Genomic DNA, 450,214 nt, shown 5'->3' on the forward strand with positions numbered 1-450,214 from the left:
TCTCACTCTTATATCTTGTCTATACATTTCAGTGATGGGGGAAAAAATCATAATTTTCAGTAATTCATTGGCGAATAATAAATAAACGAATCATTTCATTTGGTGGTTTTTCAATGAATTTTTAACATTTGTTTCTCACTATTGGGGAAGTAATATTTTGTTGATTACTATATTGACCATGAGCATCTTATTACCACGTTAAAAAGTTTTTTTCAAATTGCATTTCTCAGATACGGTTTAGCCGATAAACATTTCCATTTCAATAGGAAATGTCAGCCTTCCCTGACGGAATATCATTAGTGATGACTAATTGAAGCAGTCCGCACTCAAAAAAAAAGTTATATAAATTTCTGAAAAAGTAGTTAAACTTCAAATATCATATTTTCTTTTGCAAAATTTTTCTATCTGTTTTGGATATTGTTTTTCATGTTCTTTATGACGTTGGAAGTCATCCCCTCATTATAATTATATTGTTTAGTGATAATTAATGCTAAAATAAAAAAAATTGGAGAAGATGCGAGCTGGAGCCATGATTAAAAATATTCTTTTACCAAATTTTTTCCTTGTGAAAAAAAATCCCGATTGGGACTTAATTTGGATCTCGCTTGTACAATTTAAGGATTCACAGGTCAGGGATTCAGCGTTTTTTAATCCTTCTGTACTGCATTATTCACGTTTTTGGTTCCCCTTTTTTGAAATTATTCATTATATTCGAAGTCAAATCGAAATTCAAATTTAGCACGAGTGTATTTTTTCTTTGTGCATGAGAGATAATTTTTCCATTGTTATTGCCAGAAGACAAAGGTTTTTATACTTTTATTCTCTTCCGTTGCTTATGCTTTTCTTTGTAGTTAATTCAAAGAATATTCGAGGAAACCACGTGCAGGTATTATGAAAAAAAAAAAAACACGTCGAAGAATGCAATCAATGCAATCATTTGAGCTTTTGTTTTAAGGTATTACTGGATGGATAGCCCAGCCGATAAATTGTACCTGAACGGAATTTCCGTATTTCATGATGCAATAAAAATCTGAAAAAATTCAGCAAAATTTGCAAAATTATGAACTACAATTATCAATAATAATATTGCCCAAAAGTTATTAATAAATTGTTTAAATAAATAATTTTTTAACAATTTTACAGTAACCCTTGTTTTTTTTACAAATCGAATGTGCGCATTTTTCTGAATGCTCATGATTTTTTTCAGAATTTTCGTGGATTTTTGAAATTCCCTTTTTTAAATTTTTTAAGTGGCTTTAATTGTACATTTTTAATCCAGTAACCTCGAGACTTTTCAAAACTGATGGTAAATATATCTTCTAAAACATATCCAAAATTCAAATTAAAAAAAATTTTTTTCAAAATTTTTTCAAGAAATTTAAAAAATCCACGAAAATTCTGAAAAAATTCATGAGCATTCGGAAAAATACACACATTTGATTCGTAAAAAAAAAACAATAGGTCACCGCAAAATTATTGAATAATTAATTGTTTAAACAATTTGTTATTAACTTTTGGGCAATATTATTATTGATAATTGTTGTTCATAGCTTTCCAAATGTTTTTGAATTTTTACAGATTTTTATTGCATCACGAAGTACGGAAATTTCAATCAGATATAATTTTTGGTCGAGCTATCCATCCAGTTATACCTCAAGTATAAGCGACTACACTTATTGTTATATTCTTTGTAATGGTTTCGAGTAAACTTGTAGATTCACTGAAAATGCATGCTTCAATCTCACATTTTTTCGAAATTTTCACAAATCACTAGAATTAAACGAGAAGAAAAAGAAGAAGTTACAAAGGCTATAGAATGATAAGCATCGCCAAACGGCCTTAGAAAGGTATTATCCTATGAGGGAATATTGGTACTAATGTGATATTATGATCCTGCAAGTTTCAAACTTCTATCAACTTGGGTTTTTGAGTAAATCGAGAAAATCAAAAAAATTGAAAAAATTTTTTTTTCTCAATAACAGCTGAATCGATTTCAATAAGAATTGGACACGTAAGAGAGGCTATAATAGAAGCTATACTCTAAAAAAAAAATAGCCAACAATCTTCATAAGAACTATTAGAAAACGGCTATTTTTTCCAAAATTGTTCTTTTTCTTTGTGATAGCTTTCTGGAACAATTTTGAAACTATCTTTTTTAAATGTCTTTTCCGATGTAGCGTTGTCCCTGAAATTTGCAAATTCATCGGAAAGCTACGCCATATTGAAAAACAATGAAAACCCATTTTGAACATTAAAAATCAGTGTAGTTCAATTTTTGAACTACACTGATTCAACCATTGTTTAACCATTGAAAATTTAAATGAAGCTTAATGATGAAGAAACGAAAATTGATGAACTGAATTTTCGCTTTTTCATCGAAATTCTTTTTTATATAGAAACGTTCGATCAGATAGCAATTGAATTTCTTTCAACTATCCAATATTGTGGAAAGATCGTTTATTGAAAGAAAAACATGAGAATTATTTAAATATTGTAGCATGTTTCTAAATTGGTTTGAAATAAGTTATTGTTTCGATCCATTTTCAATATTTTTAGAATCAATCGACCTTGAAGTTGTTCTACTCTTCAGACAAAAAATTACGTGGAAATATTTCGATTCTTTATTTCTGTAGAAGGTTCTAGAAAAATCTGGAAACCTTGTGAGATTTTTAAATAAGATTGAAAACGTTTGAAGTAAGTCAAGGAAAATAGATTTTTTCCTCTTAACGATAAGACCAAAATTGTAATTAGTCAATCAATTGTACTTCAAATCTTTTTATCATTTTTCAGAAAAATTAGCAGCGGGATTACTCATGGTAAATGGAAAAAGCTGAGAATAAAAGTAGCATACATTTGTCGACGTTCGTCGCTGCACATTTTTTTATTAATCCTTTATCATCATAATTAAATGAGCGGGCACGTTTTTTCCTTCCCGTCGTCGTTTTAGTGAAAAGGTATACAATTATGATAAACCTGCAATTAATGTTATTAATCTTGTGCCATCCCGTGGAAGTTCTGCGCCGTAGTAATATTTTTTGCTTCGCTACTATTCAATGGTAACTTCATTATTTTATATGTCAAGTCATCGCCCGAAACATTGTTCTTTCGTATTCTTTTTTTTGTCTCAAAAGTTTACTTATATCACATCAGTTTTTCTGCTACGGAGTTTTCATCTTTCCTGTTGGAACGCGCCTTGTTTTTTTTGTAGCGTTTAAATATTTCCTTTTTCAGATTTATTTTGCAACACAATTTTCTTCTCCTCCCACGAAAATGACATCGACGGAGTTAGTTAAGATCGAACAGACCCTTTTGGATGTATGTATGAGTCGAATTGGCTGTGATCGCAGCGCCAATAATTTATTCGTCAGCAATGAATTTGCCGAAGTTTTGTACAGCTTGAAATCTGGAAGTACCGAGGTTCACTTGATAGCAAAAGGAAAAGCGCAAGCCAAGAAATGTATCAGGGAAATAGATTATAAAACTTCTTTAGATTTTATGCCGATCGTTCAATAAGATTGAATCATCGGTTTTGTTACTGTAGCGAACATCGTAAATATTGCCAAATTCGACAGCGCTAATAAAGTAGTTTTACTTTTATAAAAATCAGAAATTCTATCAGTCTCGCTGTCTTAGATGCATGACAAAATTGTTTGGATCAGCCGTAATTCGGGTGTTTTAAAATGGCTGATATTGAACGATGAATTCTTTGAGATTCAAAGTTACTTGCTCCCGATCAACGAATCGTCGGAGTTATGCAATCTCGCTGCAGTTACAAACAACACTAGAACCCAGTTGCGGGATCAGCTCTGCATCGTACTCCAAACTAAACAGAGTTACGCATGCACTGGTTAGCCTACTGTCAATCTTTCAATATGATGAATAGATTAAGATAAATATACTGCAACAATTGTTAAAAATATCAGATTTAAAACATGGAAGGGAAGCACCTTAGAACACGAGGAACAGAGGTTTGTGCAGTTTTTAAGGTTGATAAGCGGTTTACTTATACCTGTTTTGAAAGGTCTTTCTAAATTTATTTTTAGAGTTACGATTCAATAAACTATTCGAAAGGTAGAATTATTTATAATGGATTTAATGATGTAATCAAGCTTTGTTGAATTGAATGTGAGTATAACTATAACTTACAACTAAAATACCATAAATGCAAATCTTCATAAGTTCAATTAGTTTGGCTAATTTTTTAGCCTTTATGGAACTGATAAAATGATAATCTTCTTATTCTTCTTTCGTTTCTTGAAACCGTTATAGTCGTCAATCAACTTTTCGCGACTATTTTACTCGTTAACTTGTGTGTCCTGAGATTGGAGATCGTGCAGGCTTCGCTGTTTCAAATAGTGCAGTTTTTTCAACCAATCGGGACTCATTGATGTTTCATAATAACTACATGTTAAAATTAGAATCGAAAACCCTTAACGTCTGTGTGAAGTTGATCCTTAGTGAATGAGTGTATCATTTTTACGGCCGTTTATTGCCAGTTATGAGGATTATTAACTCCAAGTTAGCATTTAAACACTGTTTTTCTAGTGCAAACTTTTCAATACGTAATTTAGACATTTTTCTCTGCCATTTTGAATTTTGCAAATCGCTAATAACGAATTTATAATCAGCGACCATAAAAACCCTTGTATGAATCTTATCATATACAAATTCCAACGAACAAGATAGTTGTGTCTGGATAAAAGGGAAATATACGGCCTTGAACCGATATATTGGACCCCGCTATCTTGAATTTCATAATCGTTAATTAGATCATTAGTTTCCTGTTTTCCATATGTACATGATCGACATCTCCGTACACGTGTATGATTTTTCAGATATACAAAGAAATCAATTTCTTACAATTAGAGCGTTACTTTTATATCTTTGTGAAACCAAGATCTTTATGTGTTCTCAACTTATCTAAGTTTGGGTACCTATATTACACATAGTTCAATTTTTTTGCTTACAAAAAAGATAAGATAAGTTTGCATCCACTTCAGTTGAATAAATTCAAATTTAAGTTGTCAACAAAGTAAATTATCGATCGGCCTTCTCTTCTCCTCTTACCTCGTTTTGCCAAGAATTTGGCCGCATATTGACGAGCGCGCTGTGCGAGACACACACTTGTCAGTTTCGATCGAGTTTTGAATTCTTCTGATTATCATCATCGTTTTTATTCTCCGCTCCGTTCGTCACTTTTCCGGTGGAGTAGAAGGAAATATAAGAAGAATTTTTAATGAATCAATAATCAGTTCTACGCTAAGCTCCGTAAGATCAAGCTGTATCTGTGCGCTGAGATATTTTTTTAATCGAAAAATCATAATCATTTTCGGTAAGTCCGTTTATTCCATTAATTATTAGACTGAAATAATTATTTTATTGTTTTCTCCCCCACTTTTATCGAATATTTTTTTTTAATTTAAATTTTGATTTACATTTCTCCTTGTATTCGCAATCATCCTCCACTACAATGGAGAGAAAATCCCTGTCCAAATTACTATGAAATCATTCTACATTGCAACATCTTTTTCATTTTTATGAAAACACTCAGTAATTATTTAAAGAGCTCGAACTTAATTAGAATTGACAGTAACACGAAAAAAAGTATATTGTGGCATAGATAAATAATGAGTACAGTTTATATGGAACTGCGAAATTTCCAATTTAGTATAGTACGGATACATCCCTATGACGGCTTTTTCTTATTTTTCTCATTTGAGTTTGGATCTGGAAGTCGGTCAAGATTCAGTCTGCATAAAGTATTGAAAGGTGCAAATAAAATAATATTTAAAAATTTCAAACCATAACGTAATTTTATTTCGTATTTTTAGAGTATTAAACATTTTATTTGTATAAATACCAATACATTTTGTAGGGAATCTCTTCTGTTGAGTATTTCCAGCACATGGACCATGTAATTTGCGTATGTTGCCCAAAATGATGTTTTTCTCTGAAGGAAAAATCTTTTAGAAAAAGGTGTGAAGCAACAAGAACGAATAATCACATACATTTTCACGACACTTGGACACTTGAGTTCGTTTCAACCGTTGAATCTTCGATCAATGAATGTTAGGTTATTTGAACGATAGTAGTATACAAACAAAGCTAAGTGTTCGGATTTTTATGATACACCATGCACACTCTAAATTTTATTATTTATCATTAAAAAAATTGTTCTTCGGAGTGACTAGTTTTTGACGGAGCGATATCACGGCTCACAACAATTTAATTTAGCCCATAAGTAAAATGGAATACGTGACTAGACTGAGTATTTATTACATACTTATCGAGGAAAAACACCTGTTACCGAGTAAACACGTGGTTGATGACGGAATAGAAAAAATAGCGTTCGAAATCGCAAATACGGTTATCGATCGCGTATCCGAGTAAATGAGGGTTCGACACGCTGACAAGTTTTCGGGAGTCGGTTTTTCTTTATAGATATAGGTGAATAAACTTTTAGTATACTAGTTCGATGTCAAAAATATTTGATGCATACACGTGTCTCAAGTTCAATGACATACCGTATCTACGGAACAACCATGTTGGAAACTCGCTTTTTAATATGTCAAAAACGTTTTTTTCTTTCCATATTTATTCAGGTCGCGTATTTCGTTTTGAGAGATTCTTTGAACAACACAATTCACTTAATTAATTGACGAAAATCGGCCTGCTTCGAGCAGTGAGAAGTATATGCGATAAAAATATCTCAACAAACACATCATCCAATAAACTAGATCGTGCTAGAAATCACAATGAAGAATACGAAGTAATTACCCTCGAAAAAGCAATTCATTATGAAAAGTTATAAAAAACTGTCTGGAATGAATTTGATAAATCAAGTTGAACCTGTAAAATCACGAAAATGAATGGTTCTAAAACTTTCTCTAATAAATGCAGAAGTTGACAAGCACCTGGGGTCACCATTAAAAAAAATATTAACGGAAAATTGAAATGAAAAAATTGAATCCGAATTCGGTTAATCTTCATCATGTATTCGAGGGAGAGATTTTTTTTCAATTTTTACTATTCTATTTTTTTGGTTACAATTTGGTTTTGCGATATTTTGTGGTTGTAATTTTTTGTGTCCATATTTTTCTTATTATAACTTTTTTTTGTTCGTGATCCGATGTGCTTAGCAATTTCTGCATTCCTTTGACAACAATTTCTTTTTTGAATTGAAAGTCTTAAGACCGTTGATTCCCGTTTATTCGATTACCGGTTCGATTCAATTCATCAATTTTCATTAAAGATAATTTCTCATAACTTTTTATAACAATGGCTTCTCTGAGAGGATTTTCGAGGGAAAGGATCTAGCTACTCCTTATTCATCATTGTGATTTATGACACGATCTGGTTTTTTCGGATGGCATGTCCGTTGAGAGATTTTTATAGCAATGTTTCGTTACAGGGGCTTAGTTATTTAGAAGGAAAAATTTAATTACGAGGTTTCGTTTTTCATTGTATTAATAACATAGAGCACGAACAGTTTTGCTAAAGTGTATGATGGTTGATTTTTTGGATAGTTTTTGTAAAAATCATTTTTTCTTGGAAAGTCTTTCTGCTGGCCCCCTTCGATTTTAATGAAATTTAAATATGTTATTCTACATCAAAATCGTCCAATCTTAATGGTTTGTTTTTTATTTAAAGGCATTTTGAGACTAGTTATACTTAAAAGATTCCATTCAAAATTTATTTAAACAATCGATTTGACCTACTTGAGCAAGGAAAATTGGAAAAAATCGAAATTTTCCGTTGAAAATTCTACTACTTCATCAATTTTTTATTTTTTCTAACTTTTTGCGGAATTCATACGAATCACATCCATAGTTTAAAAGAATTCACTTATTTATTTTTTTCCGCGAAAAATTACAGATTGGGTAACTTTTACGAATAACAATTTTTTTTATTAGTTAATAATAAATGAACCACAAGATAAATTTTGAAAATATGTTTTTTTTATATTTTTCACAAAAATTTTGTAAATACTGACGTATTTTCATAGTTATCGCATCTCCCCATTTACTTAACGGTGTTATTCTAGAAATCACCTCTGTTCAGTCAATGACTCGCTCCCAAAATTATGTTAGATTTGAAATGCGACGCAGAAACAGTGATAAAACTACGATCGCGAAATATATGCACCACAGTCGGGTATTTTTCTTTTACAGGAAAAAGTCACTTATAATTCGAGACTATTTTAAAAAAAACAAAGTTGCAAGTATTAATCGAAATGAAAATAAATCCTTTGAACGTTATTAGAATGCTTCTTGCAACTTTTGAAGTTATGCGTTTGCCGGATTCGACAGTAAATAACGATGAAATACAGTTGAAAGAAAACTTCGAAAATATTTTGTTGAGTGCAATGAACGAATACAGTGGTTTCGAAACGGTAGAAGAAAATGCTTTGCATTTTGAAGAACCATTTAAGGATCAGGAAATGGAAATTGTTGAAAATAAAGAATGGGCAGACGCCCCGCATGAACCAGAACTTCCGCCTGAATAATACACTCGTGATAACGAAGACTTATCTTACAAGTACAAATTATATAAGGGCCGTTGAGTATTGGCGCAGCGGGAAGAAAGGAAATTTAGGTTTGGGAAATGTTCAACAAAAATTCAAGAAAGTGCAATTTATACGACAGTTGCGGCGATGGGCCCACAATTTGAACAAGAGGGGGACATACAAAGAAAAAGTAGCACGAATTTGTGGTTACACTTTGGAAAATTTCAAAGCTGCTGTGGATGTTGGTTTAATAGTGCACGATTCCGATTTTAAAAAATGGGCCTTACATGCCCAAAAAGAAATAGGGTATACTGATTGTCGTTTCAAAGCATCTCGTACGTGGATAAATTCATTCAAAGCAGCTCATCGTATCGTATCGAGAAAAATTAATAAATTCATTACATCCAAAACAATTGAAGATGGAAAAGTCCTGAAACAACAAATTCAAAAATTTGTCTATGACGTAAAGCAAAATATTAGAACGTACGAATAATCAAATACATTTAACGCAGATTAGAGTGGCTTCCAAGTAGAAATGCATTCCGGAAGAACTTTAGCAATCGAAGGAGAAAAGCAAGTACAATGTCTTGTACAATCAGTCTCTTCTACGACCCATAGTTACACTATTCAGCTGACTGTATATCAGCTGACGGCAAGCTGCTATCTCCTCTGTTTTTAGTTTTAAAAGAACCAACTGGCAAGATTGGTCCATTAGTGGAGAAAACATTTTTCAGACCCGATAATGTGTACATAGAAGTATCCAAGTCTGGGAAGCTTACTTCAGATATAAATTACATCCACTGTTTTTGTGTAGACATTTTTTCGAATGAAAAAATAATACGTTTTTCTATTTTCAGATCATTTTAAAATTTGGTTAGAGCATGTATTTTTCCCGAAAGTTGGCCCAAAATCTTTATTCCTGATTGACTCTTGGACTGGACACTGTCCCCAAGCTGTACTTGATGTGAAACCTTCAAATAGATATGTCAAAGTAATGATTATACCTGAAGGAACTACCGGAAAAATCCAACCCCTCAAGGTTTTTGGATTCCGAATATAGAAAAATGTTGTTAGACGTTTTTCTGATAATTTTCTTTTGATGAATTATCCTATTGATTTGCATTTAAGAAACAATATCATAAAGCTGCAATTACTCGTTCATAACCAACTGTCTTCACCACGTTATATCGATCTTTTCAAATATTCTTCGTACAAAAGTGGTTACATAGAAGAAAAACCAGCGAATTTTGAAAAGCCTGTAGACTTTCCATTTGGAGATTCCTGCAATTCACACTGTGAAGTTCCAGGATGTGAAAATGTTGCTATTGTTCGCTGTTCCTGGTGTAAAAAGTCGTTATGTTTTAAAGACTTTTTCAATGACTATCATTACTGCAGTACTTACAACGGCTAATAGAGCATACGATTATATATATTCGCTTCTATTTATTCCTATAGTAATTAATTTGTTAAACTGTTGACATATTATCAATAAAAGATACAAGCATATTGTACGCTCTCTTTTTTTTACTTGACTACGCAGTTTTTCTATGCGTCATCCCAAAACTTGATCTTATCTACCGAGACGAATGTGTGTAAGCGCTTATCATATATAGAGTTGATGAAATATTTCTTTCTCCTTTTCCCTTATACTTAGTGACAAGTCCTTCATATCCATTGGTCCTTGTGACAATTTCATCTTGTGAGAAATTTCATTATTTTACGAATACAAATCGAAAGTTTTCGGCCACTTTTTGAGCGAGTCAGAAAAGCTTAATCGCGCTCGTTGTCTCCTGGATACACCTTTCGTGCGTGCCTGGTGTTGTTTACCAAACCTGGAGAGCAAACGCGTGCACGATCGAATTCGATATCATTAAACGACACAGCTCGCAAAAGGGTACAGATATTGCACGCTTTTGTCGATATCGACTTCCATCTGCACGTAATCACCTTCCAGATTGGTGCGAAACGTGGTATTATGCAATTTTTTGAAGTAAGACAAAGATAACTCGTACCACTTTCGTTTTCCGTCCACATTTATTAACACGCACCACTAATTTTTTAATCCATTGGTGACATTAACAGTTATTGCATCTCGCGGAGCGAAAATATAATCGGTGCATTCTTATTGTTTAAATTTTCAATCATCTGTCATAAATACGTTTTGAAATTGGACAGGGTTATTTTCAACCGATTCTGAGAAGAAAAGCCGCAGTTCGTTTTGTTTTTGGCAGAAAAGGGGTGATTATTACAGAACTCTGAACTCGTCTGAACGAAATATGTGCTTTCCTTTTAGTTTTTGCTCTTGTACTTACGAAACTGAACAGTGCCTTACGTGGGTGGGGATCAAATGTTGGAATGACTAAAATTTCGAACAGCTAAAATCTCGAGCTTATAAATTTCGAATGATAATATGGAGACAGATAGATTCGACTAGAGCTTTGAATGCCGAAAATAAATAAAGCAGAAACTGCAAGATTCAAAGCACGTTTACATCGAAAATAGAATGTAACGAATCGCCCATAGGACGATGACTAAAATATCGATTTTTCGAAAATTCGACTATTAATCTTTCGATTCATAAATTACTATAGTCAGCGATACTGTGAAAATTCACAATTTTGAAAATATAATAACGAAAGACCAAATATAACTGAGGTTGAAATACTGAAACACCAAAAAGTCGAACAGTCAAAATAGCGAAACGTTAGATCGATCAAAATAAAGAAATGCAGTGGAGCTCCGAATACACGCGTCTCATTCACTCACTTACTCAGACCGGTGATCTCCAATTTTAAACATCGCCATTTTGACTTTCGCCTTTTCAAGCTATCGCTATTCTGCACATCTAGGTTTTATAGGTTCGAAAAATTCACTTTCGATTTTTTGCTACTCTATATTCTGGTCTGTCTGTAAAACAATTACTCTCCATTTTGAATTCGAAAATATTAACTTTCAACATTCAGATGGTCTGTTAAAATTGCATTCGAAATGAAAACTATTGAAATATATATTTTCGGGTAAATACGAATTCAAAGAAGGAATTTTTTATTAAACACGCAATCTGCGGAATAGTCGATCGGGAATAAGAATTTCAAATTACTTATTTTTCTCCAAACTGTAATCACAACATTACATATTTCGAAATATCGACCGTTCTACCTTTTTATTTTAATGTAATGATTTTACATTCTCGGGATGTGGATTTTCTAGATGTTTCTTAGACAACGCACATTTGTAAGATGGTTGTGTACGCTAGTCATCGCTAGTCACGCTGGATTTGGAAAATACATGCGAGGTGAGAAACGTGAAATTTTCAAGTCAATTGTGGCTCAAAAAACATCTATTGCGATATACCTTATAGTACTGAGTAAATCTTGTAGTTTCGAAAATATCTAAGATGCTAATAGTTATTGAGACACCCTGTATAACGAAGATGACTTTTTTCCAAAAATATTTTCATGGCTTTTCGTATTGACTGTGCATGGCATTCAACATTCCAGCTCCTAGAAACAAAGATGGAATACTGGTATACACAACAGGATCGGAAATTAGAAAAATCAATTTGAGGAGTAAAAGGAACGAGGCGTTCGTAAGAAATTCGAAGTATCGGCCGGTTGGAATTGCAACGTCGGCGGATTCGAACGTAATTTATTGGTCAAATATAAACTCGAACGAGAAGGCAATAATGCGGAGTACGCTTGATGGACGATGCACCGATGTAATTTTAAACACGGGTAAATATTTTTTTATTTACGATTAATCGAAGTCGCGAACAGTTTTGCAGGATCTTAAGCTTTGCATATGGTGATGACGCTATCAAAATGATGACTCAACCTCGGAAAAAAACTCTTACACATCAACAGTTTAATTAGTTACTGTATAAAATTCATTATTGCGCTCGAATTCGAATGGTTGTTGAAATTTTATGTTTCCGTTTACATCGGTGGTTTGCGCAGGCATATATTCTGGAATGACAAAAACATTCATACTGCACGGAGGAAATAGATTCGTTTTGTATATAGTGAGAAATATGTTATTTTTCAAAAATTTTAAAAGTGTTTAGGCTGCACCGTGTAATGTTAAAAGAATCTTATTTCCGTTTACAATAAATCAGTAGGCGGTTGTACCTTTGATGACATAACTGATGTAGAAAACGAGTAATATCACCAGAGTCAATACAACGATCGTTGGTGTTTGGATAAATATTTGGGAAGGCATTTTTTTAAAATCACGTCTTATTGCTAACATGCCGAATTCCGTACACAGCGAGAGAATACAACAAAACAAGTTTGCGGAATTATTAGAAGTACAAATATAGGCCATAATATTTTAAACATATTAAATACATATCTTTTATAACGACGCGACGCAATCCTTCAATACTTTTTCAAGTGGCTCCAAAACTGGCCAAGTTTTTTCTTTTGGGTGAAGATGTTGGATGGTCACTCAGACAATTTATTTCACTTTAATCTCGCGAGAAAGGAAAACGTAAATTGTAAAAAATTGTATGAAATTTACAATACTTTTACTATACGGTGGTGCATGAATTTTACAAACTGGGTATATGAAATGAAAACTAATACACTTGTGGGGTAAATTTAAAACAGTATTATAATTTCCAATAACCGGTGTGAAATTTACTATACATGATGATATTTATTATTTAAAACAAGTTTAAGCATTTTCCGAACCAGTCATGTCTTCACCAGGTCTCTCAGCACCCGAAATATTGGCAGTCGACTGGGTGACAGGAAACGTATATTTTGTCGATACTTTTAAAAAGGAAATTGGCGTCTGTACAGAGAATGGTGCAAGCTGCACGATATTATTCAATTCGTCGATTCTGGATCGACCAGAGGCTTTGCTTCTTCATCCGATAGAGAGTGAGATGTTTTGGATCGATAATGGAAAAATTCCTGCTTTATGGAGAGCTGGGATGGACGGAAAAGGAGCTAAAATTCTAATGACGGAACATTTCGGTCATCTAAAAGATCTTGCAATGTATTATCCGACAAAACAGTTGTACTGGATCGACTCTAAGCAGAAGGGCATATTCACAATGAGTCTCGCTCGAAAGCCAAATATAAAGTTTTTAGTTAGAGTGGAGGATGCAAAGCTTCGTTCGTTAGCGGTATTGAAGGACAAATTGTATTGGAGCGAGCGGAGCACTAATAGAATCATGTCGTATGATTTTCATGAACACACTCATAAAATCATCGTGATGAACGCGTCGAAATTGATTTACGATATGGATATTCATCACCCTTCGTTAAAACCTCGAATGTCGAATCCTTGCATGGGAAACCACTGCGAGGAACTCTGTCTGCTTGCCCTTCATCGTAAATATACTTGTGCTTGCAAACTTGGCAAAGAGTTAAACTCGGATTTGCACACCTGTAGGAGTGTTAACGTAAGCTCGTTACATCTCGTGATTAGTGCGAGTGACAAAATTTTATTCTATCACGGAAAAGCTCTTGACCGAGTTCAGGTACAGGAACTCCCCACTTCGGTACGTATCAGTCGAATCAGTTACGATCGTAGATCTAAACATTTGATAGTTGACGATCGATTCACCATTGCTCTGTACAGCTTTGATCCCGTAAATCGTGAGATTCGAAAGATAGCTGCACCGGTCTACAGCGAGCATTTGGGTGGCATTGATACCAATTTTAGAACCAATACGATTTCATGGACCGTTGCTAATGTTCGTCGCATCGACCAAATAAATCTCAACACTGGTGCAAAAACGAACCACACTTTCGAAGATGTACCATTGAACATTTTAAGTGTTCCTAAATACGTGAAAAAATTGGTCGTTTTCAAGTCGAACACTGAGAAATTGCGTATTGATTGGTTGATTCTCAGTAAGCCGCAGAAAGCAATAACCATCATTTCCGACTTGGTTGGTCCTAAAATATCTTTAGCTTACGACAAAGATTCTGAGAGAGTGTACTTCGCGGATGAGGGGGCTGGGAATATCGAGTCTTTCGTGATCGATCGCAATTGCTCCAACTCCCATACTCATTGCTATTTTAACAGACAGCGCGTATGTTCAAATATCGGAAAACCTGTCAGTCTGGCTATTTGGAATAGAAAACTCGTTTGGACTTCTCGTCGATCAAATATTCTACAATGGGTTGACCTAAATGATGAATATCGATATGTTCAAAGTACGATTCTTCCAATACAGAATAATACCGTTGAAATACTGGACATTATTGCAGCTAATATCAGAATCCCAAAATAATTATCAGCAACCATCAGTCATGGGTCAATCGCGTCCAATGTTCGGTGGATTTCGATGATTAATATCGTGCAGTTTACCGTGTGATGATCGTTCCGCCGGATAATATTGTTATCATAAAGGATATGAACATGCTGGCATCTAAACACTCGAATCGATCATGGTCCCGCTACATACTATAACCATATGAAAGTTACCTTTTTTCTTCGAATGCATATTCTACTTGTTCCTATGATAGGAGCGAATACTTTTTTCAATTTTTTATTTGCTTGTTCTTTGAGGGAATTGATAATAAAATTAAACGCATAGTTTGAGAAAATGAATACATTGAAGAGCTGGTTGGAACCACTTTGGAGAAAATATGCTTGTGGAAAAATCTTTTATATTTTGGTCGACGTTACTATTTGTTATTGTAAAATTAATAATTATGAAAAATTTGAAAAAAAAACTCTTGTAGATACCTGGTCAATTGTGCAAGGAAGTACACCATGCCAAATTTCAAAATGATCGGTTTCGTAGATTTCGATTGACACTGTTCATTGGTTCACAATTTTTTTTCGAAGTGCCTATGCTACCATCGAGTTAGTTATTGATATTCGAGTTTTAAAAATTCAGAAAATCTTGTTTATCTACTGTATTATGATGTCACAATCAATAAAATAAATTTGTATTATCCGTAGCATCTGAAAAAGTTGTTAAATTTTTTTTCACCGAATTGACGTTACCCTGTTCTTAAGCTAATTACTATCCTATAAATGAAAAACGAATATTTTCATCGCTTACGAAATTCAATGAGCTATAACGATATTGTTAACGCAGTTCATAAATTAATTGCATTTTATTCGAGTCGAATTGAAAAACAAAGTTAAATTTCGTCAAATTTTATTTCGTTAAAAGATTGAGCAAATTTTCGTCAAAGCAATATTCGAATTGACTGGAACGTAGTCAAAATATTTTGTGTTATGCCAAGTATACCATTGACAGGTCATTTGACGGTAATATCGATCGTTCTGATTGGAATCTACTGTTGGAAAAATATTTCGAAATGGTAACAACAAAGGGCTTCCGGAGCCACGGACCATTCCAATAATTGATAATGCTTTGGAATTCGCGTACAAGACAAAAGGTACGTTTGACTTGTTTTTTTTTTCGTTTTTGAGTTTTCAAAAAATAATGTTCGCCAATATACTGCGGAGCTTGAATATCAGTCGTCTCTTTATTCGTAGACACTTTGGACAGAATCACGGGATTATGAGGCACGACATTCTCTAAGTAGCGTATTAAAAAAATGCTTTATAAAATAAAAAATTGAAATTGTAGACGAAAATTTCAAAATTGAAAAAAAAAGAAACAGAAACAAATGGAAATTTCAAGGACTACATTGCTCTCAAAAGTGATTGATGATTTCACAAATGAATTATTTGGAATTGAAGAATTCTTGTTCTCCACACAATCGATTATTTTTCGAAGCGAATTTTTTTTCAATTCAACTATCGTTTTGTGTTAACCGATCAACGATCAATTCAGATAATTCTTGGAAGTGGAAAAGCTTCGTACAAAAATACGATTTATCGCATCTTGGAACTACTGGTCGGTCAAGGATTCGTGAGTCGTTCAGGATCGAAACACACAAAGCTCATCGGAAGTTGGTAATGTCCATCTTGAACAACAAACTTGCACTTGTGCCGATCTTCCAGAGAGAGAAATCGGCCCGAGCGAATTTTCCATTTCATCGTACGTGGCTCATTGCACGATTAACATAATGCTATAGGTTCGTATTCGCCTTCGAACTGGAGCTCAATTTTAATGATACGCATTTGAAAAACGTCACTGAACAAGATTTTTGTGGCATGATTAAACAAAAAATTTCTTTGGATCAACGATGTTTTTGTGTCAGTCAAAAACAAAGTAGATTTTAGCCGACAAATCTAGTTCCCAAATCAACCAAATTTTTGTTTTTAGTCACTTGATGCGAGTCATTCTGCTCGCAGTGATTTGTAGATCCAACAAAATTTTGATTTAAACAGAAAACTTCTCTCTCGATCAAAACGAAAAATCAATGAACCAAATCATGGTGGTCGGTATTTCGACCTGAAAAAATCAATAAAAAAAAGGTTTTTTCTCTACTGTTGCAGGCAATTCAAGACTCGAACCGATCGTAGTCACGCAACATACCATATAACCATATGAAAATTACTTTTTTTCTTCAAATGCATTCTACTTGTTCCTATGATAGGAGCGAATACTTTTTTTAATTTATTTTCATTTGTTTGTTCTTTGAGAGAATTGATAATAAAATTAAACGCATAGTTTGAGAAAAATGATTATATTGAAGAGTTGAAATCAATTTGGAGACAATATGCTTGTGGAAAAATCTTTCATTTTTTGGTCGACGTTACCAGTATAGTATAAGTAAGACATTTGAAAATTTTTTTATTAAAAATATTCCCTGTCTCGTCAAAAGAAATATCGAAAAAATTGGAATAAAAAGTTTTTAATCAAATTATGGCTAATTATTTTAACATTTGAAATATTGCAATGAATTATAAATTTGAATATTAACATTAAGTCGTTAAATTAGCAAAATCAGTTTTTTAAAAATTGTTTTATTATACATCAAAGATGTTTTAAGTATCTATACACACACACAAACACGCGCGCACATATTTTATTTCGAACTTAAATTATACTTTGTTGTAATTGAAGTGAAAACTCTCCGTGATTATCAATTTAGTCTTTTTATCAATCTAGACCAAAAAAAATGATTTCCCCAGTTTCGCTTTGCCAATCGAAATTTTATCATCAAGCACTTACTCAACTAACAAATAGTCTGTTATGCGGCTGTAAATATAGCGATTCTCTAACGTATTACGAAATCCATCATCACCCCATAAATTTCTTCTCCAATCTCCACCGACTTCTCCAAATTTTGACGATTCAGAGCAGACTTCAAAAAGTTACTTTGTAAAACTTAGCTCAACGAGCTCGTTTAGTTGTTGAAACAACTGATGCCCAATATTTTTCAACGAACGACACGAACAACTAATATTTTTTAGTACGTTGAGCAAATTCTGTACTCTCTCTCTCTCTGACTCTGTAAAACCGTGTTGACCAATCAAACTGCGGTTGTGGAAAATTACTCGGTGTCAATTTGAAGTCAAAATAGTTATCAGGAAATTGTGCACCGTTTCCACTGCAATCTAAAAAATCGGATTGAAATTTAAACACCACAAAAATCAATTGACTGTAGAATTTTTATTGAAATTTCGTCTTCATTTCTATTATACTTATTCAAATGAACGAGTTTATAGGTCTTGTGGTTCATATTCTGATTGAGGATGATATTAAAAAGTTAATGATTCATTAAAAATGATGAGAATGAGAAAAATTTTTTATTACCTTTATTTCTTTCATAAGGCTTGTGATTCAACGCTAATCACTCCGCCCCCCGCTACTCACACACACGCATGCACGCACATACACACATCTATTCAGAGGTGTTTTGGACCCACTGAACTATTACACGTGTTCAACGATTCCGCACGCACTCATCAAAGTTCGTATTCTGAACTATTTCTATCGTATTCGTACACGGAGAGACTTTTATACGAATATTTCGGATGAATTTGCTAGAGAATTTTGCTATGTTTTACAGCAGTGCTGTTCTATATCGCCATTCTATTACATTTCACCAAAGTCCATAGTAATTTTGATGCCGAAAGCAGGTGTTTCAAATTTTACTATGTACGACAGGCAAAATTTAGGTCTGCGACATTCTTACATCGAACGATGTATCGATATCGGAATGTCACTCGTGTCGAGGAAAAGTTGGTAGAATTGTTGGACACGTTGACATAGTAGGTAAAAATAACTCACACAGGTTCCAATTGAATGGTAATCACCTCCGCTCCTCCCACATTCATCCAAAAGATACGGACTTAACGATTTCACGTGTTTGACGATCCAATATACTAAAAGACTTTGCATGCACAGTAACAAATTTTCTGTTCCCTTCGATTCACTAGCCCTGTTACCTCAGACATATCTTAATTCAATGACATTTTGCAACTTCTTTTCCAAATTAAATTTCATGATACTACGAGCACCATATACTATTGGGTGATAATACGAAGAACGAACTTGATACTCTGAGCTACATTTTGTCAAGTTTTCGGTTGGAGAAGTGGAGCCGGTTAGAAAACTGTGGATATCGAAATAATTTGACAACGTGGTATTGATAATTCGAACCTTTTAGATATGTATCTTGTGGAACTGACAATTGTGATATGGATTTGTGCGTTAGTCAATATTGGACTCGGGAAATATACTCGAGGTAAGAAATGTGAAATGTTCGGATCATTTACGGCGTAAAAGAACATCTACCGAGTTATAAAACGATAATGATTTTTTTTCCAAAAATTTTTTCATGGCTGTTCGGATTGATTGTGCGTACGACATGGGATCAAAGCTTCAGCTCCTAAAAACAAAAATGGAACACTGGTATACACAATGGGATCAGAAATTCGAAAAGTCGATTTGAGAAGCGGGGAAAATAAAGCATTCGTAAAAAAATCAACGTATCGGCCAGTTGGTGTAGCAGTATCGGCAGATTCGAAGATCTATTGGTCAAATATAAACTCTGACGCGAAGGCTATAATGCGAAGTGAGCTTAATGGAAGGTGTACTGAAGTCATTGCGGACATGGGTGAATAATTTTTCATTCACGGTTAATCGACGATCGAGAAGTTTCGAGTGGGGTGGTGTGAGCCGAAAGATTATTACGATTTAGGATATTTCATGTTTCCTTTTGCTTCCTCATAGAGGAAGCTATGTGATGATGAAAATTTTTTTTTCCCAGTTTTCAATGTTAAAATATCAATGTGCTCAAAATGTCCGAAAACATCGAAAAATCATATCTAGAAAAAATGTTCGGGTGTGTGAGAATGTGTGTGTGTGTGTCTGTGTGTGTGTTCTGGCACTGCAAAATTAAAACGTTTATAACTCGAAAACGATTTGAGATACAGGGCTACCGTTTTGCACAGATGTTAATCGATACAGGCTCTTTATTCTCTGATAATTTTGGCAGAATTTGTAAAAAAATGCAAATCCTTGGATGTTTTGAAATTTTCATAAAAAGGGTGTTCTAACTTCCAAAAATTTTAAGATTTATTACTAATTTTTTTTTTTATAAATAGATTATCATAATAGGAAGATTGGTATTGAATTTGGGAAATATCGGTTGAGCGGTTTAAATTTTATGATTTTTTGAATTTTACGAAAATATGAGTTTATCAAAAAATCGTCTAACCGCTTTAATTTTTGGAAATTTTGTAAGATATTGTGTATAAGTCTGTACTTCCTCTATACTTTCCAGCAAAGTTGTCGGAATATTTAATTTCAGTGTAAATAGAAAAACGATGAAAATTGAAAGTTGCAAACTGTTTTTTCTGATGGCTCGTCATTCAGTTTTTTTTTATGGGTTTAAACAAAGAGATAAATTAAAGTTCGTAAAAGAAGATAGAGAAAATACATTATTTCCTTGTATACAAAAAAAATGCTGCAAATTAAAATTTGCAAATTGCTTCCTCAAGATGGTCAAAATGCACGATGCTCAAAGCTTCCTCTATGAGGAAGCCAAAATAAAAATATAGCACCTCATAGAGTAAGCTTTGAGCACCGTGCATCTTGACCATCTTGAGGAAGCAATTTGCAAATTTCAATTTGCAGCATTTTTTACGTTTTTTTCTTCTTATATTGTTTGAATTTTGTTTCTCTTTCTTAGGTTTCATCGCACCCGAGACATTGGCAGTTGATTCGATAACAGGGAATGTATATTTTGCCGATAAGTATAGGAAGCAAATAGGTGTCTGTACAAATGATGGTGCAAATTGCACCGTATTATTGAATTCTGCGGTAATCGATTGGCCAGGAGATTTGGTCCTTGATCCGCAAAATGGCGAGATGTTTTGGAGCAATTATGGAAAAAAACCTTCCATATGGAGAGCCGGAATGAACGGAGAAGGAGTGAAAATTCTGATTGAGAAAGGGCTTGGCTGGCCAAAGGGTCTTGCGATGGATTATTCGAAGAAAATTTTGTACTGGATCGATTCCAAGCTAGAAGGCGTGGGAACCATAGCCGTTGATAAAGAGACACTCATGCCATTTATTTTACGAATGAAGGGCAAACGGCTTCGCTCGATAGCGATATTTGACGGTAAACTGTATTTGAGTGATTTGACTGAAAACAGCATCGTGCGTCATGACTTTTCCAACGGGAATCAGAAAATCATCGTAGAGAACGCGACAGATTTGATCTATGATATGGATATTCATCACCCTTCGTTAAAACCTCGAATGCCGAATCCTTGCATGGAAAACCACTGCGAGGAACTTTGTCTGCTTGCCCTTGATCGTAAATATACTTGTGCTTGCAAACTTGGCAAAGAGTTAAACTCGGATTTGCACACCTGTAGGAGTGTTAGCGTAAGCTCGTTACATCTCGTGATCAGTGCAAGTGACAAAATCTTATTCTATCATGGAAAAGCTCTTGGCCGAGTTCAGGTACAGGAACTCCCCACTTCGGTACGTATCAGCCGAATGAGTTACGATCGTAGATCTAAACATTTGATAGTTGACGATCGATTCACTAACGCTCTGTACAGCTTTGATCCCGTAAATCGTGAGATTCGAGAGATAGCTGCACCGGTCTACAGCGAGCATTTGGGTGGCATTGATACCAATTTTAGAACCAATACGATTTCATGGACCGTTGCTAATGTTCGTCGTATCGACCAAATAAATCTCAACACTGGTGCAAAAACGAACCACACTTTCGAAGATGTACCATTGAACATTTTAAGTGTTCCTAAATACGTGAAAAAATTGATCGTTTTCAAGTCGAACACTGAGAAATTGCGTATTGATTGGTTGGTTCTCAGTGAGCCGCAGAAAGCAATAACCATCATTTCCAACTTGGTTGGTCCTAAAATATCTTTAGCTTACGACAAAGATTCTGAGAGAGTGTACTTCGCGGATGAGGGGGCTGGGAATATCCAGTCTTTCGTGATCGATTGGAATTGCTCCAACTCCCATACTCATTGCTATTTTGACAGACAACGCGTATGTTCAAATATCGGAAAACCTGTCAGTTTGGCTATTTGGAATAGAAAACTCGTTTGGACTTCTCGTCGATCAAATATTCTACAATGGGTTGACCTAAATGATGAATATCGATATGTTCAAAGTACGACTCTTCCAATACAGAATATTACCGTTGCAATATTGGACATTATTGCAGCTAATATCAGAATCCCAAAATAATTGTCAGCAACCATATCAGCCGTGGGTCATTCACGTCCCATGTTCGGTGGATCTCGATGATGAATATCGTGCAATTTACCGTGTGATGATCGTTCCGCCAGATAATATTGTTGTAATAAAGGACATGAACATACTGGCATCTGAACACTCGAATCGATCACGGTCACGCTACATACCATAACCGTATGAAAAATCTTTTTCTTGCTTCCCTATCCAAAAGTACGCACTTTCCGGCTGCATTTCAGACCAGGAAGAGCGATTTCCGTGGCCGGCTGACGACAGTGCGCTCTGCGGGGATTTTCGCGGCTGGTGATACTTACATATACTAACATTTTTAACATCTGTCATATGCTCAGCGGCAATTTATGATGCTTGGCGACAATTCGGCCATAGCGACGAATAACAAAAAATAGAGGCTTCACATTTTAAACCAGGAATAAAATTACCTTTCAAAAATCCAGCAACTATTCAGTCATCTACATCTAAAAGAAGAAAAAACAATTAAAATTCGGACGATCGTAATTACGACGTAAATTCAGCTCTCACGAAAGATCATTTAGTATTTTTCAATTGTACTTTCAACATCACTTTGTGTAATTGTAATAAAGAAAACAAATAAAATCAGAAAAACATGTATAGAATTGATTTTATATTAATATTGTTGATGTTTTTGATGTCCGCTCACACCAGCAAAACCTCGGCTTCGCTTCGGCCTTTATATACACATGCCTGGAAATCCAACTTTCGGGCAATGAATTGTAATATACTATTATATCTTGGTCGATGTTACCAGTATAGTAGTAATGCGACCATGAGGACGGATGATGTGGTCGAGATAACAAAAACGGAGAATCTGCATATACATTCGAGACCGAGGACCGAATACATTGCGAGAAAAAATGGACAAGATACCAAGAATCGAGGAGAATTTCGAAATTGTTTACTGTTTTTAGAAGATTCCGCTTACTGCTACACCGATTGTGATAAGTAATTTGAATCTCTAATGCTCGATAGCCTTTTATTTCGACAGGGAAAAATTAGAGGACACATTTTTATCTTGAATACTCTTGACCGCTATTCCCTTTCACGATGAATTATGAAATTATTTTCAAATTAGCATCACTTAGTTAATAGAATACCATAGATTAACTCGTCACCGGTCGGGATATAAAATGTTTTTTGCTCTGCGATCAAAGCGATGATTACACTGACGTAATTTTCACGTGTCTATTTGGATTTTGCAGATGTTGTTTTTACGATATTCGATGCTCGCATGGACATGTCTGGCCATCGTTCGGAGCGATTCTTTTACGTCAGGTAAGAGCACACAAGATTACTTTGAAAAATCGGTGTCGTCCCAATTTCGAATTGTCATCAATTCGACCTTTAAGACTTTGAAGAGAGAAAATTTTGGGTGAATTTACACATAAAAACTGATTAATAAGTCATGAATCACCAGAAACATTGAATCTCAAAGTGAGCGTCGCCCATTTCGATCTAGATCGATTAAAAAAATAATTTCAAAAAACTAATGTTTTGCGTTACCGTTCATTTAAGAAAATTTATCACCTCCGCCTGAGGATTGTGACGAACAGCTGAATTCATATCAATGCGACAATGGACGATGCATATCGGTCAATGAAACGTGTAACTCGATCGATGATTGCGGAGACAATTCTGACGAAAACGAAAAAGACTGCAATTTCAGTAGGTTTTCATTTAAGGGAACAACGAAAATGAATTTCATCACACTTGACGATGATTACAAAAGAATGGATATTGTGAACTTCTATTTTCCCATTTACAACGTAACCGAGTGCAGAAATGAAAAGCGATTGATCTTTCCAGCTGCAGGATTATGCAAAATGATGCTTAATTGTAGTCATTCTTGCAATAAAACACCGCAAAGAGCGTGGTGTTCGTGTCCTGATGGTTACAAGTTGATAAATACTGACACTTGGGAAGGCAAATTAGATGATGGTGAAACATAAACGTAAACGGGTCTTCTTTTTTCAGCTCCAAATGACAGAGACGTTCTTACTTGTACTGCATATGAATTTTTTCCAGATATAAATGAATGCGAGAGTTCCAGTTTTTGCGACCATGTTTGCACGAATACCGATGGCTCTTTTCGTTATACGTGTCAATTTGGATATTAGCTGCAGGCTGACGGAAGAACATGCAAACCGGAAGGTAAACAAAAATCGACAGATTCAAGGGTAGATGGGTGAATATTCGCTATCCAAGATTACGCGATGATATTTTTGGTAGGCAAAAATGAATACGTACTGGATATATTTGCAAAATTTCGACGCTAGTTACCGTGTAGTTTAGCAGCAAATTAATTATTGAATATCGACTTTTCTCTGACAGTTATCACTCCGGCATATGAAATCCGTACACACATGAAAAGTTATTGAATTTTTTCGTTAGTTATATCCAAGATTTCGCAAAAAAAAAATCGATCGTTATATTTCGTAGATATTCAAGAATACGTGAGTGTTTTAGTTTTTAGACCTTACCATTGAAAATCGGCTGAAATATGAAAAAATATCTGATAAGAGATCATTCGGATTACACGACAAATGGATCAGTATCGTTTGACAATACTGCATTCAATATGCGTTCGCATATGTGACGTCAGTTCGACCTTTTGGTCATATTTTGTCGTTCGTTAGGTTAGCCACGTTTTTTTGTAATTTTTTACAAAACGACGATTTATATCCCGGTAAACTTTTTGAACGTTCATTTTTTCATTTTCCTCCACTGCAATACTACTTTGGGCAGTAAACCGAACATGTACTATATATAGTTGGAAGTGCGCACCGATCAGCTGAGGCTGTATATATGAATATGTGTGTACAGATTTTCGTGTCCATCTATTTCAAAACAAAACAAGCTTCAGCTGATCGAATGCTTACTTGACACTCAATTATGAAAGTCATAATAACGAATTTATTGTCGAGCCTAACGGCATTTTGAATATAGACAGCTGCTCCAACATATGTACAGAAAAATAAAACGACTTTTTGACTATTTTTCATTTTCCTTCCCAAATTACAGAAATTAAAAAAATATGGACTATGGTTTTATACCGACTGAGTTAATTGCTGATAAATACCACGCAAAATTTTCGTGTTATGTTATACAAAATAAAACGATCATTTACTACACTAAATAAATTAAAATAATTGTCAAAAAAGAGAGTGTTAATCAAAGTAACGGTAAAATTTTTTAACAAAACATATAGAATATTGTACGTAATTATATATTTCTTTGGGGTATTAGTTTTTTATGTTTTTCTAGAGAAACTTGTCAAAAAGGTTTTTTTAATTTTTTTTGGTTAGAAAATGTTGCAACTTCAACGTCAAACTGGAGCCACATTCTCACCGTTTGTAGGACTTTAGGGCACACACGAAACAGAAGCACGAATATTGCTCTTAATTTTAGCTTCGCATAACTTTTGGTATTATTATCACAAAGAGAAATGTTTTTATATACAGTTCCGATGCATACTGCACATCGCCAGCACCCAAATCTATGGAAAACATCGATCATTCCTTAAGAGGATGGATCAGTCGGTATATCGCAACTGTGAGTGCGAGAGAGATAGCTGCAAATTTCGAAATCAAAATTCTTTAACACAGTTTGACCGATTAAAAAAAGGCTCTGTCAGTCGATTTTTGCCATCGTTCTGTGTAGGCTGACAGAGCCTTTTTTTAATCGATCGAACTGTGTCTAAAAATTTTGATTTCGAAAATTCCAAGTGAGGTTAGTCGACTGATCCATACTCTTAACATCTTCTACAGATATACAAATAAATCCATCACCATCCGCTTCACGGTTAGTTGTATAATGTAAATAACATTCTCGTGAAATCAAACGAACGATTGCAAAATTTCTTGATCGAGTAATGCATTTAAATTGCAGTGACGATACAAGTGCTGAGACTTCATCTACCCAGCCACATAGTGATTTAAGGCAACAGTAAGAAATTAAAAAGTGGTTTTAAATTGTAAATTCACATAATAACGCAGTGGGTCCGAGTTTTTTTTTTTCAAATTTCGATTTCAAGATTCTGTCGATAATTGACGCGATTCATTCAGCATATTTTTGATGTTGCGGGTCGACGTGCTTTTACTTTATTCAACTAGATTCTCTTGACGTAGACCAAAAAATTATAGGTTACAGAATTACAGTTTTTTTAAATTTCCATTCACAGATTCATTGAAGAAGATGTAACGGATTGCAGTGCAACTATTGACAGTTGCAGTGTCGAAAAGTCGAACGCATGCTTTTTTTTTGCAAAAAAGTCACAATCAAACGCAAAGGACGACAGATATATTGTCGCTCAATCAAGAACAAAAAAGCGTTCCTAGACAAAATTAAGACATATGCAACAGAACTGGGGGATCTAGATTTTTTACGCAGAATTCAGGAAGTTTTGAACTCTAACGAGAGTACATGCTTGCACTATCATAACAATTGTAGCCTTGATTATTTTGCCAAGTATCAGAATAAGATATATCGCCCACCAAACACCGATTGGGCCTCAAAAAGAGATTGCCACAAAATCGCAAGAGAAAGAGTGATTGGCTACGTTGAACAGGAAATAATTCAAAATAAACGGGTCTTATCAATGGCTCATTTGAACAATTGTTATTCAGAATTTCTAACTGAATTATACGAAACTGCAGATCTCGACGCAACAATCTTCAGCACTACTGCTCTTCAAGACCACATAGAAAAGGAACTAAAAAATAAAATTTCCATGGTTAAAATCGCTCAAAAACTTTTTGTTATGTCAGCGGAAATTGATATCGACACAGTTGAGGACGAAGAAATCGAAAAAATTATATTCGAACAAGAAGCTCAAGATTTTGCCTTGAAATATCGAAAAAATATATTAAAAATAAAGAAAAATGCTCTACCGGACTTCATCGATAGTGAAGTATTGGACAGGGGAGAATGCGATATTCCGAAGTGGTTAAATATATTTTGGACTACTGCTTTGAGCGGTGTTTCTAAGAAAACATGCAATCGCGTTGAAAGGTTGTCTTCGTGCTACTCACAGGACTCTATATACAGCATTGCTCGGGGAAATATAAAATCACGCAAACATATTACATTGGGCATTGCTATAAAAAGTCTCACGGGAAGTAGAAAAGTCGTCGATATATTGAGCAGACAAGGTTACTGCATCAGTTACAGCAACATACTGGAATTCGAGACGTCTGCAGCATACTCTTCCACTGCCAATAATCTTCTGTGCCCTTCCAATATTCAACCAACTTCAGTATTATCGTCTGGAGTAGCATGGGATAATTTTGATAGATTTGTGGAGACGAGCTCAGGTAAAAATACCTTACATGATACTGTTGGTATCATTTATCAAAATATCGCCACAGAAGAAGAATTGGACGTTAATGAAAAAAATGATGAGGGGTCCGCAGAAACTGCGCCGAGTACTTCGCATAATATTCGCGATTCTTGTGGACGCAGAAAGCGAGCGTTTGAGCCAGAGGTATTTGAAACTGTACCATACGCGAAGCAACGTCGTCCCGAATTTTGGCGCAGTACAGTGCAGCCAACTCATGATCCTGAGAAAACTTGAAACAATTCCAACAAATATATTTCGCATGGGTAATTTCTCATAAATTACAAATTCCAAATACGCCAATGTGGGTTGGATATAATGCCAAAATTTTGAGAGATATGACAGTAGGATTCAAAAAATTGAGTACCTAACACAAATCAATAACACACCCACGGATCCAGCTGTTGTTAAAGAAACGATGCGGAGAAGTATGCAAATCGCCTCTGAATGCGGGAAAATTTTTTTTAGCGTAACATATGATTTAGCCATGGCCAAGGTTGCGCTACGAATACAGAGTGCGGAGGATGAATTTAGAAAACTTTTCATCAACTTCGGACCTTTCCACATTATGTTGACGTTCTTCAAAGCTTGTGGAAAATTCATAAATGGATCTGGATTAACGAATATTCTCATAGATAGCGAAATTTTAGCCAGTGGATCTGTTGGTACATTTATAAGCGGAAAACACTTCAATCGGTGTAAAAAAATCCATCCTCTACTCTCTCTCGCTCTGCAAATTTTGCATTTTGAACGGTTTTCACAATCAAAAGATTACGATTTGGAAAATATTCAACAATATTTAGAAGTATTCAATGAACAACAGAATGATCATCCACAGATAATGAATGAAAACTTGATAGAATTGGTCGACAAATATGAACGGTATAAAACTGAAACTTTGGAAGGATTGCGTGGCAAAACACCGCAAATATATTTGATGTACACAAGGTTAATCGAATATTATCTCAAATTAGACTATAGTATTCGTACGGGTGATTTCGATTTGTTTTTACACATTTTGCAAAAAATAACGAATGTTTTTTTTACAATGAATCACCAGAATTACGCACGATACATGTCTATCTATTGTGATAAGCTGACAAACATCGAAATGACACATCCCGGATTGCTCGACGATTGTAGAAAGAGTTTCTTGGGCATCAGAAGAACATCGAAACCTTTCTCGAGAATCGACCCGACCGATTTGACATTGGAACAGACAATTAATGCCGATGCCGCTTCTACAGCTTCCGGAATCGTTAATATCACAAACTCATTCTCCGCCAGACAAATATGGTCAATAACACACTCATTGCGTACGAGAGTTATATCAAAAGTTTTGGAGTTTTGCGATCTAAAGTTGCCAGATGATATTACGAAGGAGTTGAAAAAGTCGACAATCACTAAATCTGCTAAGAACTTGGAAGTGTTGCTGAAATCAATGAAGTTCACGAACCCTTTTGGATTGGAATTATCAGAAGACCATCTTTATAATGTCTCTAAAGGTCAATCGGTGAACAATGACGTGTACGAATTTTTGGCGTCGGTTGAAATCGTTAGTGAAAAACAACGTTCGAACTTCATTCGTGAGAATCAAGAAATACCAGATAGGTTTGACAAACCCTTAAATAGAAACAAAATAATCAATTTTGAATGCAAAAATATGCAGAAAGTGAAAATTGCTGGAAAAACAAAGGAAATTAAGATTCAGAGAGATGTTTTTGGTCGTCTACTGTATGCGTCCTTAAAAAATAAAATTGACATTGAAATAGCACTGAGTTATCCTCTTGCTCCAATGTCGTTTTCGTTTTGTCATACCGATGGAACAATTTGCAAAACCACAAAATCTGTGATCATTAACGAATTAGTGAAACATCAGGCTGAAGTCGTAGATCCTCCGGAAGCGGACATTCACTTAATTGATGGTTTCTATTTCTTACATACGTTGAAGAACCTTCCAGAAAGTTATGATAAAATCTCGCAACACATACTGAAAATAATTACATACAATCGAAAAGAAGTGCACATCATATTTGACAAGTACGAAACACCTAGCATTAAAGACTATGAGCACGACCAGAGAGGTGAAGACAACGTGCAGTATGACGTGCGCAAAGAAAATAAACGCCCCGCTGAGTTCTCAAAATTGTTGAGAAATAGAAATTTTAAAGAAAAATTTGTAGAATTTCTGATAGAAGATTGGGAAAGAAACGAAATGGCGCTTTTAATCAAAGGTAAAACTATCAAACTGAATTACGATAAATGTTACGTTTATGAGGTGTCTGAAGAAAACAAAATCAAAAAGTGATCGACAACAATCTCACGTGTTATCACGAGGAAGCAGACACCAAAATCATTTTCCACATTTGTCAGTTCAACAGAAATTATCGCGTGCAGGTCCACTGTACAGATTCAGATATACCCGCGATAATGTTGGCAAATTACAAATACTTAAAAGAAAATGTCCAAATAATTGTTGATTTCAGCACAGGAAAAAAAAAATTGTACTTGGACATCAACGCAATTTATGCCAAGCTTGGAGACCAGTTATCGCGGTCGCTTGCTATTTGCCATATTTTCACGGGGAATGACTACAACCCTGCGTTTTACCGTAAAGGAAAAAAGAGACCTTTCGATATTTAAAAAAAAAATCAGAAATTCCAAGATGCATTTTTACAACTGCACAGCGAGCGTGGCGAGTTGACACAATCCAGCGAGATATTCCGGGTTCTGGAAGAGTACGTGTGCAGATTGTATACGTTAAAAACTAAAAATGATGTCAACAAAGGACGGTACGAGTTATTTGAAAGAGGCTATAAATGCAACAGTCCAGATGAGAAACTTGTAAAAAAAAAAGTCGTCGGATACGATCCCTCAGTTTTGCCACCAACAAAACAAGAGCTATTATAGCAGATGAAACGGACATCGTACATCAGCGGTATATGGTGTAATGCACACATGCGCAGTCCCACCGATAAAAATCCGGAGGATTGCGGATGGGCATTGATTGATGAAAAATACCATTGTTATTGGTTTGATGGCCCCCACAGTCCATCTCTTGGAGAACTGACTTCTGAGGTTCAAGGTACTCTTTATTGCTTTTCTTACGTACCGATTATTAAACTGCAATTTTTGAATTTTCTTAAATATTTTGTTACAGAATCTGATGACATTTCCTGTGGCGATCGTGACGAAGATGAAGATGATGTGCGAGGTACAAGTGACGAATCATCAACATCGGAATCTGACGACGATTGAATTGAAATTAATTTATAATTTAATTTTATAATTGTATTTTTTTAGTTTTATATTGACAAATCAAGTTCAAACAACTCAATTCGCCTCATTTCAAAAAATGTAATGATCATGCTTGCGAATACATGTGTCCCCAATTACCGAAACTACAGCTACGAATTAATTATGTATATTTTTAATATTTATTGTAGGACTAGCGATACATACCCATTTTTTGGTAGGACACTGTTCGATTTACGCTAAAAATCCACTAACTGATGCTGTGGTTTTTTTGTCCTCCGGTTATTAATGAAAAAAGAGTTACCGTAGAATTGACAACTTCCAAGCGTCGGACTGAAAAATCGTACCACTAAATTTGTAGGACTATGTGGCCATTCCATTATAACAATATTTATAAAGCTGCATACAAAAAATCAGCTAGTTATGAATCATTTTTATGGCCTCGTTATTTCAACATGTTCGGAGTGGAGGACGCTCAAAAAAAAACCATCCATTTTGTAGGACAATTGTTTTTCCGAATTCATAATATAAATATCTTAAAATTTCAATGAAAAACTTTCTGTTAGTAAGACAATTTCGACACCCCACCAAACCGACATGTTTTGCAGCTGCGCATTAAATTAGCTACCTCTATCGAGAATTTTCACAGAGGAAAATCTTGGGCGTTTCGTCAAACGGAACCGTCTCACGAAGTTTTAGCCTGTTATTAATCACTGAAAAAAACAGGCGGTGGCTCCTGGACGAATTCCCGGATACGAAGGAGCTTTTGTTGTTTTCAAGTCGGCTACTGCAAAATACCGAATCGATTGGGTCGGGCTAAGATCAACTGAGTCTAAAACGACGACTGTTGTGTCGAATTTGATCGGTCCTAAAATATCATTAGCTTATGATCTGTGTTCAATGAGATTATTCTATGCGGACGAGGGAACCGGCAAGATCGAAAGTTTTTCCGTCATGCGCTTTACACCCTCGAGCACTCATGTTGATTTTTCGTGTTCGGGTGCCGGACAACCCGTCAGTCTCGCTGTCGTCAATAAAAAGATATTCTGGACCGTTCGCAATTCAAATGTTTTACAGTGGCTCGACAGAGACGTGTCATCTTGCGAGATCAAAAGGACAACTCTTCCGGTGGAAGATGGTACTGGGAGTATGGATCTCGTTGCGGTTGGGAACGTCACTTCCAAGGTCTATGGCATTAACGCGAATGATTTTCGGCATGAAGAAGCGTGTATCGAATACACATTTCCTCAGATATAAAGAGGAATATGCGAACACGCTTTATTTTCGAATTAAATTCATTCGACCTTCGGATTGACAGTGCCTAATTTCCAACGAATTTTTCAATATTTGTGACATTATTAGGTCCGCAATTAAATTTGTATGCGAAAGCTTTTTTTCTGAAAACTTTACTGGTTTTCTTTTTCACGTTACGCGACGCGTTTGTCGCTGTATCGAGCTTTACCTGACTATTTGTGAAAGGAAGCTTAAAAATAAAAACAAGAAATACAGAACTCATGGGAAAATCGATTACTCCAACCCGCAAAGTTCACATATCTACGTTGCTCAGCATAGAGAATTATAGACACGATCTTCCACATGCATGAGATAGAATAGAAGGTTTTTTTGCGAGAAAGTTTCTGAATGATTTATAAGAAAAATGTGTCAAGGAGAACAGTTCAACGGCAGGCACATCCATTCAATCAATTTTTTAATTTTATATGCGCGGTTATAAAATCTAATCTGCATTACTTGACGTCAATATGGAAGTAACTTTTAATAAATTGAAAAGAAAAAAAAAGTATGAGGAAAAGGAAAAAAGGACTATGAAGATGAACACAGGTTCGCGAATAGTCGATTGTTTACGTTAAAAATAATGGAATATATTTTTATAATTTTCTGTCGATACATACTTTTGCCAATAATTGTGCGTGAATAACACCATTGGACTGTGACGATAATTAATAACGAATATTACATAACGAACAATAATATCGTATCGATATATTTCGTAAGAAATAATGTTTCTCATCGTTTGTTTGTTTTGTCGTTAAGCGTTTCTTCAATAATAATATCATTTTGTGATAACTATTTTGTTCGGATGAAAATTCGGGTCGAAAGTGCAATTGATCTCTTTCCTTCATTTGTCTCTGATTATATTCTCTTTGTTTATTATTCGGCAACTGTTTTTGTTGATAGTTCTCTCGAATAATTGGTCGCGTGTCCTAAATGGACGAAGAAGATATCGGAAACGAATGATATAAAAACGTCTTCGTATCGAATTGCATCCGAATAACAATTCAACGTTTACCAAATTCATATCAAATTTACTCTGCCAAAAGTAGCAGTCGAATGAGATAGAAACAAAAACACACATAAAAAAGTGTTCGACACTTTGGTAATTTTAATGTTACATTTTCACGCTTATTTACGAGACATTTTTTCTCCTTTTTCCCCCTTTTCTATGCATGTTCGTTTTTTTTTCTGCTTCGTTGAGATGTTACGCGAGGTTGAGGTTAAGCACAGCCGTGAAATTTTTTGATAAACTCATTCGTACTCGCGTCGGAGGGTATTGGGATATATCGATACACAATTATGCAGTAGAACTAGAGAAGGAATTCGCTGAAAAGTGTATCGCAATAGATTGCTCAAAAACGGCGATCGATCGATCGATTTAATCATTCGAAATAATCTTTCGCCTTATTCGTTTTACCTGAAAGTCTATTATTCTCAAGGGTTCGTTACTTTGTTTTCTTCTCGAGAATTTTAAACAGGAAAGAAGCGGGCGCCGACGGCAGGTACACAGAATTTAATTAACTTTAATCATTCTATACGAGAATAGCAATATTTCCATTTTTCTTTACTTCACATATTTTCAGGTCAGAGTACAAGATTATCCTCTGAGTTCCTCGTGTTAGCTTTTATTAGAAAAAAAATTTATGAGAATTATAAATAGAAATGATCTCGTTCCATCGATTAACGAACAAAATGAAAACCGACTTGAAAAAATAGAAAAAAAACCATGTGTACCAATGGAAAACCAAAATTGGTGTTTAGTGTTTGAAAAATCGAGAATATTGTTATTCTGTATTAAAATTTATAATACTTATATCTTTTAATAAATCGAAGAATGTCTCTTAAATAAGCGATAATGTGATAGACTTTACGATTAATTTTTGTTACGTTGCAACATTCAATCATACACGCTCACATTACTCAACGTCTCATTTGGTAAGAACATCGGATTTCTTTCATTTTTTATCAGCACAATATTGAAATTCGCACCCTTGGAGAAAAGTATCGAAATTTGTATTCCTTCTAGGTTTACCAATTTTCTGATTCGTCTGCATATTTTTGTTTTGTTTAAATTTGAGTTGAAATGATAAAAAAAAAGTAAAGAATACTCTTGTGCACCAACCAAATGCAAAATTCAAAATCATTCATTTCTTCTGTTCTGAATTGCTTTCTTCATTTGAATTCAATAATCGCACTATTGAAATTTTATGGCGTTCGCCCCTCTTCTCAAATATAAAAAAGAAATTAACAAAAAAATGTAATTCATAAATATGAAGTAAATATTCATTTATTCGTATATTACACATATGAGTCATCGATATAAATAAAATTCTCGTCGTTCTTATCTTTCTTTTTATTCCTTCGTACTTCGAGTGGTTAAAACGTCGGCAAATATCGTTCTTTCTTCATGCTACAGTTTATATATTACAGCGATTTGTTGCTAAGGGTAAGTCATCTTGTTAATTCGTGAGATAAATGTATATACGTGTTGGCAGGGTGTCAGCTCGACCCAGAGCTACTCTCTACTGTGTCAACTGTGCCGCGTAACTCGCTATTGTTTAACTCTCCAAGCGTAGTAACTGTACCCTGTGCAAAATGCCCAACCGTGTCAGCAGCACCTAGCTGTGCCTGGAGCTTTGTATCTGGATTATCGACGATAGTCCAGATACAAAGATGTCAGTAAAATTGGAAACAAGTCCTGGTGATACAGTCGCAGCGTCTCAGCAGTTGTCGGCCATCGGCGATTCGAATTGTATTGAAACAAGAACTCACTCGTCTAAGAAAAATGTTACAACAAAGTTTGCTGATGCTGCGATACTCGTTGAGCTGTTTCATTTCTTTCTCTTTTCCATCGTCATCTTCGTCATCCGATAATCGGGCTCGGCGTTTTTTGTTTCTTGTGCGCTTGTTCGTGGTCGTTTCATTGTTACTAGAGGTATCATACACAAGTTTTTGTTTCGATGGTTCTGATGGAGGTGGTTTTCTTGGATTTTCCGACCGTTTAGTTGCACCTTTACAGCCTCTGTAGTACATGTTCACAACTTTTGATCGGTCAGGAGGATTTGGAATTTTATTCTTTTTGCTTTCCTGTACTCAGCGAGTATCGCAGCATCAGCAGCATCGGCACAGTTGACACAGTAGAGAGTAGCACTGGGTCGAGCTGACACCCTCTCTACGTGTTTCCGTGTCCGTGTTGCATTTTAACGCTAGCATTTTTAGTATCGGTCGTACAAACGTGTTTTATTTTCTTGTAAGTTTACCCATTAACTTTGGTTCTTTATATGTGTGCTGCTGGAAAATTCAACGTTGTAATGATTTTCGTCAAACAATGGAATAAATTATTGTGCGCAGTCGAGGTTTGTGTAATCTTTGAACAATTCGTCAATTATGATAGAGATAAACAATGCTTTTTTGCACAATTACCGCTTATGAGTTGGGTTGAACAATCAACTTCAACGTTCGTCGATGAACGGAATCGTAATTTTGTCACAAACTTGATGAAAATGGAGAATAATCGAAAAACAATGTTTTTGGTTTCTTGTCGAGCAGTGATCTTTCAATCGATTAACCCCTCGATGCTTGACACGGGTGTTATTAATTGTTCGAAAACAGTGAATTACATTGTTCGGATTGTGTTTCGTCATTACAATTTGTTTGATTTCTTGTTTTCAACTCTGCTTAGTTTCGCCGGAATATTGATTATTTTTACTAGTTTGTTTGGGTTTGTTTTTCTTCCACATGAATATAACTTTGAGTTTCATAAACTATGACAATTTTTTTTCGGTAGCGGATAGAAGGTGTGATTGGTGATTATTGTAAAAATGGAAGTGCAACTATTTCGTTTTCCATTATCTACGATCAATAATCAGCGTATTTTGATGATTTTCTTATTTTTATTATCATTATTTTATTATTATTATTATTATTATTATTATGTTTTTCTTCGTTTATTAATTGTCTATGGTTTATCGTATCGAAGACGTTTTTCTCGAAGGGGAAAAGTCGTCAATGCACTGTCGCATTGTCTGTTGGAATATTTGTAAAATAAAAAACGATTTAAGAGAGGAAAACCCTGCCGGAGCCATAAATAATACTGCGCTAGTTTAGAATTTGTCAATTATTGATATTCGTAAACTTAACGATAACCTTGAATTAAGGACAAATTTCTTGTACTCCCACGTATATTTTGTTTGGTATTGTTTTTTTTTGTTTCCTTTTTTTTCTGGAATGTAAAATTCTGTATGTACAAATGGGACAACGGAGAATCGAGCGTTGACGAGAATATCACAATCTCGACATTTTTTCTCCCCAAAAGAATAATGAAAAAATAATCGTAAAATTAATCGTTATTTATAACGTAGTTTTTTGAAAAAATAAAGATAATGTTAAACATTTTCACGTATATACACATATTTTAGGATCATAACGGAGTACAATCGTCTTTCTTTGGAAAGCTGATCAATACAAATCATATTCGTAAGTGGGTCTTTTAAATTCTTTTGGTAGACTATCGAGTTCAGTTATTTGTTTCACTGTCAATAGAATCTACGATATTACGTCGTTTGTAAACGATGATTTTATTTTAATTGTCTTCTTTTCATTTTTTCTTTCTCTAGCGATAGATTACGACGTTCGTTCTGCTTTTTTTTTATATTTTTAAAATTTTTTCAAATCTCTTCTCTTTTTACGAGACTACGGAACACATTATAGTTCTCGTGATTTCTAACGATGTACATTGAGCTCTTTAGTTTTCTTTCCCTTGTTTCGCTACGCTCAACCTTTCTTCTATCTTACTTTTCTTTACATTCTTTGGCAACTTGAGAATATTCCGTGTATATTTGTGCGCAATTTTTGCTTCGAATACGCTTCTCAGCGGCTTGTACCACCAAACAAAAGCTACGAAAATTGAAAAAAATGAGGGAAAAAAATCAATCGATCTCCCACATTTTTTTTCTGAGAGTGCCATTTTGAAAATACTGTACGATATTAGTGATAATTTTTAATCTTTCAATTAAATTCATTGGCTATTTTGATTTTTTGTTGTGCATTTTGTTTGACGATATTTTCGTTTTTTGCCATCACATCCATTGAACGTACCTTTACTATTTTTATACTCATTTCAATACGTAACGGAGCACACGAAATCCTTGTTGTTTTTTCCTTATCAATGACTAGCCATCCTAGTTACGAGACTTATGAGAAATATCGTACAAAATCTTAAATCGGGAAAAATAATGATTAATCGTGAACTTTCACGAGATATAAATGATTGTTAGAAATCGAAACTTTCGTTTTATTTTTTTGTCTTTTTTCGGCTTCGTCGCTCCAAGTTCAATTTCGCTCCAGATTCTGATAAAAATAATCATTTGAATTTGCAATTTTTAAAATTCATTATCCAAACAGAAAATACACAGTGAGGTGGTCCAAAAAAAAGGAGTTTTTTTCCTATCATTTCAAAAGTTTTTAGGAGATATAAAAATTCTCCTGCAAGGGCAGCTTCATATTTTGATTCTACGAGACGCTCAACGGAGCTTCGTTTTTTCATATAAACACGCGAAATTTTTTTTTTTCCATTTTCTTCAAATAAAATTATTCAAAAAATTTGTTCCAGAATTTTAAAGGACACTTTTTTTGTAGGAAATTAAATTCTCTACGAAAAAGCTCTTACGTAAGTTTTTATTAAACTTACGTAAATGCTTCATAACTATATCCTCTAATATACGCTCTTGCTCAGGAATTTGGGTTTACCTATCGAAATGTCTGCTCCCAGTAAAAGTGTGATAGCTCAGTCAAATATCAACGGAATCAAATTCAATAAAAGTAATTTTGAAGTGGACAAATTGAGCTTCCTTTTGCCACCTCGTAATATTTTTTACGAGTTTTTTTTTCTGGCACGTCCTTCCAAGCAGAGCCGGTTTTCAACAAATTTTCGGCATTCCTAAACTGTCCATCTATCTTGTGGGAACTTTTTTCTCCTTGTCTGTTTTCAAGGGGTTATAAAAGCTTCAGTTTTATTTACTAGAAAGTATCGTACGATTTTTTTCAGAAAAGTAATTCTGATTTAAGCTAAAAACAAGGAGTTTCAGAAATTGTAACGTATCTCAAAAACTATGAAGGTTCATGGGAAATGCCATGAGGACCAACAATTTTCTGGGTTCATAATGCACTTGCTATAATTATTTCAGAATATATCTTTGACATTTTTTATTTCAAAATTTCAAAAAAAAAGCGGCGTAACTCCAGAATTATGGAGTTTAGGATAAAATTTCAAGATAGAAAAGAGTTTTAACTCATAATTTTTAACTCATTGACATTGAACAAAAAAATGTGATATAACGCAACTACGTTTTCTTCACTTTTTCTAGCGTATCTGTGGGACCTTAAGTAGGCACTTTTACACGACTCGTACTGACACACAACATCGCGCTCAGAGTTAAGTTCGATTTTAGCTCCTTGGTACACAATATACTATTTTTTTTAATTTTCTTATAGATTTAAAAAAGAAATTTCCGAAAATATGAATGCATTTAAAATCACAAATTGAAACGTTCTTCTCTCTTGAAATGTTATCCTTAACACCATAATTCTCGAGTTACTTCTCTTCTTTGGGTAATATTCGCAGGATAAAAGCAATATATAAATTATACAATAAAGTCCAGTGGAGTAGAAAATGTGTTCTTGAATTATATACGATTAGATTTGACTTAGTTACTCGTACTCATAGTCTGATAACCCATTAGGTTTATGAGAAAATCACATCAGAGCTTTTTTTGTAGAGAATTTAATTTCCTAAAAAACATCTTCATTGAACTTGTGGGAAATTTTTTTCAAGTTTTATTCAAAGAAAATGGGAAAATTTTTTGTTTTACTTGTTATTCATATGGAAAAACGAAAATCCGTTGAGCGTCTGGTAGAATAAAAATATGGAGCTGCCCTTGCAGAAGAATTTTTGTTATACCTACTAGAAACTTTTGATATAATAAGACCAGAAAGAAAAATAGAAAATGTTTTTTTTGGACTATCTTAATACACAGTATATCATTCATGATATATCGTTTTTTAAAACTTATATTATGTAAAACTTACTAACAAAAATAGGCGTAAAAAAATATTTAAAAAACGTAACAATGAGTTCAATTTTTTTTCTAGCAACTATCGTGTAGTAAAAAGTAACGAACAATTTTTATTGAATCGTTCAAATTAATGAATTGATTGAATGTTTTTTCATCAACTCAAAAATATAAAAAATTACGAAGAGTAAAAATTGATTGTTTTTGAATATTCCTTGAAGAATATTGTATGGAAAGAGAAAATTAAGTAAGTGAAAAAATTTGATAATGTTCGTGAAATATCTCACGATAACAATGTCCCAGATAATACTCGGAGATAAACGTAAATATGATTAGGAATTCAAGCCGTAGAATTCATCGGTAGTTAAAACGATTTACTGGCTGTACAGCAGAGATGACCAAAAAATGTATCGACCGATACTCGTTACTCGCTCGTTACTTCAATACACATATATCGACATGTAATCGTGATGCGATAAATCAGTAGCGAGTAACGAAAGAATTAAAACAGATTAGTGGTCATTGAACCGTGGTAACGATTTATATGATTAACAAATGAAACACGTGTTTGGCACTCGTTTGTTCAATGATAGGTGTATATAATTAAAATAGTTCGATCATTGAAGAGTCAATTGAATGAACTTCAATCGATCACTTCGAAACTGTTATCACAAATATTCATTGACGATATTAATTGTTTTCATGGGAAAACAGTCCAAAGATGAAAAAAGACAGATTGAGAGTAAGAGAGAATAAGAGAAAAAGAGTGCTCTCAATGTCGCGTTTCATTCACGGAAATTATCGACTTGGTTCAACAAATTACGAACCGAGTCTCTTGATAAAATTGTTTTTGTTCGCTAGAGGAACCGCCGAGGTGGAACGACCCAGTCGAAATTTTTTCATTCATTCGATATGGTACCGTTTCATTGTCGCTGTTTATCCGGTAAGTTTTGGCATCAGCTACACCTTTCTCTAAAGAGATGATGTTTTCTTGTGCTTTTTAATCCTCGTCTGAAGATTCTGTGGAACTTTCTGGCATTGAACTGAACCAATTACCACGAGTTCCTGTGCTTCTGGAAAAAAAAATTTTATCATCGATATTTTTGAGCGATATTAGAATCTCACTGCATTTTATCATTGTATAAATGAATCAAGCCAATTTTAGTTTTATTTTTCATCAATTTTCGAATCAAAGTTGAGCCGTTCAAATCAATTCGTTATTATTGTTTTTAATATGATTTTCAAATTTCGTATTCAGTTTTAGCGCTAATAAATTGATTGATTTTTGCCAAAATATTAATGATAATTTTTCGTAACTTGTGAATTGCAGTTTGATAATTCGTTACCTCGTACGTTGACGAGTACTTGTTGGCAGTGTTAGGGAAGTTCTGTAATACTGTGGCGTAACGTTTGCGGCAGTTTCCTCAGGTCTTCTGTGTAAGGTCATTGTTTCGTGGGGCGAAGTAACGAGTTCGTCCTCGTTGTCCAAATAATAACGAGAGCCCGTTGCGCTCTTACAATTCTCGCATTCACTTCTGTAATCATCAGCGTCATCGTGAATCGTCGGCAATGCTTGCATGCTGCAAGTACACGTCACCGAATCAAAACTACCGTCTTGTTGACTATCACCGCTCGCGAGTAACGGAGGCTGTAATAAAAATAATGCTATTAGTCGTTTATCAATGCGATAATTTAATTTCATTTTAACCGGAATAAACTACTTCGCCTGCCATGGGTAGCGCTTCGGACGATTTTCATTGAAAAAAAAAAATTAGGATTTGACCCTATGTATTTTTTCGTACGTCGCAAAAATGAAGGGTTTTGAAAAATCATTGGAAATTTCAAATTTTTGAAAAACTGAAGAGGTGAGCTTTTAAATGAAAAGGAAAATTCAATAATGCTACGGTGGGGTAGACATTTTTGACGGTGAAAAATGAGTCCGAATGAAAATAATTCAATGTGTCGAGTCAGAATTCGTTCAAAAACTAATTCACTGTGCTTCATTCATGAAAAACGATAAATATTTTAGTAATAGAAGTACCTTAACATCAAAATGATTTAAGGACGTGGTGGGAAGATCGATGGGTTTGCCTTCGAGTTGTGGAGGTGCAGAGGGTGGTCCGTGTACCATGTCCTCATAAAAAGCATCTGATCTGACGGAATGTTGATCGTTGCTGGGCATGATAGGGGGTGCAGATCTAGGGGATCTTCCTGGCGAAAGATTTCTCGATGGAGTACCAAAGAGCGGTGGTACTTGTTGATGGGCCATGAAATCTCGTCTGAGTCGTAAATTGCCGCTCGTGGTTAAAGTGCGTGGAATGGTACGATGAGTAGAAACACTAGAGCTCGGCAAAGTTGCAGAAATCGTAAAAGCCGTGCCTTGTCTCGGTAGCGTAGTGTGATAAGTTTTCGACTGTGGAATGGCGAGTTGTAAGCCATTATTTCGTTGTTGCTGTTGATTTTGTGGCTGTTGCTGTTTTTGTGGCTGTTGCTGTTTTTGTTGTTGTTGCTGTTGTTGTTGTTGTTGTTGCTGCTGCTGTTGTTGTTGCTGTTGTTGTAGCTGCTGTGACTGTTGCATTTGTTGTTGATGCTCTTGAGATTCGAGGCAAGAATGTTGAGGAGTAATGCTCATGGTAATGGGATTTGGCAAATTTTCGTAGGTGCTCGAACCCATTGTAAAACTCGTAGTCGTTGCGCCATTGTAAATTCCCTGATTAAGAGTATCGCTCGGATTTGGGGAATGAAAATTAGCGTGAACATTCGGAGCACTGAGCGGTCTTCCCGACGACGATATCGAGGGCGACGTGCTCGGTACTGCGTGGCTTGAGGGTGTCGGTGAACTCGCTGGCAAACCAGTTTGTCCAGTATTCACCAAGGATACACTCGCGTGACTATTGTGCGCCGTTAAATATTGGTTCGACAAATTCAGAGGCGATAACGCGTGTGGACTCATTGTCAACAACGCTTGCTCCGCACGCGCTGCTGCCACTGCTTCCTCATACGGTGGCGGCGCTTCACCACGTGGAAAATAATTTCCTGGTGGCTTCCACAATGGATAACCACCTCCGCACGCCATATCGTCCAACTGCATTCCTCGGGGCAATCCTCCTCTCTCCAGGTAACCCATACTTCCTAAACTCCGCTGATCCTCTGCCAATTGACGACTCTGCCTTCCTGCTACGCAAACTTTGGTCATGCTTATTTTTCATCAAGGAGGAGGGGGAGGAACAAAAAATTCTGCTTCTTGTTTTCCTTCTACAATTGTGAATACTAGGTCGGTGTCTTTGACAGAATACATTTTTGAGTTATTTTTTAACCCAAAATGATTTACATCTTTATTTATAATATGGAATTTTTTAGAAAGAAGCAAAAGCTTGTCTGTCTCCCTGTTTCACTGGGATTCCGAGTCAATTCTTTTTGGAGTTGGAATAGTTTTTGTTTATCTAACTCAAGATAAAAAATGCTCATTGTATTATATTGATATTGATATAGCAGCAAGAAAATGAGGAGTACAAATTAAAAGTTTATGAAATTTTTCTCTTACTAATTCGATCCCAATGGGATATTTTTAAGGATAAAAAGGAAACGTACCTCTGATTTTTCTCTGTCTTAAACGATGGACGAGGAAAAATAAAAGACTCAATGAGAAAATAGTGGTGATGCAGCTGGCGCCGAGTCTGAGCCCCCAATCATAGTTGGCACTCAGATCCGTAGAGTTTCCTCCGTTTCCATCGATCTTGTCGTTGGTCACAGAAGAGAGACCGTCATCCAAGCAGATGAATTCGCAGCACGCAGTGCCAAATCGAAAGGACTTGCAACCTTGTTTCTGCATAGATTTCTGATTAAAAGGGAAAACGTTTTTTTGTTTGGGGAGTAACGAGCAAAAATTGACAGAAATACAAGAAAATTGATAAAAGTCAAATTTTTTAAATATTACCACTCTGCTCATAAAAATTTTTCCTCTTTGTTTTGAGCTTAATAAGGGAACTTCCAGTATGCAATATTTTGTAGAAATCACAGAGAACTTTTATGCTCGTATACTCAAAAAAGGGACTTTTGCCATTTTATAACAAAGAAGTAAATCTTACCTCCGGCAATTGACAAATGACGGCTTTGCACCATTTCGGATTGCCATGGTCACAAACACAGAGTGTGCAAGGCTCCGGTCCTGGCACATAATAAACTCCTGTGTTGTATGTTTGGCCGTGAGAGTCTTTGCACGCCGCTTCGACGTGTTCTGTTGAAGGAAAATATATAAAATTCGTATTCACAATCAATATCAATTGATCAATAACTATAGTAGATTTGTGAAAAATTTTTTAAATTCAATTTGATTTAGGGCCAATTATCAATAACAATTTAAAAATATTGTAGATTTGAATTTTTTGGGAGAAAAGTTGAGCACATGATACAAAAGTACGAAGTACAAAATATTTAAATAAATCATTCGAGTTTGAAAGAAAAAGAATTACCGACGTCAGTCTTTTATACGTAATATCTTTGGTTGACGTTTGAGTTTTTATTGTCACGGGTAAACGTCGTTGAGTTATATATTTTAACAGAAAATTATGTTAATTTGATGGAAGAACACGAAGAAGCGTGGAATTATAATTATATAAGCGTAGATTTTGAACATCAATTTTGTGGTGCTGTCATTCGGTAACGCCCGCCCGCGTGCAACAACAATGGATGATATCGGGTGGGCAACAGCAGAGCGCGGGACTACAAAAAAAAAGATGGTAGACAGCAAGACAGAAACGGAGATGAACAAAGAAAGGGAAATGATGAAAGAAAAGAAAAGAGAGATGAAACGCGCGAATGTTTTTTTTAACGAAAAAACTAGCGTATCAGCTGTTCTACCAGAGTGTCCTACTTTCGATGGAGAAACGAGGGCTCTCGATCAATCCCAGGATGCACTATATTTCTTCTTTTTGTTATTTTCTTTTTCTTTGTATGTTTTTTTTCCAATCATCGTTTGAAGATAATTGGAAACGAAGTCGTTTCAGATAAAGATGTATGTAGGATGTTGGGAGTCAAGGAAGAGGTGAGAGAAAATTGTGTACTTACGATTGAGATGCAAAGTGAGCGTGAGGACTGCATAACCGAGGAGGTCACTGCTGCTGTATCTCATTCTCGGTTCGTTATCTCATCATAGTCATTCGTTCTCTTTCTTAATCGAAGACCGTTCTGGATGTTTTTTCTTATCTGCCACTGTTCCGTATTTGTCACTTTTAATTTCACTCTTTTCTCTCACCCTCTCCCTCGTTTCCGATGTCACATAGTCACGTCAACGACACATTTCATACGTATCCGTGAACATCTGTGCGGCAATTATCCCCCGTCGTTGGGCATATAACAAAACACGAGAACCCATTTTTATGTGGGTTTAATTTCATAATTTACTCATTGAAATTATAAAACACTCATTATACGCTTCCATTATACACTTCGCGTACATTTACACGTACGAATACACAATAATAACAAAACAATCCCGTTTAGACTCTCTTCTTTTTTTCGAAGAGAACTCTACGTGCAGCTATACAGAAGAAAAACGTTTTGTTCCCCGCGAATCGAGCACACAGCAACTCCCAGTATGATCGATCGATTTACAAACCGAGTGGGGAATATCCCCGCTGCCCCGCTCACCTTATTCCGTTTATAATTTCGACTCGTGGCGCCCCGCAGCGGCGTTATTTTTAAACTTTTGCATTCCCAGTCGTAAGAATACCGGCTTATCGTATGTCAGTAAGTTGCATTTTTTTAAATCTCACGGATCCATCGAAAAATTATAGAACCGAAAAATAATCGGATAACGGACGCCTTTTTGTATACGATCCAAATCCTCAATAAAAAATCAAATCGTTAGTCAATTGAATTCCAAATTTTGTCGTCGACTTCATGTGGAAAAAAAACAAAATGCAGCCGCAGTCTCGAAAACGTATTTGGCGAAACGTCAGTCCAAAATTCAACTTCAATAACTTTTGACTACGAAATTTCGTTATGTATTTTGAATTATGAAATATTAATAAAAATTCCCTTTCGGACCCAAAATTTACTGATACATACACGATAAAAAAAAAAAAGAAAAAAAATACGAAAATAATTTGAAAAAAAGCGATTTCCTAAGCTATGGAGGACAACGAAGATGAGCCCGAGGACGTCAGAAAAGCGACTCCGGTCGAAGGAGAACTTAAAAAAGGAGCCGTCGACGAGGATTCTGGAGAACCCACGAAGCTTCCTGAGACTCGGAAAAAACAGCACCACTGTCAACCACCGCCTAAAAAAAAACTCAAGGTATTTTAAAACCAAACCAAACCGAATGGGAAACGAAATTCGGAAAGTTATATCGATTGTATGAGATTGCATGAATAAAGGGAAGAAAAGTGAAATGGAAAAACGATTTTTCAAAATTAATTTGAAAATCGGTTTTGAAATATTTCAAAATTATTCCATCGAATAATATTCAAAAATGAGTAGAGATTAACAATTTTCCACTGAAATGAGATCTTTTTTTACTCGTGAAACATTTCGAAGAATCATCCTGAACTCGTACAGAAATTTAATAAAATCACTTATTCCCAAGACGAAAACGGAAAGCACTGAATTTTCAAACAGACACGATCGACTTGGCTGAAACTCGAAACCAAACATTTTTCCACAATTCATCAGTTTTTGTTAATTTTTTATTTTTTTTTCATCAGTGGAAAGAAAAAAGTAGAATCCTTTACTACATTAACTTCTGCCATTTGACAAAGAATGAATTAAAAAAAAAAAAATTTCAAACCAATTGACCACGGTGAAGAGCACTTTGGTTAACTTTCGAGGGACAATTTTGTTTTATTTTGAGACGTAAAAGCAAATGGCTTTTACCAAAAAACTGTTTTGCAGATGCACCTTTTTGTATGCAATATATCGATTTCGTTAGGAAAAAAGTGGTTTTTCGATCGAATATAAATATTTTTTCAGTACTTTAGAATAGTTGAGCCCTTAAACTGAAATGCAATGAGTTTGAAAAACTGGTTTTCTAATGGGTCGTTGAAAAAATTCGCACCAGGAAAAATCGGAAGGTGAATGTTGTCGAGCCAGGGAAGCTAAAATTAAGAAAAAAGAGCCAAAAACCATAAAAGTTTGGGTGTACGAAAAGCCATGCGTTTTGCCGAGATTGAAACCTGTTCCCCGGCACTGCATATCCAAAAAAGAATGGCTCGAAATCCTCGCGAAGCCCAGGTAAACAAAATGGTTCAGTGGAGACTAGAAAATCTTCAGAGTCTTGGATAGTTCCCAAGAAAATTCGTGAAATCCTTTACGCTCGATTTTCCAACTCAATTTCAGTCCAAGATGTCCGTCACCGTGTCTTAAAAAACAAGTTACGAGAAGAGTGATTCCGCCTTCGGCTCGATTCATCGAACTTGGCCAGCCCCCGAAACAACGCTTGTTGAATACTCTGCAAGCCAAGGCTGGTATTTTGCCAATCGAAATGGTCGACAGATTGATCCAAAGGCTCGAAACCGAGACTTGTCTCACTCCAGAGTAATCAATTCTCCTTTTATATTCACAAATTAAGGTAGCTCGTGCACGAAAGTCTTGAAATTTACACAGAGCTTAAATGGATACTCGACTGACACGCATTTCAAATTTTAAAGGGTTCGACTTATTGCTTATTCAGACAAACGTGTTTAAATATGAAGAAAAACACACGCGGGGGTTCACGGACTATGCCTAAAAAATCGTTTATCTCTCCAAATAACGAATACAAAGTTTATGAAAAAGTACAAAATAACAATGAAGTAGATAATGAAGATCTGGGAAAAAATTCGAGGAGATTGTCTTACTAGTAACAAAGATATATTGCGTTAAAGATTGAACGAAATTGTTGAAATGAGCGAATTGGTAGCCTCGCATTTGCTTATTTCGGCATTTTGTTTCTTCTTGGCTTGGCCCATTCCTGTCACAGACTCCTGTCTTTTTATTAAAACTTTTTTCTTGATTCATTTCCCGTTGTGTTTTCCCTTCACGCTTTCTAATGCGATTTTTGACGTAAAAAAGTGTAGTATTTTCGCCAAGGACGAACGAAATTTTGGGTTCGGTCAGTGACGGATCCCCGATTAAGGAGTTTCAGTACAGAAGTCAAAATATTAAGAAATTGATGAAATTTGGTGATAATGTTCTTCAACATCAAGTGCGAAAACTCAAATTTTTTCAAAATTTTCTTCTACTTAGTTATCGAGTAATTACGCATTAAAGCAGATTTCTCATGCCCGGAATGTATACCTATATATATGGAAACGCTATGCTTATACACGTAAACTTTAGTGATCAATTACTCGATAACTGTGTAGAAGAAAAATCTTAAAAAATTTGTGTCGTCAAATTTGGCACTAAAGAATATGTTCACCAAATTTTATAAAATTCTGAACTTTTTGAATTTTTAAATTTTTTTAGCATGGATTAGCATGGCAACATTGTATCGCCTGTACCGAAACTCCTTAACTAATGGCTTGTAATTTCATTCGCTTAAAGATAAGTTGAAAAAATGTATTCACAATTTGGAATTAATAACTCTGACATTAATTCAAAGTGATAATATCTTTAATTAGGGAGTAATAATCTGGCATGATCTAGCTTGAGACAAATTTTCAATAAAAAAGTATCCGGGTCTCCCGAAAAATCATTAGGAATGATGAACACTCTCCTGAGGTCAACACCGCACTAACAAGGAAAGGTTCTCTGCTGACGTCCTTCGATTTTGATGAAATTTAAATATGTTATTCTACATCAAAATCTAAAAGACACGTATTTTTTTTTATCGGCGGAAAAACGTTTCTAGGGGTTGAAATCACCCTTCAAAGTTGAGACCTCCGAGGGGTACTTTTCAGGTTTCACCTATTTTCACCTGAGATAATAGAATGCACCCAAATGGATAATTATCTTAATGATAAACGATGAAAAATGCAACTGGTTTCATATCGGAGGGTTGCATAGGAAAAAAGTTATAGGGGTTGAAATTCACAAAATCGTTATAACAAAAAAAGTATTGCACCTATCTCGATGAACTTAATTGCATTTCGAAGAGGGCAAAAAAATAGTAGATACGGGTTTTTGCGTTTTTCTCGCAAATCAAGTTAAGGGGGTGAACTACCCCTATATATGCTTACATCAAATCTCAATAAAACGGCAGTAATTTTTTGTTTTCCTTATTTCTTCTGGTCGTGATACGTTTTTCCTTCACATTTTCAATATTTACATCTTAAATGATGGATAGATTTTTCTCGAAATTACATTTTCATAACTAGTGAAAGTTATAGAACCTAAAGTATGCGTCCAATCCTTATGGTTTATTTTTCATTTGAAGGCAATCTGACTCTTCTAGTTATACTTAGAAGATTCTATTCAAAATTTATTTAAACAATGGATTTTACCTAATTGAGCAAGAAAAATGCGAGAACATCAAATTTTTCGGTTGAAAATTCTATCACATCCATAGTTTGAAAGAATTCACTTTTTCCCGCCAAAAATTACTGATGGGATAACTTCTACAGATAACAATTTTTTTTATTAGTTAATATTGAATAACCCCCAAGACAAATTCCAAAAATATCTATTCCTTATGTTTTTCACAAAAATTCGGTAAATATTGACACATTTCTATAGTTATCATCAATTCAAGTTATCATCAACTCCCCCCCCCCCCGTCCCTTTACTTGACGGTGTTATTTGGAAGTCATCTCTGTTCAGTCTGTGACTCGCTCCCAAAATTAGATTTGAAATACGACGCGGAAGCAGTGATAAAACTGCGATCGCGGAATATATTCACCACAGTCGGTTATTTTTATTCTACACGAAAGAAGTGCCTTACAATTCGAGACTATTTAAAACGAAGTTGCAAGTATTAATCAAAATGAAGATAAATCCTTTGAACGTTATTAGAATGCTTCTCGCAACTTTTGAAGTCATGCATTTACCGGATTCGCCAGTGAATAACGATGAAATACAGTTGAAAGAAAACTTTGAAAATATTTTGTTGACTGCAATGAACGAATACAGTGGTTTTGAAATGGTAGAAGAAAATTCTTTGGATTTTGAAGAACCGTTCAAGGATTGGGAAATGGAAATTGTTGAAGATAAGGAGTGGGCAAACGCCTTGCATGAACCAGAACTTCCGCCTGATACATGCACTCGTGATGACGAAGATTTATCTTACGAGTACAAATTAAGGGCCGTTCAGTATTGGCGCAGCGGGAAGAAAGGAAATTTAAGTCTGGGCAGTGTTAAACAAAAGTTCAAGAGAGTGCAATCTATACGACAGTTGCAGCGGTGGGCACACAATTCGAACAAGGGTGGGACGTACAAAGAAAAATTAGCACGAATTTGTAGTTACACTTTGGAAAATTTCAAAGCTGCTGTGGATGCTGGTTTAATAGTGCACGATTCCGATTTGAAAAAATGGGCCTTACATGCTCAAAAAGAAATAGGGCATTCTGATTTTCGTTTCAAAGCATCTCCTAAGTGGATAAAATCATTTAAAGCGGCTCATCGTATCGTATCGAGAAAAATTAATAAGTTCATTACATCCAAAACAATTGAAGATGGAGAAATCTTGGAACAACAAATTCAAAAATTTGTCTTTGACGTAAAGCAAAATATTGCAACATACAAATTGTCAAATACATTCAACGCAGATCAGAGTGGCTTCCAGCTAGAAATGCATTCCGGAAGAACTTTAGCAATCGAAGGAGAAAAGCAAGTATAATGTCTTGTACAATCAGTCTCATCTACGACCCACAGTTATACGATTCAGCCGACTATATCAGCTGACGGCAAACTGCTATCTCCTCTATTTTTGGTTTTAAAAGAACCAACCGGCAAGATTGGTCCAATAGTGGAGAAAACGCTTTTCAGACCAGATAATGTGTACATAGAAGTATCCAAGTCTGGGAAGCTTACTTCAGGTATAAATTACACCCACTGTTTGTGTATAGATATTTTTTCGAATGAAAAAAATACGTTTTTCTAATTTCAGATCATTTCAAAATTTGGTTGCAGCATGTGTTTTTCCCGAAAATTGGTTCAAAATCTTTATTACTGATTGATTCTTGGACTGGACACTGCCCCTAAGCTGTACTTGATGTAAAACCTTCAAATAGAGATGTCAAAGTAATGATTATACCTAAAGGAACTACCGGAAAAATCCAACCCCTCGATGTTTTTAGATTCCGAGTATGGAAAAATTTTGTTAGACATTTTTCTGATACTTGTCTATTGATGAATTATAATATTGATTTGCATTTGAGAAATAATATCATAAAGCTGCAGTCCCTCGTTCATAACCAACTGTCGTCACCACGTTATATCGATCTTTTCAAATATTCTTGGTACAAAAGTGGTTATATTGAAGAAAAACCAGCCAATTTTGAAAATCCTGTAGACTTTGCATTTGGAGATTCTTGCAACTCACATTGTGAAGTTTCAGGATGTGAAAATGTTGCTATTGTTCGCTGTTCCTGGTGTAAAAAGTCGCTATGTTTTAAACACTTTTTCGATGACTATCATTACTGCAGTACTTACAACGGCTAATAGAGCATACGATTATATATTCGCTTCTATTTATTGCTGTTGACATATTATCAATAAAAGATATAAGCATATTGTACGCTCTCTTTTTTTTTTACTTGACTACGCAATTTTTCTATGCGTCATCCCAAATCTTGGTCTTATCTACCGAAACGAATATGTGTAAGCTCTCATCGTATGCCTGTGTTATCTCATTGCCAAATATAAATCAGTCAGAATTATCAATAAGGAAAAACGTATCACGACCAGAGGAAATAAGGAAAACAAAAAATTACTGCCGTTTTATTGAGATTTGATGTAAACATATATAGGGGTAGTTCACCCCCTTAACTTGATTTGCGAGAAAAACGCAAAAACCCGTATCTACTATTTTTTTGCCCTCTTCGAAATGCAATTAAGTTCATCGAGATAGGTGCAATACTTTTTTTGTTATAACGATTTTGTGAATTTCAACCCCTATAACTTTTTTCCTATGCAACCCTCCGATATGAAACCAGTTGCATTTTTCATCGTTTATCATTAAGATAATTATCCATTTGGGTGCATTCTATTATCTCAGGTGAAAATAGGTGAAACCTGAAAAGTACCCCTCGGAGGTCTCAACTTTGAAGGGTGATTTCAACCCCTAGAAACGTTTTTCCGCCGATAAAAAAAAATACGTGTCTTTTAGATTTTGATGTAGAATAACATATTTAAATTTCATCAAAATCGAAGGACGTCAGCAGAGAACCTTTCCTTGTAAGAAAAAGATCGTGTCAAACTAAATAAATGAATTTTTCAACCCAAATATGTTCCTCAGTACGAGTGTTATAAAAAATGTGGGTGAATACAATGAAATAACGAAAGTTTTCTGATTTCACAACCAGACAAGCAGAAAAAATGTTTCACGACAAAGAAACTTCGAAGAAGAAATGTCCCAAGGGTAAAAAGAGCAAGTCGAAATGCGGGAGTGGAAAATCGAAGAATCTGGAGACGGGAATACCCGGAAGTGTGTCTCCGTTCGACAGAGATGCGGTCAATTGTCAATATGCGATGGCGGAGAGTTTTGTGAAAAGTATGCTCGAGTGGGAATGTCCGATACCTCGTGAAGAATTCAAGGACATTGCGGGCGTGATAATGAAGCGTTTGGGATATTTACTCGAGTACGAGTCGATCAACGGTGAGGACCGGAAATCTCAGCAAATGAGATTTCTGGCGGACGTGATTGGCTCTTGGGTCTCGGGGGTTTTGTTCGAAGTCGCGGAAACTCGTAAAGCAGAATTGGAGGAAGAGTGTGAAAGAAGGAAAAAAGAAAAAGCTGAGGAAAGCGAGGAGGAGAGTGAGGACGATTCGGGAGATGATTATCCAACGAAATGGGATGACGACGACGACGACGACGACGACGACGACGAGAGGCCGGACGATGCTCCGAAACCGGAGGACGGAACAGAGGAAAAACCTGAGAAAAGACCGGTCTCCCGTTCGTGGGGTTTCCGACCGAGTAAAGATAAAAATAGAAAAGACGACGAGGATAAAGGCTCCAAAGGAACGCCACCGAAGAAAGGGAGCGGGGAGTCGGAAAAGGAGAGCTTCGACGATGGAAAAAGGAAGAGCAGTGATTCCGAGAAATTCTACGACGCGCGAACAGGAGAATCTCAAGGAATTGAGGAAAAAAAAACTCCGATGAAAGAACCGGCTGAAGGGAGTCCGAGGGATGTAACGTCGGGAAAACCTCCCGATGAGAAGGACGGCGAGAAGATTACGAGTGAAGATGAAAAAGGACTGGAGGCCACGAGAGGCGACGATGAGCGGCTCAAGACGGACGAGAAAAGTGAAAAAATCGATGGCTTCGAGCCGGAAAAAATAGAAGGGAAAGAAAAAGGTCTTGGCGCGGAGGATTTCCCGGTTCAGCCAACCGAAGCTACTGAAATACGAGAAGACGAAATTCCGAAGAAAATCGATGAAGGAATCCCACCGGAGGCTCAACGGATTGATGATCAAGAACGAAAACACTTGGACGACGTTGGATCGCCTGAAGTCCCAAAAACTATGGTCGACCCGGAGGCAATTCCCATTAGCGTGGATGCTGCGTCAGCATTGTCAGCCACGAGAGAACCTATCGCTGTAGAAACTGAAGTACCGGAAGTGGAGATTGAACTCCCGAAAACGGACGCAATGCGATCAAAAGAGAAAACGTCGAGCAACGACAAGAAACCAACGGAACCGAAATCTGAAAGCGTCAAAATGGATGCATCAGAAAAAGCATCGGAACCGCCAGAAACGCTTGCACTCGCACCGGAAGTCGCTGCGGATACGGCGATGCAGTTGGATGAAATGCAACAAGTTCCACAAACGTCGATTGCCGAAGAAAAGCCGAAGGCAGTCGAAGCCGAAACTGATAAAGTTTTTGCCGCCGTTCCAATACTGGGCCACGAACAAGAGATTGCAGAAACGCAACCGGAAGTGGCGGCCAGCACGATAGCAGTGCCCGGCAAGGACCAAGAGACTCCAACAGTCGCGATCGGTAACGAAGGAATAACGGAAATTGGAGCTCAAGCTGAAAGAATGGCGGTGCCATCTACGAAATTAGCTACCGTACCGGTAGAGGCTGAGACGAAACCGGAAGTGATTGCATTGGGACGAGAACCGGCGGAAGAAGCGAGACCAGAGGAGCCCTCAGCAGTAAGCGGGGAGCCTCAAACGAGACCGGAAATGACAGAACCGATACCAGAATTAGCGGATACAAGACCGGAAGTGCCTCGATCGAGACCGGGATCGACGCCAGAAGCAGAGTCAAAGATCGAAGAACTGAAAAAGATCCCGGAAGTTTCTGCGCTTGCAGTTCCAACGAGTGAACCTCGGGAAGAAGCCAAACTGTCCGAAACAGACGAAGAACGAAGAAAGATTCTCGACACTTCGAGAAGACTTTCCGATGGGGCGGACGAATCAGAGAAAAAATTGGAGAAGAAAAAACCCAAAGAGTATCCACTCGGCGATGATGTGTTCGACAAGAAGTTTCGTACCGACACGCCTTTCGTTACTTTCGACAAGATATTTCACACGATTTATAACGCTATTGAGAACAACGAAGAAAACCGTGGAGATGATCTAATCACCAATCGCATACACCGGGCAGTCTATGAGAAATGCTCGAACATCGTGCGGGAAGAGAAGCCAGGCCCGCTCTCTCCGGTGACGAAAGACGTGCTCGAAGTGATGTCCGGAAAAATAGCAATTTGGTTGAGGAATATTCTGACCGAGTCCGAAACGAATTTCGTCGAGCAATATCCCGCGACTGTCGAATCAACGGAAGTTCGGGAATGGACCAGCTGGATCAGTTTTGTTTCCAACGCCGCCAATGACTGGTCCAATTGGATACAAAATACTATCAGAGAAGCCGAAGGTCTGAGCAATCGACCAATTACCAGACGGGATTGGACCAATTGGACCGAAAATGTCGATTCCGATGCTCTCAAATGGCGACGCTTTTATCTCGAATCTCTTCAGCAAGGACGTCAAAATGTCACTATGATTCGTGATCGGCGAGTCGTTAAAACTGGCACTCAACAATTTCACGATGTCAACGATGATGCTGAAAAGGAAGTCAAAATCACTGACCTGGAAGTCGAAAAACGAAATCCTGATCGTCCTACATAATTTACCATCTTGGCGAGTAAATAAAACAAATTTTTTTCATTTAAATAAATTCGTTTTTTCGAGTTGTTTTTCACAGTTAATTTCGATCATTCGTCGTTCTTTTGCAAAATTTATTTACTAAATGTGCACGCATTTTTAATGTTGCTAAAAACGAGCGTGGGTCATCTGCAGGTTACTTGATATGAAAATGAAAAAAAAACAAAATGAAAGAATGTTCCGTGTATGGATTGATGTTTATTCGCATGACGATGAAGTTCGGTGAAAGTTTCGCGGTCCCGTATTTATGAGAATTTCAGCGGCTGCGAAGAGCATCGTATATTCGATGACGCTTATTGAATGACATTAAAAGTTGATTGAGGGTTGTGATACCAGATTCTTAATAAATCTCCGGATATCCATCAACGGGATTACTTCCGAGGGAAATGTGAATAAATGTAAAATAACAAATTCAATTAAGGTAGTTCATGCACGAAACGATTTTCTTAAAAAAGTCTTAAAATTTACACAGAACTTGAATGGATACTCGACTGATACGCATTTCAAATTTTAAAGGGTTCGACTTATTGTTTATTCAGATAAACGTGTTTAAATATGAAGAAAAACACGCGCGGGGGTACAAGGACTGTGCCTAAAAAATCGTTTATCTTTCCATGTAACGAACGAACGCTTCTAACGAAGTTTATGGAAAAGTACAAAATAATAATGAAGTAGATAATGACGATCTGGAAAAAAATTCGAGAAGATTGTCTTACTAGTAACAAAGATATATTGCGTTAAAGATTGAACGAAATTGTTGAAATGAGCGAATTGGTAGCCTCGCATTTGCTTATTTCGGCATTTTGTTTCTTCTTGACTTGGCCCATTCCTGTCACAGACTCCTGTCTTTTTATTAAAACTTTTTTCTTGATCCATTTCCCGTCGTGTTTTTCCTTCACGCTTTCTAATGCGATTTTTGACGTCAAAAAAGTGTAGTATTTTCGCCAGGGATGAATGAAATTTTGGGTTCGGTCAGTGACGGATCCCCGATTAATTAATAGCTTGTAATTTCATTGGCCCAAAGATAAGTTGGAAAAATGTATTTACAATTAAGAATTAAGGTAAACTGGATGGATAGCTCGACCAAAAATTATGTCTGATTGGAATTTCCGTACTTCGTGATGCAATAAAAATCTGAAAAAATTCAACAACATTTGGAAAGCTATGAACAACAATTATCAATAATAATATTGCCCAAAAGTTAATAACAAATTGTTTAAACAATTAATTATTCAATAATTTTGCGGTGACCTATTGTTTTTTTTTTACGAATCAAATGTGTGTATTTTTCCGAATGCTCATGAATTTTTTCAGAATTTTCGTGGATCTTTGAAATGTCTTGAAAAAATTTTGAAAAAAATTTTAAAAAATTTGAATTTTGGATATGTTTTAGAAGACGTATTTACCATCAGTTTTGAAAAGTCTCAAGGTTACCGAATGAAAAATGTACAAATAGAGCCACTTAAAAAATTTAAAAAAGGGAATTTCAAAAATCCACGAAAATTCTGAAAAAAATCATGAGCATTCAGAAAAATGCGCACATTCGATTCGTAAAAAAAACAAGGGTTTACTGTAAAATTGTTAAAAAATTATATATTTAAACAATTTATTAATAACTTTTGGGCAATATTATTATTGATAATTGTAGTTCATAACTTTCCAAATGTTGCTGAATTTTTTCAGATCTTTATTGCATCACGAAGTACGGAAATTCCGATCAGGTACAATTTATCGGCCGGGCTATCCATCAAGTAATACCTTAATAACTCTGACATTAATTTGAAGTGATAATATCTTTAATTAGGGAGTAAAAATCGAGGCAATTGAGACACCCATAAAATACGACGCGACAGGCATGATCTACCTTAATTCACTCGTTATTCATCAAAATATCGAGACGGCTTTTTGAAAAGTTTGCTTTATTTGTGTGATTGAAAAAGAAACATTTGCGAGAGAAAATTCGAAAGATTCGACAAAATAACGATTTCACTTACGTGATTAGTAAAAAAAAATTAGTAAAAAAGTCCAATATAATTTTTTGTTTCAGACCGTCGACGAGTTCGGTTTTACGATCATATTTTTTGTTTTTCAAAAACTCATTCGCTGCTTATTTTCCAGACGAATTTTTATTTTGGATATTATTGAGAGTCTAGTGAAAAAAGCGCCGGACAAAAAAGACGAATATTGGACGTTGACTTTCTATGAAGAAAACCGGTCGGTTGAATCGGAACCTTTCCATATAGTCTGATATCAGTGACGTTGGAACGTATAACGGAGAATGTTTATTCTCTCTCACCTTGCGGAGAAAGTGAGAGTCGAAGCCGTTGGATTTGGTGGTCAAAAGGAGTTATTAACGCGACGATTATGCCAAGTGTAATCTCGTTGATACTTACTATTCCTGAAGAACTGTCCATCAATTTGTGTAAAGTCACTACGGAATGACAAAGCAAAGATGCTTTGTTTCATGATTTTTTTTTTTATTCTCATTGTTGTTAACGTTATTATTATTATTATTATTATTATTTCAGAATCGCTTTCTTTTCGACTATTCACAGTTGCGGTACAAAAAAAAGCAGCAGCCTGACACTCTCGCATGTTCGTAAGTTTTGTTTTTCGTTCAACCACTCGCTTATTCATGCTATCGAATTTCTTCGACATTGCCACAATCTAATTTCGTCTTTATTGTGATTTATGCCAGTTTTAGCGCTGATACGATTATAAAATAATATCGAATTGTTACACGCAGATTAGAATAGATTATTTACAATTGTCAAGAAAATAGTGCTCCTCGATTCAATTATTTATTAATAAATATTTGAATCCGGATGGCTGATACGATCTTACTTTCGTGAGAACAGATTAACGCCGACGTCACATGTACAATGAGTTACATGGAATTACAGTTTTCTTCGATGTATTTGATTTACAATTATTACTGAATTATCGAATGAATACTGAGACAAGAATTTCGCAAGCAGATTTTTGTTTTCTTGATTTTCTTGATTTCCATTTTGTTTTTCTTATCTTTGAATTTTTCTTCTTTTTTTCGTCTCATTATATTTCAACGCAGTTCGAGAAACGAATAAACATTCGATTCGTTATTTATGCTGGTGATTCAATTGCGGAAAGTCAGAAATCTTGATTTTGGAAAACATGAAAAAATCATTTGCGAAATTCAACGAGACGAACAGGATGGAAATTGACCCGCCGTTGTCTCAAGACGAAATGACGAAAAACGTAGTGCCAATAAAATGTAAGAAATAGTAAGAACTCGGGCAAGGGTTAATGCGTTAAGTGTTGAGCACACACTCGCGATTACGAGCGATCTGCTTTCACTCGGTGATTCCTGCCTGACGACCACGGAATGGAAAAATATGGAGGGTTCCCTCGTTGGTAGAGATGTCGAGAGAATGCTTTTGTTTTGCACCCAAAAAAGAGGAGGTCGCTATAGAAAAATGTTTGTTTATCGAAAGATTGCGAAGATTCCTCTCCACCTCGGCGAGACTTTGACTTCTTTTATCGAACGATGGAGAACGACGCGGCGTTCGACCGAAGGAAACTTTGATTTGTTATTGTCTGTACTTTTTTAGTCTCCTTGGAGTTCTGTAACAAAGAAAAAATAAGAAAACAAATATGAGTTTTTTCCTTTGGTCAAAAATCGTTGACGAAAATATCTTTAAAAGCAGACGTCAGAGACGATTTTTTCAAACAAACTTTCAGTAAAAACAAGACAGTCTTGTAAAAAAAGCAGTAGAAATATACAAGATCACAAAACACTCGAGAATCAGCATGCAAAAAGTCAACTTTTTTCATAAAACGTCATCACACGGGTCTACATTTTTTTTTTAGTTTTTTTTTTTCAAGTTTTTTGAGCCACCCTATAGTCGTCTACTGTTAACGGAGAACGGTACGTGTTTGCGAAGTCCGAAGAGATACCAATATCATGGTCGAATAGTATTGACCTACTGTGCGATCGAGGAACCGAAAACGACTTCACTCTCGCAGCAAAAAAGTGTCGAGGATCCATGGGGAGTTCTACGACAGCTTGATTTTCAAAATTCACGTTTTTTAATCCATTTTTCTCAAATTGTGTCGAACAATTGTTCGAGAAATTCGAATTTTTAACGTTTCGAAAAATGACGAAAAAAAATTCACGAAAATGACGTTTCCAAAATTCGTCACGAAATTGAGCATCGCAATGCGAAAATTCGCATTTTCTCTTTTTGGAAATATAGACGAGTGAGATATTCATGAAAAAAAAACTGAGAGCGAGTAAATTACCTGACAACGTAATGAGCATGTATACCGGTATATTATCGTACAATCGCGAATGAAATTCTGTTATTTACCATAGTAAATTTCTAAACACTTTGACGTATGATCGATGCTTGTGTTCGAGCTCCTCAAATTTTACTACGTTCAACTGTAAATTTCAATTGTGAAAACCAGTACTAAGTATAGCAAAACGGCATATCAATTCTACTTGCCAATGCATCATCGAGTCAACATAAATTTTACAACGTTTACTTGGTGAACTATGTTAGGAAAAAATAGCACAGTTTAAACCTTTGTCACAGCAAAATACGCAATGTAAAAATTTTCATTCAGAATTGACTTGGAAATGACAATATTTTTGGTAAAAACCTTCAAAATGGGCGATATAGAACCCCAATACCATGGCAGCATAGTAATTCTTACTATTTTTTTCTCTCCGTGAACGAACGAGTTAACATGGAAAGGCTCTTGCATGTAGAAAGATCCTGAGATCCGAAAGCACCGCAGCTTCGTCGTAAACACGCATACCACTGTCTCTAACGAGCAAGACGAACAACGGTATATGCGCCTCGTTGCTCGTTCACCAATATAGAAGAGCGCCAAGTTATTTGTTATGGATACGAGTATTCGTACGTCTACAACTTCATCCTCAATGATGACTGTACTAATGTATTTATGGCAGAACTCGATAGTGTGTAATGGGAAAAGCTCAACAGACTTTTCGAATTTTTCAAACTCGTTTGCTCAAAAACGGAATTTGGAGGGATTTTTTATTGAAAAATTCTAATTAAAATTCGTTTCGACCAATGCATACGAACTTGGTCGAAAAATCTTTTTTCATTCTCCATATTTCGGAATGAAGCATATACTCGGGTCCCATCCAATCAGTCAGTCATTCGATAGTTTTGAAACCCCAGAATGTTGAAATATTGAATTCGAATGAAAGTCGAGCATTTTCGGAATTTTGGTGATTCGGTTTTTTCGTAGTATCGGTGCTTTTTGCTGATGATCATGGGTCCAAATCGTACCACAAAATTGTCGAGCCTAGTTTTCAGGATTTTACACGGTGAGAGGGGATCGAGACAGCTGGTTCAAAGTGTGTCAAAGAAAGAGGCTCCCGATGCGTTCTACAGCAAGAGCCAATGTGGCTCGTTTTTTTCTCTTTCTTTTATAATTTAATACTGGGAGTGAGAGGCGGAGGAACTCCTAGCCCTGACATTGCGCGCGCGCATCGTATTCCTTCTGGACGTGGGGGTTCCTCTTTCCGAGAGCGTCGAATCGACCGCGTGTGCTCCGTCGCGAGGAGGAGGTGAAAAGTGCGCTCGCGCGGATCTACGTGAGCACTTCCCGGTCAGCTTTCCCCAATGTCGATTAATCACGAAAAAATATAACAAAATTAAAGGTTAACGTTGAACGAATTCGAAAGACAAAACGAGGGGAAAATAAAAAATTTTATCGTGGATAAAAAAGAAATAAAATAAGATCGAAGCGACCTATTTAAATATAAAATGAAATTAAATGGTGCCTTAAATTGAAGTGGAGTAGAAAAGCATCAAATGTTTGTTGTACATAAATAAATAAATAAAAGATTAAAATATCGAATGAAGCAAACAATTATTCAGTTTTATTAAAAATAATAATAATTGAGACGAATCGTTATTGTAAAATAGGAAATCTAGTGAAAAGTTCTGACAAAATACTCGAGTAGGTCACTAGTTAAAATATTCATGGTGCATAGATGACAAATTCATGATTTTACGTCGATGGACGATTGACATTTCACGTGTTATTTTATCAAGCACGATCGAGAAATCCTGTGGTCTGCAAACGCGAATTGCCTCGAGCGAAGTGAAAAGCTAGACAAGGAAGCAAAAAAGTACGTGCATATTTTTCTCTTTCACTCAATCAGAACAGTTATTGCGGACGAATTTCATTGACGAGTGTACAAGTAAAAATGTTCCGCCTCGGCGTGTAAAGTCATTACACGTGACCTGTGTAAATAAACGATTTTCAAATTGTCCATGCAATATAATCAAGCTTGTGGTATTTCCTCGAACATTCGCTTCGAAAGCCTGATTCGAGGTATACGAATTTAAGGAGGGTGGCTAGCGACGATACAATATTGCCATGCTAAATCATGTTAAATAGATTAAAAATTTCAAAATGATAAGAATTTAATAAAATTTAGTGAACATATTCTTTAGTGCCAAATTTGACAATACAAATTTTTTAAGATTTTTCTTCTGTACAGTTATCGAGTAATTAATCACTAAAGTTCACGTGTATAAGCATTGCATTTCCATATATATAGGTATACATTCCGGGCATAAGAAATCTGCTTTAATGCGTAATTACTCGATAACTAAGCAGAAGAAAATTTTGAAAAAAATTGTGTCTTCGCACTTGATGTTGAAGAACATTATCACCAAATTTCATCAATTTCTTATCATTTTGACGAACGTAGCCACCCTCCTTAACGCGTTGTTGTAAATGCGCTCGAAAATAACAAACAAACCGTGATTAATAGTCCTATGTCCACGTTATTCGAATTCTCTCACTAAAAACAGAGTGTGTAAATACTGAAATTTATTAAGATAAAAAAAATAACGCCAAAATGTCTGAACACTTTTGATTTGATTAGTTCGAAAATTGCAGTTTTATGAGGGCTTCTGCGCGTCTGTAGATGCCAGAAAGTGGTCGATCTCCATCGCTGTTTCCAATGCTTTTTTATGTTGAAAATAACGTGCCTGCGTTGAAAGAACTTTGCATTGCTTTGAAAAGGCATGTTTCGTTGCCAATGGAATTGTATAATTTCATTATTGAAGCGGGATAAACTTTGAGAATACGTTTTTGTTAGTTTCTGTAAAAGATTTTTTTTGCAAAAGCCATTTGCTTCAGAGTTGAAACTTCGATCCGAAAAAGTACCAAAGCGTTATTCCAAACTTGAAAAAAACTGGTCTCCGTCCAAACCGTTTTGTTTTGTGAAATGGCACAAGGACCGGATTCGAGAAGTCTGCCTGACTTTTTCTCTCCACTGTTGTTATCAAAATAGCCGAAGATGTTTTGACCATTTTTTCGGTTTATTCGGTCGTTTTCCTAGCCCGGGACGGTTTTTTCAAAATGCGTTCATTCATGAAAATATTCAAATCGAATGTTCTCCGAATACATCGGGCGTCTCGAAAACTTTTGACATTTCACTCTGTCCGGTTTCATCATCTGAGTCAACGGAAATAATTATGTCCCCGCATTAACTGCCCAGTGGAATTTTACGTTGCATCTGCAGTCTGTATTTTCAACGGGTTTCTCATCCGACTTCAAATCCCAACATATTGCAAAATGAATTTGTGCCCGGTATATCGCGTAATACCGTCGTTATTCCCATGCGTGTGTCATTAGCACAATTTTTCGTGATATAATTGCAGCGTGCAACTTTCCGGGTTTGCGGAATCCAGAAAAAATGTAACCGGTTGCTTGTCGGGAGATTCGTATACCCAGCACGAATGTGCGTAGATACGAACGTGTTTCGATTGCAACACATAAAACACGATTTAGCAGCCTACTTTTTTATGTAACATTGATATAGAGAAATCGGGAAATGATATCGTTTTTTTTTTTTTATCGTAACGATCGGTCAACGCACTATTACATTTCCGCTATTTCAATCGAGATTATATCTCAGCATCAGTCAGATGATGCGATTGAAAAAGGGGGGAGTGAAAGATTGATTGAAATAACCAAAGTCGATTAATCAATTTGGAAGGTTTTTTCGCATGTACCGCTGCAGCTCTGTCGCGTATTAAATATAATCAATATCTGCTGTAAGCTAATAAACGGTACAAATCTCGGTACGAATTTCTTTCATCATCTTCTTGATGCCAATGAAAAATCTAATTTCGGCAATACTCTTGTCCGATTCAAGTCCGGATTTCTTCGGTCATCTCTCCACGAACGGGTGATAAATAAAATATCGGATAAAAAAACGAGCGATCGGGAAATTTTTGATATCGCATCGATTCGTATCGCACCGGTATCGTGAGTGGAAAGACGTTAGGTCGCAAAAGGCGAAAGTGACGTTTCGATGACTGGTTGATAACGTTATCACTAAATATTCAAACCGACGAGACACAGTGGTCATCGTCTAGTTGGAATCGTGCGCTCGGTCAGTCGAACGAAAGTCTCGAGACTCGTCGGTCTGAGGCCAGACTCGAACTTCAAGTATTCAATATTTCTATTGATAGTACAAAAATAGAATAGTTTAAAAAAGTACAAAAATGGAAACGTGAACAAGTACAAGATTGGGGACGAAAATAAACGTTTGAGGAAGAAAAGAAAAAAAATAATTAAATAAACAATTTTGGGAGAACATTAATTCACGAGAGGTCATCTCGCAAGTGCTCATTTTTTAACCGAATGTGATGTTTTTTTTCGTTTTTTAGAATGACTCTCTCCTGCTGGGACAAATTATCGTTGGTCGTGCTTGCGGCGATTGGCCTCCGTATATTTATAAGATCGGGCGTATTAGCGTGGAAAAAAATAATAGCGCCCGCATTAGGGCTGGGAATCGACGTCGCGAGCCAAGGGAAATGGGCAGTTGTGACCGGCGGAACGGATGGCTTGGGAAAAGCTTATGCGAAGGCCCTCGCAGCTCGTGGTTTGGACATCGTTCTCGTATCGAGATCGCAGGACAAATTGGATTCGGTCGCCGCTGAAATAAAGGAGGCTTACGGCGTCGCGACGAAAACCGTAGAGGCTGATTTGACCGAGGGACAAGCAGTTTATGCCAAAATTTCTAAAGCTATCGAGGAACTCGAGGTATTTCTAATGCACCCATTTTTTAAGTCGTTTCACCCGAAAAATATTCGTTTCACAAACATCGGAGAAAGCTCCAATAAAAATCGAAGAAGAATATTTGAAAAGTGTTTTTCACGGACGGTAATTGAGGTCAAACATTGGTTCAAAGGTCGGCGTTCTCATCAATAATGCCGGGGCGAGTTACGATCATCCCGAAATATTCACACACGTTACGGAAGAAACAATAGCGAGGATACTACAATTGAACGTAGCGGCTGTGACGGGCGTTGCACGTGCCGTGTTACCCGGCATGATGGAACGACGAAAGGGCATTGTTGTCAATATAAGCTCAACCGCAGGTGCTATTCCCAGTCCCTACCTCTCGGTTTATGCAGCGAGCAAAGCTTACGTCGACAAATTAAGCGCTGATCTCGCTGCAGAGGCTGCACCGCGCGGGGTCACAGTTCAGTGTGTACTGCCTGGACCCGTTGCAACTAAAATGTCGAAAATCAAGTAAGCTCAACACTTTTTGTGGAGATCGTATACTGGAAGAAAATCAAAATTTTTACCATTTTTCCTTGTTTTCGAACCATTGCGTTGACTTTCTCTCTCTCTCGTGATTCAACACTTTGAAACGCTTCTTTAATTATAAAAAAAAGATTCGAGATTCTCTAGAAAGTTGGAAGGAATTACTCGAAATAACGAATACTCGTGCATGTGAAAATCGAATACTCGTCGCGAATTCTGGAAGAAGGGCAATAAGAGTATCAAATTTTCTACAAAAAAGCGAATATTTTGAGCTTCAATTTTTCGTTCTTATGAATTTTCGCTCCATCTCAAACTGACTCGGCTTTACGAGTGATAAAGGAAAAATAATATTTTAACTAGAATCTTCGACAACTATTGGTGGGAGGATAAAACTAATAAAATGATGTATTTTCAACAGGAAAGCTACGTGGATGGCACCAACGGCCGATAAATTTGTAGAAGCCTCGTTGAAAACAATCGGCATTGAATCGAGAACAACGGGTTATCCTCCGCACTCGTTGATCCTCGGATTCGTAAACGCGTTGCGCTGCGTGTGCGAAAAAGGCGCGATTTGGTTGGTGGCTCGAACAATGTTGAATATTCGAGGTCGTGCACTTAGGAGGAAAGATATGGGCGACGAGGGCAAGACCTTGAAAGGTCGAGGAGACGGTGTGGTTAGCGATTAACTTGGAGATTCATTTCCTCCGTCGAAATTGCGTCTGAACTCATTGATTTTGTTATTGTTATTATTTCGAAGGAAAATTAGAAAGAAAATAAATATACGAAGTGTTTTGGCTCGCGTTGCGGTCGTTTTTTCTCCCCCGTCTCTGCATTACGTCTCATTGTCAGTATTTTCATTTGGAAACACGATCGTATGTGAATTCGAAATTAGAGATCGAGCGCAAAGGTCAACGCGGTGAAAAATGTCGTCGTTGCTCACCGCATGTTTAATTAATCGACCATTTCATGTTCCAACTTCAGCTCGAACGTCGCGCTCATTCGTGTCAACGGAAGTTTGAAATTTCACGCTTTCGCAAGTCAGCTCTCCTCGTTTAAAATATATTTCACATCTCGCATTTTTTATCATTCCAATTACTACGATTGCTCATCGTTTTATACTTACAAAGTTTGTTTAGTCACAGTTTTTTAATGTCTTTGAAAAAAATAACGCATCCCAAATCTTCATACTAATGGATTCAGAACCTTTCAATTCTCGTTGAATCGTCATTCAAAATTTTTGAAGGATTCATACTGAATCGCCATAATTCTGGATAAATATTGAGGTTTTGGACTAATTTTTTAACCGGTTAGATTATATTGATGCAGTCTTCTCTGTTGGCCATCCATAATTATTTAATTAAGATTTCCAATATTAATGTATGCATGAGAAATAAGCCTTTAGGGCCTTCGTTAGGATTAGCCCTTTGATTTGGCTCGCGAAAGTTTCAGTGAATGATCAGTAAGTGATCAGCTTTGACGTTAATTATTTATAAAAGATTATTTAATTCGTATTCCAAAGCGATCGTTCCAAAATGATAGAAATGAGGAGGAAAACCAAAATAATTGATTAAACGGTATTTACTAACCATTCCGATTTTTGAAAATTTCGGTGAATTTATTGATGATGAATCCGATGGCCTGATGGTACTTGAAATACTTGGTGGCGGAACGATCGTTGAGTTCTCGATGCTTTTCGAGCGTCCATGTGATCCTGAAGACCAATCAACGAAAAGAGTTTTCAAGGTTTTTCACATTCTCTGCTTCAACAATAAAAGTCTTTGACTGACAGAATACTTCAAATTTTATTGAAACGAGTGAAGATTTAACGAACGCGCCAAATTCCCATTGAAAATCAACGAAACGAAACGATTTTTCAAGGTTTTTCACATTCTCTGCTTCAACAATAAAAGTCTTTGACTGACAGAATACTTCAAATTTTATTGAAATGAGTGAAGATTTAACGAACGCGCCAAATTCCCATTGAAAATCAACGAAACGAAACGATTTTTCAAGGTTTTTCACATTCTCTGCTTCAACAATAAAAGTCTTTGACTGACAGAATACTTCAAATTTTATTGAAATGAGTGAAGATTTAACGAACGCGCCAAATTCCCATTGAAAATCAACGAAACGAAACGATTTTTCAAGGTTTTTCACATTCTCTGCTTCAACAATAAAAGTCTTTGACTGACAGAATACTTCAAATTTTATTGAAACGAGTGAAGATTCAATGAACGGTCCAAATTCCCATTGAAAATTTCAATTACATATACTTCAATTTTCCAATAGAAATTCCCATCTAATTTTCAGTTTGAATTCAGTGGAACTTTTACATAGTGCTATGTACCGTGACCGGAGGTTTTTTTCGAACGATCGAAGCAGTCATTGAGGCTTTCAGGGTAAAAATGCGTCAAAGGATTTTCAATGGGAAATTCAATCAGCGATAGATCAGTGTTGAGATGGAACTAAATATAGCTAAATGAATCATTTGACGACGGTTACTCCGAGAATTTTCGAAAAAAAAAAAAAAAAACAATCGAATACGCCTTGTCGCGACGTCTCCAGTACCCGTTCGAATAGCAATTTTTTTGTAAATCCGAGATTCTTTGATCGCACAGTAATTACTTACATACTCGATTTTATAAAGCGACGTCAGGTCGCGTCGTGCGAAATGCTAATACGAAAAAGTTGCTGACGCCCGGTGATTTCTTGTCCGAGTTCGGTAACGGCGCTCCTGAAACAATATAGTGCCAAACTAAGCCCTGAATTTAATCCCATCAACATTTTTTCCCCCGAATTCAAGCTATTCTCACCGAAACCAACCTCGATTTCGAATTTTTAATGCAAAAATATTTTTTCTACGTTCTTCTCGCTCGTTATCTGATTGCAGCTACGCCGAACGAGTGCCCCCGGGCGCCAGCTTCAAATATTTCGATTTCTCAAACTTCCATTCTCGTGAAAAATGCAATCGAGAAGATTTCAAAAGCGTAAGGATAACGAAGCGTTCGTTAATAATTCTCGTTGTTCCCTCGGATTACGAAGTGAAGCATTTTCATTTTCTTTTCAACTCTTCTTTTTAAATGGGTTTCATTTCGAAGGAACGAACAAATATTTACATTCAAATTAATTTGTTATTTATATTGCTATATTTTGACATATTCGATAAATTTAGGAGTGAAATTAAGAATTTTTTCACCTGCGTGAAAATATCTTTCCGCAAATCTTTTCGTATATGGAGCGCTTTTTTCACTGCATCGATCCTCGAGAATGAGTAAAACGAAGCAAACTCGTGAATGTGATTATTTTGCACAAACTTCGTGCTGCATGCCTATTTTCATTTTTTACGAGAATAGAGAGAAACTACGAAATAATAGGAATTTCTAATTGGACACGGTATAACTATGAAGTAAGTGTAAAATATATCACCAGTATTTCGTTTGACGAGCCTGACCTCGGTTTGAGATCGATCAGGGTTGTTGTTGTAAGGTAAAAAACATCGGCAGCACTCTTCCCGAAGATTTACAGCGTAGCTTCCATAAACAAGAGGATTTGCACAGGAATTGCCAACCGCCATGATGAAAAGTGCATCCTGCAATCTCTGATCGACTTTTTCGGCACTGTCACGATCCATCATATACCTCGATGAGAGAATAAAGATGTCGAATGATTTAAAAAAAAGCGGTTCATTGACGCAGTATTTACAAAGGTATGTTCACTGCGTCGGCATCAATATTATTTTAAGGTTGATTTAAACTCATTTGAATAATTGAACTTTTACAATGAACTAACCACAAAAGCATCGCTACGTAAGGCGTCCAACATATAATGAAAACAGCGACGATAGTTATCGTCATTCTGAGAGTGCGACTTCTTGCTCTCTCGATGCTGCTCATGTCTGACCTCCTCAGTCTCATTCTGCTGCCTCCGGAGCTCGTGGCGCTACTCCGCAGAGTTCCATTGCTTCCCGATCTCGTAATGACTGTAAATTTGTTCATTTTTTCAGTGGTATCCAATCGAGAATGGGAAATATTGAAAAAACAAACTTTTTCCTTTCAACCTACTCTGGTCGCTGGTTTCTCGGCTCCGGCTGTGTATTTCGCATAAAATTTTTGTGTATGCCCAGCACATTATAACAAGTGGTACGAAGTACATTACGAGAACACAAAATATCATGTAGGAAGCCTCGTCGACCCCCGAATCGAAAGTGACACACTGCTTGTAGTCCGGATATTTTGGATGTGGCAAAACGTGAAATATGAAACACTGTAACAATCACCCAAATTACCAAATACTCAAGAATCACACAACTTTTCTTCATCCTCGAAAAAAGTGATCAAATTATTTATAAAGATATCGATTTCACTCTTTTTTCCATTCATTCCTTTCCCAAATTCTCGGTAGCACTTATTCGTTATTACGATTTACTTTGACAGTTTCGTATGGAAGATATGTTTTCGATAGATCTCATAGCTACTATTATTGCGACGTCAATTAAAATTTCCATTGATAATAATTGTTTGTATATTTTTGGAATAGTATTAGTGAAAGTTTGATTCTCTTTGATGTTCATACGAGCATATCTTATGACGAGTTCCAATGAAATGACATTTCAGCGTCGTTTGCTTATGTGTTGAATCGTTGAAGATACAATTCGATTCAAAAGGCGTCTAACGTTCACAAGGTATTTTCCACTTTTCTCGTTCTAATCCTTTCCCATTTAATGAATCAGTAAATGAAAATTTAATTAATGGATCACCGGGATGTGATGTCGTGATTGAAACTGAGGATGAATTCCTTATAAAAGGTTTCAACAACTTATGAAAGGTTTATCAACAACATTCGAAAGAGTTAAAAACTTTAATGAAACATGAATCGTATTCTCTAGACTCAAGTTCACTGGAAAATACTTCTCTCTGCGACAGATCACCATAGCTTTGTTCGTCGAATCGCAGAAGCAACAAATTTTGCAGCAGTATGACAATCGGTTAGTTTTTGAAATGGACTCGAAACCTTTCCAGAATGATAAAGTGTATCGGTTCTGACTCGCTCATGCGGAATATTGAATTTCTTTCACTTTATGATTCGCACACCGAATTCGTCAAAGAGAAATTTCTATGAAGTGTGAGTGCGTTCGCGGGCGCGTATTTGTTTGATGAAAAAGTATGTGCTGGAAATCGATCCAAGAAAAGTCAAACGTGTAATGATACATTACATGATAATTTTTAATTAAACAAAAAAGTATGACAATTTCAAAAAATTTCAATAGAGAGAACGTCCATAAAATGAAACAAGATTTAGCAGAATGATGGATAGATTTTTGTACGTGTTCCTCGATGCACTTTGCTTAATGAGCGACACTGCTGTGGTTTCCACGAAGCTTTTTTAATTGCTTTGCATCATAGAAAAAGCTTCGACGTCAACGAAGAAGCAAAGATGAATGAAGGGAGAGATGAGAGAAAGGAAAAAACAATGACCTCCGTGTTTGTAGGAAGCGCATCATGCACTTGAGTACCTTTGTACATGCGACACGAATCTCATCTGTACCTTCTGCGTCTCTCTAAAAAAAAGTATTTGGTTCGAATCCAAAAGTCAAAATAACTCTAGTCGATGCTTTTGAAATTCTTGAAGAAAAGGCAACGAAATTAAGATATTCTCAGACAACAGTTCATTCCCGAAAGACCTATTTTCGTTTCTTTCTTATTGTTTGTTGGCCCGAGGCAGGAGTTTTCGTACCGAGATGGTATACACACTGAGAAAAAATGATTCAATAGCAATTGATGTTATTGGGAGAGTTTTCTTGATTAAACTGCAATGTTTTCGGGGAGAATGAATCTGCAGTTCGATCTAAAACTGTTGTATTCGTTTAATCATTTTTAACCTCGTGGTGATCGTCCCCTACTGCGACATTTCGTTGTTCCAACGACTTTTATTTCTCACAAGGAACATCACTTTGGTGTCCCCCTCCGATTTTCTTGAAACTGCTGTATGTGAAAGAGCATTCGAAAGTAAGAGACACGTATTTTTTTTTATCGGCGGAAAAACGGTTTTAAGGGGTGAAACCACCCTTGAAAGTAAGGCATGTCAGGGGGTGATTTTGCAGTTTCACCAGCAAGCACTCAACAGATTTTGATAAAACCAAAACCAAAATGTTTCTTATCTGAAGTGATGAAAAGTTCACCCTGTGCACGAAAAAAAAAAAAAAAAACAGGGGGTTAACCACCCTTACATTCTTATATTTCTCACGCCACAATGAAAAGGAACGAATATGATGGAATGAAACGGGTTCTATTTCCATGAAAACATGAAAATAAAGTTCACATGTTTTTGCATTTTTGCAAAATAGCAGTCTTAAGGGGGTAAACTACCCCTTTTTTGAATTTTCGTACTGTATGTGGCTTATTTCTGTTTTACATGTTTTTGCTGATTCGAAATATTATAATAATTTCGAATCAAGATTTTCTGAGGTATCAAAGTCAATACAAGACTCTGAAAGTGTGAATCTCCCCCACTCGATTTTCCTCTTTATTCGCTATTTCAAAATTTCTCCCTGCATTTCGTTCAATTTGGTTGCTCTGCATCGAAATTACGAATTCAATAATTTTAGGAACGTATAATGATCGTATTGACCTCAATCTTGGCGGGCAAGGGAAGGAGGAGGGGAGCCATTTGATATTTACTACGATTCAACTTTGAAGTCTGAATAAGTCTATGCTGTTGATCTTGTTTACTAACGAACATTTTTTAAATGAAACTTCAATACACATTAACAATTCATTAACCGTCTCATAGTATAGAATCGGATTTTATTAGATAAGTACATATATCGAAATAAAATATAATAAAACCTATCATTTCCAGCAATTATGGCTCATACGTTGTACAATAATGATATTCATCAAAAAAATGTTTCAAACACAAAGATTTTTTGCACCATGCACATTTTATAATCGCTATATTATTGCAACCAGGTATTTCACAGTGTGTTTTTGATTGACCGAACCCAAAATCAACAGGATTTTCGAAATATTCCGGTTTTTCCGTAATATAATTACTTTTAAACCATGAATATTTGAAAAGATTGATATAGCGTGGAGATGACAATTGATTGTGGGCCAAAGATTGCAGTTTGATTATATTATTCCTCAAATGTAAATTTATATCAGCATCCACTAATAGAACACTATCTGAAAAATGTCGTACAAAATTTTTCCATATCCTGAATCCAAATACATCAAGCGGTTGAATTTTTCCAGTTGTACCTTTTGGGATAATCATTGTGATGATTTTTTTATCATGAGGGGTGGCTTCACGTACAACTTTGGGGCAGTGTCCACTCCAGGAATCAATCAGTAATACATTGTCACTTCCAACATTCGGAAAAAAAACTTTTTCCATCCAAATTTTAAAATGATCTGTAAACATATAACAAATTATATATTTATAACTATATTTTGGAAAAAGTTGATGCACCCTTAACGATAATACGCACCGGAAGTAAGTTTCCCAGATTTCGATGCTGTTACTATGACGTTATCTGGCTTAAACAATTCGTTCGTTACTCTCGGTCCAAATTCACCTTTTGCCTCCTTTAATACTATGAAAAGTGGAGAAAGTAGTTTCCCGTTGGCATTTATTGTTGGCTGAATCGTGTAGCTATGGGTCGTTGAAGACACTGATTGTACAACGCATTCAACTTTTTTCGATCCTTCCATCGCTAAAGTTCGTGCTGAATGGATTTCCAGTTGAAAACCGCTTTGGTCCGAATTATATACATTACTTGACCCATACTTTTCTATTAGTAATTTAACATCTTGAACAAATTTGTCCGCATTTGTTTGCAGAAGCGCTTCTTCCTCCACAGTTTTTCTCGTTATAAATTTATTAATTTTTCTGGAAACAATGCGATGCGATTTCTTAAATTTCCATAGCCAGTTATGAGAAGCTTTGAATCGTATATCTTCATGGCCTATTTCTTTCTGTGCCTGTAGAGCCCACTTTCGAAGGTCAATATCATGAACAATGACACCCGCGTCTACAGCAGTTTTCATATTCCGTAATGTGTATTCAGAAATTCGAGCAAGTTTTTCTTTATATGTACCACCCTTGTTCAGTTGTTGTGCCCAGCGTCGTAACTGCCGTATGGATTTTACAGATTTGTATTTTTGTTTGACGGTTTCAACACTGTAATTCTTTTTTTTACCAGATCTCCAATATTCAACAGCTTTTTTTTTATAATCATAGCTCAGCTCATCGTCACCAGAACAAGCGTCGGAATCGACATCATCATCCTTTTGCCATATCATATCTTCAACAGCAATTGCTTCGAACTCTTTAAATGGTTCTTGAAAATCAAGAGTTTCTTCCTGTATCATCTCAATCCCGTTGTAATCTTGCATAGAATCGATTAAAATTTTTTCGAAATTCTCCTTCATCTCTATTTCTGCATTATTAACAGGAGTTTGTGCAATGTTCATAGCTTCAAATGTAGCCAGTAACAATTTGATAACGTTGATTGGGTTGACTTTCATGCTGGTAAAAGTAGTAGGCACAATACACCAAAAGCACAGAAAAAGCACGCACGATTTGGAGCTCACTCAAAAATGCACTAGTACAATGCTAATGGTTACCGCCTTCGAAAATAAGTATCGAAAGAAAAAAATATTTATTAATCTCACGATGCCTGATAACGTTTTTATCTGATGCATGACTCAAGAATATTCGGAATGACTAATGTTATTCGGTGTGTGAGAATGCCAAAAATATCAGGTGATCATAACTACTTGATAACATTTTTATCTAGCACAAACACCGGGATCATATGTCTACGCCTCTATTTTTCCGCCAAAGTTATGAAAGTGTTTTATAGAGGCATTTTTATCTGTAGCATGGTACCTATTCATTTACGTGCAGTTTACAAGCTTTCTATGATCACCGAAAAAGTAGTTGTGAGAACTTCCCCCCCCCCCCCGCCAAACCGACACCATCCAGGTCAATACGAGTTTTATATGTTCCTAAAATTATTAAATTTGTAATTTCGATGCAGAGCAACCAAATTGAACGAAATGCAGGGAGAAATTTTGAAATAGCGAATAAAGAGGAAAATCGAGTGGGGGAGATTCACCCATTCAGAGTCTTGTATTGACTTCGATACGTCAGAAAATCTTGATTCGAAACTATTATAATATTTCGAATCAGCAAAAACATGTAAAACAGAAATAAACCACCTACGGTACGAAAATTCAAAAAAGGGGTAGTTCACCCCCTTAAGACTGCTATTTTGCAAAAATGCAAAAACACGTGAACTTTATTTTCATGTTTTCATGGAAATAGAACCCGTTTCATTCCTTCATATTCGTTCCTTTTTATTGTGGCGTGAGATATATAAGAATGTAAGGGTGGTTAACCCCCTGTTTTTTTTTTTTTTTTTCGTGCACAGGGTGAACTTTTCATCACTTCAGATAAGAAACATTTTGGTTTTGGTTTTATCAAAATCAGTTGAGTGCTTGCTGGTGAAACTGCAAAATCACCCCCTGACATGCCTTACTTTCAAGGGTGGTTTCACCCCTTAAAACCGTTTTTCCGCCGATAAAAAAAAATACGTGTCTCTTACTTTCGAATGCTCTTTCACATACAGCAGTTTCAAGAAAATCGGAGGGGGACACCAAAGTGATGTTCCTTGTCAGTGTAGAAATTAGAGGACGATCACACGTGTCAAAGCGAACTTTTATCTCTGTATGGAAAGAGGTACGATCGCACGCTTTGAATTTTGTATGGTTGAGTTTGCTCGTTGGCGGTAACAGGGCATACTCGAGCTGCCTCATACTTAGCACGACAGATCTGGTACTTGAAACAAATTTGATGCACCAAAACGTTTAGAAATATGGATATAATATGCTCGGGTTATCGAAGCTGCAAATTCGAGAAGGAGCTGAAACTCAAGCAATATTCATCAAGGCCTTGTGCCGGCGGTCCACTCACGATTCACCCACTTCTCCAATGTTCGAACAATGGACCGTAGACATATAGCAGCATCGTATTCAGGAGCTCCTGAAATCGATCGAAGAGCTTCCTACCTTGGCGTTCAACGATCATTATTGAGAGGTGACAAGAAAGAGACTTTTTTGTTTTTCTTTTAAGCGTCACTTTGAGAGCTGTTTTACGGTTTTTCCATCATAGTGACAGTTTTGTAAGTGATTTACGATTGCTCACTCAGAGAAAAAACGTACGAATGTGAATGATTTTTGAGCGCAGTGTCGCCGAAATTGCAATGGCCTTGTCTCGATACTTCAAGCAAGGGGGAGGGCAAAAATGACATTTTTACTTGCCTGAGGCACTGCGTAAGCGGTGCTGCAGATCCATGCAAGTATTAACATTATTTTTCCACGACGTCGAGCGTCGTTGACTCTGAGTGGATGGAGAACGGCAAAATACCTGGAAATCGGGAGGAAATTAATTTTTATAATGCTATAACTCTTTGTTGACTTGGAAAAAAATTAACGTTCGAAGTACATGCTTGAAATAATTGAACGCCACGCAAACTTGAGTCACTGATGTTCTACCATTTATTTCACACACCCAAAAGAGTGCACACGTTTAAAAAACGAACCTGTCGAGGGAGACACAAACGAGTATGTTACTCGATAGGTAAAGGCCGAAAGCTCGTAAAAATGCAAAAGCTTTACAAGCGACATTCCCAGCGATCCACTGGACTGTTAGTCGCCAACCTACCTGAAATAATATTTGAGGTGAAGTGACAATTCATTTTGAATAACAATAATTTATCGAGTCTCAATTAGTTAAAAAAAAAAAAACGCAATTGTCAGATGTCTTGATAGGGAAAAAAAGCTTGAAAAAAGAATTTGTTTGAATTGAAATTTTTAAAGTCGAAACAAAAACGAATTTTCAATGGAAAACTTTCGAATATATGACCGCGTTGAAATATTTTTTGTAATTAATATTTGTTGTTTTTTCTCATCATCTACATCGCTTCGTTTTTTTTGCATTAGATTTTTGGTTACCCCGTCGCAGATTTTGAATCTTATTATAAAAGCAGTGGAAAGATCAATCTCGCTGGGGAAATTGGGAATCTGAAATTTTTATGAGGCAGAAAATACCAACGGTGTTCGTCCTTTTATCGATCTACTCAAGTTAATTGCATTAGAAGAGAAAAGGAGAGGGAACGAGAGAGGGAGAGCAAGAGGACGGGAGATCATTGTTCAAATTATTCAGAGAGTCCATAATAAATCCTCGACAAATTTCAACCGAGGTCTGGGATTCTGAGGCTGGCAAAGTCAATCGAGATACGAGACAGTAAGCTCGCAATGTCGAAAAAAATCGAATTCATAATCTATTTTTTTCATTTCTAAATACTACTCGTATTATGATTTGAAGTTGAAATTATGAAGATTAAAACAGACGTGGAAGAAGGATTTCCGCGATCCGGATTAAATTGATTTTCCGTGAAAAGCGGATGTTTTATATATCCTTATACGCCAATATTTCGTCGGACATGAATTTTTCCTTTTTTGCCTGTGCACCAAAGCTGTGTAAATATGCCTCCATTTATTCGGACAAACTCTTTGTATTTGATAAAGACCAGTAGAAACATTGAACGGATCAAACGCGTTAGAAAATTTCGTCAGAGCTTCGAAGCTGCCGCAAATTTCGTTTGATATTTTTCGACCGTCGTCGCTGTCCGTTTATTCGAATAAAATGTCGGATATCAGATAGAAAACTCTTTCAACCGGTCAAACAGAAATGGACGTGGATCTTTATTTTAAAAAATTCGAAAAAATGTGAAAATATTTGACAGTTTCTCGAATGACTACCGAGCGAAATGGCGCCGGAGTTTGCAACGTTGCAGTCCAACGGAATGATTTTAAAAAACTCTCCAATTCTCTCACCTGCTTAATTCACAATTCCTACTTCTTCAATCTGCACCGATGATTCGCGAAATAAATAATTGGCGAATTACGAACGTTTTTTTCGTTCATTTCGTTGGACTCCACCGCTGCAAACTTCAACGTCGCGGAGCGAATCAGTACACTCGCGTTTTAATATATCAGGGACAGATCAAGCCAAATATATATCGATGGATAGAAAAGTGTGTGAGCTAAGCAGACTGTCGGAGGTGCCAAAAATTTGAAAGCGGCGAGAAGTCAGCCCCTATATGCGTAACTGATTATTAGATAATGCTTAATATTAGACCTCGTTACGCGTGGAAATCTCATACACGCGTTCTAATCATCGAGCGGATTAGAGCTGAGTTATTGGAATTACGTATTCGTGCTCACATTATTTCGGGATACGAGCATCGAGAGCAGGCAATTTCAAGACAGCAATTATTTAAAGATTTTTTTCTTACCTCGACCGGTATCATGACGAATGTCACGAGGAGATCTGCCGCCGACAAGTGACAAATCATCAAGGATATCCTCGATTTTCTATATCTACCGCGTGAAAGTGTGACGAAGACGGTGAGATTACCGATTGCGGAAACCAAAAAGCACAAGCAGTAGACGATTACGACAGTCAAGGACTGGCCGGTGAACACCATTTCGGGTGGAAGAGTTGCGTTCACCATATCATTATCGTCGATAGTGTTGTTCAATGTTATTCTGCACAGTAAATAAATGCCATGGAAAACCGGAGAAAAATCAATACGTCAATGAACATCCATTGATATTATGAGCATTCGTTTCAACTCGAACATTCGATTATTTTTATTCGTAAATGAATTCATTCGTTAATAAATGCAAGTGAAGATTAAATTAATCATTGCAATCACATTGAGAAGGAAAAAAGTTGAAAAATTTATTCGACAAGTTTGTATTCCTCGACAAAAAGTTTTCTCCAAATTTTTATTTTAAGGAGTTTCGGTACAGGCGATACAATGTTGCCATGCTAAACCATGCTAAAAGCATAAAAAATTTCAAAAAGTTCAGAATTTTATAAAATTTGGTGAACATATTCTTTAGTGCCAAATTTGACAATACAAATTTTTTAAGATTTTTCTTCTACACAGTTATCGAGTAATTGATCACTAAAGTTGACGTGTATAAGCATAGCGTTTCCATATATATAGGTATACATTCCGGGCATAAGAAATCTGCTTTAATGCGTAATTACTCGATAACTAAGTAGAAGAAAATTTTGAAAAAATTTGTGTTTTCGCACTTGATGTTGAAGAACATTATCACCAAATTTGATCAATTTCTTAATATTTAGACTTTTGTACCGAAACTCCTTAATTTTCTCATGGTTCGATTTATTCTATCGAAAAAGAACGTTCATTTTTCACCATTCGTCAACACTCACCCTTCATAATTGTCCATTATGCCTAACCCCCCGAATTCTGCGTGTTAGCACAACAATTCAAGAGTTATTAACGGACGTAAATTCACTTCGAGTTCATATTTACACTCCGAAATCTCTGCAACTGTTGAACGGAATACACGGAAAATTGTTCTTCATTCGACATTGTCAAATTCTTGATTTCTGTGAATACAGAAATTATTTTGCCCCCCCCCCCCCCCCCCCCCCACAACGTCAATACACCGAACAAACTGCAAGAATATTTCAATTTTCTGCGGTGATCGATCGCTGCCACTCGATTGAATGTAACTTAAGGGTCAATCATTTCAATATAAATATCGGTTGAAATTCGCTCTCTGAATAAAGGAAATCGGGATAATCTTGCATGGAAGTGAGGGAAGGTAAAGGAATCTCGGAAAATTTATACTGCCGAATAACTTTTCATCTTCGAATCGAAGAATTTGAGGTTTTTTTTAAAAAAATTTGAATGAAATTATTAATCACTTTCACCATTCCACAAGAATGCATTTCGTCGAATCAACGTCCATTTTTATACTTTTCGACACACCGCTCGATGATCGTAATGCAACAGTTTTAATTGAAATTTATTATTTTGAAAATAATGATGCGCGCGTTGCAAGGGTCGCGTGATAAATGCGACGGGTGCTTGCGGTCCGTGGACCAAACGATAAAATGTGGAGTAGCAACAAAGAGGGCGCTGCATCTCTTCGATGAGACAATCACGCAAGCTCGAAAAGCTTTCCAGTTCTCGATCACGTGGATATAAAATTGCTCGAAACGGATGAGTGTCGCGGTGCAAGGGATTGAACTGGCCGCGAATTCATATTTTTCTCGTCGACGTTGTTGCATCTCTCAAAAACACTGGAAAGTGCGTTTGGCAGTTCGTAATTATGGCTGATGCACTTCGTTTCATTTTTTCAGTTAAATTAGCAGTGACAAATATTGAAAAATTGTTATTTTTTACACTCTCGTAAAAATTGGGTTACACGATTATTGTTATTAATCATCATTAAGAATATTTTTCAAATTAAATTTAAAATATCAATCATGAACATTGGATAATGATTAAGTAATAAAAAGGAAGCACACTGAGAGAAATAAGTTGCAGCAACGAAACGTGGCATTACGGGGTGCCAATGAAATACGTATATGATCATCACAAGGTTAACTTGCAGATACCACACTTTTTTTAAGGTCACACACTCACGACACTGGTGCAAAAGGGCAATTGGACTTTTCAAAACTTTTTATTTCATCCATGAATGTATGGAATCAAGGAAGGTGAATCGCGACAATACAATGTTACCATGCTAAACCATGTTACAAATATTAAGAATTTCAAAATGATAAGAATTTAATAAAATTTGGTATATGTATTCTTTAAAGATATTTAAGACAAAATAAATTTTTTTAGATTTTTCTACCACATAGCTCTCGAGTAATTGCACACTAAAGTTCACGTGTATAAGCATAGAGTTTATACAGATAAAAACTTTGATTTAACGCTCAATTATTCGATAACCATGTGGCAAAAAAATTTGAAAAAAATTGTATTTGTATCACCGAATTTCATCAAATTCTGATTATTTTGATTTCGTGATCCACCCTCTTTAATCTTACAACGAGACTTTTTAGGGATAACAATTCCGTAGTAATCGATTACAGTCGTTAAAAAAATTGAAAAATAACGTTTTATTATAGAAAAATGGGCAAATTGAAGAAAGAAATTTGGAAGTTCTAGACACTTGAAACTTTCGTGGGTGCAATTTGCATCAGTGTGCGGGATAAAAATCATTGAATGACCAAAATTGTTTTAGATCAAACTACAGATTCATTCTCTCCGAAAACACTGCATTTGAATGAAGAAAACTCTTCCAATAACATCAATTTTTATTTGATCAATAATTTTTTTTTTTCAGTGCAACAGGCAACATTTTTCAATTCATTTAATTCGTACGTTCGGTTGTTTGTTATTGTTCACGAATCATATAATGGCACGATTGATTCCCCTTTTCAAGGTCTGATCAAGTGTGGATGAAAATGGTAAAAACCGATGATTTCGATCGCCGACATTGAAACAGATTCAATAACACCGTCATAATATTCTTTATTCGATTTTACTTTATCGCTTATTTATAATAAATAAATGTCAATCTGGTCGGTTTCGATTTCGCAAAGATTTATCTTATTACCTATTTTTTTATCAGGATCAGGATAATTATAAACGATGATTCGACTTATAATTGTTTGCTCGAGACGATTGCAAGCTTTTTCCCGAGTTGAGTTTATCCCGCTGATCCTCAAGTGCGTGAAATTTGCGCTCAATTGTAAGAACTTGCCGTCGCTGACGTGGGAGCCGAAAAATATTGTTCCACGAGCGGTGCAGTTGAACGCGACGCAAGCTCGATGTATTTTAAGTGTCAGGTCTCCTTTCACCGTCGCTGCTGAAGTCGTTTCGGATTTCTATCACAAAAGAGCAAAAATTTTCGCATTCGGTTCAAACAACGATCAATATTTTCTTATAAAAACATAAAAATTACGTTGAAAAAAGATGTATAACAAAATGAAAAGAGTATATGAAAAGCAGTGTTCGAAACGATTGAATTATTCTGGTGAAATATTTATTCCAGAAAGAGGGATTATCCCGTATACGAAGGTGAAACGATTGTTCAAAAATGCATAAAGGGAAATTACCTCGTGAACGGGAATTATGAATCCTGGCCTTATTAACGTCACGAGCTGACCTCTGGTCACGGTTATCGGAGCGAACCCCGTCGACGTTGCATCAACTCCAATACCAGTGCCAAGGAGCTTCCATGCATGATTTCCAGGGAGGAACATTGAAACTTGGTATACTCCGGGCCGGGTTACCAGGCCTAAAATGTAGCACAAATAAAAATATATCCGTTGGCAATGAAGGATCGTTCGCGAATGAATTAAAAATGAATAAATTCTTAGTTTTATTGATACGCGAGTCCATTAAATTCATAAAAATCATTCGATAGCCGGTCGGAAGAAGATTCTTTGGCAATTATATATTTATCGTCTCATAACGATCCTCAGAAGTGCTCTTTAATAACGAAAGAAAATGAAAACTCGTTTCGTTAAAATTTGAGCAAAAAATGTTCAATCTCATCGGGGCATGAGAAAGAAAATTGGATAGTGAATAATCGCACCTACGAGAATACCGTCGCCCCACATAAATTGATTGGGTGTATGTCGTGCTCGTAAATCCTCCGGATAGTAAACCGAGGTAGGTGCTAATACGGGTAAACCGTCGTTGAAAAATTGGGCGGTCACAGTTCTCGCGTAGGTCATCAAGGATGAACGAAGTTGGAGATGTTGAATAATATATTGTTCAGAAGTTGTGCTCACATGCCCCCCACCGGGAAGATTCGAGCGGATTGAGAGGATGTGAGGCCAAGCAACGGATGCCCCGAACCACCTTAATTATACGTTGATCCAAATACAACATTTTTTATCATTTCACGAACTTTTTGAGGATCGATCGGTCCTCGGTGTTTGCACTTATTATGATACACTAGGCACAACATTTTTAAAGGATATTGAAGAAATTCAAAATTTTTAGGTGCCCTTGAGCAGCTTGTAACTCCGAAGAAAATTATTGCTCAGTAAATTTAAGAAAATCTAATTGTAGCTCAAAGTGTCTGGTTTCACGATTCATTCCTCAAATCTTTTTAGCTTCGGCGGGTCATGAGTAATCGTTAGAAAACGAACAAATACATTTTTGCCAAATTTATTTCAATTTTCACTTTCGTTAGTGCGCGTGTGCGTGTGACATCCGCATGGTACGTTTTGGGTTATAAGAAATGATGGACAATTTTTTTTTTTAATTTTTTCATCCTACGTTTTTTAAAGTTTGACCCAAGAAATATCGCTTATCGCGAAGAAAATAAACATTTTCAAGTTGAAAAAACAAATAAAAATTGATAAATCGCTCGTCATCGTGATTTTTGGCAGAAACCATAAATTTAAACGTTTGGGGCAATAAGAAAAAAAAATCATTTTTCATCTTTTTTTTTCAGTCGACATACTACTTCGAAAATTTTTTTTCCAACAATAACGTTTGATAACGTTTCGTAGGGAACGATTTGCCGATTACAAAATTCTACTTTCATTAACAGTGTTGAAAAAGGTAAGAAATTTTGAAAATTCTTTTTCGTCCATTTTCTTACGATTACTCTGGACCTGTTAAAGCTAAAAGCTACGATATGCTTCATTTTAAATTAATTTTAATTGTCCTTAGAGTTACAGCCTGCAGGAAATCGCCTGGAAATCCGAAATTTTTTAAATATCTTTCAATCGTTGTGTTCTTGATTGACCTTTCTTTGGTGAAAACAAAGCAAAATGATTTCACCGTTAACGAGAAAATAATAAAAAGCATAGATTAGTGATAGAAGTAAATCTAAAGAATAAAAAATACGTCAACTTGCAATATTCTCCGAAATACTATAATTAATAAGTTTTATTGAGAAAACAAATATTAAAAATTTTCGAAAACAATTGGAAATATGCTATCGCTCCGGTAAAGAGTCTCTGGCAGCAACTCGTCATAGCATAAATGTACTTGTCTCAGAGTCGCTGTCGCGACTCCAGATCGATTCGAACCAGATGGAATATTAAGGAAATAATCATGTTTAGTGATCTGAAAACCGTGGGAAATTACTTGATAAAAAAAACAGCAGTATTTCCCGTATGAACTGTGTGTAAAGCGCGACCAAAGTGATAATAGTAAAGTTCATTAATTAGAGTAGGAACGAATAGTTTCAGATCCGGTGAAACATTAATAACTCACCGATCACAAAGTTCGTCACTGTTTGCACCTGGGGATAGTTTTTCACTAGATCCGCAAGCGTACATCGGAGACGGTAATTGGCCAACTATGCCTGAGCCAACGCCAGCGCGAATGGCAGCTGTCAATGCCGCCCAAGTTGAATTGCCGGATTCACCCCACAGTCCTCGTACGACAAAACTCGTTAAATTTCTCCTTTGTTGTATAAACTTACTAAAATCAAGGGAGTACGAAGCGTGCTCGGTGTAATGATAATTATCTCTTGAAGAGGCGACCGAAGTGTACGGAATTGTTCCGTTCCCCATTAAATTCTGTAGCACCTATATGGGATCGCGAACAAAGAGTTTACGGAAGTTCACACGTGCATAAAGTTGATTATCGCATTAAAGTATTGCATCGAGGTGGAACTATACTCGCGGAGCTTCCATCGAATGAAAGGCGAAAGGAAATACTAGCAGGAACATTCATCCCATTTTGTATACAAATTTGTTGTTTCGTGAATAGAATTTGATTTTTCAATAGCGTCATTTATTCGTAATTTATTGCTTCGAAAATGTATTCATAAATTTTCACTCACAGGAGGCAGATAATCGAAAGTAGAATGACTCGGACCCCCAAGTCTTTTTCTCTCGTCCTTTGGCCACGAATCTCTCAAGTAAACCAACTTCGGACTCCTGAAGTTGTCTAAATAACGGTTAAGATGATCCAGAGATTCTTCGTGAGTAATTTTATCGCGCCAATCGGGGTAGAAAACTTCGCGGCTATTGTACAAGCCAGCATAGGATTGCGCATCGTTTTTTAGCAACAATGATTTGTTGTCCAGCTTGGCGGCGAGCTCGTTATAACGATAAACCTGCGTGTCAAATATTTTTATTAACTTTTATTATTTCTCTCCAATATGAATCTTCTATACTTATATATTCACGAACAGCTTTTGAATATAATTTGTGAAAGTTACCATTACCATATAAATTCCTAAAATATTACTCCGGGAACACGCTTAAAATTATTTATGCTGCAAATACTTCCCATATCCCTCGAAATTCAACCACAGTCAAAACTCGAACGAAATACGTTCCATTTATGTAATAACGATTTTATGATGCGTGCATGTGTGTTGTGATCTCGATCGATGTTTCATTGCATTTTTATTATAGAAAAAAGAAAACAATTCCGTCACTTTTTTTTACTCACCATTGGAGTAAGATGAGGAACTATGGAACGATTATTCTTGGACAATAATTCAGCTGCTTTTTCGACAACGGTTATTTCATCATTGTCCATATTTTCGCCCATAGTCGGAAAAAATTTCTGATGTATACAGTGACTATCCCACGGCGTATTTTTCATTGCTTCGACAAAGTCACTCAACGATGCAATGAAATTGTCAGTTTTTTCGCTCGGACATACGTGAAGTCCCAAATTCGATAATTCGATTGTGTCGTTGTTCCCTCGAAGTGCTCTCGTCAATTGTGCAATGGCCTCGAGTGGTTTGGGTCCGGCAAAAACGTGAAAGGAAATTTCGCTCGGCAATGAAAAGCCTCGTAGAACTATTAAATTCGATTCGTTGATGATCTGTTGATTTTCATTTACTCAGTTATCATTGAAAAGGTTTATAATCCTTTTTTTAAACAACAATTTTTGTCAGTTCTATCACTATTCTTTGAACAAGTCTTCTATAATTATTTCCAGCTTCGTATATCAACTTTCACTACTTTCTTTTCCTGGTCAAATTCTTTGATGATCGAACTCATCAGCCTCGAGTCTGATATGCAAATCTTATTTCCAATTCTTATCGCTTTTTTTTCATATATTACAAAAAAATTTACATGCTGCGCAAAGAGCAAAAGTTAAAGTGTTGGGAAACTACATTGCCCCCAGAAAATTGAAGCTTCGCCGAAAACTTGACTGAATAGCGTGTCCAAAACAATTGTCAATTAAATCTCGAATAACTCGAAATCTAATCACTTGGCAGTCAGTTCCTTCAGTTCAATTATTTCCACAAAGTGTTCATTATAGCAGTGCTAATTATTGAATAATTCAACGAAAAAGATGGAAAAAATTAGGTGGAAAATCCCATAAATCAAGGAAATATTCGTTCGTTGTAATCATGTTCATATTTCTCCCTGTAAAATTACAAATTGCTTTCTACGTCGCTCACGAAAGGTAATTTTCTTCATGAATACCGACTCTCTCGAGCACTTTCGAGAAGTCGAGGATGTTTAAAAGAGCTTCGTATACATCACTCGTGAGCTTATAACTCTGGGGGACAATTTTCTCATCGTTCCAAAATTCTACAGGAAACTTTGATACAACGTCATCTCTATATGTGATACAAGTCCTGTTTTCTTATCCCTCAAATTTCAACTGAAAGTTTCCACGCGTATGGAAAAGTTTTAATGAGCAATACCAAAAGTTCTCGCGAAAATGCAGGAATAAAAAATATTCAAATATCGGGCAAGATTATCGCATTGATGATTAACCCGTGGACACGACACTGGTGCAAATTTGCAACCACGAAAATTTAAAGTGTCTAGAACTTTAACAAAACAAAATTATTTTCTTCAATTTGGCCATTTTTCTACAGTAAAAATGTATTTCTCAATTTTTTAATCGATGCGTAGGTATTTTGAGATGAACTCTATGAAATTGCGATCCTAGATATAATCATAGTCAGAATTACCTCAATCTCCATGGGGCCAAGATAACTGACATAGCAAGAAGTGCTTTCGCCATTATCGTTGATACTCAGGAAAGCTATTTTGGATGTACCATTTTCATTATCATAAATCCAATTAGTCGTGCCGTTCAACTCCAATTTGTTAAGTCCATATACAGTGCTGTTTGTTAAAAAGAGGGTCATTTCCCAATAATTATCAGTGAGGATCAAAGGCCCACGTGCAGTCGAGAGCAAAGGAGCGTTGTTTTCTTTTCTTGTTACTGTCACGGAGAATTCTGGTGTGTAAGCCCACACGTTCATATTTGAATTTGGATCTGTAATTGTCAGTGGACTGTAATGGTTGAAGAAATTTTTCACGATTTTGGAGGGGAGAGCATCATTTTTTTCGTCGTAGTTCGTTTTGGAAATCCATCGTTCCAAATTATTCGTGCAGAAATTTCGTCATATAAAAATCGCTGGGATTTATGCGACAAAGAAACACAAATTTTTTCACTATTGAAAAAACACCTTACCAGGTTTAACCACATTTGCAATTCTACTTGCAGGATTTTTTGGTACAGAGAGCAGAATGTTCTCCATGGCATCTCCACGTGCATTCACCTTCCCCGGAATCTCGTTGTCAGAGCTTTTTTCTTTCTCAGTGGAATCTCCGGTGCCTCGAGTTTGCGTTGGATTTATTTTCAAAGCAAATTCGACGTGATTCGGGTCGAAATGTTTTGTTTGTTGGAGACTCAACGATTCTACGTTTCTACCGCCAAAGGGGCTTAGTGTTCTTCTCGGCACAAGAATATCGTTCTCTGCGGTCAATTAGTTTATTCATAATTAAGAATCTTCTTGGTCATGAAATCTATGTGGGAAATCGTTGTATTTTGAATGCAGCATTGAAGGGAAAAATGACTAAACCTTTATACTTTGTCATGACGATTGAAAAATCATCAAAATTCATTAATTTTTCATAATTAACTTTTGGTAAATATATACAATATTTACTTTTGCTAAAAATGGTTCTAAATTTCTTTTCACCGTTATTATCAATAAAAAATGATACGGGGATTCATTTTAGGGAGGGGGAAGGTCCAAGAAGTGAAAAAAAAATTTTTTTGTGTAATATTGATTAAAAATTATATATGATGAATTTTAAGAATGGGGATGGTAAAAAAAACACAATTTTGTTTTTATAAGCGAAATTTCAATATCTTAGCTACTGTAATATCATTAATTTTTTCAGTATTCATTGTTCCAAACTCGTACAATTCGGAGCATCTTCCTTATTTAGTATTTCGATTTTCCTACTTTCCTCTTCGTAATTTTTTTTAGATTTAAAAAGAAAATTTTTAATAAAATGTTTACCTTCCCTCTCCTTAAAAATAATCGCGGTATCATTTTTGATCAATGATAATGCTCAAAAACTAAAATGGCATGCTTTTTAGCTAAAGTAAGTATTGCAAGTATTTACCATCATATTGAAAATCAATCGAAAAGCTCGTTCCTACATACAATGAAAATATTGATCGCGATGCTCGAATCAACCGTTAGGATGGGGAATTTATTGAGGATATGAATATAAATGATATTATTACCCTGATAACGATCAGCGCCGTTTTTGAGCCTGTAACCATGACGCGAAGGTATCGAATGGTAGCAAAATGTGTTTCCCTGGTCCCAGCAGCAGTCAGCGTCGTTACAGTCGTCATAGGTAACGTTCAATCGTCCGGGGAAACAATCAACGCGATAATCCGTTCGTATGTTACACGTCCATGACCAATTATCGTTGGTATTGTTCAGCGCAAAGTACATTGACAGATAAACAAGTGTCATCAAACAAGCAATGGCGATTACAGTCGTGACACCATATTTCACCACTGGCGAAAGCAGTATTCGATCCCGCAAACTTGCTGCATTATTAAACAATAAAAATCATCGTATGTATTGATGATTTTCTCGGAACTTGGCACCGAAAAATTTACTCGGTTCGAACGAATTCATGCAATTTTATTCTCACTAGGAATCGATTATATTACAGTAATTTACAGCAATTACGAATCCGCGTACATTTTCAGAGATAGTAATATGACATTAATATTATAGGACGGAAACTCCAATTACCTTTTTTGGTAACTGCAAGGTAATCGTTTGATCCTATCACCGAACCATTGAGGCTTGTGCTACGTTCGTAGATAACTCGATCCATGATTAATCCTTCACGAATATGAGGTTATCCGGTCAAAAATACCGAGGCTCCTTGAATATGTTGACGCAACTCATCGAGTTTCGTTCGATCAACGAATTGAATATTCTGAAAATTTTGTACGTTCGAAAACTCGTCGGGGAGCATAAAAGCTTCCCACATTCTCAAATTCAATTCTCTCGTTATGTTTCTAAATTATGTTTCGAAGAACTAAATTCGAGTGGGCTCTTCTCTTGGAGCTAATAACGAAAATAACTTTTATTTTTAATAATAAATCGACTTAAATCGCAAAAGCAGCATTTTAAAATAGCTCAAAAAAGAGTATTAAAATTTTACTGCATATACGAGAATTCCTGAGCTTTCCTATGAATGGTGAAGATGATTTCCATTCGGAATGATACACAAATTAAAGTTGCAAAAGTGGCTTTCGCGGAGCTGCTCACATTTCAAAAATACTTCGAAATCAATGTAAAATATTAATTAATCCAACAATTTTATTGGAGTACTCGTACGAATAACGAAGACGATTTTCACTGTGAAATAATGCAGAAAATCGCGTAAGTGGCTCATGAAACAATGATCGATTTGAGCGGTCTACCCTAATTAGCCGGGCAAAAAAAAGACTATTTTCACAATTTTTTTTTCACCGATATAAATTATAAATATGGATATAAAAACTGTTAGGCCTAAAAATACACTCTTAAAATGCACAAAAAAAAAAATTTCTGTATTTATTTTACTCAGTTTTCGTACAGAAAAATGGGAGAGAAAACTGGTCCAAATCAAAGATGGACGTGCGCTGTTAATAAAATCTCTGGAATAAATGATCAGAGAAAAAAAATAAAAATGGTTTTAGATTCAATTTCAATTTTTGCAAAAAAAAACAATAGTTCCACTAAAAATTTCAAAATTCGTATGACATGCGCTATAGCTATATAAGAACATTTGGTCAAATTTTTGAGGATCGGTTGAATAGTTCTGGAGATTTCAGACAGCCAAGTAAACTTAGCTCAAAAGTACACTTAAAATGCTCAGATCTTTACAAAGTTTTAGTATGATACTTTGAAACGTGTATGCTTTCGAAAAATGCAATAAAAAAAATCGATTCTTCGAAAATTCTAATTAGGCCAGACCCCTTAATATTGTCCAATAGACAAAAAGTTCTAGTTATCTTACCGTTTACGTGCGACTCGATAACGATATCCAAAAGTGTTGTTTTCTCCTCTTCTTTTTCACAGCTTTTTAACTTTTCAACGAGGTTCTCCTGCATTTATGAAATCTGAATTTCCTCGGTGAGCGAAAATGGCATATACGAGCGGTCCTATTCAAGTCCTCTTTCGAGTTGATATTATATCTCCTCTCTGTAGGGTCCACGTATTTTGGATATTGGCTTATTCACTCGATCAGAGGGCGTCTGCAATTACCTCTGACACCGGATATTACATTCTCCCCTAAAACACTTTGCACTGGCCACGCACGCAAATGTACAGGGACGTACGGCTATGGGGGCACACATAGACGAAATATCTTTGACAGGGCTTCGATTTCTTCTTCTCTCTCTCTCTCTCTCTTCCTATAAAATTTACAGCGAACTTTAATACGTACAAAACTATTATTATTTTACTTCCGATTATCGTTAATATATTGGGTTGACTTTCTGCAAATGAACGATAATTTTTCATATACTCGTATTTGCAAGCACGTTCCGATCGATGAGACGGAGACTGATATGAAATTTTCTCGAGGATTTCATCGATATCTCGAGACTTGTTATCTTCCTGTAAAAGCGATTGATTAATCTAACAACGTATATTCAAAAATGACGTGCAACACTTCGCTGATGCACCGCTATCACAAACACCTTGCATTTTTTATTCTCAGCACACACTGTGATAAGCGCATATTCCTTTTGAGATTACTTGACGTCGATTCTCATTAATCCTGTTCGATGATTTTTAGAATCTGCACGGTTCGTTCGAGTCTCACAAATGCGAAGCTTTTCTCGGCATCACTCGCTTGGAATTTTTGATCCGCATTCCAATTTAAAGTTAATCCGATTTTTTCAAATCCTTGTTAGACTTTGTTATTTTTAAATTCGAATTTCGTACAATTTGATTATCTTTGATGATTTTACTGTCGTAGGATGCATGTAACATGCGGCTTTGATCTCATCGAACGAGCGAGCCGTACTGACTGGGAATTCGATGCACTTATAATCGCGACAACCTTTTAAGATGCACTCGGCACTGCAGAGTTTTTATCGAGGAATGGAAAAGAGGCAATAACCGATTTAATTGAAAAATTAATGATTTGAATAATTGAAAATTGGAGATTTCGTTCATATTTGAAAAGGAATTTTGGAGCAAAGAAAAAACTCGGAATTTTCTATTTATTCGTCTTTATTTTTCGAGGATATGTCAACAGCGATCAGGGCAAAAATAATTTTAGTTTTTCATTGCTGATTGTACAATATTTGTGTATATTTGGGATAGGCTACTTCGGAATCGTGATTCGTCGGATTTTTCTCGTCAACTGGATCGTACTTCCCCGGATTTTAGGATTCGAGAGGTTGCTGAAAATTTGAAGAGAACGATTGGTCAAGTAATGGAGGAAAAGTCTTTAAAAACGGATTTTCGTTTCTTATTTTCATCCAGAAAAAGTATAAACCATAAACTTCCCCTAGGAAAAAAAAGGTTGGGACAAGTACATTGATGGTCCCTCGTTTGCTGATAATTCCATCCATAAAAAAAAACTTTGAATAAAATGAAAAAAAAAAATTGTAAAAAAAATTATTTTATAAAAAAAAATACAAAACAATTCGAAAAAAATTTCACAAATCTTGAAAAAATATTATATTTAAAAAAAAACTAATCTGTATATATTTTTTTTAGTGTCAAAAGAATCAAATATAACAAGTAAAAAATAAAAAACCGAAAAATCACGCTTAAAATCATTTTGGAAACCGATGCCTCATTCTTCTTATTTGATTCGAACAGCTAAATCAATTGGAAAAATCCAGAAAAAGTATATCTCACCGCGGTTGTTGCCTGACGACGACGTCTGCCACCCAAAAATTGTTTACCAACTTCTTGAGCTTTGGCGACGATAGCAGTAGGGTCAGGAATATTGCCGAGTCCTTGCATTCCCAAATTGCCGGGGCCTGCTCCTCCTTGCATTTGAGTGGGCATCATCGGTGGCACGGGCATCGCCTGACGAGCGACCTATTTACGTTTTTTAATAAACAAAACATTTTTAACACTTTTGACTTTTTAACAAATATAAAAATGATTCAAAGTGATTGGACAAAAGCGAACAGTCCACTGATTGAATTCATCCCATTCACGAATCAATACCAAGTAATATGAGCGTTAGACAACAATTCGATTGAACCGGCGAATCAAAGCGGAGCTGCAAGATTTTTTATGAACGAACATCCCCGGCACGGAAGTATTCAAGTCGGAGCGAAACGGACAAGGATCAATCGCTCTTACTCTATTATTTGCCATCGGCGCTGGTGGTGGTGGACCGTCGGGTGGCGGCGGCGGCGGCATATCTTGGCCTTTGATCACCTGCAAAGTTTGCACCGTTACAATCATTTTTTTCTTTCATTTGGAGCCATTCAAAGTACAGTATTCTCAATCACAGTCACGCCGAAAAGTGAAGACTGGGGTCAACGGTTCTAAATAAATCGGTGGGGACGAAATCGAGGAGTCTGAACTCGTGAGAAGAGTTTTTTTTTTAATTGATCATTAAAAATGTGCAGGAAAGCTACGCAGTTTTTTTTAGGTGAAATGGAAACCGTTTGTCATCGAGGCTAAAAAGTTTTCCAGCATCTTTTATCCGAAAGGAACGACTCAAGAAATCGGGATCAAAAGAAATTTGAAACTCGTGTCATTCATAATGAAAATCACGTTCGATTGGGAGACTTGCGGGGGAAAAAATCATGAAAATTATAAGGACAACGGTTTCACGAGTGGTACACGGAGAGACTTTTATTTACTGTGTTTTTATAGTAACGTCGGACCACATCGATATTATAATAATAATTGCTACAGAGTGTGTTAAATAATGCAAAAAAAAATCACAGTTCATAGTAAATAACGCGTTGTACTTTATCAAAAATGAACACCGAGCGAATTTTGATCAAAAACATAGTAAATAATGAAATGATTTGATGAAAATTTAGGAGATAACATAGCAGTCGTTTCTCTGTGCTATACGAAAAATTGCATAGTTTCGTATTTCCCTTTTTACTGCACTGAATTTTGCTCAATAACATAGCAAAATTCATGCGCCCACCAATTATATGAGGCGTTGCGAGTATAAACATGAAAATTAACCAGTGGCACGTAGTAAAATTTCAAGCATTTGTCCAGTCCAATTCACTAATTTTTAACATTTCGTCAAAGACAGGATAGTGACATTCAGATATCGATATATCGTTCGATGTATAAGAATGTCGCAGACCTAAATTTTGCCTGTCGTACATAGTAAAATTTGAGAGAACTGCTTTCGGCATTAAAATTGCTATGTACTTTGGTGAAATGTAATAGAATGCCGATATAGAATAACAGCGCTGCTACAAATTTTTCTAGAAAATTCATTCGAAATATATTCGTATAAAAGTCTCTCCGTGTATAAAAGTGAAAAATGTTTTGGAGAAATTGAAAAAGATCAACGGTGCAGGGCACGACGAAAAGTCGAATAAAAACGACAGAGTGAACGCGAGAAGCGGTCGCCGAATTCGTATTTTTTATTTAGTCAAATGAGGTTTTGTAATGATTAAAAAATGTTCTTACCGCAATTGCGCAGAGGCAGCCAATGATGGCGATTTTCAGCATGTCGCTTCGATCTACCGTGCGCGCTTAAAGGATTATGAAAAATGAATTATGGAAGATATCCTTGCGCTTCATATTTATACTTTTTCTCGTCATTAAAATACAGATATATGAGCATATTCGGAGACGAAAAATGGTATAAACGTACATGCGACGTTCCGTGACGAAGTTGTCACTTCCGCGAAAAGTAAAAAAAAGAGCGCTATTTTTCCATCAATTAAATGCTCCTTCACATGTAGCAGGAAGCGATAAAATCTCATGCTCAGATTTTAATCAAAAATTCTCTGTTCACGTATACTTTTTTGTTTGACGTGTTTTAAATAATAGTAGTTAAGCTGGTTATTATTTTCGAGTGAATTACTCAATCAGACAATAAAAAAGGATCCGTTGCATAATTGCCAGATAATTATATGCCTTTCAAGTACACAGACATTCATTTTCCCGATAAAAAAACGAATCTCGGTTTCTCATAGAATGTCCAACAATGAGAGCATGTGGTTAATTAATATTTATCGAGAACATAATCGGCTTAAGCCCGTTACTACGAGGAATCATAGAAACTTGTCGTTGTACATTTCCATTTGAAATTGAGCTATTCACATATACTTGACGTGTTAAGTTGTAAAATGCAACGTTTAAAGAGGTTCGATTCCTCGAATTTTAGGGAAATCGATTTCAAGAGATGGCAGAGAAAATGTAAATTTGGTGAAACTAAAAGAGGAGAACCACGATTTTTTCCGCAAGTTAAACGACTGACTGTGCGGGGATAAAAGATTGATATTTTCGGGAGATCTCGTGTTTTGTACATGTTGCTGGAATTCGAAAAATCGAAAGTCTCGAAAATGATAGACAATCGTCGAAATTCGAAAGGAAGTAAAAATCTCCATGAACCTTCCAATTTTTTCGTTTCATACAAATTTTTCAAACATCAACAAAATTTCTGTACGAGAAAACAGAACGATTATGAAATAAAAGCAAAGGCAAGATAAAATATTGGAAATGTTTCGTGAGCCTGGTCATATTTTTAAGGTTGTTGCTAAATCTTTTTAGACGGTGGGGGTAAGATGAAGCTCCTATGCTAATCTATTGAGTGACGTCAACAATGCCATCTTACACGGAGAGAAAAAAAATAGTAAGAATTACTATGCTGCCATGGTATCGGGGTTCTATATCGCCCATTTTGAAGGTTTTTACCAAAAATATTGTCATTTCCAAGTCAATTCTGAATGAAAATTTTTAAATTGTGCATTTTGCTGTGACAAAGGTTTAAACTGTGCTATTTTTTCCTAACATAGTTCACCAAGTAAACGTTGTAAAATTTATGTTGACTCGATGATGAATTGGCAAGTAGAATTATTATGCCGTTTTGCTATACTTAGTACTGTTTTCACAATTGAAATTTACAGTTGAACATAGGAAAATTTGAGGAGCTCAAACACAAGAATCGATCATACGCCAAGGTGTATAGAAATTTACTATGGTAAATTTTTTTTTGACATCATTCATCAATTTTCATCGAGTCGCTTCACAAAAAATTACTATGTATGTTCGTAAGAATTAATAAATATTATCGATATAGAATCCTACTTCGATGGCACCATAGTAGTTTTTAGTTAAATTTTCTCTCCGTGTATAGATACTGAATGATTACTATTCATTCAGATGAACAATGCGAAAATTTTGAAGTTCGTGAATGATAATATTAATTATTATTCGGAAATGCGTTTATTTTAATCGTGTAATAGAAAATTTATTCTCGGTAATTGAAAATTGCGTTGAAATAAAGACAACGTTTGGCAACGTTGCATAATTTCTTCGTTCTCAGCTGTTGGGTGTACGCGTTACTTGTTTCGCCCAGCGTTTTTGGAAGTTATTATGTCAACGATTGTCTGTCAATAATAAATTGCTCCCGTAACGTTGCCGCATTTCTACGCCGCAGTCTCAGTTAATCTGATGTGATCGTGATACAGTCACATATTTTCGATGATCTCGTGTCATTTAAGTCGGTAAACTATCTGTTATTTTCAGTAAAATCATTCTATGTATCGTCCTGATTCGCACTGTCGTTTTTCAAATGAATTTCTTCACTAATAAAAGCGATATAAACAAAAGGTGTGAAAATTACAACTTCGTCCCATTCAACCGATGCAATGAAATGTCATTTTTACTCAAATTCGACATTTAATTTCTCCAAAATAAGTTCGGTAAACCTCAGTTTTCCTTGAAACAGTACATTCAGAAAATATTCATCAGCAAATATAGGAACATTGTTATAGACATCTATTCACCTCAAAAATTTGAAGCAACAATGAAGCGAAACTCTTAAAGTCAAAATTATCAGGACGACGAGAGATTAAAAAAAAATATTTTTTTTTAAGTTTAAAATATTAAATGTGTGAGATCTTTGATGACCGATAACTTTTGATCATGCAATTGCAGGGCTGAAAATTCAAAACAGTTTCTTTTGAGATTTTTTTACTTAGAATCAAATGAAAAAGTTCTGTTGTTCATTTTTGAATATAATTCATGATTCTTTTGAGTATATCGAGATTGGTTGAAATCGAAATTAGAAAAATTTATTACCAGAAAACTCGTCATGCGTAAAATCTGCCTTGGGTAGGTGAGACCGGGGCAAAACGGGGTAATTTAAAGATTTTGCTATATTTTTTTTTTCATTCGAAGCAAATACTTAAAAAACGTACAAAAATAATTTAAAAAAAGAAGAAACTTTGGAAAAAAATGATGATTGAAAAAATAGAGAAACTTTGAAGGAATTCTAATTTTTTTGCGTCTCCTTTTTGAGGTACTTCCTTCGCATGACCGTGTTTTTTGGTGACGCAAATTGGGGCACTCGAAATTTGGATTGATTCCTAACTTCCGAGAAGTCGCGGTTATATAGGAAAAGCTTCTACTCCTGCCATTTTTCCAACTTCTATCGTTATCTCTTTTAAGCATTCGGTAACCCTTTATTTTTATCGTCGCTATAGATTCCTTACATTTTATTCTCTCTTGAGACAATTTGTATCAGGAATTTAGATTTATTTAGTATACGAATTATATCGAATAAAAATGAGGTGATGATGGAATCTCCATAAGTTCCCATATTACGATTTTTGAAATTTTAATTCTTCATTAAATGTTCGATAACTTGATCTGAAATTTCGCCAATCTATTCGCATGCACTTTAACTTTACTGTAATTTAAAATCAGTTATTTGTAAAACATTCGGGTTCGTGAAAGGAATACCTTAAAAGAAGCAGTGATTCGAGAATTTTCTTTTTTTTCGAAAATGACAAAAATTTTACAATTAGTACTTTTTTTAGTATTTGAGAGTAAGAAATAGATGAAGCTTCTCAAATTCCTGAAAATTACGATATTTCCTTAGGAATCTCGTTTTGCCTCGCGGTCACCTCTATAATAAAGTTGCTCACGTGAGAATAATCGGGTGGGCTCAGAGCATCCTCGACTATGCGTCCGAAATTCGATATTTGAAATTCCATCGGAGTAACAGGAACCGAGACCTGGTTATCGGGGTTGAAGTTTCCGAAAATATTTGGAGCGCTTCAAAGCAATAACAAAAAATAGGCGTGCGAAGCGCTGCATGGATCGGGGCGGGGAAAGGGGCGAGGACCAGAACGAAAGTATTCCGTAGGGACACGATCGAAGGGTAATGGGAATATTCATCTCCCGGGAAAATTGTCCTTGTGCGAAAATTCTTCTTGGTTCTCGATATTTCTGAAATTTTTATCACTTTGAAAGATTTTCTATGAATTTGCATATATATTTTTCAAGATATGGAATTTTAGAAATAAATTTATTAGCACGTTCGAGTTGATTTGATTTGAAGACGATGTTTTCGAAAGGAATTTTTAGCCCGTATTTAAGCATACGGAACCATTTTCAAAATTTATTTTTTTATATATGAAAAATTTTGGCTACTCAGCTAAGGAGAGCGCAGGCTTTTTTGTGTAAAAAAAGGTTTTTTTTCAAAGAAATAGATGAAGAAAGCTTCAAGGCTGACTCAAATTTTTTTATTTAAAGTTTTTCGCACACGCTCACGGACCAACTGCTATCCCTGTTATCTCTATACTATTCAATGTTATTATTTTTTCGTTTTTATTAAGGGTATTAGCGATTGGTGGCGGTGAAAATATTCTTGGAGGTGTTCCAGAGACGCTCTCCATTTTTTATTTGATTTTATTTTTTTTCGAAATGAAGCTTTTTCTGTAAAAAAAGAAGCCCGCGTCCACTTTCGCTGAACGCTCGAAATTTTATATATATATTAGACTGGGCCAAAAAAATCAATATTTTTTTTCTAAAAAATATATCGAGAATATTATTCAGAATGACGAAAAAAAAATGTAGTGAAAGTTAGAGCCCTTAATATTAAATTTAAGATGTCTGTCATTGCCGTTTTTGATTTTTATGCATGATTCGATGTTTTACGTCAAAACTGCTAGGAGATTGGAGTGAAAAGAATTTATTTCCACTTGTTTTTATATAAAATTGAATTCACTACAAAAAAGGTCTGATTGAAAAATTTTTTCAGACGAGCCGTTTCCGAGTTATTAAGCTTCTTAAATCGATATGTTTTTTCGATTTGACTGTTTTACTTTGGAATTTTCTAACTAATGAATCAATGAATATAAAAATGAAACCATGTGAGATTCTTGAAGCAAATTTGATGCTCTATAAAAAAGGTCTCTTAGTATTTTTCCCTAAATTTACTTCTTCAGGAGTTATTCCCGATTGAAATTGAAAAAACATTGAAATCTTAAGCTTTTGATTCTTTACTCAATTTTTTTCACTTCACGGACCATATTGACTTTTTCGATTAACATTTATCATTTTTCATCGAAAATCTCTCAATATTTATCCTTATTCTAACAATATTATCACAAAAGTATCTAAATTTAAAAATAAATATGAATTTATTCTTGCTTAATCGATATTTTCTCAAAAAAAAACGTAATTTTATTTTCTGAGTGAGAGTAATATTTCAGTAAAAAATTATTTAGTTTCACTATTAAAAATGATTTATTTTTAATATTTTATACATTTATATGAATGAAAAACTAGATTATGGCAATTTAAGTAACAGATTATAAAATTGTTTTATTTTGTTATATAAAATTGATTTATAAAAATATTATAAAATTATTTAAAAAAAAAGAAATTGACGGTTAAGGGAGAAAAAATTATTTATTGATGCCAATTCGTAAGTATTAGTAAATATAGTAACGCATAAATATATAAAATATTTAAAATAAATAATTTTTAATAGAGAAACTAAATAATATTTTACTTAAATATTACTCTGAGAATATAAAGTTACGTTTTTTGTCGAGAAAATATCAATGCAAGAATAAATTTATATTTATTTTTAAATTTAGATACTTTTGTGATAATATTGTTAGAATAAGAATAAATATTGAGAGATTTTTGATGAAAAATGATAAATGTTGTTCGAAAAAGTCAATTTGGTTCGTGAAGTGAAAAAATTTGAGTAAAGACCAAAAAACTTAAGATTTCAATTTCTTTTTCAATTTCAATCGTAAATAACTCCTGAAGAAATAAATTTAGGGAAAAATACTAAGAGACCTTTTTTGTAGAGCATCAATTTTGCTTCAAGAATCTGTCGTGGTTTCATTTTTATATTCATTGATTCGTTAGTTAGAAAATTCCAAAGTAAAACAGTCAAATCGAAAAAACATATCGATTTAAAAAGCTTTTAATAACTCGGAATCGGCTCGTCTGAAGAAAATTTTCAATCAGACTTTTTTTGTAGGGAATTCAATTTTATATAAAAATAAGTGGAAATAAATTCTATTCACTCCAATCTCCTAGCAGTTTTGACGTAAAACATCGAATCATGCATAAAAATCAAAAACGGCAATGATAGACCTCTTAAAATTAATATTAAGGGTTCTAACTTTCACTAATTTTTTTTTTCGTCATTCTGAATGATATACTCGATATATTTTTTAGAAAAAAAAATATTGATTTTTTTTGGCCCAGTCTAATATATATATTTTCCAATATTTCGAAAATTGCGAACAAAATCGAAGTGATGCGAAACCAAGTTATTGAGAATTGACGTACAGTCTCATACAGTATCGGTTTCCCCCATTGCACGTGTCAAAAATACCTCACCCACCTTTATATATAATGTGAAATGATTCCGCTCACACCTAAAAATGTTTTGGACCTACCCAACTTTTTCCGGGGACGAATTTTCCGGAGGAAAAATTTTCGGCGAACGAGTCTTCTGAGATTTCGATCAAGCAAATATACATATTCATCATTGGTATCGTGAAATGAAAAAAAAGCAATTGATTTGAAAACTGCATGTTTTTGGTTCAATATAATTTATATAAAATATTCGATTAATGGTAAAAATTCCCAATTTATCATAATGTATTGAAGCTAATCCTGTCCAATAAATTGCAACTAGTTGCACAACACCGCGTCATATTCGGCGATAGAGTATTCGAAAAGTTTGATATCTGTGACACGAGAGTGCAGAGCTCGATCAGCATAGCTTGTGCGGATGTGTGTGTGTGTGTCTGTACGTGTGTGTGTGCAACAGCCGCTCAGCGGCTTAGCCGAGCGGTCTCGCTGTTATGTCGGTGTACACGATGTACACAGTGTGCAAACATAAGACAACCATTTAATTGAGTATTGCAACGATACTAAAAAGCGTTGGTGAATATTGATTAAACGATAACAATCTCCACAATTGAGTCTTTCATTCATCATAATTCAAGTTTTAAATCAATGCAAAAATAGTTCTGCAACGTCGTAGTCAAAGTTTTGAAATTCACCTAACCTCAACATTTTCATAGCAAGTGTCAAACCACGTTTTTTCCTCTTTCTACTGATCCGTGAACCAAATTTGCTGTGATTCCACGATTATAGGAAGGAATAGTGTGAACTTTTTTGTGTCTGTTTTTTGACGAAGGAATCTTTCAATAAATATACAAGATCGGTCGTAAATGGACGGTGGTGATGGTTTGCTATTCGCGGGCGATGCAAATCGAGACATTCGTGCGGGTATTTAGCGAACGTTACGCTCTGTGGAAACAAAACAAAGTGAAATAGTGTTCCTCGAAGTTTGATTCTATTTTTTTTTCCCCTATTGTTTTTAGAGTGACAAGTGCCTTTGTTGTTTTTTTGAGCCTGGTGAACAGATTTCAGTATCGGTAAGAAAAAGGAATATAAAGTTATAACTCAACAAAATTCTGGATTTCATCAACACAAAAAAAACAATTACAAATTGACAGAAATAAAATTTTAATTATAGAAATCCAGAAGTTATAATATTGGAGTAAGAAAATGAGGCTCATCGGTAACGAAAAACTTGCAGAGCTTCAGCGAGATGCAAAGAATGTAAGGAATATCTGTATTTTGGCACACGTCGATCATGGGAAAACCACCCTGGCGGATTCTCTGGTCGCGAGCAATGGAATAATATCGAGCAAGTTGGCAGGCAAGTTGAGGTACCTGGACAGTCGTCCAGATGAGCAACAGAGAGGTATAACGATGAAATCGAGTGGTATCGCATTGGGTCATCGCTATGAAGAAAGAGAATTTCTCATAAATCTCATAGATTCGCCAGGCCACGTGGATTTTGCTTCTGAAGTATCAGCAGCTGTGAGACTCTGTGACGGAGCAATTGTGGTGGTGGATGTTGTGGAAGGAGTTTGTCCACAGACCAGAAGCAGTTTGTCCATGGCTTATACGGAAGGTTTGAAGCCCGTTTTAGTCTTGAACAAGTTGGATCGATTGATAACGGAGATGCAACTTTCGCCGTTGGATGCTTATGTGTATTTAACTCAAATTCTTGAGCAGGTAAACGCAGTGATGGGGGAATTATTCGCCAGTGATTTGATGGAGCGTGAAGATAAGGAAGAGTTGAAAAATCATGGAACGGAGAACTCTGCGATTGGAGATGATTGGCAATCTGCACTGGAAGAGGTGGATGATTCGAATCTTTATTTTTCACCAGAGCAGGGAAATGTGTTATTTGCTAGCGCGGTGGACGGTTGGGCTTTTGGTGTTGGAGAATTCGCCAGAATCTTTGCTAAAAAAATGGGTTTTAGCGAACGTGTATTGCTCAAAACACTCTGGGGCGATTATTACCTGAACTTGCGTGCTAAAAAGATAATGAAGGGTGCAACGGAGAAAGCAAAAAAGCCTCTTTTTGTTTCACTCATTTTAGAGAATCTGTGGGCCGTTTATGATACTATATTGGTGCACAAGGACCGGGATAAGATCATTGGGATGACGGAGAAAATGAATATACAATTGACAACAAGAGATTTGAGATTGACCGATGCAAAGGCTCAATTGAAAGCAATTTGTTCGCAATGGTTACCACTGGCTGAGGCATGCCTCAATGTTGTTTGTGAAAAGATTCCATCACCGATGGCACTCAACGAAGAAAAGATTGAGAGGCTGATGAGCGGCAACACCGATTTTTCTAGTTTCCCTCCTGAAACGAAAGAGCTCAAAGCAGCTTTTTTAGCATGCGATCCTTCTGAAGAAGTGCCTACAATAGCTTTTGTCTCCAAGCTGTTTAGCGTTGAGAAAAAAAGCCTTCCGGAGAATCGAACAAAACCGCTGACTCAAGAGGAGTTGGAGGAGCGAAGGGAGAGAGCCCGTTTGAGGCATGCAAAAAAACTGTCCATGGAACCTGCGGAAGAAGGAGGACCCCATGGATCACAGGGGAACGAAGCAAAAAGTATGGAGAGCGAAATAAAAGAAGAAGAGCCAAAAGAGATGGACGAAATAGAAGAAAACGTGTTGGTTGCTTTCGCCAGAGTTTATTCAGGCACTGTCCGACAGGGTCAAGATCTTTTTGTCCTTGGACCTAAACACGATCCTAGAATAGTCTTAGAAAAACAAAAAAATGGGGAATTGCCTGAACCGCCTAGTTCTCTCCGCGACCTTGCTCCGGGCTGTCACATAACCAGAGTAAAAATATCGAAGCTCTACATCCTGATGGGTCGTGAATTAGAGACGATCGACAGTGTTCCAGCTGGAAACGTTTTTGGTATAGGAGGTTTGCAAGATCACGTGTTAAAGACAGCGACCATTTCGAGTTGTCTCGCTTGCCCAGCTTTTTCAGAGCTCACTGCCCTCGTCGTTCCTATTCTTCGAGTTGCTCTCGAACCCAAACACTCAGGCGATCTACAGAAATTGATCGCTGGTCTTAAGCTTCTGAATCAAGCGGATGCTTGTGCCGTGATGCACATTCAGGAAACCGGGGAGGTCGTTCTCAATACAGCTGGTGAAGTACATCTCGAAAGATGCCTCGAAGATTTGAAGCTCCATTACGCCAAGGTGGACATCAATGTCTCCGAGCCCATCGTCTCGTTTCGAGAAACCGTCGTTCCACCATCCAAAGTCGACATGACCAACGAAGCGATTGAGAAAAAGACTGAGGAATCGAGCATCGAAACTTGGACAGCTAATCGTCAATGTTGCTTCGAAATAGACGCGAAACCTCTGCCTGAAAAGGTCACTAAATTACTCGAGGCCAGTTCCAATCTCATAAAACAATTGGATCTTCATTGGGAACGTTGCGGTAGTCGAGAAATGAAAAATTTCGAGAAAAACAATGAGCATCGAGCTGAGACCAGCGAATCGGGGCCAGAGGACGATTCTATGACTGATAAAACACGAAAATCCGTCTGTCATTTTAGAAACGAAATGAAAGAAGCCTTCAAAGAGGCTGACTGGCCCGATGTCGTCGACAAAATTTGGTCCTTCGGACCAAGAAAATGCGGCTCCAATATTCTCGTCAATAATACCGATTATCAACGCAATTCCGTCTGGGAACGACCCTACAAATCCAATGATCCACGAGCCGTTTATGATAGCAGCATCATCAATGGATTTCAATTAGCCACTCTCGCTGGACCACTCTGCGAAGAGCCTATGATGGGAGTCTGCTTCATTCTCAATCGCTGGCAAATCTTTGAATCTAATTCTGACAATCCTGTGCAAAGCCATGCCACCCATTTAGGTGGACAACTTATGTCTGCGTGCAAAGAAGCTTGCAGGAAAGCTCTTAATCAGCGCAGGCCTCGACTCGTAACTCCCATGTACTCGTGCAGCGTTCTTGTCAACTCGGACGTTCTCGGTGAGTCTGAAGACACTTCTCAGTTCTGCATATTTTTTTATCACTTGGACTTGACGCCTTTAGCATGTGGCAATAAAAGCTACTTCGTTTAAGTTACTCCGACTTTATAATTTCACACATTTTGTGCTGGGTTTTTTTTGCATATTCGAATTTTCAAGAAACTCACTAAGAGTTTGACGGTTTGACGATTCGTGGGCTCGCAAGTTCTATCGAAAGTTACAACAAAGTGGAAACATTTACTTTCATGTCGATGGCGTGGTATTTGAAATATTTTGAGTTCGTTCTCTCCGACATTTGCTGTGTCCAAAAATTGGCACGGTTCAAATGAATTTAGTTATTTTATTGAAAAATTCTTTTTTCAGAGACATAAAAAAACGAGTTTATGATTTTTTTTCTCAATGCATTGCGATAAGATTTTAAATCATACATTTTAAATTGAATTATTCATTGGGTTAGGATTGAAATTGAAATAGTTATTTGCACATAGAAATAATTTTAATTGTATAACTTTTGGACATTCGAAAGCAAAAATGAAAGCGTACATAAAATTCATCAGACTTGCGTACATTGTTTTTCAAGTGATCGAGAAATATTTCTACACTGCTATTCATTTATTTTTCATGTCGTGTTTTCGCGGAACAAATATTCCTCGATAACCGACGATTACTTCCCTACGTTAAAGCTAATGAAGATGAGTTTCTCATTAAAATTGAAAGGAATTCAATGCGTAGTGATAATTAAAAATAATTTGAATTAAAATTAAAATTCGATATCGATAGAATCAATCGAAGAAAAATCGTCTGCTCTTTTTACTTACAAAAAACGAAACAATTGAGCTCTCTTTTAAGTCTTTTTTAAGACGTTTTGACATTCTCTCTATCTCTCTCTCTCTCTTTCTTTCTCTCTCTCTCTTTCTTTTTCTCTTTCACTTCTAGTATCGAATAAATATTATAAATAAATGCGAAATGAAAGGTGGTCGAAAAAGAGTGGAAGAAAACGATTTGGGGAAGAGAAGAAAGTATAAAATGATCATGATAATAAATAGTGAATTAGTCTCGTATGAATTTTCGTCCCAAATAATCGCTTTATCACGCGTCGTCCTTTCTCTTCGAGACGCTTGCAGTTTCGGAATTCCTTCGAACTCTCAATCCCAGGATGCTGTTTCCATTAACTGCGGCACTCTGTGCCATGGAAATGTCGCAATTAAATTCTCTCGGTCTTCAACTTCTGCCTCGAGACCTGAAATTGCAAACAATTTGAATAAACAGCCAAACGAAATGTGTAGGAAAACTCCTCATTAAAATATCTATATGTATCAACACTTGTTTCAAATTTTTAATTAATTTTCATTCATAATTAAGAATTTTCCAATTCTGTACCAGGAGGATCCAGTCTTTTCCGTTTTTTATATCCTATTCTTTCATTTTTTAACTATTTTTGACGTAATGAATGCTGAACTTTTTGCTTGTACACGATTCGTAAAATGTTGACAAAAAAACTTTTCTCTGTTTTACGAAAAAATGGCTTTCCTACTGATTTAATTGGATACGATGCAAACCATTCCAACACTTATTAACTTACGTTAGTAACTCCAATTTTCAGCTTTTGTTCAGACCTTTAATTAGGAACGTCAACAAGTTCCGAGAATGTTTTACCCAAGAAAAAATATTTCCCTCCGGGGGTTATTTTATTATTTAGACTAAATCGTCGGTATTTACTTACCCAAAAGATTGCGAGCGTGACGCAATGGACGTCCTCTTCGGTTTCCTTGTACGCAGATCATCCCGTAAACGCGAATCCCGGGAACACTCGCGTAAGTTGGTTGATCATGGCTCATCGGTCCTTCTGTTAAATATTAAAATCGAATTAAAACAAGGAATAATTTTACTAAAAATATTTTATTTCTGTGCATTTCCCGATAAAAGTTTTGCTCCGCACAAAAATTTGCATGGAATTCAAACGTTCTTATTCGATTTTATAAAGTGAGTACATAATTTTACCAGATAAAAAAACATAGGCTTACTGAATTTCCTATATAAATGAAAAAAAACTATTATTTTTATTTTTATTGTTACCAGTGTACGGCATTCTGCCTTTTTACAATCCCTCCCTATTCCCTTATTCCATTTTTTTCCCCCCTATTACGGCTGTAGCCGACTTACTCCCCACTGTATCGCATTTGCCGAGGGCGAAGGGAAACTGCAGAAAACCTTGCCGATACAGCCGGTACTTGGTTGATCCCCTCTGGTGGCAGTGCGAGCACGCTCAAGCGCCTCCATCAGAGGTGCTCAATCATGCACCTCCTCTACTGTGATACGTTGCGCCAGCCAGTACACGGCTAGAAGGCCATCCGCACGATGAGAACCGTCCACGGAGGCCCCCAAAGCCGTACACCGCCCGCACACGTATCACATAGAGGTGTTAGGCCATGGATTTATAAAGGTGGAGTCCGAACCACCCGGGGTCACAGCAGAAAACACTTGAAAAACATTTTCAATTTTTCATTGGTATCTTGGCCGGGATTCGAACCTCGGACCCGCGGATTGCGGGCCCGGATCTTTGTCCATCGGACCAATCGCTCTCCCATAAAAAAAAAAAAAAAAAAAAAAAAAAAAAAAAAAACTAATTTCCATGCAATTCTCGATAAAAATTTAAACCGTTCGATTGTTTGATGAAAATGTATGAATATTTACCCAGTATATTGGTGTCTGGACACCGGCAGATCACAAGATAATGAGATTTGCCTGTTCTGACGTTTTGCAAAGCGAGCAACGACCAATCGCGCGGTGCTCTGCATTCTCGCATTTCCACAACGGGCTCGCACGTTTTAACCAAAGTCAGGGCCTGCGAGAACATGAAAAAAATCAAATTATCGATTCATTTATGTATTGACGATTATTGATATAAGAACACAAATTAATTAACAAATCAGGAACTACCGTTTCATCATCTTTTCCTATTTCAGTCGGTTTTTTTTTTTTATTGGACATCAGGATAAGTGATTTAATATGTTTGCTTTTAGAATACTCTTCCATTTTTTATTTTCTTTGATAAAATTACTTTTCTTTTCCTCCTTCTTATTCCTAGCGCGAGGGAGCTTAATCAATCGATTGCTCAAGAAACGTGCATTTTTGCGACTTCCGGAAGAAACATTCTTGGCGTAAGATTGCAAAAACGTCTTGGCTTTCTTCACGTTTCCCGCACCCACGCCCCGATATTTGATGTGAATGAAGCATCTACCGTAAATTGCGTTTGTTAATTGAAATTGTGAAATGACCTATGACGCATTTATAAACGCGCCGTTTCAAGTGCACCCTCGACAAGTATTCTCTGCAAATAGTTTCTAAATAAGCCTTAAATAAGGAAGCGGAATCAATTTTCAAATACTTTTACCCCGAGAGAATTATATAACTGCTTGGAAAGTAACATTCGAATTTTTGACAATATTTAAAAAATTTTGTAATATACGTATACGAAATTTTGTACATCAGTTCATTTAAACATTTTTATTTATCAACGAATAATTGAGTCTTATTTTCTCACGAAAATTGCACTCTTTCATTCAAACACTCGCCCGCCATATGCAGGAACGAATAAGTGTTTGTATTCCGGATTCACAATTGCACAAGTTTCACCCGGTGCAATAGAGCGTCTCGAATTCAACAAAAGCCTCGCGAGAATAGCTCTGATGTCGTCTTTTGAGCATTGTATAATCAAATTCATGCTTAATAATTTCCCCGAATATTACCATTCTATTACGTTTCTATTCTACTGGGATGCATCCCGCGCGCTGAAGCGCGCGAGCGGTTTTCCAATAGCGCTGCAGTGCTCCCGATTTTCCCGATTTTTGATGGCTGGGTATATTTCTCGGATTTTCATTTAGCAGATTTTCATTGCGAAAAAATAAGTTATTTCACATATTTTCTAATGAAGAGAGATGACCTTCGTATTACTTGGAAACTCAATAAACCTGGGAAACGAATGTGTAGTAGAATTTGTATTCATTGAATGGCCAATAAAGCAGCGTTTTCGGGGTGATTCTATTTGAAAATATGATCTTTGAGAAAAAAATCTTGAAATATCATCGGGGAGCTGCGTCAGTTGCGAAAGCTTCCTCACGTTGTGGAATATCTTATTTCGCGAATCTTACGAAGGAATAACATTTTTTTCAATTTCTCTTATTCTCGCGAGAAAGCATGAATATCTTTGATGCTCACGTGAACTAAACGCGTGAACTTTTAATGAGACACGATCGTGCAACATATTGGGTAGGGTTCATTATGTCAAATAACCGAATTGTAGAACGGTCGATATTTCGAAATTATAAAAGTTGTAATATCAGATTGGAGAAAAATAAATAGTTCGAAATTCTTATCTCCGGTCGACTATTTAGCAGATTACGCGTTTAACCGAACATTCCTTCTTTGAATTCGTATTTATTTGAAAATATATATTTCAATAGTTTGCATTTCGAATGCAATTTTAACAGATCGTAGGATATTGAAAAGTTCATATTTTCGAATTCAAAACAGAGAGTAGTTGTTTTAAAGACAGACCAGAACATGGAGTAGCAAAAAATTGAAGGTGAATTTTTCGAGCCCATATAACTTAGCTGTGCAGAATAGCGATGGCTCGAAAAGGCGAAAGTCAAAATGGTGATGTTTGAAACTGGAGATCACCAGTCTTTGAGCTTCGCTGCGTTTCTTTATTTTGACCGGTCGCCTTTGTAACGCTTCGCTATTTTGACCGTTTGAATTTTTGGTGTTTCAGTATTTCAACCTCAGTAATATTTTTAGTCTTTGGTTATTATATTTTTGAAATTTTGAATATTCAAAGCATCGCTGTAGTTACGAATCGAAAGAGTGATAATCGAATTTTTGGAAAATCGATAATTTAGTCGTCATACGGGCGATTGTTGAATTCTATTTTCGATGTAAACGTGCTTCGAACCTTGAAGTTTCTACTTTATGTATTTTCGACATTCAAAGTTTTAGTCGAATTGGTCTGTCTCGATATTATCATTTGAAGTTTAAAAACTCGAGATTTTAGCTGTTCGAAATTTTACTAATTCTAACATTTTATCCCCACCCCAACACATTCTCGACCAGTTCTCAGAGAGTTTTCATCTCTTCTTATCTTCATTTTTTTCCTTCCTTTCATCATCTTCGTTTTTCGTTTCTTGTATGTCGTTCTGCCTTGATCATCGTCATGCACCAGATATCGACGTAATATTGTCGATTACCTTGGCGAACATACCTTCCCATCTACTGTCCCAATGCCTCACATTCACACGAGTCTGTTTCGGTTTCGATCGAAGTTTCGTGTCGTTTTACATTGTATGGGTTTCATTCGTATTCGAAATATGGGGTTATTGTTGTCGTTTTCCAGTATTTTTCATTCGGCTTCCCGCCTTGATAATTCAAATATTTGACGTTAACAATGAAAATTGGAATCACGAGTGTCTGCACATATATGTTATCAGTTTCAACAAAACAAGGACGAAGTTTTCGAGCAAAGTAAACGATGCGAAGAATCTTTTTTGCTTCAAAGATATACAGCTCCATGTAAAAAAATCGAGAAAATTCATGCTTCTATACATGATTTTCCAACGAGTTTTCGAGCTAAGGAAAAATCGATTGTTATTTTTCTGTTCGATGTTCCCTCCGAAAACCACAATTTTCTACAATTACCATAAACTTTATTGACTTTTCGCCTTGTCTCATTTTAACGCTGTCCATAAATCTATGATTTTGTTTGTACTCTTGGCGTAGCGAATTGGAGAAAATGGCAAAAAAACAATTGAAAAGTCACAAAGAATCGGAAAAGAGGAGGAATTTAAGAAATTCCGAGAAAATAGGATAATTGGATGCGCGATTGAAGCGACGAAGGGGCCGCGCGATTCAAGTTCAGTAATTCAGCCACGGATCGTTGAACTTATTATACAAGTCGGGCGAACCATTGGTCAAGGAAGTGGGGCGTTGTCGATAAATTTATTGCACGCTGTGGAAATTGTTAAGTACCTGAAATATCTTCCATCTCGAAAGTATCGTTCACGTGTTTCAAGTCGATGCTCTTCGGGTTTATATACGTTTGTGTGTGGGTGGGTCGCATGGGATTTCACATTGTAATTCGTAATTGGTGGAACTGTTTCGCGATAACCTTGTGCAGATGGCGTTGATGAATGTGTCCATGTGCATTCATTCAAGTTCACGTAATTCTGGTTACGAAAAAATGTGAATCTTGATATTTTTGCGCTTCGAGTACAATCTCGATGGGTTTAGAAAATGTGTGCAAAATTGTGGCTGAGAAACTCGACCCGAAATCGTGCTTCCTACGAGAACCCCATCGCCCCATTTAAACGAACCGATTTTTCCAGTTTTCATACTTTTCTGAAACTCGTTTAAGTCCAGAAAAGTGATTCTGCGTGTCAATGAAAAGTCGTGGACAATCGAACATGAATTCCGAATGAAATCAATGAAAATTGGAGTCCCTCCGTTTCGGATATACGATTGGGACACTCTTTATGTGACGTGTCAATCGCTTGGTGCTTTATTGCTAAACTGATAATTAATTAAATCGACAATTAATTTTCTGATTTGATTCAACTGATTGGAAATTTCATTACCTAAACGCCACTTGAAATATCTTAAGCCCGCTTTTGTTAGAGTCTATATATAATGGTGCTTCCGTCCGACTGCGCATAAGTAAATGAATGAACTCGGGACGTGCTACACTGACGAGAAAATCTCCGTTTTCTTCCCGGTTTATTAGTTCACGTATTCATAATCAATAAAGAGACAATTACAATGCTAGGCATATTAAGAAAAAGCCAAGTATTAAAAAGCATTAAATTCTTCAATCTTTGAATTAGCACATCTCAAGAATGGCTGAGTGGATTTACCAAGACTTGAGAGAGCAATTAGAAAACGTTATGACGTCATATAAAACCAGCGTATTCACGGAAATAAAAGTGCGCCGGGAATCACGCAAGCTTTTTTTTTTATATGGCGTCGAGCCGCGACCGCGTCTCTTGACTGTGCAAACATAAATTTCGAGGCAAGTTTCAAATTTAGCGTCCGATATTTCAGTTTGCATTGAGAAAATGAATTTGCTGTTGATTCAATAAAATTACCGTTGAATCAACAAATCGTGGCGGATAAGAAATGAACTTCGTTGAATGCAAAAATTTAGATGATTGAAACACCCAATTAGTTGGATCAAATAAACATTTCTCACTACGACAAAAGCATTGCTGAATAGACGAGAGGTTCGTCGAACTAACGAATTTCACTTGTTCGCCATGTTCCGTTGATCAACAAAATTGTTTGTCCAGTCATCAAATTAATTTCTTTATTAATTGTCATCGATCTTGTCCCAGAAAAACTCTATGGTTTTCCATAGGTTTGTTATATTATTATAAGATTTCTGGTAGTAAGTGAACTTTGAAAATGAAGTCAATAGACATACAAGGTGGACATAAATAGATATAAACAAAAAAAGTTATAAAACAATAAGCTCACCCTCGTTCGTGGATCCGTAACGAGCTCGGTGGTATGAAGGTCATTGCTGTCCAAAGAGGCGCTGCAGGGGTCTCTGTAACGTCCAGGACACGCGCACAAAGGTTGGGTAAAATTGAGTCTTACGTAAACTGCGTTGCACACCTGTTGAACAGCGCATTCTGGCAGCAAATAAATGTGCTGATTGTGAGGATAGTAGTGGTACTTTGTCGGCTTTGCCAGGGCTGCGCTTGCACCTTCCGGTAACCTGACGTTTGTCTGAAAAACAATGAGGAATGAAATTCATAAAGTTGATAATCCGAAGGTAAATTAATGATCGTCTATACGTTGTTATTATCCCAGTCAAGTGAGCCCTACCAACATTATCCTCGCCCAAAATATCCCGCTGGTTAAATCTCCCATGTCTAGAACATCCCTGCCTACAAATAATACTTCCAAAATTAAATATCCTCAATGAAAATAATCCAGGAATATCGAAAATATATCTTATAGTCCCCGATAAATGCCTTATCATTACATTATCATCATCATAGTCATCATTTTTAATAATAACATGATCCGTTTTTTTTTTTTTTACAAATTTAATACAAAATGTAATATCGTGAGCTGTTGTGCATAAATATTTCAGCGGATCACACTTCTTATATTTCAAGATAATGTTCTTTCTTCGCCTACATTCGATCATATGCCGAGTAATTATATGTTTTGAGAAATTGAATTTTTAATTTGGTTAAAAATTTTATTTAATTTATTTCAATTTCAAAATTTTAATTTTCGAAATTAGAAATATGTATAATTTTTTATGAGATACTAGTTCTTAGGCGCGCGCTATACGCGCGCGTTCTAGTCTGTTTTTCTAGACAAATGTATCATGTTTGTCAAATTGTTCAAAAATACAAATTTAACCATACTTACACCAGGTTGATAAGGATGCTCGTGTAATATCAATCAACAAATACTGCTTTCTAATGTATTTTCATTATCCTTTAATGAAGTCTCTGACAAAGCAATTTAAATAAATTTTAAGTCATTGATTGCACCCAACTGCTTGTACATCAAATAAGCTCCGGAATGGAATGGGATTTGATTGAATGAGGAAACCATTAAAAATAATTTTATAATGAATACATATACCATGAAAATAAGAATTCATATGTGGTTGTTTTAATATTGAAAAGCCATTTTATTCCTTTTAGCTGTACTTTTTAGGCACTTTAAAAACGAAAAATCATTTCATTATGATGACTGGTTTTTTTTAGGTGCCTGTTATTTCTGAGTAAGCGTATGGAATTTTACAGGTTATTAAGGATCACACATTTTCCAAAGTGTCTATGTTTACCCAGAATTTTTGAATCTCGAATTATTAAAATTCTAATCGAATCCAGTAAAAAATTGGGAACTGGGATTCTATGTTTGAAGTACTTTTTAAGCAACATTAACAAAAAAAACCTTTCTTATCTATATGTAGGTGTGCGAGAATCAAATGAAATGAATGTGTGCAAATCATGCTGACTTCAATGCTAATGAACCTTCACTTGTGACATTCAGTATAGTATTGATAAATTATTAAAATATTATGTAGGCATCATCACATTATCATCTAAAAAATGAATCTCGTGCCGAAAAAAAAATAATAATTTTAATAAGAACATTACTGACGAGTTTGGGTTTAAGATTACTTAAAAGCTTACATCTGAAATGATATTTTCATCGAGAATAAAAAAAAAAGCGACTCTGTAATTGCCCTCCGACTACGAGAATTCTGTTCCATAAATTTCTTACACAGTTCAATGTGATATCGTTTAGCCAAATTCGATTTCGCAAAATTCTTCTATTTAAGTCGTATTTGAAGTTAATGGAAGCAAGCTCCTCTCACTTTCAATTTTTTTCGAACTTGTATATATATTTCTAAGCTGGAACTGTGGTTAGGGAAGCTGTGGTTGGGTTTTTATATGGTATTTCCAAGCATAAAAATTATAATCCGACCAAAAATATTGTCAGTTAGCTTCTCATGACAGCATATCTGTCAGGTACACTATGCCGTCATTAGTTTATGTGATCAGCCTATTCAGACGTATTAGAGGCCAATCAGAATACCAAATAAACGACAACAATGAAACTCGCAAAATTCGATATTGCGCACACGGATTTTTTAAGTCAGGATTGTGGCATCGAGATATCATTGGGCTGAGATATCCTTGCAATGGGATATTTCCCAATTGAGATATTTTTGGTGAGACATTTTAGCAGAAGTTATTCAGGATGACATCCACGAAAAGAAGAATAAATGTTATCGTTGGCAAAATGAGTTTTCTAAGATGACGCACGAAATTTGGAAAATTGCTTTTCTACAAATGGGGGAAGATGAAAATTAAAACGCTTTTTTATGCAAATCACTCATTACGAGTCATCGACGAAGGGCGTATGTTCAATAGCGAAAGGTGAAGAAAAAAATATGGTGAAAATCAAATGTAGTCGTACACGAGGAAGTAATAAAAAGTCAATAAAAATAAATAAACATGTTCCCAGGCTACTTAAACAATGGTTGTTCGTGTAAAACTTGCCGTTATTATTTCGCAGGAGTCGAACAAAAGAAAATGACTATTTTGTCCCATCAAACGGATCCATCTTGCCAGTAAAATCGTCCCGATTCATCTTTCGTATTTTTCTTTTCACCCTTACCCGACCTCAGCTCGCGGCACGAAATTACCTTTCAACTTCCGGTTGGCTCAGAAAGATCAGGATCGCGAATATCTCGCGAGCCTCAAGAATCAACGGCTGCGACCCTTTCTCGCCCATCCATTTTACATTCCGTAATTTATTTTTCACTCTTTTATCTTTCAACTCTTCTTTTTCCTTTGCTTTCTCGTTATATTTATGATTTTTTCCCGGTAGCATTTCTCCTCTTCTTGAAATACCCGTGACCGAAGATCTTTAGTGGTTTTCAAAAGCACGAGGAGCCGCGGTGGCTGCATTCACGCTTCCGAATCCCGACCATTTTTAGTTTTCATTATTCACGACAGTTCGAAGAAAAATAAGCATCGCTACTCCTTTCATACTTTTCCACTCCTTCGGTACGGGAATTGCCGGAGTATCTCACTCCAGACGCTCATCACTCCTTTACCAAACCTCCCAACTTTTACCGAGATAATTGGGGGTTCATTTTACCTCAATTTTTTCAACTATTCAACTTTTCCAAATGCCTGTCGTTAAATTATCACGGAAAATAATTTTAGGACACTTATTGCTCGAGACACGAGTTAAAATGCGTGTAATCGTGGTGAAAAAACAATATCTCATGTTCGATGTACTCCGATGAAGCCATTGTTATCGTTACGCACCGATGATGCGTGCGCGATTCCGAACGCGCTTCTTTCTATCATTACTATTCTTCCGATGTATGATCGTCCGTCATCAGATTATATAGGCTCCAGTTGGCCTATATTAACTCTCCGGCAGTGTTAAATCACCTCACAACATGTATATACTTCTGACCGTTATCACGTTGTTACCAAGACAAAATCTTATTCTCTTTTACACGCTAATTCACAATTGAACGCGCGCGCGCTCTGCGATCGAAGATCGGGCAAATTTGAATTTGGAAACGGATTCGATCCGCTAGACTCGAAGTTCTCATCGTGTTTTTATTCCGTCTATTCTGTTATACGGCACATCCCGTCCGATGTCACGGAGCATAAATCATTCGGATTGGATGTTCAACAAATTATATCGCTATTGGATTTATGGAACGACTTATAAAATTGAAAATAAAATTCTCATTTCACGAAACAATAACATATCCCAATAAATCTCACTGTGTTGCTGATACCATCAAAATTTCACGAGCATCTCAAAACTACGGTACCTATTCAAAAACGAATCGTCGTTGCTGCGCAGTTGCAGGTTTAACCATATGAAAACTCTCGTGAGATTTAGTGTGGAAACGAATTTGCCACTTGAATTATTCTGTCGAAAAACCTGTTGACGTTTCATTTTTCTGCTCTTTTTCATTGGTATTTGTTTGATTAAAAAAAATAAATTATGAATCTTCAGTCACAAGATCGAAAGGCGTAATAACGTTACGGTGGAACACGCCGAAAGATTACGCGTTTAGTAATGAACGGTATCGCTCTTAGCTTCCTAGCTTTTACAAAATCCGTTACTGTTAACGCCTCGACTTCTCCACCAACGCGGAAAGACTTGACTGCACCGTATAGTTACAGTGCAGATACGTATATATATATATCTACATGATATATTTATTTATATAACTATAGAGCGCAGCCACATTTTTCCGGCTTTTCATAGAGAGGATTCCGGGATGAAATAAGACAGTGGAACAAAATGGACGATATTCGAGGAACTATCAACTAGGAGAGGACAATATTTTGCGTCCCGGACATCGAAGTGAACCATTTTTCCGACCCAAAATTCTCATCTTCCGATCGGGCCAATGTTGATGGAATTTTTTTCAATTTATTCGCTCCTCTCTCTGTCTACTTTCTCGGACGGTCATACGCTGTGCTCTTGCTTTATACTTTTCTACTATCAAACAAATTCTGCGGCCAGGTTACAAGTTTAATATATAGACACAGGTCCAATGTATTATTATCTATAAACTATAGGGAAGCGTTCTCCAGGATCCCCTTTGATTATTATCCTTCCGCGTCATCTTGAATCTCCGCCTTTCAATGGTTCATCCTTACAGACAAAGCGCGGCTCTATCGAACCGCGCAGGAGGAATCGTGATATTGAAACTTTATTTATGCACGAGTAACCCGAGAAGCGACCAATACAGTTTGTCAATTTTCTTCTTCACTCACGTCGCGCGTTTTGTCAACCGTGAACATTTTCTCAACACCCCCTTCTTCGGTTTATCGGGAAACAAAAACATTCCTGTGTAACGGAAAAATACGGTGGACTCGATCGTTTGTTACCAACAGACAAATTCCTCGGCGAATAGCTGCGGAATTTTCACGTTATTCGAATCTTCATAAGCGACACTTAGAAAAGAGAATAATTTAATCAAGCAATAAATGCTTTCGTGAAATAGTCGAATGCAATTTTCAGTTATGTGCTAAATACTTAGTTTATTAGATGAACGAAATCTTGTTTTCATTCAACATAGGTCATCCAAGCTACACGGAGAGAAAAAATAGTAAGAATTACTATGCTGCCATGGAATTGGAGTTCTATATCGCCCATTTTGAAGGTTTTTACCAAAAATATTGTCATTTCCAAGTCAATTCTTAATGAAAATTTTTAAATTGCGCATTTTGCTGTGACAAATGTTTAAACTGTGCTATTTTTCCTAACATAGTTCACCAAGGAAACGTTGTAAAATTTATGTTGACTCGATGATGAACTGCCAAGTAGTATTCTTATGCCGTTTTGCTATATTTAGTACTATTTTCACAATTGAAATTTACAGTTGAACATAAGAAAATTTGAGGAGCTCGAATACAAGCATCGATCATACGCCAAAGTGTTTAGAAATTTACTATGGTAAATAACAGAATTTCATTCGCGATTGTACGATAATATACCGGTATACATATGTGTACCGATGTATTTATTTTGACATCACTCATCAATTTTCATCGAGTCGCTTCACAAAAAATTACTATGTATGTTCGTAAGAATTAATAAATATTACCGATATAGAACTCTACTTCTATGGCACCATAGTAGTTTTTATAGTTAAATTTTCTCTCCGTGCACAAAATTCACTCTTTGTTTGATAGAAAAAAATAGCGGTTTTTTGAATGAACGAAATATTTCTTTCGATACATTCTACAAAGCCCTGTTAAATTCAAACGAACTCTTTTCTCAGTGGTAAGCGATTCTTGCATAAAATGAAAAGGTAAGTATTTTGAATCGCAGATATCGTTGAATTCCATTTCTCGACAGCGATTATCCGGATTTCATGCGCAGTCACCCTGTATATGCTTGATACCAGAAGAGTTTTTGTTATATACGTAGATATAAATATTGAGATGCGAATTCCTATGTGCACTTCGGTGCAGCTGAAGCACGCACTTCCATCTACACTCGCAATGTAGTCACGCACTCACGTAACTGCTGTAATGTTCAAATACGTTTTTTTCCATATCTATATGTACCGGTACACGTCCACACGGTATGTACATAAAAATGTGCGATCTTCCGACAAAGACACTATTTTAACGATAGCTCGCCCTTAAGCGTGACTCGAATCGTTTGGTTTATGATTTTTTCCATCACGTCTCACGTTCGCACGAGACGTGACACTAATCTCGGTAAATTAATAACAATATTAATTATCTGGCATGTATCGTCCGTGTATAAATAAGAAAATGACTATTCTCGGTGGTATTAGAAAGATTGAAAAAGAGGGAGCGAGCTGGAACTCGCCATTTCCTGCTCGTGCTACTGCTGGACGATTACTCGAACGTGCGTCGCTCCACTCTCGGTCTCCCTTTTGTCCAACTCGAAGGAACAGATTTGAGAAAAAATAAAATAAATAAATGATGAAAATATGAGGATAGATAATATTCTTTTGGTCGAGGCACTTCCTGGAACGTGAAGCTATCACTTTTTTACCCTTTTCTTTACTCTGGGGCTCTCGAACGTGAATACTCCGGTACTTTAGACAGACCACATCGTCGAGAGAAAACCCTTCGTTATTCTCTTCCATCGTAATCGTATAGCCCTTATCCTCGAGCGGGGAGGGAAAGAGATGAAGAGCCAAGGCATAAAAGACAAATCTCAGTCCTTGCCGAGCTCTTCACTTTTTTTGTTGCTTCATTGTTCCTTCTGGAGAGTCCTCGAAACCTCCCAGAATTGCAATCGTAGATGAAACGTTCTTGCATTTGTGAGTGAGTTCGGGATTTTTCGTTTTTATCTTCTCAAAGAAGATCAATTCCTTTTCAATAGAACAGAGAGGTTTCACTTACTGTCAGCAAGCTTCCATGACAACATCTTTTTGGATGCATTCTACTCAATTTTTTATCACCTCAATCTTTGCCAAAATTATATAGTTGATTTGAGAAATAAGGCTCCAATAATTTTTATGATGAAATATGCAACTTTAAGTCCGGTTTTGAATCCCATCGGCCCATCGCTACTTTAGTTATCGTTTTCCGAAGTAATTCAATTGAAAAATGTTCGACGTACGAATTATGAGAACCTGAAGTAGAAACTAATGAGAGAAAAAAAAATACGTGCCAATGTCGAGGGGTCAAGGCCTGCTCGGGCGTTTTTGACCTTGAATAACCTGTACTTCGATCGAAAACGGTTGGATATAGACGACATCAATACCGAGACCTCGACCTCGAGCGTTTCACTTCCCTCTTCCCAGCCATTCTTCCTACTGCACTCTCGCTCTTCTCTCTCTGCCCGTCCGTCCATGCAGAGAGTGCAAACTCATCGTTACAGCAATCAGAGTTCAACGATCTGTATCTCATGGCTATTTTTATTTATTCTCTATTTTGTTTCAATTCGTCTTCCGCTCTATCACAATTTTTTTTTTTCACTTCAATTTTTCTATTCAATTCTGTTTTATCTTGATTCAAATTCGACGATAAACTGATATTTAATCAAAATTTCATTCCATTTACGTTTAATAGAAATTTTCAATGCGGCGTGGAACAAAAATTAATTGGATCGAGATTGAAGCTGTTTAAATTTTTTGAGAAACAAGAAATAAAAACAATGAACATTTTTTTTATTTATATTTTTATTCTTTGGTTTTCGAGAATGGAACAAATTTTGGTCGTTTTCAGAATTTCTCGCTTGATTAATATTTACTATACTATAGGATTTTCCTTATTTAGATGTACCTTGTGAGCAGTGAAACCACGAATACTGCTGTGGTCAGAGTGATATCGTTGCCACAGGGAAAAGCATTTATGGGTTTTTTCTCTTCTCCCCTCCTTTTTCCACAATTTCACTCGCCTCGTACAATGAATTTTCGTTTCAGCTGAAATGTGAAGTTAATGTGCTCTTTTTTTTCGAACTGAATTATAGACTAAAAAAGGTTTTAAATATTTTTACGAGTTTTCTTGAAAAATCGAGCACTCGAAATTCCAGTTACAGAAACGAATAAAGACGCGGATATTAAAAAAAAAAAAAAAAAAAAAAAAAACGAATTCAACTACCGATCTCATTGGAAGTGTATTTTATTAAAAATCTGTTAAATAATGAGCTCAGAAAAAGTTGGGATAAAAATAAAATTTTCTGAACTTCTTTGATTATAAATATACTTCTGAATTCCGAAGGATTGGACAAGGTTCTATGAGATGAGTTTTTCGAGCGACCGTAACTTGGTGGAGCCTTTGAATGTATCGCGTGATAAAACGATGTTTTTTCTTCCAAATGATCTTTGCAGGAACTGAGGCATGACTTCCTCTCTCCCTTGTTTATCCGCTGATAGAGAGAAGGTTTCGAAAAGAGCATCCAAAAGAGCAAAGACAAAAATGGAGGAAGGAATGGCTCCAAGCAATAGCTGAACGAGCATTTCCTTCATCCGCAATTTCTCATTTTCTTTTTTTTTTTTTTTTTCATTCACTCCACTATTTTGCAGCTGTGCTGCTTCTCGCATATTATTTATAGCGCGGTTTCGAGCATTTTCCTCCTACTACACAAACGACTTTTGCCAGATAATAATAAGGTTTCGCAAAATGCCTTGAACTCATCCGTAGAAGAAGATTTTTTCCTGTTGCTCTGCCTCTGTCTTTTTTTCAATGTCCTGAGGCCAAGGAAAAATCGTGACCGTCGGAATGCCGCAAGTAATTCAATACCGATCTCTCCTCTTTGTCGTCGTCTTCCTCCTCATCCTCTTCCTCTTGTCTTGAATTTTTCAAGAGAATAAGAGAAACGGCAAAAAACAGGAAATATAACAATCTGTATGATGCCACGAAACTCCGCGAATACACATTTTTTCCCCTCGCCCTTTCCTCTCCGACCGAACGTAGCACTTCGACGCTAAATGCTCAGATGATTTGCCGAACTAAAATAGTTATGTATATATATATGTACTTGCGATCAACTCCCTCTCATTAGCTTTTGACACCGCGCTCATGAATTAGAGGTAAGATCTTTTCGACGAACCACAAATACATGTATCTACAATAACATGAATAAAAAGAGTTACGCAATCTTTTTCCAATTCTTGTTTCTATGAAAAAAACGACGAGAGATGTCGTCCTTTGAGAGAAACGTCAAAAAAGAATTTCCATACCGATAGCACAGTCCGTTATGACGGATTGGGCTTGTTCTCATTCTAGGAATTTGACAAAATAATAGTAGTAATAACGCAGCATGTAACGAATTCTTTGTCTCGTTAAATATTTTTCGTTTATATGCATAGTCATTTTATTAAAAAATGCAACTATGACCTCCGAAGTTTTGACGTCGAAAATATCGTTCGATTTTTCGGAAGGCTGCAAATTTTCCTCTCAAATTTCACACGGAGTAGCTCTTGGGGTATGCAAATGGAAATTAATATTTGCATTTCGTTTAATGAAACTATTGCGTATCCTGAATGTCAGAATAATTTTGCGTGTTAAAGTTTCAAATGAATTTGAAAACGACTCTTTGTGATGATGATGATAATTATTATTATTGTGGAAAACTCATGAAGATAAAGTTGTACGAGAGAGAGAGAGAGAGAAGCTTACTAAGGAAATTGCGATCTGACCTCGCTAAATCGTGACCAGCTTGTGCGATAGCTGAAAACCGCACCGCTAAAGACCAAATTATCTCTTGTAATCCTCACCCATCCTTTTCCCCGTTTTCACTGGGGCCTTTTAATAGTCGTTGCCCGACCGAAGACGACCATTTCGTGGTTAACACGAACCGGCGACCTCTCGTGCTCGCAACCGTGAAATAGAACGACGTTGTTGCAAATGAGAGACCATGCAGAGACAGAAGAGAAATAAGAGAGGAAGAGAAATTCTTGTTCCTATCTTCTTATAATTTTTCCTTTCATTTTTTTTTAAACAAATAATACAGTGGTCTCTTTTGCCAGTAGATTACACTTTTTGCAGCTCTACATACACCAGTTTCTTTACAAATCATTTCAACAGTTTTTATTTATTTTAATTCACTATTTCAACAAACATTTGCTTGTCACTTTTCAATTGGGCGCAACTTCAATTCGTTTAAATTTTCGAAGAATAAGATTCGCGAACAACGCTATTGAAAATCAGATAATGAAGATAGAAAAAAAAATCACACAAATAACCGGCGGCTTTGTTATTCTCTATTCTCTGTTATTCCTTGCAAAGAGTGATTCTACGAGTTTCTTTCAGAGGACTGGTTCTTTAGAATACCAATTTTTCTACAAAGTTGGCATTTCAATGTTCCCTGTACAATCATTAGTCCAGGTGGTAAAGCCAATCGAATACAAATTTTCATGTAAAATTGATTTTAACGGATGGAATCTGTAAAACTATTCAATTTACGGACTTGGTTCAATGGACTTTTTTAAAGAGCATCTACTTTGTTATGAAAAGCCGTTTCGCAAAATTAACTGCAGCATAACAAATTGCAATAGGGCAATAGAAACAGCGATTTTTTTTTTATGTTATTTGAATAGAAAATTTTAACAGCAAAGCGCGACCTCTAAATATTCTTCGACAGACCCCTCTTTTTGCACAGTTTCATTTTTGGGTGCAAACTGCAGATTTTTGAGGTGCCATCGTTGAAAAAAAATTTTGCCACGAAATGACACACTCTAATGTCTATACGTTTATACCTTCACTCTACCATATTCTTCTGCTTCTTTCGTTCTCTTTAAGGAGTTTCGGTACAGAAGTCAAAATATTAAGAAATTGATCAAATTTGCTGATAATGTTCTTCAACATCAAGTGCGAAAACTCAAATTTTTTCAAAATTTTCTTCTACTTAGTTATCGAGTAATTACGCATTAAAGCAGATTTCTCATGCCCGGAATGTATGCCTATATATATGGAAACGCTATGCTTATACACGTAAACTTTAGTGATCGATTACTCGATAACTGTGTAGAAGAAAAATCTTAAAAAATTTGTGTCGTCAAATTTGGCACTAAAGAATATGTTCACCAAATTTTATAAAATTCTGAACTTTTTGAATTTTTTAATTTTTTTAGCATGGATTAGCATGGCAACATTGTATCGCCTGTACCGAAACTCCTTAAGGAGGGTGGATAGTGACGATACAATGTTGCCAGGCTAAACCATGTTAAAAATATTAAGGAGTTTCGGTACAGAAGTCTAAATATTAAGAAATTGATGAAATTTGGTGATAATGTTCTTCAACATCAAGTGCGAAGACACAAATTTTTTCAAAATTTTCTTCTACTTAGTTATCGAGTAATTACGCATTAAAGCAGATTTCTTATGACCGGAATGTATACGGGTGGGAATCAAATGTTGGAATAACGAAAATTTCGAATAGCTAAAATCTCGAGTTTATAAACTTCGAATGATAATATGGAGATGGATAGATTCGACTAGAGCTTTGAATGCCGAAAATAAATAAAGCAGAAACTGCAAGGTTCGGAGCACGTTTACATCGAAAATAGAATGTATAACAATCGCCCATAGGACGATGACTAAAATATCGATTTTTCGAAAATTCGACTATCACTCTTTCAATTCATAAATTACTACAGTCAGCAATATTGTGAATATTCACAATTTCGAAAATATAATAACGAAAGACCAAATATAACTGAGGTTGAAATACTGAAACACCAAAAAGTCGCACAGCCAAAATAGCGAAACGGTAGAAAGTCGATCGATCAAAATTTAAACATCGCCATTTTGACTTTCGCCTTTTCGAGCTATCGCTGTGCTGCATATCTGAATTTTATAGGCTCGAAAAATTCACTTTCGATATTTTGCTACTCTATATTCTGGTCTATCTGTAAAACAATTACACTCTCCATTTTGAATTCGAAAATATGAACTTTTGACATTTAGATGATCTGGTAAAATTGCATTCGAAATGAAAACTATTGAAATATATATTTCCGGGTAAATATGAATTCAATAAAGGAATTTTTGATTAAACACGCAATCTGCTAAATAGTCGATCGTGAATAAGAATTTCGAATTACTTATTTTTCTCCAAACTGATATCACAACTTTAAAAATTTCGAAATATCGACCGTTCTACAATTCATTTATTCGACATATTGAACCCCACTCATGTATATATGGAAACGCTATATGCTTATACACGTGAACTTTAGTGACCAATTACACGATAACTGTGTAGAAGAAAAATCTTAAAAAAATTGTATCGTCAAATTTGGCACTAAAGAATATGTTGACCAAATTTTATAAAATTCTGAACTTTTTGGAATTTTTTATGTTTTTAGCATGGTTTAGCATGGCAACATTGTATCGCCTGTACCGAAACTCCTTAAGAATTTCAAAATGATAAGAATTTCATAAAATTTGGTCAATGTATTCTTTAAAAATATATAAGACAATATACATTTTTTTAGATTTTTCTACCACATAGCTCTCGAGTAATTGAACACTAAAGTTCACGTGTATAAGCATAGAGTTTACATATTTATTACACAGTTATACATCTCGTGAATAAGAACTTCGATTTAACACTCAATTAAGCGATAAACATGTGGTAAAAAAATTTGAAAAAATTTGTATTTGTGTACTCGATGACAAAGAATGTTATCACCAAATTCTATCAAATTCTGATTATTTTGATTTCGTGATCCACCCTCCTTAAAGTCCCCATCTTTCAATGGAAAGTAAAACTTCTGTAATATCGCACTACATGCTCATGGAAGTTTGCTGGTGTTTCATCCTCTGCCTCACTTTTCGAGTATCGTTATGAATTTCTGCAGGCTCGAATATCGCGTTTCCTCGTCTGTCTCGTTTCTGTACGCTCATCTTCTAACTTTTCTACTCGATCAGTTATTTCTCGATGGTACAATCTTCTTTATTTCATTCAGAAATGTCTTACCATACAACGCTATCCGTGGCACGCTTTATGATTGATTTTGTGGAAAAAAAGTTGAGAAATTTGTGGAAAAATACGCTAATCGGTTTTTTTCGAGCTTATTTGACTTTTCAGACGTTCTTCCGGATATCCGTTTAGCTGAGTGTCGTGGTACTCCCTCCGAATTTTAGATAGAAAAACGTGATGAATTTATAGTTAACGATATATTTAATGATGCATCGTCGCGGTTCTTGTTTGCGAGATCCTCGTTTTTCATTCTGGCCCCCTGACCTGCGCTCTCTCCGACGAAGAGAAAGGGGCGAGAGAGAAGGAGACCGAGGAAGGAAGACAGTAAAGGAGAGGAAATAGAAGAAGGTGGGGGCGGGATTCCAGGATCTAGAGAGTGGATGAGAAGAGACCTCGAGAATTGGCTGAAAAAATATATTCGATTTCCTCGCTTCACGAGAAAACTTATTTCCGCATCGAAATTAGACCACCCACTGACTATTTCCCCCTTTTTTCACTCTTTCCGGATAAATAATTAATTTTCATTCCCAAGTACAGAACTCGTGCATCTCGCTCCCCCGGTTTGAGTATCGGTAATCGAACCGAAAAAAGTAGTATCTAATTAAGTTTACAAAAAAGTAATAAAAATATGAAACATTTTTAATTGAAAAAAATAACGTATTATTCCCGTATCTGAGCCAAGACGAAAACGAGGTCGAATCGTTTAATATTCGTTTCGACGTTCACGCATTTCCTTTTTTTATCGTTCGTTTTTTTCGTAGTATAAAATGTTACTTTTTTGACGTTTTTCCGTTCCCCGCGGGGCTTTTCTATTTCATTTCTCAGCACGCGAAATAGTATAATTACGAGAGAAAATCAAGAGATTTTAAACGATACGAGAGGTTCGTGATCACCGGTCACGATGAAGAATATACAATAAAATAAAACGTGTGTCTACTCATATGTGCGTTAAAAATAGCGGTGCTAGAATGATACTAGCCGGTGAATATCGTACAACGTTAGACTAATCACTGATGCGCTCTTCTCGGACCATTTAATGTCCTGATCTTGCATGTTCGCTCATACAATCACTGGCACCGTTCAGAGACAGCTTTCTCTGTCTCTCTTTCTCTTTCATCTTAGCCTCTTTCGTCTCCCTCTTTTATCGCGAATGATGATTAATAACCCATGAAACGTGAGTATAATGTAATAATAATAGGGAGACGAAGAGTTGGAGAGAGAAAGAGGGGAGACTCTCGGGAGTTTTCTCAAACGGTATTTGAGCTACGCTGCTATCCGACCCTCATCACATGTTCTTCTATATAATAATATAATAATAATCCAGAACGATGCGATTGATCGAAATTCATTCGAAGAATTTCTTATTCTTTTTCATTACTACAATGCTTTTCAACGAGCCGTCGAAAAAAAAATTGCCTTCGATATTCGTTATCTTTCACCGTTTACCGTCGTATTCAAGTCGTTTTACCGTTTCTAAATCGAGGCTGCCCCTCTGATGAGCTCTCGTTTATCGGAGTCGATGAAACTACGATTTTTCGTCTATATAACCCTCCGAGAGTTTAAGACGGAGGAGAAACGGTAAGGACACCTTCCGTAGGGAATGAAATTTCCTCCGGAAATGTTCTCGACGACATTATCCTATCGACAGTAGTTTAGTTTTGAAAGCAACCCGAAAACGACCTGTTTTGATTGAGTCGTGAGCGAAGCAAGCATTTTCGACATTCCCCCAATCTATAGTTGAAACTAAGTAAAAAAATGTTTCGTACGAAATTTCCGGCTTTAGAAAACAGCTCTCTCCCATTAATTTTCCCCCCATCTCTGATCGTTCTCCCTCCACTCATGCGTGCAAATTAAGTGCATCCAACGTCGTTGAGTGGCGATTACCAATGGATTATTATGAATTTAAGTTTGATGAAAAAATGACATTGGACTTTTCCGTTCAACCTGAAACATCTTGGACGAATATACTTATGTATATGAACATGAAAATGTGGTGACGGTCGCGCCGGACGCCGGAAGATCAGCTAACCGCGACCGATTCGGCCTCGCGGAGTCGGTGACACAGAAACTAAATACGTTATATTCCTCCGCCACCGCTCCCGCTACATTCTCTCCACTTGTATTCCCAAGTTTCCTTTTCTCCCACGCTGAAATACAATTAGCACGAACAGCCAAAAAAAAATGAGTAGAAAGCAACATAAAATTTGCTAAAGACCCCGGCGGCCTACGGTTGGGCGCGTGTTCCTGGTAATTTTGGGGAACAGAATTTGCGACGGGAGTTCAGCCCTGCGCTATGAAAGAATCGGAGAAAGAAAGGGCGAGAGAGAGAGAGAGAGTTTTCTCACGGTGAGTAAACAGGGGTTGCCCAGGTACCGTTTCAGAACGAGGAATTCACATTGTTACGAACTGTTTTTCCTTTTGTTTCTCGTCATTTTTTTCCTGCTATTTGTCAATCGTGGTCCGATAAAAATTCCTCAGGATCACGGTCTTGTTCATGGTCTCGCGTGAGAACAAATATTAAAGAGAAAACGATAGAAAATAATGAAAAAATGGGTAGAACGAGACAGAGAGAGGGAGAGATGCTGTTCTGATCGGCGCGCTGGGACGATCGAATCACAAAGAACCGGTAACATTGGAAAAGCCAGGCTGAACCGTTGTTCAATAAAGCAGCCAACGGCGATTCACGAATAAGAAACATGGACCAATCTCACTACTTCCTGTATCTATGTATACATACATTCATAGAGATGTACAGTCTTCCTCTTCTTTATCGTATTCTTTCTTGCGTTCACGCGCAACATCGTCGTTTCGAACGGGAATGAAAAATAAAGCTGGCCTGTGGGAAACAAAATCGATTGGATCAGGCTTCGAACTTTCGATACTTTTTCGTAGCGATTTCCCATTCCGTTCGAACGAGGGTGAGAAGCAAAAATCACGAACAACGAGATTAGAGTTGGAACTAAGCTGTCAATGAATTTTGATCCAATATAATATGCGATTTTTTGTTCAATTCGGATTGGCGTTTTTTATTTAATGCTGCTTCTGTCAATTATTCAATTTTTTTTCAAAATTTCAATTGCGCTGTTTTTTTTAAAGGTAATTCTTTTTTTTAAGGCGTACTATGAAATCCGATGCTTATGCGGTGCTGCCGGCTACACGGTTTTGTCAAAGCTTGTGTACTCTGCCTGTCCTGCACAATCACGCCTCATGTACGAATAGGTCCTCTCGCGCCATTCTCCAATATTACTATATAGCGCCGAGTCTCAAAATGTCGGTGTTTCCCGAAATCTTATTTATTCGTCGCGAAAGAAGTTAAAAAGTGTTTAAATGGCAATTCAATCGAGAAAGGTGGTCGAACATTTGAAAAAAAAAGCTTTCATAATGTTTCGTATTGCACTCATCAGTTCGCCGCACCGTGCACTGTTGCCACGTCGTCAAAGCTGATCGTGCGCCCGTTCGACGTCACGTAAAATTAACACGGTTCATCAGTCGATATCTCCGAAACTAGTTGGTCGAAAATTCCCGATTTTTTTAAATATTAAGTTAACAATAATACTGAATACACGACTGGTTTTATTTCACAATCGTAAGATCTGTTTAGCATCGGTAATAAAAAATGTAATCGAAGTGCTATCCAGGGGCGTGTTAGGTATGGGCATCGCGTACAAAATGACCGATTTTTAATCGCGGATATCTCGAGAACAAAATGGTGAATCGATTTGAAATTTTGACAGTTGGTTCATGAAGGCTATTATTACAATGTATTTAAGGTGTAACTGAATGGATAGCTCGACCAAAAATTATATCTGATTGGAATTTCCGTACTTTGTGATGCAATAAAAATCTGAAAAAATTCAACAACATTTGGAAAGCTATGAACAACAATTATCACTAATAATATTGCCCAAAAGTTAATAAAAAATTGTTTAAACAATTAATTATTCAATAATTTTGCGGTGACCTATTGTTTTTTTTTACGAATCAAATGTGTGTGTTTTTCCGAATGCTCATGAATTTTTTCAGAATTTTCGTGGATTTTTGAAATTTCTTGAAAAAATTTTGAAAAAATTTTTGAAAATTTGAATTTTGGATATGTTTTAGAAGACATGTTTACCATCAGTTTTTAAAAGTCTCAAGGTTACTGGATCAAAAATGTACAAATAGAGCCACTTAAAAAATTTAAAAAAGGGAATTTCACAAAACCACGAAAATTCTGAAAAAAATCATGAGCATTCAGAAAAATGCGCACATTCGATTCGTAAAAAAAAACAAGGGTTTACTGTAAAATTGTTAAAAAATTATTTATTTAAACAATTTATTAATAACTTTTGGGCAATATTATTATTGATAATTGTAGTTCATAACTTTCCAAATGTTGCTGAATTTTTTCAGATTTTTATTGCATCACGAAGTATACGGAAATTCCGATCAGGTACAATTCATCGGCTGGGCTATCCATCCAGTAATACCTTAAATTTCAACCGGTTCTTAAGATTTCAACAAAAGTACAGAACCATCTTAATCTTGTTGACACGAATTTCATCTCGAATTGAAAGAAATAATATCGCTGTCGGATGCGTTAAAATATTTCTTATTCGCAACGAACCAAAATAGGCGAGAATGAACTTTTTCGACGGTTTTGAATGCTCCCGTTTTCGTAACTGGCCCTGTTTTATCCGGGTCATATAACGGTTCGTTTCGCTTTGTTTAATTATCATCGTTATTAATATATTTTTTGTGTATAGTCCTCACGGGGCCTCAAATTTTTATTAACGCCTTCAGAAAGCGTGCGTACCAGCATGAAAAAACCATTTGAACATATTACGTAACAACGGAAATTGGGATACGTAACGTAGGAAAAAAAGAGTTTGAGGCGTGACCAAATCCGAGGAGAAGTACGCGAAATGTATGCAGATGTATTCGTTTTTCTTCTTTTTCTCTCGATTCGCAGTCATGCAAATTTCGCACGTAGTAAATTTAAGCACGTACATTCCCAATGAAAATATCAATTCTATTGAAATATTTTCTTACTTTTATACGAGGAAATGAAAAATTTGTTTATTATTCTCGTTGAACATACGGATGTAACGAGTCATTATTTCATTCCGTACTATGAAATACAAATCGCGAATTTCTCGATTATTTCTCGAATATTCGATTATTTCTCGGTTTCAGTCATTTCGAATAATCTGCATTACTTTTTGATAATGGAATTTCGGATGAATAATATACTTATTCTCCTCCTTTGTTTGCTATCGTATGTTAATAATTTAGGATCCTTGAAAAAGAGTTTGATTCTTCTTCTTATTTATTGATTTCTCTCTCGATGTTATTTAAGTGGAATGAAAATGGTGCGGATTGTGTTTCGCTTTCAGTGGATTACGTGAATTCTTATTGACATGAAATTTTTGATTGGATTGTACGCGGCGATGTTGAATGACTGCACGAATTAATTGAGCGAACGCAAAACAACAACTCCAATACTACGAGTAATTAATACAATGAATAATTTATGATCGAGTGTTGAAGACTCGATGAGCGCCTTTCTCAGCCACAAACAAGGCGATATCTGAGTCAGGTGGTAAATGCGTATCGTTTAATCGCCCGTTTCACGAGGATGAGGTGAACGCGGCTTACTCTTGAAGTTTACTGTGCGCTGTGTACTACAGCCGCGAACCTCTTAATAAAAAAGCTCGACCGTGCGAGACATAAAACACTTTGTGAAGAACGGGAATCTCTTGGGGCTTTCTATCAAATTTATTCTCTCCTTCCCTCTTAAATTTCAATCACTTTTATTGTCGTAATAACAAGCATCCTTTTATTCTTATCAAATTTTGGATATCATTGATGTGAAGGGAAGTGGAGATTTGCAAGGTGAATCTGTAGAGCACAAAGATCGTTGATGACTCGAATCAGTGAATTTAATCAAATTATTCGACTCTATTTATCATTTATAACGCCTTTCAACCGTCTTTGTATAAAAAATATTCATTTTTGCTGAATTTTCTCTTCTGACTTACTACCTAGAGACCAATGTAGGAAAAACCACTTGTAATGATTGAAAAAGTTTGTCGAATTTTATTTCATTGTGGGACTCTTGAAAGAACGCTCGGACGACAGCTAGAGTATGGAAAATTATACGTACTCGTAAGTTTGAAAGACGACGTTAAGGATTCTCGTTGCATAATTCATTGGCATTGAATAATGGGGTCGGCAAAAGCTCGTGCAAGGATTTTCATTTTGTTTTGATGGCGCATAATTCGCCACCGTTAAAAAAAAGACTTTGGAAAATGATGAAAAAGATCGAGAGTTTCATTTTTTTTCGACGATGTTCAAAAACTTATTGTCGCGGAAGGCGAGAGCTGCGGGAACAGTGAAGATATGGGAGGAAAAGAACGAAAGTGAAGAGAGAACGAGGAACGAGTTCAAAGGGGAATGAGAGGAACAGAGGAATAAAAAAGTACAGAAAAGGCAGGAAGGAAGGAAAAAATTATTGGACAAAGATAATTCTGCTGAAAAGAAAAGAGCGTAGAGGATAGTTGAAAAGTGTGTTAGTGTACAAAAATAATATGAAAAGGAAGTTGAGAAAATAAAAATCAAAATGTTCGATAAGGAAGAAAGATAAGCACAAAGAGAGACGAAGTACAAGAAAAAGTGGTTAGGAATGGAGGAGAAAAAAAAGCATGTACACTGGTTATTATTAATAATTATCCGCATACAGCACGAATACCTACGTGTGGATACATCGGTTGAACACACTAAAGATCTTCGAGAGCAGGAGAGAGTGAGAGAAAAGGAGAAGGAAAGAAGGAGTCAGGAAGAGGGAGGGAAGGAGAAAGAGAAAATTATGAGAATAATTATTAAGCAATTATCGACGAACTATAGGAGATAACGTTTCTTCTTCCATCGAGTTAAACTGAACGCGTACAGTTACAAAAATATCATGTAATACGCCAAAGGTCTCTGGGAAAATATTCTATTCTGCATAATTCTCATCTTAAATTTACTTTTTACTTAACCTTGTATCACTGTGCTTCATCAGGAAGAGCAAAGAAAAAAACAGTTGTTTGAGCTCAAAAAGAGAAGAAAAATACCTTCCGTTGTCATTCAACCGAATTCGTTGTTATTTCTATTGATCATTGAATATACAACGATCACAGTATTTATTATTCACCAGCAAATTACAATAGATTTCAATCCCTCTGAACCAACTAATTACTCAATGTATTTCTATAGAAAGAACAGCTCTTTCAAAATATATTATTTTTCTTGCCTGCTTGTGGAAATGTAAAGAAATAATGTTAATTTCTAAAGTCTATGTCCTACTGTATCAGAAATAGTATTATAAGAATTCGTCAGAGTTTCATTTTTAGTCCATATCCTGACAGTGCAAAAGTACGAATGGTTCAGGAGAACGAAGACTTTGACATTGTCTGCTTGTTCGTAATAAACCTCCAAAAGCACTCAGCGGTCTCTTTACTCGCATATCTGTGTGCTGCATGAGTATGTGGATATGTGTAATTTCGAATATGTGTACTTTGGAACTCGAGTCTCTCGTGCTGGTCTCTATCCCAGCCCGGCAATCTGATAATTATCCTCGTAGGCATTCCTCATCCAGATTTTGATCTTTGTCCGGGGTTTGCAATGAGTTCAAGAGAGAGGCGAATATCAGCTCGAGGTTCCGAGACATGAAACTCTCTTCTCGTATGTCTTCACGTTCGTCCCAGTAGCACAAACTTCATATCTCGAGTGTCATGACAAAGAAAGAGAAAGAGAGAGGAAGGAACTTCACGAACTATATTTTCGTACCGTTACTTCATGAGTAACGTATCACGGTTATGTTACGTCCTTCTATTATCCTTAACAGGCGACTCGAGCCAGAGAACGAGCCATAAAAAAGTCAGAAGCATCCCTTTCCATCCTCTTCCTTCTTCTTTTCTCTCAAACTCTCACACCCGGAATCCACTCCTTGGGAAAGTGACTAGATCGTAACATCTTTTTCCTCTATTTTTCTCTTTCGTTTTCTCACTCCTTCCATCATTTATAATTTACATCGTTGACAAGCAGCGTTCATTCTTCCTAGTGATACTCTATTTTGTCGTTTTTTTTAAACGAAATTACGGGATAATTTATTTAATATATGTATTACCGTGGTCTCAGTCTGTATCACCATTTTGGATTTTTATAGAAAATATACGTTCCGTACAAATTGTTTTTTTTTTTTTTTTTTTTTTTTTTTTTAATATAAAGTTTTCCCTTATTTTTTAAATGTTTTCTATTTTGATTCATCAGAACTTTTCTCGATTTTATGAATCGTTTGTGTAATCTTTTATGAATCGTTTTTTTTTCTAATTTTACCATTGATACCAGCATTTCTTTTGAGCAACGGTTCATGTCAGATATTGTTCTAGTTTTTTTTTCATCATTTCGATTGCCTTCGAGTTCCCTGAGGCATAATGAGCCTGTCGATCAACCAATCGATCAATCAAACTGCCTGTTCGACCAAAGAGTGTAAGAACTAGGAGCAATTTGTTCTCATCGACGCGTCAATCGGCTGGACTAAAAGTATTGCTATCGAACTTTCGTAATTCTTTGAGTCTCTAAATTCTTTCATCTTCGATCAGTTGGGGCTTCTCAAAAATGTTGTAAATAAACATTTCTCTGAAAGCTCACCGTGCATTCGCACAAAACAATTCTCCTTCAATCGTTTTCGTTTTAATCTTCATTGTCGTCCTCGCGGATTGATTGGAACGTATATACGCGAGACTATTCTATTCGATTGAATATTCTGATTGCCGTGTCAGGGTGAATTATCGAACGGCCTTCGTGCTCTCATAGCTCTCGCGAATCTTTTGAAAAATTAACATAATCAATTTATTCATATCGTCGAGAGGGCAAAGGGAGAGAGAAAGAGAGAATTCGTAACTCCATCATCCATATTTCGCTGTACCGTTGAAAATCCTGTAAGAAAATCTGCAAGAAACAGCCGCTTGTCGGAATCTTCAGCAAATGTTCGTGAAAGTAATTAGCAATTTTGATGATACTTTTTGCGAAAGGAAAATCAAACAGGCCCGAGGAAATTCGATGCAGTCAATCACTGCTCGGATCGGATTGAATCGGACTTCTCTTTTCTTCTGTTTGTCATTCCATGACCTCGCTCGCGAACTGGGCACATTAAACATATCCTGACAGGCCTTTTTCGCTCGGATCACGTGGAAAAGCGCTTTATTTCAGTCCCGTCTGCAACGTCACGAGAACTAAAACTCTCGCAACTAAACGACCTACGATGATGAGATACGGGCTTGTATTCCATGTATATACGTATGCGCGGTTTCGAGACTGCGGTGTTAGTACGCAAGTGCGTTTCGCGACGTTCTATGTAATTATGCAAATTTGCAAACTCGCCATGTTGATGATAACTTTAAAATAGAACGTACAACCAAGAGAAACGCATACGCATACGCGCAGATGTATACAAATATGAAAATACGAAAGGTTCGTACTGGGGAAATCAAGTATGCGTGTCAGAAAATATAAAAAAATGTTAGGGGAGCCTTGAGTAGGTCGTTTCTTGACTCTTGCACGAAGTAAGTATGCGATTCCATGGGATTTTCCATCTGCAATGAGTCACTCGTAATTTCGAGCTCTCGGGAATAATTTGATCACCCTGAAAAGAGCTCCTTGATTTGTCTCATTCGAACGTTTCCTCTGTGTTTGATGAATTATCGGAAAAACGTTTTAGTTTTATTTGTATTCGATACTAATCTACACTAGTTTTGACTTCTTTTTGGTACGATAAATTCACGCTCGAAAAATCATTCTTTCGGGTCACTTGACTCGATCGCTCTGATGAAAAAAAATGTGAAATGTTCTGTTGATCAACATGATAGAAAATTCGGGGCCTATTCTGCTCTCAATGCACTTGGTTGAACGTCCATCAAGCATCGATCGGCCCCTGCATTCGAAGCTATCTTTTTTGTATGTTTTCATATTTTCAGAAATAGTTTCGATCGGAACAAAGGTGAAGGTACACTTTCAGTGGTGTAATGAAAGAAAATTTTAGCGCAATTCTAGTTTTCACTGTGAATATCATGCTTCAAACTTCATGCTCGATATTCTCTCTTTTTTTAATCCTCGTTCATTTTTATTCAAGCAACGTTTCTACGCCAAAAGAAATGAAAGGCCACGACGGCATGCCTTGATTTTATTTTGATTTTCTCATCAATTCACGGTGCTCACAATTGAGTCAATTTGGGTCGAGCATGACTCAAGAAAAACGAAACTAGTGGTTTCACGTGAGAAGGAATGCCTGATACACGTATATGTTTATATTTACAACGATGAAAACCTCCTTCAGACTCTACTTTACCATCTCGAATGTATACCAGTGCTGCTCCTTCGAGAGATTTGTAACTTTTTCCCGACAGCATCATTTTCAGGTACGTTGGATAGATGAGCCATCTCTTGAAGACTCATATCCTGCCTGCCCGTCTGCATGCATGCCTGTCTTTCAGTTTCTTCTCTCATTCCTTCGCTTCTCTCCTCACACGTGTTCATCCAATTCTCCATTTTTCTATTTATTCAACCATTTCACTCTTTTTTCTTCGTTCTCGGCCTTCTGTTCGTCTTAAGTGCCCTTAGACAACTTTTAATGTATATTCTTAAGGTACAAACACGTTCCTTCCAACTTTTACACGCCGTGTGGTAATATCTACTCAAACATCTCGAAAGCCTCCGGTCAGACGAATATAATACGCTTATATTTTCTCTTCTCTTCATTTTTACGTCATTCCGTTAAATTCATCACTCATCATGTAATCGTGCCGAGTCTAATGAAAACGATACGAAGAAAGACTGAGATGAAGATTATCCATTCATTACCGAGTTTAATTCTTTATCAAAATTCGACTCTCTATTGTTGTTTTTTTTTTTCATCCTGAAGAAGACGAAATTCAACTTTTGCTCTCCGAAATGACGCTGAAGTTTCCAACGTTGGAGTCCAACGAAATGGTCTAAAAAAAACTCTCAAATAATTCCAGTAAATCTCCAATTTTGTTCCCTGCCGAATTGCCTATTCGTCATATTTCAAGTCACATCAATAATTCGTGAAATAAAAAAATAATGAATTATATTTATAATGAATTATATTATATAATGAATAATATAATGAATTATATAAATCTTTTTTTCGTTCATTTCGTTGAACTCCAACGTTGCAAACTTCAGCGCCGTTCTCCGAAGGGGAATTTTTATTTTCGTTTATACTTTTTCTACGGCTCTAAAAAATCGAAACGAGTTTAAGTAACGCAAATACGAAGAGAAAATATGACGAAGCGTAGAAAAAAATCAACCTGGTATTTTAATAAGGGTTTTATTTTCACTCTTATCTCCCTGTATTTATTATCAGTTGAAACATGTCATTTGAGAGTGGATGAAACACTATTTTCTACAGAGGCAAATTTTTTGACTCGCTCTGGCTTCGACGGAGAAATTTTCCACTCGAGGAAAAACGAAGAGACAGAGGGAGAAGAAGAAAGAGAGAGGGAGAGTGAGTAAGGGATGGGAATTGCCCAGAATATTCTCTTTCGTTGACGTAAATGTTGAAATTCTCGAGTATCCATTTTATGCAGTGAATCACGCGGAAAAGATGCCACGATTACGTGAGCAGAAATTCATTCTTCCACTTCGTCTTCTTCTTACCCGTTTATCCACATCACTCGACTGATTGTATTTTCGCTATTTTTGCTTCAATCACGGGGAAATAATGGCGCGGGACGAAAGAGAGAAACTTTTCTCCATTGAAATGCCAACCAAGCCCATGGTTAATTTAGAAAATGGATTGGACACGATCCGAGAGCTCTGCGTTCCTCTTTTGCACCTCCTTTTCGAATAACTTATCTCGAAACGTGCAACAAATGCCACTTTATTCGCAATTTTCCAAAAGATTTGAAACGACTCGAAAAAAATGCGAAAATAAATACGCAATTTTTTTTTTTCTTACTAAGGATGAATATCAATCGGGTATTATAATACTATTAAGACTGATCGTAAGCGTTTTCATTATACATTGAATGTCATTAATGCACTTTCTAATTGCTTTCAATGAAAAACGTCGATTATAAAAAAAACTGTTTTGCAATAATCAAGAACAATAAATCCATTTAGTGATTCGTAAACGTAATTCGCACATTTATTATCATAAAATATAAATCTATCGCGATCAATATAATTATCGTGCAATTAATATTAATTTCATTGCATCCACATGAATAATAATATTAAAGTATGCGATCGTGAAAGTTATGATCTCCTTCGCGGGTATATCTGAGAGCTTCTGCATACAAAGTTAGCATTTATTATACCCCTCTACAATGTTAATTATTCGTTCGTTAGTGCGCGTGTGTATACGAGTCATATGATGTTCGCTTTGACTCGAGCTGCACTCGAATAGGGTCACATCCTGATGCACGTTTGTCTATGTAATATCCATTTGGATGTGGTGGAATCCGAGTTAGCGAGAAAGCAAGGGAACGAAGCAATGCAGGTTTCTGGGATCCTTCAAACAAACACGAGAATACGAACTCGCACGTCGGACCGTGCAACATGTAGGAAAACTTGTTAATCAAACATCAGAGAGCCCGATCTCGAAACCAAAATCCAGATTTTTGTTGTACTATGAGTGTTCGAAGAATGGTTCCTCTCGAACAGAAAAATCATGAAAAATGCTTCTTTTCTTCTGTTTTTTTCATCGGTTTTTTTGGAGGAGAGTGGATCCAAAAATGCAATGAACGCATCGGCCAACAATTAGACACCGATTAGGTCGTTTTCGTCCAAAACCATACTGCCCATCGTCCTTGCTTTTTGAATCATCAGTTTCTGGATACCCCAATGTGCGTACGAACGTAGAGGACACACACTGGGGCAAAATGAAAGGTTACTAGTTTTTTCTTTTAATTAACACAGTTTTCATTTCATTTTTGTTTGTGTTATATTATTTGAAAAATGAAGAAAAAAAATTCTCAAAATTGTGCTTTCTGTGTTTATTATTTTTAAATTTTTCAAAATTTATCATTATTTTAGAACGGTAATTATCGAGGATTCATTGGGAAAGAATTAAAATAATAATCATCTTTTAAAAAATCATGTTTATACTTCAAATGCGAAAAAAGCATGGAAAAGAAAAATTTCAAGCAAATAAAAATGCTCGCAAGTCACAGCTGAGCGAAATGGCGTGGAATGTCGCGTATACTCTGATGTTTCGATCACCATACAAGTGAGGCAAGCTCGTGTAGTTAAAGCGACGATAGCAGGTAGCGATCCTAACGTTTAAACATAGATGGAACTTCCGGCACGATTAAGATCGTCCCGTACGAGCACGGTGTTAAGTTTTCACACGCTCTTTTCTACGTTCTCTATTCCTCTTTCTCTCTCTCTCTTTTTTTTTGTACCACGATTATAGCCAAGGGGCAAACGACACTGTGTATAAAGAGTAAGCGACACAATCTAAGATCCAACAGTCATTTTGATCCATTATTTTAAAACACGTCTCTTTCGCTTTGGATCGAAGATCGAGCGATTGATAATACTCCGAGATACTTAATTTTTAATCGAGTCTCCGCCGGAAGAAGGATCTTTATACGCTTTTTCGGGTTCATGTGGGCTTTCGTTCAGTGGCTCTTTGTCTCTATCTATTTCGTTGGCAAGTCTACCGGAATTTAATCTTCAACACAAATTTACGGCACTTTCTTATTCCATTTAATTTAAAGTTTGGGAGTGACAACTTAAACATAGCATCCTTTAGCTGTACTCTTCTAATCGTAGTTTTAATTGAACTAAAAGTTTTGGATATAGTGAAGCAAATGTCAGACGCAGCATAAAACGCGGATGGAATTTACTCGGTCTGTGTGCTCTTTTCAGACACTTGTCTAAAATTCTGAGAGGTTTTGTGTTCGAGAGACTTATGATCTCGGCTCACAACGAACAAAAACTATTTTCGATAGCCAAATTCCCAACTAATGGGACTTTCCAAACATCGTTCTCTGTAAAGCTCATCTTCAACCACTTTTCAATCCGATGTTTCATTTGCTGACTTCAAGATTTTCGCAAGTTTGTATCAACGTGGCTGAACTTGAGATTCAGAGATCAAAGAGAGATTCAAACAGATTCCCCATCTACTAATTACATACCCCAACTACAATACTCGATTCGAACGCCTTATGATCGCTTATTTCTGACATTCATTGTAATTTTTCAACCTCGAAGAACCATGATCTCGTCGCTCAATCACAATTCCACGACTCGAGTGAAAAATTGTGATTTATCTTTCAATGTGAATGGTAAAGTGTGCATGCTTCGAGCGTATGAAGAGGAATTTTTACCGGAATAAAGCGAGTTTAGCTATTCAGCCATGTATTCAACCCTCTTTGAAATTTCATTGCCTCGTTCTTTCGTTTGTTTTATTATTCTTCGATGCTCGATAAGTGCACTGAAACGAGAGGAGTAAATAAAAAGCTCTTCTCTCCGAGTAGCTCGGTATATTCCTAACACATTCAACTTGCGAAAAACGATCGGATATTGCGATAGGAAATTGCGACGATCGACGATGAAATATTGTCGGGTGTTCCTGAATGAGAAGAACAAAAAAAAGCTCTGATATATTGAAAGATACGCGTGGACTTGGCGGTTCTTCAGAGACTCCATCATCAAGAATTGATGGAAATACATTTACTCGTTTTTTGGAAAATAAGTATACGCCACCGGAGAAACGCTTCATTTGACGGGGCTCTAAATCACTGATTCCTTAATCAACTAGCTCGACGATTTTCAAGAGACGCAGGAGGCTTCGATGCTCATATTCTTTCTTTGGTATCGTCAATGTCCTAAATTTCTCATGTAGAAACAAAATAACTGACAAGAGATTAAGGAAGTTGAGACATTAGAAAGAAAATGATGCCATCGCTTTCAAACCGATTGCATCTTATAAAGTGAAGTGTAAAAAAAATCAATCAAATTTTCAGACTGTTTAGGAGCGTCGTTGCTGAGAAAAATCAATAACAATTTGGACCAAATAAAATGTAATCTTATGGAAGTCAAGACACATTCAGTGATATCTCCGTTAAAAATGATGCTAAATATATGAAATTTTTTCGCAACATGAGCAAGGCTTGCTGAATAATGTCAATTTTTTTTCAGATTTATTAGGAGATTTGCTGAGATTATATTAAGGTATAACTGGATAGATAGCCCGACCAAAAATTATATCTGATTGGAATTTCCGTACTTCGCGATGCAATAAAAATCTGAAAAAATTCAACAACATTTGGAAAGCTATGAACAACAATTATCAATAATAATATTGCCCAAAAGTTGATAAAAAATTGTTTAAACAACTAATTATTCAATAATTTTGCGGTGACCTATTGTTTTTTTTTACGAATCAAATGTGTGTATTTTTCCGAATGCTCATGAATTTTTTCAGAATTTTCGTGGATTTTTGAAATTTCTTGAAAAAATTTTGAAAAAATTTTTGAAAATTTGAATTTTGGATATGTTTTAGAAGACATGTTTACCATCAGTTTTGAAAAGTCTCAAGGTTACTGGATCAAAAATGTACAAATAGAGCCACTTAAAAAATTTAAAAAAGGGAATTTCATAAATCCATGAAAATTCTGAAAAAAAATCATGATCATTCAGAAAAATGCGCACATTCGATTCGTAAAAAAAAAAACAAGGGTTTACTGTAAAATTGTTAAAAAAATATTTATTTAAACAATTTATTAATAACTTTTGGGCAATATTATTATTGATAATTGTAGTTCATAACTTTCCAGATGTTGCTGAATTTTTTCAGATTTCTATTGCATCACGAAGTACGGAAATTCCGATCAGGTACAATTTATCGGCTGAGCTATCCATCCAATAATACCTTAATAATAATCTGCTTCCCGTGCAGTTTTTTGAGGCTAGGATCGTCACCGTTCCGTGTTTTCGACTAAGCTTTCACCAGTTTTTCGTCTTTTTTATTCCCGACTCTTCTTTAAAGTGTATCTCGCATGGCGTAATTTTTAATTTATTTTCACCAGAATTAATAATGCAACTCATTAATAACTATTGAGTAACTATTGAAAGAATGTCCAATTCGAAGAATTATCGAGAAATCGAGTCGAGCAAAACGATATCGACAAAATGTCAAAGATGGTTTGAATTCCAAGCTGTCATTTTGACGGGACGAATGAACGTTATTTTTTCCGAATGAATTTAACCCCGCAATGTTCCTGTTTCAAGAACCAATCGGAATCGTGGAAAAGGTATGCAACATTGACAAACTGTAAAATGGCCTAACTTTTGAAAGGTACAGGTCATAACTTTTGGGTAAAAAGAAATGACTGTACGGCCTCAAAACGTCCTTAATGCAAACGAGCCATGTAAATTCTGCCATCAATGGTAACCAGGCCGTTAGTCGTCAACTCTCAAGAGTTTTCCTCTCAAAGACCCAAAGCCAATATAGTTTTATTATTCACGAGGAATCATTTATCTTCAGACTATACGAGATTTATTCGAAAACTTGTAATTTGAAAAAGAATTCAGCCGGATTTATGTAGCGAGGCTGGAATTCGTTGATTCGCGAGAGATGCTCGTACAGAGTAGATGTGCTGACCTGTTGGAGGATGATTGATTTTGATCAATAATTAGGCGAGCTACCGACCTAACGAGCTCAACTCGTTGCTCGATCGTTTTAATCTTACATGCGGATAGTATACAGAGTAAGTGGATGCTGTGAGCGCGTATACATACATACTTGTTAGTAAATAAATAGCACGAGAGAAAAAGACTCGTAAATAAGGTTGTAGTGCTTCGGAGCGTGTCCAAAGACTCGTCGCAGGCAGTACATAGCATAAGTGAAGCCGCGTGGATACGCGTAAAGAGAGAAAGAACACAAAGAGGGCGAAGACTTTGAAAAAGAGAAAAAATACGAATTTCCCTCGGAGATCAGGGGACCGGGAAAGAAGAAATACCCGATCGTCTCATTTTTTAAAATTGTTTTTGCTCCTGTTACGTTCGCCAATTCCGCGTCCTCTTTATACTCTTATTATTCCTTTTTCTCCGATCCTTCGTTTCTACAACATTCCCGTTCAATTCTCCGCATTTTTCTTTTCCCCTTCTCTCACAAAACTCAACCATGAATGGTATCCAATATCCGCTATTCTGCGTTATTTCGTAGCTCCTTCATGGATATTTACCTGAGGGAATCGAACTTTTCTGTACGTTTCGCGTTATCGATTCGAGGGAAACAAATCAAGGGCCGATTGCGCGATCTTCTTCCGAGAGCCCCAGGAGACTCAATTACTCGAATGAAAGGATTATTTTAAATGGAGTTTGTCGGTTCCAACAATTCTATTAAGCCGGAGCTCTCATATCGAGATACTTATCATTTTTCAAGGGGAAATTGTAAAAACTATTTGAAGGCGAGCGAGACGAAGAAGAGCGTTGCCTTCTAACGAGGCGAATTTCTCCACGGCGCGCATGCGCTTCTCAAACAGGAAAACACGATAATACAGGAAAAAAGAGTCTCGTGCAAAGAGAATGGCGAGATGCGCCATCGAATTGCAACCCCGTAGCGATCATTAAGGTTATCCGCAGTAGCCTTAATGACTCCGGGTATTCGCGAAAGTGTAACTATACGCTCGTCTCTCTCACTGCTCTCACAGACGACGTTTTCTCCTCTTTCCTTTATTTATATTTCCATCCTCTATTTTTTATCCTCTACCAGCGTGATGAACGAGGTTGAAATATTGACTAAGGACGAAGAGGGCAGTCCTCTCGTGTTTGTAACGCGTGTGTAACACGTTAGGAAAATCCCGGCGTCTCGATCTCGTAATCATTCGCAAGGGCTCGGAGGGCCGTAAATGTTGCCGCAAGACCAATGTACATAATGAGTTCTTCTCCGCTCGCGCACTTAACAGCACGAAGGTTTATCCCCCTCCCATTGAATATCTCCTGAATATCTTCCTCGTATGCCACGTGTGGCTGTCCTCTAAGTGGACGCCATGTTCGATTGCCTCGTGCTTAATTTTTTTTCTTCCTCGTCTCTCTCTCTCTCTTCCTTTTCTCTAGGAACATTCTCTGTTTTCCGTGTTACCCACATCGTGCACGATGCCCAGGACATGCATGCAACCTCTTCGGAGTGCTCATTTTCTTTTTCTCCCATAGCTCCCTTCTCCTTCAATTCTTTCTCTTTCTTATCTCTGTTTGGCTCTGCCGAAGGTCATAGGCTGCTGCTCCAACACTGTTGCTCGCTGCTCTCACGGGGCCTTTAACCACGAGCGAGTCGCGATTATTAACGCAGATATAATGTGTATGCAGACATCAACGAACTCGACGGTGACGCCGAGCAGAGAAATTTATACTCGGAAAATAGTAGGTCCAAGCTCAACCAATGTGCGGATAAGAGCCACGGAAACTTAATTATTATGTCGTGAGATTGAAGAGACGGATCGCCGTGGAACAAAGGTCATTGAGAAACGAAAACTCGAAAACTCGATAAAAGGACGACGCTGAAGTTCGCAACGTTGGAGTCCAACGAAATTAATGAAAACAGCATTTTTTATTCACCAATTTTTTATTTCACGAATCGTTGGGGTAGACTGAAAAACTACGCATTGTAAATTAGGCATGTAACAGAATTGGAGAATTACTGGAATCGTTAAAGAGCTTTGTCAGACCACTTCGTTGAACTCCAACGTTGCAAACTTCAGTGCCATATAAAAGGATGTTTTCATCAATAACCGCCGTTTTCAGAGAGCGCGGCAGAACACGCGCTAGCTTTTTTGAAACAGGGGAAGTCCAGCACATGTGGAATGCTGCAGGCAATTTGGAATACCGAAACTTCTCAGTAACTACTGGCGCCATCTCTGTTTCAATGGCTCAAACTTAAACTTAATACGGCTATTGAACAGTGAGAAGTGTTAGCAAGAGCTGTTTTGTTGTTATTTACATCGTGACGGGTATAGAAGGAAACATCGTTGATGTGCATCATTTTTTTCGGTAAGAATCCGATCAAGTTCGACCACTCAAACTATTGTGCTAAATTTATATACAAATCATCTAAAATATCCAATAGTGTTATGACTTCATGGTTTCGCGTTAATTTATTAGTCAGTTCAAAAATAAAAGGGCCTTTTTTATAATTAAAAGGTTAGGGTGCTGTGTGATGCTTTTTTGGAATACGGATGATGAATACTATTTGGAATATTCCGAATTATGTGTATTTTTTCAATTTCGTTTCGAAATAAACTACCACAAATATGTTTGCTGCGATTGATGCTATCCTCAAAAAAATGGGTTATTTAAAAGCGACTAAGATTTTTAGCGTACCGAGGTCGACGTTGTTTCGATTAGCGAATGAGAAATAAGGTCCTTCTATTGCAGAGCTTACGAATAAAGTGATTAGTCGGAAGCTCATATTTAACAAAAACATTGAGAGTAAGCTTGTAGAATCTATCGCTCTGGCGATGGAGAGTACATTTTACGGTTTAGCCCGAACGGATCTGCGAAAATTGGCACCAGTTCGTGAAAAATAAGATTGAAAATCCCTTCATAAACACAACAAACAAATCTAAGACAGTCGATAAGAACCTCACAAGCAAGAGCCAATGGTTTCAGCAAAAAGAAAATGATAAATTTTATGATAATTGAGAAAATTTTATTCGAAAATCACTTTTCGACTGCGCGTATATTCAATGAAGATGAAGTAGGCTTTTCATCGTTCAGAGTAAGATTCAAAATTGGTCGTAAAGAAAAAAAAAACAAATTAGAACTATGACATCAACCAAAAGAAGAACGCTGATAACTGTTGTCCTCGGTATGAGTCCAGCAGGAATATTCGTACCTCCCAGAATCATTTTCCCTCGAAAAAACATGACGGATATACTTAAATGAGAGATACTTTAATGATTTTTCAATTGGTATGAAGGGAAGTTAATTTTGAATACCTATTCCAATTGATCTGCACCCTAAGTCGAATGTCATTTTTTGACATTTTCTACTCAACTCAAAATTTGACGAAGTTCTTAATGTTTTTTTGTTTTTGCTCGAGGTCATCAAAGCTTTATAGTTTTTATTTAAAAATTTTCATGCAGTTTTTCTCGCGTTCTCCTCTGTAATGTTATCAGATATTTCTTAAAAACAAACTGGTATCCCACGGATGCTGCACTTCCCCTAGTACTCTGCCTCGAGCCGCTGATATGACTCTTGATAATCTGTAGCCGGGAGCAGCAGTTCTGGTGTACTCGTTCACCAAGGTGGTTAACTACTTTTAACTCAACGGTTATTGAGAAATTTGTTACATAAAACTATAAGTAAACGAAATGGATTTTACATTGGAATTTAACCGATGCGTGATTCGTTTGTAAATTGCTGTTGTTTAGATTACGAAAATTCTTCGACCTGGTTTAGGGGCAATCTCGAGTCATAGGATCCAATTGACTTTCGTAGTTTCGTATGATTGGTGAGTGTAAGAAAAAGAGTGCAGTTTGGTTTGGGTTCAAGTTATCTGGTTGAAAAAGGCTTTAGTTTTAATTGTGGAAGTCGAATAATGAGGGTTGAAATTCAATTAGATCATAAATTCGGAAGTACACATCGTTTAGATGATTGTGAACACAAGACCAATTGAACGTTCCAGGAACGAGGTATAGCGAAAAAAAAATTGCAATGTCGACTGCTGGTTCACACGAAGCGCAGAACGAAGCAGCTCTAAATACACCGATTCTCCAATCTTCGTTGTTTTCATCTTCTACTTTCCTCTTTTTCTCTCCCTCTCTACGCCCATTTTTCTTTCTAGCTATTCTGGTGAATCATCATTGCATAGCCACTCAATAGCAGAGAATTAAGGAACAAACTGATGTATTAAACCATCGAAGCATTTCCTTGACTATTCAAGCATGCTAGGCTCGCTTTTTCTAATCCTCCACTCTTCGACGCCCCGATTTTGCTTCATTTCTTAAGAATTTTAAACGCGGATTGTATCATTATTTCCCCCTTTCCTTTTTCTCTTTTTGAGGGGATCTTTTGTTTGTTGTCCATACGCCTAACCGTAGCAAAACCGCGCCTCTCGAAACTGTTTTCTTTTTCATCTCTCTCTCTCTCTCCTCTCCGTTCTTTTGTCTCTCAATTCTGCTTCCCAAGTCAAACCCAGTTTAGTCTTTTGACCAAACTGTTCTTACTTCACGATCCCGGCATTTAAAATACACCTCCGTTACTCGCTATTTTTAAGACTATTCTCTCGTTCGTTTAATCGTTTCTCGTTTCTTAACCAATTGCTCTAATTACCGATTATCGAGAGAATTTCTACTACGCGCGCGCTTTCTCTCTCTCTCTCTCTCTCTCTCTAGTTCCTCATGATTTAACCTCTTTTTATGGACTAATGGATTTTAAGTAACTTTCCAGCTTCTTTTTTTCAATGTTTGAACACCTTTTCCAACGGTGAGAACAAGTCATGTCGTTTTTTTTTCGTCGTATTTAACGATGATTTATTACACGACGGAGTTCAACCGATCCCCTTTAACCCTCCTTTTTAATATCGTTTATTAAGCTTATAATTAATTTGCTTGTCCTACAAAAAACTACAAGGACCCTTCACAAAAACGCGGGAGCCCGAATTATCAACGTTTTTTCATCGACCGATTAGTAACCACAGTTTCGAAGTTTTCAATACTGTAATAGATCGATTTTCCGAGAGGTTCTGGAGGTTCGTGAAAATCTTGGAATTTTAGACTTCTCGATGTTGTCTCGGCCTTTCTAAAATCGTGTAATGATCTCAGATAAAAACGAGATGATCTTTATTCTTTTAAGATAGATGGGTGACGGCCACGTGATCAACCAACTATATTTTTCGGAAATTTCAAAAGACGAAATTTACTTTAAAATAATAATTTTATTATTTTACAAATATTATCGGTAGAGAACCAACATTTTTATACAATTTTATTATAAAAAAATGAAGAGTTCTTGTTGACTAGGCGAGGTGCAACAGCTGTCGCTGCTGTTGATATCACACTGTCAGTTTTGTTTACATATTTCATAGGTTATGAAATGAGTTTACTGTCCCAAGTAATATTGCAGTGGAGGAAAATGAAAAAATGAACGATAAAAAGTTTACCGGGATAAAAGTGGTCGTTTTGTAAAAACTGACAAAAAAAAACGTGGCGTAGCAAATGAACGACAAAATATGACTAAAAGATCGAACTGACGTCACGTGTGAACATATATTGAATGCAGCCTTGCCAAACGTTACCAATCCATTTGTCATGTATCTGATGAATGATTTCTCATCAGATATTTTTCAATATTTCAGCTGATTTTCAACGGTAAGGTTCAAAACTAAAATACGTATGTATTCTTGAATATCCACGAAGTACATAACGCTGAAGTTTGCAACGTTGGAGTCCAACGAAATGGTCTAAAAAACCCAGCAATAATTCCAGTAATTCTTCAATTCCGCTCCCTGCTTAATTTGCAATTCGTAGTTTTTCAACCTGCACCGATACTTCGTGAAATAAAAAATTGGTGAATTAAAAATTTTGATTTTTCGTTAATTTCGTTGGCAGTCCAACGTTGCAAACTTCAGCGTCGTCGAAGTACAACGATCGATTTTTTTTTTTTTGCGAAATCTTGGATATAACTAATGAAAAAATTCAATTACTTTTCATGTGTGTACGACTTTCATGCGTGCCGGAGTGATAAGTGTCAGAGAAAAGTCGATATTCAATAATTCATTCGCTGCTAAATTACATGGCAACTAGCGTCCAAATTTCTATCCAAAGTCTATCCAGTACACATCCATTTTTGTCTACAAAAAATATCATCGCGTAATCTTGGATAGCGAATATTCACCCTTCTACCTTAAGCGCAATAAAAGCAGCAGATTTTTCCCGATGAAGATAATTATCATTCAAAATGAAATAAAACGTCGATTTATTTTCTTACGTGTTTCTATATTTAGTCGAGTTTTGGGTATGAGCGCAAAATTTCTGTACCAAACTTATACGTACCTCGCCAATGCTCGAGAAGTTGGTGGTTATTTTGATCTGTGGTCGATTCTTTCCAGTCGATTCTCTCGTCTCTTTGGCAAGACTCGCCAACGTAGTTTGTTGTTGATTCACGGTCGAAGACGTCACTTCTTGGATCGACGGGGTCGAGGATTTCCTCGTCTGAATACTCGAGCTCGTTGTCTGATCGATGTTTTTGATTCTTTGTTCGACATTCGTTGCCGGCGTTATCGATGGGGTCTGAGACGTTGTAGAGGGCGACGAAGAAGTCGAAGAAGACGACGAAATCGCGTGGTTCGTTGTTGGAATCGGTGTTGTCTGTTTTATCCTTGCTGGGCCCCGAGTCTGCGTTGAACTCTGGGGAAGAGCCAAGCAAAAACTCGCGCAGGCCAACAGAAACGTCACCGAAACAAAAGTCTTCATTATCACGATTTATTACCTTCTTATGTTTTTTAACACTCTTATCACCAACTTTTTTCCACGCGACGAACCCTACAATCAAAAAACAAAACATTGTTTTTCAGTTATACAAATATTCCTTCAATGTTGACGCGTCAACTTCCTAAATGATCATCATTTTTCATTAAAGATCGCTGAGTCCGAAAAAGCGAAGCATGATTTTTTTTACGTGTTTTATCAGTCCTTTGAAAAACTTTGCAAAACCATCGAATCCTACATCGATCGTTACTATAACATCGAAAAAAGTGTCTATAAAGAGTCGTTTTCTGATGACGCTGAAGTTTGCAACGTTGGAGTCCAACGAAACGATAGAAAAAATCTCTCCACTAATTCCAATAATTCTCCAATTCTGTTACCTGCCTAATGTACAATTCGTAGTTTTTCAGTCTACACCAATGACTCGTGAAATCGAAAATTGGTCAATTATAAATGTCATTTTCCTTAATTTTGTTGGACTCCAACGTTGCAAACTTCAGCGTCGTCGTTTTCTGGCTTGATCAAAACACTCAAATAAGTTGGTCCAAATTCGGTGCGTAAACAAAACTTTGCACAACTTTGGTAACTCTGTGAAAAAGGCTGTTTCGTTCCATTTCATTTGAATTGAGATTCCACCAAGGGTTTATTCAGACAATCAACAATATCATCGTACAGCAAATTTTCCTTAATCCCATCGCGATGAGTTTTTCGTGCGCTCTATCTACATAAGAGATTTATTGAAGTCTCTTCAGCAGTTTCCGAATTAAACGCATGTAGACTTTGAACCGAGAAGCCCGGACAGTCAATGAAACAAACTTTCTTTTCACACCGATGCAAATCGCCAGAGACGCGTGAGAATTCTTCATCTTCAGGGCTATCTGCTTGGCCTAAGAAATGGCAAACGAAAGCATACCAAAATACCAATATTGGGGACATCGCGACTCTCCAACAAACGAGTGTTATAATGAATAAAACTGTCGACATTAACATATGTATGCGGAGATTAATTATTGTATTTTCTCTCTCATTCTTTCTCGGTGACGATATAAAATTACGTTTATGGTTGTAAGTACCGTTCGAAACACCCAGTGGCACAAAGAACGAGTACGAGATGAAGAAATACGAAATACGATATGGTTGTTACCGTCAAGCAATGCAGGAGGAACCCCGTTGCGTGTTGTCCATTACGTACGGACATTATCTCTAGCCATGGCGTGTGTTTACCGCGTAAAGAACACTTTTTGTGTGTTTTTTTTTCTTTTTTTTTTTTTCGTAAGTTCAAACATCACGGTCGCTAATTTTATCGTTTTCTTTCGCCATCTAATTCTTGGTAGGATTTTTCGTGACTAACACTCATCAATGGTTAAGCAGGCATTTTTTAAATATGTACTCGATTTACGGTATAGAATCGTTAGATTATATCTGACACTGAATTTTCAAAAAGCGTGTGTTTGTTCGGAGGAAAAATTGAACGTTTTCTTTGAGCCCATTATTTCGGGCCTCCCGTTTCTGGGATCTCGATTCATTCAGTTTTCTTGATTTATGTAGAAAAAAGAATTTGAATTGAGTCTGATTAAAAAAAAGTTTTGGACTCTTTGGATTAACTCAAATGTGTCGGATACTTTTACTAAACGCAATTCGCATCGATTGAGATCCATTTTGCCCCATGTGTACTATTTAATGATCGCTGCTTTCGATCTCAACTCGTCTTCCCAGGTTTTTATATTGTCGGAAGCCTCCGGGGAATTTCTCGACATGACTGCAGGTGAAAAATCGTGAAAACGATTGATGAAACACTCGTAGCTCACGCCGAAGATCGGTAAGAAAAAATATCCGTGTTGTGTATGTTCAAGTGTTCGCGCGTGTGTTCGTGAGCTTTGCATTCATTCACTCTCTACTTCACCTCGATTGGGGTTTACGATCTCACGCACACCGGTAAATCGAGTTTCCTTTACACTTGACAAATACCAACCGCGGCGAAGAATGAGAAACAAAAAGTCAGCTGATCCACGTCAGTTACTACAATCGACACTCTCGCTCGTCCCAGGCGATGCAACTTCAAACACGCCCTTTGAATTACAATTCATTTTTATAGATTTTCTTTTTTCAATGCTTTTTTTGCACTTGAATTTCCACGTTTTTAATCAGTTTTTCAGGAATAATTCAGTCATTTTTTTCTCCTCTGTTATCTTTAGTATTTTTTTTCGCACTGTAAACCAAAACGAACCCCTCCGCGAATGAGAAATTTTTTGAGGCTCGTTCAAGATCGAACAAATGAGTTTAGTGCATTCTCGAGCCATCCCCTTACAACCATTACGTTAAATAGTAGAGATAATTAAAACACAACAAGCTAATTGATAAGAGATCTTGATAGATTTATATAATAGTGGCAGAATCGTTTATCACGTTTGTAATTAAACACGATTGAGAAGTCAAGAAAGTAATTTTCTTCTGCGCTTCATGCACTTTTTATTGGAGGACGTATCTCATGAAGATTGGCTTATTAATTGTTGTTGAATGAACTCATAGAATTGGATGAACATTAAAATCTCATTCTTCGCTCTTACTCGCTTCATCGCCTGTCCAATAAATCCTATATAATTATGAGAGTCGATCAGTCGTGAATCGATCGATAATGGATCGATCCACTATTTTGTATTAAATTCTTTTTTTCTCTCTTTCTCTCTCTCTCTCATCCTTTCCATGCAGAAACGAGTTCATTTTCCATCATTTCTCATCATAGACGAAAAAAATTATGATCTCGATCGAACAAATTTCCGGCAACATTTGTTTTCGTATAGCTCCGATCGAGTTTATGATATGAGTGGGGCATAAAAAAATGGTAGAGAGAATTAAGAGAGTGTAGGACTTTTCTCTCAGCGCCAATCATTATGAAGAAACTCGCGAAGATCGTTAATCTTTTGTTTATTTTTATCTTTACTTGGCGTTTTTTATTTCTCCAATATTTTTCTCTCGTTTTCCCTCGCGTGCTTGCCGAGTGGAAAACCTAATAAGAGAGAAAATCCAATCACTCAATGGAGCTACGAATTTCTCACCGTCTTTCAATTAACTCGGTACACTTCTCAACTATTATTTCTCTTTTTGTATATTTACTTATTATCATTTCACGTATTTATTCAATAAAAACGTTGTTTTTATTCATAAATAATGGCAAAAGGTAACGAAAACGTGTACAAGTCGTCGTAAATCTTTCTCAGCTCACAATTATTATTTTTCATAAAGATATGAATCCAATGAATTATTAATATGGCATTGGAGCAATTCTTTTTTTCCAATATCAACGGCTGGGACCGCGATTTGAAATGGATTCCATAAATTTCCCAAAATAGTATGGCTTTATGAAAACAGTTTTAACAAATCAGCTCTCGACGATCGACCCATACCGCGGGGAAAGATGAAAAAACATACAAGTGATTTGCCTTTGTCGCCAACATTTATTTTCCGTAAAATCAAATGCAGCAGTTTGTTGCAATTTATCAAACAATTACGAATTTCGTTGCACTATCTCAAGGTGCGAACTCTGCAGTGCCTCTCGGCACGTGTCGAGTGACCATGAGAGAGAATCTCCGGCCAACGAAAGAAAAAACTGAAGGTAAGAGGTGAAAAAACTGGGGGAGGGGAGTGGCGAAAAAAGAGAAAAGAAAATCCCGTTACCGTTAAGGGAGTTCTAGATCGCTTTTACCCGAAGTACACGAAGAAGCGTCCAAGCCCACAAACTGCATGTGCATCCGAAGCTTGAAAAAGAGTTCATTCTCTTTCCATCGTATCCTCAAGCCTTTCCCATGCACTCTCTACGTGGGCTTCTTCTTCCCCCTACTTTTTCGACGACTGGCCATTTCGCTCCATCCATATTTTCTGTACCTTACTCTCATCCACCGGGCACTTTGCCGAATCAAATCAATGATGAGTCGACAAATAATAAAAACGTTGAGGAATGTAATAACGAAGAAAACGACGACTGCCCACGACAGACTGGAAGTAGAGTGCGCCGCAAAGTGGAGCGTTGCTTGCGACGCGTCGAGAGACTGTCCGAACGAGGAAGCAGACTCAAATGTTTAGTTTTGCATATTTGGGTCAGCGAGTATTCTAAGGCGCATTCATTCAGCTGTGTACGAACGATCTTGTCTTACATACTGGAACGACAAGCTCATTCGGTCCGTGTGACGTGCAATTAACGCTTTGACGTATCAGCAACAACGCCATGATTTAAGTTTACCACCTGCGCCGAACAAGTTACTGGAAACTTCATTAATCAATGGTGTCCTATTATGAGCTTTCATTATACACGTGTATATACATCGTGGGTGTCCTCCATCTGTCATACGATATTAACCTCGATACAGAGGTCTCTCTTATCGTCAAAACCCCCGATTTCAAAACACAAACTTGTGGTCCAAGCACCATTCATTTGCCTCGATGAGACCCGATTATTCTCGCTTCGAATTCCACAACCTAAAACACAACGCTCCTAAAAACAGCGTTGGATCGCTTCTTTCGCTATATTAAATCGAGTTTACCCGGCGATTTATAGAACGACACGCCCCATCCACGATAGCAAAGTGTCAAACTGTGCATTTGACAGGTTTTCCACGTGTGCATTGGTCCTGCCTTTGATCATGGTCTGACTAAAATCGTACCCATTTTCAGCTCGCAATCATCCGCCGGGAACGAATCCTCGAGATACGGTCAAATACATTCTACGTGAAAATCAGAGAAGCATGGAGCCAACATAACCATTCAAAGTTCCAATCAGTCCAACTCACGCTCGAGTTATTGCTCCCCACCAAAGTGTAGGTCGAAAGCTTGGCTCAGACGCATCAAAGATTTAAACTACTTCGAGCCTAATAAAATTCTGCATGGGATTCGGGCCTTCCAATCCAAACGGTGAGCAGGTTTCGAATAACTAGAATGAACAGACTTTTCGAATTTGACGCTGAGCTCTTCGTCCACGTTGTGCTTCAGCCAGCAGGCTGGCTCCTATATGTTGATTCCAGCAATATTTTTTCATTTACACAGTTCGACATTTTCGGTCAAAGATCAAATTGAATTGAAAAGTTTGATAAACTTTGAAAACTTTTGTTCATCCGGTGAAAAAGATCTCGAACGAGGCTCAGTAAATTTCAGGATTAATTTCTCTTTTCTTCAAGCGTCATCGTGCTATGTTTACGCCTAAAAGGTTCACATTTCAAAAGTGTCCATTGAATAAGGAGAAATGGAATTTGCGTTTATCGATTTTCCTTCGTGTACTTTTACCGAAATTAAGGTTGATCCTCTGCGACAGCCCCAACCAAAAGTTATGTACTATCTGCATATTAAAAGGCTTGATAATTCGTTCGGATCGTAATCAATAACTTTGTAAAGAGCCTATATACGTACTCGGTGCCAGCAGATATAGTACAAATATCATTTGCTTTCGTAAAATTTATTCTAAAAGTATTTTTGATCCGACATCGTGAGTAAATTTTTTGACGGAACTATCCAGGTTACGCTTCAACACACAGAAAAGGTTGTCTATACAGACGACATTCGCTTGTTCGCTTGCAAAATATATCGTATGCAGCCTAAACCTTCGTACTTCTCGAGGCTATATCTGTCAAACTAGATGGTCAATCACCTTGATTTTTTTTCACAATATCTGTGATATCCTGCTCTAACTCCTCCTCGTTTTTTATAAACTTCCTAATTTTAGTACTAGCGGTAGAATTAATAATGTGCCGTTTGCTTATGCATGGTCCATATGTTACGTGTTAATTGAGTCAACTTCAATTACATATATCTCGGGTTCGGGATGGTGAAACTTGTTAAAATTTTATAGAGGTGTTGTTCATATGTTAAACAATACGTATGCCAAATTTAAATAATTTCCTAATTTAACTGTCTCGTGGAGGAACCACCTTAAATTGTTTCGAATAACCGAACGTTTCCATGTATTTTCATCGCAGATAAGCTGCCTATTTTTCTTCGACAGATTTATTTGTATTTTCTTCAACAGGAAATCGTCAATTTACATGACGTTTCCAGACTCGTGCCGGTTGTGACGCTCTTTCGTGCGTGATTGCAATTGCGATTCGCCTTTCGCTCAACCAGCTGTTATAAACTGTCCGAAAGCGAGTTATTTCCTTGCCACTTTTGCCGGCAAATCAAAGCGTACATCTCACACGTGAAACACGCTCTTTTACGATCACATTATTGCGGACATCTCAATTTTCTTGAACTTGTCGTCACAACCACACTCATCTCACGAACCCCACTCTTATTACGCCGATTCGCTATCAGCTGTTTCTTAGGATAAATCGATTTGGGAAAAATTTCTTTTTGTTTCAATTTTCGTAAGAAATCGTGTACAACACTTTTTTCTTAACCGATCTTTGCTCAGATCTTTCAAGATCGGAGCAAAGACACTCGTGGCAGCGGATTTTGTTACGTATTTTTTAGCATTACCTACAGATAATTATAGCCAAATAATTCTCATCGGCTACCGAAGCGCTCGAGGCTAAATTTCAGGGTTAAAAAAACCATTAAACATTAGGTTCGTTGGACGTACCTTCAAGTTTGTTCCCCGGAGTTTTTCTCGGCTAGAAAATGACTCAAAATAGCGAACAAAAAGCGTAGCACAGGCGTCGAAAAATTGCGCGAGTAAAAAAATCAGTAAATAGCAAAACTGAGAAACTATTGCAACGTAGAACTCAGGCAATATGATGAACAATAAAAACTAGCGTGGAAAATCGGTGATTTATGAAAGGTTGAGCTGCGAACCGCGATACTCGAAAACCCGAAGAAAATTCAATTCACGTTTTAATCGACGATAACTTTTCAAAGTTTTGATGGTTATCGTTCATTTAGATTTTTGTCGCGATGACACTGCCAACTCGATAATATAGACGAAGACGAAGTTTAAAGCCCGCGATCGCACGATGAAGAAGAGCGCTCGCGTTTCGTCTTCAGGGTTCGAGTACGACTGGGGCCTCACGTAGGAGGGGTCCTGACTATGAGTCCCCGCTAGTCCCACTTATCAACCAACCAGAAACCTCCGGCTACCGGTTGAGTACTCTAGTCGTACCTTTGCTTTTCATCCTCGTCGTTGTCGTCCTCGTCCTCGTCCTCCTCGAACTCACAAAACTCTCCTTGCCAATTTTTTCTCCTACCGCCCCCCTTACAATCCTCCATTTCTATTTATTTTTCTTTCCATCATAAATGTCTTTTATTTGTTTCGGTTTCGTGTCATTTTTATCGACCTCGTACGAGCTCTCTCACTCTACTTTGTCAATTCTATCTCTTTCACTTTTCTTTTCGATAGAATTTCTATTTTATTTAGTGTCCAGCTTTTGCATTTTCCTGCTTGGTCGTTTTATTTTCTCTCATCTCAATATTCCTCGGTTCCTACTTTGCTTTCAATAAATTTTCGTTGTCGTAGTTCTAGCTTTTACTTTTTGCCTTGGTATTCGTTCTTCTCCTTTCCCTAATGTATTTTCATTTAATTTTGAAATATTTCAGTTTTCGCGTATCTCAGTATTTTCTTGTTCCTTTTTTCCTCTCTTTCTCTCTCTCGTTGAAATTGTAAATTTTTTATCTCATAGCCTATTTTACCTTTTTTAAAGATATTTCTTAATTAAGCATTTCGTTCGTTCGAAATGCGGACGTTTCGCGAATTCGTTCACTCGCTTTCAGTCATCGTCGCCGCTTTAACTTTGTTATTATTCCAAACATTCTCCCTCGTTCTCTCATAATTCGTCTCGTCTTTCGCGTACAGAGCATGTTTTTTCTTCCTTTTTTCTCTTTGCTCCGGTCTTCGCTGCCACTGAACTCCGCGAGGTCTACGTGAACGTAGACTCCTCCAGGGGATATACAACCTGCAAACAGGCTATCCCGATGATATTGCTTTTTCCCCCGGGTGGTCGACCAACGAACACGCTCACTCCACGCTCGAGAGCAGATAGAACAGGAGTGGTAGCTTAGAAAGCAAGAAGAAGGACGATCCGTTTGAAAAAAGTGGGGGAAATTGATGTCTTTAGCCAAAAAACGAGAAAAGTAGCGTTCTGAGTACGAAATAAATTTCGAGAGTTGAGATTATTTTATAATCCGAACATGGAGAATATTTATTGCTATACGATTTGTCGAGTATTTGTACCCTCAAATGTATGGGGAACAAAATATATACAAAAGTGGGACCGCAAACGAGTGGTGAAGGATAAAAATAGTCAAATTTCGAATCGAACGACGTTGTTTTTCAGTTTTTTTTTCTCATTGAACAAAAAATAGGCTTAATTCAGGCAAACCGTATGCCAAGTGCAATTCGTTTCGAACAGATTATTTTTCACGGCAGAGGGCAGGCTAGTTTACAAAAGCTGTGTGAACGTCTGTCCCGACGAGGTGTTACCTGTTGGTCCTTTTGCCGGAGGGAAAGTCGACGTTATGTGGGAAACCACAGGAAAAGTTTTAGTTTGCCTCTCAGCGAAATTCACTGATGTTTAATGCATCCGCAGGCCAATGTCAGAGTCACGATGGAAAGTTCGTACTTGGGCTCTCGATTGAGGGGCAAGGAGAATAGGATGCACGAACGTGTGAAACGAGCGATGATCGATTGCTTTCATCTTTCTCTTTACATGCTTCTTTAATGACCCTTCTCCCCTCTCTCGTGACAAATAAATACACATGTGAAAATAAACATGTGCATGCGTATATCGTTGCTGCTTTTTTCTCTTTCATTCCTGTACAGCCTTTGATTATAATCACCCACCTTTCTCGAGGTTGCATACATAAATTCTTTGGGGCAATATAATACAATAAAGTCTCATCCCGTCTCCTCGTTCTCGATGCAGATTTCTCTACGCCGTTGCGCTAATTTAACTCGTTTTGAATATATCTTTCTCTCTGTCGACGTTTTCTTCCTTTTTTCATTCTATTTATCTGTTTATTTCTTCCCTTTGTAGCCTCTCAGCTTTTCCGCTTCGTCTTTTCTTCTCGCTCGTTTTATTCAATTTTCTCGCTACTCTTCTTCCATCCTCTTCGTTTAAAATCGTTTTCGCTTTGTTTCTAATTTCAAAATTTGCTCTATTAATGCTTACTTCGTTCTCGATTCTTCGCATTTTCTCACTTTTTGTGTCTTGCTTTTTTCACTTGATACAAAGATTCTTTTTTCTTCAATAGTATTCTTCATTTTTTATTTTATTTTTCATTTGACAATCGCCGCGTAGAAAATTCGTCTCACTCTTTGTTCAGAGGAATCAAATGACTCGTATCTTTGTGAAATGAGACGATAAAAGAATCGAATTCGGTTTACGTGGACTATCGGAAATCGCGATCATATCTTCCCATTACGTGATGTAGTGGATATTTGAGAGAACTCTCTATATAATATATAAGAACGAAGGGAAAAAAATTAAAAAAATAAAAATGCACATACCGATGTGGTTAAAGCGAGCACGTGCGCGGCAAGCTCGTTCGAGTTTTGCGGTATCGTGGTCTCTCTTGTTGAACCTTGTTCGTCCGTTCGTTCGACTACTTTCTTCAAACCACTGAAAACAACTACACCACGATTATTTTCATATCGCACTCGCAAACGTTGCTCTCATGAAAAATCACTTCTGACCCACCACTTGTTAATTATTTCCAAAGAGCGTTTTTCTTCTAGATCAATTTCGTGATCTTCGAAAGAGGGTTCAATCGGCTAAATTTTCAGTCTCGCTTGTTCAGGCTCTTTCTAAGCTTTCATTCGTTCTTAGAGAACGGAAGATAAGTATTTTTCCCATTTTATGAAATGAAAGAAAAGTTAAATATTTTAAAGATTTCTTTCTAACGTACGCAAGCCCTATGTCGATGCTGCGTCATTTCCATTCCGTAAGTCGTTATTACTCAAGTTCGAGTTACAGCGCATGCGATGAAAAAAATGTGCGAAAATCGTTTCGTTCAGTCGAAGGATCTTCATTGCATAAGAGATTTTCTCGAACAAACCGTTCAGTTTCTGTAGCTCGTTGCGATCCCAAGATTCCCGAGTTGGTGAAATATTTACATGTATAGTAATGCCTTGGAGCGTGATATCGAACGAGGAAACTTATTCGATCTATACGCTTGGATGATTCGCGTCAAAAGGAGGCCGCTGGCTGCTGCTGCTCCCGCTAACGCCGACGCTAATATTCTCAACTCTCCTGGAGGAGTGGACTCTTCGCTGTGCACGAATATTATGTTGCCCGTGCTCTGTTATCCTCATCCTCTTCTTTCGTCCTTATAAGCTAGCTGCATTCCTGTTTTGCCTCGCCTGCGTTTCCACCATCTTTCGATTCTCTCTATCTTTATCCTGCTTTCTTGTTTTCTCCTTTTCTAACTTTTCATCTCTCTCTCTCTCTCTGGCTCTTCATCTCCTTCCCACTCGCTTTCTTGGTTTCTTGTGACGCTTTTATCCAGTCGTTAAGTCAGAGTCTCCGAACATTCCAGTTTTTCCATGCAGAATAATTGTATCCCGTCTAAAAACGAAATCCCCATTGAAGAAAACTGCGTAACAACCGTGAGAGAAGCAAAGAAACTCGGAATCCCCTTTCACACTTAAATTCTGATGCGAAATTTTTCGCCTGCTGCGATCTGGGCTACTCTAGGAATTAACCTTTACAGAAATCAATATTTTACAAGCAGCAGAACAGAATTTTGCACTTTTTCATCTTGGGGATATGTCAACATTTTTCTTCACTCTCCTCTTACCTTCGCATTATCCCATTCGATTTACCACGAAATTACAAGCTTTTCCCTTCGAAAGTTCTTTATTCCTGGAGTGCAAAAGAATGATAAAATGTTAATAAAAAGTCAGTGCCAACCCGATCTCAAAAAGTTACGTCTCACCGCTACTGGAACCTACTACTTTGTAGAAAACCCAGATTCGAGGAAGACTGCTTCATCGTCATTCAGCCTATAGATCGTGTACCATCAATTAGCATGTACAATCACATAGATGTCTGGAAAAGATAAGTGTTATAATGAGCATATCGATGATATGATAAACAAGAATTGAAAATTTGCATCTATTTATTTTTCGATGGAGGCAGCACGAGTGTGAAAATGAGGGACTGGAATTGCTCACTATCCGTCACTCGATCTCTCGATCCGCAAAAAAATAGAGAGTATTAGGCATGAAATTGCTCCAATTCCCATAGAGAGGTATACGTATATATGTATGCTGATCCGTACATTTTGTTGGTTTGCTCTTTGCGTCCTCTCCCCGCGACAAGGACGCAGTCGCTGGTGCCGATCGAGTTGCTTTTGCCACATGCATGTACTCTCGACGAGCACCAGGCACCAGAGAAGTCCAGCACTATCTAAACTAGATCTCGAGGAGTTATGTCCACCTACCAACCTACCTACTCTACATTAAGCACCTTCACATCCTCTACAGTTGAAATTTCCTTACCTCAAATCTCTTTGGCACTCTATTTATCCAACCGACTGAGTAGTCAGCTTGAAGTTTGTCATTCATGAGTTTTAGACGTCGACGGATGCACGGCGTGGACTCCAGGCCGAGATCAAATTTATCTTTCATGGCGTTTGGCGGACTCGATCCTTATGGGATTTCATACTCAGCTCAGTCTACATTTATATTAGCTCATATTAACTTTGTCAGCTCTCAACACATTTGGACTGAATTTTGGAATTCACTTTCTCGAAATTTTCACTCGTTTTATTCAATCACGCGTCCGTCGATCCGACAGAAAGTCTGACTCCGTCAAACGCGACGCCTGCAGTAATTCATTCTGATAAGATGGCCGTCTGATACTACGCCCCATTGAATTATCGGATGTTTCACTGTACACGATGCAGTAGGAAGCCTTGGTATGTGGAATATAACTGGCGGGCACGGAAATCGATCGCAACGAGCTTACCCACTCTCGTTACTTTCCTCCCTCCTGATCCCAGATCATTTTCCACTCGCACCAACTATGTCATTCTATCTAAGAGTATTTAGCATGGGAGAAGTTCCTTCGTGGGATAAATAGGAGAATCATTGATTCAAAGAGACTTCGGTCGGTGGAACATTGCACGGGATCTAACCTCACATCTGCTTTGAGATAATATTGAGCTCAATAATGGTCCTGATACCTTTAGTTTGAAAAGACCTCACAATACTTTCTAGTGATTAGCACGGATTGAGTTTCGACCGCTGGCAAGTTCGGAGAATCCAAAGAATCGATATTTTTTCTACCGTGTCATCGACACCGCGAAGACTTTGTTCCCTAAGTTTTCAAACGATTATGAGAACGTTATTTCGGAAAGACGACGAAGCTCCGACTCGAATCGTCAATTAACTTGGATCATTTTAAAGATTTTTTTCGTTGTTTTTCGATTTTTTCTTGGCTCATCAATTACAAAAGGGTGTCTGGAAGAAAACCGTTCGACTCGTTGCCCAAAATCCTATAATTCATCGCGTCTCTGATGAATTCCAGCTCACTCCGATTTGCATCCGATGGTCCGATCAATCGTCGATTCGATCCAAAATCAAGTCCCGTTGGCTCGAATCCGAAAGGAACTTGTTCCACTGAAAACTCAAGTTCTCATCGCTGCGACGAGATGCTGTGCGTATAGCTGTACACGTGCGCGAACGTTACATGTGCAGACCGCAGGTGCCTCTCAGCTCGAACATCTGTGAGAGTCGCGGAATGCCAGAAATGCTCGAGTTTCTGAGCAAAACTGGCTCCCGTTGATGGTCACGGACATGTCACATGTAGAACGCCCGTGTGACTCTCGATCGAGTACGGTCCACAATCGAGAAGCGAGCAGAGAGGATGCTGGGAAGAGCTCCGCGAGCAGAGATGCATCTCGGTTGTTAGATCCTGTGGATCCAATAGCCTTCTCCTTCCTTCGTACCCACCTCCAGAGCGGAGTAGCGAGTGAGGCAAGCTTCGATCTACGCTCGACCTGGAAATCGATCTCACTGAGTTGATCTCTCGAAGCTCGCTCGCTCGCTCACTCGCTCGTTCGCTCGACGTGGATATTCGCTGCGATGGGGGGCTTTAACTTTCCTATCCAAGATTCTCTTACGTGCGCGCTTCCAATCTTTTCCTTCTGTGCATATCTGTGCATACACACACGGATGCTCATGCATGTGTATCTCCGTCTCTCTCCCGCGATATCTTTGCATAAATTTATCTACCCTCCTAGATCTCTTCGACGCGGAGTCGCGGCGACCACATTTCGTCTAACTATTCAACCATGTGCTTGATCCTATACTTGGGTCTGGTTATTCGCTCAAATTCTTCGAGGACAACATTCAACGATGGTGCAATAAAAAAAAAAGCGGGAGCATTCGGCGCGGAAAATTCTGAGAACTTCCAACTTTTATCAAATTTCCATAATACTTGGTTGACATCTGATATAAATCTTTAGAATTTTGGCGTAGAGTTGTAAAAACGGAATAATGACTTTCACATCAGAATGTTCAGCCATGGGTGATCGGTAAATTACTAAAAATTGACGTTTCTCCGGCAATCAAATATCGATGGAGGCTCGGATCAATCCACGTCACTTAATCCCAGAAGCACACATGCTCAAATACATTTTCTCATAAAACTAATAACGATGAAAATAATCCAACGAATACTAATAAGTTAATGACTTAGATCGGAAATGGGTCGCACTTATCTCGATGTTTAGCCTCGATACTTATCGGGCTGTGGATCGATTGATCGAAAAATTCAAGAGTGCTTAACCCACATATGCTGCAGAGTTGACTGGCGTGGGTTACGCCCTTTGGCTTTCAGCAATCGCGTTGCTTGTTTTTGTTGTCGGGTGTGAGACCCGTTGTGTTTCAACAATGCGATGCATCCGAGTTGCTCCTCGTGTACTCTCGCTGTCTTTTTTTCGTTCTCGCCTCCTCTCTTTTTATTCCCGTTCATTTTCTTACTGTCTCTCTCCGCGCCGACGGTAGCTCGCCAGCTCGCTGTCAATTCTACTTTCAATTGCTTCCGATCGAAGCACACGGTCACGGACTTGTCACATGTAGAGCACCCGTGTGCGAGGGAAAAGAAATACCTTTATGGTACCGGTCTACCCCTTGAGCGAATCTCAATATCCGCGCGATCGTCGAGCTCACTTTAAACGACACAACAGATCCTCATATTCCAGACTATTTTTTACCATTAAGTGTTACAATATGTGCCCGGAGGCTGCTACTGGTGCTACTGCATATAAAATGACACGAAAATTACAGGATAAATTGACCGACAAATTCAAATTTCGTATTGCTTCAAATGTGCACGTATATTTAGTAAACCTTTCCCATTTATCGCATACCCAAATGATGATTTTGATATTTTGAATTATTCATCCCCTCGGACTCGGTCTCCAGTTGCATTTTTTTTTCGTTTATCGACGTTTGTTTCTATTTTTTCTTCCAATTATCGTCAATAGTGTTGTTTCCCTTTTTCATCGAGTTTCCTGTTGGCGTATCCTGTTGTTAAATTACTGCGTTCTGTCTCGAGCTTCACTGAGCCTGTAGTGTAACTAACCTGTAACGATAATGTTACTGTCCCCTCGCTTTATTGCAACTGTAGCTGCATCCACGGCTACTTCACAATGACTTTTTATTGTAATTGTCCTCAACGTGTAAGGTGTTACTGTACTGTAATTACACTGTAACTGTATCGCACAATTATCATTGTTCAACATTTTGTTGCTGTACGACGAATCCGGAGGATTTGTTTACTCGGATCATTACAAGACTGTAAAAACTATTGTGGCAGTAAATGGAACGATTTTCTTCTTTTAATGCGATCTTCACTCGCAGGGACGAATCGTTAATTTATCAAGGTCGCTATCTCCGTCGTCCTGGCCAAGTGGTGCCCTTTAACGAGTCTAAGAATAAGTGTGACTTTTTGTTTTATTCCCATTCGACGAATCATCCTACAACAATCCTATAATTTAACCTCACGCGATGGCATGCACCGAGTATTTTTGTTATTATTATAACAGGCTGGAACTACACTGACCTGAAAATGAGTCTGAGATTGCTCGGGCTCACACACGCCTCTTACTCTCCGATCTCCAGCTCTTTTCATCTCGCACCAACGAAATAGAGACTTCCACTTATACGTTAGTATATTTGGGGGGGGAAAAAAACAAGTACGAAATAAGAACAAAAAACAGAAACTTAGGACCAACGTAGCTGTGATATCGTTACAATTGATTTCGTAATCGAGTTATACACTGTTATAAATGATAACTGTAATACAATAACTGGACTCCTGACGTACACGAGGAATTATTAATTATCAGGACACAGTTATTTGCCACTATCATCAACCCGGACGGATGTGAATGATAGTAACGCAACGATTCAAAGGCTACAACGAGATAGGAAAAGCCTTAAAAAAACTAAACGTGTTAAAACCGACAAATTCACGTCCGGAGCTTTCGTCCCACTGGCTGACATTGTACTTACACCGCTGGCTCTTATGATTTAGACAAAAAATACGATCTGGTAAAACTCGGGGTTAAATGGCGGCCAGAATTTTTCTTGTTTTTTTGTCCTTCTTCAATTTTTACAAGCGTCGTAAAAAAGCAACTACAAATCTCGAAACAATCAAAGTGCTTCGAGAATCAAAATAAAAAATCTCGTTTTTTATTCTTTATTCGTTATTTCCTTTCTCTCATGGAAGTTTACCATCTCATTAACGATATCACGAATCCGGACACCCCGTATATTAAAAAATGTAGTAAGTATCGCCGTGTATATGCTTTATAAACTTCAAGGCCCTGACTGAATGACTGTGAAGAATTTTTCATGGTAATTGTTTCGTTGGCCCCTTTCACGCGGCTTGTTTTCTTCTCCCGGTACTTCCTTTGTTCTTTTCGATTTCGCGTCTTTATACTTTATGAATCTCGTAGTTTTCGTCTATCTTCGTTATTTTCTTTCTTTTCTCTCTTTCCCCCTCCGTCATCGCCGATTCAAACATGGATTTGTGCGTCATAATGAGTGACAGAAGAATTACAACGATAAAAATGAATACGTATATAATAAATATATATATACATTTATATATATTTGCGTTCAGAGATGATGAAGATTCATCCTCGCGATGATGAGGCGAGTGCGCTCGATTATTTGAACGACGATACTTTCTTCGACACAGAAAACATCTTCCTCTACTTAATCATCGTTTCTCGCCCTCTCTTTTCTCCTCTTTCTCTTTCTTTCTCAATGATAAATATGCTTGTACATATACGTGCATACATGACCTCCGCAGCCTCACGAATTTAGTCCATCATTTTCTATATCGTGGTTTCGACTATAAAAGACAATCAGCTGTTCTCATACCTTCGTTTCCCTCCGGGATGAGGCACTATTTATTATTAATCACGCTACAAAACTATACCGAAAAATCTTGAGTGATCACGTTCATTCGAAATCTGCATCGTTGCAACTGCGAGTTTCTTTTCTGTCACACTTTTCTTCATCGCTTTTACCGATTCACGGAAAACGCAGCAATGGCCTTTGGACGAAAAGAAATAATGGGCCGGCAGCGATTCTGCGAGGTGATGAAATTTCAAAAATCAATCCCCCCCCTATTTACAACTTTTCCGAATTGTCACACGTTCATTAATCGCGAGTATAGCACTGCTTTCTCAAACGTTCGTTCTTAATGAGATTGTGCAAACGGATTTTTTTCTTCACGGATACTCAGCCCCCTCGTGCCTTTATGCGGGAAGGGACAAACTCGTTTGGAACGATGGCTCTTAGCCGTCGTTCCAAACCCCAGTGCCCTCAAGCAAAAGGATAATTAGCCTGATGTTCTTGCCATCTGAGATATATAGCGAGGCATCGATGTTAATTTAGTCCACAAAGGTATTGCCCACGAGAAACACATATCACTGCATTATTGCCTGCCAAACAAAACGGCTTTAATCCTCTTGAACTAACGCTCAATTCATAGTCAATTACGCCTTTTCGCGTATCAACAATCTGCCATGTGTGCATACGAGCCTGTGGCCCAGATGGCTGCGTGAAAGTGGCAGCTATCGATTCCTACCGGAAGTGCACAACACTCCTCGGGGATCTAGCGTGTACTTTGCTCCTCACTCTCTTTAAAATACACACACACACACACACACACACACACATACACACGCGCAGTCTCATCGCACGAGGAATAAGTATTTAAAAAATCGAAACGAGACCGTCCATTCGAAGTGTAACGTGCGACTCTGGAATCTTCGTGTCTCGAATTAATATAGTTCCGTCTATAACTCCTCGCGCATTAATGATTCTATAGATACACACGGGCACACCGAGACTGTAACCTCCGTGCTTTTGCAACGTAGCAGGTATATTCAGGCGCCGCGACTATGATAACCGCAATGACGAATCACAACGCAATTATAACGGTGCATAATTATTATATATCGAAGCATCAGATGAGTGCCTTGGTGATCGCGTTCACTTATTTGTTTATTGGCCGATTGATTTATTCATTCGACACGTTTTTAAACGCATAATAAACATTTCCGGTTACAGCTTTTTTTATTCGATCAAATATTACTCAAGAACGTGTTCAATTACGCTTCGATACATTTGCACACTCTTTTGTGAATTTTCTTTTGGTACAAACAAATTGATTAATTGGTGTTTGAAATCGATAGAAAATTCGCATTGTAATTCGTGATCGAAGCTTATCTTTTGTCTCTTGTTTTAGTAACGAGAAAAAATGTAAGAGTTCAGCTAGCATCGAGATATCATTAATTGCACACGCAACGTTCTTTATAGTTAGGAAAAAGTTGAAAAGTTCTTATTAATATTTTTTTTTAAATATCATCAATTCTACACACATTCGTTATAATATTATTACAAATGATACAACAATTTCAAAGAAATTGTGTTCGAACAGGACAGCGATCGGTCTGGCCAACCGATCCGAAGCCTGAAATCTGACCCTCGGTAAAAGCGACTTCAAAAATCCATGGGAGTCGAGAATCGTTTCCTCCTCATTATCAATAAAGGAGTCGATACTAATATACATTAAATATTTATCACATCATTATTCACAAACTTTTAAATTTGTTCATTTCTTGTTACAATTAAATTTTGGATCAAATAAATTGGAGTTTTTATGCCTTTTAAAGGCTTTTTCCCAAAACGTTGTCGTTATTATTTAATTTAATTGAATTTACGAAAATTAACTTCATGAAGCAAACATCGCGTACACTATTTTCGTGTTATTTCTGAATTTTCTATTCGTACATTATTTTCTCAAAGGGATTATAACTCCATTCGTTTCAGTATTGTTTGAAAACTTTTGGAAATTCGTATTCTTTGTTATAGTACGAGCGCCCACGACCAAAATCGTGTCTCATAGCAATACGGCTAAAACTATATAAAATCGTTAGATTATATGATTTAGAACCCGACTAGGTGGGTAGTAACGGTCAAAAGTGTAGCAACTGCGTGGGAGATCATTTCTGCTGCGTGTCAAAAAAAAATAGGCAGTCGGCGTTATAGCAATACGTCTGATTTACATAACATACATAGGTATTGTCATTTCATGACAAAAAAGTTCGTTTTCAGAAATTTTTCGCGTAGCGTATAGCCTGAGCGCATTTTTGAAAATGTCAAAAAAATTAGCCGACATGTTGATAGCAACCCGGATAATTTTTTTTTAACTTTTCACATGGCTGTCGGAATTACTGAAAAAATGTTTTCAGAAATTTTCGATTTCGCCTATACCCTAAAAAACGAAAAAAAAAAACGTTTCGGAGTAACCTGGCAATCGCCTCGGCCCTTGATACGCTCCTATGGCGGGAACGGCTTTTTTTTGGCAATTTCATCCAAGTTCCCTTTTGAACTAATTATTTAACTCTCTTCAGTTCGGTTCTACGGATTCGGGTAAATACGATAAAACGGAGTATCGAAAACTTTTCTGATAGAGAAGGTGCGACACTATATTTTTCTGAAATTCATTTTTTCTACATCTGCACAACTTATTTTATCATGTCAAACAGTTTTCAGAAATATTGCTATAAAACAAGTCGCGGTACATTTTTTTGACATTTTTAAAACGTTCTCGAAATGTAATGCGACAACATTTTCTTCTGAAAAATATTTTGTTATCGTCAACTAACGCACATTTTCTTATAAACAAAATTTTCAGACGTATTGCTATGGGTTTTTTTTTTAGTCTCATTTCTAATTTTTTTAAGTGATCCTCCGGGTTCGGGCGACACTATTAACTTCTGAAAAATATGTTTCCGGTATCTTAGAGCTATCATTCAACTACCTTCCAATAATCAGACATATTGCTGTAAAACATGTCGGCTAAATTTTTTGACATTTTTGAAAATTCGGTCAGATCAAACGCTACGCGGAAAATTTCTGATATGGGTATTTTTGAGTTCAGGACAATCGTGGCTATCGATTTGATGCGGTTTTGGTCGTATTGCTATAAGACCGAAATTTTGGTCGTGGGCTCTCGTACTATTAATGAAGAAACTGGAGTTGACTTTAATGGCGCAAAATGACAAATTTAATTGCTGGTCATTATTCGCGATCGAGCTTACTTCAGCTCAATTCTTGTACGTTTATATTCGTGGGCATTTATTATTTTGACAAGCCAAGGAGCAGATATGTATATTCAGCATATGGTGTATGCATCTTAGAATTTCTCGTGTGTCTCGTAAAGTTCGTGACGCGTCGGGCGGTGCGGAGCGAAGAAACATTATCGTCTGTAGGAAAAGTTGGCTTTTGCCTCGTCGTCCAGCGTTGCATCGTAAGAACCAAGAAAGCCAGTTTCCTCGGCACAAATCTACGTATCTCAAACGCTCACTGGCCGATAGAGAAAAGATCTTATAGTGAAAAAGGAAATAGATGCGAAGAATATCGACGTACAGGAAAGAGAAAGAGCGATAAAGATCGAGTGAAAAAAGTTTGCCGAGTAAATAAAGCCAAGTCGAGGATACGATCGTCACTTTTTCTTTCATCCGATTCAAACGAAATGAAGAAAAGTACAAGTTCGTATGTACGCGCGATCGATGATATTAGAAATTATGATCGATCTCTCCGAGGCTGTGTTTCTTCCTTGAAAAATTATGTACGCCAGTTGAAATAAAATGGAATGAAGTACGTACCTGTTGTAGTTTGAATTCAAAAGTCGTTAGGTCATCTACGATTATTTATCTACGTAGCATTATGTTCTTCCAGTAGAGGACATTCCGATCTTAATTTCATAGCGATGTGAAATTAATTAAGAAAGAAAGATCGAAGAACGATTGGAGCGAGGGTCTGTCGAATAGCAGTTTTTTAATTGCTTTCTCATAGATTTTTCGTTGGCTCGGTGTGTGTGTGTGTGTGTGAAAGATTCGGAGGTCAAAAGTTGATAAATCTCGTGTGAAATTGGCCGTGTGTACGTAGAAAGCGATCGTCGATCACTTTTTTAGGTGTTTAGATAGATCCGACTATGTGTGTGTTTGTTAAGGATCGTGGATCGCTTTCTATACCAGCGATTCGATCGAAAAGACTCGCTCGTTTGTAGTCGTACGTCTACATAAATATACCCACGAATTGAGATACCTTTTTTACGTATGAGTATATATTTGTACGGGCTAAAAGGTCTTCCACGGGATCACGACTCTCTCGTGAAGAAAACACACGCGAGTTGCTCGCCGCGCGGGGGCGTACGAGGGACAAGAAATAGGGCCAGCAGAGAAATTGCATCTGTACAAGTTGAAATGCACGTGTGCGCAGAAAACTCCGAGATCTCCTGTGGCTCGATTTATTCGAATCTCATCTCCCTCGCTCTCTCTTCGCTCACTTTTCTTTATCATTCTCTTTCTCCACGGGCGACATCTCTCAGGAACCAATATATGTCCTCTATTCCATACTTTTTTGTTCCATCGTCTCCCGAACTTATGCCCATTGTCTCGATCTCATAGTCGTAATGATTGGAATTATTAAGTAGAGAAAATGAGGAGAATAACTCGCCGGGAACTCGTAACGTTTATGCACGGATGAAGGAATAACTTTGAATTGAGAAATGCGAAATAAAATTGGAAATAAATTTAGTTCGATTACTCTAGTGAATTTAATGAAAATGCCGTTTTTTTTTATGCAAATATTTGATGAATTTTGAAAAAAAAAAGCGTTTAGTCTTTAGCAGAATTTTCGAGGGATTCTCGATGAAATTTCAACGAATCCAATATTTCCTTCGATGTTTCTTTTTTATATTACTTTTCAATTTTTAGCCCTCGTTGAAAAGTTTTTGCACGGGATTTCAATTATAGTTTAAAATAAAAAGCCAGAAATTCATTTCACTCTTTTCGTTTCGATTTCAGTGGCACACTCGATTGCAATCTTTGATCAGAATTCCAATTTACATTCGAATTCTACGGGCATATTTCACTTGTGATATAATAAATCAGTCCATTTCACTGTAATAATTAAATCGATACTCGCGAGGTGAAAACTCACCGTTTCTGAATTCCGTTTGAGCTGTGCATTGATGAGTGCCGGGGAAAATACCAATGCCGCTGAATTCGAATAATATTGTATCCTATCAATCTGTCCCTAAAGAACAGCAAAGTCCGAATCAAGTGAAATTGCCCCTACTGTTCCAAGCATGATGCATACGATGACGTACATTCGATTTCATTAGCGCTGCAATCGTGAAACGACTAATAATGTTATCGCGAGGAGCAAACACTACGAAACACGTATTCCAACTTCTTATACTCGCAGGCAACGATTGTTTAAGCACGAGCATTTCGGTGTATCAACACTATTTCTCAAATGCTACAATAATACGATGATTCTTCCAAAATTGAAAAAAAAACGTGTGAAATTCCAACAAATTACTTTTCGTCTAAAGTTAAATTTTCCCAATAGGTTCAACGAATTCGATAATTTCTGAAGATTTTCTGTACACTGAAATTATTAATTAATTAATAATTAATATAAATTATTAATAAAAAATATAATAAAATTAATAAAATAAAGATAATATAAATGAATCACTGAAATTATGTTTCTCGACGTCGTTCGTATTATTAAAAATTGACGAGTAGCGTGGCATCGGCGTATTGATTGAAGGCTTCTAAAAGTTTGAACAACCATAGATTTAGTGGAAACGTCCGTGTGGAAAATCACCTTGAAAAAATGTGGATACAAAACAGATCTGAAAATCGCGGCTCGATTGTCCCGCGGTATTTTTTTCCTCCCTCGAAGTTCAATTTTCCAAAAAACTTCATTTCAATCACTTCCACTGATTTGCGATGAACCGTTGATTTACTGCCGAACAAATCATGTTTTTCAATTACCAGTCACAACATTGATATTCGAATGGGGCAGTACGGCCATGGCCTGAGCATCGGAGGCCAACTATTGACGACGTGAATACGTCATTCGAATATAAATTAAGTGTACAAGGCGTCAAAATGCATTTGAATTCGACCATCGAAAAGTGAAACATAAACCTTCGTGTGCGTGTACGTAAACTACCCTTCGGCAGAACCCATTTTTTATGAAATCCACCAAGTTCGTGTGCAAGGGAATCATCTTGCATCCGTTTAGTTGTTCAGCAACATGCGAGAGAGTTGAATCTCCCTCAAAATGTACTTTGAAACATGCACGTGAAGCTATAGGGGAGACCGGGTCAAAACGGGCTACCTAAGGAAATATTGAACTTTTCAGAAGTTTGGGAAGCTCTGTCTATTTTTTACTTCCAAAAACTAAGAAATGTACTGAAATTTTATTCAATTTTCAAAAAAAAAAAAAAATCCGAGGCAAAACGGGGTATCTCTCAAAAACTCATGAAATTTTTTTTACTATGACTTTAATTCAATGCACCTTGGGTGTATTTTACACCCGTAACCGAGTGCTTCCGACTTACCGCTGTAAGCGTTGAAAGCGATCTCAGCGCTTACAGCGCTCAAACGTAAGTCGAGCGCACGCTGTGAGCGCTCCCAGCGCTTACAACGCTCTAACGTACGTCGAACGCACCCTCTGTAATTCAATTCAAAATGAATTACATGAATAATACCGAAGATTGTCAATGTTTATTTTGTAAAAAATTGTATTCTTTGTCCACTGAATCATGGATTCAGTGCCAAAATTGTGCAGAGTGGGCACATTATTCGTGTGCAGGTGTGACCACACATGATGGTCCGCAAACATGTATCTGCGATTACTGTCGTAGACAGTAATCTGCGAGGCAGTATAATCGCAGATTTTTTTGTATATCTGTGCAAAAACATTTTCATTTTAAAAGTGATGTAAAAAAAAGAAAATTTGAAGAAAACGAATTTAAAAAAAAAATCAAAATCCAAAAAAAAACAAGATATTTTGGAAAAAAGATGTCTCATGTTCTTTTCGGACTAGGATAAATATTTAAAAAAAAAAAAAAAAAAAAACAGACAAAAAAATTTCTCTCATTTTTCGGGTATCCCGTTTTGCTCCGGTGTCCCCTACAATTTTTCTACAAATCATTAAAAGTTCTCGGGATTAGAAGAAAAAAAATGTGCCCTCAACTTTGCTGTTTTGCCGCCTCCAAAGTACGGGACAAAACGTGTCGAACTTTTTGTTAAAAAAAAATCTGTTGAATCCTCAAAATGCATGTGTTCGTCCTCACATTGAGAGTTCTTCCTTTCTCTTTCTCTCTCTTTCTCTCGAAGCCGAGAACTTTCGCACATTGTGTGAGAAGACGGATAAACGGGAAATAAATAAAAAGAAAAAAAAAAAAAGGAAATATCTCGTTCGAAGGGGCTGATGGACCGCAACGTTCTCATAGACGCAACTCCGTACATTTTCCCATATACTTCCTACTGCGATCCTCCGATGAAGTGGCTAGTGCACAGGATTTTTATTGATCTTTTCGTTGTATATGTGTGTACAGATATAGGAGAGCGTTGGTCCATTGCGATCCTTTCTGTACGGGGTGTCTCGGGTGAAATACGATAACTGATATACCGAAGCGTACGGCAAACCAGATACCGTTAAACCAGAGTGGCAAAACTGTTTCGTGTAAACCGGATCGATTTATAAGCAATGAGGAGAATTACGCTTGAAATATATCCGGTGCTCAATTCAAAGATATTCGCATAAGGAGGCAAAAATTCGAAACACGGTTAACCAGTTTCTAATCCTATTGCAATTTTTCACAGACGAATTTCGCGTTCCCATTGGAGACATTTATTATCATTCGTTTCAGTTTGTAAACAATCTTATTTTTCATGATTCATTGTGTCGGGTCCTCCTCGGTATGTGGATCATACGATTTGGCAAACGTTATTAAGATTCGTTTACTTGTTTTCGGAGTGTTCGAGTCCATTGGCTCAAAAGGAATTGGTCATTCAAATTTTTTTATTATTTTTATTTGGTCATTCAAATATGGAAGGAACACTCGAAGCGCCATCTGCCTCTCGCGAAACGATTGACGAGTAGTTGCGTCTTCTGTATTATCAGCCGTGGTAATTGTTCTTTGGGAAAGATTCGAATCGATTGAAATGTCGTGGGGATCAAAATTTGAGGAAAATGAACGACGAAAGAGCTAAAAACAGCCAGACAACACCATTTTATCGTCAACAAAGTCGTGATATACTTTATTAAATTAAAGCAAAGAGAGAGAAAAAAAATAATGGGGGCACAGAGTGAAATATACAAATTCCAAAATTATACAAACACGGGTAGTATCGATTCCAAAACGATAACGACATGTGCGTTGACCCTTGAAATCTTTTTTTCTTATTTCATATCGAGAAATACAGCAATAAAATGTATTCGATTCTCGAAGTTCATCAATATTTATCATATATACATTTTTCGCAAATATTAATGGCATGAAGTTATAACGGAACGTTAAACCGTCAAAATTTATGTATAATATTCATTATTAATTGCTATAATGCATAACATAAAGTTTTATCGTCCGTGTTAAAAAAAGGTCTTAATTTTACACAATAATATCGACAATAAAATTAATATTTAATAATAGATCCAAATAATAATAGCAATAAAATAATAATTATTATTGTTATTAAAATAATGGCGATAATAATAATATGATAGTGATGATGATGACGATGACGATGATGATGATGATGATGATGATGATGATGATGATGATGATGATGATGATGATGATGATGATGATGATGATGATGATGATGATGATGATAGTTGTGATGATGATGATGATGATGATAATAATAATAAAATGATAGTAATGAAAAAATATTAATCGGTAGTACGCTCACCATTGTTAAAAAAAATGTAAATGGAATGCACTATACACTGTTTATACAAATAACGATAAATTTGCAACAATTTGCGCAGAATAACAGAGCGTGACGTTGAATTCAATATTTCGCTTTTTTTTTGTTTCAAGCCTTCTTTCAAACGCGTAAACGAACGTATGAAAAATTGCTACGAAAAAAAGTGAAAAATAAAAGAAAAACCGGAACTTTCGTCACTTTAAAGCTTTTTTTTTATGTGTTCTCGCTCATAAAATCGTCCCTAATGAGACCCCCAAACGTTATTATTATAACTTCGTTGACTTTTTCATGCTCCCTGCTCTCTCGACGGCCTCAATGGTTCATTTCTATTTTGATGATCCTTCAACACTTTCATTGAATTTCCGTTTATGCTGTTTCTTCCTTTGTGGTAAAATCACGCGCGACCTTTACAAGGCCTTGGTTTTTTTTTCACTCTCCGCTTCCCCGATATACAGAGTCTTCAAGACATTTTTCGGGGTTGTCGTTTTTTTTTCTTATTTTTTTTTTTTAATATCCAAAGATATTTTCTCTGCGAGAAAGCTCCGTGGACTTGCTGCACCCCCCGCCTCATAGCTCTATCCTAAATTTTCGTAGATCGCGATTTAGCGGGCAATACGTGAAAGTCGTCGATTTAATCCACGGTCGATAAGTCAGATCGTGATCTCAGTTCTTTTCCGTTCGTTATCTTCCAACTTTGGTGGCGTTTTTTTTTGGTTCGCTGAACAACATCGGTAACTTTCGGCGGGATAATTCAGTGTTCGTTTGCTTGTTTATTCGATCGTTTATTTATTTACTTTCGTGCAATCGCGAACTCGCTTCGTCTTGAACCTCGATAAACGTATTTATATTTGTTTTTAAATATTTTTGTTTTATTATTAACATGTATATTTGTGCACACGTCGGCCTGAAAAACATACGAGCGAGAGCGGAAAGCTTTCAACGAGAAACTTGTTCTGTATTTTTCGTTATTGCTCTTCATCCGATCCCACGGAACGTTCTATCGTCATTGTTAAACTTTTCAACAGACGAGCTTCTGGTCGGAACACTTCGCGCATCTCTCCTTCTTTATGCCCTACTTCGGAGACTCGTGTGCGTGGGCGCTTTTTGTTTTTCTTTTTATTCTTGTTTTTCCGTTTATTTTTTCGCTCGCTCCGAGGCCTCGAATTTCACAAAGTGTAAACAGGCTCTGTGCGATGCGACGGCACGCAGTAACCGCTGTAAGTCTTTATCCCGAGCACACCCGAGTACGATCTCGCCGGAAGCGAACCCGGATCTGTATGACGCCTCGGACATCTGTGACCTTTTGGACATTGACACAACGGCGATGCGTTCACCTCCTCCAATTGCGAACTTCGCCTCTTGCGCACTGTGAATAATCTGCAGGGCTCTTTGTGCTGACATCTTAACCTCTGAATCGAAATAAAAAAGAACCGTCGTTATTTAACTGACTGACGAAATAATCATCCTCCAAAATCGATCGAAAAGCAAATCTCTTCAATCGTTCCGTATGCTCGTGAGGCTGAATTAAGGAGGGTGGATCACGAAATCAAAATAATCAGAATTTTATAAAATTGGGTGATAACATTCTATGGCATCAAGTATACAAATACAATTTTTTTCAAATTTTTTCACCACAAGGTTATTGAATAATTGAGCATTAAAATCGAAGTTATTGTGCATGAGATGTATAACTGTATATATGTAAACTCTATGCTTATACACGTGAACTTTAGTGTTGAATTACTCGAGAGCTATGTGGTAGAAAAATCTAAAAAAAATTATATTGTCTTATGTATTTTTAAAGAATACATTTACCAAATTTTATGAAATTCTTATCATTTTGAAATTGTTAATATTTTTAACATGGTTTAGCATGGCAACGTTGTATCGTCGTGATCCACCCTCCTTAACTATTGCAATACAATCAGCAATTTATTCTCCTTTTCAAGAGGTTTTATTTTCTAAACTTGTTATTTTTAAAATCTCAATGAAACGTCGGATTTTTCCATATATTGGCAAACTTAAATCGAAACTCACGCTTTGTGGGGAACAGGCAAAAGCGTAGATGAAACCTGGATTGCCCTCGGGTGACCTGTGAGGTTGTCGTCTCACGAGGTACGGAACGCTACCGGGTCTGCAACGACAGTGCACCCTTTGGACCGTCGCGTTCGCCGGTCCTCCGCCCGGAGCTAGAGTCCACGTAACGTCTCTGGAAAAGATGATCCCAAATGAGTGTTTTTCAAAATATCCCTCAATCCTGTGAAGGCAAACGAGATTATTATTGTTTTCGAGTAATCTGCGATTTAATCGACTTTGTGCATTGGCCTCGGCCTCTCGTAACCGACACTGATGAAATTTTGTCCGACAGCTCTATTCGCGCGTTCGTAGATGCTGCGAATTGTCAAGTATTATCCTCGCTGCTGATATTATACAGGTGGACTGTTAATTTTTTTCGTATTGGGACTGGAATTGATGAGATTTGCGGTTGACCCCGTTTTCATGCTCATCTAGTTTGATAGAAATTTCCCTCGGGGTGAATAACAGATCGAAGGGGAAGATAATAGCAAAACCAGGTAATCGCCTTACGTGTCCGGTCGAACAGACTTGCGGATGAACTTTTCACTTCATCCGACTTTTCTTTCTCTCTCTTTTATTTCACTTTTTTTGCATGTTTTCGCTCTAACGAGCAATCGTTGTCTCGACTAATAACGAATTCCACGTTTCCCCCCCGAGCTCATAGCAAAACCGAATTTTTCGCGTCGCGTTTTCTCGTCCTGCCTCAGTTTTTTTAATACGAGATACGGATACGCAGAACTCACTTGAAATAACGACAGATCGGCAATCTCTTAACGGGCTCGCATAACTTGTACTGTCGCGTCTTGTCGACGATAGTGTGACCGTCGTCGGCATGAAGGCTGCTCGGACAGGCACGTCCACCTGAACATCGGCACTGCCTCTCGACCCACGGTGCACCGTACAAATCAACCTTGCTACAGACCTCGCTACGATCCGAGCATTCCGGCAGTTCTTCTTCGCTCTCCTGCAACCAAAAATATCAAACAATTTTTTTTGCAATTCTTCATACGCCGTTAAAAAAACGAACAAACAAAGGTTTACTCCTAAATACAAATTTCACGGTTTCTTTCGTCTCGTACGCATGCGTAAGTGTTCGCGAAATCCTGCGGACGAGTAAAATCGCTAGAAATCGCTAGAAATCGTTGTAAATCGAGTACCTACGTAAATGCATAAAAATATAGTCGCGATAACGAAAATGAGGGAAATTATTTTGACGAGAATTATTGGAAACGTAAAATTTTTCATGCACGTCTCCGAGACATGGTTTTCTCGTTCAACGTTAATAATAAGAAGGCGCGAGAGGCGAAAGGGTGAAATAAATAAATTGGTCTGATTATCATGGTTGACCATCTGCGTTAAACGGTCTAAGAAAACGAAGAGAGAAAATACCGCGGTGAAGTCATGAATCATTGGTCTTGTTGGTGCAGTTGGGCATATCGCGACGAGAAGCTTGGGCAGCGTCCAATTTATTCGCATAGATGCGTGCGCTATGATTATCGTGGAAAACGTGAAACTGCCGTTGCATTTATGAGGAATAAATGGGAGCGAGAGAGATTCTTTCTCTTTTGACGCATTTATCGCGAACGCTACCGGGCTTAAGATCAAGTGAGAGTAACGAGCCACGAAGTATGAGTAAGAAAAATGTGAACGCGAGGGGAGAAGGTCCGTGGATGACTAGGAAGTAACGAAAAGTTTTGGAAAACCATGCATTACATCACTGCAATTGCAAGCAATTCTCGACTTCTCAAATTCCACTTTCTACGTAATCGTTCTCTCATAATATTTCGCCCCTCGACATCAGACGCTCTTGTTTCAACGGTATTTATTGCCTCGCTGTAACAATAAAATGAAACCAAATCCCCAATAGCAATGCAATATCTATATTTATGTTAATTAATTCCTCTCGTTACGCTCGATTTAAATAACGAACATGTTAGCTCGAGACTGTACGTGCGTATATGAGCAATTAAGAGTTGGCAAGAGAGAGCTAGCTCAAGACTGACTGTTGACTGCGAGTACTCTCAGCCATCACGCGGCCAATTGAAACTTTAATCAACAAATTAATGAAGCCTTATTCCCCCCTTTACCATTTGACTTATTCGCAGATGGAATTTACATTTGCAATCAAACGTTTTGTATATTATTCGAGCACGAATTACTCCACTTTTTTTTACCATTATTCGTTCGGATTTTATGGAAAATATAGAAAAATTCATTTCGAATTTCCTTCATTTCCATTACGGAAAATCATGGAGATCGAATGATCGATAGATTCTGGTCAAAATCGACAATCTGCGCAAGCTTATACAACGGGGCCGAGCCTTCGCATACTTGACGTTGACTGACGGCATTTACATCAGATATATACGTGCAGCTCCAGCCGACGATATGTATTAGCGGGTGAATGGATTTTGTGTCCAAGGATATGTAAAGCAACGTAACGAGGCACGTGGAGTGTGGGTGGCTGTTGAGGCGCTCAGCTCCACGTTTTATCATTATTATTACTTTTCATAAGAACAACAATATTATTATGCTCAAACGCGCGTACGTGCTCAAACGCATGTATGTCGAACACAAAATAAACCGATTACAGGGCGTTGTTTTCGCTCGTTTTCTACCTCAGAAAGGTTTCGAAGTACAGTGAGTTTTTCATTCTTATTATTTCCCTTTTCACCCCAGACTTTGGCGCACAAGTAACATTCTCACGTACGAAGAAAAAATCACGTTTCAGCGAAGTCCAAAACTTCATTTGTGGCTCACTCAACAACCATTTTTTTCTCTATATTTTAATGGAAGGTACGTGTTCAGACGTCAGTTTCGCAACCGGAAACCTAAAATTTGTGCATTTGTCAAACAATGCGAGCTGTTACAGCGGAAGCAAAAGTTTCATCGTCCGCAACTCCGATACGCGAAACTGCCGCGACTGCCGCCAACCTAAAGACCGGTCAAAGAAAGAAATTAATGAAAAGATGCCAATTACAAAATCCATAAGGTGTTGAGAGATTTTTATGGAGATTCAGGACTTGTTGATAATAATTCATGCAGAAAAGTTACCAAAGATGTCCGTCGCTAGGTAAACTAGTCTACGAAATTTATATAAAATGGCAGACGCCAGATTATTTATAACTTCAAAATGAAGGTATTTTTCCAAGTTTGAATGATTTTTTCGCCCCCGACCAGCAGCACTGGCTTCACTCGTGCCAGCAAGTGCCGGGACAGAGAGACATAATAAAATGCATTCAAAGAGTACACCACCAACTTTGAGAGTCCTGAACCGCCCATCGTGACGAGCGATGCAGGAATTCCAAACTTCCTGCCCTTCAAGACAAATATACTTTACGGGCATGTCATTTTCGTGCCGATCGGATGGCTAGGACAGCAGTCTTCTTTCTTTTGCTCGAACGAGAGGTGCACAGGCAAATTAGTGTCCGTGATGGTACACTGAAATATTGTTTGAATAGAGCTCTCGCTCTCTTCCCAAACGACAAGATCCGCTCTGCTCCTCCTGTATATATAAACGTCTTAGAGTGCGGAATAGCGGAAGTCTCTCCGTTGCCCGAGAATGAACCGGATGATCCCACTCCGTGAACCGACAATGGTGTGTATTTGCGTTCCTACGGTGCGTGCTGTACGTTTGTGCATGTATGTGTGTGTCTCTCTCTCTCTCTCTCTCTCTCTCTCTCTCTCTCTCTCTCTCTCTCTCTCTCTCTCTCTCTCTCTCTCTCTCTCTCTCTCTCTGTTGGCTGAGCAACGGAGACGGATTGCGATCGTATGAAGGACCACGTGGTTCTTGCATATCGTAGCTTCCTTAGCCCCGGAGAAACTCTTCGTGTATAAAAATTGAAGTATACCAAATGAGAGAGAGAGAGAGAGAAGGACGAAAGGGAAGAAGGAGCCAAGAAAAGAAGGAAGAGAATATATACACACTTGAAGAACGGATCAGAAGGAAGGGGGTGGACCACTCGCTCAAAAATCAAAACATCCTTCTCGACTGCTTCCTTTTTCTTCCTCTCATCTTTCTGTATCCCCCGCTCTACCTTCGTACTAAGCCTTATCCTTCCGAATACATTTTTACCTGTCCCCGGAAGTGAGCGAGCCTCCGATCCATTAAACTCGCTCGTAACGTCTCCGAAAAGCGAGAGAGGAATGGGATTAGAGTAATGATTTATCTCGTGGAGAGATTATCTCGGACGGGGGAAGTATAATTTATGGTTTGCCTCGTTCGTGGAGAGTGGTCGGTAAGTGTTGAAGTTTCGGGACTCCACGCTTTACCGGCGATTATAAAGACGCACGCAAAGAAAAAAGCAATTGTTTTCTGGCTATTGATTCACTTGGTAAATGTCGTGGATTCAAATATAGTTTTTATTTTTCATTCGGAAATTCGTGCGCGTTGCTCGTGACGATGTTTCTGAAAGGCCCTTTGGCCAAAAAAGAACGAGCGAATATAATCGGAGAAGGGTCCGTATTTCCTTCCTTCCTACTTCCTGCCATGAAACTTTTCAAAAGGGATTTTCGGATTATACCTTTCCTTCCTCTTTTTTCTCTTCCTTCTTTCGTTTTTCCGGTTCTCGTTAAGAACTCAATGGTGTTCTCCCTCCGAGATTTTTCCTGGGTTCGTTCCACGGCAGCGTCTATGAGGCATTCCATGCCAAACGACCGAGACCGTGACTCTCAACGTGTTTAATATTTTTGAGAATTATTCATCCATTTTTACGCACTGAACGGACTTTTATGGAATCCCTTTAGATTCTTATCGCAACGCCCATGAAGCTTATAAAATTTGAAAATTTTAAACAATATTTTTTTCAAGAGTTTCGTGGAAACAAGCTTTCAAAAATACAACAATTGATTTTCCTATCTTTTCACCACTCCTTAATCGAAAATATTTTCCTTCAAAAATATTCACCAAATTGTTAAATACACGTTTACACGTGTAAAATGATCTGGAGCTTGGAATATTTATGATTTCGATTGTTTGCGTGCTTCGAAGCCTGTCGGAGCCATTTTCTTCGGATGCAAAGAGTCAAGTATCTTGTGTAAAGTGTTTCTGCCCTTTTTGTATAGTTTTTTTTTCGTTAGACATTTTTTATGCATTCAGAATGGGTTTGGCAGCGTTGAAGCAAGCTTGGTGATTGGGATAAAAGTCGAAATATATTCCAAGAAACTTCTTTCAGTTACGTGCCAGTGGATAAAAAATATTGGTATCCCAAAAATGAGGGTTTGGACAATTGATTTCGGAATCTTTTGCCAAAAAATCTTTCGAGTTGGAAGTTTTTCGAGGAATCCGATCAACAGAATATTTCGCTAATCTTATTTGAGAAAAAGTACGAACGTGTTTTTCTCGATGGATTGACGAAACTGTTTGAAAACGATGATATTTGAAATCAGGACACCCTGTACAGAGGCAAAGTGCGCATTTACGATCATTCAAACGAGGTTACGAGTGACCGAGAAGGCGAAAGACACTTTTTTCTCTCTCATTTTTTTCTTCACAAAACTTCGAAGTCCACGTTTCCTCCGGAAGTTAGCCATTCGCCACGTTTAATTCAATGAACGGTTCTTTCGGTATATATTTTTCCTCTCCTCTCTTTCTCCGGTTCGTTCTACACAGTCAGGAGTTAATACCAGTCCGTTGGCACGAAGCATTTGCTTTTTTTTGGCAGTCACATCGAGCTCGCCACGTGCTGCTTCATTCATGGAAATTTTGCTCCTGATCTCGGCCCGGTGCTCATAGAAATGTGCATTTTAATGTATCTTGCAACTGTGCCTTTTATTGCACACTCTCTCTTTTTCTCCTTCGTTTCTATCGCGCTCGACCGGATTATTCACCTTACAATTTCGCAATACGTTTACGCACATAAATAAATAAATGAATGTACGGAAAGTTATGTGCAAAGTAAGCAGATTTCTCATCTCCGTGATCGCGCAGTTACCAAATTTTTCAAAAATAACTTTCATCGCACGATGCCATCGAAGAGAAGATCTCTTCGTTCCCAAATCTCAAATCGTCGTCAAAATCGAATAATTTCACAACGCCAATACGACGAAGCTGAATCGGTGCGCGTTGTTAGGTTCGGCCTACTTATAGGAGCGTTAATGGAAATACTTATTCATGAATATGCACGGTTTAGAGTTGCACCGAAGGCGTGAGTGTCATTTCGTCAATATTTAGACCGGAAATGAGGCTCTGGGTGGGGCATACATAATTATAGATCGATATATAATAATGATTCTCGCGATCGAATGATTTTTCCAGAGTTGCATAAAGTTCTGAGAGGCTCGTCTAATAAAAAATACAATCGACGAGCGACAGTAACCAGACCATTTTCGTTTACTCGCTATATATTTTATGATCATGTCGATTACAAATATGATGCGGGCGAGCAAATCCAGGCGCATATTGGCGAACATGATTTTCCGGCTTATTCGTTGTTATAGTCGATCTATAATATTAAAGTCTTGGTCGAGGTTGATACGAGCGAGCAGAGAGCGGACAGAAATCGCGGAGGACACGCGGGGCTCATAACACTTTCCAATGCGTTCGCCCTCGCAGCTTTCACTACCTTTACGTAGGAAGAAAATCACGTGTTTGCCAACAATATTTCAATGTATGTATAATTGATTGAGCACGGGTGTGCGAACGTAAATTATTTCCATAACGCCGGTTAATCCCTTTCAATCCGTTTATCCGTGAGTGTTCTCGGTAATTATGAAAATTCGATTCATTTTTGAGAAACCATGCGTGCGTCGCTCCATGCGCACCAACAATAATATATTTCCATACTCGGCAATTCTTCAGTCGAAACATTGGTCAAACGTCCGTTTGTTTCGTGTAATGTTCCTTTATATTTCTTGAGGTACACACGTGTTACACAAAGTGACGAAAATTACTGGGGGCTGTATACGTGTAAAAGGCAAACAGCGAGATTGAATAAAATGCCGGGAGGCTTTTCACCCACCCACACGAGCACTCGCATACTTTTCTTTCATATTGATATACGTATATAAACGCGAAGAGTGCCAAGCAAAAGAACATCAGTTCGCGTCTCAAACCTCTTTCCTCCCTCCGCACGGATCTCGCTTCGTAACAACTCCATTCAGAGGTTGTCAATCCAGTCAATGAGGCAATCACGTACGTCCTGTCCCCGGTTTCCAGTCCATCTGCGACTACACACATCTTCTGTGTGCACAAATTGCATCAAAATCTTTTTTTCTTCAATGCACTCTCTTCTCGAGAAGAACATTCACTTTATTCGATGATAAAGAGAAATGATGCACTATTTTCATGGGACTCGTAAAATTCTCGATTTCCGGACTCCAATCGAGAGCTAATTAGCGCCACTTTCATTACGATAATCATAAAATAACCGATGTGTTTGACTGGCCGTTTACAAACCTTTATTCTCTCGAGTCTCATCAGTTCTAAGTCTATTTCAAGCCCGCCAAGGCTCTCGGGGAAGAATCATTCTTGGAATAACGCTTGGTATAAATGAAAATAGGAGGATAAAAACGAAGGAAAATATCGAGTTGAAAAGGATAATAGAAAGATGAAAAGGACGAGAAGAACGAGACAAAATAAATTAGCAAGTAAAAACAATGAAACAAAGGAGCGGCGAATAAGAAGAAAAAATTAGTTATTGTTACAAATACGTGAAGAAATTTACGAGCGAAGACAGAATTTGAAAAACAGACACGAGATGATCCTTGTACTCGATCGTAAATTGATAGAGCGAGAGAGGAAAGAAGGAGCTGGAATCGTGTTCAACGGCACGTGCCATAACGCGAACGAGCAAAGTTCACATTTTGCCACGTGTTTGTCATACGAATGAACGCAAATTCACGTGCGTTTGTCATTTTCGACTCACTCTTGAGAGAGAAAAAATGAATCCATCAAATTTCCTTCGAATCGAACAGCAAACATTTATTTTATTGGGCAAACAGCTCGAACAACGTCAATACCAATATAACACGAGGCGTAAAATTTATCCACTTCGAGCAAAGGATATTGATGTGTTTGTTTATTTGAATTGTCCAGTTTCAAAGAACCCTGTAATTCGTTTCGCTTCACTATCCATCGTTTCTGTTTTAATCAACTATTTTAAATTGCGAACAAAACGAACGCGAAAATCAACAACACACAGCGAAATAACGGGTCGTTACGAAAAAACAGATCGATAACGTCATTAAAAAATGCTGCAAATAAAAATTTGCAAATTGCTTCCTCAAGATGGTCAAGATGCACGATGCTCAAAGCTTACTCTATGAGGTGCTATATTTTTCATTTTGGCTTCCTCATAGAGTAAGCTTTGGGCATCGTGCATCTTGACCATGTTGAGGAAACAATTTGCAAATTTTCATTTGCAGCATTTTTTTTTTGTATACAAGGAAATAATGTATTTTCTCTACCTTCTTTTACGAACTTTAATTTATTTCTTTGTTTAAATACATAAAAAACAACTTAATGACGAGCCATCAGAAAAAACAGTTTGCAACTTTCAATTTTCATCGTTTTTCTATTTACATTGAAATTAAATAATTTCAACAACTTTGCTGAAAAGTATAGAGAAAGTACAGACTTATACACAAATCTTACAAAATTTCCAAAAATTGAAGCGGTTAGACGATTTTTTGAAAAAATTTCAAAACGTCATCATATTCGTATTCTTTTTCAAATTCTGATAAAATTATCAGAGAATGAAAAGCTTGTATAGATTAACATCTGTGCAAAACGGTAGCCCTGTATCTCAAACCGTTTCTGAGTTATAAACGTTTGAATTTTGCAATACCATAACACACACACACACACATACACATACACATCCGGACATTTTTTCTAGATACGATTTTTCGATGTTTTGGAACATTTTGAGCACATTGACATTGAAAACTGGAAAAAAAATGTTTCATCGTCACAAAGCTTCCTCTATGAGAAAGCAAAACAATGCAACTCATTCGCGTGTAAAATATTAGCTGAACGTATGAAATATTCTTGATCACAGATTTTTGTCTTTTGGACATACTTCGAGCATACATCATTGACACGTCCAAGGAGCAAATAGGGGAAAAAATTGGAAAACATCCGTTGAATGAGTTGGCGCGGAATGTTCCTTATGTAAACGTAAGTTGCGAGTGAAGACCTATGTGCTCAATGGACGAATGTAAGATAGTAAGTTAGTTGTAAAAGGGAGAATATCAATGGAGCGAGAAGAGAAGGAGAGAGAATAAAGTGTATGGAGAGGAAAGTATAGTGTACGAGGTATGAATGAGAGCGAAGGAATGAATGAACGAAGGAAGAATGAAAAATGTGTACAACGAGCCAGGAGAGCGATAGAAGCTTTTTCGTATATGCACACATTCAAAAAATACTTATACGTATAGAAAATATGACGCGAAGGGACCTGGAGAGGGATGGAAAAAGCGAGAAAGAGCATCTTTCCTTACGAGTCCGATGTATATGTGTATATAAGAGTGTTTGTCCGTTCGGTATCCTTGGCGAAGGCACCATGAGTAGTAGGAGCAGCATGAGCAGCTCGGAGAATTGAAACGGTGGCAGTAAACTAAAATGGAATAATAGCGAAGGACCGGAAGGGCCTCGAGGAACGATCCGGAAGTTCTCACGAGTCTCTCGCTTCTCCCACGACCGCAACGAACATGACACCTGGCACTCGGTAGTTTATACATCTATGTACGTATATACATCGCAGTGGCTGTCCCTGTATTTTTGTAGATCGCACATGCATCATCGGAGGAAGAGCGAGAGTCGAGAAAAGGCCCGGCGAGTGAGGAAAACGGAGATGAAATGATTCGCGTTTATGTTTGAATAGGAAAACGAAAATGACGTAAGAAAACATCGAGAAAGTGAATTACTCTGCTCCAGAGGCCGACTAACCCAACAAGTTTCTAATACCTTCACGAAATGGGATGCTGCCAAACAGAGCAAGGGAGAAAAGTTCACCCTCGATCTGCTCTTACTGCGTTTTTCATTTCAACTCGTGCACATGTGTATTCGTAGGAACGTGTATCTGATGCCAGGAAACCGGTACATTCGTATTGATGCCGGAGCCTCGAATGGCTCTTCACAATAATTTATGTTTTTCAGGCTTCTCGTTACATGCCAGGATTTAAACCACACACGTTGATACACTGAGAAAAAAATGGTTGATTCAATAGCAATTGATGTTATTGGGAGGATTGATTTTATTCTTCATTCAAGTCCAATGTTTTCGGAGATAATAAATCTGTAGTTTGATCTTAAACAATTTTGGTCATTCAATCATTTTTAACCTTGTAATGATCGTATATTTTATTGGCACCTCGTAATGCCACATTTCGTTGTTCCAATGACCTTTTTTTTCAGTGTATATCACGATACATATTCAGTGCAATTATTCTTTTTGCATAAATCAACACACCGTTCAATAAATCGATGTCTGGCCATTCTCATTTTTCGTACGGAAAATTTCAGTTTGTTTTAACTTGCAGATGCTGCAAGTTAAAATTCAGGATCAATTGAGAGCTGAAATAAATGTTTTTTTTTAAATCTCCTTGCGTACTGCACAACTTAAACTTTATCAATGGCGAACAAAGAGGCAGGATAAGTGCGAAGGTTTGTCGTCACGTAGAACAGGGGCGCCGTAAGATTGAAAAAAGCGCGACAGAGAAGCCGAAGAAAGAATGCCGAGGAGAAAAAAAATCTGAAAGTCGTCGTTGTAACGAGAGATAGGAATCTCGTGGGGGGAGTCGCGCAAAACATACGAAATATTGAAGGATCGCGGGCGCCATAAGCGCCAACTACATTCCAGTCTATACAGAACTTCAACACACACACACACACACACACACACACACACACATATATAAAATAACGCTTAGACTGTGGCGAGTCAGAAGGGAAAAATACAAAGGAGGTGGAGAGAAGGAACGAAATGAAGAATCGATCGTCTTCGGACCGGCATAAAGTCGTTCGAGATGGTGTTCTCTTGCTATCTCTCTTGCGAACTCGGTGTACTCGTTATGAATGGATCGCATCTCCTTTCCTCGCCGTCCGCCGTCTCTCCACCTCTCTCTTTCTCTCTCTCTCTCGGATTCTCTTTCCCGAGGCACATGAAGAAAACCACCACACGAGAACAGGCGCGAAATCGCGCCTGTTCTCGCTCGCGTTCCTATCTGCGAGAGACTCGGATCTCTCTCTCTCTCTCTCTCGCCACGATCTCTCTTGAATCGCGACAGGTCGGAGAGAACGTCGAGTGGGCGCCACTCGCGTAGCTCCAGGCCACATTTTTACTCTTATATCACGAGTCGCTTGCCATCTTCTCGATCCTTGCAATCTCGAGCTGGACCAAAAGCAACAGCATCCGTCCCCACTCCCTTGCCCAGTAATGTGCACACAACTCCCCCTTTATTCACTTTGCTATTTACTTCGCTTCTTCTCCTCTCTCTCTCTCTCTCTTTCGTCCTACTTCTATTTACTTATTTCCGTTCAGGATTTACGCCGGGATCTACGAGAATCGCGAGACACATACAGCCCCAACATGTTCTATTACTATGTACTCAATATTTCTATATATATTTATGCGCATGTGTCTTTGAGTACAATTTATGTAGTCGGAGAAACGGTCATCAATTGATCTTCTCTCGTTTCTCTGATCTCTCATTTTTCCGATGCTTCTTATTTTTAAGGTATTTATATAACTGGGAAATAAACGTGCAAATTCGCGTGCGGACTCTGCTTTTCTCGCTGCAGCGTCTAAATCAAATCTCTCTCTTCTGTCCTGGCCTCTTCTACCTCTGATTCCTGTTCCTCGACCTCTTCTGCTTCTGCCTCTTGCGCCTTAACGTCGGCCACTTTCACCTATTCTTTTCTGCCTATGCCTTGACCTCTGTCTTTCCTTCTGCCTCTCTACCTCGACCTTTTTAACCTCAACCTTTTATGCCTCTGTGTCTTCTGCTCCTGGCTTTTTCCACCTCTGCATCTGCCCCTGCCTCCGCCTGCAACTTTTTATACTCTTATCACTGTAAAAACTGTTTTGCCAACTTATTTCTAACAATGTCCAGGAGAGTCGTGACATCTACCATTTTGCAATATTTGTGTGCACATTCGTCGTCAGCGAGAGTCCGAAATCCCCCGAACTTTCGATCTCATCAAACAATTATTCGAATCTCAATTTTCAAATTTTTAGTCCACATTCATCGTAATTTGATAGTTTTCATCTGTAATATTGTACTTTCGTTGCTAAGCACAAACCACACCATTTTTTTCCTGTCGCTGTGATCATATTAATTAAGATCAAGCAAGAAGTTAGCTGCCCATCCGTTGACCAATCGCGCAGACACCGAATCAACTGAGGAGAATCGAACTTCCAATTCGATATTCGATAGCCCATGAAGAATTTTTAATCGAGGCATTACGAATGGCCTACACGCATCATAAATACAATAAGCAGCAAATGGTTTCAAAACAGCGATTTTTTCTTGTTTTTCTATTTGCGTTCGTATGTACGCAGATACATGCATGGTGAAACGATTAAAATTTCGCAAAAATAATGCTTCAACGTTTTATAGGCGTTAGTTATTTCACCTACTTTATGACTTTCCCCAGCCTCCGCCGTTATGTTTTTATACCCACAGAAATATATGCGTTTATGAGAGTTTCGTGCCAATCCGATTGATGACTGTAGCATTTTTATTATTCTTACTCTTTCATCTTACCCAAACTTGTCTTTTATTTGATATAGTTCGACCTCTGATGCATTTCGAAAACACAATTTGAATAGCCAATAATGACGATAATGATGATGGTCCACGCCGTTGATTTAGCTGATCGTCGTATCATTATTTCGATCTTTTTCTAATTATTATTTCAGCCGTTGATATAGTATTACTAAATTTTTATTACACCGAATATTTCGTGGGCGTCTGAATGCGTGCTCGTTGACGTTCCCTCGATTACATGGAGCAACGAGTTTGTCGTTAAAGGCTAAAAAAGGCGCGGTAGACACGAGGACTGCTAGTCGGCGTGTCGGCGCACGAGGTGCGGGCGGTGGATCGAATTTCTATGATCGAAAATCGAGAAATCGTTGCGCTACTTGTGAGATTTGTCTGGAAAATGTATTCTTTTTCCATTGAAATTTGGATGATTTTGAAAAAAGATATGAAAATGCCACGAATCAACGTCAACGTCGGAGATTCTCGAACCTCGATCGCGATTTCTTTGAAGCCTTTTTTGAGGGTTGAGAAAGTAAACAACTGCGGCATTATAATCATAAATTAAAGTGGAAAAGGTCAGATGCGTGGTGGTCGAAAGTATAATAGAAATTAGATTATCCGATCAAAAGTTATGCGATGAAAATAAGTCGATGAATGAATCAATCGAATGACAAAAAAATAATCAACTCACCCCAATTTGATAAAGCACCCTCGGCTCTTGATGCGGCCTCCGGTGTTTTTTGCTGTCGATAAGATCGATCTCGATCGCGGCATCCTGAAACTCGTGGAGCTCGGCGAGATACCGACTCTCGTCGAGTGACAGATATTCGTTTAAAAATTCTTCGCCCGCTTCGTCGAGCTCGACACCGAGAAGACTCGATCTCGTTCTCGTTATCGTCAAACTGATCAAAAGTACGATCAATCTGATAATCTTTATTGTCACTTTTTGACACTTCATTTTACGATTCGTATAAATGAATTTCTCGCAATCCTTCTGATCGTTCTCCTCAACGGGTTTTCTTCAGCACCGACTTTTCGATACCGCGAAATATCAAAACCGGCGAAATGATTTTGCGGGGCTGATAAACATTTACTAATCAGGCGCTATCGTTACCGGCTTAATGTCGGAGCTGGCGAGCCTTTACACCGCATAATATTATCCGTGTTGGTGGACAAGTCGAGGATCACATAACACTTGTTTCGCCGGGACGACCGAGCAGCCGTCTATCGCTCTTTTGTGGCTTCGACCAATAAATATATGCTTTTTAAGCCAATCTATCAGCGTATATATAAATACAGCTTATATAATTATGTTATAAAACAAACAAGATCGAGAGTCTCGTATAATCGCACCTGAGACCCGAGAGTATCGTCTGTTGGGAGAAAAGCAAACATTAACGACGATAAAACTTGTGAAGCACAGCCCGCTGGAGAAACCCCTCTCGATAACTGTCAATTATTTAAAGTCCATCTTATTACGATTTGTCGATCTTTCCAATCGGTACTTGGCAAATCCATAAACGCTGGTCTGCTCTTCTCGAGTGAAAAAAAGGAGCAGAACCGATGGACGTCTCAAAATGTCGAAAATGTATTTCACGATTTGTGGAAACGTTGAGATATTTCGTTGGATATTTTTCGCGGGAGAAAATAATGAGCACTGAGCACTTGAGAGGGTTTGGTAAGAAGACACTTTTCACAAGGGATCGAAAAATAATTTGGATTTCTCGGTTGATGAGAGCAAGAACGCTGATCGCTATCGTGTCCGGTGTGTTTTTCGCACTGGCTTTCGAAAATTCGTACAGTATTTAGTTGATTTTGTTTATTCGCTTGTTCGAGTTGGCTCGAAAGACTCGAATGACTCGGATGACTCGTGGCCGAGTATAGTAGGTGAATGCCGGGCGTAGAATGGCGCCCACGGGGTACACGAAGGTATGCTGTGCGGTGAACTGGTCTCTTAGACGAGAGGCAAAGCATGAATGGGTGCCCCCACCCTTTCCTTCTCTTTCTCTGTCTCTCTCTTTTTTTCTTGCTCGCTCGTTGCCTCGTTTCCCTCCCTCGAAGTCCCTTAAGATCGAGTCTCCTTTTCTTCTCCCTCGCTTTCTCTCTCTTCAAAGCTTCGGCGAGCCCCACTCCTTCCTTTTTTCTCACTCCCGTAGGCTCCCTAGGAAACCCGAAGGAAAGAGGGAGAGACCAGCAGAATTTTATGTGCTCATCTCGTTCTCTCTCGAAGGTTCTTCCTCTCTCCAGGTCTTTTACAATGTACACGAAACAGCATCAGTTTCCTTCTCCCTCGCACTCTCTCCATTAAACTCCATCTTTGTTTCTCTTTCTTGCTTGTCCGTCTTATTGCTCGGCCAGGTGGGGAGTTCAACGTCGCCTTCCGCGCCCGCGGCGTTTTTCATTCTCCTTCTCCTCCTTCCCGAGATCTTCAACTCGCTCTCTCGCTCTCCAGCATCGCATACGTTCACAAATACCTGTGTATTGAGAACTCCGAGGCATTATGGCCTCTCGTTCATTCATTAAACTCACTTCCAACGCCCTTTTCATACTCAGCTCAATAATAATAAAATAAATATATATGAAAGAAGTAAACGGGAGGGAGAGAAAAATACTATGAAGAATGAGAGGACCTGATTCTTTCGAGGGCCATTTCATACCTTTACCTCCGCTGCAGGTTTACTGCCGCTGTTCCAAGCACAGGTTGGTTGTCTCTCCACCACTCCATCTCCTTCCGCGCGGAGGAGAGATCGTCCAAGAACGTCTACTATGTACCACATATACGTTATATATTATGCCTATACACATGTAAACCTCCTCTCACCGAGTTCAACCTACACGGCAAAACATTCTGAGGCCAGCCAGCTGAAGAACATTTCTATCTCACTCCCTCCCCACCTCCTCCTCCTCCTCCTCCTCCTCCTCCTACTTCTTCTTTCGTCATATATACATGCGTGTTTGCAACCACACACGTGTTACGTATACCTTTGAGCCAACATCATTCGTGTCTTTGCGTTTTTCCATGAACTACGTACTCACGAAAAGCACCTTAAATATATATATATAGGTGTATATTTATTTCTTTGTTCTTACACATTGCTGCGTTCACCTATACACGTACATGAGTGTATTCTTAACCCCATGTACACCGGAGGAGACCTACGGGGTTACGTGTACATAAAGTAGCATGTAAACTCGAGACTTATATAGGCGTTTACGTATGGTTAAGTCCATTGGAGGGCGAGGAAGTCGCAACCGTCGTCCACCTCTTCTACTTCGTATTTTTATTATTTTCAATCTCCTCTTTTCCTTATTCTCCTTCTTCCTATTTTTTTTGTTCACTATTTTTGTAATTCTTCTGGATTTTTCTCTTCCCCTTGTTGTTATGGAATAAACCTGAAATACAGCATGGATGATGTCAAAAAAAACTAGGGACGAGTACATTTGTGCTCTGTGGGCAGCAGTCACCTGTGAAATCATGGAAATCAATGCTTGTAAGACTTTCAATTCAAGAAACAAAACGTTGACGAATAAATGCAGAAATTGCCAAGCACATCGGCATTATGAATAAAAATAAATCATAAAAGTTTAAAAATTGGACGCAACAAATTACAACGACAAAATATTAGAAAAACAAATTGCGACCAAGAACATTCGGATCGCAAAAATTTCAATAAAAAAATTATAAACCACTTACTCTCGACCTTCGAATTCATGAGTATAAAATCAATGAAAAAACGCACTTGATTTATGTCAATAACTTTTCTCTCACACTCACAACCACGATTCTCAGAATTTTTCATCCATTTTCACCGTTTATTGCGATCTATTCAACGTGTTTTAAGGGTGTGCATTGGACAATCCTACACCTCGGATTGAAATGCAGCGCGTCAGAATACATAGCATCGGCTCTAGTCAAATGTACGGATCATTTTTTTTGTCTGGCGATGTAACGAGTGAAAAATATACATAATGGAAATGAGTCTCAAATTCAACAGAAAAAAGTTCAAAAGAGAAAATCTTGAAAAATTTTATTGCAATTTTGAAAAAACTAATTGTTCGACAGCGCCTGGATTGCGCATCCACGAAGTATCTATTAGTACTTACCAATATTGTAAAGAACCACTGTTACAATTCTAAAAATAACAACGATATGAATTCATGAAAAAACACAATTTTTTTTTTGGTTTTTCTCCAATTTTTATATTAATACTTAATCGATCGGGGCGTTTCCGCCCTGATAATTAAATAATAAAGTTAAAATTGAATCCAAAACATTACTGACACCGTAATAAAAGGGAATTCATGAACATGGTTCATCGAGAAATATGTAGTAATTAACTTCATCGCTATACTGCAGCTGTAGATCATTCTCTCCGTTGACCAAGAAAAAAATCGTTTTTTCCACAAATTAAAAATTGAAATTCGAAATTCCAGTTCAAAACACCACTAGCCCAATTTTTTAATGAAATCAAAAAACAAATAATTAATATCTTTCGAATGTGTGTTAAGCCACAGAGTTGCAAGCAGTCGCCATCGATAGAAAAAAAAAAATAAAGAAAAAATATGTCAACTTGCAATATCCTATGAACTTGTCTAATTATTTTTTTATTAAAGAACGAAAATTTGAAAACGATTCGAAACATGATCGCCCCTGTAAAGAGTCTCTGGGAGCGACTCGCTTAAACATAATTGCACTTGTCTCAGTGAACATGTTTTTCACTTATCAAGTGAAAAACATGTTTTTCACTTGATTTTTCTTCCGTCTACGTTACTATTGTTTTTAACAAGTTGAATACAATATAAGGGCTTGGGCACCGGATAAATTTGAGATGAGCCAAAGTAGGTTTGCATCCAAGAATACCTTTTTTAGGTTGAGAATTCACGCGACAGACATCCGCTGGGAATAGCGGATTCGTCGTATCATGAAGACGATGCACGACTCTCGCGTGTCTCACGAGAACTTATTCCTCCACTATTTCTCGTTAAAAGTATATATATGCTTAGAATATATAACCAAGGACTATGTGTATACATGTGTACACATATACGTTTGTTGCTATCTTGTTGTTCGAGCCAAGTATGGAATAGGAGAGGATATCCCATGAGCGGTACACATCCTGTAAATTTACCAGCAACTTTCGTTCAGATTTTTTACTAATTCAAGAATCTGAAAAGCCCTTATTCCAAAATTTCGATGCCTGATTCACGAAATATATTGTTACCAACCAATCAGTAGGTTTACCGTCTGCAATTTCCATCAGAATACATCGACCCATATTCTCACGATTTTTAATCGTCGTTTATATTTCATTGTTTATATGTGATATCGGAAATGCTCCACGAGTCTTCTCAATCCCTCCGCAGTTTCAGCGTTTGTTTTTCTTCCAATTATTAATATCCTCTGGCATCGAACGATCTACACAAATATACATTGCTTCATGCCTGCTCAAACTTCTGCTTTCCGTCTTCAAAAATAAACTCGGATTATGTGTATATCTCGAATACTCTAAACCACACTACCCCGTTTGCAACTCTTAGCAGATTCCCATTTTAAAATCCCATCTGGTTTACTTTTCGATACCCCGGAGCTAGCTCTCTTATCCCATCTCGTGAGATATTTACATATGCAAGCATACCTCCGAATGCCCATAATTCAATGCACATTGATGATGCTTTTTCAAAATAATCATTAATCATACAAAAAATTAATTATTTTAAAATCTATTATAAAAGATGAGGATTCCAGAATAATATCCTACCCAATTATCCGTCATACGGATTTCGAATTTCTCATATTTCTTCATTTTTTTACGCAACTATGTGCTGCCTTGTTATTATTCTTGTTGTTGTTACTATTATATTTAGTATAAGAGATCGTGTTAATTCCAATTACGTGTACATAAAAAACTACGTGAGATATTCTCGTCTCTACGCGGCATTATACTACGACTTGAATCGTGATTCTGTGCATGAGATTCTGCAAGATATGCTCGTACCTGTTGTACATGTACACGCATATAGATACATGTATCCAGGATCGAGAGGATTCTCTTAGAGCTCTCAAGCCTGCAGTTATCCCTCTCTTCCTTTTTATCTCATTCGTTGCTTCTCTCCTCCGTCCGAACTGTCTTTTTCTTGCCTCTTTTTCTCACTTCGCGTTTAATACCTGTGCCCATCTCCCGTCAGCTCCACTGTGCGGTTGTGCCCTCTAGCCGGCCTCGTCCCATCGAGAAAGTACTCCTACGCACATAAGCGCGAATACCACGCGCGCCACGAGCATAAAATACACATGCTCATATACGTTTGTGTATCTATATGCTACCGGCGCTGCACAAATCTCCATACATGTATACACCGATGGGTATACGAGGGACACACACGGCAGATGGCGAATTTACTTCGAGAACGTGATAAATCGTGGCATTATTTTTTCTTCTCTCTTGTTGACAGTTATTATTGCATTTTCGAATAACTGAAGTTGCTCGTATTTATTCAATTTTTCCGCTGCTGTGACACGAATTATTGATGAGTCGGGACCGTTCAAACTCGAGGAGAACATTCTTCATGATGAAAACATTTGGAGGAGAAAAAAAGGATTGGATTCGTCTTTAAAATCCGAAGTTCTGATAATATTCTTACGAAGCGTCCCGCACGGGAATGGCACGAAAGGTGAGCCCGAGGCGACAGCGTTCACGAGTATCGGAGCGCATCCGGCGCTCGTGTTATTTCTATCCGACTTGCTTTTTAATTAATATTTTTTCCTTCGTTATATTTTCCCTAATTTCTCCGGGCTAGTTTTTCAGTTCTCTTCTTCCCCGAGCCTCTATTTCGTCTCTTTTCCGCTTAGGTTTCGGCTTCCTGCCGATGTGAAAATGCCGCGCGCTCGTTGCGTAAATCGTGCTCTCCCGAGCCTCGTTTCCTCCTTCTCGCGATCGAATAAAAAGAGTAAACATGGAAAAAGCAAAGAGAAAGAGAAATCAATGTGGACACCCGTGTTTTGAAGAGCCCCGTGATTCTTGTAGACATCAGGCAATGGCACACATTGCTTACGCTCGTTGTGCCCACATATATTCCCAAAAGCGTTGGCGTACCAATCCCGTGGGCTTAATATATTTTATATATATACATATACCTTCGTCTATATACATTCGTGTACACCTGAGCATCAAGATATTAACAAGAACAACATATGCATGTGTGTATATACCGTTTAGATAACGTGTATGTTGTTACCTCCGATATGTTGATGGCGGTGCTTAGGAATAAAGCGTGGGTGATGTGCTTCATCGAGATTTCCACAGGTCGATATCCATCCTACCGATAATACATATGCGCGTGTGTGTATAGTTGGAAAGCGTTATCCAAAATTAGCATTTACCGTAAATGCGAATTGAAAAATCATAATAAAAGAATGAACGACGTTTAAGATCGGCGCGTTATCGAAAATTTCAAACGACGCAGGTGAAGAATGATATCATTGATGGCAGAATCTTGACATTTCGTGAGGTACGGTTGACCGAAGCGTGGAAAAAAAAACAAACGATTTGGTAGCTAGAAGTCGTTAGAGAATTCGAGTAAAGATATATAGAATAAGAAGAGAGAAAGTAAATTGGCTTTAATTTCTTGACTAATTATCCATTAGCTCCATTATATTGTGAGGTTTTTTCCTCGAAACGATTGGGAAATGGAATCTCGTGTTTGCGGTCGGTTGAAGAATGCTTAAATATCAATGTATAGTAGCGGAGTATTCCGAGAACAAAAGTGATCGCGAATCATTGAATTTATGGAATGGGATTAGCGATTCTGGTTATCTCGATGGAAAATATTGTTGTGCGTGATGCGATCCTCGAGACCTTTTGCAAGAGCTTATTCCTGACCGTTCATTGGCATACCAAGAACGTGACGTTCGAGATGTACGCAACGCGATATCGCGAAGGAAAGAATATGTAATCGTAAGAAGAAGATTGAAAGGAAAATACACGAGAAAGAATTGACGGTGACGATGATGAGGATGATGCTGATGCGGGAATGAGTACCACTGCTTCATTGATGGAGGTTGTGGTCCATTCACTCCCTTCCCTCAACTTCTTCTTATGCCTCGACGCTACCGCAGCCTTCTTAACCCCTGCTTTCCCCTTCTTCTACACCGCAAGCCAGCACCTTGCTCCCTCTTACCTTCTTCTTTTTCTCTCCTTCTGCTTCTTCTTCTTCTTCTTCCTCTCTGAGACGCATGTTTGGCTACAGCCTTATACTGGTTCAACACACTCTCTGCTCTCAGGAACTATTGGAAAAGTTATTTATCAATCCAACTCCACCGTTTGTTGGCTCATCCAACGCATTTTTCTCTCTCATAAAATCAACGAAAGTCGCAAATTATGGGATCAGAGATTGTACTCAATTAATGGAAAAGACCAGGAAATTTCGTGGAAAACTTTTGCACAAAAGGGACCACTTTGATGACTGTGCTCGAACGATCCTTGGATTTTGGGAGATGAAGCGTAAAATACGGTTGCAGATCTCGATTAGTTTCACGAGAGTTGAAGATATTCGAGTTATCTTGAGTACGCATCGCTCGGCAGTGGCTCTAGATATTCGAACTATACTTTTTGGTCGAAATAACGACGATTTTTAAGATTGTTGACGAAGCGATTTATGAGAACGGGTACCAAACGTAATTCCTCGGAGGAGGAAGAAGTTGGTCGGGTGGGGGAAAAATGATTCAAGTTGTAGAAAAAAAGAGTAAGAAGGCGAAGATATGCAGCGGCGGTGAGGTGAAAGAGGGGCAGGTGAGCGCAGGTGCCACAGGGCGCGACCGGAAGCTGCATCCCAAAGCTCTCCTTTCCCTCCGGCCTAACGAACACAGGCATCTGTCTCTCTTTCATTCTCCTCCTCTCTTGTCTCTCTCCTGATGCTCGATGTTCGGAGACGCAGCACCGGTAGAGCTCGTGATCGGAGAAGCTGTGAGGAAAGGTGGGCTTTTGCTCTGCCGCAAGCGAGCGACCAATTTCCCAAATATTCCAAAACGAATTGACGTTTCACGGTTCTCACCTTATTCGAGTTGAGCCGGATACCGCTCGAATACCAGCGAGAGGAAATCCTCCGCAATGTTTTTCTTCGTGTTTTATTGATATCCGCCTCGACGTCAACCAATCTATGAAAAATCTTTTTTCGGAATCTTCGTCTTATCCTCGTTTATGCAACAGTCCGGTATGAGACCTCGGTGCTCTTCGCTCCGAGTATGCGATTGAGAAATATCGGATCTCGGTCTTGATTTTGTACACCACTAACTGTCGCTACGCTGTACAGTACGATTCAATGACGACAACAACCAACAGACGACGGTGTAATGATTGGTGAGGCACAAAAACGCTGACTCGCGTCCGGTTCGTAACCATCGCTGAGTTCTGTCTGTACCCTAGCCGTAGTTGTTCTCTTCTTTCTTTTCCCCTCTGTGTCTCCTCAGGGAGAAAGAGAGGGAGCCCTAATGGTGAGCTCTTCTCTTGTTCATTGACAGCAGAGCAGATCCTTGGTCTTTGCGAGTAGATCTCACGAACAATCAATATACTCATTAAATCTGAAGGCGTCACTCGTGATCCAGCCATTTTTAGCTTGATTATCACTCGCGGTTGCCATCATCGGTACGTGCCCGTAGTGGGCTTTCGTTCGATTCGATGCTCCCAAATCGACTTGATCAATGCATCGAAATCTTCATTCGGAACTTGCATTCAGCGCCATCTTTGAAAACTCCGCTGCCAACTCGCCAAAAAGCAACTAATCAAAGAATGTGAAAGAAAAGATCCAACGAAACAAGTTTCCCTTGGAACGATCGGGATCGAAGATGAGACCAACAACTTTCCCTTTTATATAAGCTGTACATAATGAGCGTTTCCTTCCATGTACGTATACTTAATTCCTTTTTCTTTTCTGGGACTTCCTTTGCAGGCAAATTATACGCGGTATTCGGGAGAAGACAAGGTCGGGTAATAGCTGCTGAGAGTGCATTGGGTTTCGGTGGTCACTTCCGAGTATTGGCGACACTTCCTGTACCTGAGAGTTTCCAGCTAGCCCGAGAACTGCGAACGCAAACTTCCGGTCTTGCCACTCCGCAGCTCGTGTTCAGTCATTGGGAGGTAAGTAAAAACATACGCCATTGAGTTCATTCTTATTTCGCGTCCTCAATTCGCCACGTTGGTTATTCATGATTAATCATTCGCGTTAAATCGACTTCGGTTCTGGGGCGAATATTATCGTTGACTCGCAGAATAACTCGTTAGTCAAAACAGAGAAAGAGAGAAGTGAAGTGAGGCAGAGGGGGGACGACGGAAGAGTGGAACATTTGTGAAACTTTGTGGCCAGACGTTCCCTGCTGATTCGCTGAATCGGCACGAATTCGAGACTCTTCAACATCGTTACGGGGCAGCAGCAAAGATCCTGACTCGTGATCCAGCTCATTCACTTTTGCTCTTTTACTCCAACTCGTCTCTCACCGGGTGTCCCTTTATTTTATTGTGATGAGGAGTGACGATAAGAGGAGCCAACGAGACAAGAGGCATAGACATAGAAACCCCTTGAAGATTTTTGTCTCGAGGATGCAAAAGAGGCCAACAAGAGGCGTGATATACCATGACAACTCTGGACACAGCCGCACACCATTGTTTTATGCCGTTTTCTTCATCCATTTTTCTCATACCCGATGTGCAGAGACTAGCCAGAAAAACGCTGCGGGGGTTCGTTAACCTCTCGAATTTCGGGGGTGTTGGCTCGGTGCTCAACCGTTCAAGACGCGAGGATCCTCGTTCGACGATCCATTCGCAATATCGCTGGCCGGCTGTTCCATTTGGTCCGTTCTCAGGGCAGATGACCCTCGAAAAAAAAATCGGACAGAATCGTTACGAGTCTTCTTCTCTTCGGTCCGTTATCCCGGATCATCGAGAGACCCAACTATTCTGCATCACCAATGGAAGAAGAAGAAACGAAGGAGGAGGAGGAGGAGGAGGAGGAGGAAAAAGAAGCTGTGAAGGGAAGCCCTAGAGGGTGAATCGCGCGGGGTGTAAGTTTCAAGCCCCTGCCGTGCTATTGTCCCATTGACAATACGGACAATCAACCGGTGACAGGGTAACAATAGTCCGGGGTCTCTGTTGCAGCCTCCGCATGTAATATGCTCGTTCCAGAGTGCTATAGTGGCCTCTCCATCTTTATCCACTCATTATATATATATAAGATGTGTGTGCGTATATTTTACGACGGGATGCGGAGGGACCTGTGCACCCTCCTCTTGCCGAAGGACTTAGGTCCCCTAACGGCACTTCATATTAAATGGGAGCCTGAAAGAGAGCAAAAATACCAGAAGGAAGACGAAGATAGGCCAGATAAATAGACGCTCCATCAGGCTACTCTGATCTTGAACAATGCTTCGGGTACTTTGACCAAACGCATCCTCTCCTACACACTGATTTCTCTCTCACTCATGGTTTAGCCAATTTCTACGCACCATTGGATCGCGTACTTGACTCGAGGAAATGTCACTAGAGATGAAAAGAGACTGGGCCCTTCTCTTCTTGTTTTTTGCGCCGTTTCCTCTCCCTCCTCCTGTCTTCTTTCATGATTCATCGCTCGTGTATATAACTGCGTCACATTTCGTGGCAGAAGCGGGGATAATGCTCGCTCCGCAATGATTGCCGGGCCCTCGCCGATTCCGAATTGTCCCCAAACACGCCAACGGATATTTATAAGCATATTAAATCGAGAGAGAGAGAAGGAGAAGTGCCTTCGCTTACAAGAGACAGGTATGAAAAATGTTTCCTTGCCCCCGCGGAAGCAACCAGGGCCTCTTTAATTTTTGTTTTTCGCCCGATAATTGAATAACCGGAGGGGGACTCGCTTCGGCCTCCTGCCCACGGGGGCCATACCTCGCTCAGTCATTCATTAAACATCACGAGCGAAACAGCAAGAGGGAAGTGCGTGAAAAACCTTCGGCAGGGCCCGATGCTCTCTTGCCTTTTGTTAATGAAGCCTCCGGGCCCCGACCCTCCCGATATTCTCGTCTCTGTATGGAATCAGACTCGCTCAGAGACCAAAGAATTTTGCAAATGTCGACTCCAAGTACGAAATTATTGAAAAAAAAAACAATAAGCCGAAAGTCATGAAATATTTGAGGGTCCGGTTCACTGTACTTCCCAAGTTTATCGCTGAATTTCACTCGTGACGTCGAAATGTTCCAGAACTCTACTGAGAAGCGAACATTTCCTTTTCCAACAATAAATAAAACGTGTTCTGAACAGTCATTCCTGAAAATCGTACGGGAAGGAAAGGAAGCTACGGCTTTTTTTTTAGTTTCGTCACATTTTGTTGACTCCAGATTCCATTGAGTGTTCCGTAGTAAGAAAAGAAATTACGGACATAAACTTGCAAAGGCGTCGCGCAGCAGGTGAAGAAGTTTAGGCTCTATGGGTCTCCTAATCCTGTATTATCCTGGCCTGGGTCTAATGCTCCAAGTCTCTAGGGACGGACGACATAAACGCGAAGCACAAGGGGCTAAAATTGATACTTTCAATTGTCTCTTGACTGGGTCTTTCTGGCAGAAAGAAGGCAGGAGGAGGAAGGAAAAAGTGAGGAGGCAAGAGGAGCCGGAGCCGTTTATTGTGGCGTTTCTTCCATCAAGAATCGTTGACAATATAGTTTGGCCCCGTGACGATGGAAAGAGCGAGGATAGAGATGAGGTCGTCGCATCGGCGTCTTCGTCAACGTTGGTTACCATTACGATGAGGACGTACCAAAACGACCAAGACGAGGACGATTTGCCGAAGGGGCCTCAGGAACTTCCTGTAAACAAGAATGAGTTAATGAATGGAGCCGGGGACGAGAGCGACGACAAGATGGGAAGCTGGGGCAGAGCAAGGGATAGCACGACCACGAGACGAGAGGGAAAAAAAGCTTCTCCAGCCGGTTGGAAAGACGCGTCGCGCTCTTGCGCACGGGTTACCAATAACGGCCTCTATATAAAGTCTTTGCCAATGATTTTCCATCTTCCTCTCGCTCCCCCTTTCGCTCCTTGCTTCTTTTCTCTCTCATGGCACTGGTTCTCCTTGGCTAACTTCAACTTCCTAAAGATGTTGAAGTTTCCAGTCTTCCTCTCGTCTCCTTTGGATTCTCGGCGAGTCTTGATCGCTTCAACAACCACCGAAGCCCCGAATCATCGTTTTTCTCCTCTTTCCTCAACGAATTTACGATTTCCTTCCTTCCCCATGATCTTCTTTCCCCCCCATCATCAACGAATTGTCCCCCTGATCAAACGGACCCTATCCTTTTGGGATCGTTCCCCATTTTCAACGCATGCTCGTATTCTCCGCATGTTCCGAGGAGAAGAATAAAAAAAGGAAAAGGAGAAAAACAACAAACCTAACCCCTACGTGAAGGTGTCACCGCCTACGCTTCTCTTCTTTGAATTCTTCAACTCTCTTGGTCCCGCGGATGCAATGCCTCAACCTCTCGGCTACTGTGATACACGCTTTCGTCTTTTTCAATCCCTATCTTTCTTTCATAAGTATTCTTTCAACCTCATTAGCATCTCAGTCTGCTTCAGGCACGTGCTCTGACTTAGGAAAATACGGAAATAACATCACGTGAATCTCGTACATCAGAATTTATTTTCCTTCAAGTTACCGGGGAAAAAAAAAAGTTTTCAAGAAAATAACGCGTTAAAAGTATGCTACACACTTTTCACTCGACTCCTCGCTGCTTGAGGCATATCGTTTTTCTTTTACTGTCATATTCTCTCTTATAAATCCATGTAGCTGAACTATTGAGATTTACGTAGGACCCTCCTTCCCATTCATGGAAATTCTCCGATTTCTTCACACGTATCCATGCATTTACGTAGCTTGGTCTCCCGTCGGGAGTCCAAGACCATTCTGAATTATTCAAACCCATCGATTCATTCCCGGAATATTTTTTGTTTAATAATTGCTATTCGTACTCATAATTAAGGAAATATGAGCATAATTTAGTTACGTATTTGCATACATTTGGAAATATGTGGCTTTCGGTCACGCCTCAGTTCGCTGGAACAAGCGAGTGAGGGGCAGAATAACACCCGTCTCCTTTACGGCTCTACTCAAAAACAACGCTGCTCCAAACAGCCCTACTCTCAAATTTGCAAAATCAATACAGCCCCAATATGTCTCTTCTTTTGTCATTAATAAATAATCTGTGTTATTCGTCTAAGCATGTTAAAGAGTAGAGACGTTATTCATGCATAAAATAAAAAGTTCTCCTCTAAATAAGTGCTTAAAGAGCGGAGTTGTTATCGAGTAGAGCTGCGATGAGTATAGTTATAAATAGCTATTATAACAACTCCGCTGCTCAATAACTGCGGATCTACGCAGAGAACTTCTACCCTCCTTAATTAAGGTGGTTCCTCCACGAGACAGTTAAATTAGGAAATTATTTAAATTTGGCATACGTATTGCTTAACATATGAACAACACCTCTATAAAATTTTAACAAGTTTCACCATCCCGAACCCGAGATATATGTAATTGAAGTTGACTCAATTAACACGTAACATATGGACCATGCATAGGCAAACAGCACATTATTAGTTCTATCGCTAGTACTAAAATTAGGAAGTTTATAAAAAAACGAGGAGGAGCTAGAACAAGATATCACAAATATTGCGAAAAAAAATCAAGGTGATTGAGCATCTAGTTTGACAGATATAGTCTCGAGAAGTACGAAGGTTTACGCTGCATACGATATTTAATTTACTCGCGATGTCAGATCAAAAATACTTTTAGAATAAATTTTACGAAAGCAAATGATATTTGTACTATATCTACTGGCACCGAGTACGTATATAGGCTCTTTACAAAGTTATTGATTACGATCCGAACGAATTATCAACCCATTTAAGGAGTTTCGGTACAGGCGATACAATGTTGCCATGCTAAACCATGCTAAAAGCATAAAAAATTTCAAAAAGTTCAGATATAAAATTTGGTGAACATATTCTTTACTGCCAAATTTGACAATACAAATTTTTAAAGATTTTTCTTTTACACAGTTATCGAGTAATTGATCACTAAAGTTTACGTGTATAAGCATAGCGTTTCCATATATATAGGTATACATTCCGGGCATAAGAAATCTGCTTTAATGCATAATTACTCGATAACTAAGTAGAAGAAAATTTTGAAAAAATTTGTCTTTTCGCACTTGACGTTGAAGAACATTATCACCAAATTTGATCAATTTCTTAATATTTAGACTTTTGTACCGAAACTCCTTAATATGCAGACGGTACAAAACTTTTGGTTGGGGCTGTCGCAGAGGATCAACCTTAACATATCTATTCCGGTGTGATATTTAAGAGGATGGATCAGTTGGTATATCGCAACCGTGAGTGCGAGAGAGATAGTCGCAAATTTCGAAATCGAAATTCTTTGACACAGTTTGACCGATTAAAAAAAGGCTCTGTCAGTCGATTTTTGCCATTGTTCTGCGTAGGCTGACAGAGCCTTTTTTTAATCGATCAAACTGTATCAAAGAATTTCCATTTTGAAAATTCCAAGTGAGGTTAGTCGACTGATCCATACTCTTAATCCTTAAGATGATGGATCAGTCGGTAATCACACCTCGAATTTTTGAAATTGAAACTCTTTGACATCGTTCGTCCGATTAAAATAATAAAAATGTCATCGTACGCAGTACGATCGCAAAAATCCGATGACATTTTTATTTTTTCGATCAGACGAACGATGTGGAAATATTTCCTTTTCAAAATTTGCAGCTATCTCTCTCGCACTCACGGTTGTGATTACCGACTGATCCATCATCTTAATATCTCTACTCATGATGATTTCAGAACATAACTCATCATGAGTAGAGATATCGAAGATCATGGATTATGCATGAGCAGACGTAGAGTTGTTATGAATTTCGGAGTAACGATTTTAGAAGCAGAGTTGTTTTCGAGTGGTGGCGTAAAGAGGATGCTTGTTATTCTGCCCGCGTGGGGAATCTCCGTCGAAGTCACCCTTCATTGATAAATGTTGTTACAATAACCATCCTTCGCGTTCATTTCGAAAGATCCTCATTGAATTAAGGTGGACGATGTTTTTAGGAGAAAAATAATGAAATAACTGCGCTGAATAAAAATATTGCGGTTATTGAAATCAATAATTTTGTGCATGCGATAATTAGAGATGGCTAATTTCAAACTAAGTTCGAATTGAGCCGAATGTCCTAGGGGCAAAATTTGTGGTAATTGAACAAATTTACACACAAAGATGCACAATGTATGTCTCTCGATTAGTGAGCGCCCGGGGCGTACGCCTGATCCTCTCGTGGCTAACGGGCCTCCTTTTTTGCTCAATTCCAATGACCAACAACCAGAGAAGTCGCAGAGCGAAAGAGAGACGAAAAGATAAAGAGAAAAGACATCACTTGTAGACTTACCGGAAGATTAAACCGGGAGGAAAAAAGTGGAAAGGGGAAAGAGGTAAGGAAAAGTAAAACAAAACATCCGGGAGATTTTGCGCGCTGTTTGCTCACGGTGCAACGGTACAGCTAGGACATTTCGATTGCATCCTCGTGCAATTTACAGCGTTCAACTCTCCGTTCTATCTTTAATGACCGTTCGTCTGAACTTATAGTTACGAAAGATCGAGCAGTCTAACAAATTCCCAAATGCCGAGACCCGTTTCCACAAAACGTCGAGCTCAAATTTTCAGGGTCAACAGATTGGGAAATTACGAAGCGAAAAGTCCTTAGCTATTTTTCTCTCCGATTTATCGTGGACGAGATATTCAACGAATTAGAGGCAGCCAATCGAGCGCCCTGCCCCCACTCTACGCTGTTTCTCAACAGCCCACCAGATTGGCCATCTCTTTTTCACGGAATATCTCAGCAACGGTACGTCGTAAAGAAAAACGGTTGAAAACTTTTCTGTTTGAGATTCCAGGACCTTTCTAAGCGTCGTAAAATTTTCTGCATTCGTGTCGATTTTTTTATCGTACACGTGACTTTAAGGACCTAACGATCGTTCAAGTTGGTTCGACTACCATTCATTTTCAACACGTTGTAGATAAGAGTAAATTGGATTGGTCATGAGAATTGGTATACGGGTGCAAGCAATTGCGTGCGTTGTGTATAACCACAAATCGATCACCGAGTACACAAAATAATATTACAATAGCGCAATGTCGAAAGGGCATTACGAATGCGGTTAGAAACAGAGATTTGAAACCTTCCGCAGGGTTTATCGCTCATCGGTTTGGACAACTGTCAATTGGTCAGAAATATGCTTCCCTCCGGCAACGGATGAATTCGTGCTACGTAACCTTTCTTCTTTCATTACTTTCATTTATTTCTACAACCACTAACCATCGGAGAATATTGAGTCAAATATCGCTACATGCCAGTAAAATACCCTGAGGCTTATACTTTGTTTCCTCGTGGTTCATGTGGTGTTGGACGCCGCAAAATTCCACGATAAACGAAACGAGAAAGGGGAAAACTTGATTTTAGAATTTCGAGATCATTCAATTTTTTATATTATTAATTGTGAAATTAGAAATTTCTGGAAATTCGGTTGTACACATTGTTGATGTGCCACGATTATAGTCTAACATTGCTGGCATCATATCCGATGCAGAAATCTATGAGCTTCTTCTTCTCCCCACCCGCCACATAAATTTAGCAACAACCTTTAAACTTAAGAACGCATCAATGATGGGAACCTGGTTAATTGTTTCACACCAGCGAGTCAACTGTACGAGGCATCCGCTTCGTTCGTTGAGGTCGACCGACGGAGTGGTAATAGCGGTAAATTTTGACGTGCACACCCTTCAGGAAAGCCTTGATATGCGTTCACCAAATTCGGTTGAAGAGTTGGTTTTCTACGACAATTGAGAAACGTGCCTCGACCATGGTTTTGTTGCCATATAAATGAAGATGAAGTTTCTTGCGGTTCTGCCATTATATTTTTTTGCTGGACCAGTACGAGCTGCAGCAGTGATTCCAAGCCGGAAATGAATTCTGTAGGAATGTACCCGAGTGCTGAAACGTCACGTTTATTCATCAGCACAGATGATGAAGCCGTCGGAGAAGTTTTGAAAAATTCAAAATACAGTAACAAGCAATCGCACAAACCTCCTAGAATTCGTAAACATTAACCGCAAACATTAAACATTAATACGCAAAACGACAATTTTGGACACGCAATTTCAAGTACACAGTTTAACTGAGGAACGAAAGAAAAATTCTTCAAAATTTTATATAGGTGGTTTTCGTGGATCCCTTTTCAGAATTTGCCATTTATTTTGTAAAATTAAAACAAAATGGTAATTATTTTTGCGTTTTGAATTAAAAAGTCAAGAATTTTTGTCGGTTTTTTTTTTATTTCAAATCGATTTTTCTTATTGTTACCGCACTTTATTTATTTTCTCGAAAAGTATCGATTTAACGAAAAATTTTTGAACTTTGACAAACAAACGTCAAAAATTCTGAAAAAATGCACACGCATTCTTTGGATGATTCTAAACACTTTTTGTTCCATAAAATTATTTCGTAAAGTCGAGGCTTTTCGAGAAAAAAAAATCATGAAAATTTACATCATGATCCCTGGCAAAAATCGTCATCTTGGATAAACTTAGAGGAAAAAAAGAGTTCATAACCAGTGTTTCGAGAAAGTTCAGACATCGATGACAACTTTGCTGGTGATAATTTGATTATTCAAGTGCAGCAACGATAACAAAAATCTATTTGAAAGAAAAAACGCAAAAATAATCAAGATTATGAGTTTATTTTACAAAATAAATGCCAGATTCTGAAAGAGCATCCTCGAAAACGCACCATTTCAGATTTTGAAGAATTTTTTTTTCTTCCTCAGTTAAAACTGTGTACTTGAAATTTCGTGGCCAAAATCATCGTTTTGTGCATTATAGTGGGTCAACACCAATTGCTTACAAGATCGGGGATTTGAAATCAAAGCCACGAGCTGGCCCGGATTGTATCGTTAGGGGAAGAGGCAACAGGTTGTGTCTATGTGGGAGTTCTTGGATGTCCCCGCGCGTATAATTTTTTTCCTATAATAAGCAAGAAGTTGGGACGAAAAAGCATGCATTCGCTCGCCCGGCGGATACACGATCTTCTGCTCGGTGTTGCATACCGGCTGTTATACATGCGTGACATGCGTATGTGCCCACGGTGTGGGAGCAACCGCAAAAGGGGCATTCCCCTGCGTTTAGCTCCGCTGGAAAAAGGTTGTAGAAATCTCGATTCCCGAAAAATACACCAGAAGCCTTGATCGAAAGATCCGCACATGCACACCTCGTACGCACATGTGCATATTACATAGAGCTCGAAAACGAAAACAAATCTGGGCTGAAACAAAAAACTGTTTTGTACGCGAGGCGAGGCGGGGGAGGAGGCCGAAGGAGCGAAGAAACGACCATCTGCTCTCTTACGGGCGTGATATTCTCAAGTGCCAGGCCGGTGCCGTGTGCCGAGTCTTCGTCAAGCACGGATTCGTTCCCAGGGCGCTCAAGGAGAGATGCGAGGAAGAAGAAGAAGAAGAAGAAGAAGCAAAAGAAGCTGAGAAAAAATGAGGAAGAAGTAGGGCCCTGTATCGCAGGGAGACCAACAACATAAACGTGTTGCATAAACGTGTGTATGTGTAAAGAGCCAGGTGTCCACATATTATAAATTTCAATACGGGACAGAGAAATGAGGGAGACGAGAACATGCTCGATGGCGCGGTGCTGCTGCTTCTTGGATTTTGTGCCTTCAGCCGCGACGAAGACACACGAGATTCTCGGGAACAATAAAAATTGTGAGTCCTCCAATATCCTGAATCGACAATACCAAAATATTCGAAACAAAAAGGGTTTCTTTACGCTGGGTTTGACAACCGAGGACTGTTTATTACAGACCGCTCATGAATTTCGATCTCGAATAAAAATGGGTCAGCGACCACGCCATTGAACGGGGAAAAGGCTTCGAGATAATTGGCATTTTACACGATTTTTTTTCTTCCCACTCAAGCTCCTTTAGAACGCATTTCAAATCAAGAGGATTGTGAGCCCGAACAGCCTTTTTATTTGCTGCAATTCATTTCGTGATCGATCCGTAACGGCAGAAAAGAAAAAAAGCAACTGTCCTCGACCAATGAAAAACACGTGTTAATGAAAATCACGACTCCGCCTCTTATTGTTAGATATCTCGAAAGCGATATACCTTCGAAATTGAGATTGAGACTGAAATTGAGATCGCGCTGGGATATTTCTCTCCAGTGCGATTCTTCTCGGCATTAATTATTTTTTCACCGGCCCTCGACTTGGACTATTTTTCTTCTTTTTCATTGTCTGAGCGTAGTAAAAGATCGGTTGAATTCGCAATGAAGAATGATTGATTCATTTCTTCGAAAAAGCAACGAAAAAAGTTTTCTTTCTTTCTCCATCAAATGAGAGGCGACGAGCTCTTCGGCATGCGGTTTCCCAACGGCTGAATCTCGCGTGATCATCACGTGCTATTTACATCAAATTAGAAAAAAACTCGAAAAAAAAACTTTCGGATCCCAGAAAATTAGAATGCTTAAAAATTCAGGTTGAATGACGTTCGAAGATCGAATTGAGGGAAAACCACGCGTCAAAAACGAGGTGAAGGAAGAAGCGCGGAGAGAAGGGCACCGTAACTTTGTCTCGGACTTGGGGCGCCCGTTGTTGATGTTTTTTTGGCCCCTGCCTGCCCTCGGGGGGTTTGAGCCACGGAGAGTATAAAAAAAGAGAATAAAAAGAAACGGAGAGTCCGGTGCTCGGAAGGCCGTTCGTCTCGGTCTCCTTCCATCTCGGCAAAGGGAAGCGGGGCGAGGGGGCGACTGGGGAAAAAAAGGAGAGCTAATTCGGAGTGCTACCGGCTTACGCAAAACGAGATGCTCTCGAGAATGAAGAAGCACAAGTTTTGTCCATTGGATGTTTTGAAGTATAGTACGGAGCTCGGTAGCCAAGTTTTCGTGAGTTTGGAGCTCCCTCCCTGCCCTCACCCCCACCGCACTCCGCGGAACATGATTTTTTATTTTCTTTCTACTTACTTCCCCCTCTTCTTTTTCTCCTTCGGCCACTTGTACGCCCGAGAAACGACGCATTTCAAGTGCGTTCAGGTGTGTGTCCTGTCGCTCTTCTCGCATACGAAGAACCAAAGAAGCCCCCTGAGAAGACCCGGTCGCCCGCGCATCCCCCCTCTTATCCGAAAGTGTCTACTCATTTTTTTATTTTTTCTCATCTCTTCGGATTCTTTTCGCGTTAGACTCTGAACTCTACAAAATATACATTTTTTCATTTAAAACTTGAAAACGAAAAATACTCTTTTATAAGTGTTTCGTCGATATACTCAATTATTTTTTGCTGGGAGACCATGAGTCCTCTTGTTTTTTTATGTCACCGAAAATCGGATAATTTTTTATTGCTCGAGGGCTTATGGAATCGAAAAACTTCGGATGGATAGATTTGTTTTGCAATATTGGACGTTTAATTGACGCGCTTGGAATATTGATCATTTCAATCAATTGAATTCCAATGTTAGTTTATTAAATTTGTTAAATTATGTTTTAAAAATAATGAAAAAGGAAATAATGCTTTCGTTTACTTTTAAATAACAGCGTGTACGTAGTTTTCTCATTGACGCCTCGTTATCTGTTTCAGGTCATCGAGCAAGATCCTTACTGGGTACCGTCGACGGAAGAGGAATATCTTCACTTTGGTGAAAAAGCAGATAGCGAAAATCGCGCCAAGAAATACATGGACGCGGTTCGTCGTCGTAAGGGACTTCCGGTTGACTCGCAGCTCGTAACTCACGCTGAAAAGCAGCGAACTCTTTCCAAGAATAAATGATTATATAAATTATTTTTTATTAACTCTATATTATATTGTACGGATTTGTTATTACGTAATTACGAAAAAAAAAAAAAAATAGAAAAAAATACGAGCGCTGTTACTATCTTAACGTTTTTACTATTGTGAAGAAGGAAACCTTTTTCTTTTCGTCGTCTTTGCTAATCCTTCAAATCCTACTTCCTGCTTTTTTTTTTTTATCGTAACCGGAAATTCTCAACAGTCGTTTTCAAGCGAAATTCAATTTACTTTTCGATTTTTATTTTCTTTTTTCTCCAGTTGTCGAGTCTACAGTTTTCTTTTTTCTATATTCTGAAATATATTCTTAGAAATTTTTTCAACGATTTGCGTCGTAGATTTAATTGATCAACGCATTGACTTTTCAATCAATGAACGGAAATTGTCAGTGAACGTTTATTCAACAGAAAATAATTGAGCCACAAATCGTGATGAAATTTAAGGAAGTTGAGGCCGTACAGTCATTTTTTTTACCCAAAAGTTATGACCTGTACCTTTCAAAAGTTAGACCAGTTTACAGTTTGGAAATGTTGCATACATACACTTTAAAGAAGAGTTGGGAAAAAAGACGAAAAACTGGTGAAAGCTCAGTTGAAAACATGGTCAGCAAATCTCCTAATAAATCTGAAAAAATTAACATTATTCGGCAAGCCTTGCTCATGTTGCCCAAAAAATTTCATATTTTTAGCATCATTTTTAACGGAGATATCACTAAATGTGTCGTCTTGACTTCCATAAGATTACATGTTACTTGGCCCAAATTTTTATTGATTATTCTCAGCAACGACGCTCCTAAACTGTCTGAAAATTAAACTGATTTTTTTTTTACACTTCACTTTATAAGATGCAATCGGTTTAAAAGCGATGACATCATTTTCATTCTAATGCCTCAACTTCCTTAACAGGGAAATATAAAAATAGATATTGAAGGATTATTGTTCGGAAAGATAAACGAAAATGATTTATTAAAAATTGTGCTAAATTAATGAAAAAGATATGTACAATAAGAATAATCGTTCAATCGTTGAAAACGATTTTTTTTCCTTGAAAGCCTTGTTTCAATATTTCTTGCTGTTTTTTTCTAGCCTGCCACGATGGATGAAGTTCTTCGTCTTTAACAACGTTATTTTTTTCATGGTTCGATTTTGCGTTGCGAGAATTTCTCACGTAATCATTTCCACGTTGAGGATATTTATCAGAAGAATTATTTGAATTTGAGAAATTATTTTGCCTGCGTTTATCAGCATTCGGCGGAAACCTGTTGGAAGAATTGTCATTACTGCGTTGATCAATTTTACTGAAGAACTTGTTGTTCTTCTCGTGAAAGTTTTTCTGCCTTTTCGCGACGTGATTCGGCGCAAATCGATCGTCCTGTTCGTCGTCCTCGCAGGGTTTCAATTTTGGCACAACGACGCTCATGTACTCGCTTTCTCCGTTTGCAGTCATGAAAAATGAATCGATTTCTTTCTCTAATTTTACATCTTTTCGTAAATTTACCGTTTTCATTGGCTTCACGATTTCTAAGCATTCTTTTTCCTTTATTAAGTCGGTAAACCGTTTTACCGATGCTTCTTCGCTTATTACTTTTATGGGAACTGATTTTTTCGATTTATCCACATTTTTTGTTTCCGTTTTCGAATTTTTCGAAGCTTCCGGATTTTTCTTAATTATTCCTGGAATTTCCAGCTCTGCTGAACTTTTTGTAGCTGCGATTGATTCTTTTCGTTTCAATTTTTTTGAATTTTCATTCTTTTTTTCTGCTTTCACGGGATCGCTTAGAATTGTTTTCGATTTCTTCAATTTTCGAGACTTTGCAGAAGCAGAAGTGGAAGAAATTGACTCATCGGAGATGTCCGTTTCCGACGAGTTGATTTCTTCCGACTCAGAATCATTGTTTTTTCGTCTTTTCAGATTACTTATTCGCAGAATACTGCCTGCTTCGCTATCAAGCCCTGAAGATTCGTTATCCATCGATTCATTACTTATTTCCTCTTCTCGGATATTTTTGAGGATTTTATGGTGAACAGCCTCATCTTCTTCTTCAGAATGAGTAATTTCTTCGTCTTCTTCTCGTTCGTCATCTTCTCTTTCATGATTGACATGTTTGATTTCTTTTTCCAACCCCTTATCCTCACGATGATTTTCTTGTTTTGTTTCCCCGCCTGCTTTTATTCGGTTGATTGCTTCTCGGTGGGCCTTTCTTTGGATCTTTGACAATTTTTTTCGTCCTGGTCCCAAGTGTTCTTCATAAGCAGGGTATTTATCTTTGAATTTTTGAATTCTCTCATTAAGAAATTTATGAAAAGTCAGTCTTGCCATGACTCGAGTATGAGGTTCCGCAGTCTTGTCACTTAATATTTCTGGCAAATTTTTTGTTAGCGTTATACCAAATTTCGAAATATCATCATCCTTAATTTTTTTTAGTGCTTCGATCTCTGCCGCCAACCTTTCTGCTTTTCTTTGGCACTTCTCCACAACTTTTTCATCGCCATGCTTTCTTGCTCGCAGAAGCTTCACTTCTTTTATCAATTTTCTGACTAAACTGACACGTGATTTCCTTACCGCGTGTCTCATCAGAACAATCTGTACAAAAAGAAACTTAGTAGAAAAATATTTTTTTCCATAACAAAATATCTAATTGTTATTGTACATATGTTAATTGTATGTTAATTGTACATAACAAAATGTCTTTTACGTTTCAATAAGCCTCAGTAAAATTGGTAAAATCTAGCAAAAAGAATGACCGGCACTGTTTTTTTTATCTGACTGTGATACAGCGACATATTTTTCAAAGTAATCACGTTTCATCTCATAAATCTTTGCTCCAACGTATTAAACTGTCAATAGAAAAGAAAATCATAAGCGCAAGAGCAGCAACTTAAAGCATTTGTGAACTGACGGATGGTTTAGAATAAATACTCGCAACACGAAAGAATCTAGAAGGCAGTCCAACCTCAAATTGAAATTGATGATATCTTTTGATATCGAGTACAAAAGAAACATTTGTCAAAAAATATACTGGCAAAATATTCAAAACGCGTTTAATGCTCTTAGAAATTCTTTTAAAGAATAAAAATGTTTTTATTGATTATCCAGTATTGTTGTTCCGATTCTAACCTTAAAAAAAATTGCCTACGAGTGAGACTAATTGTTGATAAAAATACTCGCACTTACCTCATTGTTAATCGCAATTTTGCTCATTGCTTTATATTGAAAGAAATGACTTTTTTTGTTTAAAATTCTTGCCCACGAGGTCGGAAATATTTTTGAATATCCAAAAATTCCACATGGACAAGAAAACAGCGAGAAAGCTCAATTGGTAAAGCAGATTATGCCAGAAGGCATGCGCAGTGGTGAATTAAACCTTTCCCGCCAGATATCGCAACGATCGTGACGAGATTTCGTTCACAAAACTAGTGTGAGCTCGGGGTATATAATAATATATCGGGTTTCGCAACATCAGAGTTTGTTTATTCAACATAATAAGGTAAACTTTTATGTAATAAAAATCCCTCGTAGTTTAGCAATAGGTCGGGGACAATATCGTCAGTATGAATGTTACTCGCGCAAGCAAATAAGATCGTGCGATAATTTCACGTGACCTTGGCCCCGCTAAAATTTCTACGCTCGTCCTCGGGAGGGAGCTCTCCTCTCTGTGATTGTTTTCTCTCAATCGTGATGTGTCAGATTTGTCCGATAGATTAAAATCAATTCGTCTCCTTTTCATTACATTTTCGTACTTTTTTTGCTTTTCAGTATTTTTTATATGCACATCTATTTATCAAACAATTTAGTGTTTCCATTATTTTCATAACACAACTCATCCCGTTTGACAAATCATGAGTGAATCGTTCATGAAACAATAATAGCACTGAATTTTTACTCATCTGCGAGTGTGATATCGTATCGTTATTATATCCAGAAGGTTAGTACGTTACAGAAAACGTTAACGAAAATAAATTCTCTCTGTTTTTCCTCGTGGTCGAGATATACTCGTGAGTAACTCTTCGAACGTCCGACATTCTTATTCTTTTCAATTACTCGTACTATTTACTCCAATTTTTCTACTCTATTCGCTATCGAATTTTACATCACACATCGTTATCGTGTTTATTGATGAAAAAAAAAGAAACCGAAGTGTCACTTTTACTCCGAGCTGCAACGCAATTATAGCGTTTTGACGTTCTATCATCACAATTGCGAAACACCCGACACGTGTACGAATTTTGCTGTCACCTATTCTTATACTGGCATCAAAAACTCTGTATCCCTTCTCACTTTCTCTTGCACTCTATTGGTTTTCAAAAATATTCTGTGCTATATTTTCTCTCTCATTCCATTCAAAAATACTTTACGCTGCGCTGATTTCACAATCTCTCTGTTTATCGAAGATAACATTTTTGTCTCATGAATATTTACGGCGATTTACAGTGTTGAATACGAAAAACCCTCATAAATTTTTCATCCTATTCCCAATGACCCAAATGTCTGAGCTTTTATAATTATTGAATGTTCGGGTTTTTCAGACTTTTGTACAATTTCGAAATAAAAAATCAACTCAATCAAATTAAATATTCGACCAACACACCATCCTGGTGTGGTTTTCAACCATGAGTTGCGTTCGCTGTTGTTTAGTTAATGCTGGTCGTATCGCGTCTTCTAATAATGTTGCAAACCATGGTGAGTGTCACAATTTTTTGCTTCTAAATAGTCATTTCACATTTTTGAGATATCTTTTTGATAATTTGATTTTTGCAGTTCACAAAATAGTGCGAGTCGTTGCAAGTCGGTCAATCGCCACTAGTGGACCACTTGGAAAAGCACCGAGCGACACTAATCCACCTGGAAAAGATATCGGAGCCAACTCCACTACTACTCAAGGCAACGGTGGAACGGGAGGTGGAAAAAAAAATACACTTACCTGTCCCAAATGCGGAGATCCTTGTACACATGTTGAAACTTTTGTATGTAAGTAAAACTTCTGAGAAATCATTTTAATATTAGTCCTCATTCGAATTGTTAGATTTTCCATTTCAGGACAAGTTTTGCTTTTGCAAAGTTCGTTTGCTCACTGCTGAAACAATTATATATTATGATTATTTCTTATTGACGTATATTTTATTTTTCATCTTATGCTTTGTTGTAGCTTCAACGAGATTCGTGAAATGTGAAAAGTGCCATCACTTTTTCGTTGTATTGTCAGAAATAGACTCAAAAAAGAGTCTGAAAGAAGCACTCAGACCAGAGGATCCGAAGCAGGGTTTTTACAGAAAACCACCACCACCTCCAAAAAAGGTACCGTTACGCGAGTTATTTTCAAATAGAATAATTCGTTCATAGACGGATTTTCTTTATATTTTCTATTCTTCAACAGATATACGAGTATTTGAACAAGCACGTTGTGGGCCAAGAGTACGCAAAGAAAGTTCTGAGCGTCGCTGTTTATAATCACTATAAAAGAATTCACAACAATTTGCCAATACAAACATCGGTGCAAGCTGCTGCCAACCCGGTTGGGACTCAAGAGCTCAATCATCCCTTCACACACAGAGGTCTCAAGCCGCGTAAATAAAATTTTCACCCTCTCTATTTCACCCAAAACACGAGATATCTTGAAAACGATAGAAAAAAATCAGATTGGTCATCGATCATTTTAAACCGTTAAAGATTTTAAAAGTTCGGAATTCTTATTTTTTAATTGCTACGTATATACAAATGACCCCGTGAATCGATTGAAAACAAACGAATTCATATTCACATAATAATTTATGATCTCTAGCAGATTTACTTCACGTTTCAAGTATCGGAAATCCATTAGGAGTGGGTTTCCAGCATGTACCATTGGGAAGCGACCAGCAGCAGAAAGGAAATGCAGCTAGTCAATCGGTGCCAGGTTCTGACATATTGGACAGCAAGCAACATCAGTTGAAGTTGGAAAAGTCGAATATACTTTTATTAGGTCCAACGGGTTCGGGAAAAACATTATTGGCACAAACGATCGCTCAATGTTTGGATGTGCCGTTTGCAATATGCGATTGTACAACATTAACACAGGCCGGTTACGTCGGAGAGGACATTGAGAGCGTGATCGCGAAATTGTTGCAAGATGCGAATTACGTCGTCGATCGTGCGCAAATGGGAATTGTTTTTTTGGACGAAGTGGACAAAATTGGTGCTGTTCCCGGAATCCATCAATTGCGTGACGTTGGCGGTGAGGGTGTGCAACAGGGAATGTTGAAAATGCTCGAGGGCACGATCGTTAACGTTCCTGAGAGAAATAGCTCGAGAAAGCTGCGCGGAGATACGCTACAGGTCGATACGACGAATATTTTATTCGTTGCTTCCGGTGCCTATAATGGTCTTGATAGACTCGTTTCCCGACGCAAAAACGAGAAATATCTTGGCTTCGGTGCTACACCCGCTTCCGAGAATCCTGGACGACGAGCTGCTACCCTCGCAGATGTTGCTAACATGTCCCCGTCCACCGAAGATGATAACAAAGAAAAGGACATTCTACTGAGACAAGTAGAAGCCAGAGATCTCATCGATTTCGGAATGATTCCTGAATTCGTTGGACGATTCCCCGTTCTAGTTCCTTTCCACACGCTTGATCGTGATATGCTCGTCAGAATTCTCACCGAACCCAAAAACGCTATGATTCCTCAATATCAAATGCTCTTCTCTATGGATAAAGTAAGAATTTCCACCTATCTTCATCATTTTCATATCATTTCGATTTTTCAGAAACATTCTTCTAATCAAATAGTTATTTTTGGATACAATTTTTCAACATGGCAAACGAATATTTCAAAAACAATTTTTTTTATTGGCCAAATAAACTACAAACCTTGATAAATAATGGCAAAATGTCCTCGAACGTTTCAGGTGGAATTAACATTCACAACGGAAGCTCTTGAGGCGATTGCTACACAAGCGATGGATAGAAAAACGGGAGCTCGAGGACTTAGAGCGATTATGGAATCTTTGTTGTTGGAACCGATGTTTGACGTTCCTGGGAGCGATGTGTTATCGGTGCACGTAACGGATGCAACGGTACGTGGTGAATGTCAGCCTCAGTACATGAGAAGAGGAGGAGAGGCAAGCGAGGAAGAGCCTCAACAAGCTCAGCACGTAAATAACTAGCAGGAGGGGAATTTCGGTGTTATTTAATCACAGGGGTTAATAATTGTCGATTTTCCACTAAAATCGATTCAAAAGAAAAGTAAAGTAGCAGACGGAAGAGACAAGATTTAGAATAAACCTTGGAATTCATCAGGAAGAAAACAAAAATGAGCAAACAATATTCTACCCTTTATCACGAGAGGATAAAAAGAAAATCAACAAAAACTCTATTCCGTTCTTACGCGTGCGTATGAAAAATGAAGAAAAATAACAGGAAATTTGACGTTCGTTATCAACCGTCTAACCAAGCTCCTCGAGTATTGTCAATCGCTTCAATCACGGATTTTATATAATTCGTCAAAGAATCTGGAAAAAAAAATTATGTGCGTTTAGTGCCCAAAATGGTAAAGCGCCCGAGACTAAAAAAAAAAATAAAAAAAAAAGATAAACAGTGATCGAACCTGAAGCGTGGTTTATAGGTAAATTCAATACTGAAAATAAATTATTTTCATGTGAATGTATAGACAGACAAGGGATGTTTGTATTATATTGTACATAGCGATAGATTAGTAGAAATTGGTGGAAATTTTCGAGCGATTTGAACGAGAAAATTTTCCAACTGATTCGTACGAATCGTTCTTTTCTCTCTTGAAGTTTATTCACTTGCTACCTTACAATGAAAATATCTTTGAACTATTCTCGGGTCAAAGAGGTTTTTTTTCATCTTCTCCGTAGTTACAGAAACAAACAAAATACGTGCTTTATCCACCATATTTCGTTTTCGGGAATTCTTTTGATTTTCTACTAATCGCAACCTCTTTCCAACGTGAAATAAATGTTAAAACCACGAATTTATAGGGAAGGGAAAAATATTGAAAAAAATAGCAAAAAAACAATAAAAATCGAAAAACTCTAAACTCTCATTTCGTATTTGCATCAATAATAATACGGCAAGTTTGCCACAACCGAATTATATTCAAATTTCGAATGTAACATTGAAAAAGTGTTTCCCCTTATTTCTCGAACAACTTTTTTTTCGTTCCATCTCGGAGCAAATTAATGAATTTTTTTTTATCTTTCCAACGAATTTTAAGGATATTTTACACACACGTTCATATACGGAAATTTTATTCAATCAGAATTTTTATTGTTATTTGACAAAAATCTCGACGAAATTTATTAATGCAATAAAACAAATATGATTACATTGCAAACATTCAAGATTCCAATCAATGATAATGCCTAAAATTCCTGCACTAATGTAAGTTCAAAACAGACTTTTGTCGTATTTAACTATACTGAATATTGATGGAATAAAATTTTTAGTTATGAATTTTAAAAAAGTAATCCTCAAGGGAGGTAATGAGTGGAGCAAAAATGTGAAACCACGGGAATCTCTGATATTGAATATCGACGAGTTTCACGAAGTTATTATTAATAGTTAATTTACAGTGTACGATCGTATATTTATAATAAATGAAAATAAAACAGAGTCAAATGCGACAAAGTCCTGAATTTGTCGCGATTGGTAAAAAAAAATCAAAATTTCGAAAAACTACAATATTCACAATCCTGGTTAGGATTTATCAAATGAAATAATTGCTACAGCATTCTTAAAATTTTATGAAGCATCATAAACACATTTGTTTAGTATTAAAAAGTCATTTCTCGAAATGTAATGAATGTGCGCTCAATATTTTTTTTCATCTCGCAATTTTATTACAAATATTTTTTTTTTCCTGTACACACTACAATCTCTGTGTCCGATCGAATAATAAATCATCGTGTCGATAGGAGTTATTATGTACATTTCGATCCATCGAGAGTAAAGACTCTCCACGGTGTTGATAACCGATTTAACAAAAGATCAATATTCACTACCCAGAAAAGATGCCAAACAATTTCGCTTGCGAATTCAACATTATCCAAAAATTTGAAGACCTAGACATCATTTGAATTTTATCTCATTGAACGAATTCGATTATCCGTTGATTGGGATGTTAATTTTCAACCTTTGAGTTTTCCATCTTTTTAAATTATTTGCAATATATATTTTACTAAAAATTCAAAAATGAAAAAAAAAATCCCTTTTCCTTTAAAAAAGAACGAGGAGATATATATTTTGACTAGTCGACTAATTCATAGGAAGTTTCGAGTAATCGACACGAGGTATCATTTAAAGTATATTCCATTTGACGTTTTTGTATGTTTAATTTCTTCCGTCGGAAGGAAATTTATGAATTTCAAGCTTCGGTGTAATAAGTGTTATGCGTGTGTCTATCATTTTTGGGCTTCGATTTGAGGACGCTGCCAACTTCGGTCAGTATCCATTTGGTCGCTTTAAGAACGAGGATGTGAACGGCGAATTGCAAAACGAGAGCACCGAATCCTTTGTAAAGACCCAACGGACCTTCAGTCGAAATAATCGTTCTATAACAGTCTACAGCACCGCTGTAGCCCGTTAGCAGCGGCGTTACGCTACGACCAGTATCCAGATTATCTATTATCGTTCGTGTCCCTTGCAAATGGAGTCTGTGTACGACCGTTTCTAGCGGGTAAAAAACAACGTCCGCTGCACATATCGACACGAGGATCGATTGAAGCTCTATGTCTTGAGATATCGCTTCGGATACTACCTCTCGACTGCATGCACCCTGAAAGGTGAAAAAAAAAACAAGTAATTAAATCGAAATAACTAGCTGAATTCGAAAACATGGTGCCAGGTAATACTTTTTCAGGATAATTTTCATTTATTGTATTCGATTATATTCAGGAAACACAAGAAAAGAACTTTATAATGATGAATTTCCGATTGGATTTTGTATCTCATGATGGAGCGTTTTTTTCTACTAACCCGTAACTCTTCACAGTGTCTTCGTCGAATGTGCATAATTCTGCTAGTAACTCCTCTGACGATGAGTGCAAAAAGGTATTTAGCTACGCCATAAGCGATTGACGGAGGCAAAAGAGCGTAAATCGGTATTAATCGGCCCTTGTTGCTTACTTCCAGCAGGCGGATTGCACCATCACGAAAAACATCAAGAATGCCCGGCTTTTCCGATGCAATTTCAGACTGGACAGTCTCGACAAGCGAGGCTGAATAAAAAGGAGTGACGATTCCAATCGAAACGCTAAAAATATAAAATTAACAGGAAACTATGAAAATTATTATTTTTCAAAAAATCAGTGGTGGAATTTCAAACAATTGGAAACCTCAACTATTATTTTCTATTATCATTCGTGAATTTATGAAACTCGGATGATAGAAATTTATAGAAAAACAATTTCAACATTTGAACGAAAAAAACTGGAAAAACAAATCAATTATGTTACCATTTTAGGAGAATGTGTTGGCCGAAAGATCTCAATGAGCTGTTTCGTGTAATTTCTCTAAAAAATAGATAAAAATGTTGCTATTCATGAATGCTGGTAGTTGACAAACATATTTTTATGCAATTACATGTTTTTACCCAAATTGTTACCTTACTTTGGCCAAGGTGTTATTTTGGAGATGAAATCCTCAACGGCCAAGGTCATACCTCTGACCAAAAGTACAGATCCTATGCCTTTCCACAGAGTATTGAGACCCTGAGTTTGATGCAATCGCACCATGACCGGTATCAAGGTCACTGGTATGAGATGATATTTTTGAGCACCAGGATTCACCTGGCATTGTCTACGAAGTACAATGAATGGATGAATCAATAAGTTTTCTGTTATTAGGCTAGCTAGTCCACAGCCCAAACCTACGTAACGTTTTACCGCATAATCTGCAACATAATGTTAAAATATATTTATTCATCTTTGTTTGCAATGTCTGATGACTGCAAAACAATAAAAAAATTGATTTGTAATGCATTAGTAAAAGATATTTATTTCTTTTTTTGCATACAAACCTAAATATTTCTGACAATATAGACAACAGATTCAAAAAAGAAGTAATGTTTTGAGAAGTCCAGAGTTGTAGCTCTACTTTGACGGAATCAGTTTGATTCTTAGATAGGCTGAATAAAAAATGGGAAACTGAAGATTTTGTTACCATCGTCAGGCGGTGGACTGTCCTTGGCTAGAGGATGGATGAGAGGAATGTCCAGAGGTCTTATTACTTCACGATCTTGATACCTGCCAGCAATATCGAAAGTTGAGCTCATAGGGTCTCTCAGATCCAGTGGACGTCCTCGATAAACTCGGTCGTAATCGTCAAGACCGGCCATTACGTTGTTGGTTTCTTATTGAACGTTCACAAAAATGTACAAGTCGCCGATAACCAATCGACAGTACACTCAATCCCAACAAATACGATTTTCAGCAAGCTCAAAAATTCGCGACATTGCGTCAAACACTGTCTGTTTTATAAGACAACTTTGGTTGTTTTATTTTAACTTTTTCTTAAAACCTGATCGAAAAATCGAAAATTATAATTATTACTTGGAAGGTTATAAATGATATAACAATTAGAAAAAAAACAATCTTCGACACAACCAATGATTGACTGTCTCAAGATCGGAACAATATATGATGTTACTTTCAGATCTGGCACATCTGGCACAGCGGATTTACAGTGCAATACATTTTTATCGTCGTAAAATAGCTTGTCGGAAAATGTCGAATTGTCTTTCTTGAAAAAAAAAACGCAATTTTTTTTTAAATATATTTCATTCATGTATCGATTTCCTGTATAGAATCGATAGATGGCACTAGTGCCACCTTCTCGAAATGATTTATAAAATTTTAGTTTTCCAATATACAGATTTCTACTTTTTTAGAATGCCATTGTTTCTTGTTTCTAGTTTTTTCGAAGTCATTTCTTCGGCAAGTCTTCACCCTACCTTCTACAAAAGCATTCATTGTTTAATTTTCGATTCGTACTGCGATGGATATTGCACGTTAGGCCCGCTACACGAGTATATAGAGGATAGACTTTGTAGATTTGATCAATAGATGATTATGAAGTTTTTCAGCTTGTTGACCGAGTTTCCTTCGGATATATATATTTGATTGAGAATTCTTGCCGAAGCAGACTTCTAGAATTTTTCTTTCAATGGTTGAATCTATACGGGGTTGTTTTTTTTTGCGAATACTTTTATTCCATTGTTATTATTATCATTGAAAGCGTATACACGGTTGTAATAATACCACCAGAACCAGAAAACAGTTGTAATATTTTACCATATATGTTTTGAATCCATGAACAGATTCAACAGATAATTTATATGGAAAATTCGTGAAGTTCGTTTCATAGATTAAAAATGTGCTAAAGGTTGGTAAATGCTTTCGAAGGATTATAGACGCCCTTGTCAGGTAATTAAAATCCGGTGTACAAAAATTATAAACTTTAAAACTGTTCGATCTGTACGTTATTCGACATAACCTAGAAAAGAATTGTAACAAAGCATCTTAAAGTATCTTGTTTATTCTTTGCTGCAACTTTATTTTCACATGTATAGTTATTAAATATTTCGGAAAAGCGACAAATGTATTGTTGTTGATGTGCTTGAGTATTGTACAGAATATTTATTTTAATGTATTTAACAACAAATACTCAGGGAATTTTCGTATGAAAAATAATCTGGCAGTGAAAATCATGATTACACTGCGAGGAAAATTGAAAAAGGAAGGAGAGGTTTCTAAGACGAAAGATTTTAACAAACGAGCATCCGTCAGAGATAAACTCCTCGTCAAAGAGGTAAATAAATAAATACTATGGGTTCCTAAGAATTAGTAAACCCGTTCAACATAGGTTGTTCGAGCTTCCACGATCGAGAAATTACAATAACCTGCTCCAAGTACACCTACCTTCTGAAACATCCTAAGCAAACTTCAACTTTTTTCTGTTCTTTCTCTGATTTTCTGGTCTGTATTTGATTTTCATCGGATATCAAATAAAAGATATTTTAAATGATTAAATTTTCATGACACTGAAGTTTGCAATATTGGAGTTCAGCAAAATGAACGAAAAAACTTTTGTAATTCACTAATTTTTTATTTCACGAAGTATCCGTGCAGGTTGAAAAACTAAGAACTGCAAATTTGGCAGGGAACGAAATTGGAGAATTACTGGAGGGTTTTTTTAAATCGTTTTGTTGGACTCCAATGTTGCAAACTTCAGCATCATATTTTTCCACTCCTTTGTATTTAGGTTTTAAATATTTTGATTCCAATGAATATACTGTGATGTCTTATTTGAAAATGATAAACATCTCTTAGGTCACATTCCAGAATGTTGATTCACAAAAAATGTGAACATTGAAAGTTCAGTTTTTAGTCAGACGGCATGAATTGAAAGTCAATGTGTCCTCAGGTTCAGGAAATGGAGCAAACTCTTCCTGCCACATGTCAAATAACATTTGAGGATCCTCATCGATTGCACGACTTCAATTTGCTCATTGTTCCTGAAGAAGGTTTTTGGGCTAATGGACGATTTTACTTTCACATAGAAATATCAGAGGAGTACAACATGACGGTAATTTAAAAGTAGTTCTTTCTTCTGAAGAAATAATTTATGACGCTGAAGTTTGCAATGTTGGAGTTCAACAAAATGAATGAAAAATCCAAATTTGTAATTCACTAATTTTTTATTTCACGAAGTATCGGTGCAGGTTGAAAAACTACGAATTGCAAATTCGGCAGGAAACGGAATTGAAGAATTACTGGAATTATTGAAGGGTTTTTCAGACCATTTCATTGGATTCTGACGTTGCAAACTTCAGCGTTATAACAATTTTTAAATGGGTTCTCTTTTACTGGAATAAACACCAGTTATTCACAGCTTCCAGGGTGAGAATTCGAAAAAAAGGCCAGACCAGTGGCTGATATTCAAGAGAAACAATTCAATTACATTTTTTTCAATTTGAAATGTAAATTATACTATATACGAGTTACTGGACGTTATTTTAATAGTGGATTTACTTTTTAAAGCCCCCAAAGGTTAAATGCCTTACAAAGTTGTGGCATCCGAATATAAACGAAGACGGAGACGTTTGTCTTTCCATATTGAGGCAAAATAGTATCGACGGGATGGGCTGGGCCCCTACCCGTAAGCTGAAGGATGTTGTTTGGGGTCTAAATTCTTTATTCACGGTTAGTTGATTAAAACAATAACTGATGAGGAAAAATAAAAATAGGAGATTCACAGCAAAAATGATGATATCCAGTCAAAATATTTTTTACACAGTGAAAATTTCGTTTCAAAGTAATGGCTCTTCTAAAGAACTATTAGTGACAAAGTTTTTCTATTTGAACTTACTACTTTGAGTAAAAAATGTTATGGCTACTGTTTTCCATTATGGATTTGTAAAAAAGTAAGTTTAGGATGATTTCTCATTTTCAGGATCTCCTGAATTTCGACGATCCACTCAATAGAGATGCTGCCGAACTATTTATTAAGGATAAAGAGTCTTTCAGGAGCAAAGTTCAAGAGTATTTGACGCAATATGCAAAGAGATGATTTTCCCCTATTCCAGTAAGATACATAAACAAAGGACAAGGGAATTCCAGAAATCTTGGAACTGATTGAATTTGTATAATTTGAAATTTCCCATATTTTTTTTTCGAAAATCAAGACTTTCGGAAATTCCGATACCCCATCGATTTGTACGATTTGAAAAACGCCGCGATTTTTTCTGACAAATACAATGACGGTGACAAAATGGACACGGTCGTCCAAAGGTTGTTCACCTTAGTATTTTTTAAAGAATAATTTACTTTCTCAACTAGTCCGCTTATGATTCGACAAGTCTTTTTTTGTCCCAATCACGTTCGTGCTCCTTGAAATCAAAACATCCGTGTCCCTCAAGTTTTGGTTAATAGCAAAAAGAAAAAATACAGAAAATCTTGCGTTTTGTATGTGTTTCCGGCCAGAAAATTCATTTGGAAACTTTAGAACCTTCGAATTTAATTGATTTTCCAGTATTTTAAGGAATTCATTGATGAATTGTCCACTCAAACAATTCATCGAAAACCTCTAAAATCATCTATACTACTAAAAATTGATGTTGAAGACATTTGAAATTTTTTGAATATTTTAGAGAAGAACATTTGTTCAGAGTGGAAAAATTGTCATTTTATCGTTCAAAATAGACGTCACAAAGCTTCAATCGAGTGAAATTTTTGGCTGTCAACGTCTGTACAAATCCGCTTAATACCGAGAAAAACGTTCAAAAATAAGAAACATGTACAATAAGTTTATTCTTGTCATAGAAGAATGCTGTAACGCTGGGAGTTGAAACATTTGTAAATAAACACAATATTTAATAACGGATTAAAAGAAAGAAGTCATTTGCTATCGCAGAAACACTTTTATGAAAGTTTTTACTGCGACCTTCGTGTAATATATGGAAATAACAATAAATCCATAAATAAGTACGGCACTGTTTCAAGAATATTTATCGAAGACATCAAATATACACAGCGAAGTCTCGTATCACTCAATTTTTCAAATTATATCCTGCATATCCAACTGAGCATCAAAATTCATTGTAGATGCTGCTGAAGTATCGATTTCAAAGAGTTCTTACTGAATTTTCATGAAAATATATACTTCGTTTATTCATAATTTTTGAAGCTGAATGTTGACATTACCACAGTTTTTTATGCGAAATAGGACGAAATCATAAAAACCAATCCGACTTTCTTACGAAAAAGAAATGAAAATTAATCCAAGGGACTGAGAGACGTTTGAATAATCGTCATAAGATAATTACAAGTTGCAGCAGATGAATAACTAATGAAGAAAAAAGGAAAAACAGTGGTGAAGTCACACCTCGAATCTATCGCCGTTTTATAACTCTAGAATTTTATTCTTTTCTCAAGCTAGAAATATTTTCAATTCTCGGATTACTACTTTTCCCTGTATTTTCCTGCAATCATGTTTCGGAAGAATTAGCAAAGAATCTAGAAATGGTTTCTCGGGAAATGAATTCTCGAGGAAGCAAAAAGTCATTCGATGTGCGTAGAAGTTGGTGATCGGGATTTTTGGGTAGTTCATGACAAACCGCTTAAAAACACCGAAGTTGACGCTCATGTATAAGTTTTGTTGCTCGATATGTCAGCATTGTTTATTTTTTGTACAATTTCAAAAAAATTGCGCATATTTTTTTTCTATGTTGGTTCTGAGACCACAGATAAATGTCGTTTTCGATGGATAATATTGTACATGTGTCGGAAAAAAGGGGCCGATATACTTAAGTTGAACGAAAGAAAAAAGAACAATTTCGATTCTCTCACGAGCAAAAAAATAAATCTACGAAACGAAGACGCCGAAATGGCCGCCATAGAAATAATTACAAGTTGTAACAAATAAATAATTAACAAAAAAAAAGGAGAAAATTGTGGTGAATAAGACGAGAAAGAAAAAAATCACAAATTCGTCGTTTATCATAGTGCTCTCCATTTTTTTCAGCACTGGAGCTCTTTCGTATATTTTTTTTTTTTTGTAATTTTCCTTTTCGCGCAATTATTGAATCGCGGTTACGATTTTTTCATCAATATTACAATGATTTTCACTGGAAAAAGCTCTTTTTCACTCTTCAACTTCGTAAGACGTAATGAGCTCGTCCTGTATGCTGTTCGATCTGTTCAACTGACGAATCGCGCCGAAAGCCTCAGCCAAACTGTCGTTGCTCGAAGCTAATTTATTTTTTTCCTGGTGATATTCCTCGTTGTAATTTTTCAATCTGCTGCCTGGGAATATCGCTCTCTCACGTTTTCTTATCATGAATTCAGTTGGCAGAAGCCATCTGTGCTCGTGGCATTCTTCTGCTGTTGGTCGTTTGCTGTTATAAAACATGAATTTAATGATGTTCGTTTAATTAAGAAAACATCATAAAGCCGATGGTATTTTATAGATGTTTTCAAATGTCTGTTCAAATCGCTGAAGTTGATCAATCTTTCAAAGCGATGTAAATAATAAATTTACCAAAGATGTACGGGAGACCGAGGCTGGTTGGACAACTTTTCAAACTATTGTTTGTAAACAAGAAACTAATCATGATTTCAAAAACCAAATGGTTGTTTCGAATAGAAGCAACTTTCCTCTATCTCAGATAAAAATTTAAAACGAAATGAGTTATTGAATCGCTTTTTTGACGAACTGTTTTTGTGTCAACCGACCCCACAGTCGGGGCAAGTTGACACAAGCATGAGGCAAGTTGACTGTGCTACTATTTTTACCTGATAATCAACTGCCTATTAATGAAATTAATAAAAACGAATAGTTATTAATATCATTCATTTGATGATTCGAACAATAAATACAAAATGTTTACACAAGTGAATGTAAAGCTAATTTTTGTCCGTAGGTGTGAGAGAAACAAATATTCGATCTTCATCCCCCCGTCATCACAATCAGAATTGCAGTTTCTACACACATCAAATTTTAGGTTTTTACTGGCACATCTTGAATGGGCCCATTTAGAACACTCATGTACATGAGTCAACCAACCCCATATCAATGTTGGCCTAATTATCCCACATTTTTTTTAACCACAAGACGTTCTACCAAAAAATTGAAGCGATAATTGAAAAAAAAATAGTATGCACAATGACAATATATAAAATTTGAGACACATGAATGAGCGAGAGGTTACAACGAACAATTATATCAACCGAGCGTATCTTTACATTCCGTAGTTTGTTTATGTTATTGTTTATTAGTGAACTTGCCTCGTTGGCCAACTAGCCTCCTCTATTTGATCGTACGAAAAATGTCTCACCTCGGAGTTCGTTTGAACAGAAGCATCAAAAATCTGGTCGCTTCCTGGCTGATTTCTTTGAAAAGATACTCGAATCTGTATCTAACGAAAGAAATATTTTGTCTCGTTTCATTGTGATCACCGCCCCGGAAGGGTGAAGCTCCGGACATGAGAACGTAACCGAGAACAGCCACACTCCAGATGTCAGTTTGTGGATAACACAATTCCTCGTTTTCGACCTCGGGCGATCGATACTCCGGGTGTCCGACTTTCGGTATTTCGGTACCGAGCTTCGAAACTTTACGGGCTTCACCCATATCGACTATTTTCACATGTGCCGATCTGAGCGATGCCATTACAACGTTGTCCGGTTGAATGTTCAAGTGGCAGTAGCCACGCCAGTGAAGATATTGGAGTCCATCGAGAACCTGTGAATTCCCCTACTTTTTAGTCTCTCTAATCATTAATGCCGGCGATTTTCAGCCGATATGCCGAAGTTCTCAGACATTTGAATTTTATATTTTTTCGATTATTTCCAGGCCTGAATGACCCTCGGATAAGATACCTGAGTGATAATGGTTGCGACACAATTTTCCGTGTATTCGTGACGACTAGCAAGATATGTAAGAACATCAGCGCCTTGGAGCTTCTCGAGGATGAGGACAGCAACGGGTGAATCGGCAGCCCAGTAAGCAGCTTCGAGAATGGCTATTCTCTCGTGTCTCAATGATCGTAGAGCTTGAAATTCGCGACCGACCTGTTCCTGGAGTTGCTGTCTTACGTCGAGTAATTTAGCGACGACCATTTTGTCCGTGAGTTTTTCGGAGCCTTTGACAACCCTGGAGAATTGGCCTTTGCAAACCTCCGATATAAAGCTGTAACGTTCAGTAAAATGAGTATCTATTGTCCAATCCAAGGGCTGATCTTCGACCGAATAATCGATGTGTGGCTTGTCCTCTTCGAGAACTATTTCCTGTCCGCTTTCCGTTAATGCCTGAAGATGTCTCATCGCTCTCGTTATTTGCAATTTTGCTGTCCCAGCCGGTTTCGTTTGCACGAGATTTGTCAACAATCCCTTCTCGCTCCAGCCAATACGATTTCTCGCTGCCAAACGGAAATTGTAACTCGTCTCCGGTACCAAATCGCGAACCAAGAAAAACTCGTGGTCTATGTTACTCGCTGCATCGATCCACTCGATCGCATCTCCTGCTTTGTACTGCAGATTGTAACACAATACCTCCGAATTCCCGTCGTCCTTCGGTGGTTTCCAACGCAATAATACTTCCGTATCTGATACACCGCCAACCTGCAATTTCAACATATCGTAATGCTACTCTTCTTACTCATTTTATCATATTATGGCTATCAAATGCGATGGAATGACGATACACCATCCTCTTCATTTTACAAAAAATACTGTAAATTAAAATTTGCAAATTGCTTCCTCAAGCGATGGTCAAGATGCACGATGCTCAAAGCTTACTCTATGAAGAAGCCAAAATGAAAAATATGGCACCTCATAGAGTAAGCTTTGAGCATCGTGCATCTTGACCATCTTGAGGAAGCAATTTGCAAATTTTAATTTGCAGCATTTTTTTGTATACAAGGAAATAATGTATTTTCTTTACCTTCTTTTACGAACTTTGATTTATCTCTTTGTTTAAATTCATAAAAAAAAACTGAATGACGAGCCATCAGAAAAAACAATTTGCAACTTTCAATTTTCACCGTTTTTCTATTTACATTGAAATTAAATAGTTCCGACAACTTTGCTGGAAAGTATAGAGGAAGTACAGACTTATACACAAATCTTACAAAATTTCCAAAAATTGAAGCGGTTAGACGATTTTTTGAAAAACTCATATTTTTGTAAAATTCAAAATGTCATAAACGTTAAACCGCTCAAACGATATTCCCCAAATTCAATGCCAACCTTCCTATTGCCATAGTCTATTTATAATAAAAAATTATTAATAAATCTCTAAATTTTCGAAAGTTAGAGCGTCGACACCATTTTTATGAAAATTTCAAAACGTCGTCATATTCGTATTTTTTTCAAATTCTGATAAAATTATCAGAGAATGAAAAGCTTGTATAGATTAACATCTGTGCAAAACGGTAGTCCTGTATCTCAAACCGTTTATTATTTAAAAAATACGTCAACTTATAATATTCTCTGAAATACACTATAGTTAATTAATTATTAAAGAAACAAATTTTGAAAATTTTCGAAAACAATTGGAAACGCTATCACTTTGGTAAAGAGTCTCCGCGGCAGCAACTCGTCATAACATAAATGTACTTGTCTCTGAGTCGCTGCCGCAACTCTAGATATATCGAGGCCGATGTTTGTACTAAAATTTCTAGTCATTTTGAACTTGGTTGAAGAGTTTACGTTCGGAAAAATGGATTGTAGCAGTCTCGGATTGTACGAGTAGAAAATTGAATTTGATTTATTGGGAGCAAGTGGAAATAAATTTGAATTTCGAATAAATAAACAAAATGTAATAGCGAGATATGAAAGAGAACGAAAGAAATTGAGAGAAAATGAAAATGGATATGCAAACCTCGGGTGCATTAGGGATTCCGGGCACCGTGGCCAAAACGACTCTCGTCCTTGCGACCGTTTGTCCAACTTTGTTTCTCGCCACGACTTTATAAATTCCAACATCATGTTCTCGAGCCGGATTGAAACTGAGCATCGATCTGCCTTCGGTGTCTTCGATAATTCGAATACGATTGCCTTCCTGGATGACTAAATCGTTTTTGAACCACTGTATAGCCGGTCTTGGATTTCCAACGGCGAGACAACAAAGCTGAGCGCATTTGCCACCCTCGATCGGTAATATTTGTGGCTTTTCACGGAAAAATGGCAAATTTCCACCTTTTTTCGTTTCCATCATCGCTTCGGCCTCCGCGTAACTGTCCAATCTTGTACCCAATTCGTGTCTCAAACGCCTCAACGTGTGACAATCGTTTGCCCCATAATTATTTATTCGGGCTTTACGCTCATCGTCGATTTCCTCGTCCATTACGTCCGTGAAACGACGACGTTCTCGAATTATTGGAGTCTTCCAGAAGAAAAAAGCCAAAGATTATTATTAAATATTTAGTAAAATCATTTATCTTTAACGAAAAAATATTTGTTTTCTCGTTTCATTCGCAAGCTTTTGCATTCAAGTATCGAGCTACGAACCCTCCAATCATAGGAATTGTCGTCACATATCGTCCTTGCAAATCCAGCACCACGATTGTTTGCTACTTTCATGTATTCGCGAAGCCTGACTGGAAAATCAGTGTCTCGGAGTTGGAGCAGATAAGTATCGGGTCCATTCTGGTAGCTTCAAAGTAAAGATCATTTATTTTTTCACCCTTCCAATCCGATTATTATTTTAACCCATTTGTTCTGTCACTCAAATATAAATTTTATCTGATTTCAAAGAATCCCTTTTACAAAATCTTTACTTACTGACTCTCATTGGAAAACATTCCAATTTCAGTGTCAATTGGCTCACGAGAAGGAACGCGGTTTTCCCACGTTCTCGTTGTTGGCTTTTTCGATGGACTGTAACTCCTTTCAGGGCTGGGCTCAGGCGTGTATTTTTGTCCAGGTGGGTAGACCATTTTCGAAGGATGCTCGAAGGCTCCGCTCAGTCTGCGTCTACGATACCACGTACGGCAGGAAGCGTTGCTGTACCAATCTCTGTCAAACAAAGAAAATAAAAAATCATTAAATTGGAATGGTCAGCACAAATGTTATATTTTAAAAATTCAAAGTTATTCATTTCGACGTCCATTCAGTTTCTGATTAACTGCGTTAGCGTCTCATTTTTAATATTCGACTTGTCGAGCGCGGTTTTTCTGAATATTATTAAAAATAGATTTTCTTTCACGTACCGATAAAGTTTGTAGTAATTTTTCAAATTCTCTGACGGTATTTTGTACGCGTCGGCGTGAGGTTTATCTGCGAGATTGAGCCAAGGATGACGGAGAGCTCTAACAACGTCCAACCGTCCTTCAGCGGTGTAGCAGAGCAAACGGGTGATGAAATCTCTGGCATCTTCGGAAATGTTGCACCACCAACTTTCCTCGAATTCCCAGTGGCCTTCTTTGATTTTAGTGAGCGTTTCTCGATCGTTGATACCCCGGAAAGGCGAGACTCCGGACAACAAAATGTAAGTGATTATTCCGAGGGACCACATGTCGGCGCCGTAACTGACTCCTTCACCGTTAGCAACTTCCGGCGCAACGTACTCGGGCATTCCGTAAACGAGAGTCATCAATCTACCAAAAGCGATTCTTCGAGCTAGACCAAAATCACCGATTTTCAAGTCGTCTCCTCCTGGATGAGAAATCAATAGATCGCCGAGCTAAAAAGAAAACGAATCGAGTCATTTTCCGATGTTTCGATGCGGAATCCATTAAATTGTTTTCCTAGAATTTTCACTGGTTTTCAAGCACTTCAGTTTTCACAGCTTTTTCCGATTCTTATAAATTATCATTTTCTCATATCTTTGCTTCATTAGCTTCATTCATTCGTGTTGATTCATACCATTTTAATGAATTGTCCAAACTGTCAATAATTACCCGCGGCTTCGCTCGCGTGGTAATTTGAAAAACTTTACCAGGAGCAATGAGACATTGGCCATGAATACGTGCACTATTTAAGGACGCTTGTATAAACAACGTTGTGCACCTTTCCATTAACCGCTAAGACAAGTAAATTTCGAGCATTGAAAGGAAAGCGAATTTTACTGTAAAAATACGAATATTCCCGTAAATCTTCCTTGGGAATTGAATGTTTTTCCATGACCAAATGTAACCAATGCCACTCTCCGTCTTTTCAACTATTTGGTCTGTTTGATAGGATGTGAAGAAAGAACAATTTTACGAATATTCCTGTAAATACCCCTTAAGAATTTAATTTTTTTCCAGGGTTAAAAGTAGCCTGTGTTACTCTCCGTCCTGTCAACTAACTCCATGCTAAAAATCAAGTAAATTGGTTGCTTAGTTAGGGCGTGAAGGAAGGACAAATAAACAAACGAACACACTTTCGCATTTATAATATTATAGTTAGGATAGGATGAGGATTTATTCGAGCAGTTCTTGTTCGATATTTTTTAATTGAAAACACTTTATCCATTGAATGTAGTTTATCAATTCTATTGAATTATTAAGAATGGAGTTGCATTTATCCTTACAGTAAGTCCGAGATGTGCCCAATTGTTGTCGTGAATGTAGTGCAATCCTTGCAGGACTTGTCTGATGTATCCAGCTATTTCATATTCGGTGTAGTAGGATTGTTTGGTTAAATTATCCACGAGTTCACCACCACCGGCTCTGTGTATTTATGGAGTCAAGGATATTATAAATAAAAGTATGTACAGAGAGAGTGAATTATCATTGTAAAATCTTAGTTTTTCATAAATTCATAAATGTGAGAGGAGATATTTTTTCGGCATAGAAGAATAATCAGATAAAATGAAATGGAATTGTGAAAATGTAACTGTAAAACAACGAAATAGGATATTACAGTTTTTTTTGAAAATTGTTTTGAATTAATCCTGAGAAATGAAATGAATCAGTATAATTTTTATTTTTATTTTCTTAAACCTTAAAGTGTCTTGAAAACTATTTTTTATTTATGATTTTGAATTTTCGGTTAGTACGATTGCGAAAGACCAAGTAACAAGATTTGTGAAAATAATCAGTTGTAATGGATATCATTGGCGTCTTATGCCTGAATGTAATATCACGAGTATAAAAACGCCATAAAAATTGTGGATTCATCGCCACCATCAACTTATTTATCGTTGACAGATTTGTACTTTTTGCTTTCACAAAATCGTCTTCTATGATGCGATTTCAATAAAATAAATGATAAAAGTTCACAAACGTGATAATAACTTGTAAAATTTCAAAATAACACAAAGCGATCTAGATTGTTTACTATCGTTGTGACGTCACGTTGGAATCCAATATGGCCGATGGCGTTTTAGATATTTGAAAAACAGATGAAAAAAGACGATTTTTAAAATTGAGTTATAAAATTTACACTGCATCTTATGAATAAATATTGATGACGTTTCTCGTTTACTTTTTACGAAATCTATCATGAACATGCATTTTTATATTTTTTTAACATGATGTAAAATACCCTTTTGGAAAATTTTTTGTTCCAGTTCAACGACCAATAAAGGCAGAGTAACAGGACACTTCTGAATGATTTTTCGAGGCATCAGCGAGTACATATGCTTGATAAATAATAACAAAAAGGATACAATTCCATAACGAGAGTCAAAGATCCGTCGGTTTCGAAAGCATCGTGGAGACGCAATAATTTTCGGTGGCTGAGATGATTCATAGCGCTCATCTCGTTGTACATGAACGGTCTAACTTCACCCTTTCCGTGCATAACTTTCGCTGCGAAAGTGTTTCCGGTAGTTCTCTCGACAGCGTGATAAGTTATTCCCTGTGTTCCCCGACCCAGCTCGTCTCCCAGGTCGTAGAAATCGTCTAATGGTTTAGCGCGTGGTTTCACGTCGATCAGACGCGTGTAAGTTCGGTAACCGTAATCGTGTTCGTTATCCTCGATGTGTATCATCGCCGAACTCGAAACCGAGCCCGCGACGTTTCTCGCACTGATCGAATACAATCCCGTGTCCTTTGCTATCACGTCGTTCAATATGAGGATCGATATGTCAGGCTCCAGGGAAACGATCTGGAATAATATTGCCACAAACGGAAAATAAAAGGTGGAAATATATGAAAAACCGAAAAATAATATATTACACCACGAGGGCTTTTCGTTTTTCTCGAATAAAAATAGGGGAGGGTAGAGCAAAATGGAACAGTTGGGCGGAGTGGAACACCCCCAGGAAAATTTAGAACATTCTTATTTCCATTGGAAATTTGCAAAATTTCGTTATTCGCGATATGACGAATTCGCCATGAGCTTGCGAACTCGTTAGAATTTCAGTTTTTCCCCGACGACGTAAAAATGCTGTTCCAGCTTTCGAATGCGCTGATTCCATTTCGATCTCCATGGAAGAATTCAGTCGTGGATTTTGTTCCATTGATAAATTTCGTTCCATAAATTTCAATCAAGTTCCGTAGAAATAGAACGTCAAGAAACGAAGAATTCTTAACTATGTTTAAAATAAATTAAATAAATGAGGCAAAGTGGACAACAATTTTTTCGCGCAAGGAAAAGGCCACTTTTTTCATAAAATTCAAATTTTTTTAAATTTCATCACTCATCTGAGAAAATTAGTAAAAAATTGTCAAAAGAGCATTTTTATCGAGGGGAAGTCCACTTTGCCCCATACATTTTTTTGACAGCACATGAGAAGTGTGAAAAATCAATTTTTTAAAACAGCAGTATATGCTTATAGTGTCCCCTTGCTCCACGTTCTTCTAATAAGAGTACCACGAAGTTATCGTAAACGAGATGAAATTGTAGAAATATCACATATGTTGAAAATATTCATATTTTCAATGATCATAACTATTTCACGGTTTATCTTGAGCTGATAGGTCAATTTATCCATTGAAGAAAAAAAAATCAATTCTCAAAAAAGTGTCTTTTTTAAATTTTGATTTTTTGAAAAATGTTCTCAGCCGAATAACGAAATTTTGCACAGATTTTCAATGGAAAAAAAATGTTCTAAATTTTCAGTGGGGTGTTCTGCTTTGCCCTCTACATTTATTTAACAAATGTTTCATGACAGTTTGATGCAAAGCAAAAACTGCGATCGGGGGTGCAAAGTGGATCAAAGACGATAAGAATTCGGCCGATACCTTAATTCTGCTGGTTTCAGTGATGGGTTTCCAGTCTTTGTACCATTTGATTTCAGGATAAGGAATACCGATAATTCTCGCCTGGATTTGTCCATTACGTCTCATCATAATAACAGTTTCTTCAGGTCGTTGAACGAAGGTAGGATATTCAGCGATTTGGAGGCGCACTCTTTGCCTGGCCTGCCCATGTTCATTGGTCGCAACAGCTTCGTACATGCCAACATCGCGTTCGAGCATTTTGTTAATGAAGAGAGTGGCTTGTCCATTGCGGGTGTAGGTTTGGTCGTAACGGCCACCGCCGGACTCGATGAGTTCGTTGTTGAAATAATAAGTCATTTTTGGCTTTGGATAACCATAAACGAACCAGAAAAGATTGCAGTTGTGATTTTTCACGCCGTATTGAGTATCGAATTCTTGTCTGAGGAAACGTGGAACTTGAGCATAACCGTCGTGGGGTGGACGTTCGATGTCGAAGTCCTTAGGGAAGTAGGGGCTGGTCTCGGGACGGAAGTCAATGCCAGGCGGTAAATAAGGATGGAATTTAGGCGGATCAGGCTCGAGCTTGGCGCGATAAGTTTGAGCGAATGGCGAAGGATCGCTTATCCCGTATTTGTTCTCGACTCTTATACGGAATTTGTAATCTCTGAAAGGCTCCAAATTTCTTATGTCACAAACGCAACTTCTTATTCCCGTGCGTGCTGTGAACCAATCGCCGTCCGGTAATTCACACATTTCGACCAAGTACGTCACCGGTACACGTGGTCCAATGGGTATCGATGGGCGCCACGATAATGTCAAGTGACGATCCATCATTCGACTTATTATCGGACGGTCGGCCAATGGTAACGGAATTCCTGATTTTCGGTACTTGTCGTAATCTTGGTATTGATCTGCCAGTGGCTTCTTCGTTCGGGGCTCCAAAGCTTTGAAAAACATAAATTCAATTGATCGTTATCATCACTTGTATTTTCTGACACCTCAATCGTTTCGGCGATGTCAAATAGTCGTAGCTCATTTTCTAAATTTGTTTTTCTTTTCAACTCACTTTCATAACGAATTTCTGCGTGACAAGTTTCCTCTCCATGGGGATTGTAGATTCTTAAGCTGTATTTACCGACGTCGTGTTCCTCAACGTTCTGAATAATCAAGCGCAGTAAACCGCTTCCTTCTTCCTCCATTTTTATACGATCGGTCGGCCACACTCTCTCGTCGTTTCTGTACCACTCGAAGGCTGGCTCCGGATTACCGGTTACGCAAGCCGTGAACTTTGCCGTCATTCCTTTATAGACTTCGCAATCACCGATTTTCTTCAAGAAGGATGGTGGCTCGACCTTTTGTTTCCTGTCACTGTAAAATCGCGAATGAACGATTGTCAACTCGATCAAGGTAGTTTTACCGTTCTATGACTAGTCGAATTAGCGGCTACTCTTTTTTATGTTTATTAAATTCAAGTCTAAATTATTAATAAAATTAATAAACACTTACATTGAGAATATTTTTATCACAAGAATGTAATAAAATGCTTTATAAAAATATTATAACAGATAAAGTTTATACTTCAACTTGACTAGTTCAAGTAGTTCGGCCGTTCTATGACTAGTCAAGTTTGCAAATACTTTATGTTGATTAATTTGAAGTATAAATTATTGATAAAATTAATAAACACTTACATTGAGAATATTTTTATCACAAGAATGTAATAAAATGCTTTGAAAATATCATAAAAGATAACGTTTATAGTTCAACTTGACTAATTGATTGAGTCGGTATCTCGGTGACACTTGAAATACACAAAACTTGGGGAACATTTTTATTTTAAAAAAATTGAAAAAAAAGCGAAGCTACTAGACGAATGAAAGCACGTGAGTCAGCCTCAAAAATAAATTTGGTGAAATTCCCGCGATTTCCGACTTGGCCCGAAGTTCAATCGGCTGTTACCAGCAGCCCAACGTCATCCGCTTTCGACACGTCAAAAAATAAAGTTTTTTCATGTTTTCTTTCTGAAAAGCCCCATCAGGTAATATTTTTTTTTAAGAAACGGAATCTGTGATGAATTTTCTTCACGATAGAAACTCTTCCGAAGCTCGAACAGTCGAACACCGTACAGCTGTTTTCACAATTAATATTATTGCGAGTTCGACCATAGGGTAGCGTGTTAAAGACTCGAAATTTTAAATGACCTTAAAGATGATTAAACAAAGAGACCTTAAACTATCATTTACCGAAAAAAGTGGACCCTCGCCGTGCTTTTTATCGAACGGCCGAACTACTTAAAATTTGGAGTTACGTGAATTGAGAAAGAAAGCTTTTTTGTTTGAGAGATTGAAGCGAGATAAACTCACATTTCATCGACGACGATCAGCCGAGCTTGACATTCCGCCTCGCCGTCTTTGTTGACAGCCTTGCATTTGTAACGTCCAGTATCGGCCGAGGCGCAATTTCTGATATAAAGACAACAAGCGTCCCCGTCCCTTTTGATTTTGTATTTGTCAGTGTCGCGAATGATCGGTTTGTCGTTGAAGTACCAAGCAATATCGGGCATGGGAACGCCGCTGACACGGGCCATGAACTTGGCATCGAAATCGGCGACTTGTTGGAGGTCGGTGAAGGTTTGGGTGAAATGTGGCTTTTGGTAAACCTTGCGGACGATCGCGTGGGCGCTGGTTCGGTCGTCACCGAGTGGACTCTTCAATTCACACCCGTAAGTTCCACCGTCGCTTATTTCGCTAGGATAAATTTCCAAACCGATTTTACTACCGTCGCAAGTTATTATAGCGCGATCAGAACATTCCAATGGCTTTCCATCTTTCGTCCACGAGACTTCCGGTATTGGATTCCCGGCGAAAGGCACACTGAAGATCAGGGCATCGCCTTCCTCCACCGAAACATCTCGCATCGGACTGAGGAACGACGGCTTTTGCTCCGGTCCCTCCCTCGGACCCTTCGGTATCACTTCTAAACTTCCTTTGCTCGATATCGCACCTTGGGAATTTTCTGCTACCACTTCGTAATCCCCTCCATCCTCCGGTCTCACTTTCTCGATTAATAATGCCTGAGTCCCATCCGGTTGGTCAATAATCTTCAGATGCTTACCGTCCGGAATGATCTATAATTTTGTTTAAGAAAAATCAACCAAGCACTAGAAGAAATTCACTATATTTCCGGAATTTTTAGAATTGTTTGTAAGAAAAAAAAATACTTTTTTTCCATAGTACATTTTGGAGTAAGCTAAATAAATTATTCTGATTTTGTAATCCATTCTCGCTCGATTCGCTGTTTTCTATAATAATTTTTTTCGCGACTGTTTTTAATTTTCTATCAGATGTCTCGAATCGTTATAGCATGTAAAATTGTACAAGGAAAACGTTGAACGATCAAATATACTGGGCTATTTCAACGGAACCATAAAAATGCTGCAAATGAAAATTTGCAAATTGCTTCCTCAAGATGGTCAAGATGCACGATGCTCAAAGCTTACTCTATGAGGTGCCATATTTTTCATTTTGGCTTCCTCATAGAGTAAGCTTTGAGCATCGTGCATCTTGACCATCTTGAGGAAGCAATTTGCAAATTTTAATTTGCAGCATTTTTTTTGTATACAAGGAAATAATGTATTTTCTTTACCTTCTTTTACGAACTTTAATTTATCTCTTTGTTTAAATTCATAAAAAAAAAACTAAATGACGAGCCATCAGAAAAAACAGTTTGCAACTTTCAATTTTCATCGTTTTTCTATTTACATTGAAATTAAATAATTTCGACAACCTTGCTGGAAAGTATAGAGAAAGTACAGACTTATACACAATATCTTACACAATTTCTAAAAATTGAAGCGGTTAGACGGTTTTTTTAAAAACTCATATTTTCGTAAAATTCAAAAAATCATAAAATTTAAACCGCTCAACCGATATTCTCCAAATTCAATACCAACCTTCTTATTATGATAGTCTATTTATAAAAAAAAAATGATTAATAAATCTTAAAATTTTCGAAAGTTAGAGCGTCGACACCATTTTTATGAAAATTTCAAAACGTCGTAGGATTCGTAATTTTTTACAAATTCTGACAAAATTATCAGAGAATGAAGAGCTCGTATAGATTAACATCTGTGCAAAACGGTAGCCCTGTATCTCAAACCGTTTCCGAGTTATAAGCGTTTTAATTTTGCAGTGCCATAAAATACACACGCTTCCAGACAAAATATCGAAAAATCATATCGATTTTTCGATATTTTGGGACATTTTGAGCACATTGACATTGAAAACTGGAAAAAAAATGTTCGTCATCACATAGTTTCCTCTATGAGGAAGCAAAAATGGTAATTTAATTGGGGAAAAAACTCACTTCTTCTCCGTTGTGAGTCCACTTGAGTGTAGGCTTGGGTTTTCCCACAGTTTTTATTTCCAACTTGGCAGCGAAGCCTTCGACGCTTTTGACAGGGTGGAGAGTCGCGAGGAAGCCGGGTTGTTTTTCCTTTTCTTCGACCTCAACGTTCGCTGTTCCAGTTATTTCGCCATGTTTGTTCGAGGCGACGAGGGCGTAAGTTCCGGAATCCGAGGCTCTCGCTTCGTCAATCGAAAGTCCCATGAGCCCATTCGGTTCGTTGATAAATTCGATCTCTTTCGATGGCCTTATCGGCAGACCGTCTTTGAACCATTGCAATTCTGGGCTTGGGAAAGCTACGACCTGAGCCTCCAGTTTAAGGGGCTCGCCGACGACGACGTGCACATCTTCCAAGGGCTTCTCGAACGATGGTTTTCTCGGTAGAGCTGGAAGAAAAACAAACTCGTAAAATGATACTCACGCGCACCGATTCCAATGACAAACAACTACTCACGTTTGACTGCGACTGCACAAAGAGCCGAATTCTCGCCATTGGAATTTTTCGCGACGAGTTTGTAAGCCCCGGAATCCGTAGGCAGTACTTTATCGATGGTGAGCTTGGTCAAACCGTTTGGTAACTTTTCGATCTTCACGTGCTCATCGGGCACTATTTTTTCGCCGTCTTTGTACCAGGCCACAGTTGGATAAGGACTTCCGTCGACCTGTGCCGTTAGCTCCAGTGGTTGGCCCTCGTCGATTTGAGCTGACCTCGGTAGTTTCGACTCGAAAGTTGGCGAAAGGCGAATCATCGAAGCGTTGCATCTCGATGTACATTTACCAGCGAGATTCGTCGCGACGCAGGACAATTCTCCCTCGTCCGAAGCTTCGAAATTCCGAATTTTCAGTGTACTGAACACGTGCTCCTCGGTCCTTGTCTCAATCGTGTGGCGACTGTCGTTCACTATTTCGTCACCGTTCAAATACCATTTCACCTTTGGTCGTGCTATTCCAGCTGCTTCGATCTTGAACTCGATTCCAAGATCGCAACGAACCGCACCGTCTACGAGACCCTGGACGAAGGTTGGTGGCTCGGCTGATAAGAGAAAATCAAAATTACATCACTCGATTCAGAGAATTGTGCTGGCTAAATGTGCATGTGATTTCATTCATTCCAAACTGAAAATATCACTGGAAACCAAAAGATATTTCACATTTATTTCCTTATCGAATTTTGAATGTTCTTCGAGTTTGTTAATAAAAGTAATTCTTTTTCATTATTGTCGTAACTATTTGCCGAAAAGGTTTTCAATATGAAGTGCTTTTTTAATCGAAGCATAGTGAAGAAATTTCGGATTGGATAAATTTCTTTACTAAATGATTATGATGAAAAGGCAACAATGACGATTAACTGAACTCTGTCAGTCATTCTTGGATGGTATTAATTTTGACAACTCGTCCCGAATGGATAAACGCATCTGAGCTTTCATATGTGCTGTCAAATCGCTGGGGATTCGTCGAAATTAATACGATCAGAAAACACGTCTACTGTCTTGAATCGAGCAAGTTTAGTTGAAATCTTGCAACTATCTTTTTTGCATCCACGGTGATGAAGGAGCCACTGAACTATGCGCTCGCAATGTGAAAAAGCCTCGAAATTCGAGCTCGATTGACGAATATCGTGACTTTGAATAGAAATGATTATTGAAAAACTTACTGTAAGGTATCAATTCGGCCTGAGCGGTGTCTTCGCCCAAGTAGTTGGTTGCGGTGACTTTGTACCGTCCAGCGTCTTCGTACTGGACTTGTTTCATCACGAGGCGATATTTCATGTTTTTGTAGTCTTCTTCAGCTCCGAATCTCGTCTCGTCGTCCAAAACTTGGCCGTCTTTTTCCCACGTCAAATTCGCTTTCGGATTTGATTTAATGGTCACTTCCCATTTAGCTGGTTCCTCCACGGCAGCGTTTATGTCTTTGAACTCGAGGATCTCAGGTTGTATGAGGAGATCGAGATCGGCCTTTAGAAGTCCGAAATAAACAATAGTCATAAACATCCAGATATTATCAAATTCGTGATGCAATCATGTTTTCTATTATCGTATGTTATTTTCTTTTGGTTTATTACGCGTGAAAAAAATCCTTACACTGCAACTGGCCTCGCCCCACTTATTGGAAGCTTTGACCGAGCATTTACCGATGTCTTCGACCCCGCAATTCGGTATCGTAAGAGTTATCGTGCATTCTTCGAGACGATCGGTTACTGTTTTATGCTGAAGATCCATACGAATTCTCTCGTCCTCCGGCGATATTTCTTTGCCGTTCAACGACCTTATTTCAAAAAGAAGTTGAGCAATTCGGCATTTAAGGCTCATCGATGAAAATTTTCAAGTAAAAAGAGTTTTCGATGTGTGCAATCGAGGCTCGCATTTCGGCTCGAATTCACTCACAAAGATTCGAGTACTAAAAGTACGAAACTTACCAAACAACGTCAGGCACCGGATCAGCAGTGAGAACCGCCGTGAAAACTCCGGTCCCATCTTTCTCAACATTAATGTCAGCGAGAGGTGTTGTGAAATTGGCCTTCCTGAGGTCGCTTTCGGGTCCAACTTCGATAAAAGCATCGATACTTTTTTCCCCGAGTTTATTCGTGAGGACCAATTGATAGAGCGCTGTATCAGTTTCCATCGCTTTGTTGAGGGTCAGTGTGTGAGTGTCGCCGGCATAGGCAGCTTTGGCTTTGTCAGCGGCTCTCAGCGGTTTTCCGTCTTTGAACCATTTGGCATCGGGTCGGGGCAGTCCGGATGCCTTTATCGTGAACGTTGCACTCTGAGTTTCGTAAATCGTACAATCGGCGAAATCGGAACTCACGATTGCTGGGGCAGCTGTATTTTTCGACGATAAAAAAAAAACAAAAACAAAGAGAAAAAGAGTCATTTTAGATTTGTCCTTCATTTGGTTCGGAAACGAAGTTACCTCGCTCATCGGTTTAAACGTTATCTTTTTATTTGCCACAAAGCGAGTATCAGAACCGTCTATTTCACATAAAAATCCACTCCGCAGATTTTAAAGTAATTTATGTTTTTGTTTATTTGATTCTTTTTTCTATTGTCTCGCTTACCTCGTAATTTCGATGTTAACGATCGCTCGAAACGCCGGACCAACTTTGTGTCCCGTGCAAGCAACGAATTTAGTGCGTTAAATTTTGCTGTTAATTGGATGAGACGAGAGGCATTTGGATGGAGAAATATTTTTATTGGTACAATTTCAAATGCACGAAATGACTCAACGGAGAAATCGGGGCGAACAATCAGTCGAAGATCAACGAAAAATTGCTCAATCGTCATTTCGAGTTCCAATCTATCCTCCTCGATTTCTCTTCTCTTTTGCTGTCAACAAGTGTTAAGAACAGATAGCCAGAATGGAAGCAAACACACATTAAAGGATTCATAAGTCGAAGCGAATTACATCGCTGAGCGGACAATGGAGAAGCGTTAAACGAATCTATGAACTCAATTACCAAACATCTTCCGTTGCTACTTATTACGAATTTGTTCAAACACATAAATATTTTGATTTTATTGCTTTTACATTATAAATTATCGTCAGAATGCTTGTCGTTCTTTAATATTTGCCTAAATTCCATGTTTTTCAGTTATAACTCATTTGTGTTGTTAAGAAAAAACAAAAATTTTCATTTTATACAGATTTGATTATAAATATTCATAATTTATTGCTTAATGATCGTTTTTAATGATAATACAGCCAGGAAACTTTACCTGAATCTTCGCTTTCGCCTTCCTTATCGAGAATATCACTGAGAACGCTTCGCTGACGTTTAATGCGATCGAAAAGTGCTTCCATTTCAGGATCGATGTCTTCGTCATTGTCTATCGTTGCTTTTTGTGAGTTTTGTCTGGAAACGCTGTCGATTTTTCCTTTCGATGATTCGACCGACTCGGATCTTCCAATTTTAGAGCTCTGTCGAGACATTTTACCCTCTTCGAGAATTCCAGCCTCACTTTTTGGCAGATCATTTTTAGTCACCATTTTTTCTTCGGCGGATTCAAGGCGTGAGATTTTTGAGGATTCTCGAGAAAGTTTTCCGTTCTGCATCACCGCCGTTTGCGGCTCTTCCAGATCGAGTTTTTTCGCAACTCCTTCTTCGGTCGAATCGACTCTTGATATTTTGGAAGACTGTCGAGACAAATAGCCATTTTGAATCTCCGGAGTTCGGGGCTCTTCCAGATCGACCGTTTTCGCAACTTTTTCTTCGATCGAATCGACTCTCGATATTTTGGAAGATTGTCGAGATAAATTGCCATTTTGAATTTGCGGAGTTTGGGGCTCTTCGAGATCGACCTTTTTCGCAATTTCTTCTTCGCTCGAGTCGACTCTTGATATCTTTGAAGACTGTCGAGACAGACTACCATTTTGGATCTCGGGAGTCCGAGGCTCATGGACTTTGGAGGATTGTCTAGAAAATGTTCCGTTCACCGGACCGGAGTTGTCATCGTTATCGACAGTTTTTTGAGTCTCCTTGGAAGATTGTCGAGAAAATCGTCCTTCGACGATCGAAGCTCGATGTGTTTTCGAAGTTTCAACGATTTCGGTTCTGACCGGTATTTTTCCAGACAAAGATTCTTCGATCGATCGTTCTTCCATTATGGTTTCGGTGTACCGCATCGCCCCATACGGGGTTTCGTTTTCAATACTTTTTTCTTCGATTATTTTGCCATTTTGAGTAAAAATCTCCTCGTGGATTCCGTTCAACGATCCGAGCTCGGCGTTGTGAATATCATCGGAACTGACGTCGCGTGACAGCGCTTTGAGCGTCGACTCGTCATCGGACGTCATCGAAACGATAGAAACGCCGCGATTTACTTTCAACCTTGCTTTCGAATTTTCATCGCTTTCCGAATACTCTTCGATTAACATACCGTTCGACGGTTTCGATTCGCTGTCCTCGTGCAACGTGTAACTGTACGATGCGATCTCCTCGAACTTCGGACCCTCTGAACTCAACTCCTGAAACTCGACCTTAGTCGATGTCATTTTGCTAATCGTGTGCCTCTCGTCGGGACCTGCGAATCGACTCGCTTTCTTCATCTTCGTGTTTACATTCGTTATGACTGTGTTAAATTCTCACTTTTCCACGCTTCTCATCATTATCGCAGGCGCATTCTCTTCATTTGCCTTTTGGTTAAATCGCTCTTATTGCGGATGCACTTTCGACTTTTTTCATGCTCATCGCACAGCAGGGAATCGGATACAAAGCAGCAAACGTGACGGAGACGTATCGATTTTTATCTATCGTCGTTCGAACGTTTTATTTCCCAACGTTAAATCAATTTTCGTCAAAAAATTTGTGATACTCACTTTTGCTAAAAATGCTCCTGAATTTTTTTTTCACCATTATTATGTCGATAAAAAATGATATGGGGATTCATTTTAAGGAGGACGGAGAATGTAAAAAAACTGAAAAAAAGTTTTTGAAAAAATCCGAATATCGTCTATGAAAAATGGGCCCAAAATTTTTGCCAAAATGTGTAATATTGATAAAAAATTATATCACGATGAATTCTAAGAATAACGAAGGTAAAAAAAGCACAATTTTGTTTTTATAAGCGAAATTTCAATTTCTTAACTACTGTAATCATTAATTCTTTCAGTATTTCTTGTTCCAAACGTTTCAAACAAACCCTTATCTTTAACACATAGAAGTGATTGGGTGGGTTTGGACATCTTTCGATATGTGTTCGGAATCGTTGGGTGGATTCAGAAAACTTTTAATGCGTGTCCCAAACATCTTCTATATTGCAAATTTTGATTTTCCTACCTTCCCCTTCGTGATTTTTTTCACATTCAAAAAGAACGTTTTTAATCAAATTTTCAAAATTAATCGCGGTATCATTTTTCATTAATGATAATGCTCAAAAAATAACTTGGCATGCTTTTTAGCAAAAGTGAGTATATAAATATTTACCAAAAAAAATTGTATCGAAACTAAGTTTCATTTTGTCATCGTCGTTATTCCAAATTTTACCGAATTGGCGAACAGAATATCGAGAATATTAATCAATTTATTGTTTGCACTGCTCGATAAATCGTTGGCCAAATTGGAAATAATCTCAACGATAAAAAAAACCATTTCACCATCAGCATCCTCGGTGATCGATCAATGTCTTTTATAAATCTATGATTATCCATTAGGAATGATAACATGAAAAAGCAATCCAATTTGAATCGATACGTTCGATAAATTAAGAAAATACGTTTCCATTTCAATCGATACGTTTGTCATCGGGGATATATTTCGGCATTCATAGAATAGCGGAAGCCAGTGAATCGGATGATGAACGTTAATTAGCGAGTGCATGTCGTAACATTATTGTTTTTTTTTTTCTGGGAGTATAATGCGAGTGTGTGAATGCATCGTGGGTGAATAAATCGAGTCCTTTTTAGAACCCATGGATGAGAGATGCAAAAAAAAATATAAAAAACCTCTGGTGAGTGAATTAGAGTTTTTAGAGGTGAAAAAAGTGTGAGTGTAAAATGTTGAAAATTCTGTATTTTTGTTATCGTTATTTAATCGCTGAAGATTTGTACCTGTGAGCAACGCTTCGTGGGTCGTCGTCGATGCCACTGAAATCGTAATCGTATCGCCTTCTCCCTTAATTACTTGAACGCTCTGTTTCTCCGTTCTCAGGGGACCTGAATTTTATTCCGATGTAAAGAAATCCAAAAAAAAAAATGCTACGACAAAGCGTGAAGCTAATACGAGTTATTGGCCACTTCACTTCCAAGAAAAATATTTGCCACAACGAAAAAGTAGAGTGGAAACGAATGAAAAAGAAATAAGTTTGAACGACGACAGAAAGGAGACTCGTGACTCGTCTCTTCGATTTTTCCAAAAGTTCTCGTTACTCTAGATTGGAAAAGATCGAACGATTAATATCATCGCTCTTGTCCGATATTTTTTGTCAAAAATATTAAGTGGTTTCTTCTTGCCACTCTGCTCCCAATTGAAAAATTACAAAATTGATAAAAAAAAAAAAACAAAGTGTGCGATTGCCAAAAATAATCGCAATGTTCAGAGCAACATCGCATCAAAATGTACCCACAAAAAAGTAATGATTTTACTCCAAAATCGAAAAACCTTGTAGCAGCACAACCAGAAAATATTCTCTTGCCCTCACCCCTACAAAAACTCAGAAAAAATTCTCCGATGACAAATTTTTCAATTTTTTTACCTTCCGGTCCTTCTTCGGCCCGTTTCCTTTCCTCGGCTTCCAGCTCTTTGGCTTTTTTCGCTTTTTCTGCTTCCTCGATCGCAGCTTCCTCCGCCTTGGCTAAGAATTCAACGAATTTTTGTCTCAACACAGATTTTATATTCACGATATTCCCAACTGAATTTTAGTCACAAAACGGAATAATCACTATGGAAATTGAAAAAAGGCTATAAAATAATCGGGGCAGTTTGAGTGTCCAAAAAACTGTTATTGACGTTGGGTTTTTGATCATTTTTCCATTCCGTTCCGTACTTACTGAGCTTGAAGCCAAAAGCGTTGGGTTAAATCGCAGCTTGCATTAGTTTTCTTCGGTCAAAAAAAAAATCCTCAACGTACGTAATTGAAAAGAAAAACAAAACAAAAAATTGAGATATTTTAAAAAGTATGGAAATGCAATTCCTCGTTTAGGTCGGAGTCGGCATAATCATTGTTTCAATTGAATTATTAAAAAAGAAAATCTTACTTGAGGAAGAAATAAAAAAACGTCGTCGTTCCATTTGATTTTTCGTTATCACGTCGTTTTGAATAAGCTCATCGATTTTACTTTATTTTTCAGAGCATCAGAATACTCGCAATAAATATTGTTCCGAAAAATTGGCCAATGAATATTTCAAATTGCTTAAAAATGGTGGAAATTTATTTTTTATTTGAATAAAAATCGAGTGGTATTTACCGAAATTTTTCTTCAATTTTTCAAATGTTTTATGAACAAAAAAAATAGCGGCGTACTCGAAGTGTTTATTTTGTTTTCACCATACAGAAATAATGGAAATTTGTCATACTCACTCAAAACGATGACTTTGCTCTTGCACGAAATGGAGCCCATTTCGTTTTCGGCTTTGACTTCATAAACGCCGCCGTCCGATCCCTTGAGAAGGTTCAACGTGAGATCGTAGCTTTCCTTGCGTTGTTTGTCCCGAGTTATTTTGATCCTCGCATCAGCGGAAACTTCAAGAACTTCGCCATCCTTGAACCATTTGATTTCGGGATCAGGTGTTCCGGAAATTTCAACTTTGAGCTTGAGGGTTTCGCCCTCTTTGCACTTAACGTCGACCAACTTCTTCACGATCTTCGGACGACAATTAACCGTCAAGTTCGAACTGCTGGAATTCACCCCGTACTCGTTTTTCAGCTTGCACGTGTACTTTCCGGACAGTTCGGTCTTCACTTCTTTGATTATCAGTTTGTAATTGTCACCCTCTTCGACCCTCGTGAACTCTTTTCGAGTTTCCGTTATTTCGACGTCTCCGATATACCATTGAACACTCGGCCTTGGAAAACCACCGACTTCGACCTCAAGGGCGACGTCGACGTCACCTTCCTTCGCCGTGACGTCCGATAATTGGGTTTTGAACCGGGGAGCACTTCGAACCTGAAAAAAAAACATCAATCGAACCTGCTGATGCAAGAAAAAATGAGAGAGCGAGGAGCGAAAAAAAATTTGGAGATAATCGAAACGGAAAAAAAGAAAATACTACAAAAGTAAGAAAAACATTGATGAAAAATTGAAGAAAACTTTTCATCTTCTTATTGGGAATTCCCACTATTTTCATAAATCCAAAAAAATTGTATCGATCAATGAAATTCTCAAGTTTTGCGGATCACAAGGAATCCGTAAAGTTATCGTTTCTGGAATAACGAAATTGAGTTCAAGTTTTATGAGTTAATAATAACGTTAAGATGAATTATTTTGATTGGCAAAAAAATGAGAGAGCGGAGAATATTTGAGAAAACTGCTTCGTTACCTCGATTCCAGTCTGATCGACGGTTTTTCCATCTTTGTTGGTAACGACAGCTTTGTAAGTGGCAGCATCGGTGCTGACAGTGCCAGTGATTTTGAGAGCGTGTTTGCCTCCGTCGGAGGTAATTTTGATGCGTTCAGTTTCAACGATGATTTCTTCGTCTTTGAGCCAAACGACAGTGGGTTCGGGGAAGGTTTCGACTTCGATTTGTAAGTTGAGAGTTTCTCCTTCGTTGACGATTCTCGACTCGCCCAATTTCTTGGTGATTTTCGGCGGGCACTTGACATCGAACTTCCAAAATTCGGAAGTTTGGCTTATTTCGTTTTTGGCAACGACGGAATAAGAGCCGGCGTCGTCGAGTCGAGCTTCTCTGATGTTGAGGGTGTACGTGTCGTTGGTTTCTTTTTTAATGGTTATTCGATCGGAGTCCTGAAGGAGTTGGCCGTCTTTGTACCACTTGACGTCGGGTGCCGGTGAAGCAGCGATTTGTACGCTCATGCTGACGTCTTGTTCGATGTAGGACGAGAAATCGCTCATCTTTTTCACGAATTTTGGAGCTGATTTGACGATCAACTCGATCTGTGTAGTGTCTTCGCCCAGTTCGTTTTTCGCTCGGATCACGTAAGTGCCTGCGTCTTGAACGGTCACGTTTTTTATCACGAGGGAGAGCGATTCTTCGTCCTCCCAGAGATATTTTATTCGCCCACCGGCGACGATTTCCTGGCCATCCTTGGTCCATGTAATGTCGGGTTTTGGATAGCCCTTTACTTGAAGATCCAGCATCGCGGAGCCACCTGCGCTCACTTCCGACTGCTTTGACTCCGTTCCGAGCGCCGGTTTCGCCGGATCCTTCAACAACTGATTCACCGAGCCTTGGACCGTCAATTCCGCGCTGCAGCTTATGTTTCCCGTGTTCGTTTGCGCCACGCACGTGTACAGACCGGCGTCTTCGGGCTTGACATGCTGAAAAACCAGCGCCAAAGTGTCCTCTTTGTCTTCGAACAAAACTTTGAATCTCTCCTCCGGATCGAACGGTTTGCCATCTCTCAACCACTTGAAATTCGGTTCGGTTCCCGCCTCCAAGAAACCCTCTGGGAGACCTGCGAATATCGTCTTCTCATCCGTCACTGACACTGTCGCCTCAGAACTCGCCTCACCGAAGCGATTCTTTGCTTTGCACGAATATTTTCCTGCGTCTTGCTTCTGCACGTCCGATATCACCACTTCGTAAAAACCACTCTCGGATTTTTCCGTCACGATCTTCACGCGCTCGTTCTTCGAGTCTATCGGCACGTCGTCTTTGAAACTGTGGAAAAGGGGTTTTCAGATTCGCTTTTTTTTTCGTTTGCTCCAAAATATTATTTTCGACCACGACTGTGTACCAGAATTTTGGACAAAATATCGCCTCATCTCTCGTTTTCATTTGACTACTTTGAGCGTTTTCATAAACTTACAACTTGAGTTCGGGATTCGGATCTCCTTTAACCTTGATCATGAATCGGAGATAAGTGTTTTCCAGTAGCTCGGTGTCTTTCAAACTGACCAGGAAAATTGGTGCATTCGCCTCGGCTCGAGCTTTCTTTTCTTCCGGCGTAACTGTGACAGTAAAGATCAGTTGAATCGATTTTATGGATCGTCGCGGATGTATACAAGAAACACAACAACATTTTTTTATAAACTATTGAAAAATATTTTATCGATGAAAAACTTTTTCGAACTTACGATTTTGCACTACGAGTTGAGCAGTGCAAGAAGCTTTTCCATCCCCGTTCGCTGCTCGAGCAGTGTAAATACCGGAATCAGCTTCGAGGACATGTTTGATGGTGAGTTTGAAAGTATTTTCGGTCGAGCTGATGACGACACGATCGGCGAGTTTGTCCGACAAAGGTTTGTTGTCCTTGAACCATTGCATTTTGGTAGTATCGGTACCGGAAGCCATGGTGCACTCGAAGGAAGCATTTTCACCGGCTGAATCGTCGACGGGAGCAAAATCATCGGAGTTATTAAGAAACTTGTCATCTTTGATGGCGCGTGAGCTTTGATGAGAGAGACGACAATGATTGAAAGAAAAATTCTACGAATGAATAAAGTTAAGTAGAGTGACGATGATTCTGAAGCTGCTTTCGTTGTGGCCAGCTGTATGAAAATGAGAGTGTCGAAAGAACTCAAAAAATTGTGAAAGAATTGCGATTCGTTCATGCGTCGATAACTGATGAATCGGTGACGATGTTGTGGTTGGTTTTCTGTGAAATTGCGAACACCGCTGTGAAATAAATTAACGAATATTTTTCAAAATAACCGTGAAAATCCGCCTCATGAAAATTGAATTTGCAAAAATTCGTTCAATGGAAAAATAACGAATGAAAATATTCATCGAAATAAAACGTGACACGTGAAATCGTTTCGTTTCAGTAATCAGTGTTGATGTTCCAAAGTAATTATTACGAATAATGATTTGCCCCGAAATGATAATGCTATTGACCGTAAAATTGACGAATAAATGCGTTGAATTGTCGCTTCCTAAATGAACGCCGATTCGGTAAAATGTTTATTCGTTCGCCAGTTAAATTGGTGTGAAATGAAAATGGCGCAGAATGAGATGGCCGAGAATGTAAAAAACTTGAGAATGTTGTGAAAATGACAAAAAGTACTGCAGAATTTGCATAAACGGTAAACAAAAATTGGCATGTTAAATTTTTATTGCATCTGTCGCTCAATAGTAGCGGAAAAAAAACATCGAGGATTAGCGTACAAAGCATACTTATTCAGCTGACAAAATACGAAGGAAGATATAAAAGAAAATAAAAATAAAAAAATCTAGAAGCGCTTGCGGCTTTGCCAATACCGTGTAAATAATCAAGAAAATAAAGATTTGAGGCTGAGAAGAAAATTTGGCGCAGCATATGCGTGGGTGCCAAAAAACTTGAGGCGCCATAACAAAAAAGTATAAGAATCGAAAAATATTCACGTTTCGACGAACTTTACCTATGATGTGTATCACACCCTTTTTTGCTCGCATTGCTAGAACAGGGAAAATCATTTTTCACGTAATATAAAAAACGACTTTGTTGCCCTGTTCGTTACAGAAGTGAAAATTTCATAATAAATTTCAAACTCTTCGAATACTCGTTCCATTTCCATCGATTAACTCGACCAAATCATTTTTATTAAGGCATCGAATGACTCGATCATCGGACCGTTCAACGACGTCGATCACACGACTCTTTTCCAAGTATTTGATCGAGAGTATTTTCCAAATTATCGTCATTTTGAGCCCACTCGAAAAGTACCATTTACAAAAACACGTGTATGAATTACCATTTTCAATAGTAAACAATAGAAATTGATTTTTTCAAACTTACGTTCGGCAGTGCTGCCCTCGATGGTCTTAACGAAAACGGGCCTTCCAGTCTCAGTGGCGCTGAGTGCGAGCTTCTCGACTTTGGTGTCAGCGCTCATGGAAGAGCCACTAACAGCGCTTTCGTAAGAGCTCGATGTTTCAGTCACTTTTCCGGCGCTCGCGTAACTCGACGAGGACGTTTTCTCGGCCGCAGTCGATACTGACGATTCCACGTACGAGGAAACGGCATTACGACTACTCGACACCGATGAATACTCTACACGACGATTAGGTTCAAAGTTTACGAAAAACAAACGAAAATTAATAACATCGAGAAAACGTAAGCGTTATAGAGCGCCGCAGTACGAAAGCTCGGAATTCACGATTTACATTGTCAAATTACAGTGAAAAATTCTTATTGAACGTAGAGACAAATAAATGTTTATCGTACTGAACGAAACAAGGATACGAAGCACAAAAAACAAAATACGTTTACGACAGAAGAACCTAGAGCCGCAGCCAAAAATGCGTGGCCATTAAAAAAGCTCCTGCATCAATATTGTTTGATTGTGACGAATGAGAATGACCTTGAAGCTGGATGATCCGTTAAGTCTGTTTTTTTTATTTTTAATAATAATAATTGCCATTTTCTTTGAGGTTACAAGTTAACCGGTTGACTGACAGCTTTTTTTCCCGAATGGGTACAAGAAAATTATTCTTGCAGATATAGGTAACTTGTTTCTTGGGCTTTCGAGGTTGCTGATCTTCGAACTTGGTTGACGGAGTCGCGATCCGAACGGATTTTCATCAAAGTTTCTTGAAAACGGTCATACACAACGTCATTTTAAGACCGGCATTCAAAAATTTATTAACCACCGAAAATTGGAAATTGAGGAAAGTTATTCAAATTTGTGCACAATAGCAGAATCGGTGTGATTGCTTTTGTCGTATGTTTGCATAAAATCAATCGCGCAGTCAACCGGTTAATAATGAGAAAGGGAAGGTGATAAAAATGATGAAACTCACCCTCGACGACTCGCGTAGACGCACTGAAGCGACTACTGGCAGAAAATTGGCCCGACATTTCTTCTTCAGTTTTGATTTTTTTGCTGGCCGTGTCTTCGGTCTTAGTTTTACTGTCTCGTCTTTTCTCAGGAGCTTTAGTTTCGGGAACTTCCGTTATTTTTGGAGCTTCCGGTCCAGCAGTTGGTTTGACCACTTCCGGTTGTTTAACAGTTTCCGGTTTAGGAGCTGGTACAGCAGCTTCCTGTTTGGGGGCTGCTTTGACAGCCTCCGGTTCCTTGGGGACTTCCGGTTTAGCCACAGCCTTAGTCGCTTCTGGCTTCGCTGCCAACGACTTCGAAGGTTCGGTTTTTGTTTTTAGCTCCTCCGGTTTCAACTTCGGTGGCTCGATCCTCGCCCCTTCCGGCCTCACCCGATCTTTTTGATCTTCACCAGTCTCCGGCACTTCTGACAGTTGCAAATCGTCCGCCGCGTGCTCTGCCAATGCCACCTGGTCGCTCGCGTACTCTCGGATCTCCTTGAGCCAATATTTCTTCACTGGATCTTTGTGCGCTACGAGCGTCAGCGGATAGCCCGATGCACCCGAGGGACTGTGAAGCTCGAACGTACACAAGTCTTCCGGATGATCCTTTACTTCTACTTCCGGCAACTAAACGCCGACGCAGCGAGAACGAGAAATTTCATTGCATCATTCTACACTTTTCCACCATCCTTTCACCCAGCTTCAACTTACTTTGATTATATCTTTCAAAACGAAAACTGATCTGTCGTCTGAGATCCGTCGTACTTTGCACACGAGAATACGAGCTTTGAAGAGAAACAAATATCTCTCCTTGCTCTTGCCGTCTTTCTCGATGAAAGTGAACCACTCCTGAAATCATTGAGGGCACGAAAATCAGATGAGAATTCTAACGATTTGGCTAATTTCTCGCAATCGAATGGGGTAGAAACCGCATGTACGGACGAGGGAACACGAATTCGTTTGAGACTCGTATCAAATTAGCGCGGAGAATCGACAACGACACGAGTCTGAAGTTTTATTGTGTCTGGCACGCTCGAACTCGTCGTCTGACTTTGACTGAACGAATCTACTGGCTCACTCACTTTCGGCTTTTCGTAGCGTCTGATCGCCAACGCCGTTACTACTCGCACCGTTTCCCACGAGCGTACACTTCCTTTACTGTTTTTCTTCGAGGATTTATAAATAATATATTGATCAAAATATTCATTCGATTGAGAGATGGAGCTGGAAAAAAGCTCAGCTTTTTTAAACTTACGTGAGTCAACAGTCGTCCAAGTTTGTGAATATTCCCTTTGTAGCCTTCGATATTACTTATGAACTTGTTATCGGTCGCTCTATGGGGAATACCAAGCATCAACTCCAGAGCCTTCTGGAGGTCGTCGCAATTTTCGCCTAGCCGGGTCGAATATTTCACCAGCTCCTGATCTCGTAAAATATTCATTTTAATACTTCGTCCTTACGGCTCGCGTAAAAAAGATTCGTTGCTTTATAAATAGCCGGGATAAAGAGTCACAATTTTTGGGTGAACGCATAGGTGAGCGACTAAAGCCCAAATTTTGACAAAACTCTCGTCATCGCTTCTTCGTTCAATCTTATCGAAAGAACAAAAAGACAAAAATTGTTATGTCAGCTATCGAAACGACAAAAAATTGTGCCGAATTTCGTTTTTTTATGAAATCGTAGAGCAATTTGTTACACGGGATAAATGGATAACAGAGCCATGAAGATGACCTGTTTTTAGCACGCTAAATCCGTGCTCGTCGTCGCCCACTCGTCTTTCTCTACTGCGAACTCATGTTTCACGCGTCTTTGAGAAGCTTATTATTACTTTTTCCAATTAGATTCAGTTGCTCGATCATAATTATTACAGGGGTACGAAAACCATCGGATGCCGATTTTGAGGTGTTTTTCCATGGGCCGTCGAAGGGAATGAAGGCAGAGAGTCGACGAAAACATACTAAATATAATCGAGAATTCAGAATAACAGAGAGCGACGAGGACGCGAAACACAAGTGTTGTTTGACGCGGGATAAAAGTTTCAAGTTCATCAACGTTCTATATGTAGCTCCTCTAGTCATTTGCCGTCGCCTACAACAAAAATTCCTTTCGAATTGCAAGAAGAAAGAAGAGTGGTGGTTTTTTTTCGTCACTGAAAATAGTTGAAGTCACACAGCATATTTGATTCTGCTCTTATTCTCGTAAAATAAGATTCCTCGATTCAGCTCCAATGAAAAATAAATTGTCGATAGTTTTTCGAATTTGTGAACTTTGTGAAAAGTTAATTTGAGTGTATGTGAAAAATCCATAAGAAAGTTGAAAAATTTCATAAATTTTGTCGACTCTTATCGACTCGATCACTCGATGAACGATTACTCGATTTACTTTTTTCTTGTTTATGTTTTTCTCGATGAGACGATTTTTTTCGGTCCTACGCAGTGGAAAAGTCAAAGTTTTGGGCGCCACTGTAGCAACCGTGTGTTATTCTTGTCGTCGCGCGTTCGAGCAGTCGAATTCAAATATAAAATATAGGTCAGAGACTGTTTGATGCTGCGAAAATCTTGTGTACATATTAAAATGAAGGGAAATAACAAAATTTCAATAAAATCGTGTCACGTTATACAGTCCAGTGTAAATCAAATGTTCGAACGTACAAAAATCGTTGCGAGAGAAAATAATTGAACAGAAATCAAACGGACATGCAGTCAAGCAAAAGGAAACTTTTTGTTGAAGCAATGCTTGAGAGCGTCTCGACTGATTCTAACTGCGAATAAGAAACGTGTGTCGATGATCCAGAAATCGATAAAAATCCGAGTCGCCTCAACCGATCGGTGTTTAGTTGAAATTTTTCATTTTCAAGTGCCAAATTCCCATGAAATCTACTACGAAAACGTAAGAAAGTTCAATTGCCAACGAGCATAATTAATCCAAAATTAGGACCAAACGAATGAATTAATCTCTTGATTAGATTATCAAGTAACGATCTTCAGTGGACGAATTTCTGTCATCGGTGGCAATTGCCTTTTGAATTATTCGATCTACAGGAATCGTAGCAATCGTGCAAAAAATGTTGGCTCTCCATTGAACTACGATTCTCAGTACGATGGATTTGTTTATCCACCGACGAAAAAAAATGAGAGAATTTTCGTCATTGTCTTCGCGACAAAATTTTCAATTTTCGAACCCCAATGAAAACGTTGTTTTTTCTTCCACAGAATATCTTACCGATGACTCGAGATATATTTTCACAATGTGTCCGTATAGTGTAAGACGGCTGGAATGCTTTCAAGAATTACTGTCGCTGGGGTATAATTCTGTCATGCAACGTGCGAGGATTCAGGTTCAGATTTAGATCGGTGACCCTGTTGGTCTTTTATAAACGTTGCAACGTTATTGAAAAATGAAATAAATTTTATAAGCCGCAAAAAGTGACGTTGGACGGTTGAGTCACTCGGGAGTATAAACGAAAGAGCAACAAAACAACGACGGCCCTGGAATTATAAATATGAAATTCCGAAAGAGCCGAATATGCACGAGTCAAATTATCATGAAAAAACAACAGCGATTGATTCTACTTTCGGATTGTTATTACGATTGGCAAGGTGTACGCGAATGATAATCGATCATAATTAAGTACTTCGAGTGACAGGACAAAGAGCACGGTCGTTGATCATTCGAGACGGAGTTCGATAAGGCACCGAGCCAAAGCTCTAATGCGCCGGAAACGTGCGGAATCGACAATTACTACTATCAATTTTTCAATTACATTTCTATCATTTTTATCAATATTTTTTTAAAAATTCTTCACAAATTTTGTGAATTTATATAATTTCAGTCGCATCTACGTTACGAATTATTGGGAAAAGAAAAACATCAGGAAACTCGACACTTTTTATCGTCATCCGGCTTTTAGTTTTTCTAGCGACTCAACGAAAAATTAATTTCCTCTCAGAACCGAGAAGATCAAGTTTTTTTTTGTGAAATCAGATTTTTAACGAAGATTTATTGGTTCTCAGCTCGCATCGGATTTGCGGATTAATCAAACTTTATTCTTCCTGACTATCGATTAGATATTTCAGATGGGTTTGCACGAATGGAATGATTCTAAAAGAAATAATGCTCGCGTAGATATCAACTGTGTTTTTTTACCTTGAGTAGGAGCTGGTAGTCGTTGATGCGTTGTATCGGAAGCTTAAGGTGTTCCGAAACGCTCTTGTCGTCTCCGAGGGTCTGGCTCAGCTCCTGAACAAACGAAAATAAATCGTCTTAGGAGACCCAAAAGACAGGGTCAGAATTTTAGTTTGCAGAAAAACAAATGACGGCACTTGAAAAAACAACAACAACGATAAGAAAAATTTAAGTCGGCGATCACTGCGACGAAAATGAATGATTTTTCAATTCCATTAACAATCCGGCACTTTCATACGTCTCAATTTCGCCTGGTAAATCGGTCGCAGGTACACTCGCGAAGAATCGAGCACAGTCGCACGTAAACATTGGGAAACGGCGTCGAAAAGGTCGTGAAATAACGTAACAACGAAAGATTGGAATTTCGCAGGATATTTTAAAGCGAAAAATCATCCGACTTTGACCAATCGAAAAAACGTGTTTTCCCGAACGGATTCTCAATCCACCAAAGATCGGGGCCGTTTTCGGTAATCCGACACCGGGCAAGCGCGTGTGAGACAAGGACCGAGCGGAGGAAAAGCTCGTTGGCTAAACACACGCGAGTCGTATTTTTGGCGCGCGAGTTGAAGCGCGTTTTGGATTGACGTACAATAAAGCGGACGCGAGGATCGCGAGAGAACGAAAGAAAAGGAGAAAAAACATGAAAAATGGACACTGGAGACGCCAAAAAGTAATGTGAAAAAATGGCCGCGGGATAATGACGCTGGAAAGCCTGACGTATTTTTGTGACGGTGTCAGAGAGTTGTCAAAAGCTGCGACTAGCAACCGTCATTCGAATGTTCCCGCACTCAATTTTACAATCACGAAGACGAAAAGAGATCTTTAAAAATGATTTGGCCCTAAATAACGAGCGATTAAAACGAAGATAATTGATCTCTGAAACTAATAAACTGTCAATATCCATCGGCAAAAAGATCGTGGAGCACGCAGAGAAACACTGAACACACCTTAAGGGCCAAAATGGCTCCAAATAGTGATAAATCGAATCACTATGCTCTTCTTCGTATTTCGTGGTCGAAGATGCCGATCGAGTTGCTGATCGCAGACTGGATCTTCGCTGGCGAAACCCTACGAAGAAGAAGAAGGAGAAGAAGAAGAAGAAGAAGAAGAGGAAGAGCTGATGGTCGGTGGTTAATCCCAAAAGCTCTGCGGGAAGAAAGCCGCTCAGGCCAGTACGGCTACCGGCTATACTTAGCCGAAGAAGAAAACGCGGATACGACTTTGCTGACTGGCCGCGTATGTGCGTACCTTCGTGTGTATGTGTTTATCCGAACTGATGCGGAACATGGAAATTTTTTCGAAGCTTCACATCGGTGTCGATAAATGCCTACGCGAATATGGAGTTACGAGCAAAACAATTGGAATGCGATGATTCCTTTCGGACTACTCGCAACGTTTGACCGTTCCGCCGTTTTCGATCAAGAAAAATCGTAAAGTTAAGAAAATGAGCTGCGAACTCGTTTCGCGTTGGATTTTTTAACGCTAAATTTTCGAAATTAGCGTACTTTTTTCCCAAGTTTGATCGCTGCTTCAAAAATAACTGGAAATTATGTATCATTTTTTTGAGCCATTTTTTTTGTGCTGCCATATTCGATAGCACGAATTCGTCGGGGTTTCTTTTAAAAAGGGAGAATTTTACGGTATATTAAATATTATCTGTTATCGATTTCGCAGAACCCAACGAAATGGAGGAACGATTATTTGGCAGTTATTTCAAAATGGAGCAGAAGAAACAAATCGCCGTGCTCGGAAAGCGTGACGGAAGTTTACTTTATTCCCGAAATTTCGGAGAAGTTTCGCAGGGAAAAATTGATCGGAGCGAAGCACGATCGATCATCGTCTTTTCAAAAATCCGGCAACAGATTGACAGTTGAGTTGAGCGTGTCAAGCAATTTGTCAGCGCGATGGTCCACGTCCGATGTACCAAAAATAAATAATGGCCAAATAATCGATGAAAAAAGACGATAAGAAACGTTCGCTTCACAATGGAAAAAAAAAAAACAGCAAAAATAATTAGTCTATGCATCGCGAACGAAAATCTGGCACTCGGCTTTCTATTCGGAGCATTGGTGAGTGAGCACAGAACATCGATGGCACATCGAAGCTCATCGAGATAGAATGAATAAGAAATAAAAAACGGTGCTTCGGACAGGCAGTGTGCTCTCGGCAATTCTCCCTCCGACCGAGAGCCACGCGCCATCATTGACATAGTCGTCGACAGGATATAAATACATCGATCCTCTAATATAAAAAAAAAATAGCAAAAGAAAACAAGATTTTTCGAAGTGTTTCCAAATTGGAACGCATTATTGGAAAAATATTTGTTTCATTTTGAAATTCTCGGTATCGAATATTTAAAAATAATCGATGAAATGATTTTTGTAAATGTTCAGAAAATCTGATGAAACGAAATGAATTTGGAATAAATACGTTTCTCGTACTTGATGAGAAAGAAATGTAATATTTCTGGTAAAATTCGATCTATAAATCGGTGGGAATGTGGCGATCGGTCGGAAGAATTTGTGCTCTCATTCCCTAGGATTGATCAACCCTGAAGAATTTTCGCCCCTCGTCTTTGGAGGATTCCGAATCTGGCGACGCCAGCGAGCTGTCGATTGATAAGAAGGAACCTTCATTTCGAACTTTCTTTTTCTTCGTTTAATGCGCTTTGCTTTTTTCTCATTTCGACGATCCCACGAATCTTCGGAGGTCCATTGGACGCGCCCGCGCGTCCAACAGCGATGGAAGATGTCGAAGCGTTAAAAATAACTGGATCTATTTCGGTCTCTGGATGGACGCCCGTTCGCCTCCACCGTTATGTAATTGTTGAATTTTTGCTTGCTTATCTATCTCTTCGTATGTAATATCCGTATTGTTCTAACACGTTGAATCGATGCTAAGATAACAATTGAGGAAGAAAAGTGACCTGAGAAATCTCTCCGTTTTTTTAAAGCCAGAATTCCGTCATGATTTTAATGACAAAGATCGTTCCTCACGTTTTAATTGTGTCGGATAACTTTTTCTTCATGATATTTCGATTCGAACTTGTTTGCTGGAAAAAAAGGCTCAAGAAATTCGAGAGCTATTTTCAATGTCAAGCATCCAAAGTGAAATTTTTATCATTTTATTTTTTTAGGTAGATAAAAAAAAATATGTTTTTATACGAATTTTCAAGACTGTCGTAGTCATCTGTTCAGGATTTTCGTCCAGCAGTCACGACCGAGTCTATAACTTGAATGAGAAGATCGAGCTTACGAAAAGCTCATCAAGTTCTTGGCCCATCGCGCCAGCACCGAAGCACGCGCAGTGACCTTCTTCTCTCGCAGTGATTTTTCTCTCTTCGTATTTATTTCGTTCTTGTCGTATTTATTCGCCCGAGCGCCGCGTCGTTGAAACTTTCAGTCGATCAACGTTTATCACGAGAGCTAACTCGAGGGAAAAAGATCGCTACCACTTTTTGGTCCATTGCGAAAGCTCTCTGACATTGAGTGCGAGGCAGAGAGCTTGCCAGCTGTTCTGCCAACTGCCAAACTTTACTGCGGATCTCGAGAGGAAATCTTCACTGCCGACGAATTTGCCGAACGAGTCACAGCGAAATCTCGGTTGATATCAGACTATTTTCACAGCTCTGCTCTTATTTTTGCGCTCTTTCTAAGCAACTCAAAATTTTGTGAACTTTTCATTCGTTTGTAAAGTTAGAATTTTGTTGTATTCTCCGAATTATTTGAAATCCTTACGAAATCGATTATTTTTTTTTTGAGATCAATCAAGTAACAACGATTTATCATTCAACTCGGTCAGCTTTCTCTCATTTTTTATCGAAATACTTTTTGTACCTAATTACTATTCGTAGAGGTTATGAGATAACGAATATTGCAGGAAAATGAATAATTTCTACTGATATTAAGGTAGTTCACTCGAATCTAATGAAAATCGAAAATTCCAACTTTAAGAGTTGAAATTTGCAAATATGCTGGAAATATCCACCGTGCATCTGTTCCTGTAATTATTATAGGATCTACCGTCTAGTGCTCGAGAAAACAATTAACGAAAATCACATTTTTTAAGGGTTATACATAGGCTCTTACGGCAGGCACGCTTCCTGCGCGACGATTTGGATTTAATGAAATATGATCCTCCCATCTTTAGAGAGCCAAAAACGAGAATAAGAAAATATAATGTTTTTAGATATCAATGATGTTTTGAGAAAGCTTTGTTACCGGTGAAAATGACTTGGAAAAAGAAAAACACTCATTTGAGGTTAACGAGTAATAACGACATAAACGGTGGAAGGTTTGACAACACCATGAGCCAGGTCGTTTAAGGTAGGAGTCGCGCGACAATCAATATTAGACGAACTCGTGATTTTTAAATAATATATCATATTTACGTGATAAACTTTCATATGGCCAAAGGATTTAATAGGTTACCGAAGATTATATCAAGAAATTTACGATCAAAAATGAAAATATAACACGGCATTTTATGAGAAACCCATCCCGCCAACACTATGATTGCAGAATTCATTTCCTTATCGATTAGATATAGTTTATGTTAAAATTGCTCCTCATAGATTATATTATAAAGATTCCAATGTGAACATAAAAATATAGGGCCATCGACTCATTCGAAAAGAATTTTTAAAATAATCTCGATGAAAACTCAGAAAATGGCAGGAGATCGACTGCCATGAAGTGGCTCGATATACTTGGCAACGTTAAGAATGTATACACATATATATATATATATGTATACTTTTCGTGATAGCCGGCGAGTTTGGAGGCTAGAATATCTTTCGACTGTCAGGTGAGAAGAGAACCGATTTATATATGTATATATTGAAAAACCGAGTCAAATAAGCAATCATAAGATATTTCTAATCATAAATTATTAAATATGATCTTGTATAAATTTATACGAATACAGTTTAAATTGCCCTAAGATTTATTCAATACGCAAGAGTCTCGCGACTCTTACCTTAAAATGTGGATATGCATACGCATATAAATAGAAAATGGCTGTTGAAACATTTCGCTCGACGATTTTAGTACGGAAGTATTTTAACCGCTATCATTATATTAAAAATTGATCAATCTTAACAAATAAGTTACACATAATTTTAATAGTCGCGGGAATAAATTTTAATAATTTCTTTAATCATCAAAAGAGCCAAAAGGTTCAGTTACTTTTTAAATCACAAGTAACGCATGATCTTCTTTAATCAAGTTATGAAAATTCTCGATTTAATTGGATTCGATATCTCGATTCGGTCCGTGTTTCTCAGACGATTCTAATCTCGAAAACAATTTTCCAAACGAATGCAACGATCTGACGTTTTATAGTGTCAGGAATAATTAATAGTGAATTTGATTAATTGGAGAATGCGATTAATGAGGAAAAACAACGGTTGGACCGAAGCTTTAAGTCGACGAGGCGAGGACGACGATCCACATCGTTATTATGTTTCGTGGCGATGCTTGTTTCGTATTATTTTTTATTTGTCTCTTGCTCGTAAGTTTTGATATGAAAAAGACTATGAACAATAAGATGTCAAATAAGAGCTGAGAGGGTCGAAGTTGCAACGAAATGGTGTCAAATAGCGACGTATTTTTTGTTCCAAGTACCTTGACTCGTTAGTCGATTCAGCGAAGCTGGGAAAATTGGAATCATCGAGAGACCGCTCGCTGAAGAATGAAATCGAGGATGAGACGCGAGAGGAGCGTCGTTTAAAGGCGACACACGAGAGAAGGATAAACAAATTGATGGAGGAGAGTGAAAAGTCACTTCGATCGAGTTCGCCGGTCGAAAAAAGCCCAAAATATATTTCCAAAAGGAAGAAGAATTTGAGCCTTCGTAGGAAAAAAGTAAAGTTCCGAAAATCCAAAAACAGGACTCAACCCCGTGAACAAAACCAGCGAATCTGGAATAACGATCCTCACTTCAAAATGAGACTAAAAAATTTGCAAAGAAAAATGAAAAAACAGAAATTGAGGAGCTACGATATCAAGCCGCCTAACACGTGCTTACTATCGGCTCCTGGTGCCCCGGAAGCATGTTACAACTCGAAGATCAGAAAGAAACGTAAATCCACTTTGGCAGAAATACAAGAATTCGTCAACGTAACTTGTACCACGTGTTGGGATAACCTCCCTTGGCATATACTTGACCTTGATAGTCCGACAGTCCCAGCAGGAATATCAGTTCCATCAATAGTATACCCAGCTACCGATACAATAATACCAACACTATCATGGCCAGAGTGGTTAGCTTCATTGATAGCATGGTTCGGCTAACATTCCGATGAATTTTCATTTTCCAAATTTCGTCCCATGTATGCTTTACTCGGTTAATCTGATTTCGAGTTCATTGCTGCGTGATGAAAAGAAAAAAATAAAAAACGTGCAACGAGAATGAATGGCTGTTCAATTGAGATGTGAATTTCGTATAAAAATTGCGCCCGATTTTTTTGCAGATTGAAAACAAAATTCCATCAGATAAAGAGCGTGCGTTTTTTTTTGTACTTCCATTCTACTTTTGTACCAGGCTTGTTTTGTTCGTTGAGAACATCGTGATGATTGTACTCACCTCGAAATATTCTCGGACTTGCTCGTTCGTTTGTAAAAGTTCCTGAGCTGCAGGCTCGTCTCGACAGTAAGCCACGTGCTTGTCGAAATCTCTTTCCTTAAAGAAGCAGAAAAGGAAAGAAAATTGGTGAACGAGGAAGAACAAGGTCGAGACGAAATTTCTGGAGAACACTTCCACTCACCAATCTCAAAAATGTTTTTCCGAGCATTCGTGGCTGGTCGGCATAGTACTTTACACCCTCGATGAGAACCCTGCCGAAAGATCTAAGTAAGGTACGTATTAATTTCATGCCAAAAACACACGATTACGTGCTAACGAAAAAAACGTGATAAATTTATTGACTTTTTTCAACAAACATTTCGTTCGAATGTGGTACATTTTCAATGGGTAAAAAACCGTTAAATACGAGTTACGATGAACGGTAAGAAAGTTCTGGTTAAACGATAATAGTGGGGTTGGAAAATGATGATTTTATCACATTTAATGACTACTGTTGATAAAACGATGAGAAAGCAAAAAAACACATTTTTTTATTCTGTTCAACACACGTCAGGAATCTCTCGATCTATCAACCTATGTTTCTACATTTTTGTCGCTCCTTTTGCGATTTTTAGATTTCATCTAAGGGTGAAAAACCAACGACGACACAATTTCAAATCACAATTTTACAAATCACATTGAGGGTGATATTTAAAAAATATTAAAGTTGTCAATTTTGATTAGAAGAAGAGAGAAGGAAATTTTTTTTTTCGTTTTACCACTTACGAAATTTTCAATCCAGTCGCTAAGAGATAAAAGTTCGAATATCGAATGCTTGGTGTGTAAAGTGACAGTTCAGTGATGTTTGTTCATGTGATATCGTGATTTACGTAAAAATAGGATCGTTCTTGTGTCGATGGTGCGAAAAAATGTGTTGAAAAAATTAAACGTTTTTTTAATAATTTATGTTGGGTATCATATTTGTCCAGTTTGTCGCTCTTCATGATTCAATTATTTATTGTTTTGCGATGCATTCGAATACCTACGTGTTATGAAAATCAGCTATTTGTTTGAGATTCGTGAAGATGATTTCTTTATTGTCACGAACTGTTCTCGGCACTCCCGGAGTGTCCAGTGGCTTCAAATATCTTTCAACGACCTGTTGAATGTCCCTGCCAAACTCTTCCTCCGTTTCGACCAATTCCTTGACGACAGCTCTGTTGAAACAAACAAAGTACAAATCACTCGTTCAACTAGAACGTAATTAAAATCATTTTTGTACATTCCAGTAATGAAATTTCATTAATTCATTTGCGTAGCTGATCGATCATTTTCAACAGTCGTATCGTCACCTTTTTTTCCAACTTCGTTAATAAGGATATTAATAATAACGTACTCTCTTCGGTATTGGGAGTCTTCGGGTCGATGGTGACTCGTGAGAGTCGAGCTGTCCTCGCTGAGGGCTGTTTGCATGAGAATCGAGACTGGAAGCCATCCTTCGCGTCCATCGATTTTCCGGACGAGTGCTCTAAAGACGAAGATTACGAAAAAAATATATAAATTATTGTAAATAAATAAATGTTTGTTTTTCACTCTCTTCGTCCAAGTCAAATTTTGCTTGTAACATGAATTTGTTTTTATTCCAAGATTGAGAATTATTGTTGTTGCAGCTTTCGAGCGAGGTTACTAAAAATTTATTTCTCGTTTGTTGAATGAAGGATGAGTCAGGCTCGTGTGAGCTACGTATAGGTGGTTTAAAGTGGAGTCATTCGTCCCGATATAAACGTAAGCTACTGCCACTGCCCACGTGTTTTCGTCTATCTATAACTTTCATCTATACGAGTATGATTAAAGAGACTCGGGTTAACTAACCGATCACGGATATTTCTATCGGGGTATAACAATCGTTATTTCCGAGCCTGGCCTACGAACGCATTAATCCAATGGAGAACTACCCCTTCGATGTTAGAGGGAATCAGAAGCTAAAAATGAGTAAAAATAAGGACTAATTATTTATTGTAATCCCATCATTAAATACGGGCAGTCACTGGAAATGAATTGTTTTTGTGAGATTTTGAATTCATTATTAAAAATATACGCTCTAGGGTAGCGCAAATCATGGACAATTATTTATTGAGAGCGTTTATTAAAAAAAAAAAAAAAAAAAAAAACATCTCTTTATAAATTGCCTTGAGACTATTTTCTCCGATTTTCTAGTCGCCGGAGATATTTAATTTTTGAAGGTGTAAAAAACCTGAGAAATTTACGAAGTTTGTTCAAATGGACGCGATCCAAAAGCAACGTGTCTTTGTTCGTCCTAAATGATTTGCAATTTTCCTCTCGTTGTGTCTTTTCATCGGACTGCCAAAATTGCGATAACTCTTTGAGACTGTTCCCCGCGAGTTGAGCTCAAATAGTCACAAAGTCTTGAACCTCACCTTTGCCCACGAATTGTCAGAAATAATGCATAACTGAATATCTATTTTCAAACAGTTGCAGTTAAACTTGTTGAAATGCGACGCGAGAGAATTTCGTCTCAAGCGTGCGTTCGTTTTCAAAAGAAATTATTTCGCGTCTCACGTTAGTCGAGAATTTTTTTGTATAAAATAACGAACAGGGTCGAGAGCCGAAGGATCACTCGTCAAAAATTTTAATTACCTTCCGATAAAAGCCCAAAGTTTTTCCAAAAAATGTTCACGTATTCCACATTGAATTTTCTTAGTAAATTTATTTAACCGGAAAACAATTAGTTCACATTCATTTTCCATTGAATCGCAGTAATTGGCTTAGACAGTTAATCACGCGATCTATTTTTCATGAAAAAAAGAAATAAGGACCGGGAAGCTCAATTTGAATTACGAGCGCCAGGAAAATGTGTGTGCTCGCATTATACGGATACGCTTTCGCAATGAGATTTATTAACGATCCAATAAATCATAAGAACATTGAGTCATAAATGAAGATATTCATGCGGGAAGCCACGTATTTTTTTACTTTTTCCGATGTAAGGGTACGAACATTTTTAACCATTTTTGCGTCAACGATTGTTTCCACACTAAAAAATAATAATAATGCTAATGAAAATGACTGAAAATGAATTTTCCCTTCGTGAATTCCATTCAAAAATGTATCCGTTTTATTTCTTTTTACCGATTTTTTCGAATCGTTTCATGAAATAAGGAAAAGAAAATATGGAATAAAAGCTCAGACGTTCGTTTCGTTGGTTTATTCTTCTTCGGGATGGTAAGCCGCAAATAATTTAAGTATTTTCAGGCGCATACTGGACTTGCATCTGGTGGAATCTCAAGATCCAAAGTTCTTCGAGTTTCGAGGGTCAGGCACAGCTGACGTCGAGTCGCAAGTTCGCTAGCAGAAATAGCGCTCAACTACCAACTTCTCTCACGATCTTTCTTTTATTTGTCCTCTTTTCATTCTCCCTCGGTAGGCGTGAAATGATGAGAAAGTGCGAAGATCGGATTCGACTTTGTATAAACCCACGAATTCAACTCGTGCGAGGAATTACAATTAGCGAGAATGACGTTCGATTGGAGCTGTGATCCGGGGATGCAAAATCCACGTAGGCTCAGATGGTTTCGACTCTAATTTATTTGCGTGCGGGGGAGTGGAAATTTTAATCCGTTCGCATCGTGTCGGGGTCAGCGAACTCCTTCGTTTTATACTTTTCTTCTTTTATTTCTTCAATGAAAGAACAAAAAAATGGCGCTGAAATCCGTAAATTTTCTGGGGTCAAAATCCTTTTTTTGGGACGATGAAATTCCAGAAAATTGGCGTGGTTGCGGTTCCGGAATATTCCGTCATTTGTTAATCCGGAAAAAAGTTTATTTTAGGATTCGAAGAGTTATTTTTTTTTTGCTTCCCAACGATTTTTCTTATAATTTCGGGACTTTCCGCAGTTACGTACCTATGGATATCGGAGTCTGAATTCGATCTTGTGATCAGTCGAGATCGAGGATCCACGTATTTCCTTCTCGGTCGTATTGACAACTTGTGCTTAGCTGCTGAGTTGTCCAATCGTTCGCCGATATGGCCAACCTCTAAATCCGCGTCCATCTTCAATTTCCTACAATTTATTTCATCTTCTTTGTTTGCTTTTCGTTCTTTTTATTCTTTGTTGTTTTTTCGTTCTAAGCTTTTTTGTTACGACGACGATGTTATTGTCGAGAGGTTTTTCATCCCGTATTAGTTCCATGCATTCATTCAATGCGCTCATTATTTCGTCGAACCATTATTTGCTCTCCATGACGATGAGTTCTTTTATTCATGACAATTCGATGAAATGAGTTATTATAACAATTACTTCTCAGCGAAAAGCCTTAATTGTTGAAGTAATTACTGTTAATTAATGGATTATTTATTCTGCGATTGACCATGAAATGGAGAAGCGGGTTATTTATCTCGCAAATAAACTGCAGTTAAACGTATTAAGAATTTTTCATTTTCTTTCACTGGGTGCATCGCTTGTCTTAAATTATTACTACTATCTAATAACTAAATACTAATCTAATACTAATAACTAAAGATGCCAATTGACCGGTTAAATATTTCAGCATTGCGCGCAAAATTTTTTTTTTCCGCAGAAAACTATTTTTCCAATTCCGAACGAATCGAGAGGATTTTTTCTCGGTGAATCGATTCTGTGTGATTATATTTTCGGACTGTGAAATTATCCATCGGCAAATTTTTATTATACGCAAGAAATTTTTTATTCAATATCATTTCTTTTTTATGGTGCACTTAAAAGTGGCGCTGAATAGTGGTTCATGGATTTTTCGGGTATATATAGAAGGTTATATCGGTCCAAAGTGAGAGAGACACGAAAATGTGCGTAAAACAGAAGACGTGACGTTGATTCTCGATGTAGAAAATTGACGGGTCGAACCTCGTTGAAACGACTCGAAAGCGGGAGTAAAAATAAGACAGGAAAAATAATCAAACCACGACGAGAAAGACGAACGGGAAGACATCGTATACACATCATTTTTGAGAGGTTTAAACCATCATTTCAAATTTCATTGTAGACAAAGTCGTATTCACTCGACAGGTTATTTCACTACTTTTTTCTTATTCCCACGACCTGCAATATTTTCATGTATTAAGAAATGCTCGGAGGTTTATTTATTTGTTTCAAAACGAAAATACCAAGTTCCTAAACGTATCTGAAAAACGGATGTGAAATTACGCGAAAGGTAGTTCATTCTTTCACAGTTTTTTTTTTGGGAACTGCTCATTCGTCATCTTTTGAGTGGCCTCGAAATATACAAACTGATTTACTTTGTTTTTCTGACTTGCGAAGCTCTGTTTATATCAGTTTTGTGCACTATTTCCCGGATATTCGCGATTTAGTATGGTTTGCATTTTTATTACCGTTTTCGAAAATTCTTGAAGTTTGAGAGGCAGTGCGATAACTCTACGTATGTATTATTTTGCTATTCTCCTGAAAATATTTGTATGAGTAATTAAACTGAATCCAGAAATAACTCTGTGTGAAATATTTCTATATTAAACCATCCTGAGTTATCTCTATGCTTCCTAAATATTTGCAAAAAAATCTCTATTCCCATCTCGAAGGATGTGACAAAATTAAGGAATTCGAGCGTAACCGCGAAATTAGAATTTTCACAGCTTGATAAATCTTGGATCGAACGACGACAGAGTTCGCGATATTATTTTCCTGTCATAATCGTGACTTAGAAATTGAGCAACGGAGCAAGATGAAGGTCGCTATTGGTGCAATGAAAATTTCAAAGTTTCAACCCGGCATAGTACGAAATACTATTCCGCCAGAGAGCATTAATTAACAAAATGCAGTTGGAACATGAGATTTTTGAAAATTCTGGAAGCGTGGTCCTAGAAAGCTAAAACGTCAGTATTTGACATGTAATAATTTTTTTTTTATATCTTTTAATATTTTTTTTTGTTTTATGAATTCTATTAGACAGCTATTTCTCTGGAACAATTTTCGAAAGGTTCAATTTGGTCTCATCTCTGCACCAGAATTATGACAACTCAACTACATGGTATTTTTTTCAGATCACGACTCTAAGAATAATTTTGGGAAACTTCATTGTTCATCATAACTCGTTTAAAAAAATTGTTTGCACAATTCAACTAATCTGTTTAAGAAATTATTACTGGAATCATATGTCCGAAGCATTATTACGCACAAACAACGATTTTGAAAAATTTTGAATTGCTGAAATTACATTTCACAATTTTTTTGAAAAAATTGAAAGTATGCTTTTCTGAGGTACTTTCTTCCAACGATCATGATTCTGATAGCGAATTCGAGATCAACGACCCAAAGAATTTTGAACATCGTGTATAATTTATTTATACATCAACTCTGAAAAATTTATTATGAAATGTGAATACCCCAAAAATGAAACATTACATTTTAGAAATTTTACCGTTTACTTGCAATGGAGGCAAAACTAACCGCATGCGTCGAAAGTACAAACATCGATGACACGATTAATGCACTTTATTATTGTAAAATAATATGATATGGTTTCCAAATCGTGGATTTAAAAAAAATGGATAGCAAAAATGCTACTTTTTTGCTTTATTCTGCAAAAATCTAATATAAAACAAGTTTTAGCTAAATTTCAATGGTATTATTGAAAAGAGCGATTTCATAAATATTCGACAAGGAAGGTTACAAATCTTTTCAATATTGTTTAATAAAAGAGTACATCCGATAGATATTTTTCGGGCATTAACGGGTTGGTTGTTCTTAACAATAAAATGAAGCTTAACACTCATGGAATTGTTAGAAAATTTATCGGAGTTTGAAAAAAACTAGTTCCAAGAAAAATATACAATCCAAATCTAAAACGGGCCGTTGTATCTGACATGGAAAAAAATTCGTTTCTCATTAAATATCGACGTCGTCTGCGAGTCGTTAACACGATTGGCAAATTTTGAACATGCTACAGTCATGTGATAATTAGTTTTTTCCACACATAGAAGAAACATATTTTGAAATATATGGAATACATAGAAAAAGCTGATTATTACGTGAGTGTAGCATGCGCAAAATTCGCTAGTTGTGTCAACGACTCGCAGATGACGTCGACAGTTTATCTAATGAGAAAGGTTTTTTTTCATATCAATTTCTTTATTGATTCTCTAATTAAATGTACGAACACACGAGTCAATAAAGGATTAAGTAACATTCGTTTGAATGACATTCATATAAATGAACATTCATATGAAATGACAACGAAGGAACTAGATAAAATTAAATACTTACTTTTTAAATAATTTTCATTAATTTTATTACGTGAAAAAATTTGTTTAATTTCTAATCACTGAACAACTTAGATTAGTAATTATCCGTTATTCCATCAAATTGTATAGGGATCATCGAGTAAAGTTAATTACTGTATTTCATTGATCAAACCTACATGGATCTCGCGAGGCTTTTTTGACATAAGCCAATTTTCTCCCTTAACCCCTTCGCAGTGAGGTGAAAATGAGATTTTCGCGGCATTTTTGTGCCGGAGAAAAATTTTCATGCATTTAAACCACGATACAAAAAAAATTACGACACAAAAGTGGCACGACTTTTTTTGCCCCTATGCGTTTCACTCACGCAGTGAAGGGGTTAAATATCTTCCAGATTCTTGTAATCCAGGCCTCTCTATCTACCCTAAAAAAGTTGGCATATTCGAAGGTACTCTTGCTTAATCGATGTCTTAATCCAACAGTTCCTCTTCACAGTAGTTCACACAATAGCGAGGTGCAATCTTCGGTTTTAAATTTCAGAAAAAGTATTTCGACCGCTCGAAAAAGATGGCAAACGAAAAATCAAAGGCAATCTAAAAAAAATTGGAACATTTCCAGAACAAAACACTACAATTCTTTCCTTCTTTGATACTCGGCTTGTAATTCACTAGCTTTCAAAATGCGCCATTTAGTTCTTAAAGCGATTCTTCGAGTTCCAGCGAAAAAAATTTAGACGAATTGAAAAAGTTTCTCCTTTGGTGTTTTATTCTTAACGCTAAATCTTTCGAGTTACGACTACTCCTCAGAGTTTTAAGCGAAAGCAGTACAAAAAGAAAGGAAATCTTGGACAATTTCCCGATCCAGTGCGTAAACCTATGCAACTTAATTACACCGTTGATTTCACAATTCCTTTCAAACCCAATATGTCTTGGGGCTTTTGCTTCCCTATTTAAGTGTACTATAGTTAAAAATTGTAAAGTAATTTCTACAAGATACGTGTTCAGATCGCGATGGCCACAAAGTTGTAGAAAAACGGTTGCGTTCAACTTTTTGAAAAGCAAACGGAGTGGAATGAGAAAGTCATCATTTGTCGACGGTAGGTTCTCGGGAGTGCTTGTCATTTTTTAAGATTCAACATCTGTATTTTTTCAAGTGTAATCGAAACGGCAGCTGCGATAGAAAGAACATTTATCGCTAATAAATTCATGTTCAAGGAGTATATATAGAGACGACTGATCAACCGATAGTCGTAACGAGTTTCAGCAAAACCTCACGATGAGGTTTTGCCAAACATGGATTCATGTTTGAAATAAAAGTTAAAAAAATTTTAGCGCACGTACATCAATGGAAGAAATTTTCTTGATCAGTAATCCCTATCTTTGAGAGCTTGAGAGGTAGATCAAATATGGAGGCCTTTGTGGACGCATTTCACTTCACTATTTCGTTGTTATATAATGCGATCCCTAGAAAATTGGTCGGAACCTTTTTTGAATGTAAATCGAGGAGTCCTACTTTTTAAAGTTCATTCACATAGTAGCAAGAAAGTCTAGTTTCGATGTATTGACACGATCTCACTGAATCAGGAAAAATTGTTGGTCAACTAAAAACTTAACTTCTGGAGTTCGCACAGTCGTTTTTTCAAATGAAAAAAAAAAAAAAAAAAAAAAAAAAAAAAAAAAAAAAAAAAAAAAAATCTTTTCTTGAGAAAAACTTGGAAAAATCGAGTCACCATTCTATAAAATTCTTCTCGGTAATTATGCAGTTTGGTTGCTTTTCTGAAAATCGATTATGGGGTCTACCTGTCCTAATGTGAACTCCATAAAATACGTATTTAAATGTACCCATTTCATCACATTTTTCCAACAACTTCAAAACCCCATAATTTATGGTTTTTATGAAAAATATCACCCTCTCCCGACGAAATTTCATTAATGATAACTGATTGAAGCAGTTGATGCTAAAAACACATTTGTAGCATCGATTTTCGGAAAAGTAACCAAGCTGCCTAATTACCATGGGATCTGACACGGAGGTGTGGCCTAAATTGACTATGGCGCAGACGGGGGTACAATGGCCGTGTTAAGTCCGTGTATGGTATAGGCTCATCGTGCAAATATGGCATTAGTTATAAATATTCAGGATAGATAATGCTTCTAGTCATCGAAACGACTTTTTTCTTTTTTTCTCCTTTGTTATTTTATTTTGTGTCTCAACTGTTATATTATTTTATGTCTCAACTCAGTTTAATTATTCATACAGCTATTTTCAGGGGAGGTATTTATAAAAAGAGATGTATTCGAATAAAGTTATTAACCATGAAGTTGATTGAGAACAAAGAAATAATACATACATTTGTCGTGCTGCCTATCTGAAGAATTAGGTCTAGAGAAAAAAGCTCGAGGAACAGGAAATTTTGTGATTTTTATAACAAAGCGACTTGAATAAAGATTAGAAAATAAAGTTTATGCATCGATGAGCTAAAAATTGATTATCCAAAACAATATTAATGGAATTTCCATTTGTTTATGTTCATGCTAGGTGTCCTTAAACTTTCCACTCACTTGGTAGAATCGTGCAAATAATCAACGGCTTCGACGATGTCACCGACATTCACGGAAAATCCTTCATCGTCCTCGGCGACGTAATCCTTGATGACGATAAAATTTTCCACGGATTTCTGCAACGTAACGATGGGATTTTATGTATTCAACGATTCAAAACCGAATAACCAAAACGTGAACGAATATTCTAATTTTCAATGAGATGTGAAGTTATTTCACTCGTCAATGACTCGAACGAGTTGGAGATTCATTAATCACTTATAATTGGAAACCTTGGCAAAGATTTGTTCAGCTAAAAGTTCTCCTCATTGAAGCAAAAGGCTTGTGACACGAATTTCGTAGGCCCGGAGCGCAATATTCAAAGAACTCGAGCTTTGATGCACGCAGACGTCATCGAGAATATACCATACGACGATTATACGACCGAGAAATCAAATGATTTCGAAAGCAGAGCTAAAATAGCATAGGAAACGCTAAAATACTCAACCACCAGTAATTTTTGCATTGTCATTAGAAAAAACAGGATGCGTGCAGATCGGGCGTTGAAATTGGCGAATAGCTGGATATCAAGGAAAGTGCTTGAGCCGCTAATGGCAAAGTTGTGTCGTCTCTTGAGTGAGTAATGGAAATACCGTAGTTTCTCTCCGTACGTAAATGATCTTTGCGATCAAGCGTATACGAGAGTGTACAGAGAGTGATGCGAATTGTAAATATGTGCTCACACATGCACGAGCGAAGTAACGCTCGTGCTCTCGACATGACATTTCCAATTCCGGAGTGGTTAATTCTATTTTTGATGTTTCTATATCTGTACCAGTCACGGGGAATTAACAAGTGGTTTCAAGCGCTATATCAAATATCCAAGTAGCTTCAACCAGAGGCAAAATCGAGTGCGCGTAAAGGTGATTCTCTCATCCGAGCTGCCTAATCGTGTTTTCGCAATTGGAACGATTGAATAATATCCGAATGAGTATAGCTCGCAAGCAAGAGCACGGAAAAATTTTATTAAAAGCGAAATACATAATTTATAAGATTTATTTAATGATCCGAATAAATGTACCAGATGAAATGATGAAAATCACACAAGCTCGTTGCTCCGTTTGCATTGTAAGACTCAATTTCGTGATCTAGAAGTGTACACGGGACTCGAGAGACAAAAGCTCGTCTTTCAGAAGGCTGGCAACCGAATAAGTAGTCAAAAAACAGCTCGTCACATTTCGAGAGTGAAAGATCGAAAGAGTATAGGATGGATGTTGAGCCATGTAATAATCAACCTGAAGTATTACCCTGTCATAGCAGCTGTCGGCGTAAAGGCTGCTGAGCTTACGAAAGCTCGGTGTGTTTTCGGGACTCGAAGATATTTCTTCAGTACGATCGGATCTCGTCAAAGTGACGCCACCGTTGGTGGCGCATTCTTGATGTTGCCGATAATGTTGTTGGAAGCCAGAGAAGTTTCCGTTGCAAGAACCATCTGGGCTGTTGGTCGACGTTCCTGATACGCTACCGATGGTCAAGGTCGATGTCATTTCGGCATCGAAATAATCCTCGTCACCGGCCACGGGACATGCATACATTGAAAAGCGATGGGCGGCTGGTTTGTTCAGACGAAGTGCAGAGAAAACGTGTAAAGGCTCGAAATATGTAATGCCATTTTCATCGAGGACTGTATAAGCGACCTGACCCGTGAGCACAGCTCGAGAAGCTTCTCTCGGTACGACAGCTTGAATACCCTGCTTCAGGATCATAAAGATTTTCGATGGTCCGTGTCTACGTCTCATCAAAAACTCCTCCATTGCAAGGCTGTTTTCCGCCCGCAAGAGCGAAGACGGCACGTCGACCGAGGACTTGAGCGGAATCTCCTCCGGTACAATCATCAATGCGGCGCTTTCTCGGACAAGAGTTCTCAAGCGTGGGTCCGTTCTGGCCAATTCTGGATCGCTGCACAAGTCTCTCAACGCACTGACGAATTGAGGCCTTTCCTCGGCCAATTTTCTCATCACTGTCAATCTCTTGAGAATGTCCAGAGTCAACTTGTCACCAGCCAAAACTTGGGTGGACTCGTCGTCGCTTATAACCGCCAAAAGACTGCTGGCTGTGGAAGACATTCCCAGGGCTCTGGCCAACCCTACAGCTTGGAGAAGCAATTCTCTCACCTGCGATCCCTCGTCACTCAAAAGTTCCTTCACTCGCAACTCACTCGATTCACCCACCGCGTGGACAATCGCCTTGTGAAGAGTCTCCGCAGCTTCTTTTTCCGTCGCTACGCCACCTACTTCCTGGGATATTCTCTGCAAAACTCTTGAAACCAATTCCGGATCGCCTCTTGAAACATTTCTGAATGCCGAACCGACCAGATCGCTGCCAACTTCCTCGTCTAAAACCGCTGATAATCTCTCCATGACAATATCATCTTTTAAAGTTTGTCCCACTACCGTTGACTTTAGAATATCAATTTTATTGCTACTCGATTCGAGGAGATCAAGCATCGCTTCCTGACACAGAGTCGTACGATTATCGGACACGAGAAGGATTTTTAGAACCTCGCTGACTGATTGATCGATCGAGGTTGAACCTCGTCGCAGTACTACGTTAAAAGCTTCGCTGATGGATGACAGAACGTAGCTCTGATCGGTTGGCTCACCATTTTTCAAAGATTCTTCATCACTGCTGTCAGTGATCGCTAATACGGCAGCTGCTATCGAAGCTTTCACTGCCTCCGTTAACCAATTCACTCCACTGTCGCCACTCCCATTTTCCTTATTTCCATTAGCTACGAGCCAAGCTGACGATTGCTTTCCGTTCGTTACCATGGTCGTTGATTGCTGCAGCTGTTGTTGCTTCACGATATTATTTGCCAATTGTGATATGGTCGATGTCACCTGTGCCATTTGGATTGCGGAGTTCCCTCGCAATCCTAACTGTTCAGCAATGACCAATGCGTGTTCAAGAGCAACAGCAGTTGGATCGACGTCGACATCTACATTCGGCAAATTGGCTGGCACTTTACGACCGACTGACATTCCAGCTTCGGACAATTGTCGCAGCATGCGAGCGTCGATGCTTGTTTCACCTTGATGAATGTGGGAACGAGCATTGTACTGGAGATGTTGGGGTCTTAAGAGCCCCAACTCTTCAGGAGTCACTTCGAAGCCCTGGACGGAGAATTCCATCTCACCTTCCGGGGTATCTGTCAGATCAGGAGCAACGAATCGCGGCCCTTCCTCCGTTTGTACAATTTGACCAGGCACAAAGGTCACGCCGTGTTTTCCTGACTCTACCACTCGCCCCGGAACGAATCTGGGACCTTCCGGCGTATCGACAACTTGCCCAGGTACGAATCTCGAACCTTCGTCCTCCATGGATATCACCTGACCGGGAATAAACGTGGGGCCAACTTTCGTCTGGACAATCTGGCCGGGAACAAAACGTGGACCATCTTCCGTTTCGACTGTTTGTCCTGGAACGAATTTGGAACCACTTCGAGTTTCCACCATTCGCCCAGGCACGAATTTCGGACCCGTGCTTGTATCTACGACTTGGCCAGGGACAAACTGTTCTCCTTTTTCGGTCATGACTATCTGGCCCGGCAAGAATCCCTCTTCAGTCATAACACCAGGTACGAACCTGGGACTGTCTTTTCCACCGCGCACCAGTTGACCCGGCACGATTCTTTTCCCTTCGGGATATTTCTGAGTCCATTCGGGAATGAATTCAACCCCGTCATCCGTTTGCACCATATGACCATACACCTCTTGCTGCTGCAAAAGTGGAATGGCGCTTGCAGTTTTTGGGTCTACTGGAATTCCCGTTGGAGTTGCTTCCATGAACACCAAGTCATTCATGCTATTGGCTGCTGCAAATTCAAAGGTCCCACTACTTTTGATGCTTGTTGTAGAACCTGGCACGAATCTCACTCCGTCCGGAGTTTTCATCATTTGACCTTCCACGAATTTCGGACCTTGTGGTGTTTCTAAGGTAGTTCCAGGTACAAATTTAAGCCCGCCGTTAGAGTCGACAGCGATTCCAGGAACGAAGTGAGATTGACCTGTATTCGAAATGACATCTTGACCCGCTACGAAACGCGGACCTTCCGGGGTTACCAGAGTTCGTCCTGGTACGAACATCGATTCTCCGGTAGATGATGCGAGGCATTGTCCGGCTATGAATGTCCAAGTCCCATTTTGTTCCACGCTTTGTCCGGGCATGAAAACATGTTCGCCATGCTGATCGGTCACCGTTTGGCCAGGCATGAACCTTGCTCCTGTTGGGGTAAGAACGGTTTGTCCTGGCACGAAATTATTCTCCGTTACAATTTGGCCGGCGACGAATTTTGGGCCTTCTTCGGTGAGGACGGTTTGTCCGGTTACAAATCTGGCTCCTTCGCTCGTGTGGATCGTTTGCCCCTGAACAAAACGTTGACCACATTTAGTAGGGAGGGTTTGCCCGGCAACGAAGACCGGTGTTTTCTCACCGCTTTTTTCTGCTACTGTAACTATTTGTCCGGGTATCAAGAGAGGGCCGTCTGGAGTGTGGACCGTGAAACCAGGCACGAAAGCATTGCCTTTGGGTGTTTTAAGAGTTTGCCCTGGAACAAATATCGGTCCGGATGGTGTTTCAACTGTCTGTCCAGTTACGAATCTCTGAGCAGACTCCACATCGATCTTTAAGCCCTTAACGTTGTGCATCGTGTGCTTTTTTCCATCTCCAACGTTCTTCACCAATTCTGGTATCTCTTCGATTCTCGGCAAAACTTCGAGTGCCTGTTTACCAACGGCTAAAAATTTCGACGTTACATCGGCGGTCTCTTCCAATTCGTGAGAAGGAATCGTTTCCAGAGCATGTTGAAGTCCCGCATCAGGAACGACGTTCAACGGAACAAATGGCTTGACAACGGAAATGGCTTCGAGACCACCGGTCTCAGTTGAAATTGGAGATATCACCGCTCCCATTTCGGTTGCCTCAAGATCTATGATTTCCGGTTCAGCTTGAACCGGAGTAGGAATTTTGTCAATCAAAGGCATCCCGTCGAATTTTTCTGCCTTTCCATCAATTTCTCTCCAATCACAGCTCGTTGTTAAATGTTTTGCTATTGTTTCCCGACTTTCCGAAGTTGTTGTCAATTGTGTAGCACGTGAACGAGCATTCTCCAAATCGATGTGTTTCCATCTGACGAATTTTTCCTCGTCTTTCAATCTGGTCTCTTCTCTGATGCTGCGAAGTTTAAGTTGCTTTGTTTTTCGAAGTTCTTCTTCATCGGCAACTTTCTCCTTATCCTCAAATATTTTTTTCGCATAGCTGAGACCCGCGGCGCGTTTTCGTTTCCGTTTTTTCGCTTCATGCTCCAATTTTTCGCGTTCTTTAAGAACGTCCTGGCGAGGTCCTAGGCCATCGTAGAGATCTTCGAAGACGTCGAGATTACGAAAATCGACGGATACGTTTTTGCCTTGTTTCAGTCGGAGTAAGACGGTGTCACAATCCCGCGACAACATGACGTCTCTGACGTCACCATCCCGAACGGCGGCTTCTAACTTAGCGGGGAAAACTAAACTGCATCTGCGTTCGTCAACCGTATAAACGAACTTCAACGATTTCTCCTCGTCCCGCGTTTCTTTGGCGCTCAGTAAATCTCTCAATACTTTTTGTTGCTCATCGTCGTCCTTCAATACAGGAAAAACGTACCGATAGTCCTTCAGAATAACGTGCTTTTTCCTCTCCCCCAATATTAATCCGCCGGTATAATGATGCTGACCGAGTGTGTCAGATACGTTGGTAATTCGACATTTGGATTTGTCGTTGGTATGAACACCGAGGAGCACAGGAATGTAATGATGAGTTGGCAGGCCATAGGACTTTCCGGTTATCCGGCAAAACCTCTTAGCATCGGCTGGACTTATCGGTGGCAAAAGAGGAAAATAATTAGGTTTGGGGAGGCCCCTACTCCTCCCCGTTATCCTGCAAAACGACATTTCGTTATTTCGACCTTCCCCGTCGGTTTAAATGTTCATTCGCTTCATTGACTCAGCCAAAATCTAGAACTCTTTTGTACTCGTTCGATCATGAAAAATGAAAAAAATGAGAAAAAAGTTTTTCTCTGAATTCAATGTCACATTTAAATTGAGGAGTCCGTTCCAAGTTCTTGGAAATTTTTTACTTCTGTCTCTCGATTGCGGGTGTAACTAATAGGCGGCGAGTCATCATTCATCACAGGGGAGGACTCTTCGCGTCGAGACATTTTCACACTCGAACGTTTCTCATTCGCATTTTTCGCTTTTCTCCTTTTTGTTTCACTTGGAACTCGCACTGGTTCAGCGAAATTCTGTACGTCACTGGTGACGATATAATCAATTATAAGTTCACTAGAGTCAACGGACTCGCGGGATCATCTCTCATCAACGTAAACGAAAGTACATCTCGTCTACCTTCGCAGTGTGCGTGTTCGTGGAGGAAAGAGGGAAAAAGTTGTGGGAGCTATCATCGCTCCGCTCGGAGGCGGTTTTCGGTTATTTTCACGCTGGGCAGTCACGCGAGTGAGAGCAAGATTTTTTCTCTTCTTTTCACTTATCTCTTTCTGCCTCTCTCCTTCTACCGCACGCTTGATTTTGTGTTTTTCTATCTATGAATTCTCGCCCTCGCGTATTTGCTGTATCGCAAATTCTCGAGGATTTTGTGACCGAATAAAAGAGATATAAAAAATACCACACGTCATGTCAAAACCTCGTAATCCAATAAATTTATCAACGAGCTTCACGCTCTTTTCTCGTTCTTTCTCTCTCCCTCTCTCTCCCTACACGCTCGATTCATTCATTTATCGTTTTGGACCTCAGCCCGTAGCCAACCTGTACAATAAAAGTTCGAAGAGATGGTGAACAATTTATACGCAGCGTGTATATCGTTGCACGCGAGATTTCGCCGTGGAAACCTCGGCACCAATTTTCAACCTCGATTCTTCGCCTCATCTACTGTTTTTCGTACAGTTTTATCTCTTTATCGTGTCTTTATCTTCGAGGTATAATTAAATATTCTGGGCTCCACAATTTCATCGAGCATCGTAGATCAGGCTAATTCATTGGGCATTGCGGACCATCGCGAAGCAATTCTTTTGGAGCACAAAAAATCTTTAAACTCGTGCGAGCACTCCTTTTTTTCCTTGCCTACCACTCAACGCTTTCGTTTCTTGTGGTTTTTTGTCAATTGGGAAAATTGATGAAACTCATTCCTCGGGGAAGAGCCATCACTCGCGAGTGGAAAATTTTGGATTTCGCGTAACTCTGAGATCTCCCGAAATATATACGGTTTATCCTGGTGTACAGTTCACTCAACTTTACACATAACCTCCCGCAGGAAACCCCGGTCTATTTTCGTTATACTGGCGCATCTTTCGCGCTTTCTCTCCCTCCCGTTTTCTTATTTCTCCGTCACTCTTCCTCAATCTCGTCTTCTCTCCGTTTCTCATATAACGATACACCATAAGTCACAATTTTCTCGATTCGAGTTAACCGAGTACAGCAACTTTTACGACCTGACTCTGTCTCTCGAACTCTGCGGAGTCACTCAAATTTCTCTTCCTATAATCAAATGTCTGCTTCACGTGCATCACCGAATCGTAACCCTCTAAATGTCAATCTCCAATTTTCGGTTTTCAACCAAATGTTTTTAAAATATTTTCTTCACTCGCTAATTTGAACACTCTTCAGTTCTGACGACGGAGCCGTAGGCTATGAAAATCGCTAAACGTCACTTTGGTCCTCAAATTCGAAATTCCGAATCACAACAAATAGTTTTATTATTTTCCATTGTTATGTTACAAAGTAATCATATATCTTTACGATTAAAAAATCTTCCAATCAGGATATCTTTTGTTTTTTACACTCCGTAGCGTTGCCTAACTCTTTGGGATCACTTAAGTAGTCACAAATTCGTTATTTTATGAATTTTTATTGAAAAAACGCGTGAAGAAATGGTCGAGCGAGGATTAACGTAAAAATAAAAAATATGATTGTTTCCTGAAGGGCTGGTGACCGATTCGTATTTTGGATAATGAGAGATTTTCGTATCAGGGTAAATTTTAGTATCGCACAGCCAGTAATCCGAATAATTTACGACGAAATTTCGTTTCGGTAGTTTCGCGAGTGGACGGTTTTGTTTTTTTAAGAAGTCAAGAGGGGTTTCAGTCGGTGTTTAACGAAGATGAATTTTCGGCATCTACTCGGACGCTGCGAGTCACTCCGGCACGAATCTAAGCGACAACTATCCTCTGATGAACCGGACTGGGCGTTCTTTCGTGGGAATTAGAATGATATGAAGAAAACAAAGCAGAATAAGTAAAAAAACAAAAAAGCTTATCGTTGTACTACGAATACAGCGGCGCACGAGCGAGACTAACGCCAGACTAAAATGTACCCGAAGTGCGGCTAAGAGCCGTTTGCGCGTTTGCCGAGACTCTCCTCAGCTACTGCACGTTTTTTCTCCATCTCTCTCTTTCTCTCTCTATCTCATTCCCTACGACCAGAAATAGCTACCCTTCTTTACTTCCCCAATACATCTTTCGAAGCTCGAGTACAAACTCCTCGCAGTATTTTGACCATTTACCACATCTGGGTGCAACTTAAAAGAGAAAAAAATAGTTGACACGTGACGCACATGTTTTTTTTTTCCATAATTCACTTTACAAAATTCGTAAGATATATTCGTGAATTTGTAAGAATTTTTTTCAAAACAATTTTTCAATCACAAAATGATTGAAGACTTTCCAAGAGTTGAGTTTGTGACAACATCCATTTTTTGAATTGAAACTGAGCGCAAGAAGAAAAACAGAGAAGTCGCAGTACAAATCTGATTGTTTTTTATTTCACCGTTTTACGACTATTTACCACATCTGCGTGTGCAAACTCGTAACAGAAAAAATCTTTACACGCGACGCAAATGTTTTTTTTTTGTGGGTACAATTTCGAAACTACACAATAACGGAAAACTTTTCAAGACTGCAGCCTCGTCAGCAAACTTTTTCGATGTTTTTCATATTTGTGGAGCTTCACACGCACTCAGAAGAAATTTCGAGCTTGAGCAAGAGGAAGGTAAATACGTAAAAATAAATAAACTAACTGAGAGAAAAATTCAATTTTTCTGCGTCATTCTGGGGCACAAAGGAAATTTATTTTTCGAAAATTTCATCCTGCGAAGTCGGAGTCAACTGGGCGAGTTTCCTGATTGGAATAAATGGCAAAAGAGATTGTGAAATCGTTTGTGACGAGTTGCCGGAACAACGAAAAAGACGAATGTGTTGTTTTTCGAAAAATCAAATAGCTTTTACCCGTGAAATTTTGTCGACGAGGGGAATTCCGAAGATCTTGTATTCTCTTCGTGAAGAAAGTGTGATAAATATTGTGTATAGTACTCGTGCCAGATGAATTCTAAACAACCGATAAATTGAGTCAACAAAAATGCAGCTCAGGTGAAGGCATTGATATATATATTTGTATTTTATGCCTCATCGTCAATCACAAATATGGCTGTTATAAAAGAGATCACGGTCAGACACGAGAATCAATCGTATAAATTGACGAAATTTTTATGATCCTTCGAATCTTGTGAAGAAAACGTCCCTACATATATGCCAATTTGGCCGAATGACAAAGCGCCAAGAATGGTTTTTCTTTACGATAGTTCCACTGTTTCAACTGTTCTACCTTTTCTTTTCCTTTGAAAAGAAAAAAAATATATAAAAAATCAATTATTGATTAAATTTATTGAGTGAAAATCTCTGGTATTCTTTATCAATCAATAAATTTTTTTCATTTGGATTGAAACAGTGAATAGATTTTACTTATAGGAATCAAACAAATCGTCAATAACGATGCTTCGAATACTTTATAGCTATAATTCTCGTTTACAATGTGTGACACGTACACATGATTTTCAGGTTTTCGTGACGGTTGTTAAACTCTGAAATCATCAAATTGTTGGCAAACGAGAGACCGGTAAACGATAAAATGGAAGCACGTCAAATTGCGGGAGAAAGAGAAAAAGAATAGAGCGAGAGAGAGGAAAAGGAAGAGTAAATCAAACGGAGGGTTGTTACACGGTCGTTCGCGTCCGCCAGACATTATAACTGTAGGAATTCCTTTCCCTGCAGCTCCTCTTTTCGTAAAATTTTGTGTGGAACAAAAGGTTTATCCGAAATTATTAAATTTTTTCTAACTCGATAAGATTAAAATGATCGTCGAATTGTAGCAAAATCGATTTTCCAACGAGGCGATAAAATCCAATAGATTACAATTTAATTGGCTTTGGAGAGTTTTTTTCACCACGCACTTGCAAAAGTTTACTTCTCCAGTAGGAATAGAATAATTATAAAAAGCACTAGAGAAGGGAAGTGGGGGATGAAAAATTTGGCGATATTATTTTCGTCACAATTTAGCTCGAAATAATTATAAATACTTTTAATGTACCGCGTGTGCCATTTTTGATAGAAAGCCAAAATCTTGAAATTCATATTCGACGACAAATCAGAGTGGAATAAACCGTTTGGACTGAAACGCGGTCTGACTCAGATCGACATTGTCTACTCATATGTTGTGAGAAAGATCAAAGCGACGAGCTCCATCGAAACACATGGCGGAGGAATTGAGTCAATGGAATTTTACTCAACTCTCACGAATCACGATTATGGGTTCATTACATTGGTCACTTTCATCAATTACTCAAACTACATCAATTTTTTATATATTCGAATTTTTCATTGAGTCATGAAAACGTTAGCAAGTTTCCACGTCTAAAATTGAGCGATCCATTGAACACTGGGACGTGAAAAAACCTCGAATTTCAATAAAAGTTTTCGATATTCGCGAGAGCGAATAAATAAAATGAAATGATCAGTTTGACGGGTCGAAATATTTTCGAGATTCGAACAATAAATTTATTATCATATTTTTAAGCCACTGTTTTAGTGACGGACAATAGAGGAACTGAGAGAAAAAAACGAGGAAAAATAGTACCGCACATTGCCGCAAGTGCGAAGAGTCATGGTGATTTTTTGTTTTCAGTTCTTTCGTCGAGTCGAGGATTCTGGCACGAAACCAATTTTTGTTCGCGTTGGTAATACACGTCGGTGTGAGCTCGCGCGTGCGTTCAGTTTTCAGTTTAATTTAGATGGTCCGTTCGCGTGGTGACGTAACAAAAAATAGTAGCAGTGCTCGTGGTATGGTCAGACTTGCAACGAATGCAAGCACACACACGTGTGTACAATTGCGTCGGACGTTATTTATTTTATTAGCCAGACTATTGGATACGCCACGTTTAATCTGACACCTCTCGAACGCCCGAACATTCGTATAGGCCCGCTTTCACATCCTCCAAAATGATAAATCGTTGAGTAATGACTTTGGCCCACACCGCCCAAACGTTATTAATCGAGAAAATAATAAAATGAAAATTCACCTCGCCGCAGGACTCGACGCTGATGCTGCTTATCGTCTCCTGAATCGTCGAACTTCCGCTCACCAATACTCGACTCAGTTCCGCCGTAAACTCTACAAAATCAAGCATCAATAAGGAGCGATCTATGATTCATTTTCTAAAGACACATGCTAAAAGACAGGCGCTAAAAAAACCTCGAAAAAAACTCACTGAACTGAAAATTCATTTATTTCTTGAGACAATTTTTTTATAAAATTCGAAAATTATTATTTTTTCATCAAATATTCATTTCTCGCATATTTCAATAATCCGGGAATTCGAATTCGATTTTGCGCGGATTTAATTGAAAATTCTTTTTAGCATAGTAATCGCTAAAGTTTTAGGGATGATTATTTTGCAGGGCGTATTCAACCGGTTTTTGTAATGGATTTAATAAAGTTTATTGTGTTTTACCTTTTTTCCTTTTATTTGTAGTTATGGACGAATTCCTGGATGCCATTATCGACTAGACACTACGTCATTATTCTGAAAAACGAAACAAGATATTTTGGAGAATAAAGTTTAATAGTTTTCGGAGGGATGAAAACTATATTATCGAGAGGGTTTTTATTTTGACAGGAATCAGTGTACTGAAAGATCGTGCTGCCACCTCCGAGCGACGTTTCGAACACGTTTTGTAGCTTTTATATTTAGTCGCAGCTGTTAAAAGGAGACTCGCCAATGAATCCTAATGAGATTTTAGCACTATTTTCAAAGGCGATTGGTAAGTTATCGGCTCGATGCAGGAACCTGACAAAACGCGAGGAAGTTATAATTAGCGACTCGCCAGTGCTTCATTAAAGCTTGCTTCGCTTCCATTATTATTAAAAATCTATAAAAATTGCAGCACCACTTTTTTTCAATGATTAGTCAAGCTTTTTAGTATTTATTTACAATAACAATAAGAAATCAAAATATCGGTGACTCTGTCTCTAAAAAAGAACAAATTTTAAGAGCCCACACATTAATTTATTCGATGATTTAATAAGAAATTTGACTTTTAAAATACGAGCCTTCCGGATTTGCAATAAGTTTCGACGGTTTTTCAAAGAATATTGTTCGATCGCAGATCGAGTCAGAGCTATAGATTCGACGAGAATCGGTGGTTCAACCTTTTACCGAGCGGTTGAGCGATATCTATTTCCAGCTCGAGTTGTGAGCGAAAAACACGATCTCGTGTGTCTGCAAAAGATTGGCTGGTCGTTGATATAAGCGCCGCCGGTCTTTTCGGCCGCGAGACTGGCCGCATTTTTTCACAATTTCAAACCTCAATTGGGTCACTTTCGTTAATTCTCATGTTATTGATAATAAAAGGAAAAGCGTTATTTTCTTCACGAATCGAATGTCAATGATCACTATCAATATTGTTGATGGAAATTGTTTCGCACATTTCACCCGCGCTGAAATATTCAATGCTTTATTTTTTAATGTATACAAGATGAATAAATTCGATGAGTTCAATAAACGACAAATGGCGGCTTCTTCCATTCTCAAAACATTAAAAAGTTCCTTCTCCCGATAATTTCACATTCACGTGATAGAGATTTTTCTAATCAATAAAAACACGTAAAAGTAGACAGAAATTCCAAAAATTATGAGTCGTTCTATTTTGAAATGCGCGCGTGGGCGTAAATAGCTCAAGGTTGAGGAGCATCCCCACGACATTTCCAAGTATATGGGTCAATGAAAATAAACTAAAAAGGTAATGCGATTAATGAAGAAAACATGGTGAGATATGTCAGTTTGTTTTTGCCCAAGAATATTGTCACGTGGATTTTTGGTTATTTACAGATTTTCAGTCTCAAAGTGAGTTGCCGGAATTTCGGGCAACACGTTGGAGCATCTTATATACAAGATGAGTCGACGCACACGATGTAATAACCGTGCCAACACGAAATACATAGTGCAAGACCGTGCCTATTTCACGTTCATCCCTCAGCCTTGAGCCGTTGGAATACGTAAGCACACAATTTCGTTTCGTTACAAGTTTAATGTCGTTTATTTAATAAATTTTCAATCCAGGATCAATCCAGTCAAGTTGAATTTGTAGTGGAAGATTCGTTTCATTTTCGTTGCTCGAGAAATGTTCGATTGACGTATCGGCACAGGTTTTTCACGGTTCCTATGAGATTTCGGACGAATTCGATACGTTTTAAGATGGGAGAAACTGAGCTGAAAATCGGGCTCTTCAGAGGTCTCGTGGAATCTCGAAAGCCAATGAAGTGAAGAATTATTGAATTATTGGATGAAAAAAAAATTCAGATATGTAACAACGGGAGAGAACGTTTCGTCAATTCGAGGCGAGCAAGCTGCCCGCCAAATATCGAGATTAATTGTTTGCTGTATTTTGCCTTAATTACTTGAATCCTCGCCAACGAGTGAACGTAAATTATCGCGAATGAAATTGAGACATTCGGACAACTTTCGTGACGCTTTGAAAATTCTTGAACTCAGAAAAAGGCGATGAAAATGTTTTCAAGGTTGTAGCAGCCTTTGAAATTGATCGAGTACGACGAGACGTCCCGAAAATTCGTTGTTCACGAAAGATTTAACGATCTGTGGTGATGCTCGCTAGGATTTATTGCGCATTGTCATTCGAGTCGGTTGACACGAGTTTTACTTGGCCGAACTTATCAATTGACTTTGTAAACCGCCTATTATTACTTGTTTGTATTTCTTTAGAAAAAAATCGTTTTTATTAGACAGTGAAAAACGAAATTTCGATCAATTCAAATCGTCAATGACGAAAGTGATTCAGAAATATACGGTTCAATAAGAAAATTATTATTTGTTTTTTAAACAAAAAAGGTTGATTCATATTTTGTCCACCATTTCGGAAATCCATACTGAAAATATCATCGACGGTTATTCGTAGATTATTGGAAGCAGGGAAAGAGAAAAATTGAATAAATAATGAGAGAGTAAAAGATCGAGGGCGTTCGCAGCAAAAATATTGCGTGGGGTCGTCGAAGCCCAAACTTCAAACTCCGTCAGTGCTAGATTGGGGTCACTTGTGGATCTTGCACTCGTTTTATATGACGCGATCAAATGTGCACATTGGGGTCTGCGATCGATTTGGAGCTATAGAAAACAAATCGACCAAAATATAATCCGCGATCGACGAACCGTTCTCAAAGTGTTCTGAAAGCTCGTGCAAAAAAGTAACTGATTTGAATCCTGTTGTGTTTGCAGTTATGAGTAGAGCTCAGTTTCGTTAATCCCACAAGAAATGTGCATTAAAATGAAACAAAACGATGCAGCTACCATGCAGGAAAACTTGGATTTTGGATTATTCGAACGAACCGATAAACCATCGTAAACAAGTTTTGATTCGTCCCTCTGCTGTTTTCTTGCTTCAGAAAAGTACATAAAACCCAAATACACTGATAAATTATCAAGGAATCGAGCAAACGACCCGATCTTTAAGAAACTTTTATTGACCAAAATTGCTAAAGATACAAACGAGGAAATTGAGGGATGAGGGCGAAAATAAATCGGTATGGAAAATCCGAACTTCGTATTTGGGAACCCCCGCGGTTCGACACTTGCACAACACGCGTTTAATGTCTTGCTCGCTCTCACGGATATGAGCCGGCAAGAGAGCCGAATAAAAATAGAACTTTGATGAGCTCTCCTATAGGATAAACCGTGCACCACGATCAAGGAGAAGCGCACGAAGAGGAGGAGGTAATAAAAGACAAAAAGATCGATTCAGTTTCAATAAACTCTCCGGAGAACTCAGTTAATCAAATTCGCCTGGAAGAGAACGGGAAGCACTGAAAAAAAACATAAAAACTCACCGGTTAACCGGTGCAATCAAAGTCTCGCTAAGATCCTTGCAGTTTTTAATTCTCCTTTGAATCTTAGAATTACGTAGCAAGAGATGAACGTCGCCGGCTGATGCGGGGGTGAAAATTCCAACAATTCGCTCTTGCCGCACTGAATGCACGTCAACACAATCACAAACGATGCACTCTCGTTAAATTGGTAAGTAATTCATAACTATGGGTATGTAAATTCTTTACAAATATAAATACGTACATTGAACGATATGAATACGAATAAACAGTAATTTTCTCACATGTATATACGTCAATATTGACTTTTTATGTGTTGTTTATTCATTTATGAATTTGCATGTATTTGTATCGAGAAAGATCAAAGGAAAAACTTCTTTTTTTTTACACGAACCGAAATCTAACTAAAACGCAAAAGATTCTGATCGTTTTGGCGAAAAGGGATGAAAAAACAACAACAACAAGGAGAAAAGAAGGTTCAATACGACTTAAGGTTGTTCGTTAAGTTTGAGGCAGAATATACCCGAATAAATCGAGGTGGTAAGAAGCCAGCCGACGGCTATCTCGAGACTGCTGCCTACCAATGCCAGAACGTGTGTCGTGGCGTCGTCGCGCCTCATTCTCCCTCCGTCTCTTTTCCTCGCACGGGAAAAGGCCCGGCTCACAAGAAAAGCTTCTCCTATCGCTTTTACTCGTCTTCCTATACGCGATTATCTCTTTCTCTTTTTCTCTCTCTCTCTCTCTCTGTCTTCTCTCTTTTCTCCGTCAGGCTAACGAAAGCTCGAAAGTGAGTTTGCATCGTCGCACCGTCGAACTCGAACTTCTTATAAAATTGGACCGCTCTGAACGAGAAATGAACTGAGAGACTAAACACTCTTTAGCGAATCTCTTGTCGATTGGAGTTCTATGACAAAACGAGGATTTCCAACCGCAATTACTGAGATCGATGGTCGTCATAATGTCGACAGAGATTTATTACGCGTGGAAACTCCGAGAAACAGTATTTTTCAAGGGATTTAAATAAACGAAGGTTGAATCAAACGCATGATGCGGAGAGCAACACATATTTTTCGGTGTTTCGGACATTCCCAAGCTCTCGCGAGAAGCACGTGTATCAACTTCCACACCCACGCGTCCACCACGACGAGAAGAAGAACGATATTCTCTAGAGGAATTTTACACACCTGTTGAACGTTTTGTATCATCTGAGCTTCTGGATAAGCAGAAATGTAACCAGTGCCTCGAGCAAAAGTGGTCGTTAGATAAATCTCTTATTAATTTACTTGTCACTGTTGCGAGTTTCACAATAAAAAAATATGAATTTCTCTAATAATATTTGTAGCAAAAACGTTTCCGGAAAGTTCGAATTTCTCCATTTTTTTTGTGCAAACCTTTCTTACTGCATTAATTAATAGTTTTTTTCTTTTTCGGAATTTTTTCGTCACTGGAGATTCTCCATCATATCAGAATCTGCTGGCTTTATCGTACATCATTCTCTTAATTGTTGAAAAATAGCGACAGAAGCTGCACAGAAGAATTTCAGAATATCACGTACAAGCAACGTTTTTAACTAAGAGGAAGATCGGGCTCTTCCGGGCCCAGTTGACCGGTTTACCTCCTGAAAAATATATCGAAGAGGTTGAGAGTCAAGTTAGAACGCAAAGAAGTTTTTACTCGTTCTTCCAGCAGTCAGAGAACTTATGGAAAGCTCTTCAAGAAACGAATTGCATGGAAATGAAAAATTCCAACTTTACGAGTCTAGTTGTCGAGAAAACAATTAAAATCACGTTTTTGAAGAGTCATACACGGGCTCTTATGGCAGGCACACTTCCTGTGCAACGATTTGGATTTATTGAAATAGGATCCTCCCAACTTTAGAAAGCCAAAAACGAGAATAAGAAAATATAATGTTTTTAGATATATCAATGATGTTTTGAGAAAGCTTTGTTACCGGTGAAAATGACTTGGGAATGGAAAAAGAAAGACACTCATTTGAGGTTAACGAGTAATAACGACATAAACGGTGGAAGGTTTGACAACGCCATTTGCTTGACGATTTTAGTACGGAAGTATTTATCATTATATTGAAAATTGATCAATCTCAACAAATAAATTATACATTATTTTAATAGCTGCGAGAATAAATTTTTATCGTTTCTTTGATCGCGAAAAGAGCAAAAAAGTTCAGTTGCTTTTTTAAATCACAAGTAACGCATGATCTTCCTTAACGAATATCAATGAAACCACCCGAAATCGTGATTTTGTTTTGAGATTTGTCATAAAATTTTATCGAGAGGTTTTATTTACCGAAATGATAAAATATCGACGAGGAACTGGATAATTGTTTGAATTCGATTCATTCACTCATTTTCCATTCATTCATTATAGTAATTAATTCGTATCAACATTTCGATCGTTTCGTCGATATCTGTTCCAATCGTACTCATTTAAATGCACACAAACATCGAGAATTTTTTTTTCTTTTCTACTAAAAACTCTCATCTATGCATAAAATATAATACACGCGAATATGTAAATAAATCTAGCAATAGGACAGCAGTCACGGTGTCCGGAAAGTTTTATTCTTAGTGGCGAACACCAAGACGGTTTGCCAAGCTATTGACGAAGAACACGACTAGTGTAAGCCTCCGAAATACAAGAAAGTGCACACGCACACATGCACGTACTCACACGATATATCCCCTCGTCTTATTCTCGACTTAATACATCCGAGCTTTCTGCAAGTTCCCTTATGTTCCCCATCCCATTTCGCGTTTATGTATTTCCTCCGATTCTGTCTATAGAACCGAACGTGACTCTGTGCACATTTTCACTTCGGCTTCTTCCTCGTTCGGTACAGGGTGGTCGTGAGGTCATACTTGTACTTTTTTTAGTACTCATTATTCGTGTCGTTTTGTCGTCAACATTGAATCCGTGCTGGTCTTGAGGTTTTGTTATTTTTACTTGCTCGAGGAACGAGCTCCTTTAATAATTTGCTATCGTTTTTATTCAGCTAGATAGGATAAATTAATTGCTGATCACTTTTTCTTGGAAATTTGAATCTTTTTTTGAGACGTGGTCTCAATTTTCAGTAACTGCATCGTTTTTGTTTTTGTTTTTTTTTTTTTTTTTTCTATCGAAGCGAATACGATTAGAGAAAAAATCAGGAATTTCGAAGATTTTCGTGGAAATAAAATTTCGAAGGAATTCACAACTTCGGTTTTCGGTTGCTCGAAATCGTTACTTCCGCGCACTTGAGCGCGGGAATCGTCGATTATTTTTCAAGTATTTCGCCACCCTGTATATGCCAAATGTCCTGCGTCTCTTTTGCCTCATCGAAAGACAATACAAGAATGAATAGAGAGCAATGACACTGTCTCGGAGTAAAACTAGAAATCCATTTCTCGTATTCCCTTCCGCAAAGACCGAAACACGGTGTAATAATAATTATAACAATATGGCGAAATGACAAAACGCATCGGCTCGTTTTCCGCATTATTAATGCATTCCATTTGCCGATACGATATTCGAATGTAATATTCCCTTTAATTGAGGCCGACGCGTGTACTTGGCCAGAATCCAAGACGGTTTGATCTTCTCTCGACTTCGACTCTACTCCCCTTCGCCTCACCCCTTTTTTACCTTTTGCTCGAGTACTGTGAAAGATTCTATGAATATTGGTACCGAGAGCTTTCACTTTTATTTTGACCGTAGCTGCTTTGCGAAATTGCGTTAATTACGGGGCGATGCAAAACGAAACTAAAAATCACGACAAAGGTTTGTATCGAGCTATAAAAAGACGTGAAACATTAATCATGACACTTTTCAATTTTTTTTTAGGTCAGTTGACGTTATTTATCAACATTTCCTGATATATTTTCTGGTAGAGGAAATGCAGCATATTTGTTTTTAATAAATATCTGAAACATTACAGGAGAGAACATAAGGAAAACTGCACGAAAACGTCAAAAAACTGTAAAGTTTTGATCACCTTGAGCAAAAAAATAAATAAAAAATAAGAACTTCGTCAAATTTTGAGTTTATCAGGAAATGTCAAAAAATGAAATACGATTTAGGGTGCAGGTAAATGGGAATAGGCGTATTCCAAATTAACTTGACTTCATATTATTTGGAAAATAATCAAAGTATCTCTCATTAAAATGTCCAACATATTTGTTCGAGGAAAAATGATCCTGGGGGGTACGAATATTCCTGCTGAACTCATACAGAGGACAACAGTTATCAGTGTTGCTCTTTCGGTCGATGTCACATCTCCAATTTGTTTTTTTCCTTTACGACCAATGATTTTTGGAATCTTAATCTGAACGATGAGCCCACTTTGAATATACGCGCAGCCGAAAGGTGATTTTCGGATAAAATTTTCTCAAGGTTATCACAAAATTTGTTCATATTCTTTTTGGTAAAACCATTGGCTCTTGCCACTGAGGTTCTCGTCGGCTGTCTTATAGACAAGATTTGTTTGTTGCGTTTAAAAAATCCCTTCAACCAATATCTGCCAGTGAATCAATTTACGAAGGGATTTTCAATGTTATTTTTCACGACTAACTGGTACCAATTTTCGCAGATCCATTGGTACGCTAAAAATCTTAGCCTCTTTTAAATAATCCATTTTTTTGAGCATGACATCAATTGCAGCACACATATTTGCGGTAGTTCATTTCGAAAAAAAATGGAAGAAATGCTTATAATTCGGAATATTCTAAATTTTATTCATCATCCGTATTCCAAAAAAGCATCACATGCCATCCTAACCCTAATTATAAAAAAGCACGTTTTATTTTTGAACTGACTAATAAATCAATTCGAAACCATAAAGTGATAACACTGTTGGATATTTCAAACGATTTGTATATAAATTTAACACAATAATTTGAGAGGTCGAACTTGATAGAATTCTTACCGAAAAATAATTGTATCAACGAAGTTTCCTTCTTCCCACCACGCGATGTGTACGACAACGAAGCAGCTTTTCCTAACACCTCTCACTGTTCAGTAGCTATATTAAGGAGGGTGGCTACCGACGATACAATGTTGCCATGCTAAACCATGTTAAATACATTAAAAATTTCAAAATGATAAGAATTTAATAAAATTTGGTGAACATATTCTTTAGAGCCAAATTTGACAATAAAAATTTTTTAAGATTTTTCTTCTGTACAGTTATCGAGTAATTGATCACTAAAGTTCAAGTGTATAAGCATAGCGTATACATTCCGGGGATAATAAATCTGCTTTAATGCGTAATTACTCGATAACTAAGCAGAAGAAAATTTTGAAAAATATGGTGTCTTCGAACTTGATGTTGAAGAACATTATCACCAAATTTGATCAATTTCTTATCATTTTGACGAGTCTAGCCACCCTCCTTAAGTTTAAATTTGAGCCATTGAAACGGAGATGGCGTCAGTATAGTTGCTCGTATTGAGAAGATTCGGTATTCCAAATTACCTGCAATATTCCACATATACTGCACTCCCTCTACATTATTGTGTATTAAATAAAAATATTCAATAAAAAAATTACAGTCGATTTTCGATCAGATGTATCGGCAATAAGTGAAAATAAATGAAATGGAGAAAATTTCATTGTCTCTCTGCAGTCTGAGCTGCAGTTATTCGTTTGGCGACGATCATTCGAAAAACTCTTTCTCGTCGATCGAGTGGTTTTCGAAGATCTAGAAAACTGACCGCTCACATTTTTCTGACGTATGAAATGGACTATACATTTGAATAATGATACAAAGATCAATAAAATGTAAATTTTATTTGGTGTTGGTGCGAAATATGCTCAATAAATTCTCAGCTTGTTAACCGCTGTCGAAAAATTTCATATGCAAGCACAAACTGGAACCTGGCTGGTGCAACTCTTTTGGCAGACGAAGGAGCTATAAAAAGTCGAGGAAAAATAAATATTGCCTCCCTCCGTTCGTGCGGACTCTCTCTCCGTCTCTCGTAACTCGAAGATTACAGCTCCCGAAATTACGATTTTTCGAGGGTTGTTTTTCCGAGTCTCCACTTCGCATACGGATAAACACACATTTATATATAGAATTGAATAAACTTTAAACACACTGCAACTGCACCTGTCGAGCATTAAAAATTCATCGAGAAAAATGCCTTCTCTGTTTATCGACGCGGTCTCCACGATTTTTTATTTTTTTTTACGTCACTTGTTCCTCGAGCTTTCAATGACATGTGCTGGCATAGCGAAAAAAAACGGTTGTGGCCAGTCGTCCGGAAACTGTACGAAAAGCTTATGCTATTCATCCGGGAATATTTTATGGAAACGTCATGTTATTTTCAAGCACTGTTATCAAAACAGCGCTATACAAATCTAGACGAATAAAGATGCGTTTATTCTTCCAGATGAAATCAATGCAAAAACATAAAATAATGTAGTCGTCCGGAACAATAATTTCTTTTCTGGTTAAGGAGGCTGGATCATGAAATAAAAATAATCATAATTTGATCAAATTTGGTGATAACGTTCTTTGCCATCAAATATACAAATACAATTTTTTTCAAATTTTTTTATCACATGGTTATCGAATAATTGAGCATTAAGGAGTTTCAGAAATCTGCTTTAATGCGTAATTACTCGATAACTAAGTAGAAGAAAATTTTGAAAAAATTTGAGTTTTCGCACTTGATGTTGAAGTTGATGTGATGTTCATCACAAAATTTGATCAATTTCTTAATATTTTGACTTCTGTACCGAAACTCCTTAAATCGAAGTTCTTATGCACGAGATGTATAACTGTATATATGTAAACTCTATGCTTATACACGTGAACTCTAGTGTTCAATTACTCGAGAGCTGTGTGGTAGAAAAATCTAAAAAAATTGATATTTTCTTATACATTTTTAAAGAATACATTTACCAAATTTTATTAAATTCTCATAATTTTGAAATTCTTAATATTTTAAACATGGTTTTAGCATGGCAACATTGTATCGTCGCGATCCACCCTCCGAAAACAAATATTCATATAAATCGTCAAGCGTAGCAGAAAAATTGGACGAAAGCAGTTTCACACGACGCGAAAGTATAGACGATAAAAATTCTCAGGAATATATCATTCGGACGCCAGACGAATAGGCAGTGCGTAAAAAACAACCGCTTGGCAATTACCACCGGATGTAAGCTCCAAAACTACCTTCAATGACGTTTATTGCGAGCTCTCAGAGACGAAAAGCCGTTGCTTGAATCCACGTTGACAATCGATCAATACATCAACCGCGTTCAATATCATTTAGCAATAAAAATTCCTCGAACGCGTTTCGTCAAAAAGGTCACGTTTCTGGTGCCACATTTTTTCAAGGTTCATTTAACTCGAGCTTGAAAATAGCTTCGTTTTATACAGTCGAGAAGGTCGTGTTTAATTATCATGATGATTCAGCTGTCATCGTGCTTTTTCACTGTCAAAACTGTCCAACTAATTCGAATCCTTTTGGCTGCTGATGATTATATTACTACTCTTAGCTATCGAATTTTGCGATGTTGATCGATTCTGGAATACTCGTTTCTTCGCACACTAATAATCAAAAGCAGACATTCAAAATATCACTGTAAAAATATTTTTTCCCTCGTGAAGTTGGGACTTTTCAGTGCTCCCCGTGAACCGAAGTGAGCGTCGTATTTTTTGACGTTTCTTTGACGCAGGAAAATAAAAAGACACATGGATCATTATTGCCAAGTTGAAGGTTCAAAAAATTGGTCGGGTCTCGTAATTAGTTGAATCTAAAAGAAAATAAACGAAGTTCAAGCTCGAATAGTTCAACGTCGAATAGTTAGCCCTACAATATTGGCGAACTAAGACTCATGGCATCGCGACCAATCGAGCACCGGTGGTTGCTTTACCTCTTGGAGGAATGCAGCTGAGTCTGTCCACGTGAGTTATGATGATTAAAGGATAATAAATTTTGTGATAAATGATATTAAAAATGACTGTGCGGTTACGATGAAAGTTGTTCATTCGTTGAGTTTGAAGGTTTGGTTTCATAAGCGAAATGTTTGTTTTTTTGAAGTCTTTATTTTTGCAATCGTTGCCGAAACTTCAATTTCGATTAAACGATGATTATAATCAAGTACAGATCGATAATAATCATCACGCTAATGGTCACCATCGTCATCATCGAAGCCAAAAAAGAAGCTGAAATCGAGCGCACTCGGGCAAAAGAATCGATCGAAGAAATGGATGAAAACCAATCGGAGGATCAGATTTCATCTCCGGACGAAATAAACTGGATAGAAAATGATGCGAAGTGTCGGGAAAAAAATGAAATTTCGATTGATTCTCAACCTTCATTGTCCGAAGATAAATCGCCACAAGTGAAAATTTTGAATAAATTCACGAATATTAATACCACGAGAGAAAAATACGTGGAACCAATAGACCCTTTAAACATTTCTTTCTCTCAATACAAGGGACCACGCAAGCGAGAAAAAAGAAGAAGCAGAGATCCTAGAAGGAAACATATCGGTAACAAGAGGTGGCACGAATCTCCACAGAGATTCGTTCGTCACATTGGAAACTTGACGAAAAGAATGCTCTACAAAAACTCGAAAAAGCGTCACGAGAAATCGATTCCTTCGCACGAAGCTTATCAAGAATTCGACAACGATCGACCGGCGTTTCGAAGGAATAATCCTTACGGAATTTTGAATCCTGGAATAAATTATCCAGGAGTTGATGATTTCGATCTCCAAGATTCGATGCTCGACGAAAATAATCCCAGCATTAATTATGCTCCGGAGTATTCTCCGATTGAGGATCAAGTCGATGATTCCGGAATTTCGAAATCCGTAGTCGATAATTCTCCAGGTTTCGATGTGATGGATGAACCGGTCGATCAATTTCACGCACCGGATAATAATTTCGATGAGCCATCGCGAAGCAATGAGAATTCGAAAAGCTTGGAGTATCAAAAATCAAGGGTTTTGAGGAAAAATAAATTTTCGAATCGGTACAATCAAAATGCGAGAACTAATAATCGAATCCTTCGAGGTCCAAATACATTTCGTAGAAGATCCGATCCGAATGCGCATCGCAATCGCTTGAAAGTGAAGTCGATGAATTTCGGAAAACGAGTTCCTCACGCGCGTCTGAAAAATCGAGCGCTTTTGAGAAATTCAAAAACTGTGGGCCACCGAAAAAACCGTTTTCCAAAATCACACTCGACCGTAACCTCTCCTGAATCAATAACAGATTCGACCGTAATTTCGATGAGGAATAGTTCGATCGGGGTTAATTCAACAACAACAAATTTGCCAACTTTTCCGAAACCGGCGACAAAAATGTCGCTTGTGAAAAATGGGAAAAATGTGAGAACGAGAAACATTTCGAGCGAGGAAAATGCTGCGTATGGTATCTCGCTACTGGAAACCAGCAGAAACGGGACTAATAACAATTCGGCGATGATAAACGAGACTAGAGAAGTCGCTGGACACATACTGAGTAAAATAATCGAAGAGTTGGAGGATCTCAAGTTGGATAAAAACAAAAATGACCGCAAGGAAGGTTCGCATCGGTAATTTATCATTAATTCCACGAGATAAAAAAAGCTCATGCATTTTAAAAAACGCGATGTTCGTCGTTACGAATCAATGAAAAAAAAAAAAAAAAAAAAAAATTAAAACGTTCGATTCTGCCTAACAAATTTGAAAGCCAACTGAAAATAATTTTCTCGTTCATGTTTCTCGATAAATTTCGGTGTCAAAAAATACCATGGAAAGTTCATTTGCAAATGAAAAGTGTCTTTATCGATTCTGTTCAAAAGTGATTTGAATTCAATTGGTAAAAGTTAAACTTTCCTCGTTAAATCTCTGCTAACTATTTCTCATGTTTTCGTCCTTTTATCAGAATGGAAAGAGAAATCCTTTGATTGAAAGAAAAAAAAACACGATTTTCATTAGGTTTGCCCTGCAAGCTTTCGGGTTCGTGGGTTACACATCGAGCGGGTATTCGAATCCACATGTCGGTAAAAAATCGCATTGTCAACGTAACGGTAGGGAATCTCAGTTTGCCTGCTGCCTTAGCTCGGAAGGGATTGTTAAATCACACGTGGAACATTACGGGCTATGCACCTTTCAAACGTGGTGGACCATTTTCCCTCGTGGCTACGCAAAATCACACAAAATCGTTGGCCGTGTTTATAGGTTCGTTTTCCCACTTATTTTATTATTAATTTCGACGTGTAACGAGCAGATTGAATCGTAATAATCCAATGTTTATTCACCGAAATGCCAAAAATATTCGTGGACATTTTAATGAAAAATAATCCTAATTTTCTGCAACAAAAATGCCTCTTCTCCCTAATTTTAATTTCTCTATCAGTGAAGATATCGAGGATCAAAATAGTTCTTAAAAATACGACTAAAGTTGCATCAAAGAAATGGAATAAAAATTTTTTCGCCAGGTGCTTGCAGAGTGTGCCAAGGCACAGACACGATTGAAGGTGTCTGGTCGATAAGTCGAGAGCCACGAGACTGTCGCGATTTCCAACTATCGACGAGTATACATAACGACATATTTCGAAAAACGCATCTCCTCATGGCCTTCAAAGAGAAACAACTCGCGAGAGCGAATAGTGCGAAATCCTCAAGTCCAGGCCCTTCGACGATCGAGGATTATTCTGACTACGAAAATACCGATTTGCCAAGATGAATGAATAAAACGAGGACCATGAAACGTTGACAAAAACTGTGTGGGGACAATGACCGATGATTGTTATCGAATCCGGGAAATTTGCGAAATATTCGATTAGTTTAATATTTCGATGGAATTAAACATTTTTGAGAATCTCACGAAACATTTTTTTCGAGTGTTATTTTATCTATCAATTTTCTTCAAGTCCCGTGACGAATAGTTTAGTTGATTATTAATAGAAAGTGTGTAAACAATTTTTTAAAAATCAAGCTGTACGAAAACCAATTGAAATAAAATTGATTTTTCGTTTTTGTTCGAAATTTACAATTATTTATCAAAAACTTTGACTGTACAATAAATACAAAATTGAGATAAAAATGTACAAAGATTTTCGAACTAAAAATTCGAAATGCAACGACGTATGGCTTCGGCCCCCAGCAGCATGATCTGAAAACGAAAAATTTTAATTATTAGACATTTTTTCAAGAAATTATTTTAATCGTTGGTTCGTACTTTGAGCATTCCAATAGGCTCTGTTCGGTCGATATTCATGATCGTCAGCGACACATCTTTCGAACTCCCTTTGAGAATGTGGTCGCGAACGTTGAAAAAAGCGTAACTGAGAATCGAACCCCAATATTGTATTCAGTTCCATTTCATTTGAATGAATTCGAGGGGCTTTAGAGGATTCCCTGGTGCGAAATACGAACCCAACTTCCTCGCAATCCTTTGCTTCCATTTCTTCTGCAAGCGGTTCGCTCACGAGAATAAAAACAATGGTCGAACTCTCGTACTCCGTCAAAATATCTCTCATTATATTCCTCTGTGTAGAATGTTCTTCCTCGTCGAATTCGAACTCTGAAAAAAAAGATGAACGAGCGAACAACAGTGAAAAATTCAGGGAACAGTATTTTGTGCGCAATTTTCTTGTCAACAAACAATGAAAATGACTCGTCACATGAGTTTTCTTTTCTCTACAAAAATTATTTTTCACAAGCACATTTTCGGATTCCGATCTTCAATGGATGCCTCTGAAGTTGAAAATAAAGAAAAAGACGATTTTTTAAACAAGCTGCTGACTTCTCCCAGAGCCAAAACTTCCAAACATTTTTTCAACAAATAACTCACTCCTCATATAATTAAAATAGGCTCTGCTGTCGGCTGCTGGCTTCGGAACAGAAATTGTCTCGAGTTCGGCGCCTCGATAACCCAAAAATGAGAACTCAATGTAAAGTTGATGAATTTTGGGATCATCGAGGAGAGGACATTTGTAGAAAAGCGTGAGACTCTCGATCCTCAAGATTATTGCATCGCAGCTATAATCAGACTGACACAAAAGAGATTTTCAGAAAAAAACTTATTACCTCTAGTTAGTTCGAGGATTAAAAAATTTATGTTATTTCTGTTTCTCACATTATCGGAGTAAAGGTAGGACGTTTTGCTACCATTTTCGGTTTCCATCGTGGGGAGTTGCAAAGGTACTGAAAAATCATTCATCCAAAAATCATTAGTTTTAGTCGTTTTTAAATAAAAATTTTGTAGATTGACTTTTTCATACTTTTCTCAGGAGCTATCGATTTTTTTTTGTAGTTTCTCCAATTTTCGTCCCTCAAAACATTTCCGAGATCTTGAATCGAACTTTTTGACTCACGAGAACTCAAAATTGTTCCCTAATAAGAATTGCAAATCGAATCACATGCTTGAATGGCGTTTTTTTTTTTATTTTCGACTCCAGTACACGAGAAAAAAAAGGAATCGGAGTTTGAAAAATCTGAAATATTTTGATTCTCACGGTGCGTATGAGATTGTTGAATTCTTCGACACTAGTAGTTTCGCTTTTATCTCCCTGCGTCTTTAATTCTTCGTTGAATGATGATTTTATGGCGAATCTGTAATTTCTTAAATTTTATAAAGCACAAAGAAAATGTTGATATTTCCGGAGTAGAAAATTTCTACTCTGGAGATTATTTCTTAACCTCGTTTCACGTCTTTTTTCTTCCTCACGAATTTCCTCTGATGTTGTATCGTCGTTCTCCATGGTACGAATCGCTGACGAATCCGATTGTTTAATTACCGAGACTTTTTGGGAAATCGATGAAACATTCCGCAATTTTTCATTTGTTGCGGATCGATCGAGGGTCGATGAAGAAGTTTCTAGAATTTCATTCGCTGTTTATTTTTTTTTTTTCACTGTTTTATGACGTTCTAAAACCTCACGATGAATAAAAGAGCTTTAGAAAATAGATTTATTTTATTTATTTAATAATGAATGACCAAAAAAGACCCTTTTCTAAGTTTCTTTTTTTAATTGCTGATGAGAATGACACAACGAAGAAGAAATGCATTCAAATATCACAACTAACCTGGAGAGAATTTTTTAATCTCAGAAACATCGAACAATTGAGAAATATCTTCAGGGCTCGACGAACTGGAGAGTTTCGTCAAATTATTCTGAATTATTATCGAGTCTTTTCCATCAACTCGTGTATCATTCGATCTTGAAGTTAAATTTTTCCAATGGTTTGTTTGAAACTCCGCAAATTTTGAGGAAACTGATTCGTTTTTGGCATCTGTTCGACGAGCTGGAGGATTAATTTCTTCCATTTTAGGTATTTGTTCACTGGTCAATGGTCGACACGGAATTCCTCTGCGTTTTTTGAATTTTTCGATTTTCTCAAGATCGCAGTTCAGTCTGATCCAAAGGGACAATTTGGCGAAATCTTCGTCGCGACAACCGGGCAAAATGCTTGAAAAATTGGCCACGTAGTGAAATTTACTTTGAGGATAATTGAGAATGTCTTTGATGCTCAGATGTGCTTCTGCCACGGGACAGGAAGTGTTCCCACGATGAGAAACGTGTATTCTAAAAGATACCCTTTGGCCAAGAACTCGATCGAAAAATTCGAAAAGTCTCGTTACACGATGGATCGAAGTTGAATTGAAATCGAATTTTGGATATTTCAGCGAAGGCGTAAAAATTCGTTCCTGGTTCCACAAATCCCATGACACGAACAACGAATGATCTTTCGCATTTCTCTCGTTACGGAATATTTCGTGACCCTGAAACAAACGAAATTTAGCATTATAGATTCGGATGATAATCAATCGCAGAGTTGAAAAAATCGAACCCAAGATTCAAGTCCACCATAGGAACCATGATTCACATTTTTTTCATAATTTTTCCCTTTTTAAAATTGTATCCGAAACTTATAATGAATGAATGAGAAATAGCTTTAATAGCGGATATTTTTGTATCGCAGTTTGTATTTTATTGCTCATTCTCACCAGCGCCGTAAGTTGCAAGTTCATAATATGAATTTCCAGAAGTCCATGATCGTTTGAAATGAATATGGGAAAAGCTTCGTTCTCGCAAACTGTTGGTCCATCGCCACAATTTTTATTGGAAGATGAAAACTCGTTGACATCGGTATTTTCATTGGTAGATTCGTTTTCATAATTACTCAAATTTTGTTCAACTTTGACAACTCCGAATTTCTCAATTTTCTCAATAACAGCTTCGTGACTTACTTGATCGCGTGAAACGCATCGCTGCTCAAGTACATTTCACGAGTACAAAAATTTTTCAGTCTGATTACTCTCGGACGAATGTTGCGATAATTTAGTTCAATATTTTATCGAATATCGATGGGAATTGGAATTTTGGAGCTTACGGCTCGACGACAAGTGGTGGTTTTCGAGTCGCTCTCACTCGATGATCGATTTAGTAGTGAAATTTTTTTTTCACAAGCTTTTTGCCAGGACTTGTAGAGACCGGAGGACATGCCATCCACTCGGGTAACTCTGAAATGATTAAATTCTCTGTCGAACCACTACATTTTACTTCGATATACGTTTTAAAACATGAAAAATGGAAAATTTACTGAAATTTTAATAATTCACGGTTTTTCCTCGATTTCAAAACGTTTGTCATTTCTTCGGAATATCTTACAATTTTTCAAGCCTATTTTTAAACGCACCTTGACTGATGTATGTTGTCAAAAGTTTTTCTAATGGAACTGCTAAAATCGCTAACGAAATCTTGGAAATGATCTCGAGATATTTTACATTGGCAGTCATCGAATCTTTGATCGTGTCTCGTGAATTCTCTAGCAGACATTGATGGCACACATGGATATCCACAATCGACTTCGTAAGTGCAAATTTCGTTAGTTTCACAGTCGCAAAAGTCACTCATTTCGGTATATCGATCGACCAGGTGAGGCATTCGATTTTTCGAAGTTTCCATTTTTTGCTTTGTATCACTGTGCGAAAAAAAAACATCCATTACAAACTTATATTTAAAAATATCTTAAAAGTGACATTTTCTCCATCCGTTTCTGTTAAATTTTTCTTTTTTTCTGTCTATGAATATACCTTCTACGATCGTTATAAATTTTCCTGCATGCTGAAACGACATGACCTTTATTGAAAAATTCTTCCTGCGTAGAATCCAGTGAAAGTTGTGCATTGTTATTTTCATCACGCTCTTCATAATCGCAAACGCATGAATTAATATCTTCAAGAATTTTCGATGAATTCGTGACGTTTTCACAGAGAATTTTACACAGGACGAGGAGAACTTTCCAGGGATCGTTGCCCAACGACGGACACGATTTTTTTGTCACCGGCGCAGAGCTGCAAATCAATGTCTCAATATCGTAATTTGTAATTCTAGATGATTTCGTAAGGATCTCAAAAGACTGTGACGAACGTCTTCGAAGGAAATCTAAAGATTCAGTTTCGATGAAATCACTTAGAGATAAAGTAACATACCCACGTCAGAGATAGGCAATTTTTAATTATTCAAAAAAATAGTTCTCCGTGATTTGAAACGACATTGGATTATGAAAACTGTCTATAATTTCCTGTTTCCCGTTTGTTTTTCTCTATTCCCGATGCCCTTTCCATGGATATGAAAGTTCATATGAAGTGCAAAATTGCCATCTCTCTCATGAGAAGTTTTTCATTTTTTTAGTTTTCAATATGCCTGTATATTTTCTGAATGATCTTTGGTAATGAATTACACGTAAAATCGCTTCGCATTTTCAAAGTAACGACAGCAAAATGATGTTGATACAATAACTAATTGCACGATGCGGATGTTAATGAATTATTCTACTTATTGAGATAGAATTTCTTCTCTTTATCCATCTTATTAATTTCTAAATACTTTGACTATTTGGAAGCGCTCAATGAACACTGTACATGTGCCTCTTTTTATCGCAAATAATCCTATTCTCCAGTTCTTTTCCATCGTTTTTTCAACGATTGGCGTTATTACATTAAACACTTGATAAGAACACTTGACACGTGAATCAATTTTTTTACGAAAGCAAAATACTGTCAGCAAACGTAATCGTTGGAAAAACAAAGCACATACAATTTTGTGTGAAAATATAATTGGGCTTTTTCATCTGTTCGTAAATTTGATGTGTTCGATATTTACCGAATCTTTACTGACAGTTTCATCAGGGCGTTTCCTGAATCCGCAAATTAAGTAAACTGTCTAGAATATTTTTAGAAGCAATAGTTGCATTGGCAAAACAGATTGAAGAAATAGATTGCAATTAGGATTGTTCCACATTCGATCGAGCACTGTATTTCGTTTTTTTTTGTTTTATATAAAATAGTATAACGTTAGAAATAACGATGGAATGATGGGTCAAAGAGACCCAGATTCGCCAAAGAGCAATGTTTCAAGCGTCACTTGCCTTTGCCTTGAATCGGACGAATTGAAACAATTTTTCGTGACCCCAGAATCGATACGTCGAATTCTCGAAATATTTTGAGCGTCCAAAGGCGTATTTATCTGAGCTTTTTCCAATAACTTAATCATTTCTTCAGGAGTGAGATTTCCATTTTCGTGTTGAAAAGAACGGTCGCAAATGGTCGTTCTTGGCACGAAATGGCCAGGAGATTTCCTCGGTGACGATTGAATTCCGGAATTTCGACGAATTTCCCATTTTATTTCATCCGTTTGAACCTCGCGAGCTACGAAATTTCGTCGAGACGAACGATCTATGCGCTTTCGAGATGGTTGACAACAATTAACACAAATTTCATGCTTCGGCGAATGTTTTCCCTCCGAGGAGACCTTCCATTCGTCATGCAGGGAATTTGTACTTGTTCGATGATCCGACTCGAAATCCGGGCCAATCCGGATTGGCTTCTCGTGCTTCTCGTTCTGGGCTTGTAGAGACTGGAAAACAATTTTCTTTCAGTTTGTAAATTCATACGGTAAACTGTTCAGTGCTGATGAAAATATCTTCTTAGTATACTTTTTTTTTGAAATTTGATGTACAAACGAATTGATATTATTCTTTTCATTAGGAAAGATTTATAGATGTTGACGTTGAAGGGTCAGAAAAGTATTTGGAAATGCATGTTTTAGAATTGAAAAAAAAAAAAAAAACAACAAAATTAAAAAGCATTTTTAAAGTAGACTTCTTGATATTCAATGAGAATGAAGAAGAGCACCTTTAATTGGATAGTCAGAGAATCGATATTTGTTTGTAGTTCATGAAGCTTAGACATGAGTTGTTGATTGGCTGCTTGAAGAGCAGCGATATTTGCTTGTTCGTTGTTAAAAGCACTCTTGAGGCTCAAATTATCGGATAATTGTTCCGATATTTTTTTCCTTAATTCCATATTTTCCATCTCGGTATTACTGTATTTTGAGCTAAGCGCGATTAGTTCCGCATTATGTTGATGTAAAATTTTCATTTCATTCATCAAATCTCTGATTTGCTCATCCTTTTCGCGCAAAGTTAACTGCGAACTTTTGGCTCTTGTCAATTGGTCGTCCATATCAGAGAATTTCTTTTTCTCGGCCAGCAAAGCGTTTGTGATTTCTTTGATATTCCTAAAAACCAGTGAAAATCGAGTGAGAATAATATTTCAAATCGTATTTGTTCGAAAAACCAAAAAATCCTTATTTTTTCCATCAATTTTTGGTGATCTCGTAGTTCTATCTTGAAAACCATATTTTGAATAAGTTATCAATAAAAATTTGAAAAGATTGATCAAAGGTTCAAAATAACCGAGAATATCGTCATCTTTTATTTCTTTTCACCTCGATTTCTCGTCCAGCAAATTCTTCAAATCACGAATTTGTTCCTCGAGTGAAACGTTCCGAGCTTGGGACGTTACGAGCTGCTCGTTTTGTAATTTCATCTGTCGCCAAACACGAATGAACTCGACGTTGTCAGCGACTTTTTGACGCTGATTTCCCGCCTCGTGAATCGCTATTTGACTCTCGAGGGATTCGATCCTCGAGATTAAATTTTTCTTCTCCATTTCCAATTCCTGCTCCGGAAGTAAACAGCACGTTTTTACAAATATTTTGTAATTGTTTCTATTTTCTAGTATTTTTCTTTCAAATTGAAAAGTTTTAATACAAATTCGCAATTTTAACGATCATGAAAAAGGATTTTCAGACGATTTACTTCAATTTTTGTGAGATAATTTTTGGTATCTTTGTTCTCATTCTCTCGATCATTTTCTCTTATTAATTGAGAAGTTGAACTCCGTATCCGTCCCAAGTCACTCCTACATGTTCTGCAAATTTATAAAACGATTAATTGTTGTATTTGAAATTTTGGATGATAAAAGAATTTCGATTGACTGGCATAGTTTCAAATCTTCTTTTCAAGATCTGTACTGAATACAAAAACTCAGATCTCAGATTGATATAAATATTATCTTTCAATAATTTTCAAACAAACTTTTAATGTATATTAGAGTAGTGTAAAAAAACTTTTTTTCCCATCATCATCAAAAGTTTCTAGGAGACATAACAAAAATTCTCCTGCAAGGGCGATTTCATATTTTGATTTTACGAGACGCTCAACCGATTTTCGTTTTCCCGTATAAATAACACGTAAACATTTTTTTCCGTTTTCTTCATATAAAACTATTGAAAAAAATTTTCCCACAATTTCAATGTACATTTTTTTGTAGGAAATTAAATTCTCTAGAAAAAAGCTCTGATGTGATTTTCTCATAAACTCAATGGGTAAACCGCTATCTGACTTTGAATACGAGCAACTAAGTTAAATCTAATCTAAATGTTATGAATAATTTAGGATTTCATGACTTAATAAATAAAAAGTTAGGTAAGTAAATGCTTCAAAACTATATCCTCTAATACAAGCTCCTGCTCAAAAACTTTGGTTCACCTGTCAAAATTTCTGCCCGCAGTAAACTTTTGATAGTTCAGTCAAAAATCAACGGAATCAGATTTAATAAACGTTATTTTTAAGTGGACAAACTGGGCTTCCTTTTGCCACGTTGTAAAATGGTTTACGAGTTTTTATTTTTCTGGCACGCGCTTCCGAGTAGAGCCCGTTTTCGACAAATTTTTGGCCTTCGTATACAGTCTAGTGGGGATTTTTTTCTCCTTTTTTCTCCTTGCCAGCTTTCAAGGGGGGAGCAAAAGCTTCATTTTTATTTTTAGTAAGTATCGTATGATTTTTTTTAGCAAAGTTATTCTGATTTTAGCTAAAATCAGAGTTTCAGAAATTGTGACGTATCTCAACAAACATTATTTGATTTCATAATACACTTGTCATTATTTTCGAATTTGTCTTTGAAATTTTTTGTTTATTTATTACGAAATTTTCAATTTATAATTTTTAACTCACTGACATTGAAAAAAAAAACGAATTTTTATAAAGCAACCACGTTATGTAAAGTATCGTGTGTGCACCTCGGGGGCAAAAAATTAAAAAATTAAAAAACTCATCCTCTGATAACATCGCGCTTAAAGTTAAAAAGTTCGATTTTAGATCCTTGATACAAAATATACTATTTTTTCAAATTTTCTTGTTGATTAAAGAAAAAAAACTCCAAAAATGTTAGTGCATTTAAAATCATAAATTGAAACTTTCTTCTCACTTGAAATGTTATCCTAAACCTTATAATTCTCAACTTACACCGCTTCTCTTTTTTTACCCATTGGATTATCACTTGCAGGATATAAGCAATATCTTAAATTTATACAATAAGGTCCAGTGGAATAGAAAATGCGTTCTTGAATTATATATGATTAAGGTATAACTGGCTAGTTAGCTCGACCAAAAATTATATCTGATTGGAATTTCCGTACTTCGTGATGCAATAAAAATCTAAAAAAATTCAACAACATTTGGAAAGCTATGAACAACAATTATCAATAATAATATTGCCCAAAAGTTAATAAAAAATTGTTTAAAAAATTAATTATTCAATTGCGGTGACCTATTGTTTTTTTTTACGAATCAAATGTGTGTATTTTTCCGAATGCTCATGAATTTTTTCAGAATTTTCATGGATTTTTGAAATTTCTTGAAAAAATTGTGGAAAAATTTTAAAAAATTTGAATTTCGGATATGTTTTAGAAGACATATTTACCATCAGTTTTAAAAAGTCTCAAGGTTACTGGATCAAAAATGTACAAATAGAGCCACTTAAAAAATTTAAAAAAGGAAATTTCAAAAATCCACGAAAATTCGGAAAAAAATCATGAGCATTCAGAAAAATGCGCACATTCGATTCGTAAAAAAAAAAACAAGGGTTTACTGTAAAATTGTTAAAAAATTATTTATTTAAACAATTTATTAATAACTTTTGAGCAATATTATTGTTGATAATTGTAATTCATAACTTCTCAAATGTTGCTGAATTTTTTCAGATTTTTATTGCATCACGAAGTACGGAAATTCTAATCAGGTACAATTTATCGGCTGGGCTATCCATCCAGTAACACCTTAAATTTAATTTAGTTGCTCGTATTCAAAACTTTTTTGTAGACTTTTTTTGTAGAGAATTTCATTTCCAACAAAGACATGTCCACTGAAATTATGGGGAAAATTTTTTCAATTGCTTTATTTATATGGAAAAACGAAAATCCGTTGAGCCTCTCCAGTATTTTGAGATGATAGTACTGGAAAAAAAATAAAAAATGTTTTTTTGGACGACCCTAATGTATATAAATGTCATCCGACAAGTATATGTGAAATTCTGAAGGGATTGAATTCTTTCCATACTTTTTGAAGTCCAAATTTCGTAAAAATAACGAATATTTTCAGATTTGGATAATCGATTAATCAAAAAATGTTTTTTCACTTTAATTCATGTTCGATCATTATCTTCCCAAGTTGATTTGAAAAAAAACTTACATAGGGCCGGAGGAAGGACAGATTTGCAGTCGTCGACTTCGAGATGGTGATCGTCCTCCGATTTTGTGATTTAAAATTTGGCTTCTTAGTACAGAAATTTTATCTTTTAACTGGAAAAAAAAGAAGACATAACCAACCACAAATTTTTGAATTGTATGAAAAATCAATAGTTTTTCCATGAATACTCGTACCTTGGCATTTTCAAGTTCCAAATTATCTAAACGATTTTTATCGACGTGAAAATCAAGCGCTGTTTCGAGACAAGAACCTGGAGTTGCCGAGGCTCTCATAAGCTTCGTTGCTAAACGCTTAATCTTATCCTCTTGAGCGTTCGATAATTTTTTCAATTCGAGTATTTCATCCCGCATTCGTAAATAACGATCTTCGAGTTGGTAACGGTCGAGCTTGATGACAGCGTGTCGATCGCGAGGATCTTTTTATGTTTTTATTATTATTATTAAAGTATTATGTAATCATATGTAAAGTGAAGCGAAAGAATTTTCATTCTTCCATTTTTTTTGTAATTATTTTATATTCGTACGTTATTGTCATTTTTACATTATGAGTTATTATTTATTTCATAAATTATTTCAATCATTTTTCTTGTTGAGTTGAATAAATTTTTTTTTTAACTTTGGTAAATACGAACCTATTATATTAGAACGACAGGTGTCGATACAGGAGCCTTCTTTCACAGGCAACAGGTCCCGATTCGGATCGTCTGCCATTTTTTTATATAAGAAATCTGTTTATAAGCAGAATAAAACACAAAAAATAGAATACAAGTTTCTCCATCGATGTCGTTGTTTGGATTTTACATCATTGAGTCATTCATTTGCGTTTGCGCATGCAAATAAATGGCGAAGAAGCTTGCTTTTGAAAAAATGTTGGATGCTTTTCTATACTTCTGGTTCACCCGTTATATGAACGCTCGCATTCAAAGAGTATGTATATATTATTTGACACACTTCATTTGGACATTCGTAATTCATTTAAAATATTTTAAAATATTCACCGCGTGAGGGACTATTTCCGGATAAAGTCGTAAAAATTTCAATATTTCTTTAGCTTCACCCGTTGTAAGAATATTTATTTATAGTTTGAAAAATATTCATAAATTTATCTAAGAGACAAGGGAGTATTTGTTATTTTCATTATTCAGCCTTCTGTAAGACGAAAAAAATAATGAAAACAATGACTGCGGTCAAATAAAATGAGATTTTGAGTATGAATTGGCAATTTTTGGTTACACCCGTTATATAAAAGTGTAGTAGAGTGCGCGTGGAAGTGAGTAAAACGGTTAGGTCTGCGCGTACATATTCAGTAAACCGTGGCGCGTTTGACACATCGTCCGCGAGTGGTCGTGCGGTTCGCCAGTGGGCAAGGTAAGATGGCGGCGGATGGGAATGACCCGATCCCCGATGCAGCAAAAGTGCGAATAGTTTCCGATTTTATATTGCATTCACCACCGGGTGAATTCAATGAGGTATTCAATGATGTGCGAGTACTTCTAAACAACGATGTACTATTAAAGGAAGGTGCCTGCGGAGCATTCGCTCAATACAATAAGGATCAGCTCACGCCTGTTAAGGTACCCCATCAATCTCATCTTTTCTCTCGTACACCTCAGGCTCTCCTTACACCAACTATATTTTTTTTCCCCATTTTTTCCTTCTCACCTTTCATCAATCCAAAATGATTTCATTTTTCGTCATTGCCTCTTCTTCAAATCATCAAATTCAATTTTTTCCTCTCATTTACTGGTTCTCGTGTTTCTTCGTTTCTATGAAATATCCTCGTTATTTCGATGTGATGACCATCGTCGAGTGACGTTTTGTTTGCTTATCGTAAATAGGCCATTGGAAATTCAGACTTCAATCAACACTACTCTTTTTTTACCAAAGAATGTTTTTTTTAAACTTTTTTCTTTGGAAAAAATACTTCTTTCCCACGAATACACATTCGATCTTTATCATTACGTTTTTTTAAACAATAATTAGTGTGACAAGTGTACGTTTTATTTTACCGGAAAATTAGTTTATATTTTATTTTTGTAAATACATTTTTTTCTATCGAATATTGTATTCATTTCTGGAAAAAAAAAATGTCATTCCCTGTTCAACAGTTGTTTAATTTTTAATGTTAATTTTGATACGGAGGATCCATTGCCTAATAATACAAAATAACATACAATGAAATTCTTTCCTAGTACAGCGTAAAAAATAAGTATAGTATTATTTTCTAGTGATCTTGCAAGTTCTCTCGCTCATGACTCATAGGACATGAGTGAGTGATTATTCACCATGTTTTTCTTCATTTTTGCCATAAATACAAAAGAGTGATCTATTTTTTTTTGTCTCGAACGCTCAAAATTTTTTTAGAATTCCAAAATCATGTGTACGTGCGGATTGATATAAGCTACTTCAAATTTACTTGAAATAAGTTCTCAATCTCAAATTTAATCTTTGGAAAAATTGTATTAGAGACTTTCAGTGTTCAGGTGAATAGAATTGTTTTATTGTATGACCTAACCCGATTGCATTCCTTTAATTTTTTAATTCTTTATCTGGCACTCATGGTTTGAAGACTATCCATTACATATTTTATCTCTCCATGACTCATTGCCATATCAAGCAGTCAGACTCGTTGAAGCTATTTTTAACATTACTTTCTCCTTAAGATATTTTCTCTGCAACAGTTATATGCTTTGATGTTTCTATGGTGAATGAACGAGAGGATTGAATTTTCTATGCTCTCGTTTCATTAGGTGGATGGGAGCGAATACCCGGCTTTGATAACGGAGCACAATGACTTGGGAGGACAGAGGTTTTACGATGCTCGTAGCAAGCAGAGCTTCAAGTATGATCATCTCAGAAAGGAGGCTCAGGACTATGAAACGTATGAGCCTGACGAAACTGCCGAGCCATGGAGATCAGCCCTTCAGGAAGAAATAACGAATTATACTCAGAGTCATTATAGACATGGCGCTTCTTCCGTTTTTGGCAAGAGTCAAGGAGGTTTGAACATTTATTTACAAATACTATTGTTTGAAACAAAATATTAACCTTTATAGGACGGGTTTGATCGGCCACTAGTTCGGTTGGGCCGATCAATTCAAGGCCACTTGAAAAATTCATCGATATTACCCGTAGACACCACACTGGTGCAAATTTACACCCACAAAAATTTCAATTATCTAAAACTTAAAAATTCCTTTCTTCAACTTGGCCATTTTTCTATGATGAAACTTCATTTTTCAATTTTTTTAATGATTGTAATCAATTACTAAGGAATTCTTACCCCTAAAAAGTCTCGTAAGATTAATTCGATACATTCATGGATAAAGTAAAAAGTTTTGAAAAAAGTGCAAATTTGCACCAGTGTGGTGAGTGTGTGACCTCAAAGGGAGTGTGGTATCCTACGGGTTATGCACAAATTTCGTGCAAAAAAATGTTGATATCAACGTAACAATCCTCGTCCTTAAAAGGTTAATGATTAAGTTTGTATTTTTGGATGGCGCATCAAACCCTTTTTTCTGAAGCAATTCTTTCAAATTTGTTCATCTATCAAACTTGTAATTCGTTGGAGAAATATAAGAAAAGCAAAATTTTCAGAATTCAATATAAAAACATATAAGAGATCTAACAGCTTGACTCATAAAATAGTGAAATTTTTTCATTACTATTGAGATGAATATTCAAAAATTGTAATATTCAAAGATACTTTTTCAAACCCAAACTGTGTGCAAGAGAAAACCAGTGAGAAATAGAAGGATGAATTATTAAATTTCAAGTACTTTTGACTGCAAAAATAAAAAAGGAAATATGTGTACAAAGTTTAAACATTCGGGATGTTGAAAAGTTGTTGTTTGGTTTGCAGGAAATATAACGCTAACGGCTTGCATAGAGGATCATCAATTTCAGCCGAAGAATTTTTGGAACGGACGTTGGCGATCAGTGTGGAACGTGAGTTTTAGCCCGAGTTCGGGTATCGCAGAATTGCGTGGTAGTCTAAAAGTACAAGTGCACTATTACGAGGACGGTAACGTGCAGTTGGTGAGCAGCAAAGAGGTAAAGGAAAGTTTACCGATTACGAATGAGAAGCAAACAGCAAAGGAGTTGATACGTCTTGTGGAAGAATCTGAGAACGATTATCAGACGGCAATTTCGGAAAATTATCAAACAATGTCGGACACAACGTTCAAGGCTCTACGACGGCAATTGCCGGTGATGCGAACGAAAATCGACTGGAACAAAATCGTCTCGTACAGTATTGGCAAAGAGCTTAAAAGTCAATAGAAGATAGATTTTTTATATAATTATTAAGAGAATTAAATATACATTACGAAAGAGAAGAAGAAAAGAAATCGAAGAAAAGGAGAAGGAAGGAAAATAATAACAAAACGAAGGAAACAACAAACAAATAATAAAATTTTTAAAACGAGGGAAAAATCGCATTTTTTTGCTGCATGAGTCAAGTCTGGGGGTGTGATGTGGATGGGAGCATATGTAACAATGCCGATAGAATAATCATGTTACTAATAATAAAAACCAACAAACAAACAAAACAAACTCGTAAACAGGAGAATAAAGTGTTCGATCAAAGTTCACAACGTGCACAAAAATCGTATAATAATTGGTACCGCAATTTGAATCCTTTAAATGCAACAGAAATCTTTTTTTTTCACAAAAAGGGTAAAAGGTTATTGAAAATAATATCTTTATTGCACTTTAATGATGTAATCATTCAAATTACGAATATCCTCGTTATCGTAAATATTTTTAACCCTAGACTTCTATGATTTTTTTGTGTCGTAAACTCTACGACAGGGTAATTAATTTTCTTAATCGTTTTTTTACCATATATAATGTTTTCCGTATGAATGCAGTTTAATCAACAATATTCTCTTCTTTTTTTACGTTTAAAAAATCAAGTGAAATTCATATTTTTTGCGCGTTGGGTAACTGATTATCCAGGTGTAGGAGGCTAGGGTTAAGATCTAGAAAGCTTCGCTGTCAATTTGTACGAATATTTCGAAAGAATTGTGCGCAACTCGAATGAATCGAAATTAATTTCACTATGTAACGGAAAAGCTAAATTTCCACTCTTTCCAGCCCTACGAATCTGTAAAAAAATGACCAATTATTTAAAAATCTTGCTCACCTAACTTGCAAAAACATAACCAAATGCTTAGTTCACGGCCAACGAAGGCTAAATTCCATAAAAAAAAAAAAATAAAAAAGAAAATTGATTGGAAGCTCAGTACAGGATTTTGATTATAACAATGAGAAGACCTAGCGAAAAATTAAAGAGTTCCATAGAATTGCACAACAATGACAAAAACACAAAAATGGCCAATAAAAATTCGATGTTTCCGGCCGAGAGGAGTGCTGTGTCAGTGAAACAGCATTTTTTCTACTTTCCTCGAATATACAAAACGGGACTAAAAGAGAATTTTGTAAAAAAAATAAGGAAAGAACAAAAAAATAGCGGCAGTCCGATCTCGTCTGAAGATCCTTGAAAAAGACGCGAAAAAAAGTTAAAAACCGCAAACACATTTTTCTATCGAACCTTGAATAATTGTTTGATATTATCTACACCGATTGCGATCGATACTCAAGAAGATTTGGTACTGAAAAAAACAGGAGATAATCGATGAAGTATCGAATTTTGTGTCTCGTATACACGCATTTGTTGATAATTTTTTTCCTTTTTTTTTCAACAATATTTTTTTTCTACGAGTGACCAGTGAGGCGCGGAGAATTTTTGGTGCTATCGCTCACCCACACATTGCACAGCCAGACAGGAAAAGAGACGAGGAAGAGAGAGAGAGAGAGACAGATAAAGGGAAAATGAAAGAAATAAAAATTAAAAAAAAAACAGTACATAATGCATTGTACATTGTAGAACATAGCCTATAGCCTGCTGGAGCCTTAATCTGTTCACATTTTTGCGTTGGAAGAGAATTGTGTAAATATGTTATTCGAAAGTATGAGTGCAAGTGAAAAAGTTGCGAGAGAATAAGCGAAACGAAAGGAAATGCGAAAGAAAAAATCTGAAACACGCACCAGGCATTTGAAATGGAGAAAATAAAACGATAGAAGGAGCAAAAGACACAGAAATTGTATAACTTTGAAATTTGCATCGTTGGAATGCAAATCCTTTTTCGGTGCCTGTAATTTATTCACAGTTCTCGTTACGAAACATTGTTGAGGTTTGCTTGGGAACGAAGAGAAAAAATTTGCAAAATGAGAGGATACGAAAAAAAAAAATTCGTTGTATTCCAACGATGTGAATTTTAATACCCCTCAAGCGTTGGTATTGAACTTTGAATGATTGCAAATCGATGAGAGTTCCTCTCGATTATTTTTCAACATCCTAACTTTCAAAATTACCAGCATTTTTCTTATTTTTGTTGCTGGTTTTGAAAGGCAAGATCGAGGAAAAATTCGACCAATTTTCATAGCCTAAAACTGCACTCAAATGCGAGGCAACGTTGAAACAATGTAACTATGAAATTTCAACAGTGTGAGAATATCAAATTCGTTAAAAAATTCACTCCTCCCTCCAATTAATTTGGGAGTCATACGGTAAAATTACGTTTTTCTGCAATTCCAAGTTCAAACGAAAAATAACGCAATGGCTATTTCTTTACTCTGCGATATTCGAGTGAAAAAGAAAGACGAAACATTGACTTTATTGAAAAGATGATGAAAATCATATGTTCATCAGATGTAATTAAGAAGCGTAAATAGAAAAGAAATCAATTCATCACATTGCCAGCATGAAATTCCAAAATCATTAATGTAAAAAAAAAAAATATTAAAATTCCCCTTAACCAGAAACGAAACTTCTCAATAATTTTTTTTACCCAAAATAATCACGTTTTCTTATCGACTCAAATTAATCGTCGAGTTGGCCTTTTTTTCATTCCAAAAGCTGTCCATCTCAGCTGACAGGCATTTCAATGTTTAGATAATTACAGTAGACCAACGTAAGATAGAGAAAGAAATAAAAAAAATTAACAAAAAGAAAACTACATAACGAGCATAATAGTGACTTGGGAGAACAATTATCGAGAATATCGCAAATGTAAAGAGCTACATGTAAATAAAATCGTACATGTTTTGTCCCCCCCCCCCCCTCCCTCCCCCTCGCCACTGCCCCTCCAAATATCGTCAAATAAACCATAATAATAATATAAGAAAATATAAACTGAGGAAAGTTGTGTTGTATTACGAGCGTGAACTACAAACGACAGTGTTGAAGTTTCAAATCTTATCAAACTCTAAAAAAATCCATACTAATTAACAAAAAATGTGTGTATATATATATATGCATACTAGAATTAGGGTACTCTACTCACAATCAAGTGTATCTCGACATAAGTAAAAGTGTTGAAGTTTGCAACGTTGAAATGTAACGGAATTACAAACGTTTTCTAACTAGAATAGGTCAATCGTTCTTCGTTTATTTTTAGGAACTTTTGGAAGGTGAATTTTGAGCAGAAAAATATTGACCGATTAACTTATTTGTTTTTTGAACTAATTCTTTCAACATCAAAAATTAAATTGAAAATTTTGCTGAACTTGTTATTTTTCATACTTTTTAATAAAATTTCAAATTATTTGTATTAAAATGAATTTTTTATCTGTGAAAAAGCTGTATTTCATGATCTATGTGTTTTTAAACGAATTTTAATAACTTTTGGGAATTAATGTTAGATATTGAAATTGGATTATTGTGAATATTTTTCTGTAGACACCTTTGATAACCGAAGAAATGGATTAATGGAAAGAAAAAACACTTTTGTTGCCTTGCAACGATGCACATTTCAATGCTGTCATAAGTATCGCATGTCCTCGTGTAAAAAAATCCTTTCAAGAGAGATGATGGACAAAAAGAAGAATATCGAGGGAAAAAAACTGCAATTTATTGGTTGAATTATGTAATATTGAATGTTACTATTGAGTTAATAAAGTGAAATGCCACTTTGACTATTGAGCTCTGTACTTGTGCGATTTTCATGCGACTCTTGTAGAGAAAAAATTGCAAACGTTATTGTATCAATTGCTTTAGATTTGCTAAATTTGACCAGATTGTTCAGGGTGATTAGAATGGAATTATCGATCGATTATTGTCCTTGGGAATGTTTTTTCTTTATGATAATAAAAGATTTTTTAACTGTCATTGAAATTACTCCTTATTTTTTATCAGTTTTCAAAATTTCATGGTCGTTGAGTATGCATTTTCGATCCATGTTGGAATTGAGATCGGCAAGTTCGAAAATTTAAAAAAATTTGAATGTTTATTCTACTTTTCACGTATTTTGTTAGGATAGTACATCATGAAAGGTTAACAAACTGACAAGTTTTCCGGAGCAGACGATGCTAATAAAGAAATAAAAATAAGGAGGCATATCGAATTAAATTCAAAAGGAATTTTCAAAACTTACGTCCTTGACTTCGAGAATATTCTAGAACATGATCTTGACAATCGTATTTTTGGTCCACCGAAATTTCCTGTCCATTTTTGAAGGATGGAAATATGTTGCGACGATATTCTCGACGTTCCTGAACTAGTTGTTTGTTTATTATTTTAATCGACCGTTGCTATAGCCATGTAGCGACCTCTTTTGAGTCATTGGCCTTCCGATGGTTAGGTCACGTGACTCGTGAATCGTCTGCCATCTATGGAAGATTTTAAACACATATACAATATACAATTGCAGTTTGCAGAAATTTTTTTATAAATTGCATTTTAGATGCAATTTGAAAACTAAAAAATCCATTTCACTTGAAACATTCAACAATGTAACTATTATTAATGATTCATTTCTTACTTTTTCGGTGTCATTTGATTTTTAACGATTTCCTTCAAAGCTTCGATAAAGCGCCATGCATAATAACCGCCGAGGGGCCGAGGATGTTCATTGGCGACTTTTTTCGATATACAAATCGCAAATCGCCAAGCCAACACGATCCATATATCACCATCGTCATCGCCTCGACAAGTTTAAACACGTGGGTCTCCTATGATCTTATCGCTGCTTTGATCTAAGGTTTATCATACGAATTCATATCACGAGAGTTCAACAGCAAAATCCGTGAGATTATAAGAAAATACGAGTGGAAAATACATGGTCGCGTGAATTTTCAGTGAGAAATTACAAAAGAATGGCTCTGTCACCTCGAGAATCTGGTAAATTTATTGCGAGGATGGCGAAACATGTTTTCATCGAAGACGAAGGAATTAAAAACTTATCATCTGTGGTTCGTATTCTATAGTTGTCTATTTTCGGGGTCGGGAATTGTAATCGCTGCGAAATCTTCATGGTCCAACATGTTTTAACACGTAACATAATTGTCATAATAAATGATAGACGTTTTTTGAAATTCTTTGGTGATTGTTCTAATTATTTTTAGTCGTATGACATTTGAAAAACCAGTGTGTTCAGTTTTTTTTCGAACAACTCAAATTTTTATTTTTTGATTTATGGTCCAACATTTTTTAAATATCAACCTTTTTTCGTCGTATTTCGCTCGAGCTTTCTATTTTTTTACATTTTTATTCACGATTTATAAACAAATGTTTTTTTTTTTTCAAGGTACTGGAGCGTTTGATTGAGCAAAATTCCACTCAAGATCCTGGTTTTGGTCTCAGCACAGATTTTTCTCAATATGATTTTCATCCCAAAGCAGACAATCCAAAAGCGATTGACTGGATTTTCCTTCTGGACACGCTGAATTTTTCATTTTGGAGCCCAAGTTCAGAACGCAAATGGAAAGTCAATGGTCAAACTGGTTACTTTGCTTTGTGTGCTGCAATCAAAAGAGCAATCGATGTAAGTCTTTGAATTTTATTTCAAACAACTTTTCTTGTCATTCAACCATCATTAAAGAATTGATGAACTGCCAATAGTTGGAAAATTCAAATGCTTGTTACTTTCAAAACTTCTGAAGAAGAGTTTGCTGTTGCAATGCTCAATTTTTCTGCATCTTCTTCACCCTTTTCCTAAAATGTTCGACAAACTTTTATAGCCCTTTCAAATTCGTTGTAATCATAAATCTAAGAAAAAAGAAAGATTGAATTGAGTATTATTGGAATATTAAATTCCTTGTTACTTGGAAAACTCCTGACGTAGATTCCGGCCCATCGATATTCCTTTTCTTCGTAGGTTTTTTGTCTTTTTTCTAAAAAGATCAATAATTTGTCTTTATCGCTTAATTTTGTTGCATGAGATTTTCAAACCCTCATTATCATTCTGACCTTTTGTGTACCCGTAAAACTTCGACAACAGAAATTTTCTCCCGGATCCGCTACTTTTCTTGCTAAGTAGCAGCTCAAAAATGTGTGATAGTTTTTTATGCGCTCTGTTCACAGGAAAGATATTGCATTATTTGGAATGACTATTATCATGCAACGAATGAATTTTCATTAATCAATTTACTCTGAATCTTTGCTCTTCCTCTTTCGACTTTAGTTGTATAATTTTTGATGAACTTTTCACGTTCTTTTTCAATGTAACTCAAAGCTGCTTGATTTTTGACGATTGTTAATTCTTGTTCTTCTATTCTGCGCTCCCATCTGGCACAAAAATATTTTTTAGTCACTAACAAACTTCATTGAAGTAATAAAAATCAATCATATCTTTTTGTATAATTGGAAAATTGAAATTTTTTCATGTGTCTTACTGCTCTTCTATGGCTCTACGTTTTTCCTCAGCCTTTTCAGCTCTACGTTTTTTCTGAGCTCTCTTATTTTTTGCCTCTTTTCTTGCTCTCTCAATGACGTTTCTGATTATTTGCTCTTGCCTGATTTTTAGCAACTGTGCACGTTTTCGTTTTGCTTTCTCCATCTTAGATCTTGATTTAATTATTCGCTGTCTAATTCCCTCATCTTTCGCCTCACCCATTGCTTTTAGTACCCGTTTCATTTTTCTTGATTTAATCTTACGCTCATGTTTCATTCGTTCATTTTGTAATCTCAATTCTTGTTCAGCTTTTTTCCTTTCAATTTTTTGATGCTCCACTTTTCTCAACCTGTTGCAGAGCAGAAATTTGATCTTCATCTCATGAAACATAGCATACGTAATAATGATAAAGAAATATTTTCAAATGCTTAAATGGAAAACTTTTCATCATGTAAAATTAATACTATAACCATTTTTCGTTATCATTGTCAAACAATGTTTTCTTAAATCACTAAGCAAACTATGAATCATTTCCCAAATCAAATTCCTACAGATTGAAAAGGAATATTTTTAAATTGCATGCCTCTCGATTTCTTTCTTCGCCGCCATGTCAGCGAAGCCTAATATTCTCTTTTCGGTTGCCAAATTTTGCTGTCGTTCTAGTTCCCGATTGATACTATGGCTGTAAAGTTTTCTCAAAAACTTTCTATACATATTGTAATCCTTGACTGAGCATAGAGCGTCCAAATCTTTGGAGATTAATCCACTTTTCAATAAATGTTGAATAATGCTTTCTCTTGTAAAGTATCGTGCCAAATGTTCGTCGTGCATAGAGTCATAGGAATATTCGATTTCATAATTGTGTGGATCGCTAAGATCGAATCCAGCGTTTTCCGTCTGTACCCAGAGCTTTCGTCCTAATTTTTTACGTGACAAATTGTAGGCGTCTTTGGGGCCTGGGATTACGGGGATTTTCGATTCCAGTGGCAAAAGTTTCCATTTTGGTAGACCAAAATTTGGCACTGCTCCTTCCGGTTTTGGTATTTTTTCTATTATTTTGTCCAAGGCACTGTCAAATTAAAGGTTGATCAAAAGACACGGGGTTTGTTCTCGATTTATTTTGAAATTCTCCTGACTGCGGTTAATTTTTGCTTACCTTGGTTTTTTCAAACTCAGCGTTTCAACGACCATGGGATTTTTCCTTTTTTTTTCATTTCGCAAAGCCATAATTTTCTTTAATTAACCCTCAAATATTTGACTCGAAATGAACAATTTTGTTTTCTTTTTCAAACAACTGCAAGTACAACAATGCTGTTTTTCGCTCTCAAATGCGCGAAGTTCATGCTTGAGTTGAAAAAAAAAAAAAAAAAAATCAATTTCATGCAAACCCAATAACGAGGCTCAAAAATTATTTTATTTAGGAAAAAGTTCCAATAACCAGTCCCAATTACTATGGAAGTATAACGAATGAAGAATTGGCGAGAATTCTTCGTGGTGATGATCCCAATTACGTGGCTCCTATGATCGAAGAGCGAGTGAAAAATTTACAAGAAGTTGGAAAGATTCTCGTTGAAAAATACAACAGTAAGTAAAATCATTTAAAACAATAGTAGGGCTTGGGTTCGAATCCCGGCCAGAACACCAATGAAAATATGCAAATTTTCGAGTGCTTCCGGACTTTACCTTCATAAATCCACGGCCAAATAGCTATTTTGTGATGTGCCTCTGGCGGCCGTGCTTAATCATGATCGCCATGCCGCCCGAGGGGGTCAGTCAAGTACGGCTGTATCGGCAAAGATTCTGCAGTTTCCCTTCGCCCTCGGCGAGTGCGGTACAATTGGCGGTATACGCAGAAAAAATGTATGCATTTTTTTTTATTCAAGTGTTAGATAAAAGGATAATATTTCAGGTACTTTTGTGAATTTCGTTCAATCGTGCAACGGGTCGGCCGAAGAATTGTTGAAAAAAATTGTCAATGAATTTGAATGTTATCGAGACGAAGCTGATTTTCATGGAACTCGAGGTAAAATTGCGAAGCAGCAATAATTATAATGTATTTTTTATCTTTTCGAAATCTCCAAAATAAAAACGATTCCCGAAATAACGCATGTTCATTTTTATCTATATTTTTGACAGTTTCATTTTACAAACGAGCTCAAATATTGATCGGCGACATCTGGGCTTGCTTCAGAGGCAAGGATGTCGGTGAATTCAAAGATATCGATAAAATAACAATGTTCGCTGACTACAGAATTCCTCAGGTCCTTCTGCACTTCGGGGCAATGAGATACAGTAATCCACTGTTGAGTGCTCTTCAAACAGGTCAGAATTGAAAAACGATACTTTGGTTTTGAATCAAATGTATTCGTAGGGTAACATTTTCGGAGGGATAGAGTATTGAAAACTGCGACAAAAATAATATTTGCTTTTTTCAGGCACGGAATTGCTGCCAGGCTCGTTGGAAGAAATTGAAATTCGCGGTTGCTCGATCGAGGTGGTCGAGCGAGTAGTGGACTTTGTTCGAGGAGAATTAAGAAAATGTAGTTCGAGTATCGATCCTTCGAAATGCAACGCGATAAGGGTTGATCATTTTCTCTGGGATTACAGGAGAGATCACGTCGAGGAAATGGACCGATTTCCATTTCACAAAATCAGGACGATTTATTACTAGATTCTCACTACTTTCATTTTATTGCGCGGGGAAAATTTTCGCGAGAGTGGAAAACACAACGAACCCCAAATAAGCTGTGGAATAAACAAACAAACATTGGATTGAAAAACAAACACTTATATTTTTGTACAATTCGGATCTCGTGATAAATACACTTTTTTTCATATATTAAGAACGAATTCCATAATTCCTTCGAATAATGTGATAAACGACTAATAAAAATCAAGTTCGAAGATTTTGAAACTGCGATCTTCTTTTCCGTTTGACACGGAAGATGCATTTTTTTAAATTATTTCTACTGAGTCGAGTACAAAATGACATAATTTTCTGGAAAAATAGATTAATGCTTTTTTAGAAATTGGATCGATATAAATAAACGCCACATTTCAGAAGTTTGGAATCATCGTCATTGTATGAATAATTTTTATTTATCGCTTATGAAATGGCACATAAACTGAAGAGTTGAACAATTCGGAGGAAATTGTCCAAAATGCAAAAAAAAGAAAAATATATTTAATTTGAGTCAGAGATTTAATTTTTTCGACAATTGGTTCATTTCATCATGAATTGAACATCGATTGATAGCTAATCATTCAACAGTTGTTCAGTTATTTGATAACCTGATGAACAATTGTAGTTTTCTTTATTTATTGTAAATCTAAACTAACCTTTTTATTAAATTCTATTAAAATAACAAATATCTCCGTAGGAAACAATATGAATACTGATTAAATGATACCAAACTTTTGAACTGGGGCTCATAAATATTTGTGAAGTCACTTTGCACACTTTTGTTTGAAAACAAGAGAGGAAACTAACTCGTTAATTTGATCGATTATATCGATGGGAATAGTATCGTGCAAGATGTGATTAAACATCGAACCGAAACTCGATTCGTCTTCTTGCGAATATAACATTCCAATAATTATTCGTTTATTTGTCGATTTTCATCGTATTTTATAAATTAAGATATTTGTTCACAATTTTTTTGACGGATGGCTTTTTTGACATAAATTAAATTAGTAACGATTAGTATAATTCATTGAATTGTAGTATCTTAAAAAATATGGCAACTTATTACAATAGTACAAAAACAAAATAATTTTTGTTCGAAAAATCTTCAAAATTCACTTTGAATTGAAAAATTGCTTTTTCTGTTCTCTCGTTTTGATGAAAATGCACATTTATTTTACAACGCTGTACAAAATTATTTTTCTCATTATATTTCGTGTGGACAATCTATCTTGTTTACTAGATTTTAAAACTCTTAACTTTTTTTGTTCATTTCTTCCCAGAAATGAATGTTGCTCTTCAGTTTTTCACGGCCGATCAAGCTATTCGTTTCTTCGATTTCTTCGTTTTGATTGGGTGATTTTTTATACGATTTTGGTAGAATGTGACTTCCCTCCAACGCCGTTTTCGTCGGTGACGTTTGTTTTGACGATATCTGACGCAAACCCTCACGAAATTCTCGCGATATTGATCGAGCTGTTAAACTATGCATTTGCCGAGGTGTATCGACTATGTGAATTTCCGGTGTCGTTGGTCGATCCTTCGTCGAATTCTTCGCGATTTTTTGAATCTGAAAGTTCATAAAGATATTTTTGAATGAACGTAAAAACGATTCGAAATCAGTCGTTTTAATCCGTTAACGCCCAAAAGACACCTTTCGCATGGACCCTTTTCTAGGGGATTATTCACTATGAAAACGTCATACTTTCTTTAAACAAATTGTTTAAATAATTCAAATAACTTGTTTAAACAAATAGTGGAAAATATTACCTATGCATTATTTATCGTAATCAATAATTTTGAAAATTTTTTATTTTCTGTCAAAGATTAATTTAACAAATTGGTTAAACAAATTAATTTTGCGAAACTAACAGCAAATTCGTGATCAGCGACCCAAAAAACCTTGGACCTCATGTGTCATTTATATATCGACTCTAAAATACTCGTTCTCATCACAAAATTTGAATACCTTGAAAATGAAACATTTTATTTTAGCAATTTTACCGTTCATTTGCAATGGTAAGCCTAGGGAAAAAAAACCAAGCACGAACTTCGAAAGTACAAACCACGAGAACACGATTTATGTACTTTATCATCGGAAAATAATATGATAAGGCTTCCGAATTGTGGATTAAAAAAAAACGGACTTCAAAAATTGCTACTTTTTTGCTTTATTTTGCAAAAACCTAATAAAAAAGGGTTTCAGCCAAATTTGAATGGCACCGTTGAAAAGAACGACCTCAACAATAATCGACAAGGTAGCTTACGAATTTTTCCAATCACGTTCTCATTGTGAATAATCCCCTAGAAAAGGGTACATGCGAAAGGTCTCTTTTGGGCGTCACAAATGAGGAAAGCAAAAAGTAAAATTTTTATTTTATTTTATCAAAGTCTTGCATTTAAGATTAAGAAAAATGTACGAACATCAATTTGAGATTATTTTTCGGATCAAATGAAATTTTCGTTCTTTTGAATACTTTTTTTTTTCGAATTCGTTTAAGAAATATAATCGAAGACTTACTTTACGGACTGACGTAACTTGCTCAGTTTTGTTGAAGGCCTGAGCCAATCTTTTGACGGAGGGTAAATAAGGTTTTATTTCGGACCGCGCATTCCTTCCGCCGTTAATTTCACTGATTTCATCGTCGAATTTCGAATCTTCGTGGTTCTCATTTTCACCGGTGTTTTTATGAACTATATTGGCAGATTTCGTAAAAGAATTATATTCGCGATTATGATCATCAAATCCGGAAGAAATTTGGTCGATGTTAGGCACAGATTTGGCAGAAGTCAGTTTTTGAAAATTTGGAAAATTCCCATCGCTTTGGTCGTTCAAGTTTTCCGTGCTTTTCACTAATGTTTCGTGTCTCGAGTTGCGCGCTAATTTTTCGGGGCTGTGTTCGATCAGGTTAGATTTTCGAGTGGACGAACGAAGCGCCAAGTTGATTTTGACTCGGCTGTCGATGTTATTGTTCGACTGTGTTCTTCTGAGCCCTGAATCATAACCGAAAGATCGAAGATCGAGCTTGTTAATGACACGATTTGATTTGTTTCTGAAAAAATCGTTTTCTCTATTTTTCGAATGAAATTCGTTCTCGAAGCCGTAAGCTCGAAGATCAATACGTTTTATCGGTTTCGTTATTTCTTCAAAATTTCCACGATTGTTGAGTTTCGCATTGATTACGTTTTTTGCATTTTTTCTCTCGCTCTCAATAATCTCGTCGTAAGAATTACTCGAAATGTCACTCATTGATTGTCGCCTCTCTTCCATCAATTTTCTCCTCGATTCGCTCGACGTACTGCAAGTTGATTCCGTCTCGACGCTGCGGGAACGTTCCTGCAACAAATTCGAACATTTCCTCCATCATTTTTTTCTTTCATTTCTCTATCATTTCATATTTGAATTACTTTTTTTGGTTAAATCATCGACAGCGATATAAAAAAGCGGTCAGTGACGCAGTTCGATTAAATTTTGCTTTTTCATTATTTTATTTACATATTTACATTCAGTTTTGGATGTTTATCATGAAAATGGTTCTTTCCCAGTTAGAGATGCCAGGTTTTATTTCTGAAAATGATGGATTAATACCGAGTGTTAGTGAAGATTTTTTTAAATCGGTATTTTAATGACAGAACAATTTTTATGATTTCGTGTTCATTTTAAGTGGTCTTCCGACACAACTAGGCGGTATTTGTTTAAGTATCAATACACTGAACGATTATTATAGAAATCGGGAGATTAAGGATTTGGAAGAATGACAAAAGATCGGGAAATAAAGGGGATCGTTTCATGGTATGATAATTGTTGTTAAAAAAGCGGGTCGGAATATCAAGAGATAAATTGGAGAGTTGAAAAGCACGACCCCACGTTTTTTTAAAAAAATTTCAAGCTTCGAAACAAATGGCCAATTCTCATCTTTATTTTTTTGAAAACGGTCGATGACGTACACGCAACGCATATTTTGTGAATGAAGGTGCGTTGGTGGGTAGATTGAGAACCCGTCAGAAACCATCAATAATATAGAAGAACGAGCAAACCGAGTCGTTCTCCGAAATTACTGTTCTCGAAGTTGGCGAACCCGATATCTCGATAATTACTAGATAGACTGTAAGTAATACAACAGGAAATACGATTGAAAATTTATATGTCGCCGACGATTTTTTTCTTAAATAGCATTTGACATTTTAAAAATTATGTTGATTTTTTTAATAGTTTTTTTTTCGGTTTCCCATTCTTGGTCTTTCGGTGACGTTTTTTTTTTTAAAGTTCGTGACGAAAGTATATTTTGGACCGAAAAATGCATTTTTTTTAGCCATTTCTTCGCACGACTTCATGCAGATTTCAACAGTTATGAAAAAGGACGAAAATGGGTTCATTTCGTCGGCACGTAAAATTTTCTATTTCTTGAAACGGTTTTTTTTACCTGAGAGATTTTTCGATTCAATTGGAATTAGTGTCAATTCGAGGGATATTTGTTTTTTGCATGTTAATTACATTACACAAAATCCAGTAAATTTAATCTCATGCGAGCGTACTTACCGATAATCTACTTTTGTTTCGGGTCTATGTACAAGTCTAGCGAGAGCTCTCATGCATTGTGCAGCAGTGCACCGAGAAAAATATATTTATTTATGTATTAGATAATTTGGCGAACGGAATGAAATTTATTTGTAGAAAAAGTAACGTTCAGTTATCAATATTTGGAACTTTAATCCTAGACCCTGGTAACTTCAACTTTTTTGAACGTCTTAGTTCTACAATGAGCTGGCAAACGCTTGCAATTTTATCTTCGGTATGAAACGTTGCTGGCGTGTGATAATGATGCTCTCTACCCTTCTTCTTTTCATAAAGAACAAACTGATACACGCGGTGAATATTTCACGTCGAAAATGTAGTTAAAACAAGAAACTACAAAGAAATTGAAAAGAAAGGTTTTTTGAATTGAAATTCGGGTCTAGGTTTACGAATTGATTTTTTCTCATCAAACTTCGGATGTATTTAAATAAATCCATTTTTCTCAATGTTGTAGCAAAAAAAGTTTCATTGCCAAATAGAATTGAAGAGTGTTTTATGTTTTTGTTGTTCATTTATTAGGATGAAAATTTGCAACTGAAGTTCAAGTTTCAACTATTTACAACAGCATTTGTAGAGTTATTAGCAAGGAAAAATACTCATTTTTACAACTGACTACGCTTTTCTATTGAATAACCTGAGATTACATGCGTTTACGATTAATCCGACACTAAAACTACGTCGTGAGCCCCCGAAATGGACCATTTTTACAAAACTTTTCAATCGTTGTTCATATTCCCAAAAGAATGATAACTGTTTTAAAATATTATTATTTCTGTGAGTGTTCATCGAAATAATCGTCGCTGGCCATTAAGGTCGATCTAGAAATAAAATTTATCGTTATTTAGTACAGTTTTTCTGTAGAACGATAATCTTTTTTGATGTGTGAAAATAGTTGGATTTATTTCATCATCCTTCATTTATATCGATATCTAAATTCTTTTAACTCCACTCGATCGTCGATTAAGCTATTCAACCAAATGAAATAAATCCATTAGTTTCCACGATTAATTTTACGAATTGCGGAAATAAAATAGTAATCATACAGAAGGGCGACTTTTCCTAAAAATGACAATGAGCTTTTTTTTGTGTTTATCGGCTAGTAGCCATGTCTAGTAGCGATAAAGAGTCGGGGAAAGTTGAAAAAGTGCTATAAAATACAGTTTTAAGTAAAAAATGAATAGTAAACTTTTTGCATTTTTGCGTTTTCCAAGCCTGTAAGGCTTGGACAAATATAAAACAAATTTATATTGTAAATTGAACACATTTACATTATATTGTAAATTAATGTGCGGTAGAAATTTTAAAATATGAAAAAGAGAGTTTAAAATTTTTAAAAAAATCCCGGCATTGTAGTGAAGTAAAGTGGTTAGAGTGCGGAAAAGCGGCGACTCTATGAAAAGATGAACAATTTTGAAGGCGTCAAAATAAAAAGGATTAGAAGAACAAGAAAAAAGTGACAAAAATTGCAAGTTCTATTCCGAAAGCGATAGAAGATTGATGCTTAAAAATCTCATCACTTCAGCTGGGAGGGACTGGTGTAGTCGTGAAAATCATTGAGGCCAAGTTCCGCAAATGGGAAATTTAATCGTGGTCGTATCATCGACGGCCACTGGATTTTTGGTGGATTTGGGAGGAATTCAAAGAAATATTTTCAATATGCAAATTTCAGGGACAACGCCACGTCGGAAAAGACATTTAAAAAAAATAGTTTCAAAATTGTTCCAGAAAGCTAAATAAAAGAACAATCTTGGAAAAAATAGCCGTTCTCTAATGGTTATTACGAAGCTTGTCAACTATTTTTTTTCCTGAGTATAGCTTTTATATGCCTCTTTGACGTGTCCAATTTTTATTTAAATCCATTCAGCTCCCATTGAAAAACAATTTTTTTTCAATTTTTTTGATTTTCTCGATTTATTCAAAAACCCAAGTTATTGATAGACGTTTGAAATTGCAGGATCATAATATCACATTAGTAACAACATTCCCTCAAAGGATAATCCAGATACCTTTCTGGGACCGATTGGCTGTGCTAATCGTCCATTAGATTGCCGAATTTCTTTTCCATCGAATTCCGTGAAGATCATCGCCTATTGCTGATTTTCATTCAGCAACAACAGAATAAATAATAAAACAAAAATAATCGAAACATCTCGATCGAAGCAAACAAATTTGAAACATCTCGGCATGTGCGTGAGGGAACACGTAGAAATGGGGTGATTGGAGGAACTTCAAAATCCTATAACTCATGGGGAGTTGATAAAAAATTTCAGCCTCCCACAACAGAATATCGTTAGTGATGACCAATTAAAGTAGTTCAGATAAAAAACAATCTTATCGTCATTTTTGAAAAAACCGCACTTCTGTATATGTACCAATAAAATAAAATTTGAACATTTTTAAAGTTCAAGTTAACTTTTCAACTGTTGACAATAGCCGATTTTAAGCTTTTTCTTTTCGCCTCTCGGATGTCGCGCAAACTGTGAAAACTTGCTTGAACAACTTCCGGAAAAGTGGGTCTTTGCAGTCTCAAACAATGGGAATTGCCGAAAACACCTTTGGCTCTGTCGATCGAGTATTGAGTAGTTGGAATTTTGGCAAGCTCTTTATTCGCTGTTAAATATTTCGATTTTTTGAAAATTCCACTGATTCCATGAGCGTCGAACTGCTCACGGTTTTCGAGGACTCTCATCGACGTTCGTATTTTCTCTCTGTGGAATTTCCGGGCTCGATCTTTCGTTTGGTCCTTCTTGATACCACCAAAAGTTTGGAACTTCAAACGAGCGAATGCGTCACAATGGTCGTTTGTGAATTTGAGTGAAAGGTGAGTGCTTAAATCGTCCGAGATTTCGAGGTCGTCCTCGTCGTTTGTGTTTTGATTCCTTCGTCTTTTGATTCCACCGAACGTGTGAAATTTGTGAAGAGACGTCCAATACTTTCGTCCATCAGGGGTGCAAAGATCATCATTTTTTTCAAAATTGCAACTAAGTCTTTGGCTCGTTTGACTGAAAATTTCTTCATTCGTTCCAATGTCATCGTCGTTTTTTCGAAAATCGATAGAATCGATCGAACAAAGACCGGAATCTTGATCTTTTTTCGAAAACCGTTTGCCCGTGGGAAAAAAGTTGTTTTTCGATTTGTACAGGGGGTTTTTTCTTGATATTTTATGGGGATTTTGCATCAGAAGATTTTTAGCCTCGAAGAAAAACGAGGGAGACGGAACGTTATCAAAAGTTTCCTCACTTTTTGAAAATTCATTTCCCACCACCGAGGATTCGAACGGCTCGTTTGAAACATCATTTTTTTCTCGACTCGTTCGATCCTCCCTATTCGACGCCTCGATCAACCAGTTTTTCTCACTCTCGTTATCAATTAAATCTTCCAAATGCAATAACGGATTCGTCGCAAAATTTGAACTCGAATTTTGGCCCCGATAACTTCGCCTACGTAGACCTTCTTTCAGTCCTCTTTCTTCCAATATCTCAAGGCCGTGACTCACCTGATGCTCGTAATCACTTCCCGTTGACAAGGAATTCTGCGACATTGAACTGTTCGGTCTGCTCGTCGCCGTGTAAAATCCCGTCTCGATGCTTCGCCCGTTCGGAGATTTTGCATCATTTATGTAATAATCGCGTCCGAACCTGGTACATAAAACAGACCAGTAGAAACAAGTTTTTCCAACAAAAAACAACAAAAGAATGTTTTCAAATGAAGGATCACAACTGTTCGTAATGATTTTTTTTTTTAAAAAAAAAAAAGGTAGCAAATAAAAAGAACACCTAACGGTTCTAAAAGCAAGAAAATTATCGAATTTCCCTAAACATGTCTAAATCATACTAAAGTATTGGGGTTTTTTTTTTTTTTTTTTTTTTTTTTAATTTGAAAACAACGTAAAACTTAATTGGCACTGGCAAATTTGAGTCGTTAAGGGGAATTATCAGAAATAACACCTTTTGAAATCCGGACGACCTGCTCCCAAAACAATTTGCAGAGGAGTGCTAGGGCTCGTGGCTAACTTGGTGGAGTTTCTGTAGAAAAAAAGTACGGTTTCGTGACTAGAATATTGCTTAGGCGATGAATTTGAAAGAACGTTAGTTATTGGTTTGGTGGAATTTGTTTGTGCGATTGATCGACAAAAATATTGATGAGATATCATTTCTATTTTTATTATAATGTAAAATAACGTGTCGATATTCACCCTGAAAGATCGGAGGAAGATCTTCTGGCGTATTGCCTCTCAAGTAATCTTTTCTGAATATTTTCTTCGCTGTAAGGATTATTCTCGATGGGTGCTGCGTTTTCCCACTTTTTGTGTTCGCGCTCAGCAATTGTACCTTGACAAGAATAAAATTAGTTGAAATTAGTGAAACGAGATCCTGCTTTCATTGTTCTGGAAACTTCCAATTTTCGAACAACGATTGAAAAGAAATAGAATAAAGTTGAAAAATAATATCAATTTGACAGAAAATGTCATTCCTATGCAACTTCAACTTTCATCTGAATTTGTTTATCCACAAGAAACCTCCTCGAGGCAAAAGGTATGTATAGATTTTACCTGGACGAGGGGGAGTCGCCATTCCGATTTCATTGTCCGATCCATTTTTCAAAATCTCCTTTTCCGGCCTTGAGACAACCTTCGTTTTTGCTGTCGTTTGTTTCTGACTGAAAATACACAATTATTTATGACGCGCATCGATCGATCGATATAAACAACAAAAAAGTAATTAACAATACCGGTTTTCGTGACAAAGTCGAGAAAAAATGTTATTCCATAAGCGATTGACTTCTGGAAAAACGAAGCTCAATAGATACGATGTTTTATTCATTTGTTCGAACTTTGCTGGATATTTTACCCCGAGCAACGTCGCGTCATGTCAACATTTTAAAAAATTGTAATAATCCTCGTTTTTACAATTGAAAATCACTATTTTTTACGACACAACCTCACCTTTGTTCAAGTTCAAGTATACGCTATAATTCCTGTCACATGAATACACGATCATGTGCTTGCATGGGCTTACTATTTTTGTGGAGGTTATTATATACGTGGGATATTTTTGACCTAGGTTATTTTTATTATTTACTAGACTATTATAGTTGGGATATATTGACCTAGAGCCACTTTATGATACCTTTTTTTCTCCTCTCCTGACGAGCCATTCGTGATGGTTTCGCAGTCTTCTCTTTTTTTGTAACTCCCATTCGATGTTGTTCCTCCTTTAGAAGTCTCCACTACTCTCTGTTCGAGTTGGTGGTTTTCTTCGTCAAGTTTTTCTTCAATTTCCTCAACTATAAAAGATCCGAATTACAACGTCATAGAACAACGCTTGAGAATAAGTATTGTGATACAACTCAGAGCCATAATTGTTCGGTTATTCCCTTATTCCTATGCCAGGGTAAACGAATATTAATGTTTTTCGATCCGTAATCAAGCAATGGATGCAAAACTAAGTCGGAGACTTCATTGCTTCAGTGATAAAGCGGCCTACTATTTTTAATGCGGAAATTTTAATTGCTGCTCATAAGAACTTAATCCCTGGATGAAAAAACTCACCTCGCTCAGCGGCCTCGAGACATCCGCTCATTCTTGGCTGTTTGAAATTCTCGTTTGCGTCACACGAGGACAATGCGTTATCCACGATATTATCTCTTGATTGCTCATCGTGACGTTCGACCGTTGAATTAGCTTCATGACTCGAGTCCTCGTCGATTTTTTGATCGACGATAACGAGTGGGTCATGCAATTTTGAGAGATCAACGTCGTGAGAAACTTCCGGGCTGTTTTTCAGCGGCGAATTTCTCGTTGGCGAGGAAACTGGCGTCTTTGGCATTTGGGCATTTTTTTCGGAATCTCTGGCAGGATCGAAAGAATTCTCTGACAATCCGGAGTCACGATTTTCTTGTTTGTCCGCTGGGCCCAGAATGTTTGCATTGGTATTGTGTTCTTTGTCGATGTTTTGGCGATAAAGATTTTCGAATAGTTTGTCCACGTAAGATTCGTCCTTGTTCCCGATGTCGGCCGAATAGTCGATTTTCTCATTTCCGTTCGGCACTTTTTCGAATTTCGGTTCATCGACGTCTTGGAGCTTCGATGACTCCGGAACCGATCCATTTATCGCTTCGATCAATAATTCATCGTCTTCGATTTCATCCTCCGATTGCGCCGAAAATTCTGACAAGTCCGAAGTCTCCTCGGCATCTTTGTCGCCTATCAATGCTCGATAATCCGCACTTGGATTCGGTACCAACATCGACACCGGCTCTGAATGAGTTTGAATTTTTCGCTTCTGGAAAAGCCAATTCTCTTCCCACGACTCGATCGGCGTTATCACGTTCACGTGACCCAAATCGTTCGCTTCGTCCTGACTCTCGTCTGAGGAATCTTGCGCAGCTTTCAATGGAACGAAAAGAATTTTTCACCTTCAAGCGCCAACATTTTTTGGCAAAAAGTATTTTTGGACATTTTCTTTTCCGGGAATAATCATTGAAAAACAAATTCCGTGTTTTTCTTTAACTAATGTAAGACATAAACGTTCATGTACATTTAAGGAGGACCACAAAATCGAATGTGATTATAAAGTCAAGAATTTATCACTCTGTTTCTTTCGAACGAATGGAAAAAAATATCAAGCAATGCTTAATTCTTATTACTTTGATGATCAATCGTTAGAAACAATACTCACGATCAACGATATCCATTCCAAATTCGGGGAAAGGAACTCTCCTCGAGTTTTTGAAGTCAAGAATATTCGTTTTGGAACTTCGAAGATCCTCGTCGGATCCATAAGTCGTGACTTCCTCGATTTGTTCTTCGATCTGCAAAGCATTTGAGAAAAAATCAGAATGGGAATTTAGCTGCTTCTATCAAAATTATTGAACAAAATTTTATAAATTTTAGCGTTCGTTGGCAAATTTCACGTTCGAGTTCATCTGTAGAAGAGCTTGTGATTCGCTCTCCGTTCATTGCGTACAAATGAATTTTCCTCGAGTTACGTAAATAACCGATTGTTCCATGCATGGATGGGTGACGTAAAAGTTTGTTGATAGCGTAATTCGGTGAGCCGGCCGGTGAGAAATGAGGGACAATTCATGTTCCATCTACGAGACATTTTACATAAAATGGTTCAACGAAAGAAATTTCCTCTCATTAAAGAATTGAATGAATGGAAAGGTTCTTATTTTGTTGTTAGGAATTTTTGCAGTGCCTCGAAGAAGAAAATCCAGCACGAAGACCAAAAAAGTCCGATTACTATTCGTGACAGAGTATATTTTATGTTGATATGAATGTGCATGAAGAAACGGCGATTCACCAGAATGGTCAGGTTTCCTTGTCTGATCGTACGTAGAAGAAAAATTTTGATATCGCATAACGAAATGATTCAAATGGAATTGTTTCATTGTTAAAAATCCTGATGAAAATGGTGAAACAAGAAGACAAATTAATGAACAAGTGAAAAGCGAATTGATAGAAAAAGCATCGAATATCATTAACAATTATATTGAAACTGAAAAAAGAAGAAAGAAGTACGAAAAATAAACGGATCGCCAATCCGAATTGTCAAACGTATTTTCGTCACGGAAAAGCGATAAAAGTAATGAATAATTCACGGAGCTGAAGAAAAAACTGTGAACGACGAACAAAATGAAATCGTCATTCGTCTGAAAACGACTCGTACGTTTTTTAATATGAAAGAACGATGAAAATGATAAATAATCGTATTGAAATTGAATAAAAATCAGTGAATAATGGGGGAAAAGAAAAAAACAAATTATCAACCATTTTAGTACGACCGATATTAGTTTTTGTTGTCGAAAAAATAATGAAAGTGTAGAATAACTGAGGAGAATACTTGACGAAGGTGCGAGGAGGAAAGGACTGATTGTCATTTGATTTTTATTCGTTTTGGAATTACCCATACGGATATGTATATGCAATGATCGTATATTTCCTGTGTTGGGGCTCAGGTAAAGAGGAAACGGGTAGTAGTAGCCAAGAGACGAACGAATAAGCGTGCGCGATATGAGCTATCGAGTGTTACGAGCAATCTCTCGAGCTCGGCCATACACGACAAGGTTAATTGAGGTAGCGAATGTTTGAGTGAGCGAGGAGACGCGCGAGCTCGTCTTGGTTCCTCAAGGATCTCGACTTTTTATCGTTTTTTAATCACCACTTTTTATTAAAATTGAATATTCATTCTCGCTTATATGTATCAATCGCGAGAAGATTTTTTTGAAATCAACGTTGCAACCGCTGGTTCAACGGACATTATGGTAAGTGACGATAAGAGTTTAGTCAACGATTACGATGAGAAATCGTCAGGGATCGCGACATTCCGATAAGTTTTATAAGTTTTCTCGTTTCTATAAGTTGAGTATCGTTAAAAAAGGTGAGTTGAAATAATTTCTACTTTACCGTGAGTGACATCGGCTCCTTCCGCATTCGGGTATATCTCGCTCGCGATCCGCTCCCTTCGCTGCTACAATCGTCATGAGATAGGGGCTCCGAACTGCTGCTGGCCTCTTCGAGCCCCTCGTCGAGCCCAATTTCGTTGTCATCTGACAATCGAAGTTTTTTTTATTAACAAACATCGGGATGAGTGAGATTTGAACAATTGAACTTACGATTTGTGTACTTTGATCGGGTCCTCTTATGAAGAACGTTGCTGTTGCCGTCGACACATTCGTTTTGGAATTTCTCAATGACCTGCCGGTCATCCGAATATTAAAAACGATTATAGTTCATAATCGATCGACCTTTCTTCGTCGTTGATTTGAAAATTTTCGAATTACCTTGTTGAGAATAGCGGTAGCGAGAAGATCCTCGTAGTTTTGTTCGGAAAAAGTGGAATCCTCGTGTACCGTAGTAGAAACTGTCGCACCGAGACAAGGCAGTTTACGGGCCTCGTCGACAGCGCGTTCAACTAACTCTCTGAGTGCGGTGTGAGCCATCGGCGGCGTGTCTGTGGCCGGCTTACCTGGGACACGAAACATTTTTTTCTTTCCATTAACTAAACTAGTGTTGAACATCAATGACGAGAGGTAAAATTACTTCGATCTGTCTCCCTCCCGCTTCGAACGGAATCCATATTACTTTTTTCTGACGCTATTTTAATCTACATCTTGAAGAATAAAAGCAACGCGCAAGAAACTGCCATTCATTCGGTTTGAACGCTTCAAAATTGTTCCTTTTTCCTTTCCCGTTCCGAATTATTCGCTTCGATTGTATTTTTGTTGCCGGAAACTTTTCGATTCTATATCGTTTCTCTGATGATACAAAATCGTCGAAACACACATATCTTCTTCTATTTCAGAAATGAGAATAGCTAATTCAAAAAATCTAATCGATTATTTTCAAATTGAAAGAAATAATGCATATTTTTGTTTCAGGTAGTTCTGTACTTTTGTTGAAGTCTCAAGAACTGGCTGAAATTTAAATATGGTGCAACAATATTTATGGTGCCTTCACGAATCGACTGTCAAAATTTCAAATCGATTCACCATTCAGTTTTTGAGGTATTCGCGATTAAAAATGGGTCAATTTGTACGCGATGCTTGTACCTAACACGTCACTGAATAGCACTTTGTTTACATTTTTTATTACCGACGCTAAACAGATTTTACGACTTTGAAATAAAACGAGTCGCGTATTCAGTACTATTGTGGGATTAATATTTAAAAAAAAGGGAATTTTTGACCATCTAGTTTCGGAGATATCGACTGATGAACTGTGTTAATTTTACGTGACGCGGAACGGGCGCATTACCAGCTGTGACGACGCGGCAACAGTGTACGGTGCGGCGAACTGATAGGCGCGATACAAAACATTATGAAAGCTTTTTTTTTCAAATGTTCGACCACCTTTCTCGATTGAACTGTTATTTAAATACTTTTTAAATTCTTTCGTTACGAATACATAAGATTTCGAGAAAGACTGACATTTTGACGCTCGGTGTTATAGTAATACTGGAGAATGGCGTTGTTGCCACGATTGCAGCCTCACTTTATAAATGTGTAGAGGACCTATTGGTGCATGAGGCGTGATTGTGTAGGACAGGCAGAGCAGTGTACAAGCTTTAAGGAGTTTTGGTACAGAAGTCTAAATATTAAGAAATTTATCAAATTTGGTGATAATGTTCTTCAACATCAAGTGCGAAAAGACAAATTTTTTCAAAATTTTCTTCTACTTAGTTATCGAGTAATTACGCATTGAAGCAGATTTCTTATGCCCGGAATGTATACCTAATATATGGAAACGCTATGCTTATACACGTGAACTTTAGTGATCAATTACTCGATAACTGTGTAGAAGAAAAATCTTAAAAAATTTGTATTGTCAAATTTGGCACTAAAGAATATGTTCACCAAATTTTATAAAATTCTAAACTTTATGAATTTTTTAATGTTTTTAGCATGGTTTAGCATGGCAACATTGTATCGCCTGTATCGAAACTCTTTAACAAAACCGTGTAGCCGGCAGCACCGTATGAAGCATTGGATTTCATTGTACGCTCCTGCCCAAACTTTTAACTCGTAGGTGTACATACATAACTGCCTTAATTCAATGAAAAGATTAAATTCAATTGAACAATTGAATTAAATACCAATTTTGAATTGATTGAAAAAAAAGTAAAAAAAAAATCGAACGAGTTGATTCTGCCGAGTTAAAATGTTGAAAATATTTGTTTAATCTTCATTTTTGCTTTGGAAGTTTTTGAATGATTCGACTGTATACGGAAAGAATTGGATTGAAAGAACGCAGAGTTCAGTCTCGTGTTCGTTGTGAATACTCCGAGAAAAATGCGGCAGTCCGATGAATTTTAATGATGTTTAGATCCGCGTGTGCGATCGATCCCATTACTTTTCTGAAGTGTGTATAAATATAGAAAGTAAAAATGTTTCTTCTCATGTAGGGAAATATATTTAGCGTTGGTGTATCGATCGTTTATAAATCAACCAGTAGCCGAGGTCAACTGCATTCCAAGGCGAACCGGAAATAGAAGTGCTGCCGTTTATCAATTCTTTAAATTCTATACTTTCACGTGATGGGAAAAATGCCTATTTGCTATTTTCTTTTTCTGTCTGTCTATTTTCGGCTCGTGCTCGCGATGAAATTGATCGATTTTTGTAACTCGCGTGTAATCAGGATAAGAAAGTAAAGTTTATTTTCGATGCAGCATTCATTTCAGCGTTCATCGAAATGACGAATTATTTTCAATGAAATACTCCCAAAATCTTGATTAGAATTTCAACGAGTTTTGGGAAAGGAAACTTCTGAATGAAGAAGTGAAGCCAAACCTTTCTTGCTTAGAATCGAGAAATTCGACTCGTCCGATAAAAAAAGAGGATAAAAAACGTGTTGGAGATTCCAAAAAAGGGTAAAGTTTCTTCAGGATCGTTCGGAAAAGTTGTCAACTTTCTTTAGGCAGGTTCAGAGATCGGTTTTTTGTGCAAATCGTCCATTTAAGGCCACTTTTCTTAAGGGGTATATCGGGCGTGAGACACGAAAGTCGAAATGAAAACGTTGGAGAGAGAAGAAGCGTGGAGGGAAGAGTGTACGAGAAAAAAAAGAAAATCTTCGTACGAGTGCGCGAGTCCATATACGAAAGACGAAGAGTCCGAAGGTAATTTCTCCTCGGCGGCCTTGTCGAACTTTTTTCACTGTCGGTCACGGTGAAATTCCATTACGACCCCATGAACTCTTTTCTTTCTTTGCCAAGTGCATTCACCGTTGATCGATTCTTCGCATAGTCGAGAAATAATGGTTCTCAGGCTTGTTTTCTTGGAATGCAGCGAACTTTCTTTTTCTCTTATCATTTGTTTCCCGATATCGATGCAAATCCCGAAATTCTTTCGTGCAGAAAAGGCTTCAAGGTAGTTCTTCATTCAGGAAACAATTTTCTTAAGGAGGGTGAATCACGAAATCAAAATAATCAGAATTTGATCAAATTTGGTGATAACACTCTTTGGCATCAAGTATACAAATACAATTTTTTTTCAAATTTTTTTACCACATGGTTATCGCATAATTGAGTGTTAAATCGAAGTTCTTATGCACGAGATGTATATAACCGTATACATGTAAACTCTATGCTTATACACGTGAACTTTAGTGTTCAATTACTCAAGAGCTATGTGGTAGAAAAATCTAAAAAAAATTATATTGTCTTATATATTTTTAAAGAATAAATTTACCAAATTTTATGAAATTCTTATAATTTTGAAATTCTTAATATTTTTAACATGGTTTAGCATGGCAACATTGTATCGTCGCGATCCACCCTGCTTAAGAAAGTCTTAAAATTTACACAGAGATTAAGTGGGTAGTCGACTGACACGTATATCAAATTTTAAAGGGTTCGTCTTATTGGTTGTTTAGATAAACGTGTTTAAATACGAAGAAAATCACACAGGGGTATGGAGACTATGCGTAAAAAATCGTTTATCTTTCCATATAACGAATGAACGCTTCTTACGAAGTTTATGAAAAAGTACAAAATAACAATGAAGTTTATAAGGAAGAACTGGGAAAAAAATCGAGAAGATTGTTGAGTAGCAAGATAAATATGTTAAAGATTGAACGAAATTGGTAAAACGAGCAATCGTAACCTCACATTTGCTTATTTCGGCATTTTGTTTATTCTTGGTTGGGCCCATTTCCGTCATAGCTTTCTGTTTTTGTATTAACACTTTTTTCTTGATTCATTTCCCTTTGTGTTTTCCCATTGCGCTCTCCGAAGCGATTTTTTAGATAAAAAACTGTAATATTTTAGCCAGGAACGAATAAAACTTCGAGTTCAGTCAATGATGGATCCCCGTTTAATTAATTCTTTGTAATTTCATTCGCCAAAAAATAAGTTGGAAAAATTTATTTACAATTTCGAATTAATAACTCTGACATTAATTTAGAGTGACAATATTTTAAATTAGGAATTAAAAATCGACGCAATTTAGACACCCATAAAATATACGATCCTACGGGCATGATCTACCTTAATCGGTAGACAGATCTTCGCATCCTGAGCAAATGGTTTTGGAGTCCAAAATTCTTTCTCATCTATACAATGAATGAAATTGACGTTTTGAATGAATGCTCTTGACTCTCGAAGAATGCGACACCGTTTTAATTTTTCAAAGGCACAAGAGAAATGACATATGCCCATTTATCCATAAAGTGTTTGAACATCTCTGAGGAATTGGCCCCGGGAAACTTTCTAAGACGACCGCGATTGAGTATATACGAACGAAGGTGTTTCAGCGATGTGTGTCCGCGCTTCGGGGCTTGGTCGGATCTCATATGTTTATATACGTGCGTATCGATCATTAGAACTCTCGAGGTGAATCATCTTTCTTCTTCTTCAAAGTGAAATTCAGGACCGTATTTAACTTCCTGTATATTGACAAACGCGTGTGCATGTGAGAGAAAATAAAACCGATGATTAATCCCAAAGTCAGCGAACGGAACTTTGTAATTGAAAAAAAAAGTTTCATTCAATTGAAAAAACAAATGAATGATCGACGTATTAGATTGAAAAATTACATTAGCGAAAAATTTCTTCGTTCTGTTTAATTTTTCTCTTTTCAATCCATTTTCTATTTTTTTATTTTTATTTTTTTTTATCGAGCATTCATATTTGATCGATCCAACACAGCAGCTTTAACGGCGTGGGAACCGGAGCAGACTTTGGTGGTTATTGCAGAAAAAAAATAAACAAGAATTCAACAAATTTACAAGATACATTGTTCCTTTCGATTTCTTAACATTTGTACAGTTAATCGCGTAGTTCGCGATCTGACCGGTGTTCCCTGAGGCCATAATTCCTATTTCACAATCGTTAATCGATCAATTTACAGCAGCGATTACGGAAACACCGTTTTACTCATATATCAGTCGGTCTCGCGTGAAATGCATTCTCTCTCGAGGGCTGGGAACGATCCGATAAACATAAATAATGGTCGGCGATATATAGCGCCGGTTAAACGGGTTAACGGATGAATGTAACGTGCTATAGGCGGCTCATATTCGCTCTGAGAGAACTCGAAATATCCAATTCATTTGAAATTCGACTTATTTCGAGAACGTCAATCGCGATTTCGGTCCATTTCTCGATCAATTCAACTTCCATGATATCGATTCACTGAGATTTCTTGGCTCATTCATTTACGACGAAGAAATATGATTACGAAAATGAATGAACGATTCATTGAAAATTTACGAATGTGTGAATTAGCGTCCCTCCGAAAAAGGTCTCACTTCGACACTGATTTTTTGTTTTCTTTTGTCACTTTTTTCGCTTTCGACGCGACAAAATAAAACATCGAACGAGGTTAATATATGCTTAAATGAATCATTGCCATTATTGCTATGAAGCAAATGAATTTCGCACGAGTAGCGGGAATTCAAAATTACTTTGCAAATGGAGTTGTTGGAATGGCTCGTGGTTTAAACGACGCGGATGATCATTCGCGGGAGAGGAACGTGTCGAAATTACCTCAAAATCTCATCACAACTCCCCTGCCTCGTGTATTAATGCGCTGATTTCGCAATCATTGCGATCATTACTCATTTTCTCTTCGTCTCCTTTTCTCTCCTTACACAAAATAGAAAAATAAATGAACGGAACATTAGAAATTTCTTTATTTGGAGTTGAAAAACTCGTCACATTTTTCCCGAACGTCGGAGACAAAATTATTCCGTGACAAGACAAAAATATTTGTTATGCAAAGCTCAAGAAGCTTGTCATAAAAAAACTCAAAAGAATATCGTCCCGACGAGGATACAAAGCAATATTTCGGTTACGTCACAAATTGAACAGTCTCTCACCAACGTTCATCTCTCTTTTCACAGTCGAATAATGTTGGAGAAAAACATGAAAGGCCTTGAAAACTATTTCCGTACACAGTGATTTAAATGGAATAGACGCGCGCTTTCAATTTCTACGCTATCGCGTTTCATGCATCGAAAGTATAGCGATCTCTATAGATATATGTATAATTAAATGGTCTGCACAGGGATTACAGCTGATCGTGCAAATAACAATATCCTCTGCGTTGAATGGAGTGAGATTATGGGAGAGTCGATGCTTGTTATTATTCGCCCAATACTGTGCGCGCACAAAAACGCGAGGAAAAATTATTCGCGAGTAGCACGAAGTCAATTAAATGCGATTGTGTAAAATAGGAAAAACATATCTCAGTGCCTGGGAGTCGAGACGTGTTCAAATAAGGGATTGAGAGTCTCGTGATGAGTTACTTTTATAATCGTCTTCGTAATTGCTCACGGACGCGTTTGAAGAGTGAGTTTGAAGTAGCGTTATGATAATCACGTACGATTAACTGAGCCGCACACGCTAACAAAGTTAGAATGCAAAAATTTAGGGGTTTTTCGATGCACCAAATTATCTCAAAGGTGTTTGGCAAAACTGAGAGAAATAAAACTACGTGAGTTTATTTCCAAATAATAATTGTGATTGATTTCAATCGATGAGTTATTGACTCACAATTTTTGTCGATTAAATGAATGAAAAGTTGTGTCGAAAAGTTAAAAAATGTCGAAAAATCATCGGTTTGACTTTTATTTGCTAGTATTTATGCATCAAACTGTACCATCGTTTCTCGTGGAGAAGACATAGACGATGTATATGACGATCAAACCGCCGACGAGAGTCAGCATCTCTTCGATGAATTGCAGTAACATGTGACGCGTCCGATTCACATTTTATTGACAGCGATGAAGGCCGCGTGCGCGTCTACAGGACACTCTTGTCGTATATTTTCTTTATTATTATTGTCATCTCCGTCTTCAAGATTACCATTATCATCGGAGTAATGGATTCACGGATATCGAGAATAACGGTTCTCGTTTATTCCACTTTCAAATTCTCGATATTCACTGTAATTTAATTATTTTTATTCCGTTTGCTCAATACAATCGACCGCTCGAACGTTTCATGGGCACACACGAATCATTTCCTGAGTCTGCAAATCCCTGGAAGCTTTGACTAATTTTTTCAGGATTTATTCCACTAATAAAATCTTGGTTGCAAACGATTTTATTCGATTTCATCAATACGATAATCCTTCCGCGTAGCAAAATTATTACTGCATGTTAGTTTTCGAGTTTCTCGCTCCGTTTTATCTTCTACAAATAGTCTAAAATAGACGTCGCAGCGATAGATAAAATAGTGGAACGATCCTCTACCGCGACAATCAGCAGTCAATAATCCGCGGTAAAAAGCGAAATTTTCTCGAAGCTGTTTTTCACATTATTCCTCGGCATCGAGAGGCTCGATTTTAACCGGCGTTCGTTGAGATTATTTCGTGGAATAACCGTGACACAATAATAACTTTGGAATCGATAAGACGGATCGTAGTTTCGCATGAATAAAACAAGTTTTTGTTCAAATTTTCTACCGTGCTAGAAGTTTTATTCTCGTTTTCATTAAAAGTCGCATTAATCCGCGTTATCGCGGAACAAAAAATTAATTTCGTCTTCGTTACGATCAGGATTTATTTTAGACGAACCCGTTTGCACAGTTGTGAACATATTTACGTTGATTTTCAGATAAAAAGGTGTTTGCATCGTTCGTACGTGAGATGATGACGTCAGTAAAAATATAACGACCTCTTGTTTTAGAGTGTATTTCCACGCCGTTCTCTCCATTCGAAAAATACTGTAAAAACTATTCAAAATTACATCGAACAAGTCGTATACAAAATGAACGTTTTTTTCTATGTTTTCCTTTTTTCAAATTCGATCCTTCGATTGGCTACTCAATATTGTCTTATTTCCCGATGGTGAAAAAACAAAACAAATAGAAAATTCAAATGACTCGTTCAATGTACAAGACCATAAAATACTCGGATTTTTTAACTTTAAGTACAAAGTTCCAAAGCATCATCATCCTCCTCCTCACATTCGACGATCGTTAAACTGGCTGGATACGCAGTTACGTGTAGCTTTGGACCGAGTTCAAGGCTTCCCACCGGCACACAAGAGTGATTTCTTTTTTTTCCACTCCTCGCGCATATTATTACGTATTCTGTGCAGCACAGTGGTCTATTCGGGCATTCGTGTACTACAACATCGCAACGGATACGCGTCTATCAAAGTGATGGACGTGCTGCGCACCAATTTTTTTTTTTTTTTTTTTCAATTTCGAATCCGACGCCTTTGAATGTTCAGAATCAGCACAAGTGCGCGAGGCTTTTCACGTCGAAGTTTTAATCCACATTTAACACTGAAGGTTCGTGACACTCGTGAGATCTATTTGGAATAATGGTGCCTGATGTTCGCTCACTTATATGGTTCCAGAAACGATCGGAACGTCGGGTTATCGGTAGATTTATAAGGAGTCAAATTCGTAGGTCGTTTCAATAAAAAATATCATTTAATTTTTATTTTTTTCGGATGGAAAACATGAGGAGAAGTATAATTTTGAATTAATTGAAAAGAAGGAAAAACGGATAGAAAATAGTGGATATATCGGTGAATAAATTCGTCGTTTAATTGGTATTGGAAAGATTTTCTTTTCGCATGCTCCGGAAAATGATTCGCTCAGCCCATGAATAGCGTATGAAAATTCGATGAAATTTTCAATTGATTTTTCTCACGATTTGAGTAACATTTCGTTGAACGGAATATGATTCGCTCATGCTCGTGGGTCGTTTTGTTTTCGTGAAAGAAGCACAAAATACGCGCACTCAGAAAAGCATCAATTTGAAAACGATGCTGGAGGTAAAAAGGGAATAATAAAAAATATGTGCGAAATGCGGAAAAATGCACGTGGCGTGTCGATACGTGGGTCGATCGTTACTGATCGGCAGAAGGTGAGTTTCGCGGCATATTTCCTCTTTCTTGGTCGTCACGACGTCGAGGACGTCGACGATACTTGGGAGAGTGTTGGCCGAGGGGGGAAATTCGTGAGCGCAGGTATGCACAACTCCTGGGGGGCTTATCCCTCTCTCTCTCTCACTCTCTTTCTTTCTCGCGACCGACTTTGTGCGAGGCCCCGCCGCGGATGCCTTCGAGATCGACCTGGGCGAGCGGAGGATGCGGCAGAACGAGGGAAAAAATTCAGCGCAATGAATAAAAATCGAGAAGAAAAGGGGAGGGAGAAAATCGAGAAAAAACGAGGATATGACAGAAAATATATTTTAAATCCGCCAAGTCACTGTACGAGATGATGCACGGGCTTAAGAGTTGCCGCTCTCTTTAACTCAATATATTTCCTCGCTTCTTGTCAGGTGTGCTATCTCGTCGCCCGGAGAACTCGCGAGACCGAGTCTCGAGACTGAGACGTTTCAATAGGTGAACGAGCAAGAGCGACCAACACCGGCATACGATACCCCACATTAGCGCTCTAAGGCTTCTCCAGTGGGGGACGAATTCTCGATATCTATGTACGTACATCGATATTATGTGGGTGAACATCTTTTTAAGTCTGTGTCAGACGTACGCGAATTGTCGTACGCACAGTTTAATCCCAGCTATGGGCTTCTCCGAAATAAAGAGCGCCGTTTCGTTTTCCGATCTTCTCAAACGAGTCCTCATTCTATTTTTGACTCCTGACTGCTCTTACGATTCTTTAGTGGTATTTTTTATTTCTTTTCCCCACTTCTCTCCACATTATGATGCGTTTACTCAAACTTTGGAAATAAATATTTTTTAGTAAGGAACAACATTTTTGTTAAATCAATAGCACGAATAATTTAAATCGAAATATTTGGCAGGACAAAAGCTTAATCAGCTGATTAAGGATCCTGAGAAATCAACCAAATATCGATAGTTTATGCAACAAAATGTCTTTTCGAGCCACTTTCACAAGATACAGCCAAAGATACGCACCTCAACAAAACGAATAATCAATGGGTGAATCGACAAAACAAATCTTGACCAAATGAATTTTGTTGAATCAACAAAATTCCATTTTCAGTGAACAGTCAAAATTATTGCAAGATGTCGTTCGCGCGACAAAGTTTTGTTTGCGTTGTTACATATTTTATCATAAAATGAACAAATTGATCATTGCATATGACTTTACGATGGAATATTTCATCGAACTAAATGTGGCTTGAAATTCATTTTTCTGTTCTGAGAGAAATAAGTCAGCTAATTAACTATATACTGAACTTTTTAGTAGTTTCGTTCTGTTGTTCGAACAAAAGGTTTGTATGCTTTTTTACGAAGCATTGTACAATACAAAATATTCTGCTTGTCTCTGGGAATGCGAATAACTGAACATTTTTTTGCTTTCTATCACTATGTGTACATGACAAAACATGGTTTTGTAAGGAACAACTGTTTTGTTGTTTCAATAGCACGAATAATTTAAATCGGAATATTTGGACAAAATTTGACCAAAATGTTTTTTGAGCTATTTTCTCAAGATACAACCAAAAATCTGTACACTTCAACAGCGGTATAAGAACTATAAATAATCAATGGTTGAATCAATTTTGTTGTATTAACAAAATTCTGTTTTCAGTGCTGATCCTTTTTGCGTTTTTGAGGCAATAGACTTTTCTGCACATGTACATAATTTCTCATTTCTCGATCTTTAAACTAGAGTCCTGATTTTTCATCGAGGTGCCTATTTGATTTCAACGTCTCTTGGAATTTTTTCCAAATTTTTTCCCTAATACCTGTGAAAGTATAAATTCTCAAGTATGATTACTTTGTGAACGAGCTGCATTTTCTTTTGCCAATCTATAACTACTTTTCGCTCGGAGAACCACTGATAACTCTTGACCTTGTCGAATTGACGGTTTGACACGCTTTGCTCGAATTATTTTTCGTTTCGCCTTCAAATCGGCGACGATGATAAAAAATTGCATTAGCTCGTTGCATTTATTTTTGTTTTTCCTTTTATTTATTATTGCATTTTCCAGCCTTAAATCAAATAAGGCGTTTGGAAGAGCGTGAATTTGAAAATTATTCAAATATTACCCCCTTCGCACGAATGTCCTACATTTCGAAGTTTATTTGCAAATTCAATTTAGAAAGCAATCATCGAATTTCAAAAAAAAATTTTAAACGAAGAAACATTTTTACGTATAAAAACGAAATACAGTTTTTAATAATTTCACAAATATATTTGAAAAAACAAATTCGAAAAGAAACTTCACAGTAAACATTCACGAATAAGAAGATATTTTGAGGAGTCATCGAATTTCGATAACTTTCTGTAGCTATACACTCCCGACACTGCACTTGAAATGTTTCAAGGTCATCCACCGACGAGTGAAACTGGTCCTGAAGAATCTCGGTGGCGCTCCTTCCCCGTTATTTGTTTAGTATACTTCTGGTATAATGGAGATTTTAGAAATTGCCGAAAACGATCTCAAGTTCAAGCTGCGCCGGAGATAAAAAACCAGTTAGACGTAGAAAGTCGTTATGGATTCGGTGACTAAAGATATTCAAATTTTCAAAAATATTATCGTGGACATTTGAAAACTATAATTCATTCACCAATTCGAAAGTGATTCGTACGAAAAATACATATACACGGAGAGAAAAAAATAGTAAGAATTACAATGCTGCCATGGTATTGGGGTTCTATATCGCCCATTTTGAAGGTTTTTACCATAAATATTGTCATTTCCAAGTCAATTCTGAATGAAAATTTTTAAATTGCGTATTTTTCTGTGACAAAGGTTTAAACTGTGCTATTTTTTCCTAACATAGTTCACCAACGAAACGTTGTTAAATTTATGTTGACTCGATGATGAACTGGCAAGTAGAATTATTATGCCGTTTTGCTATACTTAGTGCTGTTTTCACAATTGAAGTTTACAGTTGAACGTAGTAAAATTTGAGGAGCTCGAACACAAGCATCGATCACACGTCAAAGTGTTTAGAAATTTACTATGGTAAATAACAGAATTTCATTCGCGATTGTACGATAATATACCGGTATACACGTGTACCGATGTATTTATTTTGACATCACTCATCAATTTTCATCGAGTCGCCTTACAAAAAATTTCTATGTGTGTTCCTAAGAATTAATAAATATTACCGATATAGAACCCTACTTCTATGGCACCATAGTAGTTTTTAGTAAAATTTTCTCTCCGTGTACCCATCGATACAAGAGCTCTCCAAAATTGGGACTAAAATAAAAGGATTCCAATAGTTTCGGAAGGGAAGTAGTAGAAAAAAAAATTTCGAAAAGAAAAGTCTCCGTTAGTTTTCTTTTCACTCCACTCGTTACTCGGGGATAAACTAAACGAATGATAAATGGTAACCAATCCAAGGCGAGTCTGTATAGAAGAGCGCGGAGGGAGGCGCCACGCCTACCGGGTCTTAGCATCACAGCGGATTGGCTGCCACCCATTCTCATTCGTATTTGAGTAGCGTTTCACCGTAGAAAAGAAAAATGTTTTGAGTTTTTTTTTACAACATCCCGTTTACAAGATAAAATCCTCGTTTGCTTACTAAACTGATAATAATGTACGCGTCACGAATAGTCGGTTCTTTCAGTCTCTAGTGGCCTTATTCCTTGGTTTATTTTCTGCGAATAAGCAACGAGGATTTCGGTTAAGCAGGGAGGTTTCTACTTGTCCCACTTTTTCGAACTCTCACTGTGGGTCTTCTCTATCAAGCTTTGTTCTATCTGCGATATTATTATAGGATCAAAGCCAAGCAATTGACTCAAGTTGCGATGATAGTGATGGTTTGCAGGAGACAAACACACCCAGATAAGGTTCCATTTTCTGATCGTTATCAATAGATAAAAAATCAACTTTCGACGTGAAAATTTGAAGTGATAACAAGAAACTGGAAAATTTAATTTTCAGTCGAGTTGTTGTTTATTCTTTGGAATCCAAATAATCGATTGGTTCTTTTTTTCAAAAGTCATTATTTTACTTACCGAAAATAAAAAAGGTTTTCGTCAGAATATTCCAAGGAGCAAGACGAATGGAAAAGAATTATCATATTCAATGTTCAAACAATATTTTTGCTCTCGTGACGTTTGCGTTCAACTTAATGAAAATTTAGCATAACTTCACTTGTTTTTTGTCAAACTTTTTGGTATTTATGCATCCCGTTTACAAGCTATCGCGATGTTTTTATTGAACAGAATTGTTTATACGGAATATTGAAATAAATCACGACTTTCAGGAACTTTATTGATTAATTTATCAATAATCTTTGAGTTGAATTTATCAATTCTTTTCGAAAAAAAAGAATGCTCGTTCATGCGAGGAGCCTCGATACGTACTGAATGAAAAAAATAAATATGGAAGATTTTTAATAGCCCAGCGTCGCGATAATTACGAGTCAACGTGCGTTGCTGACTCGAACGTTTATTCTTTTTTTTCGTCCTTTCAAATCCCGGAGCTCGATGATATGAAAATTAGAGGCAAACTACTAAACACCGGGGAGAATGAAAGAAGAAGAATGAAAAAAAAAAAAAAAAAAAAAAACAATTCAATAGGTAATGAGGGTTCGCTTGCGTCAGGTACGTAATTGTCGTGATCATCAATCGAGCGACGTGCACGCACCTTTTTCTTGGGAATTTTCTTGTGCAGTCCGTCACATCGAAGACACTCTTTTTTATCGCATTCTACTATCGGACTTTGATATTGAAACAATACTTAACACTCTTTGTAGATTCGAGTGATAGAACAGAATAAAAATATCATGAAAACGACTAATCGATTTGATATTTCATCGGTTTTTATTGTTTTTTTTTTTTATTCATCTTCGAGCTCTCCGAAAACTAGTCACTGGATAAAACTATAGTTAGTTTTCATTTTGATATGAATTAATCGGAAATCGGTTTGTTGAACGTATGCAGACTCGAGTTACTTCAAACGTAGATTATTTATATGGAAAGATCGCACAAACATTATTTTATACACGATTATTACAAGAGAAAAAAGTGAAGAGTCATGGTGAATGAATGCAACAGACAATCGTGATTTCTGTGTCACTAGTTACATAATTTTCATGATGAGAGTTGATGGCCGAAGGATGTGATGTTTATACATGGGCAGATCCATTACTTTTCGACCGCAGCCTGTACGTTTGGGTCAGCGATTTGGGTGCCGATTTTTTTCCAAACAGCGGATTATAAAAATAGACGATCCCTCGATTTTGAAGTCAATTCATGAAATTTTGATAGCTGTAGAATTTTTCGAAATTCTTAAAAAATTAATTTTTAAGCCATTTTCATGATTTTTTCATGCGAACTCTATGATGCTTAAGGAGGGTAGATCACGAAATCACAATAACCAGAATTTGATAAAATTTGGTGACAACATTCTTTGGAATCAAGGATACAAATACAATTTTATTTCAAATTCTTTTACCACATGGTTTTCGAATAATTGGGCGTTAAATCGAAGGTCTTATGCACGAGATGTAACATATACCTGCATATTAGGGCGATTCAAAAAAATTTTTTTTTGTTTTCGATTGCAAACAGGCTTAAAAGTTTCTTTCTGGTGTAAAAAGACTCCAGTTAAAATTTGAGCCCTTAATATTAATATTTAGATAGTCCGCAGCGCACTTTTCTATTTTCCATAAGAATAACTCCATAAGAATTTTCCATAAGTACATTGTAGCGGATTTAATGGTTTTATAGGAAAAGATTGGCGAAAAATTTGTGTTTATCTTAAATTTAGTCTGTTAGAGAATATTTGTTCATCATTTTTTGTAATAATAAGGCCAGCGAAACTCTGAGAAAAAAAATTAAAAATAACTTTCAGTATTTGATGAAAATCATATTACAAAAAAAACAATGCACACTGAGGAACACCAATATCTATTTTTACAAGAATCAACAAACTAAACTACTTCATCCACAACTCCACCTAGTAGAAAAATAGTTATATTACCGATATAGGGTCTAAAAGTTTTTTTTTTATCGGCACATTGATATGCATGAGACAACTCGATTGCTCAACTATAATTTTGAAAATTGATTTTAACCATAATAGTTTTTAAAACATGTACGGAGGCTATAAGAAAATAAGAAGAATTAAATACAGTACTTTACTTAACGAGATTTTTTTTACATAAAAAATTTTCTAAACTTCTACTAATAACATTTTCTAAACTATTCGATTTTTTTTGGATTACTGTAAACAATTCTTCATGAATGTCTTCTAACAATGAGAGACCGAGTTCAAGGACCATAAAGTTTTTGCTGTACTGTACTGAAAACCGTTAAATTTGCGATAAATTGAATTTTGATCTCTATTAACTTTTAAACTATTAGGTTTAACGAAAAATCATAAGAGACTTTTTTTATAGAGTGTGCGATTTTCTACAAGAACAAGTGAAGACATTTTTTATATGACACATGATGGGCTTGCAGTAAAGATCAGAATGTGCAAAACAAAAATTTCCAATGTTATTCTTATGGAAAATAGAAAAGTGCGATGCGGACTATCTAAATATTAATATTAAGCGCTCAAATTTTAACTGGAGCCTTTTTACACCAACACGAAACTTTTAAGCCTGTTTGCAATCGAAAACAAAAAAAAATTTTTTTTTGAATCGCCCTACTGTATATACGTATGTAAATTCTATGCTTATACACGTGAACTTTAGTGCTCAATCACTCGAGAGCTATGTGTTAGAAGAATCTAAAAAAACTTACATTGTCTTATATATTTTTAAAGAATACATTTATCAAATTCTTATTGTTTTGAAATTCTTCATATTTTTAACACGGTTTAGCATGGCAACATTGTAAACGTCGCGATCCACCCTCCTTAAAGACTCGTATGGAGTGGCATTTTACTTGTTTCACTTTTGAAAAAAAATTATTTTTCACTCCAAATTAAACTCCGGTTAAATAGCACCCTTTTCTTAAATTACTATTTTTACAAAGTTTCTCGTATTTTTGAAACGCTGTCGCAGCGGTTATTTTTTAAGTAGACGTATTTAGGACGGCTCAAATTTTCTATTTAGGTATATTTTATTACAGCTTACACGAATATTTATATATTACCACTTTCCTTTTTATCTCAAATTTACTTGATTTCTGAGAAATCGCTGTTTTCACAAATAGCTGGGAATTTTTCCTACCTTAATGAAATGGCTTGAAATTTTCAGGGAATGTACATCATTTTATAACGAAACAATACTGAACATTTTTAGAATGGGTTTTAGCTGGTTAGTGAGCTGTGAATTTTTCAAGTGTCTCAGTTTCCTGCATTTTTTTTGTGTTTATGGCGTTATCATTGACATTTTGAATTACACGCAACAAATTTACTCTAATTTTGTATCAAGTTGGAATAAAAGTATAAAAAAACGTATGGCGTGTGCAATCATACGCTATGGAAGTGAACAGTTGTACGCATCTTGCTAACACGACAAATTATTTCCGTCGATGAATTAAGGATGTTCAATCCGAAATCGCAAAAGATGAAAAGATAATAAAAATTGACTTTTTGAGAATTTCAAAAAATTCTACAGCCGTCAAAATTCCATGAGTTGACTTCAAACTTGGGGGATTGTCTTTCTTATAACCTACTTTTCTGGAAATGATCGGCAGCCAAATCGCTGACTCAAGCGCGCAGGCTGCGGTCGAAAAGTAATGGATCTGCTCACACACAAACATAAATCTGCTTATTACGTGTCTCAAAACAAGGAAATTCGTAAAGAGGGAAACATTAGAAATGCTGAATTCTTTGAAATTTCCAACCCATTTTCACTTTTCTGGATTCCAAACCATCAAAAAACGACTTTTTTTTGACTGAAAGTTTCCGTGAAGAAACGTTGGAAAGTCATTTTTTGCGGATTTTTTTTTTACACTCCCTTAAGACGATCGATTCATTGCACTTTTTGTAAAATTTTAGAATCAAATTCATCGCACAGATTACAAAGTTTAACTTATCGAATCTCCAGAGAAGTGCTCAATTTTCTAGGATTCCTTCGATAAAATTTTGCACTTATTCATGGAATTATAGAGTTAACAAATCGTCTTAGCTCGATGCTCGATGGAGGTGCAGAGATTAATATTGAATTCGATCAAAATCGGATTTGGTGTCCTCCAAAATTCCACTGGGCTTGGATATTTACAGCAATGAAACTAAAGGGGAAATTGTCATGATTAATTCTGCAATAAAAGTCTGGCAAAGCTTATTAGTGCATTGCTAATTTTATGATAATACTCTGCCGGTAAGTTAGTGCTTCTGATTTACCAGGCTCGATAGCGGGAAAAGTCTAAACTGGCACGTTTTGCATCGAGCTTACCAAGCAGTACGTTTGCAAGTGACGTTTGCAAAGCCGCGAAAAGATATATTCATATCGTGAGAACCATGCAATTTGTACAAAATTATTCCTACAAATATTTACATTACATACTTACTGCCAAGGCACTGCCTCAAGGACATGGCCAGACGTGTCAGTGTGCTCGCCAAAATAGCAGCGTACTCATCGAAAAGCCGATCATCTGTTAATTTTGCGTTAGTGAGTTAGTCGACTAATCGTAATTCGTTAGCTAGTTAATTGGTACTAACACTCTTTTGAGTTGTCAAAATACAGGACAAGTTTTGGATTCTACTCATTTGAGATGGCTCCAATCTTAGGACGAGTCATCACGTTATTTTGTTTGTTAGTATGAACCAATTGTATTGTTATACGTTAACAATTCTTCTACTCTTTATTCGCCCTTTTGATTTTATCTACCTCCATATTTTGATCGTTTTTCATGAGTCTTTGGTCAAATTTCCTCCTCTTTTATGAATTTAACAATTGATCCATGCGTCCTTTTCCTATCTGTATCCGACTACGAGAACAACTGGTTTTTACACTTACAATCCGGATGATCATAGAGGCGATCGATCGGTGTGTCGTCCACATTGCCAACAAGACTCTCCACTATTTTCTCCACACATTCACGAACAGTTTCCATCGAATCTCCCTCTCTACGACCACCGGCAGCCAGATCCAATTCTGCATGGATCGCCACATGCTCAGCTCCTGTCAAAACAAACGACGATTTTAATGTCACCGATCGAAAAAGAGCTTTTAAAACGTCCTGACAGTTTTTATTTTTAGAGAAAGTTGGAGAATAGTCCAAATTTTGAAATGCGAACAATTTCACATTTTGGTACGATAAAGATTAAAAAAAGTGCTTCTGATTATTGTTATGGTCAAACTTACTCATCCGCGAATTCTTGTTTTACGGAGCGAATGAACGGGGAAAAAAATGATATATGCGTTCCAAATCCATCACAAGAAACCTATTAAATGGACTAACACTTCGCAAATTTCACTCGAACCATTTTGAGCTCACGAGCCATCTAAACATGCCCAGCAAATTTATTGAATTCAACTCGCCGAGAGTTTTTCAATCCCAGCCGAATGATGGTTTCATTTAGCACGTGAGAAGTCGAGAAAAAATCGTCGGAAGCTTTCGAATGTGGGTGGAACGAAACACGTGCGCGTTCGAGCAAAGTTTGTTGAGGCGTATCAAAAGCCGCGAACTGTCTGATAGGAAATCGATATTAGATCTCGTGCGGTTCTTCGAACTAACGGACCACTTTCCTACTCTCCCGCGAGGTTCACACACGTATATAAAATGACTCGTATCAAATGTTACATTGAATATAAACTGAAGTGAAAATCGACGGATTCAAATTTTCTCCGATTCTCGTTTCTGATTTATTTTTCATTAATCGAGTGACTAAACTTGAGAAACGGCAAAGATTTGCTATGAGCAGAACACAAATTGGATTGACATTTTTTCTCGAAGTCACTGGCGAAAGTACAAATGCACGAGTCGGTCTCTCTCCTTTTTCCAGATGAGTTGTGGACCGAACTTTTGTAAGCTTTCCCGAAGCCGTGACCGGAGGCGAGATGAGTCAGAGACGTACGAGATGCAGATACTTTCTTCCGCGTTCACATGTACGTTCGTATGTGTTTTTATTTATTGAATAACGAAGTTCGATGATCGTTGTTCCTCGATAAAAGTACTCGAGGGCCATACGATGTTGCCCGTGAGAGTACTGGAGCAGAACTGAGGTTCAACATCGACGTTCACGGCTCTTTCTCTCTCGTGCTCTTTCTCTCTCACTCTTTCCTTTTTTTGTCTGGATACGCCATGACAATGCGACCTCTCCCAGAGAGTCGACGATCCTCGAGGACGGTTTTCCCGATCATAATGCAACTAATTTTCTGTACTCCGGAACAGGCTAATTTGCATTCAACAACAAAGACAAAACACAAAACCGAACAACCTGATCGTCGATTCGAAAAAAGGCTGTTCGAAGAGTGCGACTAAAGTTGGAGAGAAAAATAATCATTGGTTCATGAAGCTCTCCAAAAGCATCTCATTCTGTCCGTACCGAAATTCAATTTTTTTCTAACCGTCAGTTTTCGGTATCATTGGAAAACAAAGCAAACTAATAACGAAAACAAAATTGTTTTTTGAATTTTCGAGCCAAAATGAAAAGTACTCCAAATCTTTCTATACATGGTAACAAAGTTGCGAAGCTGTGCTACAGTTTAACGATGAACCCGCCTGATAGGAGTAATAGAGAATGGCGGAACTGCGAGGATCAGAAGCGCATCGGAACAATGAGCATTAAACGAGTCAAGTCGGTGCGGGGGAGGATAGTCAACCTCGTACCTGCATCACGTACATGACTTCGTACATATACATATATAAACACCGGTAAAACAAGTACACGAGCTCTCTAACTGCGATGTTGTATACGTATATGTTTTCTCTACGTTCTGTTGCTGAGTAACGGTTCTACTGGTTCACATATATATGTATAACAACTCTGACACTTCCAATAGGACTAGTGCAGCGGTCGAGGTCGCAGTGATGGTTCATCCGTGCTGCTATACAAATATATATCGCAACGGATCATTTCTTTTTATCTTCGTCAATGGATCATTCAATTTCTCTCTCAATCTTTGATTTTTTATTTATTTATTTTTTTTTTCGTTTTTGTTTTATTGTGGATACTCGCGTATGTTCAGGAAGCAATGAAAAGTTTTTTGGTACGTTTGACTGTAACTCGAGAGCGGATGAACCGTTTTCAATGAATCTTTCAAAAAATGGTTTATTTTCGGTGGCAGGTTTTACACTGGACAAAAACGAAGAATCGGAGCAAATCATGCAAATGCGAAAGCCGATCCCGTTGATTGTAAATGATGAAACCGAAATGATGAGGCCGTAAATGATGTGTAAACGAGTAGGGATAAAAAGTTACAAATACGATATTTCACATACAAGGCAATCTTCAGAAAAAGTATAAAAAAGACAGAAGCTCTATTCGAACGATCAGTACTACGATTTACAAAACTCCGAATATATAGTATTTAACATACCTTCAAGTCCGAAATTTTTATTATAGAAAATCAAATATATCAGAAAGTTTAAATATATAATAAAGGTTCATGAAGGATTCGTCGGATTAACGAAAGCTTTGAACTCCGAATTATAATTGCATCTTATAAAGTGAAGTGTAAAAAAAAATCAGTTAAATTTTCAGACAGTTTAGGAGCGTCGTTGCTGAGAAAAATCAATAACAATTTGGGCCAAATAACATATAATCTTATGGAAGTCAAGACACATTCAGTGATATCTCCGTTAAAAATGATGCTAAAAATATGAAATTTTTTGGGCAACATGAGCAAGGCTTGCCGAATAATGTCAATTTTTTTCAGATTTATTAGGAGATTTGCTGAGATTATATTAATAATAATCTGTTTTTCGTGCAGTTTTTTGAGGCTAGGATCGTCACTGTTCGTGTTTTCGACTGAGCTTTCACCAGTTTTTCGTCTTTTTTTCCCCAACTTTTCTTTAAAGTGTATGCAACATTGCCAAACTGTAAACTGGCCTAACTTTTGAAAGGTACAGGTCATCACTTTTGGGTAAAAAAAATGACTGTACAGCCTCAACTTCCTTAATCGTTTATTCCTGAGTGTATTTTTCGTTTCGGTTTAATAATAAATCAGTTCACAAAATTTCGGTATTACAAATTTTCGGAAGTATATCGAGTACTGGCTAGCAATTTCAGAATTTTGAGCTTTCTGGTCATGCTGGTTTTTCAAGGAGTTTTCTACATATTTTTTCATTGTTCCAAGCAAAATACTATTGTTTACCAATAATGCTATGCCTCTTGCCACAGTACGAATGCGGTGCAGAAAATCGATTAAAAATATGGATGGAACATGTATATGTACAGCACATGTCAAAGATCACACTGTGTAAATTCAACGCGAATGGTTGCATCTTGCTACGGGTCCCCACAATAATCATTGCAACCGACAATCGTGGAATATTCAAGGCACAGGGGTCGAGTGGGTTCATGGAATAATAATATCGCGATCACGGTTACATTAAAACTCGATCGTATGCATGGTGGACATTATGTTTTATAGACGAGCGGTCGATTTCGATTTTTCAGTGTTAATTATGCACATTAATTAGGTAGTATGGATATGAGCGAGTGCTGGAACTACCGAAGGTCACATTAAAAGTTTGCTTTTTTCTAATGTTTTGCATATTTTTTAAGGTGACATCATAGTTTTTCAAAATATTCATAAAAAAAGATTCTCAGTTTTACAAGTAAGATTTTATTTTCTACGCACGAATTCGAATGAAGCAATTTATTTTTGTGTCCGATTATTATATTTTTAAAAAAATTAAAAAACAAAAAAAAATAGTGGAGCTTCATGGGAAACTTCATGGGAGCTTATTTTGGTTCTCAGTTCTTTGAGTTCGTTGGTAGAAAACAGGAGTCGTTTTTCTGACTATTCTAAATATTCTCGATACAATATTCGAGAAGGTACTCGCGGAATTCCGCGCGGCGTTCGATCATCAATTGGCAATCCTAACCAACCGAAAGACGGGAAATAAAGTAGCGGAGAAAAGGAAGGGGGAAGAGGTACTTTCATGGGGTAGACGAACTATTGACCGCTGAGGGAATCTCGGATACGAGTGCATCGAAGATGCATCCGATTCGTAACGATTCCAGGGTCAAATGTTTTTATCCAACAGTTTCTCTCCCCCCCCCCCCCTCTCCCTCTCCCGTTGTTCCTCTGCTCTTATTCCCTTTCTACCGGCGAACGTCCTTCTTTTTCGTAACTCTATATACATCGCGAGGCTCTTCCTTCCTTTACATTTACTGTTTCTTTTAATTCCCTCTCCTTCTTTTCTACTATATTCGTATCCGTGCATCGTGTGTTTCAGCTTCATTCGCCCGGGACACTTTGGAATGTACCAGAGTTCGCGTGTGCGCTACGTATTTCTCCTATACATATTTATGCGTTGAGGTATATGTGTGCGAGGATATATCTCGAGTGAGAATAAATAATTCATGCAACGCGAATTGTGCAGTACAAATTTTCTTCACTTCTTTCTTAACTCAGGGAACCCTCTCGATCTCACCAGGTATGGGATTCGTTTACTCGTCTTTCAGCGTACATGCAACCCCCTTTACTTGCATCGCCAAGAAATAATGCAGATGAATCGAAACTCTAAAATTTCTGATATTCAACACTCTTCAAGGCTGCTTTTCAATTCATTTATAAATATAATTCTTTGATCATCGAACCGCGTCAACGAATCGGCTATATATTTACGACTTTTAATCATATACAACTGATCTTTATTATACTGTTTATCAAGTGGATTTTCGAATTTCCCATCTTTTTTCTCTGTTTTTTCCTTCCGTATTTAAATACTCTATTAGTATTCAACGGTGGAATTTCATAATCTTACTTACCTTCGTCGTAAACTTGGGACTTTGCCGTGCTGAAGTTCTTGCTGTTTTCGGTGGTTGATGACAGGCCCCCGAAACTACGAAACCACTTTTCTCTTCTTCTTGCCCAGGCCCTGCCGGTCAGAATTACAGCATCATTATTCCAGCGTGATCCGATCTTACGAATAAAGATGAGCATTCACAAAACCGTGAAAACTTGGAAAGGTTGAATGATAATTTTTTGTCACTTAACAAAATTTCATATAAAGTTCTAAATTCGAAGGCGTAAATAGTGAAGCCAAAATCGTATCTTCGATTATCCATTTACAGAGATATCGAATATACGTTTGCAAAGTCGTCAAAAAATTGGAAAAATGAAAATGACTTTTCGTGCTAGCAGCAGCAACGATTTAGCATCGTTTCATCAAAATTTCGTCGTGACAGAGAAATTTTTCTCCAAATTAGTAAAGTCAAAAACGCAACTTGTAGAAAATTGTAGATTGTAAAAAAAAAATGAATTTTCTGAGAAAAATAAAACCAAGAGGACGGAACAGCCGATGAATTTTCTTCGAAGGAACAGAACATCTTGGGAAATGGTTTGTAAGATTTTTCTTACTTGTTGTGATAGCAGAACAGACAGAACCAAGAATCTTCCAGCGAGTCCCAGCGGCAGCAAGCCTTTCTGCACGATCTTGCACCGCAGTCGTTGCACTCGACGCCCCGCCCAACCAAGAAAGGTTTGAGACAACAAGCGCAACGGCTGTCGTCGTAAAGGACACTCTTTGAACTTTTCCTGAAATAAAATCAACACTCTTTAAAAAAAAAAAAAAAAAAAAAAAAAAAAAAAAAAAAAACCCTCCAGTCTGTGATGAGAACGGCGAAGACACGTGAAAAAAACTATGAAATCATGTGAGAATTAAATGTAAATAATAATTATCAAGGTTTTTGAATAATTCAAAGGTCGAAAAGTATTCGAATGAATTTTTATAAAAAAATCATTTATTATAAAACAGACGAGAGTAACATTTCGTCATTTCGCTAAGAATAAAAAAGGTACAAAATCTGTACAGCTATCTCATTAATTTTGTTATTCGTAAAGAGTTTTTTCCGGGCTAAGCTTGCCCGTTACATATTCACGAACGTGATACATCGAGACATTTGTTTTCATTCGTCGAACTTTATTCGCACGATAAAATAAAAAAAAAAATGACTTTTTTCAGAGCGTCAATCTGGATAGTTCTTAAAATAAAACGTTATCACTATTTCCACTGTTCACATTGATAGAAAAAACGAACTGTAACACCTTTAGAATCCAGTTTGGGGTTCGTATTTTTAGATTGTTCATATTTTTCTTTTTCTTCTTTTTTTTTTTTAATTTCGTCAGTTAGTTCGCGACCTGACGATCGGTATCGGTATCTCTAAATCTGTTTCACTCACGGTCTTCGACGTGTTTCACAATAAATTCGAAATAATGTGCGGCTGGTTTAAAAAAAATTCAAAACAGTTCGACCGACCCGTGGTTCCGGAAAAGAAATCAATCCTCCCCATCGAAAAACCTTGAAACTGCCGAATCGTCTGGATGACTGTCCTCGTCCCCTTCCATCTCGAATGTGACGACCTTCACAATCACCACTTCGATGGTTATGAGCAAAAAGAATACCATGAATGTTGCCAAATTGTAGCGATTGTCACCGCGAGGTGTCACATCATTTTCGAGCATTACCGTCGAGAATAAACTTGGCAGAAACAACATTTTGCTCAGCAAATATTCGCGATGTTTGTCGATGAAAAGGAGAGATTTTATTCCATCATTGAGAACCGATTAAAATTGGTTCGTGCTCTGTCACTTTGTTTGTGGCTTCCTTTCGACGGAGCAGCCATTTGCGAATGTCCACGAATTTCGGATTGGAATAATCACTGTTTTTGAGTCCATGCTTTTCGAGAAACTTATTTTTCGTTATTTCGAACAATTTACACGATTGGCGCTCGATAAATGACGCGTAACTTGTCCAACAGGTGAAAAAGCCTGCCAAATGGTGAGGCAACTTTCCCTTCCAGTAATCCACAGTACGTAGCTTGCTATTACTCAATCCGACACGCGATCTAACGAGCTTCGGGCTCTTATGCGTTGTGTATCGCCAGGTGTGCATTTATACAGATATTACGTACCAAAGTAAACCCGAGCATTCACCATTCGAAGCAAAGTGTTTCGTGGCACTCAGGAATGCGGCTGAATCGTCGATTAATTTGGGGTCATTCGATTTTTTATGTTGACCTGTGTGCTTTACTTGCGAATTCGAACCAAATTTCGCACTCCATGAAAATCAATTTTGTAACTTTCCTTCGCTGCTGCCCTCTGGTTCGAAGTTTTTAATGATTTCTTCCTCGGCTCACATTCATTCTGATATTTATCACGGTTTCTCGAAATGTTTTCATATTTTTCTAAATTCTTCGTGACATTTCTCGTGCTCGCACTTGTCAAATGGTTTGTCCTCAAAAGTTTTTTCACTGGCACACGAGCTAATTTTGTGGATGGTTTTTTTTCCAGTGACTGTTTGTCGGGATGAAAAGTTCGATGGCTTTTTCATTTATCGACAGAAAGACGACTGGATGTTTGGTGTTTCACTTTGTTCGACGCCCACATTTTGTTGATTTATCGATGTTCAAATAACTCGAATCGAAGGTTTTTGAGCAGTTCGATTCTTCGAAATAAGCACGATTTTTTCATTTTTAAAAAACAGGTCAGGCTATCACAATTGGTGCAGTTCTTGACGATCATACGCTCCAAGTCTGGTACAGAATTCGCGTCAATTTCAACGATGCGTGGTTCCGGTTCTCGTATTTCCATTGTCATCCGGGGTCACCGTTTGTGTTTCGTCGTTGAAATGTTGTTTTTTATTCGACTGGTGCACTGTCGGGTTTCGATCCATGCGGAAAAGGGGACAACGGCGATCCCGGTTTTCCGTTTTTCGAGCTGCGAGCTCAGTTTCTCAGCCGTAATAACCGCACGACCGATCCATTTTCCAGCGATTGTTCCACGCACTTTTTCAGGCGTTCACCAACCATTTTTCCGCTTTTTCTTTGCGAGTGTTGCGGTGCAAAGAATCTCGTGCCAAATCCTCCAGTTTTCAGTCGTTCTTTTCACTCGATAAAATCCTCAATCGAATCCACCTTCGCAACGCGATTATTGCAAAACTCTCACACAGATGTTGCATTTGGAAAAAAAAATTCGTCGTGGCAACAGGCTCGAAGGAATTTTCAGGCGCTGTGGTGTTTTGTATCCACCGGTTGCTTTGGCGTTTGTGCTCTTTCTGACGGCGTGTTTCGCTCTGTGCCCGACTGACCGTTCGAAAGTGACAGTACACAAGGCACAAAGAACCAAAGAGTTTCATATACGCGCGTGTATCCGCACGGGTACGAGGCTGAATAAACGCGTATATGTTCATACTCCCTGATAGACACGTAAATAAATATATTCACGAGGCGATTAATTCTCAGGAGAGCACAAACGAACGATTACGATGAAAAGACTAGGTTTTATTTGGAACGAAAGACGCATCGTAAAATGGAGGAAAACGAGGATAAAAAGAGCGACAACGCGAGGTAAGCTCGAGATTCTTACGTCACAGGTATACAATCTTCGAGAGCCCCGTGCGCCTCCCCCTTCTTGCTCCTCTCGTAATCACTCGACTGATACACAGACTCACCGACTCCTTGTCCGCAGTTTTATATGAACTTTCACTGAATTTTTCGAGCGCTTTCTGCCTCTCCTGTATATCTATGTACATACTTTTTTTCTTTTGTTTCTTCCTTTTTCAACGTATGCGCATTGCAACGCATGTGGCATTTGTGTGGTTCAAGTGTATGCTTGAAAAAAATGTCCCGAGTTTCAAATTTCCTATTAGCCAATCGTGTACTCGAACGTTCGATTACACAATTTCGAGACGGTTTTTATTGCGGGGGCCATTTTTAATTCACCCACAAATTGCATTATTTTTTCCACCTTAAAACCTGCAACGATTTCGGTGCACAACGCAGTTACAAATTTTCCAATTGCCAGTCAGTACATTTTTCGCTTTGGAATTTTATTGCGAAAAAAATGATAATGCTCAACTTATCCAGCGCAATGAATCATTGTATTCTTCGGCTTCTTCACTTTGTGACTATCATTCGCGATTTGTACAGCGCACGAGAATATTACAAAGACTCTTCTGACGTACTACTTATTTTTGCGAACAATAGCTCTGGTGTAGCTTTGAAGAAAAAACGTATTCATAGAACGCAGCGAAACGTGCTCATTTCGTAGTCCGAGGGGGGGGGAAATATTTTGCAATCTGCAGAATGCAAAATATTTTTTTCTATTATCAGTAGAATTTGATATTTTTTCGAATATTTTCGAATTCTCTTGTTTTTTAATTTTTTTGTGTTTTTTATTTCCAACCTAATTGTGATTTCCTTTTTCGAGATTCGGTCAGGCAAAAATTCCATGTCTTTCTTTGAAAAAAAAACTGTTTTTGAAAATCTACTTATCAACAGTTTAAAACACGGCGTCAATGACCAGTCGATTACTCATTATTCAAAAGCCAGATGCGAAGTTCATTCCATTGTTACACGCGATTAGCTTATTGTGGCACGTGAAGTTCAGTAACTATTTATAAGTCTTGCGTGTAGGATGCACAATCGTCTTTCATTCTTTCGCCTTTCGTAGTGAGACGAAATTGAGTAATTCTTAAGCAACGATTATCCCACGAGCGAGAACGATCGTACTTCGAAATGAAGAAGAAAAAGTAGTTGGAAAAAATTCATTGGGAAGCCGCCACACCTTAATTTTTTCGATCGCTGTGCAAAAGCGTGAATCGATGGATCGGCTTTTTCAAATTCATTCTCCGGACGTCCAGCCCGATAAAAAGATCGGGGAGGCCGCGCGAACTCTCGAAACTCCGTTTAACTCACTTCTCTGCCCATTTTCGCGACAATTTCGTGCTGCTCGCGTGCACAGAACAAAAATTCTTCGAGGTCGTGGGAAGTGAACATAAAAAGAAATCTCAAGTGCTAATTCTTTGTCGCATTAATTGCTCGAGGCTCTTTCGAGTCTTCGGATGAACAGGAGAATAAAGATTCGTCGGTTATTGTACGAGTCCCGAGTGGCAGAACAGCTCGGAACTCCCTATACGATTTTTTACATATTTATACATAAGCCACGCACTCTGCACCGGGTCTAGAAATGGCTGCGAAATTTCATAACGTTACGGTCTATACCGTAATTCATTTTACATAACGACAATAAGCGTGTTATTTTTTTCTCTTCTTCGCATTAATAATGACTCTCGATTTAACCGTTACGCGTTACAACGTTTCGTTGAGTTGTGTGCGACGCATGAATGAAATACCGTAAAAAGAATTGCACACGGCGTCGCGGTACAAAAAGCGGAGTGGAAAATAAAACGGGTGAAAGATGGGCTGCAATTAAAGACGAAATTCCTCCGAGGACTTTGCACTTAGTATGTTTTTGCTCGAGAATTATTTCGCTGGCGAATATTTAACGATCGATTATCCTCGTCCTCGCTTCAAAGATTCTTCGCGATCGAACACATTCTTATGATTTTTTATTGATCTCTGAATTTTTTAATACCCTTTTTTCATGAAAGCAGCCGAGCCGTTTTACACCACAAATTCGATCGTACCGTGCGCGCTATTACGTGAGCAGAAGCGACTGACGTTCTTCTCGTTATTTGTGCACCATTCGAGACGTCGAGCCAAGCGGTCGCTTTTTTTATTCACCTGCTTTTCATTCGTGCTCCTGTCTACTGATAAGAGAACTAACGCACGTTTATAAAATACACGGGCACAGAGAAAATTAAATAGTCCGACGACAATGTGAGACACCAGCAACGACGAGCGGCGGCATGTTCCGTATTTTTTCTTTAAATTCGTTCCATGAAATTCTTTCCAACACTTGTTTAACAAGTGTCTCCGCCACTCTGCCGCCTTATTATATTTATCGACTGTCCCAGCATCTCCGGATTTTTATTCCCTTTTACGCCAGGCTTCTGCTCTTTCAGAATTTTCAATAAAATTCACTTTTCACGAGCACTGTACCATAATAAAATTCAATTATAACTTTCTTTGGGTTGCAGGCAATCGAAAATGCTTTTTCCACATGTTACTGTCAACCGCGATACCGTTCTTTTTTTTCGTGATAATTTTTCACGAAGCATCTCGAGAAAGCTTTGCTCTCCTCTTCTCATTGTTTCTCTTTATTTCATCGACTCGTGACAAACTTTTAATGAAATTTATCCTTCAAATTGATTAAAAAATCCGTTCCTTATGAATTTAAGCAATAATAAGGCGAGCTTCGTAACATACAATTTATAAACGTCCATCCATGCCACGTTATTCACGATTTGGGTCAACTTTGCTCGGGCACGCTCGACAATAATACAAATTATATAAATACAGATGTAAAATCAAAGCGTATAACGAACGGGGTCAATAAAAATAACAAGCTCGCATGAGAGAATTTGATGAATAACGTTATTAGGCTCCGGAACCGAGGGAATGGAATCGAAGCGATGGAAAACGTTTGCTTACTTCATTTGTTGTGTTTCGAGGCCGGATTTCCCTTCGATTTGAATCATCAAAAAAATGAACGATAAATAAATAAGCGGAGGGAAGGAAAATCAACGATTTGTATTTTAGATCTTTTCGCGGTTGCGTTCATGCAGATGACGACTGACAATCGTGCATCACCTCTCAAATAGACTCGACGTATTTTCACGTTGTTGTTAAGGTTCGTGCAATTTGCAACAACTCTCGCCTTCCTCATTCTGTAATTAGAGTTACTTAGCACGAATAAAAGAACCAAGTTGTGTGCGGACGCGAGTTCTTTCGAACAATCCCACAGACGAAAAGAGAAAAAAGGCAATAAGAAATGAGAAAACAAAGCGAAAAAAAATTTCGTCGCGGTTTCACGTCTCACCGTTTCTCGTGACTTCGACAGAGCACCATTCGTAGGAGGAAAAATTTAATTGCTCTCTTCACCTCTCCGGGTTTCATGAAGAAAATCTATTTTCTTTTCCAGCCTCACAACACACTATTTCTTCTCATTCAATCGCACAACATCCATTCAACTGATTATTTTCTCTCGGTACAGTTGAGCGCTAAATTGAAATTTTATCTGTCGAACTAAAACGAAAAACCTTTGTTTTTCGATCAATTCGAAGAGAATATATTTTTGATAAGCGATCGTCGAACATTTGATATCATTTCAATGAACATTAGGGTGTAATCTTTTCTTTTTACAATTTCAACACTCTAATCACGATAGTTTACTACTCTTTCGTTGAATTAGAAAATTACGATGCACAATCAGAGTCAATATCGTCGTTTAATTTTGATTAAAAAATTCATTTTTATCACTCATTTGACGTTGCATGATTCGCAAATGTTTTTCAAACTTTTCATCAATTTCAATTCATAAATCGTCAAGAAATTGATTCGATTGTCGGGGTCACGGTTGCCGTCTGAATTTTTTGCACGCGTTTTGCTTTTTCAACGAATGAATTCGAAGAAAAACGATAGAAAAATAACGGCGGCTTCACTCAACGGAGGCAAACTAACCACGAGAACAAGCATTCGAGTAATGAAAAAGTTTTCAGCGCGGTTGGATCTCCTTCCCTCTTTGACTCGCGGCACCTATTCGTACTTCCGGTTATTCCCTCGTGCCCACTGCCCACGATGTATCCCATTGTTCGATATGGGTTTGATAGAATACTTCATTGTGCAATTACCTTTTACCATTAAAGAATATACCGGGGACTCTCGAGGCTCCGAGTCTGGTGGACGAGAAACAGCACGAACTTAACTCACGTGTGGCATCCTAATTTTTTCAGAGTTATTGAACTCTCGCGTCATCGTATCACGCGTGACTGACAAACGGTCGCTTGCTTCCGGTCGAAATGACTCCCGCTGTATGAGCCGTTCTTCCAATGCAGCTGTGACGATTTTACCGGTACGGACGACATTTTATTATTTTTTACTCTTTTTTACTGTTAAAAAACCGAAGGATTCTCCAGGCTCGTGATCGAATGAAAATTCAAGAAATCAAATGAGCCGAGTTTCCGTTTCTCGTTCCTTCAAATACGTAGTTTCCTGCATTCATTCTTTTTTAACCTATTTCCATCGCGTTTGCGCAAAGACTCAGAGGAACTTGGCTAAACCTGCATCGAAAAAAATTTTATTAGACGCCAATTTGATAGGTCCAACAATTTTTTTGTTTGATGCCGAATCGTTGGTTTCGTTTAGTCAAATGATGGAAGTTTCCTGTTCACGAGTATAAGAAATCACCGAATGAACCGAATGATTTTTTTTGAACTAGCATTATTTATTCGCTTCAAGTTGCTTCAACAATAAATATTAATATGAATCTCGATAGTCAAATTCATTTAAAAAAAATTTTTAGAATTAATTTGTCTTCAATTTGTTGATGTTTTATTGTCGTAACCAAAGCTTCGCGATGCTCTTGATTCGTAACCCGTTTTAGCATGTACAGGTTCTTTTGTCATATCTCAAAAATTTTTTGTTCGAGGCGTGGAGTAATTTATTTTCTTCGAGGTAAGACCGATCATAAAATTTCGTACATTTTGATATAATTTTTGCCTATAAATTGATGAAACTACGGGATAAACGGTTTCAATATTATGAAAAAATTAATTTAATATTCTTTTTCCATATAAGGATCATTAACGCAGTTCAAACCTGGGCTTACTCTACTGTTTTTTAATTATTAATTAATTTGTGAAATTTCGCAATTTGGGGTAGTTCCAAACGGCTTGCTTAGAGGAAGTCCGGACATTCTGCTCTTACCCCAAATCGATTGATTTTTTTTTCAAATTTTAGTAACGTCGTCAATTCATATAAAAGAAAAAACCAACGTATGATATTGAGCGTATAAATGTAGCAGTGAACGATGTGAAAAAAAAAAGTTGTTTTTCTTTTAAAAAATATGAAAATTCACCCTTCGAAGACTAGATTATGTGAATCGAGTGTGAAATGTGGGCTCTCAAAATTGCACAAGCGAAAGTACGAGTCGAAAATATGTTTGCGATATGTGCAGCAATTTCTAATAGAATCTAGATTCAGCCCAAGGGCCGTCCGGGAAACCCCGGAGGTTCGGCATAAATCTGAATTTACGGAGGGCTGTTTTTTTTTAAATATCTAGCAATTTTTTTTTATCTATCAGTTATAATTTACATCGGAAATCGTAAACAGTATATCAAAGAGTAAAATACATCTAAAGTTTATTTTGCAATTTCATCATATGATTCGTTATAAATGAATTTCCCTCAGGAGGTCGGAATTACCCCCATTTCCCTTAGATAGTTGCAAAGAACTAAACTCGTTTTTATCTACAATTTCATTTTTCTCAGATTGTGTCAATGCGGTCAGGTCGATTTCAACCATTTACTCATGAGTAGACAAAACAACGAAAAACTTGAAAAACAAAATTCATTCGGTCAGGACTTGATGCATGAAATAAAAAATGGTCTTCCGGGGGTTTAAAAAGTAAATGTAAAAGCTGATTATTTCGAACTCAGATTTTGTTTCGATTACAACGAAGGATGAAAAATTAACTCACACTCGAATGGATTCTAATGAAAATTTAAACTATCTCGAAGTGAAATTGTTACTCGTTTTCTGCTAATTAGCCAAATGCATCAATTATACAAATTTGCTCATGATGGTCGTTGATGAGATTTCTGTTTTCGTTTCGCACGAAATTTATGATAACATGTGGAGCATTGAACTAGTACTCAACTGCACGAAATTGTGAGCTGTAGGTGTGAAAGAGGGAAGTTGGTGACCCATTGTCGTGTAATTCTCCGATTTTCCCAGACTCGCTAGATCCACTTTATTCTCAAGTGATTCCGTGGAAGGTGGTTTCTCGACTTTTTCCAAGCAACGGAATTGGTTGTTTTTTGTTCTTTTATTTCTTATTCGTTTTTGCACGCGGACTAAATCGCGACTGCTTAGACAATGCAGTTCTGGTGAATATTCAAATCTGCAATCTCGTCAGGGGATACGAATCTCAATTGTTTATCAAACCAAAGTAAATCGGTTCCCTGAGAAAAGGTCTACAGAATGCTTTACCCTACTTTACTTCGGGTTAAACATTCCGGCGGTTGCGACAGATTGAATAATCTACTTTTATTTCCACCCAAAGCGATTAACCTCCTTTAAATTTTTTTTAATTATTTAATTCTATTTGAAATCAATTGTCTCCGATGTTTGTTCCAAATGATCAATCAGCATTTAAATCCGATTCAACGTAGTTGTTTACCGATTATATTAGTTATCATAATTTTTCTCAATTGTTCTCAATTTTTTTTCCTCCTATTTCATTTTGTTTTGTCACGGTATTATTTTTCAACGACAAATTCAAATTTAATGAATTAAAGATAAAAATAAAGTGCGAAATTTTTACGGCGAAGATAATTGGATTATCGTTGAATCGATTTGCGATGCAGCATTTTTTTTCATCGGGCGCTTTTCATCGGAATACTTTCGAATTCAAGGCCTCGCATCAAACTTACCGATTCGTTCTATGGCCCCTTCGAATGCAGCCCGATTTACTGTCACGTATTCCGAATTATCTTTCACAGGCTCTCCCGGGAATATCGATTCAATTCTGTTTCGCTTTGACAGATAATGAACTTTCATAAGCGGCGGGAGCCGAAGCACAATCGATTATTTCAACAATATTGATTACGAGATGAAAAAAACACGGTAATATTTCATTTATTATACATTTTTTTAGGACAATGGAGTTATATTTGAAACCTGCAACGGTCACATCTCCAAAAATAATAACTTATCGGTCACGTTTTTTTTAAGCTACTAGGGTATATTAGGGCGCGCTGAAGCACGCGTATAGGGGTTTATTAGCGCTGCTGCGCCCAAGGAAAGCTTATAACCACTCGCGTATACACCACTGCCCAAATTGATAGTAAACAACTGTGAAATTGACAGCAAGACTCCGAATTTGAAAGCCCCAGCGACCAATCACAGTACGAATAGAGCGACAACAATGCCCCTCGTTGGTGACCAACTTCGGACGTTACTCACCAACTTTTTAGAAGGGGACTAGGGTATATTAGGGCGCGCTGAAGCACGCGTATAGGGGTTTATTAGCGCTGCTGCGCCCAAGGAAAGCTTATAACCACTCGCGTATACACCACTGCCAAATTGATAGTAAACATGAAACTGACAGCAAGACTCCAAATTTGAAAGCCCCAGCGGCCAATCACAGTACGAATAAAGCGACAACAATGCCCCTCGTTGGTGACCAACTTCGGACGTTACTCACCAACTTTTTATAAGGGGATCGAGTTAAATCGCCCGTCAAACTTCAATTTGACATGTTTTATTATAAATAACCGAATCGTTATTGTCTTCTATTTACGATTTCAAAGTCGTCAAGAAACGACGTGAAAAAAAATTTCACGAAATAATTTTACAAAAAAATTTGCTGAAAATTAAGTTTTTGACGTATGGTAAAAAATCAAAAGCTGTTTTACTCTTTAGAAATTATACTTTTAAGATAAAAATAGAATTCTCATGGACTGTAAAAAAAGTATATTTATTTTGAAGTTTGAACTCATCTATAATTTTGGTCGATATCGAAAAATGGAAGTGGAACGTTTAAATGGGCATTAAATTGTAAAAATAGTATTTTTGTAGGACAAATCGTATATTTTCAATGGAAAATTATGAAAACATGAACAAAAAATTTTATTTTTATCATCGTCTCCGCAATCGACGCACAAATATATGCGATGCTCGTCACACATAGGACATTTGTACGAAGGGCACTGTATTTTGGTTTTTCTGTCTGTCATTCGCCGGCAAAGTTCACATCTTACTGATCCTTTTCATCCTCTTCAATGAGACGACTCACGATCGTGCGGATACGAAGATGGCAAGGTATCTACTTGTAGATTAAGATTTATTATTTATGGCCAAAAAAAATAATTTAGTTCCTGAATGCACTTTGGCACAAAAAAAAACGAATTTGAGATCCGATTTTTTGAAACTTTTTTTGATACTGACGGCACGCAGACCTTTGAAAAGTTTTCAAACTTCATATATTGAGTTCAAACGACAAATGGTTCCAGCCGGTGCTCGCATTCCATATTTGCTGCATATTTTCCGGTAGGCCAAGCCTTTTCAATACTTATTCGGTTGATTTGTCCGGCACGCAAGCACAAAATGCATAATCATTTCAATAGGAAAAAAAACAAACATGAAGTCTCTGAGGTAAATATCCGGAAGCGGGGCTCCTGCTATAATCGGGCTGAAATTTTTTCTTATGAATTCCCATAGAAAAAAAACATTATACCTCGTGTTATTATGGTGGCGTATGACCAAAAAAAATGTAATCCAGAAATAAAACCATTTTCAATATTTTCAAAAATTTGTTCTACAAAATTTGTTTGGGTTTGTTTGGCGAGTTATACGTTAAATTGATAATTGAAATTGATGAATTTCTTCTCTCTTCGTTCCCGCTATGGAACGCTGTTGCTGAGATGGCTACCTATCACTACAACCCCAAAAATCTGGCCCTGAATTCCTTTCGTATATCAAGTGACCATGTCCAAGAACTGTTGTGGCATGCTCGGACCGAAAAAATGCTTGCTCGATCTGGCAATTGTTGAGTTGGTTGAATTAGAAGTTCCTAGACGCTCCATCGTAATTAAATTTCAAGACCCTTCACCGATTATTCATAATCTCAATCCGTTCAAGAAGCAATACACCAGAGACAGGGCGAATATGAATAACGTTTTTCCTCACAAACTCGATAATTTGTCGGGCTATCCACTGAGAGTAGGGATCAGTTTGTTGTTATATCCTTTAATTTTACAACGAGTGGAACGATATACAACGAACAGTGACGCAGTATTCATCGATTAATTTTGTGCTGTAGCGATAATTTTGTGGGTTTCACCCAGATAGAAGAAAATTGTGAACACGGATTTCTATTCGGCTCATCTTCTGACTTTTAGTCTCGTGCTGATCATTTGGATCTTATTAGTCCAGATATTTTCCGAATAGATTTGCATTCGTGGCGGATGTTCAATATCGTCTGATGTTTTCGTGTGGGCTTTCCCGTTAAGCAAAAACCTCGAGATAATAGACTATCATTCTCGCATGTTTGTTTGCCTTATCTGCCGCATATTCGTCCGCGATTTATACTTCGATTACAAACGTCACTTGGCAAAAAAATCGTTGAAAGTGTAATTGAAACTTCGGAGGATCGCTCGGCAGTTCAGGGTTGACTGCTCGCTTTCATGAATTTTATTTTGTCAGAGATTTTTGACAGCCCATTGAAAAGTTTGAAAAACAGAATCCGTGTAGTTAATAAAATTGAGGACCACCTCACTGATTGCGAGTATAAAAAAGACACCCTCCTTAACGAGAAAACAGATGGCTGAAGTCTTCGTGCTTGTACCTAAAGCCGAAAATGTTGAAAGTACTTGAACCTTGTTTTTGGTACGATATTGCAATGGGCAAAAGATCACCGTATCGCTCGAAACTAGATAAGTTACTAGATGGAATTAGAGTCTTGGAATTCCTTAAACATCTCTCATGGATGAGATATTGAAAAGAGTATCGAAGTCTCGCGATAAGGAGAGCGACACCGATAACGAATCGCTCCAAGGGTTAATTGTGCTCGGTGTTGCCAGTTTTCCATTATCGATCATCATTTTTATTGGCCAAGTTATCTATCATCGGTTATTTTGTTATTTATACGTACACGGAATCAAGAAGACGATTGTATCCTCCGTCTATCCTCTTCTCGTTCAATGAAATTTCTTTACAATCGGACATAAAATTTTTCTTCAATATCTCACGATTCGATCAACACAATTAAATCGAACTTTGTAAAAAAAGAATGATATTTTGCATTCTTCAAAACAGCTTCTTCCATCTAAATGGAAAAGTCCCATCTCGACTCGCTAATGAATACTCGGTCGTTTACCTAGAAACCGATAAATTTTTGTCTATCTTAAGAGATCGTTGGCTAGAAACTTTTCTTGAAGTCGTACCCAAAAGATTTAAAACTGGGCTATTTTGTGGACGTGGACATAAAGAAAGTCGACCTCGACGAAAATTTGAAAAAGCAGCGTTGTTTTTCTCTATTGAATGTGTAAAAGAGATAACGTTTTGAAAAAAAAATCATCTGCAGAAACCACAGTCGCAACTCGTCTTATTGTTTTTCCTGCAATTTTCCAATTATTTTCATCAATAACAAAATATGGTTTTGAAGAGATGAAACGTTGCCTCAGTATTTTGGGCATTTCTACGTGTCAGCGAGACGAAATAACTACGCTCTCGAATCATTCGTCACCACCCCTCGATATAATATGGAAATGTGGGAAGTCCCACACTTCTGCTATTTCCGTACACAGAATCAAATTTATCAAGATTCAAAAAGAATTAACGGTTACATAGAAATTCGGCTAAAATAATAATTGTCTTTCGGGTATTTTTACACCGTATTGCAATGATAAAAAATAGGATTGACTGAGGAAAAAATCTTATTTTATAAAGAATTGTAAATGACAAAAATATCGATTCAACGGGTGTGAAACTTTCAACTTTTGTTCAACGTAACAGACATTTGAGGAGCTCATTCCTTTTGTATTTGACGTGAAAGTCAAATAAAAATCCATAAAATCATCGTGGAATAATTCCTTCGATAATTCCAAGCAATTCTCGGTTCATTTTCAAAAAGGATTTATTTTATGTTCAAAAACTCTGATGGAGTGTCAAATTTTTTAAAAATGACAAAGTCTCATTCATAATAAGGGAATAATCTCTATTGATAGAATGTATTACATAAAGTATTGATCGCATGGCTAATAACGCGCTCCGAACTTGTATTTCGCTTCCTATGAAAATTCCTATTGGCGATTTCAACGTTTGTCTCGATTATATGCTACCACTTTTATAATATGCATATGTGAATGGGAGTTATAATCGTTCCTGCTGATGGAATACAAACGATTTCGACCCTTCGTATCCACTGCTGGATCATCGGGAATATAAATTCATACCGGTCAAAGATATTGACAATCAAGTATCGAAACGGCTGCAACTCAATCGCGTTTCATTTCTTTTTCAATAAAACAGTAGAAATAACTTTAGTTATGAATAAAAAATTTTAAATAAAAAGGACTTCTCAAAAGAATTTCGCAACGATTGCCTGTGCTATAATTTGTTTATAATTCTTGATCGTTTGACATATTAAAAAAAACCATAAACGCCGAAATTGAAACTGAACACACTGGGAATTGAACGTTTGGAAAAGGTTAAATTTCCGGAATGTAGATTTGACTAAGAATATTCGCCACAACTATTTGAGTGAGTTATGTGCGAGTTATTGAACATTGAACTGTCGAATAACCGGCTTCAGAGTGGAAAGTTGAATTTCAAGAGTTTCTATTAAGATGATATGGGTCCTGACGTCTGATATTATCAGACATTTGCGACTTGCATTGCTCGATGTGAAATCGAACTGAATTAATATATTCGAGTTCTCGACTGTACGTGTTTTGATCGCGTGCACAAGCACCGAATCTCTCTTTCGAAAAATCGTTCAATTTCACTTCACTGAAGTGTTTCCTTCGCATTCACTGCAGATGCTGAAAAACTCTCGCATTTTATTTCTCATGGGCGATGTTTTGATCGATTGAGGATCGATGCCAATACGTTATCACCGATGATAAAACTCGTTCGGTCATAGTGCAGTGATTATACGAAAAAGATAACGCGGGCAACGAATTTAATTTTTGAAAAATAATCTTCGAATAAAAAGATTTTTTTTTTTTTATAAATTCATAATTGTAAGAGACTCGAAGGAAAAATTTCTCGAAAAGTTTGATTTCGATGTTAATGAGGAGAAAGTCGTGATTTTTCGATAGCTGTTTCCGGAGACATTCCGTTATTACTTTTGCTATATGTTAAGAGTATTGGCCTACTAAGGTCACTTTATGGCCTCCTGGGAATTTTTTTCATCGTCGATTACATATAGGATGATTTCTAAAACGAAATAGTGCATTGTTTCCTTTCGAAATTATTTTTCCAGTGGTATCGATTGTTACTTACTACTTTCTATACTCACCCTTTGCGCAAGCTTTCAACCAGCAAGTAAAATATTCCGGATGCAACTCCAGCGACGATGAATCCCACAGTCGGTGGGACGATCATTTTCAACTGATTTTCATTCATTTGTAATGAAATTTTCTCCAAGTAGTTACAACACAAAGTTTCATAAATATTTTTCGACATACACAAAAAACGGACACTTTATTTACACCACGCACCAGTCGTTCTAGTCATTGAAACTGATCTTTTCGTTTCGTCACACCGCTGCAATATCAGAATAACGCAATTAAAAAATAATTTGAAAACGATTAAATCAATTTTCTACACCACTGAGACTTATTCCAGCTGAAAAGAACGAATAAAATCGCAACTCGTTGAACTTTTAAATTCAAACAAAGCGTTGAATATACATTTGAATATTGGAAACATAAAATTTGTACCGAGCGTGAGAAATTTTTACTAAATTTCCATTAGAATATTTGATATTTCCGGAACTAAAACCGAAAGGCATGCGAACTGGAACACAAAACGAGAGATACTGCACGAAATGCGTTGGAAACCGGTGTGCTCCGTCTTATCCGACACCTCGTGAGGTTTCCCGCGACTTTCGAGCATTCCAAGATCCCAGATGAGAACCCACGATACTCTTGGTAGCAAAACTGAGTTATCTCTAATACGCTATCGTCACTGGGTACAATATAACTGTTTACGGTTGGAAAGCCACACCGATTAATGGAATTTCTTTGAATCGTATAATAAAAAAAAAATAAATAAATAAATACCGTTCGTTGATACTCGATCTCTCGAAAGCACAATGAGCCACGCGATGATCTAATTCGATAAGTAAAATATACTAGCAATTTATCGAACCGGATTAACAATTTTAAACATTTATTTCAATATTCAATAAACAATTCACTTCTCAACGACTGAAAACCGAAACAAAATATCTATTTCAGCATGAACTCAAATTGTTATTATCAATGTATAATTGGAATTTATAGTGATACAGTGAAACAGCTTTTCCTACCGGTACTTTGATTTGATACCACTGGACAATTGGATTATCGTAGGCAACGAAACATTTTCGAACTTCATTCGTTCATTGTTAGTCCGAGTCTCGATAAATCGAAGGAAATGAGCTCGAGGGATTGTGAAATCACGGAACGAAACATCCTTATCGTGTGTTTCACAATAAAAAAATGATCCAATACACAAAAGCACTTGAACACACGATCGTAGTTGTGTCTCTATCGATTCGTTGATTCCACTCAAAAATTGTCAATAAAATAATATTTTATCCTATCGATGTACAGAAAAATCATTTCTTCGCGGGTGTTTCAACCGAATGAAAATGCTGACAATTCGGTTTTCGTAATTTTTTTTAGAAATTACGCTTGCGACGAAGAAAATAATGAATTAACGTCAGATGATAATTCATGTATTCAGATAAGTTTGGTAGTCCTATTTTTGGTACTGTCTGATGCGTACCTGGAGCACGATAAGATTCAACTGAGCCAAAGTTCGAGCCGGTAACACCGAACTACCAACGCACACACTTTCATCTCGTTCACACAAGAATATATGTACAAGACAATTCCCTCGTAAAGCTACAGAAAATCTTGCTACACATGTATACATTAACCGCAAGACAAATACCTCGCCATCACCACGTTCCTCGCGTGGCTCTTTGAGGCCACGTGCAATATTATTCGTAATATCTTCTCTCTCTCTCTCTCTTTGCCTCCCTCCCTCCCTGCCTTCCACCTTGACGTTTTACATTGAAAGAAAAAAATGACAGGTCAACCACGACCATCTTTTGCGAGACTATAATTCACTTATAAGTTCTCTCGGAAAAATCATTTCCGTTAGATATTCGCGTGGCAATTCCTCACAGTGGCTACGCGATTATTTTTTACTTTTGTAAAGAAGGTATTGATCCTCGCTAAAAATGTATATGCGGTATCAACATTCGAAGATCATTGAAATGGAATTTTCTCAATGAATAGATTTTCATTCGGGAAGACGACTTTTTCTAATGCCTCAATTCAATCTGGAATCAGGTTTTTGTTGAGTGAAGAAATTAATTACAAGGATCCGGAGACCGAAAATCCCTGCGTTTGATCTGACGGAAACTTCGAACGTAAAAGTCGGTGAAGAATTTAAGCTAACTTTTCATTTCCGGCTGCTGTCGTTTTTTTTCACCGTACAAAATCATAATTCTATACCAAATAAACGTCTTGATGAAATGTTATTTTAAATTAGATCTTCTCCACTAAAAACAGCGATTCCCGAGGCTTAGGTTATCTGGGAATGTGCTATACTCATTCAGAAGGTAGTAAAGATAAACGTCGGAAAACAACAATGAAAGAGTCCCGAAGTTCGTCAAAATGGTTCTATTCCCATGCATCGATGCATGTTTCTAAAAATAAGAATTTTTCAAAAAGAGCATATACATTCCCAAGGAAATGCCTGATAAAAAGTGAAAAAATTATCGACTGTGCTCAATCGTGCTGAAAATTAGAGTAACAGTTTGTCTAAAAAATTTATTTCCTTCCAAAAAATGTGATTATTTGAACCACGAAGATTAAGAGGAAAAAACTGTTCAGTGTAGTTAGCCGCATCGAATGGCTCATAAATCCGATGAAAATAGTCCAATAAATTCTTCCGTTTTTAATGATTCCTCGAGGCAGTGAAGTGTGATCTATTTTCGTCGATCATTTTCGTACGAGGCTTTAAATCAAATACGTAAGATGATCAAATGGTTAAATCTTTATTTCGATAGAGGATTTGTACAGTTATACGGTTGAACTGACCAAGGTGGTATGTGAAGGGAAAAAAGGCATATCTTACGGGTCGATGATTATAAAGTTGAACCGCCGGGAGTGGTAGCGTGTATACCTTCCGGGTTTGTTGTTTCGATGATAGCTCCTGAAAACCTTTCTCTCGTTAGATCTACAGGGTGATCGAGTCGACGAGATGTTTGGAGGAGGGAGAGGTTTTCAGTTGAAATTTTTAAATGAGAAAAGCAGTCGGAGATCGCGATAGGAACTCGGATACCTCATGAACATCTCACGACCTACATTTTCGGCTATAAAGTACGATATGGGCTGTTCCACTCCTGCATTTGGATGATCATACAGCCGTGAAAAACAACTATGTTTCACCGATCATGAAATATCTTGCCAATTAATATCTCGTGATATCGCGTGCCCCAGCTATTTATTTTACCTTTAGATAAGGTTGTTGTAGGTCAATTTTAATAAATCGACATTCTTCTCGCTTCTAACGAAGCAAAAACGTCATAAAACATGAGTTATAAACGAGGATAAGGTTGCTGAGCCGATGGGAACGCACGGTCTCCTCGGACTCCCGTTTCCAGTGATTCATTCTCCGAGTTTTTGGCCAATAAAACTAAAATTACGGTCGAAAAGGTTCGGGCAGTTATGATGTTGGATATTCAACTGGTGCCCTCTATTCGCGAACCCGAATCTTCTGCCACTTGTTCCATCCTTTTTGTTAACTGTCAACAAAACAACTCACTGCCGTATCAAAAAGATTCTCGTGTTACGATCTTTTCAGCGGTTGATAAGTCAGGATGTCGTGAGACCAGTCGATGGTTTTAATTCACCTCTATCGTTGCGTTGATACCATTCGTCGATTTTTAATCAACATTAAAATATCAATTGCTTAGTATCGAAAATAAATATTCATTAGCCGGTGCAATGCAATCTTTAAGTTGTCCGAGTTTCTCGTGGCTTTGTATCAAACGAGAATGATTTTTTTTCCTTTTTATCCGGCGGCGTGTGAAGAATGAATCTTATTCGTCGCAACCCGGAAGCACGACGTCATTAATTATTCCCATGAATTCAACATAACTGGAAACTTGAACGAGCATGCAATTAGCTTGAAAATGTTTCGTCGGTTTTTATAACTATTGTACAACTCGAACACCGTGTTTATCTTCCTGACAATTTTTACGTCACTCATCGTCGCTGATATTTATTAATTACGACGCTAGTTTAGGTTTTTTATACGAGTAACGATCCATAAAAAGAGTGACTTAATTTATCAACATTTTGATTCGATCAGTCTATCAGGAAAGAGTACAATTATTGAAGTTTTTTAGAGAGAGATAATCTTTTGTATTGTTAATTTGTTGAATGAATTTCGCTTAGAATTGAGATGTCCGACCTGACATATATGTTCTCGTAACGAAGTCAAGTAATGGAAGCAAAGATCGAATCGTACTTCCTAATATAAAATGAATTTTGACAAATTTTTGTCAAATATTTTTGTTATTTAATTGCAATCTAAATTTCCAGCTAACGAATTATTCCATCAAAATTTCGTAGCCTCTTTTTAAGATTCCCGTTCAATTGGACATGCTCACCAATACGTATTTCGTTTCAGTGGATTAATGCATAATCACGTGTTACGTCTAACCTGATAGAAACCTTTTTTAGGAGCTAATTAATTAAGGAAAATGTGAACGAGAATATGCAACGCTTAAGGGGACTTTACACGTGTTTGGTCAAGGGATTGAGAGAGCTGCCTTTGAGTCATTAAATAGCACGACATAACTTGATTCCCTGGGATGAAGAAAATGTGTACTTTCCTTCGACCTTCGTACACTCTCGACCTTATAACCACCCACGCACTCGAAACTCACCACTTGAATTAAATTAAAGCTGCATTGAAAAGTTTCGGTGCTTCATTTAATGATCGAAAAATTTGAAGAATATTCGATACTTGCAGCCTCGGTCGTGTCTCGGAGCATCCGTTTACAATATAAATTACCTCAGCATGATCGTATCTAAAAAAGAATGATCCGAAAATCCATAAAAATTTTTTATTGACAAAATTATAATCAGATCATGAGCAATAATATTCATTGGTGAATGAACTTTTACAATCGAAATTGCCACAAATATGATTGGAAATTAAATTGTTAATGGAATAATAGTACGGAGATAATTATAATCATTGAACGCTAATGTAAATTACATGCGTCAAACTTGGCAGCCTTCGCAGATGAACGTTCTGGTGAGGAGACGATGTAACACCATCATGCAAATTCGATACTCAAACGTGTGTGTGTGAGTGAATCTCAACTTGCGGTTGGAAAAAGATATTCTACGCTTTAGGAATTGTAGTCTTTTTACTTATTCCTCATTTTTCGTTCGACCGACGATACGAAAAGTTCGAATTCCGCATCATTTTAGGACGCAGTGCATTAACAACGAAATTTAGCATCGAAATTACAGTGCTTGTGATTGAAAGCGTAGCGAAATGGAATTTGCTAAAAATTTTCAGCCAATTCCTGCTGAAGACGAGGACGAGAGAACGAGTCTGGTGAGTTCAATTACTCACTTATTTCTATGATATTATTTTTATCAAACGAACAATGACCGAGTTGAAAACTGCACACGATTGTAGGGATTCTATTGAAAATCCAACCGATCGGTTCCCTGTAATTTAACACGAAAAACTGGTTGAATGAATCATTCGATTCGAAAACAACAAAATTGGAGAATTTCTACAAATTGAATCAGCCAATTAACAAGAATTTGAAGATGCATTGTTGAATGACAAAAAAAATTTAATTCGCCTGAGTGATGTTTTATCGATCGAACAAATAAAAAAGTCATATTCATCTAACATATCGTAAATTCGTTATTCAACGGAAAATAATCGTTACCTCGAAGAACGTCGAGCGAAGAATTAATTCGGTTAATACGTCACTCGTTATGAGAATTTGCACTTTTTCTTGATAAATAAAAGCCATTGTCGATGGATCGGAACAGTAAATATTCCGCATTCACTTTTTTAATCTCAATTCGTTCGTAATCGATGACAAATGTAGGCTATTGAAAAAGAAATATGTAGACACGAATTCTTGAAGTCTCGTACGTCGTAATGCTGCTATGACGAAACAACATCGATGACAAATCTTCATCCAATCGACTAAACTCGGAGCCTCGCTTTTCTCGTCGTGTATGACTAGCCCTCCTAACGACAAAACATTATCGCTCGATTCAGGTTCGACGATCTGCTCGTTATCAACATTCCACAGTTGCTCAGTCAAAAACGATATTTTTTCTAATTAAGGAGTTTCGGTACAGTCGATACAATGTTGTCATGCTAAGCCATGTTAAGAATATTAAAAAATTCAAAAAGTTCAGAATTTTATAAAATTTGGTGAATGTATTCTTTAGTCCCAAATTCGACAATACATATTTTTTTTAGATTTTTCTTTTACACCGTTATCGAGTAATTGAACTCGAAAGATCACGTGTATGAGCATAGCGTTTCAATATATATAAGTGTATACATTCCGGGCATAAGAACTTTGCTTTAATGCTTTATTACTCGATAACTATGTAGAAGGAAATTTCGAAAAAAATTGAGCTTTTTCACGTTATGTTGAAGAACATTATCACCAAGTTTTATCAATTTCTTAACATTTGTTAACAGGTATCGAAACTCCTTAAATAATCGTTCGTTTTGATCTTTATAAATTCATACTGAAATAATCATACATGAAAAGTATTTTAAATCCCAGTTTTCTCGTGAATATCATTTTCGTCATTTTCCATCGGATTTTTTATACGAGTGAACATTTTTTCATTAAAGCATATTAACAATATTATTTATAAAATTCAATCTGCAGTTAAGTAGGAATTAACATGCTGTTTGCATGCAAGTTGAATTATTAGCTTTCAATTAATATGGCGAATGTAAAGAAAAAATATTGCAGCTTGCAAAGCCATTCGGGAAGATTTCTGCCTGGTTTTGATACTGATGATTTTCGTTGCTGCAGCCACTTTTCAAGATTATATAAACACACTATAAATTGAAACAAATCATGATTTCAGTGATATTTTAATAATTTCAAATTAAAATTTATATTCATTATATAAAACCTACTAATGTTATAAATGTCAAAGTTCGTATGTTTGTTACTTCATCATGCTTAAGCCGTCGATCGGATTTGAATTTAAATGGAACTTGGCACACAGATAAATCATTTCCTGGGATAATCAATAGAATACACCTTCCATTTCGAAAGAGTGCACGACTCTTGTGGGGTAAATTTTGTATGAAGGAGTTTTAGGTGTTGGAACAACTTACACTCTATTTTTTGTCCTGGAAAGATATAGAAATAGTAAGGATCCAGGAATATCATTAGTCATTTTAAATCCTGAAAAAATGTACGGTTTCTGTGGCACAGGCCTCGAGCGTAAAACTCCATAATTACCTGATCGTACTTGAACGATTGAATGTATTGGAATGAAACGTTGAATGTTTAGGTGCCATCACATCTTTATCACATTAGTGTGATATCGTGCACAGAGAAAACGAGACTAAGAAATCTAGAGGAGTGTACTAGAAATATAATCAAATCGGCCAATCTCAAGTGTAGATACGCTGTACAAAAAAAAACAAGTCAAAACGACATGTGAAAAAAACGCTCGAAAATGAAACGGAATATTGTGGTATCCATCCACATTGAGCTGTTTGGAATTCGAGTGCTGGAAAACTTCAAATTTGCACAAGTGTTCTTGTAATTGGTGCCTAGGCTCTTGCGGCGTACTTAAAAAAAAATTATTTCTTACCTAATGAAACGAATCCATTATCTCCTTGTTCTTAATAATAATTACTGCAAAAGATAGTAATAATAAAAGCCAAGAATATAGTTAGTATTGCAGTCTCGACTGTGAATACATTTTTGAAGATCAAAGTTTTATTAACAAAACAATAATTGAACAAAGCTCATTTTCTGGGATTTTTCAAAAAAGTATAAATCACAATAAAACATTTGAAGCACTTCTGATGTTGGATTCGTAGATGGAGATGGAAAAAAAGGAACAAAACTCAATAATTTTGTTTCTTCAGTCGTTAAAAGCCAAGATGAAAAAAAGTCACTAAAGTTAAGATGAAAGTGTTTCAATCGATGCCTCGACCTTACGATTCGAGGGAAGACCGTGAAAATTTTTGGACATGGCCTCGTCATTAGACTGGAAGTATTCAATACGTGTGCCCGATGGCATACATACTAATGACGAATGTAGCCTCCCACGCGCTTTTCCTCACCTTCGCCAACGATTTTACCACAATCAGTGCGCGTGTCTCCCAGCAGAACAGAGTCATTTGCGCAGGAGCAAATTCTCTCTCTTTCTCGCGTTCTCTCTCATCCTTTCTCCCTCGTGCATGAGCCATCTACCGTCGAATATCTCCGCCACTATTTTTTTTTTAAACATTTCGTCTAGTTTTCGAAATTTCTGATCGAATTCCCGCACCAGTTTGGATCAAAATCCTTTATAGCGGCGAAAATTCACCGAAATAGCAAAAAGAAAATCATCAGATTATTCGACTATTTTTTGTATCAGGGTCAAAGCTCTTCGTTCATCACTGGACGCGGTAGCGGCTTGCTGCTGCAGGTATTAAAAAATAAAATAAAAACCAGGAGGAATGTAAAAGAAACAATTTATAAGGAACGATCGAGAGTAAAGAAACAAGCGATAAGAAAATTGATTTCGTTTCGTTGCATCTGTATCTTTTCCGATTTTTTTCACATAGTTTTTCATCATTTTCGACAGCATATAAATGAGCGCTCAGAAGAGGATAAACATTTGAAACTTTCAAGCCCAGCCACGATGATGCAGCTCCGTACATATCTGCAGACAGAAATGATAGCGTTTGTGCAGATACGTCGCTATCAATTTTTGTTGTATATATTCGAAATGTATATAGAAGGAGCGCAGCACATGAATCGAGCTCTCTCGGATATGCTCTGTTCTTCGCCATGACTCTTCGTACATATACATTGGTTCGCAGCTGGACGAGCTAGAATATGACGAGAGAGACGAATCTCAGTTTCAGTTGGCGTTGAACGCCCAGAGCGTGCGGTGGTGTTTGACATTTTTTTCGTGCATTACTAACAATTATTATAACGATTGTAAACAACATTTTATTTAACTGAATTTTAAAATCATGCGAATAAAATGGGAATTCGTCTATTCGAGAAACGAGATAATTGAAGGAGAACAAATGCTCTGATTGTGAGGCCGATGAGATTAGGAGCAAGATAAAAAATATTGGGAGATTACAATCGTTGCAGTGATCATTATTTCATGTTGAATTCGTTAACCCAAATATTAATCTGATTCGCCAAACTGAAGCCCATCTATTTATGAGGATTCCTCCAATTATTTTCATTCTCAGTGAAGTTTTAGAGATTGTACACCAATAAAAAGTATGTGAAAGCAAATCGAGTTTGTTTCTCCTCTTATTTTGTATTTTTTCGTGATTTTCATTTTTATCATACGTATTGCACATTTTTTGGGCCCGGAGGGTTTAGCTGGAGTAGCTTCCCAGATGCCACTGTCCGGAAGACTCAAGAGCAATCTCCGATACGCATAACCTCGAAAACCCACTGATCGATAAGTCGAAACGTGCGTTCTGCGGGGACAACAATATCGCTACTCTCCCTTATATTTCTTCTTCATTTCCTTCCTTTTCTCCGGCGCGCCTTTCACTTTCTGTTGCACGTATGACTATGCTTCTTTTTCTACTTTTTCCAATCACGTGTATTTCTGATGCTAACACTACGCATGACTCAACATCCCCGAAACTTGGTGTTGTTCAGCACTCTGCCCTCCAATTTTGTTTTCATTTGAGAATCAACTCGCTAGCTCCAAGTCGGAAAGAACGAGAGCTTGGAAAGCTGTTTTTGGCCAACTCGATTTTCAATTCATCCGTCATCTTCGTGATCCAGCCTAATAAAAATTTTGATAAATTCTATACGTCCGGAGAAATGAAATTTTATCTCAGTAATTCAGAGCAGAGCCAGTCTTTGGGAGCGCAAGTAGAAAAAACCTTTACATGGTCAGACACGCATTTCGATGTCATTGTTTTTATATCAATTGCCGCAGGGATAATTATTTTTCGAATAACGAAAAGGAAGAATGCTTCGCATTTCTTCAGTCTGATGATAAAAAGTTGATCATCACAATTTCCCCAATCTCCGTTATAGCCATCTCAATTTCTATTGCTAAATTTTAGACATGTTTTTATATAGAAAGGGAGAAGATGGGGCTGATCGTATTCGCCATATTTTAAAAATCCAAATTCGTTCATTCGCTTATCAGAATCAGTCAATCACCCGACCAATCAATCAATAGGTTCGATAAATATGGAACAAATCGTTATATAGAATTATTTCGTTATCATTGATTATACAATACATGACAGGAAATTCAGTGGGCGCTCAGAGAGCATTTCTTCTCCTTCGAGCATTCCCAAAGAAGCCTTATTGACCGAGATATCTTGGTGATTTTCCAAACACAGTCTTGACAAATAAACTTGGAAATAGAAGTGAAACACACACATACAGTTTAAGACGATAGTGTTAAAGACAAAAGGAAAAAATAAAGCAGGAACGGAATACTTATAGTTTCGTGCTACTCGAATTAGAAGTCGTTGGCCTGTCGGCTAAATATAAATGTGAGATCTGTGGATACGTGTTGAAAATTACTACTGGTCGGTAGTGTCGCGGGAGACCACGTGGAACTACCGAAAATTCGCGTGCGAAACTTCAAAACATTGGTGTTTAATGGAGGAGTTTCGAGAGTGAAAGAAACTGATTATTGTGCTAAAATATTGTGTGGAAGATTATGCGAGGAACATTCGTCAGTACAACGTTCGAATTTTTCGGTGTTACAATCCTGTCGTTTTTTCATAACTCATAATGAGGATCATTCGTGCGTGTTGAATTGAAACAACAAAAGGGAAACAACGAACGATATTCTGTCAACGCCCAATCTGTGTCAGAATTCGTCGACATTTGTGTTGAATGTAAAAAAAAAAACGGTTTCATCACAATAAACAAACCTGTGGACATTGAAACAAAAAAAAAATACTCGGATTTACATCGATGCTGGTAAGTTGGAATTTCTTCACTCATTCTAACTCTAATCCATATATATTATTTGATGTAATCACATGATGAAATATTTCACGGTTCTCGATTTATGAGATTCTGATAAGTTGATCCGGCGGTACGTGATCGCTTGATCTACTTTGTTCCATCACTGTTTTTTATGATCCCACGAAAATTTTGACTTATAACATTTATTTGCCCACCTATGGATCTTGCTCGTAGACATTTTTTTATCGCAATTAGTCACGTTCGTCAAATATTAAGAATGAGAAAAGAATCACGCGAATTGGATAAAATGAACATGAGAATAATCGGTGTTCAAGTGCGCGATGTTAAAAAAATTATTTTTCCTCTTAATAATCAATCGAAGTTATTACTATAGTTTATTTTGGAGTTTCGCATGGAAAAATAATAAAAATGCTCTTTTGATATGCAAAACTAATCAATTGAGCAAAGGTCGGACTGAAAATAACTTTTTTCTTGTGACAAACGGATTATTTTGGTACATAATAAAAGATTTGACAATTAGGTCGTTGGATCGTTACTCTTGGTCCTTATAACAGAAAATACATATGTCGAGAATGACAGTTGGGAAGAATTTCCCACAAGGACCAATTAACACGGTCCAGTAATGCTCGAGAGTTTTTATATATTCATGCACCACCGGTGTTGCGGTGGGGCACTTCTTACTACTCTTCGTTTTCATTGTTTGCAATTCTCCGTACAAGTGGCTCTCGGTTTTTCCTTTGGGCTCATCGTAATATGAAAGAATAGCAAATTTATCCGAGCGACTGCGACGTTGAGAAAGAAAAAACCTCCGTGTGAACGAGTCCGAAATAAAATCAAGCAAATCGAGAGCACCTTCGCATAATTAAAAAATCAAATTAAATTAGAGCAAACAAAATGTTCTAAATTGCTGAAGATTTTTGAATTTATTTCTTTTCTTTATTCGATGATTAATCCTAAGTTAGAAAAATGATTGACTTTTTTGCTCACCACATTTTGATCAACAGCGCAGAAAATAAATAATCGTGGATAATTGTATTAGCTGTTATTATTTTAGGGCACATGCGAGGAAATAAAAGCCACGAGATATTTCGAAATATCGAATCTAGATCTTGTGAAGTGGTTGAGCAATCATAGCAAACTCAAGTACGAGGGAAACGAAGAAAAAAAGTCTCGAGGTTCCGTTGGGCCGAGAGGAATCTTCCACTGCGTTACACATCGAGTCGTATACTTCGTATTCTGATATCGAACTGCGTGTGAATGCAGAATATCGGTGAGATGACGAAAAACTCGTCGGAATACGTTAAAGCGATCGAGTGTGGAATTTCTCCAACTCAGGTAAAAAAAAACTTCAATTATTCGTCGATCCTCAATTGGAGTGAAATTTCAGAACAAACGAAACGCCATGAAGTTATAAAAAATTATTTCTGTATTACAAAAAAGCACTGTCATTTATTTCATCAATAAATTTTTTCCAGCCCCGAGAAAATCTTTCAATCCTTTCCATTGTTTGTTTTCAGTCGAATAAAGTCGGAGTAATTGCGTAGGTTCTTGTTTATCACCTTTGAGAATTTGATTACAATCAACATCTTTTAGTGCAGCCTTCTTCAATCGAAACATCAACATTTTCTACTTTGTTCTCTCTGGCTAATCCCTCAAGATTAGGAGACGATTTTTTCGTCGATTATTTTATTGCGTGTGCTGGCTCAAGATTAGTCTTCGCCAAACAACGGTTTACACTCGTCGAGTCATCAAATGCACGAGAACTTTTCGTGATATAAGATTCGTATAGTTTTTCGTCTATATATATATACACATGTACACACAATGCAGGTGTGAAAATAATGAGATTATTTCAATGAGGTTTTAACTTATATCAAGAGAGCTGACCATTTTAATTATTATCCAAATACTCAGCGACTAATTGAGCATTTTTCGTGCCAGTGTTCAAATTTCTATGGTTTCTGCGTGATTGATTAATCTTTTGATTTTGTCTCTGTATCCTCAGGTGGTCGAAACGAAATTGTACAAAAGACGATGGCTCGTTCTCGCCATTTTCGTTGTATACAGCGCGAGCAACTCGATGCAATGGATTCAATACAGTATTATAAACAACATCATCACCCGGTACTACGGTGTTTCAGATTTTGCAGTCAACATGACCAGCATGATCTACATGATAACTTACATACCTTTCGTATTCCCAGCGAGCTATTTCCTCGACAAATTCGTAAGTTCTATATTCACATTTACTTCAATCGTGGGTTTTGACTCCTTCAAATCTACGTAAACAAACTTAGTAATCAAAATATGTGGAATCAATATTTTCAAGCCAAATTTTCCATGAATTTTCATTGTCTGTCAATTACCAGCTTAAGGGGACAGAGCTAGTTGGAGCGTCAAAAAAAAGGCCTTTTTTCCAATTTTTTTTGGTCAAACGATATATTTTACAATTTTTTCAAAGAAATATAGTTTAAAATAAACTGATGAGCATCAATGGCCGAGGACGCTGCAAAAAAAAACACGTTTTGCCGTGATCAATCGCACGCTGCAACGGATTATCTGAAACAAAAAAAAACAGGGGGGGGGGGGGGGATTTTTAGTTAATGATATAATGCTCCGGATGAGCGAAGGGTTTTGAAAAATTTTCATTTTCCACAAAATGGCGGACGTTAAAAGTCAATAGTGTTATTTTGACCAAAATTTCACTTACATTTTTTACTATAAAAAAAAAATAATTATCCAAACAAAAGATCCTTCGTTCATCCGGAGGACAACTATGTATAGAAGAAGTGATATAAATTTCAACCCGCGATCGGTAAAGCCGTTCTCGAGTTACAGTGATCACCGACTTCGAAAACATGGTTTCGAGAAAAACGTGTTTAAAGTTTCGAGCATGCAGATAAAATTTTTTTTTAGTAACTTACATAGAGTCGTCTATTCCTGGGCCATATATTTCGCCTTCCTGCGCTCTGCCAACGGTATTTGAAGCCACTTTTAGCTGCCGCCGAGCTACTCTCGCCTCTCGAGTGTTTTCCAGGGATCGCCGATATCCATCTTGCACTGGAAAACTCAAAAAACTTTTTCGAATATAGGTGTTTGCACGGTCCATCGTATCGAATCTAACTGATTCTGAAACAGTATTTCCAACTACGAAAGGCCTTTCTTTTTTTCTATATTCATATATGAGTGTGTGTGTGTGTGTGTATATATTGTAACGGTACCCTTAATCGAATTTTTATGGTCACAATATATATATAAATATATGTATATGAAATACAATAGAGACCTTCAGGGACCCTCTGGAGTCGAGCGGACAGCTGCCGCTACCTGCTCATTTTATATGGCTCAGACACGGCATCCTACAAAGTTTTGTATTTCGGCGAATAATGGTCCGATTTGCATGTACTTGGGCGGAAAATACTTAAAAGATATTCTACTTTTTGAAAATGAAAACAAATTGATTTTGGGAAAATTTTAACTAGCTCTGTCCCCTTAATACATATTCAAAGCAATTTCTCATCTTCGGATGGTTTCATTCAGGGAAGTCATGCACGAAGTTGCTTTTTTTTTTCTCATGTTACATTTGATTCCTTTGAATATTGTAGACAATTCGTTATTAATTCAAGTTCACACCTTAAATGGAATGATGAAATTTCCTCCGAGCTGAATTTATAGGAACGAAGATTTCTGCTAAGACATTCAAAAAGCTTTGCCTCCATCCATCCCGGAAATAGAAGTAGGTTGGATCAATAACTCGATAACACTCATTTTGTGGCTTACGTACGTTGAAGAGACTTTGGGGCCTGGGTGCTTTTAACAAATAATTAATTATAGACGCGTATTCGTGTGTTGGCTTATTGTGCTTGAACACACGAACGAGCTGACAATCACACAGACAATTGAAAAATTGATCGATTCAACGACGAGTGCCTATTTTCGGAAGTTCTTCGATTATTAATTGACGATATGCAAGTAATGGGCTCTTCGCTCCTCCGTTCCAAGACTTTTTAATTGTACTTTCCACTCGAGTATCGATTCGACCGTGACCTTTTTTGGACAATTTATATTCATTGTTCCGGCTATTCAGCGAGCTTTTTTTGCAGCTCAAATCTATTTTCTCGTAAAGCTCTTTTTTTCATTGAACTCATTTCATTTGTTTCGAGCTTGAATTCGGATGGATGCATGCTCGAATCGCAAGTTGAGAATTCAATATTGAAAACAATACCGTGAGGGTTTTTGTACTATAAATCGAGGATTGAAGATCTTGAAAGAATCGAATTAACTCGATTCGCCCTGCGATTCCAAAAGAAATTTCAACAATTACAAGTTCAATTCTCGGACAGTTCCTACAGGTTTTTTTATACAAACTTTGTATTTCCAGGGTCTTAGGTACGCTGCATTGTTCGGCGCAGTTGGAACAGCACTCGGTGCCTGGATAAAGGTTCTCAGTGTTTCTCCCGACAGATATTGGGTCACATTCCTAGGTCACACGATAGTCGCCCTTAGTCAGACCTTCGTACTTTCCGTCCCTGCTAGATTAGCGGCAGTTTGGTTTGGCCCTGATCAGGTCAGCAGTGCCTGCAGCATTGGCGTTTTCGGAAATCAGGTTTGTCATTATCCTTTCTTTTATTCATTTCCATTTATCTACTTTTCTTTATTTTCATTTCTTATTGAGTTTAAAAACTGAAATATTAATATGAACGGGACTGATGATCGTGTAAATTTAATTTTGCATTTCAATCGATCGAAATGCCTTATCCGGATAAATTTCCCAAGGTCGCCAAATAATATTGATACCTTAATCCTATTAAGCTCGTTTATCCATACGAATTATAAAATTCGGTCTCCGTTCGGTGGAAGGGTGGAGGGGGGGGATTTAAGTAACTGATGGGAAGCCAGGGCAAACGGAAGACTCACGATTAATTCGAGTACCGAAGGGGGCCGAGGATCACCCTTCGTCATTTGCCTCCCACACTAAGTTACATGTACAAAAATTAAGCCTAACAACTATCTCCCTACTGATTTCATGAGCGAGTGTGATTTAATTTAGCCAAAGTGCTTGGGAGGCTACAAAAATAAATGAATATCACGCGGAGTGACAATTTTTAAATGTTAGGAAAGCGATCCAATTATTCTTAATGGCGAAAATGCCGAATTGAAAAAATCGATTATTTATTTAAATATATTTTTCCTCAATGCTACAAAAACTCCGATCGTTCTTTTTATACTTGTCAATCTTTGCGAGAAATCCCGAAAAGCTAATTTTTTTTCTGGTTCTTAACGCGGTGATCCCGGATCGAGCGTGCAATCAAACTTTTTGGATTGAAAATGAAAAACAGGAAAAATGGTTCTAGATTTACTTCGACAGCGCAGTTTTTTGTCATGTTGAAACCGGCCGAAAGAGTTCAAGAACGAAAGAAAAAGGTGGAAAAAGTAGCGAAAATTTATGAAGCTCATAAAAAATTCGTTAAAAATTGACGAGCCGCCGAGAGTCTAAATTTCGAGTATAAAAAAAAAAAGTTAAACAGTTCTTTTTTTCGATCGTTCGTCCATCTCATTCTGCGATCAGTATTTCAAATTTCTTGTTGCATTTCCCGAGGTATTTTTGAATAAGTTTATAAATTAATAGATTACAGTTGTGAAATAAACGGAAAATATTGGGCGCGTTAATCAAAAGGCAGACTAACAGATCAATTCGAAAGTTGGAAAAGGTTCGTCAGACACTAATCGAGTAGGCCTCGACTTTGATGCTCAGAGTTCGTAGCAACGACGAGGTAGTTACTGAGATATTGTACGTGATGAACCTTAAGCAGGATGTACGTTCGACAATTTTATTACGCGTACATTAGAATATGTATGCATGTATCTTTAAATATATTTATATGAGTATGTGTCTGTACATATTCATGCGAAGAGTTTGACCTTAAGTGAATCCAAGTGCGATCCTGGTTGTTTGAAATTCAAAAAATATCCTATCGCAAGTTGCCTTGGAATCAAAACATTTTTTGATTTTTTATCGGAGAATTTGAGAAGCAAGAACTGAAATTCCTCAGCCCATATTTCCTGCCTGCAATTCTTATTGAAATTATCGATTCATGTGAATGTGTGCTAAAATTTTTAATAATCAATATTTCCTACGACGAAAAAATCTGTGAAATCTTGTCGATTTTTTTTGTACATTTTATTATTCTATCGGGGGAAGAACGAATTGAATTTTCAAAGGGCCTTTTATGAATTGCGATGTGTTTACAAATTATATTTACATGTATGATAATTATTATTAATCAACGTATCTGCAAATCGCACAATCGTCGACAGAGAGTAGCAAAATTAAAATTTATAAAAGCGAGTTCAGGAACTCTCCAATAACATTTATGCGTTATACATGGAGTGTACGAATGTATTTTACATGAATTGTTGTCCACGGGATTGTACTTATTTGTAATTATTTGTAATAATCGAGTCACCCACGTCCGGACTGAGGCAAGTTAAACTGCCTTGGAAAGAACATAAATAAATCAACATCAATGTCGTTACACGAATTATCTCAACTGGATGGCCCTTCCGGATAAGATATATCAGCATCGTTGTATTCTTTTATTTTCATTTTTGCTGCGAGAGCTAACATTCGGGGGAATCCGAAGAATTAAATTTCATGAATTGTTTAGTTTTCGCGTATTTAATTAATTGTTTTTATTTCTAGAATCGTTTCTCGTGTTTTTGAAGAGTCACCATATATTTTCTACTCGTTATACTTCTCAAACTTTCACATTTTAAAATCATTCACAAAAATGTCATTATCCGTAATTATCTAGAATTTTTTAACGATACCTCATCAAGTTCTCATAATATTTCGTTTTCATTTTAAATTCTATGAGAATCATTTGGTAATTCATCATTGTCCTTTTGGTACAATACAAAAAATTTGAATGTGCAAAGATCGAATATCTCTAGTTCGACGAGATCTTTCCCATGAGCTTCGAAATATTTCAGTTGGATGGGGATTAAGAAATTACACAACCTCGGCAAGTCGAAAAAAATAATGGATTTATCGATACCCGATAATTTGAATCGGAGATCGATGACATCAAACCTGTCATCGGAATTAATATGGAACGAAGTAATATGAAATCGATAAAGAAAAATCCCCATTACTTCCAAAAAAGTACAGTTCTACCAGTAAAAAATGACATAAAATTATCATTTTTACACTATCTCGATATTTATCCACGATATTTTGATATTTACTCATGTACGAATCATGTGGAAATCTTAAACATATGAATCTAAAATTTTATGATTTTTCTTTGAAAATCATTGAATTTTTTGTCGATCAACAATGCTCACAATATTTTGAAACTCTGTCGAATTCAGCTCGGAGTAGCGATTGGTTTCCTGTTCCCAGCGATGTTGGTACCAGCCAGTGACGATCCCTCTGTTGTGGCTCAGGGATTGCAGCTTATGTTTTACATCGTTGCTGTTTCTACAACTGTCATACTCATCCTTATAATTTTGTGTACGTAAATACGTTATTCAACAATATAATAACTGGGCTAATGAACATGGAGATAAAATTTAACTAAAAACTACTATGGTGCCATAGAAGTAGGGTTCTATATCGGTAATATTTATTAATTCTTACGAACATACATAGTAATTTTGTGTGAAGTGACTCGATGAAAATTGATGAGTGATGTCAAAATAAATACATCGGTACACATGTATACCGATATATTATCGTACAATCGCGAATGAAATTCTGTTATTTACCATAGTAAATTTCTAAACACTTTGGCGTACGATCGATGCTTGTGTTCGAGCTCCTCAAATTTTACTATGTTCAACTGAGAATTGTCAATTGTGAAAATACTACTAAGTATAGAAAAAGTGCATAATAATTCTACTTGACAGTTCGTCATCGAGTCAACATAAATTTTACAATGTTTCCTTGGTGAATTATGTTAGGAAAAAATAACACAGTTTAAACCTCTGTCATAGCAAAATACGCAATTTAAAAATTTTCATTCACAATTGACTTGGAAATGACAATATTTATGGTAAAAACCTTAAAAATGGGCGATATTGAACCCCAATACTATGGCAGCATGGTAATTCTTACTATTTTTTTCTCTCCGTGAATGAATAGGAAAATATAATTTTCTTGGCGAACTTAATGAAATAAATAATTTCATTTCATTGAGTAAAAATAATCGAACGACATTAAAGTGATCTGAAATTCTAAATAGAATGACGTTTCGTTTTTTCATAATTTATTACCAAAGAATTGAGAACTTGAATAAGAATCTATTAATGAAGCATCAAACTAATGATTGAGAAAAAAAAAACAATTTTTTTTTCCACTTAGTTTTCAAAGCGGAACCACCTTTGCCACCGAGTCCTGCCCAAGCAGTACAGCGCGAGGCCGAACATGCCGAAGATTTTTTCCAATCGATCAAACGATTGTGCACAAACGTCGGCTATTTGTTGCTCCTATTGAGTTATGGAATAAACGTCGGTATTTTTTATGCAATAAGTACACTCCTGAACCAAATTGTCCTCAAATATTTTCCGGTGAGTATAAACTTGATGGTGTCTAGTGCATTATGAAATAACCGCGTTTATCTCGAGAGATTTGCGATGACGTATGTGCTGTTCAGCCGGTCATAAAATTCGTCGATTAACACGTGAAACTCACGCAGTCGCATCATGCCAGAAAAACATCTGACTCATGAACGAATATTTAAAAAAACAATGAATTACATCGAATATACTTTGGAATATTGTGAAAACCATAACTCAGAGAATAATATACATTTTGGCCATGAAACCGAGGAATTTATTTTCACTCATCATTGAACAAAATTTGCATCACTTTGTTCAAGTCGAATTGTTACGTATTCAGTATTAAAAACCGGAATGAAATACGGAAAGATATGAATTATGAATGTTTTTGTATTTTTTTTAGGGCAGCGAACTGGACGCTGGTAGAATAGGCCTAACGATCGTTTGTGCCGGTATGTTGGGCTCTGTAATGTGTGGTGTCGTTCTCGACAAGACTCACAGGTTCAAGTAAGTTTTTCTCACTTTCTTGATGGAGGTTTGGGGTTGATCCCTTGGAACGAATTCAAAAGTGAGAAATAAAAAAAATAAAAAAATATATTTCTACCTCATCCAACGGAATGTCAATCATTCTGATGCAAAATACTTATAACGCCAAGGTTTGCAACGTTGAAATTCAACGACATTAACAAAATGAACATTTGTAATTGCCATTTGCAATTTTTTATTCGACGAATCATTTGGTGTAGGTTGAAGCCTGCGAATTGAAAATTAAGGAGTGGGAAAAATTTGAGAATTGCCAAGTTTTTTTCGTTCATTTCGTTGAACTCCAAAGTTGCAAACTTCTTCAGCGTCATTAATAATTTGAGACAACCGTTCTGTTTCTCTCCCGCAAATTACATTCATTGTTCAATAAAAAAAATTACTGAGATTAACGGGAAATCGGATTCGTTTGCTTGCAGGGAGACGGCGATTGGTGTCTATTTGTTCTCGTTTCTGGGTGCAATAGTGTTCGCGTTTACTCTGGACGCGGGTACGATTGTCGTTCTGTACGTAACTTCGGGTCTACTGGGGTAAGATGAAGCATTACTAAAAAACGCCCACATATACTTATAATTAATAAACTCTGAAAACGATTAAGTGAATTACTGTGTTTGCTACGATCGTAAATCTGTGAAAATTCTTTGGAATATTTGTGAGATGTTCATATTCGTGACAAAAACGTGTTTATGAACATTTTATGTCTCACTTTTTAGGCCAAGCTACAGAGATTCGGAGTGAGCATTTTGTGTAAAAAGTGTTAGAAGAAAACCAACTGCGCCAATATTTAGAGAGTAATCTCATATCGCATAGGGACATGCTTTTCACACAAGTTTTTTATTTACAGTTTTGTTATCAACAATTTTCTGCAAAAAATCGCTATTCTTTAAGTTTTTTGCTCATGTATTGAAAAATATTAGAGTGATCGTGATGACATCAATGGAGAAATTGTAGAGATTGAAAATACGAAGAAAATGAGAGGTCGAACGACTCGATCGGATCCTTGCTTTAGAAGAAAATTACTAAAAACCGATGAAATAGCAGTTTTTTCAAAAATTCATAATTCGGTTATTCTTTGAGTTGTAGCATAGATCCTCCGGCCAGTATTAAATATTAATATAAACTTTGCTTGTGCGAAAAGCAGGTACTGCCCGCTGCATAGTTTTTGATCTGTGGCCATTTGAATTGTTTACTATGCAATTTTCCTACAGCCCTCAATGCGACAGGTAGGGTCCGATTTTAATTCACCAAAACGATTTCGAAAGGGGAATTCTCATACTTCGAAACGTTCATCTTGGTTTTTCATTAAAATGCTGAGAAATATGTTAAAAATACAGCTGAACATCCCGAGAAATGGCTGAGCCCGCGAGAGTAGTTGAAGTGGTGTGGGGGAGAGCGGGATTTTAAATCACTAACGTTACATATCTCAGGATCGACTGGACGGATTTACTTGCAACAAAGACCAATGGAAAGGGGAAAATAAAAAAAAAATCGTCACCAATTTTCAGGTTCTTTCATGAAATGGTTTGTTTGTGAGAGCCGTTTGAAAATTCTGTGACGTCATAAAATCGGCATATTCGCGTATATAAGAGTAGCGGCAGGGCTCGCGCTGGCTTTTTTTTACGCTGTAGTTTTTCCTTTTATGAGCAAAAATCTAAAAAAACAGCGATTTTTTGCATAAAATTATTTATAACAAAGCTGTAAATAGAAAATTCGAGTGAAAAACTTGTTTTCACTATATCATATGAAACTATTCTCCAAATAATGGCGCAGCTGGTTTTTTCTAACACTTTTTATACGAAAAAAATCTTTGCAGCTTGGCCTAATTCGAAAATCTACAAATTTTATGGAAGATTATAAAAATGCTTTTTTTTTCCAGTTTCTTCATGACCGGCTATTTACCCGTTGGTTTCGAATTTGCCGCCGAATTGACGTATCCCGAACCCGAGGGAACGTCGGCGGGACTTTTGAATGCTGTGACTCAAGTCTTTGGGATAATATTCACGATTTTGTACGGCATAATGTTCAGTTCTTGGGGTGACTTTTGGGCAAATATAGTGCTCTGCATCACTCTTGCATTGGGGGTTTTCCTCACAACAATAATTCCGAATGATCTTAGACGGCAAAACGCGAAATCGTGAATCGATCAATTGTAATTTATGTACAAACGAGCGTCTTTTTATTTCTGTATTAATCTTCATTCAACATCCAGAAGATTTGGTACAACTGTGTCCTATTTTCTGGATTCACCTCAATTTCGTGAGCTGTTCATTTATGTCGTTTCAAGTGCCAAATAGATCTCATCATTATCGGTATTTTTAACATACGATTTTGGTTATTTTTCAATAACTTTACGACGAGTAATTGCTGGTCCCAAATTTAGTGAGAAGCGAAAAAAAAAACCATTAAAAATACGGTGATCTTACATATCGAGACGAAGCAATAACGAAACCACCAAAAACAACAATAATGACGATAACAATAATAGATGAAATGAGTAAAAGGATTCCGCAACTCCTTGTAAAACAAAAAAAAATAGATGGAATAATATTCATCATAATGATAATAATTGTAGCGAGAATAATCATTTCGCAAGTAGAAATCAACGCCATGGAGATTATCAACGCGAAGTTTCATCATTCCCACAAAAAATATTCGTTATATCAATTTCCTCGTAGATCAATTCGGATATTCTCGTTTCTGTGACCTTATTTCGGAGATGGAGCTGATGTTCGAAACAACAAATATTCAATTTGGCTCAAACTAATCTGAAAGTGATGCAGTCGATGTAATTCTATCTTTTGCTCTGTATGAGATAGTCCCAGAACATTTTTATTCTGTTTTGTCGAATAATTCTCATGGAAAAAATTATTATAATCATGAGAGTTTTCTATAACGGAGAGATAAATAATTAAAATGAAGGAGTATCAGGAACAAGAGGATTTGGGCTGCGATATATTATGTGATTAACCACGAGTGCCAAATTGACAATTCGCATTGTTGAGGTGAAACGCTACCTTGAAGTTTGAAGTGATAAAGTGAATTGAAAGTCTCATTTTTTAATTAGACTGTCGAAAAGTTTGTTGTACGGTATCAATTTTTGTTACGATATTTTGAGCTTGTTCACTGAAACAAAACACAAAATAGTGTAGAATTTTCGAACCTTTGCAGTGGTGGAGACGCCTCGTGAGAAATGTGAAAAATGGTTCTTGATTCACCCTCCACCCTTCCCCTCAAGTTGTAATGTTGTTCGGAGCTTTTAGCTTGACAAAGGTTCGGAAACACTGGCCTTGTCTAGACCCAAAGTAAATTCTATGCTGCGAAAGCCAAGTGTATATTTTTTGAACGTTTAAGATAACAAAGCGAAATTCAGCAATACGCAAATGTATTTTAGAAAAAAATGAAGTAATACGGCACTAGATCGTATTTGTGACTCGAGTTCCGTTGTTTTTTCTTTTAGTGCAAACAAACAAAGGGAAATGTGAGAATTGAGGCTTAAGCGAAAATTATGAAAAATATAAATATTTATATTTCGAAGAAAATTAGTGATAAAAAGATTGATATAAACAAATATATACATATATATATATATATATCAGAATTTATGAAGAACCAGATGTTCACATAGAGTTGTATAAAATGCTCTCGTATTTTTCTATCTCATGTACAAAACAATCTGTCAAATTTCTTGGGACATTGAATTTTGTGGAGATTGAAAAAGTCGTAGATTCTTTCTTGATAAAACAGAAAGAAAATAAACCGAACAATTTTCCGCAGGTCGGAAGACTTCCAATACATATTTTTGTAGAAGCGAGATCGAGAACAATAGAACGAACTCATTTTCATTCGATTCTTGCCCTCGACGTTTACGTCATTATCGAATAATTATTAATTACCTGGGACCATGCTAACAAGTCCGGTGACGTGGTTTTATCGATTTATCGATTATAAAATTCGTCAATGACTCATACAATACACCAAAAAACGAAAAACACATTACATCGAATACTTTTGAATGAAATTCTTGTCTTGGACCAGAAGAGTTTCAAATGAACGATCAATTTTTTCAAACCGTGTTTTCTGTACCTGCTGTTATCATATTTATATTTTTTTATAGCCTCAATATTATTCGATCGTTATCATTAAAATGTAGATTAAGCGAATATACTATCCAAATATAAACTACATATATCGAGCACCTCTGGAAAAATCGTATAAGATTGAAAGATGTGAAAAAATATAAAATTGGTAAATCATTTCAACGTCTGTCGTATAAGAGCTTTGCGAAGATGACTTAAAATTCCATTTTATGGAAATATCAATGCTCAGCGTTTCGTGCGTAATCTGAAAAAAATTACCCATCGACGAGTCTTCTCGGACATTAAAACGGAATTATAATTTTTTTGAAAAATCAGCAATGCAACGTTCAAAAGTGAAATTGATTAAGAAATAATATTTTATTTAAAGAACAGCCATTTATTATTATTATTATTATTATTATTATTTATTATTTTTTGTAGTTTTCTGTTTTGTTTTCTCTTTTGTTTCTGGAAACGCTACGAAAGGAAATGTTTGTATAATGCCCTGAGAGGCTTGTATTCATGACGTCAGAACTCAACCCAAAAACAGTTGCAAAATTTGTGACTTTCCATTGGTTTTCAATAACTTTTGGGCGGTATCAATGACAGGAAACTTTATAAGAATATTCATTCAGATACAGAGAAATCAGCAGTCTCGTTTCCGTCATCTAGAAATAGCTGTCTGATTGCTCGACGGAGAATATTTTATTTGCTAAACTTCATTTTTGTACAGTTCTAAAGATGGTTGAATTTTTTCTGATATCTGTTCGATCGCGACGTCACGAAATTCTGGTCGAACCTTATTTGCTGCAAGCAAACATGTGTTTGATAAAAAAAAACTGAGAGATAGGAGAGCTGACAAATATCCAAATATGTTAGTAGATACGATCGTAGAAAAAGGCCTCGTTAGAAGAGACTCATTGGAGAAGGCTTTCTTATTCTTATCATTGAAAGCCTTCGATCACAATCGCGCCTTGTAAAGTCGTGTACAAATTTATGAATAAATAAATATTTTCATTGTTAAATAAACGTATGTATAAATATTGCCAACGAAAACAAATGGATTACATTATATATAAATGTATAATTGTGTAGTAATATATTGAGTAATAAAACATTTATTTTTGTCGAGAAAGCAGTCTTATCAATAGAGATGATATTAAAATTTCACCTTTTTCCATCCGACGTTATAACCGTATCAGGAAGAAGTTGTCGAGTTTCTCTGCAACAAAGATTCCTATTTGACCGACAAAGAAAATGAACGAAAACTTGAAATTTCGAATTATCTCCGGCGAGTGCGTTCCTTTTTTATCAACTTGTAGATATTTCACTTGAAATTGCTGGAATCTCTATTTGAAATGAAATGATCGATCGATCCAACTTGTATCATCCAATTTTTTTTTAAATGCGCCCCTTCATTCAAGTTTTATCTTCGACTGGGTAAACCGAAGTTTTAGAACTGATGAGTTTTTAAATATTGAGTCTCTTGAAAAATTATTCACACGAATTGCAACAGTGAAGTTGTATTAATATAAAAGAGAAACCAACATATGAAAAAAAATCCACAACTGCACGTTTCTCAAACAATATCGTTCGGAGCCTTGTTTTTTTTTTACGGAAAGTCAATGACTTCTGGCAACTGACAGGCGAATTTTCATTCTGTCACATTTGTCAAAATTTGAGCTCGGACTGACATGAAAATTTGGCACTGAAAAGAAAATTGTAACGTGATAATAAAATGTGATAAAAAAATAGTAGGGAACGTTTGAGTGAATATTTTTATTGTGTTTCAAGACTCAGAGATAATTAAATTGGAACGTAGAAATTAAGACTAATTTGAAATGGCGTTTATGTGTGTAAGTTTATACAAGTTGTTACAAGTGGCGAATTTCGCTTTAGGCAATTCACACGAGTCACCACCCTTGGATGAATTCGTGCATGCAAGCGTGCATGCATGCTCGTGTTTACCCATCAGACTTCCCGAGAGAATGATTTAATTTTCCACCATCCCTGTCGCTCTAACGAAGTAGATAACCTCGCGACTCTCAGAAAATGATAGAAAGATTCATATCTCCACTTCGTACATACACATATTTATATTTACACAAATTTTCATTATTCATTACAGATTTTGTGCGGTGGGCTGCAGGTCATGATGCTCCTGTCGGTCACCGGAGTTCTTATGAGCCTTGCGGCACTCTCCAAACTCATGGAATTGATTTTTATTGTCATTTCACCTACGCTCATTTTCATGTTACGACAGTCGGTTCAATTGATTTTAGTAAGTTTGAATATACACAAGCAGTCCATGATTTATTTTCTCATATTCGGGTTTTGAATATGTTTTGTGGCTCAAGATAAATACATTTATGAAAGCGAGTTCGCTCCCAGAGACTTTTTATACAGAAGTGTGTATCCTTGTCAACCTTTTCAATTCGGAGAAATTCAATCACTAAGTGATATACGAATAACTGCAAATGGTTGAGCCATCTGAAAACGATACGAACATCAATGTCCAATTATTAAGGGTGAATGATACAAAAGTCGAAATAATTAGAAATTGATCAAATTTGGTGATAATGTTCTTCAACATCAAGTGCGAAAACACAATTTTTTTCAAAATTTTCTTCTACTTAGTTATCGAGTAATTACGCATTAAAGCAGATTTCTTATGTCCGGAATGTATACCTATATATATGGAAACGCTATGCTTATACACGTGAACTTTAGTGATCAATTACTCGATAAATGTACAGAAGAAAAATCTTAAAAAATTTATATTATCAAATTTAGCACTAAAGAATATGTTCACCAAATTTTATAAAATTCTGATAATTTTGAATTTTTTAATGTTTTTAGCATGGTTTAGCATGGCAACATTGTATCGCCTGTGCAATATATCCTTAAATCTTCGTATTTTCATGGTCGTTTACGAAAATAATTTTTCGGATGAATGGGCAGATGCAGAATACTGTTGGATTTTTTTTCTCCTTCAAAACCGTTTTCTCTGATGTTTTTTGAAGGTAGTACGAGCCAAGTTTAGTTTGATGAAAGACTGAAATCGAACAATTTGATGTCTTGATGAAATAAAATTGATTGGTACGCTGAGTTCCATTAATTAATGCCTGGACCTGTCAATTGTTACCGACCGTTCAAGTTGCACACATGACAGGTCCAGGCAGTAATTAATGGAACTCAGCGTACATGAGATTGTTTCAATTTTTTTAATCGATCCGGTTTTTTGTTTTCGCTTGAGATCCAGCGTTAGTTTTCAATTGATTAACTCAACAGTGAGTGAACATTCGTCCAAACGAGATATAATGAAAATCTTTATATAGATGACGGTTTAAATTCATTTTCATGTTTATCGGCAATACAGTTTTCATTATGAATAAAAAATTGGGAGCAGGGTTTTCGAGCCCTTGCTCAGTTAATTGTGAACTCTTGGTTCTTGGGTGCAGTTTTTCATTACTTCGAGCCTCCAAAGAACCTCGAATGTGTTACGAGAGATGTGCTCGATTCGACCGTTTGAAACGAGCGAGTCATCGAAACGAGGAGATGAAATCAAGATCGGTATTTTTCCTGTTCGAGTTCCTTATGTGACAAATAATTTCGAGGCTCAAGTGGGCCAAAGAATTTCTCAATATTTCGACCAAGCTCTTGGAAGTATTGTAGGAAATGCTGGAAACGAAGCATTGAAAATAATGGAGAAACTGGATGATAATCAACCGGGAAAGTCGGCGAAGGATCTTGCCATTGACGTGGAACTTTCCCAATCACCATCTCGGGGAATGATCGCCGGTTCTGAATCTGCGGGTGAGTTAAATCTTCGCAAACTTTCGAGTCTTTCAATTACTCAAAAAATTCACTTTAATTGTCAATGCTTATCAAAGCATTTTTATTCATGTTGGAAAATTAAGGCCGTTCCCCCTTTCTTACGATAAGATAAATTGAGATAATAAAAATGAGTTAACAAGAAGGTCGAAAATTATTTGCTCCGGAAGAAAGGGAAGTAGAAATCGAGGACATTCTGAAAAAGTATTTACAAACGGATGATTCTTCATCGGCGGTGGATATACCGGGCGCTGCTGGTCACTCTGAAAAATAGGAAAAAACGATGCTTCATTAAAACGTGGTTGAGAGGAGAAGTTGCGTAAGTTCGAGAGAGGCACTCTGAGGTGAATTGACTAACTCGAATAACCCTTTTATAACAGTTCAACCAATTTATATAAAGTTCTGAAGGTTCTCTTCAAAATTTAACAATCTCGTAAAAGCACACTGCAATCGACTAACTTTTCGAATTCGCATTTTCGAGTTTCAACCGAATAACAATGACGCACAGATTCCACATTTTGTTAGAGTTCGTGGACTCTTTTTCCGCTCAGTAGAAACCTGATTACCGAAAACTTTCACTGTTTCAAACTCATGTCCTGCGTTAATTGATGAATGTTGCTACAAAAGTCCTGGGAATTCCTCGAACTGAATGTTTCCAAAAGGCGGATTTGAAACTTTTTACAGTCCCATCGAAATCAGAAACGGAGTTGACATTTGAATTGTAAATGACAATCGAACTTTCCATTTTCATAGTACAATACTGTTTCACGTTGGGACGAATTTGAATCTTTTCTATGATTTAATTCTTTTTAAATAAAAACTTAAATTATATTAAAACAAAAAACAAAACGTTTCATAACTCGAAAAACTCGCCAAAGGCGTACGAATTCCACCCGCACCGCTGTACTTCCTGGAAACCAATGCGTTACAGGCTTGTTAGATTTAAATTTTCATTAAACTATTCTATGTACTCGAAGTTTTTATTTATATAAATAGATCTACGTACTCCTTGCCGGAGCTAGTACAAATATTATATTCATATACATTTTCATCAGTCACGATGAATCATGTTCTGTCGTATGGTAGAGGAAGATATTTTGAATTAGTATCTTTGAATTCAAAGTATATTCGGTAAGAAAAATTCGGTAAAGCAAAGAAAGATTACACGATTTCATAAGCTTTAAAAAATACTGTCGGTATGACGATTCAGCGACAAAATGTTTTCCTTTCCTCAGAGTTGTTGGTCGATTTCCGGGTATGTTGAGAACACACGAGCAATCAAATGTTCTTGGAAGAAAAATACATGGCATCTGGGCGGGATACGCGGAGGTATGTAAATTTAAACTTCACTTTACATCGAGAAAATTTGATAGAAGTAGCAGCAAATAAAATTTGTCAAACGAAAAGCAGTGGAAGAGCAGTCTGGAAGTGTTGTTTGCGCGGTTAACAGAGTTTCGTATTTCGCCACTGTAATCGCAAATGAATTTGATAGTTACTGCTGACTTTTGATTCTCGTAGCTTTCAGTGCATTTTTGGACTAATTTCTTAATTATTCGAACAGTGAATTCGCAAATTTCCGACGAAAATGGCTTAATTTTACTGTATAGAGTAATCAACTATTATTTGGCAAGATTTTATATCGCTGTTATTACTTTCTTTTTAGTCCAAGTTATTTTATTTCATTGATATTTATTCTAATTTCAAATTTTTTCGTCCGGATTTTCCGCTATACCAGCCAATTACTTTATTTCTGTTCTCATACGCTCGTCCAATTTCTAAGACCTAGGGAATCAGGAAATACGATATTGTATGATCGTTTTTCTATTGTCGATAGTAAACTGGAATTTTCCAGGGTATATGTTATGTATAAAAAAGTCGCATCGATGAAACAAGAGATTCAACGAAGGAATGCCTTGAGGTTTGCTCGAGAAAACCTCCAAGAAATTGCCTAACACAAATCGAGTTATTTGATCTCTACGAAACTCTGACATGAATTTCATATTTCCAGATAAATTACTTGGACCTGCCATTTTCAGAAATGAACTAAAAGAGAAAAACAAATTAATAAATGCTCTGAGATTCCGAAGAAATTGCTTTTTCTTGTAGAGTTGTGGACACCGAAGAATGGAGTATGAAAAAACACAATTTTCATTGGTATTTATCAATTGGAAAGAATCTTTTAGCTTTAGAAAATAACAATTTAATTAAATCTTTAAATTTATTAATTTTAAAATCCGTGTTTTGGCAAAATGGAATATAATAGAGTTTGAAATTCTATAAGTTTATTGATTTTCACGAATCTATACTTTTTTCGTTGAATGGTATTGTATATCCAGTTTTCTCTCAATACGAAAAATGAGTGTTGACGATTCCGTGCTTCTTTTATTTCGTACACAGGGCTATGTTCACGGGATCGATAAAAATTGAATGAAATCCAAAGAAAAAAAAAGAAAAACAGAGCGCAAGATAGGAGCAAACGTCATAAAAATTTTAGTTGAGCATAACAATTCAGTTTGGAAAAAAAAATAGGGACATCGTCCAATCATTGGTTCGAATGGAACACGTACTTGTCTGATAAAATAATTCTGGAATGGACGTAAGTTATATGCTCTCATGAATTATTCTCTGCAGATGTTTGAAAAGAGACAAAAATTGATATTTCGAAAGCGATATGAATAGATAAATGGAATATTCCATGCCGAGGAAAATAGTATTCACTTTTATCGCGATCTCCAGCCTGTGGTGTATTTTTTTTACATTTGATATGAAGCAAAAGTACACAAAAAAATGAGAAAAAAAAAGAGGTGAAGCAAAGTATCATGATTTTTTGATGAGACGTATAAATTTGTACGACAGATGGAAATTATGTTGTCAGATCTCGGGGATAAAGTGCCCTGGTTGTGTTCAGTACTTCGACCCGAATATGCTCCTTACCTCAATACCGCTGGTACAGTTTTACTCGGTTGGATGGTCGTTTGCTGGATATCACACGTAAGAGTTTTTTTTTTCTCGTGTTATTCCATCAAAAAATTTACCCGAATTTATCTCGTAATTCGCTTCGGGAAATAGTCAAAATCTTATTGTATGATGATGATGATGATGCTACTTTAAAATGAACTTCCAGGGGTTCGAAATCGATCTCTTTCAATTGACTTCTCCCACAAAATGTTGAGTCCCAGAAAAAGCGATGTTATCTCTATCCGTTTTATTTTCAGATCGTTTGGACACTTTTAGCTCCATTACTAATCAGCGTAATAGCAGTCGTAATAGTTTGTCCGAGCACCACGAAATGGTTGATCAAACAAATGGGACCAAACGCTGAAAACGCAGCAAAAAGTTTTTTGTCCAAGCTCCAAGCCATACTACCTGATTGGCTATGAAACTATCGACTAGCAGCTCAAATCAATGCTGGTTATTCCTATGTAATGCGAAATTCTGAGACGTCACGAAAATGAATTTTCAATAAATGATTTCAAGGAAAGAGAGAGAGAGAGAGAGAGAGAGAGTTTGATGATTATTAATTCAGTGAACTGTGATCAACTGATTGTTTTCCAGTCAAATTTGCATCACTTTTTCCTATTTTTGTCTGGGTTTATCAGTATATATGATGATTGGCTCTTCCGAGCTTGGTAGTTCGCTGCCTTTTTTTTCATTAATACGAAATAACTCTACCAATACTAGCTAACGCTTTAGCTCCAAAATGAACCCATGATCTTTTCTCAATTAGAGTTCGTCCACCATCGGCTGATGGTTTTTGTTCGATAACCTTCTATTAGGTTGTATGCGAAAGAGCGACAAATATTTTGTCTTATCTCTCTTTTACACTAATTTCCTCACACCTTTTATCGACCCTTTTCCAACCTCTCTATACCTGAAGGGTATAAATTCCTAGAAGGGAGTGCCCCGTATCGAGTGGAAAAGGGAATGAGAAGATCGTGTCATGGCTCGTGACCTCCTTTTCTGTTGCCTTTTAGACAGAAAATAAAAAACCAATGAGCACTTTAAAGAAGATTTCATTAAATTACGAAATAAATTCAATTGATATTGCTTTTAGGATCATTAATAAATACTTCATACAAAATACAACTTCGTTTTTGCTCCTACTTGTTCTAATTTTAATTTTATTTATCTTCTAACCACCCTGAGAATAATGTTACTGCGTTACCACTTTTAAAGCCATGAGAGGGTGTTGACCAGGCACTTAACATGCTCTCTTTTGTCTTCTTTCAGTTTGTGGTTTCTCTCACCAGTTTTACCAAGGTAAATAGGACTAAAAGTTCTCTAAGGGATATGAACACTAAAATGAGCATCACGAGATTTCTCACTTGCTGGACTTTTCGTTTGATTGCACTTGAGAAAATTTGATCAGATTCGTTTTCCAATTTCTTTGATGCATGGCTTCCATAGTATTTTAATTACCAAACTGAATCGATGAATGATAATTGAGTAGAAGAGTAGATTGGTGGAAGAAAATTGAGAATCTTGCAGTGGAATTTGATACTCGACGATTCAGAGAGCATAATTGAATGAAGTTGGCAAGCAGAAATTTATACTCTGGCCCGATGCCCACACAGGATCTATAAATGTGAGAAAAGAAATCGACCACAATGAGAAATGGTCTTTTTTACCGACTAAAATCTTCGAATCTCCAGCAGGTTGAAGAATTCGATGAGAAGTAACGTGCGGTTGGTACCACTTCGAAAATAAAAGAACTGAAAAAAGGCAAGACGATAGAAGTTCAACGGATGGAATGAGAGTGAGAAGGAGAGATAGAGCAGAAAAATAAATGAAAAATCTTCGAAAGCCTGAGAGTGTTTTGTTCCCGAGGAAGTATTTAGCCGAGCTTTAAAAGGCTCAAGAACGTCAGAGAAAACGAACAATCCAACTGCTTTTCCTCATTTTCCTTCACTGTTGGTGCGAACTGCTTAATCCTCCGCATCCTCGGGAGAGCCCGGCTGGACTTACGAGAGCGTAGTACAAAATTGCCGTTAGCAGAATATATGTTTAAAGCTAAACGGACGAAGAGTACAAACGTCGGTGAACTTGTGCGACAGTGAACACTTCAGAGGCGTTCTCATTATTCGAGGTCACGTCTACAATCCACTTTTATTAGATTAAGTCAACATTGACACGTTTGAATTTTACAGTCGGGCTCAGAGGATTCATGGTGTTGATTCCATTGAAAAACAGTCTGGCATTCATTAAACTACTTCGTGCATAATGGCTCATATCATTGTTGGATTTGAAGTCCATGACTGACAACATTCTGCATTGTTTCCGCCTACTCAAATAATGGCACGTTCGAAATCTCCGCTTTTATGAAAGAAGGAATTCAATCTAGTATTCTATCGCCCATTGAAACGCTTTCCCAGATACATTCTTCTCTCTAAACAATGTACCAAGCGTCTAATAAAGCTATACAACTAATCGCGTTAGGAGCTCGTTCCGATTGCGTGTTTCGTAGATTCCTCTTGTGTTCGACCACCGTCTCCTGATATTGGGTGTTCCGAAAATCACGTTCAAAGTTGAGAGAAAAGTTACTATCCAAAATATCAGCAAGAGAAGTTTTCGTCCAATTGTCTTTCTGATGCGCCGTTTATGAGACATCGAACGGTTGGAAATAGCCGATTTAATGCCTTAATGAGGAGAGCCAACTTCTCCCACCTTTATTTTTGTTGCAACGGAATGGCTCTTACGTACTGATTACCACTTGATCTGAGGCGCATTGAACAAAAAAACGCACAAAATCTCTTTCCTCAATCTCACTCTTTTTCACTCTGTAAGCCTGGGCCAACGTTTTTCGGACACCGTATATTTTATCAAAAGATAAATAGAGATGTCTATTGAGAATTCCGCATGATTCCAGATGATTCCAGATGAAAGAGGTCCATTCAGTCTGTTTCGCATTGTTGCCCTTGAGACTGCTATCGGTGGTGAGCATGCGATTTTCCCGCATCGTCATTCCCTATCGATCCGAATAGATGCCTCCTCGGAGTTGGTCTCCCATTCTCCGCTAATGCAATTATTCCATAATATTCGTGGCAATTTCTGAGAATCAATGCATTATAAACTATTGTTCTAATGAAATGTCATATTTAATTTGTAATATTCTACTTTCCAACGTTCCTCGTGAAAAAAATGTTGAATCCATGCTAATAAGGCGTGTTTGGTTATAATTGCTCCAGCAGGTTGGATCGTAGAATCATCAACGTATGAACCCAGCTGAAGTTTTGCTTTCGGTGTGATTTGAATGAAAATAGTCACTATGAAAAGCCTTTCACTCCTGTATTTCACAAGTTAATTTTATCGAAAGCTCAACAACTTTGGCCACCTCAGATGATATATGGGAAGCGAATTCATCACGCAATCGGGTGCGGATGAAGAGGCGGCCCTCTGGGATGTTAGCTCGGCGGAGTTCTGCATATATAGTCACTAATTTTGTCGCAGTGACGACGCTCTCGAATCAGAAAGCAACGTGCATTCCTGCATCGCGGTACATCATTTCCTGTAACATTACCACGACATGCAGTACATCATGCTATATCAGGTTGCAATTCTATGGCAAAACTCCGTGGATGATTGACGTGCAACACCGGGCCAACTCCGGAGACAAAGAGAGCTTCCAGTTGATGACGAGGCGCGCGCGGCGTACGAGCTTTAAATGCATCGGTCATATACGCCGTGTCTCAAAAATGAACGTCGACATTAAAATTTCTCAAACCCGTCGAACAGAGTTCGGAATCAAGAAGTTCTCGGTGTTTTTTTTTTTTTTTTTTTTTTTTTTTTTCATCCACTCGGCGGATGGCGGATTATTAATGATCGAAGTTCGATCAATCAATTTCATATCGAGCACATACTTATCGAACCAGCGCTTAATTCCGCATCTGAATTCACGCTTCGACCTTCGATTTTGGACACGATGTATATACGCCCGGGCGTCGTAAATAGCTTCCAATCTTCTTCCATACCGCTTCCCCCGATTTCTTTCAAACCCTCCGTCTTTTTATCGTCCATTTTTCCCCTTCATCTCTGTCGGTCCATACTCAGACGGATGGTACGAGGGTGGAAACTCGAGGGTAAGAAATATTATATTTTTGCCTTTATGGGGATGGTAATTACGATTCGATATGGATTAGCCATCATCGAAATGGGGATCAATCATTACTCGATAAATACGTAATTGTTAGACCCAAATATTTCGTCTCTTATCTCTTATGACCTAATTGAATCGTTTTTTCCACCTTTTTTTCTGTTTCCTAATCAATTTTTTATGCTGTTATTACTTTCCTAGAAGCTCACGAACGGAAGAAACAGGTTTTATAGCGCAGGCAGAACATTTTCCTTCGTTTGGACCAGCCTATAGTTATTTCTCCAGTGGCACGTGCTACTGGAAAGAATGTATACTACGGAAAGAAGGGTAACACCGTAAACCGTAAACACCGTAAAACCCGAACGAACAGAATTCTGTAAAAAATCAAGCAAGAATCTCAATAGGGAAATGTTAGAGAGTTTTCTTTCACCTGGTTTAGTAAAACAAATAGAATTAGTGATACAATTCAGACCATGAACGAATAAAAAATCAACACAAGATTTTAACAGGCTTGGATACTATTGGTTGGTATCGCCATTTTAACACGATTTTCAGATACTTCAGGTAGTAAGCTCATAAGTTAAAGAAGTCTCAGTATAGATTTATGAGTGTAACTTAACCAAAGTACTTGAGTATTGAAAGAATTAGTCCAGTAGCGAGAAAACCTCTACAAAGAAACTCACTCGACTTAGAAAGTGCAAAAATGTATGATGAGTGAAAGAAGTTCTCAATAAAGACTCGCCATACGCTCATGATGTCAGAAAGAATCAATCATATCGATCGACAGATACGGATATTTTAGTTAGGATTCACAAAGTTAAGTCGATTAGTCGTGTAGAATTAGATAATTGTCATATTCTTGACGATATTTTACTGAGATTGACAACCTTTGTAATTAATTGTAAATCCAAGAAATTTGGAACAAGAATGTTGCTTTGTTTCATTACATCACCATTAAGATGATGGATTAGTCGGTAATCACACCTCGAATTTTTGAAATTGAAACTCTTTGACATCGTTCGTCCGATTAAAATAATAAAAATGTCATCGTACGCAGCACGATCGCTAAAAACTGATGACATTTTTATTTTTTCGATCAGACGAACTATGTGGAAAAATTTCCTTTTCTTCAAAATTTGCAGCTATCTCTCTCGCACTCACGGTTGTGATTACCGACTGATTCATCATCTTAATTCTTTTGTTTTTCCCACATTGCCTATCTGAAAATTTGATAACCACATTCACTTTATTCAAATTCAAATAGGGAAATGGCATTTTTTGATACATATATTTTGAGGGATGACTTGTATAATTCCGTTATAGTTGAGTTCGAGTCCGATAGAAGACTCTCGAAATGAAATTTCCGAGCGCATTTTTTTATTTTTCAAGGAACAATTACAAAAGGAGCAGTTCAAGGAGAAAGGAGGAAAGGCTCGGAAGATCCTTCGAAATTTTACGTATCTTGCGAACAGTCGATGACTTGAGCCGGAAATTCGAAACTTTAGTTTGAGCTCGGATTTTATCGGGTATTTCTCGACTTATCCGAATGTCCCTAAGTATTTTGGTCCAGGGAACTTTTCGATCTTTAACCGGGATCATTTTCTCGGAGATTTTCCCATTTTTTCACGAAGTTTTCTTTTTGTCCATGAAAGGATATAGTGTGTCTCGAGATTTTGGTGATTTATCAAGTTTTCCGTGTGATATAATTGATCGTATCTTTTTTGACTGCGGAAACTTTTTGTCCATGGAGTTGTTTCGAAACAAGCATTCAGGCGGGTCGTGGCGAAATGGCACGAGTCTGAGCTGATCCGGAAGAATGTGTCCATCCATTATAGAGAAGGGAGGGAAAAATAAAAGCGTATATAAAGTTCCATTTGCGACAAGTTTCGGGGACAGTCTTTGACTGGATTTTCGAATGCCGTATATCGGTCGATCATTTTAAACTTTTTCATTTCCCACTACAATCTTCTTCCGCATCTCTTTTTTGCCTTCAGAAAAGGTCTGCTAGGAATTCCTCTTTTATATTCAAGTTTTTCTTCTCAAAACTTACACAATAATACTCGTAAAGTTACGCGATTCCCTAAACCTTCTGAATTATTTTATTCACCTCGCGAAAGCCAACCGCCATAATTTACGCCGCGATCTTTTTGTACGCCTGAAAACCGGATTTATAACATGTTTTCATCGTACGAGCAATTCGAGCTTTCCTCTTGGATGTTACAATAATTCATCGTTTTTTGCTTGGACGAAAGTCAAAAGTCACGCACGTACGAAATCAGAATGTGCTCCTACAGTACTGGGCTCTAAAAATGTGATAGCCATAGTTCCATGTAGTTTTCAACGTTGATATCGATGGACGGGTACTGTCGATAATAATTTAGAAAAAGAAGAAGATAAGTCGATTACAATATTTAAGGATCGCAAAATTGTTTCATTTGGGAATTTAACCTCAATTTTGTAGAAAATCCGTGCAAAAAAACGAAATCATCGTTCTCTCATTATCGTAGCAGCCTGCTGTGGTTGTAACGATGAAACCCAAAAAAATATGATGTCACCGAAAAAAATCTCGGTCAAGAAATCGATAATGATAACAAAAAGTTAACAAACGCCCCGCCATCAAAACAACATTGAGAGTTCCGGTAACTACAAGTACTTTTGTGAATGATTCTCTTCATGATACTTTTATCAGTCGATCGGTTTACCCAGCGAAGATTCAAATCGAAAAAGTCGTCGAAGGATATGTGCTTGACATGTGTCATGATGACCCAATGTGACAGTTTCCGCACATTCGAATCGGAATTGCAACGCAACAATTTCGCGTCATTATTTGAGCAGCGAGAACGACAGAACCGCGGGAATATCTTCTTATGAAACATCAAAATTTGAATCCCCGATAATTATAATTTGACCCATCAGTTTCGCGGTTTCAATGCCTAATCCGACCACTCTCCGCCGATTTACGATAATCCCAATAATCGATATTGACCGATAATCCGAAATGACACGTGGACGAGAACATAAAATTGGTCATACTGATCATTCTGGCGTATATAAAACAGGATTCGTAGGCGACTGGATACTTCGTATGAACTCAGAAAACGATCATAAGAATCCTTGGATGAAAGAGAACTGGGACAAAACCAAAATAATTTAGTAATCACAACGATTGTACACAAAATTCACTCACTCAGTCAGATTGAGAGACAAATCAAGAGACGCATTCGTTGCCCTGCGTACAAATGTTGCCGATCGATCATTTTTGGAACGATAAGCTGAAATACTAAATCACAGCAACGACGGATTTTTCGTAAAAGTTTCGAACAATTTTCATGTTTTTTAATTTTACGTATATTTTTCTTAATTTTAATTTTAATTTAAAAAATGAACAAACTTGGAATTAATTAAAAGAATATCATCAACTTTTAATACATTTTTTCGACCGCAAAATGGTGCCGTTCATTAATTTTCGTGTGATTTTTAATCAGTGGAGATTCGCCCTAAATATTGAAAAAATGTTCTCAACAATAAATAATTGCGTTGAAATATCTCCCTTTTTCAGTTCAAAAGGATTCGAAATTTTCGGTGGCTTATTTAGTTCGTAATAGTGCCAATAGCAATGGTGAGATGCTTTAAAATTCACGATATAAAAGAGGTGCAAGAAAATCTTCCGTTTTCTCTTCGTATATACGTATACTGATATAGGCACGTTCAAGACGCTTAAACCTGTACTTATACTTAAAAATCAATAGGCGAAGTGGAATCAAAGTACGCGAGTGTTCCTCGATAGAATGGAGCGAAGAGTGTGTCGAGAACGAGGGTGGAACGATGAAGAGGAGCACGTATCAACTCTTTTTCTCCCGGAGTCTTTCCAAGACTGGCTTTGTTCGAACGCTACAAACATACACGCTGACACGGAGTTGACACACATCGAAATATCTATATTAGGGTGGCCCTTAATATGGGTAAAAAAAAAATTGATCACCCCGCCCCCCAAAACGGTTCCAAATGATAAAAAAAAAATCTACGCAAAGCCGTAGCTATGTCCGGTAAGAGGAAGACGTGCCTGAAAGCAAGAACTTGGATTTAAATATCAACTTTTCTGTATGATTGGAGAAACATCGATTTTTTAAATCTGGTTTATGTGTCAATTTTATTTCCTACTTTCCGAAGCTATTGTATATTAGTATTCAATATACAGATCAAATAATAAGGTCTTTCATACTACACTAACAAAAAAAAAATTAAAGGGTCAAAAGATTTTTTCGAATTTTTAGTGATTTTTCAAAATGTTGTGTTTCAGTGAAAAATGGTCGTATCGAGGTCTAAAAAAACGCATTTTGAAGCTTCAAGTTTCTAATTTCAAGATCTTATGACGAAAAAAATGCAGAGCTACATGTTCTGCACAATTTTGAGAAAAAGTACGAGAAAGAAATTTGCAAATTTTTATGCTTTTTATGCTTACCTTTTTTCGTATTTTTTTAAATTCACGACAAGAATGGAAGAAAAAATTCGTCTTCAAGATCGCAACGGAACCTTGTAGCACTCCAGTTTTCCAGTTTTCAGAACTGCCCTTGAATTTCCTGTGCGACCATTGGTTGCCGAGATATCGTCGATCAAAGACAAAAGGGTCCTTCTTGATTCAAAGTTCAACATCTCAACAAAAACTGGTCCTACCGAAGTTTTTAAAAAAGGAATATGATGCTGAATAAACCAGCTATCCGATCCATATCATGGCTTAGTGAAAAAAATAAATCTACGCCTGTGGAATTGAAAAAAAAGCATAAAAATTTGCAAATTTCTTTCTCGTACTTTTTCTCAAAATTGCGCAGAACATGTAGCTCTGCATTTTTTTCATTATAAGATCTTAAAATTAGAAACTTGAAGCTTCAAAATGCGTTTTTTTAGACCTTGATACGACCATTTTTCACTGAAACACAACATTTTGAAAAATCACTAAAAATTCGAAAAAATCTTTTGACCCTTCAATTTTTTTTCGTTAGTGTAGTATGGAAGACCTTATTATTTGATTTGTATATTGAATACTAATATACAATAGCTTCGGAAAGTAGGGAAAAAAATTGATACATAAACCAGATTTAAAAAATCCATGTTTTTCCAATCATGCAGAAAAGTTGATATTTATAAATTCAAGTTCTTGCTTACAGGCACGTCTTCCTCTTACCGGACATAGCTACGGCTTTGCGTAGATTTTTTTTTTTATCATTTGGAACCGTTTTGGGGGGTGGTACGATCAATTTTTTTTTTTACCCATATTAAGGGCCACCCTAATCTATATATATTCATATACTGGTAAATCAAACGAATCGGACGTTTTCGTAAAACTTTGAATTTCGTGGGCGAACATGCAGTTTGGAAACGGTGTCGTGTTGAACGTCATCTCTCGTGATTCGTCAAACCTATGAAAGGATCACTCTTTTAATGGTTATTAAATAAATTCGTTGGAACAATGCTTCAACGCTGTGGAAGCTGTGAGAACAACGAGCATTTATCCGACGATACAATTGTGATATTATGTAACTCATTTTATCGTACCCAGGAACGTTTTCTATTCTGGCAATAAATTAAGCTTATAAAATACGAATTTCAGTGGTTTTTTTTTCGAAACGTCAATAAATTTCTGAAAAATTTTGATATCGCTCACATTTTATTTTCATTTCGTATGTGATCTGAATCGGTTTTTATTCATTTTAAATCACAGTGCACCTTTGCAGTTGAAATATGAGATTTTTTGTCATTGGCGCACAGTGCATTTTATTTAATAAAAAGCAATACGTGTTTCGAAAGCCTGAGGCTTTCATGGTTATTGGAACTTCCGTACAATGGAAAAATATTTTTTACAAAAGAGTTTATTTTTGTAGCATATTGGTAAAGGAAATTCACGTTATTCCGTTTTGCATTTGAACTCTATTTGAGAGCTTTTGAAACTACATTTTTGACAATTGCCCTCCTCTTATTTTCCCTTTTTTCTCTCTCTCTCTCTTTCTCTCTCTTCAACAGCTCATTTACTCGATGCATACCTTGTTCGATCTCGTAAACTTTTACTTTTAATGATAGAGTCGATTTTCAGCCCTCGAGAGCAAATTCCCGCTCCGCTACGTCCAACCAGTTCAATGCCTAACTTTGTGCAATATCATTCGACACAGCAGAGCTTAAGGCCAAAACATATAAATTAAGTGAAATCTTACCTAATACATTTCCTACCAACACTCATTTTGTAAAGAAATTTTTCAAGTTGTTCTTTTGAATTAAGTGTACCTCTATTAAAACATGAATAACGAAGGCTATTAAGCTTGATATAGCCGCACAAGTTATTTTTATTCAATGTTTCTTATGAGCAATAATGAACCAAAAGTTTTTCAGATTTATCTTCGCTATATTTGAATAAAATGAGCATATTTTATTTCTGAAGAAGCTCTACTTTGCTTAAAAAATCACTGTAAATTCCGCGAGGAGAAAAACTACACGATGAGAATGATTTCATTACTCGAGAACTGAATCCATTAACGGAAATAATATTTTAATATTTTTCAAAGAGCCTAGCAAAATAAAGAAAGTTGAGACATTTGAACGACAACATTGTGTAAATAATATTCCTCGATTTAATTTTGAGTTGGAATTATGTGCACTAAAAAAAATGATTGGTCGTAAAGGCTAACAAAGGAAGGGTTTGCACGTTGCGTGAGTGAAAACCAAAAAAATTAGAATGGGTAGCACGAGATTACGAGGTCGTAAAGGGGAATAGAAATTTTACAGTCAAATTCAGAGGACAAGCGTCAAAACGGAAAAGCTGGTTAGTTGTTTTCACACAGGAAGATCACAGGCAGCAAAAATGACGGTTGAGCACGACGAATTATTTTTCGTAACGCTTGCTATTCGGTTGAAGCTTTTAACGAGAGCTCCTGTCCCGGAGAGTGAAATAAACCGGGGGTTAAGAGCTCTCACTGCGTCCATCCTTTATGACTTTCAATTAAAACGCACCCTCGACATTCCCTTTTCGAAAATACATCAACCACGCCTTTCGTATGGCAAAGAGTCAAGGAATAAGAGAAAGGAGAGATAAAAAGATTGAGAATCAAGGAGCACCGGGATAAAACGTCTTGAAAAAACTATTCGTTGGCCAATTCCAACGACGGCCATAAAAAAGTTTAATAGCCAGTTTGTACGAATATGTTATGTAAAATAATTGCATATGACTTTCTTTCTGTATCCAACTATTCCAAGTGCTTGAAACAGAGCACTTTGAATTTTTTTATTTTTTTATTCTTATGGTGGCACCATGAAATACTTTCAGTTTCCGACAACGTTTTACAACACCGCAGTTGTAACAATATTGTGACGTGAAAAGATCGCGTCGAGATATCACGCGGTAATGTGTGCCAGCATCGTATCAATAATTTATGGCATTTGACTGATAGAAAGTTAACATTTATCGAAAATAGTGAACGTTCACGCTCATCAATGTTGGCACTTTCGTGAATGCGTGATAACACATCGTGGCTTCGTTTGTTCAATATTCTCAATCATTGTTATAACAGAAGAAATTCATTATTTTGAATGTATAGAGAACATTAAATACTCAATTATTCCGTTTTCGTGATAATTGAATACCACCGTTTTAAGAATTCCTTGAAAATAGATCCTACTAATTGCCTCAAATGTACTACGTCATCATGAAGCCATGATTATCATTCAATTTGATTAGGATATACATAACATCCTATCAATAAGAGCCCATATACAAACACAATTTTAACGTATTCACGATATTTTATGGAACGCACGTTATATGCAGCGTCGTTCGTGGTCGCCATTTGTAAATTGAATCGATCACATCCCACAGGTTCTGCAAATGAAGCAGTGCTTCTTCTGAAAAATCTCATCTTTATACTCACTCAACGATGTGACTGTTACGAAAAAAAGCATAAAAAGCTCTCTTGTATGTAAACATTTTATAGTCGTGTTATGAAATTTCTACGTATTGACGTAACATATTTTTGGCTTGTGGGTAATATATGCGGAGGTAGCAGAAAGAACTTCTTGACTCCATAATGCTTACGTTTTTCACTGATACACATTTAACACGCATGAATAAAACGTTCAAAATTCATCTCCCTCGTTATGCTTATTAGGGAAAAGTTACTGATCTGTACTGAGAGTTCTATACCTCATTTTTTATATTTCTAGTTACGTACAATTTTCAAAATTGTTTCAGTTGTCCTTGCTGGGGCAGCAGCATTCGTTTTGTAAACAACTTCGATATCTTTGAAATATTCGTAAAAATATTCAGTGTTTTTTGGTCACCAAATGATGATTGAAAAACTGGTATTTTTATCACATTCTTTGGAATGATATTCATTGAAGAAACTCCCTACAAACGTAACAATGTTAGTACAATAGTGAATATCAATTGGACAACTCTGTTTTTGCATTTTCTGTTTACTTTTGCGGTTCACTTCATGCGGTAGAAATATTTATTGCAATCATTCAAATCGAAGGAAATACTCAATAGATTTATGATTATTCTAGTGTGACTGTAAGACGTATTCACGCAGAGATTACAATTCCATTTGTTCCATTCCCTCGGGAATCTTGTCTCGTAAATCTTAATGTGCAGGAAGTCAAATAACATCGTGCTTCTCGTTAGCGATGTCACGTCAAAATTGTTTAAGCTTAGGGATTGAGCGAACGGATAAGATACAACAATGTTCTAATTACGAGGATCAGTGTGTTAAATGTCTTAGGAAATGTCGGTTATATAACTGTCACGGCCTGTGTCAACGTTTCGGGAACGGTTTGTCTACGACAAGTTAATGCGATACGAGAAACTCTGGATGGATGTAAGAGAGTTAACCCTAATTTTCGAAACAAGGGTCTTTGGAGGGTTCTTGACATTTTGTGACAGAGAGAGATCGTTCTCGATACACAAAAACTTAGCGTATTTCTAACACCCATCATTTCCAAGTTAATATTCATGCTTCGGACAACCCTTAGCAGGGCGAGTCATTAAGCGTGTGAGAGAGCAAAAAAAAAAATTCTCGATAAAATTAAGACTTGAATCAATATCTTCACAAAAGTCATTCCAAAATTTACTTCGATGCTTTTGAACCTCACCCACTGTTTCTCTTAGAAAGTGGAAAAGCTCGTAAAATTCTTTTCACTTTTTTTTCGTAAACGGAAACGTTAATTTTCCACGTACTTAAACTATTTCTCTCTCGGTCTGGCTTCCTATTTCTCACTTACTGCGTTCGCACAAAAAAATCCATTTAATTTCACGCTCCGATCGGTCGGTTCTGGCACAGAGGCATCGAAATCCTACTCACTTTATTCCGTTCATTGAATGAAAAATGAGATCACCGTATCAGAATTTTTAATACTCATGATATCATTTTTTTTAGATAATGAATTTTGTTCCCATCCAACATCGATACGGGAATCCCCTAACTAAAAAAATCCGTGTGCGCAATATCGAATTTTGCGAGTTTTATTGTTGTCGTTCAATTGGTATTCTGATTGGCCTCTAATACGTCTGGACAGACAATATTTCTGGTCGGATTACAATTTTTATGCTTGGAAATGCCATATATATGTAACCAACCACAGCTTTCCTTGTAAAATTTACTTTTTTGTTAAATTTCTTTCGAGCCAAATATTATTCTTGAGAGCATCATTTTTCATAATATTTCGATTATTCGTTATTCATTTTTATACGAGATTTATAAACACTCAAATTGATGTCGACATCGATTTTTCACTCATACTTTATACTACCAGCATTCGTCAAAATAGCACTTTCTCATTCTCTCATCTTTGCACATGAATTCACTCGTTACACAATAGTAGAATAGGGGAGGGTGGGGCACGACTGCCTCCTCCAAAAAAACTGAAAAAAAATATTTTTTTTCTTGTTGAAAAAAATTATTTTAACCTCAAATATACTATTTCTGTACTTTTATTATGCTATGGACTTCAAATTTGTTCGAAAAAAAAAATTCATTTAGCTGGTATAACCTATTTCTTTTAATATTTGGTGTTGAGCCGCTACCGCGTCTCTTGATTTCTTTTTCTCTTTACACTGATTTTGTTTAAACCAGCAAGTTTACTTTAAATGATTTTTTATTTGTAGTTGAAATAATGTAGTTTAGCTAAATTTAAATTTGAAATCATCGCCAAATAATGAAACTTTACCGACAATAGTTACATTAATAGTTTTGAACGCTAGTAATATTTTTAAACGCTAGCACCGAGTAGCGCTTCGAACATTGTAAACATGCGTATCATGTGATTTCATCTGTGTTGGCGGTAATATTTGACAGGATTTGTACTTTCATCACTAAATAAAAATATTTCTTCGGTTTTACGGTCAAGAAATTAATTATCTAGATCTAGTAATGGTGCGTAAGTACGTAAAAAAAGATAAAGGTATGACATGGCATCAATTGCCATGTCAATTGCGACGAGTGAAATATTATAACCTTAATAGTGACATGATATATGCGTCATTTAAAGGTAATTATAATAAAAAATTATTAATGTAGAAATCAATATTTTTTTAAGGTTATGTATGTAATTTAGTTTTCCATTGCGGAATTGACCAGAAAAATTGCTCCAGTTTTTAGTCCTGTCCAAGAAATTGAGTTGGTAAAATATTTGAAAGACTGTGAAGCTAGGTTATTTGGACTATCCAGTCCAAATTTTTATTATAATGTTTTAAAAAATTAGTAAAAATGTTATCTTATGTTATTGTTAAGAGCATGGATCAGTCGACTAACCTCACTTGAAATTTTCGAAATCAAAATTCTTTGACACAGTTTGAACGATTAAAAAAAGGCTCTGTCAGTCGATTTTTGCCATCGTCCTGCGTAGGCTGACAGAGCCTTTTTTTAATCGGTCAAACTGTGTCAAAGAGTTTCGATTTCGAAAATTCCAAGTGAGGTTAGTCGACTGATCCATGCTCTTAACAACAACATTAGATAACATTTTTACTAATTTTTTAAAAAATTAATAAAAATTTGGACTGAGTAGTCCAAATAACCTAGCTTCACGGTCTACGCAGGACGATGGCAAAAATCGACTAACAGAGCCTTTTTTTAATCGGTCAAACTGTGTCAAAGAATTTTGATTTCGAAATTTGCAGCTATCTCTCTCGCACTCACGGTTGCGATATACCCACTGATCCATCCTCTTAAGTGGCTTAATTGTTTTAAATAAATAATTATAATTTTGAAAAACTGGTTTTTTAGGGTGGTCCATTATGCCCCAAATATCGCGAATTAGTCTAAAATATCTTTAAAGTATCTTTAAATATCATAATATGACTGAAAATGAAAAAAAAATTTTATTTAATTTTTGAGGGCCGTCGCTCCCCTATATCTGATTATAAAATTAAAGATGACTTATTTCGTTTCCATGAATGTTTTGATCTCTCGATGGCTCTTGCCTGGGGACTTTGCCGATTAATTTTATTTGCTCCCCGAATCCTTTGATTGATTTCTGTGACAACCCACCTCAACGACGTCCCCAGGCGAAGAGAATGAGGACGTGAAATCGAGCTGCGATGAGAGGGTGATTCCCCTTCTCCGCGGATATACAAATTTGAGGAAAAATCGAGCAATCGTGGCGCTATGTGACAAAGATACCCGCGAATTTTTGGATCGTAGCAAACGACGAGCGCAAACTCTAACCACGATTCCAGCTTAGAAATAAATATGCAAGTTCGAAAAAAATTGAAAGTGAAGGGAGCTTGTTTCCATTAACTTCAAATGCGACTTAGAGAGAAGATCGAATTTTGCGAAATCGAATTTGGCTAGCTGATATCACATTAAATTGTGTAAGAAATTGATGGAACAGAATCCCCGTAGTCGAAAGGCAACTATTTGTTTTATTCTCGGTAAAAATATTATTTCAGATGTAAGCTTTTAGGTAATCTGAAAACCAAAATTGTCAATGAAGAACTTAATAAAATTATTTTTATTATTTTTTCAGCATGGGATTCATTTTTCAGACGATAATGCGGTGATACCTACAAAATATCTGAATAATATATCAATACGGTTACAGCTCGTTTGGGCCAAAACCATTTGAGCCAAAATCATTTGAGCCAAAAAACAAGCAAGGATCGTGTAACTCTTGAAAGTGATGTAAGATGGCGCCACCGCTATTTTGTCGATAATCTGACAATAGTAGATTCGACGGAGATACCCGAAGGTGTACTTGATTTGACTAGTTCGGTTGGCGGATTCCGGGCATCCGGAATACGAGGCCACAGCTGTGCATTCGAATCGGAATAGAATTTCAAGCGATATATATAGTAATACTGATAATATTAGCGACTTGGGAATGGCAGTAATAACAAAAATGCTCGTCAAAAGTTTAATTGGGAAGCGGTGATGTTTGTTGCGCATTGTATAAATTATTTATTAATAAAGTGGAAACACAACGATGAAAACACAATGGGATACATTTTTTTTATTGTGTTATATAATTGCTAATTGACCAAGTAATTTCCAATTGATGGTAGACAGCTCCAAGGTTTTTGATATTTACGTATATTTCTCCACGGTTTTCGATGTCTACGTATATTCCTTAATAGTTTTCGCTATCCAGGTCGACGGGTCCATGATTTTCGATGTCTAGGTATATTTCTCCAGGGTTTTCGATGTCTAGGTATACTTTTTCATAGTTTTTGCTACCTAGGTCAACGGCTCCATAGTTTTCGATGTCTATGTATGGTTTTTGATGTCTAGGTCGACGGCTCCATAGTTTTCGAGATCTAGGTATATTTTTTCATAGTTTTTGCTACTTAGGTCAACGGCTCCATAGTTTTCGATGTCTAGGTATATTCCTTAATAGTTTTCGCTATCCAGGTCGACGGCTCCATGATTTTCGATGTCTAGGTATATTTTTTCATAGTTTTCGATGTCTACGTATATTTCTCTGCGGTTTTCGATCTCTGGGTCGACGTTTTCATGGCTTTTGATGTCTAGGTATATTTCTCTACGGTTTTCGATCTCTAGGTATATTCCTTAATAGTTTGCGCTATCCAGATCGACGGCTTCATGATTTTCGATGTCTAGGTATATTTTTTCATAGTTTTCGCTATCTAGGTCGACGGCTTCATAGTTTTCGAGGTCTGGGTATATTTCTCCACGGTTTTCGAAGTCTAGGTCGACGGCTCTATGGTTATTGATGCCTAGGTATATTTCCCCACGGTTTTCGATGTCTAGGTATATTCCTTAACAGTTTTCGCTATCCAGGTCGACGGCTTTATGATTTTCGATGTCTAGGTATATTTTTTCATAGTTTTCGCTATCTAGGTCGACGGCTACATAGTTTTCGATGTCTACGTATATTTCTCTGCGGTTTTCGATCTCTGGGTCGACGTTTTCATGGTTTTTGATGTCTAGGTATATTTCTCTACGGTTTTCGATCTCTAGGTATATTCCTTAATAGTTTGCGCTATCCAGATCGACGGCTCCATGATTTTCGATGTCTAGGTATATTTTTTCATAGTTTTCGCTATCTAGGTCGACGGCTTCATAGTTTCCGATGTCTAGGTCGACGGCTTCATAGTTTTCGAGGTCTGGGTATATTTCTCCACGGTTTTCGAAGTCTAGGTCGACGGCTCTATGGTTATTGATGCCTAGGTATATTTCCCCACGGTTTTCGATGTCTAGGTATATTCCTTAACAGTTTTCGCTATCCAGGTCGACGGCTTTATGATTTTCGATGTCTAGGTATATTTTTTCATATTTTTCGCTATCTAGGTCGACGGCTACATAGTTTTCGATGTCCACGTATATTTCTCTGCGGTTTTCGATGTCTGGGTCGACGTTTCCATAGTTTTCGATGTCTAGGTCGACGGCTCTATGATTATCGATGTCTAGGTATATTTCCCCGCGGTTTTCAACGTTTAGGTATATCCCTTAATAAAGTTTTCGCTATCCAGGTTGACGGCTCCATGGTTTTTGATGTCTAGGTATATTTCTCCACGGTTTTCGATGTCTAGATATATTCCTTAATAGTTTGCGCTATCCAGGTCGACGGCTCCATGATTTTCGATGTCTAGGTATATTTTTTCATAGTTTTCGCTATCTAGGTCGACGGCTCCATAGTTTTCGATGTCTAGGTATATTTCTCCATATTTTCCGATGTCTTGGTATATTTCTCCATGGTTTTTGGTGTCTAGGTCGACGGCTTCATAGTTTTCGAGGTCTAGGTATATTTTTTCATAGTTTTTTCTACCTAGGTCAACGGCTCCATAGTTTTTGATGTCTACGTATATTTCTCTACGGTTTTCGATGTCTAGGTCGACGGCTCCATAGTTTGCGATGCCTAGGTACATTCCTTAATAGTTTTTGCTACCCAGATGGACGGCTCCATAGTTTCCGATGTCTAGGTATATTATTCCATATTTTCCCATGTTTTGGTATATTTCTCTACGGTTTTCGATGTCTTGGTCGACGCTTCTATAGTTTTCGATGTTTAGCTATGTTTCTCCATAGTTTCTGATGTCTAGATATATGATTTCATAGTTTTTGCTATCTACGTCTTCGGCTCCATAGTTTTTGATGTCGAGGTATTCCTAGATATCGAAAACTGTGGAGCCGTTGACCAAAACGTAGAAAAATATGGAGCCGTCGACCTAGACATCGAAGTTTCCATCAATTACCAATTATTCAGGCAATTGATGATGTCATTTGAAATATTTACTGAGTTTCTGTCAATTGTTAATAACAATTCTCCGAGTGTGCGTTTTCGATCAATGCAAAAATTACAAATTGAACATTTTTTTTCTCCTGTCTCTGGTTGTATGGCTCGGTGTATTATTCATTCCCGCTGATGGCTCGTGAAAAGTGTAATTGAGAAGCGTTGATCGTTGTTGCGCAGCATTGTATAAATTATTTATCAATAAAGCGGTTGAACCCAACAAAACACAACGATGAAAATACAATATGATAATTGTTTTTTTATTATGTTAAATAATAAATCAGGAATAGTAATTATTTAAATTCGATTATGCGTAAATCTCGTTTGTCGTAACTATCAATCCCGTATTCGTTTACGAGAATGCTTGACAATGGATATACAATGAACGATCATTGTCGTATCGCTCGGTGTATTATTCATTCCCGTTGATGAATTTTATCATCAGCCATGTTTGGTAAGTCTTCGGTAAACACTGAGACTGAAATCAATGGAGTGAGGAAAACGATCTTATGTTCTAGTTATTTCGTAAGTTTCGATTTTTAAAAGAAATCCCCAGAAAAGGCTCAGGCTCTTGCCATAAATATCACTTGAAGGATTGTTTAAAACTCTGATGCGAAACTTGGACGATTTTTTCGAAGGCGTTCTGAAAAATATACGATTTGAAATGTTTACTCAACTTACTGCTGTATTAAATGCAAATATCGCTCTCAAGGACTAAAAAAGTACTTTGGCAAGCTCGGGTATAGATTATTCGATCGAAAGTCAAAAAGTTATCAAAACATTCAGTCGTTAATTGAGTGATCCAATTCCAACCTTTTTGTCATGATAAATTTGTACAATGACTTAGCATCGATCGATTCCCCCTAAAATCTTAATCCAACGATCGAATTATCGTATCAAATTAATCGTAACAGAACATTGCTATTCAACGAATGGACACAACCTAGATGAAGAAAGAACGCTTAATTTTTTCCATTCCATACGACCCGATGGATCCGTTTCATCTGACCCAACATTACATCGACCGTAAAGATTTTCTGTGCGTTATTTCATGTTTTCAATTGTCAAACCGTTTGAATCCAATTCGGTTTGTACGAAAATCAATAAATGCGGATTTGATGAAAGCTTCATCAAATTACACCGGCATACAAAAAAAAAGTTGTCTGCGGATAGAACCGGACTCAACAGTCTCTACGTATTTTGGCCCGCTGAATCCGCATCCGGTGTTAGATTGGCCAATACACCTCCAAAATTTTGAGTTAATTTCAAAAAACCGCAAAAATGGTGAAAAAGCATGATAAAAGTGTCTTTGATAAAAGTTGTCTTTGACCTTACTCGGGGGGTGTTTTTTATGAAATTTGATGCGCTGAATCTAAATCCAAGCTTAAATGCGCCGATACATCCCCAAAATTTTGAGTAAATTTCAAAAAACCGCAAACATTGCGGAAAATCACTGTTAAAAGCATAATAAAAGTTGTCTTCGACCTTACTCGGGGGTGTTTTTTATGTAATTTGACGTGCCGAGTCTGAATCTAGAGTCAGATTGGCATACCCGCAAAATTTTCAATAAACTGCAAAAATCGCTAAAACTGCGTCAAAATCGCTACCATGGGTATGGGAGAGTTTTATTAATCTAAATCGAGTACGCTGTTTTTGTATTTTGATGCGCTGAAACCGAAACCGGGCGTCTATTTTAACTCGTACGTCTATAAAATATTGCTTCCCTAGAAAAAACCGGCTAAATTTGTTCTTTACGAATTTCGAGCAGCTCAGTCCGAATCTGGTAGCTAATAGTCCCGAGCATGCATACTTCCATCGAAGATCGTGAAAAATAACAAAAAATAGAAAAAAAACGCCAAAAAATATCGAAAAATAATATAGAGACAAATAATATAAGAGATAGTCATGGATGTTGACGAGATCTATCAAGCGTAAAGTTCCGAGGATGACAATTACCTCCCTGAGTATGAAAGCAAAGCTCCCCAAACCTTCAACCAAGAAGAATTTAATGATCCTATACGAGATGTAGGACTGCCGAAAAATGGAGCTGAATACTTGGCGGCAACATTGAAAAAGAAAAACTAGCTATCAAAAGCAACATCAACTTACTTTTATCGTGACAGGAAGAATGCATAAAATACATAAAAATTACATAAAAACACCCCCAAGTAAGGTCGAAGACAACTTTTATTATGCTTTTAACAGTGATTTTCCGCAATGTTTGCGGTTTTTTGAAATTTACTCAAAATTTTGGGGATGTATCGGCGCATTTAAGCTTGGATTTAGATTCAGCGCATCAAATTTCATAAAAAACACCCCCCGAGTAAGGTCAAAGACAACTTTTATCAAAGACACTTTTATCATGCTTTTTCACCATTTTTGCGGTTTTTTGAAATTAACTCAAAATTTTGGAGGTGTATTGGCCAATCTAACACCGGATGCGGATTCAGCGGGCCAAAATACGTAGAGACTGTTGAGTCCGGTTCTATCCGCAGACAACTTTTTTTTTGTATGCCGGTGTAATTTGATGAAGCTTTCATCAAATCCGCATTTATTGATTTTCGTACAAACCGAATTGGATTCAACCGGTTTGACAATTGAAAACATGAAATAACGCACAGAAAATCTTTACGGTCGATGTAATGTTGGGTCAGATGAAACGGATCCATCGGGTCGTATGAAATGGAAAAAATTAAGCGTTCTTTCTTCATCTAGTTTGTGTCCATTCGTTGAATAGCAATGTTCTGTTACGATTAATTTGATACGATAATTCGATCGTTGGATTAAGATTTTAGGGGGAATCGATCGATGCTAAGTCATTGTACAAATTTATCATGACAAAAAGGTTGGAATTGGATCCCTCAATTAACGACTGAATGTTTTGATAACTTTTTGACTTTCGATCGAATAATCTATACCCGAGCTTGCCAAAGTACTTTTTTAGTCCTTGAGAGCGATATTTGCATTTAATACAGCAGTAAGTTGAGTAAACATTTCAAATCGTATATTTTTCAGAACGCCTTCGAAAAAATCGTCCAAGTTTCGCATTAGAGTTTTAAACAATCCTTCAAGTGATATTTATGGCAAGAGCCTGAGCCTTTTCTGGGGATTTCTTTTAAAAATCGAAACTTACGAAATAACTAGAACATAAGATCGTTTTCCTCACTCCATTGATTTCAGTCTCAGTGTTTACCGAAGACTTACCAAACATGGCTGATGATAAAATTCATCAACGGGAATGAATAATACACCGAGCGATACGACAATGATCGTTCATTGTATATCCATTGTCAAGCATTCTCGTAAACGAATACGGGATTGATAGTTACGACAAACGAGATTTACGCATAATCGAATTTAAATAATTACTATTCCTGATTTATTATTTAACATAATAAAAAAACAATTATCATATTGTATTTTCATCGTTGTGTTTTGTTGGGTTCAACCGCTTTATTGATAAATAATTTATACAATGCTGCGCAACAACGATCAACGCTTCTCAATTACACTTTTCACGAGCCATCAGCGGGAATGAATAATACACCGAGCCATACAACCAGAGACAGGAGAAAAAAAATGTTCAATTTGTAATTTTTGCATTGATCGAAAACGCACACTCGGAGAATTGTTATTAACAATTGACAGAAACTCAGTAAATATTTCAAATGACATCATCAATTGCCTGAATAATTGGTAATTGATGGAAACTTCATTCCAAATGATCTTTAAATTTTCAATTGGTGGAGGAGATATTACCAATTGACGATGATTTTCCAATGAATCCAAAATGTTCTGCCAATTGACCATAAAAATTCTATATTTTTTTATGTCTAGGTATATTTCTTCATAGTTTTCGCTATCTAGGTCGACGGCTCCATGGTTTCCGATATCTAGGGATACCTCGACATCAAAAACTATGGAGCCGAAGACGTAGATAGCAAAAACTATGAAAACATATATCTAGACATCAGAAACTATGGAGAAACATACCTAAACATCGAAAACTATAGAAGCGTCGACCAAGACATCGAAAACCGTAGAGAAATATACCAAAACATGAGAAAATATGGAATAATATACCTAGACATCGGAAACTATGGAGCCGTCCATCTGGGTAGCAAAAACTATTAAGGAATGTACCTAGGCATCGCAAACTATGGAGCCGTCGACCTAGACATCGAAAACCGTAGAGAAATATACGTAGACATCAAAAACTATGGAGCCGTTGACCTAGGAAGAAAAAACTATGAAAAAATATACCTAGACCTCGAAAACTATGAAGCCGTCGACCTAGACACCAAAAACCATGGAGAAATATACCAAGACATCGGAAAATATGGAGAAATATACCTAGACATCGAAAATTATGGAGCCGTCGACCTAGATAGCGAAAACTATGAAAAAATATACCTAGACATCGAAAATCATGGAGCCGTCGACCTGGATAGCGCAAACTATTAAGGAATATATCTAGACATCGAAAACCGTGGAGAAATATACCTAGACATCGAAAACTATGGAAACGTCAACCCAGACATCGAAAACCGCAGAGAAATATACGTAGACATCGAAAACTATGAAAAAATATACCTAGATATCGAAAATCATGGAGCCGTCGACCTGGATAGCGAAAACTATTAAGGAATATACCTAGACATCGAAAACCGTGAAGCCGTCAACCTGGATAGCGAAAACTATTAAGGAAAATCCCTAGACATCGAAAACCGTGGGGAAATATACCTAGACATCGAAAACCATGGAAACGTCGACCCAGACATCGAAAACCGCAGAGAAATATACGTAGACATCGAAAACTATGGAGCCGTCGACCTAGATAGCGAAAACTGTGGAGTCGTTGACCTAGGTAGCAAAAACTATGAAAAAATATACCTAGACCTCGACAACTATGAAGCCGTCGACCTAGACATCAAAAACCATACGTAGACATCGAATACTATGGAGCCTTTGACCTAGGTAGCAAAAACATTGAAAAAGTGTACCTAGACATCGAAAACCCTGGAGAAATATACCTAGACATCGAAAATCATGGAGCCGTCGACCTGAATAGCGAAAACTATGAAAAAATATACTTAGACATCGAAAATCATGGAGCCGTCGACCTGGATAGCGCAAACTATTAAAGAATATACCTAGACATCGAAAACCGTGGAGAATTATACCTAGACATCAAAAACCATGCAACCGTCAACCTGGATAGCGAAAACCATTAAGGAATATACCTAGACATTGAAAACCGTGGGGAAATATACCTAGACATCGATAACCATAGAGCCGTTGACCTAGACATCGAAAACTATAGAAACGTCGACCCAGACATCGAAAACCGCAAAGAAATATACGTGGACATCGATAACCATAGAGCCGTCGACCTAGATAGCGAAAACTATGAAAAAATATACCTAGACATCGAAAATCATGGAGCCGTCGACCTGAATAGCGAAAACTATTAAGGAATATACCTAGACATCGAAAACCGTGAAGCCGTCAACCTGGATAGCGAAAACTATTAAGGAATATACCAAGACATCGAAAACCGTAGAGAAATATACCTAGACATCAAAAACCATGGAGCCGTCAACCTGGATAGCAAAAACTTTATTAAGGGATATACCTAAACGTTGAAAACCGTGGGGAAATATACCTAGACATCGATAACCATAGAGCCGTCAACCTAGACATCGAAAATTATGGAAACGTCGATCCAGACATCGAAAACCGCAGAGAAATATACGTGGACATCGAAAACTATGGAGCCGTCGACCTACATAGCGAAAACTATTAAGGAATATACCTAGACATCGAAAACCGTGGGGAAATATACCTAGACATCGGTAACCATAGAGCCGTCGACCTAGACTTCGAAAACCGTGGAGAAATATACCTAGACATCGAAAACTATGGAGCCGTCCACCTAGATAGCGAAAACTATTAAGGAATATACCTAGACATCGAAAACCGTGGGGAAATATACCTAGACATCGGTAACCATAGAGCCGTCGACCTAGACTTCGAAAACCGTGGAGAAATATACCTAGACATCGAAAACTATGGAGCCGTCGACCTAGACATCGAATACTATGGAGTCGTTGACCTAGGTAGCAAAAACTATGAAAAAATATACCTAGACCTCGAAAATTATGAAGCCGTCGACCTGGATAGTGAAAACTTTTAAGGAATATACGTAGACATCGAAAACTGTGGAGAAATATACCTAAATATCAATAACCTTGGCGCTGTCTACCATCAATTGAAAATTACTTGGTCAATTAGCAATTATATAACACAATAAAAAAAAATTTATCACATTGCGTTTTCATCGTTGTGTTTCCACTTTATTGATAAATAATTTATACAATGCGCAACAAAGATCACCGCTTCCCAATTACACTTTTCACGAGCATTCTTGTTATTATACTGCCATCCCCATGTCGTCGCTAATATTATCAGTATTACTATATATATTGCTTGAAATTCTTTTCTGATTCGAATGCACAGCTGTGGCCTCGTATTCCGGATGCCCAGAATCCGCTACCCGAACTAGTCAAATCAAGTACACCTTCGGGTATCTCCGTCGAATCTACTATTGTCAGATTATCGACAAAACAGCGATGGCGCCATCTTACATCACTTTCAAGAGTTACACGATTCTCGCTTGTTTTTTGGCTCAAATGATTTTGGCTCAAATGGTTTTGGCCCAAACGAGCTGTAACCTATCAATACTACACTGAATGTCACAAGTGACGGTTCATTAGCATTGAAGTCAGCATGATTTGCAAACATTTATTTCATTTGATTCTGACACACTTACGTATAGATAAGAAAGGTTATTTTATAAATAAATTGGTTAATATTGCTTAAAAAATTCTTCAATATCAGTTTCCAATTTTTTATTAGATTCGATTGGAATTTTAATAATTGTCGATTCGAAAATTCTGGATAAACATAGACATATTGGAAAATGTGTGATTTTTAATAACCCGTGAAATTCCATATGCTTATTGGGAAATGACAGGCACGTAAGAAAAAACCAATATTTAGTCATCATAATGAAATTATTTTTCGTCTTTTAAAGTGTCTGAGAAGTACAGCTAAAAGGAATAAAATGGTTTTTCAATATTAAAACAACCACATGTGAATTCTAATTTTCATGGTATGTATTCATTATTAAATAGTTTCTAATGGTTTCTTTATAATATGATAATCTTACATTCCATTCCCGAGCTTATCTGATGTACGAGAAGTTGTAATGCAATCAATGACTTAATTTATTTAGATTGTTTCGTCAGAAACTTTTTAAAGGATAATGAAAATACGTTAGAAAGCAGCATTTATTGATTGAAATTACATAAGCATTCTTATCAAAATCATCTCTGGTGTAAGTTTGGTTAAACTTTTATTTTTGAACAATTTGACAAATATGATATATTATTTGTCTAGAAAAGTCAGCTAGAATGCGCGCGTACGGGCATCAGCTAGTAGAATAAAAAAAAAATCATTGAAAAGAAAGGTGTGACTTCCCGTGTACAAAGGTCGACGTAGATATTAAACGTGTGCTGGTTAAATCAGATTTCTCCATTCGTGTCAAATTTGCGACGACAAAGAGAATTTTCTGCTTTTGAAAGGCGAAAAGCTTATTCCAGTAAAAAAAAAAATAATAATACTATGTCGCCTTAGTAACTTTGACGCGACGGATGATTTTGTACGTGAGTCTCGTTGTAAAGGTTCCGAAACTGATTTGATATTCAAAAGGTTAGACGTTCGCAAGTTCCGTGTACGAGACTTACAAGTTGCTGATGAAAAGCGCAAACGCGTTTTTTCTGATGCTTTTTCTTTCCTCCACTTTGTTGTTACCGTCAAATTCACCGACAAGAAATTACGTTTGTACACGTGATCGAAAGCACGGAGTCTGTAATTGCGGTTCCATCGATCTAGAGCAAAGAACAGAGAAAGCGGGAGAGAGAGAGAGAGAGAGAGAGAGAGAGAGAGAGAGAGAGAGGAATGAAAGCTTCTCCGCTTTGTTCTTGGACAACGCACGGTTTGTCAGGAGTCCGAAAGTTTGCAAAATCTCTTGATACTTTGTTTGTAAACTTCTTGCACGGATAACTTTGCCTCTGAGTTAAATGAAGTCTGTTTTCGATGAGCGTATATGAAGCGTTATAGATTGATCTCAAAATAAATTGATTAAATGTCGAAAACGGATATTCAACAAACAAGAAAGCATAAAAAAAAGTTTAATGCAGCGAGGGAGTTTTTCATGAAGCTTCTGGGATTCGAGTCCCAGACGATCAGATAATGGAAAAAAGTTGAGATTTCGAGAAAAACTTTTCGGATTTCCATTTCAAGGATGAGGAACAATCCAATCCACAAATCTCGTGAATTACATGTTTTTCTGTAGCGTTTTCCTGCCTCTACCTTCACATTGTCCACAGCCGCAAAATAAACTTTTCTTTGAGATTCCTTACTTCTTGCTCGTGTACGTTTCAAGCAATAAGATATTCTCTTTTTTCTCTGTGCTTTTTCCCCCACCACTAATTGAGTTAGTTTCCAAGTTAAAGCGTTGAATGAAACGAAACGTTAAAGAGCAGCATCAGAAATGATCGGTGCCGCGGACTCACGCCGGAAAGTAGAAGGGATGAAAAGTATAACTATTTCTAATCGACCGTTATCGTCGTAAGTATGAAAAACAGAGGAAAAGTGAGGCAGCAGCACAGCTGTTTCGTTCCAATGCAATACTCCAGTTAGGCCATGCGGAGGGTGGAGTATGCTGTTAGGATTTTCAAGGGGTGGGGATCAAGATAGACATGCGCTTCTCGAGGACGAGAACTACGGGGGTTTTGTCTCGGTTGCAGGCCGGCGCGAACTACGAACTCCGGTATATACGTTTACGTGTACAATATATATATAGATAAGTCTATAGAGAAAATGGTAGAGTGTTGAATACGAAGGAGATTCATCCCCTCAGTCTGGCGCCGCGTGCGATCACGTCACGATCGCTTGACGATCCGTTCGACGTTCACGGCAACCTCGTGTTTCCCGCTATTTCGGAAATTCGATTTTTCTCTATTCAAAATCCTCACGTATATTTTAAATGGAACGATTATTTTTTTTCATATTATTCCATCCTTCGGGCTCGTTCTGACTCTTTCTTTTCTTCTTTGTTCTCTATCCATCCTTAAATTAAGAACATCATGAAAATCGGTCCTCTCATAAACGGCGATAATGAAGGTCCAATCGACATTCGCTTTTCGAGAATGACGTGAAAAGTTATGGCACAAGTGTATAAAAAAATTTCATCCCCAAATAAAAATTCATTCCTTACGAAACAATTTATTATAAAGCTAAGACGCATTTCAATGAAATAATGAAAACCATGAAGTTTGTAAGATGACGTTGAACGACGGAAATTCTCCACCGTTTTTGGCACGTAGACGACTGAGAAACTCGCAAGATTTTCGTTACGAATAATAATTCAAGGTGAAAAAAAACACGCGTGCTATACAATCGTTTCGAATTAAAGTTCGGTATTGAACGATTATGTGATTGTAACGATCGCGTTGGAAGCTTTCGAATCTCAGTATTGGATTTGTTGTTTAATTCAAGTGAAATCGAAGCTTTACTCCGAATGCTGATTGTCTTCTCGAACTTTAATTAAATGGATATTACTTCCGGAAAAATACTAATTTATTTTCCGATATGAGAGAGTAAAGTCTTCGAATGATGCTCGATCAATGAAAAGTTTGAAACTCCTGACGTTGATCGAGGTAGTAAATTAAAAAAACTGACACAATACGAGAAAAAACCTAAAATCATTTCGTAGTGACGAAAATGAGGGATTGAGCATTTTTTTGAGCTGAAAGCTGCAAAACCAAGTGACACGATGAACGTATCAATAATTAGGTACGCGGTGATCGTGCTCGCGATATCGTTCTCCAGTCACGTGACAAAAGCTTCCCGAACGAAAAGCAGCGAGTTGGAGGAGGAAGATAAGATCGCATCTCGACAACATGTCAAATCAAAAGAATTGCTGCGTCATCAGCAACAGTTTCGTCCACACTTCATAGACCGTCGGTTGACCTTGGATTCCCGAATTCAAAGTTACGCGAATTTGAACGGAGAAACGGAGTCCTACGATGAGGAGGTTTCAACGGATTCTCGTTACATCGATAATTTACATAATCTCGGTGAGGAGGAAAGTACTGAGAAACATTCGGATTACAAGGCTTCGCGCCGGAACGAGGAGCCGGAAACGAGTCTCGATAAACCATCGACTCTCATAAGGCACGGTAGATCGAGAGCTCATTTCGCGAGATCCTCGAAAAACGAGGAATCCGGTGGCTCTTCTCGAACTTCCGGTGCAACCGGTAGCGACGCGAGAATCGTTGTAACGACGAAAGAGCGTGATTTCGCGACATCGGATTCTCGTTACGGTTTGGCCGACGAAACGACTTATTTAAACTCGCAGCCTGGTGAAACTACGATCGACAACAATGTGACGGGAAATGTTGAAATTCTAGATATAAGCGTTGTTACGACAAATGAATTGACAGCTGAAAAGTCTGACTCGAAAAAGAAAAATACGAAAAACAAAAATCTCCTCGATGATATTAACATGGAAGCTGAAAACAGTCGCAATCGGTCGTTCGATCATTCAATAATGAAGCAATCGGATTCACCTGGCCGCATGATAACGAGTAAAGACGTCGTAGCTCCGGAGCCAATTTCCGACACCTCAAGATTGATGGATTCATTTGCAAAACTACGAAAAGTCGTGTCGGTCGACCGGAATCGTGAAAAATCTTCTCGGGACGATGGAGCTTCGAAACGTTATGAAAACGGGAGTGATAATCGAGGAACTTCCGGTTACGGGATCGTTGTTCACAGCTTCGAAGATGATTCGACCGGGGATGAGATCGAAGATCGTTCGCTGTTCGAAACTTCGACGATTATTGATCGGGACAGCAAACGCGAGGACGATCGTTATCAGAGAGTGGAAAATTCGTCGATTGGTAAATCAAGCGATTATGAGAATGAGACAAACGATTACCGCGATTTGGGCGATTTCGTGACCGAGCACGACAGTCGTGGAAAGTCTGAGCGAACTCAGAGCGTTCAAGTTGACATTGTAACCCGTTTTTTGCGGATCATCGAAAACCAACACTTCCTGGGGGAAAATTGCACCGCTGGAACTGATCTGAATCTCGGCGAAGGTGTCGTCGATCAATACGCCCAAGAACGCTTTCGCCTCGAAGCTAATTTGGCTGTTAATCGTGCAAACATGCTCACTCGCTTGTGGAAATACGCACCCGAAGTTATGCTCTCCTCTGAGTACCTTTTACACGCCAGTATCCTATCGATGGTCGAATTTGACGAAGACATTTTCGCAGCTGGAAACTGCTATGACAAACTTCAGTATCGTGACAGATGGCTTTATTGTCCCTTTGCTCATAGACTCCAAGATCAGGACGGTGTCCTCGTCAAAGATCTCGCTGTTGAGTATAAATATCTTAGCAACAGCAGCGAATGGTTTTACATCGCGAGGAAAAATGCTGAACGAGTTATCGCGAATCACAATCAGTTTAGTTATGGTGAGTGCGATTTACATTCTGATATTGTTTTCCAACATTTTTGTGTTGTTTATCTGAAAGAGTTTGGTAATGAAGAAAATTGTTGTGACCTTCCCTGAGCACCACATTTTCTGAATAATTTGTTTGACGATATATTAATAAGTTTGAAAAAAGAGGAGTGAACAAGTAATTCATTGATTAGAAAGTGGATGCGAGTGACTGTCTGGACAGGCGCTCGTTGATATATGTACGAAATAATATTCTATCAATATTGTAGAGCTCACGAAGATTGACACCCGCGTGAAAATATAAAGGTAAAGGTCAGTGGACATACAGATGAAAAAATTAAGATGGACGTCTGCTAATTCAATTTCGTTTCAATTTTTCGATTTGCAAGTAGGTAAAATAGAGTGACGGTATACATGAGAGTGATTTGCGCGAAAAAGTTTTGTTGACATTCCGTAAATTGGAAATTTATTTCCAGCCATCTCGACGTTGGATTTTAATCACAATAAACTTTGTCTCAGTTAAAATGAAATCTATTCAATCGACGGTTAGCGAAGCCGGAAAAAATGAAATTGAGTCAGTCGTAAACGAAATTCTATTATAGGGGAGACCGGGGCAAAACGGGATACCTAAGGAAATATTGAACTTTTTAGAAGTTTGGGAAGCTCTGTCTATTTTTTACTCCCAAAAACTAAGAAATTTACTGGAATTCTTTTCAATTTTCAAAAAAAAAAAAAAAAAAAACAAAATTCCGAGGCAAAACGGGGTACCTCTCAAAAACTCACGAAATTTTTTTTACTATGATTTTAATTCAATGCACCTTGGGTGCATTTTGCACCCGTAACCGAGTGCTTCCGACTTACCGCTGTAAGCGTTGAAAGCGATCTCAGCGCTTACAACGCTCTAACGTACGTCGAACGCACCCTCTGTAATTCAATTAAAAATTAATGATATGAATAATAACGAAGATTGCCAATGTTTATTTTGTAAAAAATTGTATTCTTTATCCACTGAATCATGGATTCAGTGCCAAAATTGTGCGGAGTGGGCACATGATTCATGTGCAGGTGTAACCACACATGATGGTCCGCAAACATATATTTGCGATTACTGTCGTAGACAGTAATCTGCGAAGCAGTAATTGCAGATATACAAATACTTTTCGTATATCTGTGCAAAAACGTTTTCACTTTGGAAGTGACGTAAAAAAAGAGAATTTGAAAAAAACGAATTTTTTGAAAAAAAAATTATCAAAATCCAAAAAAAACAAGATAGTTTGGAAAAAATATGTTTCATGTTCTTTTCGGACAAGTATAAAGTTTGAAAAAAAAGACAAAAAAAAATTCTTTCATTTTTCGGGTATAGAAAGTTTTACTTACGAGTTGTCCAGATTCACCAAAATAAAAGGCCGTTCCCACCAGTTGGCTAATAACTCAATTATCGAACGCTCATTTCTGGACCCGAGCATCCACTTGTAGGTCCAGGAAAACCGAAAATTTTATCTGCCAAAGGCAACGATTTCTTCGTTCGTTACCGCTTCTTTAGCAGTGTTTAGCATAAAAACCCAGAAAAGCTGCCTCCCGCTAAGTGATCCTAGCGTGAACTGGTGCATGGGCTCAGCAGTCTTCCAACTAAACTAAACATTGGATGCACACGGGATTGCCGATCTTGAGGAATCGTTGATGCCTCTCATCAACCGATCTTATCATTCATTTTCGAGGTAAACTGTAAAAATCGACAAAAATTATTTGGTGGATTAAACTTAGATCACAGTCGGAAAATTTCGCCATTTTATCAACTGCACACGCGATCCGAATGTCGAAGCAGCACCAGAGACAACTGTTGACGCTTCCCCGATACATGCAGACGAAGAAGTTTTGGCAATAAAGAAAATAGAGAATGATTCTGAGAAAAGCTGGCGACCTAGAGCCCTCGACAGTGAGAATTCGAGGAAATAAGTATGCATAATACAGTTGAAAGTCCGCCAGGTTTCCGGTCGTCTAGAGACAAAGAATAATCGATTTAACTGGAAAAAGTCAGGGAACTGTTATAGGGTCGTAGAGTTTATTATGTCAGTGAGTTTATAGACCTAGAAAATGCAGAACTCCGATTGTATACAAGTTTTCATGACTATATACAAGTAAAAACGTAGGTGTGTGGCTGTAGCGGTAGGGAACCGAGAAGGAGAAATGGTAGTAAATCGATCCTATTGCTAGAATATCAAGCCTCGTATTCGCGGTGTTGGCTTTTGAGTTTCGACAGTGTTGTAGAATTCGAGAAAAAATACTATGAAAATCTAAAAAACCGACGAAAAAAGCGTAAAAACAATGGAAACGAGTTTTATAAGTGATTTTACAAAAAGATATCGCAAGCGAAAGCGGGGAAAAAAGTGAGAAACGAAGAATGAGTTTGGAAAAAGGATGCAGCAAAAACGAGTAATGAATACATTTAATCGAAAAATACGAATGAGAAAGGAAAGTTCAGTTTTGAATCAGGCCGACTCAATAAAAATGAAAATGAAATCTTTGTTTACAAACAAATGCCGAAGAGAAAATGGTAGAAGAAAAAAGTGTATGGTGAAATTGGCTGAACGTTGAATTGAAAGGCAAATTAATGGATTGGTAGGGAAAAACTGAGAGGAAAAATGGCATACAATAAAATGAACTGGAGCTAAATCAGAGTCTTGGTATATTCGTCACCAAAGAGAGGAATAAACTCGCAGTCGGTCTTTGCTTTTTTTCGAATCCGAGTTAATGCCTGAATGTCTGTCGGCATGAGAGTGTGTGCATGTCTATACCGCGGGTCGAAAGGTGAAGAAGTTACACGTATATATGCTATGTGTATTCTTCACAAGTCCGTTATTCTTTTAGACACGTTATGCAACGAGAGCTTTCAGCTTAGCTTTATTCGACTTTTATTTAGACTGTAATCATATGACGATTGAGTATCGACGAAATAACGACACTGCGCTCGGGTGGGGATCAAATGTTGGAATGACTAAAATTTCGAACAGTTAAAATCTCGAGTTTATAAATTTCGAATGATAATATGGAGACAGATAGATTCGACTAGAGCTTTGAATGCCGAAAATAAATAAAGCAGAAACTGCAAGGTTCAAAGCACGTTTACATCAAAAATAGAATGTAACGAATCGCCCATAGGACGATGACTAAAATATCAATTTTTCGAAAATTCGACTATTACTCTTTCGATTCATAAATTACTATATAGTCAGCGATACTGTGAAAATTCAAAATTTTGAAAATATAATAACGATAGACCAAATATTATTGAGGTTGAAATACTGAAACACCAAAAAGTCGAACAGTCAAAATAGCGAAACGTTAGAAAGTCGATCGATCAATATAAAGAATAATGCGGTGAAGCTCCGAATACACGCGTCTCACTCACTCACTTACTCAGACCAGTGATCTCCAATTTTAAACATCGCCATTTTGACGTTCGCCTTTTCGAGCTATCGCTATTCTGCATATCTAACAAGGAAAGGTACTTTAGTGTCCCCCTCCGATTTTGATAATTTTTTTATATGTTATAGTCCATCGAAAAATAAGAGACACGTATTTTTTTTTATCGGCTGAAAGTGATTTTTAAGGGGTGAAATCGACCCCCAAAGTTGGGCATGTTTTGCGTCTGGTAGAATATAGAAGCACTCATCCGATCGAAACGAAACCAATTGCAAAATATTCTGCATGTCAAATAACCTATATGACATGTCCAACTTCTTATGCACCCCTATTACATGGGGATGATTCACCCCCTGACATTCATAATTTTTTTGTAAAAAAAAAATTTCCATTCGATTTTAATGGAACAGACAACATTTTGAAGAGTAAAAAGAATTCAAGTTGACGTGTCTTTTGATTTTACCAAGAAAACAGATTAAGGGGGGATGGCAGCCAATGTATATGCGAAAAAAATATTATTTAGCATATAAGTCGATAAGCGATGATAATGAGACCATTTGAATTCAATGGGGCGGGGTTGAAATTCCGAACGGTGAGAAATCGGAAGGCTCAAAAGTCCGACAACCGCGCTAGTGCGATATATCTATATATTTCGAGTCCCAGCTAGATTTTCGGACTTTTGAGCCTTCTGATTTCTCACCGTTCGGAATTTCAACTCCGCCCCGAATTCAATTCAATCGTTTCAATGCGCAAAATGAAATTTGAGATTGTAGAGGTGTTTTACCCCCTTAATCTGTTTTCTTGGTAAAATCAAAAGACACGTCAACTTGAATTCTTTTTACTCTTCAAAATGTTGTCTGTTCCATTAAAATCGAATGGAAATTTTTTTTTTACAAAAAATTATGAATGTCAGGGGGTGAATCATCTCCATGTAATAGGGGTGCATAAGAAGTTGGACATGTCATATAGGTTATTTGACGTGATAACTATTTTGCAATTGCTTTCGTTACGATCGGTTGAGTGCTTCTACATGAAACACTCACCAGGTGCAAAACATACCGAACTTTGGGGATTGATTTCACCCCTTAAAAATAACTTTCAGCCGATAAAACAAATACGTGTCTGTTATTTTTCGATAACCTACATTCTATAAAAAGAATATTGAAATCGGAAGGCGACAGTGCTCGAAATAAAATTTGACGATTTAAGGGTGTTTTACCCCCTCAATTTTTTTGATCTGAGGAAAACCCAAAAACACGTCGATTTTATTTTTTCTTGCTCTACAAAATGGCGTTTGTTTTATTAGAATCGGACGGTAAATTTTTTTTATACAAAAAAATTCTGGATATTCGGGGGTAAATCATCCCCATGTAATAGGGGTGCATAAGAAGTTGGACATGTCATATAGGTTATTTGACATGCAGAATATTTTGCAATTGGTTTCGTTTCGATCGGATGAGTGCTTCTATATTCTACCAGACGCAAATCGTGCCCAACTTTGGGGGTCGATTTCACCCCTTAAAAATCACTTTCAGCCGATAAAAAAAAATACGTGTCTCTTATTTTTCGATGGACTATAACATATAAAAAAATTATCAAAATCGGAGGGGGACACTAAAATACCTTTCCTTGTAAGTTTTATAGATTCGAAAAATTCACTTTCGATTTTTTGCTACTCTACATTCTGGTCTGTCTGTAAAACAATTACTCTTCATTTTGAATTCGAAAATATGAACTTTCAATATTAAGATGATCTGTTAAAATTGCATTCGAAATGAAAACTATTGAAATATATATATTCGGGTAAATACGAATTCAAAGAAGGAATTATTGATTAAACACGCAATCTGCTGAATAGTCGATCGGGAATAAGAATTTGAAATTACTTATTTTGGTCCAAACTGAAATCACAACTTTAAAAATTTCGAAATATCGACCGTTCTACAACTCAGTTATTCGACATATTGAACCCCACCCCTGAGCTCTTTTCTGTCACAACGTTGAGAAACAATTACTTTCAAATTCGTCGCATTGATTTTTTAAATTGAATCTCGCGGTAAATAGAAATCTATTATAGAAAGCTTGGACTTTCTTAGGAGATGCGGACAATACAAATTTATACAGTAGAGCGATAATACAGAAATTGAGGGTGTAAAAAACATAATTTCCCAGCCAGATTACGCGCGATCTATCAACATTACAATAACCAACGACATTTAATCTTGACTAGTGAATTATTCGGTAGATTCATTGATAAAATAAATAATTGTAGCTTACAAAAGAATTCGTCGAGACGCGTAAAAAAAAAGGTCGGAAAGGTCGGGTGATTTGAGTCCGAGATAAAACGTATACGAAGGTTTGGAGTGCTTCGTGAAAGGACAAAATATAAAATCGTGACAGTCGAATCGAGAAAAAAGCAAAAGTATTGTCCATATCGAGGGTTTCGTTTCCCAGCAATATTATATCCAATTTCGTCAAAGCCTCATCGATCGTACAATCCGTTCCGGATACTATGCAACTGTCATTCAATCTGCCGAGAGAGAACGAGAGATGAAAATAGATAGGGAAAGAAGAACGGAGGGTCAGTCCCAATAAGAAGTATTGAAAAGAAAATCTGTAAAGAGGAACAACTCACGACAATTTGAAAGGATCATGCAATGAATACTCGAACAGACTGTCAAGTATGGATGATAACGACGAAAAAATAACAGAGAAGATGAAGAATCGAAGGAAAAGTCAAAAGGCAGAGGAGATTCTTTACTGAGAAAGGCAAATCTTTTGGGAGTATAATATAACAATGTGATAACAGAACGAGGTAAAGACGACGCATCATGTCAGTGAACAGCCCTAATACAAAATGGAATGCAACAAAATTGGAAAGTCGCAAGTATATAAGAGTGGGAAAAAGGAGTAACGAAAAATAGTAAAAGTGGGCAAGAAAAACATGTCTGAAAAGAGAAAGTCTTTGAGTGAGCTTCGAAGGAGAGAAGAGAATAAGTGAAAGGGAAGAGTACAGGATCGGGAAAGAGCATAGCGAAATGTCTGAAATCTCTGGGCTGAGAGTAAAAAGCTTGTGGTCGTATATTCAGGCCAATTTATCGCAAGTAATATTGGCCCCCGGTGAGCCACTATAATAAATACGCTGAGAGGTAGGTGCGACGAGGGGATGATTGCAAAAATATTAACAGTGTCAAGGGTCCTCTCCGATGTGCACCGCGTGCGTGAGCCGGGGTGTATATGACTGTGCAAAACTCTGAGAGAAGCCACTCCATGTTTCTCACTCACTTTTCTCTTCGTGATATGATGCGTCAAGTATCTGCAAACAGAGACTGTACAGCATATTCGCGAGGGGAGCCATTCTTTTTTGTGAATGACTCTCGTCCCGAGCCCGTAAATATACCGCCTTTTTCCTTATTATTGGGGTGATCATCCCACCAAATTGCGCGCCTCCATACTCGCATTGAACATTCCGGACCAACTCATACAACCTTCGTTTGAAAGCATACAATTTGTTAACCTTATGAACCTCGATTTTCGATGGTGCACCAACACAAATCGACATTTCAATTTATTTTTCCGCCATTGCGCTCGCATGGATTCGCACACAAGGGAGATTTTTCACAATGCTAGTAAACAAGAGTCAAAACATTTCATGAAGGAAAAATATTTTTTTGAAATTTTGCACACATTTTATTCTTGCCAAAATAATACGATATTGATCCTATACAGTAATCAAGGAAACTATTCGAAATGATCGATTATTGGCCAGAAAACTAACAATTTCGTATCGTTTCATAGATACATTTTTTATAAAAATGTTCATCAGCACTTTGAATTCTGTTGGTATAGAAATAACTGCTGATCGACAAGACTTATTCGTCATAAGATTCAGCTATTTTCGGGAGTAAATTGTCTAGCAATATTAAGGTAGATGGGTGAATATTCGCTATCCAAGATTACGCGATGATATTTTTGGTAGGCGAAAATGAATACGTACTGGATAGATTTGCAAAATTTCGACGCTAGTTACCGTGTAGTTTAGCAGCAAATTAATTATTGAATATCGACTTTTTTCTGACACTTATCACTTCGGCACATGAAAGCCGAACACATATCAAAAGTTATTGAATTTTTTCGTTAGTTATATCCAAGATTTCGCAAAAAAAAATCGATCGTTATATTTCGTGGATATTCAAGAATACATGAGTATTTTAGTTTTTAAACCTTACCATTGAAAATCGGCTAAAATATGAAAAAATATTTGATAAGAAATCATTCGGATTACACGACAAATGGATCAGTAACGTTTGGCAACGCTGCATTCAATATACGTTCGCATGTGACGTCAGTTCGACTTTTTGGTCATATTTTGTCGTTCGTTAGCTTCGCCACGTTTCTTTGTAAATTTTTACAAAACGACGATTTTTATCGCGGTAAAATTTTTGATCGTTCATTTTTTCATTTTCCTCCACTGCAATACTACTTTGGACAGTAAACTCACTTCATAACCTATAAAATTTGTAAACAAAAGTGACAGCGTGACATCAACAGCAGCGGCAGCTGCTGCACCACGCTAGTCAAAATGAACTCTTCAAATGTTTTTTTAATAATAAAATTGTATAAAAATGTTGACTCTTTACCAATTATATTTCTAAAATAATAAAATTATTGTTTTCAAGCAAGTTTCGTCTCTTGAAATTTTCGAAAAATATAGTTGCTGCAAAAATCACGTAGCCGTCACCCATCAATCTTAAAGTCGTTATAGGGATCGGGCGCGGCGTCTACAGTCCCACTATGCGGCCGATTCAAAAACTTTCTATAGGTACAATTTAAAGCAGGCGCATATAGGAATTATTAATTTTCGCATTATTTAACGGAATAAAATTATTATTTTTTATCATGTCTCGATCGAGAAAATAATGTTGCATTCGAGGGTACTCTAATGAAAAATTTCGACATCGAGACGTTGAATTAGCAGTCAAATTTTATTATTCTCCAAATGGATCAAAATGGGCCAAATGGATCAAAAGGTTACTGTCAATTCATCCACTGAAGTTTCTGTTTCGACGACGTTTAAAACGTCATTCGATTCACACAGTTTTTTCCTTTTAACATTATTCTTTTCTGAAATTTTAATTGTTTTCAATGTTTTCACAATCAAAATAGCCCCGGACAAATTGCACATTCAGACACAAGAAAACATCGACAGTGTTGAGTGCTGCTCTCTAGCTCACGCACGGTTCTTTTTTTTCTCAAATTCGAAGCCTTACACATTGAAACATTTGAAACCTCAAGTAATTATCGTTCAAATTTCTTACGATGAAACAGTGTCATCTTTACCAGTAGATTCAGATAACACGACTAACTGCATCATTATTATTTTTATAGAACATGAACTCTTGGCATTTTCACAAATCTGTTTACAACTCTAGAGGCTTCGTTTCGATTCAATAACAATTTGTAACTGCAGCGATGGATCAAGTTACCAATTGTGGATGTATTGTTTTTATGAAAAACTAGTATAACGATCATTTGATTCCAATTAGTAGATTAAAAAATAGAAAAAAACCGTTCCAACTGCAGACATTATGCTCGTTACTTCTAACAGATTTTTCCTACATACTGTTATTCAATATCATGACAAATAGAGGAGTAGTCATGAGAAAAATTCCTTTGAATTGATTCACTAGTTCGATAAAAACTGTGCTTGTTATTTCTTGAGCAGAAGAGAATCACGTGCAATCAATTATTCTTTGCAGAGCCGTTATATAAAGATTCGGTACAAGTGATAAAATGTACCGTCTTTGAGAAATTCAATAGAAAACACTTTTTAAGATGGCAAGATGCTCATGGTCATTAATAATAATGAATAGTATTACTCCTGGAGTAGTTAAAAGAATGTTTAAGGTTGTTGCTAAATTTTTTTAGAGAGTGGAGGTAAGAGACGAAGCTCCTATGCTAATACATTGAGTGACGTCAGCAACGTCATCTTATAGATACTGAATGATTACTATTCATTCAGATGAACAACGTGAACATTTTCAAGTGTGTGAATGATAATATTAATTATTATTCACAAGTACATTTATTTTAATCACTTAAGGTTGATAGAAAATGTATTCTCGGTAATTGAAAATTACGTTGAAATAAAGACAAAGTTTGACAACGTTGCGTAATTTCTTCGCACTCAGCTGTTGAGTTAGATGCAGTGAGCCCTTTCCCTTCGTTTACGTGTTACTTGTTTCCCTCGGCGTTTTTGGAGGTTATTATGTTAACGATCGCCTGTTAAGGAATTGCTCCCGTTAGTGTCGTAGTTGCAACACATATTTTCTCCAAAATTAATTCGGTAACCTCAGTTTTCCTTGAAACAGTACATTCAGGAGATATTCAACAACAAATAAAAACATTTTTACAGACATCTCTTTACCTCAAAAATTTTAAGTAATAACCTTAAGTATTGTTGAAAAAAGGCCAATTCCCTGAGTACACACTGATACAATTACGTTGTCCAAAAATGATATGATCCGTTAACAACGTTTATCGATCATTCACTTATTATTTATTACCGTAAATGAAGAGTTTTGCTCCCAGCGACTCGATGTCCAGGCGAAGTGTAACACCATCTTACGAACGCCGAACGGGCGTATGTATGAATAGAATTAGTGGCTAGTGCACAAATTTGCGAGTAAAAAATATATTTCCAAGTCAAACGATTCGTGTTATCGTTTATTATGCAGCAAATTTTTGTATAAAAAAGTGAATGTGCTTTAGACCACACAACTGAAGTAAAACTTTTTTCGCAACGTACAGATAAATTGGGTCATTCCACCAATTATAGAATTAATTTGTGCTGGAGGGTCTGAATTATGCATAATGGTCATTGCTTTTCAAAAGTACGTATCACTGTGAGCTTTCATGATTTTTTTCAATTTTTTTTATCTACCCGTTTCTAAGTTATAGAGGTTTGAAAATTTGAAAATTTGCAATTGTTAATTTCTCGTGTTGAAAATATCGAACTCCTGAACTATTTTTCGGAACACTAAACGTAGTCCTTTTTATGTGAAAAAACTTCAGCTTTTCGATAAAAATATTTTTAATATTCTCAGGGATCAGATAAATCCTGAAAAAGCAATTATAACTTTAAAATTGCCTTTTCTCCTAATATATCATTTTTTAAATATTTTAGAATATTTTTTTCGTAAAGTTCAGACTTTTTTTTTACAAAGAAACAGTGCTATTTATTTTGAGATTCTTAACAAATCAAGTATAAAACAATCAAGTTGAATGATAGGTCATGAATTATCGGAGTGTGCCGTACTGCAGCAACGGCCGTCACGTCATTTATGGGTTGAAATTCAAAGATTTCGACATATAACATTATATTCAGTAGCTATGTACTTGAATATGTATATAAAAAACATGAAATTCTTGTGGTTTTTCGCAGAGGATTACTCTAGTAAAAAAGTGTTACAATTAATGTAATTAAAATTTTTTTTATAAAATCACTTATTTTGATTGTTTAGTGCTTGGTTTTCATATCGTTCGTTTAAAGCTACTGAACTCAAAACTCACACACGCTTTACTGATGAGATGTATATATTTCATGAACTGGTAGTGAGAAAAAGAGAGAAAGAAAATATACGCGTGAAATTTATATCACTTGCTCCTACAGGGCTTCTATCAATATTCGTATAAAGCAGGCTATCGCATTAACACTGCGTAAATGAGAGAAAGAAAATGTGCGTGCGCATCACTTTCTCTCTCTCTCTCTCTCTTACTCCTACAATACTTCCAAGTCAGGGCTCAAGACTAAATGTAAGAGTGGGGACGATGGGCCTACACTGTGTATTAGGTATTTCTATCTTTACCAACGTATATCTCTCTTTCAATTATCGTTCGCCTCTCCCAATCACACGAACCCATGGCAATGAGCGTGAGAAAACACGAAAATGTACATGCGCATGCGCATTCACACTTTTCGTAGCACTTCCGTTACACACTTCCGTAACCAGATTTTCACCAGTTTACCCCCCAAGCCCAGCGCGCCTATAGAAGTTTTACTTCAAAAATTGCTACAAGTTCATAGTGCAGGAGTTTTTTTAAAATTGTTTTTTTTTTTTTTTCAAAACCTGCACGAACGCTAAGGCACGCGATGAACGAATTGCTGAGAGAGATGCCACCAGAAAAATACGCCACTCACTACGTATGCTGTTTCCGAAATCTCCAACTCTAATTTTTAAGGGGTTACATTAAGTCAGAATTTTCATTATTACCGGAAACTGCATGAATAGACTCTCGTTTGATTACTATAATTCTTCTGTTTACGAGAAATAACAATTGTACTCGGGACAAGTACATTGACAGCCCTGTCGTCTGTTGGCCCGAGGCTCTCGCCGAGTATACTTTCTCTGAATAAAACGATTCGGTAAAATTGGCAAGTGATTTTTTTGAATTACGAAACTTCTGAGTCATCTGAGGCTTTGAAAATTGAACTGGAGATTAATCAATAAATTCTCTTTCGATTCCACCCAAAATCAGCATAATCGGTGGCGTAATTGCTGAGAAAAAACTTTGCACGGACTCAAGATTATGCAAAAGTTACCAACACATTCAAGAATTTATGCGTCTGTACTTATAAACACCATCAAAGGCACTTTGATGCTTTCGAGTTTCTGCTTGGTTAGATCTGACGACATCCATTTTTAGACGTTGTGAATGGTTGTTGAAATTGGTTGTTGATGATTGGAAATCTGACGTCAACTTCAGAACGTAGCACACGGCAGCACAGCAGAGATTAAAAAAACGCAGCACGGTAACAGCAGCCATAAATTCAACCGATATATAACCATGTGTCAGTTGTCAGTTTTTGATCATATAAATAGAGTTTCGACATTGCGAAGTGCGTGCGGGATAACAAAAAACAATTTTCGTCATCTAACGAAGTGCATATTACTATTTATTTTGTTAAAATTTGTGATATACTAAACCGGTATCAAAGCGGCCGCGTAAATGTAGTCTGTGATCTGTGTGTGAAAAAGTATAAAAAAATTCGCGATGCATATGTCAACGAAACTCATCTTCAAGATTTCATCATTAGGTTCGACTGGAAATAAGTGTTAACTGAAATAATCCTTCAATTAAACCAGAGTGCGAGAAATATTATCCAATGTAAATATATCATCAGTTGCGTGGTTATATATCATATGTAAATAGGTTATATATACGAATTAATAAAAGAAAAACACACGGAACTGTTAGAATGATGTTAGAAACTTTAATTGAATAAATGTTTTCTAATTTATTTCTTGTGTCATCATTATTTTTAAACATTCCTATATTGTGCTTGATATTAAGGTTGATATTTTTCGAAAATTTCAAGAGACAAAACTTGCATGAAAACAATAATTTTATTATTTTAGATATATAATTGGTAAAGAGTCAACATTTTTATACAATTTTATTATTAAAAAAACGTTTGAAGAGTTCATTTTGACTAGCATGGTGCAGCAGCTGCCGCTGCTGTTGATGTCACGCTGTCACTTTTGTTTACAAATTTTATAGGTTATGAAGTGAGTTTACTGTCCAAAGTAGTATTGCAGTGGAGGAAAATGAAAAAATGAAGGATCAAAAAGTTTACCGGGATAAAAATCGTCGTTTTGTAAAAATTTACAAAAAAACGTGGCGAAGCTAACGAACGACAAAATATGACCAAAAGGTCGAACTGACGTCACATGCGAATGTATATTGAATGCAGCGTTGTCAAACGTTACTGATCCATTTGTCATGTAATCCGAATGGTTTCTTATCAGATATTTTTTCATATTTCAGCCGATTTTCAATGGTAAGGTTTAAAAACTAAAATACTCATGTATTTTTGAATATCCACGAAATACAACGACCGATTTTTTTTCCAAAATCTTGGATATAAACTAACGAAAAAATTCATTAACTTTTGATGTGTGTACGGCTTTCATATGCCAGAGTGTCAAGAAAAGTCGATATTCAATAATTAATTTGCTGCTAAACTGCACGGTAACAGTGTCGAAATTTTGCAAATATATTCAATACGTATTCATTTTTGCCTACCAAAAATAACATCCCGTAATCTTGGATAGCGAATATTCACCCATCTACCTTAAGTTTGGCTCTGCCCTCTCCGATCCTTGTTTTCACCCCATCGGTTTGCAGCAGATCGATACATATTATTAATTCGTTGCCTGAAATGTGTCCTCTAATTTTCTACTACTTCTTCATGCTGATTGAGGTAGCATGATTCGAGAGGTTTCTAACCATGATCTTCAATTGACCATTTTGTAAATCCAATTTTCAAAAAAATTTCTGGTCTTGGTATAAGTATAGTTATTCTTTTTCCACTTGATCTGTCGAGTGATAAATATGGAAACTTGTTCCAGAAAGCCTTTGGATGCTTTTCTTTCTGATGATATGAAAAGTCGTATGTTCGGAATGCAGTGGACAAACACAAATTTTGACAACAATACTTATGAAATGACATGAATGTTGAGTATACCCATTTTGCAAACTGCATATGTGGAATTATTAGTGAAAAGATTCATTACGATAAGTCTACAGTTGCTCAGTTTTGGATACGATCAAATATAATGCCTGCCAACATCCATGGAAATATACAGAATTTCTGAATGCAATGTGCGCTATGTCATTTTAATATAACAACATGACTTTTGACAACTTTACATCTAGAGACGCGGCAGCGTCTTGACGCCAAGTATTAAAAAGAAGTTTTGTAGGCAGAGCGAGTCAAGACGGCCGTGTATCTTTACTTGAGATTGGTCGATTTCCCCTGACTCGTGAAATTGAAGTGGCCGCCATTTGTTGGAAATTAGTCGGATGAAAAAAATAACAGTGGGACATGATATTCTATAATACTGTAGATTCGGATCATTAAAATACAGCAAAGATCTGCAAACTATGCAATTTATATACTGTGCCATTCATTTTTGTTTTTGACTCTAACTGTAACATATATATAAAGTGAAAAATTCATTACAAAAGTCTTCAGTTGCTCATTTATGGATAGATTTGAAATTGCTGTCTTCAAAACTCATTGCGTAGATACATTGAATCGCAGCAGATACCTGTGAACTCTGAAATTTTTGTGCATAAATATGTGTGCTAAGTAAGTATCACCAGTTATGGTAATATGTAATGGAACTTGATTCAGCAAGTTTTAAAGTGTTTCTTTTCAAATAGTAATGAAGTTTGTATTATTGCTATGAAGTGAATACCTCCAAACTGTCATATTTCTGTGTCGCAGCATGTGTGCCAATCATTTAAATTATTTACTCCAACCGTAATCTAGAATCTGTAATCTAGAAAGTTCATCACAAAAGTTTTCAGATTTTCTAAATTCCTAAATTTTCCTCTTTCTAAATTCTATTCTGAGTTTTTAAATTTCTAAATTCATTTCTAAATTCTCTCGAAATTGTTTTTTCTCCAAAACCAATGCAGGTACCTTAAACGTCTTTGAATTCCGTTGCTCTGTTGAATTAAGTACGCTCAGTTTTTTTTGCTTCTTTGAGTTCTGACATAATAAATGTTTCCGGGTGCTTTTTTTCGGCAACTATCAAACTGTATATAACTGGATCTCAGCGGCCACTTGCAAACTTTGGCAATATATTTCATCGAGGGCACATTTTGGATGACACGAAAATGTCGAGATTCAGAATGCAAAAGCGACATTTAAAAATGGCCACTTCTGTTGGATTTGTTGTGTCTTGAATTTGATCTATCTTTCCTCTTTTCCTTACTTTTTTCTAACGTTATTAGAAGACAAGGGGAAAAATCACA

The 450,214-nt window shown here is 37.1% G+C and overlaps 22 protein-coding genes across 73 annotated transcripts in view; 11 read left to right on the forward strand and 11 right to left on the reverse strand.

The window, feature by feature from the left end:
- Nucleotides 1-2,764: 2,764 nt before the first annotated feature.
- Nucleotides 2,765-15,425, forward strand: LOC122412329 (vitellogenin receptor-like). 6 transcript variants are annotated; one of them, XM_043421795.1, is made up of 5 exons: nucleotides 2,765-2,954; nucleotides 3,232-3,315; nucleotides 11,717-11,801; nucleotides 12,007-12,240; nucleotides 13,216-15,425. In XM_043421795.1, exons 2-5 carry the CDS (start codon nucleotides 3,271-3,273, stop codon nucleotides 14,751-14,753), a joined length of 1,902 nt encoding a protein of 633 aa, XP_043277730.1. In that variant the 5' UTR covers nucleotides 2,765-2,954; nucleotides 3,232-3,270; the 3' UTR covers nucleotides 14,754-15,425. The 6 variants fall into 6 exon arrangements, with proteins under 6 accessions (XP_043277730.1, XP_043277732.1, XP_043277731.1 ...); XM_043421797.1 differs by lacking the exon at nucleotides 2,765-2,954 and adding an exon at nucleotides 2,962-3,056 and having other exon boundaries at nucleotides 3,232-5,332; XM_043421796.1 differs by lacking the exon at nucleotides 2,765-2,954 and adding an exon at nucleotides 2,962-3,056 and having other exon boundaries at nucleotides 3,232-3,968.
- A 17,135-nt stretch (nucleotides 15,426-32,560) lies between these two features.
- LOC122411987 (homeotic protein female sterile-like) lies at nucleotides 32,561-44,649 on the reverse strand. 3 transcript variants are annotated; one of them, XM_043421163.1, is made up of 6 exons: nucleotides 44,133-44,649; nucleotides 43,154-43,302; nucleotides 42,657-42,891; nucleotides 41,107-42,239; nucleotides 40,412-40,713; nucleotides 32,561-40,138 (listed from the first exon to the last, which is right to left on the reverse strand). In XM_043421163.1, exons 1-6 carry the CDS (start codon nucleotides 44,194-44,196, stop codon nucleotides 40,066-40,068), a joined length of 1,956 nt encoding a protein of 651 aa, XP_043277098.1. In that variant the 5' UTR covers nucleotides 44,197-44,649; the 3' UTR covers nucleotides 32,561-40,065. The 3 variants fall into 3 exon arrangements, with proteins under 3 accessions (XP_043277098.1, XP_043277099.1, XP_043277097.1); XM_043421164.1 differs by having other exon boundaries at nucleotides 32,561-40,135; nucleotides 41,107-42,242; XM_043421162.1 differs by having other exon boundaries at nucleotides 41,107-42,242.
- An 87-nt stretch (nucleotides 44,650-44,736) lies between these two features.
- On the forward strand, nucleotides 44,737-54,359 carry LOC122412381 (uncharacterized). Its single transcript, XM_043421853.1, has 5 exons — nucleotides 44,737-44,813; nucleotides 45,184-45,362; nucleotides 46,123-46,295; nucleotides 46,401-46,598; nucleotides 51,506-54,359. The coding sequence occupies exons 2-5, from the start codon at nucleotides 45,198-45,200 to the stop codon at nucleotides 54,273-54,275; spliced, it is 3,306 nt and encodes a 1,101-aa protein (XP_043277788.1). The 5' UTR covers nucleotides 44,737-44,813; nucleotides 45,184-45,197; the 3' UTR covers nucleotides 54,276-54,359.
- A 1,854-nt stretch (nucleotides 54,360-56,213) lies between these two features.
- LOC122412167 (gonadotropin-releasing hormone II receptor-like) lies at nucleotides 56,214-77,412 on the reverse strand. 6 transcript variants are annotated; one of them, XM_043421524.1, is made up of 9 exons: nucleotides 77,223-77,412; nucleotides 76,270-76,522; nucleotides 74,512-74,633; nucleotides 74,231-74,336; nucleotides 67,967-68,168; nucleotides 67,695-67,884; nucleotides 67,357-67,543; nucleotides 65,492-65,616; nucleotides 56,214-57,914 (listed from the first exon to the last, which is right to left on the reverse strand). In XM_043421524.1, the coding sequence occupies exons 1-8, from the start codon at nucleotides 77,237-77,239 to the stop codon at nucleotides 65,521-65,523; spliced, it is 1,173 nt and encodes a 390-aa protein (XP_043277459.1). In that variant the 5' UTR covers nucleotides 77,240-77,412; the 3' UTR covers nucleotides 56,214-57,914; nucleotides 65,492-65,520. The 6 variants fall into 6 exon arrangements, with proteins under 6 accessions (XP_043277459.1, XP_043277456.1, XP_043277461.1 ...); XM_043421521.1 differs by having other exon boundaries at nucleotides 67,332-67,543; XM_043421526.1 differs by lacking the exon at nucleotides 56,214-57,914 and adding an exon at nucleotides 66,539-66,639.
- spidey (hydroxysteroid 17-beta dehydrogenase 12 spidey) lies at nucleotides 59,903-64,696 on the forward strand. 2 transcript variants are annotated; one of them, XM_043421528.1, is made up of 4 exons: nucleotides 59,903-60,462; nucleotides 63,023-63,398; nucleotides 63,547-63,890; nucleotides 64,324-64,696. In XM_043421528.1, the coding sequence occupies exons 2-4, from the start codon at nucleotides 63,024-63,026 to the stop codon at nucleotides 64,589-64,591; spliced, it is 987 nt and encodes a 328-aa protein (XP_043277463.1). In that variant the 5' UTR covers nucleotides 59,903-60,462; nucleotide 63,023; the 3' UTR covers nucleotides 64,592-64,696. The 2 variants fall into 2 exon arrangements, with proteins under 2 accessions (XP_043277463.1, XP_043277462.1); XM_043421527.1 differs by lacking the exon at nucleotides 59,903-60,462 and adding an exon at nucleotides 62,671-62,801.
- A 1,724-nt stretch (nucleotides 77,413-79,136) lies between the features above and the next one.
- LOC122411992 (alpha-glucosidase-like) lies at nucleotides 79,137-88,626 on the reverse strand. Its single transcript, XM_043421171.1, has 11 exons — nucleotides 88,098-88,626; nucleotides 86,840-87,029; nucleotides 86,314-86,628; nucleotides 85,246-85,530; nucleotides 84,737-85,047; nucleotides 83,248-83,628; nucleotides 82,631-82,906; nucleotides 82,057-82,373; nucleotides 80,417-80,685; nucleotides 79,935-80,116; nucleotides 79,137-79,703 (listed from the first exon to the last, which is right to left on the reverse strand). The coding sequence occupies exons 2-11, from the start codon at nucleotides 86,922-86,924 to the stop codon at nucleotides 79,374-79,376; spliced, it is 2,751 nt and encodes a 916-aa protein (XP_043277106.1). The 5' UTR covers nucleotides 86,925-87,029; nucleotides 88,098-88,626; the 3' UTR covers nucleotides 79,137-79,373.
- A 676-nt stretch (nucleotides 88,627-89,302) lies between these two features.
- Nucleotides 89,303-91,826, reverse strand: LOC122412004 (large proline-rich protein BAG6-like). The gene is made up of 4 exons (XM_043421199.1): nucleotides 91,721-91,826; nucleotides 90,413-90,490; nucleotides 89,957-90,142; nucleotides 89,303-89,493 (listed from the first exon to the last, which is right to left on the reverse strand). Exons 1-4 carry the CDS (start codon nucleotides 91,760-91,762, stop codon nucleotides 89,476-89,478), a joined length of 324 nt encoding a protein of 107 aa, XP_043277134.1. The 5' UTR covers nucleotides 91,763-91,826; the 3' UTR covers nucleotides 89,303-89,475.
- A 6,536-nt stretch (nucleotides 91,827-98,362) lies between these two features.
- LOC122412081 (elongation factor-like GTPase 1) lies at nucleotides 98,363-208,330 on the forward strand. 5 transcript variants are annotated; one of them, XM_043421364.1, is made up of 4 exons: nucleotides 98,366-98,961; nucleotides 99,063-101,906; nucleotides 195,844-196,031; nucleotides 207,600-208,330. In XM_043421364.1, the coding sequence occupies exons 2-4, from the start codon at nucleotides 99,095-99,097 to the stop codon at nucleotides 207,786-207,788; spliced, it is 3,189 nt and encodes a 1,062-aa protein (XP_043277299.1). In that variant the 5' UTR covers nucleotides 98,366-98,961; nucleotides 99,063-99,094; the 3' UTR covers nucleotides 207,789-208,330. The 5 variants fall into 5 exon arrangements, with proteins under 5 accessions (XP_043277302.1, XP_043277299.1, XP_043277301.1 ...); XM_043421366.1 differs by having other exon boundaries at nucleotides 98,367-98,961; nucleotides 99,126-101,906; XM_043421365.1 differs by having other exon boundaries at nucleotides 98,444-98,460; nucleotides 98,908-101,906.
- On the reverse strand, nucleotides 102,290-152,839 carry dsx-c73A (doublesex cognate 73A). Its single transcript, XM_043421369.1, has 6 exons — nucleotides 152,435-152,839; nucleotides 145,438-145,926; nucleotides 109,427-109,681; nucleotides 104,600-104,750; nucleotides 103,629-103,751; nucleotides 102,290-103,145 (listed from the first exon to the last, which is right to left on the reverse strand). Exons 2-6 carry the CDS (start codon nucleotides 145,855-145,857, stop codon nucleotides 103,051-103,053), a joined length of 1,044 nt encoding a protein of 347 aa, XP_043277304.1. The 5' UTR covers nucleotides 145,858-145,926; nucleotides 152,435-152,839; the 3' UTR covers nucleotides 102,290-103,050.
- Nucleotides 171,518-187,830, reverse strand: aos (protein argos). Its single transcript, XM_043421370.1, has 4 exons — nucleotides 186,593-187,830; nucleotides 173,940-174,160; nucleotides 173,158-173,329; nucleotides 171,518-172,529 (listed from the first exon to the last, which is right to left on the reverse strand). The coding sequence occupies exons 1-4, from the start codon at nucleotides 186,857-186,859 to the stop codon at nucleotides 172,287-172,289; spliced, it is 903 nt and encodes a 300-aa protein (XP_043277305.1). The 5' UTR covers nucleotides 186,860-187,830; the 3' UTR covers nucleotides 171,518-172,286.
- A 408-nt stretch (nucleotides 208,331-208,738) lies between the features above and the next one.
- LOC122412357 (serum response factor-binding protein 1-like) lies at nucleotides 208,739-211,119 on the reverse strand. The gene is made up of 2 exons (XM_043421827.1): nucleotides 210,981-211,119; nucleotides 208,739-210,389 (listed from the first exon to the last, which is right to left on the reverse strand). The coding sequence occupies exons 1-2, from the start codon at nucleotides 211,005-211,007 to the stop codon at nucleotides 208,824-208,826; spliced, it is 1,593 nt and encodes a 530-aa protein (XP_043277762.1). The 5' UTR covers nucleotides 211,008-211,119; the 3' UTR covers nucleotides 208,739-208,823.
- Nucleotides 211,120-211,186: 67 nt separating this feature from the next.
- Nucleotides 211,187-216,420, forward strand: ClpX (Caseinolytic protease chaperone subunit). 10 transcript variants are annotated; one of them, XM_043421203.1, is made up of 7 exons: nucleotides 211,187-211,293; nucleotides 212,333-212,486; nucleotides 212,565-212,774; nucleotides 212,953-213,101; nucleotides 213,181-213,370; nucleotides 213,586-214,499; nucleotides 214,692-216,420. In XM_043421203.1, the coding sequence occupies exons 2-7, from the start codon at nucleotides 212,417-212,419 to the stop codon at nucleotides 214,947-214,949; spliced, it is 1,791 nt and encodes a 596-aa protein (XP_043277138.1). In that variant the 5' UTR covers nucleotides 211,187-211,293; nucleotides 212,333-212,416; the 3' UTR covers nucleotides 214,950-216,420. The 10 variants fall into 10 exon arrangements, with proteins under 10 accessions (XP_043277138.1, XP_043277139.1, XP_043277140.1 ...); XM_043421204.1 differs by lacking the exon at nucleotides 211,187-211,293 and adding an exon at nucleotides 211,325-211,461; XM_043421205.1 differs by lacking the exon at nucleotides 211,187-211,293 and adding an exon at nucleotides 211,360-211,481.
- Nucleotides 216,040-219,564, reverse strand: LOC122412006 (solute carrier family 25 member 46-like). 3 transcript variants are annotated; one of them, XM_043421213.1, is made up of 6 exons: nucleotides 219,454-219,564; nucleotides 218,968-219,324; nucleotides 218,416-218,698; nucleotides 218,262-218,318; nucleotides 217,783-218,059; nucleotides 216,040-217,582 (listed from the first exon to the last, which is right to left on the reverse strand). In XM_043421213.1, exons 2-6 carry the CDS (start codon nucleotides 219,140-219,142, stop codon nucleotides 217,172-217,174), a joined length of 1,203 nt encoding a protein of 400 aa, XP_043277148.1. In that variant the 5' UTR covers nucleotides 219,143-219,324; nucleotides 219,454-219,564; the 3' UTR covers nucleotides 216,040-217,171. The 3 variants fall into 3 exon arrangements, with proteins under 3 accessions (XP_043277148.1, XP_043277149.1, XP_043277147.1); XM_043421214.1 differs by having other exon boundaries at nucleotides 219,411-219,556; XM_043421212.1 differs by having other exon boundaries at nucleotides 218,968-219,556.
- Nucleotides 219,565-220,014: 450 nt separating this feature from the next.
- Nucleotides 220,015-223,292, forward strand: LOC122412046 (NEDD8-conjugating enzyme UBE2F-like). 3 transcript variants are annotated; one of them, XM_043421302.1, is made up of 5 exons: nucleotides 220,015-220,229; nucleotides 220,505-220,614; nucleotides 221,230-221,391; nucleotides 221,847-222,008; nucleotides 222,259-223,292. In XM_043421302.1, the coding sequence occupies exons 2-5, from the start codon at nucleotides 220,513-220,515 to the stop codon at nucleotides 222,373-222,375; spliced, it is 543 nt and encodes a 180-aa protein (XP_043277237.1). In that variant the 5' UTR covers nucleotides 220,015-220,229; nucleotides 220,505-220,512; the 3' UTR covers nucleotides 222,376-223,292. The 3 variants fall into 3 exon arrangements, with proteins under 3 accessions (XP_043277237.1, XP_043277236.1, XP_043277235.1); XM_043421301.1 differs by having other exon boundaries at nucleotides 220,016-220,188; nucleotides 220,475-220,614; XM_043421300.1 differs by having other exon boundaries at nucleotides 220,017-220,229; nucleotides 220,475-220,614.
- A 661-nt stretch (nucleotides 223,293-223,953) lies between these two features.
- Nucleotides 223,954-287,104, reverse strand: Obsc (Obscurin). Of its 9 annotated transcripts, XM_043421287.1 has the most exons (39): nucleotides 286,968-287,104; nucleotides 283,582-283,653; nucleotides 283,150-283,241; nucleotides 271,714-271,829; nucleotides 265,827-265,985; nucleotides 263,301-263,432; nucleotides 262,951-263,121; nucleotides 262,107-262,188; nucleotides 261,926-262,021; nucleotides 255,302-255,394; nucleotides 252,411-252,575; nucleotides 251,867-252,004; nucleotides 251,137-251,782; nucleotides 250,133-250,387; nucleotides 249,756-249,791; nucleotides 248,493-248,738; nucleotides 248,225-248,366; nucleotides 246,774-248,076; nucleotides 245,815-246,400; nucleotides 244,990-245,088; nucleotides 244,346-244,450; nucleotides 241,516-242,820; nucleotides 240,219-240,621; nucleotides 239,884-240,067; nucleotides 239,457-239,757; nucleotides 238,257-238,835; nucleotides 237,764-238,188; nucleotides 235,762-236,525; nucleotides 234,465-234,766; nucleotides 233,420-234,342; nucleotides 231,901-232,340; nucleotides 230,821-230,959; nucleotides 229,517-229,989; nucleotides 229,089-229,322; nucleotides 228,816-228,960; nucleotides 228,187-228,690; nucleotides 226,185-226,925; nucleotides 225,641-226,047; nucleotides 223,954-224,701 (listed from the first exon to the last, which is right to left on the reverse strand). In XM_043421287.1, exons 2-39 carry the CDS (start codon nucleotides 283,625-283,627, stop codon nucleotides 224,449-224,451), a joined length of 13,230 nt encoding a protein of 4,409 aa, XP_043277222.1. In that variant the 5' UTR covers nucleotides 283,628-283,653; nucleotides 286,968-287,104; the 3' UTR covers nucleotides 223,954-224,448. The 9 variants fall into 9 exon arrangements, with proteins under 9 accessions (XP_043277222.1, XP_043277223.1, XP_043277215.1 ...); XM_043421288.1 differs by lacking the exon at nucleotides 265,827-265,985; XM_043421280.1 differs by lacking the exons at nucleotides 283,150-283,241; nucleotides 283,582-283,653; nucleotides 286,968-287,104 and adding an exon at nucleotides 273,000-280,081 and having other exon boundaries at nucleotides 262,107-262,176.
- Nucleotides 287,052-297,942, forward strand: LOC122412047 (uncharacterized). Its single transcript, XM_043421303.1, has 3 exons — nucleotides 287,052-287,154; nucleotides 296,901-297,143; nucleotides 297,404-297,942. The coding sequence occupies exons 2-3, from the start codon at nucleotides 296,960-296,962 to the stop codon at nucleotides 297,649-297,651; spliced, it is 432 nt and encodes a 143-aa protein (XP_043277238.1). The 5' UTR covers nucleotides 287,052-287,154; nucleotides 296,901-296,959; the 3' UTR covers nucleotides 297,652-297,942.
- LOC122412383 (uncharacterized) lies at nucleotides 297,901-316,404 on the reverse strand. Its single transcript, XM_043421855.1, has 21 exons — nucleotides 316,246-316,404; nucleotides 308,440-308,535; nucleotides 307,982-308,223; nucleotides 307,791-307,900; nucleotides 305,079-305,190; nucleotides 304,706-304,938; nucleotides 304,111-304,495; nucleotides 303,345-303,832; nucleotides 302,008-302,268; nucleotides 301,611-301,895; nucleotides 301,272-301,434; nucleotides 300,919-301,188; nucleotides 299,997-300,693; nucleotides 299,610-299,787; nucleotides 299,426-299,522; nucleotides 299,192-299,303; nucleotides 299,047-299,114; nucleotides 298,707-298,960; nucleotides 298,344-298,649; nucleotides 298,147-298,252; nucleotides 297,901-298,080 (listed from the first exon to the last, which is right to left on the reverse strand). The coding sequence occupies exons 2-21, from the start codon at nucleotides 308,516-308,518 to the stop codon at nucleotides 298,030-298,032; spliced, it is 4,497 nt and encodes a 1,498-aa protein (XP_043277790.1). The 5' UTR covers nucleotides 308,519-308,535; nucleotides 316,246-316,404; the 3' UTR covers nucleotides 297,901-298,029.
- Nucleotides 309,128-315,980, forward strand: cpa (F-actin-capping protein subunit alpha). Its single transcript, XM_043421299.1, has 3 exons — nucleotides 309,128-309,381; nucleotides 310,558-310,807; nucleotides 311,670-315,980. The coding sequence occupies exons 1-3, from the start codon at nucleotides 309,181-309,183 to the stop codon at nucleotides 312,086-312,088; spliced, it is 870 nt and encodes a 289-aa protein (XP_043277234.1). The 5' UTR covers nucleotides 309,128-309,180; the 3' UTR covers nucleotides 312,089-315,980.
- Nucleotides 316,405-316,561: 157 nt separating the features above from the next.
- Nucleotides 316,562-321,326, forward strand: LOC122412044 (queuosine salvage protein). Of its 2 annotated transcripts, XM_043421298.1 has the most exons (7): nucleotides 316,562-316,813; nucleotides 316,950-317,062; nucleotides 317,398-317,634; nucleotides 319,905-320,067; nucleotides 320,393-320,506; nucleotides 320,620-320,805; nucleotides 320,919-321,326. In XM_043421298.1, exons 2-7 carry the CDS (start codon nucleotides 316,967-316,969, stop codon nucleotides 321,152-321,154), a joined length of 1,032 nt encoding a protein of 343 aa, XP_043277233.1. In that variant the 5' UTR covers nucleotides 316,562-316,813; nucleotides 316,950-316,966; the 3' UTR covers nucleotides 321,155-321,326. The 2 variants fall into 2 exon arrangements, with proteins under 2 accessions (XP_043277233.1, XP_043277232.1); XM_043421297.1 differs by having other exon boundaries at nucleotides 316,564-317,062.
- LOC122412042 (uncharacterized) lies at nucleotides 321,256-375,074 on the reverse strand. Of its 7 annotated transcripts, XM_043421289.1 has the most exons (18): nucleotides 374,617-375,074; nucleotides 373,603-373,850; nucleotides 358,036-358,212; nucleotides 357,444-357,553; nucleotides 352,516-352,680; nucleotides 352,067-352,150; nucleotides 334,530-334,714; nucleotides 334,362-334,443; nucleotides 334,153-334,295; nucleotides 332,423-332,555; nucleotides 331,294-332,130; nucleotides 330,872-331,028; nucleotides 330,295-330,401; nucleotides 329,938-330,073; nucleotides 329,690-329,767; nucleotides 329,239-329,380; nucleotides 323,688-324,503; nucleotides 321,256-322,736 (listed from the first exon to the last, which is right to left on the reverse strand). In XM_043421289.1, the coding sequence occupies exons 2-18, from the start codon at nucleotides 373,767-373,769 to the stop codon at nucleotides 322,422-322,424; spliced, it is 3,834 nt and encodes a 1,277-aa protein (XP_043277224.1). In that variant the 5' UTR covers nucleotides 373,770-373,850; nucleotides 374,617-375,074; the 3' UTR covers nucleotides 321,256-322,421. The 7 variants fall into 7 exon arrangements, with proteins under 7 accessions (XP_043277224.1, XP_043277226.1, XP_043277225.1 ...); XM_043421291.1 differs by lacking the exon at nucleotides 352,067-352,150 and having other exon boundaries at nucleotides 374,617-375,073; XM_043421290.1 differs by lacking the exon at nucleotides 374,617-375,074 and having other exon boundaries at nucleotides 373,603-373,938.
- A 3,693-nt stretch (nucleotides 375,075-378,767) lies between these two features.
- HisT (Histamine transporter) lies at nucleotides 378,768-398,853 on the forward strand. Of its 7 annotated transcripts, none has more exons than XM_043421360.1 (10): nucleotides 382,444-382,548; nucleotides 383,940-384,531; nucleotides 385,595-385,875; nucleotides 386,546-386,767; nucleotides 388,922-389,146; nucleotides 391,915-392,056; nucleotides 392,906-393,111; nucleotides 393,506-393,609; nucleotides 394,062-394,172; nucleotides 395,519-398,853. In XM_043421360.1, exons 3-10 carry the CDS (start codon nucleotides 385,798-385,800, stop codon nucleotides 395,778-395,780), a joined length of 1,350 nt encoding a protein of 449 aa, XP_043277295.1. In that variant the 5' UTR covers nucleotides 382,444-382,548; nucleotides 383,940-384,531; nucleotides 385,595-385,797; the 3' UTR covers nucleotides 395,781-398,853. The 7 variants fall into 7 exon arrangements, with proteins under 7 accessions (XP_043277297.1, XP_043277295.1, XP_043277296.1 ...); XM_043421361.1 differs by having other exon boundaries at nucleotides 382,457-382,548; nucleotides 383,844-384,531; XM_043421356.1 differs by having other exon boundaries at nucleotides 382,463-382,845; nucleotides 383,844-384,531.
- A 33,528-nt stretch (nucleotides 398,854-432,381) lies between these two features.
- LOC122412618 (probable G-protein coupled receptor 158) overlaps nucleotides 432,382-450,214 on the forward strand; it is a 229,737-nt gene continuing 211,904 nt past the window's right edge. The window contains exon 1 of the mRNA XM_043422300.1: nucleotides 432,382-434,978. Within this exon, the coding sequence (XP_043278235.1) occupies nucleotides 433,271-434,978 (1,708 nt within the window). The 5' untranslated portion in view covers nucleotides 432,382-433,270. The remainder of the gene's footprint in view (nucleotides 434,979-450,214) is intronic.

The sequence above is a fragment of the Venturia canescens genome, chromosome 6, assembly GCF_019457755.1.
Source record: "Venturia canescens isolate UGA chromosome 6, ASM1945775v1, whole genome shotgun sequence".
NCBI lineage: Eukaryota > Metazoa > Arthropoda > Insecta > Hymenoptera > Ichneumonidae > Venturia > Venturia canescens.

Excerpts from the sequence above, each read along its gene's own strand:
- dsx-c73A (XM_043421369.1), bottom strand. The coding sequence starts at position 145,857 with ATGAAGACTTTTGTTTCGGTGACGTTTCTGTTGGCCTGCGCGAGTTTT. Across the intron at positions 103,752-104,599 it reads TCCAGACACCAATATACTGG|AAGGACCGATGAGCCATGAT; the intron begins GTAAATATTCAT and ends AATATTTAACAG. Across the intron at positions 103,146-103,628 it reads TCACGCTCGCAATCTTTTGG|GTCTCGAGGCAGAAGTTGAA; the intron begins GTAAGTAAATAC and ends TTGCAATTTCAG.
- LOC122412167 (XM_043421521.1), bottom strand. Across the intron at positions 67,544-67,694 it reads TACGTAGCGATGCTTTTGTG|GTATATGATGGATCGTGACA; the intron begins GTTAGTTCATTG and ends TCTCTCATCGAG. Across the intron at positions 65,617-67,331 it reads GCTCGTCAAACGAAATACTG|GATCACATGGACGCTCGAAA; the intron begins GTGATATATTTT and ends ATTGGTCTTCAG.
- LOC122412329 (XM_043421794.1), top strand. Across the intron at positions 3,316-11,716 it reads TCGAACAGACCCTTTTGGAT|ATGTTTCTTAGACAACGCAC; the intron begins GTATGTATGAGT and ends TGGATTTTCTAG. Across the intron at positions 12,241-13,215 it reads CGATGTAATTTTAAACACGG|GTCTCTCAGCACCCGAAATA; the intron begins GTAAATATTTTT and ends TGTCTTCACCAG.
- LOC122412081 (XM_043421364.1), top strand. The coding sequence starts at position 99,095 with ATGAGGCTCATCGGTAACGAAAAACTTGCAGAGCTTCAGCGAGATGCA. Across the intron at positions 101,907-195,843 it reads TGTCAACTCGGACGTTCTCG|GCAAATTATACGCGGTATTC; the intron begins GTGAGTCTGAAG and ends CTTCCTTTGCAG. Across the intron at positions 196,032-207,599 it reads TCGTGTTCAGTCATTGGGAG|GTCATCGAGCAAGATCCTTA; the intron begins GTAAGTAAAAAC and ends TATCTGTTTCAG.
- LOC122412006 (XM_043421213.1), bottom strand. The coding sequence starts at position 219,142 with ATGGCCGGTCTTGACGATTACGACCGAGTTTATCGAGGACGTCCACTG. Across the intron at positions 218,319-218,415 it reads AAAATAACACCTTGGCCAAA|AGAAATTACACGAAACAGCT; the intron begins GTAAGGTAACAA and ends TCTATTTTTTAG. Across the intron at positions 218,060-218,261 it reads CAACACATTCTCCTAAAATG|CGTTTCGATTGGAATCGTCA; the intron begins GTAACATAATTG and ends TTATATTTTTAG.
- LOC122411992 (XM_043421171.1), bottom strand. The coding sequence starts at position 86,924 with ATGGATCGAGTTATCTACGAACGTAGCACAAGCCTCAATGGTTCGGTG. Across the intron at positions 85,048-85,245 it reads TGCAAATGTGGTTAAACCTG|ATCCAAATTCAAATATGAAC; the intron begins GTAAGGTGTTTT and ends TGACAATTACAG. Across the intron at positions 82,907-83,247 it reads TTCCTCATCTTACTCCAATG|GTTTATCGTTATAACGAGCT; the intron begins GTGAGTAAAAAA and ends TTTGACACGCAG.
- LOC122412047 (XM_043421303.1), top strand. The coding sequence starts at position 296,960 with ATGTCGGTAAAAAATCGCATTGTCAACGTAACGGTAGGGAATCTCAGT. Across the intron at positions 297,144-297,403 it reads ATCGTTGGCCGTGTTTATAG|GTGCTTGCAGAGTGTGCCAA; the intron begins GTTCGTTTTCCC and ends TTTTTTCGCCAG.
- LOC122411987 (XM_043421162.1), bottom strand. The coding sequence starts at position 44,196 with ATGAGATACAGCAGCAGTGACCTCCTCGGTTATGCAGTCCTCACGCTC. Across the intron at positions 43,303-44,132 it reads GCTCACTTTGCATCTCAATC|AACACGTCGAAGCGGCGTGC; the intron begins GTAAGTACACAA and ends TTCCTTCAACAG. Across the intron at positions 40,139-40,411 it reads AGTACTCGTCAACGTACGAG|AAGCACAGGAACTCGTGGTA; the intron begins GTAACGAATTAT and ends TTTTTTTTCCAG.
- LOC122412044 (XM_043421298.1), top strand. The coding sequence starts at position 316,967 with ATGGCTCTGTCACCTCGAGAATCTGGTAAATTTATTGCGAGGATGGCG. Across the intron at positions 320,507-320,619 it reads TGATTTTCATGGAACTCGAG|TTTCATTTTACAAACGAGCT; the intron begins GTAAAATTGCGA and ends TATTTTTGACAG. Across the intron at positions 320,806-320,918 it reads GTTGAGTGCTCTTCAAACAG|GCACGGAATTGCTGCCAGGC; the intron begins GTCAGAATTGAA and ends TGCTTTTTTCAG.
- aos (XM_043421370.1), bottom strand. The coding sequence starts at position 186,859 with ATGAAGTGTCAAAAAGTGACAATAAAGATTATCAGATTGATCGTACTT. Across the intron at positions 174,161-186,592 it reads GGGTGCTTTATCAAATTGGG|GAGAGCGAAGAAGAACTGCC; the intron begins GTGAGTTGATTA and ends TTTTGGTTGCAG. Across the intron at positions 172,530-173,157 it reads TTGCCTGTTCCCCACAAAGC|AGGTTAAGATGTCAGCACAA; the intron begins GTGAGTTTCGAT and ends ATTTCGATTCAG.
- LOC122412042 (XM_043421289.1), bottom strand. The coding sequence starts at position 373,769 with ATGTCGAAAAATATTTATGAAACTTTGTGTTGTAACTACTTGGAGAAA. Across the intron at positions 352,151-352,515 it reads CCTCTATGATCATCCGGATT|ATGATCGGCTTTTCGATGAG; the intron begins GTAAGTGTAAAA and ends CAAAATTAACAG. Across the intron at positions 322,737-323,687 it reads AAGTTACGTCAGTCCGTAAA|ATTCAAAAAATCGCGAAGAA; the intron begins GTAAGTCTTCGA and ends ATGAACTTTCAG.
- LOC122412381 (XM_043421853.1), top strand. The coding sequence starts at position 45,198 with ATGGAGGACAACGAAGATGAGCCCGAGGACGTCAGAAAAGCGACTCCG. Across the intron at positions 46,296-46,400 it reads GAAATCCTCGCGAAGCCCAG|TCCAAGATGTCCGTCACCGT; the intron begins GTAAACAAAATG and ends ACTCAATTTCAG. Across the intron at positions 46,599-51,505 it reads GAGACTTGTCTCACTCCAGA|ACAAGCAGAAAAAATGTTTC; the intron begins GTAATCAATTCT and ends TTTCACAACCAG.
- LOC122412357 (XM_043421827.1), bottom strand. The coding sequence starts at position 211,007 with ATGAGCAAAATTGCGATTAACAATGAG. Across the intron at positions 210,390-210,980 it reads AAATTGCGATTAACAATGAG|ATTGTTCTGATGAGACACGC; the intron begins GTAAGTGCGAGT and ends CTTTTTGTACAG.
- LOC122412004 (XM_043421199.1), bottom strand. The coding sequence starts at position 91,762 with ATGCTGAAAATCGCCATCATTGGCTGCCTCTGCGCAATTGCG. Across the intron at positions 90,491-91,720 it reads GCTGCCTCTGCGCAATTGCG|GTGATCAAAGGCCAAGATAT; the intron begins GTAAGAACATTT and ends CAAACTTTGCAG. Across the intron at positions 90,143-90,412 it reads CGCCGATGGCAAATAATAGA|GTCGCTCGTCAGGCGATGCC; the intron begins GTAAGAGCGATT and ends AAACGTAAATAG.
- LOC122412383 (XM_043421855.1), bottom strand. The coding sequence starts at position 308,518 with ATGGCAGACGATCCGAATCGGGACCTGTTGCCTGTGAAAGAAGGCTCC. Across the intron at positions 299,523-299,609 it reads GAAAAAAGACGTGAAACGAG|ATTCGCCATAAAATCATCAT; the intron begins GTTAAGAAATAA and ends AAGAAATTACAG. Across the intron at positions 298,081-298,146 it reads AGCCTATTGGAATGCTCAAA|ATCATGCTGCTGGGGGCCGA; the intron begins GTACGAACCAAC and ends TTTCGTTTTCAG.
- Obsc (XM_043421279.1), bottom strand. The coding sequence starts at position 277,679 with ATGTCGTTTTGCAGGATAACGGGGAGGAGTAGGGGCCTCCCCAAACCT. Across the intron at positions 271,830-272,999 it reads CCGACAGCTGCTATGACAGG|AAATCCGTGGAAAATTTTAT; the intron begins GTAATACTTCAG and ends GTTACGTTGCAG. Across the intron at positions 262,022-262,106 it reads GAAAAACATTTTTGAGATTG|GAAAGAGATTTCGACAAGCA; the intron begins GTGAGTGGAAGT and ends TGCTTCTTTAAG.
- ClpX (XM_043421203.1), top strand. The coding sequence starts at position 212,417 with ATGAGTTGCGTTCGCTGTTGTTTAGTTAATGCTGGTCGTATCGCGTCT. Across the intron at positions 212,775-212,952 it reads ACATGTTGAAACTTTTGTAT|CTTCAACGAGATTCGTGAAA; the intron begins GTAAGTAAAACT and ends GCTTTGTTGTAG. Across the intron at positions 214,500-214,691 it reads TGCTCTTCTCTATGGATAAA|GTGGAATTAACATTCACAAC; the intron begins GTAAGAATTTCC and ends CGAACGTTTCAG.
- HisT (XM_043421360.1), top strand. The coding sequence starts at position 385,798 with ATGCAGAATATCGGTGAGATGACGAAAAACTCGTCGGAATACGTTAAA. Across the intron at positions 386,768-388,921 it reads GCTATTTCCTCGACAAATTC|GGTCTTAGGTACGCTGCATT; the intron begins GTAAGTTCTATA and ends TTGTATTTCCAG. Across the intron at positions 393,112-393,505 it reads TTGTCCTCAAATATTTTCCG|GGCAGCGAACTGGACGCTGG; the intron begins GTGAGTATAAAC and ends TATTTTTTTTAG.
- spidey (XM_043421528.1), top strand. The coding sequence starts at position 63,024 with ATGACTCTCTCCTGCTGGGACAAATTATCGTTGGTCGTGCTTGCGGCG. Across the intron at positions 63,399-63,546 it reads AAGCTATCGAGGAACTCGAG|GTCGGCGTTCTCATCAATAA; the intron begins GTATTTCTAATG and ends ATTGGTTCAAAG. Across the intron at positions 63,891-64,323 it reads ACTAAAATGTCGAAAATCAA|GAAAGCTACGTGGATGGCAC; the intron begins GTAAGCTCAACA and ends TATTTTCAACAG.
- cpa (XM_043421299.1), top strand. The coding sequence starts at position 309,181 with ATGGCGGCGGATGGGAATGACCCGATCCCCGATGCAGCAAAAGTGCGA. Across the intron at positions 309,382-310,557 it reads ATCAGCTCACGCCTGTTAAG|GTGGATGGGAGCGAATACCC; the intron begins GTACCCCATCAA and ends TCGTTTCATTAG. Across the intron at positions 310,808-311,669 it reads TTTTGGCAAGAGTCAAGGAG|GAAATATAACGCTAACGGCT; the intron begins GTTTGAACATTT and ends TTTGGTTTGCAG.
- LOC122412046 (XM_043421301.1), top strand. The coding sequence starts at position 220,486 with ATGAAAAATAATCTGGCAGTGAAAATCATGATTACACTGCGAGGAAAA. Across the intron at positions 220,615-221,229 it reads ATAAACTCCTCGTCAAAGAG|GTTCAGGAAATGGAGCAAAC; the intron begins GTAAATAAATAA and ends ATGTGTCCTCAG. Across the intron at positions 221,392-221,846 it reads CAGAGGAGTACAACATGACG|CCCCCAAAGGTTAAATGCCT; the intron begins GTAATTTAAAAG and ends TACTTTTTAAAG.